At 45.0% G+C, this 576,716-nt stretch overlaps 7 protein-coding genes and 1 long non-coding RNA gene across 11 annotated transcripts; 4 read left to right on the top strand and 4 right to left on the bottom strand.

The window, feature by feature from the left end:
- Positions 1-31,667: 31,667 nt before the first annotated feature.
- On the bottom strand, positions 31,668-44,212 carry LOC146041862 (uroplakin-2-like). Its single transcript, XM_083161738.1, has 5 exons — positions 43,944-44,212; positions 41,959-42,117; positions 38,811-38,976; positions 33,332-33,408; positions 31,668-31,986 (listed from the first exon to the last, which is right to left on the bottom strand). Exons 1-5 carry the CDS (start codon positions 44,026-44,028, stop codon positions 31,844-31,846), a joined length of 630 nt encoding a protein of 209 aa, XP_083017864.1. The 5' UTR covers positions 44,029-44,212; the 3' UTR covers positions 31,668-31,843.
- Positions 44,213-44,589: 377 nt separating this feature from the next.
- On the top strand, positions 44,590-67,018 carry PTH2 (parathyroid hormone 2). Its single transcript, XM_083162705.1, has 4 exons — positions 44,590-44,674; positions 52,797-53,034; positions 57,048-57,160; positions 66,469-67,018. Exons 3-4 carry the CDS (start codon positions 57,051-57,053, stop codon positions 66,911-66,913), a joined length of 555 nt encoding a protein of 184 aa, XP_083018831.1. The 5' UTR covers positions 44,590-44,674; positions 52,797-53,034; positions 57,048-57,050; the 3' UTR covers positions 66,914-67,018.
- An 87,986-nt stretch (positions 67,019-155,004) lies between these two features.
- On the top strand, positions 155,005-181,354 carry LOC146042623 (uncharacterized). The gene is made up of 3 exons (XM_083162704.1): positions 155,005-155,119; positions 167,020-167,124; positions 179,301-181,354. The coding sequence occupies exons 2-3, from the start codon at positions 167,025-167,027 to the stop codon at positions 179,642-179,644; spliced, it is 444 nt and encodes a 147-aa protein (XP_083018830.1). The 5' UTR covers positions 155,005-155,119; positions 167,020-167,024; the 3' UTR covers positions 179,645-181,354.
- Positions 181,355-189,159: 7,805 nt separating this feature from the next.
- Positions 189,160-265,285, bottom strand: LOC146042621 (galanin peptides-like). Of its 2 annotated transcripts, none has more exons than XM_083162702.1 (7): positions 265,167-265,285; positions 264,276-264,412; positions 200,106-200,186; positions 197,597-197,651; positions 193,226-193,315; positions 190,598-190,672; positions 189,160-189,435 (listed from the first exon to the last, which is right to left on the bottom strand). In XM_083162702.1, exons 2-7 carry the CDS (start codon positions 264,399-264,401, stop codon positions 189,383-189,385), a joined length of 480 nt encoding a protein of 159 aa, XP_083018828.1. In that variant the 5' UTR covers positions 264,402-264,412; positions 265,167-265,285; the 3' UTR covers positions 189,160-189,382. The 2 variants fall into 2 exon arrangements, with proteins under 2 accessions (XP_083018828.1, XP_083018829.1); XM_083162703.1 differs by having other exon boundaries at positions 265,173-265,258.
- Positions 265,286-265,350: 65 nt separating this feature from the next.
- On the top strand, positions 265,351-283,558 carry LOC146042620 (GTPase KRas-like). Its single transcript, XM_083162701.1, has 5 exons — positions 265,351-265,508; positions 269,728-269,858; positions 272,598-272,776; positions 282,034-282,193; positions 282,960-283,558. Exons 2-5 carry the CDS (start codon positions 269,748-269,750, stop codon positions 283,068-283,070), a joined length of 561 nt encoding a protein of 186 aa, XP_083018827.1. The 5' UTR covers positions 265,351-265,508; positions 269,728-269,747; the 3' UTR covers positions 283,071-283,558.
- Positions 283,559-289,793: 6,235 nt separating this feature from the next.
- On the bottom strand, positions 289,794-387,476 carry KASH5 (KASH domain containing 5). 3 transcript variants are annotated; one of them, XM_083161735.1, is made up of 17 exons: positions 387,425-387,476; positions 385,961-386,076; positions 367,406-367,501; positions 361,838-362,018; positions 357,281-357,342; positions 351,410-351,470; positions 346,939-347,100; positions 342,373-342,490; positions 338,250-338,300; positions 334,658-334,735; positions 334,524-334,580; positions 321,441-321,500; positions 313,265-313,329; positions 307,550-307,631; positions 298,849-298,985; positions 294,776-294,883; positions 289,794-290,777 (listed from the first exon to the last, which is right to left on the bottom strand). In XM_083161735.1, exons 2-17 carry the CDS (start codon positions 386,055-386,057, stop codon positions 290,573-290,575), a joined length of 1,620 nt encoding a protein of 539 aa, XP_083017861.1. In that variant the 5' UTR covers positions 386,058-386,076; positions 387,425-387,476; the 3' UTR covers positions 289,794-290,572. The 3 variants fall into 3 exon arrangements, with proteins under 3 accessions (XP_083017861.1, XP_083017862.1, XP_083017863.1); XM_083161736.1 differs by lacking the exon at positions 321,441-321,500; XM_083161737.1 differs by lacking the exons at positions 351,410-351,470; positions 357,281-357,342.
- Positions 387,477-432,641: 45,165 nt separating this feature from the next.
- On the bottom strand, positions 432,642-504,706 carry LOC146042618 (dickkopf-related protein 3-like). The gene is made up of 6 exons (XM_083162700.1): positions 504,422-504,706; positions 467,827-467,919; positions 462,487-462,579; positions 457,268-457,415; positions 439,539-439,695; positions 432,642-434,214 (listed from the first exon to the last, which is right to left on the bottom strand). Exons 1-6 carry the CDS (start codon positions 504,554-504,556, stop codon positions 433,842-433,844), a joined length of 999 nt encoding a protein of 332 aa, XP_083018826.1. The 5' UTR covers positions 504,557-504,706; the 3' UTR covers positions 432,642-433,841.
- On the top strand, positions 448,769-450,586 carry LOC146042619 (uncharacterized). Its single transcript, XR_014463946.1, has 2 exons — positions 448,769-449,423; positions 450,462-450,586. It is a non-coding gene; the product is annotated as an uncharacterized LOC146042619 (long non-coding RNA).
- Positions 504,707-576,716: the final 72,010 nt, after the last annotated feature.

Raw genomic sequence — 576,716 nt, 5'->3', positions numbered from 1 at the left:
TGATTGGCCAGTACTTTATCTCTCCACTTTACTGATCTTCAAGGATTATCACATCTACCCCAAAGCAGAGAGAGATAAAGTACCAACCCATCCACTCATATTTTTTTAAAACAAAGCCTGTAAAATGTCTGTTAGTAACTGATTGATTTTTCTCTCCCCCACCATATAGAAGACCCAAAGTCAGTAAAAATACTAAGTTGCATTGTTACCTTTTTGCTCTTCGTGGTCGCCTATATATTTGTGATGAACAAGATAATGTGTGAAATCTATGAAATGATTCCACATGTTGTGATGAGTTGAATTGTCCACATCAGCATTAGTAATGTTTTCTGTGGAGGTCAGGTTGGGAAGAAATGACAAGGTTGGCACATTATTTTCCTCTAGTAGCTCGTTCCTAGATGCATTGGTTGTAATGAAGTCATCTTGGTTGCTGTTTGGTTCATTAATGAATATGCCACCCTGAATCTTGTCAGGCCTTTGTGGCAGAAGCCCTGTTGTACTATTTTGTGTAGAAGAATTGTCATCAGCTAATTGTGTTTGATTAGCACTGTCTTGATCATCTGCTGCAAGAGAATTGTTAGATCCACCAGGAGTGCTGACGTTGTTATCAGGCATAGGCTGCAAAATGTCAGATGCAATAGTCAGCTTTGAGATGGAGGATATAAAGCAGATTATGGACATGTAATAAGACCATTTTAATATCATCTTGTTTTTCTCTTTCATGTTTCTACAATACAAGAATTAAAGAGTGTTTGAGTTCAAATTCAATTTTCAAATTTATAAAAGTTATGAAAAAAAAAAAACGCTTGAAGTACCTCTTATTTACAGTAGAGGTAAGCATTTCAATGCATGCAAAGGACATAAGAAGTTAGATGTAAAAATGGAAACATCCTAAACTTACAGTATGCACTCCAGTCTTTCCATCTTACCTCTCTTGGCAGGGCAATGCAATTCTCAGATACATCACAATCAGGACCATTTTAACAAATTTATTTATTTAGTTATTTATGAACAGGTTCTTATATAGCGCACACATATTCCGAGGTGCTATACAGAGAATAGTTATGAGCAAAAACACATAACGAATTACAATGCATGACAATTTAGGACAAGTACATGGTTAATATGGATAGATGCATCAGGGGACATGACACTGAAGCAATTATCAGGGTGGCAGAGGTTTATATATATAACAGGTAATATTAAAGGGGCTAAAAAACTTATAGAAGGAACATTTTATAAGCCACCCAACATAAAAACGGAGGAGGAAAAAGACCTCTTGCTACAGGTGGGAAAAGCGGCAGGCTTAGGGGACATTATTATTATGGGCAACTTTAACTACCCAGAAATAAATTGGAAAGATAGGTCAAGTAGTACCGCTAAGGGAAATGATTTATTGGATGCCCTAAATTACCACTATTTGTATCAGTTTATTGAAAGTCCAACCATAAATAACAATACCATGAATTTTTTGATAAGCAACAATGGGGACTGTCACATCCACCAAAAACCCTGTGCTGTACTCAGCCTTAGGCTCTCTAGCTGCACTTATAGAACCATGGCGCTCACCTCTGCTTGTGTCCCTGGCTCCGGTGGGGTACATGTGGCCGCATTGTCATCGCGTGGTGACACTGGTGCTGTGTGCTCCGCTTCTATGAAGGGTATGAGTGGAGTGCCGCCATGTGTGTTTGTGCCTGGTTTGCTCTCTGACTGAATGCCGGCGTTGTGCACCGGCGTACATCCAGGCCGGCTGAAATCTGTCACTCTCACTGGCGGGCGCCATCTTGTTGGTTACCTCAGCCTCTCCTGTGCGGCTCCGCCTCCCCTGTCAGATTGCCTGACCAATCACCGCACAGTCCACCTGTTAAGTACTGACTGACCAGGCTAGTCCGGCAGTCAGTACAATGATGTCGATCCCTCAGCATCATTGCTCCCGCCTGGCTCTGTAGCTATCCGCTACCATCCTGAGCGTCTTACTGAAGATTCCCTGCTGGTCGTCTACTGCTCCAAGTACCAAGGACTTGCTACCGCAAAAGAGGATCCAGCAAGGTTAACCCTTCCAAGGGGTCTCACCTTGCCTTAATTCCCGACGGTTACTTCCACGGTCACCTCTTTCTGCAGCCACGACCATACTCAGCAAGGACAAATCTTCTTCATTTATTTCTTCATCCATTTACCTTCAATCTTCATTCGTTCATCCAATCCTCCATCCAATCATCCAATTCTCAAATCCAATCATCCAATCCTCCATCCAATCCTCAATCCAATCATCCAATCCTCCATTCAGTCATCCAATTCTCAATTCAATCATCCAATCCTCCATCCAATCATCCAATTCTCAATCCAATCATCCAATCCTCAAACCAATCATCCAATTCTCAATCCAATCATCCAATCCTCAAGCCAATCATCCAATCATCAATCCAATCATCTAATTCTCAATCCAATCATCCAATCTTCAATACAATCATCCAATCTTCAATACAATCCTTCATTCTTCAAATCCGATTCTTTATTGTTCCTACAACTCTTCAAACAATATTGCAATATTCTTTCAAAACCAAGCATCATCATCTTCTGCAATAATATATTGGACTATTGACTTTATATTCTCATATCTGCCATATATATTTTATGCCATCAGTATCATTGTCTTGCAATACCTTTATTAAATCAATTTCATTTTATATTACTTGTTTGTCTTGCAATACCTTTATTAAATCAATTTCATTTTATATTACTTGTTTCACTCCATTCTGTCATGGATGCAACCCCCATACGTTAAAGCACCCAGCCTACATTACTCTAGAGCTGGTGCTTCTAAAAGCGTGACAGGGACATTCTTATTAATATAACCATAAGAGAGACATTGGGGTACAGTGATCACAATATGATCACATTTGATTTCAATTTTAACAAAGATCATTATATTGGAAAAACTAGGTCCTTAAATTTCAGAAAAGCAAACTTTGGTAAATTTGAGGAGTCCTTAAAGTATATAAACGGAAGGAATTATTTAGAGGTATGGATACTACTAAAAGGTGGCAAACTTAAAAAAAAAATACTGATGGAGGGTGCTGATATATTTATTCCTAGGGTAAATAAAACAACAAATGTCAAAAGGAAACTATGTGGCTTAACAGCTAAGTCAAATTTTAAATCTGGTAGCTAAAAAAAAGAGGGTATTCAAAGCATTTAAACAAGATGGGACACCAAAATCTTTTGCTTCATATAAAGAATGTAAGAAATGTAAAAATACAATCAAGATGGCAAAATTAGAGATTGAATATAAATTAGCCGCAGATAGCAAATCTAATCACAATACAGTTATATAAATGGGAAACGGTTAAGGAATAAAAATATTGGGCCACTAAAAAATAAGCAGGGTACCCTGGTAATAGCGGAATTGTTCAATGAATTTTTTGCTTCAGTATTTACAAGGGAAGGAGCTTCAGAAGATCTCCCACAGATTAAATGCTCGGCTCTTGATTGCTCCCAAACTGTATGTTTGAGTGAGGAAATAGTCAAAAATAGATTACAGAACCTAAATAGTAACAAATCTCCTTGCCTGGACTAAATACACCCTAGGATACTAAAATAATTGAGTTCTGTCATAGCACTAGCGTTATAACTGATATTCAAGGAATCAATAAACTCGGGGATGGTACCAAGGGACTGGCGCATAGCTAAAATAGTACCAATATGGAAGAAACTAACCATGAAAATTATAGTCCGGTCAGCCTTACATCCATTGTGGGTAAAATAATAGAAGGAATAATAAGAGATACAGTAGTATCCATAATTTCTCAGAACAGGAGAAAGTGATAAGTAATGCTGCCCATACATATGTGAGATATCGCATGCAATCTTTTGATTTCGACCGCATCTGGCCGAGAAATCAAATGATTGTATGCACAAAATGTGTACCATTCGACGCGATGCGTGGGCATGTCGCTCAAATGCCGCGTCTCACGATCTTATGTACTGCACATAACATTTCTCGAATTGTACGTGCGGTCGAATGTTGTTTTGTGCGCATGAAATTTTTCTAAATGACGATGTGCGATTCTTGAAGAGTTCAGGACACTTCCTGGCCACTCCTCTTCCACCCACAGTGCACATGACTGGGGAGGTGACTGGATGCACGCTGCTGGGCTCCCATGCTGCTGGGGGAAAGGTAGGCAGGCTACACCACTGAACACCGGGGCCGGATTACCAATGGGCCTGATGGAGCTACAGCTCCAGGCTCACTGTCCAAATAGGCCAGAGTCAATGTAGCTGAGGGCTAGGGCTTTCCAACGAGCCTGGCCCCTTGTCGCTAGCCTTCCAGGAACTGCAGACACCGCCAGGCAAAGCTGGAACGTTTTCCCCATAGGATAACATGGGACCCACCATTTCCGACCCCCACCCGGTTGCAACGGCTGCCAGTTCCCCCTCCGGCATCACAGAAGCGCAAGGTTGATCTCAGTCGAACCTAAATCGATGGGCCTTCAATCTGATACCAAGCGGGTCCATATGGGTTAATTGGTTCTAGAAATATTGCAGGTAAACCTATTTTTTTATTTCTGAATTGTAATTTCATAGCTGTTCATGTTGTTTGAGGACAGATTTATCTGGAACCAAACTGTCCAGTTTCATGGAACCAAAATCATTCAAAGCCCACACCAATGTTCTTCAATATGATACTGGTCTCATGTAAATGGATCAGTTGGTTCCGAAGATATAAGTTGGTTGTTTCTCCCCCTCACACCAGAAAATGCTTAGACTAGGCTAGGGCTAGGCAAATGGGCCAGCCCCAGAATGTCCCTGCATGATCCTGGGACCATATTCCTGGGTAAGTCCCTGCATTTTCTGGTGTGAAAGGGATATTATTTCAAATAGCCGGGAGCTGCAGTGCTCTGAATACAGCCGGCCCCCTGCTCGCTGCCCGGCTGTCAATGGTTGTTATTTGTGCCCAGCAGTGGGTGTCCCCCAGTTACCACGAGCATGTATTCCCCCTTGGCAATGAGCATGTAATCCCACAAGGCAACGAGCATGGAACCCCTGGCAATAAGCATGTAGGTAAGCAGCACTTATGTAGCATAATTTTAAATAGGCATTATGGTGTTTGGCATAATACTTAATGTACATTATGGTGTGCGGCTAACAATGTAATGGGCATTATGGTGTAAATTTTTAATGTGCACCTTTGGCGCGCAATGCCCCTGTTTATGAAGCATATTGTGCATTATTGCTCAATTTGTTTGGTATAGTGTGTATTTTGGCTCAATCCATGTGGCAAAATGTGAAATTTGCCTTAATCTGTGTGGCATAATGTGAGTTTTGAGTCAATCCGTGTGCCATAGTGTGAATTTTGGCTCAGTTGTAGTTTAGCTCATTCCATGTGGCATAGGGCCTTATTCTGGTTCGGTCGGCCAAACGCGCGTACGTTCCGTTTCACCGTACGTTTCCCCTACGCGGACGGTGAGGGAAAGTCCACCCACAAAACATCCGCATACGGACGGTCACAAAGACCGACAAAGGGGAGTGGCGTACACTTGAGCGTACGCCACCGTACACGGACGGATCTCCTCTTAGACACCGATAACTGGCGTACAACAGAGCGTACGCCACCGTATACGGACGGGTCTCATCCGTTTTCACACCGACATCTTACGGCTATCTGAGCGTAAAGCCACCTTGCATGGACGGGTCTCACATGTTTTCAATGGAAAACTCAGCGTATGTCACCGATCGTGAGAGTGAGCATACGTCCGTGCACGCTGGCATACCCTTCATATATGTGAAGGGTATGCCAACGTGCACGCTGGCATACCCTTCACATATATGACCCTGCTAATCTAGCCTTTCAACTATGATTAAGCCAATTAAATGAATTATTCTAATTGTTAATCAATTATTGTTTTCTATTACCTCAATTGTCTACCTTAATGAACAGCCTAATAAAAATAAATTGTACCCCTCCTTACATGTATATTTATTATGTTCTAATGTTGCATTTGTGATTTGTGGCATCTTACATCCAGAGTGTGATACATTCAATTCATAGCAGATATGAAAGTGCTTAAGGTATGTATTTTGGCTACAATACAAAGATTGTGTGCAAAATAGTGGCCATGGCCTTAAGACATTGCTCAAACATCCTTGTAGCTCTTAGATGTGGTTTATGTATTTTTCTCATAAAAAAAAAAAAATGTTTCTATTAGAGTGAAAACGTTGACACATGTCGACTTCTGTAGATTGAGTGTCCTGCTGTTTAAAGTATATACAAACACTTACTGAATGTGTGTAGATGGTTATAACCTAACTACCTATAAGCAGGTGTTAAAATGAATCTTGAGATAGGGATAGGGCTACCGCACAGGACAATAATAGTAAATTATTGTGCACCGCCACCCCAGCAGTCTTTTCTGTTTTCTCCATTAAAATGAATCTTACCTAAAAGATATGCTTCCAATGTGTTTGTGGGCTGTGTGTGGCTTGCAGGTAGTGAAATCATGATTTTCACTTAGTAGGCTGCACCATTAGTTATTACATTCAGGTGTCTGAGTTTGTGTAGTAATCAGCATTAATTAGCAGACCCAGGCATCCGCTCTCATACGGTATCTCTAGGGGTGGTCTGGAGGTATCATTGGCGTCCGTCTGTTTTCTGTCCGAAATGCACGGTGCTTTCGCAGATCGAGCGGTTGTAGCACTGTACATTTTTGGTGCACAACCCCGTGTACGCCCATGTTTACGCCCAGTTTTCCTCATTATTTCGGCCACTCCCCTCAACACACCCCTATGCCGCCCACAATGACCGTACTCTTGCGGACAGGATTTCTTGCACGGAAAGACCCGTCCATGAGCGGTGTGAAGTCGCCGCGCCTGGGCATTGCGAAAGATACGCATGCGCAGATAAAAAAAAACCCTGATACGACCTCACCGCACCAACCAGAATAAACCCCATAATGTGGAAGAGGCAAGTACAGTATAAGGGGGTTACTATTGTGTTGCATGATTTGTATACTGGTAGCTCGCGGCAGTGATCGGGGTGGCTCAACCACTCTGCCGCCGCCCGCCACTCCCCTTTTCCCTGAGGGGAGGAGAGTGCATTGTGCTTCTCTCCTACCCCTCACTGTGCATCCCTGTGACTGGGCTGTCCGCCAATCAAAGCACGTGGGCCGGCAGCCAATCAGGAGCTGGCCCACGAGCTTTGATTGGCAGATAGTACAGTCACAAGGAAGTGAGGGGAAGGAGAGATGCGCGGTGCACTGTGCTCTCCTCCCCTGAATAGGGAAGCAGCGGCACCGATTCCAGACACAGGACACCGCCGGGCACAGAACACCGCCAGATACAGGACACAGACAGCGCCAGCAGCACTGCAGGGGGACACCGGATGAACAAACAGTTCTCTCCCCGGCAGCATCAGCAACAATGGTGAATGTGCTGCTGCTGGGAAACACCTGGCACTGTGGGGGCATACTTATTGCTGGCACCGTGGGGGCATACTTGCTGGCACTGTGGGGGCATACTTATTGCTGGCACTGTGGGGGCATTGCTAGCGGATTTGGCATGAAAAGCCGGCGGTCGGGATCCCGGCGTTCAAAATCCCGAACGCCAAAATCCCGACAAGGGGGGGACGTGGATCGCCCCCCCTTGCGGGCGCGCTGCGCTCGCCACGCAGCGGGCACACTAATTTATTCTCCCTCCGAGGGTGTCGTGGACACCCACGGGGGGAGAAAGTGTCGGGATTTCGGCGTTCGGGATTCCGGCGTCGGGATTTTGAACGCCGGGATCCCGACTGCCGGGATTTAAACTGCATCCCTTGCTAGCACTGTGGGGGCATACCCAGCACAGCGGAGGTGTTCGTGTTTCTGGCACTGTCAGGGCATACCTGGCACCGTGGGAGCATATGTGTATCTGGCACTATTTGGGCATATGAATATCTGGCACTGCACTATTGGAGGCATATGTGTATCACACCCCCATATTCATTGGATGCACACACCCAATTTTTGGCGCGCGCACGCAGTTATGTATGTGGCATAGTGTGTCAAGGGCATTACGGTGTGTGGCATAATGTGTAAAGGGCATTATTTGGTTATTAGGCAGATTTTTTCAAATTGTTTTAATTTTAGTAGCCCTCCGGGTGGTTTATTTTGCCTCGAGTAGCTCACACCCCAAAAAAGGTTGGAGACCACTGGTATAAGGGGTATATGGTGTGGTAAACTTAGGTGACCACATAAAAGGTGCTGAAATGTTGTCTATCAAATTTCGGCTTTCAGTATTTTTTTTATCACTGGCGTGCCACCTCACCCCGCAAGTATCTTAGGACATCGGCATCCTGCAGGTGCTCCTTTGGAGGGCACCCACCAATATCTCTCCTTGAATTTTTCCAATGCCAATGCTTTTTCCAGGCATGTATATTTTTTTTTTGGGTGGTCTGCTCATGGGTGTGTATTTGTGAAAGTATTTACACAAATACACACCCATGAGCAGACCACCCAACCAGAACACTGGTCACGCCTCCCACATTATTAGGTGCTGGCCACAACCCCTATTATTGCGCATAATAGGCCCTTGATAATTTTCAGCTCCAGGCCTTAATCTGGCACTGTTGAACACCAATGTTTTTATTAATTTATAAACAACACTGCCCACTTTATATGCTGTATACTTTCATGCTGCATCACTGCAAGTACAGGCCGCTCAGGCACATGTGCACACCATTATACTGCCCACCATTTTAGGCAGACTACACCACTGACCACCAATGTTTTTAATGTTTTAAAAAACAACACTGCCCACTTTATATGCTGTACTAGGTGATTCATTGCGCCGTACGGGCACTCTTCACACCGTCGTAAGGGGCTTTCGCCCCTTTAACCCATGAAAGCCTTTACTGGGTGAAATATGGTTTAAGGGTGGGGTGTGGCTGTGCTGTGGATGGGGAGAGGGGTTGGTGTGCCGTTGGTGGGGTGGGGTGGGTGTGGTGTTCGTATTGGTGTATGTGAGGGTGCTGGTAGTGGCGGGTGCCGTGGGTGTGGGAGGTTGATTGGGGGTGGTGTGGGTGGGGGAGTAGTGGGTGGAGGGTAGGGAGGCCAATCCAGGGATCGGGATCGGCGTGATCCTGGGATTTTGGCCTAAATTTGTCGGGATTTGAATCCCGAGATTGAAGCTTCCAATCCCGGAATCTGGGATTAGTACCCCCATACAAAAATTTACTTGTTGTGTAAAGCTGGGCAGCACTGAGCACCTTAGAATATGGCTCAGATGCTGCCCGGCTACTGCTCCGTACACCGATGCTATTTTGGGGGTCGGGACAGTGTGCTGTGCTGAGTCTGACAAGCATGGCAGCGCCCATGCGCACAGCGTGACCCCTGACATCACATCACGCTGCGCAGCCAGGCCACCGCTGTGCCTGTCAGACTCAGCACAGTCAATGTCCCAAACCCGGACAGAGCCCGCTGTGCTGCCCACTGTACTGCCCCCCAGGAGACAAATGGTCCTGCTCCCTGCTGTCACCGCTGCCGCAGTGAGTGACAGGACAAGGCAGGGGGGTTGGGGGAGGATTGCGGGGAGGCGGTGCAATTTTTTAATAGTGACATTCAGGGGCGGATCCAGGATAAAATGACAGGGGGAGACCATGATAAAAAAGGGTTTGGGTGGGGGAGGTGCGGTGTTAGTGGTGCCAGTGTACATGCTAAGAGAGCGGCAGGAGAGGGTGGGAATGGAATTAAAAATAGGCCCTGGCATTTAAAGTACGCAGGCCCACCATGGCGACAAGTGAAGGATGTAGTTGTGCGCGTGCCAAAGGCGCGCTCCGGAAAAGGGTGTGTGGCCACTCAACAGGGGGCGTGTCAACACCATATACAACTTCTACACATTATGCAACAAAATACTAGACCCCATTATACTTGCCCCTTACACATGATGCCAAATGGAATGAGCCAAAATTGACATAATGCCACATGGATTGAGCCAAAATTCACATAATGCCACATGGATTGAGCCAAAATTCAAATAATGCCACATGGATTGAGTCAAAATTTACATAGTAACACACACGGATTGAGCCAAAATTTCACATAATGCCACATGGATTGAGTCAAAATTTACATAATAACACACACACGGATTGAGCCAAAATTCAAATAATGTCACATGGATTGAGTCAAAATTTACATAATAACACACACACGGATTGAGCCAAAATTCACATAATTCCAAATGGATTGTGTCAAAATTCACATAATGCCACATGGATTGAGCCAAAATTCACACAATGCCACACGGATTGAGCCAAAATTCACATAATGCCACACGGATTGGAAAAAAATTCACATAATGCCACACGGATTGAGCCAAAATTCACATAATGCCACATGGATTGAGCCAAAATTCACATAATGCCACACAGATTAAGCCAAAATTCACAATACACTTCATAAACAGGGACATTGTCCACCAAAGGCTCGCATTAAACATTTACACCATAATGTCCATTACACGTTAAGTTACACGCCATTATGTCCATTATGTGTTATGCCAAACACCATAATGCCTATTAAAAATTATGCTACATAAGTGCTGCTTCTCTACATGCTCATTGCCAAGAGTTCGATGCTCATTGCCAGAGGTTCCACGCTCGTTGCCATGTGGGATTACATGCTTATTGCCAAGGGGGAATACATGTTCGTGGCAAATGGGGGACAGCCGCCGCCAGGCAGAAGTGATAGCCACTGACAGTGGCAGAGCCTGGCTGTATTCAGAGCAGTGCAGGTCCCGACTATTTGAAATAATACCCCTTTCACACCAGAAAATGCATTCCCAGGTTGGCCCCTTTTACACCAGCCTAGTCCCTGCATTTTCTGGTGTGAGGGGGGGAGAAAACCACCCCTCCCCCCTTTAACCAGTTATCTCATTTAACCGGCTATATCTTCGGAACCAACTGACCCATTTACATGAGACAAGTATTATATTGAAGAACTTTTGAGTGGGCTTTGAATGATTTTGGTCCAGTGAAACTGGAACGTTTGGTTCCAGAGTAATCTGCCCTCAAAGAACATGAACAGCCATAAAATTACATTTCAAAAATAAAAAAAATCAGTTTACACGCAATATCTCTGGAAGCGATTGACCAATTTGGACCAGCCTGATATTATATTGAAGGCCCAGCGATTTGGAATTGAATGAAATCAACCACAAGCTTCTGTGATGCCAGGGCGGGAACTGGCAGCGGTCGGAACCGGGTGGGGGTCGGAATTGACGGGTCCCATATTATCTATGGGGAAAAAACGTTACAAGCTTTCCAGGTGATATCTCCGGTTCCCAGGGGGCTAGAGACACAGGCTGGGCTCGTTGGAAAGCCCTGGTCCTCAGCAACAAAATAAATGACAGGGGGGGCACGTGCCCGGGTGCTCCCCCCCCCCCCCTGAATCCACCACTGGTGACATTTGGAGGAGGGGACAATTTTTTTTTTATTAGGGAGGCCAATCCCGGGAATCCCGGGATTGAGCATTTTTCAATCCCGAATCCCGGGATTGAAAAAGTGCCCTGGGATTGGCATCCCTAGTGGCGGGATACTACGGGTGGTGGAGTTGTAGGTGCGGGGTGCCACATAAATGTGCTTGCGTACAGTACATGCTAGTTGCCAGTAGTTACATGTTCGATGCCAGGGTTGAAATGTTCTTTGCCAGGGGGTTACATGCATCTTGGCAGGGGGGGTTACACTCTTGTTACAGGGATTACATAATCATTGCCAGGGGTAGTTACACACGTGTTTCCCTGGGGATTACATACTTATTTCCCTGGTGGAATACATGTTTATTTACCTGGCGGAATACATGCTCATTTCCTTGGGGCATTACATGCTTTTTGCCTATGGGATGACATGGTTTTAGGCTGGGAGGATAACACGTTTATTGCCCTCGGGATTACATGCTTGTTTCCCTGGGGGGATTACATGCTTGTTGCCTATGGGATGACATGCTTGGTGGCTGGTAGGATGACATGGTTGATGGGCAGGGGGCAGTGGCGTAACTATGAATTGGGCGCCCCCCGCCGTTATGAATTGGGCTCCCAATTCATAGTTACGCCACTGCACTGCGGCAGCGGTGACAGCATGGAGCAGGACCGTTTGATTGTCTCCTGGGGGGCGGTACAGTGGGCAGCACAGCGGGCTCTGTCCGGGTTTGGGACATTGACTGTGCTGAGTCTGACAGGCATAGCTCCCCACTCCCCCATCCCCCGCCCGCAGCCTTACCTGTCTTGCTGGTCTCGGCTCCCTTGTGGGCTTCATTCTTCTGCTATGGAGACGGACCAACACAAAATGTCCACCCCCATACAGCAGACAGTTTCAGAGAACTGTGTGCTATATGGGGCGGACATTTTATTGTGGTCTGTCTCACCAGCAGAAGAATGACCACCACTGAAGAAGACAGGCAAGGCTGTGGGCGGCGGATTGGCGGGCGATGGGCGGACGGAGGATGGGTGGATGGGAGGGGGCTAACTGTAGCACCACAGCCCCCGTCGCCCCCACATGCACAGCGCCCCCCCCCCCCCCCGTGACCGCGGGGGCTGCGGTGCTATAGTTATGCCTCTGGCAGGGGGATTACATGCTCATTGCCTGGAGATGCAGACACACATTATGGCAGCGATGCTGGAATCCACAGGTGTAGAGCCAGGGACATGGACAATGTTAGGGAGAGACAAGGAGAGAGAGAGACTGTCAGGGACAAAAAGGGGGATAGATGATGTGGAAGAGAGGGGGGAGAGGGAAGGGGGGAAGCAGAGCGAAGGGGAGAGGAGGAATAAGGGAGCGCAGTGCTTGACAGAAGTTGAACATAGTCACCAGCAATCACAGGGACAGGTATTGTGCTCCTGCACATGCTCTCCAGCCCCTGCTCTCTGGTGACGGCTCTGCTGCAGCTTGCACACTGATCACGGAGCTGGGCGGTCTCTTCCTGGTCATCAGTGCACTTGTTCCTGCTCCATGGTGCCGGCTCAACTACAGGCTGCATATTCGGTCCGCAGTTTATCAGATGCAGTGAGCATGAGACTTCAAAGTCGCCACAAAATGGAAACAGCAGCGGGCGGCATGAAGTTTGTGGGACGCGGTGCAGTGTGCCGATAGTAGTTCTGCCCCTGGGCGGAGTCTCTGGCTGGATCAGCATGACAGATGGGGAGAGCGGGCCATGGGGATTACGCTGGGGACCGCTGTGTGCTGCTGCCTGCTGCTCATCTGGCTGTGTCCTGGGAGTCGAGGTGAGCAGGAGGCCGGGGGGAAGGGATGGGGCAAGTGGGTGGACAGGTGGCTGCAGTACCTATAGGCCAAATATGTCAAGGAGTGTGTATAACACTGAGCGGGGGGGGCATAACTTTATATGTATAACGCTCGTAGTTGGCCTGTCAATCACCCGTGTAACTCAGCCCAGTGTTATACACAACTCCTCACAGCGTTATACACACAGGGGATGATTGACAGATGTGGCTAAATATGTAAGAGATACTTTCATGCTGAACCACTGCAAGTACCGGTCTCTCAGGCACATGTGCACACCATTATACTGCCCACTATTTTAGGCAGGTTACACCACTGACCACTAATGTTTTTAATATTTTAAAAAATAACACTGCCCATTTCATATGCTGTATACTTTCTTGCTGCACCACTGCAAGTACAGGCCTCTCAGGCACATGTGCACATTATACTGCCCCTCTGCCCACCATTATGCTGCAGGACCCTGTGTCCCATTATATTTACCCACTGTCCGCCATTATGCAGGCCCATGTGCACTACATTATGCAGGCTCATTATGCTGCCCCACTGTCCATGTGCACACCATTTGTTGCTGCACCCTGCACGTCAATGTATTATCATAAACACCGCACCAAAATGTAACTTCAAAACAAACTTTATTTAACAACATCAACTATACCAACTTTGAATATAAACAGAATAATAAAATGCATAAAACTTTATTTATCAACAATATTTACAAATTTGTTTTTTTTTGCAGATGTAGCATGAAACGCGGGACTTCCTATTTAGCTTCATCAGCCTTTATCGTGAGGAGGAGTGCTTGTGGCTGACGTCATCCCTACATTACAGCAACAAACAGAACCTGGTGGAGTACTCCAAGCCCACAAACTTTGCCAGGTGACCTGGGTGTGAAAGAAAATTGCCAACATACGCACAGTCTTCGTGAAAGAAAACAGGAAGATCGAGAAGTCCAAGAGGTCGGGGCGGATGCAGAAAAGGTCTACCTTCTGCAGCTCTGGTACTACAAGGAGATCAACTTCCTGTTAGAGAAGCGGTCACCAAGGTAGTTGCTCATAGTCATGGCAGAGTCCGAGGAGGGAAGTCAGGATGCAGAGGAGGAAAGTGGGGTAAGTTGGTATTGTTATTGTTTGTATTATCATGGCTTCCTCCTGCCATGTCACAGCTCCCTCCCCATTGAAAAAAGCATTATAGCTTTCACAGACCTGTTTGGCCCTAGCAGAGCCACGTAAAGAAACAGCTGGAGCCGACACAGAGGAAATATGGGCTGCCTCCACTGGCTGGTTCGGGTCTTTGTGTCCTGCTGGGAGCAATGGCATTCTGCTGGTAGCCTTGCGACGGAGCATGTTGTGCTGTAGGCAGCATGCTGTTACTGCATAGTTAATTTTGTCCAGTTGCATGTTGATGGGTCAGTGGAAGATCCTGAACCAGTTGCTGAGAATGCCAAATGCATTCTCCACAACCCTGCTTGCCCTAGAAAGCCTGTAATTGAATATGCGCCTCTCGTGGTTCAGGACTCTTTGTAGGTAGGGCTTCATTATGTGTTCGTACAGCGGGAAGGCCTCGTCTGCCACGAACACAAATCCCGGCCCATTCTTTGTTTGGTCAGGAAGCGGCAGGTTGATGGTGTTGGTGGTCAGCTGATTGTAGAAGCGGGTATTCCTTAGGGACCCACCATCCGAGCTTCGGTCATTTTTCCCCACATCCAGAAAAATAAATTCATAGTTGGCGTTGACCACCACCATGAGAACAACGCTGAAGTAGCCCTTGTAATTGAAGTAGTCAGAGCCGTTGTTGGTGGGTTTGGTGATGTGCACATGTTTCCCATCGATGGCTCCGCTGCATTTTGGGAAATTCCATCGCCTGTCAAATTCCTCTGCGATGGCTTGCCATTCTTCAGCGGTTGTAGGGAACTGTAAACCAAACAAAAACATGAAGAGGGAAGGTGTAGAGGTGCGCTCAGAAGATGGTTTCACCAGTCCACAATTGTAAAAGTACAAAAAATTTATTCTACATAATAAAACAATTTAAAATACATTTGTTTGAAATCGTTTACAGAGATTTTCGGTGGATCATTGTAATTCAATATGACTTCGACCATAGGTGTAGAATGATCATGCGAGAAACCCTACGCGTTTCGTCCCCTAGGGACTTCTTCAGGGGTAATACACCAAGATCAATCGACTTTTTATACCTTGATTAGGTACATATATATTGAAATACACTCTTAGGAGTTATTTAGGGTGATGTGGTCACCGTTGTTACTCTGACAACCCTGTGATGCTCCACTTAATGAATAATGTAACGATATCAGAACAAAGGGCGCAATGTAACACCTCTCCAACTGATGTATTTTTCAACTGAACAGTCAATTCAGAATCAACTTGCCAATATCACAGTGTCATCTCTCTCCACGCTGACTGTGATATTGGCAAGATCGTTAACGAGCTATCTGTTGAGGAGACGACGCCACTGCAACAGGGTACCAGGATGAATTTGATGACTTTGCATCGTACATTGTGAAAACAATGTGTAAACCCACACCACAGCAGCAACTAGAGTGCCAGCGCTTGATGAACAAAGTTTTGTACAAGACACTCACAGGCAAAGTGACACCAGAATGGAACCTCAGTGGCCCACCACCCCAAGCACCTGCTCCGCATGTCACTTTTCCTTACATCACACCACCCACCTACCCTTCCTCCAGTACCCATCCTCATCAACAGCCCATGTACCATTCGGGTTATGCCAAATCGACGGCCTCAACTTACCAACCGCCTCCTCACACCCCTCCTCAAATCAACCATACTACACGTTTCCGCCACCTCCCACCCCCATCCAACCAACCTTCAACCGCTCTACAGTCTTCTCCTCAAATCCAATCCCTCCCACAAACAAGCTACCTACCCCGTACCAGCCACACACACACCATCACCTTAGCAATATACAAATATATCATGGCGGATGAGGTGGAGGTGCCTACTCTATTCAATGTTGGTTGATTTCAATTTGAAAAATGTAGTAATGTTTTAGAATCAGTCCAATTTGGGCGTATATAACTTGTACTGTATTTTTAGGAAAAACATACCCAGCAATAGTTCTGCTGGCCTGTGATATGGCATTTGAGTGACATAGCTTTCAGGGGTTCATTGCATGCATGCAGCTTGGGGAAGGTAGATGGTAGCGGGGAACCATCTTCCTGACCCAAGCTGCATGTGTGCAATGCACCCCTGAAAGCGAAATTACTCACCGCCAGTGCCGCAGGCTGCACCACTTCTAGTATTTATATTTGATGTTGCACTTTACGATAGTTCTGCTTGGCTGTGATATGGCATTTGAGTGACATTGCTTGCAGGAGGACAATGCACAGATGCAGCTCGGGGAAGGTAGATGGTAGCGGGGAACCATCTTCCTGACCCAGGCTGCATGTGTGCAATGCACCCCTGAAAGCGAAATCACTCACCGCCAGTGCTGCAGGCTGCACCACTTCTAGTATTTATATTTGATGTTGCACTTTGCGATAGTTCCGCTGGGCTGTGATATGGCATTTGAGTGACATTGCTTGCAGGAGGACAATGCACAGATGCAGCTCGGGGAAGGTAAATGGTAGCGGGGAACCATCTTCCTGACCCAGGCTGCATGTGTGCAATGCACCCCTGAAAGCGAAATCACTCACCGCCAGTGCTGCAGGCTGCACCACTTATAGTATTTATATTTGATGTTGCACTTTGTGTAGCTTGCGATAGGTTTAGGCTAGTAAATGACATTTAATCTTTTAAAGATATAAAGTGCTGTCATTCTTTCACGTTTGGGCTTCTCAGCCAAGTCGGACACATATTTTAAAAGTGTTGTTTAAAAGCTAAAATAACAAAAAAAAATTACATTCAGTTTTTCAATAAAACTTTTTGCTAAAATTGTAAGCAATGTGTGGTGTGATTTTCTTACCTTACAATACTTGTACTGTAAAACCTTGATGATGGCATTGCAGGTTTCAGGTATGATGTGTCCCAAAGCCTATGAAGAGATGCGTGTCCCATACTTCAGGTCCTCAAAGGACTGCCCAGTCGCCAGGAACCGCAGGGTAGCCACGAGCCTCTCCTGAGCCGAGATAGGAACCCTCCATCTGGTCTCCCACTTCTCAATATAGGAGGTCACCAGAACCAGCAACTCCTGGAAGGTGTCGTCATCCATCCGCAGAAAGTTTTGGAAATCCTCCAGGCAACTTTTGTGGATATGAGCCAGGAGGGGCATGTAGGAGCACTCAGGCCTTTGCAGCAGCCAGGCCCTCGCCCAGCATGATCTCTGTCTTCTACTTTGCTGGACCCTCTCCCTGTCTCCTCTCAACTTCAGAACAGCATAGCTCATCAGAGCTTGATATCTTGCAGAATCCATCTCAAGACAAAGCAGGATAGAAGCACTTTGTAATGCCAGGCAGAACAAAGCAGTGCATGGTAGTTAGCAATGTGTAACGAGCAGCAGGTATAAACCAAACCTCTCTAGTTACAAAGCAAACAGAAATGCAGGGAGTTAAAATTGCCGCTTGTTTATATATCCCCCAGATAGGCCAGCCCGCTATTTAAATTTCTCAAGATTTGTTTGATAATCTGGTGTGTTTTTTGTAGCATTCGACGCGATCGCATTTGACCATGCGATCCCGCCAAATATTTTTAGCGCACGGTACATTCGAAAAATCACATGATCGAATGCAAAATCGAATGCACTAAAATGCACATTTCATGCAAGGGAAATCGAACCCGAGATCGAATCGAATGCTATCGCACATATGTATGGGCAGCATAAGGTTTGGCGTGGGTTCGTCAAAAATAGGTCATGTCAGACTAATTTAATTAGCTTCTATTAGGAAATCAGTAGGCGGCTGGACTTGGAAATCTGTTGATGTAATACTGCTTCATTTCCCTAAAGCTTTTGACATGGTGCCTCATAAAAGGGTATTAATGAAACTGGGTAATTTAGTTTTAGGAAATTTGTAATTGGATTAAAAACTGTTTGCACAATCGGGGACAAAGAGTGGTGGTAAATAGCATACATTCCAACGGAGGTAAGATCCAAAGTGGAGTCCTGCAAGGTTCATTATTGGAACCCACCTTGTTTAATGTATTCATTATTGATATTGGATGTGACATAGGCCCTTATTCTGATCGGTGCGGCCGGATCCGAATATGCGGGCAGGACCGTGCGTGCGAAACCCCGCCTTCCATACGGATCGCGAACTCCGTCCGTACGCGGTAAGAAGCTGGCCGAACGGACCGCACATGTATTTTTCACGGAATACACCTCCTCCATCTCAGGGAACCTCCCCCATCATTCGATGGTCGCAGACCATCGAATGCAGGACCGAGTGGTCCACCAGCTCCCGCAACCTCAGACCACACGGACATTTTTCCGTGCAAAAGCAGGGATCTGGGAAGGCAGCTGACATCCGGCAATGTCATATGTCCGCCCCCTACACGTGCGTCATGGCCGCATTACCATACGTACGCCCAGCGTTTTCATGGGAACGCCCATGAAACGCGGGGCGTATGCATATAGTAATGAGCCCAAATAGCCCTTCACGCCCCTCTCCACCCCCTGTTCGGAGTGTTCACATTTCATGCGGGATTTGGCAGTACGCCCCGCTCGCACATGCGCAGAGACGCCTCTGTACATGCGCAGACACAAAACATCGGCGGCACAAACGCACGCGGATATTACCGCACCTGTCCAGTTTACAGCTTTGCATGAGTTGTTAATCCTTTGCAGTAAAGTAGAACAATCCCAGTGTGTACACGTGTATGCAGCAACAAATAGTAATTCCTCAGCATGTATCCTTGCTTAAGTGTATCCTGAGACTTGTAGTTCCACAGCTTTTATTTATCTTCAGGGGAATACCATGGAGTATAAGTTCAAATGCATGATGCTTGCTGCATATTTACCTGCCCTCCCATCTATCCCTAACTCTTCTGCCCTTGTGGCCAGACACAGTCCAAACCCCACTTAAATAACAGTTACTTATCTGCAGACATGGGCATACCTCCCAACTTCTGGTGTGGTGAAATCGGGACACTCGCGCAGCGAAGCCGCGCGAGCGCCCGGAAAGGGGCGGGGTGTATGCAAATGAGGGTGCGGCTTATGCTAATTAGCCGCGACCTCATTTTCATACGAGAATAGACAATGTGCGCATGCGCACAGCGTCTATTCTATTAGATTGGGGGGTCTCCCAACTGCCACCCCCCGCAGCGGGACAATGCCTGCCGCGGGTGGGACAGCGGGCAGGACCCGAAAATCGGGACTGTCCCGCTGTAATCGTGACAGTTGGGAGGTATGCATGGGGATCACAAGACTTGAACTTGATTCTCATTCAAGATGGCTGACTTGCAATGTGTACTTTCCTCAGAGGTGCATGCAAGCCTCTCCCTGGTGCTCCTCACTGTCACTTCACAGCACTCCCCCCTGGCTCTGGAATCCTTCTTCAAACTGTGAGTTCTGTCAATATCAAGAATATTGTGCCTTCTTGTACTGGGTCCCCTCTCCTGGACTTCTCACACAGCACAGTCTCTCTCTCTGGATACTCTTTGATCTCCTCTACCTCATGCACTGGGGGATTCCAGTCCTCCCACACACAGATCCGTTTTTAGCTCCTCCCCCTTTTTACAGTGGCCTCCTGGGAGGTGTAGTTTCTCTTCCTGGAATGTTAAGAGACATTGTCCATCTCTCTCCTTATTTGTGTAGAAGTTATTAGTAGCCTCTGGGTGCTCAAGTCCAACTGCAGCACTCCCAGGGGTTACATAAGTGTTTGTCTCCAGCCCGGGCGCCGTCATCTTGTTGTAGCCTGCCAATAGCGCCGGTCCTCAGTTCTGCCCCACCAATCAGGATCTGCCCAGGAAGATTAAGCCGGGCCTCCTGGGGCATATGGACGCCCGTGCTTTGTTGTCAATCCCTTGGGAGGAAGCTTCAACCTGTGCTCCATCTTATGCTATTTGGTGTTCCTGTTTCCCAGCATCTATTACCTGGAATCCTGCATTTGTCTCCTGCACTCATTACTCACAGTTCAGCGCCTGTTACCTGGAATCCAGCATTTCGATCCTGCACTCATTACTCACAGTTCAGCACCTGTTACCTGGAATCCTGCATTTGTCTCCTGCACTCATTACTCACAGTTCAGCGCCTGTTACCTGGAATCCAGCATTTCGATCCTGCACTCATTACTCACAGTTCAGCACCTATTACCGGGAATCCTGCACTAGTACTGCACGCATTCCCTGCAGTTCTTCTTCTGCTGTCAGCCATCTGTACCCACTGTCAGCCATCAGTACCCGTTGCCAGTCATCAGTACCTGCTGACAGTCACCAACACCTGCTGCCAGCCATCTGTACCCGCTGCCAGTCATCAGTACCTGCTGACAGTCATCGGCACCTGCTGCCAGTCACCTGTACCCGCTGTCAGTCATCTGTGCCTGCTGTTAGTCTTCTTCTTCACGATCCGGTACAGTCATCTGGTAAAGGTTCCCGGACAAGTCTTCTTCTTTTTCTTCCCGGCCCAGCCCAATCACCTGGTAAAGATTCCTGGACTAGTTCTCTGTGAACTCTATCTCAGTCGCACAGTGGGCCTGCTGGGTTCCCTGCTCTGCAGCTTCCCTAGCTGGCCTTATCCTCCAGTGTTTCTTCTATGAGAAAGACTTAAATCAAACCTGCTACTCTTCAGTCTCCTCCAGACTGTGACACCCTACACTCCGGGCCTCAGGCAGATTTGCCAGATTAACTAGGAAGGTACTTTTGTGAATTATACAGTTCAGATATTCAGTTCTGTTTACCTAGACAATTTAAATAAATCAATCCCACACATCAGATGACATGCTCTGCGGTGCAGTTCAGATATTCAGTTCTGTTTACCTAGAAAATTTATATAAATCAATCCCATACATCAGATTAAATGCTCTGCAGTGCAGTTCAGATATTCAGTTCTGTTTACCTAGACAAGTTATATAAATCAATCCCACACATCAGGTCAGCTATTTAGTTCTGTTTACCTGTTGGAGATGAGAGAGGAGGGGTCAGATGAATCAAAATAAGCTGAAGATCTGTCTAATAATGCCAGTATAACGCTGCAGTTATATTTAAATTATGCTGCACTTTAAAAATGATGCACTTCAAAACTACTATGCACACAGCCACACATGCACATGTATACGGCCCACAGCCTATGTAGCTGTCCAATGGCCCTGCAATTCTAGGGGCCTGCCCTCTCTTCGGCAGACACCGACAGAATTAAGAGCAAGTTCACACAATTTTATTTCCGAAGGAGAGATAAATAATTTGATGGTCAGCGCCAGTACAGAGGGGATTCGACAGTGGGGGAGGGGGGGGAGGGGGCGGGATGTTCCACCAGGCGGCGAGCAGCATTTACAGGCTTACCAAGCAGCAAATGACTGCTGCTTAGCAAACCTTGCTGAATCAGGCCCCATGTACATAGGGATTGTATCATTATTATTCCCACCACAGTCCAATGCTAACCATATACATAGTGATTGTGTCATTATTATGCCAACCATTGACTTTATGATTCTGTGAGAGCCGGAGATGGTCACAAGCATCTCTTATCCTCATAGTTCCCATCCTTGGCACCCAGAAAGGAAGAGTGCTGGTGTGCTTTGGCGGAGGACCCCCAGAGGAGGAGGATAGACTGGGGGGGGGGCGAGTGGAGGATGGTGGAGGACAGAGTGTGGGTGCTGACTGCTTCACCTTCAGCCCCCCAGCATTAAGATGCGGAGGTTCGCTGACCAAGATCCATCCTGGCCAGCAGGAGCCGCAGCTGCGACATCCAGTGGCAGAGAAGTCCCCCATGGTAAGAGCCCCAAGGGAGGAGGTATGGCTCCCATCCCTGTGGCTCCCATCTGACTCTGACTATCCCAGCACACTGGTTCTACCCCCCCTGCCGCAGCTCCTGCCAAGGCTTTGACACACTGCTCCCCTCCCCACAGCCTTAGGATCCATCCTGTGGTGTGCTGTAGCATACCACAGATAGAGGCTGTGGCCATTTGTAAAGGGGGCATGGTCCGTGAGCCCCAGCCTCTGTGTCCTCGCTCACCTGGATCCCCTGACTCTAATCCACCCATCCAGCCTGGAGAGGGCAAGCAGGTCCCGGTTGCAACAGGGGAGATGGTCGCTTGGAGGGGGAGCGGCTCCCACACGCCGCCCCCACAGCTGGGTTTTCCGGCGGTGTCATTGTGGTGCCCGTGTCCGGGGGACAGTTTCTGGCAGGCCGCTGTATGGAGGTGAAATCCAGGGTCAGCACAGCAGCCTCTCATGGGGATGGTGTACACCTGGGTGTCCGCCAACCAGAGACTCTCCCTGAGCAGGGGGAGGCTGGCCTAATCACATCCCACCACTGTGCACCCTGGGAGACGTACAGATGGAGCACCTCTGATCCTTGGACAGGGATTGCCGGCGCAGAGGTGCTCCATCTGACTTGGACGCACGTGCGTCTCTTCAGGGAGATGGGCTGGGATAGGGGAGATGGCGGGATGGAGAGGGGCACCGGGGGAGGTGGCGGAGCCAGCTCCATAGGCACGGGGCGCATGCAAGCGCCCTGGTGAGAGCCGGTTGCTGGCGATAGAATCGCCAGCCCCTGCAAAGATGGAGCCTGCTCCATCTGTACTTCCAGCTAGCGGCTCCCCCACACTCCCTGGGGAGCTGTGAACTACATCTTCCAGAGTCCTTTAGCGAGCGATTAAAAAAAAAACAGACTGTTAAAAATGTATACTGTACTAGCTAAAACGGTACAGTTGGAGATGGTGGCGCTATTGGCTGCCTAGGAAATATGCCACACAGCCATATGTACCCCTGTGTCTCCCATGTCTTGTTCACTGCATGTGAGCCATATGTACCCCTGTGTCTCCCCTGTCTTGTTCACTGCAAGTAGTGCCGCAGATGGCTGCTTAGGGGCTGTGCAGCTCAGCAAATATGTGTTCCCTGTGTCTCCCCAGGGTACATCTAGCATATACATGAATGTGCTTGTATATCTGTACTGTCACTGTTTAACTGTTACCTAACTGGCTGCTGCACAGCAATCCAAATCTAATTCCTAGTATACGCAAGTATAGCTGGCCAATAAAGCTGATTCTGATAGTCCAATGCTAACCATATACAGTACATTACATAGTGATTGTATCATTAATATGCCCTTCAAGTCCCATGCTAACCATATACATAGTGATTGTATCATTATTATGCCCATCACAGTCCAATGCTCACCATATACAGAGGAGGGTATTTCAATGGTGGAAATAGCGGTGGGCGCCTTTCAATGCTGTCTTTCCCAACAGCATTGAAGACGCAGCTCGACAAAAAGGACCTGACTTTAAAAGCGGTCGGGCCCATTTTGCCAATAACGGCTGTAGATTGTCGAGATCACGGCCGTATCTCAACAGTCCACAGCCGTTTACGCGGACATGCCCCCTTTTCACCGATCAGCAGGCGGGACATTAAATCCTGTCTGCCGATAAACAGGCAAACGGTCTGAAAATGGGCCACGACTGTCGGGACGTACCGAGAGTTGTGACTCAGTAATAAATACCCCCCACAGTGCAATGCTAACCATACACATAGTGATCGTATTATTATTGAGCCCATCATAGGCCAATGCTAACCATATACAGTGTTTGTATCAATATTATGCCCACCACAATCCCATGCTAACCAATGAATGGCCCAGGGCGGGGAATAGGGTGGGTCCCACTACCTGGGACCTTAGAGAGACAGGGATGAACTTGTGTTCCGAGTGCTGATGATCACAGTCACATGTGCCTCTCATTAACAGAGAGTTGTACATTTTTTCGGATTCACTTCTGCACCTAACAACCGGAGTAATTGGCACTGTCAGACTAGGGGGGAGATTCTCTAAGCTAAAAATGCAGTAAAAACCCCGTTATCAGGGTTTTTACCACATTTTGGGATGCTGTAAGCACCCCCCGCCGGGTTACCGCGGTGGGGGGCATCGACATAAAAATCTGGCGATGCCCCATAGAAGCCGATGGGCTTCTATCGCAACCCTCCGCCGCCCCGCGCCGACCCCCATCGTCCCCTCCCCCCTCACTTGTGTCCGGGCAGCACAGCGCAGTGCTGCCCAGACCTGTGACCTCCTCCCTGCACTGATCCTCTTCCGGGTGCAGGGAGGAGGAGAGCCCGGCGCAGCAGCAGCAGCACCGGGTGTGGGAGGGAGGGGGGAGCCGCCGGGACCTGCTTGGACCCGGCGACTCTCACCGCAAAAGACAGCTCTTAACGCAAGAGCTGTCCTTTGCCTTAATTATCGCATATGTTACAGCATATGCGATAATTAAATATGCGATGGGCGGCGAAGGGGGGCGGAGCTTCTTAGAGAATTTCCCCCTATGTCTGACCAAGGCCAAACTGAGGAAAACCAAGGGGTGCGGCTCTGTCAGAGACAGAGGAAGGGCGACTGTGTTCCTGCCTCCACCATACAGGGCCATTTCTAGACAATTCAGCTCCCAGTGCAAACAGTTAAAAATGCCCACCACCACCATACATAATTTGGTACTGAAGAAATTGCACCAAAAAGTTGTGTGGTCTAATTATAAGGGACGTGGCCTAATAATAAGGGGTGTGGCGTAGCAGGAAAACAATTACCTTACATCCCACTTTTGCAACCTGCATGAAAAGACATTGGTTAACGCAGGAATAATCGTTGTCGTCTCATACTTAAGTTAGCTGGCTGAAGGCCACACAGTGACATATAAACATGAAGGCCCACACAGTGACTCTGTATGCCCCACACATCATGCCCAATACACATTAGGCCACACACTGTGATGCCAATTACACATTATGCCGCACACCATGGTGCCCATTACACATTATACCTCAGACCCTAATGCCCCTTACACATTATGCCCCATACCGTAATGCCCATTACATATTGTGCCCCACACCTTAATGCCCATAACACATTAATACCTACCACATACCGTTATGCCCATTACTTATTATACCACATGCCATAAGCCCATTACACATTATGCCACACACCATAATGCCTATTACATATTACCTACATGTTCGATGCCAGGAGTTTCATGCTCATTGCCATGCGGCAGTTTATACTCATTGCCATGAGGAATTTCTTGCTTGTTGCCCAAGTGGCTGATAAAATGCTCATTGTCACGGGGCGGTTTCATGCTTGTTGCCAGAAAAGGGTAACATGCTCATTGCCCGGGAGGGGAGAGGAGCTGGCGGCCCAGTGGTGATAGCAGTGGCAGTCAGCAAAGGACAAGCAATGCATGGCTTGTCCACCTATAGAACCAGCCCTGACACCATGATACATGTTCCCTGTTACAGTATCTACACCATGCAGGAGATTGTGCCTGTAAACATCATCCACTGTCTTTCTGTCACCTATTCTTTCTCCCTGTCACACTCTGCTACTTCCTGCTTTACACTGTCACCCTCTTCCTCTCTGTCACCCAATGCCGAGCTGCATATTGTGAACTTGGGTTGGGGTGGAAGAGGGGTCTAAATTATATTTTTGCACCCGGACCCACAATTGGTTCTGCCACTAATTATGCCCATCACAGTCCAATGCTCACCATACATATGGTGATCATTATTATTCTCATGCCCACTTGATTCCAATGCCCATTGCATAATAATAATAATAATAATAATAATAATAATAATTTTATTTATATAGCGAACTTTCTCCATTAGGACTCAAGGCACTTAACAGATAGAATGAATACACAGAAAAAGTATTCTCTTGCTCACAGTCTACTGCTCAATTTTATACACAGCCATATTATCCTCATGCTCACCTGTGTCCAATGTCCACTATAACACAATATGTTTATATTGATGTCCATCAGCCTAATGCTCAATGTATACACAGCCACCTAATCATTCGGATACATTTCAAAATGATGAAATATCAATAAGGCTTGTGTGTAACAAAAGGATTGGAATCTTAGGCAGTTACTGTACAGCTCCAGGCTATGTGTAAAACGAATGCATTAATCAGACCATGACAAGTGTTATGGTTATTCAAAGGGAAAAGTAGATTAGTCGATTGTCTTTAATAACAATTCAAATTATAAATGAAACCCTTTACCAAATACAATAGATTTTTCACTGGGAGATAAGGAAAAGAGTAGACGAGTCCACATTGTGCACCCCAGTGCTACAGATTGATGTCCTCATCAGCACAGCCTTTTAAAGTCTAGAACCTTTGTAGTAGCTGCATCAGTGGTGTAGCTAGGTGCCACGGTGCCCGGTGTGTGGTGAAAATGGGTCATAGCCTAATGGAAAGGAGGCATTGCATCACAAAAGAGGGTGTGGTATTACACATTATACCACACACTGTAATGCCCATTGCACATTTTAGCGAACTTTTTAATACCCATTACACATAAAGCCACATGCCGTAATGCCAATTACACATAAGGCCACACATGATGCCCATTCCCTACTATATAACAAACCGTAAGGCCCATTACACAGCATGATGCCCATCACCGGAATAAATGCAGCCATCAAAGCCAAGCGAGTGAGCGCTCACAGCCAGGAAGCTGGATGCTATACCTGCAATGCTGCTCGTGCCTCACAGAAGGAGCACGTACCTACTAGTGCGCACTCACACAGTCACGTGGAGATAGCGCTGCTTGTAGAAAAAGGAATTGGAGTGGTTGATCTATCACAAAATTAATTTAATGATGATAGGCTATTATAAATAAAACCTCTAAAACGGGGTGTATGCACCCAAACCCACTCCTTAGGGCTATTGTGAAGTTAGATGTGCTGGGCCTTCGTGGTTTTCCCTAGAATGGGAGGCCTGCCAACATGGAGGAGATAGGGGCAGTACTTGCAAAGTGGTCAATGGTATTGGTCAGAGGTTGCCTGGGTGAAGGAGGTGCCAGTGGGACCAGCGGACTGGAAGGGGATACACTGGGGTACAGGTTGGCCAATCTGGGTGCGGCTACCTGGCTGTATGCATCCGTTGCCGGCTCTGACCGGTCACGAGTCGCGACTTTCTGCTCCGGGTGAGGGCAGCCCTACTGTAAAGTCCATCCGACTGCTGTGCTGCTCCGGGGCCTCAGGCGATGGGGAGGACGCTCTGCTAGCGTCTCCTACCTCACGCCCGGCTCCCGTCAATCACCACCGAGCTTCTGTACTGCTGCGGCGCTGTCACTGTGCTGCATCGGTTCCCATCTCATGGCAGCTGTGTGTGGGGCGCTGCTGTGCACCGGTCTCCTCACTCCGCTCAGCTCTGCAGCCCTGAGTGACATTCCTCTGCTGTGTCGCTGCTTACTCCTTACTGACACGCTGCTTACTGTCCCAGGCAGCAGGTGGGCGGGCGAGTGGCAGGCAGAGCACGGCTTCGGCGCCATGTGAAATCTCAGCGCCTGGAGCTAGTGCTCCGCCGGCTCCACCCTAGCTACGCCGCTGAGCTGCATATTTGAAGGATCCCAATGTTTTCCCTTAATATTTTGAAAACCAGTATGTAAGATACAATCCATTAACATTATCCAGTAACCAGCATTCTCACAATGGTGTTTAATTCAGATTTCTTATCTGACCTTAGCCTAAATTAAATTGAAATCTAAAAAGCTGCAATTATGAATTGGTTTATATTTTGCATTGATAACAAGTCTTCCCAAGCAATTCCAAAGAACAGGGTTAGAAAAAGATAAATCCACCTATAACTTACCAAGCTGTGTCATAGGATTCTGCTACTGGTCATCGGTTTTTAGGGCATGCAGCAACGTACGTATAGGTGTTTAGTCTTCTATTATCTGCTAGTATTGCTTACCACTCCCAGGTTATTTCTTCTGTGCTCCTTACAGAAAAGAATGTGAAACAGACACTCCCTACCTGCATTCACCTGCCATGGAAACTGAACATCCTGGATTTAATGTCCCATGAGCCCTGAACAGAAGGCAGACTATTTCCAGTATGTACAATACAGCTTCACCGAGAAATAGAATCCTGCTACTTCATCATCCGTATGTGGACCATTATATCCAGTGGTGTCTACAGGACACAATATTTGATAAAACAATAAATAAAACACAAACAATATATTTGAGTAAAATGCCGCTTATACACGATGCGAACGTGTTCTTAACAATATATGCGATCTAGTCCCAGCGATATTTAGAGCATGTCCTAAATACCTGAGCTGGTGTTGGCAACTGCTGACACATTGGGGGAAATTTACTAAAGGAAATTTGTAAAAAAATAGGTGTATTTGTATCCAGAAATACACTTATTTTTGACATCCTGGCAAAGGGGGGCAATACTGCACGGCGACCGCCTGACACCTCACCTGACTGCTGGTCAAGAGCGCCTTCTCGACGATTTATAATTAAAGTTATTGAATCAAATTGGTTGGACAGCCCATAGGCCAGGTAGCACAAGATTGAAAAGGCAAGGGAGGGTGGGGATCCAGACTCAAAGAGGAAGTACTTCGTCCAGACTTGCCCTTATATACCCCTCTCTAAGCTAACTCCCCTCTAAGCTACCTGATTGGCCCATGCACCTGCCCCTGACTGCCCGAGGTTTTTACCCACAGCACCTTGCTTTCTACAATAACTTTATTTACAACCCACAAATTCCCAGGCTCTTAAATACTTTCGAGCCTATGCAGCCCTCATCCTAACATAGTCCCTTATTCTGATCGGTGCGGATATATCCGCGTGCGTTCGGCCCGCCGATGTTTGGTGTCTGCGCATGTGCAGAGGCGTCTCTGCGCATGTGCGAGCGGGGCGTACGGCCAAATCCCGCATGATATGTGAACACTCCTAACAGGGGGTGGAGAGGGGCGTGAAGGGCTATTTGGGCTCATTACCATATGCATACGCCCCGCGTTTTATGGGCGTTCCCATGAAAACGCTGGGCGTACGTATGGTAATGCGGCCGTGATGCACGTGTAGGGGGCGGATATATGACATCGCCGGATGTCAGCTGCCCGCCCAGATCCCTGCTTTTGCACGGAAAAATGTCCGTGTGGTCTGAGGTTGCGGGTGCTGGTGGAGCACTCGGTCCTGCATTCGATGGTCTGCGACCATCGAATGATGGGGGAGGTTCCCTTAGATGGAGGAGGCGTATTCCGTGAAAAATACACGTGCGGTCCGTTCGGACAGCTTCTTACCGCATACGGACGGAGTTGGCGATCCGTATGGAAGGCGGGGTTTCGCGCGCACGGTCCTGGCCGCATAATCGGCTCCGGCCGTACCGATCAGAATAAGGGCCATAATGTCCACAGTTACACATACATAACTGCTGATCTATGTGGGCTAAAAAAAGGGGAAGAGAACCACAGGCACGGGCCAAAGCTGCTGTACAGGGAGTGTGTAATTCTCCCGATTATATGAAAAACAAGAGAAAGGTTGGATGTACAGCGCTAGGTTTATCTGAAAAAAGTATACACTACCTTCCAGGACGTTCATCTTTCAGCATATATATATATATATATATATATATATATATATATATATATATATATATATATCACACACAATTCACATTGGAAGGCACTCCTTCCCAATGTTGACATACAGTATATGGATTTGTGCCTTTAAACTTTTGTTTGCAAGCCTACATGTATGTCCTGAAGACGGGCTAGTCCCGAAACGCCATAGGCATCAGTAAATCATTGTTTGCACTTTAACAAGACCCAATGTGACATCTTTATTTGAATATATATTCAAATTTTTTCAATTGTTTATAATGTGCTAATGTGCGCCGTTTGCAGTGTTGCAAGTAAGGGGGTACGGCGTGGTACGGAGTACCTGTAAGAAATATGTTGCAGGTACGCAGTACCACTTACCCCTGATCCACTTTCATTTCTATTTTCATTTTAAGTCTAAATATAATGCATCCGCAGCCCGCCCACCCAGCGTTATGATTGGTGCTGTATGCAGCTACCGGCTACTGCTGATTTAGCCTGTCACACTGACTGGCATCAGCAGCGCCGACAGCATGAAGAGCAGGCTCCACTATTGTAAGCACAAGCTGCCTGGCTCTCCCCCAAGTAAGAGCCAACCCACCCCCAGTCATTCCCAGTTTCTCATTCCCTGTCTCCTGTGTCCACACCTCTATTGTCATTTAGTCACTCCTCTAGCTTTGTGTGACCACACCCCCTGATGACACATGACCATGCCCATTTTTGGTGGAGGCTATCAGTACCACCAAGAAAAAAATTCTACTTGCACCACTGGCCGTTTGCTTATTGTTATTACCATGGTTACCTCCCAGCACGGCGCTGAGGTCAGCTGACCCGCGCCTAGTGCTGTTTGTGGTGGCCATGTGACCAGTGATGCTGTTCTAGGCATCAGTGTCAGTGTTGCCGGGTTTCAGCGTCTGGCGTTGCCATGACGCCGTGACGCACTTCTGGGTTTGTTTTGTCTGTAACCTGACTCGTGCGGTCCGGCGTCCAGCGTTGCCTTGGAGACCGTGACGCACATCCGGATCAGGCAGTGGTGCTGGTTACTGACGCCCGGCGTGGCAGGTGAGTACAATCAGGCTGACTAGCCTGTGGGGGTATTTATATGAGCATGGACGCTCTCAGTCTTTTGCCCATGATTAAGGTGCTGTTGTTAGCACCGAAACAGCCTGTCGGGTGCTATGACTGACTGGTGGAGTGAGACCATGCTTGAACACCAGTGAAAATCTCTCATGATGTCATGATAAGTAGATGTCTCCTCTGCTTTTTAACTGGCTTTTTTGTCCGAATTTTTTGCACTTTATATGCCTTAAATAAATTAATTTTGTTACTTTGATGTTGCTGGCTCTCTCCCCTCTATCAATGAGTAAGTGTGTGCAGCCTTGTCTCATGGTTATGCTATATATATATATATATATATATATATATATATATATATATATATATATATATATATATATATATATACACACACACATATATACACATACATACATATACACACACACATATACATATATATATATATATATATATATATATACACACACACACATACATACAGTATACACATACGTACATACATACATACATACATATACACACACAGATGCACGATGGACTGTATGTGCTAAACTAGCCCAGGGACTCAAAGGTCCTGGTTTAAGAAAAATCACAGGGCAAACCAAATTGGGATCCCCTGGATTTTTTTTAAAACCAGCATTAGTCTCAAGGGCCGGTTCTGGTTCCCAAAATACAGGGGGACAAAACGAGTAGGGGTCCCCAATATCTCAAGAACCATCAGCGGGCCCAAACAGCCAGCAGGGTAAATGGAGACTCTAAAGGTAGGCTTAACACCCTAAAGGGTCTCCTGTTTAATATAGGTAATAAGCTCAGACCTTTATATCTCCCAGTACATTACATTTTATATGAATTGATACAAAATGTGGCAAAATAACATTTAAAAAACTTTATTTTATTATTCAATTTCCATACAATAGAAATAGAAGTACAAGTAAATGTGCTCTTTATCAGAAAGAGCTACAGCTTGCTCATGCCAAAATTGCACCCAGTCACCACATGAGATGGTGAGAATACATTTTGTGCAAATAATACATAAGTTATAAAACATTATATTTTTTGTGTTCCAAAAGTAGCTGCAAGGCCAACTAGAAGCATAAACATGGAGATACTGAGGAGTACAGTGATGACAACCATTCCCCCAGAGCGACCTTGCAGGGAAGCGTTCATGTCTCCTGGGTTTGGAGGTAGATCTGCAATAGAAGTAGTGTTTACATATTGTATTACCTAGCACTTCTTAATTGTACACAGCACAGTGCAATTAGTGATGGATAAGAAATGACACACACATGTACTATGAGGTTAAAGAGGGCTCGGCATGGAATTGCTTACAGAAAAAGAACAGAAATAGGATATGAGCTGAGGGAGATGAAAGTGCTGGATGTAGAGGAGAGGAAACCAAAGAGTAAAAGTGATCACACCTTGCAATACAAACATTTTCTCCGATTTAACTGAATCATAAAATGAAATAGATAGGATAGAACTTGCCTACTTTTGAAAACTACAGTAGTTTCAGGGAGAAAGTAGTATTTTGCACAGCGCCCTATTGAGGGGTGTGTCATGCTCCACCTAAAGGGCGTGTCTAGCTCCATATATGGGCGTATATGTGCTTAATTGCTCGTTGCAAGATATTTCTAGAGAACGTTAGTAACTATATATTTTGGGAAATGTAGCAAGTATTGATAATAACAGGCTGCCTGGAATATTGGATTATCTGTTGTGATACACACAATCATATTAATTAAATTGTCTGAGACATTTCTAAGTGGCTGCTTTTTTCTAATATTGTAATATTCATGTTATTTTAAATAAATGTTCTATATTGAACATATTTGTGTGTTCCTGATTTATTGAAGTACAATAGGTGAAACAAAAGCCATATTCTGAATTAGCGCAGGATAATATATCTGTATATTCTTCTGGGTGTGGCCTGTTCCGTGGAAATGACGCAGTCATGAGCCATGCCTCCATTTTGCAGTCACTGTGAGCTGCAGGAATACTGCCAGTCCCTTTAACTTCCGTGAATGGATGCTGTGAGCAGAGCAGTGAATGCCGGGCTGACTAAAGGCTCCGGGTGCCCTAGGCTAATACATGTGTAGCTTCACTTGTAATGCTGTTAAGTACACGTGTATGAGTGCTCAGGCACTCCCCAATCATACTGCCTATGTGCATGCATCAAAGGGTATAGAACGGTCATATAGGATCTAATGCTTGTGGCGTGTGATGGAGGTTTGGCTTTAGGTTACCCCAGCTGGCACTGTAGCACAATCTGCACAATGTGTTCCAAGTCAAATTGGTACAGACACCTCAAGAAAGTTACCCCCCCACCCCCATCACATCAGGACAAGTGATAGCTAACAAGCATGACATAAGCTAGGCCTTCATTTTATTCTTTAGTTGTTTACCTAACTCTCCTCCCCCCCCCCCCCCCCCCCTTGCCATTCCAGACACCCTAGGCGGCAGCCTAATCTGCCTATTAGTTAATCAGGCACTGAGCGAGTGACAGGGGTTCTTCCAACTGCCCGCCACCACACTTACCACGTGTTTTTATGGGTTGAGACCAGTTGGTGTAAGCAATCTCTATTCCAGCAGCATTATTCAATAAATAACGTATCCTTAAAAAGAACAGAACAAAATGGTTAAGACTTATAGTTTGGAGAAAACGGAGTAGAAACATTTTCAGTTGAAGAAAGTCCAGAGAGAAAAGACAAAGTATGAAGAATGTTAATTAGGCATGCGATGTATATTAAGCAAGATGTAGGGGGTAAAGGATCAGTACGAATCAATCAATGCACTCGCAGTGCAACCATCAAATTACACATTTAATCCATGCAAAATCAATGTGGCCACTTGTAAAAAGGGTGAGAAGGCTCATCCTAGTCATAAAAGAAAACCCCCACAAATTAGTCACCAATACAAACTTCTTGTCCTTACTGTGCAGTTGCCCTAGAAGAACAAGACTGCAACAAAACTTTTTGATAATCAAGACTTGAAATAGTTGTAAAGCTTGCAATTTGTTTAGTAATAAAAGATAATACACAGGCATATAGTATAATCATTTACCAGGGATAATTGCATTACTTGCAAGTCTGCCTGATAGATTTAAGTGGCAATTTAAAAAGGCAAATTCAGTTTGTTTTGAGTTCTCAATTATAGCAAAATAAATAAAAATAATACAATAAGGACTTTAAAAGGGGAATACACACGGAGCGATTTTCACCCCATTTTTAAGCAATCTAAGTAGATTGCTAAGAAACTGAGCACTGATCGCTCCGTATGTTTAACCCTGGAGGACTGTGATGTGTGGTCCCGTGCGTTGCCATTGCCCGCAGGGAAAGGCTGTGCTTGCACAGTCTTTCCTATTAGAAGATTGCAGGGCTTTCCCTATAAACAATAGGCAAAGAACAGAGCTGCACAAATCACTCAGCAAATATCGCTGTGTGCATCGTAGGTGTACCACGATGTGTGATAAGCGATCATGCTTAAGCCCATCGCTCAGCACAAAGGCCAGTGCTGCCCCGTGTGTACAGGGTTTAAGACTATGGGCGGTATTCAATGAGCCTGATTCGCCATGTTTTTATGGCGAATTTGTGCTGTTTGGCGAATTTTTGACTAAAACGGTGAATCACCCTATTCAATGAACACATGGCGAATACATTTGAAGGTTTTTTTCGCCATGATTCACCGAGTAGCAATCGCTATCTTTTTATGGAGAAGGGGAATGTGAACTTTTAAAATAAAGTGTTTTGATTTTTACATTTGGCATCAAAAAATCAGGAATTTTATTCTGAGGAGGGGCATGCTATTTTTATTCATGAATATATATTTAATTAAAAAAAAAAAAAATATATATATATATATATATATATATATATATATATATATATATATATATATATATATATATATATATATATATATATATATATATATATATATATATATATATATTTATTTATTTATTTTTACACAGCAGCCAGCAGGGGGCGCCGGAGCCGAGCCGCTCATTACATATTCATATATTCACTGCACCCGATCGTTACGATCGGGTGTAGTGAATATACGCGTCCCCTGCTGGCACCCCCGGGGGGCAGCCTGTGCTGCCTGGCACCCGGGGAGCCCACCTCCCCCCCACAAACGTTCTGGGGCAGGCAGAGAGACTTCCATCTCTCTGCCTGCCACCGTCCTCAGGCTTCCTGCGGCGTTCACCGCAGGAGCTCATATTCGCTGGTCAGGGGCTCTCTGCCCCTGACTCGTTGAATACCGGAGCCGGCGAGGCTCCGGAACGTGGCGAATGTGCAGCGAATCCTAAAAAGGATTCGCTGCACCTCGCAGGTATTCTCATTGAATACCGCCCTATAAATCACACAGGACAAACGCTTTATTCAGTTCTACTAATAATTTTAGCATTTAATGGCAAATGCATTATATTTTTGGCATGATTTGTTTTTAACTGATTTACAGTATTACTGTTGAAAAAGAGAGAAGAGAGAACTGAAAGCTATCACCTTATTTATTTATTAACAGTTTCTTATATAGCGCATACAAATTCTGCAGCGCTTTACAGAGAATATTTGAACATTTACATCAGTCGCTGCCCCAGCGGAGCTTACAATCTATATTCCCTACCACATGTACACACACACACACAGTCTAGGATTAATTTTGTTAGGAGCCAAATAACCTACCAGAATATTTTTGGATTGTGGGCGGGATGTATCAACGCTTACCGTGGCGTTGACATGCCGTTTTCGTTTTCGCCACTTGTTCGCGTGATGTATGATTAAGGTTTTCGTTTCCTGTTGTTAAAAAAACTCTGCCGGGTTGAAGTATCGCGGAGTTTCCGGCGTGAAAGATCCTCCCATTGCAGAGTATTGTAGCTGAAGCGCTGTGTGATGTATTAACACTCGCAGCGCTCAGCTTCTCTTACATATAATTCGCCTTGTATTGCTGGCGAACTGCAGTTGTGACAGTTCAATTATTAAAGTATAATGTATTTCCAGTGTTGTATTTACCTTATTAAAACAGGTTGTGCTGTGGGATGTATTTTACTTGTTGTATGGGAGGCAAGATTGGTTCTTTTTTAGAAGGTGTGAGGCACAGATCATCAGGGCTAGGCAAGAGGTGTGAGGCACACTGCCTCTTGCCTAGCCCTGATGAACTGTGCCTCACACCTTCCAAAAAAGAACCAATCTTGCCTCCCATACAACAAGTAAAATACATCCCACAGCACAACCCAATAAGGTAAATACAACACTGGAAATACATTATACTTTAATAATTGAACTGTCACAACTGCAGTTCGCCAGCAATACAAGGGATAAGTCAAAAAAAGCTGAGCGCTGTGAGCCGGGGAAACCCAGCCAGCAGCAGGACGCATCTGCGCATGCGCACAAAAAAAAAACCTGAAAAGATTCTGAAGGAGGTCTGCATTACCGCAGACCTAAGAAGAGAGGGAAAAAATCATACATAACGCGGAAAACTCTGCAAAAAGCCAGCGAAAACATCACGAAAAAAAGGACTCCACTTCACTACAGAAATGCGAGTATTGATACATCCCGCCCTGTGGGAGGAAACCGGAGTACTCGGAGGAAACCCACGCAACTACGGGGAGAATATACAAACTCCTCACAGTTAGGGCCACAACTGTGCCCTGCAAGGGGATTATACTGTACTTGTGCCAAGGAGGGCACTTGCCCAGGTTCATGGTGGATACCTGCTTTATTTGTGAGTTGTGTAATTGCTGCCTATAAAATACAGGATAATGAGCGAGATGTTCTAAAAGAAAAAAATGTGGCCAAAGACCAGTTTTGGGGCTTTTCCCCCCAAATGTACTAAGCCCAGCAATGCAGGCCTTCTTAATGGAGGTAAATGCTAGAATAAGCTGGAGTTACCCTATAGAAGCCTATGGGCGTCTTTTCACATTGTGCTCTTAGAGGGATAATAATTTTATTTCTATATCGCTTTTTTCTCAGATCTGATCCCACCCTACCTGAAGCCCCCACTTCTCGGAAGCAGATTGTCTAGCGCTGTTCCCAAAGAACAGCTCTAATCTTTAACATTAGATGATACAGTGCTGTATATCCGTTTTATACACACACACACACCATGGCAGGCACAAGGTGAGGGCTATGACCAGCACACTGCCCTATCTTCTCCTCTTTGTTGACCCATCCATACAGTACAGCAGAAGCAGGCTGTAGATCTCCCTCCCGATCCACTGTATCCTCTACGTTTGGCTTCCTCTCTCCCAGTGGTAGATGCACTGTATCGAGCAGTGATAACGGAGGAGAAGTGATAAGAGTGCCTGGTACTTTATCACCAGCCAATCAGCTCCTGACTGTTAAGTTACAGACTGGGTTTAAAAAGGGACAGTTAGGAGCTGATTGATCAGTGATAAAGTACCAGGCACTTTATCACTTCTCTGTTATCACTGCTTCATACATCTACCCCCTAGTCTCTATTTCCCCATAGTCACTCTATGGAAATGTAAATAAATACTGTATTTTCTAATATACTTAGATCCGTCCACCACGACTTCGCAAGGCAGGGTATCGCCACCCAATGCGTATCGCCTATCGGCTTCTATCGTCACCCATCGCACGCCGCAGATGCAGACCCCCCCTCCCCATCCTCCGTGCTGCTCCTCATCCCCCAGCAGCATGTCACAGCCGGGGATGTCCTTCCGGCTGCAATGGGGAGGAGGAGACGCAGACAACCGCCACAGAGCCCAGGAGGTGACAGAGACCCCCCGGCACACCTCATCACATGTATCACGGGGGCCTCCGTTACCACACCGCGTTGCTAGCCGCATATGTTAGTACATATACGCTAGCACCACAGCAGGGGCGTGGCGAGGGGCGGCGATGTATGGTAATACATCCCACCCTATGTCCTGCCCCCACTGCTTCTCTCTGTCCCTGCTGCCACTCCATGTCTGTCTCTCCACGTCCCCTCTCCATGATCCCATCCCTGTCGTCTCTCAATGGGGGAGATTCTCTAAGAATCTCCGCCCCCCTTCGCCGCCCATCGCAATTATAATTATCGCATATGCACTAACATATGCTATAATTATAGCAAAGGACAGCTCTTGCATTAAGAGCTGTCCTTTGCGGTGAGAGTCGCCAGGTCCCAGCAGGTCCCGGCGGCTCCCCCCTCCCACACCCGGCGCTGCTGCTGCTGCGCCGGGCTCTCCTCCACCCTGCACCGGGAAGAGGATCAGTGCAGGGAGGAGGTCACAGGTCCGGGCAGCACAGCTCTGTGCTGCCCGGACACAGGTGAGGGGGCGATGCGGGGCGGCTGTGGGATGCGGTAGAAGCCCATAGGCTTATATGGGGCATTGCCAGATTTTTGTGGAGATGCCCCCCACCGGGGAAACCCGGCGGGGGATGCTTTCAGCATCCCAAAATGCGGTAAAACCCCCGATAACAGGGTTTTTACTGCATTTTTAGCTTAGAGAATTTCCCCACATGTCCCTATTGCCTCCATCTCTCCAATCACACTAAAGGTGCCCACACACTAGAAAGATCTGCGATCTTAAGATGTGCGCATAATTTAGCCTTAAAATCTTTTGTTCATCCTGGACAAACGATTTTAGGCAAGCGCACATCTTTACCAAAGATTTCTCTTGAGATCCCATGTGCGTTCCTATGGATCTTTTGCAAAATCTTCTGATCTTTCATGCAGCTTGTAAGATCAGATTTAGAAAAAGATCTACGCAAGCATGCATCCAACGGATATTGGCTGATTTTCTGTAAAAATCGACCGATTTTTCGGCCAATCTGTTGGAAATTGGAAACAAAAATCATTCTAGTGTGTGGGACACTGAAGGCAGAGTTAGAGGGCCCCTTAAAAAAATTGCTATAGGGCCCAATAAGTTCTAGTTACGCCCTTGCCCCCTTGCACATGCACGTTATGTACAGAACGCATGCGCAGTCATTCGTTAGTCACTAGATTTGCAACAATTCATTGAATTAGGCTTAATACTAGCATATTTCTGTGGAAAAAAATTACTTACGTATAAGTAGTCCCTGGAAGAATTTTTAGAATTGAACTGCCATTCAGATTTTGGATGTTGGGCCCCACCTCATACACAAAGTTCTCCGTTAGTGGAGGCTCCCCAAAAATGGACATACACTGTGGCACGCTAAATTGGTCTGGGTCCATGTAGGTGTCATTGTACCCTAAGGTCAAAAATATTGGATTTTTATTATTCAGTATATTCAACATTACCAAAGTCATTGTATAGCATATCCAAGTACAATATTGAATTATATTTAAAAAAAAAAGTCTGTAACATGTATAACAAAATATCTAAATACATACCCACAAATCTGGGCAGGCCAGCAATGTTATTTAAGGTGTTAAAGAACTTTGATTAACGGTGACACATTTTAATTCTGCTTCTGGTTTGAATATCTTTTAACATTATGTAAGAAGAAGATATACATTTAAATCTGTGCTAGTTTAGTAAATTAATATTATGGCGTCTATTTATTTTTTTCTGGACTCCATTGACTCCAAGTAGCAAAAGAAGGGGCAAAGAATGGAGTGGAAGAAGGAGGGTGATGGGAGAAGGTGCATGGCAAGTTGAAAAGAGGGTTGTTGAAAATGATAATGGCAGCTGGCTGTACAGAATGTACCCATCTGAGTCAGACATATTCCCTTATTCAGATCTGATCGTAGTACATATTTTTCTCAACATGGGCAAATCATGTGCACTGCAAGTGGGGCCAGAGCCGGCCTTATCCAATTTGATGCCCTAGGCAAGATTTTTGTTGGCGCCCCCTAGCAGGGACTGGCAGTAAGGGGGCTGTGTGGCACCATGGGGTGGGGAGTATGGCAGTAAGGAGCAGCATATGGGGACTGGCAGTAAGGGGTCTGTATGGCACCATGGGGTGGGGAGTATGGCAGTAAGGAGCAGCATAGGGGGACTGGCAGTAAGGGGTCTGTATGGCACCATCGGGTGGGGAGTATGGCAGTAAGGAGCAGCATAGAGGGACTGGCATTAAGGGGGCTGTATGGCACCATGGGGTGGGGAGTATGGCAGTAAGGAGCAGCATAGGGGGACTGGCAGTAAGGGGTCTGTATGGCACCATGGGGTGGGGAGTATGGCAGTAAGGAGCAGCATAGGGGGACTGGCAGTAAGGGGTCTGTATGGCACCATCGGGTGGGGAGTATGGCAGTAAGGAGCAGCATAGAGGGACTGGCATTAAGGGGGCTGTATGGCACCATGGGGTGGGGAGTATGGCAGTAAGGAGCAGCATAGGGTGACTGGCAGTAAGGGGGCTGTGTGGCACCATGGGGTGGGGAGTATAGCAGTAAGGAGCAGCATAGGGGGACTGGCAGTAAGGGGGCTGTACGGCACCATGGGGTGTGGAGTATGGCAGTAAGGAGCAACATATGGGGACTGGCAGTAAAGGGGCTGTGTGGCACCATGAGGTGGGGTGTATGGCAGTAAGGGGGCTGTGTGGTACCATGGGGTGGGGAGTATGGCAGTAAGAGGCAGCATAGGGGGGCTGGCAGTAAGGGGGTTGTATGGCACCATGGGGTGGGGCGTATGGCAGTAAGAAGCAGCATAGGAGGACTGGCAGTAAGGGGTCTGTATGGCACCATGGGGTGGGGTGTATGACAGTAAGAAGCAGCATAAGAGGACTGGCAGTAAGGGGGCTGTATGGTACCATGGGGTGGGGAGTATGACAGTAAGGGGGGAGGAAGGCAGTAAGAGGAGAAGTAAGGCAGAATGGGGGCACTGGCAGTAAGTGGAGAGTATGGCAGTAAGGGCAGGAGGATATGGCAGTATGGGGAGAAGTATTTCAGCATGGGTTAAATGGCAGAAAAAGCGGGTGGCCTCAGTGACAGGGGGGTGGGGAAGGGTTGGGTACTTATGCACATACATAACATACATATGCTTGCGCAAGGAAATCGCATTGCATGTCCCATTTATATCATAGTTTATATGGATAGAGTACTGATAGACGTTTGTCAGTTACCGTAGCTATGGTTTCTGAATAAGCTTATGCTAAGGAAATAGCGTAGGTAAGGTAACTGCTTCTATTAGCCATATCTAGATTGGCCAATCCAACCCTGCAAGGGCCACAGGCCAACCAGGGGGTACTCATCTTAACGTGGATCAATGTTACCTCTTATTTCCATATACCCATCTGCATGATCTGGATGATCTAGATACGGCTAATAGAAGCAGTTACCATGCCAGAATCAGCCTGTAGGGATATATCTCCTATTTCCACCTTGTCTTTATTCTCTTCTCCTTATTTAATTATTACTATTTTATTTAGGCAAGACTTGATGCAATACATTTTAGACCACTAGATGGTGATATGATAAAGCTGGAATGATGTCATATTATTTTTCTGGAGATTTAATAAAGGAATTAAACCCACCCTCTTATATTTCGTGGCCCACTGGACTAATAGGAGATATCACTGATTAAGACTATATGCAGGGGCATAACTAGAATGTTGTGGGCCCCATAGCAAACCTTTGAAAAAGCCCCTCCCCCCACACACCCACATTGTCCATACAATTCCCCATAGGCTGGGTATACACTGGGAGATTTATTGGTAACGATATAGACAATATCGTTACCGCATGAATATCCTCCAGTGTGTACCCAGCATTAGGGTAGCAAGAGAGTAAGGGGAGTTAATGACAAAGAGGATGTTAGGGGGAGACAGCGTGAGAAACAGAGAGGAGTGAGAGAGGGAGGGGAGTAGACGGCGTCAGAGAGAGGGGCGTCAGAGAGATAATCTCTTCCCCTTCCCTTTTTCCCATGTGAATAACATGAATTTCCCCAAGATTTTATATATTCATGCTTCAAAAAAAAAGGCATAACATACTTTAATGCCTGAATACCGCATGGATTGGAAGTGGATAGCCTCTGGGAACTTGTTGCCTCCTTCAGTTCTGATAGTTTTCAATGGGACCAAATGCACAGAAGCAAGGTACAATTGCAGTTCAGTCCCAATTTAATAAAAAAAACAATAACTGCAGCTATGGCTTGACAAAAAGTCAAACAGGAGGAATGAAAAAAAAGTTGGAGGTACTGGAAGGCTTTAAGAGAAATATAATATGACATTCTATTAACAAGTTTAATTGTGACAATTGAATTTAAACAGGAAAATAAAATCTACTGTTGTATTTACCTGCAATTTTGATTTGAATCGTTATTAGAGAAGTCTTCCTCGCAGCAACTGACGGATCTAAAGCCTGCAACAACCACTTCTCATACAGGCAGTAAGCCGGCCGCAGCCAGATCACTGTACACAGGACTGTGTTCTTAGAAAATATGTCAATTGTGTAATCTGAGGAGAAAGGTGAAAATTTTTAAGAAAAAACAGCTGACTCCCATCCAGTGCCAGATTTAGACTGATAAACAACTGTCTGGCCTTTTTATAATCATAACTCCCAACCCGTAAAAGCTTTGAGTCATATGGTCGGGCTTCACGACAAGAGGGGTGGCCTAGCACGGGACTCGGTTTCTATCAATTTTGAGGGTGTGTCAGCACTCCCTTAGCATACCTCCCAACTTTTAGGGGGCGCCCAAAATTAGGGGACGTGGCTTACCGTGAAAGGGGGCATAGCCTATAATCACACAGTCCTGGGAGGCCACGCTCCCATTTAGACACTGTGAAGACATGGCAGAGAGACTCTTTAAGCCTCTATCCATGCCCCCAGCCCCTCTGGCTGAGGGAATAGACACTGTGCGCATAGCATCTATTTAGCGCTGGTTGGCAACTTACAGGGGGACTCCCAACACATACCCTCCAACATGACCCATTCCATTCGGTACACAATGCTCTGTTCCTGGACGTCCCTGGTAATGTATGATTGCCAGCACCTGTGTGGAACTAGGTAATTGAAGAGAAGGGTGTTTCAACACAGGTGATGGCAATCATACATTACAAGGGACGTCCAGGAACAGAGCATTGTGTACCGAATGGAATGGGTCATGTTGGAGGGTATGCCAACGGCCCCCGCCACCACGGGACCCTGCCGGCCACGGGAGGGACGGAGGATTGTCCCTGAAAACCGTGATGTGCCCGTGGAGGTATGCTTGGGACGTACAGTTGGGAGGAATGCTGTAGCAACTGGGCAGCCCCCCGGCCTCCCTTCCTTCCTGCTCTGTAGAGATGCCTTACACTTGGAATCTTTTCTCTGATCACCATCTGCTCTGCGGACAGGGAATTGCTTGATCAACACCAGGGCTTGCTCATATGATTGAAAGCCCTGTACACACTGGGCGATGGAGCCTGAGGGCTAAGCGAGGTGCTTAAGCACAGATTGCACAGCACATATGCGGTGTACCCGCCGTGTGTGCGGAGCAGGTTTTTGCTTATATGTAAAACCCTGTGATCTAAGCAGGTAATGGTAATATGTGATAAATCCAGTACATCTTTTCAGGAGATGCCAGAATATTAAGTCACTTAGGAGGGTCACAAGCAGCCATGTTTATTTACTATTTCTATTGAAGATAGGATGTTGCTATGGGCAACCTACCAGATTCTATTATCATTTTAAAAAAATATGTTGACAGCAGATAATACCACTTGGCCCATCTAGTCTGCCCCTTATTATCTTCTAGAAAGGTGCTAAATAAATAAATAGAATCTGATTTTTTTTACTGAACCATGAAGTAATGGCATCAGAACGCTGAACTCTATACAGAAGTTATTTCTAGGAATTTAGTTTTATGGACACACACAGAACTTATAGTCACATATAATATAAGACATTTGTTCCCATTGGCTATGGTGGACCATGTTTACATCAATCAGCTCAGCTTCCAAGGAACGACCTGACCAGAGTCTACATTATTAGGGATTGCTTAGTAGTACTGTACTGCATTCTTTTTACATAACAAAACACAGAAATGAAACTGCCAATCACAAACTGCCCTACTGGGAAAACCAATCAGTCTGCTGCAGGTACCAGAGGTAAAGCTTAATCACCAACAAGCATACAATATATTTTTCACTAAATAACATAATAAATCTCTCAGATATTTAAAGTGTTGTAAAACAATCTGCAATTCTTGTGAGTCCAGCATTTCATTAATCTCTAATTTCTTTGCTCTAAACCGCTCTACATTGACTCACACAAAGCACCTGTACATAAAAGTACCACTTACCTGCCAGATATAAAGGGTGGAACTGACAATAGCATCTTGTATCAAATAGAATATACATTAAACTTATCCAAAGTAACAGTTTCATTTCCTCAGAATAACAGCACAGTCAAACAGGATTACTATGGCAATGAATGTATTTAAGGCATAGGAGCTGTTCAATTACTAATTGGAAACTTATGGTCATAAGGCCCTACACCTAAACAATGTGTCTCCAGCTCTACATATATCACAGTATATTTGCTTAAAAGTGATCACAAATTAGGACCTATGCAGATAACTCTAACAAAATGGCTTCTGTAATAGAACCAATACAATCAACAACAATTTGGTCTCTAGTAATAGACTTTTTTCTTCTTTTTTTTTTTTTTAAAGACACACACTCCCAGCACACCTGAGTCAGAGAAGTTACAATTATATTTAAATGAATGTCAGGCTAAAATACACATGCAAGTGCAGAGGATACAAATCATGCTTCAAATTATAATGTATATTAAGCAGGGTTGCCTACATGACCCTCTCCTTCAGGGAGAAAATGCTCTGTTCCTGGGCTTCCCTGGTAATGTATGATTGCCATCACCTGCTGTGAAACACCTTTCAATTAACTAGGAGCCAGGAACAGAGCATTTTTTCTCCCTTATGGAGGGTCATGTAGGCAATACTGCAATATTGCTCATGCCATTTGCATCTAGTGTTCAGTGTGGATGCACAATATCTTCCATGATCAGCTCAAGGTAAATTATTCACCATATCTTCTAGTGTGTATGCCTCTTAAATTGACCAATTTGTCTGTAGGACCAATTTGTGTCTGTTTTCCATGTTTAGGAGCAAATGGTCAAACGCATACCCTCCAACATGACCCATTCCATGAGGTACATAATGCACTGTTTCTGGACTCCCCTCTTAATTGATAATTGCAGTCACCTGTGTTGAACTAGGTCAGTGACGATAACGGTGTTCCAGCAAAGGTGAAGGCAATCCTAAATTAAGGAAGAAGTCCAGAAGCAGAGCATTTTGTACCTAATGGAATGGATCATGTTGGAGGGTATGCAATTGTCATTTGCTCCCAAAAAAATTATTTTCATTCCAACCAGCCAGATTCGAAAGTTAATCTTCTAGTTTGTATGGGCCTGTAGGCAATTGGAAAATACATTTCAGAGACACTTTAGTGCTGAGAAGGTGCATTGTAAGTGGACTCAGCTGGAAGCTATATAAAGCAGAAGCTGAGCTGCAGCATTCCTTAAGAGGGAAGTCCAGGAGCAGTGTTTTTTATTTATAATCTTGATATCTTGCCTTTTGTTATTATGTCTTCCTGATACATATACTGTACCAGGTGATATCTACCCTTTTGACTTTCTGACTACATACCTCCAAACTTTTAGGTTAGTGGAGTAGGGCCAAAGTCACGGGCTGAAGGCGTGCGACTGAAATTATGGTGTGGAGCTTGTGAAAGGTGCATGGTCTATAAATGCATCATCCCACGAGGCCACGCCCCCGTTTTGCCGCTGTGGGGGCATAGCGCAGAGGCTCTGGGCGAGATTCTCTATCACAGAAATGCGGTAAAAACCCCGTTATCGGGGTTTTTACCGCATTTCTGTATTCTCTGACCTCCCTCCGCAGTGTCACCGCTGCGGAGGGAATCGCCAGCAAAAGCTGGCGATCCCCTGCAGAAGCCTATGGGCTTCTTACCGCAGCGGTGTGTGAGGGATCCGTCACGGATCCCTCCCAGCATGCCCTGCGGCTGGCGCGTCAGTCTGCGCATGCGCAGACGGACTCCCGGGTCATAGACCTTATCGCAAGAGCTGTCCCTTGCGTTAATGACCGCATATTTTAGAGAATATGCGATCATTAGAAATGCGATGCCGGGCGAAGAGGGCTGCGGATTTTAGAGAATCCCGCCGTCTGTGAGATGGAAATGGACAGGAATAGACCCTGTACACATGCGCACAGCGTCTATTTAGCGCTGGTCAGAAACTTACAGGGGGGACTCCCAACTCCCCCCCCCCCCCCCACCGCGGGACACTGCCGGCCGTGGGAGGGATGCGGGAACATCCCCGAAAACAGGGACATTCCCGCGGTAATCGGGAAAGCTGGGTGGTATGTGACTACTCTCCAAAAGCAAGTTGGGTTTACCAAGTCGACCCTTGATAGCAATGAAATTATACCACCACAAACAACCATGAGCAAGATCCAGGTAGATACATCAGTTCTTGTGTAGTTTCACGGCGCCAGCGTCAGCGTGCTACTTCCGGGTTGGGTACGCTCGCCAAACTATCTAAAATAAAGTAACTTAACTCCATGCCAACGTGGATAGTTCATACCCCCACTATCCACGTTGGCATGGAGTTGATTTTAGATAGCGTGGCGAGCCACCGAGCCCGCAGCGTGGGCGAGCCCCGCAAGGGGACTCAGACGCACGGTGCCATAATGGCGCCGTGAAACTACAAAAGTACCGATATATCCTACCTCCCAACTGTCCTGATTTTCACGGGACTGTGCTGCATCCAACCCGGGAGGGCAGTGTCCCATGGCCAGTGTGGAGTACCCCCTGCTACCTGCTGTGCACAGCATCTATTCAGGGAGGAGACAGCCATGCCCCACGAAAATGCTGGCAATGCCCCCCACAGCGGGGAAACAAGGATGTGGCCTCACTGCAATCTTAGGCCTAGCCCCCCCTGACCATGAGGTTAAACCTCCGATTAACCTGTACAAATTGCTTTGAATAGTCATTACAAAGAGGCCCATTTATCATATCAGCAGCTATTTCTATGAAAACACAGATTTTAGGGGGTTACCCACATATATTAAGTATCCCCCACATGTATGAAGGAGGGGCCACAGGATCTATCTCTGATATCTGCTACAATGTCTCTATTTCTGCACGCAGCCACATCCCACATACATACCTCCCAACATGACCCTCTCCAGGAGGGACACATTGCTCTGCTCCTACACTTCCCTCTTAATGTATGATTACCATCACCTGTGTTAAAACACCTTTCTTATCAATTAACCTGTTTAAAACAAGTGATGGCAATCATACATTCAGAGGGAAGTCCAGAAAGAGAGCATTGTGTCCCTCCTGGAGAGGGTATGCACATAGGTTTCTGGGAAGATGCTGCCTAATTTACCAAAAGCCAGAATGTGAATCAGTCCCGATAGCGGTCACCTCAACTACCCATTGTAGCAGGGCACTCTCCGTGTTGTTGGATGAACAGGGTTCCCCCAAATCCTTCCCCAGAAGTGGCGCTGATGTGTGGGCTGGCTGGATGCATATGCGCAGCCGTCACAGTACATTTTCATTTTCCTAGCCCCTGTCTCTGCATGTGCTCAGTCATATATCCCGCTGATGGCATCAGATATTGCAATGCGATCCTGGGAGGTAAGATCCCACCACATCACATTGAATATTCAATCTATCATGAACGGACTCTTAAAACAGTAAGTACTTCTCATTGAGACATGAAAATGGACTATAATTTGAGCCTTATTCAGGTTAGCTTGCTAGGCAGCATACACTCACTGCATAGCGAGCCCATAAATGCCGGCCGGCCAAGAACTCCCTCCCTCCCCTGCCATGGAATCCCTTCGGTACCATGCAAGGAGATGTGTACGCAAACACAACTCCCCGCAACTCCCCCACATTCCCTTCCGCTGCACTGCCCCAGCTGAATCCCACTGCTCCTGGAGAGCAGGCTTGGTACTTCTTTACTTTCACGGCGCCACTAGATAGGACAGATAGGACAGATAGGATACTAGATAGGATACGATTTGTATGCGATTTGACATAAGATATCGCATAAGATATAGGATAAGATTTACTATCCATTTCATTACCCCACTATCCACTAGGGCGTGGAGTTGATTTTATATAGCGTGGCGAGCGCAGCGAGCCACCGAGCCCGAAGCGTGGCGAGCGGACACGGAATGTATTTTATGGAATTGCATGCAAATGGCATGCGATATTGGGGACTTGCTTTCAAACAACATCCGTGTCCCCTCGCGGGGCTCGCTGCGCTCGCCACGCTTCGGGCTCGGTGGCTCGCTGCGCTCGCCACGCTATATAAAATCAACTCCACGCCCTAGTGGATAGTGAGGTAATGAAATGGATAGTAAATCTTATCCTATATCTTATGCGATATCTTATGTCAAATCGCATACAAATCGTATCCTATCTAGTATCCTATCTGTCCTATCCTATATCTTATGCGATATCTTATGTCAAATCGCATACAAATCGTATCCTATCTAGTATCCTATCTGTCCTATCTAGAGTGGCGCCGTGAAAGTAAAGAAGTACCGCAGGCTTCTCCGCCACCTCTGGATGCTGGAGGCCATTTCAAATATGGTGCCTTGTAAGCTAATCGGGGCTCATGGCTAGGGTTACCAACTCATCCCTTTAATCCGGGACACATATTAATTACACAGGGTCTGTGGCTGATTAAAACCAGGTGAAATGGAGTCTTGAAGTCAGCCAGGCACAGAACCTGTGTAATTAATATGTGTCCCGAATTAAAGGGATGAGTTGGTAACCCTACTCACGGCCCAGCAGCCAATCCGAACGGCTTCCGTTATGCAAGCTCTGAATGGCTCACTCACCAGATGGTGCAGCATCTTAAATGGCCACCAGCGTCTGGAAGTGAAGGAGTAACCTGCGCTCTGGGAGCAGTGGGCTTCGACAGGGGCAGCTCAGCAGAGGCAGTCGGGGATGTGGTGGGCGGAATGAGTGTTCCCGGCCCTACCCCCATTTGTCAGAGTGGCCAGGCCCCGGAAAGATGTACCCAAAGCGACCCTTGATGGTGGCCCTGGGCATAATGTGTTGTATTTGTCCAAATTGTATATACATATAAAATCTAAATAAAAATGTCTTCACAATAGCATTTGTTTAATAACATCTAGGCAGGGCTATATTAATGTCACATACAGTATAAGGACCTAGCAGAGGGTCAAGCACCTGTACACTAGGTGCTGAAATGGGATATGGTCGCTAGATCACTACTGAAGGTTGAAAGGGCTTAGGTCGACACCTTAAATAGGTCGACATGGCTAAGGCCGACATGGTTGGAAGCTCGACACAAGCAACAGGTCGACAGTCAAAAGGTTGACATGATATTTTCAATTTTTTTTAGCCGACATATGACGACAGGTTGTATTTCATGCCCTACCATCCACTACATAGTGGTGGGAGAATAAAATAGTGTGCCGAGTGCAGTGTGGCACCAGGCCTGAAGCATGGCGAGTGCAGCGAGCCATGCAAGTGGACACGTTACACTTAGATTGTGTCTATGTCGACCTTCCCATTGTTGACCTAATGTTTGTGTCAACCTTCCAACCCTGTTGACCTATTAAGGTGTCGACCTAAGCCCTGCCAACCTTCAGTGGTCAACCCTATGTATGTCTACCTTAATTGAGTCGACCCATACCCTCTGAAATATCTAGCTTTACTGCTGTTTTCAGAAACCAGCTACCTGCAAGCTTCCGTATATACTAGCTCACAATGGGCGAGACCTTAAAATGTGATAAAATGGAGAGTGATAAGCCACCAACCAATCAGCTCCTAACTGTCATTTCTCAAACACAGCCTGTGAAATGGCATATAAGAGATCATTGGCTGGGTGTTATAAATTCTCCATTTTATCAATTTTCAAGCTTAGTATATCTGGCCCAAATTCTCAAACTCAAGACCCCACACAGTTCACTTTGTTTAGACCACCTGCAGGGTGGCCTGGAAATGTAAACTGTGTGTGTGTGGTCCGACTCCTAAGGACCAGGTTTGAGAATCACTAAAGAACTATTCAGGCAAAATAGCCACAGGTTGGCCATTACATGACTGAGTGACAGGGATTAATGAGGCTTCTTTACACATGACCGTTGCAGCTGAACACTTCATACGCTATAAATGTCAGTGATGACATCTGTGCTATATTTACGTCAGTACAAGGCCCTTAGCTGATCAATGACAGTCAGGAGTAAAGATCATGAAAGCATATCCTGTGTATTAAGTCTATTTCAGGGACACAGCTATAAATATTGTGCCATAAATAAAATGATGAAGAGGACAGTGTGATATGTAATATTTCCTAATAAAGTAAGCAATAGGATAGAGCAACTAACATACTCAACCTTCAGGGAAATAAATATCACTACAATTATTTGGCTTGCTTTAAATACTACATTGTTGTACATTTTGTATTACTATTTCTAAAAAAAACTACTCATCATAATTTGTCAGCAGCCATCAGAGGTCATTAATGTGATCCAAAGCAGCTTCTTTGCTGTAAAACCAGTGTACATCTCAATGTCCAGAATTATGCTTGTGTGTTACTATTTGCACCAGAGCTTACACTGAAATATGCCATAGTTTGCAGAAAAGTCAGTGGCGTAACTATATATTTTGCGCCCCCCCGCCAAATTTTTTCGGCGCCCCCCCCCCCCCCCATTCTCATACCTGCCGGTCACTGTCTCCCTCAGTCACCGCTGCGCTGCTGCCCGGCCGCATCTGCGTCACTGTCCCGTCACTCGCTCCCGGCGCCGGCTCCTGCTGATAACGAAAAGTGACTCTTAGAAAATGGCTGCCAAAACTGTCTGCAATACGGGGGCAGCCATTTTCTAAGTGTCACTTTTCATTATCAGCAGGAGCCGGCGCCGGGAGCGAGTGACGGGCAGTGACCGCAGATGCGGCCGGGCAGCAGCGCAGCATGTAACTATAGCCCCTCAGCCCCCCAGGCGCCCATAGTTACTCTGCGCCTCCCCGCCATGGCGGGGGCTGCGGTGGCTTAGTTACGCCAGTGAGAAAAGTTTGTACAGACAGAGGGGAAGACTATGGCAGCATGAAGGTGGACGGTAAGATTGGCAAAGGGGGCAGCACAGCTTTAAAATGCCAAGTTAATGGCACTGTATAGTGTGTGTGTGCAGGGCCGCCGAGAGGGGGGAGAGCGGGTACTAATTACCGGGGCCCGGGCTTGCTGGAGGGGCCCTGAGGGGGTCCTGGTCTAACGCCCCCCCCACCCACCCTTCCCCCTCTGTCCCTCCCGGGCAGCAGCAGCACACACTTACAGCATGTGCTGTGCTGACAGCAGGCTCAGCATGAGCATCTCACTGACAGCATGAAAGCTAATGCTGAGCCTGCTGTCAGCACAGTACATGCTGTAGGTGTGTGCTGCTGATGAGGGTGGGAACGACAATAACACTCCCCCTGGACTTTAGAGTGTTTTTTCAGCCGTGTGTGTGTGTGTGTGTGTGTGTGTGTGTGTGTGTGTGTGTGTGTGTGTGTGTGTGGGTGTGTGTGTGAGGTTTGGCTGCAATGGCTTACAGTAGTTTATTGTGGCAGCATAAACATCTGGCACTGGGAGACTTGCCAACAGCTGGGCAGCTGGGAGCACCACACAGTTTTTGGGAGCCTCCCCGTTACTCTAAGAGAATAAACAACAGTGCCTAATTAACCAATGTGCTGATTAGACTGCATCCTAGGGTACCAGGACTGGTGGTGGTGGGGCATTGCAGTTGACATCCGAGGAATAAAATTAAGGCCTAAATGTATTCCATACTTGTCCCCATGGGCCGGCTGTGCCAGGGGGCGGGGGGGGGGCAGGGTGCCATGTGCCCCCCGGGCCACTTCATAAGTTACTTTAACAGGCTGCCTGGTGACCCCGCGTATTGTCCACCTCCTTCTCCTGTTGATGGCGCCGGCCACGGCACCAGTAACATGGCCTGTGTTGTCCTGGTATTATTATGCAGGTGGAGCAGCTTGTTGTGTCCTGTTCTTTTTATACATGGGGAGCAGCCTGTGGTGTCCTGGTACCATTATACAGGGGCGCAGCCTGTTCTTTTTATACAGGGGGAGCAGCCTGTGGAGTCCTGGTATTATTATGCAGGGGGGACCGACTGTGGTATTAAGAAAAAAACTCCATTTAATGATGCGCTGTTACTTATGGGCCAGTGCTCTGGACTTGCCCCCCAGGCTAAAAGTTGCCAGCCAGCCCCTGCTTGTCCCGATGTACTGTAAGGGGTAAAATTCTAAGGGTCACTGCTACTGCAAATCTAACACTGATGGAACCACTACTTTATGTACATTGCTACATCACCACCTGGGCAGCCAAAAGTTGAATTTGCTTGTTCTAAAGGTAACACATCTAGAGTAAGAGCGAGAAGCTGTTGAATGTGTAAATCAGTAAGGTTTTGCTTCATCAAGTGTTGACCTGTTGTTCCTCTTCTCTAACTTTGTCTTGTTTTTGGAAAACATCAGGAACTTTGGCCTTCATTTAAAAGTTAAATCCCATTATAGTTCGATCGAAAAAGTTTATTACAAAACTTCTCAAACTTAGAATTATTAATGATTGAAAAAATTCAAGAACAAGAAGATTTGTACTTAATTTCTTATTGTATCATCTGTACCAGAATGAGTGATGACTCACTCCATGTCTGCAGCAGCAAATCCTTAACAAGCAAATGCTGCCTCTAATTCTGTAAACAATTAGCCCATCACTGTTACATTTATAACAAGGTCACCCTTAACCCTAGCGCTGGAGGTCAGAGGCTCTCCTGGACATTTTGATATTGAAAATTAAGTGCAAGACAACAGGAAGAGACAAGAAAGGGAGGTTAAACAAGAGGTCCATTATTTCTGCTGACTTTGAATTAAAACCAACAATATTGGATTTTTTACTTGAAGTCCTGACACCCTTCTCTCTCCTTTGGCTTTGCAAAGAGCAATCGCCTAATTTTTGCATGTCATTATTCAATTCATTAGAGTTTCCTATATACCCCTTCATAAAGTATGTGCAATCTCGGAAGAAATACATGTTAAGAATAAAGTAAAGACTTCTACATCTTTCCTCCCCCATGTCTTGACATCAGATTACATCTTGATAGATATTAAAGAGATATTGAGGAGACCCATGGATCTTATGAGCAGAGGTGACAATCAATTTTGTGCATACGGAAATAAGAAAACATCTAGCTACGTCATCTATCATACATATTTATGTGTATATAAAATGACACAGAAGCTGGGGGATTGTGTAAAAAACCAGTGCACTTCTGTGTGGAACCTAAACACAACTCATTGAGAAGATAGGAAGCAAGAGACATTCAGGTAATTGCCATTTATTTGTCTGCATAATGTTTTATCAGTACTGTCGCTAACATTGTTATTGGTTCTACTGTTAGCTGCTGTCCTACAATGCTGATGGGGATGATGTTGCCTGAGATGATGTTGCATGGGAGGATGTTGCATGGGAGGATGTTGCATGGGATGATGTTGCATGGGAGGATGTTGCATGGGAGGATGTTGCATGAGATGATGTTGCATGAGATGATGTTGCATGGGAGGATGTTGCATGGGAGGATGTTGCAGGGGATGATGTTGCAGGGGATGATGTTGCATGGTACGATGTTTCTGGGGATGATGTTGCTTGGCATGATTTTTCTGGAAATTATGTTTTTTGGGATCATGTTGCTAGAGATGATGCTTTTGGGGAAAATGTTGATGTGGGGGACACTGTTTGGGATGCTGTTTCTCAGGACAATGTTGCTCATCACATTGTTGCTTGAGATGTTATTTAGAGCAAATTGTTGCTGGGGGGTGATGTTGCTGTGACTGATGTTGCTTGGTTTGATCTTAGTTCAGATTATGTTGATTTCATGTCTAAAAGATCTAGGGACTAAATAGAATATTACAATGATACTGGTATACAACCAAGATAGTAAATAATTCAAAAAAATGTTTATTTTATTCTTGATTCATGTTCCCATCCTCTACAGTATTTTATTTTCACTGGTCTTGACTTGAAAGATGTATTAAGTCTATTATTCATTTCATCTAATTGTCCTATGTCCTATATTTATTATAGATAGCTATATGAAAGATAGATAGATAGGTAGATAGATAGGTAGATGAATAGGGGTACTTTTGGTACACTAAAACTTAAAATTTTAATAGAATTGGAAAAATGTCCACCACTTAAGAGGATTTCTTGCTATATTAGCTGTTGATCAAACACAACCTTCTAAGTACACTTCATATCACCCTGTTTTGAATAATACTCATAATATAAACACCCTATGGCAGCCAAAAATTCTTATACCTGCATATTTTATTCTTGGAATATCAACAGAGGTAAAAGTATTTAAAACAATGTACAATACAAGTCAATACATACATAGCATGAATACTACTTTTAGTAAACCTGCCCCAATACAGAAGGGTAGATGTTATTTGACACCTATAATCTTTACGGTGTAGACCTGTATGTGGATATCACATGTTGTAGGTGCAGGTCTTTCAAAACAATGACCTTATGCAATTTGTATTCTCAATATATAAGGGGTAAATACAACAAAGAAACTGTTCTGAATCAATATTCTGTGATATATAATAAAACTAGTCATTAGTGTAAGGTTATATTATGTCCCTTATTGAGAAGTTCCTAAAATGGCTTTTAGGAGTCAGGTGGTTCTTATAACCTTTTGACTGGAATAATTAGGCAGATGTTCCTCAACTGATGTAACTCAATCCAGTCCAACAAAGCGTCTATCTCCCTCTGTTAGCAGTAAAAGAAAACACACACACATACATATATATATATATATATATATATATATATATATATATATATATATATATATGAGAGAGACAGATAGAGACAGAGAGACAGAGACAGAGAGGAAGATATATGTTTATATTACATTAAATCTCATACCATGCAGGTCATATGATTGTATAGTTTAGAAAATATATCCATATCAGGTTTATGTCCTGTATATAATTTCATATAGTGCAAATCTAGCTTCAATTGTTTAGGATTGCAAATAATACAGGTTGAGTATCCCTTATCCAAATATCTGTTATCCAAATTATTCTGAATAACATAGAGGGTTATTCTGGTTCACTGGCAAATACCTTCTTAGATGGACAAAACCATGGCCCTTATTCTGGTTGGTGCGGTCAGAGCCGCACACGGGGCTCCGACCGCACAAACCAAGGGCCGCCCACCGGACGGATCGCCACGGCCGTCCATACACGGACGGCTGGCGATCCGCACAAAAATGGTGGAGGCTACGCCTCCACCATGGTGGGAGCTGCCCCCTGCCTTCGATGGTCGACGACCATCGAAGGCAGGCCCGCACGCCGCGGCAGCTCCCGCAAGCTCAGACCACACGGACAATCGTCCGTGTGGGAGCTTGTAAGGGGGCTGAAAGCTGACATCCGGCGACGTCAGCTTTCCGCCCCCATGTCATGGTAATGAGGGCGTCATGCCCTCATTACCATGCATACGCCCCGCGTTTGCATGGGAACGCCCATGAAACGCGGGGCGTACACATAGGGAAATGAGGGGCTGAAGCCCCTCACGCCCCTATCCGCCCCCTTTGCGGCGGACGAAATCCGTCTGCGGCGAAGGGGGCTGCACATGCGCAGAATGACCTCTGCGCATGTGCAGACCAAAAACATCGGCGGTACGGCCGCACGCGGGCCGTACCGTGCCGATTAGAATAAGGGCCCATGTGCACTGCACTGGGGCAGATGTAAAATGTGCAACTGGCACTACTATGGAAATGATCTGTAATTGGCACTACTGGGTACATATTTAACTGGCACTACTGGGGAAATGATATGTAACTGACAAAAATATGCAAGGACATGATTGCTTGGCATTCACATTCAGGGGGAAATTTACTAAAGGAAATTTGTAAAAAATAGATGTATTTGTATCCAGAAATACACTTATTTTTGACATTTACTATCCCGAAAATACGGCAGTTCGTATTCGTATTGATAGCACATCAATACGAATACGAATTGCCGTATTTTTGGGATAGTAAATGTCAAAAATGAGTGTATTTCGTGATACAAATACAACTATTTTTTTTACAAATTTCCTTCGGTGAATTTCCCCCTCAGTGTCTGACATTGTACAAAACTTTGTTTCATGTTTTAAAACCTTGTTTCACGCACAAATAAAATATATTTGTGTGTATTTCATGTGCTTGATGTGTTTATACAACATAAAGCAATATACCTCAAGATACCTCATTCAAATATAAAAATATTCAGAATTACGGAAACCATTATCCAAAACGCTTCTGGTCCTGAGCATTTTGGATAAAGGATACACAACCTGTAATAATAATCATCATCATCATAAAAAGATTAATTGCCACCGGGGGTGAAATGTAATAGGATGAGAGATTTGGTAAGAAATCTCGTTGTTTTTTTAAAGTGGCAATCATTTACACTGCAAAACCAGTGTGATTTTGCAGTGTAAAAGACTGCCACTTTAAAAAAACTGGAGATTTCTTACCAAATCTCTCACTTTCTAAATCTCTCATCCTATTAAATTTCACCTTACATTACCATGTCTCTGTATAATATCAGACCTATTTATTGTTTTATAGTAAATTATACACTAATAAGCTTCACTATTAACTCTCATAAGTTTTATACGTTTTATAATAGATTGTATTGGGTACCAAAAAGGGTTCTATTTTAAATTGACTCTGTAGGCAACAAACTGGTTGTACACACCCATCTGTACCAATTCCTTCCTACATAATAACAAATACCAAGGCATACTGTTTACATTTGGAGAAACAAGATATTCCATATATGTTATTCAGTAGAACAATACCGTTGATGTCCAGCAGGTTTTGTGTACAAAGGATACACTAGAGCAGGGTGCCAAACTGTGTACCTAGGAACTCTGGGGCCTCGCAAGGTTCTTGTAAACTTGCATCGGGTTGGTAGTCCATAACCAAATCAAATTATTTATGGTGAAATTGGCTGCCAATCATAAAACATGTGGACCTCCAGAAACACAATTGCACACCACCACATTACTGAACCTAAGGATGACTGGTGGGCACAATTTACTTTAATATATTATTATTTTTTTAAATGTAGCAATAAAAAACTTTTCTCCTAAGGGTGCCATGGAAAAAAATTGCTGCTACGCTAGTTGCATTGAATCAAGGAAGATCTAGAGGGAGATCTATACCCAAAACAAACAGGACATGCTTGAGTAAAAACATAAATGCACACATAAACACCATATTAGTTAAATAGTTAGAAACCTGGGAATGGATATAAAATATGTTTCTTGGCACATACAGGGCATGGAAAGAAGAGCTGCTGGGAGAAGCTTCCTTCTGATCACATTGTTTCTAGGATACAGCATTGTGTTTTCATCCCCTGCCATCATTCCTACTATTCGGAACCCAAACAGGCAAGTACTGTCTGTTGCTCTGCAATACTCCAAACTTTTCACCTGAACATTAAATTGTAATGAATCATGATTCTGTAACGTTTTCATTTGTAATTTCTATATCACTTATGCACTACTTGTAGGTTCATTATTAAATAATAATATATATACCGTATGTATGAACAGTATGTGAACTCCTCTCATTTATATACTGCATTGCAAGGGAATCCCATACTCCTAAATAGTTAAATAAATGGATTTGGGAGCAATCAATATTTCCTAAAGATCCATCAAGAGAGTATTTTAGGTTTTGGGAAATGCTATAGAACCTAGTGTGTCTAAGTCTACTTCAAAACCCTGGGTGACATTTATTAGAGATCGATGTTGGGTTTTTGGCGATTTATATTGCAAAAACGGACGTTTTTTCATTTTTTTCCCAAATCGACTACTTAATGGGTGGCGATTTGTGGCATAAATTGCACCTTTTGCCGCGAAATCGCACTTTCTGAAAGTGCGATTTTTTTTTAACTCCGGTATTCGCATCCAGATGTTTTCCCCATTGAAAAATATACAAATCGCATTTTTAATGAGATGCAAATTTGGAAATCGACAAAAAAAATGGTATAAAGTTCCAAAAAAAAATAGGCCTGATCCTGACTGGTGATTTTGTCAGAAACATGGAGATTTTGTCAGAACCATGCACAGATCATTGTGATCTGTGTATGGTTCTTTGGTAAAATATATGTAAAAGTAAAAAAAAAAATTGGCGTGAGGTCCCCCCTCCTGTACATAACCAGCCCTGGGCTCAGTGAGCCGGACCTGGTTCCAAAAATACGGGGGACAAAAAGCGTAGGGGTCCCCCGTATTTCTGAAACCAGCCCCGGACTCTTGGACCGGTCCTGGTTCCAAAAATACGGGGGACAAAAAATCTGGGGGTACCACGTATTTTGAAACCAGCACCGGGCTCCAACAGCCCGCAGTGTCATGCCACAGCCGGGGGACACTTTTAACACAAGGTCCCCCGGCCGTACCATGAGCACCGTGGCTGGTCAGCCTTGGACAGGGTACCTGGAGGAGTGGGGAGCCCCCCAATAAAGGGGTGTCCCCCCCCAGGCTTCACCCGTCCAGGGCTGAAGCCCGGGGCTGTCACCGGCGTCCCTGGCCATTGGACGCTGGCCTGATAGGGTTAAATTCACATTCCTAACATTGCTTAATACAGGAGAAATACAAGTGCCAGCAGACCTCCCCCGCATGCTGGGACTTGGAGAACCACAAGTCCCAGCATGCGGGGCATTAATGGGCCCGCTGGGACTTGTAGTCCACCTTAAAAAGAATGTTAAAATAAAGCACACACACAGAAAAGTAAAACTTTATTACATACACACATCCACACACCTCACTTTTACACCGCTATACATACCGATCCAGGATCCAGCGCTGGTCTCCCTTCTGCTGCAGAGCCGGTCAGCCCGCACTATCAGCGGGGACAACCCCAGATTTTTTGTCCCCCGTATTTTTGGAACCAGGACCGGTCCAAGAGTCCGGGGCTGGTTTCAGAAATACGGGGGACCCCTACGCTTTTTGTCCCCCGTATTTTTGGAACCAGGTCCGGCTCAATGAGCCCGGGGCTGGTTATGTACAGGAGGGGGGACCTCACGCCAATTTTTTTTTTATTTTTTTTTAATCACAAAATCGCACATTTTAACAAACTCGCACATTTTAACAAAATCGCACCTTTTCATGACTAAAAAATCGCACTTTTCATCCCGAAAATCGCCCTACATCGCACTTTCTCGCACTTTTCATGCCGGAATACACACCTCATTAAATATGCGATTTCTGGGAAAAAATGCGATTTAAAAAAACGGCGATACAGGGCGATTTGAGCAAAAATCGCATTTTCGGAAAAACGGTCAACACAATAAATCTCGCCCCCTATGTGTTAGCTGGATATTAAATCTTACTTCACATTAGCTGTAACATACTCATATCAAGGGCTTTAACAAGGTACAGGTGGGAGACATTCTTCACAGGAAGAGGAGCAACAGAACACGAGGACATGCACTGAAACTAGAGGGAGGAAGATTCAGGGGAAATGTGAGGAAGAATTTTTTCACAGAAAGAGTAGTAGATAAGTGGAATAGCCTCCCAACAGAGGTATTAGACGCAAATACAGTAGTACAATTTAAACATGCTTGGGATAAGCATATTGATATCCTTACAAAAAAATAAGGATCAAATATGGTTTGAGGTAACGGGGGAAATTTACTAAAGGAAATTTGTAAAAAATAGGTGTATTTGTATCCAGAAATACACTTATTTTTGACATTTACTATCCCGAAAATACGGCAATTCGTATTCATATCGATAGCACATCAATACGAATACGAATTGCTGTATTTTCGGGATAGTAAATGTCAAAAATAAGTGTATTTCTGGATACAAATACACCTATTTTTTACAAATTTCCTTTAGTAAATTTCCCCCAACATGTTTAAAAAAAGGGGCAGACTAGATGGGCCAAGTGGTTCTTATCTGCCGTCAAATTCTATGTTTCTATGTTTCTATGTTTCTATACTGTAGGTCGTTTAATTCATCATCTACTACACAATTAAAAACATAGGAGGGATATCTTGGTTATATTTGATAAAAAATATAGGGGAAGATGGATTAATGAATGAGAAATGCAATTATAATGAGGGGGAAGGATAGGGAATTAAAACAAAAGTGGGGATGGAGACATGATTTAGTGGGAATCCCCCCATCACAATATGTGAAAAATATGTATAGGGCCCCTACATGTTTAATGAACCAACACCAGGCTCTTGGAGGTATCACTGGTTCTAAAATATACAGGTATTAAAATATGGCATGGGTCCCTTATATTTTACAGCCAGAATTAGGCTCCACTAGCAGAGCTATAATGTCACAGCCATGGGACACCCTTGATCGGGTACACCCGCCCATTAGCCTTCAGCCCCCTTAACTAGTTAGTTCACCTCGCGAGGGCATCCAAAATCGGGGCTATCCTCAGCACCCCTTCCATCAGTGAAAGAATAGTGTTAGATCACTGCAACTATTTTGGTTTTTAATAATGAAAAATTCCACCCATGAACTCGCGGCGGTCGGAATCGCGACGGTCGAAATACCAATGCCGGAATACCGACCGCCGCAATGCCGGCACTTTGTCCCTCTGCACAACACCCATAGAGGGAGAATAAAATAGTGTGGCGAGCGCAGCGAGCCCACAAGGTTCCCACTTGTCGGCATTGCGGCGGTCAGGATTCTGGCGTCTGAATTTTTACTGTCGGGATTCCGACCGCCGGCATTCCGAACGCCGGGATTTCATACTGATCCCCTACCACCATACCGCGGGTTGTGGTGACCAACACATTGGTGCACCCAAATATACAAATACAGAAATACATTGCACTCACCACAAATACAGAAATACATCGCACTCACCATTTCCAGCGATGCTTCCAAATAAGGAATGAGTTGTGGATAACACTGATTGTAATAAGTGGCTGTACACTGTTGCATATAAGTCTCTTTCTGTGGTACCTGCCCCTCACCGGATCCTCTGACTGCCACTGTCGCACTTCCTTCCCTCTAGAAAAACTACTAAATTGCATACCTCCCAACATGACCCTCTCCAGGAGGGACACATTGCTCTGTTTCTGGACTTCCCTGGTAACAGAGCCGGCCCTAGCCTAATTGATGCCCTAGGCAAGATATTGGCTGGTGCCCCCTAGCACCGGCACTAGTTCCACCTCTGACCCTGCTCCCCTTTCCCAGCACCATCATTTTGGTGCTCCTACCCACACTATTTTAAATAGAAACAGTGCACACATTTGGTGTGCAGCCCAAACAGGTGTGTGTTCTTGCTGAGAAGGGGCATGGCCACACAATAGTACCCCCAACTAAAATTATGCCACACAGTAGTGCAACTTTATTCACATTATATCATGCGATGGTGTCCCTTAGTCACGTTACATCACACAGTAGTACCACTTTACCTTATATACATTACTCTTCGCATTATTCACATTATACCCTTAGAAAGAAATCCTGAGAAAATATTGTATTTTAAGCACCTCCATGGCCACACTGCAACCCAGCACAAAGCAGTGTGTGCTGGGCAGAGGAGAAGAGTTGCAGCTGCTGCTGTCACTTAAGGGGAGGGGGCCCGGGGCCCCCACTGGGCCTTTCCATCAGACTTTGGCCTGGGTAATTTGTACCCCCTACCCCTTTCTCTCGGCACTCCTGATAATACCACACAGTAATGCCCCTTACGCATGACACACATTATTAATGTCCTTATAAACATAATGCCCCTTACACATTATGCCAACCTTTGTTAATGCCATTCATACACATAATGACACACATAATTCCCCTTACACATATGTTGCACATTATTAATACCCTTATACACATGACACACATAATACCCCTTACAAATATGTTGCACATTATTAATATCCTTATACACATGACACACATAATGCCCCTTACATATATGCCGAACACTATTGCACAACCAACTCACACAGCCGCTAACACTGTGACCTCTGCCTCTCCTTGGATAGAGATGTTTCCTCATACATCTTGCCTCAATAGGCCATGCAGCTCCTGGCCAGTTCTGCTAACATTGGGTGCCTTTTTGCTGAAAATTCGTCTTATTTGCATTGTAATGTGGCCAGGACACACAATGAGCTTCTGATGATTAAAATGATATGAGGCATGCCTATATTCTGTGTGCCACTGTGGCTGTACCTACATACGGAATGCTATGTTACAGTGATTTCCATGAATACACTATTTCATATGCAGATACAGCCTCACTTACACACACAGAATATAGGCATGCTGTATATCATTTTAATCAGCAGAAGCTGCTGATGCCCCTAGACATTCCAAATGCCCTAGGCAATTGCCTAGTTTGCCTATGCCTAGGGTCGGCTCTGCCTGGTAATGTATGATTGCCATCACCTGTTTCACACAGGTTAATTGCTTAGAAAGGTGCTTTAACACCGGTAATGGCAATCATTAATTAAGGGAGAAGTCCAGAAACAGAACAATGTGTCCCTCCTGGAGAGGGTCATGTTGGGAGGTATGAAATTGGGTAAATTATTATGCAGCAATCTCTGCTCCAAGTTTCTGCTGTGTCCTTCTAAGATGGCCACCACCTCACTGCCAACTGACCTGGAACATACTGTAGCTATACATACTAATTTGAGCATCTACCACTATCTGTATGTACATAGCTATACATGTCACAATGCAAGCCCTCTCTCTGTACCTGAGATCATCTTGCTGACACAATTAACCCTTTCCCTGCTAATGCATATACATTTGCCCTCTAGAAATACATCTACGCAAATCATTTGCACTCACAATACAAAGGAAGGTGGTGCAAAATGGTATACACCAGGAGTAATAGCCAATGACTAATCACTGCCACTCCATGGAAATTAGAAAACTTCCACCATCCAGGATTGCCGTTTGCTAAAATGTATTTCTGATTACAGCATTAGCTGAATAACTACTGCAAGTTCACATTTGGTAAAATAAAGATTAGCTAATTCACAGAAGTGGCCATATTAATAAGCAACTCATGCTCATGTAGCTAGATGAAAATTAATAGAAATAGGAACATAATGTCCACGTTGACTATGTTGACATTTGTCATGTAGACAGTGATGACATGTTGACATGTTATAATGTTGATATATTGACCCTGGCGGCCAAGTGGGGACTTACCTGCTCTGAACAGCTGCAGCAGCTCTAGCAGCATATTTCCTCTGCTGGTGGTCATGTGACTGTGACTTCTGAGTCAGATCTCGGATCATCCAGTGTTTGCATGAGTATGTCTACTTGTACTCTAATTATCCATACCTCAAGCATCACTTTATTGCCTAACCCTAAACATCCCACTACAACCGAAACTTAACCTTCGCTTACAGCCTAATCCTAATGTTGACATCTGACAATGCTGATTTTCACCTTTCAACATTTTAATAATGTTGTCATCCTAACTGTCGCCATTGTCAGTGTTGACCTTATGACTACATGTCTGCGATCATTTTATATTAAACAACTGGGCAAAACCATCAAGTGAAAATGTATTTCCAAGGGTGGATGAGTGTCTAATTTCCCGTCAGTGAGTTGGGCTTAGTAATATCGTGCTTGATTTCTCTCCACTGTCTGGGGGGAAGGCGGTTCTGGGCACTCAGACCCAACAATCCCCCTCCTCTCCCCATATGCACCACTGAAAATGTGGTACTGTGGAGCAGATGTAACATGCGCAGAGAGATTTCTTTGTGAGTGTGTTTCTTTCTGTACAAGGAAAATACTGGCTGCATTTTCATGTTGTCTAAAAATGTTAGACAGCTTTATTTTTACACTGCAGTTTAAATTTCTGTCTGAAAACACCTCACCCAAATTTAAATGGTAATTTACATCTGCCCCACCCGCAGTGCAGCATGGTTTTGCACAGTTGATTTTTATTTTATTTATTTACTTATAAAAATTAACATAGAAGTTGCTAGGCGACATGGTGCAACAGTACATTTTGGTGCCTTCCCCCTAGTCATTTTTCCTTCTTGTAGTAATGACCCTTACACAATATGCCACACAAACCATAATGCACATTACACAATATGCCACACAATCCGTAATGCCCTTTAAACATTATGCCACACACCATAATGCCCATTGCACAGTATGCCATATACCATAATGCCTGTTACGCATTATGACCCACACCGTAATGCCCATTACGCATTATGACCCACACCGTAATGCCCATTGCACATTATCGGACAGACCTTTACCACTAGGGGGTATTCAATGAAGTCTTTTTTACTATTACTAATCAAGTGCAGCCATTTTCGGTCTGCTTTTAGACATGTTTGTCAGATGCAGTTTAACTTTTTTTTTTAAGTCAAAACATGACTTAAAAAAACTGTTGCAATTACAACAGAAACACCTGGATCCAAGAGTACTTTTCCTATCCACATTTCTTTTTGACCGTGCCTGAGTTTTCGACAGCAGAAAAATCGGCACTTTTAATTAGATGGGTTGAATGTAAATACCACCTAAAATCAGCAAAAAGTGCAATTTTTTTCGACTGTCAAATATTCCGGCACAGAAATGAATATCCCTTAGGTATGTCCCTGCACCTAAAAAAATATTGTTATTTTGCTTTCCTTTGTTTATGTAATTATGTTTCATTGATACTTTTGGCATGCCTTTTTAAATAGGGTGCTTAAAACGAGACATCACTACTTTTGCTTTGTTTTAAATCAAATTATATCTAAATATTTAGAACTTTAACTAATTTCCAAATACTGAAGTAATGGAAAACTAACATTATAAAAGGATGCTATAAAATATCTGTCAAGTGACATTTAAATAAACTGAACTACTGTACTGTAGAATTTACCGCAAACATCCCATATTATTTTCATCACAATCTCAAAAGGCTTGATTGAATAATGCATTATTATTTTGTAAATTAAAATAATTTGAGAAATCTCTGTCCCTGCGAATCATCTCCACAGCCTTATCAGGGTATCTTTTTAAAAAAAAAAATACCCAGAACAATAGCTGTGAATTTATTATGGCTGTTGGTGTCGTTGCTACCACAGTCCCACCTCCCGATGTCCCACCCACATTGCCTCCACCCCCACCCGAATCAACCCTGAGCATACTAACCCACATCAGAGCTCCCTGGTGCTGTGACCTCCAGTGCTTTTCAATTGAACTGCTGAAAAAAGGAATTCTATGGAACTAAGGCCCTGATTCTGGTTGACTCGGTAAGCTGCAAAGTCCCAGAGGGTCTTCCCCGCCACCAACCGAATGCCGCCCCCCCCCCCTCTCCCCGCCGCCGCAGTATCCTCTCTCGAACCATGCAAGGGGATGTGTTACTAAGACACACCACCTTGCAAGTGCCTGCAGCAGGAGAAATTGAATGACTCGCTGGGCGTTGCCATGGCCACTACCTGGGTCAGTCGCCCCATGCTCCCTACCCGCACTGCTCCATGTGAACGGGCCGACGACTATGAGAGTCGCCAAATTCGTTCACCAAGAGTGCCTGCAGATGCTCATAAAATATTATGCGCATGCGCAGAAACAAAACATTGTTCCCCCGTGCAAATCCGCGGGAGATCGATAGAATGAGCATGGCCCCCTAAGTGCCTGATTCTGGTTGGCGAAATTCGCAGCTTACCGAGTCTCAGAATGCCCGCCCTGCCGCCTAGCCAAAATATGCCCCCCTCCCCCACCGATGTCTCCCCTCAGTGGAGACTGACTTGCGGACTCCGGGACGAAGACAGGGCAGGTTGTTGACGTAATGTGATGTCAGCTACTCGGCACACTGCATCCTGGCTGTATTTGCATGGGAATGCCCAGCGTTTGCATGTAACACTGGGAGTTCCCATGTCCCAGCATCAACACTGTCAACCCCCCCCCCATGCGAGCGCCATATTGACTGTACAGGTTGGCGAAGGCGCCCACACAGAAGCTCTGCGCATGCGCAGTTAAGAATATGCACATGCTCATAGCTTCAACATCGGTCCCCCGTGCAAACATGCGGGGGACCAATCAAACTAGAATCAGGGCCTAAATGCAATGCTCCTTCGATATGGATAAATAAGGAGTATTTAATTTCTATAAAATCTTCACTTTACAGTGAAAGTGATTGTGAAATGAATAAATAGTGATTTGTCTATTATTTTCTTTTCTTTTATAAGAGCACTTAAATAACTAGAGTCCTGTTGGAGTTGGAGATATAGCTCTATACAAATACAATTATTATCATCTTATGTCACTCAGACTTACTGATATCCCTAGTTTTCAAAAACTGATTTTGTTTTGAATGAATACAGAAAAGCAGCACATGCAATTTCAGGTTTCTTGCTCACGTAAGAAAATCCTGGGAATCTGGTCACCTTGTATTTCCTATCATTAATCTCCCGCTTGTAATCCTTAGCTCTCTTTGCGAGCCATGCCAACATTAATCTCCTTTCCTTTACTAACCTCCCCTTTACCCCTCTCTCTTCTTCACTCCCCTCTGTTTCCGTTGCTCTCCCCAGTTTATAGTTTACAGGATTCTTTTCACTTTTTCATTACGACTTTTTTCCCATTTATCAACAGTTTTCAACTTTATTTGCTCTCTGAAAATATTTTCACTGTATCCTTGATATTCCTGTAAAACCTCAATAAAAATACTTTTCAGGAAAAAAAATCTACAATATCTAACCTAAACACTATTGTAAGAATCATGTGTTCACTGACTATATTTTACTCTTCTGTTGTTGTAGAATCTGGAAAAGAGACCTCTCCGACCAATCTCTTAGTAATAAAGAGTTAAACCCCTTTGTATCCATACCAGACTCATGGGGCCATCAGCTCCCTTCTATAACGTTACATGACTGGGGTATTAAAATGTTATCATCAAATGTCCTCTCCAATGACCCTTCAGATGAAGCAACTAGGAAATTAATGATGCAACCCATTACCAGGCAGATGTTGTTTCAATCTAATGATGTGCCAAAGATGTTACCAGAGGATGCTGAGCTTAGCAGAGTACTAACTGACCGAAGATGGCTGCCTGTGTGGCCGACCAATGAGGAGATGGAGAAAAGAAGTATTGTGGTTGCAGATGATGCCGCTTTTCGAGAGAGGAGCAAGATGCTCACAGCAATGGAGAGACAGAAATGGCTGAATTCTTACATGCAAAAACTTCTAGTGGTAAATTCTACCTAATTCTTGCCCCTGGCCCACTGTGCATTCAGTGCTGTCAGCATGTATTCACTGTTAATAAAAATTCTATTGAGTTGTTGATTTGTCCAAAGTCCAAATGTTGATACCCACTGTCTTCCTTGTGTCGTTTGACTGCCTTGTTTAATGTCTTCTTGTAATGGTCATGTACAAACAAGGGATAAAAGTAACTGCATGATGAAAGCCATATGTGTCTATGTGGTTGAGCTACACTTGCCATAAGTAGTGCAGAGTAGCTGATGCAATCACCCAGGGTGATGTCCCAGCTAGGGATGGCTAATCACAGTCCATGTATTGATATTCTGAATCAATTGAGGATCAGGTTTACATTATCACTATTTCAATAATTCTCATGTTCAGTAGATATCTATGTTATGTCTGGGGATGGAGCTGCTTTTATGGGTTTTACTGAAAGGAAGAGTAAACTAGATATTCATAGGCCCCATAGCAAAAGTTTTTAAGGGCCCACTATTTAGCAACTGATTGTGTTAAATGAGTGTAAAACATTACTTAAACAGTAAAGAGGGGCCCCCTTCAGCTTTGGGCCCCATACCAGCTGCACCCCTTGCACCCATGGTGGTTACACCCTTGGAGACAGGCCTTAAATAAAGGTTCCAGGTGCCCAAAGTCAGACAGTCAATAGATAGACACCAAAAATTAGACATGCATTAGTCAGACATTGACAAAAGTAGGGCATGCATTAGTTAGACATTGACAAAAGTTAGACATACATTAGTCATATATTGACAAAAGTTAGACATGCTTTGGTCAGACATTGACAAAACTAACCACACAAGTAAACATGTTGACATGAAAAATCAATATGTGTACTTGGACACCGTATAAGTGTGGTTATGGTATATTAGATCTACAATGTCTAGGTCTATATTCATATGGTCCACCACTAAAAGTCGACAGTCAAATGGTCAAAAGGGTCAAATGGTCAAAACGTTGACAGAATCAAATAAGTCGACATGGTTCAACGACAGTGAAAAGGTCAACAGGGTCCAACGTTCAACAGACAATAGGTTGACAGGGTCAATAGGTCGACAGCCAAAAGGTCAACATGGTCAAAAGGATCAACATGCATTTTTTTTACAAAATTTTGAGCCGACATGGCGGTATTTTATGCCCTACCACCCACTAAGGCGTAGAGGAAGAATATAGTAGTGTTCTGAGCGCAGCGAGGCACTGAGCCGAAGCGTGATGAGCGTAGCGAGCCATGCGAGGGGGCGCGGTACACTTAGAAAGTGTCCATGTTGACCTATATCGACATAGACGCAAAAAACACAGAAAAACTTATGTTGAACTTTTCCATGTCGAACTTTACAATGTTGACCTTTTGACCATGTTGACATTTTGGTTGTTGACCTATTGACCCTGTCGACCTTTTGTCTGTTGACCTTTGGACCCTGACGACCTTTTCACTGTCGACCTTTGGACCCTGACAACCTTTTCACTGTTGACCTTTGGACCCTGTCGACCTTTTCACCTCCAGCCCTTAACGGTATTAGAGCAAAATATCGATCATTGCAGAATAATGAGAATTGATGCCCAGCCCCTAATTGTGCCCAACTGCCCATGTAGTATTGAAAGGTAGTGCACATCCAGGCATACTGTGACCTTGTGCTATAGAAGAATTGCACACCTACTGTGTTTGTCAGTATGGCATTGTGGATGGTGCATGTTACATCATGATGTCATAAAGTCTCATCCCAGAGAGCGGAGGAGCCCCTTTGAAAACTGCAAGGAGGTAATTGAAGCAATTGTTGGTGCAGTCTTTGACTGGTATTGCACTATAATGTAACTTCATTCTAATTAAAGTGAGTGCTGGTCCTTAAAGAGTCTGGATGGATTTGGTGAGTCTGTTATATTACTGTATGTGAACGATGCACCTCTGATATAGTTTTCTATGAAATGAAAATGATGCCTTCAAACTTTGTATAATCAGTTATTGCATGCATCCTCTTTCTTTTGATGATTTTTTTTTAACACCAGTCATTGTACAACTAATAGATCATGTGATGCTTGGCTGTAGATCACCCCTGTCCAGAATTCCTCTGGAGAAGTATATGGTGGCCACCTCAACCGTAGCACAAAAGGCTGGGCCACAGTGTCGGTAACGCGCTGTCATTGACATCATAGGAACTGCCGCCTGGTCCTGTCTCCTGCCCCAACCCACCAGCATCAGTTTCCTCATGACTTCAAATCTCATGTGGCTCCGAGGTTGTCATATCCAGAGGCCTCTGACAATGGTATATCAAGAGGAGCTCTGATTTATGAATAACAAAGTAGGATCAGAGGCTGGCATCTTTAGGGCATTCTGAGGAAGAAATATTAAGGGGGGCCTCTGATGCTGACAGAGACCCCCCTAAGAGAGCATGATGTTAAGGGAGCATGATGGAGCTCTAAGGCTGGCACATATAAGGGGCAGGACTGGGGGGCTCTGTTGCTGGTATATTAAGGGGGATCTGAGGCCGGCCTCAGAGCCCCATTAATATACCAGCAGAGTTTGTAAGAGGAGACTCAATCTTACTAAATTCAGGAACACCTAGATTAATCAAAGCAAGAATCGGAGAGATCCCCCCCACCCTGGGCAGCGTGTGGTCCAGGCAGTGGGACTTCCTGTTGCTGACTTCCCACCCCACACTTCCCGACCCCGCTGCCTGCCACCCACCCGCCGCCACCACCACCGCAGAAGTGACACCAGTGGGAATAGGAGGATGACTATTTTAGAGTGACATTTTTGAGTCATTACAGCACTTTGTTCCCCCTTTCCTCGTGAAGCTGGGGATGAGCATCCATTTAATGCTGCCACTGCAGAGTATTGGTGATAGAGTTTTACCGCCGCTGTACCCGCAGGAGGTGTCAACTAGATAGTACCAAGGCCGGTGCAAGGGTTCTTGGCACCCTAGGCAAAACCTCTGCCAACTCGGCCCCCTCCCCAACACATTACAACCCCCTCCCCAGGCAGCCACTACTGCAAGTGTCTATCTCCACAAAGCTTATCATTGGTGTGGGGGGCTGGCAGGGATGCGCTGCTCCCTGTGGGTTCTGTGGGCTCCACATGTTGCACGCTGACAGAGGGGTGGTCGGTGTGGTGAGGGAAGGCTGGGCGGGCTGCTTCTCTCTGATTGATGCCCTAGTTCTGTTACTAGCAGATGGGGGGGGGTTGCGCGCCCGCTGATCAGAGACCAGATCCACGGGCTGGGGGTATTATGCGGGCGCTGCCACCCTCCGATGATGCTGACCAGCTCCAGGAGGTGAGGGGGGGTTCAGGCACTACCTCCTGCCGCTGTTGACACTGAGCTGTGTGTGGGGGATGGGGGCATGGCTTGCGGACTCACCTGCTCTTTCCGTGAACGATGGGATAAATGATTGGTGGCTGCTTTCTTCGTTCTTCTGGCGGGTGTGTTCATTCTGCTCCTCGCATGTCACGCAGCTGTTTTCCTGCAGCTCGGTACCGCACTCCAGTGGCCGGCCCCCTAGGCAAATGCCTAAAGCTGCCTAGTGATGGCGCCAGCCCTGGATAGTACACAAATCACGTGACTGTCCTACCAAAATCAACATTGGTATGTTTAAAGAGGGCATGTTGTGGCTCTGAAGCTGGCATATAAGAGCATGATTAGCTCTGAGATTAACAATTAAAAAGGGAATGAAATGGGTCCTGGCATATAAAAGAAAACCGAGGGCTGTTTTAAGCAGGAGGTGTCATAAACCACCGAAGGTACCTGAGCTGCTAGCTCTTTAAGTACCAAGTTGTTAGGATCTGACTTTGTAGGGATTAGCCAATCAGGGTGTAGGGTGGAGCTGTCTATGCTTAAGGCAGAAGGAAGTCAGGGTGAACTTCCTCTATGATCCAGCTTTCCCCTCCCTCCCATCCCTATTTTTCTTCTTTACAGGCGGCGGTAAAGAACGGTCTTGTATATTTGAAATCATCTGAGGATAGTGGGGTGCGCTCTCCCGGCATTTGATATGTCGTCAGCACATGCCCCTTGGACAGGGGATGGCTGCACCACCCGGACGGGTGGGTGTGTTTGGGAGAGTTGAACACCAGCGATGTTTGAATGGTGTGTGTGATCTTTACCCCCTCCTTTCTATGACCGTTCTTTAGGCCCGCCTACCACTTAATAGTCAGAGATATTTAAATGTAAATTAATAAATTTGACAATATATTTTAAACGCCAGCACTTGTGTCTGTCTCGTTATTTTTAGTGTTAAGTTTAGTTATAAGTTTTATAAATAAGTTTTGTTAAAGTGTGCGGCAAAAAGTTTGCCGATGGTGGGTTTATGCAGGGCCGGTGCAAGGCATCTAGGCGCCCTAGGCAAACCTACTGGATCCCCCCCCTCCCCCCCACACACACCAACATCATATCACCTCAGGCTCTCGCCAGCCTCATTGCATCGGCATCATATCCCCCCCCCCACCCCACACGGACAGGACAGGACGTTGGTGTAGTGTGGGGGAGGGGGGGGGAATATGATGCCGATGTAATGAGGTTGGAGAGAGCCTGGAGGGGGGGGGATATGATGCCGATACAATGAGGCTCGAGAGAGCCTGGAGGGGGAGGGGAATATGATACTGATGCAATGAGGCTGGAGAGAGCCTGAGGTGCTATGATATCACCTCAGGATCTCTCCAGCCTCATTGCATCGGCATCATATCCCCCCCCCCCCTCCAGCCTCATTGCATTGGCATCATATTATCGGCATCATATCCCCCCCCCCACCCCAAGGCACATTATCCGGCAAAGACTCAAATCCTGATAACAAACATTACTGCTACCATGCACACATGGCAGCTCGTCACTGAGTACCTGCTGGATGGATGGGGGAGGGGGCGGGCGGCTCCTCCACCCGCCGGAGAGTTACAACGAAGAATTGCTCCCTGTGCCGCCTGTGTCCAGTCCAGCGGTGGGGGGGCCGTGGATTGACGCTGACTGGCATGCTGTCAGCGGCTGGCGGCAAAGTACATGGGCGGGCTCCGGCGGGGGGGACGAGGGGGGGGGTCTGAATAACGTACTACTCACCTAGTAGCTGCTTACTGTCTGCAGATGATCGCTGATGCTGCAGGCAGCTTCTTCTAGTTCTTCCTCCGGGCTCTCCTCTGCGGTAGTGTAGCTTCCTGCTTCTGCTGCTGCTGCTGGCCGGCTGCAGCTCACTACCGCCCTCCAGTGGCGGGCGCCCTAGGCAAATGCCTAAATTTGCCTAGTGGTGGGGCCGACCCTGAGTTTATGCCATACTATAGGGCCATTTTCTGTGACATATGGGGCACTGTGTCTTTTTTATGTAACAGCTGAACACATTTTTGTTTTGAATTATGAATTGTATTAAGAAGGTAGTTTAGATCACAGTAGGACACATAAAAGTCAAGCACATCCTACTGGATGTTGGACATGCCTGTGTTCCAGATTGCTTGCTATGATTTATACAGTGCAATACTCCAAACAGTCAGAAGGAGTCACCCTTTAACCAAAGATGAAGAGGACATACTAACTAAACTGATTTGTTCTTCCATGCATTTTACTTGGTCTATAAGGCTATAATTACCTGGAGATGTGCATATGCATAAACATCATAAAGAACAGAAGAAAGCAAATGGTGGTGGACTTATAGGCTAGTTAACAAATGAAAACATTGGATCAGTTATCTTATATATACTGCAGGGTACATATGTTATACTGGATCAGCATCAGAAAGTACAGTAGTACTCTTATACACATTGTGCTATACATTAATGTCACTTACACATTATGCCACACATTATTAGTACCCTTACAGACATTAGGCCAGGGTGGGGAGGGGGGGGGACCTTTTTTGTGTCAAGGGCCATTTATTTGCATGGAGAAAAAATCCTTTGGGGGCCATATGTAAAAATATCTCTTACAAATTGTCCTGCTGCAGCCGTCCCATGCTCCGGCGGCTGCCGCTGAATAGGACTGACATCTCCGGCTGCTGTTGATTAAGAGGAATCTGGTGAGAACTACCGACCTCTCGCGAGAATTTCACTGTACTTGACTCCCGGCAAAGCCGCCAGGCGGGTGGGCGGGCCACTCAAACCGGCTATGGGGGCCAAAAACACAAACCACCAATCACGCACAAGGCATGAGAGCAGCGCTAATACATAAAGGAATTTAACAAGTGTTTGGTACAATGTAGAATTTTTTTTTACTCAATGAAATCATATATAAGAACAATCACAATAAACATATAAAAACATATACTGATGGCAATGAATGGAGATAAATATTCTTCACGTCACAGGAGAGTGGACACAGTGTGGAATGGACCCAATGAGGGATATTGTGAATGGGGGGAAAAAGGGAGTCACAGGTAAGTGCACTTTACCAATTGGATGAGGAACTTGTTGTCCAGTTGATTCCACTTGTTAGATGGTGTAGTCCTCACTAGTGAATACGGCACTGTACCAGCCGTTGGAGGAGAGAAGGCTTCTGCATGGATTTGTGTCCTCTCGCTTGGATGGTCTTAGAGGGAATAGGCCACCAAGGGGGTCCAAATTGCGGTGTCTGACGGTATTCACAATGGCATGTGGAATGGTGGTATCTATTCATATGGAAAGATGTCCTCCCACTTGGTGGCTAGCTGGAATTCTGCCACTGGGGAATTTCAGGGAGCAGTGTCCACCACACAGGAACAAATGGGAAATGATCAGGGTTGGTATTTGTAAACCTGACTTAAATGTCCACATTGGGTAGGGAAGTCCACACTGGTGATTCCTGGAAGTAAAGAGAGGGCAATCCACCTGATGCGTTTCATTGACAACTGCAGGAGGCTTTTCCAGTCACAAAGATTCAGGTGACTGGAAAAGCCTGGACAGCCTTGCTCCCTCTACTGCTGCCCGCTGACTGTGGCTGCGTTCTGATTGCGGCTTGAGCTGGTGCGTGTGTCACGTGTCTGCATTGCACGCTCCACCTCCGCCTCATCCTACACACTGTGCGCACCAGCCACATAATCAATGCACAGTGCAGCGTCAACTAATCATGTCCAGGAGTCGGCAGCGCGAGTGTTACAGGTCGGGCGGGGTGGCCACGTGGGTGAAACATAGGAGCAAGCAGGAGGCAGCTTTCCGGCATGGCCACTCACACTCTAAGGTAACCACCACCTGTCTTGTCCACAAGTAAAACTGTTAATTGTCTTTATATGCCTATTATTGCATTTATTATATTCATGCATGTCATCAACATGTCACATCATGACATGCATGAATATAATAAATGTAATAAGAGGCACATGAATACATGTCTGTATTACATAGAACACACCCCTTTTCCCAGATGAGGACACACCCACTTTTCCAGAACGAGCATGAGGGTGGGAAGATGAGGGTGGGGGATCTCCAGGAATCTATGATGTTTGAGGTAGCAACGCTACTTTCAACAACAAAAACCCGGTGTCACTTCCAGCCCCAACACCCTGTGTTACTTCCTACCCCAATGACAGTGTTTTTACAGCCCCAGTTTCTCTTTCAGCAACAGCCCCCAGTGTCACTTAAAGCTCCATATCCCAGTGTTTCTATCAGACCCAGTGCCCATTATAACTTCCAGCTCCAATGCCCAGTGTTACTTCCCGCCCCACTACCTAGTGTCACTTCAGCACCAGTGTCAGTCTAACTTCTAACTGCAGCCTTTGATGTGTCTTCCAGCTTCAGACCCCAGTGTCTCGTCCAGCCCCAATTCTAGTGTAATTTCCATCCCCAGCACCACTTCCAGCCCAGACTCCAGTGTCAATTCTAACCCAAATGCCCAATGTTACTTCTAGACTCCTGTTTCACTTCCAGGCAGGAACCCAGTGTATCTTCAAACCCCAGATTCACCTGCAACTCCTCTTCTGGATAGACATGACATCATTTTCTTTCTATGCAGATACTGTGGGAAAGGAAGACGAGCAAAGAAGACACTCCCTGCTGCAATGTATATTAGTAGCAGTGTGCCAGGCAGGACCATTTCTAGACAATTTAGCTCCCAGTGCAAACCCCCAACGACTCACCCAGACAATGACCCCCCACAGGTAAAAAATTCTGATTCATGCCCTTTACTTGCAATTTTCCTATTTATAGTAATGCCCCTTACTCAGAGCCAGATTAAGGTCTAAATGGGCCTGGAGCTAAAAATGATCAAGGGCCTATTATGTGTAATAATAGGGGTTGCGGCCAGCACCTAATAATGTGGGTGGCGTGACCAGTGTTCTGTTATATATTTATATTATATTTATATATGCCTGGAAAAGGCAGGAGGCTGGCATAAGAAAAATGCAGGGAGATATAATGGCGGGTGCACTCCAAAAGTGCACCCGCAGGACGCCGATGTCCTAAGATACTTGCGGGGTGAGGCGGCACTCCAGTCATAAAACAATACTGAAAGCCGAAACTTGGTAGACAATATGTCAGCACCTTTTATGTGGTAACCTAAGTTTAGCACACCATATACCCTTTATACAAATCATGCAACACAATAGTAACCCCTTATACTGTACTTGCTTCTTACACATTATGCCACATGGAATGAGACAAAATTCACACCGATTGAGCAAAAATTCACACTATGGCACACAGATTGAGTCGAAATTCACATTATGCCACACAGATTAAGGCAAAATTCACATTTTGCCACATGCATTGAGCCAAAATACACACTATACCAGGCATGTTCAAACAGTGGCCCTCCAGCTGTTGTGAACCTACACGTCCCAGCATGCCTTGACATAGTTTTAGCATTCCCTAATTGCAAAACTGTAGCAATGCATGATGGCCAAAGGCGCACATTAAAAATTTACACCATAATGCCCATTACATGTTAAGCCTCACACCATAATCTCCATTACGTATTATGCCAAACACCATAATGCCTATTAAAAATTATGCTACGTAAGTGTTGCATACCTACATGTTCATTGCCAGGGGTTCCATGTTCATTGCCATGGGTTCCATGCTCATTGCCAGGGGTTCCATGCTTGTTGCCATGTGGGATTACATGCTCATTGCCAAGGAGGAATACATGCTAGCGGTAACTGGGGGACAGTCGCCACTGGGCAGAAATGACAGCCATTAACAGCCGGGCAGAGAGCAGGGGGCTGCCCGGCTGTAGTCAGAGCACTGCATGTCCCGGCTATTTGAAATAATACCCCTTTCATATCAGAAAATGCAGGGAATGTGGTCCCAGGATCATGCAGGGACATTCTCGGACTGGCCCCTTTTACACCAGCCTAGTCCCTGCATTTTCTGGTGTGAGGGGGACAGAAAACCACCCCGCCCCCCTTTAAACAACCAGATATATCTTCGGAACCAATTGACCCATTTACATGTAGGCTTCAAATGATTTTGGTCCCGTGAAACTGGGCCGTTTGGTTCCAGAGAAATCTGTCCTCAAACAACATGAACAGCCATGAAATTACATTTCAGAAATGAAAAAAAAAAAAATAGTTTTACCTGCAATATCTCTAGAACCAATGAACCCATATGGACCAGGTATCAGATTGAAGGCCCAGCGATTTGGGTTCGACTGAGATCAACCTCGAGTTTATGTGATGCTGTAGGGGGAAATGGCAGCCGTTGGAACCGGATGGAGGTCGGAATTAGCGGGTCCCATGTTATCCTATGGGGAAAACGTTCCAGGTTTGCCTGGCGGTATCTCCGGTTCCCGGGGGGCTAGCGACGCGGGGCTGGTCTCGTTGGAAAGCCCTGGCCCTCAGCTACAAAATGGGCCTATTTGGAGAGTGGGCCTGGAGTTATAGCTCCGTCAGGCCCATTGTTAATCCGGCTCTGCCCTTACTCATTATTACCATACAATTAAATGCCCCTTACCAACATTATGCCACGTACCATAATGTCCTTTATACAATGTGCAACATCATAAAGCCACAGCCTCTCTCATCTGCTTAGCACACAGCATTGAGCAGTGTGTACTGGGAAGGAGAGAGAATCTGCTGCAGCGGAAGATTGCTCACTGCGAAAAGGGGAGGGGGTACTTATGTATTATCTGGGCACCCGATTTTTTCATTGCATGCCACTACTTAAGGCATGCAATGCAATGCGATTTTTCATTGTAAAGACCCGATTTTTAATTGTATAGTCAACCATGGGTGATTTCATACCCCCCCCCACTATCCAACTACGCATTGAGTTGACTTTATATAGTGTGGCGAGCGCAGCGAGCCACCGAGCCCGAAGCGTGGCGAGCGAAGCGAGCTCTGCTAGGGGACGCGGATTACTTTACATGTATTCTGCGTCCGCTCGCCACGCTTCGGGCTCGCTGCGCTCGCCACACTATATAAAATCAACTCCATGCGTAGTTAGATAGTGGGGGTATGAAATCACCCATGGGTGACTGTACAATTAAAAATTGGGTCTTTACAATGAAAAATCGCATTGTATGAATTGTATGCCACTATATTGCATGCGATGCAATGAAAAAATTGGGCGCCCAGATAGTACATAAGTACCGGGGAGGGTCCTCCAACAGACCCCAGTCCAGGTAAAGCATACCCCACCCCACTCAGATATTAACATCTATTTTAGCTTTATATACTGTAGATGTCATTCTGCCCAGGAATTAATCGGTCACATTGTCTATTACTATGGAACACATCAAGAGTGTCCTCTTTTACCCCTAATTTTTGTATTAGCAAAGGAACCCTTGGCTGCTAAGGTCTGTGGGCTTCAGGTTTCCCTTGGTTTGCGATCAGAGATAACCATCAAAAACTCTTTTTGCAGAGGACATCCTTCTCTGTTTCTTCCTTACTTGACAGCCTCAGTATTGCTTCTTACTGTAAATGAAATACAATGCCCATACACACTAGAAGATTTTCATTTCAAAAGACTTTGCCAAAATCTGTGATAGATGTATCTTTCCCTAAAGTAGTACGTACACACTGAGCTATTTTCCTAAAGAGCTAGAAATTTTCAGGAGGTGAAAGACATTGCTGAAAATCTTTCATATAAAAGACTATTTACATAATAGGCTGGGTTTGAATTCCAAGGTTGGGAGCAGTGGCCATTTTATTCAGTGCATTTCTGTTCTTGGTGCCTGATTGAAAACTGATCGCTAGGCTGCATGTATTCAGAGCCCAGAGATCAGGTACACGCCACCCCACCCGGGAATTCCCACCCATGTGTACGGCTACGATTGTATTTGCAACCGTGCACGTAGGGAGAATTCCATTCACCTGGACTGACAGTGTATACTCTACTGCCATAATAAAATTAGGGTTACCACCTTTGTTTTGAGAGATTCCCTTACAGTGGCCCACCTACAGCCCGCCTCTTCACCCGCCTTATCAGGGTTTTTATAATCTTTGCTAATATTCTATTCTTGCTTTTGCACACCGTAATGCCACTTACACATTCTGCCACACATCTTAATGCCCATTACATGTTATGCCACACACTGCGATGGCCATTACACATTATGCTATACACCGTGATGCCCACTACATCACATACCATAATGCCTATTACACATATTGCCACACACTGTGATGCCCATTAAATATTATGCAACACACCGTGATGCCCATTACATATTACATATTTTATCACACAACGCAATGGCTATTACATATTATGCCACATTAGTGCAGGCCGTATGCAGAGCCAAATTTCCCATTAGGCACGTGAGGCACGTGCCTAGGGGTGGCACATGTTTGAGGCGGCATTTGGATGCCTGTGATGGTACTGTCAGCCCAAAGTGTACCAATAACTGCAAAATATCCACTGTACTGTACCGAATTCCATCTTAAATAGATTGTAAATGATAGGACATGCAGATACTGCCCCTGTAAACTGTCCTACTTAGTAATATGTATACATAATAAAAGAACGTCACAGTTAGTGGCTTTTTTAAATAAATCCATTATATTGGCTATTGACAAATGAGGGCTTATAAGTAATCAATAAAAATAATATAATTAGACAGGGGGTGGCGTTATTGTTGTGCCTAGGGGCGCCGTCATCCCTAAATCCACCCCTGGCCTTATGGCCTGGCCGGGGAGACGCAGCAGACCAGCTGAGCCTGGCAGCTTGGGCACGGCGGCAGGGTGAGTATGCACCGGCGGGGGCAGGAGCAACCGGTCAGCTGGGCTGAAACTCTCTCATCTTTCAGCCAGGCTGCCATACACACCTGGCGATGATGGCTCAAATATGAGTTATCATTGCTAGACATGCTGTTAAACCAGCAGACAGCCCACTTTGCTAGCGATGATGAGGGAGCACGCATCATCGCTAGCCAGGCATCGGTGGCCTATACACACTTGCAGTCTTTAAGTTGGAAATTGCTCAAAACAGCTGTATTGAGCAATTTTTAGCTGAAAATCGCAAGTGTGTATGGGCTTGCAACTATTAACCTTCCTGTTGCTCTTCTTTCTTCTCCACATTCTTTATACTGTATCTGTATAATTAATGACCTGTTCCAATTCAATATTAAGGGATTTAGATCTCGCATTCTATTGACTTTTTTTGTTTAAGTCATTTTTGTCCCCTTATTTTATTTTTGTGCAGTAGAGGAATTTTTTTTTTACTCTGCAAATGCAGTGATTACTGGCAGATGCAGTGAGGTTTTCTTTTGTAAACTGAATTACATGCAGTGACAATTTGCCTGATGGAAGAAGCCAGGGTACCCCAATGAAGAAAAGAGATTTCCTAGCATCTGTGTCACGTTTCGTGAAGCACCAGCTGGAGTGTAACGGAGGCTGGCTGCTTTGATATAAGGTTGTTGCATTAACGACAGAAGACAGTGAAGCAATGAGATGAAGTAAAACCTTATTTAATGAAGATACTGCGATACAGATTGTAAATGATGGTACAATAATATACTGTAGGTTATGGAATGATAAAAGTCAATAATACAATACTTTATTGAAGAGGATGGAGATGCTTGATAATTGGAAGAAGTATTGGAGGATTGGTTGAAGAATTGGATGATTGGTTTTAGGGTTGGATGATTGGATGAAGAATTGGATGATTGAATAAAGAGCTGAATGCTTGAATGAGGATTGGATGATTGGATGAAGAATTGGATGATTGAAAGAACAATTGGATGATTGGATGAAGAATTGGATGATTGAAAGAACAATTGGATGATTGGATGAAGAATTGGATGATTGAAAGAATGATTGGATGACTGGATGAGGATGGGATGGTTGGAAGAACAATTGGTTGAAGATGAAGTTTGAATGTCTTTGCTGGATTGGATCGTGGCTGCAGAACCGGGAGTGACCATGGGAATAACTGTCAGGAGTGAGGAGAAAGATAAAACCCCTTTGGGGGGCTAACCTTGTCCAGTCCGTATTGGTGGCAGCAGGTTCCGTGGTACCCAGGTGTAGCAGTGAGACGATCAGCAGGAATTAGGAGGGAACTTCACCGAAGGCGCAAGAACTGTAGTAACCACTACAGACAGCCAGGAGTGAGACAATGATGCGTAGGCATGGACATCATTGTACTCACTGCCGGTCTTGCCCGGCCAGTCAGTACTTAAGGAGTGAGCTGTGCGGCGATTGGATAGCCGTTTGATAGGTGAAGGTGGAGCCGCACAGTACAGGTTGCAGGATCCCAAAAGATGGCGCCCGCCATCGGAGGCGACAGAAACCAGCCGGCGGTGAGTGTGCGCAGCTGCGCAGTTTGCCAGCGTTTCCCGCCAGAGGCCTAACCAGGCACAGACACACATGGCGGCTCACATCTCACGCCACCCATGCCCTGCATGGCACCGGAGCACAAAGCACCACTGTCACCACGCGGTGACAGTGTGGGAATATGCACCCCACCAGTACAAGGAACAGGAGCGGAGGTGAGCGCCAGGGTAGGAGACACGCTGATGAAGGACCTAGGGCTAGGCACAGCACAGGGGAACTGGGTAGCAGCCATGGTGGTTGTGACAATCTGTGAGGAACAGCTTGCATGGTGCCATTGAACCCTCTAGCATTCCAATGCTGGGAGAGGGATGCGATGTGCATTCTAGGACATGGCTCAGGCTAATACTCTGCATGTGATAGATGCCTTTTGCTACATTACCAAGGAAGCAGCATTGATGGCACCTCCAACCTCTTCTCATTCTCTAGCACATGTCATGTCATGTGTATGAAATCCATGTTGCAATGGTGGTAAGTATAGAAAAGTTTATTCATTCATATTTTTTTTAATTGTATAGCTAACATACTGTACATGCATGCTGCTGACATGATATACATGTATATGTATTGGGAAAGGTACTGTACTTGAAGTGTACAGAAACATGTACAGTACTTTCTGTAATATTGGACTCATTATGTGACCAAGCTGATATCATGTTTAGGAACATGTGAATCTGCAATACAGTAAATATCATTTAACATTCCTTTACATTTGATGAGTGCCCTCTGGATAATTAACCCCTTCCTGACGCAGCATGTTTTTGCCTTCCTGACAGAGCCCTTTTTTTCAAATCTGACATGTATCACTTAAGTGGGGATAACTTTTTTTTGCTTTTACTTATCCCAGTGATTTTGAGATTGTTTTCTCGTGACACATTGTACTTCAAGTTAGTTTTAAATTTGGGTCGATACAGTCTGTGTTTTTTTGTGAAAAATACCAAAATGTCGTAAAAAAATGGAAAATTTAGCAATTTTCAAAATGTTAAATTTTCTGCTTGTGAGACAAATAATCATACCACTCAAAATAGTTAATAACTAACATAGACCATATGTCTACTTTATGTTTCCATCATTATTTCAGCCTCCTTTTAATTTTTTTGGACACTAGGAGGCTTAAAATATGAATAGCAAATTCTAAACTTTTCAAGAAAATTTCAAACACTGATTTTTTTAGGGACCAGTTCAGTTCTGATGTGACTTTGAGGGACTTGTATGTGAGACACCCCCATAAATGATGCCATTTCAAAAACTGCACCCCTCACAGTATTCAAAACAGCATTTTGGAAGTTTGTTAACCCTTTAGGTGTTTCACAGGAATTAAAACAAAGTGTAGGTGAAATTTCAAAATTTCATTTTTTTTTGCAGATTTGCAATTTTAATACATTTTTCTAAGGAACACAGTAGATTTTACTAGAGAAATGTGACTAAAAATTGATTCCCCCAATTCTTTTGTTTTCATAAATATCCTATATATGGCCCTAGTGTGCACGTTGACCAAACCACAGGCTTCATAATAGAAGGAGCACCTACTTGATTTTGGAGCCTCCTTTTTATGAGATTATTTTTTAGGCACCATGTAGGTTTCTAGGCACCATAAGATGCTAAAAGTTAGGAACCCCCCCACAAGTGACCCCATTTTGCAAACTACACCCCTCAGGGAATTCATCTACGGGTATAGTGTACATTTCAAACCCCCAGGGGTTTCACCAATTGTGGTACAACTGGGCAGTGAAAATGAAAAATTACATTTTTTACACAAAAATGCAGTTCTGGCTCAAAATTTTTCATTTTCACAAGGAATGAAGGAGACAAAGCACCCCAAAATCTGTGCCCCAATTTCTCCAGAGTACGGCAATGCCTCACATGTGACCAAAAAATACCATTTGGGTGCATGGCAGGACTCAGAAGGGAAGGAGTGATTTTTGGATTTTGCAGCTCAGATTCTGGTGGAATGTTGGTGGGTGCTATGTCGCATTAGCAAGACCCCCGAAGCACCAATACAGTGGAACCCCCCCACAAGTGACCCCATTTTGCAAACTACACCCCTCAGGGAATTCATCTAGGGGTATAGTGTACATTTCAAACCCCCAGGGGTTTCACCAATTTTGGTACAACTGGGCTGTGAAAATGAAAAATTACATTTTTTTACACAAAAATGCAGTTCTGGCTCAAAATTTATCATTTTCACAAGGAATGAAGGCGACAAAGCACCCCAAAATCTGTGCCCCAATTTCTCCCGAGTACGGCAATGCCTCATGTGTGACCAAAAAATGGCAGGACTCAGAAGGGAAGGAGTGATATTTGGATTTTGCAGCACAGATTCTGGTGGAATGTTGGTGGGTGCTATGTCGCATTAGCAAGACCCCCGAAGCACCAATACAGTGGAACCCCCCCACAAGTGACCCCATTTTGCAAACTACACCCCTCAGGGAATTCATCTAGGGGTATAGTGTACATTTCAAACCCCCAGGGGTTTCACCAATTTTGGTACAACTGGGCTGTGAAAATGAAAAATTAAATTTTTTTACACAAAAATGCAGTTCTGGCTCAAAATTTATCATTTTCACAAGGAATGAAGGAGACAAAGCACCCCAAAATCTGTGCCCCAATTTCTCCCGAGTACGGCAATGCCTCATGTGTGACCAAAAAATGGCAGGACTCAGAAGGGAAGGAGTGATATTTGGATTTTGCAGCACAGATTCTGGTGGAATGTTGGTGGGTGCTATGTCGCATTAGCAAGACCCCCGAAGCACCAATACAGTGGAACCCCCCCACAAGTGACCCCATTTTGCAAACTACACCCCTCAGGGAATTCAACTAGGGGTATAGTGTACATTTCAAACCCCCAGGGGTTTCACCAATTTTGATACAACTGGGCTGTGCAAATGAAAAATTAAATTTTTTACACAAAAATGCAGTTCTGGCTCAAAATTTTTCATTTTCATAAGGTATGAAGGAGAAAAAGCACCCCAAAATCTGTGCCCCAATTTCTCCCGAGTATGGCAATGCTTCATATGTGACCAAAAAATACCAGTTGGGTGCATAGCAGGACTCAGAAGGGAAGGAGTGATTTTTGGATTTTGCAGCTCAGATTCTGGTGGAATGAATGGTGGGTGCTATGTGGCATTAACAAGACCCCCGAAGCACGGTGAAATGATGAACCTAATAATCCATAGATGTGTGGTATATTTTAAAACACTCCTTTATACATAGGCCGGGTTTGTCGGGGCAAGTTTCACAGTGGAAAATAGTATCCTTTCTTATTCCCTTTTTATAGCAAACTTTGCACCTTTTTTGTGTCCTGCCCTTTTTTGCAGTGGAGGGGATTTTGTTAGGAAAATGCTGCCCTGGTACAATACGGGGGCCAGTACTAGAAGTACTGGGGCCCTCTGCCTGCTGTTTCCCAAATATTAGGCCCTTTATGACTTCCTCTTGAAAGTGAGGGGCAGCAGGCACACAACTGTGGGTGCAACCTGACAGGGTATATATAAAAAAAAAAACCTGCACCCCCAAAAAGTTGCTGATCAGTTAATTTATACTGATCAGCACAAAAGGGGAGGCAGCAGTCAGTTGCACAGGCAGCACAACCTTTGGTGCAACTGACAGGTATATATCTAAAAAAAAAAACCCTGCACCCCCAAAAAGTTGCTGATCAGCACAGATATACTGATCAGCACAAAAGGGGGGGGCAGCAGACACAAAATATAGCACTCTCTATCACTCTCTGTCACTATCTCTCACTATCTCTCACTATCTCTTACTATCTGTCACTATCTGTCACTATCTGTCACTCTTTGACACTGCAGCAGCAGCACACAGGAAGTCACAAGATCCAGGAAGCATCCAGCTGCTGGCAGCACGCTACCAGCGGTGATCAGGTAAGTATCAGGCAAGGATCAGGTCAGTATCACGACAGATTGGCACGGTGGCCGCTCTGCACGCAATTCCAGACCGGAATGGCGTCTGCAGCGCAGTCACCGTTAGTTTAAATCACGCGCCATGGCTGTGATTGGTCCGTCGGTCCGACGGACCAATCACAGCCTTGGGGGCAGGTGGGGTGGAGTGTGGTCATCACCGGTGACCCCCTCACGCCCCCTCACACCCGGCGGTGATTGATCCATGTGTTACCGAGCGTCTGATTCACGTCTGATTCGCGTCTGATTCGCCGGTAACACAGGAAAACGCTGCGATTGGTTGTTCACATTGAACAGCCAATCGCAGCGATCGCCGACGGGGGGGAGGCATCGCCGCCCCCCCTGGGCATGCTGGGACATGTCTGCTGTCAGGGACAGCAGACATCGTCCCTCTGTCACCGCGTCCTTAGACGCGGTGACAGTTTAAAGTCATGACGTATATATACGTCATGTGTCGGGAAGTACATCCCGGCCATGACGTATATATACGTCAAATGTCGGGAAGGGGTTAATGAATTAATTGCTACTGCCATGCTTTCACTGGGTAGTTATACTACTGGATAGCGTGCTAGACAGATTTACCTATCAGATTGTCCAGCAGAAAGGATTCAATCACTGCCCCCCCCCTTCCCCCTCCATTCAAGGTAATGTTGAACTTATTTTAGGCTATATTTGCTGACATTCAGGTTGCCCTCCCCAGGAAGGTCAGTGCAGGAGGGACATAGCATCATGGCAGGTCGGTGATGCATGGGCGTGAATCCATCTAGTGTTCCAGGGGCCACATGAGAGCATCCTGATTTTCACTAATGAAAGCCTTCTACATGAAGGGTCAATGGAGGATGTCACCGACAACCCATGAGAGCGTGCATCATCAGTGACATAGTGGGTATACTCTAGACAAGGATCTCGACATGTTGCTCAAATCCACTGGATTGGATGACATATTGTCTAGTGTGCACTTAGCTTAATACCCCTTTTCCACTAGAAGAAATAACCCGGTAATCTCCGCGGGGACGCGCTTCTACCCAGGTTTTTCTGCTAGTGGAAATGCTCCCTTTCAAATAACCCGGTTTGGATTCCCCGGCAATCCTACCCAGGTCATGATCAGGGTAGCACCCGGTTCGCACCCGGCTTCAAGGGTAGTGGAAACGCTCCCTAACCGGGTTATTCGACTGAGCATGTTAAAATCTTCACTGATTGGTGCTGCTTGGGCGCTGGTGAGTGATGTCATCACTCAGAGCCCCGCAGACTGCGCACATAGCATGGAGGACAGCGTTCTGTGCACATGTGCTGCATGTCTGTCCTGCTGACTTTCCCCTGCTGTATCAGAGGCTGCTCCAGCAGCCACCTTCCACTTTGCTGCCAGCACCACAGGCTGCCCCAGCAGACACTGTTCATTCTGCAGCACAACATCATTATGGCTGCCAGCAATTGGTCTGATGCTGAAGTGAAGGAGCTGCTGCTCATTAGGGCAGAGTAATGGTAATGGTGGCCCTATTTTGTGACCTCCCATGGTAAAGCCCTTTAAAAAGGCTTTTTCCTTATGTAATCTATAGGGGAAAAAATGCCTTACCCGGGTTAAGTGTAAAAGGGGATGATCAGGCAATTTACCGGGTAGCACTGTAGTGGAAATGTGTGTCCAACCCTTGTCCAACCCAGGTTCGAACCGGGTACAATTTACCGGGTCCGACCCAGGTTGCTAGTGGAAAAGGGGTATGAGTCACAGCCAGCCGTTACCTTGGGATTAAAGCCAGCATTTACTTTTGCAGTGACTAGTTCGACTAGAAATGTGCTCTTACCAGGGGATCTGCAGTCTGAACCTCATCGCTGCCATGGACTTCTTTTATACCGTTTTAGCTGCCTACCCATGCTGTCACTTTTCTGCCACTGGCACGTAGAGACCGCTCAACAGCTGAGAAGCTTCTCTGAGTCACATAGCTGCCTGCAACATTAACAAGTATTTTTACAATGTCACAACTTATTTACTTATTTTTATAAATAAGAAATACATATTTTTTTCAGTCTACCATAGTTTATTTATACACAAATACTTCATATGTACAAGGAAAAAAAATATTATATACTAGTCCTTTGATACCATTTTTTCTTCAGTTATTGGAATTAAACCTCAAGCAAAACTTTTTTATGCCAAATGGCAAGTATTACCTTCAACAGAAAGGGTGTTTGATGGGGTCTTCATGGGCCCCATAATTTGCCAAATCTCTTATATATTTAGCCAGATCTGTCACTCAACCCCTGTGCAGAACGTTCCTGTGTAGAACAGTTTCACTTTCATGTGTCTGACGTTCCACCCCCTTGACATCACCTCCCCCCGCCCAGCCAGGGCTACAGTACACGCCCACCATCCACCATTACTTCACAGCCACCATCCACCATTACTCCTGCACATCCCTACCCTCTGCCAGGACCCCCACGACCCCCCTCCCGCGATTTGCGGGACCCCCCGCGACCTCCCGCGATTTGCGGGACCCCCCCGCGACCCCCCCTCCCGCAATTCGCGGGACCCCCCCGTGACCCCCCCTCCCGCGAATCGCGGGACCCCCGCGACCCCCCCCCTCCCGCGAATCGCGGGACCCCCGCGACCCCCCTCCCGCGATTCGCGGGACCCCCGCGACCCCCCCTCCCGCGATTCGCAGGACCCCCGCGACCCCCCCTCCCGTGATTTGCGGAACCCCCGTGACCCCCCCTCCCGCCATTCGCAGGACCCCGCACCCCCCCTCCCGCAATTCGCGGGACCCCCGCTTTCCACCCTCCCGCAAGTCGCGGGACCCCCGCGACCCCCCCTCCCGTGATTCGCGGGACACCCGCGAACCCCCCCTCCCGCGATTCGCGGGACCCCCCTCCCGCGATTCGCGGGACACCCGCGACCACCCCGGTATCCGGACTATTGTTAGACAGCACTTACATCGACAGCCATTACATCAACACCATTAGTTCGACACCTCAATAGGTCGACATGGTTTTAGGTCGACATACCATTAGGTCGACATGTCATTATGTCGACAGCTCATTAGGTCGACAGCTCATTAGGTCGACATGTTTTTAGGTCGACACTGCCATTAGGTCGACAGTGTCTATGTCGACAGTCAAAAGGTCGACATGGGTTTTTTCACTGTTTATTGAGCCGACATGTGCCGACAGGCGGTATTTCATGCCCTACTATCCACTAGGGCGTGGTGGGAGAATAAAATAGTGTGCCAAGCGCAGCGAGGCACCGTGCCCGAAGCATAGCGAGCGGCTGCGGTACACTTCAACCTGTGTCCATGTCGACTGTGTCGACATTTCGGCCAAAAAACAGTGAAAAAACCCATGTCGACCTTTTGACTGTCGACATAGACTCTGTCGACCTAACGGCAGTGTCGACCTAAAAACTTGTCGACCTAATGAGCTGTTGACCTAATGAGCTGTCGACCTAATGAGCTGTCGACATAATGACATGTCGACCTAATGGTATGTCGACCTAAAACCATGTCGACCTATTGAGCTGTCGAACTAATGGTGTCGATGTAATGCCTGTCGATGTAAGTGCTGTCTAATATCCGTCCCAGACCCGACCACCCCCTCCCGCGATTCGCTGGACCTCCGCGACAACCCTCTCCCGCGAAACGCGGGACCCCCGCGACCCTCCCGCAAATCGCGGGACCCCAGCGACCCCTCCCTCCCGCGAGCCCCCTCCCGCGATTCGCAGGACCCCTGCATCCTCCCCTCCCGTGATTCGCGGGACCCCTGCGACCCCCCCTCCCGGCATTAAAAGGGCCCCCCGCGACCCCCCCTCCCGCGATTCACGGCACCCCCCCCCTACTGTGATTTGCGACCCCCCTCCCGCAATTCGCGCCGCCCCCTCCCGCGATTCACGGAACCCCCCGTAGCGCCCCCCTCCCGCGATTTGCGGGCCCCCTCGGCACTTCTCGCGATTTGCGACCGCCCCCTAATTCACACATTCGGGGACCCCACCTCCCGCGATTCATGCCCCCCTCACGCAATTCACGGCACCCCCCACACCCCCCTTCCTGCGATTCGCAACCCCCCACGACCCCCCCTCCCGCGATTCACGAAACCCCCCGTAGCGCCCCCCTCCAGCGATTTGCGGGCCCACTCGGCACCTCTCGCGATTTGCGACCGCCCCGTAATTCACACATTCGGGGACCCCCCCTCCCGCGATTCATGCCCCCCTCACGCAATTCACGGCACCCCCCTTCCTGCGATTCGGAACCCCCCACGACCCCCCCTCCCGCGATTCATGCCCCCTCCCGCGATTCACGGACCCTCGCACCACCCCCCTGCGCCCACCCTCCCTTGATTCACGCCCCCCTCATGCAATTCACGGCAACCCCCCACACCCCCCCTCCTGCGATTCGCAGCCCCCCCACGACCCCCGCCTCCTGCGATTCATGACCCCTCCCGTGATTCACGGACCCCCGCACACCCCCCCCCCCTTGACTCACGGCACCCCACGCGCCCCTCACGCAATTCACGGCACCCCCCACACCCCCCTTCCTGCGATTCGCAACCCCCCACGACCCCCCCTCCCGCGATTCACGAAACCCCCCGTAGCGCCCCCCTCCAGCGATTTGCGGGCCCACTCGGCACCTCTCGCGATTTGCGACCGCCCCGTAATTCACACATTCGGGGACCCCCCCTCCCGCGATTCATGCCCCCCTCACGCAATTCACGGCACCCCCCATACCCCCCTTCCTGCGATTCGGAACCCCCCACGACCCCCCCTCCCGCGATTCATGCCCCCTCCCGCGATTCACGGACCCCCGCACCACCCCCCTGCGCCCACCCTCCCTTGATTCACGCCCCCCTCATGCAATTCACGGCAACCCCCCACACCCCCCCTCCTGCGATTCGCAGCCCCCCCACCACCCCCGCCTCCTGCGATTCATGACCCCTCCCGTGATTCACGGACCCCCGCACACCCCCCCCCCTTGACTCACGGCACCCCACGCGCCCCTCCCGCAATTCACGGACCTCCGCAACCCCCCCTCCCGCAATTCACTAACCCCGACAACCCCCCTCCCGCAATTTGCGGACCCCCCTTCCCACGATTCAAGCCCCCCCGCGCCCCCGCCCACGATTTGCGGACCCCTGCCCCCTCCCGCTAACCGCGGATCCCCACACACCACCCCCCCTCCCGCAATTTGCAGACCCCCAGACCCCCTTCCGGCAATTCCACCCCCCAGCGGACCACCGCGGCCCCCGCTCCCGCATTTCACGTACCCCCGTGACAATGGGGGATCCTGTACCACCACAAGCAGGTACCGCCCCTAGGTGGGAAATCCGGCCCTGGCTGCCGCACTGCAGGTTTCCCCACTGCCCTCTGCACCAGCGCCACAACTTTTATCAATGTCTTGCCCACGTACCACTATTATACAGCCTCCTGCTCTCATGCATGCTCACTCCCTCCCAGTGGGAGGAGACGCTCACCCACTGCCGGGAGCTGCATACTGTCCCCCACCCTCCTCCAGTTCTAGGGATGCCCATCGACCATCAATGATTTTCAAATAATCGATGGTTTATGGCCGATGTTGAATACTTTTGCCATCAATGTGGGAGGACACTGCCCTGCCTCCTGTTCTCCTGCCCCGTAACTTCCGCCAGTGGAGACCCGCTCACCCTGTGTTGCCCACATTCCCCTATCATGCTTTACCGCCCAGCCTCCTGCTCTCATGCACCCTAACTCCCACCCAGTCGGAGGAGACACTGACTCCTGTATTTCTGTGCTGCCACGCTGGACCCTCACCCACTGGCAGAAGCTGCACAGTGTCCACCACCCTCTTTAGTCCCCCGTATGCCCACACACCCCTATCACTACCCAGCTTCCTGCTCTCCTGAACCGTAACTTCCACCACTGGGTAATCGCTGACGCTGTGTTGCCCACATACCCCTATCATGCCTCATATCCCAGCCTCCTGCTCTCATGCACCCTAACTCCCACCCAGTAGGAGGAGACACTGACTCGGGGCCACCGTCCGGTACTCCTGTGCTGCCACGCTGGACCCTCACCCACTGCCAGAAGCTGCAATACAGGGCATCTTTCATACAATTCTAACCATATTTCTCACAATACAAATGTTCACAAATTAAGGGGCGTAGCCCCTTACGCCGGTGTGAAGAGCGCCCGTAGGGCGCGATGAATCACCTAGTCATATATATTTGTCATAGAATGGGCTCTGTTTTTTATTTTATTTATTTATTTATTTTTACACAGTGAAGCCATGCACGGATCTGACTGATCTGTGCAGGCTAAAGCCAAATACACCAGGAAAATGAAGTGTATTTTCCTGGCATATTTGGCTGGCAATTATCGGCCATTTACCGATAATTAGCGTCATATTTTAATACGGCCGCTTAGTAAATTAGTAATCACTATTCTTTTGAATGGTGATTCCTATTCTATTGATGGCATATCCATTTGTATTTGCAAATACAAATACGAATGTGCCATCAATACGAATATGAATTGGCGTATTTTTGGGATAGTAAATATAGGTGTATTTCTGGATACAAACACACCTATTTTTTATGAATTTTTTTTAGTAAATTTCCCCCAATAAGTGCAGTATATTGCAATGACATAAAGTGACATGACGTGGGCAAAAAAACCTTTGAAATCACACAATTCACAATTCAGTTTTAATTAGGATTCATCTTGATCAAACTAATTTACTGTAACCTTCAACGTGAATTGCCAATAAAAGTCAACATTGATCGGATCTTTGCATGTACTCTGTATTGCATGTATTCATCTGCTTTTATCTGTCATTTGTACTGATTCATCAAATACCAGGAAAACCGGCAAAGCTATTGAAATATAGATAACAAGTGTTATCATGTTGGGTCAGCTATACGGTCACACAAATATCATCATATCTCGATTAGTCCACCCAGGACTATGGTATTCAAGTTGTGTATCCATTTGGATTCAAGTCGACGGAGCATCAGCGTTCTGTCACCACCTCTTACCGGCTTGAGTACATTATCTACCACAATACATTGTGATGATATTTGTGTGACCTTATATACTGACCCTGCATAAATGGCCATTGATATGTAAATATGTATATATATATGTGTTATATGTTGTCTGCTATTATTTTTGTGATATATATGATGCTTGTACACTTCCACTTTTTATTATGGTGCCTTTGCCTCTCTAAATGATCACCTTTAATATGGCTGCTAGCACACCTATGTAATTATCATAAACACTTTAGCATTTGATGATCTGGGTACTTGGTGGCTGCTATATAATAATATACAGTATGAGTATATAGGTATTTGTTATACAACAACTGGAATTCGTTGATTTCCGATGTCATCTGGTGACCAGCACTGCTGAATGAGTTCCAGTGGCTACATTTCCGGCCTTGAGGAAGATCCCAGTTAGGGATTGAAATGCATTGTGAGCAGAGGAGGAACACAATGGATTACCAACATAGTGATTGAGGCATTGGTCAGACTCCCTGGAAAGGACATTCCAGATATCCCTCCAGCCTTTTAAAGTCATTTTTGTGACCTATAACCACATGGTCCTAAGGAAACCTTTATGGGAACATCTAAGCATCATTATCAGTGAGTTGGCGTACGCTACTGCACTTTATTGAGATTCAACCACCTGGGATACCTTTATGCGATACCTTTGTGCAAAAGTACTACACCTGCACATTGTGAGTTGGGGTACGGAGCGTTCTTTATAACAAAATATACCTAGATATGCTTCAATAAACCCAATGTTTATGTGAGTTGGGTACGCCATCTTATTTTGCTGAACATTTCTAGTGGAAGGAATCGCTTCACATTCCACATCTAGAGTCACGGGTGTTGAATCACAATCCCTGAGCGAACATACTTCACGATTTGTTGTATTTTATGTTCTTCTCTTTTATATGGACGTTTCAATATGACCTTCCACCTATGAGAGAATATTTGTGTGCTGATCAACAAGGCATTTGAGTATCACATATGATAAGGGAAGTACTGTGTGTTACGATGCCCACCGGGGCGCAGGTAGCAACTGCTGACTACAGGAGGCTGGAGATCAGGCGTGAGCCCGTAGCTGGGACCGCCGGTTAGGACGGCCACAGCGGATCCTACACTCACTCTGTTGAGTCCCCGAGGCAGATGGCAAACCCCTGCAGAGCTAGGCTTCCCCTGTGGCCGCTGCGTCCGAAGGAGCGAGTTAAGCCCGCTCCGACCCCGATGCAGCTAGGTCTTAGGTGTTGACAAGGGGAAAGCGATCGCCAAGGGGTAGCCCAAGAGGACAATCTGACTAATGGGCCTAGCTGGGAAATGACCCCTGATTGCCGGCACCAGGCCAAGAGTAGACTGAGACCTAGTCGCAGGCACAACTCACAGCGAGGAGTCCCACACAACACACCCCTGGGACAGTGATTCCTCAAAGCAGGGATCAGAAGGAAGGGGACAATTCCTGCCTAACAGAATATAATGAAGACAGGCAGGGAAAGGATCCAGGAGGGATTCAAAGAAGTACCTGAACAGGATAAATATAACAACAGGCCCACGGAGGGGCGAAGCCACGGAGGGCAACTGGAAAGAGAAAGGAAAGACCGGGGCTCCACTGGAGCACTTATGTGACCCACGGCAAGATGGAGACTGTGGGTCAGACGCAGGCTCAAACCAGGAACAGGACACCCACGGAAGGCTGGGAGACAGGAAGAAGCTGGAAGCAGATCTCCACAGACAAGGACCGAGGACCAAGACTATGGGAACCGGATTTACACGCTGGATGCTTGGCGAGCAAAGAGCTATAATCTTCGTCTGTGCCCAGCAGACGGCGGCTATTTATTTGAAAACTGCGCCGACTGAGTGACGTCAGGCGCGCGGAAGTTCGGGAACATTGTGTCACAACATTCAGTTATTGTTTGTTTCCTACCTGGTTTGTGGCTTCTCCTGTCTGTTCAGCCTGCTCCATGCTGCAAGGAAAGTCTGTGTGGCCTGAGCTTTGCTAATTACAGCACCTGGAGGAGTCCTTGCTGCTGACAGCTCTGTATAGTTGAACTGTGCTGTGAGATCTGAGCTCAGCTAATTAGTTACACCTGGTTAACTCTCCTGCAGGAGAGTTCAGTGTAAACTGAGCATGCTCAGCCCATTGATTAGTCCACCTGTGGGTTCCCTGTGCTTCCTATAAAGGGCAGCCTCTGGGAGACAGAAGCGGCCAGAGTATAGGTTCACACCAGCTCCAGCGTTCCAGTGCCTTGTACTATTCCAGACTTCTGATTATTGTATTTGACCCCGGCTTGTTTCCTGACTATTCTCCTGCCTGATCCTTTGGTACCGTGTCCAGTGATTCCTGTGTATGACCTTGGCTTGTTCTGTGACCATCCTCCTGCCTGCTCCCTGTGTACCGCATCCTGTGCCTTCCAGTGTATGACCCGGCCTGTCCTTGGATACTCCTTTGCCTTTCCCTTGTGTTCCTACTTGCCCGCACTGATACCAACTCGGCTAGACAACCACGCTTCCATATTTCACAAGCTACCGCCACTCATACGGGGAACCTGACCAGGGGGCCGCGACCGACGTGTTGGGTGCCGCAGAAGCCCATATCCCGCTTGGAGGGGTCACTGGCAGAAAACCCCCGGCACGGTTAGACTCCGCGCCCCTGTGTCAGGTCTAGCCAATCCCCGAGTGGTAGTGCACCCCAAGTCTGTGACAGAATACTCTGGCCCAACTGGAATATGGAGTCCGCTAGTGGTTTGTCTCATAAAGAACTCCTGGAACTCCTGCTGGCCAGGGTTAACAAGCAAGAACAGGACCAAGCTCTGATTATGCAAAGCTTGCAGACTCTTCAGCAGCGAATGGACCTCGCTCCACCCTCTCCAACACCAGTGATTTCTGATCCAGAGTCTATTAGGGTGCCTCGCCTGCTAATACAGCAGTTACAGGAGCTGCTGTCTAATGTCCTCACCCTTGTCACCAAACTGCTCGGCGAGTCTACTCTGGGTTTGGTGCTTGCGAGACCCTCAGATTCCACTCCGGGTACCCCATTGGCAAATACATCTGTGCCCTTTAAGGACAAGTACGTGAGTCGGCCTTGTCCCCAGTTGTCAGATGAGGAACGCCAGCGACGCAGGTCCTTAAATTTATGTTTTTATTGTGGAGGTCAGGACCATTTGATTGGGGATTGCTCCCTCCGAGAGGCCAGGAATAAGGTTATTGCTTCTGTGCCCACTCAGGAAGAGTTTCATGGCTATCACTGGGGTCCAAGAACCAAGATCTTTTTACCTAAAACAAGTAAAATTTTGATCCAGGCCCCAAGTAAGGGTCCACAGTCTTCATTTCCAGCCCCAGGAGGGGGCGTCTCAGAATGTCACAAGCCCAAGGAGGGGCTTCCGATTATTGTGCTCCAGGAGGAGCTTCCTAGTGTCTTGCCCAAGGAAGGGCTTCCTAGTGTCTTGCCCGAAGAGGGGCATCAAAGTGTTTCACCCAAAGTGGACTCTCACAGTGTGAAGTTCCGAGAGGGGTCTCAGAATGGCGAACCCCAAGAAGGGGTACAGAGTCTTTTTCCTCAGAAGGGGTCTCGGAGGGTAATTTCCCAGAAGGGTTCTCAAATTCTCAAGCCGCAGAACGGGGTTCAGAGTGTCGTGCATCAGGAGGGGTCTCAGACTGTCAGACTCCAAGCAGGGTCTCAGAGTACCACACCCCAAACAGGGTCTCTGAGCATTGCGCCCCAGGAGGGTTTCCCGAGCACTGCACCCCAAGAGGGGTCTCTGAAAGTGATACCCCAAAAAGGGCCTCTGAGTACACTACCCCAAGAGGAATCTCCGAGAGTTGCACCCCAAAAGGATCCTCTGGTCGCCACACCCCAGGAAGGATACAAAAAAAAGGGGGAATTGGGGGAAAGGGGAGAGGCAATCGCACAGGAAATCAGATTTAATAAGTGGGTGACCCCTCAGGAGTATATAATGTGTGTGAATCACGTATCAGAATGAGGGTGTGCTACCACAGGACATCAGTTTTTACTGAACACAAAAAATAGAAAGATATGTCACTGTGTGGTGCACCAGGAAGAATGGATATTAAAATGTAACCTTTATTATAATTGGTTAAAACATAGCGAAATAAAAGACACAAAACATAAGAGTACAACAAGACATGGGATTTAAAAAGGGTATGGAATTACCCTTACGACGTGGGACCCCTAACTCCTAATATGACTGTCTTTATATAGGATTTTATGAACTGTCAGGCATTAAACAATTACAACAGATATTCTGTGGCGGTAATGAGTGAGTTTTTGGGAGTTATATACCAGTGTTGTACCCCTTTAATATTGCGGGTGCTGGTATAACTCCTTAATAATTTGTATAAACTCACTGATAGTGCGTTAGGATAACTTTGGTATGTACAAAAATTGGTGGAACAAGGCTGGTACCAGCATGGACCCAGATTTAATCTGAGATCACTGCGGTAAATCAAAGGAATATTCCTTATGTTACACGAATGTTAGACCGGTGTTTCCTAAGTAACCGCTTACTGCCAAGTGTCCTGGAGCACGGTTAGCCTCACCGGCGTACCGTCTCACAATACTGGACACTGGTGTAGCGTTATCGCACTGACGGCAGGCAGTGTGCACAAGCACAACCAACGGGCTGTGAGCTACACCTGCGTGCCGACTAACCGCTCACCTCCGAGTGTCCTGGAGCACGGTGCGCCTGAGAATGACGCGCCGTCTCGCAGTAAGGACACGGGTGTAGCGGTCTCGCCCAAATACTTAGCAGGGTGCACAACACAGCCAACGGACTGCGAGCTACACACGCCGCTATTACACTTTAAGCTAGACAGATCAAAATACAATATCAATGAGGGTAAGGGAGTAGGGGTAGCCCACGAAGTAGTACGGTCGGCGTACGCTTCGCTAATGAGCTTCGTCAGGACCAACCTGGGTGGTGCCTGGAAGCTCTTTAAGTACCTGTAACCTCATGAATATGGTAATCACTGTAACTACTCATTGGTCGCCTCAGCTGTCACTCAGACCACCATTCCCATTGTGATTGATATCTAACACCTGAAGTGTGTTGCATATTAAGGTGAATCTGAACGCAGATAGAGATTTGAAAGAATTCTTTTAATTAAGTGTAATCATGCCCTAAAATCATTAGTATATGCTCTATATTAATTTGAGCATTATTAGTGCAGAATCTCATGGATTGTTCAATTTAATTAATTTAATTAATAGGAGTTTAAATGGTAAGAGTATAGAAAAGTCCAAGGAGGAATAGTTTTTATATATAAAAAATGATTGATGAAACATATAAATAAATAGTAATAACAACAAATAAAGAATTATACTGCGATGATATTATTAAAGAAGTTTATCTGTCACTTTTCTTTTGGAGTGATTTCACACCGGTTACATATACAAATGCAATTTGTATTGTTCATTATTTTTAGTTCTCTAATTCTGTCATTTTACATTCTAAATGTGTCATGAAATTATAATAGTGTGGGATCAGGGAAGTGGAAGTGAAAAACCGTGCAAAATTCAAACTAAACTGAAAACAATGTGCCAAAATTGGGAAAACAAGGGAAGATAAATATTTTTACTTGATTGGTTTAGTTAAGTGTGATATAAATCCTATCATTGTAGTCTCTTAGAGCGTGCATGTGCATTATATATTGTGCACAAGTGTTGCGAATGCAATAGGGTAAAAATGTTTATGTGAATATTTATAGTGAGATTATGATCCGCGATAATGTCCATCCTTCAGTATACAATGCCACCATTTGTCCCCCAAACTGCGGATGCGTGTGATATATTTAGACACACGTAACCTACATAAGGGGGTCGTAGGTGGCATGCAACCTCGAGAGGGCATATTCTCTGATCAATTTATACATATAAATGTGATAGGTAAGCAGGAATTGGTAAGAAAATAATTAGGTGGGTCATGAGGACTGAAATAGTAAAAAGAGGGATAGGTGGGGTTGAGGGTTTGAATTGGTGGATACATATAAATATATGTCTGTGCGAATTAAATTAATAAAAGTGATTTTATATGGGATGTAGCCTCTAATGGTTTAAAGTATGATCTATGTCCCAAAAGAACGAACAGAAATTTATAATCAGTTCCTTTATGTGTTATTACTGGTAGTATGTTATCACCAAAAAATACGGTTATAATTTGAAAAAGTATATACCTGGATATCTATAACAATTGACCCAAAATTGGTTTCTCATGAGGGTTTATTGAGTTCTCATTATACCAGTAGAATCTTCCCTGGGTAATTAATGGTTCTATGTGTCACCATTGATTCATGAACTGATCTCGTCATGCTATAGTGACATGTCCAGATAAATTGATTGGTAGATGTTAAAACGTGTTAGGTATTAATAAGAATGATATAATAGAACCCATCTAGGTGATGTTAAATTAATCAAATAGATGGCGTTGTGACTTCATCTAGCAAGATGGTTTCGGAGAACAATAATGAGGTAGTGTAATTTTTCACAGGAAAATGGTGTAATTATTTTCTTCATTTAGTCCTACTGGGACCATAGAGCCCATCAGAAAGATCAGCCGGGTCTCCTGTTGGAGGAGTTCCCTGTCCCAATCTCCTCGTCTGATATTCATGGTGATCTTGGTCATTCCGAATGCCTTTAGGCCATTGGGGACACCATGGTGAAATTTCAGAAAATGCCTTGCTACTGGGGTCAAGGTCTTGAAATTAGCTTTATCCCTTGTGGCATTTCGGATACTCGAAAGATGTTCAGAGAGTCTCTTTTTAAATGGTCTGCGGGTTTTCCCGATATAATGTTTCCCACAGGGACATTCAAGATTGTATATAATCCCTGCGGTGTCGCAGGTGATGTATTCATTAATCCGCCACGTTTTCCCATATTTGTCAGTGTACGTGTCACGAGGTGTTATATACGTGCACACTTTACATGTACCACATTTGAAGGTACCCTTTCTTTTGATCTTCACTGAGGGTCCTTTATCCATGTGGCTATGGACCAGTATGTCTTTTAAATTTTTGCTGCGTCTCCAGCTGATATCAATCCTATCACTGAGGATTTTCTCCATATCTTCATCGGTTTTTAGAATGTTTATGTGTCTATTAAGTATCTGCTGTACTTCACGCCATTCTTTGCAGAATGTACCGACAAAGCGTATTTTTTCTTCTTTAACGGGAACTTTCTTCTTGGGGACCAACAGTTGCTCTCTTTTGTATTCTTTTACATCTTTCCTGGCTTTCTGAGTAGATTTCTTGCTATACCCTCTATTGTGTAATCTGACATCAAGCTCATCAGCTCTCTTCCTATAGGTGTCATCATTAGAACAATTTCTTTTCGTTCTAAGATACTCTCCTTTAGGTAGGCCCTTTATCACAGGTGGGAAGTGTGCACTTTGGTGGTGCAGTAAAGAGTTGGTGGAGGTCTTTTTTCGGAATATGTCCGTACTGATGGTACCATCTGGTTCAACACAGATTTTAAGGTCAAGGTATTCCACTTCCCTTTGGCTGGCATTATATGTGAGTTTGAGATTAAGATTGTTCTTGTTGAGTACTGTCATGAACTTCTCAAATAGACTTAATTCTCCTTCCCAAATGAGAAGGAGATCGTCTATATACCTGAGCCATAATAACACATGTCGCGTATAGATCTCATTGATGTCAGTGAATACCACCTCCCGTTCCCACCACCCCAGGTACAGGTTAGCATACGTGGGGGCACAAGTGCTCCCCATCGCAGTCCCCTGTACCTGGAGGTAGAATCGTTCATTGCATACAAAATAATTTTTGGATAATACAAATTGCAGCAATTTCAAGATAAATTCGTGGAGGGGTGTCTCTCTTTCCATACTCAGGAAATACTTGGAGGCCTGTATACCGTACTGATGGATAATACTGGTATACAGGCTCTCCACATCACAAGTGATGAGCCAAGCGTTGGGATTTAGTGTAATGCCCTGGATTTTGTTAAGCACATCCATGGTGTCACGCACGTGTGATGGTAATGTGCTGACGAACCTCCGTAAATGGTGGTCCACAAATTGACTGGCTTTTTCAGTCAAGCCTCCCATGCCAGACACAATGGGTCTCCCAGGTGGGTTGACCTCATCCTTGTGCACTTTTGGGAGCAGATATAGGGTAGGAATTTTAACATGTTTGACCAGTAAGAAATCATATTGCCTCTTTGAGATTGTTCCATTTTCCTTGGCTCTTTCCAACATCCGTTGGTACAGGCTTAAGAAGTCATCCGTGGGATTGAATAATAGTTTTTTATAACAAGTCTGGTCCCCCAGCTGTCGATTCAATTCTTTTTGATATTTGTCAAGGGACCATAGGACCACGTTACCCCCTTTGTCGGAGGATTTTATGACCGTGTCCTCCCATTCTCCTATTTCTTTTAGTGCTTCTCGTTCTGCTTTGCTTAGGTTATCCTCAAAATTAAAAAGGTGCTTTTTGAGTTCAAGATCATCTAGATCCCTAGTGACCATTTCAAGAAATACTTTTGCTTGAGGACAGACAGAGAAGTCAGGTAGGAAGACAGATTTTTTCTTGAGTGCTGGTATACTCTGATCTGTGTCTGTTAGGGTGACAGTAGCCGTTTGGGTGGGACTCTCATCAGTCAGACTTTCCAAAATTTCCAATATTCCCATGTCACAGTTATCGAATATTTCATCTATGCATGGTTGGCTGGAATCATGTTCAGGGGTCATAGGTGTAGGGAGTGCACTAGGGTCATCTGCTCTTTTTTTGAAGAATTTTTTGAGTAGTATTTTTCTCACGTACAAGTTTAAATCCTTCTGGTACTCAAAACGGTCAAATGTTTTCGTGGGGGAGAAGCTAAGACCCTTACTAAGGACTGCAGTCTGGGCATCGTTAAGTGGGTGGTCGGTAAGGTTTATGATTTTCAAGGAGTCAGTGGCATCTATCTCCTGTAACGCCTCGTCTCCCTTCGATCCTCCCTCCAGTCCCTTGGGCCTCTCTTGCCTCTTCTTTCCCCTCCTAGTCCTCCTATGTCGCGTCCCAGGGTCTCTCTCAGATCCCTGGGACTTACCCCTAAAAAATTATGACGTCTCTCAGTTGTCTGATGTGTTTGACTGGTAGGTTCACTATCGGATGAGTCAATATCCGAGGTCGTGTATCCCAGGGTGTTGTCAGGAGGTTTTCTCCTATTATTCTGACTCCACCTATAGACCCTGTCTGTCTGGAAGTCATTGAGGTCCCTTTGAAGCTTATTTTTCTTGCGGCTGATGACCTCTCTCTCAATTCCCTCTAATTCTGATTTCATCTTGTGATAAGCCTTTTGGAATTGGTCTAAATTTTCAAAGTTTTTGAGTTTGTCACTCAGAACATTAATTTCCTGTGTGCATTTATTCAGAACTATTTCATCATGTTTAATCAAGATGTTAATAAGATTCATGGAACACGTGGTGAGGGTCTTTTCCCATTCATTTTTTAGGGAGTCATGCGCAAGCTCAAACGAGGGGAACACTTTTGGTCTTAAACCCCTAGGGGTAATTTGTTGTTTCAAATAATTTTCAGAGGTGGCCTTGTTCCAAAAGGTTCTCGTTTGCTTTGACAAGATTGTTTTTAAGGTATGCATATCATTGACCCAATCATCCCTACCAGTATTTAACTGTGTGAGGTCGTTGACGAGCATGTTTTCTAGACATTTTTTAAGGTTATTCTGTCTATCGTTCAATTCTTGCGTGAGACTGAACGTGACAGGTGTGATTGCAGGTGCTGCCGTAGCAGATGGAAAGAGTGACATGGTTTAATTTTATACAGGTTATTTTCGACTTCCAAGTAACCACGCTCAGGTTAAATTGAGTAAAGTAAATATCTGTAAGTAACAACACTTAAATAGTGCCGTGCTGATTGCTGAACGGTGTAAAAACACCTTATAAATTGATACAAAAAAAAGGGGGAATTGGGGGAAAGGGGAGAGGCAATCGCACAGGAAATCAGATTTAATAAGTGGGTGACCCCTCAGGAGTATATAATGTGTGTGAATCACGTATCAGAATGAGGGTGTGCTACCACAGGACATCAGTTTTTACTGAACACAAAAAATAGAAAGATATGTCACTGTGTGGTGCACCAGGAAGAATGGATATTAAAATGTAACCTTTATTATAATTGGTTAAAACATAGCGAAATAAAAGACACAAAACATAAGAGTACAACAAGACATGGGATTTAAAAAGGGTATGGAATTACCCTTACGACGTGGGACCCCTAACTCCTAATATGACTGTCTTTATATAGGATTTTATGAACTGTCAGGCATTAAACAATTACAACAGATATTCTGTGGCGGTAATGAGTGAGTTTTTGGGAGTTATATACCAGTGTTGTACCCCTTTAATATTGCGGGTGCTGGTATAACTCCTTAATAATTTGTATAAACTCACTGATAGTGCGTTAGGATAACTTTGGTATGTACAAAAATTGGTGGAACAAGGCTGGTACCAGCATGGACCCAGATTTAATCTGAGATCACTGCGGTAAATCAAAGGAATATTCCTTATGTTACACGAATGTTAGACCGGTGTTTCCTAAGTAACCGCTTACTGCCAAGTGTCCTGGAGCACGGTTAGCCTCACCGGCGTACCGTCTCACAATACTGGACACTGGTGTAGCGTTATCGCACTGACGGCAGGCAGTGTGCACAAGCACAACCAACGGGCTGTGAGCTACACCTGCGTGCCGACTAACCGCTCACCTCCGAGTGTCCTGGAGCACGGTGCGCCTGAGAATGACGCGCCGTCTCGCAGTAAGGACACGGGTGTAGCGGTCTCGCCCAAATACTTAGCAGGGTGCACAACACAGCCAACGGACTGCGAGCTACACACGCCGCTATTACACTTTAAGCTAGACAGATCAAAATACAATATCAATGAGGGTAAGGGAGTAGGGGTAGCCCACGAAGTAGTACGGTCGGCGTACGCTTCGCTAATGAGCTTCGTCAGGACCAACCTGGGTGGTGCCTGGAAGCTCTTTAAGTACCTGTAACCTCATGAATATGGTAATCACTGTAACTACTCATTGGTCGCCTCAGCTGTCACTCAGACCACCATTCCCATTGTGATTGATATCTAACACCTGAAGTGTGTTGCATATTAAGGTGAATCTGAACGCAGATAGAGATTTGAAAGAATTCTTTTAATTAAGTGTAATCATGCCCTAAAATCATTAGTATATGCTCTATATTAATTTGAGCATTATTAGTGCAGAATCTCATGGATTGTTCAATTTAATTAATTTAATTAATAGGAGTTTAAATGGTAAGAGTATAGAAAAGTCCAAGGAGGAATAGTTTTTATATATAAAAAATGATTGATGAAACATATAAATAAATAGTAATAACAACAAATAAAGAATTATACTGCGATGATATTATTAAAGAAGTTTATCTGTCACTTTTCTTTTGGAGTGATTTCACACCGGTTACATATACAAATGCAATTTGTATTGTTCATTATTTTTAGTTCTCTAATTCTGTCATTTTACATTCTAAATGTGTCATGAAATTATAATAGTGTGGGATCAGGGAAGTGGAAGTGAAAAACCGTGCAAAATTCAAACTAAACTGAAAACAATGTGCCAAAATTGGGAAAACAAGGGAAGATAAATATTTTTACTTGATTGGTTTAGTTAAGTGTGATATAAATCCTATCATTGTAGTCTCTTAGAGCGTGCATGTGCATTATATATTGTGCACAAGTGTTGCGAATGCAATAGGGTAAAAATGTTTATGTGAATATTTATAGTGAGATTATGATCCGCGATAATGTCCATCCTTCAGTATACAATGCCACCATTTGTCCCCCAAACTGCGGATGCGTGTGATATATTTAGACACACGTAACCTACATAAGGGGGTCGTAGGTGGCATGCAACCTCGAGAGGGCATATTCTCTGATCAATTTATACATATAAATGTGATAGGTAAGCAGGAATTGGTAAGAAAATAATTAGGTGGGTCATGAGGACTGAAATAGTAAAAAGAGGGATAGGTGGGGTTGAGGGTTTGAATTGGTGGATACATATAAATATATGTCTGTGCGAATTAAATTAATAAAAGTGATTTTATATGGGATGTAGCCTCTAATGGTTTAAAGTATGATCTATGTCCCAAAAGAACGAACAGAAATTTATAATCAGTTCCTTTATGTGTTATTACTGGTAGTATGTTATCACCAAAAAATACGGTTATAATTTGAAAAAGTATATACCTGGATATCTATAACAATTGACCCAAAATTGGTTTCTCATGAGGGTTTATTGAGTTCTCATTATACCAGTAGAATCTTCCCTGGGTAATTAATGGTTCTATGTGTCACCATTGATTCATGAACTGATCTCGTCATGCTATAGTGACATGTCCAGATAAATTGATTGGTAGATGTTAAAACGTGTTAGGTATTAATAAGAATGATATAATAGAACCCATCTAGGTGATGTTAAATTAATCAAATAGATGGCGTTGTGACTTCATCTAGCAAGATGGTTTCGGAGAACAATAATGAGGTAGTGTAATTTTTCACAGGAAAATGGTGTAATTATTTTCTTCATTTAGTCCTACTGGGACCATAGAGCCCATCAGAAAGATCAGCCGGGTCTCCTGTTGGAGGAGTTCCCTGTCCCAATCTCCTCGTCTGATATTCATGGTGATCTTGGTCATTCCGAATGCCTTTAGGCCATTGGGGACACCATGGTGAAATTTCAGAAAATGCCTTGCTACTGGGGTCAAGGTCTTGAAATTAGCTTTATCCCTTGTGGCATTTCGGATACTCGAAAGATGTTCAGAGAGTCTCTTTTTAAATGGTCTGCTGGTTTTCCCGATATAATGTTTCCCGCAGGGACATTCAAGATTGTATATAATCCCTGCGGTGTCGCAGGTGATGTATTCATTAATCCGCCACGTTTTCCCATATTTGTCAGTGTACGTGTCACGAGGTGTTATATACGTGCACACTTTACATGTACCACATTTGAAGGTACCCTTTCTTTTGATCTTCACTGAGGGTCCTTTATCCATGTGGCTATGGACCAGTATGTCTTTTAAATTTTTGCTGCGTCTCCAGCTGATATCAATCCTATCACTGAGGATTTTCTCCATATCTTCATCGGTTTTTAGAATGTTTATGTGTCTATTAAGTATCTGCTGTACTTCACGCCATTCTTTGCAGAATGTACCGACAAAGCGTATTTTTTCTTCTTTAACGGGAACTTTCTTCTTGGGGACCAACAGTTGCTCTCTTTTGTATTCTTTTACATCTTTCCTGGCTTTCTGAGTAGATTTCTTGCTATACCCTCTATTGTGTAATCTGACATCAAGCTCATCAGCTCTCTTCCTATAGGTGTCATCATTAGAACAATTTCTTTTCGTTCTAAGATACTCTCCTTTAGGTAGGCCCTTTATCACAGGTGGGAAGTGTGCACTTTGGTGGTGCAGTAAAGAGTTGGTGGAGGTCTTTTTTCGGAATATGTCCGTACTGATGGTACCATCTGGTTCAACACAGATTTTAAGGTCAAGGTATTCCACTTCCCTTTGGCTGGCATTATATGTGAGTTTGAGATTAAGATTGTTCTTGTTGAGTACTGTCATGAACTTCTCAAATAGACTTAATTCTCCTTCCCAAATGAGAAGGAGATCGTCTATATACCTGAGCCATAATAACACATGTCGCGTATAGATCTCATTGATGTCAGTGAATACCACCTCCCGTTCCCACCACCCCAGGTACAGGTTAGCATACGTGGGGGCACAAGTGCTCCCCATCGCAGTCCCCTGTACCTGGAGGTAGAATCGTTCATTGCATACAAAATAATTTTTGGATAATACAAATTGCAGCAATTTCAAGATAAATTCGTGGAGGGGTGTCTCTCTTTCCATACTCAGGAAATACTTGGAGGCCTGTATACCGTACTGATGGATAATACTGGTATACAGGCTCTCCACATCACAAGTGATGAGCCAAGCGTTGGGATTTAGTGTAATGCCCTGGATTTTGTTAAGCACATCCATGGTGTCACGCACGTGTGATGGTAATGTGCTGACGAACCTCCGTAAATGGTGGTCCACAAATTGACTGGCTTTTTCAGTCAAGCCTCCCATGCCAGACACAATGGGTCTCCCAGGTGGGTTGACCTCATCCTTGTGCACTTTTGGGAGCAGATATAGGGTAGGAATTTTAACATGTTTGACCAGTAAGAAATCATATTGCCTCTTTGAGATTGTTCCATTTTCCTTGGCTCTTTCCAACATCCGTTGGTACAGGCTTAAGAAGTCATCCGTGGGATTGAATAATAGTTTTTTATAACAAGTCTGGTCCCCCAGCTGTCGATTCAATTCTTTTTGATATTTGTCAAGGGACCATAGGACCACGTTACCCCCTTTGTCGGAGGATTTTATGACCGTGTCCTCCCATTCTCCTATTTCTTTTAGTGCTTCTCGTTCTGCTTTGCTTAGGTTATCCTCAAAATTAAAAAGGTGCTTTTTGAGTTCAAGATCATCTAGATCCCTAGTGACCATTTCAAGAAATACTTTTGCTTGAGGACAGACAGAGAAGTCAGGTAGGAAGACAGATTTTTTCTTGAGTGCTGGTATACTCTGATCTGTGTCTGTTAGGGTGACAGTAGCCGTTTGGGTGGGACTCTCATCAGTCAGACTTTCCAAAATTTCCAATATTCCCATGTCACAGTTATCGAATATTTCATCTATGCATGGTTGGCTGGAATCATGTTCAGGGGTCATAGGTGTAGGGAGTGCACTAGGGTCATCTGCTCTTTTTTTGAAGAATTTTTTGAGTAGTATTTTTCTCACGTACAAGTTTAAATCCTTCTGGTACTCAAAACGGTCAAATGTTTTCGTGGGGGAGAAGCTAAGACCCTTACTAAGGACTGCAGTCTGGGCATCGTTAAGTGGGTGGTCGGTAAGGTTTATGATTTTCAAGGAGTCAGTGGCATCTATCTCCTGTAACGCCTCGTCTCCCTTCGATCCTCCCTCCAGTCCCTTGGGCCTCTCTTGCCTCTTCTTTCCCCTCCTAGTCCTCCTATGTCGCGTCCCAGGGTCTCTCTCAGATCCCTGGGACTTACCCCTAAAAAATTATGACGTCTCTCAGTTGTCTGATGTGTTTGACTGGTAGGTTCACTATCGGATGAGTCAATATCCGAGGTCGTGTATCCCAGGGTGTTGTCAGGAGGTTTTCTCCTATTATTCTGACTCCACCTATAGACCCTGTCTGTCTGGAAGTCATTGAGGTCCCTTTGAAGCTTATTTTTCTTGCGGCTGATGACCTCTCTCTCAATTCCCTCTAATTCTGATTTCATCTTGTGATAAGCCTTTTGGAATTGGTCTAAATTTTCAAAGTTTTTGAGTTTGTCACTCAGAACATTAATTTCCTGTGTGCATTTATTCAGAACTATTTCATCATGTTTAATCAAGATGTTAATAAGATTCATGGAACACGTGGTGAGGGTCTTTTCCCATTCATTTTTTAGGGAGTCATGCGCAAGCTCAAACGAGGGGAACACTTTTGGTCTTAAACCCCTAGGGGTAATTTGTTGTTTCAAATAATTTTCAGAGGTGGCCTTGTTCCAAAAGGTTCTCGTTTGCTTTGACAAGATTGTTTTTAAGGTATGCATATCATTGACCCAATCATCCCTACCAGTATTTAACTGTGTGAGGTCGTTGACGAGCATGTTTTCTAGACATTTTTTAAGGTTATTCTGTCTATCGTTCAATTCTTGCGTGAGACTGAACGTGACAGGTGTGATTGCAGGTGCTGCCGTAGCAGATGGAAAGAGTGACATGGTTTAATTTTATACAGGTTATTTTCGACTTCCAAGTAACCACGCTCAGGTTAAATTGAGTAAAGTAAATATCTGTAAGTAACAACACTTAAATAGTGCCGTGCTGATTGCTGAACGGTGTAAAAACACCTTATAAATTGATACAAAAAAAAGGGGGAATTGGGGGAAAGGGGAGAGGCAATCGCACAGGAAATCAGATTTAATAAGTGGGTGACCCCTCAGGAGTATATAATGTGTGTGAATCACGTATCAGAATGAGGGTGTGCTACCACAGGACATCAGTTTTTACTGAACACAAAAAATAGAAAGATATGTCACTGTGTGGTGCACCAGGAAGAATGGATATTAAAATGTAACCTTTATTATAATTGGTTAAAACATAGCGAAATAAAAGACACAAAACATAAGAGTACAACAAGACATGGGATTTAAAAAGGGTATGGAATTACCCTTACGACGTGGGACCCCTAACTCCTAATATGACTGTCTTTATATAGGATTTTATGAACTGTCAGGCATTAAACAATTACAACAGATATTCTGTGGCGGTAATGAGTGAGTTTTTGGGAGTTATATACCAGTGTTGTACCCCTTTAATATTGCGGGTGCTGGTATAACTCCTTAATAATTTGTATAAACTCACTGATAGTGCGTTAGGATAACTTTGGTATGTACAAAAATTGGTGGAACAAGGCTGGTACCAGCATGGACCCAGATTTAATCTGAGATCACTGCGGTAAATCAAAGGAATATTCCTTATGTTACACGAATGTTAGACCGGTGTTTCCTAAGTAACCGCTTACTGCCAAGTGTCCTGGAGCACGGTTAGCCTCACCGGCGTACCGTCTCACAATACTGGACACTGGTGTAGCGTTATCGCACTGACGGCAGGCAGTGTGCACAAGCACAACCAACGGGCTGTGAGCTACACCTGCGTGCCGACTAACCGCTCACCTCCGAGTGTCCTGGAGCACGGTGCGCCTGAGAATGACGCGCCGTCTCGCAGTAAGGACATGGGTGTAGCGGTCTCGCCCAAATACTTAGCAGGGTGCACAACACAGCCAACGGACTGCGAGCTACACACGCCGCTATTACACTTTAAGCTAGACAGATCAAAATACAATATCAATGAGGGTAAGGGAGTAGGGGTAGCCCACGAAGTAGTACGGTCGGCGTACGCTTCGCTAATGAGCTTCGTCAGGACCAACCTGGGTGGTGCCTGGAAGCTCTTTAAGTACCTGTAACCTCATGAATATGGTAATCACTGTAACTACTCATTGGTCGCCTCAGCTGTCACTCAGACCACCATTCCCATTGTGATTGATATCTAACACCTGAAGTGTGTTGCATATTAAGGTGAATCTGAACGCAGATAGAGATTTGAAAGAATTCTTTTAATTAAGTGTAATCATGCCCTAAAATCATTAGTATATGCTCTATATTAATTTGAGCATTATTAGTGCAGAATCTCATGGATTGTTCAATTTAATTAATTTAATTAATAGGAGTTTAAATGGTAAGAGTATAGAAAAGTCCAAGGAGGAATAGTTTTTATATATAAAAAATGATTGATGAAACATATAAATAAATAGTAATAACAACAAATAAAGAATTATACTGCGATGATATTATTAAAGAAGTTTATCTGTCACTTTTCTTTTGGAGTGATTTCACACCGGTTACATATACAAATGCAATTTGTATTGTTCATTATTTTTAGTTCTCTAATTCTGTCATTTTACATTCTAAATGTGTCATGAAATTATAATAGTGTGGGATCAGGGAAGTGGAAGTGAAAAACCGTGCAAAATTCAAACTAAACTGAAAACAATGTGCCAAAATTGGGAAAACAAGGGAAGATAAATATTTTTACTTGATTGGTTTAGTTAAGTGTGATATAAATCCTATCATTGTAGTCTCTTAGAGCGTGCATGTGCATTATATATTGTGCACAAGTGTTGCGAATGCAATAGGGTAAAAATGTTTATGTGAATATTTATAGTGAGATTATGATCTGCGATAATGTCCATCCTTCAGTATACAATGCCACCATTTGTCCCCCAAACTGCGGATGCGTGTGATATATTTAGACACACGTAACCTACATAAGGGGGTCGTAGGTGGCATGCAACCTCGAGAGGGCATATTCTCTGATCAATTTATACATATAAATGTGATAGGTAAGCAGGAATTGGTAAGAAAATAATTAGGTGGGTCATGAGGACTGAAATAGTAAAAAGAGGGATAGGTGGGGTTGAGGGTTTGAATTGGTGGATACATATAAATATATGTCTGTGCGAATTAAATTAATAAAAGTGATTTTATATGGGATGTAGCCTCTAATGGTTTAAAGTATGATCTATGTCCCAAAAGAACGAACAGAAATTTATAATCAGTTCCTTTATGTGTTATTACTGGTAGTATGTTATCACCAAAAAATACGGTTATAATTTGAAAAAGTATATACCTGGATATCTATAACAATTGACCCAAAATTGGTTTCTCATGAGGGTTTATTGAGTTCTCATTATACCAGTAGAATCTTCCCTGGGTAATTAATGGTTCTATGTGTCACCATTGATTCATGAACTGATCTCGTCATGCTATAGTGACATGTCCAGATAAATTGATTGGTAGATGTTAAAACGTGTTAGGTATTAATAAGAATGATATAATAGAACCCATCTAGGTGATGTTAAATTAATCAAATAGATGGCGTTGTGACTTCATCTAGCAAGATGGTTTCGGAGAACAATAATGAGGTAGTGTAATTTTTCACAGGAAAATGGTGTAATTATTTTCTTCATTTAGTCCTACTGGGACCATAGAGCCCATCAGAAAGATCAGCCGGGTCTCCTGTTGGAGGAGTTCCCTGTCCCAATCTCCTCGTCTGATATTCATGGTGATCTTGGTCATTCCGAATGCCTTTAGGCCATTGGGGACACCATGGTGAAATTTCAGAAAATGCCTTGCTACTGGGGTCAAGGTCTTGAAATTAGCTTTATCCCTTGTGGCATTTCGGATACTCGAAAGATGTTCAGAGAGTCTCTTTTTAAATGGTCTGCGGGTTTTCCCGATATAATGTTTCCCGCAGGGACATTCAAGATTGTATATAATCCCTGCGGTGTCGCAGGTGATGTATTCATTAATCCGCCACGTTTTCCCATATTTGTCAGTGTACGTGTCACGAGGTGTTATATACGTGCACACTTTACATGTACCACATTTGAAGGTACCCTTTCTTTTGATCTTCACTGAGGGTCCTTTATCCATGTGGCTATGGACCAGTATGTCTTTTAAATTTTTGCTGCGTCTCCAGCTGATATCAATCCTATCACTGAGGATTTTCTCCATATCTTCATCGGTTTTTAGAATGTTTATGTGTCTATTAAGTATCTGCTGTACTTCACGCCATTCTTTGCAGAATGTACCGACAAAGCGTATTTTTTCTTCTTTAACGGGAACTTTCTTCTTGGGGACCAACAGTTGCTCTCTTTTGTATTCTTTTACATCTTTCCTGGCTTTCTGAGTAGATTTCTTGCTATACCCTCTATTGTGTAATCTGACATCAAGCTCATCAGCTCTCTTCCTATAGGTGTCATCATTAGAACAATTTATTTTCGTTCTAAGATACTCTCCTTTAGGTAGGCCCTTTATCACAGGTGGGAAGTGTGCACTTTGGTGGTGCAGTAAAGAGTTGGTGGAGGTCTTTTTTCGGAATATGTCCGTACTGATGGTACCATCTGGTTCAACACAGATTTTAAGGTCAAGGTATTCCACTTCCCTTTGGCTGGCATTATATGTGAGTTTGAGATTAAGATTGTTCTTGTTGAGTACTGTCATGAACTTCTCAAATAGACTTAATTCTCCTTCCCAAATGAGAAGGAGATCGTCTATATACCTGAGCCATAATAACACATGTCGCGTATAGATCTCATTGATGTCAGTGAATACCACCTCCCGTTCCCACCACCCCAGGTACAGGTTAGCATACGTGGGGGCACAAGTGCTCCCCATCGCAGTCCCCTGTACCTGGAGGTAGAATCGTTCATTGCATACAAAATAATTTTTGGATAATACAAATTGCAGCAATTTCAAGATAAATTCGTGGAGGGGTGTCTCTCTTTCCATACTCAGGAAATACTTGGAGGCCTGTATACCGTACTGATGGATAATACTGGTATACAGGCTCTCCACATCACAAGTGATGAGCCAAGCGTTGGGATTTAGTGTAATGCCCTGGATTTTGTTAAGCACATCCATGGTGTCACGCACGTGTGATGGTAATGTGCTGACGAACCTCCGTAAATGGTGGTCCACAAATTGACTGGCTTTTTCAGTCAAGCCTCCCATGCCAGACACAATGGGTCTCCCAGGTGGGTTGACCTCATCCTTGTGCACTTTTGGGAGCAGATATAGGGTAGGAATTTTAACATGTTTGACCAGTAAGAAATCATATTGCCTCTTTGAGATTGTTCCATTTTCCTTGGCTCTTTCCAACATCCGTTGGTACAGGCTTAAGAAGTCATCCGTGGGATTGAATAATAGTTTTTTATAACAAGTCTGGTCCCCCAGCTGTCGATTCAATTCTTTTTGATATTTGTCAAGGGACCATAGGACCACGTTACCCCCTTTGTCGGAGGATTTTATGACCGTGTCCTCCCATTCTCCTATTTCTTTTAGTGCTTCTCGTTCTGCTTTGCTTAGGTTATCCTCAAAATTAAAAAGGTGCTTTTTGAGTTCAAGATCATCTAGATCCCTAGTGACCATTTCAAGAAATACTTTTGCTTGAGGACAGACAGAGAAGTCAGGTAGGAAGACAGATTTTTTCTTGAGTGCTGGTATACTCTGATCTGTGTCTGTTAGGGTGACAGTAGCCGTTTGGGTGGGACTCTCATCAGTCAGACTTTCCAAAATTTCCAATATTCCCATGTCACAGTTATCGAATATTTCATCTATGCATGGTTGGCTGGAATCATGTTCAGGGGTCATAGGTGTAGGGAGTGCACTAGGGTCATCTGCTCTTTTTTTGAAGAATTTTTTGAGTAGTATTTTTCTCACGTACAAGTTTAAATCCTTCTGGTACTCAAAACGGTCAAATGTTTTCGTGGGGGAGAAGCTAAGACCCTTACTAAGGACTGCAGTCTGGGCATCGTTAAGTGGGTGGTCGGTAAGGTTTATGATTTTCAAGGAGTCAGTGGCATCTATCTCCTGTAACGCCTCGTCTCCCTTCGATCCTCCCTCCAGTCCCTTGGGCCTCTCTTGCCTCTTCTTTCCCCTCCTAGTCCTCCTATGTCGCGTCCCAGGGTCTCTCTCAGATCCCTGGGACTTACCCCTAAAAAATTATGACGTCTCTCAGTTGTCTGATGTGTTTGACTGGTAGGTTCACTATCGGATGAGTCAATATCCGAGGTCGTGTATCCCAGGGTGTTGTCAGGAGGTTTTCTCCTATTATTCTGACTCCACCTATAGACCCTGTCTGTCTGGAAGTCATTGAGGTCCCTTTGAAGCTTATTTTTCTTGCGGCTGATGACCTCTCTCTCAATTCCCTCTAATTCTGATTTCATCTTGTGATAAGCCTTTTGGAATTGGTCTAAATTTTCAAAGTTTTTGAGTTTGTCACTCAGAACATTAATTTCCTGTGTGCATTTATTCAGAACTATTTCATCATGTTTAATCAAGATGTTAATAAGATTCATGGAACACGTGGTGAGGGTCTTTTCCCATTCATTTTTTAGGGAGTCATGCGCAAGCTCAAACGAGGGGAACACTTTTGGTCTTAAACCCCTAGGGGTAATTTGTTGTTTCAAATAATTTTCAGAGGTGGCCTTGTTCCAAAAGGTTCTCGTTTGCTTTGACAAGATTGTTTTTAAGGTATGCATATCATTGACCCAATCATCCCTACCAGTATTTAACTGTGTGAGGTCGTTGACGAGCATGTTTTCTAGACATTTTTTAAGGTTATTCTGTCTATCGTTCAATTCTTGCGTGAGACTGAACGTGACAGGTGTGATTGCAGGTGCTGCCGTAGCAGATGGAAAGAGTGACATGGTTTAATTTTATACAGGTTATTTTCGACTTCCAAGTAACCACGCTCAGGTTAAATTGAGTAAAGTAAATATCTGTAAGTAACAACACTTAAATAGTGCCGTGCTGATTGCTGAACGGTGTAAAAACACCTTATAAATTGATACAAAAAAAAGGGGGAATTGGGGGAAAGGGGAGAGGCAATCGCACAGGAAATCAGATTTAATAAGTGGGTGACCCCTCAGGAGTATATAATGTGTGTGAATCACGTATCAGAATGAGGGTGTGCTACCACAGGACATCAGTTTTTACTGAACACAAAAAATAGAAAGATATGTCACTGTGTGGTGCACCAGGAAGAATGGATATTAAAATGTAACCTTTATTATAATTGGTTAAAACATAGCGAAATAAAAGACACAAAACATAAGAGTACAACAAGACATGGGATTTAAAAAGGGTATGGAATTACCCTTACGACGTGGGACCCCTAACTCCTAATATGACTGTCTTTATATAGGATTTTATGAACTGTCAGGCATTAAACAATTACAACAGATATTCTGTGGCGGTAATGAGTGAGTTTTTGGGAGTTATATACCAGTGTTGTACCCCTTTAATATTGCGGGTGCTGGTATAACTCCTTAATAATTTGTATAAACTCACTGATAGTGCGTTAGGATAACTTTGGTATGTACAAAAATTGGTGGAACAAGGCTGGTACCAGCATGGACCCAGATTTAATCTGAGATCACTGCGGTAAATCAAAGGAATATTCCTTATGTTACACGAATGTTAGACCGGTGTTTCCTAAGTAACCGCTTACTGCCAAGTGTCCTGGAGCACGGTTAGCCTCACCGGCGTACCGTCTCACAATACTGGACACTGGTGTAGCGTTATCGCACTGACGGCAGGCAGTGTGCACAAGCACAACCAACGGGCTGTGAGCTACACCTGCGTGCCGACTAACCGCTCACCTCTGAGTGTCCTGGAGCACGGTGCGCCTGAGAATGACGCGCCGTCTCGCAGTAAGGACACGGGTGTAGCGGTCTCGCCCAAATACTTAGCAGGGTGCACAACACAGCCAACGGACTGCGAGCTACACACGCCGCTATTACACTTTAAGCTAGACAGATCAAAATACAATATCAATGAGGGTAAGGGAGTAGGGGTAGCCCACGAAGTAGTACGGTCGGCGTACGCTTCGCTAATGAGCTTCGTCAGGACCAACCTGGGTGGTGCCTGGAAGCTCTTTAAGTACCTGTAACCTCATGAATATGGTAATCACTGTAACTACTCATTGGTCGCCTCAGCTGTCACTCAGACCACCATTCCCATTGTGATTGATATCTAACACCTGAAGTGTGTTGCATATTAAGGTGAATCTGAACGCAGATAGAGATTTGAAAGAATTCTTTTAATTAAGTGTAATCATGCCCTAAAATCATTAGTATATGCTCTATATTAATTTGAGCATTATTAGTGCAGAATCTCATGGATTGTTCAATTTAATTAATTTAATTAATAGGAGTTTAAATGGTAAGAGTATAGAAAAGTCCAAGGAGGAATAGTTTTTATATATAAAAAATGATTGATGAAACATATAAATAAATAGTAATAACAACAAATAAAGAATTATACTGCGATGATATTATTAAAGAAGTTTATCTGTCACTTTTCTTTTGGAGTGATTTCACACCGGTTACATATACAAATGCAATTTGTATTGTTCATTATTTTTAGTTCTCTAATTCTGTCATTTTACATTCTAAATGTGTCATGAAATTATAATAGTGTGGGATCAGGGAAGTGGAAGTGAAAAACGGTGCAAAATTCAAACTAAACTGAAAACAATGTGCCAAAATTGGGAAAACAAGGGAAGATAAATATTTTTACTTGATTGGTTTAGTTAAGTGTGATATAAATCCTATCATTGTAGTCTCTTAGAGCGTGCATGTGCATTATATATTGTGCACAAGTGTTGCGAATGCAATAGGGTAAAAATGTTTATGTGAATATTTATAGTGAGATTATGATCCGCGATAATGTCCATCCTTCAGTATACAATGCCACCATTTGTCCCCCAAACTGCGGATGCGTGTGATATATTTAGACACACGTAACCTACATAAGGGGGTCGTAGGTGGCATGCAACCTCGAGAGGGCATATTCTCTGATCAATTTATACATATAAATGTGATAGGTAAGCAGGAATTGGTAAGAAAATAATTAGGTGGGTCATGAGGACTGAAATAGTAAAAAGAGGGATAGGTGGGGTTGAGGGTTTGAATTGGTGGATACATATAAATATATGTCTGTGCGAATTAAATTAATAAAAGTGATTTTATATGGGATGTAGCCTCTAATGGTTTAAAGTATGATCTATGTCCCAAAAGAACGAACAGAAATTTATAATCAGTTCCTTTATGTGTTATTACTGGTAGTATGTTATCACCAAAAAATACGGTTATAATTTGAAAAAGTATATACCTGGATATCTATAACAATTGACCCAAAATTGGTTTCTCATGAGGGTTTATTGAGTTCTCATTATACCAGTAGAATCTTCCCTGGGTAATTAATGGTTCTATGTGTCACCATTGATTCATGAACTGATCTCGTCATGCTATAGTGACATGTCCAGATAAATTGATTGGTAGATGTTAAAACGTGTTAGGTATTAATAAGAATGATATAATAGAACCCATCTAGGTGATGTTAAATTAATCAAATAGATGGCGTTGTGACTTCATCTAGCAAGATGGTTTCGGAGAACAATAATGAGGTAGTGTAATTTTTCACAGGAAAATGGTGTAATTATTTTCTTCATTTAGTCCTACTGGGACCATAGAGCCCATCAGAAAGATCAGCCGGGTCTCCTGTTGGAGGAGTTCCCTGTCCCAATCTCCTCGTCTGATATTCATGGTGATCTTGGTCATTCCGAATGCCTTTAGGCCATTGGGGACACCATGGTGAAATTTCAGAAAATGCCTTGCTACTGGGGTCAAGGTCTTGAAATTAGCTTTATCCCTTGTGGCATTTCGGATACTCGAAAGATGTTCAGAGAGTCTCTTTTTAAATGGTCTGCGGGTTTTCCCGATATAATGTTTCCCGCAGGGACATTCAAGATTGTATATAATCCCTGCGGTGTCGCAGGTGATGTATTCATTAATCCGCCACGTTTTCCCATATTTGTCAGTGTACGTGTCACGAGGTGTTATATACGTGCACACTTTACATGTACCACATTTGAAGGTACCCTTTCTTTTGATCTTCACTGAGGGTCCTTTATCCATGTGGCTATGGACCAGTATGTCTTTTAAATTTTTGCTGCGTCTCCAGCTGATATCAATCCTATCACTGAGGATTTTCTCCATATCTTCATCGGTTTTTAGAATGTTTATGTGTCTATTAAGTATCTGCTGTACTTCACGCCATTCTTTGCAGAATGTACCGACAAAGCGTATTTTTTCTTCTTTAACGGGAACTTTCTTCTTGGGGACCAACAGTTGCTCTCTTTTGTATTCTTTTACATCTTTCCTGGCTTTCTGAGTAGATTTCTTGCTATACCCTCTATTGTGTAATCTGACATCAAGCTCATCAGCTCTCTTCCTATAGGTGTCATCATTAGAACAATTTCTTTTCGTTCTAAGATACTCTCCTTTAGGTAGGCCCTTTATCACAGGTGGGAAGTGTGCACTTTGGTGGTGCAGTAAAGAGTTGGTGGAGGTCTTTTTTCGGAATATGTCCGTACTGATGGTACCATCTGGTTCAACACAGATTTTAAGGTCAAGGTATTCCACTTCCCTTTGGCTGGCATTATATGTGAGTTTGAGATTAAGATTGTTCTTGTTGAGTACTGTCATGAACTTCTCAAATAGACTTAATTCTCCTTCCCAAATGAGAAGGAGATCGTCTATATACCTGAGCCATAATAACACATGTCGCGTATAGATCTCATTGATGTCAGTGAATACCACCTCCCGTTCCCACCACCCCAGGTACAGGTTAGCATACGTGGGGGCACAAGTGCTCCCCATCGCAGTCCCCTGTACCTGGAGGTAGAATCGTTCATTGCATACAAAATAATTTTTGGATAATACAAATTGCAGCAATTTCAAGATAAATTCGTGGAGGGGTGTCTCTCTTTCCATACTCAGGAAATACTTGGAGGCCTGTATACCGTACTGATGGATAATACTGGTATACAGGCTCTCCACATCACAAGTGATGAGCCAAGCGTTGGGATTTAGTGTAATGCCCTGGATTTTGTTAAGCACATCCATGGTGTCACGCACGTGTGATGGTAATGTGCTGACGAACCTCCGTAAATGGTGGTCCACAAATTGACTGGCTTTTTCAGTCAAGCCTCCCATGCCAGACACAATGGGTCTCCCAGGTGGGTTGACCTCATCCTTGTGCACTTTTGGGAGCAGATATAGGGTAGGAATTTTAACATGTTTGACCAGTAAGAAATCATATTGCCTCTTTGAGATTGTTCCATTTTCCTTGGCTCTTTCCAACATCCGTTGGTACAGGCTTAAGAAGTCATCCGTGGGATTGAATAATAGTTTTTTATAACAAGTCTGGTCCCCCAGCTGTCGATTCAATTCTTTTTGATATTTGTCAAGGGACCATAGGACCACGTTACCCCCTTTGTCGGAGGATTTTATGACCGTGTCCTCCCATTCTCCTATTTCTTTTAGTGCTTCTCGTTCTGCTTTGCTTAGGTTATCCTCAAAATTAAAAAGGTGCTTTTTGAGTTCAAGATCATCTAGATCCCTAGTGACCATTTCAAGAAATACTTTTGCTTGAGGACAGACAGAGAAGTCAGGTAGGAAGACAGATTTTTTCTTGAGTGCTGGTATACTCTGATCTGTGTCTGTTAGGGTGACAGTAGCCGTTTGGGTGGGACTCTCATCAGTCAGACTTTCCAAAATTTCCAATATTCCCATGTCACAGTTATCGAATATTTCATCTATGCATGGTTGGCTGGAATCATGTTCAGGGGTCATAGGTGTAGGGAGTGCACTAGGGTCATCTGCTCTTTTTTTGAAGAATTTTTTGAGTAGTATTTTTCTCACGTACAAGTTTAAATCCTTCTGGTACTCAAAACGGTCAAATGTTTTCGTGGGGGAGAAGCTAAGACCCTTACTAAGGACTGCAGTCTGGGCATCGTTAAGTGGGTGGTCGGTAAGGTTTATGATTTTCAAGGAGTCAGTGGCATCTATCTCCTGTAACGCCTCGTCTCCCTTCGATCCTCCCTCCAGTCCCTTGGGCCTCTCTTGCCTCTTCTTTCCCCTCCTAGTCCTCCTATGTCGCGTCCCAGGGTCTCTCTCAGATCCCTGGGACTTACCCCTAAAAAATTATGACGTCTCTCAGTTGTCTGATGTGTTTGACTGGTAGGTTCACTATCGGATGAGTCAATATCCGAGGTCGTGTATCCCAGGGTGTTGTCAGGAGGTTTTCTCCTATTATTCTGACTCCACCTATAGACCCTGTCTGTCTGGAAGTCATTGAGGTCCCTTTGAAGCTTATTTTTCTTGCGGCTGATGACCTCTCTCTCAATTCCCTCTAATTCTGATTTCATCTTGTGATAAGCCTTTTGGAATTGGTCTAAATTTTCAAAGTTTTTGAGTTTGTCACTCAGAACATTAATTTCCTGTGTGCATTTATTCAGAACTATTTCATCATGTTTAATCAAGATGTTAATAAGATTCATGGAACACGTGGTGAGGGTCTTTTCCCATTCATTTTTTAGGGAGTCATGCGCAAGCTCAAACGAGGGGAACACTTTTGGTCTTAAACCCCTAGGGGTAATTTGTTGTTTCAAATAATTTTCAGAGGTGGCCTTGTTCCAAAAGGTTCTCGTTTGCTTTGACAAGATTGTTTTTAAGGTATGCATATCATTGACCCAATCATCCCTACCAGTATTTAACTGTGTGAGGTCGTTGACGAGCATGTTTTCTAGACATTTTTTAAGGTTATTCTGTCTATCGTTCAATTCTTGCGTGAGACTGAACGTGACAGGTGTGATTGCAGGTGCTGCCGTAGCAGATGGAAAGAGTGACATGGTTTAATTTTATACAGGTTATTTTCGACTTCCAAGTAACCACGCTCAGGTTAAATTGAGTAAAGTAAATATCTGTAAGTAACAACACTTAAATAGTGCCGTGCTGATTGCTGAACGGTGTAAAAACACCTTATAAATTGATACAAAAAAAAGGGGGAATTGGGGGAAAGGGGAGAGGCAATCGCACAGGAAATCAGATTTAATAAGTGGGTGACCCCTCAGGAGTATATAATGTGTGTGAATCACGTATCAGAATGAGGGTGTGCTACCACAGGACATCAGTTTTTACTGAACACAAAAAATAGAAAGATATGTCACTGTGTGGTGCACCAGGAAGAATGGATATTAAAATGTAACCTTTATTATAATTGGTTAAAACATAGCGAAATAAAAGACACAAAACATAAGAGTACAACAAGACATGGGATTTAAAAAGGGTATGGAATTACCCTTACGACGTGGGACCCCTAACTCCTAATATGACTGTCTTTATATAGGATTTTATGAACTGTCAGGCATTAAACAATTACAACAGATATTCTGTGGCGGTAATGAGTGAGTTTTTGGGAGTTATATACCAGTGTTGTACCCCTTTAATATTGCGGGTGCTGGTATAACTCCTTAATAATTTGTATAAACTCACTGATAGTGCGTTAGGATAACTTTGGTATGTACAAAAATTGGTGGAACAAGGCTGGTACCAGCATGGACCCAGATTTAATCTGAGATCACTGCGGTAAATCAAAGGAATATTCCTTATGTTACACGAATGTTAGACCGGTGTTTCCTAAGTAACCGCTTACTGCCAAGTGTCCTGGAGCACGGTTAGCCTCACCGGCGTACCGTCTCACAATACTGGACACTGGTGTAGCGTTATCGCACTGACGGCAGGCAGTGTGCACAAGCACAACCAACGGGCTGTGAGCTACACCTGCGTGCCGACTAACCGCTCACCTCTGAGTGTCCTGGAGCACGGTGCGCCTGAGAATGACGCGCCGTCTCGCAGTAAGGACACGGGTGTAGCGGTCTCGCCCAAATACTTAGCAGGGTGCACAACACAGCCAACGGACTGCGAGCTACACACGCCGCTATTACACTTTAAGCTAGACAGATCAAAATACAATATCAATGAGGGTAAGGGAGTAGGGGTAGCCCACGAAGTAGTACGGTCGGCGTACGCTTCGCTAATGAGCTTCGTCAGGACCAACCTGGGTGGTGCCTGGAAGCTCTTTAAGTACCTGTAACCTCATGAATATGGTAATCACTGTAACTACTCATTGGTCGCCTCAGCTGTCACTCAGACCACCATTCCCATTGTGATTGATATCTAACACCTGAAGTGTGTTGCATATTAAGGTGAATCTGAACGCAGATAGAGATTTGAAAGAATTCTTTTAATTAAGTGTAATCATGCCCTAAAATCATTAGTATATGCTCTATATTAATTTGAGCATTATTAGTGCAGAATCTCATGGATTGTTCAATTTAATTAATTTAATTAATAGGAGTTTAAATGGTAAGAGTATAGAAAAGTCCAAGGAGGAATAGTTTTTATATATAAAAAATGATTGATGAAACATATAAATAAATAGTAATAACAACAAATAAAGAATTATACTGCGATGATATTATTAAAGAAGTTTATCTGTCACTTTTCTTTTGGAGTGATTTCACACCGGTTACATATACAAATGCAATTTGTATTGTTCATTATTTTTAGTTCTCTAATTCTGTCATTTTACATTCTAAATGTGTCATGAAATTATAATAGTGTGGGATCAGGGAAGTGGAAGTGAAAAACGGTGCAAAATTCAAACTAAACTGAAAACAATGTGCCAAAATTGGGAAAACAAGGGAAGATAAATATTTTTACTTGATTGGTTTAGTTAAGTGTGATATAAATCCTATCATTGTAGTCTCTTAGAGCGTGCATGTGCATTATATATTGTGCACAAGTGTTGCGAATGCAATAGGGTAAAAATGTTTATGTGAATATTTATAGTGAGATTATGATCCGCGATAATGTCCATCCTTCAGTATACAATGCCACCATTTGTCCCCCAAACTGCGGATGCGTGTGATATATTTAGACACACGTAACCTACATAAGGGGGTCGTAGGTGGCATGCAACCTCGAGAGGGCATATTCTCTGATCAATTTATACATATAAATGTGATAGGTAAGCAGGAATTGGTAAGAAAATAATTAGGTGGGTCATGAGGACTGAAATAGTAAAAAGAGGGATAGGTGGGGTTGAGGGTTTGAATTGGTGGATACATATAAATATATGTCTGTGCGAATTAAATTAATAAAAGTGATTTTATATGGGATGTAGCCTCTAATGGTTTAAAGTATGATCTATGTCCCAAAAGAACGAACAAAAATTTATAATCAGTTCCTTTATGTGTTATTACTGGTAGTATGTTATCACCAAAAAATACGGTTATAATTTGAAAAAGTATATACCTGGATATCTATAACAATTGACCCAAAATTGGTTTCTCATGAGGGTTTATTGAGTTCTCATTATACCAGTAGAATCTTCCCTGGGTAATTAATGGTTCTATGTGTCACCATTGATTCATGAACTGATCTCGTCATGCTATAGTGACATGTCCAGATAAATTGATTGGTAGATGTTAAAACGTGTTAGGTATTAATAAGAATGATATAATAGAACCCATCTAGGTGATGTTAAATTAATCAAATAGATGGCGTTGTGACTTCATCTAGCAAGATGGTTTCGGAGAACAATAATGAGGTAGTGTAATTTTTCACAGGAAAATGGTGTAATTATTTTCTTCATTTAGTCCTACTGGGACCATAGAGCCCATCAGAAAGATCAGCCGGGTCTCCTGTTGGAGGAGTTCCCTGTCCCAATCTCCTCGTCTGATATTCATGGTGATCTTGGTCATTCCGAATGCCTTTAGGCCATTGGGGACACCATGGTGAAATTTCAGAAAATGCCTTGCTACTGGGGTCAAGGTCTTGAAATTAGCTTTATCCCTTGTGGCATTTCGGATACTCGAAAGATGTTCAGAGAGTCTCTTTTTAAATGGTCTGCGGGTTTTCCCGATATAATGTTTCCCGCAGGGACATTCAAGATTGTATATAATCCCTGCGGTGTCGCAGGTGATGTATTCATTAATCCGCCACGTTTTCCCATATTTGTCAGTGTACGTGTCACGAGGTGTTATATACGTGCACACTTTACATGTACCACATTTGAAGGTACCCTTTCTTTTGATCTTCACTGAGGGTCCTTTATCCATGTGGCTATGGACCAGTATGTCTTTTAAATTTTTGCTGCGTCTCCAGCTGATATCAATCCTATCACTGAGGATTTTCTCCATATCTTCATCGGTTTTTAGAATGTTTATGTGTCTATTAAGTATCTGCTGTACTTCACGCCATTCTTTGCAGAATGTACCGACAAAGCGTATTTTTTCTTCTTTAACGGGAACTTTCTTCTTGGGGACCAACAGTTGCTCTCTTTGGTATTCTTTTACATCTTTCCTGGCTTTCTGAGTAGATTTCTTGCTATACCCTCTATTGTGTAATCTGACATCAAGCTCATCAGCTCTCTTCCTATAGGTGTCATCATTAGAACAATTTATTTTCGTTCTAAGATACTCTCCTTTAGGTAGGCCCTTTATCACAGGTGGGAAGTGTGCACTTTGGTGGTGCAGTAAAGAGTTGGTGGAGGTCTTTTTTCGCAATATGTCCGTACTGATGGTACCATCTGGTTCAACACAGATTTTAAGGTCAAGGTATTCCACTTCCCTTTGGCTGGCATTATATGTGAGTTTGAGATTAAGATTGTTCTTGTTGAGTACTGTCATGAACTTCTCAAATAGACTTAATTCTCCTTCCCAAATGAGAAGGAGATCGTCTATATACCTGAGCCATAATAACACATGTCGCGTATAGATCTCATTGATGTCAGTGAATACCACCTCCCGTTCCCACCACCCCAGGTACAGGTTAGCATACGTGGGGGCACAAGTGCTCCCCATCGCAGTCCCCTGTACCTGGAGGTAGAATCGTTCATTGCATACAAAATAATTTTTGGATAATACAAATTGCAGCAATTTCAAGATAAATTCGTGGAGGGGTGTCTCTCTTTCCATACTCAGGAAATACTTGGAGGCCTGTATACCGTACTGATGGATAATACTGGTATACAGGCTCTCCACATCACAAGTGATGAGCCAAGCGTTGGGATTTAGTGTAATGCCCTGGATTTTGTTAAGCACATCCATGGTGTCACGCACGTGTGATGGTAATGTGCTGACGAACCTCCGTAAATGGTGGTCCACAAATTGACTGGCTTTTTCAGTCAAGCCTCCCATGCCAGACACAATGGGTCTCCCAGGTGGGTTGACCTCATCCTTGTGCACTTTTGGGAGCAGATATAGGGTAGGAATTTTAACATGTTTGACCAGTAAGAAATCATATTGCCTCTTTGAGATTGTTCCATTTTCCTTGGCTCTTTCCAACATCCGTTGGTACAGGCTTAAGAAGTCATCCGTGGGATTGAATAATAGTTTTTTATAACAAGTCTGGTCCCCCAGCTGTCGATTCAATTCTTTTTGATATTTGTCAAGGGACCATAGGACCACGTTACCCCCTTTGTCGGAGGATTTTATGACCGTGTCCTCCCATTCTCCTATTTCTTTTAGTGCTTCTCGTTCTGCTTTGCTTAGGTTATCCTCAAAATTAAAAAGGTGCTTTTTGAGTTCAAGATCATCTAGATCCCTAGTGACCATTTCAAGAAATACTTTTGCTTGAGGACAGACAGAGAAGTCAGGTAGGAAGACAGATTTTTTCTTGAGTGCTGGTATACTCTGATCTGTGTCTGTTAGGGTGACAGTAGCCGTTTGGGTGGGACTCTCATCAGTCAGACTTTCCAAAATTTCCAATATTCCCATGTCACAGTTATCGAATATTTCATCTATGCATGGTTGGCTGGAATCATGTTCAGGGGTCATAGGTGTAGGGAGTGCACTAGGGTCATCTGCTCTTTTTTTGAAGAATTTTTTGAGTAGTATTTTTCTCACGTACAAGTTTAAATCCTTCTGGTACTCAAAACGGTCAAATGTTTTCGTGGGGGAGAAGCTAAGACCCTTACTAAGGACTGCAGTCTGGGCATCGTTAAGTGGGTGGTCGGTAAGGTTTATGATTTTCAAGGAGTCAGTGGCATCTATCTCCTGTAACGCCTCGTCTCCCTTCGATCCTCCCTCCAGTCCCTTGGGCCTCTCTTGCCTCTTCTTTCCCCTCCTAGTCCTCCTATGTCGCGTCCCAGGGTCTCTCTCAGATCCCTGGGACTTACCCCTAAAAAATTATGACGTCTCTCAGTTGTCTGATGTGTTTGACTGGTAGGTTCACTATCGGATGAGTCAATATCCGAGGTCGTGTATCCCAGGGTGTTGTCAGGAGGTTTTCTCCTATTATTCTGACTCCACCTATAGACCCTGTCTGTCTGGAAGTCATTGAGGTCCCTTTGAAGCTTATTTTTCTTGCGGCTGATGACCTCTCTCTCAATTCCCTCTAATTCTGATTTCATCTTGTGATAAGCCTTTTGGAATTGGTCTAAATTTTCAAAGTTTTTGAGTTTGTCACTCAGAACATTAATTTCCTGTGTGCATTTATTCAGAACTATTTCATCATGTTTAATCAAGATGTTAATAAGATTCATGGAACACGTGGTGAGGGTCTTTTCCCATTCATTTTTTAGGGAGTCATGCGCAAGCTCAAACGAGGGGAACACTTTTGGTCTTAAACCCCTAGGGGTAATTTGTTGTTTCAAATAATTTTCAGAGGTGGCCTTGTTCCAAAAGGTTCTCGTTTGCTTTGACAAGATTGTTTTTAAGGTATGCATATCATTGACCCAATCATCCCTACCAGTATTTAACTGTGTGAGGTCGTTGACGAGCATGTTTTCTAGACATTTTTTAAGGTTATTCTGTCTATCGTTCAATTCTTGCGTGAGACTGAACGTGACAGGTGTGATTGCAGGTGCTGCCGTAGCAGATGGAAAGAGTGACATGGTTTAATTTTATACAGGTTATTTTCGACTTCCAAGTAACCACGCTCAGGTTAAATTGAGTAAAGTAAATATCTGTAAGTAACAACACTTAAATAGTGCCGTGCTGATTGCTGAACGGTGTAAAAACACCTTATAAATTGATACAAAAAAAAGGGGGAATTGGGGGAAAGGGGAGAGGCAATCGCACAGGAAATCAGATTTAATAAGTGGGTGACCCCTCAGGAGTATATAATGTGTGTGAATCACGTATCAGAATGAGGGTGTGCTACCACAGGACATCAGTTTTTACTGAACACAAAAAATAGAAAGATATGTCACTGTGTGGTGCACCAGGAAGAATGGATATTAAAATGTAACCTTTATTATAATTGGTTAAAACATAGCGAAATAAAAGACACAAAACATAAGAGTACAACAAGACATGGGATTTAAAAAGGGTATGGAATTACCCTTACGACGTGGGACCCCTAACTCCTAATATGACTGTCTTTATATAGGATTTTATGAACTGTCAGGCATTAAACAATTACAACAGATATTCTGTGGCGGTAATGAGTGAGTTTTTGGGAGTTATATACCAGTGTTGTACCCCTTTAATATTGCGGGTGCTGGTATAACTCCTTAATAATTTGTATAAACTCACTGATAGTGCGTTAGGATAACTTTGGTATGTACAAAAATTGGTGGAACAAGGCTGGTACCAGCATGGACCCAGATTTAATCTGAGATCACTGCGGTAAATCAAAGGAATATTCCTTATGTTACACGAATGTTAGACCGGTGTTTCCTAAGTAACCGCTTACTGCCAAGTGTCCTGGAGCACGGTTAGCCTCACCGGCGTACCGTCTCACAATACTGGACACTGGTGTAGCGTTATCGCACTGACGGCAGGCAGTGTGCACAAGCACAACCAACGGGCTGTGAGCTACACCTGCGTGCCGACTAACCGCTCACCTCCGAGTGTCCTGGAGCACGGTGCGCCTGAGAATGACGCGCCGTCTCGCAGTAAGGACACGGGTGTAGCGGTCTCGCCCAAATACTTAGCAGGGTGCACAACACAGCCAACGGACTGCGAGCTACACACGCCGCTATTACACTTTAAGCTAGACAGATCAAAATACAATATCAATGAGGGTAAGGGAGTAGGGGTAGCCCACGAAGTAGTACGGTCGGCGTACGCTTCGCTAATGAGCTTCGTCAGGACCAACCTGGGTGGTGCCTGGAAGCTCTTTAAGTACCTGTAACCTCATGAATATGGTAATCACTGTAACTACTCATTGGTCGCCTCAGCTGTCACTCAGACCACCATTCCCATTGTGATTGATATCTAACACCTGAAGTGTGTTGCATATTAAGGTGAATCTGAACGCAGATAGAGATTTGAAAGAATTCTTTTAATTAAGTGTAATCATGCCCTAAAATCATTAGTATATGCTCTATATTAATTTGAGCATTATTAGTGCAGAATCTCATGGATTGTTCAATTTAATTAATTTAATTAATAGGAGTTTAAATGGTAAGAGTATAGAAAAGTCCAAGGAGGAATAGTTTTTATATATAAAAAATGATTGATGAAACATATAAATAAATAGTAATAACAACAAATAAAGAATTATACTGCGATGATATTATTAAAGAAGTTTATCTGTCACTTTTCTTTTGGAGTGATTTCACACCGGTTACATATACAAATGCAATTTGTATTGTTCATTATTTTTAGTTCTCTAATTCTGTCATTTTACATTCTAAATGTGTCATGAAATTATAATAGTGTGGGATCAGGGAAGTGGAAGTGAAAAACCGTGCAAAATTCAAACTAAACTGAAAACAATGTGCCAAAATTGGGAAAACAAGGGAAGATAAATATTTTTACTTGATTGGTTTAGTTAAGTGTGATATAAATCCTATCATTGTAGTCTCTTAGAGCGTGCATGTGCATTATATATTGTGCACAAGTGTTGCGAATGCAATAGGGTAAAAATGTTTATGTGAATATTTATAGTGAGATTATGATCTGCGATAATGTCCATCCTTCAGTATACAATGCCACCATTTGTCCCCCAAACTGCGGATGCGTGTGATATATTTAGACACACGTAACCTACATAAGGGGGTCGTAGGTGGCATGCAACCTCGAGAGGGCATATTCTCTGATCAATTTATACATATAAATGTGATAGGTAAGCAGGAATTGGTAAGAAAATAATTAGGTGGGTCATGAGGACTGAAATAGTAAAAAGAGGGATAGGTGGGGTTGAGGGTTTGAATTGGTGGATACATATAAATATATGTCTGTGCGAATTAAATTAATAAAAGTGATTTTATATGGGATGTAGCCTCTAATGGTTTAAAGTATGATCTATGTCCCAAAAGAACGAACAGAAATTTATAATCAGTTCCTTTATGTGTTATTACTGGTAGTATGTTATCACCAAAAAATACGGTTATAATTTGAAAAAGTATATACCTGGATATCTATAACAATTGACCCAAAATTGGTTTCTCATGAGGGTTTATTGAGTTCTCATTATACCAGTAGAATCTTCCCTGGGTAATTAATGGTTCTATGTGTCACCATTGATTCATGAACTGATCTCGTCATGCTATAGTGACATGTCCAGATAAATTGATTGGTAGATGTTAAAACGTGTTAGGTATTAATAAGAATGATATAATAGAACCCATCTAGGTGATGTTAAATTAATCAAATAGATGGCGTTGTGACTTCATCTAGCAAGATGGTTTCGGAGAACAATAATGAGGTAGTGTAATTTTTCACAGGAAAATGGTGTAATTATTTTCTTCATTTAGTCCTACTGGGACCATAGAGCCCATCAGAAAGATCAGCCGGGTCTCCTGTTGGAGGAGTTCCCTGTCCCAATCTCCTCGTCTGATATTCATGGTGATCTTGGTCATTCCGAATGCCTTTAGGCCATTGGGGACACCATGGTGAAATTTCAGAAAATGCCTTGCTACTGGGGTCAAGGTCTTGAAATTAGCTTTATCCCTTGTGGCATTTCGGATACTCGAAAGATGTTCAGAGAGTCTCTTTTTAAATGGTCTGCGGGTTTTCCCGATATAATGTTTCCCGCAGGGACATTCAAGATTGTATATAATCCCTGCGGTGTCGCAGGTGATGTATTCATTAATCCGCCACGTTTTCCCATATTTGTCAGTGTACGTGTCACGAGGTGTTATATACGTGCACACTTTACATGTACCACATTTGAAGGTACCCTTTCTTTTGATCTTCACTGAGGGTCCTTTATCCATGTGGCTATGGACCAGTATGTCTTTTAAATTTTTGCTGCGTCTCCAGCTGATATCAATCCTATCACTGAGGATTTTCTCCATATCTTCATCGGTTTTTAGAATGTTTATGTGTCTATTAAGTATCTGCTGTACTTCACGCCATTCTTTGCAGAATGTACCGACAAAGCGTATTTTTTCTTCTTTAACGGGAACTTTCTTCTTGGGGACCAACAGTTGCTCTCTTTTGTATTCTTTTACATCTTTCCTGGCTTTCTGAGTAGATTTCTTGCTATACCCTCTATTGTGTAATCTGACATCAAGCTCATCAGCTCTCTTCCTATAGGTGTCATCATTAGAACAATTTCTTTTCGTTCTAAGATACTCTCCTTTAGGTAGGCCCTTTATCACAGGTGGGAAGTGTGCACTTTGGTGGTGCAGTAAAGAGTTGGTGGAGGTCTTTTTTCGGAATATGTCCGTACTGATGGTACCATCTGGTTCAACACAGATTTTAAGGTCAAGGTATTCCACTTCCCTTTGGCTGGCATTATATGTGAGTTTGAGATTAAGATTGTTCTTGTTGAGTACTGTCATGAACTTCTCAAATAGACTTAATTCTCCTTCCCAAATGAGAAGGAGATCGTCTATATACCTGAGCCATAATAACACATGTCGCGTATAGATCTCATTGATGTCAGTGAATACCACCTCCCGTTCCCACCACCCCAGGTACAGGTTAGCATACGTGGGGGCACAAGTGCTCCCCATCGCAGTCCCCTGTACCTGGAGGTAGAATCGTTCATTGCATACAAAATAATTTTTGGATAATACAAATTGCAGCAATTTCAAGATAAATTCGTGGAGGGGTGTCTCTCTTTCCATACTCAGGAAATACTTGGAGGCCTGTATACCGTACTGATGGATAATACTGGTATACAGGCTCTCCACATCACAAGTGATGAGCCAAGCGTTGGGATTTAGTGTAATGCCCTGGATTTTGTTAAGCACATCCATGGTGTCACGCACGTGTGATGGTAATGTGCTGACGAACCTCCGTAAATGGTGGTCCACAAATTGACTGGCTTTTTCAGTCAAGCCTCCCATGCCAGACACAATGGGTCTCCCAGGTGGGTTGACCTCATCCTTGTGCACTTTTGGGAGCAGATATAGGGTAGGAATTTTAACATGTTTGACCAGTAAGAAATCATATTGCCTCTTTGAGATTGTTCCATTTTCCTTGGCTCTTTCCAACATCCGTTGGTACAGGCTTAAGAAGTCATCCGTGGGATTGAATAATAGTTTTTTATAACAAGTCTGGTCCCCCAGCTGTCGATTCAATTCTTTTTGATATTTGTCAAGGGACCATAGGACCACGTTACCCCCTTTGTCGGAGGATTTTATGACCGTGTCCTCCCATTCTCCTATTTCTTTTAGTGCTTCTCGTTCTGCTTTGCTTAGGTTATCCTCAAAATTAAAAAGGTGCTTTTTGAGTTCAAGATCATCTAGATCCCTAGTGACCATTTCAAGAAATACTTTTGCTTGAGGACAGACAGAGAAGTCAGGTAGGAAGACAGATTTTTTCTTGAGTGCTGGTATACTCTGATCTGTGTCTGTTAGGGTGACAGTAGCCGTTTGGGTGGGACTCTCATCAGTCAGACTTTCCAAAATTTCCAATATTCCCATGTCACAGTTATCGAATATTTCATCTATGCATGGTTGGCTGGAATCATGTTCAGGGGTCATAGGTGTAGGGAGTGCACTAGGGTCATCTGCTCTTTTTTTGAAGAATTTTTTGAGTAGTATTTTTCTCACGTACAAGTTTAAATCCTTCTGGTACTCAAAACGGTCAAATGTTTTCGTGGGGGAGAAGCTAAGACCCTTACTAAGGACTGCAGTCTGGGCATCGTTAAGTGGGTGGTCGGTAAGGTTTATGATTTTCAAGGAGTCAGTGGCATCTATCTCCTGTAACGCCTCGTCTCCCTTCGATCCTCCCTCCAGTCCCTTGGGCCTCTCTTGCCTCTTCTTTCCCCTCCTAGTCCTCCTATGTCGCGTCCCAGGGTCTCTCTCAGATCCCTGGGACTTACCCCTAAAAAATTATGACGTCTCTCAGTTGTCTGATGTGTTTGACTGGTAGGTTCACTATCGGATGAGTCAATATCCGAGGTCGTGTATCCCAGGGTGTTGTCAGGAGGTTTTCTCCTATTATTCTGACTCCACCTATAGACCCTGTCTGTCTGGAAGTCATTGAGGTCCCTTTGAAGCTTATTTTTCTTGCGGCTGATGACCTCTCTCTCAATTCCCTCTAATTCTGATTTCATCTTGTGATAAGCCTTTTGGAATTGGTCTAAATTTTCAAAGTTTTTGAGTTTGTCACTCAGAACATTAATTTCCTGTGTGCATTTATTCAGAACTATTTCATCATGTTTAATCAAGATGTTAATAAGATTCATGGAACACGTGGTGAGGGTCTTTTCCCATTCATTTTTTAGGGAGTCATGCGCAAGCTCAAACGAGGGGAACACTTTTGGTCTTAAACCCCTAGGGGTAATTTGTTGTTTCAAATAATTTTCAGAGGTGGCCTTGTTCCAAAAGGTTCTCGTTTGCTTTGACAAGATTGTTTTTAAGGTATGCATATCATTGACCCAATCATCCCTACCAGTATTTAACTGTGTGAGGTCGTTGACGAGCATGTTTTCTAGACATTTTTTAAGGTTATTCTGTCTATCGTTCAATTCTTGCGTGAGACTGAACGTGACAGGTGTGATTGCAGGTGCTGCCGTAGCAGATGGAAAGAGTGACATGGTTTAATTTTATACAGGTTATTTTCGACTTCCAAGTAACCACGCTCAGGTTAAATTGAGTAAAGTAAATATCTGTAAGTAACAACACTTAAATAGTGCCGTGCTGATTGCTGAACGGTGTAAAAACACCTTATAAATTGATACAAAAAAAAGGGGGAATTGGGGGAAAGGGGAGAGGCAATCGCACAGGAAATCAGATTTAATAAGTGGGTGACCCCTCAGGAGTATATAATGTGTGTGAATCACGTATCAGAATGAGGGTGTGCTACCACAGGACATCAGTTTTTACTGAACACAAAAAATAGAAAGATATGTCACTGTGTGGTGCACCAGGAAGAATGGATATTAAAATGTAACCTTTATTATAATTGGTTAAAACATAGCGAAATAAAAGACACAAAACATAAGAGTACAACAAGACATGGGATTTAAAAAGGGTATGGAATTACCCTTACGACGTGGGACCCCTAACTCCTAATATGACTGTCTTTATATAGGATTTTATGAACTGTCAGGCATTAAACAATTACAACAGATATTCTGTGGCGGTAATGAGTGAGTTTTTGGGAGTTATATACCAGTGTTGTACCCCTTTAATATTGCGGGTGCTGGTATAACTCCTTAATAATTTGTATAAACTCACTGATAGTGCGTTAGGATAACTTTGGTATGTACAAAAATTGGTGGAACAAGGCTGGTACCAGCATGGACCCAGATTTAATCTGAGATCACTGCGGTAAATCAAAGGAATATTCCTTATGTTACACGAATGTTAGACCGGTGTTTCCTAAGTAACCGCTTACTGCCAAGTGTCCTGGAGCACGGTTAGCCTCACCGGCGTACCGTCTCACAATACTGGACACTGGTGTAGCGTTATCGCACTGACGGCAGGCAGTGTGCACAAGCACAACCAACGGGCTGTGAGCTACACCTGCGTGCCGACTAACCGCTCACCTCCGAGTGTCCTGGAGCACGGTGCGCCTGAGAATGACGCGCCGTCTCGCAGTAAGGACACGGGTGTAGCGGTCTCGCCCAAATACTTAGCAGGGTGCACAACACAGCCAACGGACTGCGAGCTACACACGCCGCTATTACACTTTAAGCTAGACAGATCAAAATACAATATCAATGAGGGTAAGGGAGTAGGGGTAGCCCACGAAGTAGTACGGTCGGCGTACGCTTCGCTAATGAGCTTCGTCAGGACCAACCTGGGTGGTGCCTGGAAGCTCTTTAAGTACCTGTAACCTCATGAATATGGTAATCACTGTAACTACTCATTGGTCGCCTCAGCTGTCACTCAGACCACCATTCCCATTGTGATTGATATCTAACACCTGAAGTGTGTTGCATATTAAGGTGAATCTGAACGCAGATAGAGATTTGAAAGAATTCTTTTAATTAAGTGTAATCATGCCCTAAAATCATTAGTATATGCTCTATATTAATTTGAGCATTATTAGTGCAGAATCTCATGGATTGTTCAATTTAATTAATAGGAGTTTAAATGGTAAGAGTATAGAAAAGTCCAAGGAGGAATAGTTTTTATATATAAAAAATGATTGATGAAACATATAAATAAATAGTAATAACAACAAATAAAGAATTATACTGCGATGATATTATTAAAGAAGTTTATCTGTCACTTTTCTTTTGGAGTGATTTCACACCGGTTACATATACAAATGCAATTTGTATTGTTCATTATTTTTAGTTCTCTAATTCTGTCATTTTACATTCTAAATGTGTCATGAAATTATAATAGTGTGGGATCAGGGAAGTGGAAGTGAAAAACCGTGCAAAATTCAAACTAAACTGAAAACAATGTGCCAAAATTGGGAAAACAAGGGAAGATAAATATTTTTACTTGATTGGTTTAGTTAAGTGTGATATAAATCCTATCATTGTAGTCTCTTAGAGCGTGCATGTGCATTATATATTGTGCACAAGTGTTGCGAATGCAATAGGGTAAAAATGTTTATGTGAATATTTATAGTGAGATTATGATCCGCGATAATGTCCATCCTTCAGTATACAATGCCACCATTTGTCCCCCAAACTGCGGATGCGTGTGATATATTTAGACACACGTAACCTACATAAGGGGGTCGTAGGTGGCATGCAACCTCGAGAGGGCATATTCTCTGATCAATTTATACATATAAATGTGATAGGTAAGCAGGAATTGGTAAGAAAATAATTAGGTGGGTCATGAGGACTGAAATAGTAAAAAGAGGGATAGGTGGGGTTGAGGGTTTGAATTGGTGGATACATATAAATATATGTCTGTGCGAATTAAATTAATAAAAGTGATTTTATATGGGATGTAGCCTCTAATGGTTTAAAGTATGATCTATGTCCCAAAAGAACGAACAGAAATTTATAATCAGTTCCTTTATGTGTTATTACTGGTAGTATGTTATCACCAAAAAATACGGTTATAATTTGAAAAAGTATATACCTGGATATCTATAACAATTGACCCAAAATTGGTTTCTCATGAGGGTTTATTGAGTTCTCATTATACCAGTAGAATCTTCCCTGGGTAATTAATGGTTCTATGTGTCACCATTGATTCATGAACTGATCTCGTCATGCTATAGTGACATGTCCAGATAAATTGATTGGTAGATGTTAAAACGTGTTAGGTATTAATAAGAATGATATAATAGAACCCATCTAGGTGATGTTAAATTAATCAAATAGATGGCGTTGTGACTTCATCTAGCAAGATGGTTTCGGAGAACAATAATGAGGTAGTGTAATTTTTCACAGGAAAATGGTGTAATTATTTTCTTCATTTAGTCCTACTGGGACCATAGAGCCCATCAGAAAGATCAGCCGGGTCTCCTGTTGGAGGAGTTCCCTGTCCCAATCTCCTCGTCTGATATTCATGGTGATCTTGGTCATTCCGAATGCCTTTAGGCCATTGGGGACACCATGGTGAAATTTCAGAAAATGCCTTGCTACTGGGGTCAAGGTCTTGAAATTAGCTTTATCCCTTGTGGCATTTCGGATACTCGAAAGATGTTCAGAGAGTCTCTTTTTAAATGGTCTGCGGGTTTTCCCGATATAATGTTTCCCGCAGGGACATTCAAGATTGTATATAATCCCTGCGGTGTCGCAGGTGATGTATTCATTAATCCGCCACGTTTTCCCATATTTGTCAGTGTACGTGTCACGAGGTGTTATATACGTGCACACTTTACATGTACCACATTTGAAGGTACCCTTTCTTTTGATCTTCACTGAGGGTCCTTTATCCATGTGGCTATGGACCAGTATGTCTTTTAAATTTTTGCTGCGTCTCCAGCTGATATCAATCCTATCACTGAGGATTTTCTCCATATCTTCATCGGTTTTTAGAATGTTTATGTGTCTATTAAGTATCTGCTGTACTTCACGCCATTCTTTGCAGAATGTACCGACAAAGCGTATTTTTTCTTCTTTAACGGGAACTTTCTTCTTGGGGACCAACAGTTGCTCTCTTTTGTATTCTTTTACATCTTTCCTGGCTTTCTGAGTAGATTTCTTGCTATACCCTCTATTGTGTAATCTGACATCAAGCTCATCAGCTCTCTTCCTATAGGTGTCATCATTAGAACAATTTCTTTTCGTTCTAAGATACTCTCCTTTAGGTAGGCCCTTTATCACAGGTGGGAAGTGTGCACTTTGGTGGTGCAGTAAAGAGTTGGTGGAGGTCTTTTTTCGGAATATGTCCGTACTGATGGTACCATCTGGTTCAACACAGATTTTAAGGTCAAGGTATTCCACTTCCCTTTGGCTGGCATTATATGTGAGTTTGAGATTAAGATTGTTCTTGTTGAGTACTGTCATGAACTTCTCAAATAGACTTAATTCTCCTTCCCAAATGAGAAGGAGATCGTCTATATACCTGAGCCATAATAACACATGTCGCGTATAGATCTCATTGATGTCAGTGAATACCACCTCCCGTTCCCACCACCCCAGGTACAGGTTAGCATACGTGGGGGCACAAGTGCTCCCCATCGCAGTCCCCTGTACCTGGAGGTAGAATCGTTCATTGCATACAAAATAATTTTTGGATAATACAAATTGCAGCAATTTCAAGATAAATTCGTGGAGGGGTGTCTCTCTTTCCATACTCAGGAAATACTTGGAGGCCTGTATACCGTACTGATGGATAATACTGGTATACAGGCTCTCCACATCACAAGTGATGAGCCAAGCGTTGGGATTTAGTGTAATGCCCTGGATTTCGTTAAGCACATCCATGGTGTCACGCACGTGTGATGTAATGTGCTGACGAACCTCCGTAAATGGTGGTCCACAAATTGACTGGCTTTTTCAGTCAAGCCTCCCATGCCAGACACAATGGGTCTCCCAGGTGGGTTGACCTCATCCTTGTGCACTTTTGGGAGCAGATATAGGGTAGGAATTTTAACATGTTTGACCAGTAAGAAATCATATTGCCTCTTTGAGATTGTTCCATTTTCCTTGGCTCTTTCCAACATCCGTTGGTACAGGCTTAAGAAGTCATCCGTGGGATTGAATAATAGTTTTTTATAACAAGTCTGGTCCCCCAGCTGTCGATTCAATTCTTTTTGATATTTGTCAAGGGACCATAGGACCACGTTACCCCCTTTGTCGGAGGATTTTATGACCGTGTCCTCCCATTCTCCTATTTCTTTTAGTGCTTCTCGTTCTGCTTTGCTTAGGTTATCCTCAAAATTAAAAAGGTGCTTTTTGAGTTCAAGATCATCTAGATCCCTAGTGACCATTTCAAGAAATACTTTTGCTTGAGGACAGACAGAGAAGTCAGGTAGGAAGACAGATTTTTTCTTGAGTGCTGGTATACTCTGATCTGTGTCTGTTAGGGTGACAGTAGCCGTTTGGGTGGGACTCTCATCAGTCAGACTTTCCAAAATTTCCAATATTCCCATGTCACAGTTATCGAATATTTCATCTATGCATGGTTGGCTGGAATCATGTTCAGGGGTCATAGGTGTAGGGAGTGCACTAGGGTCATCTGCTCTTTTTTTGAAGAATTTTTTGAGTAGTATTTTTCTCACGTACAAGTTTAAATCCTTCTGGTACTCAAAACGGTCAAATGTTTTCGTGGGGGAGAAGCTAAGACCCTTACTAAGGACTGCAGTCTGGGCATCGTTAAGTGGGTGGTCGGTAAGGTTTATGATTTTCAAGGAGTCAGTGGCATCTATCTCCTGTAACGCCTCGTCTCCCTTCGATCCTCCCTCCAGTCCCTTGGGCCTCTCTTGCCTCTTCTTTCCCCTCCTAGTCCTCCTATGTCGCGTCCCAGGGTCTCTCTCAGATCCCTGGGACTTACCCCTAAAAAATTATGACGTCTCTCAGTTGTCTGATGTGTTTGACTGGTAGGTTCACTATCGGATGAGTCAATATCCGAGGTCGTGTATCCCAGGGTGTTGTCAGGAGGTTTTCTCCTATTATTCTGACTCCACCTATAGACCCTGTCTGTCTGGAAGTCATTGAGGTCCCTTTGAAGCTTATTTTTCTTGCGGCTGATGACCTCTCTCTCAATTCCCTCTAATTCTGATTTCATCTTGTGATAAGCCTTTTGGAATTGGTCTAAATTTTCAAAGTTTTTGAGTTTGTCACTCAGAACATTAATTTCCTGTGTGCATTTATTCAGAACTATTTCATCATGTTTAATCAAGATGTTAATAAGATTCATGGTCCTCATGACCCACCTAATTATTTTCTTACCAATTCCTGCTTACCTATCACATTTATATGTATAAATTGATCAGAGAATATGCCCTCTCGAGGTTGCATGCCACCTACGACCCCCTTATGTAGGTTACGTGTGTCTAAATATATCACACGCATCCGCAGTTTGGGGGACAAATGGTGGCATTGTATACTGAAGGATGGACATTATCGCGGATCATAATCTCACTATAAATATTCACATAAACATTTTTACCCTATTGCATTCGCAACACTTGTGCACAATATATAATGCACATGCACGCTCTAAGAGACTACAATGATAGGATTTATATCACACTTAACTAAACCAATCAAGTAAAAATATTTATCTTCCCTTGTTTTCCCAATTTTGGCACATTGTTTTCAGTTTAGTTTGAATTTTGCACGGTTTTTCACTTCCACTTCCCTGATCCCACACTATTATAATTTCATGACACATTTAGAATGTAAAATGACAGAATTAGAGAACTAAAAATAATGAACAATACAAATTGCATTTGTATATGTAACCGGTGTGAAATCACTCCAAAAGAAAAGTGACAGATAAACTTCTTTAATAATATCATCGCAGTATAATTCTTTATTTGTTGTTATTACTATTTATTTATATGTTTCATCAATCATTTTTTATATATAAAAACTATTCCTCCTTGGACTTTTCTATACTCTTACCATTTAAACTCCTATTAATTAAATTAATTAAATTGAACAATCCATGAGATTCTGCACTAATAATGCTCAAATTAATATAGAGCATATACTAATGATTTTAGGGCATGATTACACTTAATTAAAAGAATTCTTTCAAATCTCTATCTGCGTTCAGATTCACCTTAATATGCAACACACTTCAGGTGTTAGATATCAATCACAATGGGAATGGTGGTCTGAGTGACAGCTGAGGCGACCAATGAGTAGTTACAGTGATTACCATATTCATGAGGTTACAGGTACTTAAAGAGCTTCCAGGCACCACCCAGGTTGGTCCTGACGAAGCTCATTAGCGAAGCGTACGCCGACCGTACTACTTCGTGGGCTACCCCTACTCCCTTACCCTCATTGATATTGTATTTTGATCTGTCTAGCTTAAAGTGTAATAGCGGCGTGTGTAGCTCGCAGTCCGTTGGCTGTGTTGTGCACCCTGCTAAGTATTTGGGCGAGACCGCTACACCCGTGTCCTTACTGCGAGACGGCGCGTCATTCTCAGGCGCACCGTGCTCCAGGACACTCGGAGGTGAGCGGTTAGTCGGCACGCAGGTGTAGCTCACAGCCCGTTGGTTGTGCTTGTGCACACTGCCTGCCGTCAGTGCGATAACGCTACACCAGTGTCCAGTATTGTGAGACGGTACGCCGGTGAGGCTAACCGTGCTCCAGGACACTTGGCAGTAAGCGGTTACTTAGGAAACACCGGTCTAACATTCGTGTAACATAAGGAATATTCCTTTGATTTACCGCAGTGATCTCAGATTAAATCTGGGTCCATGCTGGTACCAGCCTTGTTCCACCAATTTTTGTACATACCAAAGTTATCCTAACGCACTATCAGTGAGTTTATACAAATTATTAAGGAGTTATACCAGCACCCGCAATATTAAAGGGGTACAACACTGGTATATAACTCCCAAAAACTCACTCATTACCGCCACAGAATATCTGTTGTAATTGTTTAATGCCTGACAGTTCATAAAATCCTATATAAAGACAGTCATATTAGGAGTTAGGGGTCCCACGTCGTAAGGGTAATTCCATACCCTTTTTAAATCCCATGTCTTGTTGTACTCTTATGTTTTGTGTCTTTTATTTCGCTATGTTTTAACCAATTATAATAAAGGTTACATTTTAATATCCATTCTTCCTGGTGCACCACACAGTGACATATCTTTCTATTTTTTGTGTTCAGTAAAAACTGATGTCCTGTGGTAGCACACCCTCATTCTGATACGTGATTCACACACATTATATACTCCTGAGGGGTCACCCACTTATTAAATCTGATTTCCTGTGCGATTGCCTCTCCCCTTTCCCCCAATTCCCCCTTTTTTTTGTATCAATTTATAAGGTGTTTTTACACCGTTCAGCAATCAGCACGGCACTATTTAAGTGTTGTTACTTACAGATATTTACTTTACTCAATTTAACCTGAGCGTGGTTACTTGGAAGTCGAAAATAACCTGTATAAAATTAAACCATGTCACTCTTTCCATCTGCTACGGCAGCACCTGCAATCACACCTGTCACGTTCAGTCTCACGCAAGAATTGAACGATAGACAGAATAACCTTAAAAAATGTCTAGAAAACATGCTCGTCAACGACCTCACACAGTTAAATACTGGTAGGGATGATTGGGTCAATGATATGCATACCTTAAAAACAATCTTGTCAAAGCAAACGAGAACCTTTTGGAACAAGGCCACCTCTGAAAATTATTTGAAACAACAAATTACCCCTAGGGGTTTAAGACCAAAAGTGTTCCCCTCGTTTGAGCTTGCGCATGACTCCCTAAAAAATGAATGGGAAAAGACCCTCACCACGTGTTCCATGAATCTTATTAACATCTTGATTAAACATGATGAAATAGTTCTGAATAAATGCACACAGGAAATTAATGTTCTGAGTGACAAACTCAAAAACTTTGAAAATTTAGACCAATTCCAAAAGGCTTATCACAAGATGAAATCAGAATTAGAGGGAATTGAGAGAGAGGTCATCAGCCGCAAGAAAAATAAGCTTCAAAGGGACCTCAATGACTTCCAGACAGACAGGGTCTATAGGTGGAGTCAGAATAATAGGAGAAAACCTCCTGACAACACCCTGGGATACACGACCTCGGATATTGACTCATCCGATAGTGAACCTACCAGTCAAACACATCAGACAACTGAGAGACGTCATAATTTTTTAGGGGTAAGTCCCAGGGATCTGAGAGAGACCCTGGGACGCGACATAGGAGGACTAGGAGGGGAAAGAAGAGGCAAGAGAGGCCCAAGGGACTGGAGGGAGGATCGAAGGGAGACGAGGCGTTACAGGAGATAGATGCCACTGACTCCTTGAAAATCATAAACCTTACCGACCACCCACTTAACGATGCCCAGACTGCAGTCCTTAGTAAGGGTCTTAGCTTCTCCCCCACGAAAACATTTGACCGTTTTGAGTACCAGAAGGATTTAAACTTGTACGTGAGAAAAATACTACTCAAAAAATTCTTCAAAAAAAGAGCAGATGACCCTAGTGCACTCCCTACACCTATGACCCCTGAACATGATTCCAGCCAACCATGCATAGATGAAATATTCGATAACTGTGACATGGGAATATTGGAAATTTTGGAAAGTCTGACTGATGAGAGTCCCACCCAAACGGCTACTGTCACCCTAACAGACACAGATCAGAGTATACCAGCACTCAAGAAAAAATCTGTCTTCCTACCTGACTTCTCTGTCTGTCCTCAAGCAAAAGTATTTCTTGAAATGGTCACTAGGGATCTAGATGATCTTGAACTCAAAAAGCACCTTTTTAATTTTGAGGATAACCTAAGCAAAGCAGAACGAGAAGCACTAAAAGAAATAGGAGAATGGGAGGACACGGTCATAAAATCCTCCGACAAAGGGGGTAACGTGGTCCTATGGTCCCTTGACAAATATCAAAAAGAATTGAATCGACAGCTGGGGGACCAGACTTGTTATAAAAAACTATTATTCAATCCCACGGATGACTTCTTAAGCCTGTACCAACGGATGTTGGAAAGAGCCAAGGAAAATGGAACAATCTCAAAGAGGCAATATGATTTCTTACTGGTCAAACATGTTAAAATTCCTACCCTATATCTGCTCCCAAAAGTGCACAAGGATGAGGTCAACCCACCTGGGAGACCCATTGTGTCTGGCATGGGAGGCTTGACTGAAAAAGCCAGTCAATTTGTGGACCACCATTTACGGAGGTTCGTCAGCACATTACCATCACACGTGCGTGACACCATGGATGTGCTTAACAAAATCCAGGGCATTACACTAAATCCCAACGCTTGGCTCATCACTTGTGATGTGGAGAGCCTGTATACCAGTATTATCCATCAGTACGGTATACAGGCCTCCAAGTATTTCCTGAGTATGGAAAGAGAGACACCCCTCCACGAATTTATCTTGAAATTGCTGCAATTTGTATTATCCAAAAATTATTTTGTATGCAATGAACGATTCTACCTCCAGGTACAGGGGACTGCGATGGGGAGCACTTGTGCCCCCACGTATGCTAACCTGTACCTGGGGTGGTGGGAACGGGAGGTGGTATTCACTGACATCAATGAGATCTATACGCGACATGTGTTATTATGGCTCAGGTATATAGACGATCTCCTTCTCATTTGGGAAGGAGAATTAAGTCTATTTGAGAAGTTCATGACAGTACTCAACAAGAACAATCTTAATCTCAAACTCACATATAATGCCAGCCAAAGGGAAGTGGAATACCTTGACCTTAAAATCTGTGTTGAACCAGATGGTACCATCAGTACGGACATATTCCGAAAAAAGACCTCCACCAACTCTTTACTGCACCACCAAAGTGCACACTTCCCACCTGTGATAAAGGGCCTACCTAAAGGAGAGTATCTTAGAACGAAAAGAAATTGTTCTAATGATGACACCTATAGGAAGAGAGCTGATGAGCTTGATGTCAGATTACACAATAGAGGGTATAGCAAGAAATCTACTCAGAAAGCCAGGAAAGATGTAAAAGAATACAAAAGAGAGCAACTGTTGGTCCCCAAGAAGAAAGTTCCCGTTAAAGAAGAAAAAATACGCTTTGTCGGTACATTCTGCAAAGAATGGCGTGAAGTACAGCAGATACTTAATAGACACATAAACATTCTAAAAACCGATGAAGATATGGAGAAAATCCTCAGTGATAGGATTGATATCAGCTGGAGACGCAGCAAAAATTTAAAAGACATACTGGTCCATAGCCACATGGATAAAGGACCCTCAGTGAAGATCAAAAGAAAGGGTACCTTCAAATGTGGTACATGTAAAGTGTGCACGTATATAACACCTCGTGACACGTACACTGACAAATATGGGAAAACGTGGCGGATTAATGAATACATCACCTGCGACACCGCAGGGATTATATACAATCTTGAATGTCCCTGCGGGAAACATTATATCGGGAAAACCCGCAGACCATTTAAAAAGAGACTCTCTGAACATCTTTCGAGTATCCGAAATGCCACAAGGGATAAAGCTAATTTCAAGACCTTGACCCCAGTAGCAAGGCATTTTCTGAAATTTCACCATGGTGTCCCCAATGGCCTAAAGGCATTCGGAATGACCAAGATCACCATGAATATCAGACGAGGAGATTGGGACAGGGAACTCCTCCAACAGGAGACCCGGCTGATCTTTCTGATGGGCTCTATGGTCCCAGTAGGACTAAATGAAGAAAATAATTACACCATTTTCCTGTGAAAAATTACACTACCTCATTATTGTTCTCCGAAACCATCTTGCTAGATGAAGTCACAACGCCATCTATTTGATTAATTTAACATCACCTAGATGGGTTCTATTATATCATTCTTATTAATACCTAACACGTTTTAACATCTACCAATCAATTTATCTGGACATGTCACTATAGCATGACGAGATCAGTTCATGAATCAATGGTGACACATAGAACCATTAATTACCCAGGGAAGATTCTACTGGTATAATGAGAACTCAATAAACCCTCATGAGAAACCAATTTTGGGTCAATTGTTATAGATATCCAGGTATATACTTTTTCAAATTATAACCGTATTTTTTGGTGATAACATACTACCAGTAATAACACATAAAGGAACTGATTATAAATTTCTGTTCGTTCTTTTGGGACATAGATCATACTTTAAACCATTAGAGGCTACATCCCATATAAAATCACTTTTATTAATTTAATTCGCACAGACATATATTTATATGTATCCACCAATTCAAACCCTCAACCCCACCTATCCCTCTTTTTACTATTTCAGTCCTCATGACCCACCTAATTATTTTCTTACCAATTCCTGCTTACCTATCACATTTATATGTATAAATTGATCAGAGAATATGCCCTCTCGAGGTTGCATGCCACCTACGACCCCCTTATGTAGGTTACGTGTGTCTAAATATATCACACGCATCCGCAGTTTGGGGGACAAATGGTGGCATTGTATACTGAAGGATGGACATTATCGCGGATCATAATCTCACTATAAATATTCACATAAACATTTTTACCCTATTGCATTCGCAACACTTGTGCACAATATATAATGCACATGCACGCTCTAAGAGACTACAATGATAGGATTTATATCACACTTAACTAAACCAATCAAGTAAAAATATTTATCTTCCCTTGTTTTCCCAATTTTGGCACATTGTTTTCAGTTTAGTTTGAATTTTGCACGGTTTTTCACTTCCACTTCCCTGATCCCACACTATTATAATTTCATGACACATTTAGAATGTAAAATGACAGAATTAGAGAACTAAAAATAATGAACAATACAAATTGCATTTGTATATGTAACCGGTGTGAAATCACTCCAAAAGAAAAGTGACAGATAAACTTCTTTAATAATATCATCGCAGTATAATTCTTTATTTGTTGTTATTACTATTTATTTATATGTTTCATCAATCATTTTTTATATATAAAAACTATTCCTCCTTGGACTTTTCTATACTCTTACCATTTAAACTCCTATTAATTAAATTGAACAATCCATGAGATTCTGCACTAATAATGCTCAAATTAATATAGAGCATATACTAATGATTTTAGGGCATGATTACACTTAATTAAAAGAATTCTTTCAAATCTCTATCTGCGTTCAGATTCACCTTAATATGCAACACACTTCAGGTGTTAGATATCAATCACAATGGGAATGGTGGTCTGAGTGACAGCTGAGGCGACCAATGAGTAGTTACAGTGATTACCATATTCATGAGGTTACAGGTACTTAAAGAGCTTCCAGGCACCACCCAGGTTGGTCCTGACGAAGCTCATTAGCGAAGCGTACGCCGACCGTACTACTTCGTGGGCTACCCCTACTCCCTTACCCTCATTGATATTGTATTTTGATCTGTCTAGCTTAAAGTGTAATAGCGGCGTGTGTAGCTCGCAGTCCGTTGGCTGTGTTGTGCACCCTGCTAAGTATTTGGGCGAGACCGCTACACCCGTGTCCTTACTGCGAGACGGCGCGTCATTCTCAGGCGCACCGTGCTCCAGGACACTCGGAGGTGAGCGGTTAGTCGGCACGCAGGTGTAGCTCACAGCCCGTTGGTTGTGCTTGTGCACACTGCCTGCCGTCAGTGCGATAACGCTACACCAGTGTCCAGTATTGTGAGACGGTACGCCGGTGAGGCTAACCGTGCTCCAGGACACTTGGCAGTAAGCGGTTACTTAGGAAACACCGGTCTAAAATTCGTGTAACATAAGGAATATTCCTTTGATTTACCGCAGTGATCTCAGATTAAATCTGGGTCCATGCTGGTACCAGCCTTGTTCCACCAATTTTTGTACATACCAAAGTTATCCTAACGCACTATCAGTGAGTTTATACAAATTATTAAGGAGTTATACCAGCACCCGCAATATTAAAGGGGTACAACACTGGTATATAACTCCCAAAAACTCACTCATTACCGCCACAGAATATCTGTTGTAATTGTTTAATGCCTGACAGTTCATAAAATCCTATATAAAGACAGTCATATTAGGAGTTAGGGGTCCCACGTCGTAAGGGTAATTCCATACCCTTTTTAAATCCCATGTCTTGTTGTACTCTTATGTTTTGTGTCTTTTATTTCGCTATGTTTTAACCAATTATAATAAAGGTTACATTTTAATATCCATTCTTCCTGGTGCACCACACAGTGACATATCTTTCTATTTTTTGTGTACACCCCAGGAAGGGTCTCTGAGTGTGGCTTCCCAGGTTAGGCCATTGAGCACTTTGCCTCAAGAAGGGGCTCTATATATCACCCCAGAAGGGGGTTCCGAGTCAATCGCCCCAGAAGGGGGTTCCGAGTCAATCGCCCCAGAAGGGGGTTCCGAGTCAATCGCCCCAGAAGGGGGTTCCGAGTCAATCGCCCCAAGTGGGGGTTCCGAGACTATCGCCCCAAGTGGGGGTTCCGAGTCTATCGCCCCAAGTGGGGGTTCCGAGTCCGTCACCCCAAGTGGGGGTTCCGAGTCCGTCACCCCAAGTGGGGGTTCCGAGTCCGTCACCCCAGGTGGGGGTTCCGAGTCCGTCACCCCAGGTGGGGGTTCCGAGTCCGTCACCCCAGGTGGGGGTTCCGAGTCCGTCACCCCAGGTGGGGGTTCCGAGTCCGTCACCCCAGGTGGGGGTTCCGAGTCCGTCACCCCAAGTGGGGGTTCCGAGTCCGTCACCCCAGGTGGGGGTTCCGAGTCCGTCACCCCAGGTGGGGGTTCCGAGTCCGTCACCCCAGGTGGGGGTTCCGAGTCATTCACCCCAGGTGGGGGTTCCGAGTCACTCACCCCAGGTGGGGGTTCCCGGTCTGTCACTCCTGGTGGAGATCCATCTGCCCTTGCCTCCGGGCATGAGGACCCATCTGCCCTTGCCTCCGGGCATGAGGACCCATCTGCCCTTGCCTCCGGGCATGAGGACCCATCTGCCCTTGCCTACGGGCATGAGGACTTGTGTGTCGTGGCCTCCGGGCCAGTCTCTGTGGCCTCCGGGAAAATCTCCATGGCCTCCGGGCCAGTCTCTGTGGCCTCCGGGCCTGTCTCCGAGGCCTCCGGGCCAGTCTCCACAGCCTCCGGGCCAGTCTCCGCGGCCTCCGGGCCAGTCTCCGGGCCAGTCTCCACAGCCTCCGGGCCAGTCTCCGCGGCCTCCGGGCCAGTCTCCGCGGCCTCCGGGCCAGTCTCCGCGGCCTCCGGGCCAGTCTCCGCGGCCTCCGTGCCAGTCTCCGCGGCCTCCGGGCCAGTCTCCGCGGCCTCCGGGCCAGTCTCCGTGGCCTCCGGGCCTACCTCCATGGTCTCCAGGTGTGCATCCGTTGCCTCCGGGCCTGTCTCCATTACCTCTGCGGTCTCCAGGTCTGCTTCCATGACCCCTGGGCCTAAACATGTCAGCCAAGAAAAAATTTCTAGAGTACCGATGTCTACTGTACTGGACATCCATAAGGCGTCAGCAGTGCCTCAAGTTCAAGAGACATCCATTGTGTCTAAGGTCCCACCAGGGTTGGCTAGTACACAAAAGAGTCTTCTGAAGATATTTGTTTTGATGGGAACCTTGCCCATTACCAGGCTTTAGCGGATCACTACTTAGATGCCATGAATCATGATCCATCTTCCAGAGTCAATTTGGCAAATATTGTAAAATTTATGATCTTATCCTTCCGGGGAGAAGCACTAAAATGGGTCAGTCCACTTGTTGAAGCCAATGATCCTCGACTGCAAGATCTGATATCATTCTCCAGGGCTGTGATCGAGAAATTTGAATCTAAGACTCCTTCATCCTCCTTGGCTAAAAGTCTGCCTATGCCTCTTCAAAACCATGGGTCATCTAGACGGCATACCGAGAGTACTAGAGCTTCTGCAAAAAAATTTTTGCCAAGATCTGAATCGAAGAACTCAATAGTTAGGGGCATCCGTGTCGGCTCTTTAGCACTTCATGGTCTCAAAGAATCATCCGCTAAAAAATCTTTGATTTGCACCCCAGAACTAGACTCCAACTCAGATTATGATTCTGAACACGATGCTGCTCCTTTTTTGGGTGGTCTAGTGTTGGCCAGAGCCCATTTTGAAGAGCCAGAGGTGTCACCAGCCTTGAAGGGATCTAAGTGTTCTTCTAAGAAAAAGAAGAAGCACCGCAGGCGACCTTGAAAGTATCCATGTGGGGTGTTCGGAGCCCACCCCTAGAGGGGAGGGTAATGTCACAACATTCAGTTATTGTTTGTTTCCTACCTGGTTTGTGGCTTCTCCTGTCTGTTCAGCCTGCTCCATGCTGCAAGGAAAGTCTGTGTGGCCTGAGCTTTGCTAATTACAGCACCTGTAGGAGTCCTTGCTGCTGACAGCTCTGTATAGTTGAACTGTGCTGTGAGATCTGAGCTCAGCTAATTAGTTACACCTGGTTAACTCTCCTGCAGGAGAGTTCAGTGTAAACTGAGCATGCTCAGCCCATTGATTAGTCCACCTGTGGGTTCCCTGTGCTTCCTATAAAGGGCAGCCTCTGGGAGACAGAAGCGGCCAGAGTATAGGTTCACACCAGCTCCAGCGTTCCAGTGCCTTGTACTATTCCAGACTTCTGATTATTGTATTTGACCCCGGCTTGTTTCCTGACTATTCTCCTGCCTGATCCTTTGGTACCGTGTCCAGTGATTCCTGTGTATGACCTTGGCTTGTTCTGTGACCATCCTCCTGCCTGCTCCCTGTGTACCGCATCCTGTGCCTTCCAGTGTATGACCCGGCCTGTCCTTGGATACTCCTTTGCCTTTCCCTTGTGTTCCTACTTGCCCGCACTGATACCAACTCGGCTAGACAACCACGCTTCCATATTTCACAAGCTACCGCCACTCATACGGGGAACCTGACCAGGGGGCCGCGACCGACGTGTCGGGTGCCGCAGAAGCCCATATCCCGCTTGGAGGGGTCACTGGCAGAAAACCCCCAGCACGGTTAGACTCCGCGCCCCTGTGTCAGGTCTAGCCAATCCCCGAGTGGTAGTGCACCCCAAGTCTGTGACACATTGCCTGGCAACGCCCCGACGCCCAGTCTCAGAGTGAGGCTTGGGACGCTGCCCGGCAACATCCCCAGCCGCGTCACACTGCGTCACATCCGCCGTCCGCCCGGGTGCAGTGAATACCGGGCGGCGGCGTGCAACAGTACCCCCCCTTGAGGAAGGGTTAACAACCCCTTACCACTGGGTTTATCTGGGAACTGTCAAAAGAAAACCCTTCTCAGATTGGGCGAATGCAAGTCCCTATCCGGAACACAAGACTTCTCTTCGGGACCAAATCCCCTCCAGTGCACCAGAAACTGCAGAAAACCTCTCACCAGTCTGGAATCGAGGATCTTTTCCACACAGAACTCCTGTTGCCCTTGCACTGTCACTGGGGCAAAGCCATTCTTAATTCGGCGAGGAAACTTCCGTGAAAAGACCACTGGCTTAAGGAGTGAAGCATGGAAGGTATTTGCGATTCTGAGGGACAGAAACAATACCGGATTAACCCTCCTGACAATCCGAAAAGGACCAATGAACCGAGGCCCCAACCTCGCCGAAGGTTGGTGAAGCTTTATATTATGGGTGGATAGCCACACCCAGTCACCAACCTTGAAACGGCAAGGACGTCTGGATTTGTCAGCAAATACCTTCTCTTTGAAAGAAGCTTCCTTGAGGGCCAAATGGATCCTCTTCCAAATGACTCTGAGTCGAGAGGCTAGGGGCATCAGGTCCCAAAGAGTTAGACCGTGGATGGAATCCATAGACTGCAAAAAAGGGTGAGGTCTTAGAAGCCGAATGATGTGCGTTATTATACGCAAATTCGGCTAAGGGTAGGAAACTGGCCCAATCATTTTGCAGTTTGGAACTAAAACACCTCAAATACTGTTTGAGGGACTGGTTTAGACGCTCTGTTTGCCCATTGGCCTGTGGATGAAACGCAGAGGTGAGACTGGTCTTCACTTTTTAGGCTGAACAGAACAGTCTCCAAAACTGTGCCACAAACTGTGGACCACGGTCGGACACAATATCAGTGGGCAAACCATCTAAAGATGTGCTGTAAGAATAAGGTGACCAGCTCCTTAGCTGAGGGCAACTGCTTTAAGGCCACAAAGTGTGCCATCTTGGAAAATCTATCAATGACGACCAGATGACTTGACAGTGGGCCGAAACCGGAAGCCCAACAATAAAATCTATAGCCAAGTGAGACCAAGTCCTGCCAGGAATGGACAGAGGCAACAACTCTCCTACTGGTCGCGAATGTCGAACCTTATGTCGGGCACAGTCCGGACAAGATAACACAAAATGTCCCGGGACATCAAAATGTCCCAAAATGTCCCGGGACATCCCTGGCCACCAGACCACACGAGAAAGAAGAGTTTTATATACTCCTGGATGACCAGCAATTTTAGAATCGTGACACTCGGCAAGAACACTGCGTCTTAAAGATGGAGAAACGAATAACCTGTTCTCAGGCATTTGAACTGGAGCTTGTCCCTGGGCTTGACGAAGAAGACTTTCCAGAGTTTCACTCACTCCAGCATGAATACAGGATGTAGGAATGATGGGTACTACCTTGAACCTACTTTCCTGTTGAGGAAGGAAGCATCTGGAAAGAGCGTCCGCTCTGATGTTCTTTGATCCTGGTCGATACGAAATAATAAAATTGAATCGCATAAAGAAGAGGGCCCATCGGGCTTGGCGGGCGTTCAGTCTTTTAGCTGTTTCGATGTATTGCAGGTTCTTATGGTCTGTTAAGACAAGAATCTGATGGGCAGCTCCTTCCAGCCAATGTCGCCACTCGTCAAAGGCCCACTTGATGGCGAGCAATTTCCTGTTGCCCACATCGTAATTGGACTCTGCCTGAGAAAATTTCTTGGACATGTAGGCACAAGGGTGGAATTCTAACGACTCAGGATCTCTTTGAGAAAGAACTGCCCCAGCCCCTACTTCAGAGGCAACTACTTCCACAATAAAAGGCAGATCTGGGTTAGGATGCTTAAGGACCGGGGCCGAAATGAAGGCCTGCTTCAAGGTCCTAAAAGCCTGTTCAACCTGAGGGTTCCACACCGATGGATCCGCCCCTTTCTTGGTCAGGGCCACCAATGGCGCCACAATGGACGAAAAAGCATGGATAAAACGCCTATAATAATTGGCGAACCCCAGAAACCGCTGAACTGCTTTTAAGTTAGTGGGCCGGACCCAATCCACAATGGCTTATAGCTTCTTGGGGTCCATTTGAAAGCCTCGGGAGGAGATTATGTACCCTAAAAAAGATACCTGGGATACCTCAAATTTGCATTTTTCTAGTTTAGCGAATAACTGGTTTTCCTGCAGTTTCTGTAGAACCTGACGCACTTGCGCTCTATGCGAATCCAGGTCTTGGGAAAAAATTAAAATATTGTCTAAATAGACAACCACAAACTTGCCCAGGAATTCCCGAAGGACGTCGTTAATAAAGTCCTGAAAGACGGCTGGGGCATTGGAGAGGCCAAACGGCATTACCAGAAACTCATAGTGTCCAGTCTGAGTACTGAACGCCGTCTTCCATTCATCCCCTTCCTTGATTCTTATGAGGTTATACGCCCCCCTCAGATCGATTTTGGAAAAAATGGTAGCGGATCGTAATTGATCAAATAGTACCGTAATCAAGGGAAGGGGATAGGTGTTTTTCACCGTAATCCTGTTGAGGGCACGGAAATCAATGCAAGGTCTTAATGAACCGTCCTTTTTAGCCACAAAAAAGAATCCGGCACTGAGAGGGGACTTAGATGGCTGAATAAACCCTTTGGAAAGACTCTCCTGGATGTATTCATCCATTGCCTTAGTCTCTGAAACGGACAAGGCGTAAAGTCTGCTCTTGGGCAATGGAGCATTAGGGACTAATTGAATGGCACAGTCGTAAGAACGATGCGGAGGCAAACTGTCGGCCTTGCCCTTTGAAAAAACATCTAAAAAATCTCGATAAGGAGAGGGAACCCCTGTGAAAGAGATGGAGGCTGACGGGAGAGACGAATAAAAACACTGTTGCTGACAATTGGAGCTCCAATGAGCAATTTCCCCTTGGCTCCAATCAATGATGGGATTATGCTACTTCAACCAGGGAAAACCCAATACAATGGGCACTGCAGGGCATGACGTTAACAAGAAGGTGATCTCCTCCTGGTGAAAAAGACCAATGATCAACTGCAAGGGAGGAGTCTGGAACGAGACGGCCCCATTGGAGAGCATACTACCATCTAAACTCCGTAAAGAAATGGGTATGGGAAGCTTGAGCTGGGGAATACCCAAACTCTGGGCGATGGCAAAATCCAAGAAATTACCTGCCGCGCCACTGTCAATAAACACGGACCCAGTAAAATTACCCTCTTGAAAAGAGATACACCCTGGTACTAATAATGAGTCTAGAGAGGAAAAAAGCTGAAGGCCGAAGTGAACCCTCTCCTCGTTCACTTGGCCCGGCCTTTTACTGGCCTATTGGGACAATTTTGCAGAATATGTCCCTTACACCCACAATACAGGCAAAGACCCGAACTAAGTCGGCGAGCCCTTTCTTCCGGGGAAATGTGAGCTGCCCCAAGTTGCATCGGTTCCTCACTTTCCTCAGGGACCACAGGGACATAGGGAACCACCCGAGTAAGGGAACCTCGCTCGGACCTCCGCTCACGGAGGCGACGGGCAATTTTAATGGATAGCTCCATTAGCTTATCCAGGGACTTAGGTGCCGGGTACTAATAAGGCAGTCTTTGATTTCGTCAGCCAAATTGGCTGCGTAATGCAGGATCATTCCATCCGCAATCATTTGCCCATCGGCAGAACTCTGTACAATAGACCTCTGCTGGGTCTTTCCCTTGCTTAAGGGCCCTGAGATGAGTTTCTGCTGAGGCCTCCCTGTCGGGATCATCATACAATAATCCAAGGGAGCTAAAAAAGTTGTCCACCGAGGACAAGGCTGGACTGTCGGGAGGCAGACCATAGGCCCAGGTTTGGGGGTCCCCCTGGAGTAAAGAAATCACTAGACCAATACGCTGAGCCTCAGAAGTGGTGGACCGCGGCCTAAGCCGAAAATACAATTTAAAGTAGGTTTTGCGATCCCCAGAGAAACAATCTGGCAGGTTCATCTTGGGTTCTGGACTCTGGAGGCCGCATCCTCTGCTCTTGGGATGCTACCTTCAAGGACAACTCCCGCACCATTTGAGTAAGACCTTGGAGTTGATCAGAAAAGGTCTGGGGAGTAGTACTCATGGTTCAAAGAACCCCACAACAACCAAAAAATTTGTTATAAAGACTCCAACTATAACCTGTTTCTTTAAGGCCGGTTATAGTGTTACGATGCCCGCTGGGGTGCAGGTAGCAACTGCTGACTACAGGAGGCTGGAGATCAGCCGTGAGCCCGTAGCTGGGACCGCCGGTTAGGACGGCCACAGCGGATCCTACGAGTTAAGCCCGCGCCGACCCCGATGCAGCGAGGTCTTAGGTGTTGACAAGGGGAAAGCGATCGCCAAGGGGTAGCCCAAGAGGACAATCTGACTAATGGGCCTAGCTGCAAAATGACCCCTGACTGCCGGCACCAGGCCAAGATGGGATTGCGACCTAGTCGCAGGCACAACTCACAGCGAGGAGTCCCACACAACACACCCCTGGGAGAGTGACTCCTCAAAGCAGGGATCAGAAGGAAGGGGACAATTCCTGCCTAACAGAATCTAATGAAGACAGGCAGGGAAAGGATCCAGGAGGGATTCAAAGAAGTACCTAAACAGGATAAATATAACAACAGGCCCACGGAGGGGCGAAGCCACGGAGGGCAAATGGAAAGAGAAAGGAAAGACAGGGGCTCCACTGGAGCATTGACGTGACCCACGGCAAGATGGAGACTGTGGGTCAGACACAGGCTCAAACCAGGAACAGGACACCCACGGAAGGCTGGGAGACAGGAAGAAGCTGGAAGCAGATCTCCACAGACAATAACCGAGGACCAAGACTATGGGAACCGGATTTACACGCTGGATGCTTGGCGAGCAAAGAGCTATAACCGGCGTCTGTGCCCAGCAGACGCCGGCTATTTATTTGAAAACTGCGCCGCCTGAGTGACGTCAGGCGCGCGCGTTCCCGGCCGCCGGGCAGAAGTTCGGGAACGTTGCCTGGCAACGCCCCGACGCCCAGTCTCAGAGTGAGGCTTGGGACGCTGCCCGGCAACATCCCCAGCCGCGTCACACTGCGTCACATCCACCGTCCGCCCGGGTGCAGTGAATACCGGGCGGCGGCGTGCAACACTGTGTGTATATCTAAGCACTGGAATATCTCCACTTGAAGTTGTGTATTTGTATTTGGCTACATGTCCGGCCGTCTGGAACAAATAGCCGCATCATTTCTGGCAGTTGGAATGCACTGTCATGGTGGTCCGAACTTCCTTGAATGCGGGAAGATGGACCGGCATGGCGGCTGAGTTGCATAGTGGACACCGGGATCTGCACGTGTGAGTTTGAGTAACTAGTTGATTTAGTCTAGCACATGTTCCATGTGGGAATTGGTTTGGTATATACTGGCCACCATAGTCTAACAACACATATGAGTTCTGTTGTACCGCATATTTATACTACAGACCACAGCTAATTTTATAATAGAATTAAGAGGAATTTTAGTACAGTCCTTCTTACTTTTGTTGTTGACAGTACAGCCTGTCAAAACAGGAGAGAGTGCTGCCCTGCATGTAATTCCAGGTTCCTCCCTCTTGACTCGAGAAGCACTGCAAAGTGCACACAGTCTGCACTGAGTATCCAAAGCAGCAACGCTGAGGCCGGGAAGAGATCCTACCTCCTTCTTCCCTGTAGCCTGCACGCTCAGCCAATCACTGAGCCATAGGCTCTGCTGCTCCTTCAAAAATCATTGGACAGCTGAGCCATCGCTCATCTGTCCAGTTCTTGTGGTGATGCCTGCGGCTGTCAATCATACACAGCAGCTGGGCAGCATGGACCAGGGAGCGCAGGGCGGCAGATCAGATCACTCATCGCTCTTACCAATCTAATCTGCGGCGGATCAGTGGCAGGGGGCCCTCTGAGAAAGAGGGGCTCAGGGGTACTGGCCACCTGCCCCTCCCCCTTAATCTGGATCTAGGCATATCTACTGTATAATGGGTTTTACTTGAGGGGAAAATCGGAAAGGGATCCGCACCAATCTTTTTTTTTTTAAGTTATTTTTTATTTAATATGTATCTTATATTCTGTGTTGCTTTATTTTCCCCTTACATATTAGAGATGGTTCTCCCAGTCTAAAACATAACTTATTTTAATTCTCATAAAAATGATATTGGGAGAAATGTTTCCTTTGTCCCTGCCCCAGTGGAGCTTACAATCTATGTAACCCTACCACATGTACACACAGACATTCTAGGGTTAATTTTTTATTTTTTTTTGGGGGGGGGGGTCGAGCCAATTACCCTACCAGTATATTTTTGTATCGTGGGAGGAAACCGGAGTGCTCAGAGGAGACACGCGCAAGTACGGGGAGAATATACAAACTCCGCACAGTTAGAGCTATGGTGGGAATCGAGCCCATGACCTCAGCGCTGTGAGGCAGTAATGCTAACCATTACAGCATCCGTACTGCCCCAAAAGACAGAAAAACAAATACCAGTGGTGTTTATGTTTATAATTATATAAGTCCTGACACCTTGTGATTGTATACAGCACGAAAATATAGATAGATGATAGATAGATAGATAGATAGATAGATAGATAGATAGATAGATAGATAGATAGATAGATAGATAGATAGATAGATAGATAGATAGATAGATAGATAGATTATATAGCTTATGTGATGTGGGTAAAAATACAGATAGACATCAAATGATGGCAGACAGACGAACAGTACATCTGGGGGTTTTATGAGAATAGACAATGGGTGTCACATCTTCAGAATTCACTATAATGGCCTTTTGCGTCAGACACTTGGGAATAGTAAGTGCTGGACACTTTCTTTCATTACACGGAGAGGTGTACTTGGGGCTAAGCGATCTCAATGTTCTCTGGATCTCTTCACTCCATTATTGCCCTTATAAAAGAGTCTGACAAACGAGTCTCCTTGGCTTCAGAGTGTAGCGCTGACACATATCTGTGAGTACCGTCAGTGAATTCCAGGAGCTGCCAAACGGTAGTGAGAGAAGTACAGGAGTTCAATGTGAGTAGCAGTTTACATACCTCACAATATTTAGTGTAATGCTTTTATAAGTTGCTGATTAACTTAGTTTCTCTTACAAAGGAAACAGTATGGGACTTTTCTGAGGTACAGTAATTCATAGACTTGCATTTCCACTAATTAATGTAGTACTGTATTAGATTTCAATGTATTAAAAACAATAAGCCTGACATTATTATAACAAAAACATTGTATAATCTTCATGTCAGACTTACAAAACAAATATAAGAATAGCTTTTTTTACGCAAATATTGTATTTAAAAAATGGAAAAATGTTGCCATTCTGATTACTTTTGATTGTGTTTGCAGTGAAATCCAAGGTTACATAGTATTTTTTTCATCTATATTTAAAAAGCATTTATTTTAGGTTCTTCCTCTAGATGTGTAGCCAGTATATTATCACACTTCAAGATTCTAAAGTTCTTTTTTATGATGTCTCTTAGTTCTTCTGAATGAGTATTGAATTTTGATATGAACAGTGGATTGTCGAGAAAGGCTAGTTATGTTAAGAGACATCATAAAAAAGAACTTTAGAATCTTGAAGTGTGATAATATACTGGCTACACATCTAGAGAAAGAACCTAAAATAACTTTCAAAAAGAACAAAACATTAAAAGACATTTTGTCACCAAGCCACTTTAAGAACAATAACAAAATAACTAAAAAAGATTCTAAAAAATTAAAAGGATGCTACAATTAAATGTATGACTTGTCCCCATATCAAAGGACCGAGCAATTGTTTTCAATGAACCCATCTAGGGTCCTACTTTGATATTAAAATATATCGATTGCCAGACTACATATGTAATCTATCTAATAACCTGTGTTTGTGGATCTCAATATGTAGGACGTATCATTCGGACATTAAACACTAGATTTCTCGAACACAGGAGAAACACAATTAAAGGAATTATGAATCATTCTTTATCTAGACATGTTAAAAACAAACATAAAGGAGACACCCAAGCTATTAGAATTCAAGTTATAGAACATATAGAAGAGACGTCCAGAGGGGGTGACCAATACGATAGGCTCTGTGCATGAGAAGCGTATTGGCTTTTCTCATTAGGTACATTATTCCCAACCGGCCTAAACGACAATATAGAACTTAATAATATTTAGAATGAACACTAGAATCGCATAGGATGTTGATTTCTTTGATGTTTTTTGCCTATTTTGTTTTTTCTCAAAATTACAATCTTAAATAGCGTTAGTGATTCTTTGTATGGATTTGTACTTATTCTTTCTGATGACAAAGATGAAACTATTTACTCTTGATAGATATACATTTTCCCCATATACCTCTTCTGAGTTTACTTACCTCAAATATCTTCTCTATTTAATAGGAATATAAATGTATATTTTTTCTCTTTATATATGTATATTCTTTCTGTTTAAATAGGAATATAAATCATGCTTTTTCTCTTTATATATGTATATTATTTCTGTTCTCCTAGATTCCTAATATATTAACACATATCTGCCTTTATTTATTTATTTATCTGTCTATTTATTATTATGATCATTATTATTTTCTGTAGAGATTTTGAACCTATAGGAGGAACTGTAAGACGTCATACCAGTTAAGATGAGTTCTAATGGACATAGATATTAGGTGAATTATAAATATCAATATATACAAAAAAGACCAGACCAATGATATGTTTCCATATAAAATGGTACATTTTACATTTTTATATTGTAAAATAATGAAAATAATTAACAAATGTATAATAATAAAAAAAAAACATAACCATATACACTATTTACAAATAAAATGTATCAGCGTCGCACTGTGAGAAGGGATTTTAACCCAGTGAAGTTAATAGCAGGTATGTCATATATGCTCTGAAATGCCCCTGCAATTTGCTATACGTCGGAACAACGACAAGAATGCTCAAAGAAAGGCTTAGTCAACATCGCTCCTGTTGCTATTTATTTGCACATGGAATAAACTTTTCATTTTCTTCACCTGAAATTCGCCTGAGTGCTGGTCTTCATCCTTCTGCGGGGGGGTAAGTGTACTGCATTTCTTCAATATAGACCTGGCACCGGCAAGTACGTTTCTTCGTGGAGTGCCGTCCTGCAAACCCACCATTCTATATATATATTATATTTTATGTACATGATTTATGTGTTTATATAATTTATATATTATTATTATTTCTGTGTTTGTTTATATATATATTACATGTCATTTGCTTGAAATAAGTCCACAGCCTAAATGGAGTAAAACAAAGAAATGTTCTTGTGTAACATCAGACACGCTCACCTGATTTAAGGACTAGCAGATTGTAGTACACAGGTGCAGTTTAATGAATACCGTCTGCTGATAGGTGAAAGCACCTTTTTAAACCTGGACTCCAGCAGTATTTCCCAATCTTCTGAGGAAACCCTCACTATACTACGAGGGAGAAACGCGTCAAGAATGGGAAAACTTTCTCCAACTTAATATCCACTTGCCCCAGATTCAAATCCGGACCTGTGCCAGTTTGTGATCCACGGGGATTCAGCTGATTTTTTGCAAACATCGAACATTAGCCCATTATCTCAAGAGAAATCAGGAGGTGCTAACATCGCGGTTAAAGGTAACCTGCGGCAATCCTGAACCGCCTGCCCCACCGACAGCTGATGTCCATCCCACGGACAGGACGGGAGAGGTAACATTGTGGAAGAGGTTGCTTCCAGCATCGGCTTTGATTACACCTGAGCCATGCTGGTTGTAGCAACTTGCTCACATACAGTATATCACAGCAAAGGTTGCTCCCGGCATCGGCTCCTATTACAACAGAGCCACGCCGGTTGAAGCGACCTGCTACATTGCTTTCCCTGCCTCCTCCTGTCCTGTGGTAACGAATTTCTAAGATCAGGAGTAACACAGAGCCCCTGGAAACAAATCCCCAATCCTAAATAACAGCACAGAGTTTGATTTAATTCTGCCTTCTATTTGTTTATCTTCACACAACAACAAAGTGGTGACAAAAAAAGCCAAATTGGTACAATTTATCTCTGGACATAATTACCATCAATCATATCCATTGGAGGCTTCCCACACCCCTCAACACAAGGATACAAATGGGTAAGAGCACTGGAGCTAAAGTATAATTATATCTGACTAAGTTGAGATATTAAGTTGGATTATTTATCTTATTATGCTATATTGTTCTCTTTTTAAATGAATTGTTTTAAAGTGAGTCTTTATAGTAATAAAAATATATATATACATAGATTTATTAAGTGCGCTCTCTCTTTTTAGTTTAATCGGTTTGTGTTGGTTCAACTTTATTGGGAGAAGCACTTCAACTAATTATTGCTGTGGAATATTAATTGTTAGATATTATTTATTGATTCATTCTAATTTATTTTGCACCTGATATCCCGTTGGTATATTTTGTTGGATTATATGTATTTTACTGCTTGGGGTCATATACTGCTTACTAATTGTATGCTGATTTAAATAAAAAACTAAAAATTACTATATTACTATAGCATATTTTGAAGCTTTTCATGCATATATTAAGTATTTTTATGTTTGCATGCATATTTCAAGCTTTTTATGTTGCATAACATCCTGTCTCTAGTAATAATGAAAGGAATGTGTGAGTGATCATCACTATAGCAGTTCATTTGTCCTAGCAATGTATTCATGTACATACTGTAGTAGTAGTAGTAGTATTATTATTATTATTATTATTATTATTATAGCACCAACACATTATAATGCTCTGTAAATTGAGGTATTACAATACAAACTGTTATGGCTCAGTGGATCGACCAAATTTAGGTCGACATGCATTGGGTCGACACTGAAGGTCAACACTGAAGGTCGACCGGGCTTAGGTCGACCCTTGAGATACATTGACATGGCTAAGGTCGACTGTCAACCTTGTCATACTCCCTGAAGAAGACCCACGAGGGTCGCAACGCGTTGGAGTTCACCTTTTCCACCACCACAGACCTACAACTAAGTCTCCTCCCGGCTGGGAGTCGAGCGCGCAGCATTCATACAGACGGACGGACCCCGACGGCTAACTCCCGCGAGACGCAACCCCGGAAGTCCCGTCTGTGTGAGGCTGTGGATACCGGCTGATCGAGCGGACAAGGCGCCGATACAGCCGTGGTGCAGCAGAGCGGACGTCTGGAAAGAAGATTGAAGACCAGCATCACCTGGCCGGTGAGAGCAGGTAAAAGTGTACTGCGGGCGGGACGGGACGCCAGCCCTCCGCACCACTTACACCTGCACGCTTGTGACTTTATCTCTCCCATTCATCTCTCTCATTGACTGCCTCCCTCCACCACCAGTGTGTGCTTATTCCAGCAGCACCACTGAACCCCCCCACCTTGACCCCCACCTGCATTCCCCCAGCTACGAGCATCGTTATTGGTTACACTGTCAGTGAATAAAACTTTCAGTTATTCCAACACATTTTGTCATCATCTTTTCATTATACACTCTGAGCGCAGGCCCTCACTCCCCCTGTTTCATTGTTGACCTAATGCTTGTGTCCACTTTCCAACCCTGTTGACCGTAGGCATGTCGACCTATTTTATTTTTTCCAACCCCTGTCGACCTTCAGTGGTCGAACCAATGGACGTCAACCTAAATAGGGTCGACCTAGTGACCTTATCCCAAATAAACTGCATACAATACATTAAAGATGACTGTGCTACCGCCACATGAGTTTGCAGTCTAACAGAGATATACAGTATCAGATGTAGGCTAGTGATGAACTGCAGGTCCCAGCATGCCTTACTGTCACACTTTCATTATAGGCTTGTCCTGATTGTTCCCAACAGTTGTAGAGAAAAAGATTGCTACAATATGCCATGTACTGGAATGCTAACATTAATACAATGTACAATGGAAACTGATTAAAAAAGATATTTACAAGCTTTAATATGAATATTTTACACATAGGTGGACTTATGGGTCATTTAAGAATAGGGATATTCAAATGCAGGGCAGTGTGAAGGGGGTAAGGGCATACAGGGTGATAGGGAGTGAATAGGGAGATGCAGGGCTGTAGGCAGAGGCGGATTGGCCCACCGGGAAACCGGGCCATTTCACGGTGGGGCGGTCCAGATACCCCTCTGGCAGTGCCGCCAACCGTGCATCCGGGGCTGGCGTCATCCTGGATGCAAGCAGCCGCAGCCTGGTCACAAACGGCAGCATAGCCCAAAACAAATATGGCCACCGCATATATGCATATTTTATATACACATATGCTGCGGCCATATTTGTTTTTGGCTATGCTGCACTGTATGCTGTGACCAGGCAGTGCAGCGGACGAAGTAAGTGGTGTGTCTCTCCCCCCCCCCCCGCAGTAGGTAATGGATATAGAGATGCTGGGCAATAGGGAGAGGATAGGAAGACACAGGGCAGTAGGGAGAGGATAGGGAGATGCAGGGCAGTAGAGGATAGGGCGGTAGGGAGAGGATAGGAAGATGTAGGGTGGTAGGGAGAGGATAGGGAGATGCAGGGAAGTAGTGAGGGAATAGAAAGGATGGATATGGAAATGCTGGGCGGTGAGGAGGGGATAGATAGATGCAAGGTGGAAGTGAGAGGGTAGGAAGATACAGGGTGACATGTAAGGGAATGGGTACATGCAAGGTGGTAAGGAGCAGATAGAGAAACACAGCAGAGTAGGGAATGCATAAGGACACGCATAGCTGGTGAGAGTGTATAGAGAAACACAGAGTGGCAGGGAGTAGGGAGTGGATAGAGAGATGCAGGGTGTGTTATACCATAACTATTCCTTCAATTTATTACAGGAAGATGGAAAATTACTAAAAAAGGGGCAGATGTATTAAGCCTAAATAGAAGAGATAAACTGGAAATAAAGTGTTGCTAAAGTGAAAAAAGATAAAGCACCAGCCAATCAACTCCCAACTGTCATTTTCAAACACAGTTCATTGGCTAGTGCTTTATCTCCTTCCACATTATCTCCACTTTATCTCCAGTTTATCACTCTTGAGATAAATAGTCAAATTATTATTTAGGGACCCTGAAGCAGCCATAGTCTCACTCTGTGTCGGGGTTTAACCATCAACAATCAGAGATATCAATACATTACCTTATCTAATAAATAAATACTAAAAACAATGAAGGTTATAACACTGCAAATGTGGAGGTACAATATTTGGATATTTGATATATCCACTACTAATCACTCTACTAATCACTCTACAATACACCCAAATTCAGTTCAGTTCATTACAGGTACATTCCCAATTTGCCCTGTGTTGGCAGTGAGCATGGTCAGATCCTAGGAGGGGCGACAGGAGAGGGCATCCCCTGTGTCTCCAATTTCCCCACTAAAAGGCGCTTCCAGCGTTGCCCACAGGTGTGCTGCTGAAGTCACTGCTAGCCTCTCACGGGATTTCACAGTCACCGCCGCGACCGCTGGGATTTCTGAGACGTCAGGAGATGAGAGTAAGGCAGCACCATTTCCCTCAATCTCAGCTCCTTCCTCAATGTGTGAATGGCAGTGGGCGTTGAGCTGTGTGGTGCTGGACATATCAGTTTTGTGCATTATTCATAAACAACAGCATCATATACTGTTTTCCATTAGATAACAAACTTTATTTAACTAATATTTTGTGAACTACCTTCTGTAATCTTATGATGTCTGTCCATTTTTATGCAATTAGCATGTGGCATACACCTTTCTGTACTGGGCTCCCGAATCTGAACAGTCTTTTTTTTTTCAGATTGTAAATCATACTGTATGTATTGGCAGAGGATCTGGCAATGGTGCTTGTGGTTGTTAGACGACACAATTCAGAAGACTTAACCAACTTAAGGTTTATTCTAAATGATATGCACACAATGTACAACGGTACTGCAGAGGTTGACTTCGGGTATGATATAACTGGTGCATGGATCACAGTCACAGATATAATCTCTGCAGCCTCTCTTTTTTCTTTTAGATTCCTTTGTTTCTTGGTTCTTGGTGTTGCATCTGGATGCAACACCATGCAACACAAAGGAATCTAAAAGAAAAAAGAGAGGCTGCAGACTTTTGCCTATACCTCAACTCAAACCAACTGAACCTCCAATTCACCACCATTACAAGCAAGGACAAAATCATATTTTTAGATCTGGAAATTTCAATTAAAGAAGGAAACATCACTACACAAACATACACGAAACCGGTCGATGGCAATAACATCCTTCCAGTTCAGAGCAACCACCACAGGAACTGGATTAAGAACATTCCACTAGGACAGTACAGAAGACTTCGCAGAAACTGTACAAACCAGAACACCTTTTTGGAACAAACAGAAGCACTCACACAGAATTTCATACAAAAAGGATATAAAGAGAACACACTACGCGATCAACTAGAGACTGTAAAAAACCTTAACCACCAAGACACAATAAAATATCAAGCAAAGAAACCAAAGACTGATAACAACATAACTTTCATAACTCAATTCAACAGCGAACACCAAATATTTGAAAATATATTGTAAAAGAACTGGCATTTATTACAACTGGACGACGATTTAAGACCATTATTAACAGACAGACCAAGAATCATATATAAGAAGGCCAGAAACCTACGTCAGGAACTAGTATCAAGTTTCATCAAACCAAATACACAAAAAAAACAAAAAACAAATCAAAGGATTTCACCACTGTCTTAACTGCAAAGCATGCAAAAATATATATGTGACCGCAACAAAACCCATCACCAGCTTCTCATCAAATATCACAAAAAAAGAATACAATATAAAAAAACATATTTCATGTGAAACTGAGGGAGTCATCTATCTTCTCTGCTGCCCATGTGGCTTACAATATATCGGACAAACTAAAAGACAACTGAAAATCAGACTCTTCGAGCACATCTATAACATCAAGAGAGGTCTCATAACTCACAGTGTGTCAAACCATTTTCTACAGACTCATAACAAAGATCCTTCTGGTTTACAATTCATAGCAATAAAAAAAGTCAACCAGCACTGGAGAGGTGGAGACTTCATTAAAATACTCAAACAAACAGAAACAAAATGGATTTATGAGTTAAAGACCTTATTACCCAAAGGTATGAACATTGATTTTGAGTTAACTGCATTTTTGTAAAATATCCACTTCTTATTCAATTTTTAGTCATAAACCAGTACAACAAACAATACTTTTTCTCTTTTTCTTTTTCTTTCTCCTTTACTATTTTTTAAAAAAAAACACCTTGTATCTTTTTTTAGGACATTTGTCCATTTTTAATCCATCAAACCCTTTCATCAAAGAACAACATGAGGTTCCCACCATTTTTTATGTCCACATCCGTTTTGATCAATAAAGTTTTTAAAAGTTTTGCAAATAAAAAAACGAAATGGAACCCAGCAATGCCATTCTTGAAAAAGTGCTTGAAAGCACGAAACGCGTAGAAGAGGCTGCTCCATGATCCCCCAAGTGTGCTCCCCACCCCTGGAAGCAAGCTCCATACCATCAGAGCCCAAACGGCACACGCCGTCTCAGACGCACCGTTTGTGCCGACGGGAGAAGAGAGAGGACATGCGGCGTCTCAACCGGCCGCAGCACGCTGATCTCAACCCGCAACACTCGGTCCTGGCACTAGAGGTAGGGAAAGGTAGCAAGGCACACTCCACGGACTTTTTCACCGGCTCAGAAGAGCTGTAAGCATTTAAAACTAACCCGTTTTATTTTCAGGTGTTTTTCTTACTTATTTTTCTTTCCTTATTTTTCTTTCCTTTTCTTATAACCTTCTCCTCTTTAATTAGCACTCATCACCCCTCTTTTCATACGTACTTAAAAAACGCATTGAGCTGCTTTTTTCCTTTCAATCCAGCGCAGTGAACAAACCCTATTTTTTCAATCCTCAACAGGCCAGATGGGCTTTGTTCTTTTCTAGATTTAATTTAAAATTGTCCTTTTCTCCTGGAGCAAAAAATAGCAAGGCAGATGCTCTGTCTAGGTCTTGGGAGACTGAGGAGGAGTCTAAATCCTATGAAGGATGCAACAACTGTACAAGTGTCAGTTCCTCCAGGTAAAACCTTTGTTAAACCTAGCTCAAGGAAGCAAATTCTCCATTGGGCTCATGATTCCAAGTTCTCCGGTCATCAAGGGATTCAGAAGACCTATGAATTCCTTTCTCGAAGGTACTGGTGGCCTGCTCCAAAGAAAGATGTTCAGGAATATATTGCTTCTTGTCCTCATTGTGCCCAACATAAATCCTCCAATTTAGCTCCAGTAGGTCCATTGATGCCACTTTCCATTCCACAGCGGCCGTGGACTCACTTGTCAATGAACTTTATTACCGACCTTCCATCATTTGATGGATACACCACCATATGGGTCGTCATTGACCGATTTTCTAAAATGGCTCATTTCATACCGCTTCGGGGGTTGCCTTCCGCTCCGAAGTTAGCAAACCTTTTTATCAAAGAGATCTTCAGAACCCACGGGCTACCTGAGGAAATCGTCTCAGATCGAAGGGTACAGTTTGTCACGAAATTCTGGCGAGCATTATGCAAAGTTCTCAAGATCCAACTCAATTTCAGTACAGCCTACTATCCGCAATCTAACAGCCAGACGGAGAGAGTCAATCAGGATGTAGAGACTTTTTATGTTTGCATGTTTCCTCCTCCCAGGATGACTGGGTTAATTATGGCTTCCATCCTAGGGTTCCTGACTTCCAGCGGCTACCTTCAACATCTGTGCCAGCGGTAGCGTTAACTCTCCAGCAGCTTCGCCAATATTGGAGGAAAGTCATGAAATCATTGACCAAAGCGTCACAGAAATATAAGAAATTTGCTGACAGAAGGAGAAGAGCTGTTTCCACTTTGAGGGTGGGTGACAAGGTATGGCTGTCCACTCGCAATCTTCGTCTTCGTGTACCTTCGATGAAATTTGCACCTCGTTTTATCGTCCCTTTCCCGATAACTCAGATCATCAATCCAGTTGCCGATAAGTTAAAATTACCACATTATTTAAGGGTCCCAAATTCTTTATATATCTCATTGCTTAAACTGTTAGTGCTAAACAAGTTTCATGCTGCTCTTCCTAAATCTCCCAAAGTTTTTACTCACAGGGGCGTAGAATATGAAGTGGCCCACATTCTGGAATCTCATATCAGGTACAAACGACTACAGTACTTAATCGACTGGAAAGGCTATGGGCCTGAGGAAAGGCTATGGGCCTGAGGAAAGGTCCTGGACCAATGCTTCTAAGGTACATGCTCCTAAAATGATGCAAGATTTTCATAGGAAATTCCCAACCAAGCCCAAGGAGTGTCCTGGGGCCACTCGTAAAGGAGGGGGTGCTGTCATGACCACCATGTCTGCTACCCGTTTCCTCTGTGCTGTCCCTAGCCCCAAGACCTCTGACAGGTCATCTCCTGCCCTGGCGCTTACCTCCACTGCCGGTCCCCATGCTGGTGGAATGCATGCTGTCGTGCTGTCATCTCCGGGTGACAGTGGTGGTGTGTGTCCCTGTGCCAGGCGGGCTCTGGGTAGCGTGAGACATGAGCTGCCATGATGGATCTGTGTCAGATCGGGCCTCTATCTGGACACGCCGGCTGCAGCGCATCCGCGCACAATCACCGCCGGCTGGTTTCCGTCTCCATCACTGGTGGCGGCCATCTTTTGGGATCCTTCAGCCTATGCTCCTTTCAGTAAGGTCAAGTGGCAACCAATCACCGCGCAGCTCACCCTTCAAATACTGACTTGCCGGGCTAGACCGACAGTCAGTACAATGATGCCTACCCGCATGCATCATTGATCCTCCCTGGCTGTCTGTAGTTGCTGCTACAGTTCTTGCGCCTTTGGTTAAGTCTCTTTCAAGTCCTGCTGATCGTTTCACTGCTTGTACCATATCATCACGGAACCCTTTGCCGCCTATACGGATAGGACAAGGTTAACCCTCCAAAGGGGTAATAGCTTCTTCTGCATTCCTGACGGTTATTCTCTGTGGTCATCCCTGGTTCTGCAGCCACGATCCTACTCAGCACAGATTCCTTCAGACTTCATCATCCAATCATCCAATTCTTCAACCAATCATCCAATCCTCATCCAATCATCCAATTCTTCAACCAATCATCCAATCCTCATCCAATCATCCAATTCTTCTTCCAATCATCCAATCCCCATTCAATCATCCAATTCTTCAACCAATCATCCAATCCTCATCCAATCATTCCATTCTTCAACCAATCATCCAATCCTCATCCAATCATCCAATTCTTCAGCCAATCATCCAATTTTTCTTCCAATCGCTCAATCATCCAATCTTGCAGTTATTCAATTATTCAATTACCAATCATCTCCAAAGCTCTTCCATAAAGTATTGTATATTATTGACTTTATCATTTATCAGAAAAAAACAGTTTTATTATTGTGTCATCATTCATATTCTGTACCGCAGTATCTTCATTAAATAAGGTTTACTTTATTCAATTGCTTCACTCCCTTCTGTCGTTAATGCAACAGCCCTATATCAAAGCACCCAGCCTCCGTTACACTCCAGCTGGTGCTTCACGAAACGTGACAAGTAGATGACATGAGATCAGTCCAAACCCTACGCATTTCATCTTATGCAGACTTCATCAGGGGTTGCACATACAGGCAGTATGTCAAAGAAAACATAATTCAAATAAATCCTTTGGGGATGGACGTTTAGGTGTTTAGTGTCCAAAGAAATAAAAAATAATATCTCATGAGCGTCAGCAATATTGTATAGCAATAGCCTCAAACTGATTATGTGCCAGAGAGAGGGTGTATCACAGAATCTCCTCTGACAGCAAGTATAGGGACAATTACATTTTACAGTAAGTAATGCTTTTTTATTTACAGACCTTGAAAACTAGAGTTGTGTATTTCACTAATGGCGCTTGCTTTATTTTTTCTATTCTGCTCAGTGACCATGAGACTACCATGTAGTGTGACAGTTGTGACTCTATGTTGGTTTACCTGCACTTCTACAGCCATACCAGTCAAACCATTTACAGATGAAAGGACTGCAGGTCAGTAAAGATCATGTCCAATATTGAAAACAAAATCAATTCTTAAATGTTAACCATACTGTACATTACACTGCATATTTGTTAAAAGTCAACTCTGCTTATCTCCTCCAATACATTTAGGGGGAATCCCAGGGGATGTGATACAGTACAAGTCAAAAAGTGGGGGCTGAAGTAATTTGAGCTGCTGTGAAAGTAATTGGTTCTTCATCTGTGTCAGATTAAAGCTCTATGGGGCCCGAGGTAATTAAGACAAGGGGGTCCCTAACAAATTACTATGGCCCAGATGTAATAGTGTCTGAGTTTGACGGTCCTGCTGAATGATGTTTGAACTTTGACTTTTTAAAAAAAAATACATTCTGCGTGTCTGCCGAACGCTGGGCCCTAGTCATTTCTTAGGGCCCCCCTTATCTTAAGCCAGAGCTCCATGCATGTCATCACCTTAAATTCCTCGAGAGTCACACTAGGTGACTGGTGCAACAATGATGACCATGGATACATTTGTATGTAGTTTCAAGGCTGCCATCAGATATGAGACATGAAATACAAATGAAACGGGGCAGATGGATTTGGGGCAATGGTACAGGTGTAAAATAATGCAACGGTGTAGATGGGCAAAGCAGAGGAAACACCTTTTCCAAGCCCAGAAGCTAAAGCTTGATGAGAGGAAGATGGTGGAGATGTGTGTGTGTGTGTTGGGGAGAGGTAACATGTCAAGGAGACTTAGGGTGAGGGCTTTGACCACATTTTGCATATATACTAAGCCAGGGGCTCCACAGCTTCATTGCAGAGTGGAATGCCAGAAAAAGCTGGTGTTATCCTAAAGAACCCTATAGGCTCCTTCAAGCATCCGCCATGGCCACAACATCCTTCTGTGCATGCAAAGATGGACTCATGGGTCATAAACCTGGAAGTCCAGGGACTAGCACTCATCACAAAGGGCAGTTCTTTTTGGGAAACTTGCTAATGGTGTTACTTATTGCATATGTTAGTACATATGTTATTAGTATTGGCACTATGGGCCTTATTCTGATTGAGTAGGACATGTACACATTCGTTCGGATTGCGTATTCCTGCAGAGTGCGCGTGCGTACACTACGATATGCGCATGTTCAACGCCGGCACTCTGCACTCGGATGGATCGCTAAACACAAAAATGTCCACCGAACACTCTCGGACAATATGGGCGTAATGTGAGCGTATCTATGGGCGCGGTTTTAAAGTGTGCAAAACTGGGCGTAAATCGATGCGTCAACATGGGTGTTGACGAAAAGTGCTAGGCGTGCACTCAGACCGCTCACCGAGCGGTCGCTACTCAACACACCCAAAAACTTTGGTTCAAACAAATAGCTTTCATGTCTCGGAGGGCAGTAGTTCATGTGCACCGCGTTCTATGGGGCAATCAGTACACACCGCACCAAAATTACTCTCAGCTGAACACAATACTAACCCACTCCTCTGGTCAATTTACTTTAAGTACCCCATTCATGAGATTTCATGCAGTAACCCATTCAGTCATTGCAGTCTGCAAAATTGAGGCACACATAAACACAGGTATAGGTTTGAAACTGCCACATTCTAAAGAATACACTGTAATGTTGTAAGGGTTAATGTAAAGTGCAATTTGGGTGTACAAGCATTGAATTGAATGTAATTGAAAGTCATAGAGACCATAGAGTTTGGCTAATTGTTTAATGGGTTTGAAGCATGAGTTCCGTGCGGATTTGTGCTGTGCTCTGAAAAAACCCAACAGAGGGCGTTCCGTCGGCTGTGCGGCCGCTCAGACGCTGAAAGACCGTGCAAACTTGTTGAGTTCCGTCCGCACACGGTAGTGTGGATGCAGACTGACGCCACTCCCTCTTATGTGGTAGTCCGTCCAAACGGATGTGGTGGCCTTGCAGGTGTGTCTTCGCTCACCGTATGCTGTTCGGTCCTATCCAAACGAACGCAAATCCAAACAAGTGAACAAGAATAAGGCCCTATGTGTGGTGGGCTGTACTGCACGAGGTTGATGCAACCGGCCCCTGGTTGGACTGAGCCCCTGCAAGAGTGCAGGAAGGGGTAAGCAATCCCCAGCCCCATGCCCTCATCTATACCCAGATCTAATGATCAGAAGCCGGCAGAGAGGACAGCTGGAACATGGATCATGGTCCCAAATTGCTTCTTGTTTACAGGCAGACATCTGTCTGTGAATAAAAAGCAAAATTCAGCCTCAATTGCTACCATATGCGGGCCTATGTCAGATTGTGTGCCAAATGCTGGTAGAACTTGTACCCCTTACGTGAACCCTTAAAGTGTAGTAAGTTTGTACATGACACAGCAATGTAGGGGATAATTCCAAATTTCCAAAGTCTGGTCTCTATGTTCTAGCATGGTAGTGCAGGATCTTATCAGTACTGTCACCTAGTGGTTAAAGAAATGCTCACTTCAGTGCTTACATATTATGAATACTGCAAAACATATCAAAGTTTCTTTAAGTATCCTACAACCATGGGGAATATTCATTGACCATGTGGGTGGACGCAGGTAAATGGTTGCTTACACGTATGCTTACTTTGCAAGGTCTTTAACAAGGAGTTGAGGGTGGTTATCGGTGCACCGTGTATATTGTGTGAAGCTACCAGCTGTGCTTGTACAAAAAAGAAGCAATCTAACACAGCAATAACCTGGAGCATTCACAGACTTGAGTGTTTTCATCATACTGGATACCACAAATATGGCACCGCAGAAGGCTGCCTCGGAGCTGTGGAGCTCAACCAAACTACATGTCTCCCCCTGTCCTTGTCCTCATTCATCACCCCCTCAAGCAGAGCTGGCCCTAGGCATAGGCAAACTAGGAAAATGCCTAGGGAACTTGGAATGCGTAGGGGCAACAGCAGCTTCTGCTGATTAAAATGATATCCAGCACGCCTATACTCTGTGTGTGAGTGCGGCTGTATCTGCATACGAAATAGTGTATTCATGGAAAGCAATCTAATATAGCATTTCATATGCAGATACAGTCGCAGCCAGAATATAGGCATGCCGCATATCATTTTAATTATCGGAAGCTGCTTGTGTGTCCGATGTTAGCAGAGCTGGCCGAGAGCTGCATGGCGTATTGAGGCAAGATGCATGAGGACACATCTGTATACAAGCAGAGGCAGAGGTCACAGTGTTAGTGGCTCTGTGAGTGCTGTGTGCAGGTGGGTTGGTTGTACAATAGTACTCATATGTGTAAGGGGCATATGTGTGCCGTGTAAAAATGCATTAATAATGTGCAACATATGTGTAAGGGACATTATGTGTGTCATTATGTGTATAAGGGCATTAATAAAGGATGGCATACTGTGTAATGAGCATTATATTTATAAGGACATTAATGTACTGTATGTCATGTGTAAGGGGTATTACTGTGTGGTATTATGTGTATAAAGGGATTACTAATGTGTGGCATTATGTGTATATGGTGCTCTACTGTATGGTGTAACATATAGAACGGGCAATACTGTGTGGTCTAATGTGAAAAAAGAGCAATTCAGTGTGATGTAATGTGAATAATGGGCACCACTGTGAGAAGTAAAGTATATAAGGTTAAGTGGTTCTACTAAGTGATGTAACATGAATAAGGGACACTGTTGCATGATATCATGTGAATAAAGTTGCACTAATGTGTGGCATAATTTGAATTGGGGGTACTATTGTGTGGCCATGCCCCTTCCCAGCGAGAACACACCCCTTTTTGGAATGCGGGCCAAAAGTGCGTACTGTTACTATTTAAAATACAGAGGGTAGGAGCACCAAAATGATGACTGCTGCGATGAGTGATGATGGTGCTGGGAAAGGGGTGCAGGATCAGAGGTGGAACTAGTGGCAGTGCTAGGGGGCACCAGCCAAAATCTTGCCTAGGGCATCATATTGGCTAGGGCCGGCTCTGCCCTCAAGTGTGATGATCCTGCCAAGTGTGGTAACCAAGCACAGCAGGGAAGCCCTTCAGAAATGGAGCTCACCCCTGGAGCAGACCACCCGTATGAGCCTGGCGGAGCAGAACGTGGGCAGATCGGCAGCCCTCACAGTCCACGCTGCCCTTGCTGCCCTGTGCAGAAAGGATGCAGCAAAGTTGAATGGCAGTTGTTGGAGAGTGGACCGGCGACCATGGAGAACCATTCACAGAGGTAGCAGAAAAGTAAACCCCCAGGGCATTGTGGCGGTGGTCCCAGACCGAGCCGAAGCTCATCAGCTCCCCAGCATTGCCAGCAGAGTCCAACATGGATTAAGCCGCAGTGTGTACCTGCCCTGGTCATGGAGTAGAGGCTGTTGGCTGCCGGTGCCTTAGAGAGGTGGAAGCAGTGGGGGCACCGGTCTGCACTCCCCGCGAACCTGCTTTCAAATGTGTGCTCCCTGGCAAACAAGTTTGATGAGCTGTCCCTCCTCATGGGAAGCACAAGGTCGAGCATTGCAGGATCATCTGTCCTATGCTTCACAGAGACATGGCTGGATGACCACATTTCTGACCCCCCGGTGTCCCTGCCAGGATTTGGTCTCTACAGAGCTGATAGCTCCAAGGTTCTCTCAGGGAAATCAAAGGGTGGCGGCATCTGCTTCTACAACAATGATAGATGGTGCACCAATGTCACAATCCTAGGCAAATCATGCAGCCCTCACTTGGAGATGCTATGTATGAACTGCAAACCCTTCTGTTCCCCTGGAAATTTGCCTCGATTGTCCTAGTGGGAGTGTTCACACACCCCCCCCCCCCTTGCCTGTGCAAAGGAAACCCTGCACCACCTGGCCACCGGCATATCTGACATGGAGCAAAAACACCTCTCTGACTCTCTGGTCATAATGCTGGGTGACTTCAACAGAACTAACCTAAGCCAGGAGCTACCCAAGTTCAAACAACAAGTCACGTGCCCCACCAGGGAAGGGCATACCCTTGACCACTGCTACACCACCCTTAAGTCCCGGTCAATCCGGTCAATCTCACGTGCTGCACTCGGACTATCTGACCACTGCCTCGTCCACCTACTCCCTATCTATACGCAGAAGTTGAGAGCAGCTAAGCCTGTCATCAAGACAGTTAAGAAATGGACTAATGAGGCTAAGCTGAAACTCCAGTCCTGCTTCGACTGTACGGACTGGGGGGTCTTTGAAGCCTTGGCAACTGACCTGAATGACCTGACTGACACTGTCACATCCTACATAAGCTACTGTGAGGACATGTGTAGGTACTTGTGTAATATCTGGGCGCCCAATTTTTTTCCTCGGGTCGGAAAAATCGGGTCGATCGTATCGATTTTTACATTGGATCCAATGTTAAATGGTCCCTGAGACCCGATTTTACATTGGGTCCAATGTTAAATGCCCCCCAGACCCCATTTTTCATTGTGTAACCACCCTGATGGTTAATTATGTGAAATGCCCCCCATTATTAACGCCATGCCACGATCAACGCCAACCCAAAGCGTGGCGAGGAGAACGAGCCCGCGAGGGACGTCGGTATGCGTCTTCCGACCGTTTCATACCCCCACTATCCACATTCGCATGGAGTTGATTTTATATAGTGTGGCGAGCCACCGAGCCCGAAGTGTGGCGAACGCAGCGAGCCCCGCGAGGGGACGCAGAATACGAGCTTCGGGCTCGTATGTCGCGTCCCATCGCGGGGCTCGCTGCGCTCGCCACGCTTCGGGCTCTAAATAAGATCAACTCCATGCGAATGTGGATAGTGGGGGTATGAAAAGGTCGGAGGACGTGTACCAGCGCCACTCGCGGGCTTGCTGCGCTCGCCACGCTTTGGGGTGCCATTGGTCGTGGAGTGGCGTTACCAATGGGGGGTCATTTCACATAATTAGCCATCAGGGTGGTTATACAATGAAAAATGGGGTCTGGGGGGGCATTTAACATTGGACCCAATGTAAAATCGGATATCAGGGACCATTTAACATTGGATCCAATGTAAAAATTGGGTCCATCGCATCGCATGCGATGCGAGCGACCCGATTTTTCCGACCTGATAAATAAATCGGGTCTATCGCATCTGATTGCATGCCTTAAGTTAAGGCATGCAATCAAAAAATCGGGCACCCAGATATTACACAAGTACCCATATGTATACCCACCAAGACCTACCGCATCTTTAACAACAACAAGCCCTGGCTCAACGCCCAGCTCGGTCAACTCCACCGAGCCAAAGAGGAGGCCAACACCGATGGTAGACCCCCTCCAGTTTGCCTACCGATCGAACTGATGCATTGAGGACGCAGTCAACCTGGGCCTGCACTATATTCTGCAGCACCTAGATATGCCTATGCAAGGGTCCTATTTGTCGACTTCAGCTCAGCTTTGAACACAATCATCCCCAACATCCTCCACCAGAAAATTACTCCGCCTAGGAATCCCTGAAGCTACGTATTCTTGGATTGTGGACTTTCTGAATGATAGACAGAGCCGGCCCTAGCCTAAATGACGCCCTAGGCAAGATTTTGGCTGGTGCCCCCTAGCACCGCCACTAGTTCCGCCTCTGACTCTGCTCCCCTTTCCCAGCACCATCAACCCTCATCATAGCAGTCATCATTTTGGTGCCCCTACCCGCAATATTTTAAATAGAAACAGCGCACACATTCGGTGCGCAGCCCAAACAGGGGTGTGTTCTTGGTGGGAAGGGGCATGGCCACCCAATAGTACCCCCAATTCAAATTATGCCACACAGTAGTGCAACTTATTCACATTATATCATGCAATGGTTTCCCATATTCACGTTACATCACACATTAGTACCACTTTACCTTATATACATTACTCCTCACATTATTCACATTATACACTTAGAAAAAAATCCTAAGAAAATATTGTATTTTAAGCACCTCCATGGTCACACTGCAACCCAGCACAAAGCAGTGTGTGCTGGGCAGAGGAGAAGAGCTGCAGCTGCTGCTGTCACTTAAGGGGAGGGGGTCCGGGGCCCCCACTGGGCCCTTCCATCAGACTTTGGCCTGGGTAATTTGTACCCCCTACTCCTTTCTCTCGGCACCCCTGATAATACCACACAGTAATGCCCCTTACACATGACACACATTATTAATGTCCTTATAACCATAATGCCCCTTACACATTATGCCAACCTTTATTAATGCCCTGCATACACATAATGACACACATAATGCCCATTACACATATGTTGCACATTATTAATGCCCTTATACACATGACACACATAATGCCCCTTACACATATGCTAAACACTATTGCACAACCAACCCACCCACAGACAGCACTCGCACAGCCGCTAACGCTGAGACCTCTGCCTCTGCTTGGATACAGATGTTTCCTCATACATCTTGCCTCAATAGGCCATGCAGCTCCTGGCCAGTTCTGCTAATGTAATGTTGGGTGCCTTTTTTGCTGAAAATTCCTCATATTTGCATTGTTATGTGACCAGGACACACAAGGAGCTTCAGATGATTAAAATGATATGCGGCATGAATATATCCTGTACCTGCATACGGAATGCTATGTTACAGTGATTTCCATGAATACACTATTTCATATGCAGATACAGCCTCACTCACACACAGAATATAGGCATGGTGCATATCATTTTAATCAGCAGAAACTGCTGATGCCCCTAGGCATCCCAAATGCCCTAGGCAATTGCCTAGTTTGCCTATGCCTAAGGCCGGCTCTGATGATAGAAAACAAGTTGTGAAAGCGGGGGAATTCACTTCCCAAGTGCAGTGCATCAGCACAGGAGCCCCTCAGGGCTGTGTACTCTCACCCCTGCTCTTCTCCCTGTACACCAACGACTGCACCTCAGAGGCGCAATCAGTAAAGATAATCAAATTCGCTGATGACACTACCATCATTGGTCTTATCAAGGATGGGGACGAAACGGCCTACAGACAAGAAGTGGACCGATTGGCCTGGTGGTGCAACAGCAACCACCTAGAGCTCAACCCACTCAAAACCGTTGAGATGGTACTGGACTTTAGGCAGAAGGCTGTTAGTGTTCCTCCGCTAACAATTGCTGACAGTGTGGTGTCGCTAGTAGACTCCTTCAAGTTGCTAGGAACCACAATCTCACGGGACCTTAAATGGGGACCCAACACTGTTACTATTGTTGGAAAAGTGCAGTAGAGGCTATTCTTCCTTGGCAACTGAGGAAGTTCAACATCCCACAGAAGCTTCTGCTCCTCTTCTACTCTGCAATTGTGGAGTCTGTACTGTGCTCCTCAATACTGGTCTGGTACGGCTCCGCCAGCGAGAGAGACAAATGCAGACTCCAAAAGGTAGTCAGAACTGTAGAGAAGATAATCGGGACAGACCTTCCCTCTGTCCAGGACCTGTACCTGTCCAGAGCAAAAAAGCGGGCAAAGAAGATAGTTAAGGACCAACTACATCCTGGCCATGGCTTGTTTAACCTGCTGCCATCAGGCAGACGCTACAGGGCTATTCCTACCTGGTCCACCAGAAGCCTAAAAAGTTTATTTCCTCAAGCGGTTCATCTGTTGACACATGAACTCATGAACTCCTCACTGTCTAGTCGCGTCATAACCCTTTGCACATAATCTAACAAGGTGTCCCCTCGGAAAAACTTTCTATATGACTGTACATGTTCCCCCACCTGTTTATATTATTTATTGTTTATACTGTATGCTGTTTACTTGTTACCCCCCTGGCTACTGCACAGCAAACCAAAAACAAATTCCTAGTATATGCTAGTATAATAAATAAAGCTGATAAATAAAGGCCAATAAAGCTGATTCTGATTTTGAGATGGTATTGGTTAATATGAGCAAACAATTGGATAGTGCTGCGATCAGCTCCTTTGTGGTAGTTTGTAAATAACGATCAACAATGCGGTATAATGGGTAAAGCAAGGTTTACTTAATGAAACAATACAAAATTGTGCATAAAGGATACAATGCAGGGGGTACAAATGGTTGTGCAATTTTATTGGATACAATTGAATTGGATACAAGGTTTACTAAATTAACAATACACAATGGTGCATAAATGATACAATGCAGAGGGTACAATTTGGTTGTACAATTTTGATTGGGTGCAATTAAATTGAATACAGTTAGCAAACAATATAATTGACGATCGTAACAAGAGAAGATAGAGATCTTATCTTTGCTTCAATGTTGATGGTTCAATGGTGATGCAATTGTTCAAGGGAACTGGTGGGGGGATGGAGAGAGAGTTAATCTACTGTCTGGTTGGTTATTGGGTGTGTGGTGGGGGTGTCCAACACACCTGGTTTGACAGCGGCATCCCACTGGTCTGGACCTGCTTTTACAGTTTCTGTATTGAATGGGTATGGGGCCCCAGTGTTGGCACACGCTGGTGCGGTGTTCCTGAGGAGGAGGGTCTGCTCTGGATGTCAGGGAGCCGGGTGCTGGTGGAGTGGTGTTCCTGAGATGGAGGAGCTTGGTGTCTGGGAGCTGAGTGTTGGTGGAGCGGTGTTCCTGAGATGGAAGGACTGGGTGTTGGGAAGCTCAGTGTTGGTTTATTATGGAAACCTTGTTTTACCCTTTACACCACATTGTTGATCATTATTCACACACAACCACAAAGGAGCTGAGCGCAGCACTATACAATTGTTTGCTCAAGGTCTTTAACAAGCCAGTAGCAGGTTCTTTATCTCCTGAAGACCATTTTTTACTTAAAAGGAATAGATACCATATGCAAAATATATTTTCTAATAATGTATTCTCCCAAAAACCTACAGAAATCCTAATAATAGGGTACCATGCCCTATACTCATACGATGGTAACAACACACACTGATATATGAGGGTTTAAGTAGTAAGAAACTTGGGTATATTTCACCACCTACCCCAGTATAGGTAGGTCCTGTTCCACCACACCAATGCATTTCAACCATATCAAGTCTACCTCAACATTTAATGTAGCTCTTTGTCCTTATATACTGACAGGGTTCTTCTATACAAAGGTGATGTGTTGCTTCCTTTAGAGATTCAAGGGCCATATGAGTAGCAGATTTAACCCTAAGCATACGAGGCACGTGCCTAAAAGTGCCACTTGCTGGTAGCAGCTCATCAGGCTGCAGCCCATCACTGCCCACTGCTAAATCTGAGCAGCGGACTTTTTTTCTAGTTGAAGATGAGAGGGACAGGGAAATGTAAGCATGGAACAGAGTTACATGAGCAGAGCTGCTGTCAGTGATACCCCTTTTCCATCTGCAACCCGGGTCGCACCTGGGATTTTGTACCTTGCTACAACCTGGGTGCGACCCGGCTTGCAAACCATTCACACTAGAGTCCCCAGCCGGCATAATGCCGGGCGGGTGACGTCATCGGGAGGTGTGGTCGGGGAGGCGCTGGTAGATGAGAGAATCTCCCAGCGCCAGCTTTTGCACTGTAGTGAACGGGACCCGGGTCGCATTGACCCTGGTTACCCGATTACACTACACAGTGACCCAGGTTGAACACGTGGGTAGAAATGCCGGGTCTCACGACCTGGGTTATTTCTACAGGGAGCGTTTCCACCTGCCTAAAATCCTGGGTTATGCGCGCTCCCGGGATATTTAGGCTAGTGGAAAAGGAGTATAAGAGAGAGAGAGAGCAGGGCTGCTGTCAGGAAGAAAAGAAGAGCTGTTGCAGATCCCCTGCCAGCCAAAGCAGAATGGGTGTGGATCGTTTGGTCTACATCAACTAGATCGACAAGCATTGGGTCGACACCACTAGGTCGACAGGCAGCAAGGTCGACATGGGTCAAGGTCGACATGGGTCTAGGTCGACGTGACATTAGGTTGACACAAGCATTAGGTTGACATGGGCAAGGTCAACAGTCAAAAGGGGTCGACATGGGTTTTTCCTCCCGAATGTCGACACAGTCGACATGTACACAGTTTGAAGTGCACCGCATCCGCTCGCTATGCTTTGGGCACACTATTTTATTCTCCCACCATGCCCTAGTGGATGTTAGGGCATGAAATACCGCCTGAAATACCGCCTGTTGGCACATTTTGGCTCAAAAAACAGTGAAAAACCCCATGACGACCTTTTGACTGTCAACCTAGCCCATATCGACCTAATGCTTGTGTCGACCTAATGTCATGTCGGCCTAAACCCATGTCAACCTAGACCCATGTCGACCTAAACCCTTGTCGACCTTGTTGCCTGTTGACCTAGCTGCTGTAGACCTAATGACCGTTACCCAGCAGAACAGTGCTACTCTGCTGCTTGTGATGTAAACATGTGTGCAGTTTGTGTGTTTTGTGCCGTGTGTGTGTGTGTGTGTGTGTGTGTAAGTATACCTCCCAACATATGCACTCGTATAAATGGGACACTCGCATGGCTCTACCGCGCGAGCACCCGAAAAGGGGGCATGATCTATGGAAAGGGGCATGACTTTGCGGGATGATGTGCCCTCAGGCCCTAGTTTTTCACCCTTCTGAAATTCTGAATAGACGCTTCAGGCTGGAGGGACTTCTACCTGCCTCCCCCCCAGCTGTGGGTCACTGGCAGCCCCGGGCAGGGGGTGGGACCGCCCCATATTACAGGGATGGTCCCGCGAAAAATGGGACAGTTACGAGGTTTGTGTAAGCAGTGTGTGTGTGTGTGTGTGTGTGTGTGTATGCTGTGCAGTATGTGTGCTTAGTGTAAGCAGTAGGAGGCATTTGGCGAGGGATAGTATCAAAGAGCTGTGATGGGAGCATTAGGAGGCAGTGAGAGGAGTTCTGATAGTGAGCTGGGGTGGAGGACCAGTATGGTTTGAGGAAGCGTAAGCTGTGGTGTGATGAGAGCAGTGTTATATGTGTAAAGGTGCCCATACACGGTGCAAGGGTGATGTGCGATGCAATGCGCACTCCCACGGGAATCCTATCGCACAGTACATAGTCTGTGCAGCCTGTGCTTTTTGAACTAGCGATTTGATCACATGCAATTCAAAATGCATGGAAATATTGTACCATGTATGGGCACCTTAAGGGGAGAGGGCAGGGAGATACAGTATGGAGGGAGGTAACAGTACGTTTTTCTTTTGGATGCAGCGGGTGGGCAATATTGTTCCCAGGGCCAGCCTGACCCCTATAACCTCCTCTAGTCATAAAATATCTAATGTAATAGTCTACATTTTTATTGTAAGCATGTTAAATAAATCATTTACATTTTTTTATTAATATGCTTAATATTTTTCACAGACCGCTAATTAGATTATTTTTATATTGTTCACAGCTAACACAATTCTTGAGAATGACGTGGACCCTTCACAAATCTGTGATCTACTTGAAATCCATAAAACCTGCTCAGCTCTGGAGTTTCCACAATATGAAATAGAAGATGCCAACGTTAAGAGTTCAGGGAAATGGAAGCACTGCATGGCAGAATTGCTGACCAGTTACCTCGGTGGTCGCCAATCAAGGCAAGCTCAAGTTGGTTACAACATTAACTCATTCGGCTTACGCTTTGGCAAACGGGCACCCACAGTAACTCTGGATTCACTGTGGCAACAATCTAACAGACATAGTCATATTGTCATTCCTATCAACCTGTTACACAAGGTGTTCTGCTCCAAGTAGCTGGAAACTGAAGAGACATTTTGTTGCAGCATCTCTGTATAATGGACATTTACTTGTAATCTGTATTGAACACCATTTTCAGTTATGTAAGCGATATATCCTACTGTTACGTGAGCGATATATCGTTTGCCGCTATATCCCCCGTATGTACGGGGCTTCAGTGTTTAAAAGGGTGAGGTGGCGGGCAGGTGGTACACTTTAATTACACTTTCTCTTTACAATGTCCCTTGTGAATCTTGGACCAACATCTTTGTGGTTAATTGTCAAATGTTTAGTGTTTTCAGTACTTTAATGTATTTGTCTCATAATCTCAGCTGGATAGCATAGGGTAAGTTTCTACAATTCAAGATACATTGGGTGAAATTTAATAGGCTGAGAGATTCAGAAAGTGAGAGATTTGATAAGAAATCTCCAGGTTATTTTAAAGCAGCAATCATTTACACTGCAAAACCAGTTTGATTTTGCCTGTTTTACACTAATTAGCAGCCGTATTATCAGTACGGCTGCTTAGTAAATCAGGAACCACGATTCTTTTGAATGGTGATTCCTGTCGTATCCTATCAATGGTGTAGACATTCGTATTTGTAAATACAAATATGAATGTCCCATCTTTAGGAATATGAATTGTTGTATTTTCGGGATTGTAAATCCCGAAAATACAAATGTGTAAAAAATAGGTGTATTTCTGCCTACGAATACACCTATTTTTTACGAATCCATTTTGGTAAATTTCCCCCTAAATGTCATACGTCTCCACTTATATGCATGTAATTGGGAGCAGTATAGTAACATAGATTGATTACCCACACCGTTGGGGCACATTTAAATGTATGTAATTTACACAAACACTGCCGATACATTCAGTGTGTGGAATTATTGTCACGTTCAAGGTATAACACATTCAAACCACTATAATGTGCATATAATATGGAAAAACGCCAGTATGTTGTCATAGCATACATATTTTGGCTATATCTATCCTGAGGGTCCTCATTCCTTACCTTTGTTCTGTGCGATTGGCACTTTACCCCCTCGTGCCCTGTTATAAGAAGTGAAGGATGGGGGTGAAGCCAATGCCATGTAGGCATGTGGAACCCATCCACAATATGCCCCCATGTCTCCCTAAATACAGTATATACAGGTTGAGTATCCCTTATGTAAAATGCTTAGGACCAGAAGAATTTTGGATAATGGATTATTCCGTATTTCAGAATATTTTTATATTTCAATGATGTATCTTAAAGTATCTTGCATTTATGTGGAACAAACACATGAAATACACACAAATATATATTTATTTGTGCATAAAACAAGGTTTCAAAACATGAAACAAAGTTTGTGTACCATCTCTTGCCAACCAATCATTTTCTTGCACATATTTAGTGCCAGTTACATATCATGTCCTCAGTTGTGCTGTTACAGGTGTCCCAATTTTTTTTTTCACTTTCTGAAATGTATGGTTTTCAGAATAATTTGGATAACGGATATTTGGATAAGGGATACTCAACCCGTATCTAAAAAAACTAAAATTGCATACATTTACAAAATATCACCTGTTGTCTTTATGCTGATAATCATGCTGTCATGGTGATAGGCCTATTTTTTATGTGGGGGCTTGGTGCTTCACATTTTTTCATCTGATCCTGCCTAAAACAGGTTTATAAGAAGGCCACTGAGAGCCAGATGTATCAAGCTTCAAAAAGTGATAAAGTGTAGAGTGATAAATAACCAGCCAATAAGCTCCTGTCATGTTACAGGCTGGGTTTGAAAAATGACAGGTAGGAGTTGATTGGCTGGCTGTTTATCACTCTCCACTTTATCATTTTTTGAAGCTTGATACATCAGGCCCTTAGCGTAAATTTAAAGCATCTTTAATTGTATACCTAGCTGAAATAGGCCAGCCTTGTTTCTTTCTATGCCAGGGGTTCCCATGCACTGTCCTCAAAGCATCACAACAGTCCATGCTTTACCCTTTTACAGTCCAATTTTTTTGCAATTCAAACTGTCTGGTTTAAATGTTTAAATTACTTGTCATTTTTTTAACTTCTTTTATTCAAAAATGGTCTACATTGAATGTTAACGATGGGACGCGGGAACGTTCCAAAGAGTTTTAGGAGCGCCCCATCATTCTCTAAAGCCCATTAAAAATCCATCCACATAAAAATAGGCCCATCTGTCTGATCACCAGACAGACACCAGCCGCCACATGGTTGGCCATAAATCATAAGTATTACATTTACTATTTGACACATTTATGCAATTTTTATACTTTTACATATTTAGGGAGGCATTGAGGCGTATAGTGTATGGGTTCTTCATGCCTACATGGTATATTGGCCTCACCTTCTCCATTTCTCATAATAGAGCCATGAATATGTTCAGCTCCAGGCCCAGTAGGCCCTTAATCTGGCCCTGCAAACTCCAGTGTGTAAAGATTAACAAGAGTAGTTACAGAAACATGGAATAAGATGATCTGACTGAGTTCAGAATATTCTATATTCATATGAGTGAACATGTAAATGTCCAGCATGAGCCTCATTCATATAAGGAGCTCAAAAAACGATGCCACATGGAAGTTTGTTAAATCCATATAATGTGAAAAGACCCATTGGGATAATAGGCTTAGAACTAAAACAGCATGTGCTGTATAATCATTATTCACTGGAAGACAACTGCAGGTGTTTGTGACTTCTGGTGGGGGCCAAGGATGACCACATGCTCCTGGAGTTCCTGGCTCCCATCCGCCAGAGCCCCCAGCAGCAGCAGTAGTAGCAGGATGCTGCCCCCCCCCTCCTCCCCCATCGACAGAGAAGGGGTAAGATGGAGGAGGCAGCCTAGGATCCACCGTGTTGTGTGCTTTAGGGAAGTTGTCCCATTGAGCCCCTCTGCTGCTGTGAGTAGCATAATCAAGATGGCGTTGCAAACGGCTGCTTTGGAACTGTGCACTCAGCCATATGTAACCCTGTGTCTCTCCTGTCTTGTACATTGCACAGCAATCTATATCTGTACTGTCTCTGCTCATATTGTTACCTACCTGGTTGCTGCAACAATCAGTGGCATGCTGATGACTGCCTAGGCACTGTGCAGCTTAGCGAACATTTGTTTTCTGTGTGATAATGGTGCTGTCTCTGCTTATTGCTATCTACAGTACCTGGCTGTTGCAATGACCAGTGGTGCTGCTGATGGCTGCCTAGGCGTTGTGCTGCTCAGTGAATATACAGTATGTTCCCTGTGTCTCCCCAGTACATGTCCATCACCCTCCCAAGGGTACATCTAGCGTATACCTGTATGTGTTATGTATATCTGTACTGTCACTGCTTATTTGTTACCTACCTGGCTGTTGCAATGACCAGTGGTGCCACTGATGGCTGCCTATATGTTGTGCTTCTCAGCGAATATATGTTCCATATGTCCATAATCCCCAGGGTACATCTAGTGTATACCTGTATGTGTATGAGTATCTGTACTGTCGCTGTTTAGCCCCCTGCTAGTCTCTATATCCTATTGTGACACCCAACCCATCATTTTAGTACCTAAAACACACGGGGGGGGGGGGGGGCAAATAATGGGGTGCACATAGGGTCAGTTATACTGCAGAAATTTGATTAACTGGATGGCTGGGTCTCAAGGTGCCACAGTACTGGTCTTAATTAGGATACTGAGGAGCCTGAGGCAGCTCCAGTCCCCACCATGGAAGCCTCCATCTATTATACACAGCCACAAAGTTCCCACCCAGAATGGCCGATCTAATCTCCATCTCCCAAAAATGACCTAGGACAGAGGTTCTCAAACTGTGGGTCCTGACCCCAAAGTGGGTCCCGACCACCTCAGCATGGGGGTCACGACTCTATTGCTGGCAATCAGGCAAATGTGTCTATGGAGGGGGGGACAGGTTATAACTCATGAAATAAACACCCACTGCTTCCCTCTTCCATCCCCCTGTCACCCTTTTCCATCTCATCCATTACCTACTGCCTCCCTGTCACAGTAACGGTCACTTCACTTCACTGACCCACCTTGCTGGGGTCCTGTAATCATTTTTATTGTCTAATGGGGTCCCAGAGCAAAATAGTTCGAGCACCCCTGACCTAGGATATACCCTAGCTCTGCTCCTGGGATTTTATGTTGGGGCCAACCTCCTCTGCTTCACTGACACTTAGGAAGCTGCAACGGTGTCAACTGCAACCGCTGCGAGTAGAAATACAAAATTGAGCGCTGTATGACAGCCAGGTGCCGGAAGGCTACCTGTTAAGGCCTCCATACACTACCTCGATCTTGGCCGATTTCACCCGTTGACTGAAAGGGCTGAGAAATCGGCCCAAAGTGTGTGCATCAGACCTGAGTATGAGGTCGGACCAGCATGCAGGATTTTTTGCAAATTGTCTTTCATTGGGGGCCAACACATCCTACACATCACCTACACAAATACCCTGCCCTATGGTTACATTGCTTTCTAGAAAGAAACACAGTCAAGGAAATGGTTCTCTAACCATGTAATACTGGTTATTACTTGTTATATGCATATGTATACGGCTGCATGGAATACACTGCCTTTTTCCACATTGAACGCTATAGAAACCAGGCAGTATTTCTGATTGTTCCGATGGCCTTCCCACCTTTGATTTAACTTGCAATGGAAGAGAATCGTAGAACCCAGCATGACCTGGGTCTACTATTGAAATTACCAACATGTACTGTACATTGGCTATTGTTCACAATTTTGTCTTGTATCAAAGCAAATAAAGATTATTGCAGTAGTACATAGCATGTTATCTTTATTATCTTGGCCTGTATATTTCACAGCTGTCCGTGTCCGATATGGTTTACTATATCGTCCATGGTCATATAGTGTGAGTATGGGGCTTAAGACAGAATGAGGCCTGTGTGCACTCTATCAAACTCTATCTATCTATCAAACACAACATTTCCAAATGAATATATTTCTTTATAATAACTGGTCTATATAATGCTATTTTTATTTATTTTATTTGGTAAAGCATTTTGTACATTTTTTGAGTTGCATTTGTCTGGATATTTTTTCTAATTTAATTGGACAACCTTGTTGCATCTATCAGTGGCATAAGTTGGGCCCAGTTTTCCAGAGGCAAGATAAATGTTGGTGCATCCGCCCCATAGATAGATATAGGCCAGTATTCAATGCCTCTGATTCACCATTTTTTTTCAGCGAATCTGGCAATTCGCCTGTTTTCTGGCAAATTTTCTCACAGAAAAAACAATTTGTCCTATTCAATGGACACAATTCCCTGCAAATGAAGAGCGAATGTCTGGCGATTCGCCGTTTGTGATTCATCGCAATTCGCCGGTAGTTTTCAATGGGGTTTTCAGTGGAATTCGCAGAGAGTGTATTCAATGCTGAAGTGGAGAACTGCTTTCTCCAGTGATTTTCGCCAGGATTCTCCATTTTACATTCGTCATCTTTTTTAGGTGAACTGGAATGTGATCTTTGAAAATAAAGTGTTTTTTATTTTGGTGTCAAAAAATCAGATTTTTTATTTTCTGTGAAGCGGCATTCTATTTTTATTCATGTGCTTGCATTCACCAGCAGGGGGTAGAGCCGGGAGCCGCTCATTAATATTCATATATTCACTGCACACTGGTCACGATCATTACATATGCACGATCGGGACCAGTGTGTAGTGGCTCCCTAATGCCCCTTTCAGACCGCACTTTGTAAACGGTATATTGCCGTTTTTTTACCGTTTTAAAACGGTAATCTGTGCGGTCTGAAAGGTGCAGATCCAATTAACCGGTTTGAAAATACCGTTTTTTCAAACCGGTTAAAATGCAGGGTCCTACCCGTTTCAGACCCGGTATTTTGGGATCAAAATCGGGTCTGAAACGGTATTTAGGACCCAGCCAACGAGCTGGGTCCTAAATTCAGAGCAGCGAATATTTAATGAGCACTCAATAAATATTCACAGCACTGGAGCCGCCAAACGCCGCCCCCCCCCCCCCCAAAGCGCATGTGTCGACACCCCCCCACGCGGCGCGTGTGTCGACACCCGCTGTGCAGCCGGTACCTTCGTTGTGGATCCCGGCAATGAAGTATGGTCGGGGAAGCACTTATGAAAAAAAAGCGTCTTTCAGAAAATGGCTGCCCCATAGGAAAACCTGTTTTAAAAAACTGTCTTTCTTATGGGGGCAGCCATTTTCCGAAAGTCACTTTTCTTATAAGAAAAGTGACTTTCGGAAAATGGCTGCCCCCATACGAAAGACAGTTTTTTAAAAATGGTTTTCCTATGGAGCAGCCATTTTCTGAAAGACACTTTTTTTCATAAGGGTACTTGTTTCCTATCTGGGCGCCCAGGTTTTCTACGTACGGCACCGTAATGAAATCGGATCGCATCGGATTCGGTACTCGATGATGTACGATGGCATACGATGCTATCCGATCCGATTTCATTTTAAATCGGATCGCATCGCATGCGGTGACGCGATCAACCTGATTTTTACATTGGAATCAATGTTAAATGGTCCCTGAGACCCTATTTTACATTGATTTCAATGTAATAACCCCGCAAACCCACGATTTCTATAGGAAACCCCCCCTGATGGTTTAAAATGCGCCTCCATTGTTAACGCCACCCTAGTATTGACGTAAACCCGAAGCGTGGCGAGCGCAGCGGTACGCGTCCTCCGACTTTTTCATACCCCCACTATCCACGTCGGCGTGGAGTTGAGAATAGAAAGTGTGGCGAGCGCAGCGAGCCACCGAGCCCGAAGCGTGGCGAGCGCAGCGAGCCCCGCGAGGGGACGCGGATACTTCACTGCGCTCGCCACACTTTCTATTCTCAACTCCACGCCGACGTGGATAGTGGGGGTATGAAAAAGTCGGAGGACGCGTACCGCCGCCCCTCGCGGGGCTCGCTGCGCTCGCCACGCTTCGGGTTGACGTCAATACTGTGTTTCTGTGCAGATGTGACAAGGGGAGGGCTTTGAAGGGTAAATAAATACAGTAGTGTTACAGATGGCCCATCCTATGGGCCAACCATAAAAGCGGGAACGAAATCGGATCGGATCGCATCGCATCGTTCAATATCGTGTATGTGCATTTGTGGTATCCGATACGATGCAATCCGATTTTTATACGGAGAATAGCATGGTGCGCAATTAACGTAGCGGGCGCCCAGATAGGAAACAAGTACCTTCATAAGTGCTTCCCCGACCAACTGCAGTGCCGGATCACGCAACGGAGGTACCGGCTGCACAGGGGGGGGGTTTGTTAGCCCTGGGGTGGGGGGGATTTGGGGGTGTTAACCCCCGGGGGAGGGGGGGCGGGGGCGGCGCTCGCTGAAAACTGGCTTTGACCCTGTTTTTGGAAAGTTTCCAAAAACGGGTCTGCCAGTGTAAAAAAAAACGCACTTAAACGGTAATATACCGTTTAAGAGATGCGATCTGAAAGGGGTTTTACCTGGCAGACCCGTTTTTGGAAACGTTTCCAAATACAGGGTCAAAGCCAGTTTTGCGGTCTGAAAGCAGCATAACACAGCCCCCTGCCAGCTCTGGGGGGGCTCTTCCTGTGTCCCCGACAGCCCTCCTTCACCTCCACAGTGTCCAGCGCAGGCAAGGAGGCTTCCATCTCCCTGCCTGCAGCCGTCCTCCGGCTCCCTGCGGCATTCGCCGGGGGGTTAAAATTCGCCGCCAGGGGCAGCAAGCCCCTGAGGCGTTGAATAGGGGGTGAGGGAGGGCTGGCAGCGAATGCTGAAGCCCTCCGGAACCCGGCGATTGTGCAGCGAATCCAAAACAGGATTCGCTGCACAAGGGGAATTAAAGTATTGAATACCTGCAATAGAGATAGAGAAACAGACATAGATAGACAGACATAGAGAGACAGACATAGAGAGACAGACATAGAGAGACAGACATAGAGAGACAGATAGAGCAAGCAGTGGGGCATCACTTTCTGAAATATTAATAAATTGTCTAGCTGGCATTGGTGCAGGAGCTCTTCAGAGCTCACTGCGGGGTCCCTAGTGCGTCCGTCCACTCACAGCCAGCTAGTTGATTGATTAACCTCATCACCCTTCATATTGGAATTGATGATGCCAGCACCCTAGGTACCACAAGGTTTGGCTGTGGGAGGTAAGGCTAGTGTTGGGGAAGAGGATAGGGTAAGGCTGCAGGAGGGGAGCTTAAGGGAGAGGATAGGGCAAGGCTGTGGGAGTCGATGCCAGGGTTAAGGGGAGAGGTTAGGGAAAGGCTGCAGGAGAGGAGGTTATCTGTCTCAGGCTACAGCCCGTAGTTCCTCCCCTTTAACCAGTGGCATGTGGTGGGGTGAGGCACAGCCTTTCCTGTCATACTAATGTATATGCTGAAGTTTTGAATGAATAAAGTATGTCAAAAATACAAAGAATATATATATAAAAATCTTATTTTTATTATTCTAATAATTTTTATAGTCAAAACTCTGGAGTAAAAAGTCTATGGCAGGTGAGGCAGTGCCTCACCTGGCTACCTTTTCTGCACATCTCTTATTATACAGTATATACTACTGCACATGTGTATAATGCCGGCATGTAACTCTGAGCTCATATATTGTGTGAAAATCTGGCTCTTGTACTTTCCAGGGACTCCTCAGCCATTTACTCAACCGCACATCCCTGCTTCTCCCCTGTCATAAGCAGAGGCAAGTGGTGATGAAGGAGGAGCTCCTGGCTCCTTGTCCTTCTGGGTGCTTGCTGGTAGAAGCTTCACAGGAAGCGGTTTGCTGGCTGTGGAGTGAGGAGTCCCATGTGCTGCTGATAGTGTTTATCTCCAGGGGTCAGAAGAGCATATGATGGGCTCTCCTCCAATCAGAACTCAGCACATGCTCGTCTGACCCCACTGCAGAGCCTCCGGATTTATTACCCAGTAGTGCACTGCAGATTGCTGTGTGCTACCCAGGGCATAAAGTGGTCATGCAGGGTGAACACAGGGGTAGATTTATTAAGCTCAGTGAAGTGATAAAGTGTCTGGTCTTTATCACCGGCCAATCAACTTCTACCTGTCATTTTTCAAACCAAGCATGTAACTTCACAGTTAGGAGCTGATTGGCCAGTGATAAAGTACCAGCCACATTATCACTTCACAGAGCTTAATAAATCTGCCCCTCATTTCTTTATGCCACCTAATTACACCCCATCCCCTTCCCCCATTAGGCAGAGACAGGGCCAGTGGTAAGGTTTTTGGCATCCCCCTGCAAACTAGAATGCTTTCCTGTAAGAATTACTGTGCAGGGCCAATGTGGAGGTTAAAATGTTCCACCTAACCATTAGAGGTGGTGGAACTCAGTTCCATCCCGTTCCCCCTCACTTTAATCCCTGAACTGCTACCCCAATCCCACAAGGCTGTAGCAGATGCAATCAGCAGACAGGACCCTCATTTACAATACATTTGTAAAATACTGTAAATAAAAATGTTCAATATAATTGTAAACAATCTCACCTATTAATGTTCAAAATCACTTTTCCATGTGACAAAGGTTTCAGCAAATTTAGTTTTATTTGAACCTTTCTAGAAAACAAAGCCTATAAACAAACCTGACATTTGATTGTAGGACATTTGTGTTGGATTTGTGTTGGGTGAACTCATTACCCGGAAGTATTAATTTTTTTTGTTTGTTTCATATTAAGCTTTACAATGAATACATCCATTTGAATTCTATTATTTGTAACACTTTTTCTGTGAATTGATTATTACACTTGCACTCTAGGTACATGCTCACGGTCCAGGTATGTTCTATGTGGACTCCTCCGAGATGAGCAGAGCCAAATGGTCCAGTGCTCCAATTTCTGCAACAAAACAAATTTATTATTAGACATACAAATGATACATTTACCCATAAGATGTTATAAAGCTTAAAACGGAGCTGTTTAATTACTTTGACCTGGAGGGGCCCGGGCAGCTGCCCACAGTGGCATGGCGCCCCCCCCCCCACACACACACACACAACACCTCCCCCACCCAGCCACCCCCCAGCCAGGCACGCACAATACACAGTGCAGCCTGCAGTGCACCGAGCACTGCACTGCACTGTGCAGTGTGCGCTCCTGACCGTTCGTGAAGGAGGGAGATGTCACGCCGCTGCTGCTGATAAGTAATGCCAATTGTGGCAGTAGGGGGAGGTGGGTTGCATGCGTGTGGGCGCGCGTGGGGGTGCCGCTGTACTGCTGGGGGCCCAGACTGAAGGTCCGTCCCAGGCCCCAACATTTCTAGTGGCGCGGCCCTGATTGTAAGAGCCGAGAAATTTTAGCTATGCTTTCAAAGTCACTATTGGTCAACACACAATAGGTCGACACGTGAAAAAGTCAATATGCATTAGATAGACATGGTCAAAAGATCGACAGAAGCAAAAAGTTGGCCTGTAAATGGTCGATATGGAAAAAGGTTTTCATACATTTTCTGTGAAAACCAACTTGTTCTTACATCCCAGTGGGCACAGAAGGAGATTAGAAAAATGTGCAGAGTGCACCATGAGAGAGGCACCATGCCCAAATCATGGCGAATGCAACAAGGCACCGTGCCCGAAGCATGCGAGCACAGCGAGACATCTTGTGCCAAAAGCATAGCGAGCAGTGAGGCACCACTCTTAAAGCATGGCGAGCACAGAGAGGCACCATGCCCAAAGCATGGCGAGCACAGCGAGGTACCATGCCCAAAGCATGGCAAGCACAGCGAGGGGACTCTGTACACTCATACACTCATGTCCATGCCAACATCTGCTGACAAAGACATAAAAAAAATTGAAAAACGCATGTCAACATTTTCCTGTGTCAATTTTTTTTTCAGTCGACTTGTGGCTTTTGTCAACCTTTTCACCATGTCAACCTAATGCATGTCGACCTTGATGCCAGGTCGACCTTTTGCCTGCCGACCAATAGTGGACAACCTATTGACTGTCAACCTAATGATCCCCACACAAACTTTAGACCATGAAATAAACTGTCTTAATACCTTTGAGACGTAGATATGCTAGGAATTCAAGAACAGTCTGAACGGTGTTATTATCCAGTGATTGCTGCTGCGGCCCTGCAAGTATAATACAGCTGTTGGGGTTCTTTTTCTTATTCTGTTAGACTGTTTTGTATAATATAGGGATGGATGGATGAATGGATGGATGGGTGGATGGATGATACGAGATACTGTAGATAGAACAACAAACTTACAACATATCCATCCTATTCAATTGCATATTGTTACATTTGATCACAGCTACAGTATGCTGGAACAGTTCTGAGGGCTAATGATGGTTAGCATTACTGCCTCACAGCACTGGGGTCATGGGTTCAATTCCCACCATGGTCCTTACTGTGCAGAGTTTGTATATTCTCCACGTACTTGTGTGGGTTTCCTCCGGGTACTCCGGTTTCCTTCCACAATCCAAAAATATACTAGTAGGTTAATTGGCTCTCAACAAATTAACCATATAATGTCTGTGTGTGTGTGTGTGTGTGTGTGTGTGTGTGTGTGTGTGTGTGTGTGTGTACATGTGGTAGGGAATATAGGGGCAGATGTATTAAGCCTGGTGAAGAGATAAACTGGAGATAAATTGGAAAGAGATAACACACCAGCCAATCAACTCCCAACTGTCATATTTTAAACACAGCTGATTGGCTGGTGCGTTATCTCCTTCTACTTTATCTCCAGTTTATCTCTTCTTCAGGCTTAATACATCTGCCTCATAGATTGTAAGCTCCACTGGGGAAGGGACTGATGTGAATGTTCAAATATTATCTGTAAAGCGCTGCGGAATATGTGTGTGCTATATAAGAAACTGTTAATAAATAAATATACCACTGTTCTTGTAATAGGCTTCTTGGTTAATGCAGATATAAGTCAGTACATGTGTAACGCACCAAGACTGTGCTGTAACTACTGTAGACATTTTGGTGCCCTGTGCTCGAAAGACAATTGATGGTGTACTCCATATTTGTAATAGGGACATAAATAAAGGGGCCTGAAGTGAAATCTCCAGAGAAGCAAATCACATTTCACTGCACAGTAATCACATGACACCACTCATTAATCCCCTTATACACAATGTGCAACAGTCGTGCAGCCCAAACAGGCGCTAACATCCCCTGCACGGGTGCCGGATAACTGACCGACAATCATTACACCAACGTCGGTATCCCGACTGTTAAAACCCTGACAGTTGGGATCCCAAAGGGCAGCAGCTATTCTCCCTCGTGGGGGTCCATGACCGCATAGAGGGAAAATAGAATAGGTTGCGAGTATAACGAGCCACTGTGCCCGCAAGGAGCTCCATTGCACTTGCCCCGCTGTCTGAGTCCCGGCAGTTGGGATTCCAACGTCGGGCTGATGATTGACAGAATCACGACTGTCGGTGTGCTATACCACACTACCCCTTCACACTTTATTGGGCAAGCTGTTGACCTGGAAGTTCTGCAGCCCTACTCCCCACACTGTAGTAACTGCCCCCCTTGGAAGTGACAAAAATCCCAACACTGGAGTAAATGCTCAAAGGAGGTGACTTGGTCCACAATCCTCTTATTGAAGTAACTGCTCCCATGGTGCTGCTTATAGGCCCCATACACACACACACACACACACACACATTGTGGTACTGTATAACTGTCCTCATGGAGTAGAAGCCCTGCTCCTGCAGCTTGCTCATTTACAGCACTTAGAAGATTTTGTCCTTTCTGCAGCTGGTTAGAAACAGGAGAGCCGGGAAGGGGCAGAGCCCATGGGCAAGCAGCTGTGGCCCTGCCAGTTGTAATGTATGCAGCAGTGGTGCATTTGGCTGAGAAGAAACCAGGCACACTGCTACATATATACAAAGGGTAGTGCTGCAGCTGGCAGTGGCAGCGGGTTGATGTACTCGCAAGTGGAGTTTGGATGCTGGTTCTCTACTCATAGAGCATATGCGCTGCATATGTGCTATGTGCCAAGCACACCATCAGCACCACCCCCAGTTGTGGCCCTGCTCCAAGGTACAGAAGATCTCTATGGCATTCTATTGAAATCTATTTATGTACCTCAGCTGTCAATGTCCTGTTTTTCATTCTGGTGTAATGATCTAAGAACTAAATAGAAAATAACTGGGTATTACTTTGTCTAATTTATTTTCTTTTGACTTAATGGAGACCAATTTACAATGTTATAAAAAAGAACCTAACATAATTTAGCATGAAGCCATTTACAGTGGACAGAGGTCTTACATAAGATGAACATTCAACAATTTAAGGGTCTTTGTGTCACATTTACAGACTGTCTATGAGTTCTACCATATACAGTAGTGTAAGTCATTGTGGCATCAGCAGATATCAGGTGTTTATTAAAGGATATAGTATAAGGCCATATTGCTCCCATAGGTGGAACATTTTTATTAAAGTTCTTAGCAGCACAAATCTCTTGTTATCTGAGGCACTGGTTCATTCTACGTAGAATTACTTCTGCGTAGAAAGCTGTCTCAACATAATATACAGTAGGCAAGAAATTATACCTAATCCTAGGCCTTCTGTCTCCCCATTTCTTGTAATGGCATTGAACATGTTTTTTATCCACTCTGTGTTACCAGTGCCATTATCCCCCAGTAGCAAATGGCGCTATGCTTACCAAACATATCTCTTCCTGGCTTGTACAAGTCTTCCACAACCTCTCTTTTTCCAGCCATACCACCTTTATCTGTTATTGTCCGATGAGCATCTGGTGATACAATAATGCATCTGTCAGTGCATAGAGATGGGATGAATTTTACAAATGACTATTCATTCAAGAGACTAGTACTGTTGTAGTACAAACAATATATATATATATATATATATATATATATTATGTTCATTTCTTTTAACAAAAAGTACTGATAACAAGTGGTTAAAGTCTGAACATCGATGTGGCATTTGTATTTTTAAATAATTAACCTCTTTAAATTTGTCGCCAATCAAAATAACAATACTGATTAACAGTCCAATGACTTCCAGCCTATCACCTGGCCAGCTGGACTAGTGCCAGGTGTCTTACATAACTTCAGAAACCATTCTTAAATGCAGCTAACAGGTGCAACTAATCAACTTGGCTTCAGTTGAAACTTCTGTTTTCTGCTTAAACAGGCAAATCCTATTAACCCTGTCACACTACATATGTCATATGTCTGATGTATTACTTGCTATATGTGCCCATATAACTGACAAACTATATATATAATTTCAAATAATGTAACTGTTGCATCATAATATAATGAAATACATTTTCTTAAAATGTAACAATTTTTATAAAGTGGGGTTTGTGTGTGACGGAGTGGCACTGAAAACAGGGCTCTCCGGGACACACCTCCTGGCGCTCAGCAGTTTTAGATCTAGTTCGTTTGAAAAAATATATATAATTTGCAGGATTTATTACAGCTGCAGCATTGACTCCTGTGGGCCCGTCCAGACCAACACAAAGAAAAGAGATTAAGGGGGTGGGGTTTGGAGTAAATTGCGCTGCTGTTTAGATGGTTTTAATAATGGGTGAGCAAATCTGAGACTGTATATATCATAATTTACTAACCAGCCTTCATGCAGCATTATTCTGCCTAAGTGGGACTATATACTACTGCCCTATTCCTTCTGCAAATTTACCATCAACTGCAGGTAAAATATTATCACATTTAATATTACTGGAGCAAAAATATTGCTGATATCTTACTAAAAGCTACGATAAGAAATTGATTGGGATCCCATTCTCATTTTTTTAAAAACTGTCTTTTTATATTCTGTGTATTTATATGTAATATATACATTTTTTTATTGATTTAAGATAAAGATTTTTTCAACAGTTACAGTGTGTCCAAGACTCATTCCTTTTTAGACAGCCAATGTGTTACAATTATTAAAACCATCTAAACAGCAGCGCAATTTACTCCAAACCCCACCCCCTTAATTTTTATAAAGTATTAGTCAATTATTTATTTTTATTATTTATTGACATTTGCTTATATAGTGCCAGCATATTTGTACTTTACAACAACTGGTAGCAATACAGTAGTAAAGCAAGATTGTGTAATAACAAACACACAAAGAGGGCCCTGCTCTGAAGCTTACAATCTATAGGGAAATATATAACACACTCATGTATCAAATGATAATTTCTTAAGAAAATATGGAACAGTATAAAGAATGCAAATTTATTTGGGTCTGCTTTAAAGTGCTTTTATAACGAAGCCATGGGAAGTTACATCCTTTTTTGTTGTTTCACTTTTGGATATCTCAAAAGTACGGTGTACACAATTATAAATAACACTAATGTATACAAATTTTATATGTAAAGTTCATGTTTATTAAATGGTGTTAGTGCTTAGAGCAGCGGCGTAACTATAGCGCCGCAGCCCCAGCCACCGCGGGGGGCGCTGTGCATGTGGGGGCGCCGGGGGCTGCGGTGCTATAGTTACAACCCCCCCCCCCCCCAATCCCCTGCAGACTTACCTGTCTCACTGGTCCCGGCGGCTCCGTTCTTCTGCTGAGGACCACCACAAAATGGTCGCCCCCATATAGCACACAGTTCTCTGAAACTGTCTGCTGTATGGGGGCGGCCATTTTGTGGTGGTCCTCAGCAGAAGAACGGAGCCGCCGGGACCAGCGCGATAGGTAAGGCTGCGGGGGATTGGGGGGGGGGGGGTTGCATGGGTGGCGGGGCGGCGGGTGCTTGGCGGGGTGGCGGCGGGGGGGGGGCAAAACTTAGCTACGCCACAGGCTTAGAGTATGACTTGTGTTGTTGTTTTTATACTACATCTTACTTGCCTTCCCTCCTGGAAAGGCCAGGAGTCTCCCAAAAATCTGGTCCACCTCACGGACCCCCAGTAAAGTGGGTAAATCTCCCCAAATCCCTGTGGCCTCCTGTAATCCTCATGTAATCCACCTGTAATTGCAATTGCAATGACCACGCCCCCACAAAATGCTCAGTTGTTAAGCTCCACCTCCAGCCCTGCCCCTTTGATGGCACGCCCACTAGCCCCACCCCCTACTTCCTCTAGTTGGCAACCCTGTATTATATATTAGTTTTTATAGGTGATGAATTATTCTTTGCATACCTTTATTAAAACTGCAGGTATTATGACAGACCAGAAAGTGACACGTGACATGTGGGTCTTTTGTCACTATGCGCCGGGGCCAAAGGCGTAACTACCATAGGTGCAAGGGGTGCACCTGCTATGGGGCCCAAAGCTGAAGGGGGCCCATCTTTACTGCCTAAGAAATATGTTTTACATCCATTTATCACCATCAGTTGCTAAATAGGGGGACCTTAGAAACTTTTGCTATGGGCCTACAAATATCTAGTTACGCCCCTGGCCGGGGCAAATGCAGGATTTTTACAGGGGGTTGAGCAGGGCCGTTTCTAGAGGCGGACAAGCCGTGCAGCAGCCCGGGTCGCCGCACGGCTTGTCCGCCTCTGTGTAACAGCCGGGGCACCCTGCAGCTCCCCCAACGCCGCTGCTGCAGCCTCCTCCCCCCTCCTCCCTGGCGTCTATATCCACACACAAGCAGCGGTTGAGAGGGAGGAGACAGGGAGGGGAACGCATTGCACGTCTCTCCTTCCTCCTCGCTCACACGTTCACTGGGCTCAGCTGTCAGCCTATCAGAGCTCGCGGGCTGGCAGCCAATAAGGAGCCAGCCCATGAGGTATGAATGGCTGAGTGACGGCTCAGGTACCCAGTGAAGGGGAAGGAGAGCGGCGCGATGCGCTCCGCTCCCCTCCCCAAGGAAGCAACAGCAGCAGCAGAGGCAGACTCTGCAGAGGCGATGGGAGCAGGGGAGACCCAGAGTGAGTTTGGCACTGTGGGGGCATATCTGTGTGGTGCTGTGGGGGAATTTTTGGCACTGTGGGGGAATTTTTGGCACTGTGGGGGCATATGTGTGGCACTATGGGGGCATATTTGGCACTGTGGGGCATGTCTGTGTGGTGCTGTGGTGGCATATCTGGCACTGTGGGGCCATGTGTGGCGCTGTGGGGGCATATATGGCACTGTGGGGGCATATCTGGCACTGTGGGGGCATATATGTGTGGCACTGTGGGGGCATATTTGGCACTGTGGAGGCATATGTGTGGCACTGTGGGGGCATATATTTGTGGCGCTGTGGGGGCATATATTTGTGGCGCTGTGGGGGCATCTGTGGCACTGTGGGGGTATATATTTGTGGCACTTTGGGGGCATATGTGGCACTGTGGGGGCATATGTGGTGCTGTGGGGGCATATCTGGCGCTGTGGGGGCATATTAGTAAACGGCATCAGTTGTGTGTCAGCGGCATGTGGGGCATAATGTGTAATGGGCATTACGGTGTGGGGAATATTGTGTAATTGCCATCACAGTGTGGGGTCTAATGGGCATCACGGTGTGCGACATAATGTGTAATTGTCATCACGGTGTGCGACATAATGTGTAATTGTCATCACGGTGTGCGACATAATGTGTAATTGTCATCACGGTGTGCGACATAATATGTAATTGTCATCGCGGTGTGCGGCGTAATGTGTAATTGTCATCACGGATAAATAGTGTATAATGATTTAAGTAGCCTGTCATTGTTTGGCCTTGATCTGTGAGGCGTACTAGGTCACTGTGTGGCCTTCAGCCGGCCAACTTAAGTGCGGGAGGACAATGACAATTCCTGCGGTAACCAATGTCTGGTCATGCAGGATGCAAAAGTGTGATGTAATGTAATTGTTTTCCTGCGAGACCACGACCTTTTTTAGGCCACGCACCTTTTAAATTAAGCCACACCCCCTATTTCGGTGCAAGCCAGAGGCGCGCACAATTTCTTTGATTCTATATTATGTATTTGGTCCTGGGGGGGCGCATTTTTATTTCTTCGCCCTGGGAGCTAAATTGTCTAGAAACGGCCCTGGGGTTGAGTGATGGTTCTCTGTCGGGTCTCCCAACTGTCCGCCCCCACAAAGGAACACTGCTGCCAGACAGTGATACCAAAAGTACAATATACAATAATACTTACGAGGTCCTAGAAGGTAACCAGCACTATTCAGTGTCCATCCTCTCTTATCTTTGGGCTAAAATACATTGGAGGAATAAATAAAAAGGGATTTAAAGTAAATAAAACAGCGTTATATTAATACTGTTCAAATGTACTAAAGCAGATTTAAGATTACAAAAAATCAACTTCTAATGAAATGATAGATTAACAAGTAATATAAGGTATTATGATTCTGTATGTTTTAAATCCATATTTAGTTTGTATGGTTTTTTCCATTATGATATTAGAGAAGGAGTGCTTGTAGGATCCCTACAAACCCCCCCCCCCCCCCCCCCCCCAAAAAAAAACGATTTAACATTATTTATATAAAGTCAGTAAGTAGATACTATGGGAGTTATATTTCAGATTGTATGTTGCTATGGGCAACCAATCAGATAATATCTATTATCTTTTAGAAGAAGAAGTTAAATAAATAAGAAGTAGGTTCTGATTGGTTGCCCATAGCAACTTCCCATGTGAAATAGAACTCCTATCTTAGTAAATTCCCCCCTATGTGTGCAGTTTCTATATGTAGAAGACAATATAATTGTTATGTGTAAGAACAAAAGTGAAAAAAGCGCTCCCACTTGGGATATTCAGTCCACAACTTCAATGCTGATCATAGTGTAGGATCTTATGCAGACTTCATTTACCTCAAAAAAGAAGAACAGACAAAACGCCCTTCTCATAGTGCAAAAATTCTGGTAAATAATATATATCCAACAATACACACTTAAAATATGTACTCAGTATCGCGTGAGTTCCTCAAAATTCTCCCCACGCACAAATTGATGTTATAACGTCCTCAAACCTCAGACAAGATTTTTAAATGATCCACATAGTGTAAAAAAAAAAAGTTTTATTTTTATAATCGGTAATTGTTTCCTAGAAGGGCGCCCATTGCGGGCATCGCATGTACATCGCATGCCATTATAATGGCATGCGATGCGACCGATGCGATGGCCACGATTTTACATAGAAATGCATGGTAAAATGTAAATCGCAGCGGTCGCATCGCATGCGGCCAAAAAATCGCATGCGATGCGACTGACGCGATTACCGATTTTACATAGGGAACAATGTTAAATGGCCCAATTGCCCCGATTTCACATAGGGAACAATGTTAAATGGCCCACAGAACCCAAATAGCCACCCTGAAGTGTGAAATGGCCCCCCCAATTGTTAACACCACCCCACCATCAACCCGAAGCGTGGCGAGCGGCGGCGGTACGCGTCCTCCGACCTTTTTATACCCCCACTATCCACGTCGGTGTGGAGTTGAGAATAGAAAGTGTGGCGAGCGTAGCGAGCCACCGAGCCCCGCGAGGGGACGCGGAATACGAGCCCGAAGTGTGGCGAGCGCAGCGAGCCCTGCGTGGGGACGCGGAATACATGTTAAGTAATCCGTGTGCGCTCGCCACGCTTCGGGAGCATGTTGCGCGTCCCTTCGCGGGGCTCGCTACGCTCGCCACGCTTCGGGCTCGCCACACTTTCTATTCTCAACTCCAAGCCGACGTGGATAGTGGGGGTATGAAAAGATCGGAGGACGCGTACCGCCACCGCTCGCCACGCTTTGGGTTGACGTTGATCGTAGGGTGGCGTTAACAATTGGGGGGCCATTTCACACTTCAGGGTGGGTATTTGGGGTCTGTGGGCCATTTAACATTGTTCCCTATATGAAATCGGGTCAATTGGGCCATTTAACCACACTATTTAAAATCAACTCCACACCGACGTGGATAGTGGGGGTATGAAAAGGTCGGAGGACGCGTACCGCTGCGCTCGCCACACTTCGGGTTGGTGTTGATAGTGGGGTGGTGTTAACAATGGGGGGCCATTTAACATTGTAATTACCCATCAGGGTGGGTGTACAATCAAAAATCTGGTCTGGGGGGGCATTTAACATAGGAATCAGGCATCTGGGTGCCAGTATAATTAAAAATCGGGTCCAATCGCGTCGCATCGCATGAGATATGATTGCATGCGATACGATTTTTTGCCCTGCGATGAAAAAATCGGGCGCCCAGATAATACACAAGTACCGTAATATCCCTTATAAAAATGTACACAGTAATAGTGCACCTTATTCACATATCTGTTCTCTGTCACTCCAGCAACTCACTCCCCATGTCCCTCCAGCAGCTTCCCCTCCTCTCTGTGTCCCTCCAGCCCCTTCTCACCTTGTCTTCAGCATGCACAGAGCCTGCTTCTCTTAGTGGCTCTTCTGTAGAAGTGGTGGCTGCATTACATGCCAGAAAAGAAAGCTGCTGGGACAGCCTTTCCTGATGGAATTACTGTACAGGGCTATGGTGAAGGTGGAACTAGTTTCACCTACCATTACAGGAGGTGGAGCTTAGTTCCCCCCCCCCCCCCACACACACACACACACTTTAACATACAGCCTCTCTACTTTCTAAAATGTATTTTTTACTTTTTTAAAATACTTGCTAATTCCAATAAAGATCACAGACAGAACAATATATTTACTTACCATTATACTGTAGCCATAACAATCAGCTGCCAAGCCACACAGGAGGACAGAAACACACAGCAAGGCTTGAGAATTCCACATCTAGAGGACAACAAAATAATGTTATATTGAATCTTTATATAAATGACCAATGGCAGACACCCTGGTCCACCACTGGTGAGGGCAAATAGGCACATGCCCCCCTGTCATTTCTTTAAAAAAAATTGCCCTCTGCCCTCTCCTATCTCTAGGCTGCTGCCAGGGCTCGGTGTCATGACCTAGTGACTGCCCCGACACAAGTAACAAATGAGAGAAGGTGCTGACAATGGGTCTCACTGTCACCTGGGCAATTCTCCACCGTCCCGCTGCTGCCTGGCACTCACTCCATTAGTCTGGCTGCTGTCCGGTGCTCCCTCCTCCACCCCCAGTGCTGAGCAGTGATTCCTCCACGGGACCCTCTGCCGCTTGGCACTCCCTCTGTACCCGTTGTTGCCCGGTGCTTCCTCCACTGTCTTCCTCTGCTGCAGCTCGGCGCTGATGACTGGAGGTCCTAATGCTGCATTAGGTAACTTTAAGGGGGGGGATATGGGGGGTTCATTACAACATGTTGATACATGTGCTCTGAGTGGGGGGAGATATTTAACCCTATATATATAACCCTCTCATTCTATCATTCTTCCTTCTGCTTTCCTCTCCTTCTCTCTCCAATCTCTCTCATTCTTCTTCTAGCTCTCTCCACTCTCCTTCACTGTTTTTCTCCGCTCTCCTTCTGGTGTCCTAGAGAAGATACATAGAGGCTCTTGGAGTTGAGGGAAAGGTATATGTGTATATGTGAGAAATATATGGACTGCCGAGCCGTTTGCTCCAGAGGGGGCAGGCAGGGCTGGACATCAGGCCGGATCAGGGAAGGGCCCAGTATTTTATGGGCTATTTCACACGCTCCGGCACCTGCTGGGCAGCGAAACCTAGCACGGCCAAGAAGCCATGCCGCAATGAGAAGTTTACAATGGAGGGGATGGCCACAGCCTGGCAGCCGTCCCTTCCAGTGGTGGGATCCAGCTGCAACCGGGCGGCCGGACCGTGGCCGTCCATTGTGAATGGACACAATCGTGTCCATTACTAACTACTGTGTGCGGCACGGCTTTTGGCTGTGTGGGGTTTTCGCCGCCCGGCAGGAGCCGGAGCGTGTGAAAGAGCCTTATGGGTTCCATCATGAAAAACGATGGGAATTCCAATGGGAACGTGGGCAGGACGATGCCTGCAGGGGCGGGCGGCTAAGGACAGAGGACGTCAGCGCCTGCCCCCTCTTCGGCAGACATCAAAGGAAATAAAAGTCAGTTTAGACTGACTTTTATTTCCGAAAGGGAGAGAAATCATTCGATGGTTGGCGACCATCAAATGATTATCTCCCCTTTGGCTGCATATGAGAGAACGACCGCTGCTTATCAAGCCTTACAGAATCACTCCCATAGATTGTAAGCTCCATTGGGGCAGGGACTGATGTGAATGTTTAAATATTATCACAAGGCGCTGCGGATTATGTGTGCGCTATATATGAAACTGGTATTAAATAATAAATAAACAAAACCATTTTGCAGCAATTGAAAATGCCAATTAATATTCTAGGGTCCTAGGGTATACTTTTACTTGCACATATATGAGTACTCTGAGTTAGGGAAAATATAACTTTTATTGATTCTAATAAAAAAATTATATATGCACATTTTTATATTTTTACAATATAAAGTTACAGGCATAAATATACGAGACATAACAGAATAGAGGGATTTAGAAGCATCCAGTTGGATAACTGTGCTGATTGAGACCTCAAAAAGAATTTTAAAATAATAGAAAAACTCCACTAATTGCTTAATTGCTTATAGAGCTAGGACCCAAAAATATCCAATCAAATAATTAGAACAATTAGAATGATAATCATATAATTGATACCTTCATTGCTATATTTGCTATATTGCTGGAGTGCCCCAGTTGAGTCGCGGTGGGGGCGCCCCGGTGCGGGGGGGGGGGGGGCGGTGGTGGTACCTGTGTAAAAAACTTGCGGCGCCGGCGTCCCTGCAGTGCTGGAGCGGGCAGGGGTGTCCGTGCCACGGGGGTACCTGCGGCGCTGTCATTGTGTATAAAGCTGGCGGCGGCCGGCGGGGTCCCTGCAGTGAATAGAAAATAACTAGCGCTTCCCGCGCCGCTGCACGCATAGCGCTAGTTATTTTCTATTCACTCCAGGGACCCCGCCGGCCGCCGCCAGCTTTATACACAATGACAGTGCCGCAGGTTCCCCCGCGGCACGGACACCCCGGCCCGCTCCAGCACTGCAGGGACGCCGGCGCCGCAAGTTTTTTACACAGTTCGCTAACCCTCCATGCTGGGGGGTGAGGGGCGAACTGCCGCCCTCCAGGTGCCAGCGCCCTAGGCAAATGCCTAGAGCTGCCTAGTGGTGGCGCCGGCCCTGTGTGTGGCATCTACCTCTGCTTTGATTATATTAAGTATTTGTTCTTGATAGAACTTTACAACTGTTACTATGAAGGATGTTACAAAAATCGTACTATTTGAATAGGAATGAGTCAAACCTCCACTGCTCCATTTTTGCTGTTTCTGCTATATGATGTACGGATTTACGAGTCAAATAGCCTGCTGCTTAATTAGAATGTAAGTATTACTGTCAACAGATTGCTACTTAGTGGAGATAATTTGATTTATTGAAGTACAATTACATTATCAATAAACTGTTAAGGAAGGATACGCTACGTCTCTGCCTTCAAGCATTTATATTGAAAAAATTATAGCAATTAAGGTATCAATTATATGATTATCGCTCTAATTGTTCCAATTATTTGATTGGATTTTTGGGGGTCCTAGCTCCATAAGCAATTAAGCAATTAGTGGAGTTTTTCTATTATTTTTAAATTCTTCTTGAGGTCTGAATCAGCACAGTTGTCCAACTGGATGCTTCTAAACCCCTCTATTCTGTTATGTCTTGTCTACTTATGAATGTATTTTTATACTGTAAAAATATAAATATGCGTATATATAATTTTTAATGAGAATCAATAAAAGTGATATTTTACCTAACTCAGAGTACTCACATATGTAGAAGTGATACTCTGCCATCAATTCCGCTAATAATGCACTTGTAGAAGTGATTTTGGCTGGCGTGTTTGCAGAAGCATGTTGTACGGATCAGTCAGATCTGTGCATGCTTCTGTGTTTAAAAGTTAAAGAAAGACTTAAAAATGAAAACGAAAAACAGCGTTGGGTACCATTTGAAGCATAACCTGCCCCGGGCTCTATATGCCGATGCGGGTTCTACAAATATGTGAGGTCCCCTTGTATTAAACCAGCACCGGCTCTTTGACTGGTCTCGGTTCCTAAAATACAAGAGGAAAAACATAGGGGCGCTGTCTTTTTGAAACAAGCAGCTCCACTAGTCAGTAAAATAATGCCACAGTCAGGGGTAAAGTTTACACCAGTCCGTTGTGCCCCCTCCAGGGCACACTGCAGCCCATGGCTATCATCAGGGCAGTAGAGAGCCTGGTTGGGCCCAGGTACTTATCATAGGCATGGCCTATTCATGAGAGGCATGGCCATGCACCCTTAGTATTATATACAGACAGAGCTGGCGCTACCCACTCAGCAGAGCCTGCAAAGCAGGGAGGCGGCATGATGGATAGGTGCTCACCCTGCTCTGTGACTCTGCCACTGTCTGCTGTACCTGCCAGCAGCTACTGCCCCAGTCAAACTATGACAGGAAGTGGCTACAGCAGCTTGAGCCCTGAAGTGCGGCTGAGCGGCTCTCACACTGTGCTGCTGCTATCATATCTGCTGCTGCTGACCAGAGGAAGCCCAGGCACTGACCACAAACAGGGCTGGAGCTAGGACCCAACAGCTGCTCATCTGGGAGATCTGCAACAAGAAGTTACAGAGCAATCAGACATTGTTGTCTCCGAAGCTCCTATCAGAGTTGAGAATTGGAAAACTAGCTGAGAGAGAGAGGTGAGCAGCCATGTCAGTGACATGTGCAAGCATGCTGCAGTTACTGTACCTGGTTTAACCCCTTCCCGACATTTGACGTATATATACGTCATGGCCGGGATGTACTTCCCGACACATGACGTATATATACGTCATGACTTCAAAGTGCCACTGCGTCTCGAGACGCAGTGACAGAGGGACGATGTCTGCTGTCCCTGACAGCAGACATGTCGCTGCACGCCCCCCCGTCGGCGATCGCTGTGATTGGCTGTTCAATGTGAACAGCCATTCGCAGCGTTTTCCTGTGTTACCGGCGAATCAGACGCTCGGTAACACAGGTGTCAATCACCGCAGGGTGTGAGGGGGCATGAGGGGGTCATCGGTGACGACGACACCTCACCCCACCTGCCCCCAAGGCTGTGATTGGTCCGTCGGACCGACGGACCAATCACAGCCAAGGCGCGCCATTTAAACTAACGGTGACTGCGCTGCAGACGCCATTCCGGTCTGGAATTGCGTGCAGAGCGGTCACCGGCCACTCTCTCGTGATATACATACCTGAACCTTGCCTGATACTTACCTGATCACCGCTGATCACCGCTGGTAGCGTGCTGCCAGCAGTTGGATGCTTCCTGGATCTTGTGACTTCCTGTGTCCTGCTGCTGCAGTGTCATAGAGTCACAGATTGTGAGAGATAGTGACAGAGAGTGATAGAGAGTGATAGAGAGTGCTATATTTTGTGTCTGCTGCACCCCTTTTGTGCTGATCAGTATATCTGTGCTGATCAGCAACTTTTTTTTTTTTTTTTTTATATATATACCTGTCAGTTGCACCAAAGGTTGTGCTGCCTGTGCAACTGACTGCTGCCCCCCCTTTTGTGCTGATCAGTTTAAATTAATTAACTGATCAGCAACTTTTTGGGGGTCCAGGTTTTTTTTTTTTATATATACCCTGTCAGGTTGCACCCACAGTTGTCTGCCTGCTGCCCCTCACTGCTAATCAGTGTCGCATCACTGCATCACTGATCTGCAGTTTTTTTTTGGGGGGGGGGATTGCAGTGGGGTTTTGTTTTTACACCCACGTTGCTTTTGTGGGTGCTTTTGTGGGTGTCCTGTGGCCGCTGATCAGTGACATACATCACTGAACAACATTTTTGGCACAGGGTTGATATTTTTTTTCTGCAGTTTTTTTAAATTGTTTTTTTTTTTGGAGAGTGCTGTGGTATTTTTTTTTTTAATTGTTTTTACACCTGTTGCCTTTGAGCGCTGTTCAGTGACGGACGTTACTGACCAACATCTGTGCTCAATTTTTGGCGCAGGACCTTTTTTTTTTTTTTTTTAACCCCTTCAATTTTTGATTTTTTTATTGGGATCAAATTCCTGTATAAAGTATTTTTTTTTCTGCACTACATACACACTACACACTACATACCCCCCGTGTTGAAATAAAGTATGTACCCCCCCAACACTATACACGTGTTGAAACATTACACTTACAGAAACACAAAAATAAAAATGGCATCCCAAATGTCATCCCAAATGTCATCCCAGTCATCCAGAAGAATGTATTCAGCGGAGGAGGCATATGCCATGCTTGCCTCTGACTCTGACACAGCCAGTGATGCAAGCGGGGAATTTGAAGGATTCGTCTTAAGCTCCTCTTCCTCCTCTAGTGATGAGGGACCCCCTCAAAGACGCCCCCGTAGAGCAGCTGAGACCCCCCCCCCAAATGATTGATCCCGTATGGACCCCACCACCAGACAATTTTGAGCCCCAGGTTCCTGAGTTTTTGGCCATCCCAGGAATCCAATTTGATTCAACAGGTCTCAGAGAAATTGACTTTTTCAAATTATTTTTCTCTGATGATTTTATAAATTTAATGGTGGACCAAAGTAATTTATATGCCCAGCAGTTTATTGCTCAAAACCCCACGTCATCATTTGCTAGGTGGACCCCTGTAGATGCAGTAGAGATGATGACGTTTTGGGGTCTGGTGTTACATATGGGCATAGTAAAAAAGCCAGAAATTAGACAATATTGGAGTACAGATGTTCTGTACAGCACCCCACTTTACCGTATGGCCATGACTCGGACTCGTTTTGAGATAATCCTTAAATTTTTACATTACACCGATAATGCACAGTGCCCACCCAGAGATGATCCCACCTTTGACCGGCTATTCAAAGTCAGGCCGGTCATTGATCATTTCAGTGCCAAATTTGCAGAGATGTACATCCCTGAAAAATGTATTTGTATCGACGAGTCCCTTATACATTTTAAAGGAAGGGTTAAATTCCGCCAGTACCTTCCCAGTAAGAGGGCAAGGTATGGCATAAAAATGTATAAACTGTGTGAAAGCACCTCAGGGTACACCCACAGGTTTAGGGTATATGAAGGGAAGGATTCAAGAATTGAACCGCCAGAATGCCCCCCCTCCCTCGTAGGTGTTAGTGGAAAAATTGTCTGGGATTTAGTGCACCCCTTCCTGGATAAAGGTTATCACCTCTATGTGGATAACTTTTACACTAGCATCCCCCTGTTTAAGGCCCTTGGTTCAAGAGGTACAGCAGCTTGCGGTACTGTGCGCAAGAACCAAAGAGGCCTCCCAAAATCGCACGTTGCCCAATTACTGAGAAGGGGTGAAAGCAGGGGAATATGCACCGAAAATATGTTGTTGGTCAAATATAAGGACAAGAGGGATGTCCTTATACTGACAACAATTCATGGAGACAGTACCACCTCCATCCCTGTACGAGGTACCAGTGCCCACACCTCAAAACCTAATTGTATCCTAGATTACAATAAGTACATGGGCGGAGTGGATCTTTCAGATCAGGTACTGAAGCCGTACAGTCCCCTGCGGAAAACAAAAATCTGGTACAAGAAGCTGGCCGTGTATATTATCCAGATGGCACTGTATAACGCTTACGTGCTATTCCATTCTACCAGCCAGAGGGGGACATTTATGCACTTTCAAGAGGAAGTCATAAAGGGCCTAATATTTGGGAACCAGCAGGCAGAGGGCCCCAGTACTTCTAGTACTGGCCCCCGTATTGTACCAGGGCAGCATTTTCCTAACGAAATCCCCTCCACTGCAAGAAAGGGCAGGACACAAAAAGGTGCAAAGTTTGCTATAAAAAGGGAATAAGAAAGGATACTATTTTCCACTGTGAAACTTGCCCCGACAAACCCGGCCTATGTATAAAGGAGTGTTTTAAAATATACCACACATCTATGGATTATTAGGTTCATCATTTCACCGTGCTTCAGGGGTCTTGCTAATGCCACATAGCACCCACCATTCATTCCACCAGAATCTGAGCTGCAAAATCCAAAAATCACTCCTTCCCTTCTGAGTCCTGCCATGCACCCAACTGGTATTTTTTGGTCACATATGAGGCATTGCCATACTCGGGAGAAATTGGGGCACAGATTTTGGGGTGCTTTGTCTCCTTCATTCCTTGTGAAAATTAAAAATTTTGAGCCAGAACTGCATTTTTGTGTAAAAAATGTAATTTTTCATTTGCACAGCCCAGTTGTATCAAAATTGGTGAAACCCCTGGGGGTTTGAAATGTACACTATACCCCTAGATGAATTCCCTGAGGGGTGTAGTTTGCAAAATGGGGTCACTTGTGGGGGGGTTCCACTGTATTGGTGCTTTGGGGGTCTTGCTAATGCGACATAGCACCCACCAACATTCCACCAGAATCTGTGCTGCAAAATCCAAATATCACTCCTTTCCTTCTGAGTCCTGCCATTTTTTGGTCACACATGAGGCATTGCCGTACTCGGGAGAAATTGGGGCACAGATTTTGGGGTGCTTTGTCTCCTTCATTCCTTGTGAAAATGAAAAATTTTGAGCCAGAACTGCATTTTTGTGTAAAAAATTTAATTTTTCATTTTCACTGCCCAGTTGTACCACAATTGGTGAAACCCCTGGGGGTTTGAAATGTACACTATACCCCTAGATGAATTCCCTGAGGGGTGTAGTTTGCAAAATGGGGTCACTTGTGGGGGGGTTCCACTGTATTGGTGCTTTGGGGGTCTTGCTAATGCGACATAGCACCCACCAAAATTCCACCAGAATCTGAGCTGCAAAATCCAAAAATCACTCCTTCCCTTCTGAGTCCTGCCATGCACCCAACTGGTATTTTTTGGTCACATGTGAGGCATTGCCATACTCGGGAGAAATTGGGGCACAGATTTTGGGGTGCTTTGTCTCCTTCATTCCTTGTGAAAATGAAAAATTTTGAGCCAGAACTGCATTTTTGTGTAAAAAATGTAATTTTTCATTTGCACAGCCCAGTTGTATCAAAATTGGTGAAACCCCTGGGGGTTTGAAATGTACACTATACCCCTAGATGAATTCCCTGAGGGGTGTAGTTTGCAAAATGGGGTCACTTGTGGGGGGGTTCCACTGTATTGGTGCTTCGGGGGTCTTGCTAATGCAACATAGCGCCCACCAACATTCCACCAGAATCTGAGCTGCAAAATCCAAAAATCACTCCTTCCCTTTTGAGTCCTGCCATGCACCCAAATGGTATTTTTTGGTCACATGTGAGGCATTGCCGTACTCGGGAGAAATTGGGGCACAGATTTTGGGGTGCTTTGTCTCCTTCATTCCTTGTGAAAATGAAAAATTTTGAGCCAGAACTGCATTTTTGTGTAAAAAATGTAATTTTTCATTTGCACAGCCCAGTTGTATCAAAATTGGTGAAACCCCTGGGGGTTTGAAATGTACACTATACCCCTAGATGAATTCCCTGAGGGGTGTAGTTTGCAAAATGGGGTCACTTGTGGGGGGGTTCCACTGTATTGGTGCTTCGGGGGTCTTGCTAATGCGACATAGCACCTACCAACATTCCACCAGAATCTGAGCTGCAAAATCCAAAAATCACTCCTTCCCTTCTGAGTCCTGCCATGCACCCAACTGGTATTTTTTGGTCACATGTGAGGCATTGCCGTACTCGGGAGAAATTGGGGCACAGATTTTGGGGTGCTTTGTCTCCTTCATTCCTTGTGAAAATGACAAATTTGGAGCCAGAACTGCATTTTTGTGTAAAAAATGTAATTTTTCATTTGCACAGCCCAGTTGTATCAAAATTGGTGAAACCCCTGGGGGTTTGAAATGTACACTATACCCCTAGATGAATTCCCTGAGGGGTGTAGTTTGCAAAATGGGGTCACTTGTGGGGGGGTTCCACTGTATTGGCGCTTCGGGGGTCTTGCTAATGCGACATAGCACCCACCAACATTCCACCAGAATCTGAGCTGCAAAATCCAAAAATCACTCCTTCCCTTCTGAGTCCTGCCATGCACCCAAATGGTATTTTTTGGTCACATGTGAGGCATTGCCGTACTCGGGAGAAATTGGGGCACAGATTTTGGGGTGCTTTGTCTCCTTCATTCCTTGTGAAAATGACAAATTTGGAGCCAGAACTGCATTTTTGTGTAAAAAATGTAATTTTTCATTTGCACAGCCCAGTTGTATCAAAATTGGTGAAACCCCTGGGGGTTTGAAATGTACACTATACCCCTAGATGAATTCCCTGAGGGGTGTAGTTTGCAAAATGGGGTCACTTGTGGGGGGTTCCACTGTATTGGTGCTTCGGGGGTCTTGCTAATGCGACATAGCACCCACCAACATTCCACCAGAATCTGAGCTGCAAAATCCAAAAATCACTCCTTCCCTTCTGAGTCCTGCCATGCACCCAAATGGTATTTTTTGGTCACATGTGAGGCATTGCCGTACTCGGAAGAAATTGGGGCACAGATTTTGGGGTGCTTTGTCTCCTTCATTCCTTGTGAAAATGACAAATTTGAAACCAGAACTGCATTTTTGTGTAAAAAATGTAATTTTTCATTTGCACAGCCCAGTTGTATCAAAATTGGTGAAACCCCTGGGGGTTTGAAATGTACACTATACCCCTAGATGAATTCCCTGAGGGGTGTAGTTTGCAAAATGGGGTCACTTGTGGGGGGTTCCACTGTATTGGTGCTTCGGGGGTCTTGCTAATGCGACATAGCACCCACCAACATTCCACCAGAATCTGAGCTGCAAAATCCAAAAATCACTCCTTCCCTTCTGAGTCCTGCCATGCACCCAAATGGTATTTTTTGGTCACATGTGAGGCATTGCCGTACTCGGAAGAAATTGGGGCACAGATTTTGGGGTGCTTTGTCTCCTTCATTCCTTGTGAAAATGACAAATTTGGAGCCAGAACTGCATTTTTGTGTAAAAAATGTAATTTTTCATTTGCACAGCCCAGTTGTATCAAAATTGGTGAAACCCCTGGGGGTTTGAAATGTACACTATACCCCTAGATGAATTCCCTGAGGGGTGTAGTTTGCAAAATGGGGTCACTTGTGGGGGGGTTCCTAACGTTTAGCATCTTATGGTGCCTAGAAACCTACATGGTGCCTAAAAAATAATCTCATAAAAAGGAGGCTCCAAAATCAAGTAGGTGCTCCTTCTATTATGAAGCCTGTGGTTTGGTCAACGTGCACACTAGGGCCACATATAGGATATTTATGAAAACAAAAGAATTGGGGGAATCAATTTTTAGTCACATTTCTCTAGTAAAATCTACTGTGTTCCTTAGAAAAATGTATTAAAATTGCAAATCTGCAAAAAAAATGAAATTTTGAAATTTCACCTACACTTTGTTTTAATTCCTGTGAAACACCTAAAGGGTTAACAAACTTCCAAAATGCTGTTTTGAATACTGTGAGGGGTGCAGTTTTTGAAATGGCATCATTTATGGGGGCGTCTCACATACAAGTCCCTCAAAGTCACATCAGAACTGAACTGGTCCCTAAAAAAATCAGTGTTTGAAATTTTCTTGAAAATTTGCGAATTTTCTATTCATATTTTAAGCCTCCAAGTGTCCAAAAAATTAAAAGGATGTTGAAATAATGATGGAAACATAAAGTAGACATATGGTCTATGTTAGTTATTAACTATTTTGAGTGGTATGATTATTTGTCTCACAAGCAGAAAATTTAACATTTTGAAAATTGCTAAATTTTCCATTTTTTTACGACATTTTGGTATTTTTCACAAAAAAACACAGACTGTATCGACCCAAATTTACCACTAACTTGAAGTACAATGTGTCACGAGAAAACAGTCTCAAAATCACTGGGATAAGTAAAAGCAAAAAAAAGTTATCCCCACTTAAGTGATACCTGTCAGATTTGAAAAAAAGGGCTCTGTCAGGAAGGCAAAAACAGGCTGTGGCGGGAAGGGGTTAAAACTACTAATATCCTACCTCAGCCTGACCCTGAGAGTCCCACATGTGGCTAGGAGTCCACAGTGGAAAGTAAGTTTCTTGCAGTGAAAAAAGGGCCTATATTTTATTTGTAATACTTAATGAGCCTTTTACAATTCAGCTTATAATACTGGGGATAAGGAAATTACAGAATTTATTGACATATACTAATTAATGTTAACTATACGCATTAATTTTGGTGTTTTTACAGTAAAGCCCCATACACATTAGGCGATATTGTGGACAATATCGCTCAGAAAGGGGCTTCTGAGCGATACTGTTCACAATATCGTCTAGTGCATGGGTCCTCAAACTGCGGCCCTCCAGATGTTGTGAAACTAACAATCCCAGCATGCCTTGCCACAGTTTTGCTATAAGGGAGTGTTAAAACTGTGGCAAGGCATGCTGGGATTTGTAGTTTCACAACATCTGAAGGGTCGCAGTTTGAGGACCCATGGTCTACTGTGTACACTTAATATCATTAGCGGTGCGCGCTCCCACACATCATTAACGACCCTCTCAGGGGCAAACGCAGGATTTTCAGAAGGGGGTTTCCAGAGGGGCGGAGCAAAGCACGGAGATGTACACTTGGCTGGGTCAGTTAAAGTATTATAGATAGACCAAATGTATGTAAATAATAATAATAAAAAATATATATATACATACAGGGGCGTCAACAGCAGTGTAGACCCCTGGGCATAGCAATGCATTAGGGCCCCTACCGATCCTCCAGCGGTAGGGTTGGGGGAAGCTTTGATGTCCCGTGGGTGGTAGGGGGTATAATATAAACCGCTCAGCATGTAGGGCCTGGATCAGTAATTTCCACTAATTACCCCTTTACTGCACAGATGGTGGGAGAAGGGGGCATTGGGCTGAATGAATGGGCCCTGATACATAACTTCCAGGGTGGAAGAGGATGTCTAATATGCAGAGGATGGGTTTATAGTGGAGTGGGCTTGTTATTCATAATTTTCTGGTGGGAGTACAGCTTGCTTGACTGCAGATATCTCCAGTTCCCGGAAATAGATTTCTTAGATTTTAATGGAATTAACAGCTAGAGAATCCCACATACTGTACCAAATAGTATCGGGGACTAGGGGATTAGAGTTCAGGTGGCAGAGAAATCTGCCAATGAGAATATAAAACTACATACCAGGTGTGTGGAGCTGGAGCAGTAACCAGCTGCTGGAAGGCTGATATCTCTGGTTCTGGGAACAAGCTACTAGTGTCCATCAAATGGGAAGAGTCCCAGCTTTTGTCATATACCCTCAGAAAAACTCTAAATTAGACAGAACCTGAAATATCTGTATGAGAAGAGCAATTAACAGGCTTGGATGGGGACCACTGCTTTGAAGTCCGATATCTCCGGTTCCCAATGGCCGATTTCTAAAATTCTTGTACCCATGGAAAGAGGGGACCCTCAGCTTTCAGCTTAGAGTCCTTAGACTCCTGGGGGGGTTTCTGGGTACTCAGAAATCCCCCCTGCGTGCGCTACTGCCTCTCCCTTGTCCTGCATCTTCTGATGAGGGAGGGCCTTGTCAAAGATGGCCATGTGGCAGTATGGCCGGCACTTCCTCATTGTCACTCACTTACCCTCTGGCATTGGCATGCTGGCACATGCCCTACACTAGCCCACTAGCCTACACATATATACACACATGCCCCCCCCTGTCATTTCTGACATGTAGCTAAGGACCGGGGATTTCCAACGAGCCTGGCGCCGCCTCACAAGCACCCTGGGAAAAAGAGATACCGCCAGGCAAATCTGTAATGTTTTCCCCATGGGACCCATTAATTCCGACCCCCACACAGTTCTGATGGCTGCCAGTTGCCACCCCCCGGCATAACAGAAGCTTGTGATTGATCTTATTCAAACCAAAATTGCTGGGCCTTCAATTTTATATCAGGCTAGTCCATATGGGTCAATTGGTTCTGGAGATATTGCGGGTAAACCAATTTTTTTCTGAAATGTCATTTCATAGCTGTTTATGTTCTTTGAGGGCAGATTTCTCTGGAACCAAACGGCCCAGTTTATCAGGACCAAGATCATTCAAAGCCCACTCAAAAGTCCTTCAATATGACACTGGTCTCATGTAAATGGTTCAGTTGGTTCCAAAGATATAGCTGGTTAAATTATATAGCCAATTAAAGGGGGCTGGAGGGAGGGGGAGGGGGTTTCTCTCCCCTCACTCCACAAAATGCAGGGACTAGGCTGGTGTAAAGGGGACCAACACGGGAATGTCTCTGCATGATCCTGGGACCATATTCCTGGGTAAGTCCCTGGATTTTCTGGTGTGAAAGGGGTATTATTTCAAATAGTCAAGCCCTGCAGTGCTCTGAATACAGTTGGGCAGCCTCCCGCTCTCTGCCTGGCTGTCAATGGCTGTCACTTCTGCCCGGCGGCTGTCCCCTAGTTACCGTGAGCATGTATTCATGTAATCCCACATGGCAACAAGCATGGAACCCTTGGCAATGAGCATGTAGGTAAGCAGAACTTATGTAGCATAATTTTTAATAGGCATTATGGTTTTTGGCATCATACGTACAGTATTGGACAGTATGATGTGTGGCTTAACATGTAATGGGCATTATGATGTAAATTTTTAATGTGCGCCTTTGGCGAGCAATGTCCCTGCTTATAAAGCATATTGTGAATTTTGGCACAATCCATGTGGCATTATGTGAATTTTGCCTCAATCCATGTGGCATTTTGTGAATTTTGGCTCATTCCATTTGGCATCATGTGTAAGGGGCAAGTACAGATGGGTCAGGTCCCATCTTTGCAGGGGATGGCGCTGGCGTCGCCAGCCGCCATCCCCCGCCAGCGCCATGGCGATGGTGAGAAGGGGACGCGCGCGCACGAGCGGCGCGCGCGTCCCCTTCCGACGGCGCTTCCATCCGTTCCCCCGGGTCCCCGCCGGCTTGCCGGCGGTAACCCGGGGTCCCCGCCGCCTGCCCGCACCCCCCCTAACCCCCCCTAACCCTGTCCGTCACCCTGAGGCGGAGACGGACAGGGTTTCCGTCGCGCTAGCGACGGAGACTGAGAAGCGCGTGCGCGTGAGACGCACGTGCGTCTCAGTCTCCTCGCTGGCGAGGCTGCTGGCGGGTCGCCAGCGTGTACGTTCTGGCGACCCGCCAGCAAGGATGAACAACATAACATACTGTATAATGGGTTATAGTATTTTGTTGCATAATGTGAAGAAGTTGTATATGGTATGATGCACTACACTCAAGGACATTTTGAGTGGCCATACCTCTTTTCCAAAGTGCACCTTCGGCGTGCACACAACAACATTCTTCAGGCCAAGGTTGGCCTGTGTATTTTAAACGCCAGGGCCTATTTTTAATCCCATTCCCACCCTCTCTCTGCTCTCCTCTCTCTCACCGCTCTCTTAGCATGTACACTGGCACCACTAACAACCCGCCTCCCAAACCCTCTCCTATCATGTGCCTCCTCTGCCATTTTCTCCTGGATCAGCCCCTGTGTACAGGGCCGCCAATAGAAATCCTGGGTCCCGGTACAACAACTTCCTGGGGCCCTCACGAATGGAGCTCCTCTGTGGACCTTTTGTTATGCCACTGCTTCCAAGGTGGATACAGGGACAAAAATTTACACCATAATGCCTATTACACATGTCACACACCCATTACATATTATACCACATGCCATAATGCTCATTACACATTATGACACACACCATACACATTATGCCATACACTGTAATAACTGTTACATATTTTGCTACATGCCATAATGTCCATTACACATTATTCTACACACTGTAATGCTCATTGCATATTAGGGGGTAAACATGCTCGTTGCCATTGATTTACATGCTCTGCCATGGGTTACATGTTTTGCCAGGGGTTAGCATGCTCATTGTCATGGAGATACAGTACATGCTCTGCCACGGGTTACATGCTGACTTCCAGAGTCGGATCTCAGCCCCAGCAGCATGCAGGGAGGCAGCAGACACAGAGCAACCAGCCACCACCTTGAAACACAGTGACCTGGACATGGGTGGGCAAACCAGGTCTGGGACTGCTGGGGTGGAGACAGTGCACTGGCACCTGCTGCTGGTGGCGGCTGGGATGGGAATGTGGGGAGTGGGGCAGGGCTGGATTCTGCATAGTGGGTGGTACTCCCGTGGGAGGTGGCCTCTCTCTGACCCAGTTTCTCCCAGCACCCAGGGACTACCTACTCTAAGTATCCTCCTTTTGCTGAGCCACGGTAAACTCTCAAGTCACGTGGCAGGCCCTGTGGAGAAGGACCTCTGTGATGCTGTTGCCCCCATGTCCACACTCCAAATGCCGCTGCTGAACAGCTGACTCCGGCGCACTCAGACCAGGCGCACTCGCCACCAACTTTTTTTTTTAAACTGTGTGTCCAGACCAGGGCCCCCCTGACAGGCCTGGGCCCACGTAAACTGTACCTGCCCCCCCCCCCTTTTGGGACCCCTGCCTGTGTAGTGCTATAAGTATTTATCAACAATATCTCCTAGTGTGTACACTTAATATTGTTCATAATAAATACTTTGTACCCCCCTTTAGCAGTCGTTTATTGTGTTTTTTTTCTTTGCAGGCCAGGGAGCAGTGATGTAATGAGGGCCCTGGCTGCTAGAGCCATCTTTCCCTAGCTCCTCTTCTCTACATGCAGAACCAGACCATCTCAGAGTACATCCAAGCCACGCTGATCTAGACACAGCACCAGAGTATGAATGTATCTGGGTGCACCCACCTCATACCAGTATCACACTGCCTCATCTTTCACCCTCTGCCTACCCACTAGTGACCTGGTAACATTTATCCCTCTCTTTGGTCATTCTGTCTATCTTTCCCTTGTCTCCCTCTCTCATCCCATGCTGTCTCCCATGTCTCCCTCTCTGCCCCTGGTCTCTCTGTCTATCTCTACCATGTCTTCCTATCTCTCTCTCTCTCTCTCTCTCTCTCTCTCTCTCTCTCTCATAGCTCCCTTTCTCTCTCTCTCCATCCTTCCCATGCCCCCTCCTCTTTCTTCCATGTATATCTCTCTCTCTCTCTCTCTCTCTCTCTCTTTAACACTGGTTTCTCTCTCCTCCATACCTTCCTCTTTCTCTGCCCCTGGTCTCTTTCACATTTACTCACCAAAAAAGTGAAACACCCCCTCCTCCAGTTGACCATGCCACCATGGCAGTGCTACTCTGCTGGCATCTACTGTTGCTGTTGGCTGAAAATACACCTGTCAAACTGTATGACAGGCAACACCCCAGCAGTGTCCCATGTCAGGTGGGCAATCCCAGGGAGGACCCACAATGATTGAATGTAGTCACACACACTTTCTGCCGCAGGAGAGACAGAGGCTACAGCCAGGCCTCTTCACTGCCCAGTAAGGGTACAAGCTGTGCAACCTTCAACTCCAAAGAGTCTCAGATAGGGGGGAGGGGTAATGAACACCCACTGAGAGGAATGGGTGAGGGGGTCGTTTGCTGCACATGCAAGTGCATTTACTGTTTCTAGCATTCACCTGCACTGTGAGGGATGTCGGGGTTCTCACTTTGATTGGACTCACACAATGTATGTATGTGTGTATGATCAGCTTCAGATATTGTATGATATAAGTACAGTATGTGTAACGGCCACTATTAATAAGAATAAGGGACACTTCTATGGTGTTATTTGCATCTGGGACAATGGGGGTTATTCTGATTCACTCGGAAAGCACAATCACTCTCTAATGGACTAAATCATATGCACTGCAGGTGGGGCTGATGTAAATTGTGCAGAGAGAGTTAGATTTGGCTGCTTTATTTTTACACTGCAATATAGATATCAGTTTAAAGTACACCCCCACCCAATTCTAACTCTCTCTCTGCACATTACATCAGCCCCACCTGCAGTACATATGGTTTTATCCATTAGAGAGTGATTGTGCCTTTCCGAGTGAATCAGAATAACCCCCAATATGTGGATGCAATGTGAATGAGATTGTGCTAATACATGGAGTAATTTGGATGGTTGTGAGACCACCTGCCTTTATTGCGCACTATCCTTTTATTAAATATAGGAGGGAGGTGGTAAATTTATAGTTTGCAGGGAGGCGCCGAACACCCTTGCCCGGCCCTGTATACAGAAAACAATACTATGTTAATCACCTCCCTAGCCACACTGCAGCCCATCCCACAGCGTCATGTTCTGGGTTGAGAAGAGCTGCTTCTCATAGGTGCCAATTCTGTGGGTGCTCAAGGGCCTGAGCACCCACGGAAATTGATGAGCACACACGGGCCAGAGTCCCGCCGATGGGCCGCCATATTAACTTGCTAATTTGTGGCTGCAGCACCCACATCGCCGGACCTGCCGCCTGGGAAAAAGTATGCCCGGAAGAGTGTATTCTGTCCACGGAGTACCTGCACTGTGGGGGCATTTATGTATGTGGAACTCTGTTGCCGTAATTTGAATATTGGAGACAACTGTGCTCCATAATATAAATTGGTATTATTTTGTGGCCACACCCCTTCCCCATGAAGCCACTCCTCTAAATTTTTGGCTTGAGCACCCACCAGCAAAAACTTAAATTGGCACCTATGCTGCTTCTGCCAGGTAATGGGTGCCCACTGGTCCCCTCCATAAAACCTGGGGCTCGGTAATAAGTACCTGCTTCCCACCTCTCTCGGCAACACTGGCTATCCCAAGTATTATTGGCTGTGGTTGCCAAGATTATAGCTTTAAGTGTTAAAAAATAGCATAAATATTGTGCTTTACATGTGGAACTACAGGTCCCAGCAAGTCTTCTCTACATGCTGGAAAATAATGAGGACCAGCCTGTGGGGAATTCAAGGGCAGGATGGGGGGGAAGGGGGTGTATGGAAACAGGGGTAGGTAGGGGGGATGGACAATTCAGGTTGATGGTGGGAAGGGGGAGAAGGTGATGGTGCAGGTGGTGGAAAATGAGGGGGAAGTGCCGCTGGTTTAAGGGTGGTCCACACCCTCAGTGGTATAGCTTTAGTAGGTAAATAGCGCACTATACGATATGTGTTTGGAGTCTGTATGTGTGGTGCAGCTTGTAAGAATGAAAAGAAAGAAAAGAAAGGAGATTAAAGTAAAATGCAATGACATTTATTGGATTTCTATAATCAGGTAGTCAATATCAGTCAGGATCCAGTTAACTTCACTGGATCACTGTCTCAACAGGAGGTACAGTGCAGTGTTACACTGGGGGGATCTTAAAGGTCTAAGTTGATCCTTTAGGGATCCCTTTTTCCTATAGGTTTACCAAGAGGGGACCATAGGTTCCAGGTGAGGAACACATACTGGCAACAGCAGGAGCAACTCAGTAGTTGCATAACCCGAAAATGGCTTTGACATGCCTGCATTTTTTCAAACCGCCCCCCTTTTACTCCCCATTAATGCCTCCAAATGACACCTTCCTGCAGGGCCGGACTGGCCACCTGGCCCTTCTGGCGAATGCTAGAAGGGCCGATTTTGTGCAGAAAGTTCAAAAATCATTTACATATTGACGCCATGATGCTGCAGCGTCATGACATCACGATGCACCCATTCCTGAGCCCGCTGCCTCCAGGCCGCCGCCGTCTGTCATTATGCGCCGCCCCCTGCCATTGACTGCAGAATACACTTTATGCGGCCGAGCCGGAAACCAGAAGTCGTCATCTGCCTCTATGCACCCGGACGCACCAGTCTGGCCTGCAGGAGCCAGCATGACCAGCGACGGTAAAGAAGTTCGGCACCCTGCAGGGAGACCAGAAGCAGAGCGTGCAGACACACAGCACACTGTTGACGGCCAGCTCCCTCCTCACACCACAAATGTTGGCTCCCATTCTGTACTGCTGTTCTTTGATGCTTTCTCCTGTCAGTGTCTACAATCTCCCCCCCCCCCCCTCAGAAAATCACACATGTTTCCTGCTTGTTCTTCTCCACGCTCCCCTCTCCTGTCTCCTCCAGCCGCTGCTGCCACTGAGGAGCAGCAGCCCTGAGAAATCCCCCCCGCCAGTGCCGGGCACAAGTCTGCATCAGACCCTGGGCCAGATGCACTAAGCTTCAAAAGAGATAAAATAGTGAGTGATAAATAACCAACCAATCACCTCCTGCCTGACATTTTTCAAACATAGTCTGTGACATGACAGGTACGAGTTGATTGGCTGGCTGTTTATCACTCCATTTTATCACTTTTGAAGCTTAGTGCATCTGGCCCCCTGTCTTTACAGTAGCTTCCTGCCGCCCCACTACTGTCCCTCCCGGCACCATATACAAAGTTACAAACCACTAATGGTGAGTCCCTCTGGGTCCCGGCATCCACGGAGAAGCCTGGGTGTACAGTAGTTCAGAGTTAAATGTATATACACTGTACATATATATGTAGTGATCACGCTATGATATAGGCATACTGGGCTGTAGTCCACTGGGCAGACTACAGTCCACTGGGCAGACTTCTTGGTCAGGCGCCATCTTTTTTGTCGTGATGGATTGCACCTGAACGAGGAGGTTGCGGTGCTGGGGAGAAGGATGGTTAGAGGAGATTTTAAACTAGGTGATGGAGGGGTGGGGCTAGCTAGATACTATGGGACCCATCGTGAGAATAGTAGGATTGGGGTCAAGAATCAATTTGGTGGAGGAGAAGGGGGGAGGACATAGTTACAGGCAATGTCCGGTGTACTAATAAGGGCAATATCGTGGGTAATTCCCAGGGTGCTCCAGGAATATGTAATAACAGTAATCTTACCTCATTACAGCTCTTAGGTACAGATGACCTTAGGGTATGGGAAGGAGTAAACGACGGGCAATGGGCATGGTGGGGAAGGCTATAGAGAGTCTACTGAGGGGGAGGTGGGTACGAGGAAGTTAGTAAGGAATACAAATAAATCCAGAGGAGAAATTAAACACAATGTTAGGGACGCAACTAAAAATAAACAGAAATTAAAATGCCTACTGGCTAATGCTAGAAGCTTAGCAGGTAAAATCGAGGAACTAGAAACTGTGGTCACTAGAGACGAATATGACATTTTACAGAAACATGGTGTAATGAGTCGCACAACTGGCCATTAAGCATGGAGGGATATACACTCTACAGAAAAGACAGGGAAAATAGAAAGCGATGAGTCTCTTCTTTTAAACCAAATCAAAAAATCATCAGATCAGTGTCAGGTATTGATTATGGGGGATTTTAATATACCTGATATTGATTGGAAAAATGAAACATGTAAAACAGCATGAAGCAGTGGGTTCCTAGGCTAACTTAAAGACCACTTTATCACACAAACGGTAGAAGCTCCAACTCGTAATAAGTCATTATTGTATTTGGTATTAACAAATAACATAGATCTGTATTTGTATCCAGAAATACACTTATTTTTGACATTTACTATCTCGAAAATACGGCAATTCGCAGTCGTATTGATGTGCTATCAATACAAATACGAATTGCCATATTTTCGGGATAGTAAATTTCAAAAATAAGTGTATTTCTGGATACAAATACACCTATTTTTTTACAAATTTCCTTTAGTAAATTTCCCCCCTAGTTTCAAACACAAAAGTAATTGAACATCTAGGGAACAGTGTCCACAATATGGTTTCACTGGAAATCAACTTCAGTAAATTACATCATAAAGGATAGGCAAAAATACTAAACTTCAGAAAAGCTAACTTCGAATTATTCAGAGAAGCGCTAAAAAGAATTGTGTGGGAAACTGTTTTTGAGGGGAAAAATGCTGAGGAAATGTGGGATACTCTAAAAAATGTACTCAAATCATTAACTATTGAGTACATTCCTAAAGTAAATAAGGGTAAATTCAATAACAAAAGCCACCATGGTTGGACAAAAAAGTTAGGTTAGCAATCAACAATAAAACAAGAGCATTTCAATTCTATAAAAAAAACTTAAATGAGGAGGCGAAGAGGCAATCAAAGTAGCTAAAAAGGATTATGAAGAGCGCATAGCCACTGAAAGCAAAACTAACCCCAAATACATAAATAGTAAACATATAATTAAGGACAACATACTGTAGGCCCACTAACCTATATCACTGGAAAAAGTTTTACGGAGGATAAGGGAAAAGCAGAACTGTTAAATGAGTTCTTCTCATCAGTGTTTACTAAGGGAGAGCAGACTGTGGAACGCACACATACCACAAATGGGATGAACTAATCGGATCTCAATATTGATTTCTCTACCGAGGAAATAATATTGAGGCTCAGCAAAACCAAAACAAATAAATCACCTGGGCCAGATATGATTCATTCTAGGGTACTAATGGAATTAAGGGAGGAATTATATATTTGAATTCACTATCATCAGGAAAGGTACCAAAAGACTGGAGAATAGCAGAGGTAGTGCCATTATTCAAAAAAGGAGAAAAGAAGGATCCCGCTAATTACAGACCTGTTAGTTTAACATCAATAGTGGGTAAACTATTTGAAGGATTTTTAAGAGATGTATCCAGCAATATTTAAACCTTCATAGTTTACTCAGTAATAACCAGCATGGGTTCATGAAAAATCGTTCATGCCAAACTAATCTACATGGTTTCTATGAAGAGGTTAGCAAAAACCTTGATAATGGAAACGCTGTAGATGTGATTTTCCTAGATTTTGCTAAAGCCTTTGACACAGGGGTGCCGGATGCGTTTCCGACAGTCGGGATCCCGACAGTCATTTACCCGATGTCGGGATCCCGACTGTCAAAACGCCGACAGCCGGGTGCCCGATGGCCACCCGCTATTTTCCCTCGTGGGGGTCCACGATCCCCATAGAGGGAGAATAGAATAAGTGGCTCACGTAGCGAGCCACCGTGCCCGCAGCGTGGTGAGCGCAGCGAGCACGCAAGGGGCTTTTTTGCACTCGCCATGCTTTCTGAGTACGGGCAGTCGGGATCCCGACGTCGGGCTAATGATTGTCGGGATCCCCATACCACACCCTGACACAGTACCACACAAGAGGTTGATAAATAAATAAGGAGGACCTGGGATTAGGGGCAAATATCTGTAGATGGGTAGGGAACTGGCTGTGTAATAGAGAACAAAGAGTGGTCGTAAACAGTGCCGTATCAAATATGATACCAGTACTAAGTGGAGTGCTACAGGGTTCGGTTCTAGGGCATAAGGATTGTGTAATATTCTGTAATGGGCCTCACAGTGTGTTGTGTTCTATACTGTGTAATGAGCATTACAGTGTGTGTCATAATATGTAATGGGGAACACAGTGTGCGGCAATGTATAATAAGCATAATGGTGTGTTCCATAATGTGTAATGGGCATAATGGTGTGTTCCATAATGTGTAATGGGCATATTGGTGTGTTCTATAATGTGTAATGGGCATTACGGTGTCTTTCATAATGTGTAATGGGCATAATGGTGTGTTTCATAATGTGTAATGGGCATAATGGTGTGTTCCATATTGTCTAATGGGCATAACAGTGTGTTCCATAATGTGTAAGGCCTTCTTTTTGTTATGTCATCCCTCCTTCCATGAGGCCACGCCTCCTTTTCGCTGCACCGCTTTGTCGCGAAAAAGACTCCCGCCTGCTACAGGTGGGCCTGTGTGCTCAAAATGCCAGGGCTGATTTCTGGTGCCAGTCCGGCCCTGCCTTCCTGTCATTGCCTCTGCTCAAGGTTCTCAGTGCAAGCGGGATCGCAGCACATGCACACTTTGCTGATAATCATTCCAAACAGGTCCTTAGCCCAAAAATACTGGATTAGATTTGAGCTAGAATAGGGTGCAAGGTGATTCCGGCGGTCAGTATAACGACATCGGATCCAGGCTGTTAAATGTCTGACAGTCAGGATCCCAACTGACATGGGCCATTCTCCCTCGTGGGGGGTACACGACTCCCATAGAGGGAAAAATAAAGCCTGCAAGGAGGTTCTTTGTGCTCGCCCTCTGTCAGAGTACCGGCGGTCAGGATACCAATGTCAGTATACTGCCCGGCTGAATCCCAGCAGTCGGGCCATCATACCACACCCCTAGAATATACCTAATCTAAATCTCCCTGCACAATATAAATCTGCCCCACCTGCAGTGCAACATTTGCCAAGGTGTAAAAAATTTTTTTTCCTTTGTTCCCATCTGTATCAGCCCAATAACCAAATATGCCCTAAGTATATATACAGTGTATATATGAGGCATCCCAGTACAGAGCATGATGCATGTGCTGGTCTAAGTCAGCTATTTTAATTTGCCTGCATTTTCACCCGTTAAAATTTGAGTCTCAAGTCAAAATAAGAGCCATTTAAAAATACGGCATCCGGTTGATATGAATGACATGCTTTGGGTCGGCAGGTACAAAAAGGTCAACATTGTCAATAAATTGATATGTAAAAAGGCTGACATTGTTTATGTTCGACAGATGCAAAAGGGTGACAGATTTCAATGGTTGACATGACAATGGTTGACACACATATGGTCGGCACAAGGTTTTTCTTCTTTTTTTTCCAACCTTTTCACCCTTTACATGGGTTACAAATGTGAATAGTAACCTGTGCCGCACGCAGTGAGGTATTTTGCCAAAAGCGTGGTCATGTGAGGAGACGCGGTACACTAATTGGGGTTACATGTGATTTAACATTGCAAATGACACCTCAAAAAATGGTGTTGACCATTTTTTGTGTCAACCATTTCAATATTGAACTTTTCACTGTGTCGATCTTTTGTACCTGCCGGCATGTTACCTGTAACATGTCGACTTATTGTCCCTGTTGACCTTTTTTTCTCTATTGACCCTGTCAATAGGTCAACCATATGGGTCAACTTATTGACTGTCAGCCTGATACGAGTCGACCAATACTCAAAAAATATGATAAGCATACAGTAAACTTTAAATACATTAAATAATGGCACCAGTTAAAAGAGTGTAGCCAGCTACATACTGTATACTTTCATTGATAGCGAAATTAAAATTGCACAATGTAAACGGGCAGATTTATTAAGCCTGGTGAAGTGATAAAGTGGCCGTTGATTATGCACCAACCAATTAGCTTCAAGTTACAGGCTGTATGTGAATGGTGATAGTTAGGAGCCAATTGGCTGCTGCGTTATCAATGAATACTTTATCACTTCCCCAGGGTTAATACATCTGTCCCACAGTATGCGCAATCCATGCAGCATGTGGATGAAGCAGATGTATACCACAAAGTAAGCATACTGTTAGCTGAGAATTCAACACTTCACTATTTACTATTGGCCTAATTGAGACCTTAGCAAGGCTGCAATATTTGCAAATGGACAAAGCCATGCTGCACTGCAGGTGTGGCAGATGTAACATGTGCAAAAAGAGTTAGATTTGGGTGGGATGTGGTCAAACTGAAATCTAAATTGCAGTGTAAAAACAAAGCAGCCAGTATTTGCCCTGCACAGAACCAAAATAACTCACCCAAATTCTCTGTAGCTCAATGCTAGCAAAATGAAATAATGTAATATGTACTATGTACTAACAGAGTAATAACTTCAAAACAATAGTAAATACTGTATAGGATTATGCATTATATGACATTTCAAAACTTACCTTTTTAATGAAAATGTTTTTTCTTGGTAGTTAGTGAAAGGGAAAAGATCGATTTCTTTTTTTGTTTCTTCTGATTTAGTGGCAGAAGTGGTGGCTGGAACCCAGAGCTTGATGTTACTCAGCCCTGATGCGAGAGCCCAGGCACTTGGTGGCTATTTATGCAGTCAGACATTACCAAGGAGGGGAGAAGAGGAAAACGCAAAAAGGTCAAAAGGCTATGTGCTGTATGTGAATGCTAATATTCCCTATTTCAGAAAGGAAATTAGTTTGATAGCTATAATTGGCTTCCGCCTTATAGCAGTCCATTTAAGTCAAGGGTTTTTACTCCTCCATGTTTTTCTCTGTCTTGCATGATTCTAGGACTTGCATTGTGTATTTACTTTATGAGCTAATATATAGTGTCTTCTCTTAGAGCCTTTCAGTTGCACAGTCTACAGGGGGCTGTTTAAAGAAACATTCATTAAATAAATTGTTTGAATGATGGGTATAAGCAATGTATGTAATCATTACCAAGGTAATTACCAAGGTCAATTTGTTCTTTCTTTTTTGGAATCAATATGGCGACATGTCCAACCTGTCCCAATATAAGCTTTGCACAGCAACAAGCTCTTTCTGTATGTGTTTTTAAATATCATCAAGCTCCGCCCTCTTCATAGGCAAGTGCTGTGGGGCAAAAATGTCAAGAAATTACACATTTCACGTTATTTTAGCACCGCTCCAGAGAGCCGAGATTGCTGGTATTTCACCGGTAGAGGAGGGGAATGCAGGGATGTCCGTGGGCATGCGAGAAGCTTGCCCAACTTTCTGCAGGGCCAGGGAGGGCCATATATGATTTTCCAGAGTCTCACAGATGTTTTAATAGGGTAGGCAAGTACACAGGTAGTGTCTCAGGTAGTGTCACACTGTAAATATAGAGTAATACTGTGATACTAGAGTCAAACTGCTAATGTAGGGGGAAATTTACTAAAGTGATGGCTTTATAGAAGTGGAGATGTTGACAATAGCAACTAATCAGATTCTATTATCTTCTAAGGTTATCTAAGGTTCTAGATAAATAAATGATTGCTATGGGAAACATATCCAATTCTATCAGCCTATACTTAGGCCCGGCAACACGGAAGGTCAAAGGGAACTGCGGTGCTAGGCCCCGACAATTTGAGGGGCCTCAAAGCCAGTCCCCACACTTAGGCACCCCAGCCGCACAGTTTCTCTGCCTAGCCAGTGAGCCATCCAGCTGCACAGTAGCCCCGCTCAGCCATCCGGCCACACAGTACCCCCGCTCAGCCACACAGTACCCCCGCGCAGCCACCTAACTGCACAGTACCCTTTAGCTCAGCCACCCAGCTGCACAGTACCTCTGCTCAGCCGCCCAGCCACACAGTGGGGTGGGGGCCTCGCACGTTTTGGAGAGTGCCTTGGCTGCAGTGCTGATTACTACACAAGAACAGAAGCGTGGTTCTGCCCTTATTTTTACTGAGGATGTTACTTTGGCAGGTGACACCTAGGTGCAGCCCACACCTCCCAGTGACACTACTAAGTGATAATATGGAGAGTGATAAATAGCCAGCCAATCCACTCCTAACTGCCATGCTAAAGGCTGGGTTTGAAAAATTAGACAAGGTAGCCGATTAGCTGGCTCTTTATCATTCTTGAATCTTTGAATCTTGCTACATCTGGCCAATACTATTTTTCTGGAAAAATAGGTCCAGGAACTCTGGGTCTGGGGGTGGATCGAAGAGAAAGAGAGAAAGAGATTGTATATAGAAATGAAGGCACTCGCAAGGGACTTTCAAATAAAATCTTATGGAAAGTACATTTTGGCCTAGAACAGGTTCAGGAACCCAGTTCCTGATGATGTCATAATTAGTTAAGTTCCTGCTGAAAAATAGCACTGGCCCCCAGTGTCACACTGATTGTTTCATATTGCTCTCAAATTAGAAGTAAAGAGCGAACATTGATTCCAGGCTCACTGAAGATAGAGTACTTGAAATTAAAGCATTCCAATGTGGCAGGCAATCAAGGGATGATTCTGATTTGGATACAAAGGTACTAATTCAGACCTGATCACAGGAAATGAATGCACATGCGCAAACCCAGAACATCTGGGCTGGGCTGATATACTGCCTTTCCCTATTCCCTTCCTATGCCATCTGGTATACTGCACTTTCCCCATTCCCTTCCTCCTTTCCTATGCCATCTGGTATACTGCACTTACCCCATTCCTTTCCTCCTTTCCTATGCCATCAGGTATACTGCCCTTTTCCCATTCCCTTCCTCCTTTCCTATGCCATCAGGTATACTGCCCTTTCCCCATTCCCTTCCTCCTTTCCTATGCCATCAGGTATACTGCCCTTTCCCCATTCCCTTCCTCCTACTAGATGGCGCTGTTGAATATTATGATTATGCTTGCCCAGCAGCCCTCTACCAGTGGCGTAACTAGATACATGTGGGCCCCATAGAAAAAGTTTGTAAGGGCCCCTATTTATCACCTAATGCTGAAAAATGTATACAGCACATGATACTTGGACAGGCAAAGTGGGCCCCTCTCAGCTCTGGGCCCCATAGCAGCTCCGCCCCCTGCACCTATGGTAGTTATGCCCTTTGCCTCTAGCCTCCTGCTAGCTAGAGCATCACCTCTAACAGACACTTTTCCCCTGTGAATTAGGTCCACCTGGTACTGTGGTGCCTCCAGGACTTACTAGGGGACAAGGTGGCTATTGGGGACCGGGCAAGGTAATTAAGAACACCAGGGAAGGGTACCCATGAACACCATAAACAATGTGAACCCCCAAAATAAACACAGGTAAACTAAAAAGAAGAACAACAGATAATGCCAGTTCTGAAAAGCAGCACAAAAGCTGCCCATACACGCTGCTAAGCGTGCTGAGCCGATGTGTGCTTTGAGGTGCGCGCTCCCGCGCACCTCATTGCACAGTACAAAAAGTATGTGCTTGCACATACTTTTTGTACTTAGGTTTCATCAAATTGCATCGCATTGCATGCACAACGCATGCACAACGCATGCACATGCAATGCAATGCAATGTGATCCCTGCTATTGCAGCCCACAACGCCCGCCCGCATCGGGACGTGTATGGGCTGCTTTAACTATCAGTTTCTTAGCACAAAGGTGCATAATAAGCTGGGAAGAACACTAATAGAGCAGAACACCAAACAGGTGCTGACACTAATTAGTATGACTGTTACCTATCAGTTTCCCAGCACAAAGGTGCAGTATAAACTGGGAAGTACACTAATAGAGCAGAGCACCAAACAGGTGCTGACACTAATTAGTATGACTGCTACTTTGCACAAAGTGTAAAGGTGCCCATACACGTACCAATAACCCGGTACTTTTTGTGCTAAAATAGCATCGTTGTGCATGCATTGTGCATGCGATGCAATGCTATTTTAGCACAAAAAGTACCGGGTAATTGGTACGTGTATGGGCACCTTAACATATAAATTAACGCAGAGTTAAATGCAAGAATGCATAGGATGTTATTACAGCATCATATAAATTCAAGGTTCAAGACTACAACAGGATAAGGGTTCAGAGTGGATAAACAGGCTGGGTCGAGGAATACAGCAGGACAGGTTTTAGACTGGTATAAACAGTCAGGTATTAAAACCTCAAGACTTATTGTAGCTTAACAGTCTGCAGAAGCCTGGAAGCTGGAACTGGGACTGTGACAGGGAGCTCGGAAGCTGGAGCAATCAACAGACTCAGGATACAAGCAAGGACCGAAACCAGGTACAACCGGAACTAGAGTCTCAATGACAAGAACCTATAACCGGCATCAGGTAAAGTGAAGGCTAGAATATATAGGGAGCAAGTCCCAATCAGGATGGCTGGGAAAGGACTCCTGATACCCATATTAACTGCAGCTGACACAAAGGTAATGGGCTTATGAGACTGCTCACAGAACACACACAGGACTCAGGCTGCAGTTACCCAGACTCGTCAGAGGCAGCTCGTAACACCATGCAGCTGTGATATACTGCCCTTCACCATTCCCTTCCTCCTTTTGCATACAGTCTGGTACACTGCCTTTCCCCATTCCATTACTTATTTCCCATGCAGTTGTTTATAGTCCCCTTTTCCCATCCTGTTCCTCCTTTCCCCATTCGCTACCTACCTTCCCACACAGCCTCATAAAGGGCCTTATTCTGGTTAGGTTGGTGAAACGTACGTATGGTCCGTCTCACCATACGTTTTCCGTACGCTCACGGTGAGGGAAAGTCCGCCCACAGAACAGCCGCACACGGACGGTCGCAGACACCGACAATGGGGAGTGGCGTACACTTGAGCGTACGCCACCGTGTACGGACAGATCTCCCTCTTAGCCACCGATACCTGGCGTACATCAGAGCGTACGACAAAGTGCACGGACGGATCTCGTCCGTTTTTACACCGACACCTTCCGTATATCTGAGCGTACGCCACAGTGCAAGTAGAAATTGAGTCCAAAAACATCATTGTTGCCCTTAGAAGTGGTTTATGTGTATTTTTCCTAAGAAAAAACTGGTATGTTTGTGTTACAGTGAAAAAGTTGACACATGTCGACTTCTGTGAATTGAGTGTCCTGCTTTTTTTTGGGGGGGGGGGGGGGGAATTGAGTAATTTTTATTATTTTTTCCATAAATCAAACATAACTACAACTTAAACTAGAGAAAAAAAAATAGAAATTAAATAAAAAATAAAAATTACAAACATTTATATGACTATCACAAGATAATCAATTATATCTTACATTAACAATATCTTATTTATGGGAATAATATACATTTTCTCTTGTAATTACTTTAAGCTAAAAGAATCATATTCATATATTAACTTTTAGAACACCGCAAACATCAATTATCTTGAGAAACCATAAAAGACCACAGTTAGCTATATTGAATATATAGATATAAAGAATGATCTGTATAACCCCCAAAAAAAATTATTGAAAAAAAAAACACAATCAAAAACATAGCCTTAATTAATTAATGAATTGTTGTGGGGATGCATATTTTGAAGAAAGCCATCTACACTAAATACGATGAAATTTGGATTCAGTCTTACAAGTTATATATAAATATCTCTCATGCTGCACTGTAGCATTAACTAAGGAAGTCCAGGCCTTAAAGTCAGGTCCCGAGGGAGCCATCCAGAGATTAGCCAACATAGCAGACTTTAGCCAACGTACATAGATTAATTGCATACCTCCCAACAGTCCCGATTTTATCGGGACAGTCCCGATTGTCAGGGCCTGTCCCACCCACGGGCGGCAGTGTCCCGCGGTGTGGGGGGGCTGTTGGGAGTCCCCCCTGTCAGCTGCTAAGCAGCGGGGAATAATAATAATGTAGATGGTTATAAAATAACTACCTTGACATACATAAGCAGGTCTTAGAATGAATATTACCTAAAATTAAACCAACCTTTACATGTTGAGAAGTGTAGAAAGATATGCTTCCAATGTGTTTGAGGGCTGTGTGTGGCTTGCAAGTAGTAAAATAATGGTTTTCACTTAATAGCCTGCAGCATTGCTTATTACATTCAGGTGTAGTAATCAGCGTTAATTAGCAGACCCAGGCGTCCGCTCTCATACGGTATCTCTAGGGGTGGTCTGGAGCTATCTTTGGCATCCGCCTGTTTTTGGTCCAAAATGCACGGTGCGTTCGCCAATCGAGGCGGTTGTGGCACCGTGCATTTTGTGTGCACACCCCCATGTATGCCCATGTTTACGCCCAGTTTTCCTCATTATTCCGGCCACTCCCCTAAAAACGCCCACTTGCCGCCACAATGACCGTGCTCTTGCGGACAGGTTTTTTTCGCACAGAGAGACCCATCCGTAAGTGGTGAGGTCGCCGCACATGTGCATTGCGAAAGCTACGCATGCACAGATGAAAAAAAAACAGATCCGCCCGTATACGGTCCCACTGTACCAAGCAGAATAACCCCCATTGTGCCATTTCCCCATTCCATTATTATCTTTGACATACTGAACAACATACAAAATTCTTAAAATAATGTTGTCTTAGCATTCTGCTCCTGAGCTTTTCCAGCATCACTGATCACTGAGATCTCAACTTGCACCACTCTGGGCATACAGCTATTGGACTTTGAAAGCCTAGTGAGTCCACCCTTTGTTTTACAGCAACATGCAGCTAAATAAAACACCTAGGAAGTTCCCATCATAGTATTGAGACCTTAGACTGTTCACCAAGCCTAAGTGAAAGTATTGTCTGGTCGGTACTTGTTTCCTAGCACGGCGCCACCGATTTTGATTGTATCCATCGGGTCGGAAAAATCGCGTCGATTGCATCGCATGCCAACCAAATCGCATGCGATTCGATCGGCGCGATTGACCCGATTTTTACATTGGAATCAATGTAAAATGGTCCCTGAGACCCGATGTAAAAAGCCCCAAAACACCCCATTTTAATACCAAACCCCCCCCTCATGTTTTAAATGCCCCCCCCCATTGTTAACGCCACCCCACTATTGACGCCAACCCGAAGCGTGGCGACCTTTTCATACCCCTACTATCGGTGTGGAGTTGATTTTATAAAGTGTGGCGAGGGCAGCGAGCCCGAAGCATGGCGAGCGGACGCGGATACCTTCACAGGTATCCGCGTCCCCTCGCGGGCTTCACAGGTATCCGCGTTCCCTCGCGGGGCTCGCTGTGCTCGCCACACTTCGGGCTCGGTGGCTCGATGCGCTAGCCACACTTTATAAAATCAACTCCACGCCGACGTGGATAGTAGGGGTATGAAAAGGTCGGAGGACGTGTACCGCCGCCCCTTGCTGGCTCGCTGCGCTCGCCACGCTTCGGGTTTGCGTTAATAGTGGGGTGGCGTTAACAATGGGGGGGGGGGCATTAAACATACTTTTTAACCATATTCAATGTGAAATGGGCCATATTGGCCCATTTCCCATTGTCACCTATGTAAAATCAGGTTGATCGCGTTGATTTTCACTTTAAAAATAATTTAACATTGTTCCCTATGGGAAAATCGAGTTGATCGCGTCGGTTGCATCGCGGCCCCCTTATTAGGGGCCGCGATGGACGCGATCAACGCGATTTTGTCTTTCACCGGCAAATTAGCTGGTGATTGACATAAAATCGGGTCCATCGCGTTGATTGTATGTCTTAAGTGCCTTAAACTTAAGGCATACAATCAACGAGATGGGCGCCGTGCTAGGAAACAAGTACCATCTGGTGCTATAACTCGAGTGCGCCAGGCAGCACAGTGTGTAAGTGCTATGACAGTAGTCCATGTACAGTATACCAGTAACGTGGAATGTGAAGGGGAAAAATAAGCCAATTGTATGTATTTCAAATGTCTACTTCTCTTTCCATATCTCAGGTGGAAGATCATATATGCTGGTGCTGCAGTGATAAAGGACTGTATTAGGGGATTTGAACAATGTTTTAATAAAAGCCAAGAAGTTTGAGCAAATTAACTGTAACATATATATTGCCAGGTGTATATTGCAAGGTTTTCATGTTTGCTGTTGAGCAGTGATAGAACAAAGGAGGAATAATGATGGCACTGGAGTAGGCTGCTGCCTTCCCACCTTCACCCATCATCTTCCCCCAGCTCTATTCAGCCTTTCGTATGTTCCCACACAACAGTGAGAATGTGGAGATGCAGAAGGAAATAATTGGAAGCTGTTTCTCCGTTAAGAACTTTTATCATAATGACGTTCCTTCAATAAGAGGGTAGTTTGTTCAAATTAAAGTCTTCCAGAGAGTCGGCGAAAGCAACAAACACAGATTAGGAACATAATTAGCCAGGTCATTTCTATGGAGCCAGTAATGATGATTCAGAGTGTGGAAAAATCTCAGATTAACCCTTTGTTAGAGGTCTGCAAGACACAAATTAGATGATGTTCAACGCATATTCACATAGAAATATAAGTGTTATTCCCGATGTTTTACGCATATCTCTGATGATATACGATCTGCGCATGCATGTGCAGATCAGTGCCCCAAATGCAGCAGCATTGTGTGTTGGCCCCATTTTCTGGGTTTGCTAAAGTCAGTGGCTGTTTTTTTGGATGCAGCTTTACTAAGCAACGTCACATTTATGGATTTGTCTGATGGTCTGATTTTTTTTTTCAATCACAATTTTTATTCAATATAAATAATATACATAGACTGAAGGAAGTGTATACAAATCATTGCAAAGTACAAAAAAGAAAGTATCCAAAGTTAGATTTCTGTTTTTTATTTTCTGTGTACATGAACAGAAAAGCTGAAAAGTGGAAACAATGCCAACGCTCGGTATTTCAGGAGATGAAAGCAATAAAGATACGTAAATCAAAAATAGTTTCAGCACGATTCTGGAAGACTTACTGCTAGATATACTGTAACACGGTTAGATTTTGACAATCTAGTCAAAACCGAATGGAAATCGAAAGCACATCAAATGCACGGCATATTGAATCGAATTCCACATCTAGGGCCTTATTTTGGTTCACTCTTTCTGACAAAATCCTTCTTAGATGGACAAAACCATGTGCACTGCAGGGGGGCAGATGTAACATGTGCAAAGAGAATTAGATTTGGGTGAGTAATTTTGTTTCTGTGCAGGGAAAATACTGGCTGCTTTATTTTTACACTTCAATATAGATCTCACTTTGAAGTAAAACCCCACCCAAATCTAACTCTCTCTGCACATTTTGCATATGTTCCCCTGCAGTGCACATGGTTTTGTCCATCTAAGAAGGATTTTGTCAGAAAGAGTGAACCAAAATAAGGCCCCATATCTGTTGAACACACCTTTACTGTATGCTATATACACACACTTAGATATAACATTTGATTTTTATTATATAGTCAAAGTTGAATGGAAATCGAAATTGGATGCACATTGAATGCTTTTAGCAACATTTGATGAAAATTCGATCCCGATACGCGTTCAAGCTTAGTGGAAATTGAAAAGAAAATAGTCTTGCCAGGCAAGACTATGGCCCTTATTCTGATTGATGCGGACTTTACCGCGTTCTTACGGATCGCGTCTTTACGGCGTCTGCGCATGCGTGGAGAACGCTACGCGCATGTGCCACGCCTTGACTCGGTACCAGTTCGGACAAAGCCCGTCCAAAACTGGTCACCGCAATCAGTCGGGAAATAGGGGCGTATTATGGGCGTCATGCGGAATGACACATGGGCGTAGTTTCAAAGTGGGCAAAACGGGGCGGAAACATGGGCGGACACGGGGGAGTACACTTATGTTGGGGGGCGTACATTCGGAAACCACTCCGAATGCACGCGAGCAAAAAGGGCTGAAATGTGCGGTGTCCACAAGTGTACTATTGCTTTGCGGACACCACTCGTTCATGCGGTAGGCGAACGTACGCCTAATGACTACAACCATTAACACCTGAACCCAATAACAATCTACTCCTTTACTCATTACTCACTAATAGGACGCTTGTCAGTGCTTTAATTGAAACCATTGCACTTCAATTGCTGTAAGGGTTAATGTGTGCTATGCATGTGTTAGGCATGCTTGTAAGGATATATTGGAATCTAATTGATTCCAATTCCAAATAAGCAGTTTTTTATGAGGATAGGTAATTGAATAAGTGGGTCATGTGATGTCTTGCAGAAGATACTTCATAGTGGGTTGTTTGGCGTAAATCCTCCGCTTACGTGCGGTAGCACCGCTTGGCTCCCGTTCGGATGCGGTATTCCCGAGCATACTCTGTAATACTCTGTAATACCGTGCCGAATCGGAGTGTTTCTCCCGCACACGCATGGTTTGTATGTCGTCCGTAAACACGCCCTGTTCTTAAAGAGTGAGTCCGTCCGAATGCGGAGGACACGTGGGCGTTTCTACGGACGATGGCCGCATGCGGCAAAACACCGTGGCGTGCGGACCGCTCCGTAAGAATGCGGGAATATCCGCACAGATCAGAATAAGGGCCTATATACTGTAGCAGAAATTCAATCGAATACCAGATCTAATTGAACTGCATATCTAATCAAGATCTAATCGAATTCCACATCTTACCGTGTGAAAACACCTTTAGATTATAATATCCTTAGGTTACAAAAGAAAACATACAAAGGTGAGAACAGAAATCACAAAATAAACAACCAACTTGTATTACACTTCCAAAAATTAGAGTAGCCATAATCAATACAATAATAACATGAACCATTAGAGGAAGGGTAAGAAGCAGGGCCATCTTAAAAGCAGTGTAGACTCCTGGGCATAGAAATGTATTGTGCTATGAGTGGAAGCTTTGATGTCCCGCGGGTGGTATATATATATATATATATATATATATATATATATATATATATATATATATAAGGATGTAGGGACGGCGGCACTCGCAGAAATAAAAACTCAAGGCAAGCTTGGTTTTAACCAACGTTTCGTGGCTGGTGTCGCCACTTTATCAAGGTGCCAAAGAACAAGTGTACAAATGAAAAAACTTACTTAAATAGCCCTGGACTCGTTCGTGGCGCCCGGCGTCCGTCTCTGCAGCGTCTAATGATGACGTCATGTGTCCACGGCAACGCCGTGAGTCACGAAGGAGACCCATATCACGTGATCTGTGCATACAATGAAAATACAAAATTACCATATAACATACATAAACAGTGTGACAAAATACATATATAGCGAAACAAGTTAAAATCCAAAACCGCAAGAAGATAGCAGCATATAAAAAACGCTAGACAATAGCAGCAGCTTAAATGCATATAATTTACGATGAGATGTGCAGCAAGTACTGAGTTATAGAGGATCATAAAAAGCAGCTTAAACCTAAGTTTTCGTTCAAGCCGCGAGGTGCCAGTGTATCTAAGATGTAGATCCACCGGCTCTCTGCACGCAGCAACATGAGTGATCTATCACCTCCTCTAGGTAGGGGAGGTATGTGATCGATGATCCTATATCGCAAAGAGGTCAGAGAGTGTCTGGCCTCTACAAAGTGTTTGCTAACGGGGTGTTCCCCGTGCCCAGCAGCCAATGCAAGCTTGATATTAGATCTGTGTGTGGTGGCCCTTTCTTTGAACGCCCTATCGGTTTTCCCGACATAGTGTCGGCCGCAGGGACAGCTCAAAAGATACACAACATATTTAGTATGACAGCTAACCCTATGTCTGATGTTAAATTTGCGCCCCGAGTATGGGTGATTAAATTTGTCTCCCACCACCATATAGCTGCAGGTGGTGCAGCCGCAGCATCGAAAGCAGCCAGGCTTAGGGGTTCCTAGGAAGGTGGAGGCTTTAGCAGGGGGAAAGCTGATGTTGTTTCTGACAAGATGGTCCTTTAAATTTTTGCCACGCTTATAAGCACACATTACCATTTTATTATGAAGACTGGGAAGGGCTGGATCACTTTCCACTATAGGCCAATATTTTTTTGTGATCTTTTGTATAGATTGGCTCTTATTGTGGAAAGGGTTGACCCAAATTACTTTGTGGTCAACTTTTTTATTTTTCAAAGAAGAAACCAGAGCTTGATCACGGGTGAATTTAAGTACCTTGGATTTGACCGGCGGATAAAGGAGGGGCTACGGTCATCCTCAACATGTCAGATTATGTGGCTGAAGCCGATCGCCAATTGCAAGACACTGCAACTTACTGCCCATTAGCCAAGGACCCGACGGTCCAATACAAGGCTGAACTTGACTTGATCTTGACTGATGCGGTCACTAATGATATTATTTCCTCTACCACTAAAGAAGCATTAACCACTGATCACCCTGTGATTCCTTTACTTTATTTATTGCCTAAAATACACAAAAGCCTGGACAAACCCCCGGGGAGACCTATCATCTCTGCCCGGGGGTCCCTGTACCAGCGTGTATCAGTGTACCTGGACGCCTTTCTCCAACCATGTGTCCAGGGTATGGAATCGTACCTTAAGGACACCAACACGTTACCTTCCAAGTTGTCTGCCATTGGTACCATACCTGATGGGTGCCTTCTGTGCACTATTGACGTGGTGAGCCTGTACACGTGCATTCCTCACCAGGCTGGTCTGGATGCCGTGTGCAGGCTCATCACTGACAATCCTTTGTACAAGGGTCCAAGCATTCCTTTCTTTTTATTGTTGCTTAAACTAACGCTTAAACGCAATTATTTCTGTTTTAATGGTAAATTTTTTTTGCAGCAACAGGGCTGTGCGATGTGGTCCTCAGTGGCTCCATCGCTGGCTAACGCGTTCATGTATACCATCGATTTACAACTGTTTATTAACAATCCCTTAACAGTTGGTAACTTACTGCTTTACACCCGCTACATAGACGACCTGTTGGTCCTATGGGCGGGTGGAGCAGAGGCACTTCGTGCCATTCTGGATCGACACAACCTGACTGTGTCGCCCGTGAAGTTTACCTATGACATGAATCCGGATGAAATCCATTATTTGGATGTCACTATTAAAATCATTGACAACCAGATTGGCACATCCCTGTATGTAAAAAGCACAGATAGGAACAATACTCTCCTTGCGACCAGTCACCACCCTGTCCCACTAAAGAAGGGACTTCCCTTCTCACAGATGCTCAGGGTACGCCGTATCACAAGCGACCCTGCAGATCTGGAGGTGGCTCTCAACGAAATGGTCAGTAAATTTGAACATCGTGGTTATGCACTAACAGAGTTACTTAAGGCTAAATCCAAGGTACTTAAACTCACCCGTGATCAAGCTCTGGTTTCTTCTTTGAAAAATAAAAAAGTTGACCACAAAGTAATTTGGGTCAACTCTTTCCACAATAAGAGCCAATCTATACAAAAGATCACAAAAAAATATTGGCCTATAGTGGAAAGTGATCCAGCCCTTCCCAGTCTTCATAATAAAATGGTAATGTGTGCTTATAAGCGTGGCAAAAATTTAAAGGACCATCTTGTCAGAAACAACATCAGCTTTCCCCCTGCTAAAGCCTCCACCTTCCTAGGAACCCCTAAGCCTGGCTGCTTTCGATGCTGCGGCTGCACCACCTGCAGCTATATGGTGGTGGGAGACAAATTTAATCACCCATACTCGGGGCGCAAATTTAACATCAGACATAGGGTTAGCTGTCATACTAAATATGTTGTGTATCTTTTGAGCTGTCCCTGCGGCCGACACTATGTCGGGAAAACCGATAGGGCGTTCAAAGAAAGGGCCACCACACACAGATCTAATATCAAGCTTGCATTGGCTGCTGGGCACGGGGAACACCCCGTTAGCAAACACTTTGTAGAGGCCAGACACTCTCTGACCTCTTTGCGATATAGGATCATCGATCACATACCTCCCCTACCTAGAGGAGGTGATAGATCACTCATGTTGCTGCGTGCAGAGAGCCGGTGGATCTACATCTTAGATACACTGGCACCTCGCGGCTTGAACGAAAACTTAGGTTTAAGCTGCTTTTTATGATCCTCTATAACTCAGTACTTGCTGCACATCTCATCGTAAATTATATGCATTTAAGCTGCTGCTATTGTCTAGCATTTTTTATATGCTGCTATCTTCTTGCGGTTTTGGATTTTAACTTGTTTCGCTATATATGTATTTTGTCACACTGTTTATGTATGTTATATGGTAATTTTGTATTTTCATTGTATGCACAGATCACGTGATATGGGTCTCCTTCGTGACTCACGGCGTTGCCGTGGACACATGACGTCATCATTAGACGCTGCAGAGACGGACGCCGGGCGCCACGAACGAGTCCAGGGCTATTTAAGTACGTTTTTTCATTTGTACACTTGTTCTTTGGCACCTTGATAAAGTGGCGACACCAGCCACGAAACGTTGGTTAAAACCAAGCTTGCCTTGAGTTTTTATTTCTGCGAGTGCCGCCGTCCCTACATCCTTATGTTTCCTTAAACCACGGCTGTGAGCTCAAGCTTGGAAGGTACCGCAGCACCTACACCGCGTTCAATTGAGTATCCCCATTGGGACTACATTGCCCATCAGAGTGCCGCCACAGCTACACTATATATATATATATATATATATATATATATATATATATATATATATATATATATATATATATATATATATGCAAACAAAAAAGTCTCACTGTGAGGTGAGACAAAAGCACTCTCCACTATGTAAAGATCATGAAAAAAAAACTTCGGTACTTATGAGTTATCCGGGCGCCCGATTTCTAAATCGGGTCGGATCGGGCACATCGCATCGCATGCGACCATCGGATGCGATGCGATGACCCGATTTTTCCATAGGAATCAATGTTAAAATGGACAGAGTCCATTTTAACATGGAATTCAATGGGAAAAAGGGGTCCTTTTCATACCCCTACTATCCAAGTGGGCATGGAGTTGGATATAAACCTGTGGCGAGCGTAGCGAGCCACCGAGCCCGAAGCGTGGCGAGCGTAGCGAGCCCCGCGAGGGGACATAGAATACCGTTCGCTCGCCACGCTTCGGGCTCGGTGGCTCGCTACGCTCGCCACAGGTTTATATCCAACTCCATGCCCACTTGGATAGTAGGGGTATGAAGAGGACCCCTTTTTCCCATTGAATTCCATGTTAAAATGGACTCTGTCCATTTTAACATTGATTCCTATGGAAAAATCGGGTCATCGCATCCGATGGTCGCATGCGATGCGATGCGATGCGATATCGCATCGCATCGCATCTGATTGTATGCCTTAACTTAAGGCATACAATCAAAAAATCGGGCGCCCAGATAACTCATAAGTACCAAAACTTCTGATAAATCAAAAACCAGCCACAATAATAAGCATAATCATGAGCTATATGCTCCAACGTTTCGGTCACTAACCGTGACCTTTGTCAAGGAGTCTGTCAAGTCCAGCAGCAAAGTAAGGTGGTCACCAAATTCAAAGTAAAGACAACAGGGAATATCCACAGGATCACATGCCACATAAAGCCAAATAAGGCAATAAATGAAAAGGAGGCCAGCTGCTACCATAAAAACACAGTAAACATAATTGCAGTTGATACTGCAAATATAATAAAAATAATTACTCTGTTAAATTGAATATCAGACTACCTCCCACTATTAGCCGGCATAGAGGGAAAGAACAGGTCCAACCTGATCATGAATCTGGCCTGCATATAATAAATGCAGAGACGACGACCCTAAAATTTGGGCAGGTTATAGGACGATAAGAAAATCCCCCAATAATAACACAAATCATAACGGGCCTGTACAAGGCAATAAATAAAAAGTGGCTTACCAACACCTGTAAATGTAGTGATCTAACTGCAATTTAGCAGAACATAAAAACATCACTTGGAAGGAGTGTCACAATAAGACACCAAGTGAAACCACCACTACATAACAGAGTACTAACTAACATATATTTAAAAAAAAGCAATACTGTGTTGAACACTGTATAATATCAAATTCAGGCAGCCTCCTACCCAGATATTATCACTTGGAGCAAGGACTAAGAGCTGCTAAAATCTAATTTTGATATAGCCTCCCACTCCTACCAACGAGAATCCATCACTGTTATGATACAGCCAATATTAGGTACAAGTAACATGTCCAGTGAACACTTTTTAATCTTTACCAACACACTTTCTTACTACCTCAGTGCACAAGCACTTCACCTTATATGTATGTGTGATATGTATGTCTTGTTTTAACCCCTTATTATTTCACAAAAGCGGAGTGGACTCAGACCTGTGGTTCCAAACTATTATGAAGAACGCAGATAACTAAGTCCCCTCGACATTTTTTAAACAAATTAATAAAGGCTACGTTTTAATTAAGAAAAACTCATCAACCTTTCCAAGGTGTGCATCCCTCGAGCAAAACCTTCTCTTTCTCCCCTACTAGTTATATGTACAGGCACCCAGATGCCTGTTTTATATGTGAAAAGGCCCCCCAGACCCCATGTTTAATTGTATACCCACCCTGATGGCTAAATGCCCCCCATTGTTAACGCCACCCCACTATCAACGCCAGCCCGAAGCGTGGCGAGTGCAGCGAGCCCGTGAGGGGTGGCGGTACGCGTCCTCCAACCTTTTCATACCCCCACTATCCACGTCGGTGTGGAGTTGATTTTATATAGTGTGGCGAGTGCAGCGAGCCACCGAGCCCGAAGCGTGTCGAGCGCAGCGAGCCCGCAAGTAATATGTGAAGTAATACGCGTCCCCTCGCGTATTAAAGGTGATTGTTAAAGGTAGATAGGATTACTACTGTACTTTTCCACATGCAAACAGATGGCCTAGTTGAACGATTTAATCAGACCCTTAAACAGAGGATAAGAAGGGCAGGGTCAAGAAAAGTGGGACTGTGACTTACTCCTACTACCCTGATTATTGTCCACAGTTCCAGAGTTACCGCAATCCTCTACAGCAGGCATGTCCAAACTATGGCCCTCCAGCTGTTATGAAACTACTCCCATCATGCCTTGCCACAGTTTTTTTATTAGGGAATGCTAAAACTATGGCAAGGCATACTGGGATTTGTAGTTTCACAACAGCTGGAGGGCCACAGTTTGGACATGCCTGCTCTACAGGGTTTAGTCCCTTTAAAGTCCTCTATGGGAGACAACCTAGAGGGATTTTGGATCTGATAAAAGAAGGTCCCAAATGCCAGTAACCCACTGAAGTCATATTTCATCCTAGCCAGAGATAGGAAGTGGTGAATTTAGTAGCACAGTACTGATGCATTATCTGCCATTCCAGTAAGATCATCCAACATATTCCACTCCAGGTGGTAATCAAACAAAGTCCATATCACATACCTGAAATGACACAGGCAGTGGCAAAGAGAGAGGTGGAGGAGATGCTACACCTAGGGGTCATAGTGGAATCAAACACTGATTGGAATAACCCCATTGTTGTAGTACCTAAGCCTTTAGGTGCTTTAAGATTCTGCAATGACTTTCATAAATGAAATCAAAATCTCGCTTTGATTCCTACCCTATGCCAGTTTCACACTGCTCTAAAATTTATCAAAAGGGTATTGCCAAATTCCTTTGACTAAAGCTGCTATAGCAAAACCAGCCTTCTCTACCCCAGAGGTCTTATTTCAGTATAAAGTGCTCCCATTTGGTTTACATGGTGCCCCAGCAACCTTACAAAGAGCTAAGAAGTTGCTGCGGCCCCCCAGAGAATATATAGCTGCAGATTTTGATGACATTGTCATTGTCAATGGGGCAGGCAAGTGTAGGAAGCAAGGTAGAATAAAGGTAATGTGGAGCGCTTGAAAAATGAAATAGATCAATCGGGTATCACATTAATATGAATATATTGATTTATTTGAATCATTTATTTGAAATAATGCACATACATAATTAATGCCTAGGCAATGCTATATTAATAAAAATCGTGAAAAACATCTTTGAAGTATTTGAGAGATTTGGGCTAAAAAAAGATACATAAAGTATACATATACTTATAGCAGTCCCGCTTGTTCCTATGGTGCTTCCTTTTTGGAATTGATAGTCCCCAAATGGTGATGTCCAAATTTAAAGGTGCTGGTAGGTAGGGTGTCCATATACCTGGGTGGAGTGGCTTGTGTTATAATATCCACAATTGGAGGAAAGCTCTTCTCTTTTTGCTGAAGTCCCAAAAATGAGCAGGTGGTGGTTTCCCAGGTGGTATATCCAGATAAACCGATGGACTGGGGGTAGAAAGTCAATGTGGAAGCTGGTCCAAGACGGGTAAAGTGCAAGTGTTCCCACAAATCTATCAACAAGAGTGCTCCTAACACGTTTCATTGTCTCCTGACTTTTTCAAAGGTATGACACTCTGTAAGGGGTTAGGGTTTATATACCTTCTACTGTATGATCCCAGCTCCTGAATGTGATGTCTGGATGTCTGGACTCTCCCCCACGCTGCCGCCTGCTCCTGCCTCCGAGTTGCTGCGTGCTGAGTAAGAAGTGAGGTGTAGCACATTTCTGGAAATTTAGACATGAATTTATTTCCTTTTAGGATATGTATCGTTATCAGGTACTGGAGGGCTTCTGTACAGATTTGCAATAATGGTGAGCATCAGCAACACTGTCTGTACTCTATTGATGCTGGTACCATTTGAGCCTCTCAGATCTGGGGACCTGTGGAAGGAAATTCTACTCAACGGTCTCCTCTTGCGTAGATCTGTCCTCTTCTTTTATGCAGTAGTCCTCCGGTACTTGGGAAATTGAAAAATCGACATCCCAGCACCAGCGAACAGAAGCGCTGAAGGTTCATCTTCAGCGTTTCTCCTCCGAATGATTCTGAGTCATTCGGAGCAGAAGCGCTGAAGTTGAACCTTTGGCGCTTCTCCTGTTCGCTGGTGCCGGGATGTCGTTTTTTTTTCTTTGCCGAGGACTACTGCATGAAAGAAGAGGACAGATCTACGCCAGAGGAGACCCGTGAGTAGAATTTCCTTCCACTGGTCCCCGGCGGACCCCTTGACCATGTAGCCCCGGACCCTTGGACCATGGAGCTGGACCCCTGGACCATGGAGCCCCGGACCCCTGGACCATGGAGCCCCGGATCCCTGGACCTACCTACGGGCTCAAGATAGGTAAGTAACAGTATGAGAGGGCTTTGGATGTATTCAAGTTTTATTTTTCATGTGTCAGTGTGTGTTTATTTGACTATTTCTTAATACTGTGGGCCCTTTAATGCCCCGCATGCTGGGACTTGTTGTTCTCCAAGTCCCAGCATGCGGGGGAGGCTTGCTGGGACTCATAGTTACACAGTATAAACCAATAGTTTATATATTTATTTTTTTACACAAGATCATCAGCCCGGTGATCACAGCCCAGGGTCACCGGGGACAGCACCAGGCTTCAGCCTGGTCAGGTAAGTCCTGAAGGGGGGGAACCCCATTATTTAGGGGGTCCCCACTCCCACAGGGCCCCTGCCCAGGCTGACTGATCGGTAGGGATGAATGCTTTGGCCGGGGGGACTTGTATAAAGAGTCTCCCCTGGCTGTGGAAAAAAATAGCAAATGTGTGGCGCGCTATCAACAGCTGCTGGCACAGGGTTGTCAGGCCCTAATAATGAATAGAGATAAAAAAGAAAAGTGTGCCAGCGCTGGCCCTATAAACTACTAACAAACACGGTTCTCAAGATATAAAAAAAACACAATTTATTAATAAAATACTAAATAAATTAAAATGATGGATTAATCATTTTAGACATAAAAATTAATTGTGCACAATCATAAATTAATATCTCAGGGATAATTAGCGTATGTATTTGTTTTGCTTTTTTCTCACAAGCAGAATTGATGGAAGAATGCTGGGTATATTTCCATCCAATTGTTCCTGGTGTATTGATGTATATATGCGGGAGTTCACCATATAAATATCCAGTCAGATGCAGGCCATAATTGCTGCAAACATGTCTAGCTCAGATGATTCCGCAGCTGAGGACGCTCTACAGAGAGCAAGAGCAGATTCCCTGCTTGAAAGGTTGAGGCAGAGGGAGCAGGAGAGGACAAGGAGGGCCCAAGAGCAAGGGGGGCCCTCACTAACAGGCACTACTGCAACGCCACCAGCTACACAAGGGCCAAGCAACCAGCCAGAACAAGAGGTTGCATCTCTCCAAACATGTGTGACCCAGCAGCTGCATGGTGAGAGAAATGGGGCCACCAGAAAATGACCTGCACCATCTAGGCCGAGTACTGAGCAGGATACCACCACCAAAAAGCGAAACCCTGCATTTCAAGAGGCAGAAATGAGATTGTATAAAATTAATTGTGCACAATCATAAATTAATATCTCAGGGATAATTAGCGTATGTATTTGTTTTGCTTTTTTCTCACAAGCAGAATTGATGGAAGAATGCTGGGTATATTTCCATCCAATTGTTCCTGGTGTATTGATGTCCAGAATCTGTGACGATAGTGTCCTATATTGTCCTATAATTGCAAGGACTCAGGGTTCCCAGAAAAGACTGTCCTCCTTTGGTAGCTGGAATGAATTAGGGATCAAGCAGATATCCCATATGAATTTGTATCCAGGTGGAATTGAGGGTCGTCTGTAGGGTGATGGACACGTCACTGGAGGGTGGATGGGTAAAGACAGCAGGATTTTAAAAGTGCTCAACGCGTTTCCCCGGAATATACACCTCCGGCTTCATCAGGAGCAAGTGTTCATACTGTGAGCTCAAAGCTCGGTTTTATACCTGAGTAGTAATTGTCTAGGTGATTCACCTGTATACTAATTACATCCTAAAATTGATTAAATACGAGAGAACCGTGTTCAAAATAACAAATAAGAGAGTGCTAATTATATAGGAGCCAGTATGCTAAAATAAATGCATTTTGTTATATACAGATGTCAAATTGGAGAGTAGGGAGAAGTAAAAAGTAAACTCCGTTTATTTTGATCACATGACCCGGAAGTGGGTGGGATCAGATATTAACAGATGTAGTGAAACAGACATATATAAATACCTAAAAGATAGAAGGTACCTCGCTGAGAGTCAGGACAACCGGTGGGCACCGCCATCGGCCGCCGATTGCCAGTATCAGCGAGGCCGGCAGCGGTACACATCCAGGGCCCTAAGTCGCATCTGCCACGTTGCCTGGCAACGACACCTGGCCACGTGATGATCACGTGACCAGCGTCACGTCCGGCAGCTGAGGAGGCGTCCCCCGCATGACCAACCATCCAGAGAGTGAGGCGTCTCACGTAAGACGTGATGACATTCTCCGTGACAATCTCCCTGTGGCATTACCCTGCTGGCTGGCTTGGCCTGGGGCTGGTTCTTAAAATACGGGGGACCCCTACTTATTTTGTCCCCCGTATTTTGGGAACCAGCCCCGGCCCTGGAGCTGGTTCTAAAAAATTGGGGAACCCCTATTTGCCGGGTTTCCTGATTTTTTATTACTGGCCCAGGCTCTTTCAACCTGGTGCTGGTTACGGCTGTGGGGGGGGGGCTACGCCGTTTGTTTTATTTATTTATTTATTCTATTTTTTTTACACTGAAGCCTGCATTGATCTGACTGATCCGTGCAGGCTAAAGCCAAATACGTGAGAAAAATGTAGTGTATTTTGCCCGGCCATTCGTGGCCGTTTTACACCAATTAGCGGCCGTATTTTCAATACGGCCGCTTAGTAAATCAGGAATCACCATTCTTTTGAATGGTGATTCCTGTCGATGGTGTATTCTATCGATGGTGTATTCATTCATATTTGTAAATACAAATACGAATGTCCCATCAATACGAATATGAAAATTCGTATTTTTGGCATAGTAAATGCCAAAAATACAAATACGCCCAAAAAAATATTGTATTTTCCTATGAAAATACGAATTTTTCCTATGAATTCATCTTAGTAAATTTAACCATTCATGTTTTTCAGGTCACCCGGAAGGTGAAGATTCACAGGTGGAGCTAATTTTTTTATTTGTGATTCTGGGGTTTATTCTGGTTCGGGCGGCTGGGCCGTAAGCGTACGTTCCGGGGTTTTTTTTTATCTGCACATGCGTACCTTCCGTAATGCGCAGGCGCGATGACTCCACAACGCTCACGGACGGTTGTTTCCGTGCGAAAAAACCTGTCCGCAAGAGTACGGTCATTGTGGGCGGCATAGGGGCGTGTTGAGGGGAGCGGCCGAAATAATGAGGAAAACTGGGCGTAAACATGGGCTTACACGGGGGTGTGCACAAAAAATGTACGCTAAAGCAACGTGCATTTCGGACACAAAACAGGCGGCCGCCACCGCCACCTCCAGACCACCCCTACAGATACTGCATGAGAGCGGACGCCTGGGTCTGCTAATTAACGCTGATTACTACTCAAACACATACACCTGAATGTAATAAGCAATGCTGCAGCCTATTAAGTCCAAACCATTATTTCACTACCTGCAAGCCACACACAGCACTCAAACACATTGGAAGCTTATCTTTCAGCACTTCTCTACATGTAAAGGTTGGTTTCATTTTAGTTAAGATTCTTTTTAAGACCTGCTTATATATGCCAAGGTAGTTATTTGGTAACCATTTACACACATTCAGTAAGTGTTTTCATATACTTTAAACAGCAGCACACTCAATCTACACAAGTCGACATGTGTCAACGTTTTCACTCGAATACAAACATTTTTTTCTCCATTTTGATAAAAATACATAAACCACATCTAAGAGCTTCAAGGATGTGGCAGCAATGTTCTAAGGCCATGGCCACTATTTTGCACACAATCTTTGTATAGTACCCAAAATACATAACTGTACCACTTTCTGATCTGCTATGAATTGGATTTTACTACTCAGGATGTAAGATGCCACCAATCACATTACTGCAATCACATCTGTCTAACAAAGGATTCCTACATCTGCTTATGAAGAGGAAGATGCTGCCGGTTCATCATGTGTTTCTGCTTCTTCTATGTTTCCCACACACACTTTAATGTCTCCATTATGAGGCATTTCAGTGTCTCATCTCATTCATTAGGCCACTAAATGCACATACATATATCACTATGCAGAAATGACAGCATCCATGGCAAAATTATGCACCTCCACCTGTTGTGAAACTACACATCCCACCATAGCTTGACAGTGTTGATAATATGGATTTAGTTTACTATGGGAAGGCATGCTGGGATGTGTAGTTTCTCAACAGCAACATGTGCACAGTTTGGACATCCTTGTTTCAGTAGCATCATATGGAACTTGTTACTACAACTTGTTTTCAACAACACACTTTCTGTTGTTCCATCACATACTTCACATGAGCAGAACTGTGCACATAACCTCACATCACACCAATGGTGCATGTTTCATATATAAATGTGGGTTATTAGACATGGTTGTGTTTACATGTGTCATTGAAGTGTAGCACTATCTACAAACACACCTTTCTATTATTCTCAAAACATACATGTAACATATGTACACACATATGACATTATCAGGGGGAGAAACACACTTGGCTTTTCTTCACTAATGTCACATCCCTTTCCACTCTTGACACCTGGTTCACTTCCTCTGTGATCAACCGACTTCCTGGTAGGTAATTCAATCCATTCTCTTGCTCTGGACACTAAAATTCTCATTTCTGCCTCTTGAAATGCAGGGTTTCTCTTTTTGGTGGTGGTATCCTGCTCAGTACTCGGCCTAGATGGTGCAGGTCGTTTTCTGGTGGCCCCATTTCTCTCACCATGCAGCTGCTGGGTCACACATGTTTGGAGAGATGCAACCTCTTGTTCTGGCTGGTTGCTTGGCCCTTGTGTAGCTGGTGGCGTTGCAGTAGTGCCTGTTAGTGAGGGGCCCCCTTGCTCTTGGGCCCTCCTTGTCCTCTCCTGCTCCCTCTGCCTCAACCTTTCAAGCAGGGATTCTGCTCTTGCTCTCTGTAGAGCGTCCTCAGCTGCGGAATCATCTGAGCTAGACATGTTTGCAGCAATTATGGCCTGCATCTGACTGGATATTTATATGGTGAACTCCCGTCTTGAACAAGGGGGCATATATTTTTCCCCGCAATGTACTAGCTAATTTACGCCGATATTTTCCGCCGATAATTCCGGCTTAAATTAAGCAGGTCTCAACGCACCTAAACATTCACCTGTACATGCACATACACAGGTTGTTGACCATTGTGTGCTACATGGTTAAATGTGTGCACATGTCACTCCAATGATGAGTGCTCTCAGGTCTCTGTTGGAGTACATGTATGCTTTCTTAAACAAATTTAAAAACATACCAATGTTACAATGCTTTCATTACATTTGTTATGAGTAATAATTTGTCATACACCAACATGTTGTATGTGCGTTGTTATCAGCGTAAGTATTAGTAGATGGTTGCGTGTATAATTTTTCGCACACTGTATATATGTTATGGTGTGCATATCGGAACGGGCCGCAAAAGTTTTTATTTGCATACATATTGTTAATGTAAGATGGATTAATAAAGTTAAATATAAAAAAACTAGGTTTTAGACCAATCAGCAACACCAAAAGTTATATATGTACCTGCAATTAATAACTGTGCCATTGCCAATATGTCTTCTGCAAGAGCTAACCCCTTTTCAAATGAGGAGCTGCTGGCGTTGGTCCAAGTCATGGACCAGCGCCTGGGGCCCAGGGGCCCATATGTCTCTAATAATGAGAAGCGGCGGGCGTATAACGCTGCCCGCCGCTTAATCTACGCCCGGACCGGCGTCCGCAGAAGCCTGGGGCAGGTGGAGCGGCGCTGGTCTGACCTGCGGCCACGGCAGCCAGGGCTGCTAAGCACAATTCGGCGCCATATTGGGCGATGTAAGTATATATTTACAAATATGTCTGCGTTTGTTAGCAATGTTAGAAATTTCTGTAGTTTATAAAAATATGTGCATGAGTATGTGGGTGTATATGGGGTGTATATGGGGGGGTATATGGGGTGTATATGGGGGGTATGACTAATGTGAATTTTTCTTTCCCCCATTTTCATGAAACCCAACCTTCAATTTCTATACCATCAATATGAACATTTCAGCAAGCGCCAGGGCACGCATGGCAGCCCGTGAGGAGGCAGCTCGGCAGGAGGCAGCCCGGGAGGAGGCCGCTCGGCAGGAGGCAGCCCGGGAGGAGGCCGCTCGGCAGGAGGCAGCCCGGGAGGAGGCCGCTCGGCAGGAGGCAGCCCGGCAGGAGGTCGCTCGGCAGGAGGCAGCCCGGGAGGAGGCAGCTCGGCAGGAGGCAGCCCGGGAGGAGGCAGCAATGCAGCAGGAAGACATTGGGGCCTGCTGGTGCCCACCCCATATCCACCTCACCTTCCACCACCCACTCCCCTACCCCCACCCACTCCCCCCACACTCCTACCCCCACCCATTCCCCTACCCCCTCCCCACCCCACCCATTCCCCTACCCCCTCCCCACCCCATTTCCAACCCCCCTACAACTCCCCACCACCCACCCCCAAGCCTTACCAATCCCCACTCCAACCCACTACCTCTATCCAGACTCCCATCCCATCCCCCTTGCTCCTGACCCCCCCATCCAGAAACAGAGGACACCCATCCAGCGGAGACCAGGATGGCACAACAAGCCGTAAGTAATGTGCCTAATGTTTACATACACATTTCTACACATAAACAACCACAACACCCACATATGTGTATCCAACATCATCATTAGTTGCAACATATCACTGCAGGTCGACCCTGAGGTGTGGCGTGTCCTCCTCCAGGAACAAGGGTCCCCTTGGTGTATTTTTTGAGTGTGGGCATGCCTCACCCTTTGAGTAATTGACATAACAGTACATCCAATGACATATCCTACAGTAGTGGTATTGAAGTTATGTGGGCCCAGCTGTTGTGTAACTACACTTCCCAGCATGATGTGGAACATTAATTTATAGATTGGTTTGTTAATAGTGTGTGAGGCCATGCGGATGCATGCTTTTCTAAATTAGATGTAGGCCTATAGTTTGTACAGCAATGGACAACATTTTACTAAGTAAGGAGTGGTTATGCCACATCAATGTCAGTACCCTTAACTAGCACAGGTTAATTGTGAGGTTAGAGGTGATTCCCCCACCACAAGCTTCCCAATTGTGATAGAGCATACATTCATCCAATAAGGAGGAATTTATTTCATTTCATGTAATATGTACAGTATGTGTGTGAAAACATAATAATAATTAGTACCGTGTTCACAGCATACCCATCTTCAATGTAGTTGAAAAATGTATGTGGCCTTCACACTTAACTCACAAATTCATATTATGTTACAATGCAACAAACATTTGTGTATATGATATATTAAATATAATGTTTTGGTACTTATGTATTATCTGGACTCCCATGTTAAATGCACCCCATTTTTTCATACCCCTACTATCCAAGTACGCATGGAGTTGATTTTATATAGTGTGGCGAGCGCAGCGAGCCACCGTGCCCGAAGCGTGGCGAGCGCAGCGAGCCCCGCGAGGGGACACGGTCTCATAAGAAAAACGGGAGCCCAGATATAACATAAGTACCAATGTTTTTTTCCCTTCACTACAGACACAGAACAGCACCAGGATGATGTTGGGCAAATTCTTCGGGAAATCTTCCTGACATTATTTTATTTAAACATTCTTTTTGGCCGACTGGAGGCCCTCCTTTAATTTTTTTTATCCCCCCTTACTCTGTTTTGTTCAAATAAAAGTTTTTGTAAAGTTAGAAGTTGCCTGTGTTTTTAATCATATATATGTGAGAGGGTTTGTAAGGGCAGGTACATACAGATGTGTAATGTAAGTTATATTGGTAATTTGAGGTGAGGGGTAACGAATGATGTGTGAATGTGTGTGTTTTTGGGTGAAATAACACATAGTGAAAAGGCATGATTTTTTATTGTTGTTAGATTAAAACATCACACATAACATCAGGGTAGGTATACATATTACAAAATCGGATTAAACTAATTATTGACATAATTTAGTACATACACAGAAACACCACCATGACTTTATTTAAAAGTAAAAGCAATGTGGGGACACATAGATAGTGATTAAAACGCAACATTGGAACATAATAAATATACATGTAAGGAGGGGTAAAATGTATTTTTATTAGGCTGTTCATTAAGGTAGACAATTGAGGTAATCTAAAACAATAATTGAATAACAATTAGAATTTCATTTAATTGGCTTAATCATAGTTGAAAGGCTAGATTAGCAGGTCCATATATGTGAAGGGTATGCCAGCGTGCACGGACGTACGCTCACTCTCACGATCGGTGACACACGCTGAGTTTTCCATTGAAAACAATCGAGACCCGTCCGTGTACAGTGGCGTACACTCAGATAGCCGCAAGATGTCGGTGGGAAAACGGACGAGAGACGTCCGTAAACGGTGGCGTACGCTCTGTTGTACGCCAGTTGTCGGAGTCTAAGCGCTGATCCGTCCATGTACGGTGGCGTACGCTCAAGTGTACGCCACTCCCCTTTGTCGGTCTTTGTGGCCGTCCGTATGCAGATGTTTTGTGGGTGGACTTTCGCTCAACGTCCGCGTACGGTAAACGTACGCTGATACGGAACGTACGTACGTTTGGCCGCCGCAACCAGAATAAGGCCCTCTGTGAGGAGACCTGCAAAACATGTACTGAGGACCGGATTTGAGAACCTGTGGAGTGATCAGATCAGGTGGTGGTTAAAACACCCGGTACTTGTTTCCTAGCACGGCGCCCATCGCATACCATTACATAAGGTATGCGATGCGATAATCGGGTAAATGAGCCGGATTGTACAATTAAATATCGCACAGCATCGCATGCCACCAAATGGCATGCAATGCGATTTTTATTTGTACAACCCTGATGGGTGCTTACAATGTTAAATGCACCCCCATTGTCCACGATACCCCCACTATCAACGCCAACCCGAAACGTGGCGAGTGCAGCGTTACGCATCTTCCGACCTTTTTCATACCCCCACTATCCACGTCGGCGCGGAGTTGAATTTAGATAGTGTGGCGAGCGCAGCGAGCCACCGAGCCCGAATCGTGGCGAGCGCAGCGAGCCCCGTGAGGGGAAGCGGAATACATGTTAAGTCACCTGCGTCCGCTCGCCACGCTTCAGGCTCGGTGGCTCGCTGTGCTCGCCACACTATCTAAAATCAACTCCACGCCGACGTGGATAGTGGGGTTATGAAAAGGTCAGAGGACACGTACCGCTGCGCTCGCCACGCTTCAGGTTGGCATTGATAGTGGGGGTGGGGTTCACAATGGGGGTGCATTTAACATTGTAAGCACCCATCTGGGTGCTTGTACAATTAAAAATCGCATCGCATGGCACTATATTGTATGCGATGAGATGTATAAGATGCTGTAAGATCAAAATCGTGGGCGCCGTGCTTGGAAACAAGTACCAAAAACCCTTATTTAGACTTATTTATTTTATACAGCACAATGCACTGATTCTAATTGCAGGGTTGAACTCATCAAACCGATACCTACTGTACCACATTTCTGAAATACCTACAATTCTTCTGGTTAATACTACTTTCAGACCGCAAATGCCGTGTTGCTCACGGGATTAGGACACGGGTCCCATCCCCAGAGCAACATGGCATTGCGGTCTGAAAGTACCGACACGGCATTTTGCAGAGTCGGTTACGTCACATGGGGCAGAGCTGGGCGGTGGCGCGTCATTGGGGGGGCTCGGGAGGAGGCAGTACTTGGGGCTGACAGTGCTGCCTCCTCCATACTGTGAACGGGACACGGGTCTCTCGACCCAGGCACCCGTTCACACTGCACTTGACACGGGTCATAGCCGTGTTCAACCCTGGTCAATACCAGGGTTAAACACCCGTGTTGCTCGACCCGTGGTGGCCTTTTCAGACCGCACCTTGACGCGTGTTGAGGCCGCAAGAACACGGCAATAACCCGGGTCTAGAGTGCGGTCTGAAAGCGGTATTAGTTACAGTATGTGGTCCTGAATGGTGCTATTAAATACACTTCTGTTTCTTTTGAAAGTTTATATCATTCAGTTATGTTGTTAAATAATTGGTTACACCTGAGGCTCTTATTTTTGTGCTGTGTTTCCTCTTCTGTTTATTCTTATGCTTCATTACATACTGGGCCATTCTATTTTATTTTTCTGTATTTTTGGCATATATCCAATTTATTTTATCTACTGTTTTTTTTCTTTAAATTTACTTTTTTAAATCCAAAAATAGATACATTTAAAATGTCAATGTGCAGTAAAGAAATATACAGTATAGTTCAATTAGTTTAATAAGTTCAATAGAGTTCAGTGCTATTCAATGCCTAACAATGCACAACATATGCAGCAACTCCACAATTAAGCAATTTCCAGATTCAAGAGCACTTTCATAATAATGGAGCACCATTAATTCTACCTACCATACTCCAGTCTAATGGTTCAGAGAATATCCACCCACTGAGCAGAAATAATGACAGCAGTTAGTAATTGTGACAGCATCTCTCCACATGAGAGTAATGTGGAGCATCCAGATCAGGTTTTGGAAGCAGTAGCATCAGCAGGGTTGTGTAATCATTAGCACCTATGCTCTCTTGATATAAGTGTTTCCAGGGTAGAGGGTAAATGCTCTTGCCTGTAAAAGGCCAGGGTGTGGCTTACGGTAGTGTAGGTGTGTGCCATTTAGGGGAGGAGAAACACTCCAAGGCATCCAGATAATGTTCTTTTGGGCAGGCCTCAGTCAAGTGGTATTTTCAGGAATGCCCAGTATGCCATAAGATGGCCCCACAGCCAGAGTTTAGGGCTGCACTGGTAACACTCCCTATAATTTCATCCCTTTTAAGTGGATTGGTATGGATCTGATAAGCCAAGTGGAATAATCTGCTAGAGGGGACCAATACATATTAGTGGTTGTCAGGGATGGCGCTTTAGGCAGCTGCCTATGGGCAAAAGCCACTGGAGGGCCCCGGTAAATCTGTTATACTAAAAAATGAAGGATGTCTCTAAAGAGCATCCTTCATGTACATTGTGCTAGCCAGCAGCAGTGGCAGCGGGTCTGACCCGCTCCAACGGGGCTGTCACCTCACCAGCAGAGGCTGGTCTGACCCGATTCACTGTGACTGTCACCTAACCAGCAGCCTGTTCCTGTGGTAGAGTACAGTCGTGAACGAGAACCGAAGGGGAACTAACCACTACCCTGTTGCTGCTCCCCTCTGCGCTGTGGCAGCACCTGCCCACACATCCTGTCAGGCGCTGACGAGCGCGGTCTACAAATGTATGCTAATACCCCCTATCTGTGCTGTGGTGGGTGAGGCCGGGGGTCAGGGTGCCACCTGCCCCCCCCCAGGCTAAAATTCTTAGAGATGGGGGACAGCATCTGCCTGCAGCCGCAAGCAGGCTGTATACACATTTAGCAGGCACTGTGCTGACTCTGCAGAGGCAGCTCAGCTGCTGAATGCTGTAGCTGATGATTAAAGAGGCTGAGTGGGAGCTGCGCTGCTTGAAGATAACTTATCATGTCTCTCAGCCTCAGAGGAGCCATCTGCTAGATGCTGGTAGCAAGCTGTGAAAAAACAGAAGACAGCCTGGCCTGGACACCTTTCTCTTTCCAGCTGCTATTGTAGGTGAATGCAACATGGATGGGGAGTGATTGAGGACATTGATTGGTAAGGACGATTCCACACTGGACCATAGACCTTGCAACCTCAAATTCAGGGTTACTGCTCCCCAGCCCCTGAGACTGGCATCGGTGGTGACCACCAACCAATCCCATGACCGAAGGGACCACTACCAACTGGAGGGATTCCACATCTGTCCCCCACAGTAAGGAATTCAGAGTTTCTGGAATTAAGAGAACTTTCTCTATTTTCAAGGACTTCGGATTCCCTGACCAACCTGCAAGGATGTTCCATTGGAATGGCCTCAAATGAAATCTGGCGTACTGAAGGGTCTCGAAGGTCGCCACCATTTTGCATCCTTCGATTCTGGAAGAAATACACGATGAAGATGCGTATCCAGAATGACTCCCAAAAACTGAAGCCTCTGAGTGGGACACAGCTGGGACTATGGCAGATTTAAAATCCACCCATGGCTCTGCAGAAACTGAACTGCAGCTGACAGATTTTCCTACAGATTCTCTGCTGACTCTGTTTTGAACAAAAGGTCATCCAAATACGGGATGATTACAATTCCCCGGAGCCTGAGAGCTGCTGCCATGACCGCCACCATTTTAGTGAACACCCTTAGAGCTGTTGCCAGCCCAAAGGGAAGAGCCCGAAACTGCAGAAACTGCAGATCGCCTATCGCGAAACGCAGCAAAGACTGATGTTCTTCGTATATAGGCACGTGCAAATAGGCATCTTGAATATCCACAGAAGCTAGGAATTCTCCCGAATCCAGGCTCAGGAGAACTGTTCTCAAAGATTCTATTCTGAAGTGATCCACCCACAAGTGGAGATTCAGAGACTCCAAGTTCAGAATTGGTCTAAATGAGTTGTCCGGTTTGGGCACCAAGAAAAGAGTAAAACCCCTTCTTCCTTTCCTCCCGCGGTACCGGAACCACCATGCCCATCTCCAGGAGAGACCTCTTAAGTGTGCCTCTCTGGGTAAAGGTGTAGGAAGAAACCTCCTTGGAGAACACCCCTCAGGTTGATCCTGTATCCCTGGGAAACCACATTGAGAACCTAAGGATCCTGGGCGGATAGAGCCCAAGCGTCCCGGAACAGCAAGAGCTGACCCCCAATTCTGATTTCAGACTGGGGAGTCTCCGGACCATCATGCGTAGGACTTCTGCTCCCCCTTTGAAGCCTGCTTTTTTGCAAAGGCACCAAAACAGGACTTGGGAGCTTTACCTTTTCCAGATGCAAATCTTCCTCTACCCGACTACCCTCTGGAGGAAGCATCCCCTCTAAAGGAGGGACAAAGGATGAGCAAAATGCAGCAAACCTGGAAGTTCCCTGTTTGGCTGCCGGCATGGGAAGAAACGTACTCTTTCCCCCTGTTGCCTGTTTAATGAGGGATTCCAATTCAGAACCAAAAAGCAACTCCCCTTTAAAAGCCAATGCTTCGAGACATCTTGGATTAATTGTCGGCATCCCATGCCTTAAGCCACAAGGCCCTCCTGGCTGTCACAGAAATGGCTGACACCTTAGAAGCCATTTTAACTCCCTCTTCTCCAGCCTTCAGCTTTTCAGCCAAGGCAAATGCTTCAGAATCCAGCTGCAGTAAAGCAGATCTTTGGAGATCCAGGCAGAAGTAATAATAGGTCTCAGAGTAAATCCAACACCTTCAAATACTGCTTTTAAGCAAACCTCTAACTTTTTATCTACTGGGTCCTTAAATGCAGCACCCCCTTTCACAGGCAAAGCAGTTGTTTTAGACAGCCTAGCGACCAGGACATCTACCAGTGGGACTTTTTCCCACAATTTTACATGCTCTTCTGGCATGGGGTACAGGCTCAAAAACCTCTTGGGCATAAGGAGTCTCTTCTCAGGCTTTTTCCACGCCCCTCCTAGCAATTCTTGCATGCCTTCATCAGAAGGAAAAGTGAACACTCCCTGTTGGGAGCCTTATCCACCTCAGATAAATGTAATGCCTGCTTAGTAGTAGTAGTACGTTTATTTATAAGGCGCCGCAAAGTGTCCGCAGCGCCGTACATAGCAAACAAAAAACAAATTACAAGGTAACATACAGGGTGTGTTGAAAAATACAGTATGAATAGGGGTATAGCTGGTAGAACTAAAATCAGCATCAGTTCAGAAGTAGGTGTCAAAATTGTCGAGGAGACTGAAGATGAAGTAGAGGAAGGGAAGAACAGGACAGGAGCACAGGTGAGGTAAAGAGATAGGGTGAGTACGTGAGGAAGGAGGACCCTACTCATAAGAGTTAACATACTAAAAATAGGTAGGTGGAACGAACGAAAAACAATAGGATAAGTAGGAACGAAGGGGAACGGAGGCAGGATAGGAGGATCAAAAGAGGTTAGGAGGAGGGATAGGCTAGTCGAAAAAAGTGGGTTTTGAGGGAGCGCTTGAAGGAGGTAAGGGAATCAGAAAGCCTGATGGGTGGCGGGAGGTTGTTCCAGTGCAGGGGGCAGCGCGAGAGAAGTCTTGGACACGGGAGTGGGAGGAGGTGATTAGGTGAGAGGTCAGTTGGCGGTCAGCGATGGAGCAAGGGGACGGGAGGGAGTGTGGATAGAGATCAGTGAAGAGAGGTAAGGAGCGGTGGAGGAGGAGAGAGCCTTGTAGGTGGTGGTGAGGAGTTTAAAGAGAACTCGGAAAGGAAGGGATGTGCTACTTATCGTTCCGTGCTTTAACCATGTATGACCATGGATTTACACATGAAAAAGAACATATAACATCTCATAGCGCATCACAATTTAATGTAACATAAAATCATCACATACATAAAAAAACACAATGTTACCCAAAATGGGTGAAAAAAATCTCATGTAGAGAAAGCACATGCATAAAATACAGTATAAAGTGGTGGATGCAAAAGGGAATGACTGGAGGTAATTACCGGATGGTAATGAACTGTTGGCACAGTTCAAGCATATCATGTAAGGTAACCTCTCCCACAGGTTCCCGTTGCTCCACCTCCACTGACGCGTTTCAAACCAGGTCTGGGTCCTTTTTTAAGGTGAACTGTGTTTGCCAACAGTTCATTACCATCCGGTAATTACCCCCAGTCAATCCCTTTTGCACCCGCCACTTTATAGTGGAACTTGGCCAATGTAATGGTGTGCATGCGTCTTTAATGCTCCAAATACAGACTGCTTGCAGTATTTACACCAGAAAGCATCTTATTTGCATTTTCTTTATGTAACATCTGTGCCCAAATGTCACTTCTGCATTGTACCCAGTACTTTAGTCGGGTTAAGGCATTTTGTAAGGCAAAATCCAGTACATCTTGGTGCAATCGATACACAAAAAACGATGGCAACCCACACAATTGCATTTCATCCAGTCTACACTAGTAACAGGCAATATGTAATTATGGATGCCCATTAAGCAACTGAATCACCCCATAGGCCAGGGGTGGGGAACCTCAGGTCCTGGGGCCATATGCGGCCCCCATAGCTGGTTTGAGTGGCCCGCCCACTCGCCCGGTGGCTTTGCTGGGAGTCAAGTACAGGGGAATTCACGCAAGAGGTCGGTAGTTCTCGCGAGATTCCTCTTAATCAACAGCACCCGGAGACTGTCAGTCCTATTCAGCGGCAGCCGCCGGAGCATGGGACGGCTGTAACAGGACAATTTGTAAGAGACATTTTTACATATGGCCCCCCGAAAGATTGTTTGCCCATACAAACGGCCCTTGGTACAAGAAAGATTCCTCACCCCCAGGGCTGTGGAGTCGGAGTCGAGGAGTCGGAGTAAATTTAGAGTACCTGGAGTCGGAGTCGGCAAACAATGCACCGACTCCGACTATTATAATGAATGACTTCTCTACTGTAAGAATAAAGACCAATGCATGCAGTGCCTCACGTAACCGCAAAACGAACACGTTAAGTGACCGTGAAAAAGCATGCTTTTCATGTGCTTCAATATATGGCACGCAAAGCACAATTCAGAGCACCAATACTTATAAATGTATTCTCCCTTGTAGTTTACAACTTATTTCCAACGTTCAATAAGGTTTTCAATACCTCGTTGGTAGAAATCACCTGGTGTAGACTCGAAAAATTCATCCAACCAAGCTCTCCCACCATACGCACAACATCTTTTTACGCGGATGAAGATCTTGTTTCATGCGCGGGGTCGTTTGTTTACCTTGGCTAAGCTGGTTCATATTGATGTATAGGCACCATTTTTCGTCGCCAGTAACGATTCGGTAGAGAAATCGTTCCTTGTGTCCATGAATTGAACGGTGACGAGCAAGCAAACCAGCGGAGATTGTGGCTCGTTGATTTTTCTTGTCGTCACAAAGCATGCAGAACTCATGCTCCACACTTCTGAACCTTTCCTATTGTTTTTGTTCCCAAAACAACCAAATAATGTGGTTTTTATCTTTGAACTGGTAAAGTTCCTGTTCCTGATGTTTATGCCTACTGCTACTATCCAGCCATTTAATTCATTAATAAAAAAATTAATAAAACTTTGTTTTCATTGTGTTTGTCCTTTGCTTAAACTGTTCAATACAGTAGACTGTTGGTTTCCCAGCCTCTAGTTTCTGTAGTAATAATATGTATGTTGCCTTTCTTTCCTTCAAGGAATGTATCAAATAAATTCGCATATTAATACAGAGGAGTCAGAGTCGAGGAGTCAGCGTCAGACGTACGAGGAGTCGGAACATTTATCTACCGACTCCACAGCCCTGCTCACCCCTGCCATAGACCAACAAAAATTATGTAAGACATCTTCTGGTATAATAAATTATCTGCTAACACTGTGGCTACATTTAGAAAGCTAGATTAGGCATGTCCAAACTGCGGCCTTCCAGCTGCTGTGTTATTTAGAGCATGCGGACAGAGATGGCCCATCTCTTTCACCCAGATCTTTTGCAACATGCTTAGGGAAGTCCAGCTGCCAAGGTTCCACATGTAGTCACTTCTACACTTGTTCTATAAACTACTTGCCTGGTGTGTTTGGGACAGCAGATGGCTGTGTGTTTTCTGACCTGGTTGACCAGTAAGAAACACAAAGTGGGAGACTGCCAGGTGATAAACTTCTAGTAGTTGCATATCACAGAGGGACCACCACCTGTACACTCCCCTGCTGCTGATTACTGCTGACCAGTGAGGGCATTGTTACATAGTTACATAGTTACATAGTAGGTAAGGCTGAAAAAAGACTTGCGTCCATCTAGTTCAACCTGGTATAGATATCCATTGCTGATTTGGTTGGTTCTGGTATTTTACAGACAAATTATATTTCTTATTTGTACCCATGGATGTTTTTCTCCAGTAAATGTTTGTCCAACTTTGCCTTGAACGCATTTAATGAGCCAGCCGTTACCACCTCTCTGGAAAGAGAGTTCCAGAGTTTGACTGTTCTGACCGTAAAGAAATTCTTTCTACTAGCTGAATGAAATCTTTTTTCTTCTAATCTATACTCATGCCCTCGCGTCCTAGATTCCTTTCTAGTAGAAAATAGGGTGTGTGACAGTTCCTTATATTGGCCCTTGATATACTTGTACATGTTAAGCATGTCCCCCCTTAAACGTCTCTTTTCTAATGTAAATAGTCCCAAATTGCTTAATCTCTCCCCGTAGCTTAAATTCTCCATTCCCCTAATAAGCTTTGTTGCTCGCCTTTGGACTTTTTCTAATTCTATGATGTCCTTTTTATAGTGTGGGGCCCAGAACTGTACTCCGTACTCTAGGTGAGGTCTCACCAATGCTTTATATAGTGGCATAATTACCCTTGAGTCCCTAGTTTCCATTCCCCTCTTAATACATGCCAGAATTTTGTTGGCCTTTTTTGTAGCTACATTACAATGGGCACTACATCCTAGATTGCTGTCTATTTGGACTCCTAGATCCTTTTCAAGTATGAAATAACCCAGTTCCTCTCCGCTAAGGTTGTAACTTGCACACTGGTTGTGTCTCCCAAGGTGCATAACCTTACATTTATCTACATTGAACCTCATCTTCCATTTTTTTGCCCACTCATCTAGAATTGCAAGATCATTTTGAAGCATGGTGACATCTTCTGGTGATTTGATGACTTTGCTAAGTTTTGTATCGTCCGCAAAGATGGATACATTGCTGAGTAACCCTATCCCAATATCGTTAATAAAAATGTTAAACAAAATGGGCCCCAAAACCAAACCCTGGGGCACTCCACTTAGTACCGGTATCATATCTGATACGGCACCATTCACAACCACTCTTTGTTCTCTATTACATAGCCAATTCCCTACCCATCTGCAGATATTTTCACCCAATCCTAGGTTCTCCATTTTATTAATCAATCTCTTGTGTGGGACAGTATCAAATGCTTTAGCAAAATCTAGGAAAATCACATCTACAGCATTTCCATTATCGAGGTTTTTGCTAACCTCTTCATAGAACCCTAGTAGATTAGTTTGGCATGAAAGATTTTTCACGAACCCATGTTGGTTAGTACTGAGTAGAAGGTGATGATCTAAATATTCCTGGATACCATCCCTTAAAAATCCTTCAAATAGTTTACCCACAATTGATGTTAAACTAACGGGTCTGTAATTAGCTGGATCTTCCTTTTTTCCTTTTTTGAATATTGGCACTACCTCTGCTATTCTCCAATCTTTTGGTACTATACCTGACGATAGTGACTTGCTAAAGATATAATGTAGGGGGGTAGCTAGTTCATCCCTTAATTCCATTAATACCCTCGGATGAATCCCATCTGGCCCTGGTGACTTATTTGTTTTGAGTTTGCTTAGCCTCAGTATTATTTCTTTCGGCGTTAAATCCACAATGAGATCTGGCTTATTTGTCCCGTTTGTGGTAAATGTTCGTTCCACAGTCTGCTCTCCCTTAGTAAATACTGATGAGAAGAACTCATTTAACAGTTTTGCTTTTCCCTTGTCCTCAGTAACACTTTTTCCACTAGTATCAGTTAGTGGGCCTATGTTTTCCTTAATTAAACGTTTACTATTTATGTATTTAAAAAATTTCTTTGGGTTGTTTTTGCTTTCAGTGGCTATGCACTCTTCATATAATATTTTAGCTGCTTTGATTACCCCTTTACAAGTTTTGTTTGATTCTTTGTATTTTGCGAATGCCTCCTCATTCAAGTTATTTTTATAGAATTTAAAGGCTCTGGTTTTATTGTTGATAGCTGACCTTACTTCTTTGTCCAACCATGGTGGCTTTTTTTTGTTGAATTTACCTTTAGTTACTTTAGGAATGTATTCAATAGTTAATGAATCAAGCACCTTTTTTAGAGTATCCCACATTTCCTCTGCATTTTTTCCCTCCATAACCGTTTCCCACCCAATTCCTGTTAGGGCTTCCCTGAATAATTCAAAGTTCGCTTTTCTGAAGTTTAGTATTTTTGCAGATCCTTTTTGATGTAATTTACTGAAGTTGATTTCCAGTGAAACCATATTGTGATCACTATTCCCTAATTGTTCAATTACTTTTGTGTTTGAAACTAAGTCTGTGTTATTTGTTAATACTAAGTCCAAGAGTGCCTCATCACGAGTTGGAGTTTCTACCGTTTGTGTAATAAACTGGTCTTTAAGTAAGCTTAAGAACCCATTGCTTCTTGCTGATTTACCTGTTTCGTTTTCCCAATCAATGTCGGGTAAATTAAAATCCCCCATAATTAATACCTGACCCTGATTTGATGCTTGTTTGATTTGGTTTAAAAGAAGAGACTCTTCCCTTTCATTTATATTTGGTGGTCTATAGCATACCCCTATTATAAATTTGTTTTTTGGTTTCTTATTATTGTCGGTTATCTCTGCCCACACTGTCTCCGAGTTGTCGTCTTCCAGGTCTGTGCTCATATTTTTCTCACATGATGTTAAGTTATTATTTACATATAGGCACACACCCCCGCCCCTTCTATTTTCCCTGTCTTTCCTGTAGAGTGTATATCCCTCCATGTTTAATGCCCAGTCATGCGACTCATTACACCATGTTTCTGTAATACCAATGATGTCGTAGTCATCCCTACTGATCACCGTTTCAAGCTCCCCGATTTTACTCACTAAGCTTCTTGCATTAGCCAGTAAGCATTTTAATTTATGTTTATTTTTAGATATGGCTCTAATATTGTGATTAGTTTCACCCCAGGACCCATTTGAATTCTTTACTAGCTTCCTCTTTCCCCTCTCCCCTTCAATAGACTCACTACAGGCCTCCCCACCATGCACACTGCCTGCCCTCTCCATAGTTCCGGGAATTCTTCCTCTGTCATTCCCTCCTTCCCGTATACTAAGATCATCTGTACCTAAGAACTGTAATGGGGTAACGTGACTGTTACAACATAACATTTTATTACATGACATTCCTGATGCACCCTGAGAGTTACCCCCGATTATACCCTTGTTATGTCCCAGGACTTTGTCTATGTCTCCGTCCCCCCCCCCCATCTCCTTCCCCCATATGATTCCTGATGTCTGCTTAGATGAGCCAATGCTGGGGAAATCCAAGTTCCGATGGTGATAGTCACGATGTTCCATTAAAAAAAAGAAAAAAAAGAAACTACTTTTAAACATTTAATGTTATCTATTTTTTTAGTTTTAAATATACTGTATCAGATTCAGCTTTATAGGCCAGGCATACTTGCGTATACTAGGAATTAGATTTGGATTGCTGTGCAACAGCCAGGGTAGGAACAAGTAAATAGTGACAGTACAGATATAACACGTAAAGATATGCACTAGACCAGGGGTCCTCAAACTATTTGCTCTGGGACTCCATCAGACAATAAAAATGATTACAGGACCCCAATAACTTACTGCAGAAGGTCCTCACATCACATGTGTAGTCAGCAGACAGCACATGCAAGGCAGCATTGTGGTGGCAAAAAATTATGTGATGAATCTAAAATAACAACTCAGCAGATTTTTCATTGAATCACTGACTGATTAGAAAAGTCATCAGCCTGATGGTCAGCAACATGGAGTCGCGACCCCATGTTGAGGTCAGGACCCACAGTTTGAGAACCGCTGCACTAGACGTATCCTGATGAGGGACACGGACCTGGGGAACATATACAGCACCCCGGCAGCACCCAGGCAGCCATTCATCGGCATCACTTGGTGATTGCACCAGCCAGATAGGTAGACAAGTAAAGAACAGTACAGATATAGGACACGTACAGATATGCACTAGCTGTATCCCGATGAGGGACACGGACAATATAGATTTACTGAGCTGCGCAGCACCCAGGCAGCCATTCAGTCAGTCAGTGAGGAGGTGAAGGGGACTCAGTGATGCTGGGGGTGATAGTTGGGCCCTCTCTGGGCTGAGGTCCACTGCCGCTGCCCCCCGTTACAGAAGCCATCAGCTTCTCCCTTGGGGGTCCTTCTGGGGGGGTGCTAAGTTCACCTGGGCAGCCTGTAGCAGGAACATTGATTGGGAAGGGTCAGGCTCCAGCAGTCCTCCTCGGCTGGGGCCTGCAGGCTGGGAATCCCTGCTGTCTTCGAAATCGATGTCAGGGGTGTTTCAGTGGTGGCCGGGGGTCCTTCCTTTCGGCCAGGGCTTACCTGGTGGTCTCCGATGATACTCTCTGCATCTCTGTACCAGGGCCCACAACGTTGCCCGCCTCCGGCCAGGTGTCGCCGCATCTTACACCACTCTCCGTCCTTCAGCCTACTCAACATCCGTCTCATATCATCTTAACCTAATTCAATCATAAAAGAAAAAAAACTATTTCTGGGCAACTTTCGGGGAAAACAATTGAGTTATGCAAATATTTTGATATGTCCCCCAATCACTATGTGCCCCCTTGCAATGCACATTTCCTGTACGGGGATACCAGAGAACCTACTAAAATATTTACAGATTAAATACTTGCATACCTGACCCTCTCCATGAGGGAGAAAATGCTCTGTTCCTGGACTTCCCGGATAATGTATGATTGCCATCACCTGTGGTGAGCTAGTTTATTGATAAGAAAGGTGGGTACTTGTGTATTAGCACAGCGCCCTATTTGCATACATACGGCACCGTAGGGAAATCGCATCACATGCGTTTTTTTTTGCGTGCGATGTGATGCGATTTCCCTATGTAATTTATCACTACTCTCTGCCCGTGGGCGGTGCGATATTGCATTGCATCGCACGTGATCGCACCGCACGCTACTTTACTATACACTGTGGGCGCCGTGATAATACACAAGTACCGAAAGGTGTTTCACCAGAGGTGATGGCAATCATACATTACCAGGGAAGTCCAGGAACAGAGCATTTTCTCCCTCATTGAAAGGGTCAAGTAGGCAAGTATGAACTTATGTTATGTTTACGACATTCTCTCTCTCATTGCACAGTGCCTGAGAAACATCCAGTTATCCTCCTGAGAGACCATTCTGATCCCCTCCCTGTCATCCCCTGTCCTTTAGGCCTAAATAAGTGGAACCTCTGTCGTACAGTACGTACACGTACAAAAATCACAGTTAACTTGTAGTAAAATAAAAAACAACAAGACAAGTAAGGATCCAGGATTCCAGGGAGAGAGCCAGAGACTTGGGAGTGGGCGGGGCTGCCAGACATCAATCACATTTTTTCGTCAGCTGATTGGTATCGACGCACGGCAGGAAGTAGCCTGTAACGTCAGCGTGTGATTGGGCGCGTCCATGTAGTCGGGGCTGTGGGCACTTCCGGTGTGCTAGTGTAGGCTCTCTGTGCAGGACGATGGGAGTGTTTGAGTGGCTGTGACCCGAGGGGAGCCTGAACGAGGACAGGAGGAAGAGAAGAGATAGGCAGTCGGGGAGCAGCCCGGTAAGAGTCGCCTTGTACAATGATCCCGGCAGTGTGTGCTGAGGGCAGAGCCTACTCCCTGACCCCTCCCCCGGCCATCAGCTGGCACCTGCTTCCTGGCATCCCTCTGGGTGACCCGAGCAGCCCTGGTATACAGTGACCTCCCATTGCAACAGCGACTGCGAGGGGATCTCTGTTTTATAGTAATATCCGGTCTATAGTTGTGTACACAGTTTGTCTTTGCCCTACACTCTCTTAGTAACCCGTCTGCCTGCCCTTTATGTCACCTGCTTGCCCCCTACTCAAGCAAAATGTAAGCTCTCCAGGTCAGTGACAACAGGAGTGTTCTTACCGTCCTAACCGTTCGTATGTTGGCCTCTGTGTGCTGATCTGCGGGGGTAATTCCCACCATGCTCAGCTCAGCTGGGTATTATAAACAGTGATTATTAGTCTGCAATGTGGCCATACTTCAGGTAGTAGTATGTCTCTCTTTAGTACTATATGATTATAAAACTGCTTAAGGTGAGTTGCACACAGAGAAATTAGTAATTTGGTACTCTTAATACTTTAAATGTGTGCATTAATGCTTACTACAGTAAGCAAAAAGGTATGGTGTGGACAACCTGAGTGTGGGTGAGGTTTGATGGGTCTGTTGCCCTGTACACCCAGTACAATTCTGCCTCTCCATTAAAAAATGTTGCTTATATAGTCAAAATCGGATCTTCATTGAATAGTTTTCAGCCGCGTTTGATGCCGATTAGATCCTGATGCGCACTCCCGTGGCATTGAAATCTAATAGAAATCAGACTGTGCAGGCAACACTTTATAGTCCAAATCTGCATGAATTGAATGCATTTAGCTTGCCGTGTGATTCGATCCTGATCAAATCAGGATAGATTAGCATGGCAATCGTGCCATGAATGTATGATATGCAGTCATGCATGGGTTTAAATACACAGAGCGAGAAGAAAAAAACGTAGTGCCTGGTTATTTCAAAATGTTTTATTTCAAAAGCCACATTTAGAGGGGTTTTCAATCCCCGCCACTATTTCCGATTCGAGAAATAGCAGCGGGTGCCTATTCAATGCTGTCTTTCCTGACAGCATTGAACAGGCATCTCTAAAAATGAGCCCAACTTAACAAGCAGTCTGGCTTGTTTTGCTGAAAACGGCTGTGGATTGTTGAGTCAGGGCTGGATCTCGACGATCTAAGGCAGTTTCTTGCGGCAACGCCCCTTTTTCAGCACTTGGCAGCCGGGACATCGAGACCTGCGTGCTGAGAAGCAGTCGAGCGAGCAGTGAACGGGACTGGGCCATGACTGTTGGGCTGGCCTAACAGTCATGACCCGGGTTTGAATACTGTCAACATGACTAGCACAAGATTTTACATCGCACTATTATAAAAGTTACATTCATGTGCCCAAGTGTTAAGCAGCACGAATGGCTTAATAGTTAGCATTACGGCCTCACAGCAATGAGATCATGGGTTAGATTCCCACCATGGCCCTAACTGCGTGGAGCTTGTATATTTTACCCGTGCTTGCGTGGGTTTTCCTAAGGTTTCCTCCCACAAGATATGTATACTGGTAGGGTATTGGCTCCCAAATAAAATGAATGTGTGTGCATGAACATGTGGTAGGAAAAAGATTGTAAGCTCCACTGGGGCAGGGAGTAATGTGAATGTTCAAAGTAAAGTACTTTGGAATAAGTGTGTGCTATATAAATAACTGGAACTAAATAAGTGTTGGCTATAGTTACATCTATATGCTCTTTTAAACTATTATCTCATATTGGGGCAAATGATTTAAGCCTTAAGTGGAAGGTGATAACGCATCGGCCATTCAGCTCCTAGCTGTCATTTTTCAAACACAGCTGATTGGCTGGTGCGCTATCGCTTTACCTGGCTCCTGAATTTTTTCAAACACGGCCTACAGGTATGACATGGCAGTTATGACATCACATTTCACGCTTAGTACATCTAATGTGCTGCAAATCAAATCTGATTTTTATTTGCATCCTGTACTATGCTAATGAAGGAATAACAACTCACTGTCCTTCATTGGCGTAGCACATGTTGCTAGAGATATCACCAGGTTTACACACAATTTTTGGTTGACGGTAATTCGTTTTTGATTTTGCATTTCTTGGCATTAAACGGTAGTTGCCATGCTCTTGACCATTCCTCTAATCTACCTAGATCATCAATCATTTGTTTTACCCCTCCTGGTGTATTTTAGTGTTCATTCTAGCACCCGCGATCTTTTAAAACCCACGCAGTTCCTCTTCCCTGCATGGGGTGTCACTGTCTGCTGTAGTGCTTCTAGCACAGTGTGTTCTGTATATCAGCACTGACATGCAAACTAGACCTGTGCTAGAAACATCACAGAAGACAGCGACACCCCAGGCGGGGAAGAGGAACTGCATGGGTTTTAAAAGATAGCGGGTTCAAGAATGAACACTATAGCTACCCTGTTGCATACCTTTGTGTCATCTGCAAAAAGGCATTGTGTCCAGTGCCTAAAACCTCCATTAAGTCTATCCCAGCATACAGTTATTGCCATTATTAAAACAGGAAAAATTGTACTACCACTAAAAAAATATATCCACAGAAAGTGTCCAAAAACAAATTGGCGTTAATAAGTAAATTTTAATATAATGTTCATAAACGCAAAGTACATAATTGTTCAGAAAACAAAGGACCTTTTCTAGAACAATAATTACCAACTTAATACTATAAGAATAGGTTTAACCAACCAGTTTCTACAAAATGATTTTGATGTAATGGACCATCTCGCCACTCATTTTGGCTGTTTTGAGCGATTTTTTTTGGTGAAAATCGCCTAGTGTGTATGCCCCAGCGGCGGCCAACTAGCAATGATGATTGGTTCCACATCATTGCTAGCGAGGAGGGTCATCAGCTGATTGTACCAGCACGTCTAGCAATGATGGATGGCTTTTCAGCCAGCATCGCTAGGTTGTACGGCCCCCGGGTTGAAAGATTAGACACTTTCAGCCTGGCTGACCACGGGGCTCCCTCCCCCTGCCTCGCTCGCACGCTGCAAAGATTACTTCTCCCCAGCCATACAGCTCAGCAGAACACCCCGGCTGACTGGCCGCTCCCTCCATCTGCTCCACTGAGGTGCCGGACAGGGTCCCGACAGTCATTTACCCGACGTCGGGTCCCAACAGTCAAAATCCCGACACACGGGGACCTGACGACCACCGGCCATTCTCCCTTTTGGGGGTCCACGACCCCCACAGAGGAAGGATAGAATATGGGCCTCAAAGGCCCATACACAATGGGAGACATTCAGCTGAATGCCGCTCAGTTTACTTGTTTGAGCACCCTTTAGCTCAAAATTCGCACAGTGTATATGGGGCAGTGATGAGCCATGATGCACGTTCCCACATCAGTATTACCCAGCAAATGAGCAAGGGAGTAGATGGCTCATAGCGTCCTGCTATGGGAAAGTCATCAACCCTGGGGAAAAATGCTCAGTGTGTATGCACTTAGTGTTTTTCAGCCCAACGATTTCCCCCCCACCCCCCCACTCCATTCTCCACAAATTGGCATAATAAAACCAAAACTTTATTAAAGAATCCTTACATCATTCCTTAGTTCTAGTACATTTATGTCATTGAATAGGGCTATATCATAACCTCCTATTTATCTGTAAGCCCATCCAAAAGACCCTGAGGAGAACACTGATAATTAGTATTTGAAAATAGAATATTTGATAAACTAATCAGTTAGCAGTTCCAAAACAGTGGTGTTTCCTTTTAAATGTTTGATGTCAGTGACTATGCATTACAAAGGCACCTCTAAACACATTGCTTACAGCTCTTGTTTTCAGGATTTTTGTCTGGAAACAGTCTATTTTTGGATGGTTCAGTTTCAAACCCTGAAAACATGGACCGGAGTACCAGATTTTAGTAAATACTGCTTTAAACACGATTGATCTGATATTGAATCTGTCCCAATGCCTAGACTTACTGATTCATGGAGTTAAGCATTATTTGTTTAAAAAAATATTGTTGGTGTTTTAAATATGCTCAGTACATGTCTCTATACTTGCACATTCAGATGCATGACTATACACCAGTAAAGGGCTTGTAGCTGTATTTTCATAATGTGCAACCAGCAGAGCACTCGGTCATGGGTGCCACTGTATCAGACTCAGAATCTGGCCTATACGATCAAGTTGCTAACTGAAGACTCATCTTCTTTTTTTTTTTTCCAGGCAGGATCTGTGTAAGTGAAATGACTGAATATAAACTTGTTGTGGTCGGTGCTGGAGGCGTGGGCAAGAGCGCTCTGACCATCCAGCTCATACAGAACCACTTTGTTGATGAGTACGATCCCACTATTGAGGTGAGTCAAGTAGCTATTGTTTCTTTCGGAAAGATCCTTGTGGGGTGCAGTGGTCCTAAAAGTTTGTGGTTCTACCTTTGATCATTTCTGCTTGATAAACAGTCTCCAAAGCTCAATACCGTATATACTCGAGTATAAGTCGATCCGAATATAAGCCGAGGCACCTAATTTTACAACAAAAAACTGGGAAAATGTATTGACTCAAATGGGACCCTCACTCGAGTATAAGCCGAGGGGGGCTTTTTCAGCATAAATAATGTTCTGAAAAAGTAGGCTTATACTCGAGTATATATGGTTATTATATTCTTGGAGCATAATTTTCCAAAGTAGCACATTGCCATTTTATGTACGCATATAACCCCTTTGAGTGCCAACGTTTTTGTGAGAGATGTGCAAAATATCCACTAAAAATGCCAGCGCCGCTCACATTTGTTATATAAATTTAAATAAAATTTTTTTTCCTATATAAGGTAAACATTTCAAATATTAAAAACAATATATGTAATGGAGTAAAAATGTATAAATATGCTAAACGTTATTCTCTGCCAAACAGAATAAAAGGATATATATATATATTTTTTTAAATGTTTGAGTGATTATTTGCACTGCATAGCGATATGCTGAAAGTCCTCTGCAAGGAACATCTGAGAGGGAACGGATGGCTAAAACACTGAAACCCCGAATTGAATTCCTGGGCCCAGGTAGGGAAAGTTAGGGTAAGTGGAGCTATCTGAATTTAATCCACAGCTAAACCAAATATCACTCAAAAGAGTGTAAACATAAAAAAAAAGCCTTTTTTCTGTTTGGCAGCGAATAAAGTTTAGCACTTTTTTTATTTTTTTTTACTCTATTACACATATTGTTTTTAATACTTACAAAAGAGTGCGCCTAACAACACTTTGACAGTCATTAATTTTTAATTAATATGGGAAGCTGCTCACTACATTTACAGCGTGGTTATAAGTACAATATAAAACATTACAACTCATTACAATGAATACAAATGTTTGCTTGCCAATATTCATACCTATTTTGACAAATTCACTTGGCACTCATTGTTTAAACAGCCCTCGTTTTACCGGTGTCCTCAATTTTCATGCGCCTAGTGTTTTTTTTTTTTTAGAAAGAATATGCTTTTTATGGTTACATTATGTAGCAGCTGCTTTTTTGGGTACTTGTGTACTATCACGGCGCCCATCGCATCGCAGACCATCAGGCATGCGATGGTATGCAATGCGAAGAGATTTCCCCCCGATGTCATACAATGTTAAAATTGTATAGCATTGTATATCGCATACAATGCCATACAATGCTATGCAATTTTAAATTGTATAAGCACCCTAATTTGGGCATACAATGTTAAATGCACCCCCACTATGAACGTGAACCCGAAGCGTGGCGAGCCCGCGAGGGGCAGCGGTACGCGTCATCCGACCTTTTCATACCCCCACTATCCACGTTGGTATGGAGTTGATTTTATATAGTGTGGCGAGCGGACGCGGAATACATATAAAGTAATACGCGTCCCCTCAAGGGGCTCGCCACGCTTCGGGTTGGCGTTCATACTGGGGGTGTTGTGGGGTGCATTTAACATTGTAAGCACCCATTAGGGTGCTTATACAATTTAAAATAGTATAGGGGGCTTAAATCGCATCGCTGTGCATCGGATGTATGGCATACGATGCGATTAAAAATCGTGCGACTTAATATCGGGGGCGCCGTGATAATACACAAGTTCCCTTTTTTGTATCCTCTGTGTGGGCTATAACAGTACATCCTATAGTTAATGAAACCTATGCGGACGTTTTAGGATGGTCTAAGCCACGGCGAGTGATAAAGTGAAGAAAGATAAAGTACCAACCAATTGGCTCATAACTGCCATGTTACAGGTTGTTTGAAAAATCAGTTAGGCGCTGCCCCAAAGTGGCATAAATTGGACACACACACATTAATCATGTAGCCATGTAGGTTTAGACTTGTATTGCTAGGTTAATCATGGTGGTTGGAATAGGCAGACGTTTGCCATAAGCTGATGACGTGAACCTCCTGGCATTGGACCTGATTCAGAGATGAATGCAAATCCAGTGTTCTACAGATGCAGCCGCTTTCATCCGAGCAGCTCCCGGCGCGATTACCGCCGTGCCCTGTCCATCAGAATGGGGCATGCGCACGTCGAGACACTCACGCACCACATTCTCGGCCATGTCCTGTCTAGTCCCTGTCCACCGGATCGTCATCCACCAGAAACCTGCAGATGGTGGTCTAGTGGCAATCATGAGAGCAGCCCCATCTGTAGAAAATACATCTGTGCTGATGGTAGAGCCTCTGGGAAGGTGTGCCTTCTGCACAACATGTCCAACTATAAAATTCTATTTTAATCTAGAAATCTCCAAGAGCGTGGTTGTTTTTCTGATCTAAAGACCCTAAGTTCAAGTCCTCGTTTACTGTATTATGCGTACAGTACATCCATGTGAGCTGTATCCCCATACTTACTGACCCATTACTGGGCTAATTGTCACTGTAAATCTGGTTAGCATTCAATAGTTTACATGTATAGCTTCATTAAAGGGTCTTCAAATGGATAGAAGACTAGACATTTCTATTTCATTTTAAAATTGATCTCTATGAAATGGATATTGCACAATGATCCCTTAATTGCCACACATCATGGACTTCCCCAAGTGCCCTTCCTTCAGTGTATATCATTTTATATTTTCTTCTCCTATTCCACCATTGCAGGACTCGTACAGGAAGCAGGTTGTGATAGATGGTGAAACATGTCTCCTGGACATTCTGGACACTGCAGGTCAAGAGGAGTATAGTGCTATGAGGGATCAGTACATGCGAACCGGAGAGGGATTTCTGTGTGTCTTTGCTATCAATAACACAAAGTCCTTTGAGGATGTCCACCATTACAGGTTAGAGGCAAACACAAAGCCTTTGTGGTGGTTGTATTTCAGCATTTCTTGCTCCTTAAGTAGATCATGAATGAACACGGTTGTTGCTTCTTCCTTCTTCATGGCAGCCATAACATTGGGATTTAACCCCTCCTCCTTCTTCTAGACAGGTAAGTTTTTTTCCTAGGAGCCGCCCTCACCACTTATATAAGCATGCTCCACCTTGTTACCCTCAGTCTTTTTCCTGTCTCCTCTGGAGAGCAAGGTATAGGTTTATTGTTTTTACTCACGGTAGGCAAGTTGCTGCTGTGGCTGGACGGTAGATGGGGTTGGCGGCACCTTACCCAGTTTGTTAGCCCTGGCCAGAGGTTGAGCTTGGAATGAAACCTGTGCTGCGGTCTCCCATCTTCATTCTACCGGGGTGGTAGTGGAGCGGAGGCCGGCCGGGAGAGGCATGCAGGAGCTGGACACGTGTGCTGGGCATTCCGGATGCACGACAGGAATGCCGGACGGGAGGCTGTGCGTTCCATACAGCAGTATCCTGCGTTCCAAGTGACGCACTTCCGGCGCAATGATGGACTGTGGGTCCTATCAGGTGCGGTTCACTCGGCGGCTGTATGCATTCCACATGATGCATTTCCGGGTGCAAGGTGGTGTCCTGTGGGCTATTTAGGCACATGGGAGTTGTTTGTGGTTGCAGTCATTAGACATGTTGGTGTAAAGGGAAGATGCCTCTGCTGCTAAGAGTAATACTCTGCTGTCCAAGTAGGTCCTCTCTGAGGACTGGGTTTTTTTACTTGTTGTACTTATTCAGTTGGTTAGTTTTTCTTTATTGTTTTCATTTTAGTGTGCCGCCCTGCCCTTAGAAAAAACTTCTAAAAGTTGCCTTTCATGTGATAAAGTGTTTACATCTATAGAGGAAGAGCATGTCTGCAAGGAGTGTTCTAAGGATATTAATCCTGGATTGGATGCACCTTTACAAATATCTGATTTATTGAATTGGATGAAAAAGACTTTCCTTTCTAAGGAGGAATTTCTTAACAGTGGAAAGAGGTCTAGATTTCAAACCAGTATTGATCATGACATGGATACTTATTCTTCTGTATTTATGTCTGAGGATGAGGGGTCTCTTTCTGCTATTGAGTCAGGAATAATTCTCGAAGAGGACCGTTCTTGAAATGGTCTTGAAAAAAATTGTATAAGTATCAATTATAAAGAGCCAATTAAAGATGATAAAGATACCTTGTTTGAAGACCGGTAAAAAAGGGTAGATACTTCCTTCACTACTTTGTGTACAGGAAAGCATTACAAAAGTAATGGATTAATGCAGATAAACGTGTTGGCAACTGCAAAAGAGTGGATAGGATGTACCCCTTTCAAGATGAGGAGTTTCTTAAATGGTGCTCTATCCCTAAAGTTGATGCGGCGGTAGCCGAAATCACTACAAAAACTACCATTCCTGTAGAAGAGGGGGCATCCCTTAAGGACGCTATGGAGAAAAAGATGGAGAGTGCATTCAAGAGGCTTCACATTTCTAGTTCTATAGCATTAATATCTGGCTTAGCTATTGCCTCTGTATCCAGGGCACTCCGATTATGGTGTTCATCCTTACAGAAAGATGTTTTATGAGAGAGTCTCTAGAGAACAGATCAGATCAGTAAAAATCTGGATTCTATTCAAGTGGCCATTGACTATGTGTGAGGCTTCTCTAGATATGTTGTATTTTTCTGCAAAATCAATGACATTTGGTATTTATAGCTAGAAGAGCATTGTGGGTAAAAGCATGGGCGGCAGATACTCACTCTAAAAAACATTTGGTAAACTTGCCGTTTGAAGGGCATTTTTTCGTCAATCTGGAAGAAGAGGGTCCCAAAGACAGTGACGGTGCTCAAACTGGGGTAACGGGTCCAGTAGCAGGAAGACTCAGGAAGTTTGCAACAACCTGGGCACAAACTATTCAGGACAAGTGGTCACTGGAAGTAGTTACCCTCTGTTTATTTTTTATTTAAAAAATTCCATTGTTTCTGGAAGAAAGTTTACCTCTGGATCAAAGTTTAAGGGAGCTGGTCAATTCCGAGGCAGTGGAAAGAGTGCCTAGATCGGAAGAAGGAACGGATTTTTACACCCATATTTTTGTGGTACCAAAAGCAACGGGTGGATTCTGTACTATTCTAGACCTAAGAGATTTAAACAGCAGAATATGGAAGAGAAGAGACAATGAAAACTATTCTCTTAGGAATGAAGAAGGGAGATTATTTAGTCTCAGTCGATCTGAAAGACGCATATTTCCACATTCCGATAAGAATTACAGACCGAAAATACCTCAGATTTTGCATAAGGGGGTTCACTTCCAATTCACCTTTCTCCCATTCGGTCTTACGTCGTCCCCAAGAGTTTTTATTGGTGACACTCTTGGCATATCTCAGAAAAAGAGGTATAGCAATATGGGCCTATCTAAATGATTTACTGATTACAGGAAGCTCGAAAGAAGAGGCTTCAGTGGCCGCAGAAAGTGTAATCCAATGTCTGCAAGACCATGGCTGGTTAATCAACTGGAAGAAAAGTCATCTAGTTCCAGCACAGACGGTTCAGTTTCTAGGAGTACTCTTGAATTCAAGAAAATTCCAGATTTCATTGTCCAAAGAAAGATGAGCAAAAATGTTAATCTCGTTGGTCCAGTCCAAAATGAGTTAGTTAAGAACGGCAACAAGTCTGTTAGGGATGATGTCTTCAACTATAGACATAGTGCCTTGGGCGAGATGGATGATGCGTCCTTTTCAGATGGAAATGATAAAATATGTACTGTAACCAATGTCCTATTGGGTGAAAGTTTCGCAATGAGTAAGAGTCCCTAAATTGGTGGGACAGCAAGAGTTTGCCTCTGAGGGGCTACACCTTTAGAAAATCCGCAATTTCTAATTTTCGCGACAGATGCAAGTTCGTTTGAATGGGGGGGTCATATGCAGACAAAATCCTGTCAAGGAATTTGGTCTCTAAGGGAAAGTCAAATGTCTTCCAATCAAAGAAAATTAAGAACAGTGTGGCTAGCGATACGTCAATTCAACACAGAAGTCTCACACTCCCATCTAAGGATATTTTCAGACAATATAGCCATGGTCACGTACATAAACAAACAAGGGGGTACAAGAAGCATTGTACTCCTAAAAGAAAATATAATGACTTCTGTCTAAGTCATTATATTTTCCATAAGCCTTCTTCGTTCCGGGAAAGGACAACATTCTAGCAGATTTTTTAAGCAGAAACCAAGTTTTACCAGGAGAATGGGAACTGGAGGAGTCCTTATTCCATCAAGTAATCAAGAGGTTCGGCACGCCAGAAATAGACAGGATGGCATCTTTCGGCAACAAGAAGCTTCCACAATTCTTCTCAAGACAGAATGCAGGGGTCCGCAGGAGTAGATGCTCTGTCCCAGAGATAGGAATTCAATCTAGCGTACATATTTCCCCCATTTGCTCGAATTCCCAGAGTTCTCAAAAAGATCAGGGAAGAGAAAGCCCAGGTGGTAATTATACTTCCATATTGGCCACGAAGACCGTGGTTTCCTCCGTGGTTTCCTCTTGTGCAGAAAATGACAGTGGAGGATCCAATGCAATTGCTATTTCGTCCAGGAATGATCAGGGGCCGCTCCATTACCCGGATCCTCAAAAACTAAATTTGATGGCTTGGCGGTTAAGAGGAGAATATTAAAGAACAAAGAGTTGTCACCAGAAGTGGAGGTTCTGTTTCAAGCTAGGAAGAAGGTATCTTCAAAAGTGTACTATAGAATTTGGGAATTTTTTTCCAGATGGGAAAAAGTCATGCCCCTATGGCTGGTATTCCACATATTTTGCCGTTTTTATGTGAGGGATTCTCAAAAGGACTGGCGGTAGCCACGCTTAAAGTGCATATCTCAGCTCTTAGTGTATTCTTGGATAAAAGATTGGCGGACAATGAACTCATAAAAAGGTTCTGTCAGGTTATTGAGAGGATGATGCCTCAAGTCAGATCAGTTTTTTTTCCCCAATGGGAACTCAACTTGGTATTAAATGTCCTTATGTCACCACCATTTGAACCATTGTGTTCCTGTTGCGGTCACTTCAGCTAAAAGAGTAAGTGAACTTCAGGTGCTTTGGGCCCAGAAACCTTATCTGAAGTTCTTTCAGGATAGACAGAGCAAAGGTTTGTACCAGTCGCACAGGAGAATATAGTATTATTTCGTTCAGGTGGACCCTTGTATAGGTTATTGTGTGTGAAATTCACTCAAATAAACCTGTGAGGGTGTGCTACCATAGGACATAAATTTTGAGCATATAGAGCAAGGGAAAGCACAGAATGTCCGGTGTGGTGCACCTTGGAAGAAAATATACAGTAAAATGTAACTTTTAATGGAGGATGTTTAAAAGGTTGCGAACATAAAAACACACTAACAAACAGATACACATAAATTGTGGTTTAAAAGAGGAAAAATTCCTCATGCAGTGTGTCCCAAATTAATTGTACAAATAATGGTAGACAATTTTCACATTTGTCTCCTGGTGTGTATACACCACGGAGAACCCCACTTATAAGAAGTTTTACTGTAACTTTCAGGAACAGTTGTGCTTCACGTGTAACCCTGGAGTGAGATTACCATGAGATCGGGTTTGCGTATATCAACACAGTCTGTAGCAATTGTAGCGTCAATTACCGGTATGGATCGGTTGATTGGATATTAACACAAAAATAACTTATAAATAGTTGCGACTTATTTAAGGGAGAACCCTAGATCATAAGATCCAATGTAGGATCGAGTTCAAAATGTGCGTTCAAATGTTTGACAGAGAGGCTGAAGACTGATATTGGGATAATTCCAAGTGTAGGGTGTGGAGAACGTCTCCGGTACCCGTGTCTCCAACAATCGCTCAAGTTCTGTCTCTGAGGCGCATCTGAGGTTTATTACATTTATCTCCTGGTGTGTATGTACCACGGAGAACCTCACTTAAAAAAGTTTCACTGTAGAATTCAGGAACAGTTGTGTTTCACGTGTGACCCTAGAATAAGATCTACCATGAGATCGGGTTTCACGTATATCAACACAGTCTGTGGCAACTATTGCGTCAATCACCAGTGTGGCTCAATTGCTTGAATATTTACACAAAAATTAATTATAAAATGGTTGCAACTTTCTGGGAGAACCCTGGATAATAAGATCCAATATCAGGTCGGGTTCAGAATATGCGCTTAAATATTTAAGAGAGGCTAGAGACCGGTATGGGGATAATTCCAAGTGTAGAGTGTAGAGAGCATCTCCGTCACCCGTGTCTCAGAGAGCTGCCTAAACTCTGTCTATGAGGCGCATCTGAGGTATGTGCCCTTGCACGGCCTCAGAGGTATCGATGTGCTGCTAAAGTCAGGTGACGGCCGTCACACCCTGATCGATGAGCAGCGGGTTTCCGTATGCGACGGAGACCCGTTCGGCGCAACCACATAAATCAAAATACAATGGTAAGTGGGGAAGGGAGTAGGGGGGACACACTGCGAGCGGTCGGCGCACGCTTCGCAAGAGCTTCGTCAGGACCGATCCATACCGGTAATTGACGCTACAATTGCTACAGACTGTGTTGATATACGCAAACCCGATCTCATGGTAGATCTCACTCCAGGGTTACACGTGAAGCACAACTGTTCCTGAATGTTACAGTAAAACTTCTTATAAGTGGGGTTCTCCGTGGTGTATACACACCAGGAAACAAATGTGAAAATTGTCTACCATTATTTGTACAATTAATTTGTGACACACTGCATGAGGAATTTTTCCTCTTTTAAACCACAATTTATGTGTATCTGTTTGTTAGTGTGTTTTTATGTTCGCAACCTTTTAAACATCCTCCATTAAAAGTTACATTTTACTGTATATTTTCTTCCAAGGTGCACCACACCGGACATTCTGTGCTTTCCCTTGCTCTATATGCTCTTTCAGGATAGATTGGTACTTAGAACTAATCCTCAATTTCTTCCAAAAGTGGTGTCCTTTTCATATCAATCAAGAAATAATTCAGCCATCATTTTATCCAGAACTCAAGGGAAAAACGATTACATACTTTTAGATATTGTTAGAGCTGTTTCTATTTACTTAAAGAGTTAAGAGTTTCAGGAAATCCAAGTCATTATTTGTCATTACGATGGGAGCTAAGAAAGGATTGTCTCCATCGAAGCAGACCATTTCCAGATGGATCAAGGAAATTATATCATTTGCATACAAGAAAGTGGGAAGAGAAGTTCCCAATATGATTAAAGCACATTTCTACAAGAGCAATGGCGGTTGCCTGGGCAAAAGAGGCCTGGGTATCAGTCAAGGAGATCTGTGTGGCAGCAACATGGTCTTCGATGCATACATTTACGAAACGTTACGCCCTGAATGGGAATCATAAACATTCCGGAGAGCGTATTCTGAGCCATGTAATGGCATAAGGTATTGTAGCCCACCCTTTATTATGCTTTGGTATGTCCCAATGTTATGGCTGCCATGAAGTAGGAAGAAGTAAATAGCGGATTATACTTAAGATAATTTATTTTCTTCTGAATACTTCATGGCAGCCTATGATTTCCCACCCTCTTCTGTGTTTTTTTTCCCTAGGATCAAGGGAGGAGACTTTCAAAGACTGAGGGTAACAGGGTGGAGCATGCTTATATAAGTGGTGAGGGCGGATCCTAGGCAAAAAACGTACCTGTCTAGAAGGAGGAGGGGTTAAAACCTAATGTTATGGCTGCCAGGAAGTATTCCGAAGAAAAGGAATTATCGTAAGTATAATCCACTATTTATTTATTTTCATAATTCCCTCTGGGTTTTGGGAAGGTTATAGTTAAAATAAATGATGGTGAATACAGCAAATAGTTTCATATCATTATAGAGAATCACTTCAGTGTACATTTACTAAGATTGGAGTTATATTGAAGATGGACTGTTGCCCAAATCGAACAATCAAATGATATCTATCTTCTGTATAAAGATGTACAGTATGCATACCAATAATAAGTCAATTTGTTTCTAATGCGCACCAGTGGATGTGATTTTAAACGATGGAGATGCAATTGTTAAACAAAACTACTGAAATGTTTTTTTGCTGTTTTTTTTTTACATCTTAACGTTGTTATTTAGTTAATGGGTCTTTCTGCCTTTTAGTTTTGTCTTCGGGAAGTGAAATGCATGCTCAGTCGAGTTGAGAACAGGCAATTGAATCGGTCATTGCAGAATACTTCACTTCTTTGCCATAAACGTGTGGGCTCCTTTCACATCATGTTTTGTGTTGTCCATCTGTTTTATGAAGTAACGTCTATTCAACTTTGCTGAATCTGAACATAGTTTATCCGTATACATTTTAGTATAGTCTAGCTACTTTGGTAACATCAATAAACACTAGTGATCTGGGGTCAGTGGATGATATGCATGCTTATGCTATCACACTACCTAAACTGTGACTTACAGGTGATATGGTATGCTTCATCTCGTAAGCTATTCCAAGCCCCCTCCATATTTTTTATTTTATTTTTTCTCTTAGAATATAACAAACCTTTTGCTTTGTACAATTCTGTTGCTGATTCAAAGCACCAGCTTGCAAATGCTGCTCTTAGGCCGTTTACACACTTGGATGATATTGGAATGACAAATTGTCTAGTGCAGTGTTCTCCCAAGCACTGTTTTTTGGGGTGCTCTGCCAAGCAAAGTGCACCCTGTTGCCCAGCATTCCCCTGGCTGGGCAGACTGGTGCGCTTGGCCAGGCAAGTCCGCTGCTATTTGAAAACACTGCTGCAAATCAGGAGCAGCTGTGGTGGCTCCTGCAACAAAAATACAAAAATATATATCGGCAAACAATTATGGCGCTTACACAAAAATGGTGGTTAAATGATGTCCAACATATTAAGGAACAAGGAATCTTATAATCCATATAATAAACTTTCTCCAACAGAGAAAAAGAGAGAATATTGCAGCACCTTTTTGACAGGTTTTTTTTTTACACATTGCTATCACATTGAAACATATAAAACCAGCTTGAATCACCAACGGGAGATGTAGAAGATCTGCTCTTTGCTGTGGCTAACTCTAACACAAACTGTCTCAGGCAGTCCTAAGTCCCAGATACTTGGAGGGGGACTGACTACCAAGGTATGGAGAGAGGTCTCACACTGTGCCTTTTTCCACCTGCCACAATATTACCAGCTTAATGCACTTTGGACTTCTTGTCCTTCCTCTGAAGCCTAGTGATACTTGTGGCACAAATAGGTGATTGATTCATCATATAGACTATAGGTGCATTAATTTCTTATCTGCATTTCCTGCTCTTTTTTTTAAAGCATTCAACTGATAGTGTTCACTCTAGGATTGTCAGCGGGCAGGGCGCCGGGGGGCGGACTGGGCCCGCCGACGTCACAGCTGGGGGCAGTCCCGGGCCACTGGTGTCACAAGAGGGGCGTGCGTGGGTCGCCGACTTCATGAAAGGGGGTGGGCCCGGCCTCTCTCTCGCGCGCTCTCTCTCTCCGCGCTCTCTCTCTCCGCGCTCTCTCTCTCCGCGCTCTCTCTCTCCGCGCTCTCTCTCTCGCGCTCTCTCTCTCTCTCATATTCATATATGTATGTGATGGACAATGGGATTACGGTGGGGATAGGATAAAGTTCTATTTTCGCAACACAGAATCTATAAGAACATATTCTCCAACATGACCCATTCCATTAGGTACAATATGATCTGTTCCTGGACTGTATGGTTGCTGTCACCTGTGTTGAAACACCCTTCTCATCAATTAACTAGTTCAACACAGGTGATGGCAATCCTACATTAAGGCACCCCAGATGATGTACTGCCTTAGCTTGCCATCCTTCAGCACAGTGCCTTACTGCGCAAATCACACTTTACCGTACCTAATTGTAGTCAATGTGGATGGTAAAGTATGAAATTAAAAGAAAAAAAAATCAGTGCAGCTAAACATACATAGGGGCGTACTGGACTCCAGATTCCATGATCTACTAGAGTGCAAGTAGACATATAAGCAGTTGTAAAGTAGTCAACAGGCATCCACAGATAACAGTCCACAGCTATATTGAGTTCCAAAATGTCCCACACAGCCCTTCCTCTTACAAATGTAATATCTTCCCCAAGGCATGAGTAGGGAATCGCCTGGTACGGGTCCTTTTTTTTCCCTGATTTCTGTTTGAAATGCAAAATCAAATGAGTATTTCCAAAATTAATTTAGGTTGTTTTAACCTTTTTGGTACATTTTCAATGTTTTCTAATTTGTTTCTCCAGAGAACAGATCAACAGAGTAAAAGATTCTGACGATGTCCCCATGGTATTAGTTGGTAACAAATGTGACCTTCCATCACGGACAGTGGACACAAAACAAGCACAGGAGCTAGCAAAGAGTTATGGGATTCCATTCATAGAAACCTCTGCCAAAACCAGACAGGTGAGTTCCTGTATGCATTCCTATTTCATAATCTACAAACCAGATGTTATGTGATATAAAATGTGAGCATTGCATTAGTGTTATGGATTGTAGGGGCCCTGCTGAAGTCCTGGTATGCTTTAAAAAAACGTCAGCAGATGCCAGTCAGGTGTGTTCAGTGTGTAGACATATGCACATCAGTACTTAGCATTCAGGTGCCGGTGGTAGAGGCCTGCTGGTAGCAGCAACGTACTGCACAGTGGGTGGAGTGATTAACAGGCAACAACAGTAAGAGGAAATCTCCTATTGTCCCATGTGACCTAAATTCCAATCTGTAGTCCCTTGGGGCGGGCAGCTAGGCAGATCCGATCATAGCTTATTTTTTATCTCCTATGTATGGCTTGCTAGGTTTCCTTAAGTTAGGCATGTCCAAACCATGGCCCTCCAGCTGTTGTGAGACTATACATTCCAGCATGCCTTGCCACAGTTTTAACTCTCCCTCATAGCAAAACTGTAGCAACGCATGATGGGACTTGTAGTTTCACAACAGCTGGAGGGCCATAGTTTGGACATGCCTGCCTTAAGTTGTTTGAGTTGAAAATGTCTATGTGGGAAGGATTGCGTAAGATCAGATGATCTTCCTATCCTGTTGCTGTAATAACTGACATTATCTGAGGGGGATTGCAGTTCTTTACTTCACTAACATTTTTTTTTTTTCACTTATTTTCCCCAAACCCTTTTCTTCCCCTCCCCTCTTTATTTCTACTGGAATTTTGTGGTCAACAAGGGAGTTGAAGATGCTTTCTACACCCTGGTCCGTGAAATTCGCAAGCACAAAGAGAAGATAAACAATGGGAAAAAGAAGAAATCTTCCAAGAGGAAGTGCGTCATTCTTTAAACCAAGTGCCATCCTTCCAGAGCAACACTAGTGACAGCACAAGCTGTGTGCCAGCTCAAATGAGCCAGGGTGCGTGGACTTTAGTAATGCAGTGGAGTGGAAATAATTGCCAAGAAAGTCAAGATTCCCTTCAATAATTTGTTTTTATTATAGAAAATGCATATCCCAGATTTGGGAGTGGGTGGTGGGGGTTTCTGTCTACAGAAAATTCTTGTATAGAAATAAAAAGAAAAACATGCCCAAATGTTTATTAAACAGACTATTGCAATAACTTCTGTACCTGCCAGGACCTCCCCTCATGTGTGAAAGATGCCCTGACTTCTGCCTGTGAAATCATTTTAATAAACCTGGAACCAGTCCACTGTATTTTAAATGGGCAAGAAAAAAAAATTCTAGAAATTTTTTTTTTTCTTTTTTTTTTTTTATAAATGTGATGAAACCGAGTCATGAAGACATGCTAGTAAGAAATAAAGAATTTTAATAACGAATACTGTCAGGGTTTTTTTTTTGTTTTTGGTGCAGTTAAACTATTTAAAATATAAAGTTCTAATTATGCAATTGTGTATTGTTCAAGCTTAATTTTATTTTTATGAAACCATCTTGAATGTTCTACCTGAGATACTATGTGGGTAAAAACATGCAAACCTCTCATACAGTACAGGCTTGTTTATAAGAGATGCATCCCTACATCCTGTGATTGAGCGCTCTTCTCCAAATTGCGCTACTTTTCCTGTTCGGTTTTCTTTTAACATGCATATGCCCTTGTTTTAAGTTGGGAATTTAACCGAATGTGGGAATTTTTGTGGTAATGTGCTTTATTGCATAGTGACATTGGAACAGTTTGTATGGAAGTCCTGACACCTGCGGATGTTTATTGATTTTTATTGCGTGTCTAAACTTCTACCAATTTCCTACCTAATCAAATAGTCTCTGATCTATCCTTCTATCCAGCAATTAACAATTGTGAAATGGGTCCCATTTCTTAGCAGTACACAGTATCTCTAATTATCAAATAAGTGTAATTAGTACACCGCTCCTGCCTTCCTCTGTCAGATGTGTGTTCGGCATAGTATGAGAGCTAGTTTTAAGGGCTGTACACATAGGCTGTAGCAGGGAGATTTCAACTAAGCAATTTTTTGCTTAGTCAAAATCTTCCAGTTGCTGCCTGAGATAAGCCAGCAGCTATCCCCAGCAGCTTGTTGAATACAGCCTAATAGACACTGCAACATCTAGAAAGAATATTCTTGCCTGCAGTGTCTATTTGGCCAGGTGATATCGATGATGTGGGGCTGTGCATCGCTACCAACCGCTGTGTACACATTCTATTATGGTTTTGGCTATGTAGTCAAAATCGTTTAAATGATTCGCCCCAATTGTACATGGCTCTAGAGATAGATATAGAGAGAATCTCTCCTTTGCAACACATTACATTTGAAATGTGATGTCATCTAGTGTTTGAGCCCAGAGGCTTAGAAAGCATGGTATTCTCCTAAAATGGGTACATAAATAAAAAAGCAATTCAGTCAAAAAGCAATTCCGTCATTCAGTCACCACCAAAGCTTACATTGCACTTGAGTGAGCGCACTGTCAGGAGACCTTGATGTTGCCCTTGATTAGTGCCTGCACCTCCTGACACAGCACCTGGATCCTGATGTTTGTGACCCTGGCCATGTCAAAGCCCATAGGAAGTGCTACTGCTAAATGCCCATGTGACGAACTGAAGGCCAAACCCAAATCTCAAGTTGCAGAGAAGGATGTGTGACCTATCTGATAAATATGACAATTATTTTATATTATATTCCATCTATATGATGCTAGGGGGCTGCAGCCCCAATTCGACCTCCCATAGATTTGTGTGCCTGAACGTTGACTCTGCATATGTCCTTGTCCCTTTCACTAGATGGATTTAGATGAAAACTTCAGAGTAGTCACATTGGATCCCATAAAACATACTAGGAGGCTGGGGTCTTGGTCAGACTTCCCCTTGGTGTATGCTGGGCAGAAATGTGATACATTACTTTTCATTGGATGGTTCTGGAACTAATAATGGACAGATATTACCATAATTCAAATGACCATAAACTAAAATTAATGACCAAAATGGAGGTGGCAAGACAACTCGTGTACCCATAATTGTTGGAATAGCAACATTGATGGAAGGAAAACGTTAAAAACTATCTAAATGGAAAACAGATTTTAAAACTGAGCAGAAAGAAAAGCTGGGGATCAGGGCTATTAGCGACCCCACAAAAAAACAAATTGACCTGGGGAATCCACCTCATGGTTTGTTTTTTGGAACCACTACTAATTATTTTTTATGTTGACATTGCATCCAATTCATTGATAACTTAATGAGTGGAAAATTTAAAGCTGGGCATCAGTAATTAAGCTTGTGTGTGTATGCACTGTATATAATATACACACACATTTAGGACTGCCTCTAGAGTTTTCTGTACATAGAACGAGAGATCAACAGTCATACATCAGTCCAGATAATCCGATCTAATGCTGCAAAATGTTTGATCTGGACATTAAAGTAAATTTAAAAACATCAGCCTAACCAACTTTAATACAGAAACAATAATTGAGTAGTAGTGTGTACAATGGAAATCTGATGTTTGCCGGATTGTTTCTCTAATCCGTTAATTGTTTCATACATGCCATGTATGTGAACCTAATTTCTGCACTACAAATCCCAGCATTCTGCTTTTCATTGCATCCTGTGTGCCCTATGCTGTATATTCCATGTATGTGAACCTCACTGATATCCTGAAAACTAGGTTTTGATAAGGATGTTTTTTTCTTTTATTTGTAGTCTTTGTTTTTGCTGTTAAGTTGTTCAGTGAGGCTTAATTTATGGGAGCATATTTGGCCTAGTGTTTATCTAGCACAGGCTAATTTTATGTCCTTGATTTTAGATGGTCATGTGACCTCAGCTGTACCTTCTCCTAATCAACCCAGTTATATCTCTGCATTTTAGTCTCATGGCAGTTTTGTAGTTAGAAATATTTGAAGTAGAAATTACAAAGTAGCAATTACTCTTAAAAGAACAATTAAAAATATTGAACAACTTCAAGCAAGGTAAAAACAATACAGTACTTATTACACATCTTTATTATACATATCCTTTCTCCCTAACACTGCCTCCACCATTCACACAATCATGCTCACCAAACTGCTACTTCTCATTGCGTTACATGGAATTCTCACTAAACTTCACCCGTTCTATAATCTCCCTGACACTCACCACTCTGTGCACATTGCCTCTTTTATTATTCACTCCCCTCTTCTAAAACCACATGAGCTTTTTACTTACATCTCTACTTGTACTTTCACATCCACATCTCGCCACCAGTATAAAAACCCACAAACATCCACCTATATCAATCTCTCCTTTCTAATCTTATTAGCTGGTGACCTATCACCAAACCCAGGCCCCAACCACCTGTTCCACTCAGATTTAACTGGTTTCAAGCCTTTTAGAAACTCTGTTAACCTCATAAATATCACATGCCTCCCACCACACACCAAGCAACTTAAATGTGCCCTATTGAATGCACGCTCTGTTTGCAATAAATTAACATCCATCCACGACCTCTTCATCTCACAACTTCAACCTGCTGGCCATTACAGAAACCTGGCTCACACAATCAGACACGGCCTCACCAGCAGCACTTCACATGGTGGTTTCCACTTCACCCACACCTCCAGGCCTGGTAACTGCAAAGAAGGTGGGGTACATATATTAATGTCACAATCCTTCACTTAGTTCTACCACCAGTTCTTCACTTACATTCACATCTTTTGAAGTACACTCTATTAAGATTTTTTTCCCTTTTCTCTCTGAGTGTTGCTGCTGTCTATCGCCCACCTGGGCTTCCCAAATCTCAATTTATGGAAGATTTCTCTGCCTGGCTCACCAACTTCTTATCCTTTGACATCTTCACCATCATCCTGGGTGACTTCAATATTGCTATTGATAGTCCACAATCAATCTCTCTCTCTCTCTCTCTCTCTCTCTCTCTCTCTCTCTCTCTCTCTCTCTCTCTCTCTCTCTCTCTCTCTCTCTCTCTCTCTCTCTCTCTCTCTCTCTCTCTCTCCTCCCCCCCCCCCCCCCAGTGGTCTGACTCCTCTACTCATGAGGAAGGCCACTGCCTTGACCTTGTTTTCACCAGACTCTGTTCAGGCTCTGATTTTACGAACACTCCCTTCCCTCTCTCTGATCACAATCTCATTACCCTCTCGCTCTCCTCCATTACCCCAAGCTCACCGACACAGAAATCATGCATGCCTACTCTTACCCGTAGAAATACTAATGCTATTCATTTTCCGCAATTAACCACCTCTCTAAAACAGCTCTCTAATGCCTACACTTGCCTCTCCCGACTCTGCTTTTTCGCACCTGTACCAGACTCTTTAAACAGCCCTTGATGAAGAAGCCCTATACCCCCCACAAGCTTAGATGCCAGCCGTGGCACACCAAAATGACAAGACCACTATGAACTCGGTCATGTAGTATCCAAACTCTTCTTATCCTCCTACTCTATTACCTCTCCTCTTGATCCTCTACCTGCACAAGTCATTAAAATTCTGTCTCCTGTTCTTATCCCAACCTTAACTAAAATCTGCAATCTCTCTTGCTACTGGCACTTTTCCTTCTTTGCTCAAACATGCAGTGATTACTCCCATAGAAAAAACAATTCTGACCCTAACTCTCTATATAACTATTGTACTATCTCTCAGCTCCCATGCCTCTCCAAGCTACTGGAGAGAATTGTCTACTCTCGCCTCACACTTTCTTAACTCTCACACCCACTTCAGTCAGGCTTTTGTTCCCAACACTCCACTGAACCAGCACTGACTAAAGTGGTGAATGATCTGGTAACTGCCAAGTCTAAAGGCCAGTACTCCCTACTTATTCTTCTAGATCTCTCTGCTGCATTTGACACTGTTGATCATACTCTTCTCATACAAACACTGCACTCCCTAGGTCTTAATGATACAGCCCTTTCCTGGTTCACATCCTACCTATCTAATCACTCTTTCAGTGTTCGCTTCTCTGACTCTACTTCCTCTTCACTACCTCTGTCAGTCGGAGTTCCGCAAGGCTCAGTCTTAGGTCCTCTGCTTTTCTCAATCTATACATCCTCTCTTGGCAAACTCATCAGCTCTTTTGGATATTAGTATCATTTATATGCGGATGATAAATCTATCTATCAACCCCAGAGTTGTCACCAGTGGTTTTGCATACCTCTCAACTGTCCCGCTTACCGCGGGAACGTCCAGATATTCGGGGACGTGCCCGGGGCCGCCATTGTCCCGCGGTGGGGGGACAGTTGGGAGCCCCCCATCCTGCCAAGAATAGACGCTGTGCACATGCGCACAGCGTCTATTCAGCGCCGACGAGCTGTGAAAATGGGGGCGTGACTGGAGGTCGCGTCATCCTGCGAGGCCATGCCCCCTTTCTCGAGGCAGTGCCCCCATTTCGTCTCGACCTCCCAACTACAAAAGTGGGGAGGTATGGGTTTTGGGTCGAGTCTCTGAATGCCGCTCTGCCATCTCATCTTGGATGTCTTCTTGCCACCTCAAACTCAATATGTCCAAAACGGAATTACTTATATTCCCACCAACTAAGAACAGTTACCATCCTGATATCTCCATCACTGTTGACAATTTGACAATCTACCCTACCCCACAAGCTTGTTGCCTAGGGGTCACCCTCGACTCTGAACTGTCCTTTGTTCCCCACATTCAATCTGTCACCAAATCATGTTACATGCATCTAAAAAACATATCCAAAATATGAACCATATGTCTCACACAAGACACTACTAAATCTCTTATCCATGCACTCATTATATCCCGCATTGATTATTGCAATAGTCTCCTAACTGGTCTTCCCAAGAACAGACTCTCAACACTGCAATCCATTCAAAATGCTGCTGCTAGGCTGATCGTCCTAGCTTTCCCGCTCATTGTCTGCTGATCTGCTCTGCCAGTCCCTCCATTGGTTACCTGTGTTTTACCGTATTCAATATAAACCCTTCTGCTAGCATATAAAGCTATTAACCATTCTGCACCAGCTTATATCTCTTTTCTTTTCACAAAATATCTCCCATCTTGACCACTCCGCTCTGCACAAGATCTGCGTCTCTTCTGCACGGATCACCAGCTCCCATTCACTATTACAGGACTTTCATCGGGCTGCTCCCACCCTAAGGAATGCTCTTCCACGCACAATAAGACTCTCCAATAGCCTCCAAACTTTCAAGCGTTCCCTGAAAACTCACCTTTTCAGGCAAGCCTATGATATTTAAGTTCCATATGCATAACCCTCTGAGGCACTTCTGTATCATACAGTATAGCTTCCCTTCTGGACCTACAAGTTATGTTATTACTGGTGTCTGTCCTTGTGTTTCCCTCCTATAGATTGTAAGCTTGCAACAGGGCCCTCTTACCTCCAAGTATGTCTGTTGTTACCCAGTTTGTTTTATCTCTGTTTACAATTATAAAGCGCAATGGAATCTGCTGCGCTATATAAGAAACTGTAAATAAATAATCATATATGGATAGTTTAAATGGTACGTTTAACATTTATTTGTATTGCTTTACGGTAAAGAAAACTTGTATTTATAATATGTATCTATAGAAGTAATGTTTAATCAAAAGTTAACCAGCATAACCTAGAAGAATGTTTTATATTTTTTAAACCTAAACCACAGAATTACTATTGGTGGCATATAAAGACAATATAAATGTAAAGACAAGATAAACTATATCTTATAATAAACTGACTTTTTAACTAGTTAAACCACTCTAAAATTAAATAATTTTATATCTAACAATAGTACAAGTTAGTGCTGTACATTTAGTATCCTCAGACCATGGCGTTATGTGCAACAGGAATTCTCTGAAGATTAACGATGTTGGTGACACAATATTAGTTTTTAAACTAATCCATTTATATATTAAGAAAAACAAAGGCCTGAATGTGTGTTCTTGGGTTGATAGAACACTTGTACAAATTAATATTGAGACAAAAAACTGCCTCCTCGTGTTGGAAGGATAGTCTCTAAAATATAACTTGGAGATTAAATTATTATACTTGGTATTGTAGCATTATTGGCTTATAAACTTAATTGGGTATATTGAATGAGACAGCCACGGTAATAAAATGCAGTGTATTCCATGCAATACCACCAAATTGAGGAATTAGAAATATTAAAATGCTCTTTTTAAGTCAGGCTACGTGCCAGCACCACCTTTAGCTGAATGCTGCTAATCTGGTTTATAGGGAGACAGACTTGTATGCAAAATTGTGCTCTTATGAGTTCAAAGCGCCTCTTAAAAATTGATGTAATATAGCCTGTGGTTTACTCTAACACAGTGCTCACTTATATAAATGTATTTACTCTAGTCTATACTATTCATCTATCATATATAAAAGTTAACCATTCCAATTAATATGGATGGACACTTCCACTACACTGTAAAGGACATCTTTAAATTGGTGGGAGACCCAGATGTTCCACCTTGAAGTGAGGCAACATGGATCGTACCATAATTTGCCAGATTTGCTCCCACGACCATCTTGGTAAAAACAGGAAGATGTAAAGAAGAGTCACCAGCAGTACCCTTGGAACTGTTACATAAGATTTGATCCTTCTCCTTAACTGAGCAAAAGAGTAGCCTTCTTCCATATATAACCTAAATATAAACGGAGCAGGAAGAGTAGTTCAAACATAAAAGGGTATATTTACTAAAGATTTTAAAACTTTAGGATCTAAATTACATATTTACTAAACGGTTGTTTTTTTAAATGCCATTGATGATGATGATTTTTTTTAAGTAGTCTTGTCAGTTCCATTCAAAATCAACTACATATAAACCTAAACTCAGATGACTACTTCATATGGATTTTCTGTTAGAATTAGCTTCTTCGAGGAAAGAGGTTTTGTCCGTCTCCTCAGGTGGGGATTTGCATACCACAGGAAAGTGTCCAGCATTGCATAGTCTTTAATTGCTATAGAAGCTCATTCTAAGGTGTCACCCAAACCTTACCTTTGGGTACTACTCTGAGGGTAGGGGGCTTGCAGGATTGGTCCCCTGGCATCTCTCAGTGCCATTTGAGATGCAGCCTGATTGACAGTTTGTAGTGGTTTTGGGGGTGGGGAGTGGGTAAAGCTGGGCTGCATTTTCAAAAACGGGCATGTGAGAAATACTCAGACTTCCTTTTGCTATAGAGTTGTGAGGACCAATCTGAGTAAATTCAGGGCTGATGTTCTCGCAGATGATCCAGTGTTGTGTCTTAATGACATGTTTTTCTGATACTCTATTAAACATATTTTTACACTGCTTCTGCAACCAAGATGTGCACTTCATCCATCTAAATTAGGTTGGTAATTCTTTCAGCCACAGTGATGCATATGGTTGGTTGGTTGTTTTTTATTAGAGATGTGTGCAGACCAAGTTTTGGATCTGTATTTCTTTAAAAATTGATAAGGATAGCTAAAATTATGTTTTTGTTCCTACAGTATTAACAATAACAATCTTTACCAATGAATGCTACCTGCAATCCGGAACACGCAGGATTTGTTTTTTAGATCAGAAATCTGAACTTGGGGGCTGATTCGGGTTTGTGCCTGATGGTGGGGGTCTAATATGCAGTGAGCCAAGTTTTTAATTCACCAGGGCGTTCGCTGCCTGAGTGACAGGCCGGGGACCTTCGCTGGGTTCTGCTAAGTATTTCTTGGTCATGCCTACAAAAATGGTAGGTACTCCTATAGAAAAGGACTGCAGGTTCGAGCACACACACACCCCTAGAATCCTGCAATAACATAAGGATACATTGTATATTTGTTCTGAATTGTATTGTTTCTCTTTTTTTTCTCATTATATATACAGTTGTACTCATAAGTTTACATACCCTAGCAGAATGTTTTATTTTCTGGCCATTTGTCAGAGAATATGAATGATAACTCACAAACTTTTCATTCACTCGTGGTTAGTGGTTGGGTGAAGCCATTTATTGTTAAACAACTGTGTTTACTCTTTTTAAAACATAATGACAACAGAAACTACCCAAATGATCCTGATCTAACGTTTACATTCCCTGGAGATTTTGGCCTGATATCATGCACACAAGTTGACACAAATGGGTTTGAATGGCTACTAAAGGTAACCATCCTCACCTGCGATCTGTTTGCTTGTAATCAGTATTCGTGTATAAAAGGTCAGTCAGTGAGTTTCTGGAATCCCGAAAGACCCTTGCATCTTTCATCCAGTGCTGTCCTGACGTGTCTGGATTCTGAGTCATGGGGAAAGCAAAAGAATTGTCAAAGGATCTACGGGAAAAGGTAATTGAACTGTATAAAACAGGAAAGGGATATAAAAAGATATCCAAGCAATTGAGAATGCCAATCAGCAGTGTTCAAACTCTAATTAAGAAGTGGAAAAAGGGATTCTGTGGAAACCAAATCACGGTCAGGTACACCAACAAAAACTTCAGCTACAACTGCCAGGAAAATTTTTGGGATGCAAAGAAAAATTCACAAATGACTTCAGCTGAAATACAGGACTATCTTAAAGTGGTGTGGTTGTTGTTGAGGCATTTGAAGAAAAATGGGCTGCATGGTCAAGTCGCCAGAAGAAAGCCATTACTACGCAAATTCCACAAAGCTCCAAACAGCACAGCGACAAGCCTCAAAACTTCTGGAACAGTCATTTGGAGTGATGAGACCAAAATGTAACTTTTTGGCCACAACCATAAACATTACATTTGGAGAGGAGTCAACAAGCCCTACGATAAAAGGAACACCATTCATACTGTGAAACATGCAGCTGGATCGCTGATGATTTGGGGATGTGTGAGCTACAAAGGCACTGGAAAATTGGTCAAAATTGATGGCAAGATGAATGGAGCATGTTATCAGAAAATACTGAAGTAAAACTTGCACTCATCAGCTCGGAAGCTGTGCATGGGACGTACTTGGACATTCCAACATGACAATGATCCAAAACACAAGGCCAAGTCGACCTGTCATTGGCTACAGCAGAATAAAGTGAAGGTTTTGTAGTGGCCATCTCAGTCTCCTGACCTCAATATCATTGAGCCACTCTGGGGAGATCTCAAACGTGCAGTTCATGCAAGACAAGAATTTACAGGAACTGGAGGCTTTTTGCCAAGAAGAATGGGCAGCTTTACCATCTGAGAAAAAAAAAGAGACTCATCCACAACTACCACAAAAGACTTCAAGCTGTCATTGATGTTAAAATACACAATATTAAGAACTGGGGTATGTAAACATTTGATCAGGGGCATTTGGATAGTTTCTGTTGTCATTATGATTTGAAAAGAGTAAACACAGTTGTTTGACAATAAATGGCTTCACCCAACCACCAACAATGAGTGAAAGAAAAGTTTGTGCGTTATCATTCATATTCTCTGACAAATGGCCATAAAATAACTAATTCTGCTAAGTATGTAAACTTATGAACACAACTGTATGTATGTGTGTAATATATATATATATATATATATATATATATATATATATATAAATTCTGTAAATCAATAAAACATAAATGTGTGCTCTATAGTGCATGAATCTGTTATTTAATCTAGCAGCTTTCCACACAGTATAAATCACATACAACAGGCGGGTAGTGATCACTGTGCACATATAAAGAAATCATATACGGACTTCACCACATTGACATAGTCTCCTCGTTGTGCACTGTCCCTATGCTAGGCCACAGATCTCATTTAGGGTGTACTAAAGAAACTGTATATGAGCAGTTCCTAGTTCCATGGGCCAAATGTACTTGAAAAGTTATAAAATGGGGAAATGATAAACAACCAGCTGCTGTAAATTTTTAAAGACAGCCTGTAATATGGCCATTAGGGGCTTGTTGGCTGGTACTTAATCACTTTTCAAGTTAGTACATCTGGTCCATGGTATCAGTAACTGCTCATGTTATACCCTAAAATAGATCATATTAAAAAAGCCATACAGGTAGACATAGAACACTGGTTACTTTCGTTAAAAAAAAATACATTTAGCAGGTATAATTATTTGAGACATCAAACTTTCCCTTAAGCTACCAAATGTGAAAAATCATAGCTGTTTGTAAGTGGCCATGTGTATGTATGTTCCAATTAGGGATGCCAATCTTTTGGGCATTTTTGGATGAAGTTTCAATCTAGGGATTGGAGCCTCCAGTCCCGGGATTTCGGGAATGAAATGCACATGCACATTTCAACCCTTTTCTACTGGACAGAACTGCCTGAAAAATATGTTGTGCATCTGCACAGTGTAATGTTAGAGGTCACACTGCACAACTTCCTGCCCTCTTCACCACAGCCACGGCCCCCACATGCCCACCTACCCACCATCTCTGCCGCATCCACCTAGCCTGCCATTGTGCCAGCTTCCATCTACCAAATGCACCAGGCTGCCCTTTCCACCACCTCCCGTCTTCTCCGTCATGAATCCAATCCCGGGATTGACTGATTTTCTGTCCCGAATCCCGGGATTGAAAAAATTCTCTGGGATTGGCCTCCCTAGTTCCAATGTATTTTACACAGTTGTTGCATTAACTATATAAACTTCTGCCAATGTATAAGCAAGATCAACCAGTACTGTATACTTTAAAATAATGTAAACATGTGCTGTGTAGTTATTCCTTTAAGAGCTTCCACTTACCTACATTTACTACCTCCAGTTAGTAAGAATTTGCTGCACATCCTAATTTGTCTATGGTGTGGTGTTAGTTGGTTGTTCACAGGTAGTAATGACCACTCTATCGGAGATCTGTTTGTTTTGGAGAAAGAGTTATTTGATAATATATTGTCATATGGTATCTTTCATCTCCGAATTCTGCAAATCATACACCCTTAATTATTTATTTTATTAACAATTTCCTATATAGCGCAGCCTATTCCGATTTATGTGCTTTACAATAAAACAAACTGGGTATTTACAGACAGTCAAAAATTTGAGGGCCCTGCTTGCAAGCACACAATCTATAGGAAACTGGATATTCTTTATTGCATAAATTCGACCAGCATGCAAAGGTTCCTGTTGTGCTGTATGATACGGTGACCATACAGTTTGGCCAGGGGTCAGGAGGATGGAAAATGTGTAAAAGAAAGAGATAGGATTTGTGTGGCCTGTACAGTGGGGATGTGATTGGAAAGGAATGGTACATGAAGGTTAAGTGGCTGGTTCTGGATAAGCTTGCCTATAGAGATGAGTTTTCAGGGAACGCTTGTAGGTTTGGAGACTGAAGGAGAGTCTTATTGTGCATGGGAATAGCAGTGAGTGACGAGTGTGCATGAGAGAGGTACTGTAGTGAGGAGCGAAGAGGTCGGGTTGGAAGATATTTTGAGAGAAGAGATATAAGTTGGTTTAGTTTGGTTTATGGTCTTGTGTGTTAGAAAAAGTATTTTATATTAAATAAGGTAGAACACAGGTAACCAATGAAGTGACTGACAGAGTAGCTATGCATATGATGAACGTCTGGCTAGGAAGACTAGCCTCACAGCTGCATTCATGGTGGATTGTAGTGATGAGAGTCTGTATTGGGGTAGGCCAATAAGGAGATTATTGCAATAATCAAAGCATGAGATGATGAGAGCTTGGATTAGAGATTTAGCATGTAATGTAAGGATGTATTTTGAATATGTTTTTTTTAGGTGCATATGGCATGATTTCGAGACAGACTGAATTTGAGGAACAAAGGAAAGTTCTGAGTCAAGGATGACACCTAGGCAGCAAGCTTGAGTGGTAGGAGTCACATTCTCAACAGCGAAAGAGATATCTGGTTGGTAATTACTATTATCTACTGTTTATTGGTGGAAATGTAATTAATTCTCCTAATTAAATATAATCAAATCACATGCAGTGCAACCAAGTTTTGCCCATTAGAGAAGGATTTAGCCTTGCAATCCATGCTGAATTAGGCTCAATGTTTGAATACTTTGCTTAAAGAACAACTCATTTATACTTCTAATCATGGGCAGATTAAGGGGGGGGGCACCCGGGCACATGCCCCCACTGTCATTTCTGACATAGCTCATTTTGTAGATGAGGACCGGGGCGTTTATTATGAGCCTAGCCCTGTCGCTAGCCCCCCGGGAACCAGAGATTTCGCCGGGCAAAGCTGGAACGTTTTCCCCATAGGATAACATGGGACCCACTAATTCCAACCCCCACCCGTTTCCGACGGCTGGCATTTCCCCCCATGGCATCACATAAGCTTGAGGTATATCTCATTCGAACCCAAATCGATGGGCCTTCAATCTGATACCAGATTGGTCCATATGGGTCATGGTTCCGGAGATATTGCGGATAAACCATATTTTTTTTATTTCTGAAATGTAATTTCATGGCTGTTCATGTTCTTTGAGGGCAGATTTCTCTTGAACCAAATGGTCCCATTTTACAGGACCAAAATCATTTGAAGCCTACTCAAAATTTCTTCAATACGATACTGGTCATGTAAATGGGTCAATTGGTTCCGAAGATATAGCCAGTTAAAGGGGTGGTTTTCTCTCCCCTCACACCAGTAAATGCAGGGACTAGGCTGGTGTAAAAGGGAATGTCCCTGCATGATCCTGGGACCATATTCCTGGGTAAGTCCCTGCATTTTCTTGCGTAAAAGGGGATATTATTTCAAATAGCCCTGACCTGCAGTGTTCTGAATACAGTCGGGCAGCCCCCTGCTCTTTGCCCGGTTGTCAATGGCTGTCACTTCTGCCTGGCGGTGGCTGTCCCCCAGTTACCTTGAGCATGTATTTCCCCTTGGCAATGAGCATGTAATCCCAAATGACAATGAGCATTGAACCCCTGGCAATGAGCATGTAGGTAAGCAGCACTTATGTAGCATCATTTTTAATAGGCATTATGGTGTTTGGCATAAGACATAATGGACATTATGATGTGTGGCTTAACATGTAATGGGTATTTTTGTGTGCATTTTTAATGCACGCCTTTGGCGAGCAATGTCCCTGTTTATGAAGCGTACTGTGAATTTTGGCTCTATCCATGTAGCATTATGTTAATTTTGGCTATATCCGCATGGCATTATGTGAATTTTGGCACAATCCATGTGGCATTATGTGAATTTTGGCTCAATCCGTATGGCATTATGTGTATTTTGGCTCAATCCGTATGGCATTATGTGTATTTTGGCTCAATCTGTATGGCATTATGTGAATTTTGGCTCAATCCATGTGGTATTATGTGAATTTGGGCTCATTCCATTTGGCATCATGTGTAAGGGGCTAGTATAATGGGTCACCGTTTATTAATGGGTATTTTAATGTGTAGAAGTGGATATGGTGGTGTACACTACACTCAAGGACATACATGCCCCCTTTTGAGTGCCCACACCCCATTTTCCAGGGCACGCCTTTGGCGCGCGTACAAATCCATCCTTCACTTTTGTCGTCAAGGTGGGCCTGTGTACTTTAAACGCCAGGGCATATTTTATATCCCATTCACACCCTCTCTCTGCTCTTCTCTCTCTCTCGCTGCTCTCTGAGCATGTACACTGGAACTAATAACACCCCCTCCCTCTCCCAATCCCTCTCCTATCATGGTGCCCCCTCTGTCATTTTCTCCCGGATCCGCCTCTTCTTATAATACAACTGTAAGGGTTGTGTCTGTACATAATTTTTTTTTTCTTCAGAAATATATTCCTGGGGACTGTTTTCTGAATTGTTTTAGAATTTTTGTCTGTTTGTTCCAGCACCACTCAAAAACTACTGGATGAATTTGGATCATGCTTTTACTATTCTATAGCTTAGTGACCTAAAAAGAAATGGAGGGAAGTGTATTGCTATTATCTTAATGTAACATTAAGGAGAGGATAAAAACATTAAAAACCAGAAGCTTTACACTCGGCACATGTTAGTGCCACTGAGCAATAACATGTGCATGCGAGTGAAGCTGCATACAAACCCTAGTTATATAAACTAGTCTTATTGACCCGTCATTGCCAAGATGGCTGTTCTCTGTGTCTCTTACATTATCATGTGTCCTTCTTGTCTCTACCCTTCTGTCAGCATTGTCATCCTTTCATCCCATCTCCCTCTCTCTTTGATCTGTAGATGGGGCTGTGGAAATAGCACCAGTTCCAAATATTGACAGGGGTGTTTCCCACCTCCCCCCACCCATATACACCACCCAGACCCCAACGTTTCTCATCTCTTTGCCTTCTCCCTTTCTGTCTTTCATCTGTACCCTCCAATACCTCCCAAGTTGTGATTTCCTTGAATCGGGACCAGGCATGGGGGCTTGGTCTAGCAACAAAGGAGAGGAGTGGCTAATGCTTGCAGTGCTCCCAAGAGGCCACCCCCCCCATTTTTACCACTGTGGGGGCATGTCCAGGAATAGACACAGATGAGCAGCACCAGGCAGGGGGTGAACTACAAACTGCCAAACCCCCCCCCCCCCCCCGAAAAAAGGGATGGCCCCGCAAACATCGGGACAGTTGAGAGGTATGCAATCTACCTATCCTATCTGTCCTCTTCCCCTAACCTCTCTTCCTTCTTATTCACTACCTTCCACCCACGCTGGCTGGGAGGGGAAGAGTGAGGCCTCTGCCATGTCCAGCAGGAAGGAGGGAGGGACTATACTGTAGCTGTTAGACACATTTCTTCATAGTTTTATATAATCTACAGTCATACAGCCAGAAGGAACCTTGAATTATAATAACACAAGCTGTAAAAACATGTAGAAATAATATATTTAAAGCACATTTTACATGGTACCTTTGTGCCAGGGACAGTTCTTTGTTGGTGTTAGTCTGTGATATTCCATGTAACGAGCTTGTGTAGGTTTCCCAGGCACACTTAAACTGGACCAGGTAGCCGAGGGTCTGAAGACAGATGCTTCTTTTTTCTTCCAGCTGTCATGGTATCATTTGCATTAATGTTTCTTACATAAAGAAACTCTATAAAGCACTGGCTATACTGAACATCATGAAGTAAGTAAGATACCTACAGTTTAATAAAAATCCCTATTTACATAAGAGGGCTTATGACAGTTCTGCAGTGCTTTGGTCAGGGCTGGATTATCCAAGGGGCGACAGGGGCAGTCATCCCTCCACAGACTGCTTTATAAATCAGAGCAGTCTCTTAAAAAGCAGTCTGTGGGGGCCCCCAGGGACAGGCATAGGGTTGCCACCTCTCCTGGATTTCCGGGATTCTCCCGTTTTGGGTAGCAACCCTAAAGGAGGCTTGTCCAGTTTCCCGGATTCCGGGATTCTCCCGGAATCCGGGTATCTGAAAAAGCCTCCAGCCCTATATCCTCTCCCCATAGCACCCGGGCTGTCCCCCGTCTGCCGCTGCGGCTGCCTCCGCAGCCCCGCGCTTGCGAGATGATGATGTCATCATCTCGCGAGTCTTTGTCTGCAGGGGCTCCGCATGTGTGTGTGTAATATATATATATTCATATGTGTGTGTGTGAGTGCCCGCCGACCCGCCCACATACCAGTGGTGGTGGTGGTGGGGGGGAACCCTTTGGCTGCAATTTTTATTGGTGGGGGCCCCCACCAGCCTTAATCCAGCCCTGGTTTAGGTGAAAAATGCACTAAGATGTGGAGAGAGGTACAGTACTGAAACTCTATCTTTCTCCACTTTATAACTCTCTAAGGCTTAATACATTTCACTTCACCGATTTGTAAATAGGGGAGCACCCAGGGAAATCTAGAGAAGGATACTGTGCACAGAGGGCAGTGTCTGCAGGCCCATACACACTGGGGGATTTTTACTTGAAAGGTGCTTTTTTTTAGCTACTTTCAGCTCAAAACCTCCCAGCACATCAGCACTCATCACTGGCTGTTACTGTTCACCTGCTGGTATTACCAGCCAAGTGGACAGCTTTCCATAGCTTTCCATAGCGTCCTCCTATGGAAAGATGTCCACCCCGTGTGCGATTTTTCACCCAGCTATTTTCACATCATCGCTCTGCATACATGCTGGGCAAAACCGCCCAGTGTGTGTGCACATTAAGGGCATGTCTTGTACTATGCACCCCCTAGTCTCATCCTAATATTATTATATGCTATAATAAAGCCATCGACCTTTGGCAATGTTACACAGCAGTGCCCCAAGTCATAATAAGCCATATAGAATCACTATCAACTTGGCACCCAATGCCCAAGAATGCACTAATAGCCACAGATTTCAGCCCTGGACTTGTGTGCCCAGAGGAAGGGGGGCCTTCACTGGGTAGTCCCCACTCTCCAGGGTACCCTGGCCAGGGGTGACTAGTTATTGTTAGGGGGGTATTAACTGTTATGGCCAATATACTTGTGTCCCCTGGCTGTGGCATTACCTACCTAGCTAGCTGCGCCTGGTCCTAGTTAAAAAAAATTGGGGGATCCCCATGTCTTTGTATGCCCTGTATTTTTGAAACTAGGACTAGTTCTTAAATACAGGAGGAACTCCCACATTTTCCCACTGTGCAGGAAATTTACTAAGAAGGCCGATTACGGGCAATCCCATTTATGAACAGGTATGACGGGATTGGCCGTAATAGGCCCGAACATACAAATGGAGAATCAGCAAAGCTATTTTTTTCCAGATCACTATATAAGAGGAATGCATGTTCCTCTTCAGGTGTGTTTGCGGATGAGAGTCTACAGACAGTACCTGCTCTCAAAATTACTTGGAAAGATAATTTAATTATTTAGAATAGGTCAACATTTTAAAAGTCCCTACACTAAATAGTGAATCGTGTAATAGCATATCATCATTAATAGTTATTTTGGTACTTGTGTAGTTTCACGGCGGCAGCTCTATGCTAAGTTTGAATCTAACATTATCAGCGTAGCCTCGGCAGCAGCGCTACGCTAAAGGCCCCCATACACTATGAGATTTGTCTGACCTGGAAAATTGCATCTGATTTCCCCTGAACTTCCCTGGCAGCTTCCCAGGAGGCCTACATACAATTTGACACTTGACGTGCCATTTTTTACATCCAATTTGCATCAGATAAATCACATGTGATTAATCACATGATTTATCTGACACAAATTGGATGTGCCATGAGATTTATCTGATGGGATGGCTCTAGGGAGTGGCCTGAACAGTGCTATACCTTGCAGGTATTACTGTTCTGAGAAAATGAGAATGGCGGTATATGTATATATAGTATATAACGGAATCTGCTGCGCCATATAAGACGCTGTAACGGAATCTGCTGCGCTATATAAGACACTAACGGAATCTGCTGCACTGTATAAGACACTGTAACGGAATCTGCTGCGCTATATAAGACACTAACGGAATCTGCTGCACTGTATAAGACACTGTAACGGAATCTGCTGCGCTATATAAGACACTGTAACGGAATCTGCTGCGCTATATAAGATCCAAAGTATCCAAAGAGATGCAATATCAGTTACGTCTTAGGAAAGTAACTAGCCGGAATAGAAGTTTGTCACTAGTATCCAATTATCCTGAACATAAACCAGTGGCCAAGAGGGAGAGTCAGGGAGATACTGTAGGACCAGCCCAGGCAGTTCCACCAGAGACCGTTTGCATAACAGTATTAATAGAGGGTAAAGAGGTATTTGGACACTTCCCATTATAACCAGCAGTATATAGTCACTTCTGCTTGCTACACTAGAGAGAACAATAGTACCGTAATTTATTCAGGCACACACAGGGGAGAGAGAGAGGGGGAGTCTGCCCATGCTGTCATCCAGAAGCAGGGGAGAGGGAGCGTCCATGCTCTTCTGAACAAGCTGACAATCAGCAGCACGGGAGAGGGGAGGGGGATGTTGTCCGGGCTTTGCTGCCCGTTCAGGTGTCATATAGCAGCAGAGGAAAGTCTGGGGGCTCTGCTGTGTGTGCTGACATCTAGGACGAGCAGCAGGGAAGACTCTCACTGACTGCCGCCCTCTGCCCTCTTCTCTCCTGACTCGAGTCCCGGCGTGGTGCCTGTCACTTCCTGTGACATAAGTTCCGGCTGCTGCTGCTGATTCTACACTGGGGGTTGGAGGTCCACAGCGGCGCAGGAAGGAGGTACCAGGAGATATATCGGATCTGAAACATCGTGGGTGCTAAAAAGCACCCATGATGGGTCAGATTCAGATATATCTGATGTTCAGCAGGTCAGACGCCCTGATCCGATCTGAAGCGCATGGGACCGCGCATCAGATCAGATCAGATGTCAAACACATGCGATTTTTGGCCGATTTCAACCGATTTATCGGCCCAAGGGGCCGAAATCGGGTGAAATCGGCTGAAAATCGCATAGTGTATGGGGGCCTTAAGTTTGTATAAAGCTACGTTATCAGTGTAGTCCAACAGCTGCCTTACTTCTGTAGATAATTTGAAGCTACGTTATCAGCGTAGCTCAAAGGCTGCCTTACTTGTGTAGTTTTACGACGGCAGCTTGAACTACGTTGTCAGCGTAGTGACTCTGCAGCAGTCCTGCGGTGACAGGTCATAGTGGCACTTGTAGTTCCACTGAGAAATAGCAGCCCGGCACACCGCTAACAAGTGCAGCATGAAAAACACTATTAAACCTGTCGACAATGACACTTGTCCACATAACAACTGTCAACCTTTTTTATTCCACCACAGGGGCAAACGCAGGATTTTCAGAAGGGGGTTTCCAGAGGGGTGGAGCAAAGCACAGAGATGTACACTTGGCTGGGTCAGTTAAAGTATTATAGATAGACCAAATGTGTATAAATAATAATAAAAAAAAAAATATATATATATACATACAGGGGCGTCAACAGCAGTGTAGACCCCTGGGCATAGCAATGCATTGGGGCCCCTACCGATCCTCCAGCGGTAGGGGTGGGGGAAGCTTTGATGTCCCGTGGGTGGTAGGGGGTATAATATCAACCACTCAGCATGTAGGGCCTGGATCAGTAATTTCCACTAATTACCCCTTTACTGCACAGATGGGGTGGGAGAAGGGGGCATTGGGCTGAATGAAGGGGCCCTGATGTCTAATATGCAGAGGATAGGTTTATAGTGGAGTGGGCTTGTTATTCATAGTTTTCTGGTGGGAGGACAGCTTGCTTGACTGCAGATATCTCCAGTTCCCGGAAATAGATTTCTTAGATTTTAATGGAATTAACAACTAGAGAATCCCACATACCAAATAGTATCGGGGACTAGGGGATTAGAGTTCAGGTGGCAGAGAAATCTGCCAATGAGAATATAAAACTACATACCAGGTATGTGGAGCTGGAGCAGTAACCAGCTGCTGGAAGGCTGATATCTCTGGTTCTGGGAACAAGCTACTAGTGTCCATCAAATGGGGAGAGTCCCAGCTTTTGTAATATACCCTCAGAAAAACTCTAAATTAGACAGAACCTGAAATATCTGTATGGGAAGAGCAATTAACAGGCTTGGATGGGGACCACTGCTTTGAAGTCCGATATCTCCGGTTCCCAAGGGCCGATTTTTAAAATTCTTGTACTCATGGAAAGAGGGGACCCTCAGCTTTCAGCCTAGGGTCCTTAGACTCCTGGGGGGGGTTTCTGGGTACTCAGAAACCCCCCCTGCGTGCGCTACTGCACCATCCACGCTAGCCCAAAATGTGGCAAGCGGATGCGTTATGAGTCCTCCCAACCTTTTCATACCCCCACTATCCTCGTTGGCGTTGAGTTGATCTTACAAAGTGTGGTGAGCGCAGCGAGCCACCAAGCCCAAAGCATGGCGAGCGCAGCGAGAGGACGCGGATTACTTCACATGTATTCCGCGTCCCCTCGCCCCGCTTTGGGCTCGGTGGCTCGCTGCACTTGCCACCGTTTATAAATTCAACTCCATGCCGACGCGGGTAGTAGGGGTATGAAAAGGTCGGGATGACATGTAAAGTGTGCACTCGGGTTGGCGTGGATGGTGGGGGTGTTTCAGGAACACATTCACACCTGCCATATCATACATCTGAGACAGTAATGACATGTGTTAACTGGTAACTGTTTTTTAGTTAACAATAAAGAAGAATAATGAAGGAAATTATTAAATGACAATACAATGAAAAAGACGAAGAATAAAGACAAAAAATTTAGTAAGTCATTCCTCATTTGCAGAAACAGCATGAGAAGTTGATGCACTTGTCTCTGCCTCTGCACCGTCACCTTTCTCAGCCTGGGGGAGCAGGGTTAGTGCATGGAGGATACACCGTAACGGGTTTTCAGCGCCAAGAGTCTTTCTCCATATGAACTCCTGTAAGTTCTGGGTTTGAACCCCGGTCTTCGGATCCACAAAGTTCCAGCTGCTCCATATTATAGGCAAAACAGCAATTCGAAAAGATGGTGGTCCCCGGTTCGACGTGCCTCTCGATGGCGGCTATCAGGGTGCTGGCATCACGTCTTTCGACAGCTGTGACGAAGCACTCTCCGGTCTCCCTAGAAATGCCTCCAAAGAGCCACTGTTGGGGCAGCATATGACCAACATGACTCTTTTTTGGATGAAAAGGCTCTCGTCCACCTCGACTATCTTGCCTGGGCCAATACATCGGTGAGGCTGTGAAATGAGGTCGACGGTGCAGGCCTCCCTTATCAAAACGGTGGTCTTCTGCGAGATGGACAAATGTCGCTCACAGAAGCGGATGCTGGTCAGCTCCTCTGCCCAACAGAACACAAATCAGATCAGGGTGACAAAGGTCAGCTAGCACCCTCTGAACCATTGCGCAGCCCTGACGCTGACCTTCTCTCCGCAGCTGCAGATGTGGCAGCACCACATTTGCTCCATGACATTTAGCCTCATAGGGTGGCCATTGGGGCAAGTCTGGGTGTCAGGCAGAAATGTATGGCTTTGTAGAAAAACCACGACTCCTCCTCCATCCACGGCAGGTTGAAAAGCAGCCATGACTGAAATGGGTCTGACTCTCACAGAATCTAACAGCTGGTCTTACTCTCACAGAATATAACAGCTGACTGACTATGCTAACTGCGTACCGCTCAATCTACCAGCTGACTGACTATGCTATGCTGTCTGTGGGAACACTACGCTGCATCTGACAGGGACGCTGTCTACGCTAAGCGGCCGCAAGAACAAGATGCTGTTTCTGACAGGGATGCTTCTTCTGACTAACTACAATGACTACGCTAGTCGCGGCAACACTACGCTGATTCTGACAGGAATGCTATGCTAACTACGTACTGCCTACGCTGACTATGCTGGTCGTGGGAACACAGCACGCTACTTCTGACTGACAACACTGACTACGCTGGTCACGGGAACACAACAGCATTTCTGAAAGGAACGCTACGCTAACTATGTAGCTACCGCCGTGAAACTACACAAGTACTGTTATTTTTGCTCGGTATTCACTTTTGAAAGAGAGGGGAAGGTGCCACAGATAAATTGCAGGGATCTTCAAAAAAAAGGACAAGTACATTTACAGAAGAAAAGGTCTCAACATAACTCTCAAAACTAAAATTGGATAAATCAATAATGCCAGATGGGATATATCCAAGGATACTAAAAGAGCTTAAAGGCGTGTTGGTAGCACTATTAACAGAATTATTCAACCAGTCACTAGCTATAGGAGTAATTCTAGAGGACTGGAAAAGAGCAAATGTTGCTCCAATGCACAAAAATGGAAGTAAGGAACATGCAAGCAACTTGTCACAGATGGTGGGGTGGATGGAGTCGTGTGGGTCACAGGAGTAGCAGAAGAGTCAGAGGAGGTAGGGTTAAAATGAGCTGGTTTAATGATTGATCTTTTCATCAATGGAAACAAAACATCAAGACTCTCAAATACTTCTTTGAGGATAGCCGAGGGTTAAATTAACATTAAGCAATAAGTTCTTGCTGGATTGGGAACCACCAGAGATGATGGGAAAACTGTAAAAGACTGTAACTGATGGAAGGATCAATAGAAGCACGGAGATGACTGAAGGTGACTGGAGACCGGAGATGCTGAGAACAGGCCCGAGAGGAATGGGAAGGACTGGATCAGCCAGGGCAGACCGGGTCGGACTGTATACACAACACAGAGGCCTAGATGGCTACAGAGCACGGAAAGCAGGGCAGGGATTCAAACAGGCACTAGGATGGCCAGGAGAGCTACCAGAGATGCTGCAAGCACTGGAGACTCTTTTTACTGATAGGGAATCAGCCTAGACAGCCCTCCTATATACCTAGGAGGACGCCGCCATTGGCTAGGCTGTCAGAAAGGAGAATAACGCCTAACCTGGCCTAATATCCTTTTTGCCCACAACAAAGATGGCGGCGCCGGCCTCCCAGAACCACCAGACACAGATCCGGCTCCTGAGCACGTGTCCCGCTCCCCCTGCTGCCAGACACCGCATCCACCAGCGCCAGACCCTCGGAGCAGCTGTACACAGGCCAGACGCCGGCAGACATGAGCGGGTGAGTACGCAGCCCGCCGTTTCCTGCCACGGTGACCTGTGACACAACTAACAACCTGTGAGTATTACATCAGTTGTAGGGAAATTGAGTTGTAGCAGTCTGTAGATAAATTGAGTTGTAGGATCTGTAGATACCCCCCATCCCCGAAAGGGCTCTCCAACCCCATATGAAAGACATTCCTCTAGAGAGTACTCCAGGCAATTGACTTCTCCAACCACACAGGGTGATATCCGAACAGTGGCAACCCGGGCGTTTCACAGATACACACGACCTGGACTACCCCACACCCCCCCCCCCCCTTATTGCAAACACCAACCCCTCAACCCCCCTCACCACCATCCTTTACCATTATCCTAATAAAGACATTTAATTGTTAATACCACAGTTTAGTCCTTTCTTCATTCTGTACCCATATTACTTATCAATACTATCCTCCCACCCTATACTGGACTTATTCATTTCCAGCAGACATAAACGGATGGTAATATTTATCACAATATCTCTTCATTTTCCAAAAGTTGGAGATTCCAATTTGCTGAAACTCTCCTAAGTTATTTCTCTTTTTGCTCAATTTATCTATACATGTTTTTATGTTATGTGTTAGATGTACATCAATTATTAAATATTAATCACATTTTTGAGAACCGTCTTGTCTCAATTATTGGAACAGCTAGTGCTGGCACATCTTCTATAGGTGGACATTTGTACATGTCGACCATATGGGTTCAACATATCATCGTGATATCCGGGCCAATATCCTGCTCGGAAAACGGTGAGGTCTGAAGATTGTTTCACACTGTCTTTGATATGTTTATCAATTTGAAATCCCCTTCTTTTATTATATAAATGCTATAGATGTATTTCAGTGCATAAAGCTACAAATTTAATACCATAATTCAACATTTAACTTCCCTGGCCTTGTGAGTTGTCATGGAGATAATTTCACTTCATTCCATTTCATTTAAGTTGATTTAGCAATAAGATTTTTTAAACTTTACTTTCAAGGTAAAAGTATAGAATTTTGAAACTCATTGCAGTCAACAACAATGACTACTTATTTTCCACAAGTGGAGCTGTAATAATGTATAAGTAATGGGATGTGATGTAGTATTTTGCTTACCTCTTGTATATCTTCTAGCTCCTTACACAAAGACTGGGCTGATGGAATGCTGGAACACTGGTTCAGAGAAGGATGTGAATGTCTGTAAGGAAACGGCAAGGAATGTTTTTCTTAGGTGTTCACAAAATATTCTGAATTGAAGATGTCTATTATGTACAATTATTCTGCATATAAGTTTAGTGAATAAAGATATGGCCTTGAGTTGTTTAGTTGAAAAACGGTCACATTATGTTAGATGACCTTGTGAAAAGCTCAGATTTTTCTTATGTTTGGAAATTTACGTCAATAGTATACCAATGGTCCACTGTTTATTCTAAGCTGAGTATGACTGGATCTTTACAAACAATTTAGATGCATTGGTTTATACAATTACACAAGTACCCAACACTTTACTAAAAAATAAAAGCTCACATACATATAGTTTTAAAAGATGCACATCATCACTTCACCAATGTCAATATGACGGTGACCGGCTTCCGTGCAGGGTATCTCGATCCACTGTTCAGCAGCTCCCACCGCCAAGCAGCAGCAAGATGTTCCCCACGGCTTCACAGACAGACCCGGCTAGGCTTCCAGCATCACTTCTAGCACGCCATCAACGCGTTTCGTCACGTCAGGACTTCGTCAGGAGGCGCTGAACAGTGGATCGAGATACCCTACACGGAAGCTGGTCACCGTCATATCGACATTGGTGAAGTGATGATGTGCATCTTTTAAAACTACAGTATATGTATGTGCGCTTTTATTTTTTAGTAAAGTGTTGAAATATACTTGCTCATTGTGTGTGCCTCCTCCATTCTCTTTGAATACAAATAGCATGCCCCTTCACAGAATAAAATTATTGATTATTTAACACCAAAAAAAAAAAAAACCTTTCTTTTAAAAGTTCACATTCCAGTTCACCTTAAAAAGATGTTGAATGCAAAACGGTGAATCATGGCGAAAATCACGGAGAAAGCAGTTCTCCACCCTAGCATTGAATACACTCTCGGCGAATCCCAGTGAAAACCCCATTGAAATACACCAGTGACTTGCAGCGAACATGAAACAGTGAACATTGAGTAGGGTGAATCAGATTTTCAGTGAATAAGATTCAACGCAAGGAGTGAAAACAGCCCGATTCCCCGAAAAAAAACCAGTGAATCGGGAGCATTGAATACTGCCCTAAGTGGTAAATTTACTAAGCTCTGTGTTTGGTTGAGAGAATTTTGAGGTGAGTATCACCATTTTTCCAAACATAGATATTTACTAAAGGCAAACACCAGTTTAAAATCACAGAAGCAAAATGTAAAACTCTTGTGAGAATTCAATCATGACCAAATACACCATTGGGCAAACTCAGAAGTACGGTACTTTTCATTAAAAACATACAACATAGATGTAACAAGAATTGTGCTTTTAATAACACCCAGGAGAAAACTCACTTTCAAACACGCTGCTCACAGACCAGTAAGATATGTGCAGGCTTTGTGTGTAAATGTATAGGAAGTGTTAAGAATACCTTGTCATGATGATAGCATACTTTAACAAAAGTAGTATGGTACATCTAATTTATGCTACTGTAGATGTTGACACAATTAACAGAGACAGGGAAACATTGGGTGACATTCTATGGATTGACATAAATGCGCATTTTTTTTATCGCACCACTTCGCACTTTTGAAAATCGCAAGATTGGCCCGTTTTTCGCATATTTAATTAAATGCGAAAAACGGGCCAAATACTGCGAATAGGTGCGAGTTGGTGCGATGTGTTTAGTCCTGAAAATGTGCGATTTTCATGTCTGAAAATCGCATGTTTGCAGGAAATCGCAAATTGAAATAAAAAAAAACCAGCGCGGGGTCCCCCGCCAGAGCATAACCAGCCCCGGGCTCATTGAGCCGATGCTGGTGACATAAAATCAGTGTCCCTGACAAATAGGGGTCCCCTTGATTTAATAAAACCAGCACCAGGATTAAGGTCCGGCGCTGGTTCCCGAAATACGGGGGACAAAATGACTAGGGGTCCCCCGTATTTTAAGAACCAGCACCAGACCCAACCAGCCAGCAGGGTAATGCCACAGCCGGGGGACACTTATTATATAAGGTCCCGCGGCCAAATCATTATCCCCGTGGCTGGTCAGCATGGGCAGGGGTCCTGGGGAAGTGGGGACCCCCCCAATGAAGGGGTCCCCCCCCCTCCAGGACTTACCAGCCCATGCTGAAAGTCCGGGGCTGTCCCCGATGCCCCTGGGCGGTGGGCATCGGGCTGATGGATAGTGTAAAAAATAGAAGAAAAACTATTGTTTTCTACTGTAGAACTATGAGTCCCAGCAAGCCTACCCCGCATGCTGGGACTTGGAGAACCACAAGTCCCAGCATGCGGGGCATTAAAGGGCCCGCTGGCACTTGTAGTTCTACAGTACAAAAAATAGTTAAATAAAACACACTGACACCCTGAAAAATAAAAGTTTAATACACACATAACACACACACTGATACTTACCTACCTTGAGCCCGTAGGTCGGTCCCGGGGTCCGGGGCTCCTGGACAGAAGAGTCCGGTTCCGGGGCCTTGGTCCGGGTTCCGTGGCTGGTCCGGGGTCCTGGGCTCCAGGGCTGATGTCTCCGGGGTCCAGGATCCGAAGAAGTCCAAAAGGGGTACCTGAGGAAGGAAATCCTACTCACCTGGTCCCCGGCGACGACATCGGCATCCTCTCCGGCAGACGCGCGGCTCCCGGCTGGTACCCGCTCTCGGACTGAAGAGGCGCAGAGATGTTTCATCTTCCGCGCCTCTTCTCAGAATGATTCTATTGGCCGCCTAGCGGCCAATCAGGAGCCGAGAAAGTCAGCTCCTGATTGGCCGCTAGGCGGCCAATAGAATCATCCGGAGGAAAGGCGCGGAAGATGAAAATCTCTGCGCCTCTTCAGTCCGAGAGCGGGTACCAGCCGGGAGCAGCGCGTCTGCCGGAGAGGATGCCGATGTCGTCGCCGGGGACCAGGTGAGTAGGATTTCCTTCCTTAGGTACCCCTTTTGGACTTCTTCGGATCCTGGACCCCGGAGACATCAGCCCTGGAGCCCAGGACCCCGGACCAGCCCCGGAACCCGGACCAAGGCCCCGGAACCGGACTCTTCTGTCCAGGAGCCCCGGACCCAGGATCCAGGGACCGACCTGCGGGCTCAAGGTAGGTAAGTATCAGTGTGTGTGTTATGTGTGTATTAAACTTTTATTTTTCAGGGTGTCAGTGTGTTTTATTTAACTATTTTTTGTACTGTAGAACCACAAGTGCCAGGGGGCCCTTTAATGCTGGGACTTGTGGTTCTCCAAGTCCCAGCATGCGGGGTAGGCTTGCTGGGACTCATAGTTCTACAGTAGAAAACAATAGTTTTTCTTCTATTTTTTACACTATCCATCAGCCCGATGCCCACCGCCCAGGGGCATCGGGGACAGCCCCGGACTTTCAGCATGGGCTGGTAAGTCCTGGAGGGGGGGGAACCCTGTGGCATTACCCTGCTGGCTGGTTGGGTCTGGTGCTGGTTCTTAAAATACGGGGGACCCCTAGTCATTTTGTCCCCCGTATTTCTGGAACCAGCGCCGGACCTTGAGCCTGGTGCTGGTTTCATTAAATCAAGGGGACCCCTATTTGTCGGGGACCCTGATTTTATGTCACCAGCACCGGCTCAATGAGCACGGGGCTGGTTATGCTCTGGCGGGGGACCCCGCGCTGGTTTTTTATTTTATTTTAACTGTTTAAACTGATTTTTACACCAGAACCCTGCACAGATCATTGCGATCTCTGCAGGGTTCTGGCTAATTCGCCCATCAGAACCTGGTCTGATTTTTGGCCGAATTATAGACACACTTTATACAAATCGCATACCATTAAATATGCGATTTGTATACTTTTTCATGTGAAAACATCTGGATGCGATGTGCTGCGAAAAGCAGCCCTCGCATTTCCAGTGTGTCCAACTTGTTGGCCAAAATCGCACTTTTTTCACATTTACGCAGCTCATTAAATATGCGAAAATGGAAAAAAATGCGATTTTGGCTGTTTTTGCGAAAAAAACTCGCAAAAGTCTAATATTCTCATCCCATAGAATGTCACTCGTTATGTCATCTTTTATTTCAAAACTATGACGTATACTACATTCTTACGTATTTGTACAACATGACATTTTCCTCTTTAACATTTAATGTATATTCAAAACAATTTTGTATATTTCCTTTATGTTTCTTTAAGTGCTTTAGACTGTAAGCTCCTTGGAACAGGGCCCTCCTTCCCTCCTGTTCTCACAGCACTCTTCTTGCATTTCAATTACAGCTCTCTTACTCACCTACCATCTATACCTGCATCTCTTCTCATTCACTTCCCTATATCTCAGCTGTATTGTGTACTAAGAATTGTAGTTAATTGTGCTCTGTTTTTGTTCTTCTGTTGCTGTTATGTCTTGTTCTGTGGACCCTGTATTGTTCTACCGGCTGCCTAGGATCTGTGCTGCTAGCCAAATATGTACCCCGTGTTACCCCCCTTAGTGTCCTATATCTGTACCGTTTTTACTTGTCTACCTATCTGGCTGGTGCAATCACCATGTGGCGACGCTGAATGGCTGCCTGGGTGCGACACAGTTCAGTAAATATATGTTTCCCATGTCCATGTCCCTCATTAGTGCATATATGTATGTGTGATGTATATCTGTACTGCCATTGTTGCTCATTCTGATAACCCTTTGTATTCAAGTATGTGCATTATTTTTAATGTCTGTAAAGAGCCTTGAGTCCTGCTGGAGAAAGTGTGCTATATAAATAAAACTTACTTACTTACTTAATAAAAATAACTTTAAAAAAAAAAAAGATAGTGATAAGGAAAATAAAACTAGAAAAAAAAAAGTGAGAGGATTTGTGGTAGACCACAAGGTAAATTGGGTCATTGACCTAATTAACCTTGTGATAATTCTGTGCAGCGCTTTATGTTCTAGATAGTGCTAAAACAAAACGCCTCCAAGTTCCAGTGTAGTCCAGGATCATTGATCTCAACCAACCAATCACGATTCTTAGTGAATTTACTCCCAAGTCTGAGAGTGGGGAAAAAAAAGATGGTTATACTGGATCATTATTATATTATGATTATTGATACAATTTATTATAGTTTTATTGCACAGTGAGCATATATTTGCATTGGGAAAATGTTTACATTTAATATTTAAGCAAATTTTCAGCATAAATCACATACTGTGTTTTTAATCAATTTTATTAGCTATCGATAGTATATTTATATATTTTGCACTGATACATACTGTTTACATTCTTTTTATGTATGTATTCAATAGCTGTTAGATGACTGCATTGTTATATTTGCAAATTTTATATGCCAGTTGCTATGGCAACCTATTGTGTTCCCCAGCACTGAGCCAATGCTCGATGTCCAGATTACGTCACTTCCAGAACAACCATAATACCCCGACCAGAACTAGGGATTCCGTTTCTGGACAGACGCGATGGTAACGGTGAAGAGCATCCGTATTGTCAAGCTTAAGAGTCTATATAAGAGATGGCTGTTCATGCTCATGTTAAATTTACAAATGTAATTTTGCTTTATATGTTTGTACACTAATATTTATGTGCTGCATGTAGTAGGACTTAATGCCAATATAAAGATATAATTAAGCAACAGAAACCACCAAAAGCCTTCATCCTGAAATGTAAAAAACACTGAATACTTCACTGCCAACTTACATGGCCAGGTCCTCATTGGTCTGTAAAAGCTGTTCTTGTAAATACTTCTTTTCAATTTTGCACTCCTTAATAGGAAAAAGAAATAGAAAGGAAACACCAAACCAAATTATAATCACATTTCAAACCAAAAAACTACTAAAATCAGTTTAATGCTTTATATTGTATAATTCATTACCGGTGACAATGTTAACAGTTATCACGTATACTGTACTTAATCAATTCCATTTTATCCTGACATGCATACAAAATTGGATTTTAGTACCGAAAATGCTTACACTGGCCCTGAATGTCTTTACACCTAAATATGGCCTTATTAGTCACAAACACATTTAATTTATTATATTTTGTATATATATGAAATGATGACCATTTGGCCACCTTGCAAAGCCATGACACCAACACATCACACACCACATTTACGGATCTGGTAAAATGATGAGCCACAATATACTCTAATAGGAACCTGGTCTAAAAATGATGATCTTAAACACAGGCCATAGGCCATAGGAAGGGGGGGGGGGGGTGCTTGTTTACTGAATTGGTACTTGTTTCCTAGCACGGGCACAATCGCGATTTCCCATTGAAAAAGTCAAAATCGTGTCGGTCGCATCTTATGCGGCCAAAATGCGATGCCCGCGATTTCCCATAGGGAACAATGTAAAATGCCTCAATTTACCCAAATCCACATAGGGAACAATGTTAAATGGGCCAGAGACCCCAAAAAACCCCCCTGACCAGTGAAATGGCCCCCCAAAAATAGTTAACGCCACCCCACGATCAACGTGAACCCGAAGCGTGGCGAGCGCAGCGGTACGCGTCCTCGGACCTTTTCATACCCCCACTATCCACGTCGGCGTGGAGTTGAGAATATATTAGTGTGGCGAGCGCAGCGAGCCACCGAGCCCGAAGCGTGGCGAGGGGACGCGGATACCTGTGAAGCCCGCGAAGGGACGCGTTTACCTGTGAAGGTATCCGCGTCCCCTCACGGGGCTCGCTGCGCTCGCCACGCTTCGGGCTCGGTGGCTTGCTGCGCTCGCCACACTAATCTATTCTCAACTCCACGCCGACGTGGATAGTGGGGGTATGAAAAGGTCGGAGGACGCGTACCGCCGCCCCTCGCGGGCTCGCTGCGCTCGCCGCGGCGCTTCGGGTTCACGTTGATCGTGGGGTGGCGTTAACTATTTTTGGGGGGCCATTTCAACATTGTTCCCTATGTGGATTTGGTTAAATTGAGGCATTTTACATTGTTCCCTATGGGAAATCGCGGGCATCGCGTCGGTCGCATCGCATGCGATTTTTTAGCCCGCATGCGATGAGACCGACGTGATTTTTTTTACCTGCGATGCCCCAGATCAAGATCGTTGTGGCCGTGTTAGGAAACAAGTACCACTGAATTTGTCTGTGCTCACACAATTCCTATGGATCCTAATAATGTGTAACTACAGTATAGTATGTTGCTCAACCATTTTTTATGGCGGCAGCTGCTATATTTAATGTAACTATTGCTGTCTTCCGATTCTATGTGTGTATATGAATCTGCTAATATACCATCGGGCGGAATCCAGTTCACCGCATGCTGTTATAAAACTATGTATTCCTGCTATTTGTGGCATCCCATCACTGCCATATTAACATCAACGCTGAGGGAAAGGATTACAAAAGAAACTGAGTTGTAAAGAATAAGGAGAAGTAGAAAGATACTGTAGATATAATACATTAATGAAAAGAAAATGTTCCCCTTTTTACTGCACCATATACTATATTCTGTGATTCATTAAATGATGGAAAGCTCTGCTTTTCGTATCAGTGTGTTCATATTTGCCATCTCAGGATGTCATAATCTAAACATAAATGCAAAAAGGTACTTGTGTATTATAGCGGCGCCCATCGCATCGCATACCATAAGGCATGTGATGGGATGCGATGCGATATCGCACGATATTGTACAATGTCATACAATTTTAAAATTATATGACATTGTGTATGGCATACAATGCCATACAATGCGATGCGATGTGATTAAAAATTGTATAAGCACCCTAATGGGTATCTGCGTCTGCTTGCCACGCTTCGGGCTCGGTGGCTCGCTGCGCTTGCCACACTTTCTATTCTCAACTCCACACCGACGTGGGGGTATGAAAAGGTCAGAGGACGCGTACCGCCGCCCCTCGCGGGTTAGCTGCGCTCGCCACGCTTTGAGTTCACGTTTATAGTGGGGGGTGGCGTGGGGGCGCATTTAACATTGTAAGCACCCATTTGGGTGCTTAAAAGCACCCTTTAGGGTGCTTATACAATGTTTCATCGCATAGGGGGCCAAAATCGCGTTGCATCGCATGCCATCGGGTGCATGGCATGCGATGCGATGAGATAAAAACATTGCGCGATGTACATCGGGGCACCGCTATAATACACAAGTACCTGCAAAAACATCAGGGAAGTTCAATGCTTCCCGTCCTCTGTTCTGCTCCCCTGCTATCCCAGCAGTCATTACGCATGCGCAGATGGACATGGCTGCTGGTTCTATGCTGCACAAAGGACCTCAGGAGAAGACAGTATAGCCAGTGCACTGGATGATGGATTGCTTGCCGGAAAGATAAGTATACATGAATTGTTACTACGCCCTTGACAGATGGCAGAACAGGTATCAATTGGAACAAAAACTAACAACTTTGGTTGGAGAAACCAAACCAATCGGGCGCAATGAGTGACCTCACCTTTTATAGAAAAAGGGGAGGAGAAATAGGGATGGTATTGGAAATAGGGAAATTGCACACAACTTTGATAGATTCTTAAATGGTATTGATACCAATAACAATGTATATAGAAACGTAGTTGGCTGCTCCCAATTACAAATTGGATGGTTTGTAGGGGGACAAATACAATAGAATCAGATATATGTGAACACTCACATATATCTAGAGAGCGCCACACCAATGGATGTAATCAATATAAATTTATTACTTTTAAAAATAATATAAATCTCTCAATAAAATGTACAATTCAATAGGTACTCACAAAAAAATATATATATAAATATATATATATATATATATATATTTATAGGCTCGCCCCCTATACAAACATCACATCAGCGGTATCGTCAACAGGCGGCGACCGCTGACAGGGGAGCTTGAGCTGTCTGTTAATCACACTGAATAGAGATTGCCAACAACACATTCCATCGGCTTTATATAAAAAGAAATTGAGGTCTGCCCTATCACTCCTAATGAAACTATCGCTGTATAAAAAGCTCTAAGTCCCTATCAAGGGATAATCAAAGGACATTCTACTGTCTAAAACACAGCCCTTAAATTGACTTTATCAGGAGTGTATGCGAATCTATTGTTATTTCATTGTGTTTTTATATATATATTTTTTTGTGAGTACCTATTGAATTGTACATTTTATTGAGAGATTTATATTATTTTTAAAAGTAATAAATTTATATTGATTACATCCATGGGTGTGGCGCTCTCTAGATATATGTGAGTGTTCACATATATATCTGATTCTATCAATTGGAACAAGTACATACTCAAAACTTCTTAAATGGTTTTAGCCATGTGAATATTTGAAAATCTCCAGAAATCTCCTTGTATATGCACCTGATTCATGCCAATATAAAAAACTCTGCAATCTGAACCTGAGCTTTTGCACTGTGTGTGTGACTAAGTACTCTTTCAATGTGTAACTGATCCAATATTTTGTTGAACAATACCAACTGTCCTAAATTGTAGACCTCAAAAGGTGCAAGGATTTTGTTTTAAGGGGATGTTTTTCTCCAATATCGTAGTTTGGGGAGGCTCTAGGGATCATCGAGCTACAGCCGGGAGCTCAACAATCCATGGCCATTCTCGGCAGAATGGGTCTGACTGCTTCTAAAGTCGTGTCCGTTCTGCCGAGATCTCTGTTCAGTGCTGTTATTTCCCCCATCAGGAATAGCGGCGGAAGATCGAATACCCCCTTGGCCTCAGAAAAAGTCTAGAATTTTAATCCTGTGATTCAAGGCAGAAATTCTGTGGTTTCACGATTAGTAGAGTTAAAAAGTCACGAAGGTGAAGAGCTGGGACTTTTGGAACCATGGATCTCACATTGCAGCTAGCAATGGAACATAAACTATTGTCAGCTGGGCCTTAAAAAGCCTACCTGACCCTGTCCACAAGCTAGCAGCACACCATTTACCTAGTAACTACACTGAGAATTGCTAAACCCATTTTAGGCCTGACAATTAAAAGGAAAGATGAGTACACCTTTAAATGTAGTTCATAAAAATTTCAAAAACAAAGATATTACTGTCATCATTTTCAATATAGAAAATTGTGCCAATCCTATTAGACATGTAAAGATGTGCTACCCAAAAGGTATATCTGAAATATACTTATGAGTAAAATCATAATTTAATCAATATCATAATGTGATCAATATCAGACCACTGCCCCCTCTGCTACAAAGAGATTTCCTGCTTGTGTACAAACTGCAGCAGAAATTGCTAAAAAAAATAATTCTAAATTCCGTTTACCCAATAAAGTTCAATACTGTGTGGAAGATACAGCATAGAACGGTGCAGTTTGCAGGTGAAAATGTTCAGTTCCGTTTACCCAATAAAGTTCAATATACATATAGGGTCTGATTTATGTAAGTCAATTTATATCACGTAAATGAGACTTGCCTAAATTGTAAGCTCCTTAGAGTAGGATCCTCTTCCCTCCTGTTCTCACAGCACTCTTCTTGCATTTCAATTACAGCTCTCTTACTCACCTACAATCTATACCTGCATCTATTCTCATTCAGGGGTAGATTTATTAAGCTCGGTGATGTGATAAAGTGTCTGGTTTTTATTACCGGCCAATTATCTCCTACCTGTAATTTTTCAAAGAAAGCGTGTAATTTCACAGTTAGGAGCTGATTGGCCGGTGATAAAAACCAGACACTTTTTCACTTCACTGAGCTTAATAAATCTACCCCTCACTTCCCTTTATCTCTATAGCTGTATTGTGTACTAACAATTGCGCTTTAATTGTGTTATGTCTAGTTCTGTGTACCCTTTACTGTTCTAATGTGTTCTATATGTACGGCGCTGCGTACCACTTGTGGCACCTTATAAATAAAAATATAATAATAAATAATAATAATAACAATACTGCTTAAAAAGTGGCTGCAGATATTTAAACATCTGTATGTCTACACTACAGTATGTGTTATATTGCACCCAGGCCGGGCGAAAGGGGGGTCAAAGGAGACATCTGACCCGGGCCCTGACGAGCAGAGGGGCCCCAAATTCAGCCCCACTTAGCAGCCGGGCCACTCATCCCTGCACCCAGCCGCCCGGCAATCGATTGATGCGGGCGGCTGGCACTTCCCCCCAAACAAGAATTTCCGAGTCCACTGCACTGCTGGGACTCGGGAGTGGAGGGAAGTCCTCTTACTTCAGTGCCGGAAGCTGCCTGGAGACAGACGGTCAGGACACGCAGCTCCCGCTGGCCCCACTTACACACACTACACTCACTGACTGCAGAAGGCTCCCGGGCGCTTACACACACTGACATGAGCCAGTGCTGCTGTGGAAGGCTGAAAGATGCCTTCAGCAGCAGCACAGGCTCATGTCAGTGTCGGTAAGTGGCGGGAGCCACATGTCCCGACTGGCTGTCCCCAGGCATGTAAATTTCCACTGGCAACGAGGAGTCCCCGGGGACGCACTGTGCTGCCGCCTGTGAGCCAATGGTACTTGTGTGCTTTCACGGCTCCCATCGCATGCCATTGCATGCCATATGTAGTGGCATGCGATGGCATGCGATGTGATGCGATTTTCCCGTGTTTTTATGCATTTTTGATCTGATGCGATGCAATGTAATTTTTCACAGAATGCGATCTGATGCGATGCAATGTCATTTTTCACAGAAATTATGGACATGAGTTGAAATCATGTAAAATGCACCCCAAATGTCATTTTTCACACTGTACTATCACCCCACTATCAACGCCAACCCGAAGCGTGGCCAGCGCAGCGAGGGGCGGCGGTACGCGTCCTACGACCTTTTCATATCCCCCACTATCCACGTCACAGGTATCCGCGTCCCCTCGCGGGCTTCACAGGTATCCGTGTCCCCTCGCGGGGCTCACTGCGCTCGCCACGCTTCCGGCTCGGTGGCTCGCTGCGCTCGCCACACTTTCTATTCTCAACTCCACGCTGACGTGGATAGTGGGGGTATGAAAATGTCGTAGGACGCATACCGCCGCCCCTCGCGGGCTCGCTGCGCTCGCCATGCTTCGGGTTTGCGTTGATAGTGGGGGTGGTACAGTGTGAAAAATGACATTTGGGGTGCATTTTACATGATTTCAACTCATGTCCATAATTTCTGTGAAAAATGACATTGCATGCTATCTCATGCGATCACATGCGATGCGATGCGATTTTTCCCTGTACGATGCACATCGTGGGAGCCGTGATTGTACACAAGTACCTAGCCAATCACTGCAGTGGTCGTCGGGACCCAGTGGCCGCCCGGCAGCCAATCACTAGTGGCTTGTATTATTTCAAAAGCCGCGTGTCTTCCTGCCACTCCACACTGCTCTGTGTAAGTCCAGTGCCAGCCTGCTGCTGAAAGAGGGAGGATGGGACAGGATGCTACTGAAAACCGCTCTCAGCAGAAGAGGCTGGCTGTCTGCGTGGCAGGGGACTGGATGTGGCTGCTCAACTCAGAGCAGTGTGTCCAGTATTCCAGCCGCATCTAGTCCCCCGTCGCGCAGATACGCTGCTCACTTATTCTGGTGTATCAGCTTTTCCAGCCCCCTGGGCAACGAGCATAAAATCCCCCCTGGGCAACAAGCATAAAAGACGGTGTAATGGTTAGCATTACTGCCTCACAGCGCTGAGGTCATGTGTTCGATCCCCACCATGGCTCTAACTGTGCGGAGTTTGTATATTCTCCCTGTACTTGCGTGGGTTGCCTCCGGGTACTCCGGTTTCCTCCCACAATCCAAAGATATACAGATAGGTTAATTGGCTTCCAACAAAATTAACCCTAGAATGTCTGTAGAATGTATATAGATTGTAAGCTCCACTGGGGCAGGGACTGATGTCAATGGTCAAATATTCTCTGTAAAGCGCTGCGGAATATGTGTGCGCTATATAAGAAACTGTAAATAAATAAATAAAATGCTCCTGGGCAATGAGCATAAAATGCCCCCCCCTGGGCAACAAGCGTAAAATGCCCCATGTCAAAAAACACAAAATGCCCCAGCAACCAGCACAAAATGCCCAGCACACCCCCCCCCCCCCCCTGTGGCAAGTGGCATGTAACCCCTGCAACGAGCATGTAGGTAAGCAGCACTTATGTGGTATAATGTGTACTGAGCATAACGGTGTGTGCTATAATGTATACTGGGCATAACTGTGTGTGCTATAATGTGTACTGGGCATAACAGTGTATGCTATAATGTGTACTGGGGCATTTCAGTGCATTGTGTAATGTGAATTGGTACTATTATTTGGCCACACCCCTTCCCCACAAAGCCATGCCCTAAATTTTTGGTGCACTGTCCCTGTTATGTCTTTTCTAGATTTCTATGTATTCTGCTTTATATGAGTGGGGCAATTCACACTTCCCCCGACCCACATGTGTCATGCTGGGGGAAGTGGGAAGGAGAGAGGAGGCTTTATTCCATTGGGACCCAGAAAAGTTTGGGTAGGACCCCAATTTTTCTAAGTGAGGAGTGACAGGTAACCACTAAGTTTTGGGGTTTTCACAATCATTGCGTGTGTGGAATAGTATGTAATGGGCATTACGATGTGTGATATAATATGTAATGGGCATTATGGCATGTAGTCTAATGTGTAATGGGCATTATTGTATATGGCATAATATTTAATGGGCATTACGGTTTGTGGCATGTCTAATGGGCATTACAGCATGTGACATAATGTCTTAATGGGCATTACGGTTTGTGGTATAATGTGTAGTAGGTATTACAATGTGTGGCATAATGTGTAGTAGCTATGTGATACTGTCTGCGCTGGGGGCAGCCATTATATGGGACTTCTTGCCACCAATACACCCACCATCCATCCCTGCTCCACATAACTATTAGTGCTTGAGGGGGTGGGGGCCCCCAGAAATATCAGTGTATGGGGCCCCAAGATTTATATTGCTGGCCCTGATTGTACCATCTGCCATACCTGTAACAAACATTTGTGTTCTTCCACAAGTCTCTGTAGTTCTTCTAACTCGATAGTTTTCTATAAAAATATAAATATAGGTTAAACCATTATTAATATGATGGGGGAAAGTACTTGTCCTTGTGAATGACAGGCTTGGACCCTTTAATTAAAGAGTGGCCTTTCTCTGAATGGTCCAAGTATGGAAAAGTTACTCTGTATTGTTAGTAGTATTGAGAGTAGTTATATAGATCTTTCTATCTGTAATATAACCAGGGCTGGATAAAGACTATTGGGGACCCGGTGCAAATAAACTATGGGGGGCCCTTACCAATAAAACTGTCACCCTGACACCCACTGCTAACAATGTTATGCCCCTTAGGGGTGCAGGAAAGAGAGTGAGGGAGTAAGAGAGACAGAGAGGATGTCAAGAAACTAGAGAGGAGATGGAGGGAGCAAAGGGTAAAGAGAGGGGAGAAAGGGAGGTGGTGTCAGGTAGAGAGATAGAGTAGGGAGTGGGAAAGAAAGAGGGAGAGGTTCCCAGGAAAAGAGCAAGAGCGGAAAAGTGGTGTGTGTGTGGGGTGGGGGGGGGGGGGGATGCTGTCAGGGAGAAAGAAAGACAGAGCATAAGACAGAGAGAGCAAGGGGATTGAGAGATGGGATAGAAAAAGGATGTCGGACAGAGAGATGAGAGAGGCAGGGAAATGAAGAGAGATATAGAATCAGAGAGATGAGAAAGAGGGAGGGGAAGTGGACAGGAGAGAGAGAGAATATGTTACAGAGAAAATTAGAGAGAGGGGAGCAAGTAAAAGTGGAGAAAGTGTATATACATATATACAGGTTGAGCATCTCTTATCCAAAGTGTTCTGGACCAAAAGCATTTTGGATAATGGATTATTACGGAATATTTTTATATTTGAATGAGGTATCTTGAGGTAGAAATATAGAAACATAGAATTTGACGGCAGATAAGAACCATTTGGCCCATTTAGTCTGCCCCTTTTTTTATCCTTCATTGATGTTGTATAAATACATCAAACACATGAAATACACACAAATTTATTTTATTTCTGCATGAAACAAGGGAGGTCATTCTGAATGACCTTCAAAGATGTGAAATTCGCAGCTTTTCAGGTCATCTGGGTGCTTCCCCCCCCCCCCCCCGCCCACAGGAATGCCCCCCCCCCCCCCCCCCCTCGCACACTGATTTCATTGCAAGGCTGCGAATGGATGTTTAGCCGGATGCATGGGCAAAATCATTTGAAGGTCACTCACCGACCATCTAATTATTTTGCAAGCACTTGCAGATCTAAGCTAGTCTCTGCTGACCTTAGATCTGCAGCGCCTTTGCATGGGAAGAAGGCGGGCAGCTATCATCCGCTGCCCCCTGCCCACACTGCTTCAAGTGAATCAGCCAGTGAATCGGCCAGCAAATTACCAGCAGATGAGCAGCTTTCACAGCGATGATGCGGGAGCACGCAGCAGCGCTCTCCGTTCATCACTGGGGCATACACACGGGGCGGCTTTGAGCTGAAAGCCGCTCGAACATGATAGATAGATTATATATATATATATAGAGAGAGAGAGAGAGAGAGAGAAAGAAAGCGATTGAGACTTGGGTGGGATGTACTAAAGAAAAAATGAGGTAAAAACCTGTTTTCTGGGTTTTTACCCCATTTCTAAATGTACAATACTAAAGCCCTTCCCATTAGATCCACTTCCTTTCCAAAACATCCGTGAACTGCAGCTGTCTCCATCTCAAAAGATACATTTGCATCATTGTCCATGATACTGCTTGGAGCCGGCTAGAGAGGGTGCATAGTGGGCTGAATTGGGGCAAATGATTCAATCAAACATAAATATTTGTAGAACTCAATTTCAAATCCATTCTGTATTCATGACAAAGCTTGGGTAATTTTAAGTATTAAGGGGGAAATTTATCAATATGGATTCGTAAAAAATAGGTGTATTCGTAGGCAGAAATACACCTATTTTTTACACATTTGTATTTTCGGGATTTACAATCCCGAAAATACAACAATTCGTATTCCTAATGATGGGACATTCGTATTTGTATTTACAAATACGAATGTCTACCCCATCGATAGGATACGACAGGAATCACCATTCAAAAGAATGGTGGTTCCTGATGTACTAAGCAGCCGTATTGATAATGCGGCTGCTAATTGGTGTAAAACAGCCACGCAAATACGACAGGAAAATACACCTTCATTGTCCTGTCATATTTGGCTTTAGCCTGCACGGATCAGTCAGATCCGTGCAGGCTTTAGTGTAAAAAAAATAGAAAATGATTTTTTTTTTTTTTTAAACGGCGTGGGGTCCCCCCCCCACAGCCGTAACCAGCACCAGGCTGAAAGAGCCGGGGCCGGTAATTAAAAATCAGGGAACCCGACAAATAGGGGTTCCCCGATTTTTAACAACCAGCCCCAGGCTCCAGGTCCGGGGCTGGTTCCCAAAATACGGGGGACAAAATGACTGGGGGTCCCCCATATTTTAAGAACCAGCCCCAGGCCAAACCAGCCAGCAGGGTAATGCCACAGCCGGGGGGAGACTTTTTATACAAGTCCCCCGGCCAAAGCATTAACCCTCTGACCAGTCAGCCTGGCCAGGGGCCCTGGGGGAGTGGGGACCCCCCCAATAAAGGGGTCCCCCCCTCCAGGACTCACCTAACCAGGCTGAAGCCTGGTGCTGTCCTCGATGCCCCTGGGCAGTGGGCATCAAGCTGATCTTGGTGTAAAAAAAAGATGAATAAACTATTGTTTTAAACTGTGGAACTATGAGTCCCAGCAAGCATCCCCTGCAAGCTGGGACTTGGAGAACCACAAGTCCCAGCCTGTGGGGCATTAAAGGGCCCGCTGGCACTTGTAGTTCCACAGTAAAAAAAATAGTTAAATAAATGCACACTGACACCTGAAAAATAAAAGTTTAATACATACATTACACACACACTGATACTTACCTATCTTGATCCCGTAGGTAGGTCCCAGAGTCTTGACTCACCAGATCACCCCGATCCTCCATGGAAGTTCTTCTGGCTTGGTCCGACGTAGTCCAGGCCTTCTTCCTTCTTCTTCCATCTTCTTGCTTCTTATTCACGCTGCCGGCGACTCCAGCAAAGCTCCCCGACTGTCAGAGCCGCAGAGATCCTTCCTCCTCGGCGTCTGTACTAAGAATGAATTCTGGCCAATCAGGAGCCAGGAAAGTCGTTTTACTGTGGAACTACGAGTGCCAGCAGGCCCTTTAATGCCCCGCAGGCTGGGACTTGTGGTTCTCCAAGTCACAGATCAGCTCGATGCCCACCGCCCAGGGGCATCGAGGACAGCACCAGGCTTCAGCCTGGTCAGGTAAGTCCTGGAGGGGGGGACCCCTTTATTGGGGGGTCCCCACTCCCCCAGGGCACCTGGCCAGGCTGACTGGTCAGAGGATTAATGCTTTGGCCGGGGGGACTTGCATAAAAAGTCTCCCCCCGGCTGTGGCATTACCCTGCTAGCTGGTTTGGCCTGGGGCTGGTTCTTAAAATACGGGGGACCCCTAGTCATTTTATCCCCTGTATTTTGGGAACCAGCCCCGGACATGGAGCCTGGGGCTGGTTGTTAAAAATCGGGGAACCCCTATTTGTCTTGTTCCCTGATTTTTAATTACCGGCCCCGGCTCTTTCAGCCTGGTGCTGGTTACAGCTATGGGGGGACCCCACGCCGTTTTTTTTTTATTATTTATTTAATTTTCTATTTTTTTTACACCTTGCAGCCTGCACGGATCTGACTGATCCATGCAGACTGCCTGTACTAATTCGTATTAGCGGCTGTATATACGGCCAGCTAATACGAATGGTTACACCGACTGAAACAGTCGTATGCAGTCGTAGGGGAAATACTAATACGAAAAACTAGGTTTTTCATATTAGTAAATTTTCCCCTAAATCACAATACATATAAAGTATAATAAAAAAATGTATAAATTGTATTATTTTGTAGAGTTTAAGAACGGTATTGAACATTTAAGATTTTTGAAACTTTGATGACATCTGCTGGCTACTTTTTAGTATAGATTGAACAGTTTCCTTCGTAGAGATAACAAAAAGCAATATGATTATTATATTTTATATGGTGCCACAAAGGGTCTGTAGCTCCATACAGGGAATATACAAGAAAACACACCAATAATATAATCACTTCATACAAAGGGGGAAAAAAACACAGTGAAAAATGTATACAACCGAGTGCCTGATAATAACAGCAATGAGTAGTGTATGACTTGGACAGGTGCGTAAAAGGAGGAAGACAGTGGTAGGGATATATACTGTGTGTGTGTGTGTGTGTGTGTGTGTGTATATATATATATATATATATATATGTTCATATCATATCTCCCAACAGTCCCGATTTTAGCGGGACAGTCCCGATTATCAGGGCCTGTCCCGCTGTCCCTCCCGCGGCCGGCAGTGGTGAGGGGGGGCTGTTGGGAGTCCCCCCTGTCGGCTGCTAAGCAGCGGGGAATAAACGCTGTGCGCATGCGCACAGCGTCTATTCCCGTAGCCAGGGGGCTGGGGGCATGGCTAGAGGCTCACAGAGAAGGCCTTGCATATAATAAACAAAACAAAAATTAGGTTAAATGTAGAAAAGTGTTCAAAGTGACTTTGATGGCAAAAAAAGTGGTTAGGCAAGTTTTGCATCGAAATCTTAACTTGATAAAAGTTTGTGCTAAGATGTTTCTTACCACTGAGCAGAAAGAAAATCAAAAGTGAATTTGTACAGACATTTTAGAACAAGTTCAAGCAGATTCATATTTTTTAGATAATGTTTTTACCTACTATATGATGAAACATGGATTTTCCAGCACGATCCTGAGAAAAATGCCAGTCCCTGCACTGGAAAACACCATTATCATCAAGGCCCTTATTCAGATCTAATCACAGTACAAATTTGTTCTCAAAATGGGCAAAACCCTGTGTAGTGCAGGTGGGGCAGATGTAACATGTGCAAAAAGACTTACATTTGGGAGGGGTGTGTTGAAACTGAAATCTAAATTGCAGTGAAAAATAAAGCAGCCAGTATTTACCCTGCACAGAAACACAATAACTCACACAAATTCAACTCTCTCTATACATGTTACATCTGCCCCACCTGCGGTGCACATGGTTTTGCCCATTTTGAGAACAAATTTGTAATGCAATCAGATCTGAATACGGGCCCAAGAGTGAAGAAAGCAAATGAAAGCAAATCCAAATTTAAAGCCATTTTAATCAAGGGTATTATTTTGGCAAACTGGGTACCAAAATGTGCAACAGTAAATCAACATTACTACAAAAATTTCCGCGAGAGTTTGTGGGAAAGAATAAGAAAACAGAGGCCAGAATTGGTGATGGTGCATTGTCTTCATCAGGACAATGCAACAGCCTATACAGCTCTCTCCATGAAGCAGTTTTTGGCCGAGAAACAGATTGCAGTGCTTGAACACTCTCCATACTTGCCAGACCTAGTACAGTGTGACTTTTTTATTTAAACCATTTTGCATAATTTACTGAGATATAGAAGAAAACAAAAGAGCTGTAGTTGAAAAAAATCATGAATTTGACAAATGGAAAATTAGAATGCAAAAGAGAATGAAGGCAGAAGAGAAGTACAAATAAGAGGGAACAGAGTTAAAGTGCACAAAATATTATTAAGTGTAATGATAGCTTCACTGACAGAAACTGCAACCAAAAACAATATAAATTAGACAGGTGCTCAATCAAAGCTGCAACAAGGCCCATTGGCGAAGCAGTGTTACGTCACACTCCAACATAAATACAAAACAAAAATAGATATCAATAAACGGTAGTGGAATTCCTCCAGTGGATCACATACATTTTATGGTCTCGGGTGCCGGACGGGGTCCCGACAGTAGAGATCCCAACAGTCATTTACCCAACGTCGGGATCCCGACAGTCAAAACCCAGACACACAGGGGCCCCGACGGCCACCGGCTATTCTCCCTCGTGGGAGTCCACGACCCCCATAGAGGGACAATAGAATAGGTGGCAAGCTTAGCGAGCCACCGTGCCCGCAGCGTGGCGAGCGCAGCAAGCCCGCAAGGGGCTTTGTTGCTCTCACCATGCTGTCTGGGTCCGGCCAGTCGGGATCCCGACATCGGGATAATGACTGTCGGGATCCCGACTGTCAGAACCCTATACCACACCCATGGTCTCAGATTCTGTAAAAAATCTCAAACAAAAAGAAATATTAAATAGCATATTACATCTGTAAATCGGAGAAACCCAGCAGAGTTTTAACATAGGAACTCATACCAGAAAGAGTGGTCTACATAGGACAGTAAACAAACACGCACCAGAGGGACAGGGTCACACCCTGTATAGAAACAGAAAGCTCTGCTTCTTTGCTCCACCTCCAATTGTCACCAATGACTAATTCAGCACATATATAAGATAGATGAAAATCTCCAAATAATGTGAAGCTGTATTTATTTCAAAGATAAGAGCAAATAAATATATGTAATACAAAGCAGGGTTTAATAGGAATCTCACCTGATGTATTAGCAAAACAAACAAATTGTAGACATAAAGTCATTGTTAAAGTAGAGAGCCAGGCATCCCCAGAGAGCACTGTCCTCCAGAGTACAATTCAAATCAACCCAAAAGTTCCTCCTCACATAACAATACTTAAACAGTGTCTTCCTCAAAGCATCCACTGGCAGGAATTGTATTCATTATGTTATAGCCTACATCCAACAAGAGGAAAGGCATGTGATGCGAATGGCAAATTTGATTGGTAGCAGGGTGATTCTTTCTAAAGAAGAGAACCACACACCAATGTTGCATTGCCAGGTGGAAGAGTATGTATCGTTTAAATGCACAGTCTAGAATCTGACCTCTAGAGGTGGATGTGGGCCCTCAAACAGTGGGTGCCACTGAGAATTTCAAACTTCTGCTGAGGGCCAGTCCAACCCTGTCAGTTAGTGACTCAGGGCCCTGGGTGTGCAGAATTAAGTGGGTCCCAATGACAGTTTACAGTCACATAAAGTAGAACACCAATGGCATACATCTCGTAATATGACTGATTTTCTCACATATAAGACTAGCTACCACTCCTACTGCAATGCTTTGGACACTGCCAAACAAACATACTACCAATCTCTCATCTCTTCTTATGCCACCAACCCTAAGCGACTTTTTAACACATTTAAGTGTCTTCTGTACCCTCCCCTCCTCCCCCATCGGCTACCATCAGTGCACAAGAACTTGCCTCCTACTTTAAGGACAATATTGATAACATCTGAGATGAAATGGTATGCTCTTCCACAACCTCTAACCCTCTTTCTTCCCCACCTAAACCCTCTGGCACTTTCTTTTCATTTGAGCCCCCAAATGAAAAGGAAGTGTCCACACTATTCTTATCCTCCTACTCTACTACCTCTCCTCTTGATCCTACCTGCACAAGTCATTAAAAATCTATCTCCTGTGCTTATTCCAACCTTAACTAAAATCTGCAATCTCTCTATTTCTACTGGTACTTTTCCTTCTCTGCTTAAACATGCAGTGATTACTCCCATTCTAAAAAAAAACCACAATTCTGACCCTAACTCTCTCTCTAACTATCGTGCTATCTCTCAGCTCCCATGCCTCTCCAAGGTACTGGAGAGACTTGTCTACTCTCGCCTCACTAACTTTATTAACTCGCACACCCTATTAGACCCGTTTCAGTCAGGCTTTCACTCTCAACACTCCACTGAGACAGCACTAACTAAAGTGATACATGATCTGGTAACTGCTAAGTCTAAAGGCCATTACTCACTACTTATTCTTCTGCTGCGTTTGACACTGTGGATCACAATCTTCTCTTACAAACACTACACTCCCTAGGTCTTAATGATACAGCCCTTTCCTAGTTCACATCTTACCTATCTGATCGGTCTTTCAGTGTTCGCTTCTCTGACTCTACTTCCTCTTCATTACCTCTGTCTGTCGGAGTTCCGCAAGGCTCAGTCTTAGGTCCTCTGCTTTTCTCAATCTATACTTCCTCTCTTGGCAAACTACTCAGCTCTTTCAGGTTTCAGTATCACTTATATGCGGATGATACTCAAATCTATATATCAACCCCAGAGTTGTCACCAGTGGTTTTGGGCCGAGTCTCTGAATGTCTCTCTGCCATCTCATCTCTGATATCTTCTCGCCAACTCAAACACAATATGTCCAAATTTATTTATTTATTAACAGTTTCTTATATATCGCAGCATATTCTGTTGCGCTTTACATAGGAATTACTTATATTCCCGCCAACTAAAGCAGCCCATACACGGTCCGTTTAACGGATCTGTTTGGGACTTAATTAGCTTACATCGGATCGGATCCCTAGTGCATGCAGTGTGCATGCACTGCGATCCGATCCGATGTGTACCTAGTACAAAAAGTATGTGCAGCACATACTTTTTATACTGTACTATGTGATGCGCGGGAGCGCGCATCGCATAGTACAGAACGGAGCCATACACAATGGACCGTGTATGGGCTCCTTAAGAATAGTTACCATCCTGATATTTCCATTGCTGTTGACAACTCGACAATCTACCCTATCCCACAAGTTCGTTGCTTAGGGGTCATCCTCGACTCTGAACTGTCCTTTCTTCCCAACATTCCATCTGTCTCCAAATCTAGTTACATGCATCTATAAAACATATGCAAAATACGACCGTATCTTACACAAGACACTACTAAATCTCTTATCCATACACTCATTATATCCCGAATTGATTATTGCAATAGTCTCCAAACTTGTCTTCCCAAGAACAGACTCTCACCACTGCAATCCATATTAAATGCTGCTGCTAGGCTGATCTTCCTTGCAAGATGCTCATCGTCTGCTGATCCACTCTGCCAGTCCCTCCATTGGTTGCCTGTATCTTACCGTATTCAATATAAAACACTTCTACTCGCATATAAAGCTATTAACCATACTGCACCAGCATATATCTCTTTACTTATCACAAAATATCTCCCATCTCGACCACTCCACTCTGCACAAGATCTGCGTCTCTTCTCCCCGGATCACTAGCTCCTATTCACTAATACAGGACTTTCATCAGGCTGCTCCCATTCTATGGAATGCCTTTCCATGCAGAATAAGACTCTCCACTAGCCTCCAAACTTTCAAGCCTTCCCTGAAATCTCACCTCTACAGGCAAGCCTATCATATTTAAGTTCTACGCTCATAACCCTCTGAGGTACTTATGTATTATTTAGCTTCCCTTCTGGACTTGTAACTTGGTGGGACTGCTTTGCTATTACTGGTGCCTGTCCTTGTGTTTCTCTCCTATATCCCTATATATTGTAAGCTTGCAGCAGGGCACTCCTACCTCCAAGTCTGTATGTTGTTACCCAGTTTGTTTTATCACCGTCTACTATTTTAAAGTGCAACAGAATCTGCTGCGCTATATAAGAAACTGTAAATAAATAAATAAATAATAAATAGAGGAGTAGGGGTGAACTGGGAGTTTAAATGAGAGGGGATAAGCAGAAAGGATATAAAACATGGGATAATATTGTAAAGAGGTCTGGTAAGATTTGATTAACAGGTGAATATTCAATTCATATTTGTACCAAGTAGGCTAGTAGATAGTTTTATAGAGAATGGGATTGAGTTCCAGAGGAAGTTAGCATCTTGGATGGGGGAGCTGGATGGGATGATAAGCGCTCAGTCAGAGGATAAGCAGAGATTTTGTTTGGAGATGTACGGTAGGAGGGGAGAAGTTATTGACTGATTTGAAGTTGAAGACGAGAACCTTAAAGTAGATACTGAGGGGAAGGGGTAACAGTGAAGGAATTGAGAAATAAGAAATGTTTAGTCAAAGCAATGAGACAGAAAGATGAGAGGGAAACTGTATTGAACATACTGAAGATTAAAGATGGGAAAACTCAAGACAGAGGAAGACCAAAGAGTAATATGTATAAATAGTCTAAGTGGGAGTCTTTAATATGATATTTGGTAGCCTCCAGGGTTACATGTTAGAGGTAAAAGCAGGAGGAATTGGAGATACCTTAATTTTGTGAGCTGAAGTAGTAGGGTGGAGTTGAAGAAAAAGGGTTACAAAACTGCTCAGTCTGCTCCCGATGAAGCTGGAATCCCATGGAAACTTGTTGTGCTGAGCCTATAATTCTGACAATTGCTACTCCTTAGGACTACCAATCTGCAATCTTCCGCTGACTAAAGGACAAGCTATCTCTCCTATGGTCCCATTCCAGCATCAATATATACAGAGGACCTGTTTGACAGCAGCATTTTAGCATTACCGGCAATACTGAGCATCCTATTCTTCTAAAGAACTTGTGGTAACATCTTTCCACATTCGGGACTATTGTGGCCACGTGGTAAAAATAACTGCTGTCTTTTAAAATTGGAGACCTCCACTTCAGCATAATATGTGTCCTTGATATAGGCGTTTTGTGTCATAAGGCTACAATTTATTTGCCTTATTTTAATCACTATTTGGTGTCTAGATAACTATTTTATCAAAATATTTCATTTAATTGAAATAAACCGTCTGATACAATTTAATTCAATTACAGAGTGCACTGGTTTACTATTGCTATAGGGTCAAAGAACACCAACAGGGGGGGGGGGGGGTGCGTTGGGAGTAGAAATACAGGTGTAATAGATAGAGAGGTAGACTGGACTGGACTGGTAGCAAGCAGCATATTTTCATAAATGTAGCCAATGTCAGGACAGGTAGAAGGTAACTCTGCACACCCTACTGTGGAGCTTCTAGAATGAGTCCCCTGAGGAGAAATAGTATTTCAATCATATGACCACTGGTAATAACAAAAGCTATGTCAAATATGCCTGACAAAAAAAGATGGTTGATTGGAACTCACTAAACACCCTCACTAAAGTCTCAAATGGCCACTTTGACAAGTCTAGACACTTCTTTATGCTCAGTCTCATTAAACCTAGTGCAACTTAGACATCAATGGACCACCCCCTGCTCCTACCTACCCTTCACTCCATTGAGTTTCATGGCACTATTGACTGCTGGTTCACTTCCAACCTCTGAAATTACTCCTTTTGTTTCTATTCCTAGCTCAAACTTCTTTCATTCTTTACATTTCTGCCTCTAGCCATTGAGGTCTGAAAAGGCTCCATTCTTGGTCCCCTATACTTCTTGCTGTCCTTTGGTGACCTGATCCTCTCCTCCACTATAACCTCTTTCCTGATCACACCTTTATATTCCTTTTTAACCAAACCCATCCCTTAACTGCATCCTCTGCCTCATTATACTATCACTGCTGTCCCAACTTTACCAAGCTTAACATGTCTGAAACTAATGCCGCCCATTCACTTATGCGATCGGATGTGATGCGACATCACAACGCGACATCCAATAACATCTTATGGTGCAAAAAAGTGCCCTCTTCCAGCAACCAATGTCACATGTCATCTTGCGATGGCACATCTGATGCTTGAAGAGGGCAGACAGGAGTAGGCAGTGGAGTAGCGTAGAGCTGTGAATTAGCGCTAGCGGGCAGCGGGGGTCATCGGCAACAGCAGAATTTAGAAAAACAGTTTAATACACTGGGCGTCCCTCAGCCAGATTGTTTTAAACTGTTTTTTTTTTTAATTCTGCTGCCACCGATGACCCCCGCCGCCAGATAGTGCTACAGTACTTCACAGCGCTAAGCTACTCAGGTGGCCACCAGCGGTCCTTCCAGCCCCAAACCCACTGCCGCCAAAAGTGTTCCCTCCACCTCCCACCTGAGGATTGCATTTGAGCGATCACATGTAATTAAAAACCACATGTGATCGCTCCTGCAATTCGATATATATTATATGCAGCATTTACTATCTATTTTGACGGGACATTCGACCGGCTGGCCCGCCCGCGCATCGTGTCGCCTGGTTCCTAAAATGTTCATATAATCATTCGATTTATCAAGCAGATGTGGTTGAAATGGAACAATTGCATGAAATATCTCATAAGTGTATGGGCTACATTTGCTCATAATTTTCCCACTGTCTAGAGTCTCCAAACTTCCAAAATCTCTCACTGATGTTATCATAGATTATGACCCTCTTTCACACTAGTCACACTTCTGGAATATTGGATGCAGTCAGACTATTTATTTATAAATTTATTAACAGTTTCTTGTATAGCGCATACATATTCCACTGCGTTTTACAGAGAGTATTTGAACATTGACATCAGTCCCTGCCCCAGTGGAGCTTGCAATCTATATTCCCTACCACAAGTACACGCGCACACATTCACTCTTGGGTTCATTTTGTTGGAAGCCAATTAACTTATCAGTATATTTTTTGGAATTGTGGGAGGAAACCAGAGTACCCGGAGTAAATTCACACATGCACGGGGAGATATACAAACTCTGCACAGTTAGGGCCATGGTGGGAATCGAACCCATGACCTCAGCGCTGTGAGGCAGTAATGCTAACCATTACACCATCTGTGCTGCCCAGAATATGGTTAATGCTGGAAGAGTCGAAAGGCGGAGTCTAGCAGCCCCCTCTTTGCCCAACTCACCATTAACCACTGCAAGGCAGGGTGGACTGCCAGTAATCCACAGGTCATAGCCCTCAATCTGCCCACTAGAGTTGACAATATAGAACTGCAGGCATGGCACAGAATCAGAAGGCAAGAGAATGGACTAACAGGCAAAAGTCAGGGTTAAAGGCACAGTTTCAGAAAAGTTAAATGAGTCAAAGTTCAGGGTTACTAGTGGAGGTGCAAAAACACAGAAACAAACTGAGGTAGGGTCACAGACAACGTTTCGAGAAACAGACTAGTGGGATTGGGTACCAGCTGGTAATATTCACTAAACAGCCATAAAGCCAAGTAATTAGCCTCACCATGGCTTCATTCTTGATGATGAGACCCACAGTATGAAATTGTATTTGAAAACCCCCTACCCCTGTCTTTGTTTTGTACCCCCTTTCAAAAAAAAAATACTGGTAACTGGTGTTTTACTGTTTATTTTGTTATGTAACATTCAATACAAATCTAAATAAAAAAAAACAAAAAGAAATTGTACAGGTATTTGAAACATTTATATCACCATCCAACCAAAGCCAAGAAACTCACCTGTGCCAAAAGCTCATCCTTCTGTAAAAGTAAGTTTTCATATTCACACAGTTGTTGCTGATGACAGAAATATACAGCAGTAAGAAGCATGTCAAATGATGCAATGCCCCAATTAACAATGCCATCCAACTTACCACTAGTTTGAAATTTCCCACACAAAGACTATCCAGCTTCTCCTTGACCTTTTCTTTGTCTGTTAGTAGCTTATCATTCTACAGGACATAACTATTATTTAAAAACACTTCTTTATGAAACACGTGTCATATTTTATTAAAGCACATCTCCTATATAAAATAGCCCAGATCTATCACCCTTTCAGCAGTCCCTTGGAGATAAGCAGCAATAAGCCAGGGGTCTCCCAAGCACCGCCCACCAGCCAGCCTCTCTGCTCCCTCCCTACCTGGTGCTTGGGAGCAGGTGGCGGTGCTGGAGCCACTAGGCATGTGCTGAGCTTTCTGCCCGCCAGTGCCTCCTGCCAGAGGCGTAACTAGAACTTTGAGGGCCCCATAGCAAAATTTATAATGGGGCCCCCCCCACTCAGGTCTCTACCAGAGCGCATCGCACCATGTGTGACCGCCATTAGTGTGAACAGTAAAAATGTGCCCCTCCGATAGATATTTAAAAAAAAAAAAAAAAGAATGCACCCATTCCAAAAAAAGTGTGTGGCTTCGCCCATTCCAAAAAAGTGTCTGGCTTCGCTTCAAGGAGTAATACTCCTTACAAATTCTGCGACACACCGCAAAGCCCCTCACACATTAATGCAGCACACCACAAAGCTCATTAGCTGACACACCGCAATGCCCATTACACATTATGGGACACACCGCAATGCCCATTTCACATTATGGGACACACCGCAATGCCCTTTACACATTATGTGACACACCGCAAAGCCCATTACACATTATGGTACACACCGCAATGCCCATTACACATTATGGGACACACCGCAATGCCCATTACACATTATGGGACACACCGCAATGCCCATTACACATTATGCAGCACACCGCATTGCCCATTACACATTATGCAGCACACCGCATTGCCCATTACACATTATCCGACACACCGCATTGCCCATTACACATTATCCGACACACCACAAAGCCCATTACACATTATGGTACACACCGCAATGCCCATTACACATTATTCGACACACCGCAAAACCCATTACACATTATCCGACACACCGCAATGCCCATTACACATTATCGGACACACCGCAAAGCCTGTTACACATTATTCGACACACCACAAAACCCATTACACATTATCCGACACACCGCAATGCACATTACACATTATGCGGCACACCGCAATGCTTATTACACATTATGCAGCACACCGCAATGCTTATTACACATTATGCGGCACACCGCATTGCCAATTACACATTATGCGGCACACCGCATTGCCAATTACACATTATGCGGCACACCGCAATGCTTATTACACATTATGCGGCACACCACATTGCCCATTACATATTATGCGGCACACTGCAATGCCCACAGGTCAGTCACACAAATCAGTGGATCTTTTATATTGATATTGCTATATAGTAGAAATAATGTAAATGTAATCCAGGAGGGACAAAATGCTCTATTCCTGTACTTTCCTCTTCATTTATAATTGCCATCACCTGTTTAGAACAGGTTAATTGATCAGAAAGCTGTCTCAGCACAGGTGATGGCAGTCATAAATGAAGAGGCAAGTCCATGAACAGAGCATTATGTCCCTCCTGGAGAGGGACATGTTGGGAGGTATGTGCAGACATACAGAAATGTATTTTGCTGAGCTGAACTCACCAGAAATTAGAAGCAGCTGCAGGAGTCCTCCCTCAGCCGCCCTCACTGCCTGTCCCACTGCAAAAGCCAGTCCCTCGTGGCAGCATTCGTCCGGTCCCATTCAGGTGGGTGGGGCTGCCTGGACTTCCAGAGTCTCTCTTCACGGGCGGGCCCAGCACAACGCGGCGCGACCCCCACTCCATCCATCCTGTCCAGCTCCGTCCTTACACTACCGCAAGCGGGGAGCAAACCTCCGACGCTCCCCACCTGGCTACTTTCTCTTCCCTGAACACCCCCCTCCCCTCTGCCTGGCTCCTTACTGTGATGCGTGTATAGCGCACGGCACAGCCCCCCTCCCCTCTGCCTGGCTCCTTACTGTGATGCGTGTATAGCGCACGGCACAGCCCCCCTCCCCTCTGCCTGGCTCCTTACTGTGACGCGCGCACGGCGCAACCCCCCCATCCCCTCTGCCAGGATCCTTCCTCCTTATTACCCTTCCTTAGAGCAGCTCAGGCAGGTAGCGTCCCTCTGAAAAAATAATAAAAACGGTGCAGGGGAGTGCTTGCTGTCTCTCGGGCCCCCCCAGCCGCCGGGCCCCATAGCAGCTGCACCCCCTGCACCCACGGTAGTTCCGCCACTGCCTCCTGCCCCGGGAACCTGGCCAGCCCCGACATCATTATCATTCAGTATGCGTGCACATCACCCAGAGCCCTACTCACCACCCTGCATGCCCGCCCACTGCCTGCTAATCAAATGGCCAAAACTGGCTCGCTTCCCGACACAGCTTCTGTGCCGAGCCAAACGCAGCCCACCTCCGTCACCCGCAAGTGGTGCGCGTCCTGGCCACCAGCACCTCCTGCCCCTGGATCCTGCCACACCCCAGCACCATCAGCATACAGTACACAGCCAGCAGCACCCTGTATCTATGGCTGCAGATCCCCACTTGGTAGATGCGGTTGCATGCACTATGTGCCCCAAATCTGCACCGGGATGAGGTGGTCCACCTTTACCTCAAGCCACCCACCATGCTGCTGGCCCCGGGACACCTGTGCAAAATCGTGTACTTCAGCTGCTTGCAGAAGCTGCAGCCTGGGGACGACGCCAAGGACCCCGGCTACACCCAGCTGTGACACTTGGGGAGCACCTACACCAACCAAGCTCCTCAATGGACAGGCAGTGACGTCAAACCAAGCATGTACTCCGGTACACCCACACTACCCTCACACGCCCTTACCCCACCCGCCTCACCACCACACCCGCACCTCACCCACCAATAGCACCCTAAGGGATAACCCTTAGGGATAACCTCCCGCACCCCAGCAGCACCAAAACCACCCCTCCACCACCGACAGCACACTCGCACAAACGTCTCCCCCACCCACACCAACCCCATACCTAAAACAAACACAACTGCAGTACCCCCACATCCACCACTCCCCCACCCAGGCCACCCCTGCACACACCCAACTACAGAACCATTCCTACGCCACTCACACCATCCTGGCAGCCAACCTTCACCCACCCACACCACCATCACACCCACCCACCACACCACCACCCATAGTGCCCTCACATCCACCTGTTTAACACCAGACCCGGTCCTCCCGCACCCGCAGAACAGCCACAACCGCCCCTCTCCCACCCACTACACACCGGCCCAAACCATATTTCATGCAATAAAGGCGTTCACATGCTAACAAGACTATTTTTCTATTTGATTTACACTACACAGGAGCGTGCATTGGGATCGAACCTGCATATTTGATGAACCATAGAATTCACAATTAAACTCATAAATTCACATTACTTTTAGATATGTTGTTGAAATAGCATGCACTGCCCCGCAGTTACTATACTAAAATAAACCATTTATAGACTGATGTTTGTAAATGGATTACCGAATGCATAGAAAAACTCTAAATATTGTTTTTACCTCCTCCTGTAAGCTCTGCTTCTGGCTGAGTAGTAAAAGTGTGTCCTTTTGCTGTAAGAAGAGATATATATATATATATATACAATTCTACTTTAAAAAAAACTTGTGTTTTATGTGTAAAGAAGAGAATTCGGTACTTGTGTAGTTTCACGGCGGCAGCCTACGCTACGTTTGAAGCTACGTTATCAGCGTAGCCCAACGGCTGCCTTACTTGTGTAGTTTCACAGCGGCATCCTAAGCTATGTTGTCAGCATAGCCCAACGGCTGCCTAGCGGAGCCAGCGGAGTGACTCCGTGGCAGCCAAGCGTAGTCAGCGGAGTGTCCCCGTCAGGCTGCTAGTTACCGTACTGTCCCCGGGAGCTGCAGCTCTGTCCCCGGCGTCCCCGTCAAGCCTAGTAAGCGCCTCTCACACAGCGCTGGTGCCCGTATGATCTCCTCTCAACTGGTAGATTACTTTACATGTATTCCGCGTCCGCTCGCCACGCTTTGGGCTCGGTGGCTTGCTGCGCTTGCCACACTTTATAAAATCAAATCCACACCAACGTGGATAGTGGGGTATGAACAAGTCGGGTGGACGGGTAACGTGTCCCCTCGCAGGACTCGCTTCGCTCACCATGCTTCGGGCTGGCGTGGATAGTGGGTGTGTTTAAAGAAAACATTCACATGTGCCATATCATACATCTGAGAGAGTAATCACAACATGTGTTAACTGGTAACTTGATTTTAGTTATTAATAAAGAAGAAAAAAACTACTTAACAAAGTACAATAATATCAAATAACAAGACCAAAGAAAATAATAAAACAATTATTCTTAATTTTCTGCATTAATGGAAACTACAGCTGAAGTTGATGCAGCTGTGTCTGCATTTGTGTCGGCTGGTGGGAGTAGAGTTAGGACATATAGAATCCACTGGAAAGCGTTTTTCTGCGCTGACAGTTTTGCGCCAAATAAATTCCTGAACATAGGAGTCCAGATTTTGGCACGCAGTGCCCCTTTGCCAGTTGCAAGCTCCCCAAAGGCGTTCAATGTTTTGGGTATGAACCCCAGTGTCCGGATCCACAAAATTATACCGGAGGTTTACCCGTGCATGGTGGTACCCTGCCTACTCAAGCTGTTCAGTGTTATATGAACGCCAGCAATCAGAATATATAGTCATACCCGGTTCTATATACTTGTTGATGGCGGACATTAGGGTGCTGGCATCACATCTGTCCACAGGCGTTACAAAACACTGACCGATGTCTCGGAATATGCCTCCAAACAACCACTGTTGAGGCAGCACACGTCCGTCATGACTTTTTCTCTGGACAAAGATACTCTCGTCCACCTCCACTATTGCACGGTGGTTTTCTTCAAAATTAAGAGATGACGCTCACAAAATGTGATACTGGTTAGCTCCTCCGCCCAATAAAACATGAAGCATAGAAGCATCATAAATGTGAGATGGCATCCCTGAAACCACTGTGCGGCCCGGAGACTAACCTTCTTGCCACAACTTCTTATGTGGCAGCTCCACATCCGCTCCTTGACATTCAATCTCATTGGATGGCCATTTGCACATGTCTTTGTCTCTGGGAGAAAGGGGTGATGCTGTAAGAAATTCACCGACTCCTCCTCTGTCTGCGGCAGGTTAAATATAGTTACTTTGTCGGCAGCCATAACTGATACAATTTACTGCTGACTGACTACGATAACTGCGTACCGCTGACTGACTACGCTGGTCGCGGGAACTCTATGCTGGCTCTGACAGGGACGCTGGCTACTCTAAGCGGCCGCGGGAACGCTACTTCTGACAGGGACGCTCGCGGGAACACTACACTACTTCTGACTACACTGATTCTGACAGGGACGCTATGCTGACGACATAACTGCTGCTGTGAAACTACACAAGTCCTGAAAACGCCGTCAGAGTAGCATCTCCATCAGAATCAGAGTAGTTCCCGCGGCCAGCGTAGTTAGCGTAGTCAGTCAGAAGTAGTGTAGATGGCCGCTTAAGCATCCGTATCAAATCCAGCATATTCTGTCAGAAGTACTGATTGTACTGTAATGTGTTAAGTTGCTTTAATTCTTCTTCTTCTTATTATTATTAACTAAAATCCAGTTACAAGTTAACACATGTCGTCATTACTGTCTCAAATGTATGATATGGCAGCTGTGAAACACCCCCACTATTCACGGCAGCCCGAAGCGCGGCGAGCGCAGTGAGCCCTGCGAGGGGACACATTACGCATCCTCCCAACCTTTTCATACCCCCACTATCCACGTCGGCATGGAGTTGATTTTATACAGTGCGGCGAGCGCAGCGAGCCACCAAGCCCGAAGCGTGGCGAGGGGACGTGGATTACCTTACATGTAATCCGCGTCCACTCATGGGGCTCGCTGCGTTCGCCACGCGAGGGGATGCAGATTGCCTTACATGTAATCCGTGTCTCCCCCCCAGGGGTGTTGCGGTGCTTGCCACGCTTCGGGCTCGAGGGCGCGCTGCGGCCGCCACACTATATAAAATCAACTCCACACCGACATGGATAGTGGGAGTATCAAAAGGTCAGGAGGACACATAACGCATGCTCTCGATTCGCTTCGGGCTGCTGTGGATAGTGGGGGTTTGAAAAGCCATGGGGGTTTCAAATGGAGGCATTGTGAATGAGACTCACTTGCGTCCGCACCCCCTCTTTGGACAGGAGACGAACGCGCTACAGAACCCCTAACCCTGTCGGCAGGGTTGCTGTATCCTGCCGAAATATCTACTCAGATGCAGGAGCATCTAATTACTGGAGCTTCTGAGATGCTCCTGCGTGTCAAACAGATCCCCTCCGCCAAAGTGAGGGGATCATGCTGGCACAGGCGGTGTGAGAGAGGCCCTGACTAGGCTTGCCAGAGATACCGGGAACAGAGATGCAGTTCCCGGCAACAGTACAGTAGTTACTTGTGTAGTTTCACGGTGGCAGCCTACGCTGATAACGTAGCTTAGGCTGCCATCGTGAAACTACACAAGTAAGGCAGCCGTTAGGCTACGCTCATAACATAGCTTAGGCTGTTGCCATGAAACTACATAAGTAAGGCAGCCGTTGGGCTACGCTGATAATGTAGCTTAGGCTGCTGCCGTGAAACTACACAAGTACCTCCTTTATACCTGGTGGGACTTTTATTTTGGTATTATTAAATCTCTTATTTAATCACAGTAGCAGACAATATCACCAGACCTCCCAACATTCCAGAGTTCCTGAAAAGAGGGTGTGACCTTGTGAAAGATACATTTTCTTTGTCATTACAGTAGGTATAAGCAAACTAATGATATTTCCTGAAATGTCAAAATCTGCTGGGAAAAAATTAGGCTGTGATATTGATGTGGGAACAAAAGTGCCTAAACAGCCCATGGTTGAGAAAAAGCTTCACCGGCAAAGGAAAAAAGGCTAATACCACTTTTCCACTAAAACCCAGGTCTGACCTGGGTAGTTGAACTCGATTTTAAGCCGTGTCACAGTCAAGTATTTTTGGATTGAAACTCCATTCATACCTCAGGCTAGCCGCTGTTAGTGGTGGGTCTTCCCCCTGCCAACACTTGAGATTTGTGTTGACATAAGTTGACATTGTCTCCAAGCACCAACTCTCCATAGGCTTTTCACTGACCCAGGTCGGACCTGAGTAATGCTGGCCACACATCAGACCAACTTTCCTCCAACCATCCAACTAGTTGCTTGGATGGAATAAAAATATGGTACTGGATGGGTACAAATGTAATATTTACTTCAGGAATTCCCTCCCAAAATCTGGAAAAGGACAAAAACTGTCGCTCAGACACGGTAGTGTAGTTGAACCTGTTTGATTTAAACAATTTGGCTGATTGTTTTTGTCCATTACCCTGGGTTTGTGAGCACATTTCTGATTGTCCTTTGTTCCCATCCAGTACCATATTTTTATTCCATCCAAGCAACTAGTTGGATGGTTGGAGGAAAGTTGGTCTGATGTGTGGCCAGCATTATTTTTTAAGGACCCTTTCCACTGAGCCGTAACCAGGGTTATTGCAGCAGTAAGAAAGGGGTATAATATGGCAGTGTTCACAATTATTGAAATTGTAAAAGGAAATTTGTATGTGGTAAAATACACTACAGTATACAAACCAGCTGTTTTGTCTGGGTACACAAGATACCAATTTTGTCTTCTAGACTTTTGGCAAAAGTCTTCATATCTTCAAGCTCATTGCAAATAGACCAGACTTGATGCATCACCTGTTTCGAACTAAATATAACATTTATAATTAGAACTAAAATATATAGTTAAGTATCAAGGCAGGAATAAGCTATCCATTGGTCTATGGCCCTTATTTAGATCTGATTGCAGTACAAATTTGTTTGGAAAATGGGCAAAACCATGTGCACTGCAGGTGAGGCAGATGTAACCTGTTAGAGTTAAATTTGGGTGGGATGTGTTGAAACTGAAATCTAACTCTCTCTGCACAAGTTACATCTGCCCTACCTGCAGTGCACACGGTTTTAGCCCCTTCGGCTTTCAAGATTTTCCTGTGTGGCCCATAATGTTCTAGTTATACCCCTGTGCATAAGTGCAAAAGCCCCAGAAAACCCTTTCTGCACACGCATGGACTAAGTGTATGATAGCGGTTGCAGATGAATGCAGGATTGCTGACGTTGATGGTGTCAGCTGCAGACTATGAGTTATACTATTTAGAATGGTGGCAGACACTATTTTTTTCCTGTGATGAATATTGCTGCACTCATCAAAGGGAACCATACAGCTTTGTATATGGACACAAATTGGACTAACTCATTGCAAACACAAAAGGCATCCCAGAAAATAAACACTTTGCAACCTGTACAGACCTGGTCACATTTCTGTTACATATACTGTATGCACATGTAACAATATGAGTATACCAATACTGACCCTCGTTTGCCCTCACATTTCATATACTGAGTTATAGATACTCCACTTGGAGGTACATATGGATGACCCCCTGTGGAGATGCCAGTTGTCAGAAAAACAACGCCAGCATCCAGATGGAGGGAAGAGAAAAAGAAAGAAGCAGCAGCTATACCAATTCAAAAGAACAATACTGAAGATTAATAAGAAAAAAAATATATAAAAAATTGGATGGTCTTTACAAACTTTTTATGAGACATTCGGTATAGCATTGCTATATTAAAAACCATGGTAACAATCACAACGTGAATAATATAAAATGTCCACCCACAATCAAGAATAGGCAATGAATTGGAGAGTCCTTCAAAGTTTTACCCTTTACGGATAGCAAGTATATAGTTACCGCCCTTGGATATGCTGGCAGGAGATATGTGGTCATCCAATTATTAACCAATATCCACAGGAAATATAGTTGGGGACAGAATGTTGTATCTGTAAATTCCAAGCCAGTAATAAATGGCCTAGTCTGTCAGCCTGGCCGGAGCTTTCTGTGTCGCTCCTCTTCTAGAACCATGCAGATGGAGGGAAGCCTGACAGGGGTCTGGTAAATAGAGTTAGCTTCCCCCTGCCACTCCCCCCCCCCCCCCCCAAACAACCCCTCTTCTTAGTGGCTAACCCTCCCTTCCCACAGCCTCTTCCTAAAACTGCCCCCCAACAGCCTAACCTTAAGGCCCTCCCTAGTGCCTAATCTTAACTCTACGTCCCCCCAGCCTAACGCTACAACTCCCCGTATGCTTATATTAGAGATGCTGTCGGTTGGGATATCAGTGCCAGCCTCCACACCAATGTCGGCATTTCAGCATCAGTCTCCTGGCAGGAGGGGTGATGCTGGCATCAATATTATGACTGCAGTCATCCCATCCTTTTGTGCAGCACTTACATTTCAACCTCTAGTAGGTAAAGTCAGGTTTCCAGCATAGAAGGAGAAGTCAGGTGTCCAGCATCCAATCCATTTGTGCAGCACTTCCATTTCAACCTCTAGAAGGTAAAGTCAGGTGTCCAGCAGAGTGCTCCCCAATAACTAGTAAGAGAACCAGCTGCCTGAACACCCACAACGGGTGCATGTGTTTGTTATACACATTATGCCATATATGTAACAACAGTAGAGACCTTTATACATATTATGCCAGGCAACAGAGTCCCTTATAGATGTTACACCACACAGTAGAGCCCCTTTACACATTCAGCAACAGTACAGCCCCTTATACACATATATGTTCCTCCTTTTCATCATCATTGTCATGATCTGGTTTATGAGAAACACATTCTTACTTTCTAAGTGTTTCTCTAGGTTTGCTATGAAGTGCTATAGAAGGTCATGGTGCGGTAAACAGACTATCAAAACCCCGGTGTCCGGCCGGCATCTCCTCCGATTACCTAACAGTGCAGATCTAATCACACTGGCACATACCTCTTTGCTGCATTACGCTACCTCTGAAAGCATTCTGCTGAAGCCATCTCCATTGCTAAAGTCATAGGCCGCAGCCCTAAGCTCCCTGCTGAACTTCTGCACCCTTCTGCTGCCAAATCTTTTTGGTAACATGTGAGGGATGTACGCGAACACAACCCTTCGCATGCGGCTGAAGGGAAGAGAAATAATTCCATGGTCGCCGACCATCCAACAATTTCTCTCCCCTTTCGAAATAAGTCTGACTTTTATTTACGTCGAAGACCGCTAAAGTGGGGGCAGGTGCTAACGTCATGTGATATCAGTGGCCGCCCCCAGCAGGCATCAGCCTGCCTGCATTCCCAGGGGAATGCCCAGTGTTTTCATGGGGACACCCATAAAACACTGGACATTCACCTTGCCCCCCTCTCCCACCCGTGTGACTGCCTTGGCGAGTTTGATATTCGCCGAAAGTGGTCACAGAGGGGGTCTGCACATGTGCAAATGTGTGCATGTGCAGACCCTCAACCATTGGAACGTGGAAGAATTCGGCCACTTCCGAGTCAACATGAATCACCAAGGATATACCTTACCACACATTGAAGCTAGGGTTAATTTTCCCATATATATTTGCATTGTGGGAGGAAATTAATTACCTGGAGGAAATCCACACAAGCACAGGGCGAATATACAAATTCAACACAGTTAGGGTCACAGGGGGAATTGCATCAACGACTTCAGTGCTGTGAGGCAGTAATGCTAACCATTACACCGTCTGTGCCGTCCACCTATTACACAGAACTGATGGCTTTTGATTGACTGATAGTTGCTGTTTACACTGTTTGTTTATACATAATGGGGCCGATTCTGGATCACACAGTTATCCGATGGGCAGGGTTATTTGGGGTTCGAGAGGCGGTGGGGACCGGCGATGGTGGCAGTGAAGGCGTCGGACTGCGGCAGGGGAGGCTCCATCGCCACGGGGCACACAAGCGTCTCATGTGCTAGCCCCCCATGGCGATGGCTGGCGCCAGCCCCTGTAAAGATGGTGTGTGCTACATCTGTAATTTATAGATGGTCAGAAACATAGTGAGGGAGGAGGAGGAAATAAAAAGGAGAAGAATGGGGAACGAGGAGGGAGGAGAGAGATAGAGGAAAGAGAGAGAGTGATTACATTCAGAAAGATAGCGGAGAGACAGAGGAGTAGTGAGAGAGAGGGTTGAGAATAATAGAGGGGGCAAGTGGAAAGAGAGAGGAGATGGGGTAGGTGAGGATCAGGGGTAGATGATGCGGGGGAAGGAGAGAGTAGAGGTGGCGGGTAGTAGAGGAAGAGAAAAGGGGGAGTAGAGAGGGAGAGTAGAGGTCGAAGGGAGGAGCGGGAGTAGAGGAGAGAGTAGAGGTCAAAGGGGGAAGTAGAGGTGGAGTAGAGATTGAGGGAAGAGTAGAGGTCCAAGTGGGCTGTGGTGGTAGACAACCAGGGGGGTAGAGCACCAAAGGACAAGAGAAGTGACAAAGGACCAGAGGGGGGAGGACAGAAGGTTGAGCAGGGGTTTGAACGTATTGTGACACTTTGAATGTGTAATGTACCTTGATCTGCCCCTCTCAGCACAGGGCTTCCTCTTCCAGTTGCCAACAGCGCAGGCTTCCACTCCATGGCGCTTGGTCTCCCCCCCCCTCCCCCACCATCAGCACAGGGTCCCTCTCCCTTGCTCTGGGTCTCTCTCTCTCTTTCCCCAGCCAGTGCAGGGCTTTTGCTCCCTGGTGCGCCAGGTCTCTGTTCCCAGCAGTGCTGGGTTCCTCTCCCCAGAACTCCCTCTCTCCCACGGTGCAGGACCTCCTATTCTCAGCACTGGGTCTCCCTGTATCCACACATGGTGCCACCTCTCCTTCTTCCTGCCAGTACAGGGCTTCTCCTTCCTGGCGCTGGGTCTCCCTCTCCACTGCTAGCATTACTGGGTTCCTCTGCCTTGCGCCAGGTCTCCTTCTTTAGCGCAGTGCAGGGCTTCTTTATCACCGGCGCCATATCTTGTGCTCCTACTCATTGGTGCTGCATCCACTTTAATTGCCCTGCTGAAGGGGGCGGGGGCATGGTGCGGACAACGGTGCAGCCACAGTATTTTATTTTAAAAAGGGTAAAAGTCAAAAGGGTGCAGGGAAAAGGAAGGGTACAGGGGATTACATTGCCCCCCCCCCCCCCACCTTGCCGGCCCCATAGCAGCTGCATCCGCACCCTCCATAGTTATGCCACTGCTACAATACCTAACTACTATTAAAGTTTTATTTGTATTTAATTAGAACTCAATAGCATGTTTGTATTTTGTTGCAAAGCCAAGGTTAAGAATTATGGACTTTTTCAACCCACCTTTTAAGTTTGTTTTTTAATTCAAATATTTCCTCTGTCAGGTTAACATGTATTTCCTCAGCAAACTCCAGGTTCCTTTGTAGTTTTATTTTCTGGTCAATCAATTTCTTGTTGGAAACTGTAAGGTCTGTAATCTTTCTTACAAGATCTGTTGGTTCTCCCCTTTCAGAAAAAGCAGATCATTTGAAATATGCTTTACATGACTAATTTATTAGATGTAGTGCTCATGCACACTTTTGTCAATATTATATGTTCAAAGTGCATTCTGTGGTAGAAACAAACTGTTCGTTGGGAACTTCCTTTATGACCCATATAAGTACAAAGGAAAATCAGCAAAGTTGCTCTACTGTAATTGTTGTGTTAAGATTAAAAAAAAAGTTCTTGTTTATAGGTGTTTTTTGTATAGAAAATGTGTACGTGTTTAAAAGTTGGGTAAAATCAATAAATAACAAAACAATTTCATCCATGGCTTAGCCAGGAAAAAAATTATGTTTACAGCTCTCTCTGGAGCAGATAGGCGATGCCCGGAGTTGCCGGTCTGTGGTGCTTGGTATCGGCACTATATGAGGGAGGTATGCTTGCTATCTATGCCTAAGCTTACCTACACCTCTGACATCTGTGTTCAAGCAACAGAAACGATCTTCTTGCCTCTTGATGTTACTGGCGTCTTCAGCAGTTTCTCCATGACCGGAAGTTCGGGCTTGCGGCTTCCGGTCAGCGTGGTGTCTGTTTGGGCAGCTTCCTCTGGTTCATCCTACGCGTTTCGAGAGCGTGCTCTCTTTGTCAAGGATGTGTGCTGAGATTGGACGTCCTGTTTTTATTCATAGGGAAAAAAAACCTTTATTTAAAAATCTTTGTTTTGACAGGAAGTTGTCTTCACTTTTGGTGGCATGCACATATTTAGTGTCTGTAATTGGTGAATGTTATGTGTCTATGAGAAACGCTCCTAATTCAATGTCTATATTTAGTCAATGTCTATATTTAGTCACTACAAATAAAAAGAGGACATCCATTCTCAGCACACATCCTTGACAAAGAGAGCACGCTCACGAAACGCATTGATTGAACCAGAGGAAGTTGCCTAAACAGACGCGAAGGTGACCGGAAGCTGCAAGCCCGAACTTCCGGTCATGGAGAAACTGATGAAGCCGCTGGTAACATCAAGTGGCAAGAAGATCGTTTCTGTTGCTTGAACACAGATGCCAGAGGTGTAGGAAAGCTTAGAGATAGATAGCAAGCATACCTCCCTCATATAGTGCCGATACCAAGCACCACAGCCCGGAAACTCCAGGCACCTCCTATCTGCTCCAGAGACAGCTGCAAAATCAGCTTTTGGTACTTGTGTATTATCACGGCGCCCATCACATCGCATCGCATACCACTAATTAAGGTATGCGATGGGACCCGATTTTCGGGTCCAAAGACCCGCACTGTACAATAAAATATCGCATCGCATGGCATTTTAATGCGATGCGATTTGAAATTGTACAAGCACGCTGATGGGGGATTACTATGTTAAATGCACCCCCATTGTTAACGCCACCCCACTATCAGCGCCAACCGGAAGCGTGGCGAGCGCAGCGAGCCCGCGAGGGGCGGTGGTACGTGTCTTCCGACCTTTTCATACCCCCACTATACACGTCAGTGTGGAGTTGATTTTACATAGTGTGGCGAGCGCAGCGAGCGTCCGAGCCCAAAGCGTATTCAGCGCAGCGAGCGGCCGCGGATTTCATGTGAAGTAATCCGCGTCCCCACGCGGGGCTCACTGCGCTCGCCACGCTTCGGGTTCGGCGGCTCGCTGCGCTGGCCACACTAACTTATATCAACTCCACGCTGACGTGGATAGTGGGGGTATGAAAAGGTCGGAGGATGCGTACCACCGCCGCTCGCCACGCTTCGGGTTGGCGTTGATAGTGGGGGTGGCGTTAACAATGGGGGTGCATTTAACATATTAATCACCCATCAGGGTGCCTGTATAATTAAAAATCAGGTCAAATCGCATCGCATCGCATGCGATCGCATGTGATCGGATTGCATGCGATGCGACCAATACGATGCAGTACGATGTAAACCTTGGGCGCCATGATAATACACAAGTACCCAGCTTTTTTTAGGCGCAAAATTGCACTTTTTCCAGAAATACAACTGCTGTAATTGCCATGGTCTACATTCAGAATCAAATTGCACACTTACCTAACAAAGTTTGAACCTTTGCATAAGCATTTTGACACACATTAACTTTGTTTCGGTGTCAGCATTTGTTTCAGTGCAGTATTCATGAACAATACTACTTGGTACAATACAATATGATGAAAATCTATAGAAGCACTTAACTCATAGCATCATGCTACAGGGAAGTTTTCAGTACATGCACTAAACATTCAGTTAAAAGCAAAGACTAAGGGGGGTATTCAATGTTCGGGTCACGGCAGTCGAGCTTGTTTGACCGCCATGACCCAGTCCCGTTCTCAGTCAGCTCGACCGAGAACATGCAGGTGGGATTCAATGTCCCACCGGTCGGGGAGCGAGAAGGGAGCGTGGCCGCGAGTTGCGGCCGGGAAGAGGCGAGCTGCAGCCGGCAACTTATCACTTTCCAGACGTTCTTGGCAGAACGAGCCTGACAGCTTGTGATGACGGGCTCGTTCTGCAGAGATACCCTGTTTAATGCTGTCAGGGAAGACATCATTGAATAGGGCCAGGCGGGCATCTCCCCAACGGAAGATGCTCGCTGGTGATTGAATATTCCCCAAAGGGAGTTATTCTTGTTCACTCCTTCTGGCAAATTCCTTCTTAGATGGACAAAACCATGTGCACTGCAGGGGGGCAGATGTAAAATGTGCAGAGAGAATTAGATTTGGTGAGTTATTTTGTTTCTGTGCTGGGAAAATACTGACTGCTTTATTTTTACACTGCAATATAGATCTCACTTTGAAGTAAAACCCCACTCAAATCTCATTCTCTCTGCACAAGTTACATCTGCCCCACCTGTGGTGCACATAGTTTTGTCCATCTAAGAAGGAATTTGTCAGAAGGAGTAAACCAGAATAACCCCCAAAGTACAACGCTTTGTCAGTCGTTTTAAAAAGTATGATCTTTCCCATACAGATGTAGCGCCTCTCGCACAAGATGCTCCCGCTTCCCCTTCCGCCGCCTGCACACCACTCCCCCGTCGATGCCCACAGCCCCTCGCACCTCCCCTAACCCTGCCCATCTTCCGGAAGTGGTGACGGGCAGGGATTCTGTCCCCCATGGCCGAAATACTGGGACATGCATCCCAGTCAGATGGAGCGCCTCTGGAGTTTCCGGTCCCCCTCCCGGCCCCCTGGAAAGGTGGGCAACCCTCCTGGATACCGGTGCCCCCCGCAATTCTCCCGCTGTTTGGGGGTGGGGCTAAAAGGCTAACCCTGCCTCCTCCTTGAAGACCCGGGAATTGTGGGATTTGCAGTAATGGAGGCGGGGACATCTACATCAGGCCCCGCCCCCCAAAGTGCTGCCGACAGTCTCCCAAGGAGGAAACTTTAAAAGTAGGCAACCCTGGGCATACCTCCCAACTTTCCTGGCTGGTGAAGCAGGACCTGCCTCGTGCCCATGTCTAGGGCCAGATTAAGGTATGTAGGGGCCATGGACAACAACAATTTTAGGGGTGCCTATCAATAAAAGTGATCTAATGGCAGGTGTGGTGAGCTGCACCTGCTACATATATGCACAGTTGCAAGAAAAAGTATGTCAATCCTTTGGAATTACCTGGATTTCTGCATTGATTGGTCATAAAATGTTTTCTGATCTTCATTTAAGTAACAACAATAGACAAACACCCATAACACCCTTCCCATAATCTGGCCCTGGTCACGTCAAAAAGGAGTGGGGCCTCAGAATGGTTTGGGGGATCCTTGGGTATGTGGGTGTGGACTATCACTGTGACCTTTATTCCCGTAAGTAAACATGACAAGGTTGAGTTTTTCATGATTTTTTTCTTAACCGGCATGTTACTGCACTATCCATGTCAACACAGAGGGAAAAGATAATAGTGTGCCGAGTGTAGTGAGTCCTAGAGCCTGAAGCATGGTAATTTCAGGGAGCCATGCAAGGGTATGTGTTACTATAATTGGGAGTCCATGTCGACAGTTGTCAACATTGACACACAGAAAAAGTAAAAAAAATCATACCTACCTTTCATGTGTCTACCTTTTTCATCTTGACATTTTGTCAATGTCAAAATTTCCCATGTCGATCTTTCCATTGTTGACCTTTTGACCTATTGTTGATCTGTTGCATGTCAACCTTTTGGGGTAAAGCTATTGACTGTCTACCTAGAGTGACACTGTCTATCTAATAATCAACACCTGCATCAGTCAAACTGATTATGTACTACATACTGAAACTAATTACTTATGATGTCATTCTCAGTTAACATCATCAAATATTTTTACTAACTAAAGCATTACAACAATAATTTTTGCATTACTCTTACATGTATTTATAGGCATGACCGCCATATCCTTCTATCTGTGATATACTGGAGAACTGATTTTCTGTAGAGGGATAAAATACTTAGAAATTCAGTTTATCCTGTTTACAGACCATCAATGTACTTATAATAAAAAAATAAATAAATAAACATAAGCAATACATTCAAAGGCACAGAATATGACTTTGGTTTGCAAGGATAAACCACTTTGATAGAAAACTACAATTGTTACTGATAAAAATGTATATACTTCTCTATTAACAGTGACTTATATATGTATAGTAGGGCACACATAGGGGGTGATTCTGATTAGGGAATTCCCCCTTGAGGTTCGGACGGGGAGTTTAATGGTGAAGCTTTGCATTGCTTATGTGTAGAGAAAGGTTTATATGTAAATTTTTCCCATTCTCACTGGTTATTGCATATTTTACCTAAAATCTAGTGATGGTGCATATTTAGGCCCCGGCCTCTTCCCACCCGCGAGTCCCAGCACTGCTTTGCCCTGCTGCTGCTGGCCAGGTAGTGGTAGAGTGTGCAGGCTGGGGCAATATGTGCGCAGTGTGGGGAACCTTGGATGTACACTATGTCTGACACTGCTCTAGGCTGCCAATCCATGTAGATAAAAGTCAGTCAGGGCGGATGCCATTACAAAGCTCCTGAACCTTTGCCTGCCCCTGGCCTGGGACTTTACACCAAGAGACAGACTTCTGCAGCATAGTAGGTGGGCAGTAGGGTTGTAACATCACATGGCGCAGAGGAAATGCTGTGTCACAGTCATAGGTGTGCGCAGCCCATTTTCTTAGGGGGTGCACCATTGGAGGGGTGTGTCCATCACAGTCTACTGGGCGTGTCCATCGCCGCCTACTGGACATCAATGCAAACTAAATAGAAGGTGACTTATTTATGTATATGCACTTGAGAGTGAATCATTCTCCCACACATATACTAGACACAGGGACATTGCATGCCAAAGGCGCGCTGCAAAAATCTACACTGTAATGCCCATTACACATAATGGCACACACTGTAATGCCACGCACTGTAATGCCCATTCCACATAAAGCCACACACCATAATAACCATCACACATAATGCCACACACATTAATGCCCATTACACATAATGGCACACACAGTAATGACCATTACACATAATGGCACACACAGTAATGCCCATTACAAACAATGGCACACACAGTAATGCCCATCACACATTATGACATTCAACATAATGCCCATTACACTTAATGCCACACACCATAATGCCCATCACACATGCCACACACAGTAATGCTCATTTCACATAATGCCACACACTGTATGGCATTACAGACATTACACATTATGCCAGGGCTTGCCAATTTTTTGTAAAATAGGGACGGTGCACGCCAAAAATTTACACCGTTATGCCTGTTACACATCACACACCCATTACACAGTATACAACATGCCATAATGCCTATTACATGTTATGTCACACACCATAATGCCCATTACTCATCACACTGTAATGCCCATTACACATTACGCCACACACCGTAATGCTGATTACATGTTGCGCCTCATACTGTGATGCCCCTTACACGTTGCGCCTCACACTGTGATGCCCGTTACCCCTCACACCATGATGCCCCTTACACGTTACGCCTCAGACCGTGATGCCCTTTACACATTACACCTCACACCATGATGCCCATTACACCTCACACCATGATGCCCATTACACCACACACCGTAATGCCCATTACATCACACACCATAATGCCCATTATATGTTGCGCCTCACATTGTGATGCTCATTACACGTTGCACTTCACACTGATGCCCATTACATGTTGCGCCTCACACTGTAATGCCCATTACGCCTCAGACCATGATGCCCCTTACATGTTACACCACAGACTATGATGCCCATTACACATTATTTGACATACGTGATGCCCATTACACATTATGCCACATGCCTTAATGCCCATTACATATTATACTACACACCATAAGGGCTATTAAATATGATGCCTCATAAGTATTGCTTACCTACATGTTAATTGCTAGAGGTTTCATGCTTGATGCCAGGGCTTTCATGCTCAATGCCATGGGGATAACATGCTCGGAGGGCTCAGGGGGTCTCTGGAACAGCACACGCAGGGCTGGAGCACAGTAGCACAGCACTTGGCATTAACTTACTGGGGCAGTGGACTGGGCATACTGGGACTGGCTGGACATGGACAGGCAGCAGTCAGTGCAGCCAGATGTTGGCCAGCCGTGTAAATTTAAATGTTGCCGGTTGCTTCCCCAGTGTCCTTCTTTAGCTTCTGCGCATGCGCCGGACACACAGTGGATGGGGACAGAGTGCCATGGAGAGGGGGACAGAGTGCCATGGAGAGGCAGTGTCAGAGAGAGAGGGCAGAGTGCCATTGAGAGGCAGTGTCAGAGAGAGAGGGCAGAGTGCCATGGAGAGGGGGGGAAGTGTGAAAGAGAGAGAGAGAGAGAGAAGAGAGTGCCATGGAGGGGGGGGGAGCAGAGTGTCATGGAGAGGGGGTGACAGAATGCCATGGAGAGGGGGGACAGAGAGAGAGAGTGGGAGCAGTGTCAGGGAGAGTGGGTGCAGAGTGCCATGGAGAGGGGGAGCAGAGTGCCATGGAGAGGGGGGGGGGGGCAGAGTGCCATGGAAAAGGGAGGAAGAGTCAAAGAGAGAGAGGTAGCAGTGTCAGGGAGATAGGGGGGGAAAGTGCCATGGAGAGGGGGGGGGGCAGAATGCCATGGAGAACGAGGGGGCAGAGTGCAATGGAGAACGAGGGGGCAGAGTACCATGGAGATGGGGGTCAGAGTGCCATGCATATGGGGAGGGGGGCAGTGTCAGAGAGTGAGCAGTGTCAGGGAGAGGGGGGGGGGGCAGTTTCAGAGAGTGAGAGGGAGCAGTGTCAGGGAGAGAGGGGGCAGAGTGCCATGGCAAGGGGGGGGCAGACTGCATGGAGAGGGGTATCAGTGTCAGGGAGAGCAGAGTGTCATAGAGAGGGGGGGGGGCAGAGTGTGTGAGAGAGAGGGAGAGTTTTAGGGAGAGGGGGCAGGAGGGAGAGCACACTACCTGTCCTGAATTGAGCTGAGTGAGGTATCTGATATGGGCGGGCATTTCGCGGCATTAAGCCCCGCCCCCTTTCTACCCGCAAATCGCGGAACTCTCATCCTCTGAGCGGCTGCAGCCTTGTGATGACTGGGGACTTCCTTCCAGACCAGCGGCCACTAGGAGGTGCAGCAATCGTGCGGGGGTGCCAGTCATTAGGAGGTGCCTGTGCACCCCTGGCACCCCCTGTGCGCACGCCTATGGTCACAGTGAGTATGCGGCGCAGGGAAGAAGCCTTCCACTGCGCCGCCCTCACACACTATGCTGACATTTGATCCATCGGTGCTGGAGATGAGGGTCCATGTAGTTGATGCAACAGTCGGCTGTAGCAGCCAGGAAGAAAAAAAATCCTGTGTACAGCACTAGACATCTGCAGATGCCGTGGGCCTATTTTTGAGGTTTCTTTGCAACTAATTGTATGCTGATTTTTAAATAAATAAGTTAAAAATTACTTTTTTATTATTTCCGGTAGTATATTTTAACACTTTTCATGCATGTTTTAAGTATTTTTCATGCATATTTGCATGCATATTTCAAGCTTTTAATGTTGCATATAATCCTGTCTCTACTTATGTGCATGTGCAGGGCTTCTATGCAGGCTCCTTCGGGTACCCAGGAAACCACTGGGTGCGCCCAGGAAAACGCTGGGTGTCCCCATGCGAATGGGGGTGGCCATATGCCTTCAGGGGGGCAAGCAGCTGACATCACTGGACGCCGGTCAACAGAGACTGACTTAGATTAGCAAGCACTACAGAAATCATTCGATGGTCGTCAACCAAACTATTTTGGGCCCACACTGAAGCCTGCAAATGGATATTTATGCAAAACAACCATTCGCAGTGCGGTGAGTACATTCGCCATGTAGCAGGGGGTGCATTTGCAGGCCCGAAGGGCGGCGTTACATGGATCCCAAAGCAGCAAAATACTGCTGCTTTGTGAGTCAACCAGAATCAAGCTCATATTGTTTTTGATTCAGAGATGGATGCAGGAAACACACAGGGTGAATCCAGGCTGCAATGCACATGCAGATATACAGATCAAAATGTTATGCCAATCCATGCTTTTTTCGATGCTGTGGGGGTGGCTACCAGGCTAAGTGTGTCAGTGTCGGCAAGACGCACTTGCACTGACATTAGCAGCAGTTGTCAGTCAGACATTCTGCATCTGCCATAGGCAGGTGCAACATCCGATGGTCTGGCCGATAATGCACTGATAGTATGCAGTACACTGATAGTCTTTGCATGCAACTCAGTAGGATGTCCATTGGCCATGGCATTACCATAAAGATGCAGTAGTGGCTACGATAACTTGCATTTGTTTCCATTTGGAGCCTAGCAAGCTCCTTACATTTGCAGCAGCTGTACTAACTTGGCTTAATTCATTTTTTCAAACCAGCACCAAAGTTCTAAAGAGCGTGGTTCTCCCACCCTCTTTCACACAGATACAGCTGCAGCTCTGTCCAACTCTGAATCACCTCCATAATGCAGAGCTAGCAGAGAATATTTGGTCATTCACATCAGTCTATGCTACAGTGAAGTTTACAATCTAGTTACTGCAGGGCTTAAAGTGGTCATGCAGATGTGAATTTGGGGTCCCAGAGATCACCGGCTGCTCTGCATAGCAGCAAGTGATTGCTGAAGAGATGCCGTGCGCAAGTACACAGCATCTCTTCAGTGCAGGGAGGGAGCAAGGGGTTGCACCACTAGACCACGCCCCTTTACCTGAGGTCATGCCCACCTGATCCTTATCTGTTCCTTTTTGAGCCAGCTGCACCTTCAGCGTGGCAGGTCGCGATTTTAGATGCACAAAAGTTGGCAGGTATGCTACAGTGAAGCTTAAAATCTACTATATATTCCCTACAACATGGATATATACACACACACACACACATTTCCTTGAAAGAAGCCAATTAATCTACCATTATGTTTTGGCATTCCGGAAAGAAACCTTAATACGTGGAGTAAACCAATGCAGAAGTGATAAGAACACTGCATAGATATGGGCCCTTATTCTAATTCGGACGGTACGGCCCGCGTGCGGCCGTACCGCCGATGTTTTTCTTCTGCACATGCGCAGAGGTCAATCTGCGCATGTGCAGCCCCCTTCGCCGCAGACGTATTTCGTCCGCCGCAAAGGGGGCGTATAGGGGCGTGAGGGGCTTCATACCCTCATTTCCCTATGTGTACGCCCCGCGTTTCATGGGCGTTCCCATGCAAACGCGGGGCGTATGCATGGTAATGAGGGTATGACGCAACTCATGGGGGCGGAAAGCTGACGTCGCCGGATGTCAGCTCTCAGCCCCCATACAAGCTAGCACACGGACGATTGTCCGTGTGGTCTCAGCTTGCGGGAGCTGCCGGGGCGTGCGGACCTGCCTTCGATGGTCGACGACCATCGAATGCAGGGGGCAGCTCCCACCATGGTGGAGGCGTACGCCTCCACCATTTTTATGCGGATCGCCAGCCGTCCGTGTACGGACGGCCGTGGCGATCCGTCTCGTGGGCGGGGATTGGTTTGTGCGGCCAGAGCACCGTGTGCGGCTCTGGCCGCACCAACCAGAATAAGGGCCATGGTTAGGACTGGACCCGTGAGGCATCAAAGCCTTTCACTGCAGGATGCGCTATCCCTATTCCAGCACACATTATATATTAGCAATATAATTAGTACCACATGTAATAAGCTAGAAAATAAAGGTACAAACATTTAAGATACTAAACCTATGATGTGTAACCTCTCTGCAAATTCACCTACCAGTAGGTGCCTGTTGCAAATCTTTCATAAATATTTCATCGTCCATTGCTTCAAGTAATTCCCTAGGTACCAAGAAAGAGAACTTCAGTAAACAGTAGTTGTCCACAATATGTGTGCCACAACTAGGGGTGTGCACCGAGCACTTTTCGTGTTTTGGATCTGTGGACCTTATTCAAGTCCATTTGCAATATCTGCTCCTTTCGCATGGGGACCATTGTTTGTTGATTATGCATGCACATTTCTGCGCATGTGCTTGTTGCATGTGGCCGTGGCAATCTGATTGTTCACTGGGTGCACGCAAGCAACCTTGCGGGCGGGGGTTGGAGAGAGGTGTGGGGCAGCGGGCTGCCCCATTACCATTAACAATTCCTACTACTAGTGCTGACGCTACTGGCCCCAGTCATGACACTGATGTGCAAGTCCATCAAAATCATCTGCTCAGGCCGATGCACAATGTCATAAAGGGAAGATAAAATTGAACAACCTAAACGTAATAATAATGAATAAAGCAAAACAATTTTATCTATGCACAGAGGAACGCTAACTTGGAAACATGCTATTTACAACAGCAAGTGGCGAGGAAAGGCTTGACGGTACTTGTGTATTATCACGGCGCCCATCGCATCGCAGACCATAAGGCATGCGATGGTATGCGATGCGATGTCCCGCGATGTTCCCCAATGTCATACAATGTTAAAATTGAATGAAAAGGTCGGAGGACGCGTACCGCCGCCCCTCACGGGTGCGCTGCGCTCGCCACACTCGCCAAGTATCGGGTTCACGTTCATACTGGGGGGTGGCGTGGGGGTGCATTTAACTTCACAAGTATACGCGTCCCCTCGTGGGGCTCGCTGCGCTCGCCACGCTTCGGGCTCGGTGGCTCGCTTGCACTCGCCACACTATATAAAATCAACTCCACGCCGACGTGGATAGTGGGGGTATGAAAAGGTCGGAGGACGCGTACCACCGCCCCTCACGGGTGCGCTGCGCTCGCCACACTCGCCAAGCATCGGGTTCACGTTCATACTGGGGGGTGGCGTGGGGGTGCATTTAACATTGTAAGCACCCATTAGGGTGCTTAAAAGCACCCATTAGGGTGCTTATACAATTTAACATCGTAAAGGGGGCTAACATCATATCGCATCGCAGTGCATCGGGTGTATGGAATGCGATGACATGCGATGCGATAAAAAAAATTGTGCAACTTAATATCGGGGGCGCCGTGATAATACACAAGTACCGGCTTGACCTATGTTCATGACTGGTGGTTCAGCTTCTCATGGAGATGGAAGCCCTCCTCCCTCTCTAAAAACAAAAAAAAATAAAGTATGTTAAAGCACAGGAACTTACTGTACATTCAGATATCACAAATCCCCAGGCAGAGTCCAAGTGTGTCCACAGTTTGCGATGTCTAGGCCTGACCCTACCAATACTGTACAGTAATTACACTTGGCTGGTGGGAAAATAATTCTGTTTTGGAATACTATTTACTTTTACAAGGAACAAGGAAGATGAAGTATGACAGCAGTCACCAAGTTGCAAAACAGATTAGTAAGGCCATAACAAATATGCTGGTGTTAGACGTGCATCGAGTATCCGCCATTAGTGCAGTGGGATTACACAGTTAATGGACATACTGTGTACCCACTCTTGGTTCAACTTCAGTACACAAGCAATTCCCAGATTGTACAAGGGACATTTTAAAAAGTGTCATTAGTTTCCTCACTCATAAATGCATTTGTACCCACTGTCCACTTAACCACCCACATGTGGACAGAACAAAATGGAGCTTATTACCCGTATTCCCTTACCACCTGTATTATTGTACGCAAACACATTGATTGTAGGGATAATTTAATTGAGAGCGGAAGCTAATTTTATTCCATAAAATGACAGGGGCATGCAGGAGTGCTGTCAGCAGCCCAAAAAGGGTGGTCAATATGTTGAATTCAGATCCCAGGTATTGTAAACCTGTATCTTTATTTCTGATGGACACAAATCTGCAGAGGCGCAAAGAGCTGTTGGTGAGAAAATGTTCAGCTCAAGCGGAACGTGACATGGCAAAATCTCCTTCTTTAATTTCTCCGGCATTACATTCAACACACCCACTACAATAACGGACATGTCTACTGTCACTGCATATGATGCTGTCTCCATTAAAGGAATGGTGGCGTTCAGTGACAGTATCCAAGTAGGCATGTCAAACAGTCCATTTCTTATTTACAGTTTCTTATATAGCGCAGCATATTCTGTTGTGCATTACATTTGGAACAACAGTGATAAAATAATCTGGGTAGTACTAGTAATTATACAGCAGTATCACTGGACTGGACTTTAAGAGCAGTACCAATGGACTGGACTTATGCAGCAGTATCACTGGACTGGAATTATACAGCAATATCACTGGACTGGACTTTAATGGCCGTACCACTGGACTTTAAAGGCATTGCTGCTGGACTGGATTTATGCAGCAGTATCACTGGATTGGAATTTAACTGTAGTATCACTGGACTTTAATTGCAGTATCACTGGACTTTAATAGCAGTACCAATGGACTTTAACAGCAGTACCAACAAACTTTAATGGCAGTACCACCTGACTGAACTTATGCAGCAGTATCACTGGACTGGATTTTAACTGCACTATCATTGGATGGGTGTTCATGGGTGTTCATGGTGGAAGGACCTCTTCTGTACAATGCTTGGCTTTGACAAACGTTAGCCGTGTCATGTGAGCAACAATAAATCTTTTTTTCACGTTTATTCAACGATTGGTGAGTGCCCTCTATTTTTTATTTATTTTTTCTATATTCTTTATATATATCCCTAGCCACAACATGCAGGGTAATAATCTACTTATCAGTCACTCCAATTTTTCATACATCATGTGAAATACACTCTTTAGGTAAAGTCATACTTCCATGAGCAGACAATCAGTGTAGGAGAATGGTGAGGGTAGTGGGAACGGGCAGCTTTTCAGGAAATTGGAGATGGAGGGACTTGCTTTCTAAGCATGATGAGGTCAGTGTGAAAACATCAGCCATCCAGAGCAGAGGCATAACTAGAACTTTGTGGGCCTCGTAGCAAAATAAGGAGCACAGCAACACAGGTCTCTACCAGAGTGGGTATGGCATACTTGCCTAATCTACAAGCCGCTGAGGCCTACAGCAGGCAGGGAAACACGTAAGTGCTCCAACTATACCTCTCACCTATGCACAGTGAGACCGACTTCACTATACCTGCAGTGATTACGGTACCTATACCAGTGCTCACTCTGGAAAAAGTTGCACAAAAGGACATTCCGCGCCAGCACCTGGGATGCCCAGAATAAGTTACTCGGTTTCAACCAGTATAGCAATTTTTTTTCTTTTTTGCTGTCTGGACAGACATAGGGGGGTATTCAATGTGGGGTCACGGCTGTCGAGCTGGCTCAACAGTCGTGACCCTGTCCCGTTCAGCTCGACCGAGAAATCGCAGGCGGGATTCAATGCCCTGCCTGCCGCAGGACGAGAAAGGGGGCGTGGCCGGGAGAAGTGGCCGGGATTCGGCGAGCTGCGGCCGGGAGCTCAGCAATTCCCGACCGTTCTCGGCAGAACAAGCTTCTGAAGTCGGGCTTGTTCTGCGAGATGTCCTTCTCAATGCTGTCGGGGAAGACAGCATTGAATAGGGCCCCGCAGCCATCTCCCGACGAGAAAAATGGCTGTGGGGCCCTATTCAATGCTGTCTTCCCCGACAGCATTGAGCAGGGCATCTCGCAGAACGATATTGAATAGCCCTATTGAATACCCCCCATAAAGTGGAACTGATAATGTATCAATACAAGTATACAGCATACCTCTGAAATCTATGTGCACAAACACGGCCTCATATTGCCACTAACAAAGTCCATTAGAGACTAATCAATTGGCCCTAAGAAGGTACAAGACTGCCTAATACTAACAATTGATTAAGGACATACTAAATGAGCCATTATATGCACTAAATAATTAATTGTCTTTTTTGGAATACCCAAGTGATTGCTTTACTGACTTAATAATTAATATCTAGGCATGCTGGTTTGAGATATTACCTATTGAGGATTTATAAGTGTTGATTTTTGTTTTTATTTTGTCTTTAATTGTGGCCACAAAGACAACTGTGTAGGATTTATATGTATCTTTATTTTAGTTCATCAATTTTACTGTATATCTTTATTTTTAATAAATATTATTAATGAATTGATTGATTAAGACCCTAGCCTTCAGCAGTTTTGTTCTTTTTCGATTTATGTGCTTTGTTTTGGTATCTTTTATAAGCAATCCCTAACAAAACAGCGGCACTGGAGTAACTAGAGTTATTCATAACATATTTTCGGTCCAGTATTAATCACTGTAAACAATTGTGTTGTATTGTTGTCACCAGGTTTGCAACGCTAGACTTGTTTTTACCCTCTATAAAAGTAGTTGTTTTAAGGTACATTTTACATAGTTGTGGGGTTGATGCTTTGAAAATGACTTAACATTCTTCATTCAACACACAGGCCTTCTTTATAATTAGCAATCACATAATTGCTCCAAACCTGTCCGAACAGCAGGTGTAAATCCACTTGGCCATGACAGTTCGGAATGTCTGCTGATCTACCAGGAGACCTTGATTATCTGGGTCCAACATCGTACAGAGTCTCTGGAGATGATTTCCATCACAGCTTTTATCTGTCACACTCTTCAAGTAATCAATAATCTGGATCACAGATACCTTTCCTGCAGATAAAGTCACTCAAGTAAGAAGTATACTGCAGAATCATCTATCCGAATCAAGAATGGTGATAAAGGTAAACAAAGAACGTAGTTAGTGAACCATAAGAGAATTTAGTCTTTCATGTACTAGAGAGGTAGGACAAGAATCCAGCATGTGCCATAATGATCTATGTGCAAGGTTCTTAAAAAAAATGTTATGCTTAACAAGACAGAAATGATAGGACCAGTCCTATAGCATACCCTCCAACATGACCCATTGCATTCGGTACACAATGCTCTGCTCCTGGACTTCCCTCTTAATGTATGATTGCCATCACCTGTGTGGAACTAGGTAATTGAGAAGAAGGATGTTTCAACTCCGGTGATGGCACTCATACATTAAGATGGAAGTCCAGGAACAGAGCATTGTGTACCGAATGCAATGGGTCATGTTGAAGGGTATGCTATATTTTTATATAATCAGGATAATTTTTAATAGTATTGAAGTGATTTTAAAGTGATATTACTCTTCACATTACATTCATTTATTGTTTTGTATTGTATATACCTTCCTGCGACTTCTTATAAGTTTTGCAAACCTGCAACCAGCTCTGAATAACCCCCAGTGAATGTCTGTCAGAATGCAAATTGGGGGTGGCTGGATCTATTCACCAATCAGAATGCTAAAAGACATGACTTTTATGGAGCATGTGAAGAGATTATGCAGGAATGGTAAATTATGATATTCGTGTAGGAGTGCATTGCATTGCCCAGGCCCTACAAGTTCAAGATGGCCCTGTCTAGCCACATTACATTTCTATCAATAAATATTTATGTATTTATTCAGATATAAAGTTATGTATATTTAAAGTTACTTCACTGACCACGCATGTGATGGCCATTCAGTAGTAACTTGCTGGGGTCATGTAATATTTTTTATTGTCTGATGGGGTCCCAGAGCAAAATTGTTTGAGCACCCCTGCACTAGTGTGTGCAGGGTTGAGCAATTTACATGTTTCCTTCCCCTCCTCCAGTGTCAGGGTGATGCAGACAGTATCCTTGCGGAGGGGATGCCGGCAGTCACAATACTGATGCTGGCATCTAACTGGCGCCAGAAGACCGGAGACAGAATGCCGACATCTCTGAGGATGCGTTGCGACCAGCATCCCCAATGCAATTCACTCCAGGGGTAGTCATATGGAACTGGGAGATGATTTGTTCAGGCATATACATGCGGGCATGTACTGAGGCTCGAGGAAAAGAAATTCTGTACTGAATTAACAAGGATTCTTCACCATTAGAACAGTAAAATTCGGGAACTCATTGCCGGTGGGGGTGATTACAGCAACTACTGTTAATGAATTTAAATCAAAACTGGATACATTTTTGGACACTAAGGGAATCCTATAGATATGACTTACTCAAGTCAGTAGTTAGATGTCAAATAGGTTGAACTCGATGGACAAACCTCTTATTTCAAACGTAATTACTATGCTACTATGTAATGCCAAGTAAGGTCTTGGCAATAATCTCTTCTGTTTGTGTTATTGAAGAACACATTCTGCCCAGACACTTCATCCTATGTGCCATTAAAATTCCCCTCCTCATCCTGCAAATTTTTCTCCGTGTGCTGATCCTGAGACAGAACCCTTCTTATGCTGGCCATACACTAGAGCAGGGGTTATCATATATCAGTTGCATCGAACATCACAGCCTCAAACACAGTGTCCACACTGGCGGCCTCCTTTCTGTTTAAATGGACCACATCACACTTACAATATCTAGGTGTACAAATTCCGAATAATTTGGACAAATTATTTTCTTTAAATTTTACCCCTATCCTACATAAAATATGTACAGACTTAACTCTTTGGCTTCCCCCAAAATTTTAATGGTTAGGACATATTAGTATTACAAAGATGAATATTTTGAGGGTACTATTTTTTTGAGGGTACCTATTTCAGATGATACCAATATCTCTTCCCCCAAAATACCTCTCTGGTCTCCATAATGTATTAAGGGATTTTGTATGGGGAGGACGGAAACTTAGATTTAAGCACCAAATAATCTATAGGAATAAAAAACAAGGGGAAGACAAATGCCATTAATTTCTGCATACCATCATGCGATTATGCTACCCTAGACAGGACTCAAGACTCGGATGGTAATCAGTGGGTCCATCTGGAAGCTGTTTCCTCTGAAATGTGTCTACATCATTTGCCTTGGCTGTATCACCTAAGCGGATCTACACGTCCAACAGTTGGCATTTCTCTTTCAATCTGGAAAAAGTTACGCACCCACTCGGACCTCACCATGAAGGTTTTACCGCTGACCCCCGTTTTTCAAAATCCACACTTTCACCTGGGTATGTGGGGTTTGGCAGCCATGTCCAGGAAGGCAGCAGGTGTAACCAGGCTGGAGCATTTGTTTTCTGCTGGTGCGCCGAAATCCTTTGAGACAATATTTGAATCTGGTTCTTCAATTCCCTGAATGCAGTGCAGGCTTGCTGTGATTTGTATTTCCACAAAAATACATAATAGTATGATTTATTGGTACTCTTTACCTAGAAGGGCGCCCATCGCGGGCATTGCATGCACTAAAAAATCGGGTGCGATGCGACCGACGCGATGCCCGCGATTTCCCATAGGGAACAATGTTAAATGTCCCAATTGACCCGATTTTCCTGTTCAGTGTCTCAATTGACCCGATTTTTCCATAGGAAACAATGTTAAATGGGCCACAGAGGCCAAATAGGCACCCTGAAGTGTGAAATGGCCCCCACAATTGTTAACGCCACCCCACAATCAACGTCAACCCGAAGCGTGGCGAGCGCAGCGAGCCCGCGAGGGGCGGCGGTACGCGTCCTACGACCTTTTCATACCCCCACTATCCACGTCGGCGTGAAGTTGAGAATAGAAAGTGTGGCGAGCGCAGCGAGCCACCGAGCCCGAAGCGTGGCGAGCGCAGCGAGCCCCGCGAGGGGACGCGGACACCTTCACAGGTATACGCGTCCCCTCGCGGGCTTCACAGCTGTCCGCGTCCCCTCACGGGGCTCACTGCGCTCGCCTCGCTGCGCTTGCCACACTTTCTATTCTCAACTCCACGCCGACGTGGATAGTGGGGGTATGAAAAGGTCGTAGGACGCGTACCGCCGCCCCTCGCCGGCTCGCTGCGCTCGCCACGGTTCGGGTTCACGTTGATCGTGGGGTGGCGTTAACAATTGTGGGGGCCATTTCACACTTCAGGGTGCCTATTTGGCCACTGTGGGCCATTCAACATTGTTTCCTATGGAAAAATCGGGTCAATTGAGACATTGAACAGGAAAATCGGGTCAATTGGGACATTTAACATTGTTCCCTATGGGAAATCGCGGGCATCGCGTCGGTCGCATCGCATGTGATTTTTTTAGTGCATGCGATGCCCGCGATTTTTTACTAACGATGCCCACGATCAAAATCGTGGGCGCCCTTCTAGGTAAAGAGTACCAATTTATTTTTTACATTTCAATCAGCCCAGTTCCCACCGCCTTGGGGGTCCGGGGACAGCCGGGGCTTAAGGTCGGGCAGGTGGTATCCTTCATTGGGGGGTCCCCACTCCCCCAGGCTCCCTGCCTTGGCTGACCAGCTGCAGGGATGAATGCTTTGGCTAGGGGAACTTGCGTAAAAAGTTTCCCCTGGCTGTGTATCACCCTGATGGCTGTTTGGGCTGGTTTCCAAAATACAGGGGACCCCTACTAATTTTGTCCCCAGTATTTTAGAAACCAGGACCAGCCCCATAGCCTGTTTTTGCTCCCCTGAATTTCTAAAACCAGGACCGGTTATTTGAGGAAGAGGCTGGTTTTATTCGTAGGTTCGTAAATTTGTGAAATATGTATTTAACATCAAATGAGTACGAATACGACCATTCTTACCCATTTGATCTTAGTAAATTTACCCCTAAAAAATCACTATATCACACAGAATTTGCAAGAAAGAGAAACCTATGTTGCTGGAGATAAAAACATCAAGTACACTCTTTTGGTTATGCCGAATAAAATAATTTTACTTCCGCTTCACGTTAATTCATTTAATTTAATTTAGGCCTAATGAAGATTTTTTGCGAAAGCTATGGATAAAAAGGAAAAGTTTCTAAAGTTAATTGAACCAAAGCTAAAAAGTGGCATATTGGTTGGCTCCTAATAAAGAAACTCCTTATGGATTAAATATTTAGCATTAAATTGATTTAAATTGAGTCTGCTGCTGGGTCCGTCTTCAACGCTGCTGTGCATGGATTCTCAGGGAACAAAAAAACGGCTAACAATGGGCCTAAAGTTACAGAGTCCTGTGATTGGATATCCACCAGAGTGAAAACTCTGTGCAAGGCTGCAAATAGCTTGCAAAAACCACACTGATTGGCGGCTAGCAGCAAATCCATTCGCAACTTGAATGATTTTCCTAGGTTGTGCGGAACCCAAAACCTATCCTGCCTGTGCAATAGAAACAGGCTGATCGAGGCCATAGCTGACATCACACGCCCTCCCTGAAAACGCTTGGGCACACCTGCATTTTCCCAGATATTGGCCAATTACCACCCACAAACGCTGGCTTCCTGTGAGTCAAACATCAGCTTGCAGTTAAAAAATCACTGTTTGGTGATGCGAATGCATACCGTGGTCCATACGCATGGTCATTCAATAATCGGAGGCGTGCGAATTCGCATAACAGTCAGGTCTGAATAACCCCTTATGTGTCCATTGTGAATAAACTACAAGAATATGGGCTGTAGAATGATACTTAAAATACATTCCCAACTAGACTTTTTCTCTTACAACCTGGATAGTGTAAGTGATGGACGTTTTCACCCAAGGGATGACACTGGAGCATCACTACCAAGGATGTTGGGATCCTGCAATGATGGGACACTAATGCTGGTTCCTTTTCAGAAAGACATTTGAGACACTGTAGAAATGGAGTTGATCAACATTCTACTGAAGTTCTCTAAAGCAAAGTAACTTTACATTCTATCTTTCATTAACAATTACCTTACGGCTAATTTGGATTGTTAAGAGTTTCTGAGGTTTGTTTATGCAGTTTATAAGCGTGTATGTAGTTTTAGCAGTATTTTTTAAATGAATATAAGGAGAATGTTTCAATTCTGAAAATGTTACTAATCTTACATTTTTTCAGATAAAGCTATCACTGCTTGTGTTCATTTTGTGTAGCTAATAAATGTTATGCTATAGAGGAAGTCTGATTTTTCCTCTGAATTAAGCATGTCTAAATTAGGTGAAAACATATATTGACATTTAAGATAGAGATAATTCTTGTGTTGTTATATTTTCCATAGATCATGTAACAATAAAACACAGTACTCATATCCTGAATGAACAGCCACCCACGGCATGATCATCATATTATGTAACAGACCCTTACCTCTTTCCTCTGAATCACATACTTGAAAGACAGTGTCAAGCATCTGCTCATCACAGGAAAAATAGGCTGTTTGCCTAAGGTTTTTCTGGGAATCATCTAAAAAGGGAATTGATGATATTCCTTCATTATTGAACCTCTGTAACATGATTACAAACAATGGTTTCCTTACAAAATGCTTTGCAGAAACAGAGGTCACTAGGATTATCTGTCATGTTAAAGAAGAAGAATTCTATATTATAAGGTGGTATATAATTTTTATATTGCACCCGATCTTCCATCTAAAGTGACAGGAGATCATAGGGCGCTAATCAATTGATCTGTTTTTTTGCACATATTGCGCCCATTATGGTCAGGTTTAGCCATGCATTTGTGCATTTCAGCTCACCGCCCCTGGGAATAGTAAGCTGAAATGCTGGTAAAAAACAATTGAATAACACATTATTCAATAAGCAGTTTTTAAAAGCATACACCTGTTTTAAGTAAAACAATATGTTATATAACTATGAGCGTATCAGGTTAAAGGACCATTTACTATAACATACAAGTTGCTGTCTCTACCAGTTAGGACCCCCTCACAATGGGCAGAGCCCCTGATAATAAGCAGGTACCGTACTATGAGGAATGGGGCACCAGAAATTTGTTTGGCAGGAGGGAATACATTTTATAGTTAACCATTAATATAGTTTAAAACATATGGAGTACACTGCATCTACTGTATACAATGGGGTTGTTATAATCAGCCAGGAGTTTGGCCACTTTTATACAAAGTCTGAAACTTCTCCCCTGTTAGCATTCCAACATAATGCCAGAGTCTACACTGTGCATGTGCCAGTGCAAGTGGAGCTGGTGATATTGATGAGCACTGCACTGAGAAGTGCAATCTCCCAAAGAAGAGCCTAGCTAAACTAGATCTATGAATGCCATGCCAGCAACCGAAGATGCAATGGATGACCAGAGAACACAGAGAAGGTCCCGTCTCCCCTTCTTCAACCAAAAAGTAAATCAGTTACTGCATCCTTGGAGGTTGGCGCTGCAATTGCCAGATGGCATGACTATCAACTAGAGGCTGGTACCATGGTCCCGCCTACCCTCCTTCATTCAAATGGAAAACTGAAACTGCATAATAGTACGATGTTTCTGCAAGAGTCAGGTCGTGTGACTGCCTGCTAGAGACTGCGAACATGGTCCCACCTCCCCTCCACTGCATTATTAGCTGACACCTGTCTACTGAACTAGTATGGTAGTGCTGGAGCACAGAATAGTAGGACTTGCGCCACTATATAACCACTGTTTAATTTTACATTATGCAAATTATAGATGTTACTTAAGTGCTGACTGGTTGCTATGGGCCACTTCTCCTCTGGCTAACTTCTCCCTTATCACTTTATAATCTACCCCTTAAATACCATCAATAGCATTCCGAATCACACCCTTCACCTGGCATATTTGAACCCCCATTCTCTCAAAAGTTTCTCATTACCAAATAACCCCATACAGTTCCTGCTGTCATAAAGCTAAGTGGCTCCCACATATATACAACTGGGTGAATCTCTTTTCCCTTTATTTAATTCCCTCCATTGACTGGAAGGAGACAGGGAAGGCAATATGTCTAACTAGTTCTCCAATCCTGCATGAACAGTCAGTAGGGCTTACTCTTAGCTGAGACCAGTGGCGTAACTATAAATTTTGCTCCACCCTGCCAAAAAGTTGGTGACGCCCCCAGGGCTCCTCTCCAGCGTGTTTCCCCAACGGAGAAGCTGAAGCAGGAGAGAGGCAGACAGACCAGCAGACACTTCTGCTTCCCTTGGCTCAGACGCGCCCCAGGCCGCCCCAGCACACACATCCTGTACACAGTAGCCAATAACCGGCTTTGTGTACGGTAAATTGAATCAGTGAGGGGATTTGTCGTCTCTGTCATGGCTAACCCGCCTCCGGTGCTTAGCCAACAGGCAGCAGCATGTCAGCGGGTCGAGTGGGTGCTGGCGCCCACACAGACCCCGTTGCCGATTTCTCCCCCAAGCGGCTGCCTTACAGTGGTTACGCCACTGGCTGAGACTATTCTAAAACATCTAAGTTTAACTGGGAAAGACTAACTTTCTATTTTAGACAATATGACCAGGAAGTAATAGTACCATTGGAACATTTTTTTTATAGCAGTCTGCCTTTATTCTTTTTCCAAAAGAACTCTCAGGGATAGCAATCAACCACCATTGAGCACTAGATATAGCCCAGTGGGCAATTGGAAATTTTCAGTACGTATGCAAAATACCTTTCCAGATTGTCTACTGAAATGAGTATCAAAGCTGACTGGTCCAACAGCTGCTGGTTTTGTCGGTGACTACGAAGGGTCATGGACAGTGGACTAATATGTTATGGAATATTTCTGTATACAGAACATTCTGTATAGAGACCAAGTGAATACAAAACTGGGCCAAGAGACCTGCGCTCTGATCATTTATATGCTATACCCCTATGTGAAATGTTTGAGATCTTCAGTTGTGCTTATAAGTTTACATACCCTAGCCGAATTTGTGATTTTCTGGCCATTTGTCAGAGAATATGAATGATAACTCACAAACTTTTCTTTCTCTCATGTTAGTGATTGGGTGAAGCCCTTTATTGTCAAACAACTGTGTTTACTTTTTTTTTAAATTCATAATGGCAACAGAAACTATTCAAATTACCATGATCAAAAGTTTACATAACCCAGTTCTTAATACCGTGTATTGCCCCCTTTAACATCAATGACAGCTTGAAGTCTTTTGTGGTAGTTGTGGATGAGGTTTTTATTTTCTCAGATGGTAAAGTTGCCCATTCTTCTTGGCAAAAAGCCTCCAGTTTCTGTAATTTCTCTGGCTGTCTTGCATGAACTGCACGTTTAAGATCTCCTCAGAGTGACTCAATGATATTGAGTCAGGAGACTGATATGGCCACTCCAGAACCTTCACTTTATTCTGCTGTAGCCAATGACAGGTCGACTTGGCCTTGTGTTTTGGATCATTGTTATGTTGGAACGTCCAAGTACGTCTCATGCGCAGCTTCTGGGATGATGAATGCAAATTGTCCTCCAGTATTTTCTGATAACATGCTGCATTCATCTTGCCATCAATTTTGACCAAGTTTCCAGTGCCTTTTGTTAAAGTCGAGTTGCACACACGCCATTTTAGGATAGTATGGCCGCCATTTTGGTTCGCAGAGTTGCGCAAATAAAGTTTCCATACCCGAGTCTGTGTGACAAAGTGGACCAGAAGCGCAGCCATACTATTACACATAAATTCATAATAACATACTTACACTAAATAAAATATAGTTAAAGGTTTAGAGCACCACACATAGCTTAGTTAGCATTACATACATCCGTCTGTATGATGTTTAGTACCGTTACGTTCCGTTTCTTATGCGCAGTATTCCGGTCATTGCGAATATTTCGCAATTCATACGGTCCGATAGTTATGGACAAAATCCATATTCCCAAGACTGTTTCTGTTAAAAAGTGTATAACAAAAGAATCTAGTTGTAACCGGTTCTTACTGCTATTTACAACCCCTGACGATGATACCAACAAACAAAGGACTCCAAAGGTCACTCCCCTGCACCTATCCAAACCAGGTGCTTCATTTTTACCCCAATCACAGAGGACTTGACATACGAACCCTGACCAATAGGAATGGCCTTTGACCTCCCCTTTCTGACCCTATAAGATAGGTGACCCAGGGCGGCCTCGGTCACTTTGGCACATCTTCTTTTCCCTGACCATTGACCGGACTATAGTTCAAGCCTGAACATAGTGAGCTCCGACCGGACTGCGCTGCGCATATTTGATGAGACGGTAAACGGTTGCATTCACTATACTTGCTTTTATTGTATTGTTGGCTGATTGTATCCTGTGTCTGTTTTTCTTCCCCTAGTAGAGCTTTATTATTATATTCATTGTTAGACGATTGCATTACGTGTTATACCTGTTTTCTTATTTCTGTAATCCCCTTTTGTCCATTAGGGACTAAATACATTATTTACGGAGTTCCTATCTCCGCACCTTTATACTGTGGTCTCGTCTGTTATTCGCATATAGTGATAAAGGTATATTACAGACATTGTCCTTAAAGGTGTATTCGCAGATTAGAGACAAAGTACTGCGAAGGGATCTCTTATAAATGCATTGGTTCTTCCGTGTATACACGATAAAGGTACGTTACGTTGCGCTACGTTTTGTTCGCACGTAGCTAGGAATAAAAGGTACGCAGGTTACGGACATTGTACGTAACCTACGCTTTTCACTTATTGTTCTTGGATCATATTAAATTCAGCATTAACAATTGGGGGCTGCGTCCGGCCGTTTCACACTCTAGAGCTCAGTACCAAACGCGCGGCCTGACCTATACCAGCAAAAGGGTGGAAGTATTTATTATCCATTGCTGGATAGGCCAGGTCCGCAGCGGTGCGGGGTTCGAGAGGTGCTAGCGTTGAACTCGAAGTACAATAAGTGAAATCCAAGGAAACATTAAGCCACGTGTTTAAAGCATATTGAAGTGTTTAGTAAACTGTACTTCTGCCTGCCACAAGTAGTTTAACGGGGTATAGTGTCTTGAGTTGTTTGTTCATCACGGTATATGTGCCACGTGCGATAAGGGTCGCACACGTGGAGACAAAGGCCCCAGCACTGGGAATGCCAGATTATGGGAAACCCTTTGAACTGTACGGAACTGAATCAGCTGGGTGTGCGGCAGGAGTACTTGTTCAAAAACATGGTGATGCCAATCGACCAGTAGCGTACTACAGTGGCCAGCTGGACACAGTAGCACGCTCACTCCCAACTTGCTTACGAAGTGTGGCTGCGATAGCACAACTAGTAAACAAGAGTGAGGATGTGGTGTTGGGACACGATTTAACTGTTCATGCTCCCTATGCTGTCTCTGCCCTCCTAAATTCTGCCCAAACACGCCATGTGTCCTCAGCACGGTTCACCAAGTGGGAACTGGCGCTGATGGCCCCAGTAAATATTACCATCAAAAGATGTAACACACTAAACCCAGCCACATTCCTTCCTCATGTGCCCTCCAAGGCACAAAGGGTGGAGGGTGATGGGAATGTTGCTGAATATGGTAAGGCAGAGTTTGGTGAAGGTGGGGACAAACATGATTGCATGACCTACCTGAATCAGACCTTTACAGCACGTCCTGACATAAGCGACAGCCCATTAAGTGAGGTAGACTTAACCTTATTCACTGATGGTAGCTGTCATAGACAAACGGAAACGGGAGAGCTGTGCACAGGCTACGCGGTAGTAGATGGAGAAGGTATTGTGGAAGCTGAACCCTTAGGACCACCTCACTCAGCACAAGTAGCAGAACTGGTGGCACTGACCAGAGCATGTGAACTGGCCAAAGGAAAATCAGTTAACATATATACCGACTCCAGATATGCTTTCGGAGTAGTACATGATTTTGGAGCCCTATGGCGCCTCCGAAATTTCATGACGGCTGCTGGCACACCAGTGGCGCATGCGACATACATAAGAAGACTTCTGGGAGCTATCCAGCTTCCAGACAGAGTGGCTGTTATCAAGTGCAAAGCTCACACATCAGAGAAGGACCCGGTGTCCCTTGGTAACAGCCGCGCTGATGAGGCAGCGAAAAGGGCCGCATGCCCTGTAAATATTTCCACCCATCCTACAAACCTCTGTACACTGAACATGGTATCCACATCCAAACTGATAGACATGCAGAATTTGTGTTCCCCACAGGAAAGAGCAGTATGGAAGTCGAAGGGATGTGGCCAAGAGTCCACCGGACTTTGGAGAGATGGACATGGGAAACCAGTGGCCCCCAGGGCATACCTTCCTAGTCTAGCTGAGGCGGCCCATGGGCTGACACATCTTGGGAAGGAAGATATGTGCAAGCTGGTAAAGGCCTACTGGTGTGCACCAGGGTTCGCTGCTCAAGCAGGTAGAGTGGCAATGTCATGCCTCACCTGTTTGAGGAAGAACATTGGAAAAGCCATCCCAACAGAGCCATCCCACATCCCTCCTACAGAAGGCCCTTTCCAGGTTGTTTGATAGACCGTTGGGAAGGACCGTACCAAGTTTTGTTGACCAGCACTACATCAATTAAAGTCGCAGAGAGAGAGACTTGGATACATTCGTCCCACTGCAAGAAAGCCAGTAACCCAGAGTTCCCGTGTGCAGAGAGCGAAAGAGAAGAAGTATCGCTAGAAGCATTGTTCCGGGAAGACTGAATGGCAGCCAAGGTCAAGCAACCTGAGCGAGCAAAGGTCAAAGAACAGAGCAAATAAAAGTCCCCTGGTAGAAAATGATGGAAGGACTCCAAGCAACAGGTTCACAGTTATGTATCTATTTCTTTGTTTTCTTCCTGTTCCCTCTTCTTCATCCAAGGATACTCGGTGGCTGCCACATTCTAGAGCGATCGGAGCAGAGTTCTGACAGTGTAATAATGGACCCAGATATGGGTGAAGTAGAATCCCTAAACCAGCTTGATACTTTACCCATAACAGGAGAAGGTAAAAGGTATGAGGAAAACGTAGTTCAAGGGCTATGTGATGAGTTATTGTCTGGTAAGTACTGTGTCTGTAGATATTGTCAACCGAAAATGGAAGAATAATGCATCCAGCGATGTCAGTCGATGAGTCTGGCAACTACGGGCCGACATCCCTTGAGTGATTACCACTCACTAGTGGGTAAGGTCTTAAACCAAACAGAATGCTGGGTGTGTTCACAAGTACTACATAAAAGAAGTAGTGTAGGCCTAGTCCCATACCCGCTTAATATCTCTGAGATAAGCGTATTAAATAAAGGGAGGCCACTGGATAAGAGATACCTGTATACCAGGTCCCCTAGTCTTAGATTACACCCATACCAAGTGGATAAGTCCCTGGTATGTATGAACTTCTCTAGTTCCAGAATGATTGGTACTTGGGAAGTGACATGGCACAACCAGACAATAACTTACTCCCAGCGTCCAGATGGAGAGCCTATTGATAAAGAATTATTGTTAAAGATCCGCACCAGTGGGAGACACTATAAATATGTCAACACTGTGAAGAAAAATAAAATGATGGCCGGCAGAGTATCAGCCGGTTATTGTAATATGACCCTACAGCCAGAAATCTGTGAGGAACAGGTCAGGGAGCACGGGACGGGAATGTTCTTATGGATAGTGTGTGACAAGATCATGAAATATTCTGTCCCTTATTTTCTCCCTGACGATGTTTATTATATTTGTGGTAGAAGGGCGTACAAATGGCTCTCCATGAACTACGTGGGAATTTGTTATTTAGGTAGAGTGTTACCTGAAGTGATGACCCTTACACATGATGAAATGGTAAGCATACACAAAGGTATACCTCCTCCTTACACTCATACCCATTATGACCAAATCCATAAAAGGGATTTAACAATCAAGAAAGAACCCCTAGCTTCTGAATTGATACACGAATCGTTCGGTATCCAACTCCTCATTGCATTAGATATCACCCATACCGCCAGATTAGTCATAAATTTTAAGTATATCCAAGCATTAGCAAGCTTGGTAGATAACATCACTGAGATTTATGATGACACCTTCAGATACACTGGGAGAGAGTTACAAGCATATAAAAGAGAGCTAGTTCAACATCGGATGGTGTTGAACTATCTGACAGCCATGACAGGAGGATATTGTGTCACCCTCTCCACACAGTTTGGGGTGAAATGTTGTACATACATCACCAACAATACTGAAGACCCAGAAGAAATCATCGATCATCGGATGGATGAGATTCTTCAGCTTAAATGGGAATTTAGAAGGGAACACAATATCAGCCTGGCAGAAATAGGTGATAAGGTCAGTGAATGGACCTCCTGGTTGAACCCAATGCACTGGTTCTCCGGTTTAGGAGAATGGGCACAAGGAATCATAGCTAACATCGGAAAACTCCTCCTCTGTATCGGTGGTGCAATCATAGTCTTTGTGTTATTGTTCAAATGTTTAAAAGTGGTGACCCGGGGAAAGACAAAACGTACTGAAATCATGAGTGTAAGAACGAGAGATGCCGAGGAAGACCAGGGTTTGGTATATGACCCTAGAATCGAAACCACCACCCCTTAAAGAAACAATATTTGTGAAAGTGTTTATGTTGTAACCTCCCTTGTTTTTATTTTTATCCCAAAAATTGTACATTATCCTTCGTCACCCTGAGTAGATTGTTCGATAAATGCGGCCCATCGTTTATCCATGATCCTGGATCGGCCAAAGAGCAGATGGTTTACTCCCCTTATATGTTTAATTCACGGATCCCAATTTCTCTGTTAGGATTATGAATTTCTGTATTTTTATGTAAAATGTTTGTACTGTGACAGTTTTATATTTACTGTCAAAGGGTGGACTGTTAAAGTCGAGTTGCACACACGCCATTTTAGGATAGTAAGGCCGCCATTTTGGTTCGCAGAGTTGCGCAAATAAAGTTTCCATACCCGAGTCTGTGTGACAAAGTGGACCAGAAGCGCAGCCATACTATTACACATAAATTCATAATAACATACTTACACTAAATAAAATATAGTTAAAGGTTTAGAGCACCACACATAGCTTAGTTAGCATTACATACATCCGTCTGTATGATGTTTAGTACCGTTACGTTCCGTTTCTTATGCGCAGTATTCCGGTCATTGCGAATATTTCGCAATTCATACGGTCCGATAGTTATGGACAAAATCCATATTCCCAAGACTGTTTCTGTTAAAAAGTGTATAACAAAAGAATCTAGTTGTAACCGGTTCTTACTGCTATTTACAACCCCTGACGACGATACCAACAAACAAAGGACTCCAAAGGTCACTCCCCTGCACCTATCCAAACCAGGTGCTTCATTTTTACCCCAATCACAGAGGACTTGACATACGAACCCTGACCAATAGGAATGGCCTTTGACCTCCCCTTTCTGACCCTATAAGATAGGTGACCCAGGGCGGCCTCGGTCACTTCGGCACATCTTCTTTTCCCTGACCATTGACCGGACTATAGTTCAAGCCTGAACATAGTGAGCTCCGACCGGACTGCGCTGCGCTGCGCATATTTGATGAGACGGTAAACGGTTGCATTCACTATACTTGCTTTTATTGTATTGTTGGCTGATTGTATCCTGTGTCTGTTTTTCTTCCCCTAGTAGAGCTTTATTATTATATTCATTGTTAGACGATTGCATTACGTGTTATACCTGTTTTTCTTATTTCTGTAATCCCCTTTTGTCCATTAGGGACTAAATACATTATTTACGGAGTTCCTATCTCCGCACCTTTATACTGTGGTCTCGTCTGTTATTCGCATATAGCGATAAAGGTATATTACGGACATTGTCCTTAAAGGTGTATTCGCAGATTAGAGACAAAGTACTGCGAAGGGATCTCTTATAAATGCATTGGTTCTTCTGTGTATAATACACGATAAAGGTACGTTACGTTGCGCTACGTTTTGTTCGCACGTAGCTAGGAATAAAAGGTACGCAGGTTACGGACATTGTACGTAACCTACGCTTTTCACTTATTGTTCTTGGATCATATTAAATTCAGCATTAACACTTTGTAGCTCACACATCCCCAAAACATCAGCGATCCACCTCCGTGTTTCACAGTAGGAATGGTGTGCCTTCCATCGTAGGCCTTGTTTTCCCTGTATTTCCGCTGAAGTTATTTGTGGATTTTTCTTTGCATCCTGAACAATTTTCCTGGCAGTTGTGGCTGAAATTCTTGCTGGTCTACCTGACCATGATTTGGTTTCCACAGAATCCCTAATTTTCCACTTCACAATTAGAGTTTGAACACTGCTGATTGGCATTCTCAATTGCTTGGATATCTTTTTATATCCCTTTCCTGTTTTATACAGTTCAATTACCTTTTCCCTTAGATCCTTTGGCAATTATTTTGCTTTCCCCATGGCAGAATCCAGACACATCAGTGCAGCACTGGATGAAAGATGCAAGGGTCTTTCAGGAGTCCAGAAACTCACTGACCTTTTATACACACATGAAGAGGGGAGGCACGCTTATTTAAAACATAACGTTTAATAATATACTTATTTTTAAAAAAGATTATGGCGATTTCATCATAACGAGACAAACACATACATGACATACAAAACATGTACAAAAAACACAATGTATCAATGATCTCTATCGTATATATATAAATCGGCTTTATCAGATGATAGCGTATTAGAATATCCAATCAGAGTTCACTCATAAATAGAAAGCTGTCAATCTGACATTGAGTAAATACCACAATGGGTATGGTGGAACGCAAATATACAAGTCACAGTAGTGTAGGGTCAGATGCTTATTCTCACTATTTTTGTTCTGACAGGTATATTTTTCTATAATCGATCGTCCCCTATTGTCTGGGAGGATCTATAGGGATTATATGGAGATAGACATAGTATCTATAGTCTTTAATGATTATACATTGCTTTTTGTTATTCTGGTGCCATCTAGTGGCCTTAATTGTAGAAATGATTCCAGTTAGAAAACACAGAAGAGATAGATTGGTCTTTAGTATATCCCTGCAGTGTGCTTGTTCCACGGTAACTGCTGCTGATTGTTATGTCTGGATTGGCTTGACCAATCCCCACAATTGAGCGGGTCAATCTGTGTGACAGTAGCAGATATGGATATGGAAAGTAATGGGTATTTTCTCTTCACGTTAGAGCAGGGACCCCCCTGCATGGCATGTGCCTTGGCAAAGAGATGTATCATTATTAATTGTAAATAAATTTACCCAGAAGGTGGTAACAAGTAGAAAGGAGTCTGTTGCACTATTAGACTACTTTGCACGCTGCTTTCTCCCATGTGCTTTCTAGCATTGATGGGCGATGAGCGGTGTATTTCGTCACTCATGCTTCAGAGAAACAATGCGTACAGAAGAGAAAATGAAAAAAAACTGGAAAAATCTAAGTATATAGCAATTATGATTTTTAAAGTTCCTTAAAAATATGTAGTCAAATATTGGTTATTGTTGATAACTGGGTGACTACGCAAATAAAGACTAATTTAGTGACAACAGTAGTGTCTGTCTCTGGTCTCTATCCAGAATGTTGTTAGGTTATAGTAAAAAATTCACACACATCATGGTTTTTCATAGAGAACAAGTAACAACAGCCAGAGCTGCTGATTTCAGTAACATATGGTTTAGCCTGAAAGGGTCTTACCACTACCCAGAGTGGTGAGGTTGCTGCAGCTTCTGCTATTTCTAGTCAGCCAGAGATGTAAGTTTTGGCTGAGTAAGTAATCCCTAGGTCCTCCCTCCGGGGCCTGGAGTGGTCAATAACTGACAACAGTAAACACAGTTGTTTGACAATAAATGGCTTCACCCAGCCACTAACCATGAGTGTAAGAAAAGCTTGTGAGTTATCATTCATATTCTCTGTATGTGAAAATCTGGTCAGTGTGGAGATGGGCTGGTTGGACGCACGCCACACTAACCTAGCCGCAGCTTAGAAAGGAAAACCATTGCCGTGGGACTGAAGGACAGGCAGAAGAGGAACAAGAACTTTTACAGGTCAGAGGTGCCCTGCGGAGGGGACGGCGCATCAGCACCCTGCACCACTACCCCGTGAACCCATTGACTGCCACTGTTCTCCCCTTATCCCCAGACCACTCCCACCCCCAAGACATCTCTACTCCATGACTGATATCCCCCACCCCACCATCATCACATTGAATTGTATGTGTGGTATTGACACCTGGCATTGTGACCAGATTTTGATATATACCTCAATAAATACATTATACATTTAGGAGGTTATTCTAGTCCATGTAAAATTAACAGTGCTGGGAGCGGTTTAAAAGCCCCCCGCCGCTCGTACTGCCTAATGCCCCCCCCCCCGCCCACCGTATTCCCTGCACGGCTGCGAATGGATGTTTTGCATAAACATCCATTCGCAGCCTTGAGTGCTGGGACCAAATCATTCGATGGTCGCCAACCATCGCATGATTTGGAACGTATACGCAAAATTAAGGCACTCTCATGTACCTTAGCTTTGTGTGTTCCCTGCACGGGAACAGGGCAGGCAGCCGCGTCACTGCTGAATTTCAATGGGAATGCCCAGTGTTTTTAATGGGAATACCCATAAAACGCTGGGCGTTCCCATAGGCGGGTCCGCTTGCCACTGCCCCCCAGCACTGGTAGGTGCAAACGGGACGGTGAACTAGTAGTTTGCCATGCCAGTTTGCACCCAGCATCTGCACAGAAATGCGCAAGCGCAGAAGAAAAATATTGCTCCCCCATGGGAACACGTGGAGGAGTGATCGGATAATAATAACCCCCTTAGTATCTGCCATTTATTACTTAATTTCACATAGGGGCATAGCATATACATTATCAGGTCTGTTCCCAGTTTTGTATTCTCTTATATTTACAAGGCATGCGTAAAACACATGCACAGAGACACACCATCGTTCTGCGGCGTGAATACATTGAGGACCGAATAATGTTGAATCACCCCCATTGTGACGCATGTATATTGCCTGCTGAAAACAGGCACTGCTGTGACTTTTTAGTTGCCAAACTATCAAGCCTGTATGTTACCTGCTACAAATTAAAAGAAACAACTTTGTTTTCATCTAATGTAAGGGATTTCTGTCACAATATACTTATTTATGTTACAAATGTATTATTGAATACAAAAAAAAGAATAGGAATACATATTATTATTTAAATGTTTATAAAATTTAAAGAAAAATTAATTTGTCACGAAACAGGGATTGGCAGCTCTGCCCTGCCGGGCTCACTTGTCCGCGCAGGGTTCAGTGGCGCATGTCATCTTTTCCTGTGTCTCCTCATCGCCACAGGTGTGTCTTGCTGCATGTTCTCAGTCTCCTGCTGATCCAGACGGACATTACAGCGTCCTCATGTTTGCAAACTCAGTATTTCCCTTCATTCCCATCACTGGGTTCAGCCATGTTAGCTTGGATTAGCTGACTTCTTTGGATCCAATCCAAACCCACTTCAATGTCAGCCAATCATCATGGCCAATCATCTAACAGCCAGGGGTATATGTTCAGTCTGCAAGCACAATAGAATAGAAACCCTGTTAGCAGTCTGCAAAACCTGCTCCTGGTTTAAAAGACTCCAGTGCTAATTCCAGCTGCAGCACCACCTGTCTTCCCTGACTATGCTGAGTGCCTGTTCTGCTGCTAATCATCTGACCTTTTCGGTGTTCCTAGATAGCTGTCCTGTCTCACCTGCTGTGCATTCCTGCTATCTGGTTCAATCCATTTGGCTTCCCTGGCTTTGGATCCAATCCAAACCCACTCCACTGTCAGCCCATCATCATGGCCAATCATCTAACAGCCAGGGGTATAAATTCAGTCTCCAAGCACTATAGAATCGTCAATGCTTTGTTGTACCAACCCTGCTAGCAGTCTGCTAAACCTGCTCCTTGTTACCAAAGACTCCAGTGCTAATTCCAGCTATCTTTTCTCATCGGTCAATCCTAGTGTCCTGCTGTCTCCAGCTCTGCTCATCAGTCAATCCCAGTGTCCTGCTGTCTCCATCTCAGCTCATCAGTCAATCCCAGTGCCCTGCTGTTTCCAGCTCTGCTAACCAGTGCCCTGCTGTCTCCAGCTCTGTTCATCAGTCAATTCTGATGTCTTGCTGTCTCCAAGTTTGCTCATTGGTCAATCCCGGTGTCCTGCTATTTCCAGCTCTGCTCACCAGTCAATCCCAGTGTCCTGCTGTTTCCAACTCTGCTCATCGGCCAATCCCAGTGTCCTGCTGTTTCCAACTCTGCTCATCGTTCAATCCTGGTGTTCTGCTGTCTCCATCTCTGCTTATCGGTTAATCCCGATCTCCTTTTACCTTCAGCTCTGCTCATCAGTTCAGTTTGGTGTCCTGCTCTGCATAACAGATTCAGTCTTCATTGCATCATACAAGGTACTCTTTGGCCCTTATTCAGATCTGATCACAGTACAAATTTGTTCTCAAAATGGGCAAAACCATGTGCACTGCAGGTGGGGCAGATGTAACATGTGCAGAGAGAGTTACATTTGGGTGGGGTGTTTTGAAACTGAAATCTAAATTGCAGTGTAAAAATAATGCAGTCAGTATTTACCCTGCACAGAAACAAAATAACTCACACAAATCTAACTCTCTCTGCACATGTTAAATCTGCCCCACCTGGAGGGCACATGGTTTTGCCCATTTTGAGAATGAATTTGCACTGCGATCAGATCTGAATAAGGGCCCTTATGTATTAAGTGGCTGACCTGCATCCTCTCAGTCCATAACCATTGTTACGGTGTATTAAGCATCTGGCCTGCATCCTCCCAGCAATCCTACTGTGCAGAATACTCAAGCATTGTATATTGTTATTGCATTACTCAAGTGGTCTTATTGATTGCTCTACCTATGTTTATTACTGATTTTTGCACGAATAAACCTGTTATGCTGCTTTCAGACCGCATATCTGGCTTTGACCCTGTATTTGGAAACGTTTCCAAAAACGGGTCTGCCAGATAAAACCCCTTTCACACCGCAGCACTTAAACGGTATATTACCGTTTAAGTGCCGATTTTTTGACACTGGCAGACCCGTTTTTGGAAACTTTCCAAATACAGGATAAAGTACGGATTTGTCCGCGCTATAGATACCTGTTTGAGCGAAGGGGGCTGCGGGGCTAGAGTGTGTCCACACTCTTGAGGTATAGTGGAGTTGGGGGGTGGCCCTGCGCTCACCTTCTGATATGTATGTAGTACTAATCCCAGAGTGGAGTGATTACACTGTTTTGGAATAAAGATTGCAACAAGGGACTGAAGATAGAGCAAGTGGTTTTATTTAATCATAAAAAAGTGCAGTCATGATAGTAACCATGAATGTAGTCCATGAAATAAAACAATATAGTGTGTCCCAAATACTGCAGAGGAGCAGTGAGTATGGTCCAGTGGACCATCACTCACTATCACTATCACTGGACCATACTCACTGCTCCTCTGCAGTATTTGGGACACACTATATTGTTTTATTTCCAAATACAGGGTCAAAGCCAGTGCAGCCTTCAGCCCTCCCCTCCGTGCAGCTCCCCCCCCCTCGCGCGTGTCGACGCCCCCGCGCATGTCGACGCCCCCGCGCATGTCGACGCCCCCGCGCGTGTCGACCCCCCCCCCCCCCGTGTCGACTTACCCCGTGCCGGTACCTCCGTTGTGGATCCCGGCACTGCAGCTCAGTATGCTCGGAAAGCACTTATGAAAAAAGTGTCTTCCAGAAAATGGCTGCCCCATAGGAAACCCAGTTTAAAAAAACTGTCTTTCGTATGGGGGCAGCCATTTTCTGAAAGACACTTTTTTCATAAGTGCTTTCAGAGCATACTGAGCTGCAGTGCCGGGAACCACAACGGAGATACCGGCACGGGGTAAGTCGACACGGGGGGGCGCCGCCACGCGCGCGGGGGGGGGGGCGTCGACACGCGCGGGGGCGTCGACACGCGCGCGGGGGGTGTCGACACGCGCGCGGGGGGGCTCCAGTGCTGTGAATACTTAATGAGCGCTCATTAAGTATTCACTGTGCTGAATTTAGGACCCAGCTCATTGGCTGGGTCCTAAATACCGTTTCAGAACCGATTTTGAGCCTAAAATACCGGTTCTGAAACGGGTAGGACCCTGCATTTTAACCGGTTAGAAAAAACGTTTTTTTCTAACCGGTTAAGTGGTCCTGCACCTTTCAGACCGCACACATTACCGTTTTAAAACGGTAAAAAAACGGCAATATACCGTTTTTAAAGTGCGGTCTGAAAGGGGCATTATTGAACCCACTATGTTTGTCATTGCTGCCTCTAGTTGGGGCCCTGTACTCCAGCCTTGTCTGGGTCCACAAACAGCCTTTCCCATGACAGAATTGCTGTGTTTGTTTCAATCATGAATTGTTGACAACTTTGTCACTGTTGTGTTTAGATCTATATGTGGATTCGGGTTTGAGTAGTGGTTTCTGGAATTTGTATTTGGACTCTTGCTTTCATGATGTAGCTCCTGCTTATGGGACACAATGAGAATACAGGCTAGTTTTGGGGAGTTGGAAAAAGCCTATGGCAGAGCCACAGGGGGAAATTTTCTAAGAATACGTATACAAAAAATTGTATTCGTATTCTTAATACGAATGAATACGACTGGTGTAGTCGTATTTTCATTCGCATTCCGGAGGAATCAGTAGTATTTGACTGATTCGTATTATCCGATGGCGTATTCATAAGTATTTTTTCCAATACAAATTCCTATTTTTAAATACAAATTCCTATTTTTAAATACAGATTCGTATTGGTTTTAGCCTGCATGGATCAGTCAGATCCGTGCAGGCTGTAGTGTAAAAAATAATAATAGATAAATTATTTTAAAAAACAGCATGGGGTCCCCCCCCCACGGGCATAACCAGCCCCAGGCTCAAAGAGCCTGGACTGGTTTTAAAAAATCAGAAAACAATTTAAATAGGGCTCCGCTCAGGGGCACAGCCACCCTGCCGCAAACCCCGCAAAATTTGGCGCTATGCCACTGGCTCCACTGATTATTTTAAACCAGCCCCAGGGCCGGGCATGCTTCTCAAAATACGGGGAACCCCTATACTTTGTCCCTAATTTTGGAACCAGGTCCAGCTCAGTGAGCCCAGGGCTGGTTATGCTCAACAGGAGGGACCCAGGGCCGGCGCCACCACTAGGCAGCCTTAGGCATTTGCCACTGGAGGGAGGAAGAAAACATCAAACACATGAATACACACAAATATATTTTATTTGTGCATAAAACAAGGTTTCAAAACATGAAACAAAATTTGTGTCCTATCTCAGATACTGAATTAAAATGCCAAGCAATCATTTTCTTGTACATATTTAGTGCCAGTTACATATCATGTCCTCAGGAGTGCCAGTTACATATCATGTCCCCAGGAGTGCCAGTTACATATAATATCATGTCCTCATTAGTGCTGTTACAGATGTCTCCAGTAGTGCTTTTAGCAAAAACAATGTGTTTTTTTTTCACTTTCTGGAATGTATGGTTTTTGGAATAATTTGGATAAAGGATATTTGGATACGGGATACTCAACCTGTATCAATAGTCAAGGGCGTAATTACCATAGGTGCAAGTGGTGCAGCTGCTATGGGGCCCAGAGCTGAAGGGGGCCCCTCTTTGCTGTCTAAGATATATGTTTTACATACATTTATCACAATCAGTTGCTAAATAGGGGGCCTGTAAACTTTTGCTATGTGGCCCATGAATATCTAGGTACGCCTCTGTCAATAGTAATGTTGCTGATTGCTGTATGGGGTTTCTTGTTTGCATTTTAATTTCCTTCTCACTCAGCACAATAAACTTGATTAATGTGATACCTATGCAATAACTTTCAAATGTGTGAATTCATCCCTAAGCATATACTGTAAGTTTGTTTTTCAGGGTATAAGCTGTTATTTTTTTATGGACATTAAAGTGTCTGCATCTTGTAGGCACTACTTAAATATTATTCATTAGATATGCTGTTTTGAATTTTTATTATAGCATTAAACAAATCATTAGATACCAGATACTAAAAAAAAATGACTAACAATACAGGCAATGTGATTATCCTTTTCATTAACAGAAGCTGCTTGTGCGTCCTAATCACACTATTTTGCGATTAAGCTGCATTGTAAAGGGTAATGCCGAATGCTTAAATGCTTGGTGCTGCTGAGTCACGCCATGGCATGGTGCAACTAGAAGGGCTGTTTAACACAGAAGGAGGTTAGATGTATATGTCTGTAAAAATTTGCCCACATGTATAGATATACGCATCTCAAGGTGCACCGAGGTATAACATATGTCCCTTGTCCCTGTTGATGGTTCATCATCATCTGTGAGTACTTGCACTTTCCTTATACTAGGAGCAAAGGATACCCATCCAAAAATGTGTATCAATGTTTAAACTGAATTTCGTATATATGAAAATAGGTATGGATCATTGGATAGACAGGAACTAGGTTGACAAGCATTAGGTCGACACCACTATGTCGACATGACTGACGGTCAACATGGGATTAGGTCGACACAAGTGTTAGGTCAACATGGAGGAAGGTCAATAGTCAAAGGTTGACATGGGGTTTTTCACTTTTTTTTACCCAAATGTCCAAACCAGTCAACATGGACATCGAAACGTAGCACTGCATCCCCATGCATGGCTCGTCATGCTTCGGGCACACTATTTTATTCTCCCACCACGACCTAGTGGACTGCACATATCAGCTAAAAAAAAAAACCTCACGTCGACCTTTTATCTTTCTCCATGTCGACCTAATTCTTGTGTAGAACTAATGACCCTGCCGACCTAACCCCATGTCGACGTTCATGCATGTCAACAAAGTGGTGTCAATCTAATGCTTGTAAACCTAGTGACCGTATCCCATGAAAATACCCAGGCACAACCAAGTTGAGTTTCTTTATATGTAAGTGCATTTTCTGGATTTACATACAGATAGTGCATAGATTAATGTATTGGAACCCATGGCCTCTGTGTAGTGACGCTGCAATGCAATGCACTGTGCCACCTGATAATTAACATACCTCCATTGCTGAGCTGCAGATCTTGGTCTGATAAATCATCAGTTTCCCAAACATCAGAATCCAGTCTGAAGTCATTATGTTGTCTATATGCTGCCATAGTATCCAGTTGGGTGTCTCTAGCAAAGATGTCAACAAGCAAAATGAAAGAAAGTCTTATTTTAATATAGGAGATCATCCAGAATGTTCCTACACATTTCGTCAGTGAAACTGCAACAATGGGGCCCCTTGATTTTATCATTTTTAAATAGATTTTTTAGTTTTAAATTTAGCATTTAAAAAAAATTATGTATTCAAGTAAATTGAATTGTCAACAAAATTATCCCATTTTTTACATTTTAGACATCTGCTTTTGAGTGATATAACATACAGTAATTGGTATTTATATAATTTATGTGAAAGTGATTTGTTAAAGGTTATTAACCACTTTACAGGGTATGTGTCACTATTGGTCACCCCTACCCATCCTTTCATATACCACTTTTATACAAGTGACTTACCATCACATATTACTTAGGGGGGAGCTGACACTGAAATAATTGGGCAGTCATTCACATAGCCTTTATAGCTTTAAGTAGCGTTCCCACCTCAAGTGGTGCTGTACCTCCCTCTTATTTAGTTCCTTGCCGTCTTCATAAGAAAAGCAGGTGTGTTGTTTATTAAGGGCCCCATACATCAGCAATTAATTGTGACAATTTTCAGATATGGAGATGATTGCCACAATTAATTTTAGATGTGTGGGCTCCCCCTTTTGCCAATCCCAATCAAAATCGCCAATCGATTGCTTAATCAGGTTTTTAAACATGTTTAATAATCTGGTATTATCTGCAGATCTTTTTTATATGTGTGGGCATTCCCAATTCGTCTTCTTCATCTATTTACATTATGAACAGCTGAAATTACAATCGATTGGGGCAATTTCCAGATATGAAGATGCAATCTTTAGATGGAAAAATCTGCCGATCACTGAAATAAATCTGTAATGTGTGGGCAAAGTCAGATAGATTGTAAAATCCATTTATCTGGCCAAAATATCCCTATATCTGAAAATCCATAAATTGTGATTGCTGATGTATGGGGCCCATTACAAGCGATGCTATGGGGCCTAGACATTACAGGTGATCTACAGAGATTGCTGATTAGCGAAAGAAAAGATCCATATGCATGCACAGTCGTCGGATAATTGTCCGCCTTGCAAAATCCCACAACATTGATCTGGTTTGAATAACCCCATTGTCCACATTAACAATACGGTGGGTAATAACCAGGTATTTTTGCATTAAACATAATTTTCATTAATAATTGTACTGTAGTTCTATTGTTTTATCCATCCAAAATACAAGTCTTGATACAAAAGAAAAGTCAGAAAATTCAGGGGGGTACAGACATTACACCTGTAAGTGGCCCTCACACGGATAGGGGGCCAGGGGAACACTTATACTGAAAGCCAGGCACTGACATACTTACCACAAGTAAATGAACAAGAACACAAATCTCCCTCCTCTCAGAGCTTGTTTCAGGAGTGACAGACTTTTTTTTTCTCAAACAACTTTATTTGTTGCAGTGCAAGAAGTTACAGTGTTAGTTTTAGTATTCATGTTGTGGAGCACAATTTCTCTCTTTAGGAAACTGAATTTGTACACATTTGAAAGGGGTTGCAATAAAACTATATTGCATACTGAAATATATATAATGGTATACAGATGCGGATCCAGGAAAAAATGACAGGCGGTCACCACAATTAATAAAGGGGGTGCCGTTGTGTGAGCAGGATTTTAGTAAAGGGTTTACACTGTATGTCCTAATAAAACATGGTTGTGGCCTCAAAAGGGAATGCTGTATACGGCGGTGCAAGTATAAATGATTTGTTAGTGGTAGTAATAGTGCACTCCATAGGCGCGCGTACCAAAAGTGAGTGTGGCCACGTGTCATAAGTGGGTGGTGGGTGAATCTCTACATGACTCCACATTATGCCACACACACCGTATAGAATCTTACAAGTTATGCCGCAAACCATAATTTCCACATACCATTATACCCATTACACATTATGACACGCCGTAATGTACACTACGCATTATGGCACACTCTGTAATGCCCCGTACACATTATGGGACAATTGGTAATTCCTATTACACATTATGGGGGAAATTTACTAAGAATAAGAATCCGATTTATCGTATTCGTATTCTTAATACGAATGAATACGACTGCATACGGCAATTTCGTATTCCGGAGGATTATTTACAAAGCAGTCAAATACGACTGCTTTGTAAACCTCCAATGTCGTATTGATTCGTAATAGTGGCCATATATACGGCCGCTAATACGAATTTGTCTAGGCAGTCTGCACGGATCAGTCAGATCTGTGCAGGCTGCAATGTGTAAAAAAAATATAGAAAAATAGATAAATAAATAAAAAAAACGGCGTGGGGCCCCCCACAGCCGTAACCAGCACCAGGCTGAAAGAGCCGGGGCTGGTAATAAAAAAATCAGGAAATTAGGCAAATAGGGGTTCCCCGATTTTTTAAAACGAGCCACAGGCTCCAGGGCCGGAGCTGGTTCCCAAAATACGGGGGACAAAATGAGTAGGGGTCCCCCGTATTTTAAGAACCAGCCCCATGCCCAACCAGCCAGTAGAGTAATGTCACAGCCGGGGGACACTTATTATATAAGGTCCCGCGGCCAAAATATTCACCCTACCGACCAGTCTGCCTGGCCAGGGGCCCTAGAGAAGTGGGGACCCCCCAATAAAGGGGTCCCCCCTCCAGAACTTACCTGAACAGGCTGAAGCCTGGTGCTGTCCACGGTGACCCTGGGATGTGGTCACCGGGCTGATTAACTGGTGTAAAAAATAGAATAAACTATTGTTTAACACTGTGGAACTATGAGTCCCAGCAAGCCTCACCCGTATGATGGGACTTGGAGAACCACAAGTCCCAGCATGCAGGGCTTTAAAGGGCCCGCTGGCACTTGTAGTTCCACAGTATTAAAAATAGTAAAATAAACACACACACACACTGACATATGAAAAATAAAACTTGAATACATCCAAAGCCCTTTCATACAGATACTTACCTATCTTGAGCCCATGGGTCAGGGGCTCCAGAGTCCGGGGCTCCATGGTCCGGGGTCCAGGATCCGTATAATCCATAGGGGTACCTGTGGAAGAAAATCCTACTCACAAGGTCCTCCGGCGTAGATCACGTCCTCTTCTTTCCGACGTAGTCCAGGTCTTCTTTAAAAAAAAAACCTGACTATTCTGGCCGGTACCCGCTGACAGACTCCTGAGGGGCAGATTTATTAAGCTTGGAGAAGAGATAAACTGGAGATAAAGCGGAGAAAAGGTAAAAGGAGATAACGCAGCAGCCAATCAACTCCCAACTGTCTTTTTCAAACACAGCTGATTGGCTGTGCTTTATCTCCTTTTACCTTTTCTCCGCTTTATCTCCAGTTTATCACTTTTCTAACCTTAATAAATCTGCCCCTGAGGGGAGATACTGATGTTTCATCTTCAGCGCCTCTCCTCCGAATGATTCTATTGGCCGCCTAGCGGCCAATCACGAGCCGGCTTTCTCGGCAGTACGGATGGTGTAATGCTTAGCATTACTGCCTCACAGCGCTGAGGTCATGGGTTCGATTCCCACCATGGCTCTAACTGTGCGGAGTTTGTATTTTCTCCCCGTACTTGTGTCGGTTTCCTCCGGGTGCTCCGGTTTCCTCCCACAATCCAAAAATATACTGGCAGGTTAATTGGCTCCCTACAAAATTAACCCTATAATGTCTGTGTGTGCATGTGGTAGGGAATTTAGATTGTAAGCTCCACTGGGGCAGGGACTGATATGAATGTTCAACTATACTCTGTAAAGCGCTACAGAATATGTATGCACTATATAAGAAACTGTTAATAAATAATAAATAAATGAAAGGGCTTTGGATGTATTAAAGTTTTATTTTTCATGTGTCAGTGTGTGTGTGTTTATTTTACTATTTTTATAACTGTGGTACTACAAGTGCCAGTGGGCCCTTTAATGCCCCGCATGCTGGGACTTGTGGTTCTCCAAGTCCCAGCATGCGGGGGAGGCTTGCTGGGACTCATAGTTCCACAGTATTAAACAATAGTTTATTCTATTTTTTTACACCAGTTAATCAGCCCAGTGACCACAGCTCAGGGTCACCGGGGACAGCACCAGGCTTCAGCCTGGTCAGGTAAGTCCTGGAGGGGGGGGACCCCTTTATTGGGAGGGTCCCCTTTTCCCCAGGGCCCCTGGCCAGGCTGACTGAAGGGTGAATGTTATGGCCGCAGGACCTTATATAATAAGTGATAATAAGTGTCCCGGAGCTGTGACATTACCCTGCTGGCTGGATGGTCCTGGGGCTGGTTCTTAAAATACAGGGGACCCCTACTCATTTTGTCCCCCGTAGGAACCAGCACCGGCCCTGAAGCTGGGGGCTGTTTTAAAAAAATCGGGGAACCCCTATTTGCCGGGTTTCCTGATTTTTTAATACCAGCCCCGGCTCTTTCAGCCTGGTGCTGGTTACGGCTGTGGGGGGGACCCTACGCCGTTTTTTTATTTATGTATTTATTTTTCTATTATTTTTACACTGAAGCCTGCACGGATCTGACTGACGTATTTGCCCGGCCATTCGCAGCCGTATTTTAAATACGGCCGCTTAGTAAATCAGGATTCACCATTCTTTTGAATAGTGATTCCTGTCGTATTCTATCGATGGTGTATTCATTTGTATTTGTAAATACAAATACGAATGTCCCATCAATTCGAATACGAAAAATCATATTTTTGGCATAGTAAATGCCAAAAATACGAAAACGCCCCCAAAAATTTTATTTTCCTATGAAAATACACATTTTTTCAACGAATTCCTTTTAGTAAATTTCCACCAATATGACACAAGTGTTGCTTACCTACATGCTGGTTGCCCAGGGGGAGTTACATGCTCGTTGCCCAGGGACAGTTACATGCTTGTTGCATAGGGTGGGAAAAGTAAACCCAGCCCCCTGTCTCTCCATATTTGCAGTTGTCCAACTGCCTTCACGCTGAGGGCAGGCTTAGCCGGCAGGAAGATTCTGACTGACAGCTGCTCTCAGCAGAGAGTTCGTGCATGTCAGCACGAAGAGGTGCCCCCTGCATCTGGAAGAACTGACATGCCACACTCAGTACTTTAGTTGAGCGCGATGCGCGGAAAAGGGTCTGGGTGCTGCTGGAAGATCCGTTACACCGCTCTCAGCAGACAAGTTGAGCAACGTGGCAGAAGGGCGCACATTAAAGGGGCGGGTCGCTTTTACAAGTTAAAAAACAGGCAGGGGGCAGCGCCCTGCAAAATAAGCTTAGAGTGAAGACTACCTTGGCAATAAGAATTAACCCCTGGCAACAAGCATTAACTCTTGGCAACGAGCACTAACCCCTGAATTGTATACCAGCTGGATTGTACGATGGGTTGTGTAAACATTGTACATTGTGTGTCCAAAACCAAATTCTGCAGGGGAGTTGAAGTGAAATCTGGATACAATAATGAATGTGAGTAGGTCTTTATGATGCATGGCCAGCTTTGACTTTAAAAACATATAAAATAAAAATGTAGGATGCATCATTACTGATGAATTAGTGGGCAATCTGGCCACACTCTGAGTGCTGGGATTTAGCCCTCCTCCTCAAGGTTGCAGACAGGCAGGAAATCACATATCACATGATTGCAGCCACTGGCAGGGACAGGCAGCTAAAATGCAAAGATCTTTTATACTACTGCCTACCTCCCAACTGTCCCGCTCATCCCTTCTGCCGCCGGCAGTGTCCCGTGGCAGGGGGGGCAGTTGGGAGTCCACCCCTGTAGTCTGTGAATATACGCTGTGCGCATGCGCACAGCGACTATTCTTGCAGGCAGAGGGGCTGGGGGCTGGCCAGCAGCTCACAGAGCTGCTGGGCATGCCCCCACCATGGCGAAAAATGGGGGCGTGGCCTCACAGCGCTGTTGCAAGTATAGGCCACGTCCCTTTAAGGCAGGCCACATCCCCAAAAATTTGGCGCGTGGCTTCAGCGCGCACCCTGTCCCATCGCCGTGGTCCCAGATGTTGGGAGGTATGCTCCTGACCTTAGTCACCTCACATCACCAGTGTCACACTGCTCCCTGGGCTGTGCTGCTGAGGCTCCCGCCTCAATCTCCCCTTTCCCGTGGCTGTCTGCCTCCCTCGATCTCTGCCCAGCGCCCACCTGCTCTTCACCCAAGTCAGACACACGGGTGGGTGCTGTCAGCATCATGACGTAACCCGCACGGCGGAGGAAGTTGAGGCACCAGGCGACCAGGCCCGGTGACGGCATATTGGCCTTTGGCACTGCAGCAGCTGGGATTTTTGGCACCTGGGGCAAATTACACCACCCGAAACATGGCCAGCCTGCGTCTGGCTGCGCATGTGCAAGTGCTTTGCTGTGTAGTGATGTGCTTGCGCTTTAGCAATGTGCCTGCAAAGATCTGCAGGTAGGGTTGCCACCTCTCCCAGATTTCCGGGATTCTCCCGGATCTGGTGGCAACCCTCAAGGGGGCTTTTCCAGTCACGCAGATGGCCAGCAGCTTCTCTCCCCATGGCTGTATGGACCTCCGGCATTCCCAAGCCAGGCAACTACCCTCACCCCAGCTGTACGCCAACTATCCACCAGTGGCTGTACCTCTGGACACCCTGCTCCCCTCCCTGTCTGTCACCATTCCCCGACCAGGAGCTTCTTCTTGCGGTTGTGTCACCAGTCCCTGCTCCATGTACCATGTACTCCAGCACTCTGGGGTCCCCCAGGACTACTTCACCCACTTTTTGAATAGACCCCACCCATTCTATGAGGCCATGCCCACTTTCCTTGGAGCGCGCACATTGGTTTCAGGGGAGAGCAATCTCCAGGATTCCATGACGACTGAGGTGGCAACCCTATCTGCAGGACCATATTACTACTGTAATGTATATATATATATATATTCCCTTTCCTTTGAGACTGGGACCATTCATTTGCTCCTGAAGAAGATGGAGAATATCTGGGGAAACGCGTTGTGCCATTTATCAGTACCCCTAAATGGCACTACCATCCACCTAATATTACTGCTGAAAGAAAAAACCTTTTTCAACTCCAAACTGGACATTGCATATGGGACATTTGCAATCGTTCCTAATTATCCAGTGTACAGAGTGACTGCTTATAAGGACTCCAGAAAATCCTGGTAATTATCAAGCAACATAAGAGGGCATAAAGTGGTCATGCAGAGGTGGGGGAACTCATTTCTCTATGCCAGCATATTACACCCCTCCTCTCCCCCCATTAGACAGAGACAGGGCCAGTGGTAAGGTTTTGGCATCCCAATGCAAACTAGAATTCTTTCCTGTAAGAATTACTGTGCAGGGCCAATGTGGAGGCTGAAATGTTCCACCTCACCATTAGAGGTGGTGGAACTCAGTTCCACCTCGTTCCCTCTCACTTTAACCCCTGCATAAGAGGATATAAGGTATACGCAAGATTTCACATCTCCCATCTCCTCTAATAATATTCATATCAACAACTAATACCTCAGCAAAACACGCATTCCATCCGTGGATTGATAATAATTTTGTAATTTATTTAGTGGGACATTTTATAGACAGTTATTCCACTCTAGCTGATAATATACTTGTGATGGTTATTCTGCGTGCACTTGTGGCAATTCATATATATATGAAATGAAAACCAGTTGTTAGTGTAGGACTTGCAGTGAAATGGGGTCCCTTGGCAATGGGCTGCAAGCTTAAATGCATTGATCAATTCATGAACTAAAACCCTATTATTTATTTAATTGATTATTTGAATGTTAAGGTGAGTTAGTTTGTTGTAGTGAGTGCTGGGCCCCCTGTGTTTGTATTTACTAGAGTGTGTGGTTACAAGCCACTGCACCCCATCCTGGGAAGCGGGTGCTGTTTGCACGCCATTCTTAGGAATGGCGAGTGTGTTGGTACAGTACTTCTGTGTGTATATATATATATATATATATATATATATATATATATATAATATGGTTTTAATATGTATGTTTAATGTGGAACATGTTTAGATATTAAAAATGTATATATTTTTTCATTCATCGTCTTGCAATCTTTTCAGCCAGCTCTGACACATATACCATTTTTCTTCTAGTTCTACCATTGGGGAGTGACTACCCCGTGCCAGCTGCTGATAATTGCGCAGCACACACATTTTTTACTATTGTTGCCTACCTGGCTGCTGCAATGACCAGTGGCGCCGCTGATGGCTGCATAGGCGCCAAAACCGTGGGTGCTCCAGGGCCCGAGCCCCCACGGAAAGTGAGGAGCAGCCACGGCACAGGCCACGGCAGCGGGGTCCCAGCAGCGGATATGCTGTCAGCAGCGGGGGTCCCAGCGGCGGATGGGAACTAGTAGCGGTATTAATACCGCTGCTAGTTCCCATCTTCCAAAGGGACCCTGCTGCTGATGGCATATCCGCTGCTGGGGCCCCGCTGCCAGAATCCCACTGAGGGCAAGCAGCGCGTGAGTCCCCGGGGGGGGGTGTGATAGTCTGTGGGAAAAATAAATCGGCGCCCCTTGATGGCTACCTAGATGCTGCGCAGCTCGGCGGGTATGTGTTCCCTGTGTGACAACTAGAGATGTGCGGCGGCCACTTTTTCGGGTTTTGGATCTGGATCTCCCTTCGTGTTTTGGATCTGGATTGGTTTTGGCAAAAAAATGCTAAAAATGGCTAAAATAACAGAATTTGGGCCTGTTTTTGCCCCTAAAGTATTATTGACCTCAATAACATTAGTTTCCACTCATTTCTAGTCAATTTTGATCACTTCACAGCTTACAAAATTGTTTTCATTTACTGTAGTTGGGCCAAAAGGGTATACCGAGGTAGCTGGATGACTAAGCTAAGCGACAGCAGTCAGCATCACATACATGTGGACCTTACACTTCCAACCTGGCAGAGCGGCACTGCAGGGGCAGACAGGGTGGCAGTTTAATAAACTATCCCAAAAAAAGAGAAATGCTCCAAAGAGCAAATACAAAGAGGTATCGGCCTTGTCATCAGGGGCGGATTGGCCCACCGGGAAACCGGGTCATATCCCGGTGGGCCAGTCTATTAGACACTGGACGCGCGATCACTATCTCCTCAGCAGCGGCGGGGCTGATCTGTGAGCATTTAACATGGCCGCGGGAGGGCTGCTGACTGTGCATGCGTGGACACACACACAGCTCCTCCCGCGGTTCAGCTCCTCTCAGTGCCACTGCCGTCCTTCTCCTGCTGGCAGCACTTCCCTCTACTCCTCGCTCCTCCTGTCAGGGTAAATGACAGGCAGCATCACCCTCCCTCCTGTCTGTAACAATGAAAATAGCACTCGTTTCAGTGCCACCCACCTCCCTCCCCTTCCTCTTAGAAGCAGGATGCAGGCAGCTCTTCGTATGCTCTGCTGACTCTGAGCATGTGTCTGTGACTGGAGGAGCCAGCAGTGCCCTGCAGCCAGGCATGGACAGGGGAACAGCTTGCACCACTACAGCCAGCTGCCAGCCACACCAGCATAGTTCTAAGGTATGTGATTTATGCTGGGGAGGGAGGATGTGACATGTTAATATGTCCAGGGGCCATGCTGGGCAGTGTATATACAGTATGTGGGGGGGATGTGTGCATATACAGTGTGTGTGTGTGGGGGGGGGGGGCATATACAGTATGTGTGGGGTGCATGTACAGCATGTGTGTGTGGGGTGCATGTACAGCATGTGTGTGTGGGGTTCATATACAGCATGTGTGTGTGGGGTGCATATACAGCATGTGTGTGTGGGGTGCATATACAGCATGTGTGTGTGGGGTGCATACAGGCCTGTAAGTGTGGCAGTACGGGGTGGTACGGCGTACCGCTAAGATATATTTTGCCGGTACCCCGTACCGCCATAAAACTGAACGGAAACGCGATCACTGCGCATGCGCAGGATCGCGGGTGATGTGCCTGCCGCAGCGCAGAGGACTGTCTGCGGCAGAAGAGGAAGAGAACTTGAATGCGGCGCCACGCAGCCCGACCATGCAGGACCGTGGAAGGGAGTAAGTTGCGGAATCCTCTGGCTCTGGCAGCAGCTGCCACTGTCTCCGGGAGGACGGCGCGACACGTGACAGGACGCCCAGTGCGTGCAGGCAGTGGGTAAGTTCTCTCTCTCTGTCTCCAATAGCTGCCTGTCATTTGCTTTAACCAGTCGGCTGGGGGCTGCTGTTGCTGGTCAGTCATCAGCCTGGATGGATGTAAATTAATGTTACTATGCTATCTGGCACTGTAGGGCATATCTGCCACTGTGGGGGCATACCTAGCACTGTGGGGGCATACCTGGCACTGTGGTGGCATACCTGGCACTGTGGGGGCATATCTGGCACTGTGGGGGCATACCTGTGGCACTGTGGGGCATATGTGTGGCACTGTGGGGGCATACCTGTTGCACTGTTGGGGCATATGTGTGGCACTGTGGAGGCATACCTGTGGCACTGTGGGGCATATGTGTGGCACTGTGGGGGCATATCTGGCACTGTGGGGGCATATCTGGCACTGTGGGGGCATACTTAGCACTGTGGGGGCATATGTGTGGCACTGTGGGGGCATATCTGGCACTGGGGGTATACCTGGCACTGTGGGGCATATCTGGCACTGTGGGGCATATCTGGCACTGTGGGGCATATGTGTGGCACTGTGGGGGCATTTTTTGGCACTGGGGGCATACTTAGCACTGTGGGGGCATATATGTGTGGCACTGCGGGGGCATATCTGGTACTGTGGGGGCATATGTGTGGCACTGCGGGGGCATATCTGGTACTGTGGGGCATATGTGTGGCACTGTGGGGGTATATCTGGCACTGGGGGCATACTTAGCACTGTGGGGGCATATGTGTGGCACTGTAGGGGCATATCTGGCCCTGGGGGCATACCTAGCACTGTGGGGGCATATCTGGCATTGTGGGGGGCATATTAGTAATGGGCATCAGTTGTGCGGTGCAATGAGCATTATGGTGTGGGGCATAATGTGTAACGGGCATTATGGTGTGGGGCATATGTATTGGGTGTGTGACGCCTAACAGGCATTACTGTGTAAATTTTGTCCGCACGCCTTAGGCACGTAATATCTCTGTAGTTTATCTGTTCATGTTCTAATGCTTTGTCATGTAGCCACTCCCCCTAGTGTCATGACCACGCCCCTGGCCACACCCATTTTGGGGTGCGCACCTTCGGTGCGCAGGACAGTACCACTATGACATTTTTTCTACTTGCACCACTGGGTGCATATACAGCATGTGTGTGTGTGGGGTGCATATACAGCATGTGTGTGTGGGGTGCATATACAGCATGTGTGTGTGGGGTGCATATACAGTATGTGTGTGGGGTGTGCATATACATTGGGCATTAATGGGCATCACGGTGTGCGGCATATGTATAATGGGCATCACGGTGTGGGGCATATGTATAATGGGCTTCACGGTGTGTGGCATATGTATAATGGGCATCACGGTGTGCGGCATACGTATAATGGCATCAGGGTGTGCGGCATACGTATAATGGGCATCAGGGTGTGCGGCATACGTGTAATGGGCATCAAGGTGTGTGCCATACGTGTAATGGGCATCAAGGTGTGTGCCATACGTGTAATGGGCATCACGGTGTTAGGCATATGTATAATGAGCATCACGGTGTGCGGCATATGTATAATGGGCATCACGGTGTGAGGCATATGTATAATGGGCATCACGGTGTGAGGCATATGTATAATGGGCATCACGGTGTGAGGCATATGTGTAATGGGCATCACGGTGTGCGGCATATGTATAATGGCATCACGGTGTGCGGCATATGTATAATGGGCATCACGGTGTTTGGCATATGTATAATGGGCATCACGGTGTGAGGCATATGTATATTGGGCATCACGGTGTGCAGCATATGAATAATGGCATCACTGTGTGCGGCATATGTATAATGGCATCACGGTGTGTGGCATATGTGTAATGGGCATCACTGTCTCCCCTCCCTGCATCCTCCACCACTTTGTGACTCCCCTCCCTGCATCCACTGCCACTCTGCATTCCCCCTCCTACCCTGCATACTGTGCTACCATGCCACCCTCACACTCTGCGTCCTGTGCCACCCTGCGTAAGTCCTCACTCCCTTCGTTCTCAGCCACTCTGCATCTCCCCTCCCAGCATTCTATGCCACCCTCCATCCCCCCCTCCCTCCCTGCATCCTCTTCCACCCTGCCACTTTACTGTATTGGGAGACCCCCTGTCACCCCCCCCCCCCCCCCGTCTCTATCTCCCCAGCCCCACAGGCTGCAGAATAAACACTGTACGCATGCACCTATTCTGCAGCCTGAGGGGCTGGGGACATAGCCAGCAGCTCGTTGAAATAGGCCACACACCCATATTGATAGGCCACGCCCCCCAAAAAAATTGGGCGCGCCACCGGCGCGCAACAACTCTCACGCCCCATTAGGGCTGCTTCAAGATATTTCCCGGGCTGGTTTTAATTCCCAATCCGCCCCTGCTTGTCATGACTGGTGGTAGAAGCTTCAGCACTTCTATCAGGTTGCTGATCTCCCACTATTTCCTCCTCCATCATCCTCCAAAAATGTGTTTTTATTTTATTTATTACTTTTATTTATTTTTCTTACTTTACACTGGACACAGCCTGTCACACTGGACACAGCCCCTTGGACACTGGACACTGCCCCTGGACACAGCCCCTGGACACTGCCCCTGGACACTGGACACAGCCCGTCACGCTGGACACAGCCCCTGGACAATGGACACAGCCTCTGGATACAGCTCTTGTACACTGGACACAGCCCGTCACCCTGGACACAGCCCCTGGACAATGGACACAGCCTCTGGACCCAGCTCTTGTACACTGGACACAGCCGTCACACTGGACACAGCCCCTGGACAATGGACACAGCCGTCACACTGGACACTGCCACTGGACACTGGACACAGCCCGTCACCCTGAACACAGCCCCTGGACAATGGACACAGCCCGTTACCCTGGACACAGCCCCTGGACAACGGCCACAGCCTCTGGACACCGCCCTGGGACACAGCTCCTGTACACTGGACACAGCCGTCACACTGGACACTGCCCCTGGACACAGCCCCTGGACACTGGACACAGCTCCTGTACACAGCTCCTGTATACTGGACACAACCCCTGTACACTGGACACAACCCCTGTACGCAGCCCCTGTACACTGGACACAGCCCCTGTACACTGGACACAGCCCCTGTCACACTGGACACTGGATATATGTAGTCACACTGGACAATGGATATATGTCACACTGGACACTGGATATATGTCGTCACACTGGACACAGGATATATGTAGTCACACTGGACACAGGATATATGTCGTCACACTGGACACTGGATATATGTCGTCACAGTGGACACAGGACATATGTCGTCACACTGGACACAGGATATATGTCGTCACACTGGACACTGGATATATGTCGTCACACTGGACACTGGATATATGTCGTCACACTGGACAATGGATATATGTCACGCTGGACACAGGATATATGCCGGCACACATTACATGTCACACTGGACACAGGATATATATTGTGACTTGTGACACTGGACACAGGATGTATTGTCGTCACACTGGCCACTGGATATATGTCGTCACACTGGACACAGGATATAAGTCGTCACACTGGACACAGGATATATGTCGTCACACTGGACACTGGATATATGTCGTCACACTGGACACTGGATATATGTCGTCACACTGGACAATGGATATATGTCACGCTGGACACAGGATATATGCCGGCACACATTACATGTCACACTGGACACAGGATATATGTTGTGACTTGTGACACTGGACACAGGATATGTCGTCACACAGGACACAGGATATATGTCGTGAGTGACTCGTGACACTGGACAATGGATAAGATATAGGCCGTCACACTGGACACAGCCCCTTGTATTACTGCAGCCCCTGTACACAGTGTACTACTCAGCAGCACTGCAGCCCCTGCGTGTGAGCACTGCAGCACTGAGTTAGTTAGTTAAATCACAAAAAACACAGGGTTCAGGGCTAAATAAATCACAACACAGGGCTTAGGGCTAAATAAATCACAACAGGGCACGGGTCACAGGACAGCCCCTGGACAGTGGACACTGCAGCCCCTGCGTGTGAGCACTGCAGCACCTAGTTAGTTAAATCACACTACAGGGCTCAGGCCTATAAACAGTCACTACAACACAGGGCAGTGAGGGCACAGGGCAGGCCACGGAGCACAGCCCAGGGCAGTGAGGGCACAGGGCAGGTCACGGAGCACAGCACAGCACGGAGCACATGGCACGAAGCACAGCACAGGGCAGTGAGGGCACAGGGCAGGTCACGGAGCACAGCACGGAGCACATGGCACGGAGCACAGCACAGGGCAGTGAGGGCACAGGGCAGGTCACGGAGCACAGCACAGCACGGAGCACATGGCACAGAGCACAGCACAGGGCACACGGAGCTTCCCAACCACCCTCTTCCCTCTCCAAGATTAGAGTGAAGATGGCGGGGCGCGCGTGCGTCTTTTATAAGATCCCGCTCCCGCAAGAATCCGCTGCAATGACCAGTGGCGCCGCTGATGGCTGCATAGGCGCCAAAACCGTGGGTGCTCCAGGGCCCGAGCACCCACGGAAAGTGAGGAGCAGCCACGGCACAGGCCACGGCAGCGGGGTCCCAGCAGCGGATATGCTGTCAGCAGCGGGGGTCCCTGCGGCGGATGGGAACTAGTAGCGTTATTAATACCGCTGCTAGTTCCCATCTTCCAAAGGGACCCTGCTGCTGATGGCATATCCGCTGCTGGGGCCCCGCTGCCAGAATCCTACTGAGGGCAAGCAGCGCGTGAGTCCCTGGGGGGGGGGGTGTGATAGTCTGTGGGAAAAATAAATCGGCGCCCCTTGATGGCTACCTAGATGCTGCGCAGCTCAGCGGGTATATGTTCCCTGTGTGACAACTAGAGATGTGCGGCGGCCACTTTTTCGGGTTTTGGATCTGGATCTCCCTTCGTGTTTTGGATCTGGATTGGTTTTGGCAAAACCACCCTTGTGGGTTTTGGTTTTGGATCTGGATTTTTATGAAAAAATGCTAAAAATGGCTAAAATAACAGAATTTGGGCCTGTTTTTGCCCCTAAAGTATTATTGACCTCAATAACATTAGTTTCCACTCATTTCTAGTCAATTTTGATCACTTCACAGCTCACAAAATTGTTTTCATTTACTGTAGTTGGGCCAAAAGGGTATACCGAGGTAGCTGGATGACTAAGCTAAGCGACAGCAGTCGGCATCACATACATGTGGACCTTACACTTCCAACCTGGCAGAGCGGCACTGCAGTGGCAGACAGGGTGGCAGTTTAATAAACTATCCCAAAAAAAAGAGAAATGCTCCAAAGAGCAAATACAAAGAGGTATCGGCCTTGTCATCAGGGGCGGATTGGCCCACCGGGAAACCGGGTCATATCCCGGTGGGCCGGTCTATTAGACACTAGACCCGGCCGCTCTCCCCCCCTGGCTGGGACGCGCGATCACTATCTCCTCAGCAGCGGCCGGGCTGATCTGTCAGCATTTAACATGGCCGCGGGATGCTGACTGTGCATGCGTGGACACACACACAGCTCCTCCCGCGGTTCAGCTCCTCTCAGTGCCACTGCCGTCCTTCTCCTGCTGGCAGCACTTCCCTCTACTCCCTGCTCCTCCTGTCAGGGTAAATGACAGGCAGCATCACCCTCCCTCCTGTCTGTAACAACGAAAATAGCACTCGTCTTCAGTGCCGCCCACCTCCCTCCCCTTCCTCTTAGAAGCAGGATGCAGGCAGCTCTTCGTATGCTCTGCTGACTCTGAGCATGTGTCTGTGACTGGAGGAGCCTGCCCTGCAGCCAGGCATGGACAGGGGAGCAGCTTGCACCACTACAGCCAGCTGCCAGCCACACCAGCATAGTTCTAAGGTATGTGATTTATGCTGGGGAGGGAGGATGTGACATGTTAATATGTCCAGGGGCCATGCTGGGCAGTGTATATACAGTATGTGGGGGGGATGTGTGCATATACAGTGTGTGTGTGTGTGTGTGTGTGTGGGGGGGGGTGCATATACAGTATGTGTGGGGTGCATGTACAGCATGTGTGTGTGGGGTGCATGTACAGCATGTGTGTGTGGGGTGCATATACAGCATGTGTGTGTGGGGTGCATATACAGCATGTGTGTGTGGGGTGCATATACAGCATGTGTGTGTGGGGCATCACGGTGCTTGGCATATGTATATTGGGCATCACGGTGTGCGGCATATGTATAATGGCATCACGGTGTGCGGCATATGTATAATGGGGTTGGGATCATTTGGTCTATTGCATTATGGTTGAAAGTCATTAGGTCGAATCCATTAGGTCGACATGCTAAAAGGTCGACATGACTCTAGGTCGACATTGGAAAAGGTCGACATGATTCTAGGTCGAAAGGTCATTAGTTCGACAGGTCATTAGTTCGACAAGGTCATTAGTTCGACATTGTCTATGTCGACATTCACAAGGTCGACATGGGGTTTTTCACTGTTTTTTTACCTGAATGTCAACACAGTCGACATGGACACAGTTTAAAGTGCACTGCATCCCCTCGCATCGCTCGCTGCGCTCGCAATGCGTCGGGCACGGTGCCTCGCTACGCTCGGCACACTATTTTATTCTCCCACCACGCCCTAGTGGATGGTAGGGCATGAAATACCGCCTGTCGGCACATGTTGGCTCAAAAAACAGTGAAAAACTCCATGTCGACCTTGTGAATGTCGACATAGACAATGTCGAACTAATGACCTTGTCGAACTAATGACCTGTCGAACTAATGACCTTTCGAACTAGAATCATGTCGACCTTTTCCCATGTCGACCTAGAGTCATGTCGACCTTTTAGCATGTCGACCTAATGACTGTCGACCATAATGCAGTAGACCAAATGACTGCATCCCGTATAATGGCATCACGGTGTGCGGCATATGAATAATGGCATCACTGTGTGCAGCATATGTATAATGGCATCACGGTGTGTGGCATATGTGTAATGGGCATCACGGTGTGTGGCATATGTGTAATGGGCATCACTGTCTCCCCTCCCTGCATCCTCCACCACTTTGTGACTCCCCTCCCTGCATCCCCTGCCACTCTGCATTCCCCCTCCTACCCTGCATCCTGTGCTACCATGCCCCCCTCACACTCTGCGTCCTGTGCCACCCTGCGTAAGTCCTCACTCCCTTCGTTCTCAGACACTCTGCATCTCCCCTCCCAGCATTCTATGCCACCCAGATATACAGAACTACAGATAGAAAAGAGAGCGCATTTATATTAATGTACACAATTTATTAAATCTTAAAAAGCAACAAGGTAATATGCAATCAATAATAATAAAATATAATTAAAATTAATACCATGTTTATCTTGAATACCAAATTGAGACAGTTAAATTCATACAGTTATAATCTTACAATTAATCCCGGAGTTCTTATTCTCTTGAGTCCTTAATAGGTATTGTTATAGTAAGGAGCCTTCAAATAACTAGGTCTGTAATTAATGTCAGTCAGTTGGTTTATCCTAAGACCGTTTGTATAGGCAGGATTATTTAGATCAGTAAGGTAATGACAACTGTTTACCAATTATAAATTTGTGGACATAATCCAAATGATACCCAAGTGGCTGATGATAAAAAGCCGCTGACAGGAGCTGGATGGTAACTTACAGATGTGAGGGATCGGTAGGTCTGTGCAGGTGGAAGAATGGTCGGGCAGATCTGAGTTGGAGGTCGCTACCACCGGCGCTGCTCTGTTGTAGCTTCCACCTGCACAGACCTACCGATCCCTCACATCTGTAAGTTACCATCCAGCTCCTGTCAGCGGCTTTTTATCATCAGCCACTTGGGTATCATTTGGATTATGTCCACAAATTTATAATTGGTAAACAGTTGTCATTACCTTACTGATCTAAATAATCCTGCCTATACAAACGGTCTTAGGATAAACCAACTGACTGACATTAATTACAGACCTAGTTATTTGAAGGCTCCTTACTATAACAATACCTATTAAGGACTCAAGAGAATAAGAACTCCAGGATTAATTGTAAGATTATAACTGTATGAATTTAACTGTCTCAATTTGGTATTCAAGATAAACATGGTATTAATTTTAATTATATTTTATTATTATTGATTGCATATTACCTTGTTGCTTTTTAAGATTTAATAAATTGTGTACATTAATATAAATGCGCTCTCTTTTCTATCTGTAGTTCTGTATATCTAGGTCCTAGGTTTTTTTGGGAGCTGCAATACATTTCATTAACACTGTGGTCTAATTGATTAAATCAACCCAACTCTAATTAATTGATTGCGCCTGATATACTGTTGGGGTATATTTATTTTCCTGTTCTATGCCACCCTCCATCCCCCCCTCCCTCCCTGCATCCTCTTCCACCCTGCCACTTTACTGTATTGGGAGACCCCCTGTCACCCCCCCAGTCTCTATCTCCCCAGCCCCACAGGCTGCAGAATAAACGCTGTACGCATGCACCTATTCTGCAGCCTGAGGGGCTGGGGACATAGCCAGCAGCTCGTTGAAATAGGCCACACACCCATATTGATAGGCCACGCCCCCCAAAAAAATTGGGCGCGCCACCGGCGCGCAACAACTCTCATGCCCCATTAGGGCTGCTTCAAGATATTTCCCGGGCTGGTTTTAATTCCCAATCCGCCCCTGCTTGTCATGACTGGTGGTAGAAGCTTCAGCACTTCTATCAGGTTGCTGATCTCCCACTATTTCCTCCTCCATCATCCTCCAAAAATGTGTTTTTATTTTATTTATTACTTTTATTTATTTTTCTTACTTTACACTGGACACAGCCTGTCACACTGGACACAGCCCCTTGGACACTGGACACTGCCCCTGGACACAGCCCCTGGACACTGCCCCTGGACACTGGACACAGCCCGTCACGCTGGACACAGCCTCTGGATACAGCTCTTGTACACTGGACACAGCCCGTCACCCTGGACACAGCCCCTGGACAATGGACACAGCCTCTGGACACAGCTCTTGTACACTGGACACAGCCGTCACACTGGACACAGCCCCTGGACAATGGACACAGCCGTCACACTGGACATTGCCCCTGGACACTGGACACAGCCCGTCACCCTGGACACAGCCCCTGGACAATGGACACAGCCCGTTACCCTGGACACAGCCCCTGGACAATGGCCACAGCCTCTGGACACCGCCCCGGGACACAGCTCCTGTACACTGGACACAGCCGTCACACTGGACACAGGATATATGTCGTCACACTGGACACTGGATATATGTCGTCACACTGGACACTGGATATATGTCGTCACACTGGGCACTGGATATATGTCGTCACACTGGACAATGGATATATGTCACGCTGGACACAGGATATATGCCGGCACACATTACATGTCACACTGGACACAGGATATATGTTGTGACACTGGACACAGGATATATTGTCGTCACACTGGCCACTGGATATATGTCGTCACACTGGACACAGGATATATGTCGTCACACTGGACACAGGATATATGTCGTCACACTGGACACTGGATATATGTCGTCACACTGGACACTGGATATATGTCGTCACACTGGACAATGGATATATGTCACGCTGGACACAGGATATATGCCGGCACACATTACATGTCACACTGGACACAGGATATATGTTGTGACTTGTGACACTGGACACAGGATATATGTCGTCACACTGGACACAGGATATGTCGTCACACAGGACACAGGATATATGTCGTGAGTGACTCGTGACACTGGACAATGGATAAGATATAGGCCGTCACACTGGACACAGCCCCTTGTATTACTGCAGCCCCTGTACACAGTGTACTACTCAGCAGCACTGCAGCCCCTGCGTGTGAGCACTGCAGCACTGAGTTAGTTAGTTAAATCACAAAAAACACAGGGTTCAGGGCTAAATAAATCACAACACAGGGCTTAGGGCTAAATAAATCACAACAGGGCACGGGCCACAGGACAGCCCCTGGACAGTGGACACTGCAGCCCCTGCGTGTGAGCACTGCAGCACCTAGTTCGTTAAATCACACTACAGGGCTCAGGCCTATAAACAGTCACTGACTCTCAATACAAGTCTACAACACAGGGCAGTGAGGGCACAGGGCAGGCCACGGAGCACAGCCCAGGGCAGTGAGGGCACAGGGCAGGTCACGGAGCACATGGCACGGAGCACAGCACAGGGCAGTGAGGGCACAGGGCAGGTCACGGAGCACAGCACGGAGCACATGGCACGGAGCACAGCACAGGGCAGTGAGGGCACAGGGCAGGTCACGGAGCACAGCACAGCACGGAGCACATGGCACAGAGCACAGCACAGGGCACACGGAGCTTCCCAACCACCCTCTTCCATCTCCAAGATTGGAGTGAAGATGGCGGGGCGCGCGTGCGTCTTTTATAAGATCCCGCTCCCGCGAGAATCCGACAGCGCGATGATGACGTTCGGCCTCGCTTTTGGTCCGGAATTCAGGCGGGAACTCCCGAGCCGGCTCGGATCTGACCCGGATCCCCGATATTCGGATCTGTCGGATCTCGGGGATCCGGACCCGCTCATCTCTAGTGACAACTGTACTGTCTCTGCTTATACTGATACCTACCTTGCTGTTGCGGCAACCAGTAGCGCCGCTGATGGCTGCCTAGGCGCTGTGCTACTCAGCGAATATATGTTCCTGTGTACCCCCTGTACATGTCCATCACCCTCCCCAGGGTACATGTAGTTTATACCTGTATGTGTCGTGTATATCTGTAATGTCAATGTTGAACTGTTACCTACTGCACCTGGCTGTTGCACAGCAATCCAAATCAAATTCCTAGTATATGCCAATATACCTGGCCAATAAAGCTGATTCTGATGGCAAACCTATTCTACAACAACCTATGCTAAGACACTAGACTCCAGTAGCTGTATAATCACTGATGGATAGGGGCATGCTACTGTACAGCATCAATAAAGGAAGGAACACTGCTGTATGCTGCACTTTGTTCTACTGCAGTGGTTCTCAAACTGTGAGTCCTGTCCCCAAAGTGGGTCCCGACCTTTTCAGCATGGGGTCGCGACTCCATGTTGCTGACCATCACGCTGATGACTTTTCTAATCTCAGTCAGTGATTCAAGGAGTCTGAAATATCTGTTGAATTGTCTGTTATTTTAGACTCCTCCCATCATTTTGTGCCTCTATGTATGTGTTGTCTGCTGACTACACATGTGATGGGATGACCTTCTGCAGTAACGTGCTGGGGTCCTGTCACTATTTTTATTGTCTGATGGGGTCCCAGAGCAAAATAGTTTGAGGACCCCTGCTCTACTGTAAATAGGCTGTAAATAGAGGCACACTGCTGTAAATAGGGATGACCATCGTTGCCAATGACATCGATGGTTGCCATTGATGGCAATAGTGCAACTGGCTATCAATAGTGCTATTGGGACTCTTCACGATGTGTGGTATAATGTATAATAGGTATTAGGGTGTGTGGCATAACATGTTATGGGCATTATGACATGGGTATAATATGTAATGGGTGTGTGACCTGTAATAGGCATTACGGTGTAAATTTTTGATGTGCACCTTTGGCAAGAATTATCCCTATATTGTCTATTATCCCTATTATCCCAGTTTGTCTGGCTCCTACATTTTAAAAACATTTGCCAAGCCCTGGCATAACATGTAAGGGGATCAGTATAAAATCCCGGCGGTCGGAATCCCGATGGTCGAAATACCATCGTAGGAATCCCGAACGCCGCAATGCCAACAGGGGGGGGGGGGGGCGTAGATCGCCCCCCCTTGCGGGCTTGCTGCGCTCGCCAAACTATTTTATTCTCCCTCTATGGGTGTTGTGGACACCCATAGAGGGACAAAGTGCTGGCATTGCGGCGGTTCCGATTCCGGCGTCGGTATTTCGACCGTCAGGATTCAGATCGCTGAGATTTTGACCACATCCCCATGTAAGGGGCATCACAGAGTGTGGCATAACGTGTAATGGAGATGGCATGTGTGGCAAAATTTGTAATGGGATCACGATGTGTTGCAAAATGTGTAATGGGTATCACGGTGTGTGGCAAAATGTGCAATGGGTATCGTGGTGTGTGGCAAAATATGTAATAGGCATTACTGTGTGTGGCATAATGTGTAAGTGGAATGACGGTGTGAAAAATTGAGAATAGAATTGTAGCAAAGGTTAAAATAAAAACCCATAATAAGGCGGGTCAAGAGGCAGGCTGGGGGTTGGTCAGTGGGTGGGCTGTGGGTGGGTCAAGGAGTGGGCCACTGTCTAGAAATCTCACGACAAAAAGGCGGTAACCCTAGGTGCGCGCACAGTGTAGATGCACAGTGGGCAAGGCACCACTGGCCCTGGCTGAATCCTAGGTGCAGTGGTGGCTGTGAAAGACACAGCACAGCCAATCATTGGGACCTGCAATCAGCAAGGTTACATACATCTCAGCTAGTATGTATATATGTGCTAACCATTCCCTGCTGTTTGTAGAATATGGGTGTAACCAGAGCTGAATCTAGGCATAAACTAACTAGGCAAATGTCTAGGGCAGGGGTGGCCAACCGGTCAGAGGTAAAGAGCCGGAAAATATCGTCGGTCAAGCCAAAGAGCCAACATCATGCGTGCGCCAAAAAGGGGCGTGATCGGGGGAGTGGTCAGGGGCGTGGTCATATGACACAAGGGGAGTGGCCACATGACAAAACTTTATGCCCCCCACAGTGCCAAACATCATATGCCCCCCACAGTGCCAAACATCATATGCCCCCCACAGTGCCAAACATCATATTCCCCCCACAGTGCCAAACATCATATGCCCCCCACAGTGCCAAACATCATATGCCCCCCACAGTGCCAAACATCATATGCCCCCCACAGTGCCAAACATCATATGCCCCCCACAGTGCCAAACATCATATGCCCCCACAGTGCCAAACATCATATGCCCCCACAGTGCCAAACATCATATGCCCCCACAGCTGACGAAGCTCCCCCCACCGGCCTCTCCCAACACCAGGTAGGGGCCTTTGGCCTCCTACCCCCCATCCACCCTAGACCACCGGGTGTCGGGCACTAGGCCCGTGGGCACATTCAGGCCCTTCCGGCCTGTGGGCGCATTAGTCGGGCCCTCTTGGCCCGTGGCTCATTTGTTTGTTGGGCCCTCCTGGCCCTCAAGGTGGGCCCTTTAGTTAGGAAGCTGGGCCCTCCAGCACAGGTGTTGCCCACAGTGCAACACCTATGCTGGAGGGCCCAGCTTCCTAACTAAAGGGCCCACCTAGAGGGAAAGGAGGGCCCAACAAACAAATGAGCCACGGGCCAGGAGGGCCCGACTAATGCGCCCACAGGCCGGAAGGGCCTGAATGTGCCCACGGGCCTAGTGCCCGACACCCGGTGGTCTAGGGTGGATGGGGGGTAGGAGGCCAAAGGCCCCTACCTGGTGTTGGGGGGAGGGAGGAGCTTTGTCAGCTCTTTTGCTTCCCACCCCTGCTGGCCTCTCCGGGAGCCATTTTCTTTCTTCTTGCAGAAGGCGCCGGAGATCTTCTGTCTTGATCCCGGCATCTTCTGGCCTCTTCAGCGGCGCTGGAACTCTTCTCCCCGCCGCCGTCTTCTGCGCCATCTTCTGCGCCGTCCTCCGGCGGCTACTTGCGTCTTCAGGAGCGCTCCTGCGCTCCGCCGGCGTGGAGACGACTTTTCGCCCTCCCACTGGCGTCTGACGCCGGGGGCGGGGCGGAAACGGAGCGGCGAGCGCTGATTGGCTCGCCGCGGCCGTTTCCTTTTGGCCGCTGATGCGTCGTTATGAATTGGCAGCCGAATTGGCGCCAAATTCAAAACCCTGCTTCGCCGATGGGACGGGAGCCGCACATTACAGCGTGGCGAGCGGCATGCGGCTCGCGAGCCGCGGGTTGGCCACCACTGGTCTAGGGCATTTGGAATGCCTAGGGCATGCATGTCTAAAGTCCGGCCCAGGGGCCAATTGCGGCCCATGATGTCACTTTAAGTGGCCCACAGCCTCCAGCCGGAATTATGCTGAGCATTAGAAGCAGGACGCACAGCGCGGGACTGTAGAGGCGGGGCCTACAGAAAGCGCGCATTACCTTGTGTCCTCGGTGAGAGGGTGTCGGCAGCCACTGTTTGGCGTTTTCATGTGATTATGTGTCCAACCCCCGTCCCCCGCCCGGGCTCCACTTCATCTTCCATCTGCAATCTCTCCGCCTGCTCGCAATCACAGTATCCGCGGAGGAAGGTGCAGCATGCAGAGCAGATGGCATCTGTATCCTATCCTTGTGGTGCCTGCTTGGCCTCTCCATACTGTGACTGACAGAAGGGGCCATACAGAGAAGGAGGTTTAGGCAGGGGGAATATACTGTAAAGAAGCAGGCTGGGGGAAATACACTGAATGGGGGCAGAGTGAGGGACATGCAGAGAAGGGGGGGAGCAGGCTGGGGGAAATACACTAAATGGGGGCAGAGTGGGGGACATACAGAGAAGGGAGGAGCAGGCTGAGGGAAATACACTGAATGCTGGCATACTGGGGTTCATGCAGGGAGCAGGCTGGGTGGAAACACACTGAATGGGGCAGAGTGAGGGACATGCAATGAAGGGAGGAGCAGGCTGGGGTAAATACACTGAATGGGGGCAGAGTGGGGGACATGCAGAGAAGGGTAGAGCAGGCTGAGGGAAATAGATTGAATGGGGGCAGAATTGGGGACATGCAGGGAGCAGATTGGGGAAATACACTGAAGGGGGCAGAATGGGGGACATACAGAGAAGGGGGGGCAGACCTGTATTATTTACAGCAGTTGAGATCTCAGTATCACCCTTCACATTAGAGCAGGTAAGACAAGTTATTTGTTTAGTCTTCTGATGTGATTCATGGTTCAGGCTGAATTGTCGGCCCCCACACATTTTCACCTCGCTTAGGGGCACATTGATCAAGATTGCATTAACAATGCATTTACAATGCGATCTGGGTGGAATATTACCGCCCAGGATCGCATTGTAAAATGCGATCATATCACCTGAATGTATGTAGTTTGAGGGCGCAGGGATAGGGCTCCGAAAGGAGCCCGTCCCTGCGATGCCCGGAGCTGGAAGCCGGGGGGTCTGCACATGCGCGGTTATGCGCTGACCCCCCCCCCCCCCCGCTACCCTGCTGACCGCACTGCCGCTCGGGCAGTGCGATGTATAGCCATAGGCTACAATGGGCTATAGAATGGCGATAGCCCAGGGATTCGAAGCCGGGCTGCCATCGGGCAGCTTCACATCCCCCATAGAAACCTATGGGGGATGCGGCCGGTGGCGCTGCAGGGGGGGTCGCAGCAGGGATCGGAGATTCCTGCTGCGGTCCCCCTTTAATACATTTAGGTGATACTTAATATTTGCGTTTAACCCCCGAAAACGGGTGTTTTCGGGGATTTAGCCGCAAATATTACTTGATAAATGTGCCCCCAAATCTGGCCCTCTATGCAATGTAGGCACAATGTACTCATTCGATTTACTGGATCGAATTCGAGATTACCTTGCCTGCACAGTAGATTTTTCTATTCGATTTTGAGAAAACGGGAGCGCGCATCGAATCGAATGCAGATCGAAAGTGTCCTAAAAACCATTCGATGTGGATTCGATTTTGCTTCTATAAATATATATAAATCGAAAACAGGGAAAAATCTAAGCATGTGTACACAGCTTTACAGCGGGCAGTGGTGGCTTGTGGGAACCTGGAGTTTGGGTAAGTGTGTAAATGTAACTCCTAAGTATTGGGAGCAGATCACCAGCAGATCCAATAACATTCTAGGCTTCAGCATTTAGGAAGGTATGTATGATTATGTATACTCTATGGGTGAAATGTAATAGGATGAAATAATCAGAAAGTGAGAGATTTTGGTATGAAATCTCCAGTTTTTTTAAAGCAGCAATCATATACACTGAAAAAAAAATTGATTTTGAAGTGTAAATGATTGCCGCTTTTAAAAAAAACCTGGAGATTTCTTACCAAATCTCTCACTTTCTCATTCTCTCATCCTATTACATTTCACCAGATGTGTATAAATAAATATATGTTTACTAGGGATGTCCGGTCTCGAATTTCAGAGATCCGAGCCCGCATGAATGTCATCAATCTGAGCCTGGATCCGAGCAGCGCTCGGAGCTTCCCGCCAGACTCGGATTCGGCCATGCGGGCAAAACGTCATCGCCCGGCACCGGATTCTCGTGATGCTTTGAATAGCGGCTCCAGCGCCCGCCATCTTCACTCCAGTCTAGGAAAGGGTTGGGAGAGGGTGTGTTGGTGGCGCTGCTGCTGGGGCTTGAACTTTAACTGAAGTTGTCGCTGGGGCTGTCAGCTGGGGCTCCCTCAGTGCTGCTGTGTACTCTGTCCTCTCTGCTTAGGGTGGAATCACCCTAGCAAGGAGGACAGTCAGCTGTGTAACTACTGCAGTGTAAAGTACTAGAGAACTGATTCTGCTGTGTGTAACTAACTGTGTACGGTACTTGTGTAGTTTCACGGCGCCAGCATGGCCGTATCTACCTGTCTGGTGCCTAGTACTGCTGTATCTACCCGTCTGGTGCCTAGTACTGCCGTATCTACCTGTCTGGTGCCTAGTACTGCTGTATCTACCTGTCTGGTGCCTAGTGCTGCCGTATCTACCTGTTTGCTGCCTAGTACTGCCGTATCTACCTGTCCGGTGCCTAGTACTGCCGTATCTACCTGTCTGGTGCCTAGTACTGCTGTATCTCATTCTCTATATATACTAAGGGCCGGCGCCACCTCTAGGCAGGTCTAGGCATTTGGAGGGTGGTACTGAACCGCCGAGGAGGAGAGGTACCATAGAAAGCAGGAAGCGCTGCGGGGACTGGGAGCAGGTGAAAAAGGTAGTGTAGCTTCCCCCCCCCCGGACATGGGGGTTGTGGCAGGGCCGGCAACAGAAATCTTGGGGCCCTGTACAATGATATTTCTGGGCCCCCCCACCTTATCCCAAATCCACACAACCCTCTTCTGCATAAGCCTCGTTTAACCTTTCGCTGCTCCAGATCCTGTTTTCAGGTGCAGACTTCTCTCGTTCTCAGTCCTGCTGGCCTTGCTCCTAGCAGCAGCTTCCTGCTGGCCTGTCACTTTCTCAAAAGAACGCCGAGCACTACGAGCAGGCAGGGAAGTTCATTCGCAGAGCGCGGTACAGACGATCCGCACATGAGCAGTAAAAGTACAGGAGCCAGAGACTGAGGCCACAACGCCAGTGGCAGGTACAACTGTGCGTCTGCGGCCCCAGGCTGTGCACACACACAGAGTAGACGGCTCTGAGTGCCGAGTGGCAGGGCACACATACACAGTAGACGGCAGTGGCACACAGTGAGTCAGTCAGACTCAGCCACTCACAGATGGTGCACAGTAGATGGCCGGGCCAGGCCATCTAGTACAGTTGGCGGCTGTGCTGGGCCATGGAAGCTCTGGGGCCCTTCAGATCACTGGGGCCCGTCACACTTGTCCCCCTTGACCCCCCCTGTCGCCGGCCCTGGGTTGTGGGCGCACGCCACAGTGTCGCCTGCACCCCACCCCATGGTGCAGTATCGTCTGCACCACCTGCCGCCCACTGCCCGCTGAAATCTCCCCCGCAGCAGGCAGCGGGCGGGGGATTTGCCTGGGGGAGGCGGGGGGGAGGCTTGCACTGGCCCTGCATATACTACCTGTCAGCTGGTGCCCCCATGTGTGCTGTATAATTATATGGGTGCCCCATGTGTCCCATATCAGTCCAGGTGTGCCCCCCATGTGTCCTGTATCAGACCAGAGGAGCTGCCCTTTTTTTTAATGAAAAGAAAAAAAAAGTTTTTTTTTTTTTTTCACTGCAAGGGTTATTAAATGTGCTGTATCAGTCCAGAGTGCCATATAATTGAAGGGGTGTTGCTAAGTCTGTCGTATCATTCCAGGTGTGCTGCTCTTTTTTTTTTATTAAAAATTTTTCTTTTTCTTACTGTAGGAATGTTGCCATGTCTGCCGTATAATTCCATGTCTGCCGCCATGTGTGCCGTATCAGTCCAGGGGTGTCGCCATCTGTGCCGTATAATTAAATGTGTGCTGTATCAGGTCAGGGGTGCCCGCATGTGTGATGCATAATTCCTGGGGTGAGCCAAGTGTGTCATATTATTTATTTATTTAATCATTTGGTACTTGTTTACTAGCACGGCGCACAGATTTTCTACGTACGCTAACGTAGTGAAATCGCATCGCATGTGCTTTTTACATGACATGCGATGCGATTTTCCATATTTTCATATATTTCAGTAAAAGTTACAGTTCTTAGTTAACACATGTCGTCTTTACTGTCTCAGATGTATGATATGGCTGATGTGAATGTGTTCCTAAAACACCCCCACTATCCACGCCACCCCGAAGCTCACCACACTATATAAAATCAACACGCTGACATGGATAGTGGGGGTATGAAAAGGTCGGAGGATGCGTTCACGCTTCGGGGTGGCGCAGATACTGGGGATGACACAATGGCATAGTAGCACCCATCACATCACATGGCATGGGTGCTTATACAATGAAATATCGCATCGCATTGCATCGCATTTGGTGCCATGCGATCCTATGCAACATTTCATTGTGCAGTATAAGCACTCCTGTGCACTTAATATGGACATCGCATCAGTCCCTGCCACAGTGGAGCTTACAATTTATATTCCCTACCACATGTACATGCACACACAGACATTCTAGGGTTAATTTTTTGAGAGCCAATTAACCTACCAGTATATTTTTGGATTGTGGGAGGAAACTGGAGTACCCGGAGGAAACCCACGCAAGTACAGGGAGAATATACAAACTCTGCACAGTTAGGGCCATGGTGGGTATTGAACCTCATGTGCTCAGTGCTGTGAGGCAGTAATACTAACCATTACACCATCTGTACTGCCCGTCATATAATACAGTGGGTTGCTGCCAAGTCTTCTGTATAATTCATGGGGTGCTGCTAAGTGTGCTGTATCTGTTGTCCTGCTCCACCATGTTTATGGTCTACATGATAGTTTGCCCATGTGGCAAATATTACATAGGCAAAAATGATTGTTTGTTTTTAGGTTAGGATGGCGCAACACAGGCAAGCCATTTGTGTAGCAGTCTTAAAGGGTACAAGTGAACACAAGGCATTATGCAGCCATGGGTCACTCTCCTACTGCATTGAAACATAAGATCATTGATCATACTGTGGGGGGGATGCTCTAACATCCGCGCCCCTTACCGCCGCACATCCCCCCCCATCGCCTACATAGTTATCTCATATGCTCTAACATATGCGATAATTATGGCAATTATTTGCAGTGAGAGACAGTGGGCACAGGTGAGGGGGGTTAATGTGTGGCGGCGGGGGTCAGTGCAGGGCGGCGGTGGGTCGCGGTAGAAGCCCATAGGCTTCTATAGGGCATCGCCAGATTTTTCTGGCAATGCTCCCCGTCGCGATAACCCGGCGGGGGATGCTTAGAGCATCCCAAAATGCGCTAAAAACCCTGAAAAACAGAATCTCCCCCTGTATTCCCGATCTAATATTTTACTTCAAAGAGGCAAGTGGATATTTATTTTGGATTCTCTGAGTCCCTGCAGACTCAATGAATCCTTAGGTTTAAACTGTTTCTTATGATTTATTGTACGTCTGCAATATTTGTCTATATTTATGCTGCTTCCATATTTTTGTAATATATGTAATTATCTTACACAAGACACTGCAAAAACTGTGGACGTCCACATTTCTCTTTCAATGGTCCTGGTGACACAGCTCAACACTGGGATGTAGGAGGGTCCGAAGGAGCCAGGCACCTATCCTAAAGTTTTAGAGGGTAGGCTCCTCCCCTACTGCATCCCTGGACTCTTCAGTTCGTGTTAGGTGCCCACTGGAGTGGGTGCTATTCTAAAGGGCTGCAGGAGCAGCCGAAGAATTAGAGTAGTTAGGGGATTTTTATTGTTTTATTAACTTTCACCCTAGCTAGGTAGGCACAGTGTGAGGATTCTCATAGTGAATCCTCACACTGCTAGCGCAGCAGGAGCTGACAGAAGCGCGTCCTGTCAGCTCACTGTGCACAGGGGAGACACTGTCTGGTCTCCCTGTGCAGCGCTTATAGCCTTTTCTAAAAGGCTGCCTGGGCTCCGGAGTACCCTGAAACCGGCTCCACATTTAGGTGGGGATCATGGGGGACAGGCGCTCCGTGATGGCGGCGGCCATTTTATGCGGAGCTTACACGCTGAGCTCCTAGATGAGAGGACAGCAGCGTTGTGACAGGCATGTTCCAAGTGATCCCCAGTTGAGGGGGAGACACTGGAACTAGGAAATCCTACCTAAGGAGCGGCTGGCTGGGGGTGGTTGGCGCCAAAAGGTCACGGACCCCGCAGCAGCAGGGACCTGTGGTCTCTTCCTTCACTCTGACTTTGGCGCCTTTCAGAACGCTTGCAGCGGAGCTGAGCTGGCTTACTGATCCTGGCAGAGTGACTTGGATTTCCTGGGCATCGCTTCCCCGCAGTTGAAACCAACAGACAGATAAGTGACTGGGTGCATTGCCTCTGTATAAACGCTTGTACATTGTTTGCACTGTGTATACTGATAGATATACATTTATCACTTGCATCATGTCTGAGCATCAGGCTGTGGTTTTGGGGGAGGGAGCCCTCAGTGCACTGAGCGCGTGCAATGTTTGCACACAAAAGTTTGTCCCTGAGCAGATGGCCAAGGGGGGCTTATGTATTACTTGCGCTGATGTGAGACCCATGGGCAGTGAACCCCATAGGGCAGAGCAGATGGAACCTGCGTGGGCCAGGGCCCTAGGCAGGTCAGTAAACGCTTTGGTGCAGCTTTTGGACAGGCAGAGTGATGGGCTGGTAGAATCACAGAGACCTATGCCATCATCTCAGCAGTCGTCCGGCTCCTTGCCTCTTACCCAGGCAGATCCTGCACTGATTCAGGTGATGCAGGATACTGCTAAAGGGATCAACAGGTTCAGTGAAATGCTGGACAAAATGGATGATGTGGCAGGGACCCCTAGAAGGTCTTATGCTTTAACTACTGTGGTAGATGAAGAGGAAGGAGAGTATACTGACATCCCCTGGGATCAGGGTGATGATTTGGAAGAGAACTCTGCTGCTGGTATAGAGGATCTCATTGTAGCTGTGAAGCAGGCTTTAAAGCTGTCTGTGGAGGATAAGACTCCTGTTAAAGGTGTTTTTAAGCGACAGCGGAAGGAGGCTGTTACTTTTCCTTCAGATGAGGGGTTACAGGAATTGTTAGAAGGGGCTTGGAAAACTCCTGATAAGAGGCTTCAGATGCCTAAGCGATTCCTTAGTCTGTACCCCATGCCAGAGTCTCATGCGGAGCTCTGGGAAAAGGTCCCAGTTGTGGACGCTTCAGTGGCACGTTTGTCCAAGGCTACTGTATTGCCAGTACAGGGCGGTGCAGCTTTTAAAGATTCTGTGGATAAAAAGCTGGAGGGAAACCTCAAAGCTATCTTTGAAGGGGTGGGGTTTACCTTACGGCCCCTTATTGCTTCAGCCTGGGTCTCTAAGGCCATGATAGAGTGGGCTGGTGAATTATGCACCATGCTGCAGGCTGACCCTGGAGCATTACTGCTTGCAGAAAAGATTAAGGCAGTGGCAGAATATGCAGTGGAAGCAGAGGAGGAAGCTATTAAAATGGCAACCAGAGTGTCCACAGTCTCCATTAATGCCAGGAGAGTGCTTTGGCTTAAAGCCTGGGAAGCAGACAATGAGTCCAAGAAGGCTCTGGAAACATTAGCCTTCAAAGGAAAGGTACTCTTTGGTACCGAATTAGAGGAGATTATAAAACAGGCCACGGGCGGCAAAAGTACATTCCTGCCGGCCTCCTCAGCAAAGCAGACGTCCAGATTTTCTGCTTTTAAGCCGTCCTTTCGGCCCTCCCCTAGAGGTGGTGCGTCCTTTCGAGGACAGTCTTTCAGGGGAAGGTTTCAGTCCTCTAGAGGCAAGACACAAAAGTCAAAATTTGGCTCTTTTCACAAGAAGCCTGCCACAAAAGGAGAGGATAAACCCTCTGCATGACTGTCAGGGGCTTCGCCCGACAGTGACAAAAGTGGGGGGGCGTCTCACACTCTTCAGGGACGCTTGGGCTTCTCTAGGCCAGGATGCCTGGGTGTTAGATATTATAACACAGGGTTACAAAATCCCTTGCAGAGGGCCGCCTCCGAAGAGGTTCATCCCCACATCCTTACCAAAGGAGGCACGGCTGCGTACAGCTCTTGTGAGAGCAGCTCACTCCCTTTTGGAAAAAGGGGTGGTTACACCAGTCCCCAGGGCAGAGTGGAAGAAAGGCTTTTACTCCACGCTGTTCCTGGTGCCCAAACCAGACGGGTCTTTCAGACCAATACTAAATTTGAAATCCCTAAATGTTCATTTATGGGTAGACCATTTCAAAATGGAGTCCCTACGGTCAGTAATCCTGAGTCTGGACCAGGGAGAATTTTTGGCGTCCATGGATGTCCAGGACGCATATTTGCACGTTCCTATACACCCGGAGCATCAGACCTTGTTGAGGTTTGCCATAGGAGACCTGCATTTACAATTCCGGGCGTTACCCTTTGGGCTAGCAACCGCGCCAAGGGTATTCACAAAGATAATGTCAGTAATGGCGGCGGTGCTGAGGCTCAGGGGAATCACAGTAATACCCTATTTGGACGATCTCCTGTTCAAAGCAGAGTCAGCAGCCATGCTGCAGAGTCACTTGGCAGAGGCCATCAGTTTTTTGCAGGCTCACGGCTGGATTTTAAATTTGCAAAAATCTCAGTTGGTACCGTCACAAAGGCTCCAATTCTTGGGAGTCATACTGGACACCCATCTTCATCGGGTATTCCTCCCGGAGGTAAAGGCCAGGGATCTGGTCACCCTAGTCCAGGAGATTCTCAGGGCTCAGAGCATTTCAGTATGGAGGTGCCTCAAGCTCCTGGGGAAGATGGTGGCGTCATTCGAGACGCTTCAATTTGCCAGGTTCCACTCTCGGAGGTTCCAATGGAACATTTTGTCAGCCTGGTCAGGAAACACTTTGACCATGAAATCCGAGATGATAGTGCTGTCTTCGGACACCCGAGAATCCTTGAAATGGTGGACAGAAGTAGATTCCCTTCAGTGGGGTCGGTCATTACAGACCTGGGACTGGTTGATAGTAACTACCGACGCCAGTCTCAGGGGCTGGGGGGCAATAGTCCTGGATCTCAGGCTTCAGGGCCTGTGGACGGCAGAGGAATCAGCGTTACCAATCAACATCTTGGAGCTGAGAGCTGTCTGGAAAGTGATTTCCTTGGCGGGAGACAGGTTACAGAACCTCCCTTTGAGGATTCAGACCGACAATGCCACAGCTGTGGCGTATCTGAATCACCAGGGAGGTACACGCAGCAGATTGGCCATGTGGGAGGTATCCAGAATCTTCCTATGGGCGGAACAGAATGTTCCAGCTGTATCGGCTATATTCATCCCAGGAATAGAGAATATAGAAGCCGACTTCCTGAGCAGGGAGGAGCTCAAGGAAGGGGAATGGAGCTTACACCCTCAGGTGTTTCAACAAATCACTTCGATGTGGGGAACTCCGGATGTGGACCTGATGGCATCCAGGATCAACCGTCAAGTGCCCAGGTTCTATGCCAGAACAAGGGATCCACTAGCGGAGGCAGTGGATGCCATGACTATTCACTGGCAGGGAGATCTCCTTTATGCATTCTCACCAGTACCAATGTTACCGAGACTTCTGAAGAAAATACAGGGGCAGAAGGTTCCAGTGATCTTAGTGGCCCCAGATTGGCCAAGGAGATCCTGGTACTCGAGGCTTCAGAGGTTGTCTGTGGATTCATGGCGTCTACCTCTGAGACCAGACCTTCTAAGACAAGGCCCATTCAATCACCTGGATTCAGATCGATTGATTTTGACGGCCTGGCTATTGAAACCACCATTTTGAAAAGAAAAGGGTTTTCTGAGGCAGTAGTACAGACGATGATAAAAGCCAGAAAAGCTGTATCTTCGGCAAATTATTATAGAGTCTGGAAGACTTACATTCGATGGTGTGAGAGAAGAAAGGCTCATACATCTCATTTTAAGCTATCAAGAATGATGGAATTTTTACAAGATGGTTTTTCATCGGGCCTAAGCCTTCAGTCACTGAAGGTGCAGATTTCGGCCTTGTCCATCTATTTCCAGAAAAAGATAGCCATTTTGCCGGAAATTCAAACCTTTTTACAAGGAGTATTCAGGTTGAAACCTCCATACAAGCAACCAGTAGCACCTTGGGATCTATCACTGGTTTTGGAATGCCTTCAAAAGGCACCTTTTGAACCTTTAAGGTCGGCTGACTTTAAGTTTCTCACGTGGAAGCTAGTGTTTTTGTTAGCAGTAGCATCTGCTAAAAGAGTTTCAGAATTGGGAGCTTTGTCATGTAAATCTCCCTTCTTAATTTTTCATGATGACAGGGCTGTTTTAAGAACAGTGCCTCAGTTTTTACCGAAGGTGGTATCTACCTTCCATTTAAATCAGGAGATAGTTCTACCTGTGTTTCAACCCCCAGAGGGTTCTAAGAAAAGGGACAAGTTGAGAACTTTGGATGTTGTGCGTGCCTTACGCATATATGTGGTGTGAAAGTCTAGGTGCACACACGCCATTTTGTGATAGTATGGCCACCATTTTGGTTCGCAGAGTTGCGCAAATAAAGTTTCCATACCCGAGTATGTGTGACAATGTGGACCAGAAGAGTAGACATACTATCACACATAAATTCATAATAACACACTTACACGAAATGAAATATAGTTAAAAGGTTTAGAATGCCACACATAGCTTAGTTAGCCCTGCACACACCTGTCTGTATCGTGTTTAGTACCGTTCCGCTCAGTTCATTATGCGAAGTATTCCGGTCATTGCGAATATGTCGCAATGTACATTGCCCGATAGTTATGGACATAATCCATATTCCAGAGACAGTTTCTGTTGTAAGTAGTTAACAAAGGAAACTAGCTCAAACCGGTTCTTATCCTTGCTGACGCCGAAACCACCAAACAAAGGACTCTTAAAGTTCACTCCCCTGCACCTGGTCAGACCAGGTACAGCGTCTAACCTCCAATCACAGTGGACCGGACATATGATCTCTGACCAATGAGAATGGCCTTTGACCTCCCCCTTCTGACCCTATAAGATAGGCGACCCGGAGCAGGCTCGCTCTCTTCGGCACATCTACTTTCCCTGGACCTTCCTACCGGACTATAGTTCATTCCTGAACGATAGTGAGCTCTGACCGGACTGCGCTTCGCATACTTGATGAGACGGGTAAACGGTTGCATTTTACGGTATTTATTCTTAAAGTATTGTTGGCTGGTTGTGTCTTGTAACTGTATTCTTTCCCCTTAGTAAAGTCTGTTTAGTATTCATTGTTAGTATATTGTATCACCTGTTATACCTGTTTATTCTTATTTCTGTAACCCCCTTTTGTCCATTAGGGACTTAAATACAAACCTTTTACGGAGTTCTAATCTCCTTATTCCTATTCAGTGGTCGTGTCTGTTTATTCGCATAATAGCGATAAGGTATATTACGGACACTGTCCTTTAAGGTATATTCGCAGAATAGAGACAAAGTACTGCGAAAGGATCTCGTATTAAGGTATTGTTTCTTGGTGCAAAATACTAAATAAAAGGTACACTGCGCTGCGCTACGTTTTGTTCGCACGTAGTTAGGTATAAAGGGTAAGCAGGTTACGGACACATTACGTAACCCGCGCTTTTCACTCATTGTCTCTCTGGTCATAATCAAATCGACTTTAACAATTGAGGGCTCGTCTGTCCGCTCCACAGTCCAGAACTCAGTACCAGGCGTGCGGCTCGACCTATACCAGCAAAAGGGTGGAAGTATTTATTTGTTTCCATTGCTGGATAGGCCGAGTCCACGGCAGTGCGGGGTTCGGGAAGTGCTAGCGCTGAACCCGGAGTACAATGAGTGAAAGCCACATGTTTTAAAGCATATCATACCTAAGTGTTTAGTAAACTGTACTTCTGCCTGCCACAAGTAGTTTAACAGGGTATAGTGTCTTGGGCTGCTTGTTTATTACAGTATATGTACCACGTGCGATAAGGTTCGCACACGTGGAATCTGTGTTTATTATAGTACATAGAGGATCCCCTCTGTGCAAAACTATAATTGTTTATTGTTAGTTACCGCAAAAACAGGGACCACGCCACGTGGCGACAAGTCCTGGGCCTTTTGCAGTAACGTAAAGCGTCTATTGTATATTACGCAAGGTGCGCGCGCACGTGCCCACATAGGGAAAGTTTCGCATCTTTGTACGTGGTTTACGGATTAAGTACGGGATTTATTTCGCATCTTGATACGTAACTCTCGGACAGAGTTAAGGGATTTATTCCACATTTAGGCGCAATTACTGCGTATAGCGAAACCCGAGCGCAACCTTGCAAATACACTATAGAACACGTGGGTGGCCGATTCATCGGCGGCCTGTGAACAACGCACGTACACACGTGGCTGTTCATTGGTACTGCACATGCAGCACACATAGGAACTCAAAGGTGAACAGTATTAAACCATCAGCTTTATTTAAACAGTATAGTAATATACTGCGAATAAGGCGGTGATTAATAAAAGAAAATAAGTTTTTTTCTTTTTGTTCATTTTTCATAAGCAAGCAACTCAAGCATTATTTTAATAGATTCCTATAGTTTATTATAAGGGATTTATACCTGCATAAGTATCTAGTGACAAGCTACCAGCCTGGGAAAAATTTTCTGTACAGAAATATTTCAAAAATACGCATAAGACCAAGGTGTAACTAGCGCCCAGTGTGAAAAATAACTGAGGCGAACGGGTGTGTGACGGCACGACTCAGCGCAGTGTAGTCCAGTGTAGGACAGTCCAGTTAGGACCGGGTTCACGTGACGACGTGCCCATAGGAACTGCCCCTTCAGTGGAATTGATTCCGCTAGGAGGGTACAAGAAGATATATCGGAACGCACTTGTTTCCGATTAGCTACTTTAGAAATCCGATTTTTGGGGGTATAGGAAAGCAAGTTTGTTATACCCTGGAAAAATTGTGCCGCATCAAGCAAGTTGGCTAGAAGTTCGCTGCTAGTTGAAAGACTTGGTGATTGAGTACGTTACCTCGCATTGTGGGCTCTTCGCTTGATTGCGTTGAAGTGTCGCTGTGTGGAGAAGTGAGTGGTTGGGGAGCTCTCAACTTAAATAACCCACCGATTATCTATTAAGCTGTGAACGTTTATTCCTGTAACTATGGGTAATAACGGGTCACGCTGTGATAACGTGCATGTTAGGGAGGAAGCAAGCCAGCCAAAAGGATCGGCTGCTTTTATTATGTGCAGGAAGCACGGTGAACTCGCAGTTGTTTACCAAAATAAATGGAGAAAAATGACACAAGGCAGCAAGTTAGAATTTCCCAGTGTTGGTAGCTTCGATCCAGAAATCTTATCGGCAGTAAAAGATGAAATATGCCTACTCTCCAGTCGTAAGGAGAGAGTGAAGCATATAGATATTCTTAAATTGTGGCAGAAGGAAGGACAGGAACAATGGGGAACCAGAGGTCTGGCAATACCGGACACAATCAGCCACAATAAAAATGCAACCGTTGCCGCAATAGAATCAACTCCCCCACCCCCATATGTGCCGAAGGGGTTAATGACTTATAAGAAAGACATGAGTAATAATGTATCCGTTACTAACTTGTACCCTGTCTTACCCCCTTATAAGGAAACCCGAGAGGAGAACGAGCAGCTGTTGGCACTGGCCGTCTCCCATGCCCTTAACATGCTTGAGGGAAAGGCGCAACCCACTGCTGGGGTCCCAGCACAGGAGGAGGAGACGGCTGATGTCAACAGCATAGTATTAGACACAGGTAAGTACACACAACACAGCACAGAGATAGTTGCTCCTGGGATGTTGTCCAATGGTGCAGGGGGGATACAGATCCACCCTCTGCACACAGTGGAACCTCCTTGTGGACGGGGAGACGGGGATGAGGTAATGCCTGTAAAGGATAGTGACATGCACAATACATGGACGCGATTGGAATGTCATTCAATCATCAAAAATTTCCCTGATCCCAGCAAAGATCTGGCAAAGTGTCAGAAATTTGTAAGGGAGCGAGGAAATTCAGATGAGCCCACCAATAAGGATTGGCGATACATGTTGAGAGCTTGCCTCCCTTCACATATAGATGTCCAGAAGTTCATTCGAGACAGTGGTGTGGAGGGCGATAAGATCTTAACTGAACAGGGCAACCAGGAAAATATACGCCTAATAAATATACAATTGGGTGTATATTTCCCAGGGACAGTTGAAAATACCCTAGGGTTCACCATCACACAGAAAGATGGTGAGTCCACCAGCGGATATTTCAACCGTGCTTTACAGGCGTTGCCAAAACACTCTGGTATCCACAGCACCAGGGACAACATACATCTTAAGGGAGGGATTGTCTCTGTGCTGATACAAGGTCCTAGGGAAAATCTGAGAACCAACATAGAAACCATTCACCCCAACTGCAGACAGATGTCAGTACGCACTTTAAAGAAATCTGCTGTTGATCTGGACAAACAACTTATGACAGAAAGACAAAACCAAATGGTATGTTTCAAATGTGGAAACAAAGGACACATAGCCAGACATTGCAGGGTAAGTAACCATAGAAAACATAACACACATGTAAGTAACTGGGAGACACGATGAGGGAAGACAGGTAGGTCTCAACACATAGCCATAGCCCCACCTAGTAGCCAACGCTGCCCTAAGCATGACACACATATGCAAACAGGGAGTAGGACACACGTACACCCCACATCCAGGTAACATAAGACAATATCTGAGGGAGGAGCCTCAGATATGGGTAAGTGGAATAGTTTAAATATAAAGTTTTTTTTGGTATCAAACCCGTTTAACAACATTCCCTCCTGGTCTAGGTTGTGCCAAGCAATTAGTAGCAGCAATTGGGGTAACAGGAAAAATACAGCATTACCCACTGACGAAACCAGCAGATGTTACAAGCGGGCCTCTGCATACCAAACACTCTTTTCTGTTGGCTGCAGCGGTCCCGACTAACCTCCTGGGTAGAGATTTACTATGCAAAATGGGATGTGTCATCTAATACACCCCCGATGGGGTATTCCTGGACACTCCTAGAAATCTTACACAAGAAGTGCAAGATATGCTGGACAGTCCTCAGAGGCTAATGTTGTATTCCACTGTTATAGAGTCAAATCCATCTAAGGTAGCTGAAAACTACAGCACAAATACCGAGTTCCCTTTGAACTAAAGATGGGAAGGACACAGGATCAATGGCAACCATAGCTTCAATAGAAACCCTGTTAAAAACAGAAAGTATAGCGCCCCAAAGTACAGCCTCACCATTCGAAATCTGAGGTTGAGCTGGAAAAATACCCAGTGAAATAACAAGGTTCCCAAAAGAGAACTTTTAGCTAAATACCCCTAGACACAGCCCATAGTCACAACCACACTGGGAAACAGAAAGAAAGGGAGGGCTTACGAATCAGAACAGGAGTTGAAAAGGGTAAGAACCAAATAGTTGAGAGCCAATTCCCCCATAGTGCTAAATCCTGGCGTCATCAAAATAAAAGAAAAATGTTTATGTTGAAAATAAATGTACACATTACTGTCATTAATATTTTCTACCCTTTTTGAGTTTTTCTCTCTCTCTTTTTCCAATTTTTTCTCCTTCCCCTACCCTTCTGTTCCAGAAACCCACAAATCATAGATAAATAGTTCGAAGAATCTGTCGCACTCCCAGCAGAGAAATACCATTGTGAATATGCGGTACCCTGTAAAGCGAGTAGTCACAATATAGATATTTTTCAGTAAATCTTGAACAAAGTCCCAATAACTTTAAGCATTACTCCTAATGTTACCCAGGGCAACCACAGCCACCATCTTGTGAAAAGCAGTCCAAGTAATGCACAAAGCATTCCCCTTCTACAAAGAATGAAAAGGGTTGTAAAACGCATTTACATATAAATAGGTGCAATCACAATACCCATGTCTTCACAGACAGATGTGGATAATAAAGAAGGAGAAACAGGCCTGATTACAGCCTTTTGCCATGGGTAAAACTGACACAAGAGACCATGTGATTTAGAATATTAGACCTGCTGAGGGGGCGACAGATATAGTGACGTAAGAAACCTGGTGATGCCAGCCTGACCAATGTCGTACTGCAGTGTGCAATTAAACCCTATTACTTAAGCACTTCATACTTGTCTACACAGTGTAGTTGCCATAGCACTACTGGTAAACAAAACTGAGAATGTGGTGTTGGGGTGTGTTTTAACTGTTTATGCTCTTCATATAGTCTGGACACTCCTAAAATTCTGCCTAAACATGTGAAAGATATTCATCAGCCAAGTTCACTAAATGGGAACTTGCATTGATGTTACCATGTAAAATGGGTAATATTGTAAACCCAGCAACACTTTTACCAGGTGTGCCCGCCAAAGGCACAAAGGGTGGAGTGGTGCTGAGGTTGCTGGAATGGTGGAATTTAGTGGGAGCCGAGACGAATATGATTGCATGACATGTTTGAGTCAGACCTTTTGCAGCATGCCCCCAAAGGGTGGTAACAACCCATTGGAAGAGGTAATTCATTTTTTTTCCCGTTCTTTCCACAACACCGAGAGGGAAAATTGTACACTGGCTATACCGTAATAGATGGAAAAGGCATAGTAGAGGCTGAACCCATTGGACGTCTCACTCAGCAACAGCAATCTCATTAATAGTACTGCGAACTGAGAGAAAAACAGCCAATATTCATGCCGACTCCAAGTATGTTTGTTGGGGTAATACAGAAGATCTTAGGCCCTATGGCGCCTCAGATGTTTTGTTTCAGTAGCTGGCACTCCAGTGGCGCAAGCGTTGTAAGTTTAAAAGATTCTTGACAGTCACACAGCTGCCGGACAGAGTGGCTGTTATCAAGTGTAAAAACCACATCTTCAATGAGGATTCAGTGTCACTTGATGATGAACATGCTGGCAAGACAGCTGGGTGAGCCATGCGCTCTGCGGATAATGTTTGTGTTCCCCCTATAAATGTCAGTATATTCACATAGTAATACAAGATTTGTGTCCCCTGCAGGAGAAGCAGTCTGGAAGCCGAAGGGATGTGGACAGGAATAGAAAGATGGACAAGGTAAACCAGTGACTCTAAGAACATGCCAAACTGTCAGGACAGAGATAGCCCATGGCCTGACTTGTCTTGACAGGGAAGGTATGTGGGAAAATTAGTCCGAAATTACTGGTGTGCCCACAGACAGGTAAGACGACAGAATCATGCCTTACTTGTCTGGGGGAAAGAAACTGCAACGGCTGTTCCCACAGAGCCATCTCCACATCCCTCCTCCAGCAGGATCCTCTGCAGGTAATACAAAATTGGCTTTGTACTGTCCACTCTAGAAGCATTATAGTTATTTATTTATTATTTTTTTTTATATATATATATATATATACATGTATGTGTTGACGTTTGTGTGTATAGATATGGCAGCCCAGAAGCACCCTTGAGTATGCAAAAATATATATGAAAGGTTTAAGTCATGTGTTAACCTTCAGGGACTGATGGTACACCCCATAATCTCTTTTTGTAGTAGTAAAATCACTCTCAGAACTCCACCTCATTGGTCCCCATCGAAACATTGCTTGGCAGGCAGCCACAGGTTATGGTAATCCCACAAGGAGATCCTAGACCACAAATGCAAGTGACGTATCCACACCTGGAAAACTGCAGCAAAAGGACTTTGTTGACACCTGTTGTGAACTGTCATAACCATGAACCAGGAGATGTTGTTGTTGTTTCCCCTGCTTTGCCATATACAGGTTGCTTGATAGACCTTTGGAAAGGACCACCCCAGATCTTGTTGACCAGCACTACCTCAATAACAAAGTCGCAGAGAGAGAGATTCGGGTACGTTCGTCCTACTGCCAAAGGAACAGAAAACCAAAAGGTCCTTACACTCGAGGGCGAAAGAAAGAAATCGCTAAGAGGCACCATTTCGGGAGGACTGGAGAGCAGCTAAGGTCAAGCAACCTGTACAAGCTACATAAGGGACTGTGACACACCCCACTGGTAATAGGTTGGAAGGATCACTAACAAAATTTTTCCTTTCTCAGTTTTCTCTATTGTTGTGGGTCCTATTCTTGTCTTTCCCCCCCACTATCCGTTATCTTCAAAAGCAAGGATACCGCCGCCACACTGCTGCCAGGCATTGGACGGACGATACAGAGTTCTGAGAGTGTGTTACCCGTCCCAGCTTAGGTCAAGGTAGAATCTATAAACTTGACACCTTACCCAGGACTGGATGTTTGATAGTGATAATACCATCATACTTAAAAGCATACCAAAAAGAGAGACAACAAAGAGTTCAAGGGTCTGTTGTCACAAACAATACCTACCAAAGGATGCCATATTTGTGAATGTGTATATGTTGTAACCACCCCTGTTTTTATTTTTATCCCAAAATTGTACATTATCCTTCGTGACCCTGAGTAGATTGTTCGATAAATGCGGCCCATCGTTTATCCATGATCCTGGATCGGCCGAGAGCAGATGGTTTACTCCCCTTATATGTTTATTTCATGTATCCCAATTTCTCTGTTAGGATTATGAATTTCTGTTTTGTCGTGTGAAATGTTTTGTAATGTAACAGTTTTATATTTACTGTTAAAGGGTGGACTGTGAAAGTCTAGGTGCACACACGCCATTTTGTGATAGTATGGCCACCATTTTGGTTCGCAGAGTTGCGCAAATAAAGTTTCCATACCCGAGTATGTGTGACAATGTGGACCAGAAGAGTAGACATACTATCACACATAAATTCATAATAACACACTTACACGAAATGAAATATAGTTAAAAGGTTTAGAACGCCACACATAGCTTAGTTAGCCCTGCACACACCTGTCTGTATCGTGTTTAGTACCGTTCCGCTCAGTTCATTATGCGAAGTATTCCGGTCATTGCGAATATGTCGCAATGTACATTGCCCGATAGTTATGGACATAATCCATATTCCAGAGACAGTTTCTGTTGTAAGTAGTTAACAAAGGAAACTAGCTCAAACCGGTTCTTATCCTTGCTGACGCCGAAACCACCAAACAAAGGACTCTTAAAGTTCACTCCCCTGCACCTGGTCAGACCAGGTACAGCGTCTAACCTCCAATCACAGTGGACCGGACATATGATCTCTGACCAATGAGAATGGCCTTTGACCTCCCCCTTCTGACCCTATAAGATAGGCGACCCGGAGCAGGCTCGCTCTCTTCGGCACATCTACTTTCCCTGGACCTTCCTACCGGACTATAGTTCATTCCTGAACGATAGTGAGCTCTGACCGGACTGCGCTTCGCATACTTGATGAGACGGGTAAACGGTTGCATTTTACGGTATTTATTCTTAAAGTATTGTTGGCTCGTTGTGTCTTGTAACTGTATTCTTTCCCCTTAGTAAAGTCTGTTTAGTATTCATTGTTAGTATATTGTATCACCTGTTATACCTGTTTATTCTTATTTCTGTAACCCCCTTTTGTCCATTAGGGACTTAAATACAAACCTTTTACGGAGTTCTAATCTCCTTATTCCTATTCAGTGGTCGTGTCTGTTTATTCGCATAATAGCGATAAGGTATATTACGGACACTGTCCTTTAAGGTATATTCGCAGAATAGAGACAAAGTACTGCGAAAGGATCTCGTATTAAGGTATTGTTTCTTGGTGCAAAATACTAAATAAAAGGTACACTGCGCTGCGCTACGTTTTGTTCGCACGTAGTTAGGTATAAAGGGTAAGCAGGTTACGGACACATTACGTAACCCGCGCTTTTCACTCATTGTCTCTCTGGTCATAATCAAATCGTCTTTAACAGTGGACAGAGTGAAGAGTGTCAGGAAGACTGACACATTGTTGGTATTGTATGACGTACACAAAATTGGTTGGCCTGCATCTAAGCAGACTATTGCTAGGTGGTTGCGGTCTGTGATAGCCTTTGCATACACCAAAGTGGGTAGACCAGTACCGGCCAAAATAAATGCGCATACCACCAGGTCAGTTGCCACCTCTTGGGCGGTTCGACATGGGGCCACAGCTGAGCAGGTTTGCTGAGCTGCCACTTGGTCATCTGTTCACACATTTGCCAAATTCTATAGATTCCATGAGTTCGCGTCGGAGGACGCATCATTCGGGCGAGCAGTGCTGAGAGCTGCAGACCTGAGCGTACCCTCCCAAAGGACCGGCTCTGGAACGTCCCAGTGTTGAGCTGTGTCACCAGGACCATTGAAAGAGAAAAAGGGATTTTTGTAAGAACTTACCGTTCGAATCCCTTTCTCTGATATGGTCCTGGTGACACAGCGATCCCTCCCTTACGCTCAGTAAGTATGCCAGAAGTTTCATGATGTTCATGTTAAAATGGTTAAAAGTTAACAGTTTTCTGTTATAAAATGTGCATATAATATGTGCAGGCGTTTGTACTGAGTTATGTATTCCAGTGGCTTTGAAAGATTGAACTGAAGAGTCCAGGGATGCAGTAGGGGAGGAGCCTACCCTCTAAAACTTTAGGATAGGTGCCTGGCTCCTTCGGACCCTCCTACATCCCAGTGTTGAGCTGTGTCACCAGGACCATATCAGAGAAAGGGATTCGAACGGTAAGTTCTTACAAAAATCCCTTTTTCTGCACTAGCACTTTATTCACATGCAGCACCACATCCTGACAAAATGGCAGCGGGGCCATGTAACGTTCATGTCGCTGTATCGAATGTAATGTATTTCCTTGAAATTTAAATACACCAGTTGGATCAATCTGTCGAGTGCCGACTCTTCTTCTTCAACCAACGAGAATAGTTGTACATTTCCACAGAATGGTGTGAGGCATTGCATAGCATTGGGCCCATCATGGAGCGGGGATGACATTTCCTAAACCTTGATATACGTGCCTAAAGGGTGTCCGGGTACCTGTTTCATATCTCAGGGATAGAATAAAAGGTGTTTCGCCTAGGATAAGCCCGGTCATATTAGGTGGAGCTCCTTGGTAAACATATTCATATTGGCAGCCCATAATCCAGAGATACATTGACAATATCCTGAATATCAACATGGAAATTCTACATATATATCTAATACTCTAAACATGGCAGAAACTTGTGGGACAAGATGAAGACATAATGGGGTAGAACATATAGGGTTTGAGGGGAGAGGGGAGGTTGGGGGACTGTCCTTTTTACAACAGATTCAGTGTGCATGATCTGCAGACTGAATGCTGTTTTCAGAAGACCATCAAGGGCATCCAGCTAAATAGAATGACAACAGTGTCTGAGATACCCTAACCCTAATGCTCTCTCCTCCACCCCCTAACCCTCCCAACCTGCAGCCTAACACTAATCTTCCTCCCTTATACTAACCCTCCCTATTAGTGCCTATCCCTAACCCTCCTCCTTATTGCCTAAACCTAACCCTCCTTCCGCAGTCTAATTCTAAACTTCTCCCCCTAACCCTAAATGCCACACGCATAATTAATGCTTTCTCACCGGAACATAACTCAGTATATTCATCTGGGAATTTGTACACTAATAAGGATCATTGGTGCAGATGTATTAAGCCTGGTGAAGAGATAAAGTGGTGTAAAAGTTGAGATAAATTATGTGATAATGCTCCAGCCAATCAACTCCTAACTCCCAGTTTCTTACCCAATTACAGATGTTAGCTCCTATACCCAACTCCTTCATTTTATGGAGCATCCTCTTATGTGGCACTGTATCAAATGTCTTGGCAAAGTCCAAATAAACAATGTCTACTGCATATCCTTTGTCCACATTTATACTAGCTTCCTCATAGAAGCCATTTAAGTTAGTTTGACACACAATCATGTTGGTCCCCAGTAATCATCTTGTTTCTCATTAAATATTCCTGAAATCCCCTACAATACCCTCCAATAACTTCTCAACTATAGATGTGAGATTTACCAGTCTATAGTTACCCGGGTGTGATTTATTTCCCTTTTTTAAATATTGAGACTACTTCTGCTATAGAGTTTGCAAAAATAGAGTGTAATGGCCTAGCTATTTCCACGCTCAGTACCCTTAAAACTATTGGCTGAATACCATCTGGTCCCGGAGACTTATTTATTTTTATGACAGTGAGTCGTCTAATGACTCCAAAAATTCCCTATCAGAATCTCCACTTGCTGTTGCTTGCTCAGTAGATATAAGCAAAACATTGATTGGACATTTTTATTCCGTTAAGGTATTTCCTTCAGATTCTTGGATATCTCCACTATATATTGGTAACCACAGGGCCCTGAAATAATAAGATAATAATTTGATTTATGATGGCCATTGTTGGACAATTAATTGACAATTCTCCTGCAGCTTGTTTGTCAGATGACATCCTGTGTATCAATTGTAACACCCTATGCAGAGAGACAGGTGGTTATTGCCAAACTTGAGATTGACAATTGACACAATGTAAAGTTATAATAATTTTATTAAATATTATTTATTTACCAGTTTTTTTATATAATGCACACATATTCCACAGCGTTTTATAGGGAATGTTTGAACATTCACATCAGTCCCTGCCCCGTGGAGCTTACAATCTATATAGTCTAGCACATATACACGCACACATATTCAATCTAGGGATAATATCTTTGGAATGTGGGAGAAAACCGGAGTACCTGGAGGAAACCCAGGCAAGCATGGGGAGAATATACACACTACACACAGTTAGGGTCATGGTGGGAATCAAACCCAGTGTTTTAGTGCTGTGAGGCAGTGATGCTAACCATAACACCATCTGTTTGGAACTTTTCATCAATTTGAGTCCTTTGATAGAATATATGAGCATCTTATTTATTCTTTACAGAAATTGTTATTAAGTTTTACTACTTAGGGCGGTATTCAATCACGTTTTCGACTGTCGGAACATTTAAAAATAACATCCAATTTGCCAGTTGGTATTCAATCTTACAACTGTCACAACATTCCGATAGTGAGAATGGCCGCAGATTGTCGAAAACGATCATGGATTGACGAAAACTGTTGGGGTTTGGGCAATCCATCACAGTTCAATATGTGCATGTGCACCATGGCTATGATGCTTGTGCAGTAAGAAAACATTGACTGATTCACATATAGTAATTGCTTTGTGACTGTATCTGAATTAGGCCCATGGAAATACTATTTAAAAAAACATTGGGGGGAAATATTAATTAATATTAAAGGGGAAATATGAATTGTTAATTGGTGTTTTTATGAGTTATAAATTGTGCCCACATCATAACATTATACAAATCAGTTTTCTACAAGGTAAACCGTTTGCAATATAAGAGGTGACAATGCATTTATTTTTCCGCGTGCTTTTGCACTCCTTGTAATGCATCATATTTTTCTCTGGAACAGATTGTTGTCCTGTGTTAGGTCACTTGAAGATGAAAAAAAAAATGGCCATTGGTTGAGAATGTATAACTCCGAATTCTTAACCATTGTCGTGTCATATGTGAAATGGAAATCGCTTGCATTTTTTACATTAAGTATGTCCCTAAGCTATAATCAGTGGTCAAAAGGTTAGGATTGTCTTTCTATCTCTCAATATTATTGAAACAATTTTATTCTGAAAAGAAAACGAAAATAAAAATGACAACAAAATGCAATAAAAGAGGACCATTTAGTAGAGACCAGGACCAAAATATTGCCCCATGTCATTTGCAAGTTGTCGAAGTTCTTTGAAATCATCCGGACTAGGATCAGCCGCTTCGTCTACATGGTCGTCAAAGCGCAGACCTTCATCCTCCAAATGATCACCTATATCCATGCTGAGAAGAGTCAAAGTATTTCTTGTCACCCTCTCGCTCTCTACGGCTGCCCTATGAAAATCTACAAATGTTAACTGTTCATCCTGGGAAGGCCCTGGAACTAGAGCCGCATCATAGTAAGTTATCTCATCGTCTCTACGGACCGGTGGTGGGAAAAGGGAATCTCCTCTGTAATTTGTGAAATCGATCACTTCATCTGGTCTCTCGCAGGTGGAAATTAGGTTTCTAAAGGAAAAAAGAAAGAGCACAGAAATATTGACTATGCTGAATCTATCTGGAAATAACTATCTCAATGGGCCAGATGTAATCATGTGCCAGTCCAGCGGCCGTGTGGGATGGCGGCTGGCTACGCTACGCTGTCAGTGTAGCAGTGTAGCAGCCTAGCTTATTTAGCGTAGTGTCCCAGCGGCAGCCCTGCGTAGTCAGCGTAGTGTCCCCGTCAGGCAGCGTAGTCACCGTACTGTCCCTGCGAGCTGCAGCTCTGTCCCCGGCGTCCCTGGCAAGCCTAGTGGGCGCCTCTCACACAGCTCTGGTAACCACCAAATCCCCTGCCTTGGTGGATGCCGGCGGAGAGACACTCCATCAGCCTGGGACGCACGAGCGCATTTGCCAGTGCTCCATATTACATACTGGCAAATGTCGCCATTTCAAACCCCCACTATCCATGTCAGCCTGAAGCGTTCTGAGCGAAGCGAGCCCCGCGAGAGGACTTGGTACACGGCCTCCTGAGCTGTTCATACCCCCACTATCCAAGTTGACGTGGAGTTGATTTCATAAAGTGTGGTGAGCCACGGAGCCGGAAGCATGACAAGCGGCTAGTATACTCTTCTATGTTACGGCGCTCCGCCACAGCGCGCACTGGGAGGAAGAGGAGGGACAGAGTATGTCTTGTGTGCCTTCCCCCCCTGCCCCGGTGTTGATTACACGTCAAGTATTCCGCATGCGCTCCCACGCTTCAGGGGTTTATAAAATCAACTACACGCCAACGTGGATAGTGGGGGTATGAACAGGTCGGGAGGACGCGTACTGCTTCGTGCTGACGTGGACAGTGGGGGTGTTTCAGGAACACATTCACTCCTGACATGTCAGGCAGGTTAAAAATGGTCAATGGTTCCCACACAATGTAATAAGCGCTGGCTGACTGACTTTGCTAACTACGTAAGCCCTGGCTAGCCGCGAACGTACTGGCTGCAGGAACACGACACTGATACTGACAGGGACGCTGACTACGCTTCCCGCGGAATCATTACGCTGATTCTGACAGGGACACTACGCTGACTATGTAACTGACGCCGTGAAACTACACAAGTACTTTTTTTTTTTTAAAGGGACAGTCATTTACAAGGCACATTTTCGCACCACATTACATGCCATATTCAGCATGGACCGCAAAGCAAAGGTTTTTTTTTCTCTATTGAACAAAACCATGTGCACTGCAGGTAGAGAAGTAATATGTGCAGAGAGAGTTTGATTTGGGTGGGGTGTGTTTAAACTGAAATCTAAATTGCAGTGTAAAAATAAAGCAACCAGTATTTACCCTGCACAGAAACAAAATAACTCACCCAAAACTAACTAATTTCTCAGGCACATAGCATAGAAAGCATCTCGGATTATCCCTTGCATCCATAGAGGAACACAGATTCATCTGCAATTTTGGAGCACAGATTTTATCAGTGATGTACACAGTCCTACACAGTGGCAGCTCCTACCTGATTGTAGGAGGGGGGGCGATGCTGGCACCTCCCCGCCGCCACCACCACCGTTACTAACCGTGGTCCCGGCGCCTGTACAATGTGGATGACAGGCACTGGGACCGGCAATGCGCAGTATAGGTCTAGGTATTGCGCGTATAGCCCATAGAAGCCAAAGAGGCAGCCCAGAGGGAGGGAACACCTCCCAATGGGACTGACTTGGGTAACTGGCAGGTCGGACTTCCAATAGGAAGTCACTGCCAGTCACAGTGAAGCCATCCCAGTCTCATGGAGTGCATCTGGCTTCACTAACACTGAGTGATGATTTTATCTGGGGGGGGGTTCTGCATCCCATAGGTGAAAACCACAACTGGTCCTACTGCATCGATAATTGAAATTTCCCTCTAAATATCCTATACAGTATACTGTAATAGAAGGCTGAAGCCCTCTTCAGATTTACCTTGAACTCTCCCAGTTATCTGATCTGACTCTGGGCTAATTTTTGGCGCCGTGAAACTACACAAGTACCCTTTATTCACTTCCTCTACATCTGGTCAGACCTATGATGGGCCCCTGACAGTTTCAGATCAGACTACAGCCCCAAAGATTTTTTAGTAATATGGATCTGAGACTAAATGCCCCCATACTCTATGTGATTTGGGCACGATTTCACCTGATTCGGATGAATCGGGCTATGAAATCGTCCCAAATCGCACATGTAGACATTCCATCGGACGGCTGCACATAAGATTTGCAATGTTATGTGCAGCCCGGAGTCGGGCAGAGGACGGCAGCAGGTGGGGGATGCTAGCTACCAGAGAGCCGGTCGGAGGGAGCGGCGCAGGGAACCTGGGAGCCAGGCAGGGAAAGCTGCTGTCAGGCACACTTAAAAATGAATTATTATGAATTAGCGATTGGCTGCATAGGCAAACGCTAGGGGTGTTTCTGGTTGCCCGGAAACCCCCCTCCTCTTAGCAAGTGCCTTAAATTATGACAATAGCACTGGTATATAATATATTTCAATAGGGCTGCCACCACACCATGCAGTGTAAGGAACAGAGCAAAGCTGCTGCACATGCCCAGTGTACCAGCTTCTTCGGCCGGGGGACAGGATGCCATGTGCCCCCCGGGCCGCTTTATCAATTAGTGCGGCGGGCCGGCTTAAATATTGAAAAGGGCCCTGGTGGTCAAGTGTATTTATGGTGGCAGCCGCAGCTTCTGCCCGCCCGCAGCCCGGCTAGTATACTCTTCTATGTTACGGCGCTCCGCCGCAGCGCGCACTGGGATGAAGAGGAGGGACAGAGTATGTCTTGTGTGCCTTCCCCCCCTGCCCCGGTGTTGCTTACCTACATCGGTCATGCGCCTTGGGACCGGGAGCTTAGAGTGTGGGCCCATGAAAGGCTGTGTCCGCTGTCAATAGCAGACAGCCTGTCGGGTGCCTGTGTTCAGCATGTGCATAGGAGCCACCACAGCTGCGTGTCCCTGCACAGCAGCCCATGCTCCTCTCTGCACCCAGTCAGTAGCGGCTGCCAAAGCTGCCTGCCATCGCTGCTCTGCCTTCATCCCTTCAGAGGACACATGCAGGGCATTGCAGGGCAGGAGCACATAGGTGGGTTGCCAGGGGGGGGTGAGAATTGGGGTGGTGGTGTTGGTGGTTGCCACTGGGTGAGAAGGGGGGTCCTGGGTGTGGGTTGCCACCAGGTGAGAATGAGGGGGCACCAGATTAAAGCTTGCGCTAGGCGCTGTAAAGCCTAGTTTTGACACTACACAAGTTCAGTTAAGTCCCTCACCATGTGCCCTGGCCTGCCGCGCGCAGGCCCCAGCAACTAGTCCAGACAGCCGGCCCGAACTCCCCAGGACTCCAGAGTAGCCAATGGCAGTCCCGCACCTCCCCACTGTGAACATGGAACACCTGGCAATGAACATGTATGTAATGAAAATGTAAGCAACACTTATGTAGCATAATTTTTAATAGGCATTATGGTGTTTGGCATAATACGTAATGGACATTATGGTGTGTGGCTTAACATGTAATGGGCATTATGGTGTAAATTTTTAATGCGTGCCTTGGCGTGCAATGCCACTATTTATGAAGCATATTGTGCATTATTGATCTATTTGGTATAGTGCAGGCATGTCCAAACTATGTCCCTCCAGCTGTTGTGAAACTACAAGTCCCATCATGCATTGCCACAGTTTTGCTATTAGGGAATGCTAAAACTATGTCAAGGCATGCTGGGATGTGTAGTTTCACAACAGCTGGAGGGCCACTGTTTGGACATGCATGGTATAGTGTGCATTTTGGTTCAATCCATGTGGCAAAATGTGAATTTTGCCTTAATCTGTGTGGCATAACGTGAATTTTGACTCAATCCATGTGCCAAAGTGTGAATTTTGGCTCAGTCAGTGTGAATTTTGGCTCATTCCATGTGGCATAATGTGTAAGAGGCAAGTACAGTATAAGGGGGTTACTATTGTGTTGCATGATTTGTATAAGGGGTATATGGTGTGGTAAACTTAGGTGACCACATAAAGGGGGAGATTCTCTAAGAATTGCATATTTAATTATCGCATATGCTGTAACATATGCGATAATTAAGGCAAAGGACAGCTCTTGCGTTAAGAGCTGTCCTTTGCGGTGAGAGTCGCCGGGTCCCAGCAGGTCCCGGCGGCTCTCCCCTCCCTCCCACACCCGGCGCTGCTGCGCCGGGCTCTCCTCCTCCCTGCACCTGGAAAAGGAATAAGTGCAGGGAGGAGGTCACAGGTCCGGGCAGCACTGCGCTGTGCTGCCCGGACACAGATGAGGGGGGAGGGGGCGGGGCGGCGGAGGGTTGCGATAGAAGCCCATTGGCTTCTATGGGGCATCGCCAGATTTTTCTGGCGGTGCTCCCCGCCGCGGTAACCCGGTAACAGCCGTTATCGGGTTTTTACCGCATTTTTAGCTTAGAGAATCTCCCCCAAAAGCTGCTGAAATGTTGTCTACCAAGTTTCGGCTTTCAGTATATTTTTTATGACTGGAGTGCCGCCTCACCCCGCAAGTATCTTAGGACATCGGCATCCTGCGGATGCACCTTTGGAGTGCACTCGCCAATATATCTCCCTGCATTTTTCTTATGCCAGCCCCCTGCCTTTTCCAGGCATATATATAATTAGTTGAAAGTATTTACACAAATACAGATACACCCATGAGCAGACCACCCAAACAGAACACTGGTCACGCCACCCACATTATTAGGTGCTGGCCACAACCCCTATTATTGCGCATAATAGGCCCTTGATCACTTTCAGCTCCAGGCCCATTTAGACCTTAATCTGGCTCTGACTGGGTCCCTGCAGCCAGAGGCGTAGCTACCGTAAGGCAGCCACCGCGGCTGCTTGGGGGTGCCCGGGCACTCTGGTCAGACGCCCCCTTACCCCTCCGCATGCCGCCGCCACCGCATTCAGTCCGGCACCGCAGATAGCCTCCGGGCTCCGTCTCTGCAGTAATGAAAAATGACACGACAAAATGGCTGCCCCCTAATAGCAGACAGTTTTTAAGGATGCTAGAGGAGGCCGCCGCCTCCTCTAACATCCCTAAAAAAACTGTCTGCTGTACGGGGGCAGCCATTTTGTCATGTCATTTTTCATTACTGCAGGAGACGGAGCTCGGAGGCTATCTGCGGTGCCGGACTGAATGCGGGGCCGGCGGTGGCGGCATGCGGAGGGGTAAGGTAATTTTTTGGCGGGGGGGCGCCACAATATTAGTTACGCCTCTGCCTGCAGCTCTGTCGGTTTGACAGGCTGCTGAGTAGAGTTGGATAATTAGCAATTGCTTGTGAAGTATTTTACAAGTTTTATATGTCCTAAAATCAATCTTACCCATTACTGGTACACACCAGACCTTCAGTACAAGGACAGTGCTCCATGCCAAATTTGTAATCTACACCAAAGTTTATCAACTTTAAGAGGTGACTGGTCTGACTCCGACACGGCATTCCTCTAGATGGAAATGGCACACACACCGGGAATGGAAGTGCTGTAAATATAAACACAAATACCACACTTACTAAAATGTAAGAGACAAGAAAGATTATTATTTCTTAACAGCAGAGGTAACATGTTAATTTGTCAGTGTGATTTAAAGATCGAATCGGTGTCATATTGATAATTTGTGATTAATATTTCAGTTACCAAATGTGGGTGGAGTGCAGAGTAAATGCTATCACACTTTCTGTAAACAAGGAGGAACATGATCTGTGTATTTGTAATTGACTGGAAATTGTACGGTCACATTAAACATTTTAGTCACTCACTTCAGGATATTTTGACAATTTGGTGATGTCCTTGTTCCATGAAGTATAACTTATTATTAACTTACATATATTTTTTTGTAAAGTAGTAGAATTAATATATTTATTTGTGTGTGCATAATAAATGATGATAGGAAATATGAGGAACAACATTTCCTTTCAATAGTTCTTTGACATATCACATTTAATTACATTTAGTCAAAGGGGGGTATTCAATGTTGGGTCATGGCTGTTGGGCTAGCCCGAAAGCCATGACCCTGTCCCGTTCCTGGCCCACTCTGCGCTCATTTCGCAGGCGGGATTCAATGTCCCGCCTGCCAAGCACCGAGAAGGGGACGTGGCTGTGAGAAGCGGCGGGAGCTCGTCAATTCCAGAGGAAGACAGCATTGAATAGGGCCCCGTCGCCATTTCCCCCGTTGGGAATGGTGGAGGGAGATTGAATATCCCTCTGTGTCTATATTCAGGTGTCTGTCATGTTTACTTTCAAGCATTGTATATAAGTACTAGTAAGCCCGCTCAAAGCAAATACTTTGAAAGCTAGCCTGCTACCTTGTGATTGCCTCTGTGTTTGTGCATGTGTGAGAAAAAGTTGTAGTTTCACTCCCTGCCAACAGATGGTAGTGTTTTGGAGACACACACTAAATAGACACTAGACATATACATATATAGATGATAATGAGAAGGACTGTCACACAGTGATTAGCAATGCTGCCTCATAGCTATGGTGTCATGAGAGTGACTCCTCACCAGGGCTCAGAGGAAGGGCAGCAGGTTGGTGGTAAAGAGAAAAGAGAAACAGACAGACACTAATAATTACTACTTAGTGAAGCACCCCTGGCACACACCTATGTGCAGCAGCGGGGTCCTTGCGACGGGGTGGGAAGCGGCTGGTGAATTTGAAAAAATATTCTGAAAAGACTGGCCGGAAGTTGATTGGCTGAAAGATTTCTCTCAGCCAATCAGATGGGAGGCCGCTTTTCAAAATATTTTTTCAAATTCACCAGCCGCTTCCCTTAGGATGTTGGACTGTATGGGGCCTTTAGAGTCCTGCAGACAACCAATACGTCTTCTCCCTCTCCTCAGGTCCTCTAGAGATTGACTAACACTAAGACTGCCCATAATACCCTCTTATTTATTTATTTTTATTTAAAGTTTCTCATATAGCACAGCATATTCCGTTGCGCTTTACAATCGGAAACAGCGATAACACAAACTGGTAGAAACAAACCGACATAGAGGTAAAAGGGCCCTGCTTGCAAGTTTACAATCTATAGGGATAATAGAAGGGATACATAAGGATAGAATTCTATAACATGGCAGTCCCACCAGATTACAAATCAGTCCTGAATGCAATTAGACATTAAAGCTTCTGGAGGTTATGTGGGGTTCCGGAATATGATAAGCTTGCCTGAGTTAGTTTTCAGGGAACACTTGAAAGTCTTAATGTACTTTACGTGGAAGGGCATTCCATAGAGGGTCGGCAATATTTTAAAAAATAAATGAATGACTCTAGGACACATGGGCTCGAGTTTAGATTAGAAGAAAAAAGATTTTGTTCCCTTAGAAGGAAAACATTTTTTCGGTCAGGGCAGCCAAACTATGGAACTCTCTTCCTCGTGAGATGGTGTCAGCAGACACAATAAATACATTTAAAATAAGGTTGGACAAACATTTATTGGTTAAAAACATCCATGTGTACACATAAGAATAACCTGTCTTTAAAAATATCAGTATTCATTCCATATAGCAAGGGTTAAGCTAATAAAACAAGGTTGAATTCAATGGATGCAAGTCTTTCTTCAGCTTTAACTACTATGTAACTATGCAGAAACCACTTTTTTTCAGTTGGATAATAAACTGGTTAAGTTGTTAGCGAGGGCTTGGATTTCCCAGAGAGCCACTCTATGGTATAAATTTACTAAAGTTTCTAAAAATGAAAAGTAGGGTCTCCCATAGTACTGTAACTAATAGCCGTCATATTTCCTTCAGATACATCAGTACGCCGACCACTCCATATGCCTGCTCAGCTTCTGCCAACAATGACATCACTACAAGTACCTGTGGCCACATATTTTGGGCAGTATATTGGTAAGTGTATTTTCACAATAACATCTGTGCATAGCACTAACCAATTCATTGGGTTAAGCTGGCCATACATCTACAGATTGACTGGTTGGATCAAAAAACTGGTAATATCTGAATGACAGTCTGGCAGCTTTCCAGCATTTTAAAGCAAATAATCAACCGTCATTTACTCATCCATTACCAGGTTTTTGTTCCAACCAGGCAAATCTGACAATCAATCTGTAGGTGTATTGCCAGCTTTAGACGGTACCTTCTTAATATGTCCAGCAGTAGCTGAGCCGATAGGAACCCAGGAGTGAAGAGGAATAGAATAACTTTATGACTGCAATAGGCATGGAGTGGGTTAAACATCCAAGACTGTTGTGTGACCTAGGGGAGCATGTGACTCGGTGGTCCAATAAGGACTTAGGGAAGGGCAGTGTTAGCTGGGATATCAGGGCAGGAAAGGGAGGAGTCTTCCTCTCTTTCCTGAAAGTTTTTGGGTGAGTGGCTGTGTTTTATTTGGGCTCTGCTTTAGCCTGTATCCTTAAGGCTAACTGCCTTGGGGTTTTTATTACCTCCGGTAATGTTGCTGCCCTGCTCTCCTGTTATCCCTCTCTCTGCCCGCGGTGCGCAGCTCACCCGCCCGCTTGCTTGCGGCGGCATCGCGCTGGTGACGTCAGCGGCCCGATGCTGGTTCCCCCTGCGGCTTTGGTCCCGGCTCCCAGTCCACGGGGGAGCATTCGGTTGCTGCAGGTCATGTGAAGCCTGCGGCAGCTGTGTAAGTGTCCCCGGTGCTGGCGGTTCTGGTTGGCAGCGAGGGATCTCACGGCAGATACCGGATGTCCCGACGCGGCCGCTGTACCGCTGCAGCGTGGCCTTGTCTCCATCTCCGCTCAAAGGCTGGCCGGGGGGGGTTGGTGGCCGGGGAGGCTCCGGCGCTGCTCTCTCCTTCTGCGCTGTGGCCTGGATGGCTGATGGGGGTGGGTGCGGCTGTTTTTTCTCCGTGCGGGGGAGGGAGGGGGATCAGAGGGTGTGGAATGGACGGCGCAGTAGGTTAGCCGTCTGCCCAGGCATTTTCGGGGGTAGTCCCCTCAGATGACACAGCCACTCTGGGTATCCTGGGTTGCCGTGGGAGACGCCACGTGGCAGCGCAGTAGCCTGCGTAGTGAAGTGTGCCAGGCGCTGGTCTCTACCTTAGCCCTGACCCTATGGTGCCTGGTTCTTATCCCAGTGCAATTTCTTTTTAAACGCTGGGACTGGGTAGGACAGGCTGAATCTTGGCCGCAGGGGGTGCTATGGGTCCTCTTCAGGGTTTAACAGGGGCCTTGCTGCGGGGATTGCTGGTGTTGCTAGTTTTCTCATTGACCCAGCCTGCGTGCTGCTGCCCTAACACCTGCAGCTGGGGACGCTGGCCGAAGGGGTTTCCACATGGGCCTGCGAATCCGGGGCAAGTGGCCGCAGACATTCGGAGCTGCGGGGTAGGTCATCCGGGGCTTCTTGCTGTTTTTGTGGGTGCGTTCAGGGACATGGCTCAGCTGGGCCATCATGGAAGAGAGTGCCGCTATTATTTAGTAATGCTGCGGGCGGTCAGCGCAGGTCATCGGGGCCGCGAGAGGAGGCTCTACGGGCCTTACCCCCATGCATGTCTTCACAGGCCCTGCTTCTTGAGCAGATCCTGCTACTGGAGGGGCATCGCTTATAGTCTATTGGTTGGCATTACTGCCTTACAGCGCAGAGTTCATGGGATCGTACTGGCCATGGCCCCAACTGTGCAGAGTTTGTATATTCTCCCCATGTTCCAAAGGGGCGGTGGCGGGGAGGGTCGATTATGATGATACTTTGGCCGAGCTGCTCGGGTCAGCGGGCGAGGTTTCCTCCGTTGGTTAGGCTGGGTCTCTGGGGATTCTTCCCCTTAGGGGTCACACGCCAGCCACTCTTCCAACTTCTTCTCCTCCACAGGCGGTGCCGAGGTGGGTTGCGCTGCCTAGCCAGGTAATGCGCTACTAAATAATTTAGTAAGGAATTGGGGTGCCCCCCCCCTTTTTTACCGCTGGTACCACATCAGAGTGGCACTGTACACGCGCAGGGAACGAGGGAGGCTGACAAGCCCAAGGAGGATTTTAGGGCCAATATAGCGAAGGGAGGTATAGGGTACGGCGGGTTTCGGTTTTAGGTAAATTTGGCCGGCCTATTTCTGCATGTCTGGCGTGGTAGCTAGAAGACAGGCCGGATGAGTGCATAGAGGGTCAGTCCCGCCGCACTCAGGACTGCCATCCCATCAGGGATGCCGGGTGCTAGTATACCCTGTACTATTGTAATGTGTGCAATAGGTACAGCGCGGGTTACCACTTGTGGAGCCTTAGAATAACAATATAATAATAATAGTATGTAGAGGTGCGGTCCGTAGTGGCCGGGGTGCATCTAGACGCGGCAGAGGGATATCGCCCTGCTCCATTGACTGCCCTGCAGCCATATACTCCTCAACGTTCTGGGGCTTAGCCAAAGGGAGGGTGATGCTTTGGGCAGTTCTCCTGGCCAGCTGGGCCAGTGGTGCGGCCGTGAGAAGATCCGCATTCATGGCTCTGGCAATCACCCTGTGTCTATATGCAAATTAGCTACGATCAATTATTTATGGACTAGACCAGTGCTGGTGGCTGCCAATCATAACATGTTTAGACTCACAACCAAATCCCCCACCTTTACCACATAACTAACTTAAGAATAACATATGAACACAACCTACTTTATTTGTTTCGTATTTTGGGGTCCAGGGGTGCCTTTGGAAAATTCTGATACTTTAGAGTGAATCTTGAAGAAAAAGATTAGGTATCCCTGCCCTGGATATAGCGTTCCTAATAAAGTAGCACAGCTCAGGGAACATCCTTATCCAGGGCATTTCTCCAGAAGCGTGTTATTACTGCAGAATAAATAGATTACATATTAGGACGGATGGTGGAAGTGTGGTGCCAGCTAATGCGTTATTTAAGAGCATCACCTTCTAAGGGTCGGATTAGCTGTATTCTAGGGTGCAAGACCTGTCATTTGCTTGGCAATACTAAAATTATGATAGGCGAGGGAAATATGACATGATTCATGGGCCCTTATTCTGATCGGTGCGTACTTTTCCGAATTCTTTCGGGTGGCGTTTTTTAGCCGTCTGCGCATGCGTGGAGAACGCGACGCGCATGTGCCATGCATGGTCTCCGTACTTGTTCTCACTAATACCGTACAGAAATGTGCACCGCAATCATTCGGCCAATATGGGTGTGTTATGGGCGTCATGCGGAATGACACAGGGGCGTAGTTTCAAAGTGGGCTAAACTGGGCGGAAACATGGGCGGACACGGGGGAGTACACATATTTTGGTAGGCGTGCATTCGGATAGCACGCCGAATGCACGCGAACAAAAAGGGAAGAAATGTGCGGTGTCCAAAAGGCTACTCTTGCTTTGCGGACACCACTCGGTCATGCGCTAGGCAATCGGAACGCCTAATCAGGACGGACGCACCTCAACCAATGTCACCTGAACCCAATACAATCACATACTTTACCCTTTACTTGTTAATTACACGCTTCTCACTGCTACAATTGGAAGCATTGCAGCTTAAAGGGAACATTACATGCTGCACTTGTCACACACTTTTACACTGCAAATAATGAACACAACTTAATATTATTAATACTAATACACATGGCACTTCTGCATGTATCAATTAATACAGACATTTGTGGGGCCAAAATAATATTTATTAAAGACACTTTGGTAAATATTTAAAAAACATCACAAAACAAATGGGACCATAACAGGCCAAAAAAGAAATAATATAGAATAAATAGCCACAGCAGAATCATTAGGAACACATCAGGTGGCTTCACAACAAAAGTACAGCACCAACACTTCAAGTACAGCACACAGTATTGGTAGCCGAAACAGGGCAACAGGGGAACCAAACATGACATTTGAACCGCGGGCAAATGTGGTGACCCTGGGCACGGATGTTGACACAGGATGCTGACACACACAGCTCAATGGAAGATTTGGGAAGACATAACGGTGGAGATTAATGGGGACACAAGTTCATTTGCGAGCACGTTTGCCCCTGGCAGGCTCCTTGCCACGTGCAGCAGGTCTTCGGCCTCGTCCACGGCCAGAGTCAGATGGTGGCTCATGTGGAGCACATGCTGGTGAGGGGGTGGATGTTCTTCCCCCTCTGGCAGCAGGGAGTGATGGTGTTGGTAATGCACCCGAAGCGGGTGACATTAGGGCCCTATTGCTGGTAACTAGCTCCACCATAAGTTCATTATGGCGGAGGAGGAGGTCATTTTGCCGCAGGGCTTGATCAGCCAGCACCTGCAGGCTAGCAGCAATAGCTTGGTGGCTGGCACTCATAGCTTGCTGGCTGGCACTCATAGCCTGCAGGCTCGCAGCAATACTCTGCTGGCTGGTGGTCAAACCCTGCAGCACCTCCTCGGCCCTACGCACCCGCTCGAATGCAGACTCTCCCTGCTGCACAATACTATCCAGCACACGGCCCCACATGGACAACTCAGCCGCGGACAATCCCGGCTGCTGCTGCACGGGCCTGCTACTGGGGCCAGGTGGCACAGACTCCACAACCTCCTCAAGAGAATCTTGACCAAGCGGTGGGGATGCTGTTGAACGAGAAATTACCAATTACCACACATTCCATGCCAAATTTTAAACATCTACTTATGGCCTGGCAAATAATTACCTTCAAGCGTAGAAGCCATCACTTCCGCTGGGGACTCGCTGTCTATAGTGCTCACCCCCCGGACCTCCTCCACTGCAATACAGCACTGGGCCATCTCTTCCAGGGGCGTGAGCTCCAGCTTGGATGGCATGGGGCCAGCCCCAGAGGTGTGGCTGTGTTCCCACCGCTGGGTCAATTTCTTCTTGAGGTTGCCTTTGAAGTCATGCCACCTGCAATCAAAGTGTACATATTAATACATGTAACTCCTCATGTTTGCTGTAGCACCCATTGCAATCTGAAACATAATACAACATGTGCCTACTGACACCAAACTTACATTATATTCATTTTTCAAACCAACCCTTAGAAGATACAAAAACAGTCACCCTCCAATAACTATCAATTCTATGTCATGGCCAACATGTCTGTGCCTCCAAGCAACGTGAACACCCATTGACCAACTCCATCTAATATTGAATGTTAACATTACTGGACTTGTACTACTCAAATGTAACACACATGTACTTGCCTCTTCTTAACATGCTCCGTCTGACGAACTTGTGGAGCCACTGCATTAATCTCCGCCGTTATCTCCTCCCAGATCTTCCATCTCCTTGTGTGTGTCAACTTCACCGCTGGGCACTCAATTAAATCACGTGCCCGGGTCACCAGGATGTCAAGCTCCCGCGGTTTATATGCCATGTTTCTTGTGGTTGGTTCCTCTGTTGCCCCACTGCGGGCACGGGCACTGCCACGGGCACGTCCACCGGTTGCTGTACCTGAAGTGCTGGGCTGGCTACTCTGTTGGGAAGCCACCTGCTGTGTTCCAAATGATTCTGCTGATGCTGAGGATGGCCCAGCTGCTGATTGGCCTGATGTTGATGGGCCATCTGGGTGCTCTGGGTTGAGGGGGACATAGGTGGTGTTGGCCTCCTTGCGGGACAACAGATTCTGCACCACCTGGTCTTCCTCTGAGTCTGAGCCTGCCATGTTTGCAACAAGTGTTTGCCTCTCTAGGACAACTTTAAATACTATTTCTGTAATTGGCGTTAATCAGCTGCAACCTGCGTTCCGTACGGCCGCGTCCCGTACGCCAGCGTCAACCGTGCGGCGCATACGGCCCGCCCCTTGGTGTTGAAAAATATTTCCAAAAAACCTGGCAAACTCAGTAAGTCTGATTTATTAGCTACATGCAGATTCCTACACCAATGAGCAAATAAAACTGAGGTCAGACATGAAATGTATATTTGAATGTACTTCTGTACTGTGCACTTGTTTGCTATGTAGTACAACTGACACTACCCATTCCATATGTCAATCCAGTCCACCACTTAGCCACAAGTAATCACTGCTAGCATCCAAATCACATGTGAAAGCACTCCAAATTCAGGTTAGATGCTAGCTACTTTTCATTCCACCTCTGTAGTATGGCCCAGTAGAAGGTAAGTGTACACATGGCAGCATGGCCTAATTTTGGGAAAAGGTCTGCCACTATTTGCTATGTTTCTGCTGCATAGCTTTCATTATAAAATAGCTGTTTAGTACCTTGTTGAGTTAGGTGTAAGTGTCTAATGATGCACACTATTTCACCTGTTGCTTATACCCATGTTTGGTGATTAGATTGAATGTGTTTCCATCTTATTTTACACTGTTTAGGATGGGTGTGCGATGCAATGGGTTAGCCGTCTGTTCGGGCGCATACACGCTGTTAGTGTAAAAATGAACAATAAAGTTAATACCAAATATCACTCTGATCAACCAATGACAGCACATGATTGTTTGATTTGTGCCATTGCTAAGATGGCGGCTTATGGCAGAGCAGCACCGTTTTCGCCTGCAGAGCTGAGGACACTGGTCTCCGTTATGGAGACCAGGCTGGGGCGGGCGGGCCCCTTCATAACGAATAGGTAGAAACGCTCTGCCTATGCGGTGGCCCGCCGGCGGATCTACGCACGCACCCAGGTGCGGCGGACCATCGCGCAGATGGAGCGGCGGTGGTCCGAACTCCGGCGCAGGGAGCCAGAGAGGCTTCAATCCATAAGGGCCAGCATTGCTAGATGTGAGTATTTAAACAGTAAATGTGGATTTGGACATGATTGATTACCTGACATTATTTAATCCACTAAGGTCACCAGCCTGATCATGAGTTAAACATGGCATACAATATATGAGTGCTACTTCCTGTTTGACACCCTGTAATGGTCATAAAATATGTGATTGGGGAGGATTAATGCTTGTGATGCTTATAATGGCCCAAATGTCACAGCATACCTGCCATGTTACAGGCTGTGTTTTGTAAAGGCCACTGAGGAGCTGTTTGCCTGTACAATTATCTGTACTGATAACCTTTGCATTTCTAGGTTGATAAGGCTTAATACAAATTACCACTAATTGGCACTTTTTTTTCCTTTTCACAAACACAGCCCGTGATCGAGCAAGACAGGCACGGGAGCAGGTAGAGGCGTCCCAGGCCCAGGAGGAGGGCACTGCCGAGATGGCCGAGGAGGTGGTGGCAGAGGAGGAGGAGATTGTGGAGGAGGAGGTGGTGGCAGAGGAGATGCAGATTGTGGAGGAAGAGATGGTGGCGCAGGAGGAGGAGCTGGTGGTGGAAGAGGTGGCACCAGCTGAAGAGGAGGATGAGGAGGCCTGTGAGGTGGCGCAGGCGGAGGAAAGTGGTATGTATACATAAAGTTTAATTATTCCTTTAGTCATCTTCTATTTGCTTTGTAGCACTGGTGATTAAATGGTTTTTTGCAATACTATAAAGTGATAAAACAAACTGGATAGCAACAGACACACTTTGGGGTTAGATAGGGTGGCCAAACCATCCCTTTCATCCTGGACACATATTAATGACACAGGTTGTGCGGATGGCTGTCAGGTCGATTTTAAGTGCCACTGAACCTGTGTAGTTAATCTGTATCCTGAAAGAAAGTGATGACTTGCTCATGTAAGGGTTACATGTCCCTGCTGCTTGCATACAATCTGTAGCCTCATATAGGTGAGTAGAGTTTACTGGTGATTGATCTGTGTAAACTAGATTCAGTATGGCATAAATGGAGTATGGCCAGGCGTGGCTTAGACTGGAGTAACAAGTGGTCAGTGCCCCTGGGCCCTCCTCTAGCTAACCACCCCCTGCGGTCTGCATGTATGTTTTTCACCATAATTGTGTGTGTATTTGGTCTTAGTAATGCTTTTGAGCATGGGAGTGGGTTAGTGCTGCAGCTTCCCCTAACTGGCATTCTGACAATGATTTCTGGAGCAGACCATCAGCAGGCAAGCCATGCTTGATTGCACAAATGTACTGAGCATTCCTGAGAGTTGTGTAACTCCCCTGCCAGGCTCCATCATATAACAGACACTGAACTTTGTTTGCAGAATTGTGATTGGTGCAGCGCGTGGCATGCTTCTCAGAGCTTAGTCATGGGTGGGTTTGGATTGAGAATGAGCAGTATGACTGTGAGGTGTTCTACAGAGTAAAGGGTAGAGGGCAAAAATCAGCCTTTCCATGTAGTATGTATGCATGTATGTATAGGTGTATGTCTCATATATATAGGTAGATATGTGTGTGTGTATATATATATATATATATATATATATATACACACACACACACACACCTCTCAGAATGCATGTTTAAAATGTAGGTTTGACTATGTTAAATGTATGCATGAATATCATTAGTCATTTTTCATTTTGAATTTCCTCCACAGATGAGCCTGCCCAAGCAGAGGAGGGTCGCCGTGGGGCCCTCCTTAGACTCAGAGGCCTGATGAGGCAAATGTTGGACTTAATGGACCAAATCATTGATGGGGAAATGTGATTTTCTTTTTTTTTTACAGTTCTGTTATAATAAATTGTTATTTAAAGTTCAAAGTTGTCAGTGTTTTTTTCTAACATGCTAAAGTATATGTGTAACTTGTTTAAATTCTTTAAAATAAGCAAAATGTACATAGTGTATATAGATGTATGTTAGGGTCACATGCTGTAAGGGTTAATGTGTGTCATGAATGTAGTAGGAATGTGGGTTAGTATAGATGAGCATTTAATTGATTGAAATTGATAACAATCCCTTTTTCAGGAGGTTGCCTAATTGCCTAAGTGGGTCATGTGATCGCTGTGTGTACTCAGTACAAAAGTGTTGGATTGAGCGTAAATACTCCGCATCGGGGCGTACGGACAGCTTCCCGTACGTTCTGACGCGGTAAGACCGTGCTTGTGCGGGAAGACCGTGCAAGAATCTGTACGTTTCCACCGCACACGCACGGTTTGTATGTCGTCCGTACACACGCCCTGTTCTTAAAGAGTGAGTCCGTCCGAATGCGGAGGACACGTGGGCGTTTCTACGGACGACGGCCGCACGCCGCCGAACAGCGTGGCGGCCGGACCGCACCGTAAGAATTCGGGAATATCCGCACCGATCAGAATAAGGGCCCTGGCCCGGCTCAGCAGGTTTGTGCATGGCAGCTCTGTGTTATTATTCCACAATTATACTTCTAAAATTCATTGGCTGCAAGGAACAAATTGATTTTTGGTGGGCTTATACGCCGGGTGCATTTCAAATATAGGCCTTAAGTGCAAGACAGCAATCTGTGGGTGCACACGTCCCCTGTAACTCACTAAGTATTATGGGACCAAGGTAAATTACCGCTACCAATTAATGAACGGCAATGCCATGAATAAATGCATCAGGATTATGGCACCTTTTAGCCTGTTATTCACTAGCCTTAGCGAATGTATATGCTAACGGAGAGGCATCGAATGCTTCTTGTTCAAGTGCTTGCCGATGGAGTGTTCCATTTCTCATGCATAAGTCAAGGTGTCACACGCCTTTACACTGGGGTGTTGAGGTTTCCTCGTGTCAGGGCCTGATCTCTCACCACCTTTAGGAATTGCTGCTTGTTTCCTCTGCTTATTCTGAACACTGCGCTAGGCTCCTGGGTGGTTACTGATCTCTATTCTAGCATTTTGGTTTGCTGATTGCTGAGGTTGGAAGGGAGGAGCTGTTGCTTACCTGTCCTTTCTGGGAACCCAGGTTGCCACTGTGTATGACATCTGTTACCTAAAGTCATTGTTACCCATGGGTCGCTTGTTTGCCGCTCACTAATTAGGGCCACTGTGGGCGTGGCCAGATCCCATCATGTGGTTCTCTTGTCTGTACTAATTGGGCGGTACTTGGCGGTGGGGACCTCCGTTCTGGGGGACCTTAAAGGGATTGAACCTGGCTGGCTCTAGTAGCTGTCAATGCAGGGCTGCGGCTGTTTATCCCGTAGGCCGCTTTCCCTTGGTTGCGGGGGCTGGGGGCAGCTCATCCCACAATGTTTGCACTTCGCAATCCTACTTAGGGAACGGTATGTTCCGGGCATTGGGTTAATAGCTGATCTGAGCAGTCAGGTTGGCGGGGGTTGGGGTTAATGTGGTCTATGCTAGGAGATGTGCTGGGAGCTCCAGGGTAGTACTGGCGCATTACCTAACGGGTATTTCATTATGATTGTTCCAAGAGATGCCGCTCCCCCTCACCTTTTGCTTGCTGCTGGTTTAGGTGTAGGGTTGCTCAGACTCTGCTTATGGTATGCTATGGTCCATCCTTGTTTTTATTTTTCTGCGGCGGCATGGTGCCCCTAGGGCGTCTTAGCTGGTAGCGCTTTCTAGGAATCACACTGTGTTTTCTTTGCTGGCATCAGATATCCGGCTAGTCTCCAGGGTGCCCGGATTTAATATTAAGCGGCCGAGATGGATCTGGCAGCTTTGGGCGGATGGGTGTCCTTGGTTCCTGTGGTTTTCCCAGGGGCCTTGGCGAACAGTTATACACTGGTCGAGCCTTCCTTTGCAGGCTCTGGCTCTTTCATTTTTAGTGGCTCTCTGATGACCTGTTGTCAGTTTGCCGGGTTGAGGTGGCGTTTTACCAGCGAGTTTGGCGCTCTGCAATTTCAATAGTACATTAGGCCTCACCTACTGCGCGGCAGGTCCTTTGTGCTTTGTATGTATGTGCTTGATTGGGGTCACTTGTTTATTCCCCCATCCTTGTCCATCCTACTAGGTACGCTCTGCTATTGGGCTAGCGTCCGGAGTTTTCTCGCTTTTTGCCTGAACTGACGAAATTAATTTGATCACTCTGATTCGGCTATAGTCTCAATTAAGAGTTCCTCAGCAGGTCCAGTCGTTTTTTTCTCCGGCCGAGTACACCCCGTTTTCCTTATCCCCTTCCATTACCTTGCCCTCACCCTGTTTGTCTCTTCCCCTTTTTGTTTCCTGGTATGGCTCCAATTGGTATTGTAGCATGTCTTATGCACCTGAAATTGTGCTTAAACAGACCAAATTTATTTTCTTTTTTAGCAGATTCTCCTATTATATTTAGGTCACCTTTTAATATGAATACTTCTGGTCTTCTCATACAGTTTCTCCTTTAGAGGTGTGGGGGAAGGATAGGTTCAGGGTATGCATAATTGAGCATTCCTTTTGTATATTGGATAGCCGGCCGGGCCTTCTTTGTTAGGTGACTTGGAGTTCGGGGGCCATACTGGCTTGAGCTAAGGCGTTCCTTGAGGTGAGCGTCCGCCAGTGCGGGTTGCCTGAGGTCTATGGTACTTCAGCTGGGAGGCAACGATGTTGGGAAAATGTCCCGTTTGGTGCTGTCGGCCTTGATCTTGAGTGATCTTGCAGCCATTTATACAGCTTGGTTTTTCTGCACATTGGTTTGTCTCCGAGTGTTCCCCCGACTCCGTTTTGAGAGATGTTAGGAATTATAAGGCTTCAAATGAGGCTCGGAAGCAGCTATATCGGCTGCGGCATGGTGGGTTCTAGCTGCCAGAGGTGTGGTTGGCCCACGGGAGAGGATAAGGTTTTGTGCCATCAGGTCTTCCTGCCTAACGGGGTGTATTTGGTTGGGGATGGTTCGTCATTGGAGGATCTGTCTCTGGTTGTAGCTCAATAGCGTTAGGTTGGTGGCGGGGCGGGGATTCTGGGCTCAGAGTCCCCGCTTTGGCGGGAAAGAACGGCAGGAAAGGGAGGAGTCTTCCTCTCTTTCCTGAAAGTTTTTCCCGCCCTCCCTTGTGTTTTTATGGTTGGGTGGGTGTTAATCGCGTTGGCTGATAGGTGGGAAAGAACGGTAGGTGAATAGAATTAGTTCTTATTCAAATGATGATGCTACGTATATCTTTGCTTTTCGGTGCGCTCGCCTCTCATTGGCTTAGGCCTTCCCTCGATCACACGCTCGGGGGGCAGCGACCCCACCCTCATGGGTGGGTATCCAATGCAGTAGGTCAAGCGGATACCGCTTGTTAGGGTAGGCTTGATTACGTATGCAGATTGTGTGGGTGGAGCTTAGTTAATTAGCCGTTCTTTCTGGGCCACCATTAATTAATTAATTATTAATAAATTAATCTAGTTTAAAAGTGCTAAAATAAATCAGCTATCAATTTATGCCAAACCTAAGTCTCCGAGTCTTTATTTCAGGTTTAGTTTGTAAGTTTGAAATGTGATGTATATACTGTACATGCTAGAGGTCACACACATCAGATGATAGGATGTTTAGAATAACGTAATGACTGCAATAGGCATGGAGTGGGTTAAACATCCAAGACTGTTGTGTGACCTAGGGAAGCATGTGACTCGGTGGTCCAATAAGGACTTAGGGAAGGGCAGTGTTAGCTGGGATATCAGGGCAGGAAAGGGAGGAGTCTTCCTCTCTTTCGTGAAAGTTTTTTGCCGCCCTCCCTCCCTTGTGTTTTTATGGTTGGTTGGGTGTTAATCGCGTTGGCTGATAGGCGGGAAAGAACGGTAGGTGAATAGAATTAGTTCTTATTCAAATGATGATGCTACGTATATGTTTGCTTTTCGGTGCGCTCGCCTCTCATTGGCTTAGGCCTTCGCTCGATCACCCGCTCGAGGGCAGCGACCACACCCTCATGGGTGGGTAGTCAATGCAGTAGGTCGAGCGGATACCGCTTGTTAGGGTAGGCTTGATTACATATGCAGATTGTGTGGGTGGAGCTTAGTTAATTAGCCGTTCTTTCTGGGCCACCATTAATTAATTATTAATTAATTAATCTAGTTTAAAAGTGCTAAAAGAAATCAGCGGTACTCTTTACCTAGCACGGCGCCCACGATTTTGATCGTGGGCATCGCAGGTAAAAAAATCGCGGGCATTGCAGGCATTGAATGCACTAAAAATCGGGTGCGACGCGACCGACGCAATGCCCGCGATTTCCCATAGGGAACAATGTTAAATGTCTCAATTGACCCGATTTTCATGTTCAATGCCTCAATTGACCCGAATTTTCCATAGGAAACAATGTTAAATGGCCCACAGAGGCCAAATAGCCACCCTGAAGTGTGAAATGGCCCCCACAATTGTTAACGCCACCCCACGATCAACGTCAACCCGAAGCGTGGCGAGCGCAGCGAGCCCGCGAGGGGCGGCGGTACGCATCCTACGACCTTTTCATACCCCCACTATCCACGTTGGAGATGAGAATAGAATAGTGTGGCGAGCGCAGCGAGCCACCGAGCCCGAAGCGTGGCGAGCGCAGCGAGCCCCGCGAGGGGCCGCGGATACCTTCACAGGTAAACGCGTCCCTTCACGAGCTTCACAGGTATCCGCGTGCGCTCGCCACACTATTCTATTCTCAACTCCACACCGACGTGGATAGTGGGGGTATGAAAAGGTCGTAGGACGCGTACCGCCGCCCCTCGTGGGCTCGCTGCGCTCGCCACGCTTCGGGTTGACGTTGATCGTGGGGTGGCGTTAACAATTGTGGGGGCCATTTCACACTTCAGGGTGCCTATTTGGCCTCTGTGGGCCATTTAACATTGTTTCCTATGGAAAAATCGGGTCAATTGAGGCATTGAACAGGAAAATCGGGTCAATTGAGACATTTTACATTGTTCCCTATGGGAAATCGCGGGCATCGCGTCGGTCGCGTCGCACCCGATTTTTTAGTGCATTCAATGGCCGCTATGGGTGCCGTGCTAAGTAAAGAGTACCAAATCAGCTAACAATTTCTGCCAAACCTGTTTCCGAGTCTTTATTTCAGGTTTAGTTTGTAAGTTTGAAATGTGATGTATATACTATACATGCTAGAGGTCACACACATCAGATGATAGGATGTTTACACTGTCTGTTTCATCTGCGTGCTGAATGAAATATTGTGATTGTTGTGAGATCTTGTGCATGCATATTTATAACATCCTGGAGACAAGATTTGGCTAATAAACACTAGTGCTACAGAATTTCCTTTCAATGCTACAGCAGCTGAGATTTGCATTATTACTTGCTGTTTTTCCTCAAAATGAGCTCTAAAAATACATCTTCCCCAAGGGGTTAAAAAAATAGGAGGGGCATGCAGAAGGCTGACATAAGACAAGCCGGGGCAGACATCAGGGTCTAGACAGGAGACTAGGGGCGGGATGTTATAACATCCGCGGCCCCCCTTCGCCGGACATCGCATTTTTAATAACGGCATATGCTGTAACATATGCCGTTATTAACGCAAGGGACAGCTCTTGCGGTAAGAGCTGTCCCTTGCGATGCGGTGCCAGTGCTGGACTTCCGGGTCTGTGACCCAGGAGTCCATCTGCGCATGCGCAGACCCCGGCGCCGGCCGCAGGGCACGCTGGGAGGGATCCGTGACGGATCCCTCAAACAGCGCTGCGGTAAGAAGCCCATAGGCTTCTGCAGGGATTCGCCAGCTTTTGCTGGCGATTCCCTCCGCAGCGCTGACACTGCGGAGGCACAATATAGCATATAGAGATGCGGTAGAAACCCCGAAAACGGGGTTTTTACCGCATCTCTGCTATATAGAATCTCGCCCTGGGACTGTTGGAGGCAACACAGAAGAAATGAGGACTGGGATTGCATACGGTACATCAAATGTAAAAGTACCTCATTTAGGGTGAGATGTATTAAGCTGAAAATGTGGTAAAACCTCAGTTTTACCACATTTTCCTATGTATTAAAACCCGGCTGCAAAGATACTGCATAGTAGGGTATTACCACCTTTGGGTGGCGATACCCTATAGAAGCCTATGGGCTTCTTTTTGCCAGCCCCCGCCTCTGCCGCAACCCCACCGCCTCGCCGACCCCCCTCTCGCCCTACCTCCAGATTACCTTCTTGCAGGTCTCCTGGACCCCGGAGAGTAAACCGCTCCTCCCCCCAGCAACGCAGTCGGACGTCCTTCTGGCTGCAGGGGGGGGGGGGCGGGGGCGCCGGGGACAGCCACGCTGAGCTGTGTGAGATTCTGGCCATGCCCCTGTTCCCTTGGTCTCCCTGAATAGATGCTGTGTGTATGAACAGAGTCTATTACTCGCGTGTTGACTCCCAACTGCCCAGCTTCCATCACGGTACACTGACAGTCACAGGTAGGACTCAGGACCATTCCCCAAAAAACGGGATGGTCCCACGGAAATCGGAACAGTTGGGAGGTATGCTGAGGCCCAGTGATCTGCCATTGCCATATATAATCTACAGTAAATTCGTTTATACAGACAGCTCCTACATGCATGTAAAAATAAACATACTTTCCAGCTTGAAGCAGCAGAATCCTGGAGCACAGCTATCCATTGCTGGATCACATCTTGTTCCACCACCATCAGCTGTCAGACTTTCAGTACATCTGCCCCAGGCACAGACCCACCCAGAGCAGCACTCCACATCTTGCTGACAATGCTGATACAAATGATAAAGCAAATATGTCAGGTGATTTATACAGTATCAGCAGAATATTTACTGGAGTGGTGATTTGTTATTATACAATACACTAAGACAAATTATTATTACGTAAATTCAATGCATTCAATACAAAAATGGAGGTTCTCTGCAGATTTTTCCCCTAGAATGCAGAATGCAGGGAAGGGGTCCCAGGAGGGTCATGTACAGAGCTGTTTTATGACAGCTGACATGTGCCTTCTCCATATACGTCGCTTTGCTCATCACTGCATTGTGCTGCATGTGACATGCATAAGAGAGAAGAGCTGAGAAGAGTGTTAGTATGGTCAGGGGCTGGCTGGCACCTTTTAGCCTGGGGGGCAAGTCCAGAGCACTGGCCCATAAGTAAAAGCGCATCATTAAAATGGAGGTTTTTCGTTAAAAATATAACGACACCGCAGGCTTCTCCCCCTGTATAAAAACAGGACACCACAGGCTGCTCTCCCTGTATAATAACAGGACACCACAGACTGCTGCCCTGTATAATATCAGGACACCGCAGGCTGCTACCCGCACAAGGATCAGGGAAAGCCAGGCACTGGCAAACACAAACTCACAGTAGCCGGCGGAGGGCTTTTGCACACACCACTCCACCCCCCTGCCATGCTTACAGCTGGCTGCGGATGCTTCCAGGTTAACTGAGATTTTGCGCAAGTGCAGAAGCTCCGATTGTGGCAGCCGAGGTTTTGTATGTATCAGCCTGGCTTGGTAGGAGAATGTCCACTGAGAAGGGTGCGGGACACGGCACACTGAAAATTTGCCTGACTTCCCGTTATCGCAATTCGCCCCTGCCACAGGGCTGCTCACCTGCATAAAAAAAGAAGAGGAGGACACCGCTGGCTGCTCTCCTGCATAAATAAGGAACCGGACACCACAGGCTGCTGCCTTGCATAAATAAACAGGACAGCACGGGCTGCTCCCTTGCATAAATAAAGAACTGGACACCACAGGCTGCTCTCCTGCATAAATAAAGAACCGGATACCACAGGCTGCTCCCCTGCATAAATAAAGAACAGGACACCACAGGCTGCTCCCCTGCATAAATAAAGAACAGGACACCACAGGCTGCTCTCCTCCATAAATAAAGAACAGAACACCACAGGCTGCTCCCCTGCATAAATAAAGAACAGAACACCACAGGCTGCTCCCTTGAGTAAAAAAACAGGACACCACAGGCTGCTCCCTTGTGTAAAAAATAGGACACCACAGGCTGTTCTCTTGCATAAAGAACACTTGCATTAAAAACAGGACACCACATGCTGTTCCCCCTGTATAATAATCATGCCAATTGCCATGACATCACAGGCTGCTCCTCCTGTATAATAATCATGCCAATTGCCATGACATCACAGGCTGCTCCTCCTGTATAATAATCATGTCAATTGCCATGACATCACAGGCTGCTCCCCCTGTATAATAATAAAGCCATGACACCACAGGCCACTCTCCCTGTATAATAAAAGTAATGCCCTGACACCACAGGTTGCTCCCCCAGTATAATAATAATGTCATGACACCACAGGCTGCTCCCCCTATATAATAATTTATTATACAGGGAGTGCAACCTGTGGTGTCATGGCATTATTATTATACAGGGGGAGCAGCCTGTGGTGTCATGGCATTTTTATTATACAGGGGGAGCAGCCTGTGGTGTCATGGCATTATTGACACCACAGGCTGCTCCCCCTGCATAATAACAGGAGGACACAACAGGCTGTTCCCACTTAACACATTAAAAAGAGGACACTTTAGGAAACAGCAGCATTTATATATATATATATATATATATATATATATATATATATGTGTGAGTTTAATCCTCACCTGCTGCTGCTGCTGCGGCGGCTCCCAGTTTCTGCGTTTCAGTGTTTGCTGCTTCCAAGTTCCTGCAGCCACAGTCCCCGGCTCCCCGTCCCCTCCTCCTCCGCCTGCCTGCTGGCTGCTGCTGCTGCTGCTGCTCCAGACGCGTGGGTGGGTGGGCGGGCGGCGTCATCATCCTGCGCCCACACCCAGCGTCTGTCACCCACGGTGCATCAAAGGGAACAGGCCGCCGGGAACCTCCTCCACGTAACACTGGAGGCCGGCGGCCATGTTTTTTTCAAAGCCTACAGGAACATGGCCGCCGACAGTGTGGAGGAGGCGGCCCTGGCCGCGGCCTGCAGCACTCCTGATAGAACGGCCTGGGGGGCACATGGCACCCTGCCCCCCGGCCCAGCCTGCCCCTGAGTATGGTATGCTCAGCACCTGTCCCTGCAGCATACCTCCCAACTGTCCCGATTTTAGCGGGACAGTCCCGATTATCAGGGCCTGTCCCGCTGTCCCTCCCGCGGTCGGCAGTGTCCCGCGGTGAAGGGGGGCTGTTGGGAGACCCCCTGTCGGCTGCTAAGCAGCAGGGAATAAACGTCATGCCCCCATAGCGGCAAAATGGGGGCATGGCCTCGCCGGAGAGCCGCGAGTATAGGACATGCCCCCAAAATTAGGCCCCCCCCCCCGAATTTTTAGCAGCAGCTATGTCCCTCCTCGGACTCCTCCAAAGTTGGGAGGTATGCTGCAGCCCGCAGGCTGTTTGTCCCCTTGTGTTGGCACCCCCACGCGCTGTTACAGTCTTGAGTGACAGCGCACCCTTCAGTCATCGAGCCTTTTAGTGTGTCACACACTGTGCACCCAGAGTGAGACAAAGCCCGTAGTGTGCTGGCAGGATGGCGCCATTACCCGCAGTGCGTCCTGAGCCCTGCTGTACTGAGGGAGAGAGGGAGCTGTCAGTCACCTCCAGAGGGAGAGTTCCTTGTACATAGCGCCGCAGTACTAGCCCTGCTGTCATCCTCACAGACCCACAGCTTCCAGTCTGCACTGCTGTGCAGACTTCCCTGCACCATACACTGTGTACACCTGCCTGTTATATATCTGCTACATACTGTACGGCATACCTGAAAGTTAACTCTTTCACTACCTCCTAACTCTGTGCTCATTGCTAAATAAACCTACATTCCAGGTCAAGCTTCCAAAAGTGTGTCATCTAACAACACCACAAGCACCGCTTTATACTCTGCCAACAAAGAGAAGGTGAGCTGCACTGCAGCTTACAAGGTATGTTGCACCTACCATTTATTTATGACCAACACGGTCACGTATCATATTCCCTTGGGGAATGGTTCGGGTTGATAGGTCGACAATCAATAGTTCTACCACTATTGGTCGACAGACCATAGTTTAACACCAGCAAATGTTCGACATGGTAATCGAGGACACATGAAAAGGGCGTAACTTGAGTTTTACATTATAGAACAGGCCAAAGCATGGTGAGCGAAGCGTTACACTAATTGGTGATCTATGTCAACATAGACACAAAAAAAAACAAGAAAACGTATGTCCACATTTTTCCTGTGTCAACCATATCAATGTTGACATTTTCCTTGTGTAGACCTTATACCCATGTTAACCTATTGCATGTCAACATATATCATTTCTGCAAACAGTCTCTTACCTAACTACCATCATAAAACCTAATTGCTGTTTAAACCACACCTCACCAGTAACAATATCCTGTTCTCTTCAACAAGACCTACTCTGATTGGATTCAGTATTGAATCCCGGCGGTCGGGATCCCGGCGTTCAGAATCCCTACGCCGGAATCCCGACAGCCGAAATGCCGACAAGGGGGGGGACGTGGATCGCCCCCCCTTGCGGGCTCGCTGCGCTCGCCACGCAGCGGGCCCGGTGCCTCGCTACGCTCGGCACGCTATTTTATTCTCCCTCCAGGGGTGTCGTGGACACCCCAGGAGGGAGAAAGTGTCGGCATTTCGGCGGTCGGGATTCCGGCGTCGGGATTCTGAACGCCGGGATCCCGACCGCCGGGATCTTAACTGCATCCCCTCTGATTTACTGTCAACACACTGTATGGCCTAACCTCCTTGGTCACATCCACTAAGCACTTACCAACTTGTATCTGCCAATAGATCTTGCACATTATGGTCAACAAAGAGTAGTGGTCAGAAAAGATTGGTTCAATAAATATAAAACTGGCCAATCAAATGGGTCTATAGGCGTCTATAGATTTTAAGCTCTCAAGAGCAGGGACTTCTTCCCTCTTGTTCTCTGAATTTCATGCTTTTGCCTACTGTAGCTGTCAACTCGTAATTTATCCATCCTTCTGTTAAGGAGAGATTTGTATTGATGGCCATCGGCCATCGACCATCCATGATTAAAAATCACTGATGGTTTATGGCCGATATTGAATAGTTTTGCCATCAATGGGGGAGAACCAGATGGTTTCCCACCATTGATGTCAAGCTTAAACAAATAGTTTCATTTCTGCGTTTTCCCCAAGGGGCCAGGACACGGAGCATAGCTCCGCCCCAGACACCCGCAAAGCCCCGTCCCCATATTTTGATTGGCCCACTGGCCAATCAATCAAAGAAAATGGATGACCATCGATATGTTAAAACATCGATGGTCATCCATTGAATAGTAATACACTATCGATAGCCAGTTGCACTTTTGTCATCAATGGCAACCATCACTGGAAAAGGCAACGATGACCATTCCTAGTAATTTGGTCTGTCAGGTGGCCTCTAGTGGTCACAAGCTGTGCTTTACTTTACCTCAGAGGTGAGGAGTACTTAGCGATAGATAGATAGATAGATAGATAGATAGATAGATAGATAGATAGATAGATAGATAGATAGATACTGTAGATGTTTACACGGTTTCTGTACATGTACATTGTAAGGCATGGCAGATGCTTTGTGTGCACTATAAATAATGGGTACTTATGTAATATCTGGGCTCCCGTTTTTCTTATGAGACCGCGTCCCCTCGCGGGGCGCGCTGCGCTCGCCATGCTTCGGGCACAGTGGCTCGCTGCGCTCGCCACACTATATAAAATCAACTCCATGCGTAATTGGATAGTAGGGGTATGAAAAAATGGGGTGCATTTAACATGGGAGCCCAGATAATACATAAGTACCAAATATAGTAACAATAACAACAATAGATGGACATTTTGATCATGTATCTAATTATAATGTCTTACCTTTTCCTTGGTTTTGCATTCCTGACAATTAGCAGTAAATGATGAAACATAGCAATACTGGTCCTCCGGGCAGTCATGAGAATCATTACAGTCCTACAACACATAATAAAAACAAGGGGGTGGTTGGGCACTGTGTGGGAGTGTCCACCTAGGGGCGCTGAAATGAGCAAGGCAGCTGCACTGGCGGGTTAGTTAGACCCGATCAAAGACAAGAAAAAACAGGGTATCAGAACGAAGTTCTGTGGCAGCGCTGGGTGAAATATTGTAGTACAATTAATTAAGAGATTGGATGATCTGTACAGGTATTTTTATTAAATTGGACAATCTGTCCATGTATAAAATGAATATGCAAAAATTAGCATGTACATACACTATAAAATTACAACAATGAAAAAATAAAGATAAAATATATAAAGGACACTCTGCCTGCTGGTTTTCATGTATACATGATTGCAATTGGTATTGGATATCTGGTATAGTTACCAATCCTGATGACAGGAGAAATGTTCCAGATTTCAGTATTGAGGGATTTGGTCGATAGGGCCCCAATGGGCTGGTGAGATGGTATAGGTGGTGCTGGACCGCACAGCCAGTGATGTTGGATCCTCTCTAGTTGGTGGCCTGGAGTGATGTGAAATGTTCCGTGGCCACTGGAGGTCTTTCCAAGCAAAGTTGTCACTGATGGGTATTTTCGGTCATAGATTGTACTTATTGGGCTCCAGTACAGTATTGGTGCAGCCTGATGGTGAGCCCTTGGGGCCGGAAGTACCTCCCAAGGCTGGGAAGGGAGGGAATTGTTGGGGGGTCCTCTCTGTGGATGACCGTATCGGACAGTTGGAGATAAGTCCACGGTTCCTATGGAGGAATGGATTCCTGGTAGTTCCCGATAAGGACAGGACTGAGAATCAAGTCCAATGTTGGGCTTTACCCGAAAAACGGGATCCAGATGAGCTGATAAAGCTGCATTGTGGGAAGCAGCGAAACGCGTTGGAGACCCCACCATACATTGGACCCTGCCTTGCTGGTATTGTCCATTATTGGACTCATCCCCAAGTCTCATTGGAGACCCCATCACTCATCTGGATCCCGTTTTTCGGGTAAAGCCCAACATTGGACTTGATTCTCAGTCCTGTCCTTATCGGGAACTACCAGGAATCCATTCCTCCATAGGAACCGTGGACTTATCTCCAACTGTCCGATACGGTCATCCACAGAGAGGACCCCCCAACAATTCCCTCCCTTCCCAGCCTTGGGAGGTACTTCCGGCCCCAAGGGCTCACCATCAGGCTGCACCAATACTGTACTGGAGCCCAATAAGTACAATCTATGACCGAAAATACCCATCAGTGACAACTTTGCTTGGAAAGACCTCCAGTGGCCACGGAACATTTCACATCACTCCAGGCCACCAACTAGAGAGGATCCAACATCACTGGCTGTGCGGCCCAGCACCACCTATACCATCTCACCAGCCCATTGGGGCCCTATCGACCAAATCCCTCAATACTGAAATCTGGAACATTTCTCCTGTCATCAGGATTGGTAACTATACCAGATATCCAATACCAATTGCAATCATGTATACATGAAAACCAGCAGGCAGAGTGTCCTTTATATATTTTATCTTTATTTTTTCATTGTTGTAATTTTATAGTGTATGTACATGCTAATTTTTTCATATTCATTTTATACATGGACAGATTGTCCAATTTAATAAAAATACCTGTACAGATCATCCAATCTCTTAATTAATTGTACTACAATATTTCACCCAGCGCTGCCACAGAACTTCGTTCTGATACCCTGTTTTTTCTACAACACATAATGCCAGAGAGGATAAATCAATTGCATGCCACAGAAATTGACGAGTTGTCCAATAACATGTCCCCATGTGCACTAGCAGCTGATATGGAACTCAGAGTGACTGTGAGTGGCATTTCTAATTCTAGCTAATGCCCGTAGCAGTGAACCAGATATTTGTTTTATTTCCTACACTGCACTATATAAAACACTGAATCTCACTGCCAGAGCCGGCCTTAGGCATAGGCAAACTAGGCAATTGCCTAGGGCATTTGGAATGCCTAGGGGCATCAGCAGCTTCTGCTGATTAAAATGATATGCAGCATGCCTATATTCTGTGTGTGAGTGAGGCTGTATCTGCATATGAAATAGTGTATTCATGGAAATCACTGTAACATAGCATTCCGTATGCAGGTACAGCCACAGTTGCACACAGAATATAGGCATGCCGCATATCATTTTAATCATCGGAAGCTCCTTGTGTGTGCAGGTCATAACAATGCAGATAAGGCGAATTTTCAGCAAAAAGGGCACCCAACGTTAGCAGAACTGGCCAGGAGCTGCATGGCCTATTGAGTCAAGATGTATGAGGAAACATCTGTATCCAAGCAGAAGCAGAGGTCACAGTGTTAGCGGCTGTGCAAGTGCTGTCTGCGGGTGGGTTGGTTGTGCAATAGTGTTCGGCATATGTGTAAGGGGCATTATGAGTGTCATGTATAAATGCATTAATAATGTGCGACATACAGTATGGGTAACAGGCATTATGTGTGTCATGTGTATAAGGGCATTAATAATATGCAACATATGTGTAAGGGGCATTGTGTGTCATTATGTGTATGAAGGGCATTAATAAAGGTTGGCATAATGTGTAAGGGGCATTATGGTTAAAAGGACATTAATAATGTGTGTCATGTGTAAGGGGCATTACTGTGTGGTATTATCGGGGGTGCTGTGAGAAAGGGGTAGGGGGTACAAATTACCCAGGCCAAAGTCTGATGGAAGGGCCCAGTGGGCCCCCTCCCCTTAAGTGACAGCAGCAGCTGCAGCTCTTCTCCTCTGCCCAGCACACACTGCTATGTGCTGGGTTGCAGTGTGGCCATGGAGGTGCTTAAAATACAATATTTTCTCAGGAGTTTTTTCTAAGGGTATAATTTGAATAATGTGAGGAGTAATGTACATAAGGTAAAGTGGTACTACTGTGTGATGTAACGTGAATAAGGGACACCATCGCATGATATAATGTGAATAATGTTGCACTATTGTGTGGCATAATTTGAATTGGGGTACTATTGTGTGGCCATGCCCCTTCCCAGCAAGAACACACTCCTGTTTGGGCTGCGCACCGAATGTGTGCACTGTTTCTATTTAAAATATTGCGGGTAGGAGCACCAAAATGATGACTGCTATGATGAGGGTTAAAAAAGAATGGGTGGTTTAACCAAGCGCAGGGCACTAGCTACAGTACCAGCTGCCGTTTAAAAGGGATACTCAACCCTTTATTTTAGACCAAAAACAACAGCAAAACGTAAATGGCGCTAATGGACTGTAACTCAAGTATCTGAATGAATTTAAAATTATTTATTTTTCACAATAATAAAAAGTTAATATTTCAACGTTACCACCGGCCGGTGAGACAATCTCATACAATTTGTAAAGTACACTCATCTAATGACTAAAAAAAGTAATAGAAATAAAAAACAAACAATAAATTAAAATATATAATATATAAGATCAATTTATGCACTACAACAACACAACTTGATATAATGGCTGGCGACACCTCCAATGATGCTTTCAATTTGATTTTGGCAACACACACTGGGTTAAGTTTTTTGTTATTATAGCCACATAAATTGCCTCTTGGAGCGGCTATTTGGATTTAAACCCACACTTGTATAGAAGTGCCCAGGTTAGCAGTGTCAAACAATAGGTTAATATTTGTAAGCAGGTTAGTAATTGCAGCTTGTGAATAGATAAAGCATCACACATGCAGGTCACTCAGGTTACTCTGGTAACACTCACTCGTGCAGTGCTGTGGGCATGAGATTTCCTTTGTGCTTATGCTCCGTTTTGAGGAGACTATCGCTTTGTAATCCACTTTTGGGTGACTAGTGCACGCCTGGAGCGGGTCCCCGGCTGCTGGTCTTACCGATGGTGCAGCCTTCTCAAGGACTCCCAGCTCCGGCTTCTGTCTCCCAGGCTCCGGTGGTTGATGCAACAGGCAGTCATTTGATGACGCGTTTCCCCGCCTCTCCTCGTCAGCGGCTTCATCAGATAACTTACTATGCTTTGCCTCTTCTTTGCTAGAGATCACCAGCACTGCAGGAAACAGAGCTCCAGTCTACAGGCTTATTTGTTCTGAAGCCGCACAGCTGGAATTTCATCGTTTTTATTATTTATTGGTGATTATACGAGTTTTTAAACATTTGAAAGGATCTTTAATACCTCAAAACTTCTATGGAAATATGGAGCATTACCATAACCTAATTATATAGATCAACAATTAAACAAAGGAATAATCCTTGCACTAATAAAAATCCCACAGTTATATCTAAGGGAACACCTTCCTGTTCAATGGATAATCCACAGTAATTTGAACAAAAAACATATTTTCTGGAAGATTTATTAATATCCCCCTGATGAAGTCACTTGGTTGACGAAACCCGTTGGGATCTTTTGTGTATTCTGTTGACATCTGGAAAACCTTTTAATAAAAAGCATCTTGTGGATGAACAACGCCTCTTCTTAAACTGTGTTGGAGATTACGAACAATCCCGTTAAAACTGTTGATGTTAATTGAGAGTTATAGGCGCCAGATCACTATTGGGTTGTATATTTGCATGTTAATTCCCTAACCCTCAGGGAATTTAGTGATTGGGCTGCCACATTTTGTATTTACAAAAATAGCGCGTAGTGGAATTTTGGTGTACTATATATATATATATATATATATATATATTTATATATATATATGAACAAAGAGAGGGTACAGAGTGTGCTTATGATATACTAATATGCATATCATGTAAAAAATATTTATTTATAACAGGTTTTACCTTTATAATATTTTGTATACAAAAGATAAAAACAAACAAATACAATTCAGTTTGTATCCTGTATGTGGTTCATTCACAGCATGTGATCAAAACACATGAATCCTACCCAACGCGTTTCGTCAGCTAGGTGACTTCATCAGGGGCGAATAGTAGTTTCAAAATGAATGATACTAGTAAGATGTCAATATGGATATAACCATAAGGGTAGGTAGGAGCATCTCCTTCTTAGGAGTTAGTTAAACAAGAATCGAATATGAAATTCAAAACAGATCGATGATCATCAAAACAGTGAATTCCTTCATACAATCAGGAACAGATTAAGCAGCCCAGCAGTAGGTTCTTAAAGGTTCAGACAACCACAAAGGAATTTACAATGGTCCCAGGTAGGTGTGTTAGCTCTGAAGTCCAGCTTTGACTGGTAGAGCTAACACACCTACCTGGGACCATTGTATATAAAGCCAAAATCTACCCTACTTTGTCTCACCTTTGCTTGCTTATTCTCTGCTGTTTTCTCTTGTAAAGAATCCTCTACCAGCCTCTGAGTAGTGTCAATCACCGGCTCGCTGCTGTCATTTATCTGTGGAGTATAACAATAAGTGGTATGACTTCACGGACTCCTGAACTACCAAGGGCACCCATTGTATGAACACAACTATGACAGCCATGATGTCAGCTGTGTAGTGATTTTCATGAGAAAACAGCCTATCAATTCAAAACAACCATTCATTCTGTCTCTGTACTCATTGGGGGAAATTTACTAAGATGGGAGTGCTATTTCACATGGGATGTTGCTATGGGTAACCAATCAGAATCTATTTCTTAGTTATTTAGCAAGTTCTAGAAGATAATAGATAGTATCTGATTGGTTCAAGAAAAGAAAAGAGGGGACTGCGCTTAAATAGGGTGAATAATTATGTATTAACTTGTCAATAATAGGTAATTATAATTAATACTGATAAAAAATGGTAAATTGACACAGAATAAATAAAACACATGTAAACTCCATATTAATAGAAACCAATATTGTGGATATGAAAATAGAAAAATAGGGGAAAAAAAAGGGTTGTGACTGATTTCAAAAGTCTGTACGGTACCGTATTGATGAACCAGCAGGTTTTGGTATATTGCGGTAATATTCCGTTTTTGTTGTTATTATCTTGCCTCACTGATGTATAGCTGTATGGGTAGATACAGAGTACCCCAGGGGGCTGGGGATGCAAAACCTCCTGCAGTACTGTGGCCCAGCAGATGGTTCAGGTGGTAGTCCCAGAATTAGTCTCCAGCATTAAAAAGTTTTTCAGAGGCCAGGGCCGGTGCTAGGGGGTTCGGCGCCCTCTTGCAAACTATAAATTTGCGCCCACCCAAACTTTACAAAGGGAGGGGTGTGGCCACACAATAATGCTCCCACTCCAAATTACACTACACAGTAGCACAATCTTATTCAGGTGCCGTAACTAGGCATTTGGGTGCCATGTGTGAAAAAACAGGGACAGTGCGCGCCGAAGGTGCACGCAAAATTGTAGAAGCGTGGCTTCATGGGGAATTGGCGTGGTCACATAAAAGTACTAATAACACCATAATCCCCATAACACATTATGCTTCACACCTCAAAACCCATAACACATTATAGTAACCACACACAGTAATGCACATTATTCGTAATGCCACACATCATGATGCCCCTTGCACAGTATGCAGCACACCATAATGCCCATTACACATTATGCCACACACTGTAATTCCCCTTACATAATATGCCATGCACTGTAATGCCCATATGACATTGACACACATTATGCTACACATAATGCCCCGAGTACTCCTGCATATGCCCACATTTGTAGCGTTGCTTATTCATAACACCCACACCAGTTGCGAAAAGTAGTTGCTCTGCTTACAAGTAGTGCCCACATCAGTTGCCGACAGTAGTAGCGCTGCATAACCATAGACCCACTCCAGATGCTGACAGTAGTACCTCTGCTTATACATAACACCCACACCAGTTGCCAAAAGTAGTTGCTCTGCTTATACACATGCCCACACCAGTTGCCTGAAAGTAGTACCTCTGCTTGTACGTAGTGCCCACACCAGTTGCCGACAGTAGTAGCACTGTGTAACCATATGCCCACACCAGTTGCCGACATTAGTAGAGCTGCCTGTATACATGCCGACATTAGTACCGCTGCCTCTACACGTGCCCACACCAGTTGCCGACATTAGTAGTGTTGCCTCTACACGTGCCCACACCAGTTGCCGACATTAGTAGTGCTGCCTCTACACGTGCCCACACCAGTTGCCGACAGTAGTACCGCTGGCTACACATGTGCCCACACCAGTTGCCGACATTAGTAGCGCTGCATATAGATGTGCCCACACCAGTTGCTGACATTAGCAGCGCTGCCTATACACGTGCCCACTGCCCACACCAGTTGCCGACATTAGTAGTGCTGCCTATACACTTGCCCACACTAGTTGCCGACGTTAGTAGCGCTGCCTATACACGTGCCCACATCAGCTGCCGACATTAGTAGCGTTGCCTATATGCATGCCCACACCAGTTGCCGACATTAGCAGCGCTGCCTATATACGTGCCCACACCAGTCGCCGACATTGGTAGCGCTGCCTACACATGTGCCCACACCAGTTGCCGACATTAGTAGTGCTGCCTACAAACGTGCCCACACCAGTTGCTGAAATTAGTAGTGCTGCATACACACGTGCCCACATCAGTTACCGACATTAGTACACTCACACTTTACAATGGTGGCACTGGCAGCTCATCCTCTCCTGTTTCCTGGTGTCTTCAGTCAGCCTTGCTCCCTTGTAGCTCCGCCCCTTCTGCCCCGTGTAGCCACGCCCCATCCACCAGTGTAGCTCCGCCCCCTTTCGGACCCTGCCGATGACCAGCTGATAATGAGCAAGGAGGGATCTCTGTGCCTTCGACGCTGCTGCCTGTGATGAAGTGTGACAGGCGCAGCAGCAGCCGGCAGGCACGGAGGACAGCAGAGGATGCACAGCAGGGACAGCGCCTCTCCTGCACGGCGCCTACCTGCTTTGCATCCTCTGCTGAGTGGGTAGCACCGGCCCTGTCAGAGGCTTAAACGGTCACTCCGCAGTAAAATGGGTGGGTACTTGTTTCCTAGCACGGCCACAACGATCATGATCGTGGGCATCGTGAGGAAAAATCGATGCCCGCGATTTCCCCACAGGGAACAATGTTAAATGCCTCAATTTAGCCGCGATGCCCCCGATTTCCCATAGGAAACAATGTTAAATGGGTCAATTTACCCAAATCATCATAGGGAACAATGGTAAATGGCCCAGAAACCCCCCAAAACACCCCTGAACAGTGAAATGTCCCCCCAAAAGTATTTTACGCCACCCCACGATCAACGCGAACCCGAAGTGTGGCGAGCGCAGCGAGCCTGCGAGGGGCGGCGGTACGCGTCCTCCGACCTTTACATACCCCCACTATCCACGTCGGCGTGGAGTTGAGAATAGAATAGTGTGGCGAGTGCAGCGAGCCACCGAGCCCGAAGCGTGGCGATCGCAGCGAGCCCCGCGAGGGGACGCGGATACCTGTGAAGCCCGCGAAGGGACGCGTTTACCTGTGAAGGTATCCGCGTCCCCTCGCGGGGCTCGCTGCGCTCGCCACGCTTTGTAAAGTTTGGGTGGGCGCAAATTTATAGTTTGCAAGAGGGCGCCGAACCCCCTAGCACCGGCCCTGGCCTCTGAAAAACTTTTTTATGCTGGAGACTAATTCTGGGACTACCACCTGAACCATCTGCTGGGCCACAGTACTGCAGGAGGTTTTGCATCCCCAGCCCCCTGGGGTACTCTGCAGCGAGCCACCGAGCCCGAAGCGTGGCGATCGCAGCGAGCCCTGCGAGGGGACGCGGATACCTGTGAAGCCCGCGAAGGGACGCGTTTACCTGTGAAGGTATCCGCGTCCCCTCGCGGGGCGCGCTGCGCTCGCCACGCTTCGGGCTCGGTGGCTCGCTGCGCTCGCCACACTATTCTTTTCTCAACTCCACGCCGACGTGGATAGTGGGGGTATGAAAAGGTCGGAGTTCGCGGAGCTCGCCACGCTTCGGGTTCGCGTTGATCGTGGGGTGGCGTAAAGTACTTTTGGGGGGACATTTCACTGTTCTGGGGTGTTTTTGGGGCTTTCTGGCCCATTTACCATTGTTCCCTATGATGATTTGGTAAAATTGAGGCATTTAACATTGTTTCCTATGGGAAATCGGGGGCATCGCGGGTACATTGAGCCATTTAACATTGTTTCCTATTGGAAATCGGGGGCATCGCTTCTGGACCATTTAAGCCTTTTTTAGCCGCATACGACGTGACCGACGCGACCGACGCGATTTTGACTTTTTTCAATGCATTTCAATGGGAAAATCGGGGGCATCGCATCGGTCGCGTCGTATACCACTAAAAATGACACCCGATGCCCGCGATTGTGGCCGTGCTAGGAAACAAGTACCAATGGGTGGTCCAGAAGTATTTAGTCAGTCAGTCCCAAGTCAGTCATCCTCCATAAAGGCTGTCCCCTTGCGCTAATTTAAAGCTTCTGCCACCGGGGACATGCAGGGGGGCTGAAGGGAGGGAGGGTTGGCAACCCTGCCTTATCCTAATGTTAGCCCACCCCTCTCCCAGCTTAACCGCAAATCCCCCACCCAGCAGCCTAACCCTCTCCCCTAACCATAACTACAGTACTTACCTTTTGCCTCCAACAAAACAAGAGCCTAGTTGTTGCTTGCTTATTATAGAGACAGCTTTGGAGCTAAAATGGCCACTTTCATTGCAATCACCCCTATCTACAATTGCTTTCTCATATCACTGCAAAACTTCCCAACTGTTCCAATTTTCACAGGACAGTCCAATTATTTTGGAAGTTCCCCGTGTCATACCGGCGCTGTCAGCGTCCCGTGTTGTGGTGGTGGTCGGGGAGGTTGGGATGGAGTTGGGAGTCCCCCCTGATAACCGCTGCTGTGCGTATGCGCAGTCTATTCCTGGCAAGCAGGGGGCATGGCCAGAAGCTCACAGAGCTCTGGCCATGCCAACCCGATGCCATTTACAGCCATGCCTCCTTTCAAACAGGCCACACCCTCTTAACAGGAGTCCAGAGTCCCGCTTTACATATGGCCAAGTTGGGAGGTATGAAAGAGAGACATGCCCTTGGAGCACAGACTACTGTGGTCCCCTTAACCCCACCCCCCTTGAGCTTATATTTATTACATTGCATATTGAATGTGTTTTTGTATTATTATAATAAATGTATATTCACTATGCAATGTAATCAAAATCAGCTGCACAACTGTTAATCACAGTGGGTCATAAAAGCATCTGCACATTAATATTACATTTACCGCACTACATCACTACAATACATATGCCCCCTACACACCGCATTACATCACTACACTACATCGCCCCTACATGCCGCACTACATCACTACAATACATTGCCCCGACATGCCGCACTACATCACTACACTACATATGCCCCCTACACACCGCATTACATCACTAAACTACATCGCCCCTACATGCCGCACTACATCACTACATTACATATGACCCGGTATACGGACTCATGATAGATTGACTCTAGGTCGACAGTCATAAGGTCGACCACTATTGGTCTACTGGGTCAAAAGGTCGACATGGTCCAAAGGTTGCTGTGGAAATGTCGACATGAAAAGGGTCTACATGAGTTTAAAAAAAATAATGAGCCGACAGGCGGTATTTCATGCCCTACCATCCACTACGGTGTGGATGGAGAATATAATAGTGTTCCGAGTGCAGCAAGGCACAGTGCCTGAAGCATGGCGAGCGTAGCAAGCCATACGAGGGGATGCAGTACACTTAGACGGTGTCCATACCGACCTACGTCAACATAGACACCATAAAAAACGAAAAACTCATGGCGACCTTTTGAATGTCGAATTTTTAACCTAAAATACCATAAACATATGCCCCTACACACCGCTTTACATCACTACACTACAACTCATCACCAGCACCAGTCTACCTGCATCTCATTAATTCTGTGTCACGTCAGTATTATCCTCCCTACTCCTCCTGATGTGCTTTTCCTTCTCTTGCGGGTGCCTCTTGCGGATTACCGCTCTCCAGGGGGGTTGGTGGGTGCGTGCAGGCAGGCGGGCGTGCATGGCGTGTGTGCAGGCCGGGCGGGTGGGTGGTCGGGGGTTTTGTGCAGGCTGGGCGGGCATGCAGGCACATTGCCGCTAACCAGCGCGGGGGTGCGGGTGGCACCCACCGATCAGATCCACAGATAGGGTGGGGGTGTGTCTAAAATCCCCGGGGGGCGGGGCGCAATTTATGAAGTTACGCCACTGACAGGGTTGAAAAGGGGTAATATGTTCAATCTATTAATCCTTGCGCAGGATGCACTAAGCGAAAAATGCGGTTATCTGGGGTTTTACCGCATTTTGATGTGCAGAAAACCCGCACGCCGGGTTTTCACTGCAGGGTGGGGGGGGGGCGGGGATCGCCCGCAAAAGATGGTGAGATTGCTCTATGGGCCAGATTCAGACCTACTCGCTGGTATTCAAAACCCGGCGAGCAGATAAACTCTGGACCACAGATCTCCCTCCTGGAATACTCCTGGAATACGCCGGTGCTACACCCCCAAAGCCCGACGCCTGTCAATCACCTTGCGAACCAGAATACCCCAATATATTGCATCTCATTGTATTACAGAGCGTATGCGATGTGATCTAACTGCATATAATAATTGTACTGTGAATGGGCACCTCTAGTTCCAGCCAATAGCTGTCAGGGCAGCTGGGACTAGTAGTTTCATTACTAATTGAGGGCCAAAGTCCATAAAAGTCTCCGTGTCATTCCAGATCCAAAGAAATGTGTTTTGCTATAGGTGGAAGTAAAATCTGTCTGCCCTATTGCTACTAATAAAGTTACGCTTTTCCATTTGCTGTATCTCAAATTAATAATGTCCTTATCATATATATATATATATATATATATATATATAAATGCAAGTATATAGGTGCGCTGACACTCTTTAAAAGTCCGTTCTTTTCAAGGAACCAGAAAGTTCTTTTGAAAATCCACACCAACACCAGGTGTACTGATTGCAGCTCCCCTCCAATATGACCCGATTCCCACGGGACCTTCAATGTGTACTCCTCCTAAAACAAATAGAGGGGGCGCTTCATGGTGTATTATCGTTTATTAAAAAACGTGGAAATCACTTAAAATTTTCTCTCACACAGAGAAATTGGTGCCCGTACCGAATATTTCATCCGGTGTGGGCTAAAATACCACAAGGTTTAAACATAGAATCCACTGGCTCAAACAGCATGCTCTGACAGGGTGCAGTGTAAGACTCACGATACCGGAGGAAACCAACAGGCACGAGCGTCCCACAGCACACCGGCGTCTCAGCGTCTAGGCAGGCGAGCTGGAGTCCAGCAGGTACAAGGATGCGTCACACAGACCACGCCCCTACGCGTTTCGTCGATGGACTTCGTCAGTGGGGTGGTCTGTGTGACGCCGCATCTCTTATTTATAGCGATATACAGGTGTCAGTCATTAGAGCTTCCCTGTTTCTCAAGTACGGGGAACTACCACCTGTGAGTGATCCGCTACACTTAGCGGCTTTTAGCAACAATCACCAGTAGTAATACATTGTTGGACACATGTTAAAAAGTCTTAGTATATAAAACCAATCGCAACTGAATTCCTAGCAGTTACATAGGATGAGAGTGAGTGTTTTAAGAGCTATTTGATTCATTTTACAAACAGTTTTAATGTTTATTAGTACCACCGCAGTTCTGCCAGATATCATTTTTAAGGCAGGCAGTATGTTAAATCAATTACATATCAGCAGCGGGATTATCATAAAAATCGTAAAGATCATTATAATGACCAAGAGGGTGCATGATTATTCACGCACGATTGCCTTACTGGCCGGCAGGTATAACGGTGTATTTACCCGTAAATTGAGAGGCTGAGAATCTCTTTACAAAAAAGGAGCAGCAAATACATAAGATATAGTCAAAACTACAATTGATCATGCCTACTGTCATATACCAGAGGGAATGAAATTTTTTTTTTACACGTATAGGAGATATTACATATTCTAATATAATATGGCAAGATTTAAACCTTATCACAACCAATATGGCTATCAACCAATTCTAACTAGATACACTCTGAAGTTCTACACGATCTCAGCAGTAACGGGCTGAGAAATCATCATTAGTAAGATATTAAGCTGATACATATACAAAGCAGCAAATATAAAGCAGCAAATATAAAGGACATTGTCGGGACTAGAGTTATTCATCATTAATGTTATATAGTAGCAGACATAAGTTTTTCTAACATAAACAAGAGGCCGTTCATACTTTTTTTATACATAGAGGAGATAGTGCACATTTTGATATAATAATATGGAGGAATTTTAACCTCGTCACAACCAATGTGACTATCAGCCAATTCTAGCTAGATACACTCTAGAATGCTACACAATCTCAGCGATAACGGGCTGGGGAACTTCATACTCAGATATTGGACCAATATAGGTGGCACGCAACAAGTACTAAAGTTATTCATCATTGATGTTATATACCAGCAGACATCAGTTTTTTTACACATATACAGGAAACCGTACATGCTCAGATATAATACAGAGGAATTTTAACCACTTCGCAGTCTTAGACCAATTTCTAGTAGTGCCACTCTAGAGTTCTACATAGTGTCAGCGATAAAGGCTAGAGTACATTCTTATTGAGGTATTGTGCCACTACTGTTACAACTGGTTAGGTCGAAGTTTTTAAAGATAAATTGTGGATATTTTAGTGGTATTTCACATATGATAATCCCTTTCTAACATAAACAAGAGGCCGTTCATACTTTTTTTTATATACATAGAGGAGATAGTGCACATTTTGATATAATAATATGGAGGAATTTTAACCTCGTCACAACCAATGTTACTATCAGCCAATTCTAGCTAGATACACTCTAGGATGCTACACAATCTCAGCGATAACAGGCTGGGGAAACTTCATACTCAGATATTGGACCAATATAGGTGGCACGCAACAAGTACTAAAGTTATTCATCATTGATGTTATATACCAGCAGACATCAGTTTTTTTTACACATATACAGGAAACCGTACATGCTCAGATATAATACAGAGGAATTTTAACCACTTCGCAGTCTTAGACCAATTTCTAGTAGTGCCACTCTAGAGTTCTACATAGTGTCAGCGATAAAGGCTAGAGTACATTCTTATTGAGGTATTGTGCCACTACTGTTACAACTGGTTAGGTCGAAGTTTTTAAAGATAAATTGTGGATATTTTAGTGGTATTTCACATATGATAATCCCTTTCTAACATAAACAAGAGGCCGTTCATACTTTTTTTTATATACATAGAGGAGATAGTGCACATTTTGATATAATAATATGGAGGAATTTTAACCTCGTCACAACCAATGTGACTATCAGCCAATTCTAGCTAGATACACTCTAGGATGCTACACAATCTCAGCGATAACAGGCTGGGGAAACTTCATACTCAGATATTGGACCAATATAGGTGGCACGCAACAAGTACAGATGACATTATCTGGACTAAAGTTATTCATCATTGATGTTATATACCAGCAGACATCAGTTTTTTTACACATATACAGGAAACCGTACATGCTCAGATATAATACAGAGGAATTTTAACCACTTCGCAGTCTTAGACCAATTTCTAGTAGTGCCACTCTAGAGTTCTACATAGTGTCAGCGATAAAGGCTAGAGTACATTCTTATTGAGGTATTGTGCCACTACTGTTACAACTGGTTAGGTCGAAGTTTTTAAAGATAAATTGTGGATATTTTAGTGGTATTTCACATATGATAATTCCTTAAACGGGGGATCACAGGAACAATCAGATGGTACTACAAACTCTCTGGGAAGACACATGAATTTAGGTTACACTCCAAACAGAATCGATGGTGGAAAATACATCGATGGTCGCTGAATATATCATGAATTGGCTCTTATTGGATAAAGGGTGTTATCTCATAGTTCTCATTGAGACCTCTAGGTATAACAGTGTTGAGGCTTATTATCCAGTAGGTTTCCCTCCTGGACAGCCTGTTTTCTCTGTCACCTCCCCTTTTGTCAATTTTAATGTGTTCAATCGCCTTGAACTTCAGGAGAGAAGCATCTCCATTGTGGCACTGAGCAAAGTGCCGCGGGATGCTATGATTTTGGACTTTGTTTTTAATATTCCGTGTGTGCTCCAGTATTCGGATTTTCAAAGTTCTTTTAGTTTTTCCAACATACTGGAGCCCACACGGACATTCCAACATATACACAACAAATGAAGTGTTGCAGTTGATCACACTCTTGATTTTATGATGTTCAGTATTATCCGAATTATGGAAGGCTTTTGCCCCTCGTTCCATAAGTGGGCATATTTTGCAACTTCCACATGGAAACGAACCCAGAATCCCCCCAAACATTGTTCGAGTAGTATTCACAGGAATCTTCTCAAGTTGACTTTTTGATACCATTGTTTTGATGTTATTTGCCTTTCTGTATATAATATCAGGGTGATCTGGTAAATGTTCAGAGAGTACAGTGTCCAGTTTTAAGACATGCCAATGCTTCCTTAAAAATTTATTAATATCCTTTTCATTACTGTTATATTTGGTGATGAAAGGACAGAATATTTTATCTGATGCTTTGTTTTTCTGTTTATATGTAAGAAGTTCTGTTCTATTCTTATTTCTAGCTTTTATATTGGCATCTTCTATGATTTCATAGGGATAACCCTTTTCACTGAACCTCTCAGTATATATCCCAGCCTGCTCATCATAGGCCTCTAGAGTGGTGCAGTTTCTCCGCAACCGCGTGAATTGGGAGAATGGGATATTTTGCTTCCACCTCGGTAGGTGACAACTATAAAAGTCAAGGTAGCTGTTACTATCTACTTTCTTGAAGTGGGTATAGGTCTCAATTTTTCCACTTGTACAAAAATTTTTGGTGCTAATAACCAAATCAAGAAATTCTATCTCTGACTCACTGATCGTGTGGGTGAAACTCAAATTGTATTGGTTGATGTTAATGGCGCTCATGAAATTTTCAAATTCATGACTAGTGCCATCCCACACGATCAGGACGTCATCGATATAACGCTTGAATAGTTTGAGGTTGTCCTTGTATGGCCCCGGTAATACACCCTTTTCCCAATGGTTCATATATAGGTTAGCCAGACTAGGGGCGCAAATGCTGCCCATGGCTGTCCCGCATAATTGTAAGAAGAATTCTTCCAAAAAACCAAAGTAATTGCATTTAAGGACATATTCCAGACATTTGCAAATAAAGTTAACTTTAGTGCTTTCCAGTTCAGGGTCATCACCAAGTCTTTCTCTGATCACCTCTATTCCTTTGGAGTGGGGTATCGCGGTGTACAAAGCTTGCACATCCACAGTACACCACTTGTAACCTGACTGCCACTCTATTTCATTCAGTATTTGTAAGACATGAGTGGTGTCCTGTATGTATGTGTCGATTTTCGGAACATAACCCTTAATGTACCTATCCACATATTCGGACATTCTTGAACAGAGGGAGCCAATTCCACTCACAATTGGTCGACCGGGGGGGCAGGTGACATTCTTGTGTATTTTAGGGATATGGTAGAACGTTGCCGTTCTGGGGGTATCATTGAAAAGATATTTATATTCCTCTGTGTTAATACTTTTAGATCTTAATCCTTCATTAAGCAGAGTTTCAAGTTCCTTTTTAAATGTTTCTGTTGGATCCCGGGGGAGTTTCTTATAGGAATCTTGATCATTTAATAATCTATAAGCTTCCCCTACATACATTTCCCGGTCCATAATAACTATACTCTCCAAGAAGAGAGTCCAAAATGAGAAACCTGCGGTAAATGATCTCAATCGAGGCATTTATAATCTCTCAAAAAGAGTTTTAAATGATAAAGAAAAAAGAGTGCTACAAAAGGGGCTATCCTTTGCTCCAACAAAAAAAGCTAACAAATTTGACTTGTATATTGATTTAAATTTGTATGTGAGGAAACTCACTCTAAAGAGACACTTTCTCAGGAAATCTGATGCTACATTGAGGAACTGGGATGACACCCATAGTCAAAGTAAAAACAACTCAGGTTTGAAATGTAAATCAACGTTTTACCCCCTTGAATCTAGGGGTGCACACATAGAAATGTTTTCTCAGCTGGTAAAAAAAGAAATAGACCAGCTCAAACCTACAGAGGGGACTAGAAACCTCTCCTTTGCGGAGTCAAAGGCCCTGAAGGGTCTATCTGAGGATACTAGCATTGTCATTAAATGTGCTGACAAGGGGGGGGGGGGTATAGTTATTATGGACCGGAAAATGTATGTAGGGGAAGCTTATAGATTATTAAATGATCAAGATTCCTATAAGAAACTCCCCCGGGATCCAACAGAAACATTTAAAAAGGAACTTGAAACTCTGCTTAATGAAGGATTAAGATCTAAAAGTATTAACACAGAGGAATATAAATATCTTTTAAATGATACCCCCAGAACGGCAACGTTCTACCATATCCCTAAAATACACAAGAATGTCACCTGCCCCCCCGGTCGACCAATTGTGAGTGGAATTGGCTCCCTCTGTTCAAGAATGTCCGAATATGTGGATAGGTACATTAAGGGTTATGTTCCGAAAATCGACACATACATACAGGACACCACTCATGTCTTACAAATACTGAATGAAATAGAGTGGCAGTCAGGTTACAAGTGGTGTACTGTGGATGTGCAAGCTTTGTACACCGCGATACCCCACTCCAAAGGAATAGAGGTGATCAGAGAAAGACTTGGTGATGACCCTGAACTGGAAAGCACTAAAGTTAACTTTATTTGCAAATGTCTGGAATATGTCCTTAAATGCAATTACTTTGGTTTTTTGGAAGAATTCTTCTTACAATTATGCGGGACAGCCATGGGCAGCCTTTGCGCCCCTAGTCTGGCTAACCTATATATGAACCATTGGGAAAAGGGTGTATTACAGGGGCCATACAAGGACAACCTCAAACTATTCAAGCGTTATATCGATGACGTCCTGATCGTGTGGGATGGCACTAGTCATGAATTTGAAAATTTCATGAGCGCCATTAACATCAACCAATACAATTTGAGTTTCACCCACACGATCAGTGAGTCAGAGATAGAATTTCTTGATTTGGTTATTAGCACCAAAAATTTTTGTACAAGTGGAAAAATTGAGACCTATACCCACTTCAAGAAAGTAGATAGTAACAGCTACCTTGACTTTTATAGTTGTCACCTACCGAGGTGGAAGCAAAATATCCCATTCTCCCAATTCACGCGGTTGCGGAGAAACTGCACCACTCTAGAGGCCTATGATGAGCAGGCTGGGATATATACTGAGAGGTTCAGTGAAAAGGGTTATCCCTATGAAATCATAGAAGATGCCAATATAAAAGCTAGAAATAAGAATAGAACAGAACTTCTTACATATAAACAGAAAAACAAAGCATCAGATAAAATATTCTGTCCTTTCATCACCAAATATAACAGTAATGAAAAGGATATTAATAAATTTTTAAGGAAGCATTGGCATGTCTTAAAACTGGACACTGTACTCTCTGAACATTTACCAGATCACCCTGATATTATATACAGAAAGGCAAATAACATCAAAACAATGGTATCAAAAAGTCAACTTGAGAAGATTCCTGTGAATACTACTCGAACAATGTTTGGGGGGATTCTGGGTTCGTTTCCATGTGGAAGTTGCAAAATATGCCCACTTATGGAACGAGGGGCAAAAGCCTTCCATAATTCGGATAATACTGAACATCATAAAATCAAGAGTGTGATCAACTGCAACACTTCATTTGTTGTGTATATGTTGGAATGTCCGTGTGGGCTCCAGTATGTTGGAAAAACTAAAAGAACTTTGAAAATCCGAATACTGGAGCACACACGGAATATTAAAAACAAAGTCCAAAATCATAGCATCCCGCGGCACTTTGCTCAGTGCCACAATGGAGATGCTTCTCTCCTGAAGTTCAAGGCGATTGAACACATTAAAATTGACAAAAGGGGAGGTGACAGAGAAAACAGGCTGTCCAGGAGGGAAACCTACTGGATAATAAGCCTCAACACTGTTATACCTAGAGGTCTCAATGAGAACTATGAGATAACACCCTTTATCCAATAAGAGCCAATTCATGATATATTCAGCGACCATCGATGTATTTTCCACCATCGATTCTGTTTGGAGTGTAACCTAAATTCATGTGTCTTCCCAGAGAGTTTGTAGTACCATCTGATTGTTCCTGTGATCCCCCGTTTAAGGGATTATCATATGTGAAATACCACTAAAATATCCACAATTTATCTTTAAAAACTTCGACCTAACCAGTTGTAACAGTAGTGGCACAATACCTCAATAAGAATGTACTCTAGCCTTTATCGCTGACACTATGTAGAACTCTAGAGTGGCACTACTAGAAATTGGTCTAAGACTGCGAAGTGGTTAAAATTCCTCTGTATTATATCTGAGCATGTACGGTTTCCTGTATATGTGTAAAAAAACTGATGTCTGCTGGTATATAACATCAATGATGAATAACTTTAGTCCAGATAATGTCATCTGTACTTGTTGCGTGCCACCTATATTGGTCCAATATCTGAGTATGAAGTTTCCCCAGCCTGTTATCGCTGAGATTGTGTAGCATCCTAGAGTGTATCTAGCTAGAATTGGCTGATAGTCACATTGGTTGTGACGAGGTTAAAATTCCTCCATATTAATATCAAAATGTGCACTATCTCCTCTATGTATATAAAAAAAAGTATGAACGGCCTCTTGTTTATGTTAGAAAGGGATTATCATATGTGAAATACCACTAAAATATCCACAATTTATCTTTAAAAACTTCGACCTAACCAGTTGTAACAGTAGTGGCACAATACCTCAATAAGAATGTACTCTAGCCTTTATCGCTGACACTATGTAGAACTCTAGAGTGGCACTACTAGAAATTGGTCTAAGACTGCGAAGTGGTTAAAATTCCTCTGTATTATATCTGAGCATGTACGGTTTCCTGTATATGTGTAAAAAAAACTGATGTCTGCTGGTATATAACATCAATGATGAATAACTTTAGTACTTGTTGCGTGCCACCTATATTGGTCCAATATCTGAGTATGAAGTTCCCCAGCCCGTTATCGCTGAGATTGTGTAGCATTCTAGAGTGTATCTAGCTAGAATTGGCTGATAGTCACATTGGTTGTGACGAGGTTAAAATTCCTCCATATTATTATATCAAAATGTGCACTATCTCCTCTATGTATAAAAAAAGTATGAACGGCCTCTTGTTTATGTTAGAAAAACTTATGTCTGCTACTATATAACATTAATGATGAATAACTCTAGTCCCGACAATGTCCTTTATATTTGCTGCTTTATATTTGCTGCTTAATATCTTACTAATGATGCTTTCTCAGCCCGTTACTGCTGAGATCGTGTAGAACTTCAGAGTGTATCTAGTTAGAATTGGTTGATAGCCATATTGGTTGTGATAAGGTTTAAATCTTGCCATATTATATTAGAATATGTAATATCTCCTATACGTGTAAAAAAAATTTTTCATTCCCTCTGGTATATGACAGTAGGCATGATCAGGGCCGCCGAGAGGCAGGGGGGGCGGGTACATTTTACCTGGGCCCGGGCCTGTCAGGGGGGCCCGGGCCAGGGGATAGTCACACTTACAATTTTTTTTAATGGCAGCGGTGTAGCAGCAGCGTGGGCGGGAGAAGGGTTGGTGGCTGCTGGCCGGTGAGAGCGGATCAGCAGCGGCAGCCTGTGTCACTTTCACTCACTGTGTGTGGAGTGTGCTGCAGTCTGCAGACAGTGACAGAGGACCCATCCACTGCTGCGGAGCGTCTGCAGAGAAACTCTGTGTGTCTGCAGACTGCAGCTGCTTTCACAACACTTGATGTGAGAGCGAGGGGAAGGTCAAAGGTCAGGTGCACGAAGCGCGGCATGTGTCAGGGAGGCTGGAGCCGGAGGAGATCCTGAATCTACTGTCTGACTCGAGTCCTGCCCTGTAAGTGCATTTTTGTTCTGCCCTGCCTTTCTTAATACTAAATTGTTCTCCATATAAATGTATATATGTGCCTTCATCATTGGATCATCAATATATAGATATATATCTATAGATATATAGATATATATATATATATAGATATACAGTATATCTATATATATATATATATCAATATATCTCAAATTATATATATCTATAGATATATATCTATAGATATAGATATATATCTATATATTGATAATCCAATGAAGAAAGCACACTAGCAATTATGCAGAAATGAATGTATTAGCACCTAGCACTTGCAGGGTCTCCCCCGTCCTCAGGGCGATACAGCATAAATACTGTATACACTCAAAAAGACATTACATTTCCCATATAAATTTGCGTGAGAAGAGAGTGAGCGACCCGCACCATCTATAGTACGTGAAATATACAGTAGGGTTATTGATACATGTGAATGGCACTAAGCCCACCTATGGGGAGTGTGTTATATATATATACACTAGCCTCCTAGGTAGAGGGTGCTGTCAACTGATTGATAGATAGAAACTTATATGGAGAAGAAAAGCAAATCAGTTTAAGTGTGACGCACTCCTATTCACAAAACTGTCAAAATTGACTAAAATACAAATATGTCTTTATTTAATTAATACAGAACAAATATAATGGTAAGTATCACTAACAGGTCATCATTAGTTAATAGGTAATCTCAAAATTTTATTATTAATACATTAATGCTTGACCCGATAATAAGTATCCCTGTATCAGGGATTTTAGTGGCGAAAAATTAAAATAAGGTAGTAGATATAGAGAAAAAGAAAATATAGAAAGATATAAATACCCCCACTGTAGTCTCCGCTGGGCACCTGGGTCCATCATACTAAAAGTGCTTGGCACCATACTTCCCGTATCGCGCACAGTAGGAAGTCAGGGCACACTCGCATTCATTCCACTGCTCCCCCTCCGCGTTCCACTGGCTGGCAGTACCCAGCTCATGACAGGCGGATCCACGGCACCCAGCTGTAACAGAAGAGGTGATTTTAAACCCCAGTGAATGAGTGCCGTGGATCCACTTTTATGATGTAGCTTGGTACTGCCGGTCTGTGGAACGCGGAGGGTGATCAGTGGAACTCGGGTGAGTGTGTCCTTACTTCCTATTGGAAGTACGGTGCAAAGCACTTCCGGTAGGTCGGACCCGGGAGCCTGGCGGGGATGGAGAGATGGGACTACAGTGGGGGTATTTATAGGGGTAAGTGAATATCTTTTTGTGTGTATATTTATTCTGTATCGCCCTGAGGACAAGAGAGACCCTGAAAGGCACTGGCTAGGCGCTAATACAGTAATTTCTGCATAATTCCTTGTGTGCCAGTGCCTCCTTCATTGGATTACCTGTACAGACTTCTGGAGTACACCTGTTCCACTACCTTGGAAAGGTGGAGTGCCGACATAATAGTGGACTCACTCAGGACAAAATATGCGCTGACACTTGGAGACTACGATAATACGTCTCCAAGTGTCAGCGCAAATTGTTTTAGTGAGGGCACCGGAATCGCTGTTAATTTTGTTGGGAGTGCCGGGCCACCCACACACTATATATATATATATATATATATATATATATATATATATATATATATATATATATATATATATATATATATATATATCCAGTATATGATATAAAGCAAAGGCAAAGGCATTTTGTATAGTTTTGTAGGCTGCACAAAAATCTACAGTAAAAAGGATCTGTATGTATATATGCTGTATATACAAATATAAAATATTTTCATCCAAAGACAGCAGCAATAAGGGACATTTTTAAAGAAGTCTGACCGAGTGCTGCCATCTTTGGAGGATTTTATATATATATATATATATATATATATATATATATATATATATATATATATATATATATTTTATATATATATATATATATATATATATATATATATATATATGTGTGTGTGTGTGTGTTCTCTAAAGCACCTTGATAAAGGAGCCTTGTGGCTTTGAAACTGTTGGTGGCCTGCTGTGTCTTCATTCTGAGTGCCGCCGCATCCCCTTAAGCCAGTGGTAGCCAACCACGGTCCTCGAGAGCTACCAACAGTGCCCATTTTCCAGACAACCTAGCTGCTGCAAAGGTGCACTCATTACTAGCTGAAACATTTTAAAAGATCCACAGGTGGAGGTAAGTAAGTACTTCACTTGTGATTCTGTGAGGAGAGCTGGAAAACATTAACTGTTGGTAGCTCTCGAGGACTGGAGTTGGCTACCCCAGCCTTAAGATATATATATATCTATATATATATATATATATATATATATATATATATATATATATATATATATATATATATATATATATAGATATATATATATATAATACTTATGACCCAGCTGCTGGGAGGCATGCATGCCACACTTCTGTGAGTGGGTTCTTCTCATGTGCTAAACACGCCCTTAACATGCCGTGGTCACAACCCCCCCCCCATGGGGGCCCCTGGAAGTTGATGTACCGGGGCCCAGGATTTCTCTTGGCAGCCCTGGGCATGATCAATTGTAGTTTTGACTATATCTTATGTATTTGCTGCTCCTTTTTTGTAAAGAGATTCTCAGCCTCTCAATTTACGGGTAAATACACCGTTATACCTGCCGGCCAGTAAGGCAATCGTGCGTGAATAATCATGCACCCTCTTGGTCATTATAATGATCTTTACGATTTTTATGATAATCCCGCTGCTGATATGTAATTGATTTAACATACAGCCTGCCTTAAAAATGATATCTGGCAGAACTGCGGTGGTACTAATAAACATTAAAACTGTTTGTAAAATGAATCAAATAGCTCTTAAAACACTCACTCTCATCCTTTGTAACTGCTAGGAATTCAGTTGCGATTGGTTTTATATACTAAGACTTTTTAACATGTGTCCGACAATGTATTACTACTGGTGATTGTTGCTAAAAGCCGCTAAGTGTAGCGGATCACTCACAGGTGGTAGTTCCCCGTACTTGAGAAACAGGGAAGCTCTAATGACTGACACCTGTATATCGCTATAAATAAGAGATGCGGCGTCACACAGACCACCCCACTGACGAAGTCCATCGACGAAACGCGTAGTGGCGTGGTCTGTGTGACGCATCCTTGTACCTGCTGGACTCCAGCTCGCCTGCCTAGACGCTGAGACGCCGGTGTGCTGTGGGACGCTCGTGCCTGTTGGTTTCCTCCGGTATCGTGAGTCTTACACTGCACCCTGTCAGAGCATGCTGTTTGAGCCAGTGGATTCTATGTTTAAACCTTGTGGTATTTTAGCCCACACCGGATGAAATATTCGGTACAGGCACCAATTTCTCTGTGTGAGAGAAAATTTTAAGTGATTTCCACGTTTTTTAATAAACGATAATACACCATGAAGCGCCCCCTCTATTTGTTTTAGGAGGATATATATATATATATATATATATATATATATATATAAAGATCCACAAAGATTCCCTTCTGTATGGGAATTGGTCTCGTTGTCTATTTGATGCCATATACTTCAGCTGACTCATATTTAATCCTGGACAAAGGTCACTGTTGATGACCGAAACGTCGGATGATGGATCTGTAATAACAGGTTATATACTCTTTGATGCACTTTTTTTGCTTAACCCCTTCCTGACACAGCATGTTTTTGCCTTCCTGACAGAGCCCTTTTTTTCAAATCTGACATGTATCACTTAAGTGGGGATAACTTTTTTTTCTTTTACTTATCCCAGTGATTTTGAGATTGTTTTTTCGTGACACATTGTACTTCAAGTTAGTGGTAAATTTTCGTCGATACAGTCTGTGTTTTTTTGTGAAAAATACCAAAATGTCGGAAAAAAATGGAAAATTTAGCAATTTGCAAAATGTTAAATTTTCTGCTTGTGAGACAAATAATCATACCACTCAAAATAGTTAATAACTAACATAGACCATATGTCTACTTTATGTTTCCATCATTATTTCAACTTCCTTTTAATTTTTTTGGACACTAGGAGGCTTACAATATGAATAGCAAATTTTCAAATTTTCAAGAAAATTTCAAACACTGATTTTTTTAGGGACCAGTTCAGTTCTGATGTGACTTTGAGGGACTTTCTATGTGAGACACCTCCATAAATGATGCCATTTCAAAAACTGCACCCCTCACAGTATTCAAAACAGCATTTTGGAAGTTTGTTAACCCTTTAGGTGTTTCACAGGAATTAAAACAAAGTGTAGGTGAAATTTCAAAATTTCATTTTTTTTGCAGATTTGCAATTTTAATACATTTTTCTAAGGAACACAGTACATTTTACTAGAGAAATGTGACTAAAAATTGATTCCCCCAATTCTTTTGTTTTCATAAATATCCTATATGTGGCCCTAGTGTGCACGTTGACCAAACCACAGGCTTCATAATAGAAGGAGCACCTACTTGATTTTGGAGCCTCCTTTTTATGAGATTATTTTTTAGGCACCATGTAGGTTTCTAGGCACCATAAGATGCTAAAAGTTAGGAACCCCCCCACAAGTGACCCCATTTTGCAAACTACACCCCTCAGGGAAGTCATCTAGGGGTATAGTGTACATTTCAAACCCCCAGGGGTTTCACCAATTGTGGTACAACTGGGCAGTGAAAATGAAAAATTATTTTTTTTACACAAAAATGCAGTTCTGGCTCCAAATTTGTCATTTTCACAAGGAATGAAGGAGACAAAGCACCCCAAAATCTGTGCCCCAATTTCTCCCGAGTACGGCAATGCTTCACATGTGATCAAAAAATACCAGTTGGGTGCATGGCAGGACTCAGAAGGGAAGGAGTGATTTTTGGATTTTGCAGCTCAGATTCTGGTGGAATGTTGGTGGGTGCTATGTCGCATTAGCAAGACCCCCGAAGCACCAATACAGTGGAACCCCCCCACAAGTGACCCCATTTTGCAAACTACACCCCTCAGGGAATTAATCTAGGGGTATAGTGTACATTTCAAACCCGCAGGGGTTTCACCAATTTTGATACAACTGGGCTGTGCAAATGAAAAATTACATTTTTTACACAAAAATGCAGTTCTGGCTCAAAATTTTTCATTTTCACAAGGAATGAAGGAGACAAAGCACCCCAAAATCTGTACCCCAATTTCTCCCGAGTATGGCAATGCCTCACATGTGACCAAAAAATACCAGTTGGGTGCATGGCAGGACTCAGAAGGGAAGGAGTGATATTTGGATTTTGCAGCACAGATTCTGGTGGAATTTTGGTGGGTGCTATGTCGCATTAACAAGACCCCCAAAGCACCAATACAGTGGAACCCCCCCACAAGTGACCCCATTTTGCAAACTACACCCCTCAGGGAATTCATCTAGGGGTATAGTGTACATTTCAAACCCCCAGGGGTTTCACCAATTTTGATACAACTGGGCAGTGAAAATGAAAAATTACATTTTTTTACACAAAAATGCAGTTCTGGCTCCAAATTTGTCATTTTCACAAGGTATGAAGGAGACAAAGCACCCCAAAATCTGTGCCCCAATTTCTCCCGAGTACGGCAATGCCTCAAATGTGACCAAAAAATACCAGTTGGGTGCATGGTAGGACTCAGAAGGGAAGGAGTGATTTTTGGATTTTGCAGCTCAGATTCTGGTGGAATGTTGGTGGGTGCTATGTCGCATTAGCAAGACCCCCGAAGCACCAATACAGTGGAACCCCCCCACAAGTGACCCCATTTTGCAAACTACACCCCTCAGGGAATTCATCTAGGGGTATAGTGTACATTTCAAACCCCCAGGGGTTTCACCAATTTTGATACAACTGGGCTGTGCAAATGAAAAATTACATTTTTTACACAAAAATGCAGTTCTGGCTCAAAATTTTTCATTTTCACAAGGAATGAAGGAGACAAAGCACCCCAAAATCTGTGCCCCAATTTCTCCCGAGTATGGCAATGCCTCACATGTGACCAAAAAATACCAGTTGGGTGCATGGCAGGACTCAGAAGGGAAGGAGTGATATTTGGATTTTGCAGCACAGATTCTGGTGGAATTTTGGTGGGTGCTATGTCGCATTAACAAGACCCCCAAAGCACCAATACAGTGGAACCCCCCCACAAGTGACCCCATTTTGCAAACTACACCCCTCAGGGAATTCATCTAGGGGTATAGTGTACATTTCAAACCCCCAGGGGTTTCACCAATTTTGATACAACTGGGCTGTGCAAATGAAAAATTACATTTTTTACACAAAAATGCAGTTCTGGCTCAAAATTTTTCATTTTCACAAGGAATGAAGGAGACAAAGCACCCCAAAATCTGTGCCCCAATTTCTCCCGAGTACGGCAATGCCGCACATGTGACCAAAAAATACCAGTTGGGTGCATGGCAGGACTCAGAAGGGAAGGAGTGATATTTGGATTTTGCAGCACAGATTCTGGTGGAATTTTGGTGGGTGCTATGTCGCATTAACAAGACCCCCAAAGCACCAATACAGTGGAACCCCCCCACAAGTGACCCCATTTTGCAAACTACACCCCTCAGGGAATTCATCTAGGGGTATAGTGTACATTTCAAACCCCCAGGGGTTTCACCAATTTTGATACAACTGGGCAGTGAAAATGAAAAATTACATTTTTTTGCACAAAAATGCAGTTCTGGCTCCAAATTTGTCATTTTCACAAGGTATGAAGGAGAAAAAGCACCCCAAAATCTGTGCCCCAATTTCTCCCGAGTACGGCAATGCTTCATGTGTGACCAAAAAATGGCAGGACTCAGAAGGGAAGGAGTGATATTTGGATTTTGCAGCTCAGATTCTGGTGGAATTTTGGTGGGTGCTATGTCGCATTAGCAAGACCCCCGAAGCACCAATACAGTGGAACCCCCCCACAAGTGACCCCATTTTGCAAACTACACCCCTCAGGGAATTCATCTAGGGGTATAGTGTACATTTCAAACCCCCAGGGGTTTCACCAATTTTGATACAACTGGGCAGTGAAAATGAAAAATTACATTTTTTTACACAAAAATGCAGTTCTGGCTCCAAATTTGTCATTTTCACAAGGTATGAAGGAGAAAAAGCACCCCAAAATCTGTGCCCCAATTTCTCCCGAGTATGGCAATGCCTCACATGTGACCAAAAAATACCAGTTGGGTGCATGGCAGGACTCAGAAGGGAAGGAGTGATATTTGGATTTTGCAGCACAGATTCTGGTGGAATTTTGGTGGGTGCTATGTCGCATTAACAAGACCCCCAAAGCACCAATACAGTGGAACCCCCCCACAAGTGACCCCATTTTGCAAACTACACCCCTCAGGGAATTCATCTAGGGGTATAGTGTACATTTCAAACCCCCAGGGGTTTCACCAATTTTGATACAACTGGGCAGTGAAAATGAAAAATTACATTTTTTTACACAAAAATGCAGTTCTGGCTCCAAATTTGTCATTTTCACAAGGTATGAAGGAGACAAAGCACCCCAAAATCTGTGCCCCAATTTCTCCCGAGTACGGCAATGCCTCAAATGTGACCAAAAAATACCAGTTGGGTGCATGGTAGGACTCAGAAGGGAAGGAGTGATTTTTGGATTTTGCAGCTCAGATTCTGGTGGAATGTTGGTGGGTGCTATGTCGCATTAGCAAGACCCCCGAAGCACCAATACAGTGGAACCCCCCCACAAGTGACCCCATTTTGCAAACTACACCCCTCAGGGAATTCATCTAGGGGTATAGTGTACATTTCAAACCCCCAGGGGTTTCACCAATTTTGATACAACTGGGCTGTGCAAATGAAAAATTACATTTTTTACACAAAAATGCAGTTCTGGCTCAAAATTTTTCATTTTCACAAGGAATGAAGGAGACAAAGCACCCCAAAATCTGTGCCCCAATTTCTCCCGAGTATGGCAATGCCTCACATGTGACCAAAAAATACCAGTTGGGTGCATGGCAGGACTCAGAAGGGAAGGAGTGATATTTGGATTTTGCAGCACAGATTCTGGTGGAATTTTGGTGGGTGCTATGTCGCATTAACAAGACCCCCAAAGCACCAATACAGTGGAACCCCCCCACAAGTGACCCCATTTTGCAAACTACACCCCTCAGGGAATTCATCTAGGGGTATAGTGTACATTTCAAACCCCCAGGGGTTTCACCAATTTTGATACAACTGGGCTGTGCAAATGAAAAATTACATTTTTTACACAAAAATGCAGTTCTGGCTCAAAATTTTTCATTTTCACAAGGAATGAAGGAGACAAAGCACCCCAAAATCTGTGCCCCAATTTCTCCCGAGTACGGCAATGCCGCACATGTGACCAAAAAATACCAGTTGGGTGCATGGCAGGACTCAGAAGGGAAGGAGTGATATTTGGATTTTGCAGCACAGATTCTGGTGGAATTTTGGTGGGTGCTATGTCGCATTAACAAGACCCCCAAAGCACCAATACAGTGGAACCCCCCCACAAGTGACCCCATTTTGCAAACTACACCCCTCAGGGAATTCATCTAGGGGTATAGTGTACATTTCAAACCCCCAGGGGTTTCACCAATTTTGATACAACTGGGCAGTGAAAATGAAAAATTACATTTTTTTGCACAAAAATGCAGTTCTGGCTCCAAATTTGTCATTTTCACAAGGTATGAAGGAGAAAAAGCACCCCAAAATCTGTGCCCCAATTTCTCCCGAGTACGGCAATGCTTCATGTGTGACCAAAAAATGGCAGGACTCAGAAGGGAAGGAGTGATATTTGGATTTTGCAGCTCAGATTCTGGTGGAATTTTGGTGGGTGCTATGTCGCATTAGCAAGACCCCCGAAGCACCAATACAGTGGAACCCCCCCACAAGTGACCCCATTTTGCAAACTACACCCCTCAGGGAATTCATCTAGGGGTATAGTGTACATTTCAAACCCCCAGGGGTTTCACCAATTTTGATACAACTGGGCAGTGAAAATGAAAAATTACATTTTTTTACACAAAAATGCAGTTCTGGCTCCAAATTTGTCATTTTCACAAGGTATGAAGGAGAAAAAGCACCCCAAAATCTGTGCCCCAATTTCTCCCGAGTACGGCAATGCCTCACATGTGACCAAAAAATACCAGTTGGGTGCATGGCAGGACTCAGAAGGGAAGGAGTGATTTTTTGATTTTGCGGCTCAGATTCTGGTGGAATGAATGGTGGGTGCTATGTGGCATTAGCAAGACCCCCGAAGCACGGTGAAATGATGAACCTAATAATCCATAGATGTGTGGTATATTTTAAAACACTCCTTTATACAAAGGCCGGGTTTGTCGGGGCAAGTGTCACACTGGAAAATAGTTTGCTTTCTTATTCCCTTTTTATAGCAAACTTTGCACCTTTTTTGTGTCCTGCCCTTTTTTCCAGTGGAGGGGATTTCATCAGGAAAATGCTGCCCTGGTACAATACGGGGGCCAGTACTAGAAGTACTGGGGCCCTCTGCCTGCTGGTTCCCAAATATTAGGCCCTTTATGACTTCCTCTTGAAAGTGCATAAATGTCCCCCTTTGGCTGGTAGAACGGAATAGCACATAAGCGTTATACAGTGCCATCTGGATGATATACACGGCCAGCTTCTTGTACCAGATTTTTGTTTTCCGCAGGGGACTGTACGGCTTCAGTACCTGATCTGAAAGATCCACTCCGCCCATGTACCTATTGTAATCCAGGATACAATTAGGTTTTGAGGTGTGGGTACTGGTACCTCGTACAGGGACGGAGGTGGTACTGTCTCCGTGAATTGTTGTCAGTATAAGGACATCCCTCTTGTCCTTATATTTGACCAACAACATATTTTCGGTGCATATTCCCCTGCTTTCACCCCTTCTCATTACTTGGGCAATGTGCGTTTTTGGGAGGCCTCTTTGGTTCTTGCGCACAGTACCGCAAGCTGCTGTACCTCTTGAACCAAGGGCCTTAAACAGGGGGATGCTGGTGTAAAAGTTATCCACATAGAGGTGATAACCTTTATCCAGGAAGGGGTGCACTAAATCCCAGACAATTTTTCCACTAACACCTACGAGGGAGGGGGGGCATTCTGGCGGTTCAATTCTTGAATCCTTCCCTTCATATACCCTAAACCTGTGGGTGTACCCTGAGGTGCTTTCACACAGCTTATACATTTTTATGCCATACCTTGCCCTCTTACTGGGAAGGTACTGGCGGAATTTAACCCTTCCTTTAAAATGTATAAGGGACTCGTCTATGCAAATGAATTTATCTGGGATGTACATCTCTTCAAATTTGGCACTGAAGTGATCAATGACCGGCCTGACTTTGAATAGTCGGTCAAAGGTGGGATCATCTCTGGGTGGGCACTGTGCATTATCGGTGTAATGCAAAAATTTAAGGATTAACTCAAAACGAGTCCGGGTCATGGCCATACGGTAAAGTGGGGTGCTGTACAGAACATCTGTACTCCAATATTGCCTAATTTCTGGCTTTTTTACTATGCCCATATGAAACACCAGACCCCAAAACGTCATCATCTCTACTGCATCTACAGGGGTCCACCTAGCAAATGATGACGTGGGGTTTTGAGCAATAAACTGCTGGGCATATAAATTAGTTTGGTCCACCATTAAATTTATAAAATCATCAGAGAAAAATAATTTGAAAAAGTCAATTTCTCTGAGACCTGTGGAATCAAATTGGATTCCTGGGATGGCCAAAAACTCAGGAACCTGGGGCTCAAAATTGTCTGGTGGTGGGGTCCATACGAGATCAATTATTGGGGGGGGGTCTCAGCTGCTCTACGGGGGCGTCTTTGAGGGGGTCCCTCATCACTAGAGGAGGAAGAGGAGCTTAAGATGAATCCTTCAAATTCCCCGCTTGCCTCACTGGCTGTGTCAGAGTCAGAGGCAAGCATGGCATATGCCTCCTCCGCTGAATACATTCTTCTGGATGACTGGGATGACATTTGGGATGACATTTGGGATGCCATTTTTATTTTTGTGTTTCTGGTAGTGAAATGTTTCAACACGTGTATAGTGTAGGGGGGGTACAAACTTTATTTCAACCAGGGGGGTATGTAGTGTGTAGTGTGTATGTAGTGCAGAAAAAAAAAAAAATACTTTATACAGGAATTTGATTCCAATAAAAAAAAAAAAAATTGACGGGGTTAAAAAAAAAAAAAAAATTGAAGGGGTTAAAAAAAAAAAAAAAAAAAAAAGGTCCTGCGCCAAAAATTGAGCACAGATGTTGGTCAGTAACGTCCGTCACTGAACAGCGCTCAAAGGCAACAGGAATTTGATAAAAAAAAAAAAAAAAAATAGATCAACCCTGTGCCGAAAAAGCTGATCAGTGATGTACGTCACTGATCAGCGCACAGTGGCCACAGGACACCCACAAAATCACAGTGTGTGTAAAAAAAAAATTAAAAAAAGACCCCACAGCACCCTCAAAAAAAAAAAAAGGTGATCACTGATGCGACACTGATTACCAGTGAGGGGCAGCAGGTGCACAACCTTTGGTGCAACTGACAGTGCAACTGGCAGCAACTGACAGGTATATATATATAAAAAAAAAACCTCTGCACCCCCAAAAAGTTGCTGATCACCTCAGATATAGTGATCAGCACAAAAGGCGGGGGCAGCAGACACAAAATATAGCACTCTCTATCACTCTCTGTCACTATCTCTATCTCTCTATCTCTCACTATCTATCACTCTATGACACTGCAGCAGCAGCACTGACAGTTATATATATGAAAAATAACCCCTGCACCCCCAAAAAGTTGCTGGGGGTGCACAAAAGGGGGGCAGCAGACACAAAATATAGCAGTCTCTATCACTCTCTGTCACTATCTCTCTCTATCTCTCTATCTCTCACTATCTATCACTCTATGACACTGCAGCAGCAGCACTGACAGGTATATATATATAAAAAAAAAACCTGCGCCCCCAAAAAGTTGCTGATCAGTTAATTTATACTGATCAGCACAAAAGGGGGGGCAGCAGTCAGTTATATAAAAAATATATAGCACAATCTGTCACTATCTCTCTATCTCTCTCTATCTCTCTCTATCTCTCTCTATCTCTCTATCTATAACTCTATCACACTGCAGCAGCACAAAATATAGCACTCTCTGTCACTAGCCCTCTCTATCTCTCTCTATCTCTCTCTCTCTATCTCTCTATCTATAACTCGATGACACTGCAGCAGCACAACACAGCACAGGAAGTCACAAGAAGTAGCAAGATCCAGGCAGTGATCAGGTAAGTATTTTGCAAGGTTCAGGTCAGTATACTGCGGCAGCTAGGCACGGTGACCGCACTGCACGCAATTCCAGACCGGAATGGCGTCTGCAGTGCAGTCACCGTTAGTTTAAACCCCCCTCCATGGCTGTGATTGGTTCGTCGGTCCGACGAACCAATCACGGCCTTTGGGGGCGGGCGGGGTGAGGTGGGGTGACACCAGTGTCACCCTTACACCCCGCGGTGATTGGTGCTGTACTTTACAGCACCAATCACCTCCGATCCCTGTGTCACCGGCGAACGTTATTCGCCGGTGACACAGAAAACGCTGTGAATGGCTGTTCACACTGAACAGCCAATCACAGCGATCGCCGACGGGGGGGCGGCATCGCAGCCCCCCCTGGGCATGCAGGGACATGTCTGCTGTCAGGGAAGGGGTTAAAGGCAACTAGAAGCTGAACTGGTTGCTTTGTATTGGCGAGTGTTTTTTTTCTACCCAGTGTAGGTATTTTTGCTATATATATATAGAATAGAATAAAAGTAAACAAAGTAAAATAAATATAAAAAACAGTGCAACAAAGTCACCTACATACATACACATACAGTCCTTTGATGTATGTGACTTTGTTGCACTGTTTTTTATATTTATTTTACTTTGTTTATTCTGTTGTCATGGCGATGCGTGTGCGTGGTGAGCGGCGCCCTGACGTATTCCCAGATCCGTGATGCCGTACCTGTGGTCATGGCTACAGTGATGCGTGTGACGTCAGTGGGCAGTGCAAACCTGATTTCCCGCCACAGCCGCAATGTATCACTGGTGAGTAGTGTGGCCAATCCCGGGATCGGGATCGGCGGGATCCCGGGATTTGGCCTAAAAAAGTCCGGGATTCCAATCCTGGGATTTCGGGATTAGACTGCGCATGCGCAGTCTAATGCCGGGCAGCGTCTGAGCACTCGGTAAACTGACCCGGCGTGCGGCCTGCGTAGCGTGACAGTAGAGGTCACGCTGCGCAGGCCACACGTCACCAGTGACCGCCCGCCTACCCGCCGACCTGCCTCCGCCTGCCCGCCTCTTCTCCGCCGCCCGCCTGCTCGCCAGCCTGCCTCCGCCCACCTGCCTGCTGTCTTCGATTGAGGTGCACTTGTCGGGAGGCACCGTGCACCTCCAAAACCACTCCCGGCCGCCCGCCCGCTCCCTTATGTAAGTAGATGTGCGGGTCGGCCGGGGTGGGTCCAATGCTAATAATGGGCTTTTTGGTTTGGATGCCAATCCCGGGATCCCGGGAATCCCGGGATTGAGCATTTTTCAATCCCGGAACCCGGGATTGAAAAAATGCCCCGGGATTGGCATCCCTACTGGTGAGGGTATGTATATAAATGTATGTGGTTTCATTTTGTTTTGTATATCCTGATGACGAGACATTAAATAAAGAGTCTCGAAACGTTGATTACATACCAGCTTCAATTGAGATTTCTTATTTCCGAGTGCCGCCCACGCACTGTCCTGTATCGGGACTCCACGCCAGGAGTATCCAGGGAAGGCACCGGGCAAGTTGTTTGGTGAGAGGAGTGCATTCCCATCGCTGCTTGTATTTTGGCCAGATTGACTGAGCGGATCTCTCCGGCTGGGATTACTGCACCCATTGACGCTGTTATACAGGATCTCTTTCCAGTGCTCATTACGGTGGTGTGATGGAGCAAGGAGCCGACATGGCAAGTACACGATTGGTGATGGTGTCGACAGTGTGAATTTGGCACTGCAGACTATGGGCAGTTTGAAGTCATTTTCTGAATCACAGGCTGATAACATTCTGTTTAAACAACAATTGCAAGAGGACCTTGATGTATGTCCTGTGCAACACCTGTATAGAGACTTACTGAAATTAAAACAGCGAGAGGTAGATTACCGATACCACGGAATCACTCTCAGTGACTATTATAAAAGCAAGCAGATCCCAAGGGGATTCAGGGTGAAGAATGCACCCACAATCGGCCGCTTCAATGTGGCCTTCTGCCGTAAATGGATTGCAATTGTGAATAAATGCAGCTTCGATTTATTGCTACTTGTGATTGAGGAAGCAAACCGCGAGATGCTCCTTGCGAAAGAACAGATTGATTCGTTTGTTGTACAGCACAAAGATGCTTTGTCCGGTGATACTTCCTGCAATTGGTTCGAAAAATTGGACAACCAAGTTGCACAATATCGTAAGGAGTTGGTCCAATTTAAGAAAAGGAAAATGGACCGTGTTAAACTTGACTATGATCAAAACCGCGTTTACCATTGGGTGAACATTAATTCTGGACAGCAAGGACAATACCCTCGTGGTCATAGGAGACAACGTAATTATCGATCAGAGGATGGGAGAGAATCCTCTAATGAACCACTGACAACCAGTGACTCTGAAAGTGTGGGGACAAGGGGAATACGTAAAACCCCAGGTTCAGACCCTTTAGGGGTCCGCACAAGGATTGCCACTGGCGCAAAGCCACGCGGCGCGGTGGTCAATCCAAGAGGGCGAGGGAGAGGTCGCCCACCACTGAGAACCTAGTATTTAATCTTTCTAGTCAAGAGCTCACGGACACTGAACTGAGCGTTTTGAATCGTGGTTTATCTTTTGTACCGACTATGTCATTAAAACCTGTTGAGTGGGAGGTGGAGAAGTACAAGTTTTCGAGGCAACTTAAGTTGAGGGAGTTCGTCAATAAAAAGCAGAATATTACTAATGTTACCAATGTTGATATTCCTGAACAATTGCGTCTTTTGCAGCCACGATCGGTGTTTGAGCCACTGTCAAATAGTGCAACCATCAAAACTTTTAATCGCTCCCTTGACTATGAGGTGTCAGAGGCATTGAAACACCCCAAGAGTAAATGTGAGCAACATAATAACCTCTCAAGGTTAGAATTGGAAGCACTGAATGACATGGGCTCTTATACCGATATTGTATTTCGCCCCGCAGATAAAGGCGGGGCAATTGTTATACAAGATCTAAAAGACTACAAGTGTGAGATTGCCAGGCAATTGGCAGACACTAATGTGTATCGTATGTTGCCTAGAGACCCTACTAAGATATTTACGGTGGAGTTAGGGAGGGTGTTACAGGATGCGGTGACGGAGGGAGTTATTAGTGAAAATCTTGCTAAAGCTCTATTACCCAAGGCCCCTGTTGTCCCGCTCCTGTACACCCTTCCTAAGATCCATAAGAGTTTAATCACTCCACCTGGTCGGCCTATCATAGCCGCCAGGGATTCATTGTTCCAGAATGTCTCAACTTATATCGATGCTCTTCTTCAGCCATGCATTTCTTCCACCCCTGGCTTCTTGCAGGACACGACGTCCTTCCTTAAACGTTTATCTACTGTACAACTAGTCCCCCCTGGCAGTCTGTTGGTCAATCTTGATGTGACTAGCCTCTATACGGTGATACCCAACGACCAGGGTCTGGTGTCAGTTAAGAAACTGGTCGTTGGCAATCAATCGTATAGGGGCCCTGATACTGATTTTTTTCTGCGGTTATTGGAAATGGTGCTTACCCATAATTATTTTCTGTACGATGGAAGGTTCTACCTTCAGACCTCTGGGTGTGCGATGGGGTCGAATTTCGCCCCATCGTATGCTACTACTTTTATGCTGGAGATCGAGAAAGATCTCTTTTTTTCTGATATCGATGTTTCTCGCATGGTGTTATTCTATGCGAGATACATCGATGACCTATTCCTTATATGGAATGGTCCGTTGCAGGCTCTAACCCTTTTGATTGAGAAGCAGAATGCCAGTGGGAGTCCCATTAAACTTACATATACTGTCGACACAGTATCCGTCCACTTTTTGGATGTGTTGATTGAAGTAAATGAGGGTGTTATTTCGACGAGTGTCTACACTAAAGTGACTGATCGCAACTCCTTGCTACACGCATCTAGCTTCCACCCCAAGAGCATGAAATATGGGCTCCCCTTCTCTCAGTTTATAAGGGCAAGGAGGATATGCAGTACGGACCTTAAGGCAGAGTCTGAGATTGATAAAATGATTACCAAATTTCTATCCAGGGGCTATAAACTGTCAGCATTACTTCAGGCTAAAGACAAAGCCATGAGTAGGGATAGAGATGAGCTGCTCCAACAGAATAGAAAAGAAAAAGTCAAGGTAGACTCCCTTCGGTCAACCATTATAACACCACTAGCCCCATAATTAGTGCTACTAGCAAAAAATTATGGCCGCTTATTAGATCAGATGAGACATTGGGTCTCCAAGAAACCACACTTATGAACTGTTACAGCAGAGGCAGGAATGTCAGGGACATCATAGTGAAGGCAGATGTCACTGGTTTGAGTGCTACTAGCAGTGTACAATTCCTCAGACCTAAACTTGGTTGTTTTAAGTGCTTAGACTGCACCGCTTGTCGGTCTATGACTGCGAGTCCATATTTTCTTCATCCCCACTCCGGTAAAAAGCTGCTGATACAACATCGGTTAACATGTACCACCAAATTTATAGTATACATGCTATTTTGTCCCTGTTCTTTAAATTATGTTGGTAAGACAGAGAGAACCTTACGGGACCGTCTCGCTGGATAGCGTTCCGCAATTAAGGCTGCACTGGAGAAGAGGAGTAGTGACCAGCCGGTCGCATGCCATTTTCTCCAGGCCAGACATACTGTGGCAGCCCTAAAATGTATTATTATTGACCATGTACCCGTCTCTATACGTGGCGGTGACCGTGCCTTACAATTGCTGAGAAAAGAGGCTAGTTGGATTCAGCAATTGGGGACATTAGCACCTGGTGGCTTGAATGAGGCACCAGGTTTACACTGCTTTTTATAAATATGAGCATCGTATGTACAACTTCTACTGTCTCTTACTGCTTCTAGGTTTTTCATGCTGTATTCATTGCAGTAGCATTGTATTTCCTGTATTTTATTGCCTTTTGATGTATGTGACTTTGTTGCACTGTTTTTTATATTTATTTTACTTTGTTTATTCTGTTGTCATGGCGATGCGTGTGCGTGGTGAGCGGCGCCCTGACGTATTCCCAGATCTGTGATGCCGTACCTGTGTTCATGGCTACGGTGATGCGTGTGACGTCAGTGGGCAGCGCAAACCTGATTTCCCGCCACAGCCGCAATGTATCACTGGTGAGGGTATGTATATAAATGTATGTGGTTTCATTTTGTTTTGTATATCCTGATGACGAGACATTAAATAAAGAGTCTCGAAACGTTGATTACATACCCGCTTCAATTGAGATTTGCCACCCACGCACTGTCCTGTATCGGGACTCCACGCCAGGAGTATCCAGGAAAGGCACCGGGCAAGTTGTTTGGTGTGGGAGTGCATTCCCATCGCTGCTTGTATATATATATATATATATATATCAACAATTATATAGATGCACTGACACCTACAGTCCATTTAAAATAGACACTTTTCTTTTGTCTATGTGTGCTAGTTCTCCCGGACACCGGCGGCTCAGCGTCTGGACAAGCATGCTATCAGGCCCCCCTGCCCCTCTCTATGTTTTAGATCACGGGTGTCAAACACAAGGCCCGCGGGCCAAATCCGGCCCGCCAGACCTCGTCATGTGGCCAGTGCGAGGAGATATCACGCAGGGGCAGTGTGTCTAAAACAGGAGTGCAGCGGGCCACGTCCACATCCGCGGCCGACTTCCCTGTTCCTCCACTGTCGGCGGCCATGTTCCTGTAGGCACATATGTATGCGGCTACAGAAACATGGCCGCCGGCCTCCACGGCTACGTGGAGGAGGGCCCGGCCGCCTGTTCCCTCTGATGCCCGGCAGTGACAGACACTGGGTGGGGACGTCATGGCGATGACGCCGCCCGCCCATGCGTCTGTAGAGAAGTAGGAGCAGGCAGGGAAGCTGGACCGGGAGTCGGGGACAGTGTGGCCGCAGCAAGCAGTGAAGAAAAGCCGGAAGCCGCAGCAGCTGCAGGACAGACGGAGAAACAGTAAGTGAGGATGAGGATCACACTCACAATAAAAAAAATATATATATCTGCTGTTTCCTGAGGTGTCCCCGTGTATAATAATAATAATGCCATGACACCACAGGATGCTCCTCCTGTATAATCATTTATGTGTCATGGCATTACTTTTATTATATTATACAGGGGGAGCAGTCTGTGGTGTCATGGCATTATTATTATACAGGGGGAGCAGCCTGTGGTGTCATGGCATTCATTTTATATTATACAGGGGGAGCAGCCTGTGGTGTCATGGCATTATAATTATACAGGGGGACCTACAGATACAACCGACCCTTTGAGGGTGACCAAACTGCTGATGCGGCCCCCGATGAATTTGAGTTTGACACCCCTGTTTTAGATATATATACAGATGGAGCGGATCTCATTCAGGGAGGGGCTGGTGATGGATTCGCCATGGGCCAGAGGATGCGCACGCCCGAGATGCATGCGCCTCTCCTTTAACCAGAGCTCCTCCCAGGTCCCCGACGCCTCCCCGCAGTCCCCCACCTACCCACTCCCCCCCTAACCCTGCCCATCTCCCTGAAACGGAGAAGGGCACGGTTTGCGTACCAGCCCGCCTGGTGTGTGGGACGCTCACGCGTCCCAGTCAGATGGAGCACTGGCTCGTCAGCAGATGCGTTCTGGCACGCCACGGAGCTGAGTGAGAGGCGCTCCATGTGTGTGTGTGTGTGTGGTGTTCATTTCTGTGTCTCTGAAGTGAAATTACATCTCTTTCTGGGGGAGATTCTCTTATATTCGTGGCAAATCTGTTTATTTACTGTGTGTTTTTCGGCACATTTGCGCGCCGTTAGACTTCCTCACTTCTCCATATTCTCTACCTATTCAGCTACCGCAATCTGTTTGCGGTAACTGACCCCTCCGCGATCCCTGGCTTCGGTGTCTAGTGCGCATGCGCCCGCTGTGTGCTGAGCGGACGCTGCCTAGCACAGTGATTTAAGTATGTGCGTCTGTCTGCCAGGGCTGGTTATCGTCCTGACTAGATATAGATATAGATGTGGGTACAGGTAAGGTCACTTGCCAGACTGAAATTTTTAAATCATTGCTTTATTTCATCATTTTCTTACGCTGTCAATACTCTGGTCAACGTTTCGACCCGAATTACGGCCTTTATCAAGACTTGTTTTGACAGCCATCATAAATACATCGAACAAGTGCACACCTTGTGGTGTGGAGAGAGAAGCAACAAGATCTGTTGCACATGCCAACGCCGTGTTGCTACTCTCTCCACACCGCAAGGTGTGCACTTGTTCGATGTATTTATGATGGCTGTCAAAACAAGTCTTGATAAAGGCCCTAATTCGGGTCGAAACGTTGACCAGAGTATTGGCAGCGTATGAAAATGATGAAATAAAGCAATGATTTAAAAATTTCAGTCTGGCGAGTGACCTTACCTGTACCCACGTATATACTAAATATACTCCACATGGAGGACTATTTTGAGTGTGCACCCCAGCATTAAGGAACTTTTTAAGTGAGTGTCATCCCACCCCATGGGTATATATATATATATATATATATATATATTTAATTATGGGTTCATAAAATAAAAAATACCTCAAACCTCATGAGGCACATTGTTCCCCAAAGATTCAAAAAAAGACCTGAGCAAACAATTAGTACAAAACTTAAAAATAAAGAAATAAAACTTTAATAAACCTATATAAGAAATGCCTCATAGAGGATAACAAATAAAAGAAATGACACAGTTCCAGGATTGCACAATATTCAGCAGCCCTAAAGTACCTCTTCACCAGTGTGAGGAGGCGAATAAATAAGCTGTGGGAAATACCGCTGCGGGGCAGAGAGAATATGGGGGTAGATTTATTATAGCGGCGCTAAGATTTATTATCTGGTGATCAGGGGAATATGCGCAATCCCCGTGCCTTAAGGCAGGGGATAGCGCTTCCCCTGATCTATCACACCTGCTGGCCGGGCACTTTATCGGCGGCGGTGTGGGGCAGGAGGCATAGCGCAGCTACGATATTTCGTGCTGCGCCCCTGCCTCCTGCCTGATTTATGAATGGTCAGCATCGCAGACCGTTCCGCCGCCTGCAGCTATCGACTTCGACAGCTGCAGGCGGCGATGCCCTATACCTACGGCAGGGACAGCGCTGTCCCTGCTGCTGGCACTGAGCTGCGCTGGGATCTCGCGTGAGTAGCACGATCCCGCACATGCGCAGTCCAGCCGGCCGGGAGAAGAAGACAGCGCGTCAATGTTAACTGACGTGCTGTCAGCTGGAGGGGACATCGCCGGACGGGGGAGTTAGCGCTCCCCCGCTTCGTGGCAAGATCTTAGTAGATCTTATCAGTGTCCCCTTCTGCTTCGCCTCGCTAATGAGGCGAAGCAGGGAGTGTTATAGCGGCATAATATAATAAATCTACCCCAGACTACGGCGCCATTGAGGACCCGGGACCGCGGCGGTAAGCTATAGAGAATCTCCCCCTCTGTCTCACGCATGCACAAACACAAGGGTAATCACTAGGTAGCAGACTAGCTTTCGAAGCATTTGCTTCAAGCGGGTTTGCCAGTCTACTATAAATGTCTTATAGGATATGAGTTTTCCCAGTTCATAGACATCACTAATGAAATAGATGTATGATATTTTGCAATCAGAGGTCTTCAAGCCGAGTCAGCACAAATACAGTACATATGTATAAAATAATACAGTCAACATTTCCTTATAGCTATAACAACATAGCTTAGTGTTCTACATGCTTCTCACCTGGTACTGGATTGTAATTTCTGTCAAAGCATCTCTAGCCCCATCATATCCACTGTGGTCCTGATGAGAGAGTGAGGCTGGGGAGGAAGGGGTGCCCAAAACAATGACAAGAAAAGCAGGCAGCAGTAGATGCATTCTTGGGCCACACAGCAGGCACACAAAAGAATCCTTATTAGTAACACAGACATACAATTATTTGTAACATCAGTGCAACATCAACTGCATCCTAGCCTAGGCCAATCCAGGAGATATGGGTGTGATTGTATTCTGCACATTTGCTGTACAGTTTTGTTTCTAGTGAATGATACAGAAATACAATACTTTGTTAGAACTCCCCCTGCTGGACAAAGCACATAATATTGAGAATGATAGCAACTTATTGGCAGAATGTAATGAGCTGCACACTTTTACTAAAGTAAAGGTTTTATAGATGTGGAGATGTTGCCCATAGCAACCAATTAGATTTTACATTTATCTAGCACATTTTAGAAGTTAATATCTAGAATCCACTTCAATAAAACACACACTTTAGTAAATATACCCCTCAATCTCCCAATATAATAGCCGGGAAATTGAAGGCAGAAAAATCAAGCTGCCAGCAGCATGCATCTGCTTAACTACCTCACACATCTCTAGCAATTTCATTAAAAAAAATATCAATATATCAAGTCACATCCAGGTGTGGATTGGCTCACTGACAATGTTTAGATTAACAACAAAAGGTTGACAAGCACTAGGTGCAAATATTTTTTTAAATTTCTCAACAGGAAACTTTTGGCCTAGGGGTGCCGTGACAAAAAGTGAGAGAGTTAGGGGAGTGAGAGACAACGAGGGAGTTGGGGAGCAGACAGAGAGGGTGAGAGAGAAGCGAGAAAGAGATATATGGATTGGGGAGAGGGTAAAGAGAAGATTTCATGGAATAATGCTGTGTACACACGGGGGAGATATATTGCTAGCAATATATTGCTTGCAATATATTGCTGAGTAATATATTGCTCAGTGTACTTGCAATATATCTCAGCAATATATTTCTCAGCAATATATTGCTCAGTGTCCAGTTTTTCAGAGGGACCAGCAATTTTCCCTGAAAATTGCTAGCAATTTTAACTAGATTTTTTTTACCCTCTATTTAAATTCATTTATGATTGACATGGGTTGTGGGAAGTCCTTCTGGAAGGGAATAAAAGTGTATATGGTGTATATACAGATGTAGCAGGGGTCATCTTTGTAGGGGCAGGATAATCTAGCTAGTGCCCCGCTCCTGCCAGGGGTGTGGGGGCACAAGACGGCCGTGCGGCCCCTGCCACTCCGACACCAATGCCCCCTTCATTTATATTGAGCCCACATACTATTGGTGTGGGGCAGCATGGTAATGCTCATGCTGCCCACCGATGGTGCAAATCACCATCAATGGGCAGCATGAACATAATCATGCTGCCCGACACCAATGCCCCCTTCATTTATATTGAGCCCACATACTATTGGTGTGGGGCAGCATGGTAATGCTCATGCTGCCCACTGATGGTGCAAATCACCATCGATGGGCAGCATGAACATAATCATGTTGCCCGACACCAATGGCCTCTACTACAGCCTATGCACTTACTGGATAGTGCGGCTGTGCAGTACTAGTGTGCTGACACAATGGGGGGAGCTGCTGCTGTGTGCGCGGGAAGAGAACGGAGCAAGAAGCAGGGGCTGGCTCCGTGACAAGGCGGGTGGGCGGTGACTGACAAGGCGGGTGGGTGGGTCCCGGCTGGTGCAGGAGGCTAGTGTCGCTGGTCGCTGGTGCACAGTGCTTTGTGCACCAGCGACCTGCAATTTTTAGGCAGAATCGGAGGAGCAAGCTCCTGCGACCAGCGACCATGAAGGGCTGGCAGCGGGAGCGCGCTCCCAGCCATTTATCGCTGGCTGCACATTAAATCACTGGCAATATGGTCGCTGAGCGACCATTTTGCCAGCGATTTCATGCATAATTGCAGCCGTGTGTACACAGCATAAGAGAGAATGAGAGAGCGAGAGAAGTGGGAGAGGGAAAGGTGTTACGGTGCATACACACTGTACAATTTTTATGTTCAATACAATTAATTTTGGGCCTTCTGAATCATATTGGAGCGTACCCACTGGTCAGTGGTGTAACTAGGGGTCCGCAGCCCAAGCGTTCTCCGGGGGGGGGCGCGCCACTGGGGCACAGGGTCATGGCGCTCTCTTGGAGCCAAGAATCCTGTGTGAGCTGCAGCAGACTGCGTGCCACTGTACAGCACACACAACAGCAGCAGCAGCAGCCGCTTCCCACAGAGCGGACTACTAGGCATCACACACCACGATGTGAAAGCACTGTCTGCTGATACCGGGTGCATGCCGCTTGCCGCTCCCCCTATCACCGGGTGCACGCCGCTAACCGCCTCCCACCCCTTCCACCAGGTGCACGCTGGGCCGCACAGGGTCTCTAAAGCGGCGGGTGGGATGCGACTCGGATGGAGATGAAGACTTCAGCAGCAGCTTCAGCAGACCCAGCACCCAGTCTACTAGTAATCACCGGCGCTGCTGACAATGATACCATGGCAAAGGTAAAATGGTCCCAATGCGTGTGGCACTGCTAGTTCTGTACTGCTGCTGCTGCAGCAGCACCGGTGATTACTGGCAGACGCCGGGGGAGGCACTGTGGCTGCTGAGGAGCTGTAGGTATTTTTACTGTAGACGCTGGCCTGGTACTGGGGCTGCTGCGGAGACTAGGAGCTGAAGCATGCTCCTGTAGAGGTGACACTGACTTTATAAAGACATACGGGGTATCATTAAAGGCGGCAGTGGGAAAAGTTAGTGAAGGGGGGGGGGGGCACCAGGATTTTTTTTGCAGGGGGGTGCAAAATTTGTAGTTACGCCACTGCCACCGGTCACTCGTCACAGACATCCATCACGCGTGCAGGCAGGTCAATTTTGTTAGCTTGTCCTTCGCCGCTGCTCTTGCAGTGTGGAAGAGTCGCTGCCAGGACACACAGCACAACAAGCATGCCACCATCTGCAAATATACAGTCATCCGAATTTGCTTGTATGAATGAGTACACCATCAATACAACTCTGCAGTATATGGCCATGAGTTGTATGGTGGTCGGCTCATTTACTATAGGTGCCTATACACAGAGCGATCCCTTTTCCCAGGAGATATATGCTCCCACGCATCGCAAAGCACAAAATGTATGTATTTTTTTAACTAGATTGCATTACATCTACAGTAGTTCCAAATGCACGCTGCTTTAGCAGCCTTGCGCGAGTGCTCAAAATCATTTGATTTCTGTAGCACTCGCAAATCTAAGTCACTCTCTGGTGACAGATTAGTATCGCCTTGATCCGAGGCCTGGGCAGGCAGATTGCATGCAGTGATGTCAGCCGCCTGCCCGGAAGGCAGGTGGCCGCCCCGTTCAGTGAGGACGTCCAGCATTTTCCTGGGTGCACCCAGCGTTGGGTACCTTATCATTCGCACTTCTGAATTTGCCTGCAAATTCAGCAGAAAGTACAACTGGAAAAAATACCACTGACTATTTTGTCAGTGTGGCATTTGATGTTTGCTGTAGTTTAATTTGTATATTAATAATAATAATTTTTGTATATCATGGGCGTCCCCATGCAAACGGGTGTGGGTACCCGTTTCGGTGACAGGCAGCTGACATCACCGGACATCAGTTGCCCGCCCAGTTCTCGGAGCAGGACTCCAGCAAAGACTGACTTAGATTTACAAGCACTGAAGAAATCATTGGATGGTCGGCGACCATCCAATGATTTCGGGCCCGCACACTAACCTGCAAATAGATAATTATGCAAGACATCTATTCACAGTGTGGCAGGTACATTCACCGTGCAGCGGGGGTGGGGTGGGGGGGAGCATTCACACACCCAGCAGGTGGCTTTACAAGGCTCGCTAAGCAACCAAATAACGCTGCTTAGCGAGCCAACCAGAATTACCTCCTATGTATGGAAAATGGTCTATAGAAAACATACATATTTAATAAATGTGTATGTCTGCCAGGAAGACATGAGTGCCTCATTAACTGTTGTGGGTAGCTGGTTCTGCCATTCAACCTTTAGTATATGCTGTAGTAAAGAAAGAAATCACACCTTCCATTAGGAGTGTGCAATGAGGATGGGGGCGCAAAGGACATAAGCTGTCTTACCAGTCTAAGCAGCTGCTTAAAGCCTTAGGTTTAGAAAAACCTAGGAAGACCAAAATGTACAATAAAAACAATAGCAGCGCTCAAATATCCTCTAAAATGATTGGATTGAATTTACATAATACTTAATGCTCGTAAAGATAATAATTACATAATACTTAATGCTCGTAAAGATAATAATTAAGATAGTGAAATTAATAAAATAATAAAATAAAACATGAACATTTCTAGCATGCACAAATAACTAATAGTAAAAAAACCACAGCAATGTCCATTCCTATAGAGGTCTGGAATAATATGGACCGTCTCAGGGTAATATAGTTAGCATCCGCCTTAATGGATGCAGGGCTCAGAGTTCTTAGCAGGTACTGTAGGTGGAAAGATATTCCCAATTGGCAATAGGCGTGGATGAAAACTGCTGCTTGCGGGCCTGAGAATGAGAGCTGGAAATCCGGTCCGCCAAGGCTGGTTCGATCAGTGAATTCAAGGGTGTGGATGATGCTGTGACTTGTAGTCCCAATGATGCGTTTCACTGGTAACAGCTTTCTCAAAGGTCATGGGGTGACACCCTTTACACCCTTACTAATAACAATGGGGCAGATGTATTAAGATTTAACAAGAGATAAATGCAAGTGTGATAAGGAGAGATAAAAGCCCAGCCAATCACCTGCTAACTGCCATGTTACAGGCTGTGTTTGAAAAAAGTCACTAAGGAGCTGATTGGCTGGACGTTTATCTCTCCTTATCACCCTTGCATTTATCTATTTTTAAGGCTTAATACATCTGCCCCATTAATTGGTTACACCTGTACATGGTTAGTCAATCCAAAATTAATTCAGAAATACAAAACTCCTACTGCCTGACCTTAGCGCCGCTGCCCTACCGCCTGCCATCTGCCCGATCTTCTGCCTGACACTCCTCCTACCCGACCTGCTGCCCTGCCGCCTGCCAGCTGCCCAGCCACACTGTGCCAGCCTGGCCACCAATGTAATGTTACCAGGTAATGTGAACAAACATGGGTGATATGCATATGCATGTATAATATACATCTCTTATATATTTAGCCAGATCTGTCACTCATCCCCTGTGTGTATAACGTTACCCGCCCAGCGTTATACACAAACGCACCTCCCCTAGGGAAAAGACCAGTGTTATACACACCACCACCCCCTTGACATCACCTCCCCCCACCCAGCCAGGGTTACAGTACACGCCCACCATCCACCGGTCTTCTGGTGCCTAGTACTGCCGTATCTACCTGCCTTGTGCCTAGTATTGCCGTATCTTCCTGTCTGGTGCCTAGTACTGCTGTATCTACCATCTGGTGCCCACTGCCTAGTACTGCCATATCTACCTGTCTTGTGCCTAGTACTGCCGTATCTACCTGTCTGGTGCCTAGTACTGCCGAATCTACCTGTCTGGTGCCTAGTACTGCCGTATCAGTAATACCTGCCTGCTGGTGCATACCTACTGATGTATATCATTGCACTCCAGTGGTGCTGTCCTGTGACATAACTCCACAAAAATAATGGAAGTCCAAAATATGGAGGATAAAAAAATAGTGAAAGATGAAGATCCACTTCCTCATAGTTCTGAAGCTGCTGCCACTAGTCATGACATAGACAATGAAATGCCATCAATGCCATCTGCCAAGGCAGATGCCCAGTGTGAAAGCAGAGGGCATGTAAAATCGAAACCAAAGTTTGGTGAAAGGATTCGAAAAAGTAAATGTAAATCGTTGGAAGAGAAACGTAAACTTGCCAATATGCCATTTAAGACACGGAGGGGGACATTTACCAAAATGGATTCGTAGAAAAAAGGTGTATTTGTAGGCAGAAATACACCTTTTTTTTACGAATTTGTATTTTTGGGATTTACAATCCCAAAAATACAACAATTCGTAGTCCTAAAGATGGAACATTCGTATTTGTATTTACAAATACGAATGTCTACACCATCGATAGGATACGACAGAAATCACCATTCAAAAGAATGGTGGTTTCTGATTTACTAAGCAGCCGTACTGACAATACGGCTGCTGAGTGGTGTGAAACACCCACGCAAATACGACAGGAAAATAGAACACCATTTTCCTGTTCTATTTGCGTTTTAGCCTGCACGGATCAGTCAGATCCGTGCAGGCTTCAGTGTAAAAAATAGAAAAATAAATAAATAAAAAAAAAAACGGCGTGGGGTCCCCCCCCACAACCATAACCAGCACCAGGCTGAAGGAGCCGGGGCCGGTAATTAAAAATCAGGGAACCCGACAAATAGGGGTTCCCCGATTTTTAACAACCAGCCCCAGGCTCCAGGTCCGGGGCTGGTTCCCAAAATACGGGGGACAAAATGACTAGGGGTCCCCCGTATTTCAAGAACCAGTCCCAGGCACAACCAGCCGGCAGGGTAATGCCACAGCCGGGGGGAGACTTTTTATACAAGTCCCCCCGGCCAAAGCATTAACCCTACCGACCAGTCAGCCTGGCCAGGGGCCCTGGGGGAGTGGGGACCCCCCCAATAAAGGGGTCCCCCCCCTCCAGGACTTACCTGACCAGGCTGAAGCCTGGTACTGTCCTCGATGCCCCTGGGCGGTGTAAAAATAAGGTTAAACTATTGTTTTTTACTGTGGCACTACAAGTGCCAGCAAGCTGGGACTTGGAGAACCACAAGTCCCAGCCTGCTGGGCATTAAAGGGCCCGCTGGCACTTGTAGTTCTACAGTTAAAAAAATAGTGCACAAAACACACTGACACACTTTTAAAATAAAACTTTATTACATACAAAGCCCACACATACTAATACTTACCTATCTTCTTTCCATAGGTCGCCCTGATGTCCTGTGTCGGCGTCTTCTGGTCCTGTGTCGTCTTCTTCCTCCATGTCGACCGTCGCTGTCGCCGTCCGGATCCGACGAAATCCATTTGGGAAGCTGTGGAAGGAAACCATACTCACCTGTCCCAGCGCGACGTAGTCCAGGTAAGTGTCTTGGCAAAAAAACAAACCGACAGCCCGAAACCAAGCGGACACGGAGACGCACGGTACTGTGTGTACATCGTGCGTCTCCGCCTCCCGAATGCCGCTATTGGCCGCCTTGCGGCCTAGCGGCCAATCAGGAGCCGCTAGGCCGCAAGGCGGCCAATAGCGGCATTCGGGAGGCGGAGCCGCACGATGTAAACAAACACCGTGCGTCTCCGTGTCCGCTTGGTTTCGGGCTGTCGGTTTGTTTTTTTGCCAAGACACTTACCTGGACTACGTCGCGCTGGGACAGGTGAGTATGGTTTCCTTCCACAGCTTCCCAAATGGATTTCGTCGGATCCGGACGGCGACAGCGACGGTCGACATGGAGGAAGAAGACGACACAGGACCAGAAGACGCCGACACAGGACATCAGGGCGACCTATGGAAAGAAGATAGGTAAGTATTAGTATGTGTGGGCTTTGTATGTAATAAAGTTTTATTTTAAAAGTGTGTCAGTGTGTTTTGTGCATTATTTTTTTAACTGTAGAACTACAAGTGCCAGCGGGCCCTTTAATGCCCAGCAGGCTGGGACTTGTGGTTCTCCAAGTCCCAGCTTGCTGGGGAGGCTTGCTGGCACTTGTAGTGCCACAGTAAAAAACAATAGTTTAACCTTATTTTTACACCATTTATCAGCTCGATGCCCACCGCCCAGGGGCATCGAGGACAGTACCAGGCTTCAGCCTGGTCAGGTAAGTCCTGGAAGGGGGGGACCCCTTTATTGGGGGGGTCCCCACTCCCCCAGGGCCCCTGGCCAGGCTGACTGGTCGGTAGGGTTAATGCTTTGGCCGGGGGGACTTGTATAAAAAGTCTCCCCCCGGCTGTGGCATTACCCTGCCGGCTGGTTGTGCCTGGGACTGGTTCTTGAAATACGGGGGACCCCTAGTCATTTTGTCCCCCGTATTTTGGGAACCAGCCCCGGACCTGGAGCCTGGGGCTGGTTGTTAAAAATCGGGGAACCCCTATTTGTCGGGTTCCCTGATTTTTAATTACCGGCCTCGGCTCCTTCAGCCTGGTGCTGGTTATGGTTGTGGGGGGGACCCCACGCCATTTTTTTTTTTATTTATTTATTTTTCTATTTTTTTTTTACACCTTGCAGCCTGCACGGATCTGACTGATCCGTACAGACTGCTAGAAATAATTCGTATTAGCAGCCGTATATACGGCCGCTAATACGAATCATTACACCATCGGAGGGTTACAAAGCAGTCGTATCTGACTGCTTTGTAAATCCCCCTCCGGAACACGAGTTTGCATACGACTTAAACAGTCGTATGCAACCGTAGGGAAAATACGAATACGAAAAACTAGGTTTTTCATATTGGTAAATTTCCCCCGGAGTGGCAAGGAACGGCTAAGGCCATGGCCTAAGTTCATGACTAGTGGTTCAGCTTCACATGATGATCAAAGTCCTCCTCCTCCCCCCCCCCCCCCCCCGCCCTATAGTACATTTAAGAGAGTTAGGCTGACACAACTAAAAGAACTCAGAAAACAAGTATGCCTTCTAAAGACATCCCAAATCCCCAAGGAGAGTGCAAGGGTGTCGGTGGTTGTGATGACGGACTGTCACGGCCTGGACTTTCTGTGTTCCCGGCACTGACCTGGGGGTGCGCCAGTGGAGGGCGCTGGGAATCAGAAGCTGAGAGATCTGGAGCTCATGCACGGACGAATGGAGAATGATGACCTGCCGGGGACACAGATGATTGGCTGAAACCTAAAGCAGAGGCGCGGGGTCTAAGCCAACAGCGGTATTCACCAGTGAACCCCGCAAGGGGATATGGACTTAGCTGCAACTGCCGACCAGGTCGAGGCCCTCTGCCCAGGTTCCTCTGTGACTTTGGCAGGGTTTGATACTCTGGAGACTGGAGAGCAACGATGTTATGCGGTACTTAAACCATCGATGGTGATCAATGACACTGAATGCTTGGTAGCAACACAGAGGGCACAGAGGAATGTGGGTAGCAAGGTGTACACAGTATAGGGGACTGAGTACCGTAAGATGCGGCCTGGGAGCCATTCGATGGTGTGACTTGGTGCGACTTGGGAGCCGGAGGAGAGTACTTTGTGATGCGGCCTCCAGCTCCCAGGCCGCATCTCCAAATATACCTCTCTGGCTCCCAGGCCGCATCTCCTCCGGCTTGGAGGAGATGCGGCCTGGGAGCCAGAGAGGTATACTCGGAGATGCGGCCTGGGAGCTGGAGGGGACTCGATGGGAATTGATGGTTATCAATGGTGATCACTGGGGATCGCTGGAGCGGCCTGGAAGCCGAAGGGTGACGGGCATGGGAACCCACTGGTATCGGACGCTGAGAAGGTAACCTGGGCTGCACACAGAGAGCTGGATCACACGGCAGATGGAACTTGTGGAAGCTTCTGGCAGGAGTGGAATAACCAGGGACGCTGAGGATGTAACAGGTAACAGCGGACTCAGGTAACCGGACCTGTGGAGCAAGTGGGGAGTCTTGAAAGGAGCTTGACGCTGGAGAACTCACAGGGGAAACTGACGAGTTGTTCAAGACGGGGAGGACACTGTTAAGCAGGCTTTTATCCCTCCAGGTAATTAGGGAATCAGACGCAGGCTTGGGGAATTAGCCGCAGCAGCAGCACACTGACCAGGAAGTGAGTTGGAGTTTAACTGGATCATGTGACCTGCAATCCGGACAGGGAACACACCTGGAGTTATAGGTGACACAGGGAATGACCTGAGAGCAGAAGACATCGCGCCAGGGGTAGCAGACTATACCAGAGGCTGATCTGCGGAGCAGATTACACCAGCGTGCCGGTAAGGGGCGCACACGAGCGGCATGAGAACCTGGGTTCCTAACACGGACCTTCCCATCACTGTACATGAAGAGGTGGCTCCTTCCACCATTTTCAGTATGCCCTATGCATATGCTGGTAGGATCACCCACAGTCTAGTACCAGATTTTAATAATGAAGGTGATGTACACCAGGAGGAGGATATTGATGTACCTGGTGTTGAGGAAGAAGTTGACGAGGAGGATGCCGAGGTGGTTTTCTTAAATGAGGCACCAGGGGGGAATGAGACACCGGGGAGGGGGGAGTTGTTGTCCATGGGATGAAAAAGCCCATCGTCATGCCTGGGCAGAGGACCAATAAATCCACCTCTACAGTCTGATTTTTTTTCCCCGAATACAGACAATGTATGTATTGCCATATGTATCTTATGTTATGCTCCAATAAGCAGGGGTAAGGATCTTGCCCACCTAGGGACATCCTCCCTTATACAGTACGTCACCTGAAGACCCTTCATAAATCAGTGTTTAGTTCAGGAACTGCGGCTAGCAGTCCAGGGACACCTAAATCCCTTGGCACGGAGTATCAAGTTTGGTACATAGAAGGCTGGTCTCACATTGGTCTACATAATATTAAATTTATTTTAGCACACTCCTGCCGCGTGCACGTGCATTTTTTAATATGTACCTTCCCTCATTTGTATGTGTATATGTGTTTTTTATATTTCGCTTGTTTTAGAATTAAACTAATAAAAGTTATATTTTAGGACTTAGGAGGTTATTCTGATCGGTGCGGCCAAACGTGCGTACGTTCCATTTTAACGTACGCTCTCCGTACGCGGCCGTTGGGGTTAAGTCCACCCACAAATCAGCCGCATACGTACGGCCAGAAACAACGCCTAAGGGGAGTGGCGTACAATTGAGCGTACGCCAACGTACACGGACGGACCAGCCCTTAGACTCCGACAACTGGCGTACAACAGAGCGTACGCCACCATTTACGGACGTCTCTCGTCCGTCTTCCCGCCGACTTCTTGCGGCTATCTGAGCGTACGCCAGCTTGTACGGACGGGTCCCTATTGTTTTCAATAGAAAACTCAGCTTATGTCACCGCTCGTGAGAGTGAGCGTACGTCCGTGCACGCTGGCATACCCTTCACATATATGGACCTGCAAATCTTGCCTTTCAACTAGAATTCTGACAATTAATTAATTATTCTAATTGTTATTCAATTATTGTTTTCTATTAACTCAATTGAAGATTGTGTGCAAAATAGTGGGCATGGGCTTAAAACATTGCTGAAACATCCTTTGTAGGTTTTAGATGTGGTTTATGTTATTGTATCATAAATACAAAACCTATGTTTGTATTAGAGTGAACACGTTGACACATGTCGACTTGTGTAGATTGAGTGTGCTACTGTGTAAAGTCTATGAAAGCACGTAGTGAATGTGTATAACTGTTTAACAAATACCTACCTTAGCATATATAAGCAGGTCTTAAAAAGATTCTTACCTTAAATTAAACAAACCTTTAAATGTAGAGAAGTATAGAAAGATAAGCTTCCAATGTGTTTGAGTGCTGTGTGTGGCTTGCAGGTAGTGAAATCATGGTTTGGACTTAATAGACTGCAGCATTGCTTATTACATTCAGGTGTATGTGTTTGAGTAGTAATCAGCGTAAATTAGCAAACCCAGGCGCACGCTGGCATGCGGTATCTGTAGGGGTGGTCTGAGCTGGCGGTTGGCGGCCGCCTGTTTTGTGTCCGAAATGAACGGTGCTTTAGCCGATCGTGCGGTAGTAGCACCGTTCATTTTTGGTGCACACCCCCATGTACGCCCATATTTACGCCCATTTTGCCTCATTATTTCGGCCGCTCCCCTCATCATGCCCCTATGCCGCCCCCAATGCCCGTACTCTCGCGTACAGGTTTTTTCGCACGGAGAGACCCGTCCGTAAGCGTTGTGGAGTGTTCGCGCCTGCGCATTGGCGATTGTACGCATGCGCAGATCATGAAAAACCCCGGAACGTACGCGTACGGCCCGGCCGCACCAACCAGAATAAGGCCCCTAGTCACTTTCTATTGGTGCACCACACTGAGACAAATCTTTCTCTTTCCCTCTCTCTGTAACATACATTATTTGTCAGTGGTAGCACACCCCTGGGTTGCATACAGTAAAAAGGTATCACAATTATAAACAGGGTGCCATTCTTGCATTTATTCAGTGTAATTACTGAGACACACAGTTTTGTGCGAATGTACCCACCCGTACTGCGGCTAGCAGTTCAGGGACACAGAAATCCCTTGGTCCTCCTATTGGAGCCAAGCACCTGAAAAGCACACCACCAACTCCCTTCACGTCAAATTCCTCCTTCATCCGGATCGGGGGGAGTCCTGCAGGCCATGGCACCAGCATGACTGACTCCTCTTCTATCCGAGATTCCTCCAGAGGATCCTGCAGCGCTACGCCTACTACCGCCACTGCTGCTGTTGCTGCTGCTGGGGGTTGGTCATCATTCCAGAGGGGAAGTCGTACGACCGCTACGTCTTTCACTAAGCAGTTGACCGTCCAACAGCCATTTGCCATGAGGACGAAATACGACAGCAATCATCCTATGGCAAAGCGGATAACTGCGGCCTTGGCAGCTATGTTGGTGTTAGACGTGTGTCCAGTGTCCGCCATCAGTGGAATGGGATTTAGACGTACCCACTGTCCACTTAACTACAGACATGTGGACAAGTGCATCAGGGCAAACTAAAGACTATGGACCTTATTCTAGTTCACTCTTTCTGACAAAATCCTTCTTAAGGTGTGTACACACGAGGGGGAGATATATTGCTAGCAATATATTGCTTGCAATATATTGCTGAGCAATATATTGCTCAGTGTCTCCTTTTCATCAGTGACCAGAGATGGTCGCTGATGAAAAGGAACCTCTGCTGGGGGAGCCGCAGAGGTAATTAGCTGGTCGCAGGAGCAAGCTCCTGCGACCAGCAATTACAGTTGGGCAGAAAACGGGAGCGCGCACCCGGCGATTTATCGCTGGTGCGCACTCCAATCACTGGCAATATGGTCGCCTGCGACCATATTCCCAGCGATTATAGCCCCTATCGCCCCCGTGTGTACACAGCATTAGATGGACAAAACCATGTGCATTGCAGGTGGGGCAGATGTTACTTGTGCAGATATAATTAGATTTGGGTGGGGTTTTACTTCAAAGTGAGATCTATACTGCAGTGTAAAAATAAAGCAGTCAGTATTTACCCTGCACAGAAACAAAATAAATCACCCAAATCTAATTCTATCTGCACATTTTACATCTGCCCCCCTGCAGTGCACATGGTTTTGTCCATCTATGAAGGATTTTGTCAGAAAGAGTGACCTAGATTAAGGCCCCATATCACTGTGACAGCCCACTGGGTAGATGCATCGCCTTCCGCAGCGGCAGCAGCATCTCCTGCACGCCAGCTCCTTCCAAGGCAGGCTACGCTGTATATCACCAGTTTCAGGAAGAGGCACAATGCCAACAACCTCTTAGAGAAACTGAGGGAAATCATCTCCCAGTGGCTTAGACTTTCCTGGGGATTTGTGGTCTCGGACAATGCCAGTAACATTGTGCAGGCATTAAATGGGCAATTTCCAGCATGTGCCATGTTTTGCACACACAATAAATTTGGTGGTGCAGGAGATGCTTGCGGTATCCCGAAAAATTTGCGGACACTTTCTGCATTCTGCCACTGCCTGCCGAAGGCTGGAACGGGAGCAAAAACTCCGCAACCTGCCCTGCCATCAGCTTAAAGAAGAGGTGGTGACGCGCTGGAACTCCACCCTCTATATGCTGCAGAGGATGCAAGAGCAGCAAAAGGCCATTCAAGCCTGCACAGCCACTTACGACATAGGCAGAGGAGCGGGGCTCCACCTGACTCAAGCGCAATGGAGGCTGATTTCCGTGTTATGCAAGGTTCTCCAGCCATTTGAACTAGCCACACGTGAAGTCAGTTCTGACACTGCCAGCATTAGTCAGGTGATTCCCCGAATCAGGCTGTTGCAGAAGCAGCTGGAGAAAGTGAAGGAGGAGCTAAAGCGTAGCGATTCCGCAAAGCATGTCACTCTTGTGGATGAAGCCCTCCAGACGCTTTGCCAGGATACGAGGGTGGTCAGTCTGTTAAAGTCAGAGGAATACATTCTGGCCACCGTGCTCGATCCTCGGTTTAAAGCATATGTTGTGTCTCTGTTTCCGGTGGACACAAGTCTACAATGGTGCAAAGACCTGCTGGTCAGGAGATTGTCATCTGAAGGGGACCATAACATGGCCAGAGCTCCTCCTTCATTTTCTCCCACACCTGTACCTGCGAGGAAACAGCTGTGATTTCCCACACAACCCGCTGGCGGGGAAGCAGGGCAGGCAGGAGGGAGTTTGGACATCTGGTCCGGACTAAAAAACCTGGCAACGATCGCTGACGTGTACTGTTGGTGCATTGGATGCTGTCACCATTGAAAAAATGGTGGAGGATTACTTTGGTGACAGCATCCAAGTAGACATGTCAGACAGTCCTTACCTGTACTGGCAGGAAAAAAGGCAGTTTGGAAGCCCCTGTACAAACTGGCTCTATTTTACCCGAGTTGTCCCCCCTCCAGTGTGTACTCCAAAAGAGTTATTAGTGCAGCGGAGAACCTGGTCAATGAGCGGCAAAGGAGGTTGCTTCTGAAAAATATCGAGAAGATGATGTTTATAAAAATTAATTATCTGACTCCCGGAATAATGCAGGGTTAGAGCGGCAGTGGCAGACTCCCGGAATAATGCAGGGTGAGAGCGGCAGTGGCGGACTCCCAGATTAATGCATGGTGAGAGCGGCAGTGGCGGACTCCCAGAATAATGCAGGGTGAGAGCAGCAGTGGCGGACTCCCGACATAATGCAGGGTGAGAGCGACAGTGGCGGACTCCCAGAATAATGCAGAGTGAGAGCGGCAGCGGCGGACTCCCAGAATGATGCAGGGTGAGAGCGGCAGTGGCGGATCTCCAGAATAATGTAGGGTGAGAGTGGCAGTGGTGGATTCCCAGAATAATGTACGGTGAGAGCGGCAGTGGCAGACTCCGAGAATAATGCAGGGTGAGAGCGGCAGCGGCAGACCCCCGGAATAATATAGGGAATACCATCTGCATTACAGTGTCTGTGACACAGTCATGTATCAGTTATTTGTGATTAAGGTACAGTACATTGCCTAAATTAACGACACTGCAGAATGGCTTCCCGAAGACACCTGTAACACCCTATCTGAGCATAGGTGGTGACCAGCTGAGGAGCAGTGGGCGATTGGTGCAGCAATCAATTACTCTCTTTAGTGGAATACAAACAGTTGTATGCATTTAAAGACAAGTCCACTTATCACTGTTAAGAACGCAAACAATTGTATGCATTGAAAATACAAGTCCCACATATGAATGACTCTCAGCAGTAGGATTAATAAATGGTGTTGCAAGATGGAATTGTCCTTGGGCCCTCCCACCCTTATGTTGCAAAAATAGGACATGCATACTTTAACAAACCAAACATTTCAGTGACAGGGCCTACAAAACTGTGGCTGAAATGTTTGTTTTGGCCCCACACAAAAAAAAACAATTCATATTATCTCCATGTATAAACTGGGTCTACAGTGACAACATGTCATCGTCACTCGTCATCCTCCTCCTCTGATTCCTTGCCCCCTTCAGTGTGTACTTCCTCATCCTCACAGATTATCAATTCGTCCCTGCTGGACTCCACAATCCCGTTATAATCTCTGGAGGCAATTCCTGGTCTTCATTGAATAATTGGTCATTAATTTTTATAAACATCATCTTCTCCACATTTTGCGGAAGCAACCTCCTTCGCTGCTCACTGACCAGGTTCCCCGATGCACTAAAAACTCTTTTGGAGTACACACCAGAGCGGGGACAACTCAGGTAAAATAGAGCCAGTTTGTACAGGGGCTTCCAAACTGCCTTTTTTTCCTGCCAGTACAGGTAAGGACTGTCTGACATGTCTACTTGGATGCTGTCACCAAAGAAATCCTCCACCATTTTTTCAATGGTGACAGCATCCTATGCACCAACAGTAGACATGTCAGCAATCGTTGCCAGGTCCTTTAGTCTGGACCAGATGTCCAAACTCCCTCCTGCCTGCCCTGCATCCCCACCAGCGGGTTTATGTGGGAAATCACAGCTGTTTCCTCGCAGGCATAGGTGTGGGAGAAAATGAAGGAGGAGCTCTGGCCATGTCACGGTCCCCTTCAGATGACAGTCTCCTGACCAGAAGGTCTTTGCACCTTTGTAGACTTGTGTTTGCCGGAAACAGAGACTCAACATACACTTTAAACCGAGGATCGAGCACGGTGGCCAGAATGTATTCCGATGACTTTAACAGACTGACCACCCTCGTATCATGTCAAACAAATCTTATTGACTTTTATGACTGGGTGACTAAAGTAATAGACCAAGGTGGGGCTGTAGATGTAGCTTATCTAGACTTTAGTAAGGCTTTTGACACTGTCCCACATCACAGACTGTTAAATAACCTTGAAAGCTTGGGATTGGATTTTAAGATAGTTGAAAGGATAAGAGCGTGGATGCAGGACAGAAAACAGAGAGTTGTAGTAAACAGTACAGTCAAAGGAGGGAAAGGTTACAAGTGGAGTACCCCAGGGATCTGTACTTGGACCAGTGCTTTTTAATATCTTTTTTGGTGTTATTGCAAATGGAATTGAGGGTAAAATGCGCCTTTTTGCAGATGACACAAAGGTATGCAACAGGGTAGACACACCAGGAGGAGTACAACAAATGTTTGATGATCTACAGATGGAGCGGGTCTCTTCCTTGCAGGGGATGGCGACGCCAGCCGCCATCCCCCGCCATCTGTATCTGCGAAAGGGAACGCGCATGCACGAGATGCACGCGCGTCCCCTTTCGCATTGTTCCCCCGGGTCCCCGCTGGCTTGTCCCCGGACCCCCCCTAACCCTGTCCATCTCCCTGAGGCGGAAACGGACAGGGTTCCCGTCGCCCCGGCGCCCGGAAACTGAGACGCGCGTGTGCGTGAGATGCACGCGCATCTCAGTCAGATGGACGCCGGGCTGCTGGCGGATCGCCAGCAGTGACGTTCTGGCGATTCGCCAGCAAGAGGGAGCCCGGCTCCATCTGTAGGTATATTAGAGGAATGGTCAAGAGCATGGCAACTACAGTTTAATGCCAAAAAATGCAAAATCATGCACTTGGGTCTCAAAAATCCAAAGACTAAATATAGTATAAATGGCACTATAATGGAAACTACAGAGGAAGAGAGGGATCTAGGTGTCGCTATTTCAGGGGACTTAAAGGCAGGTAGGCAATGTAACAAAGCAATGTAGAAGGCCCTTGACGAGGCCTCTCTGAATGACCGTCTATTATGTTGGTTTTTCAAATCTTATTACTAATGCCCTTTGGTGTGCTGGGGGTTAAATCCCCCTCCCTTGCAGCACCTGGGGGGCATTACTAGTTTGATTGAGCAGCTCTCACCACTGTTTTTATATGCAAGAGGCATTTGTTGGGACCTGCATTTGGAGGGCATGCTAGTTCCTGCAGTGCCACAAAGAGGATTTAGGGGTAACTCCTGATAGGCTGGCTCTCAACTTAGATATATTGGTAAGTGCTGTTATTATGTAGCCTTACAGTAGACAATTATATGGCCCAGATATGGTGCTGTTATCATGCAGTGTAGGACTTCCGGTATCAGAGAAGCCTTGATAAGGCCTGGAAGCTTATTATATCTTTTGAAAAATATATGTAACTAAGATCTCTTAATGACCCTCTATTATGTTGTTTTTTTAAATCTTATTACTAATGTCCTTTGGTGTGCTGGGGGTTAAATCCCCCTCCTTTGCAGCACCTGAGGGGCATTACTAGTTTTATTGAGCAGCTCTCACCACTGTTTTTATATGTAGAAGGCAAGTCAGATGCTTGGTTGCATAGGGAGAGGTATCAGCAGTAGAAAGAAGTAATAATGCCACTATTACAACCTCATCTAGAGTACTGTGTTCAGTTCTGGAGGCCATATCTTCAGAAGGATATAAATACATTAGAGACTGTACAAAGAAGGGCAACTAAAATGGTGCATGGCCTACATCACAAAATGAACCAGGAAAGACTAACAGATGTTAATATGTATACTTCGGAGGTGGTAGAGGCAAATACAGTAGTACAATTTAAACATGCTTGGGATAGGCATATTGATATCCTTACAAAAAAATAGGGATCAAATATGGTTTGAGGTAACATGTTTAAAAAAGTGACAGACTAGATGGGCCAAGTGGTTCTTATCTGCCATCAAATTCTATGTTTCTATGTATCCTGGCAAAACGTATAGAGGGCTTCATCCACAAGAGCACCATGCTTTGCGAAATCGCTACGCTTTATCTCCTCCTTCACTTTCTCCAGCTGCTTCTGCAACAGCCTGATCAGGGAAATCACTTGACTAATGCTGGCAGTGTTGGAACTGACTTCACGTGTGGCTAGTTCAAACGGCTGGAGAATCTTGCACATCACAAAAATCAGCCTCCACTGTGCTTGAGTCAGGCGCAGCCCCGCTCCTCTGCCTATGTCATAGGTGGCCATGTAGGCTTGAATGGCCTTTTGCTGCTCCTCCATCCTCTGCAGCATATAGAGGGTGGAGTTCCAGCGCGTCACCACCTCTTGTTTAAGCTGATGGCAGGGCAGGTTGAGAAGTTTTTGTTGCAGCTCCAGCCTTCAGCAGGCAGTGGTAGAATGCCAAAAGTGTACGCAAATTTTGCAGGCCACCGCAAGCATCTCCTGCACGCACCTGTGACTTCTGATGAAATGCTGCATCACCAAAGTTATTGGCATTGTCCGACATCACAAATCCCCAGGAGAGTCTAAGAAAAAATAACTCACCCAAATCTAATTCTCTCTGCACATTTTACATCTGCCCCCCTGCAGTGCACATGATTTTGTACATCTATGAAGGATTTTGTCAGAAAGAGTGGACTAGGACAAGGCCCATATTCCTTAGTTTGCCCTGATCAACTTGTCCACATGTCCATAGTTAAGTGGACAGTGGGTACAGCCACATTTTTCAGGGCACTGAGGACACTTTTTCTGACGTCCCTGTACATCGTGGGTATCGCCTGCCTAGTGAAGTGGAATCTAGACGGGATTTGGTAACGGGGACACAATACCTCCATCAACCGTCTAAATCCCACTCCACTGATGGCGGACACTGGGCACACGTCTAACACCAACATAGCTGCCAAGGCCGCAGTTATCCGCTTTGCCATAGGATGATTGCTGTCGTATTTCGTCCTCATGGCAAATGACAGTTGGATGGTTAATTGTTTAGTGAAAGACGTAGCGGTCTTACGACTTCCCCTCTGGAATGATGACCAACTCCCAGCAGCAGCAACAGCAGCAGCGGCAGTAGTAGGCTTAGCGCTGAAGAATCTTCTGGAAGAATCTCGGATAGAAGGGGATTCAGTCATGCTGGTGACATGGCCTGCAGGACTCTCCCCAATCCAGATAGAGGAGGAAATTGATGAGGAGGGAGTTGGTGGTGTGCTTTTCAGGCGCTTGACTCCAACAGGAGGACCAAGGGATTTAGGTGTCCCTGGACTGCTATCCGCAGTTCCTGAACTAAACACTGATTTATGAAGAGTCTTCAGGTGACGTATAAGGGAGGATTGCCCTAGGTGGGCAAGATCCTTACCCCTGCTTATTGGAGCTTTACATAAGCTACATATTGCAATACATTTGTTGTCCAGATCAGGAAAAAAAAATTTGTTGGTCCTCTACCCAGGCATGATGTTGGGCTTTTTCATCCCATGGACAACTGTTTCCCCCCTGGTGCTGTATTTAGGCAAACCACCTCAGCATCCTCCTCGTCAACTTCCTCCTCAGCTCCAGCTACATCAATATCCTCCTCACGGTCTACAACATTGACACCTTCATTATATAAATCAGGAACTGCACTGTGGGTGATCCTTCCAGAATATGCAGAGGGAGTGCTGAAAATGGTGGAAGGAGCCACATCTTCCCGTACAGCAATGGGAAGGTTAGGCATCGCAACCACCAACACCCTTGGACTCTCCTTGGGGGTTTGTGATAACATGTCTTCTTTAGTAGGCAGAAATTTTTGCTGTGTTTTTGATGACAGCTGAAATCTCTTCATATTTCTAAATGGGGGAGTAGGAGGGCTTGCATGGTCATGTGCAGTTGAATCACCAGTCATGAATACAGGAGAGGGCCTTAACCGTCCCTTGCCACTCCTTGTTATTAATGGCACATTGCCAATTTTACGTTTCTCCTCCAATGATTTGAATTTATTTTTTTTGGTCCTCCTTTTACTCAAGTTTGGCTTTTTGTATTTTACGTACTTTCACACTGGACATCGGCCTTGGCAGACGAAGTTGATGGCATCTCATCATCTATGTCATCATTACTACTTGCATTTTCAGCACATTCAGAAGTAGGGAAGCCAATCCCGGGGCATTTTTTCAATCCCGGAATTCGGGATTGAAAAATGCTCAATCCCGGGATTCCCGGGATCCTGGGATTGGCTTTCCTAATAAAAAGACTGCCCCACAATTACTTACATTTGAGGGGTTGCTGGGTGGGGGGACGGGTCGCCAATGCCGCTGGGTGCTGGCTGGCGTGCTGGCTGGGTGGGCGGGTGGTTGCGCTGGCTGGCGGGTGGGCGTGCTGGCTGGGTGGGTGGGCGTGCTGGCTTGGCGGGAGGGTGTACGCGCTGGCTGGGCGGGCGGGCGGCGCGGCATCACAAAGCCGGGTGCGACCTCTTCCTGCGCAGCGTGACCTCTGATCTCACGCTGAGAGGTCATGCTGCGCAGTGCTGCTGGGAGAAGTCGGGCAGCGTCTGAGACGTGCTCAGACGCTGCCCGGCATTAGACTGCGCGCAAGCGCAGTCTAATCCCGAAATCCTGGGATTGGAAACTCAAATCCCGGGATTGAAATTCTGGCGTTTTGGGGGCCAAATCCCAGGAACCTGCCGATCCCGGGATTGGCCACCCTATTCAGAAGTAAGAGCGGCCCTTCATCTTTCCCTAATTGATTCTCCATATTTAGCATCTCCATTATTTTTGTGGAGTTATGCAATATAACATTACACCACAGCACCACTGGAGTGCAAGTATATATGGCAGTAGATGAACCAATAGACAGGTATTTATTTTATATACAATTATACGGTACTCAATTAGGCCCCACCAGAAAGATATATGGCAGTCAATTACGCACCACCAAAAAAACTATACGGTAGTCAATTTATAATTACGCACCACCCAAAAAATATACGGTAGTCAATTACGCACCACCAAAAAATTATATGGTAGTCAATTTATAATTACGCACCAGAAAGATATATGGTAGTCAATTACGCACCACCAAAAATTATATGGTAGTCAATTTATAATTACGCACCACCAGAAAGATATAAGGTAGTCAATTACGCACCACCCAAAAAATTATACGGTAGTCAATTTATAATTACGCACCACCAGAAATATATACGGTAGTCAATTACGCACTACCAAAAAAAATACGGTAATCAATTTCTAATTACGCACCACCAGAAAAAATATACGGTAGTCAATTACGCACCACCAAAAAATTATATGGTAGTCAATTTATAATCACGCACCACCCGAGAGATATACGGTAGTCAATTACGCACCACCAAAAAATTATACGGTAGTCAATTTATAATTACACACCACCAGAAAGATATATGGTAGTCAATTACACACCACCTAAAAATTATACGGTAGTCAATTTATAATTACGCACCACCGAAAAAATATACGGTAGTCAATTACGCACCACCAAAGAGATATTATATATATGGCAGTATAATTAATATGCACCAGCAGAGATATTATTTTAATTACTAGATGCACCAGTACACTGTAAATGTATTAATATTTGGTACTTGTTTCCTATCTGGGCGCCCGTCGCGGGCATCGCAGGTACATTTATGTCTGGCCGCGACGCGACCGACGCGATGCCCGCGATTTCCCATTGAAACCCATGTTAAACACGGAAATCGTGTCGGTCGCGTCGCGGCCGGCCATAAATGTACCCGCGACGCGATGCTCCCGATTTCCCATAGGAATCAATGTTAAAAGGCCCGATGGCCACGATTTTACTGTTAAATGCCTCAATGGACCCGATTTGCCCATAGGAATCAATGTTAAATGGGCCACAGAGCCCAAATAGCCCCAATTAACCCTTAAATGTCCCCCCCAATTTTTGACGCCACCCCACGATCGACGCCAACCCGAAGCGTGGCGAGCGCAGCGAGCCCGCGAGGGGCGGCGGTACGCGTCCTCTGACCTTTTCATGCCCTACTATCCACTAGGGCGTGGTGTGAGAATATAATAGTGTGGCGAGCGCAGCGAGCCACCGAGCCCGAAGCGTGGCGAGCGCAGCGAGCCCCGCGAGGGGACGCGGATACCTTCACAGTTATCCGCGTCCCCTCGCGGGGCTCGCTGCGCTCGCCACGCTTCGGGCTCGGTGGCTCGCTGCGCTCGCCACACTATTATATTCTCACACCACGCCCTAGTGGATAGTAGGGCATGAAAAGGTCGGAGGACGCATACCGCCGCCCCTCGCGGGCTCGCTGCGCTCGCCACGCTTCGGGTTGGCGTCGATCGTGGGGTGGCGTCAAAAATTGGGGGGGGGACATTTAAGGGTTAATTTGGCCTATTTGGCCCCAAATCGGGTCCATTGAGGCATTTAACAGTAAAATCGCGGTCAATCAGGATTTTTAACATTGTTCCCTATGGGAAAATCGCGGTCATCGCGGTCATCGCGGGCATCGCGGCCATCCCAATTTACCCGCGATGCCCGCGATTACCGCGATGACCGCGATTTTTACCCCCGATGACCGCGATTATGATCGTGGGCGCCCAGATAGGAAACAAGTACCTAATATTTTTATTTATGTCAGACTCAGTATTACAGTGAGTAGATGCACCAGCATATAATATGTACTAGTTATGTAAGACTGTATACACCAGCAGGGGGGTATTATTAATTATACAGCAGATGCACAAGTAGCAGTTTGGTATAGAAGTGGTTAATAAGTTTAACAGTGCTGCACACTGCAGTCATATACACATGTCTGATCCTGATGTATAAGCCAATGCTGTAAAAAATACACCAGCAGGGGGGTATTATTACAGCAGAGGCACAAGCATACTGGTAAACAAGTGGTTAAATAATATACATGTTTTACAACAGAGTGCAAGTGCACACTGCAATCATAAGCATGTATGATTGAAGTGATGGACTGGCGCCTGGCAGCCAGTGAGCGGCGTAGCTTTGTTTGGGGTGCCCCCCCCACCGTTAATGGGGGGGCGCCCCCCCCCCTCCCCGTCCGGCCGGCCCCCCGTGCCTGACCCCTGTGCCCCCTCCCCCCATTGCCGCATGCTGACCTGTCCGTGCGTCCCGGCTCCCCTCCTGGCTTCAATAAATTCTATGCAGACGGACCACGATAAAATGGACGCCCCCATACCGCAGACAGTTTCAGAGAACAGTCTGCTTTATGGGGCGGCCATTTTATTGTGGTCCGTCTCCATAGCATTGATTGAAGCCAGGAGGGGAGCCAGGACGCGCGGACAGGTAAGCATGCGGGGGATGGGGGGCGGGGGGATTACTATAGAACCGCAGCCCCCCCGGCGCCCCCATATGCACATCGCCCCCGCGACTGCGGGGGCTGCGGTGCTATAGTTACGCCACTGAGCCAGTCCCTGGCATTGCAGCAGAGTCACACCACCAGAGAGCAGACAGTGGCACTAGGCACTGGCAGTCGCCCCAGCAGAAAATAAAAAACAGCTCTTCTTAAGCCTAACCTAACTAACTAAACTCCGCACACAGACCATCCTACTCCTAACCAGCTGAAATCACGAGTGAAAAATGGAGCCGAATGCTCGCTCTTTATATAGAATTCCGGATCTCGCGAGAATCCGGCGCCGGGCAATGACGTTTTCCGAGTCAGACGAGAAGCTCTGTGCGCTGCTCGGATCCGGGCACGGATTGATGACGTTCGCATATCTCTAGTATGTAGTAACCGCACCTCACTGTCCCTTCGTTTTTGTCTCGGTCTGTGTTCTTCTTTTTTCCCTGTATGTATTGTAGTACATATGTTTATAAGCACTGTGTATTAGAACAATGTGTGTTGACAATTGATCCTTTATATGCTTGATGCACGGTGTTAATTATGTATGTCATATTTTTAAAAGCAAAATAAAACGTATATTTAAAAAAAAGTTGCTAATTTTACAAAGGACAAGCTCAGCCGAATTTTGCAGTACAAATTTTGCAGGCCATCGCTAGAACCCGGCCGCAAATGCCCATAGAGTTCTATCAGAACATCTAATTTAAAAACATTCATATTGCTGAATTTGTCTATGAATTCAGTTCACGTGTTCACGTGACACATTTTCCATCCATATTTGCGGAAGCACGCATATGGGGGACCTTCATTTTTTTGTCCCGCCCATATTTTTGTAACCATCACAGTTATTGTTTTACCCCTGGAGATACCTATTTGCCTGTCCCATGCCTTACAATTTCTGATATTTGCCCTGCTCAGAATCCCAATGGTAAGTACTGAGGTTAGGGTCATGGTTAGGGTTAGACTTCTGCAGGGGGCAGGGTTAGGTTAAGGTTTTGCGAGGAGTGCATTAGGATTAGGGGGTCAGGTTACCACTGTTGATGATCCTGTGTACCGGGAACTCAATATTGCATTTTTACAATCATTGAAGAACAATTAGTGGTGAAATTATAACATAAAACCAGTAGAGGGCAGCAGTGATATGTAGTGTTCTAAATCGTCACATTCAGGGGAGAAAAAAGTCACATAAATCATTAAACTTCAGAGACAAAGATCAAGAAAACTGTACACTTAACATTACCCAACACAATTTAGTTACACTGGAATAACAAAAGGTACCAGAGCTAATTTCAAATGTTACGCTTTATTTTTCTACCCCTTTTACACCAGAGCCTCGACCTGGGTTTATTACTGCTCCACTTCAGGCTGGGGCTTGGTGTAAATGGGGTAAAAAAAATAACCCGGGTTTCTGACCCTGCAAATACTCTGGGTCCCATACCCGGAGTCAGGGGCCGTGTAACCCGGGTCATCCGACCCAGGGACCAATGTTCCCTCTAATTTTACAAAGGCTGTGTGCGGCAAAATATATTGGCTGTGCAACTTTGGAAGGAAATTTATATTTTTGTGCATCACTTATATATAGAACTGGAAAACAGCATTTGTGTCAACTTACTTCAAAATTATATTAAACATTCAAACACAGCAGACAATGTAGTTTATGGGTGAAACACACATTGAGTCCCCAACTGCAAAAAAGGGGACCATTGCTGCTTTGTTCGCACTGTTGTAATGTCTGTGCGCACACTTGGCGAGTTGTGTGCGCGCGCACATGCGCACAGCTTAGAGGGAACACTGCCAGGGACCCATTTCCACCAATAGGGGAGCCCATATCTATGGACGGCAGCGTCCTGCAGTCAGTCCGGAGGTTGGTCAGGGGCCGCATACAGCCACCGATGCTGTCTGCGGTACTATGCAGACAGCAGCGGAGGCTGGGAGGAGGTAAATGGATGCTTGTGCGTGGCATCCATTCACCTCACAGAATGAATCTGGGGGTGTACGGAGGCTGGGGGTAACCCCGCAGCTTTCCTGGGTGCTGGGCTTGCCCCAACATGTCGATCAGTGTCGCGGGGGTTCCGGCTGGTGGGTTTCCCAGCGCTTGGAGATGATGTCATCTCCAAGCGTCTGCTCAATGCTCGCCTTTGCCGGCATCGCCCGTCTGACACAATGCCGGAAGACACCAGTGTAAAAGGGGACTACTGCCGGGTCGCATCCTGGTTGGGGCCGAGTCCAAAACCAAGGTGCGAGCAGGCAGGTTTGGTATAAAAGAGGTATTAGTCCAAAATGGCATTTTGTTTAATGTACAATTCTTTGAAATAAATGTTAATTTAATTTTCATATTATATGGGAGTACACAGTTAGGGCTGTATTATAGCGATTTTTGCACTTCTGTGCATGCGCAGTGGCTGTAGTGCACATGTGCAAACTTCAAAGTGCAATCCTATCCTTGACAGATTAGACTACAGCTTGTTTGACAGCTGCATTTTGCGACAACGCAGGTGTCTCTGGACCGCTTTTGGGATGGCTGCGTAATGTCAGACATAGCCTCCGCTGTCGGTTGTATGCGAGGGGAGCTTGACACCTACAGGGACAGGCCACCCAGCACGCCCGGTCAGTGATGTGAGCACACATATTTGAGGGAACATTGCTAAAGTGCGAACAGTGAAGTGCTCGCACATTATCGGTTGCCACCTGGTTGCGCAGATTACCTGCGAAGCAAGGCATGGCCGGCTATTTTTAGGGATGCAGCAGCTGTATGTGATGTCATGCAGTCCCCTGCCCTCCCTGTCTGAATCAGGCAGCAAAAACATCCGTCATATGCCTGTGATTTTTTCAACCTCTCCCCATGAACACCCACAAACGTTGCTTTACTGTTACTTCTATATAAAGAAAGATATATAGAAAATGTGCAGTGTGAAGAACATGCTTTCGCAATTTACCAATAATTGATCAAAATTGCAGCATAGCTTCCATCATATTTACTTTTATAGGCATCATAATGCAGGTTAAATTAAATTAAATGTTGTCTACAAGTTAAAATCACCTGTCTGCTGTTAGTTTATTATTTGGGGGATTTGTAGTTTAATTTTGTGTTCAGTTTGTGTTCAATTTTTCAATTAATGTTTCAAAGAATGTTAGTAAGTTAAATAAGAGGATTCTATATTAATCTGTGTAAAAGTACTGAGGTTTTGCTAATATTCTATTTTGAATGGGATTTGGTTTTATATTTATATTTATATTACATTTTGCCTTTAGTAAATCTCTAAATGATAAGTGGAATGCAAATCAAATGCAAAATCACCTAAAACCCACAATCAAACAACAGTAAATAAATTATGGGAGAACGGCTACTGCGCTCTAATTAATGGTTTAGAGATAGAGTCTAGCGCAGTGGTGTCAAACTCATGGCCCTCCAGCTGTTGTGTAACTACACATCCCAGCATGCCCTCACACAGACTTTATATAATGAATTGCTAAAACTGTGGCAGGGCATGCTCTAACATGTAGTTCCAAAACAGCTGGAGGGCCATGAGTTTGAGACCTTGACATCTAGTGTGAGGGAGCTACTGAGTAGAGGGTGGTCCAAACCCTTGAAGATGCAGTATATTGGAAAATACTAAGCACTCACCTTAAGTGTACAGAGTATATGACATTACCACTTTTAGACTGAACTCTCGACCCAGGTTATTGCCGTGTCCTTGCAGCCCCTACACAGGTCAAGGTGCAGTCTGAAAGGGTCACCTCGGGTTGAGCAATATTCAACCCTGGTTATGTTGTGAACAGGTAACCTGGATCGAGCAACCTGGGTCCCATTCACAGTATGGAGGCAGCGCCATACTTACCTACCTGACCCTCTCCATGCGGGAGAAAATGCTCTGTTCCTGGACTTCCCTGGTAATGTATGATTGCCATCACCTTTGGGGAGCTAGGCAATTGATAAGAAAGGTGTTTCACCACAGGGGATGGCAATCATACATTACCAGGGAAGTCCAGGTACAGAGCATTGTCTCCCGCATGGAGAGGGTCAGGTAGGCAAGCATGGGCAGCGCTGTCAGCTTCAGGTAGGGATGGCCATCATTGCCATTGATGGTTGCCATCAATGACAATAGTACAACTGGCCAATGAAAGTGTTAAACTATCCAATGGAAGATAATCAATGTTTTTACCTATCGCTGGTCATCCAGTGTTTTTTACTGATTGGCCTGGGCCAATTAAATGACAGGGGCAGGGCTTTGTGGGTGTCAGAGGCGGAGCTATGCTCCGTATCCCCACACTTTGAAAAAACAGCAAAAGCAAAACATCGGTTTTGCTGTGCCATCGATGGAGGGAAACATCTGGTTCTCCCCCATTGATGACAAAAGTATTCGAGATCGGCCATAAACAATCAATGATTTTGAATCATCGATGGTTGATGGCCATCCCTAGCTCCAAGCGTTGCCTCTTCCCCCCTATGATGAGCCACTCCGTGTGACATCACCGACACTGCAATAAGTCGGGTCCGATGTGTTGCTTTCAAACCTCAAATGCCCGGTCACTCCTGGGATGGACCCATGCCCTAATCCTGGGTGTGACCCGGTATTTACAGCCTGAAAGCGGTATTAGTTAGTTGTGGTGGATGTAACAAATATAACAGAATAGTCAGACTACTGATAAGTGATTTAGCAGAGTATTTATTGTTTGTAGTAAACATAAACATCCTGAAATGCAGTTCAGGTAGACCTGCGCAGGTCTAACTGAACTGCATTTCAGGATGTTTTTGTTTACTACAAACAATAATTTCTCTGCTTAAACACATATCAGTAGTCTGACTATTCTGTTATACTTGTTACATCCACAACAAGTTACATAGAGTAACAGCACATATAGGCCCTTATTCTGCTTACTACGTAACCAGAATGCGTTTGCATGGAGACCAATGGTGACATTGTGCTCATGCGCATTTCTGTGCATGTTCATACGCAGGGTGCGGGCACCCATGGCGAACAGACTGTTCGCCGGGTGCAAACACCCAGGACAGCGGGTGGGGGGACGAAGAGGGGCGTTCGGCCCCATTAGCATATGGGAATGTTCCCATGAGAACACTGTCCATACTGCTAATGAGGCCATGACGCGGTTGTGCGGGGCAGGCAGCTGCCATCACCGGATGTCAGCTGGCCGCCCATTTCCTTCCCAGCGTGCACGCATATTTAAGTGACTTGAAAGCCACTTTTATATGTGTGCACGTACCACATCTTTCAATGGACAATGACCTTCGAAAGATGTGGGTGTTCCCTCTTGGCCTGGGAATGGATATTACTGTGTAACAGCCATTTGCATGCCCTGCATGCGAATTGCGCTTGCGAATGGGTAACGCCAGCCAACCAGTTGCAAGGCGGGGTTTGGTGAACTCGCTATGCTGTGAATAGCAGCCTTGCGAATCAACCAGGATATCCCCCATACTCTGTACACTTAAGGTGAGCGCTTAGTAATTTCCAAGAAAATAAATTTATGGATTGACTTTTGCGCTAGACCTTCGCTGAGGGATATAGAGGAAAGTGAGGGTCACCTACCCACACCAAACAGTGGACAAATATGAAAAGAATTTACCAATGTATCCCCTAAGCGCTGGTAAAGGTATAATCCTTTTCCTCTCAGTTGGTTACCCAAAATGAAGAGAAAAAAAAGGGGTACAATAGTGTAATACAGTTTTATACACACTTTCAATAAATATATTCGTAGATTTTTGTGATTTGATTCGTACCCTTTTCATATGTCTACTGATTTGTAGACAATAGCGTTTTACAGGGGAGCAGTCACGTCACCGATGCATCAAGTTTGTATCTTGACCCATAAAGAGAAGAAGAAAACTGGATGGTGCAATACAGTTTTATTCACTCTAAAAACATAAACATAAAAGAAACAGCAAGGTGGACTCTCACCAGATTGTGTGGTCCACACACAAAGATGCAGACTACAGCGTGTTGTTACAAGTGTGGAGGATCCCAGGCGTCCCTGATCGTCTCCCAGGTTCCAGTCCCACCAAGCTGCTCCCTCCAATAACCAACGCGTTTCGAAACAACAATGTTTCTTTATAGAGGCATATGGAGACCTTCATCTAATACCTCTATTTATACCCCTATACACATTGCCTAATGCCAGACATGGAGTATTCCTACCACCTAACATATTACATTACAATATGGGGAAAAACCAAAGTCCGTTTCATTTGTTCTTTTGGACCCGCAGTAAATGTCGCTACTTCCGGGTTTCTGGCTGACGCGAGACCGGAAGTGATGTTTGCGTTCCAACTTACGTACTTCCGGTTCCGTATTGTGTTCCATATGCCGGGAGCTTATATCGGAAGTGCTGTTTGCTTTCCAAGTCCCGTATTGCGTTCCATATGTCGGGAACTTGTCTCGGAAGTGCTGTTTGCGTTCCAAGTCCCGTGCAACCATTTTGGATTTTAATTACAGTTTTTCGTTTCCTCATTTAAAGTGCAAGTGCAAAAAGATAATACAAAAGGGGAGGTATTAGTGTCACATTTTAAAATACATAAAAATACAATAAAAATGAATTACAACGAGATTTAAAATATTTTTTAAAATAAGGAGTTATTGCAGTAGTAATTATTAAAGTGCTTTTTGGAAATGTGCAAAAAATATGTACAGGAGGGTTTGGGTTACATAAACCATTTAAGCTCAGCATGTATTCAATGCTCCTATGTCGCCGTAAATAACGGTGAGTGTGCATGTTTTTTGGAGAGTAGTGAACTTTTCTCTCCTATTTTGTGCTTCCCTGTATTCAGCTCTGTTGCTTCTCCAAAAATATTTTGCGAAGCTAACTCAGTTCACCCTGCACTTCTCCCCATGTCTGTTCAATGGGGATTTTAGTGTCTCTCTCAAAAAGTGTATTCAATGCACAAATTGCGAGTCCTGCTGGTTTCTTTTTTTAGAGATGTTCTCCATTTTTCTCTCGGCATCTTTTTTAGGTGAACTGTAGGGCTATCTTTGTTAAAGTTGTTATTTTTTTTGTTTTTTTATGGCTTATAAATTAAAAAAAATGTACTCTAATGTATTTATTGCAAGTGCCATAATGCTGTACTTCTATATTAATTTATTTGGAATTAATAAGTTATTTTAATGGTAACCAATAAGAAATCATTTTGGAATGCTCCTAGTAATTTCCCATGCTTCCTCTCTTCTTCCTCACCTAACCCCCAAACAGGCTTTTAAACACGCTAACAATTATAAAATAAATAAAATAAAAACACAGGGCAAAGAAACAATGCTAAAAGCACAACACAAGGATAAAGGCCAAACAGAACAAAATACACCCGTCTGCACTAACCCAATTAAAATAGTCACACAGCCATTTGTTGTAAAATAAATACTGAACAAAACATTTACCTTTCTAAACCTTTGTAAAAAAATACAAGTCCACAAATGTGAGGAACACAAGCTGCTGAGATGAAAACCCTGCTCAGAAATATCCCAGTCTGACCAGCTCACGTGGAGAGCAGGAGAAAACAGATGTCTCCAGTTACAGCTCTCCCATTTGAACTCGCATAATTATGCTAAGTTCGCAAAAGGGGTCAGTGAGCTGGCCACAAGTTGAATACTGAGGAAGTCAGAAATGAGGAGATAAGAAAAAGTGGAGAGCACTTCAGCGAGATCACAGGGACACAGAACAGTGAGCGTTGAGCCAGACTCTCAAAAAACATTGAATACTCCTAAAAATCTTTGTTAAGACCTTCTGGTAACAAAGTATTAAAATTAAAAATCATCGACATTTCGTTTTTTGCCAGTGTTGAGCTTATGTCTCCCCCCTCCTGTTTTGTTCTACCTTTTTTAGTACATAAAAATTCTTTATACAACTTACATCACAATTATGAACCAACTTAAAATGAGAAGAAATTGCATGTACTTCTAGTCCTTTTTTAATATTGCGGACATGTTCACCAATTCTCACTTTAAAAGCTCTACTTGTCCTTCCTATGTAGAATTTAGAACACGTGCATTCTATGGCATAAATGACATTAAAAGAGTGGCATGTTAAAAATTCCTTGATGCTATGTCTTTTGCAAATGATCATTATTTTGGTGATTTTAGAACCAAACATATTTTTCAAATTTTTACACCCAATACAAGCCCCACACCTATAAAAACCCACTGAGCTAATTGAGGATTTATTTGGAGAAATTGGGTGGAGACTTCTTACTAGTTTTGTTTTAAGATTAGGTGCTCTCCTAAAAACTCACCTCGGATTGACAGGAATTTCTTTGCCGATGATCGGATCTTTTTTCAATATATCCCAATGTTTGCCAATTATTCTCTTTACTTCCTTGTGTTGGGATGAAAAATTGGTAGTAAAGGACCATTTAAAATTATAATTTTTCTTACAGTGGTTCTCTTTTGGTTTGAACAGTGTTTCTCTGTCAAGATCCTGTACTATCGCCAATGATTGATTTACTTTTGTTACTTCATAACCACTTTTAATGAATCGGTCCTTCATCTCATTCGCTTGATTTTGGAATACACTATGTTCTGTACAATTTCTGTGCAGGCGTTTAAATTGGCCTGCTGGAATTGACTCCAGCCATCTATCAAGGTGGCAGCTGTTCCTATTAATGTAGGCTTGTGAGTCGGTAGGTTTGATATAATTTTTTGTTTTCAATATGTGATCTTCAACATAAATGACGATATCCAAAAAGCTAACATTTTCTTTACTAATATTGAAAGTTAGTTTGATACCTTTATCATTCTCATTTAGATATTGGCAGAAGGAATCCAAATTTTCCCGGTCACCTCTCCAAATGAAGAGGATATCGTCTATGTAGCGTCGCCAGGACACCAGGCTTGCCCCATATGGGTGGTGGGACCATACTTGGTCGGTCTCCCACTCACCCATAAAAATGTTGGCATAACTGGGGGCAAACCTGGTACCCATGGCGGTGCCCCTCCTTTGCATATAATAATCCTCTTTGAATAAGAAATAGTTATTGTACAGGATCAGTTCAATAGCCTCTATTACAAAGGATTGAAGTTCTTTGCTCATTTCTGATCTAGATAATGCTCTTCTACTTGTCTCTATACCATGTTTGTGATCGATTATGTTATAGAGGGACGTAACCTCCGCTGTGACAAGGAAACAATCATCCTGCCATTCAATTGTTTTTAGGAAAGTGATGACGTCAGTTGTATCCTTTAAATGGGATCGATTTTTAATAACAAGAGGTTGAAGTTGTACATCAATATATAGCGACAAGTTTGAAGTTACGGAGTCCACCCCCGAAATAATTGGTCTTCCGGAGGGACATGTTGGGTTTTTGTGGAAAAATATTTTAAATCTCGTTGTAATTCATTTTTATTGTATTTTTATGTATTTTAAAATGTGATACTAATACCTCCCCTTTTGTATTATCTTTTTGCCTTTGCACTTTAAATGAGGAAACTTAAAACTGTAATTAAAATCCAAAATGGTGGCACGGGACTTGGAACGCAAACAGCACTTCCGAGACAAGTTCCCGACATATGGAACGCAATACGGGACTTGGAACGCAAACAGCACTTCCGATATAAGCTCCCGGCATATGGAACACAATACGGAACCGGAAGTACGTAAGGTGGAACGCAAACATCACTTCCGGGTCTCGCGTCAGCCAGAAACCCGGAAGTAGCGGCATTTACCGCAGGTCCCAAAGAACAAATTAAACGGACTTTGTTTTTTCCCCATATTGTAATGTAATATGTTAGCTGGTAGGAATAATCCATGTCTGGCATTAGGCAATGTGTATAGGGGTATAAATAGAGGTATTAGATGAAGGACTCCATATGCCTTGATAAAGAAACATTGTTGTTTCAAAACGCATTGGCTATTGGAGGGAGCAGCTTGGTGGGACTGGAACCTAGGAGACAATCAGGGACGCCTGGGATCCTCCACATTTGTAACAACACGCTGTAGTCTGCATCTTTGTGTGTGGACCACACAATCTGGTGAGAGTCCACCTTGCTGTTTCTTTTATGTTTATGTTTTTAGAGTGAATAAAACTGTATTGCACCATCCAGTTTTCTTCTTCTCTTTATGGGTCAAGATACAAACTTGATGCATCGGTGACGTGACTGCTCCCCTGTAAAACGCTATTGTCTACAAATCAGTAGACATATGAAAAGGGTACGAGTCAAATCACAAAAGTCTACGAATATATTTATTGAAAGTGTGTATAAAACTGTATTACACTATTGTACTCCCTTTTTTTTTCTTCATTTTGGGTAACCAACTGAGAGGAAAAGGATTTTACCTTTACCAGCGCTTAGGGGATACATCAGCTTAGTAATTTCCAATATAGAACAGTTAGTATACAGTACCCCAAGGTGTTTAATACTCAATGGAAAGCTCATAGATACATCAGCACCAGAACTCCTCTACAAATGCCCGCTGGGACCTGATAGAAGACAAATGAGCCACAGCTGCCACAGGATGTCAACAGTTTCTAAAGCCAACACATCAGTGCAGACATGATATATGTCAATGTGGGGTGTTTTTTTGCTAGAAGCAAAAGGGATTATTAGGCGCTTGTCAGGAGGGAGGATGGGGGATGGGGGTTAGAGGGATAGGGATAAGAAGAGCAGAATTGGAGAATAAAGGTACAAATAAAAATAATAACAAAAATAAATAAAATAAAATTAAATAAAAATAAAATAAAAATAAATATAAAAATGAAAATAAATAAAAACGTGCATAAATTGTTTACACTCTTTTGTAATGTTGGAGGGAGCAACAGTCCAGTTGGTAGTGACTCTAGCTTGCCCTAGCTTGCTAACCTGTTGTACAGGAGAAGACGGCAGCGTTCTGCTGTTCAGCGTCTTCCGTGTGCTGCAGGCGGCTTGAAAAAGCATCCTGGTGGATGTGAAACGCGTTGGACCAAGAGAGGGACATCACGACAGCAAGGGGACACACTGCCACCCGCTCCAGCTACTGCCGCAAGTCACGAACAGAAGCCGGAGAATCGGGTGACGTCACCCCAAGCCGCCCGCAGCACACAGAAGAACCTGAACAGCAGAACGCTGCCGTCTTCTCCTGTACAACAGGTTAGCAAGCTAGGGCAAGCTCGAGTCACTACCAACTGGACTGTTGCTCCCTCCAACATTACAAAAGAGTGTAAACAATTTATGCAAGTTTTTATTTATTTTTATTTTCATTTTTATATTTATTTTTATATTTATTTAATTTGATTTTATTTATTTTTGTTATTATTTTTATTTGTACCTCTATTCTCCAATTCTGCTCTTCTTATCCCTATCCCTCTAACCCCCATCCCCCATCCTCCCTCCTGACAAGCGCCTAATAATCCCTTTTGCTTCTAGCAAAAAAACACCCCACACTGTATAGATAATTATTTTTGGGCTGCTCCACCACAAAGCGCAACATCGTTTGGGGAACCCCCGAAATTCGCATGATATATGTCAACATGGTCATTGTCGACCAAACCTACCAACTTCATACAAAAAATATTGATTGCGCATATACATTACTCTGAACTAAACTTAGTCTACAGTATGTATTAATACCCTATATTAATACCCTATAACCGCAGATTGATATGAGTTGTAGCTGAGTTCTGTATGCTTAGCACTGGAGAATACACCGTACAGTGCTGTAACTAGGTATATTCAAGTGGTGCTTTGCCCACATCGCATCTGGACTGCGGGGTGCATGCGCTGGCACAAACCTTGTCTGCAGAGCGAGGATGCACTGGGCAGTGGAGGTGCTCCCCCCAGTCTGCATCCTGTTGCTGCACGTGTACTACAGAGAGAGGACTGGACCAGCACCCAGGAGCAGGGACTGACTGCGGCGGGTGGGCAGTTGACTTTAAAAGTCTAATTTTGAGTATGGGGGGGGGGGGGCACCAATTCCCTTTATTGCACAGGGCATCACATTGTCTAGCTACGGCACTGTCTCTGTATAGAACTTACCTACTTTGCTGCACTCTCCTCTGGGATGGGGCAGCACGATAGGCAATTAGGGGAAGTGAGCAGGCATGAAGTTGGGCAGACTGGGGGCACGTCTCCACGGGTGCCGGAAGACTCACCGGCAGTCGGTATTTCGACAGTCATGGAATAAGAAAATCAACTTTTTTTCAGAGACAGCTGAAAAAAAGGAGTTAATTTTATAAAAATTCTAAAACTCAAAAGGTGATGTTGCCTACATCAACCAACCAGAATCTGATTGGTCGCTATGGGCAACAGCACCTCTTTTTAATTTTAGAAACTTTAGTAAATTTACCCCAACAAGAAGTGCACAAAAAAACACTAGGGCCTTTATTCAGATCTGATCGCAGTACAAATTTGTTTGGAAAATAGGCAAAACCATGTGCACTGCAGGTGGGGCATATGGAACATGTACAGAGAGAGTTAGATTTGTGTGAGTTATTTTGTTTCTGTGTAGGGTACATACTGGCTGCATTATTTTTACACTGCAATTTAGATCTCACTTTGAAGTAAAACCCCACCCAAATCGAATTCTCTCTGCCCAAGTAACATCTACCCCCAGGGCCGGCGCCACCACTAGGCAGGTTTAGGCATTTGGAGGGCGGTAGTGAGCTGCAGGAGAAGCAGCAGGCCAGCAGCAGGAAAGCTACGCAGAGGAGAGCCGGAGGAAGGAAGCGAAGCTGCATCTGCCAACTTCAAGCACTTACTCAGCTATTTGGTGAGTCATTCGTGCCCTCCCTCACCCCGCTCGAGCCTGCCCATGTTAAACTTGCTGCCCCCATCCCTGGCTGGTCGTCAGCCACCAGGCCCTGGCAGCAATCCTCATCAATCTCCAGTGGATGCCCGCCCCTTCCCCCATTCACGGCACCCGCGACCCCCCCTCCCCCCATTCGCGGCACCCGCGACCCCCCCTCCACCACACAAGCTACCCTCTCCCCCACACAGGCTACCCCCCTCATGCTCTCTCCTCACAACCTCAACCCCCCCCCTCCCCCATTCGCGGCACCCGCGACCCCCCCCCCCCTCCCCCACACAAGCTACCCTCTCCCCCACACAGGCTACCCCCTCATGCTCTCTCCTCACAACCTCAACCCCCCCACCTCCCCCATTCGCGGCACCCGTGACCCCCCCCCTCCCCCATTTGCGGCACCCGCAACCCCCCCTCCCCCACACAGTCTACCCCCCTCATGTTCTCTCTCTCTCCCCTTACAGCTCCAACCCCCCCATTCATGGAACCCCCCTCCCCCACACAGCCCCCCCACAGGTTACCCCCTCATGCTCTCTCGACCCTCAAAACTCCAAACCACCCCCTCCCCCCATTTGTGGCACCAGCGATCCCCCCCCCCATCCCCCACACAGGCTACCCTCTACTGCCTACCCTTCACAGCTCCAACCCCCCCTACCACAGGCTACCCCCTGTACTAAACACCGCTCCTACCAATAGCACCCCTGCCTGGACAATGCACATCACCGCAGACAGCACCGCCAACAGACAGTCTGTCTGCGGTGCTGTCTGCAGTAATGTGCACTTGTCCAGGCAGGGGTGCTATTGGCAGGAGTAGTGTTTGGGGGAAGGGGGTGCTGGTAGGGATGTCTGCGGAGGCATTAGTAGGAACGTGTTGTGTGCTGTCTATAGTGGCAGTGTTCAGGAATGGGAGGGTTGCTGGTGGCAACGGTGATGTCCTGGGCAGCTATGTGTTGAAGGTGTGTTTTTTAAAGGAGGGGGGGGGGGGCGGCTTGCAGAATATTTGCCTAGGGTGCTGAAAAACCTTGCACCGGCCCTGTCTACCCCACCTGCAATGCACATGGTTATGTACATCTAGAACAGTGGTTCCCAACCCTGGTCCTCAAGTACCCCCAACAGTGCACGTTTTCCAGGTCACCCAGCAGGTGCACAGATTATTCAGGCACATTTTAAAAGATCCACAGGTGGAGCTAATTATATCACTTGTGATTCTGTGTGGAGACCTGGAAAACATGCACTGTTGGGGGTACTTGAGGACCAGGGTTGGGAACCACTGATCTAGAATAAGGCCCATGGTTCAGAAACCATGTCAATCCATGTCTTTTTGACGATGTCGACCTTTGTCAATCGTTCATGGTTGACCTATTGACTGTTGCACAAGACACTGTCGACCTATCATCCGCATCCCAATGTAGCAGTCGCAGCTCTTTTCCAACAAAAGTTCTGTTCTACTGCGTAAACCATCATACAAAATATACAAGTGTCACATGTCAAAGTAATCAGTACAGTCTCCTCATGCATCCTAGCGATTAAGTTGCCTGACTTTAGCAGAGTTTCACGGTTCTAAGCGGCACAATTGTGCCAGGCATTTTGTATATACTGTAGTTTAATGTCAGGATGATTTTTTCATATGAAAGGTACTAGATCATTTTAAATACTTACCTTGAAAAGCATTTATACCTTTCTTTTTGTATTAAAAAATGTCAGGTAGTGAATTTATAGGACTACTCTGATAATCCCACCTGTTTTCGCAAATTTAGAGGGTGATTCAGGTTGCTATGCAAAAGCAAACTTCTTCTTTATTGGATAAAACCATGTGCACTGCAGCATCTACTCATGCAGCCTCCCAGAGCTGCTAGCCATGCCCCCACATCGGTAAAAACAGTGGCAATAGGCCACGCCCCCTTGGCGCAAGGTCACGCTCCCAAATTCTCTGGCGTGCACCTTTGTTGTGTGAAGTGTCCTTCTTCTCTCCAGTTCAATGTTGGGAGGTATGCTGTCAGGGGCGGATCCAGGATAAAATGACAGGGGGGGCACCATGATAAAAGAGGGTTTAGGTGGGGGAGGGCCAGTGTTAGTGGTGCCAGTGTACATGCTAAGAGAGCGGCAGAGAGTGGGTGGGAATGGGATTAAAAATAGGCCCACCATGGCAACAAAAGTGAAGGATGTAGTTGTGCGCGTGCCGAAGGCGCGCTCTGGAAAAGGGTGTGTGGCCACTCAACAGGGGGCATGTCCTTGAGTGTAGTGTACAACACCATATACAACTTCTACACATTATGCTACAAAATACTAGACCCCATTATACTTGCCCCTTACACATGAGGCCACATGGATTGTGTCAAAATTCACATAATGCCACATGGATTGTGTCAAAATTCACATAATGCCACATGGATTGTGTCAAAATTCACATAATGCCACATGGATTGAGCCAAAATTCACATAATGCCACACGGATTGAGCCAAAATTCACAAAATGCCAAATGGATTGAGCCAAAATTCACATAATGCCACATGGATTGAGCCAGAATTCACATAATGCCACACAGATTAAGACAAAATTCACAATACGCTTCATAAACAGGGACATTGTCCACCAAAGGCACGCATTAAACATTTACACCATAATGTCCATTACACATTAAGTTACACGCCATTATGTCCATTATGTGTTATGCCAAACACCATAACGCCTATTAAAAATTATGCTACATACAGTAAGTGCTGCTTATCTACATGCTCATTGCAAGGGTTCCATGCTCATTGCCAGAGGTTCCATGCTCGTTGCCATGTGGGATTACATGCTCATTGCCAATAGGGAATACATGCTCGTGGTAAATGGGGGACAGCCGCCGCCAGGCAGAAGTGATAGCCACTGACAGTGGCAGAGCCTGGCTGTATTCTGAGGACTGCAGGTCCCAGCTATTTGAAATAATACCCATTTCACACCAGAAAATGCATTCCCAGGTTGGCCCCTTTTACACCAGCCTAGTCCCTGCATTTTCTGGTGTGAGGGGGAGAGAAAACCACCCCTCCCCCCTTTAACCAGTTATCTCATTTAACCGGCTGTATCTTCGGAACTAACTGACCCATTTACATGAGACAAGTATCATATTGAAGAACTTTTGAGTGGGCTTTGAATCATTTTGGTCCAGTGAAACTGGAACGTTTGGTTCCAGAGTAATCTGCCCTCAAAGAACATGAACAGCCATGAAATTAGATTTCAAAATTAAAAAAAATCGATTTACTCGCTATATCTCTGGAATCGATTGACCGATATGGACCATCCTGGTATCATATTGAAGGCCCAGCGATTTGTAATTGAATGACATTAACCCCAAGCTCCTGTGATGCCAGGGGGGAACTGGCAGCCGTCAGAACCAGGTGGGGGTCGGAATTGACGGGTCCCATATTATCCTATGGGGAAAAAATGTTACAGCTTTGCCAGGCGATATCTCCGGTTCCCGGGGGGCTAGAGACATGCGGCTGGTCTCTTTGGAAAGCTCTGGTCCTCATCTACAAAATGAATGACAGGGGGGGCACGTGCCCGGGTGCCCCCCCCCCTGAATCCGCCACTGTATGCTGTATGCATATAAGAAATGAGAATTCCAATATGAAATGGATCCTTGTTGTGACCATGATGTAGTAAAAACATGATGCACTCTACACTTAATAAAGAACTTAATTTTAATTACAAGGACAAATTGACCAGGAAAATAGTCCTGGAAACCAGGAGACCTTAGCTGCAGTCTATTCATTGGATATTGCATTATACATACAATTGCGCATTCAATGGGCGAAATGTAATAGGGTGGGATTTTTAGACTTTTGCGATATTTGGTCCAAAACGGCCAAAATCGCAATTTTTCTAAAAATCCCACATGTAATAGGGTGCGATTCGCGGGAAAAAGCGCATTTTTTCCCATGAATTCGCACATTTAAAAGATGCGATTTTCAGTCACACTGAAAATCGCATCCAGATGTTTTCCCATAGGAAACTATAGAACTCGCATATGTAATAGGATGCGAGTTCTAAAGTCGCATATGGGACCTTACCGAAAAGCGCAAAAAAAATAGACCAGCTTCTTGCTGGCGATTTTTACAGAAACATGCACAGATCATTGAGATCTGTGCATGCTTCTGTTGTAAAAAAAATGGTACTTATGTAATATCTGGACTCCCATTTTTCTTATGAGACCGCGTCCCCTCGCGGGGCTCGCTGCGCTCACCACGCTTCGGGCACGGTGGCTCGCTGCGCTCGCCACACTATATAAAATCAACTCCATGCGTAGTTGGATAGTAGGGGTATGAAAAAATGGGGTGCATTTAACATGGGAGCCCAGATAATACATAAGTACCAAAAAAATAGTTAAAACAAAAATTAAATAAAAAAAACGGCGTGCGGTCCCCCCCCCCTAAGCATAACCAGCCCCGGGCTCAAAAAGCCGGTGCTGGTATCATAAAATCAAAGGAACAATCAAGTTGGGGTTCCCTGGATTTTATAAAACCAGCACCAGGCTCAAGGTCCGGCGCTGGTTCCCAAAATACGGGGGACAAAATGACTAGGGGTCCCCCGTATTTTAAGAACCAGCACCGGACACAACCAATGCCACAGCCGGGGGAAACTTATTATATAAGCTCCCACGGCCAAAGCATTAACCCCCTGGCTGGTCAGCATGGGCAGGGGTCCTGGGGAAGTGGGGACCCCCCAAATGAAGGGGTCCCCCCCCTCCAGGACTTACCAGCCCATGCTGATAGTCCGGGGCTGTCCCCTGGGCGGTGGGCATCGGGCTGATGGCTTGTGTAAAAAAAAGAATAAAAACTATTGTTTTGTACTGGCAAACTATGAGTCCCAGCAAGCCTACCCCGCATGCTGGGACTTGGAGAACCACAAGTCCCAGCATGCGGGGCATTAAAGGGCCCGCTGGCACTTGTAGTTCTGCAGTACAAAAAATAGTTAACAAAAACACACTGACACACTGTAAAATAAAAGTTTAATACACACAAAACACACACACACTGATACTTACCTACCTTGAGCCCGTAGGTCGGTCCCTGGATCCTGGGTCCGGGCTCCAGGGCAGAAGAGTCCGGTTCCGGGGCCTTGGTCCTGGTTCCGGGGCTGGTCCTGGGGTTCCGGGGCTCCTGGGCTGCAGAATCCGGGGTCCGGGATCCGAGGTAGTCCCCAGGGGTACCTAAGGAAGGAAATCCTACTCACCTGGTCCCCGGCGACGACCTCGGCATCCTCTCCGGTGACAGCGCTGCTCCCATCTGGTACCCGGCTCGCAGGACTTTGACAGGCGCAGAGATGTTTCCTCCTCGGCGTCTCTAGTCAGAATGATTTCTGGCCAATCAGGAGCCGAGAAAGTCGGCTCCTGATTGGCCAGAAATCATTCTAACTAGAGACGCTGAGGAAGTAACATCTCTGCTCTAGATGCGCAGAGATGTTTCTTCCTCGGCGTCTGTATTCAGAATGATTTCTGGCCAATCAGGAGCCGACTTTCTCGGCTCCTGATTGGCCAGAAATCATTCTGACTAGAGACGCCGAGGAGGAAACATCTCTGCGCCTGTCAAAGTCCTGCGAGCCGGGTACCAGATGGGAGCAGCGCTGTCACCGGAGAGGATGCCGAGGTCGTCGCCGGGGACTAGGTGAGTAGGATTTCCTTCCTTAGGTACCCCTGGGGACTACCTCGGATCCCGGACCCCGGATTCTGCAGCCCAGGAGCCCCGGAACCCCAGGACCAGCCCCGGAACCAGGACCAAGGCCCCGGAACCGGACTCTTCTGCCCTGGAGCCCCGGAGCCCGGACCCAGGATCCAGGGACCGACCTACGGGCTCAAGGTAGGTAAGTATCAGTGTGTGTGTGTTATGTGTGTATTAAACTTTTATTTTACAGTGTGTCAGTGTGTTTTTGTTAACTATTTTTTGTACTGCAGAACTACAAGTGCCAGCGGGCCCTTTAATGCCCTGCATGCTGGGACTTGTGGTTCTCCAAGTCCCAGCATGCGGGGTAGGCTTGCTGGGACTCATAGTTCGCCAGTACAAAACAATAGTTTTTATTCTTTTTTTTACACAAGCCATCAGCCCGATGCCCACCGCCCAGGGGCATCGGGGACAGCCCCGGACTATCAGCATGGGCTGGTAAGTCCTGGAGGGGGGGGACCCCTTCATTTGGGGGGGGTCCCCACTTCCCCAGGACCCCTGCCCATGCTGACCAGCCAGGGGGTTAATGCTTTGGCCGCGGGAGCTTATATAATAAGTTTCCCCCGGCTGTGGCATTACCCTGCTGGCTGGTTGTGTCCGATGCTGGTTCTTTAAATACGGGGGACCCCTAGTCCTTTTGTCCCCTGTATTTTGGGAACCAGCGCCGGACCTTGAGCCTGGTGCTGGTTTTATAAAATCCAGGGAACCCCAACTTGATTGTTCCTTCGATTTTATGATACCAGCACCGGCTTTTTGAGCCCGGGGCTGGCTATGCTTAGGGGGGGGACCGCACGCCGTTTTTTTTTATTTATTTTTTTTAAACCAAAATCGCATATATGAAAATGCGCACATTTTCAGGACTGAAAATGCGCACATTTTCAGGACTAAAAATCGACCGAAATCGCGGCAAATCACATTTTTTGCCGCTAATTCGCATCTCATTACATATGCGATTTAGCGTCAAAAAACGCGATTTTTAAAGGTGCGATTTCTGGCGAGTTTGGATCTCGTCCAAAAATCTCACCCTATTACATTTCGCCCTCAATGTCCGTGTATCCTGAACAGCTGTACTCCTAAACATAAACTGGAAATTTAGAAACAGCTGAAAAAGCCCAGTGCACACAAATAATGGGAGAAAAAAAAGGTTTGAACTTCCTGTAAGGTTTAAGTAGAGTAGCAAAGTCTTTGTGGTGTAGGACGTTTAGGATCAGGCTGAGCAAGTCAGACAGGAAGTACCGGAGATTATTAGCTATGGGGAATGACAAGGTCACAGCATGAGGCAAGATGATAACATCTATGGGCGGGAGTGCCTATGCAATTATAATTTCAGTATCATCATCACTGACGTATAACAATTAAGGCTGATCATACACTGTCTTTCAAGACACCAGGAAATTAAGAGTATGTAAGAAAAATTCAAATTTGTAGAATAATAAATTTTTATATAATCTGGCAGTATATTATTCTTCCATTAGTTACCACTTAGAGATGAGCAACATTTTGAAAAGTGTTTAGCAAAATAGTAGCGAATTTGTATCTTTCAGTGAAGGAATTTGACCTTAAAGGTTCCAACTTCCAAGTCCTACACAACTATGCTGCATAGCAAACTGAATAGATTGTATCACTAGATCTTTACACATCTGTCAACCAACCTGTCTCAGCACAACATTCAGTTGGTACTAAACAAAACCATTAAAGTTTTGGAAGGACAATCCAGATTTGCTCTGATGCTCCTTCTGGTTCTGCAGAAGAATAAGGGACAGTACCACCTGAAGGATGAAACCACCTCTTCCCTGATGCTGGTATACAGCACACCCACTGCCTCAGTCCTCTCACTTGAAATGTTAGATGTTATGCATTGTATGAAGCGTCTAAAGCACAGGTTCCCAAACAGTGTTCCTAGACGACCTGGGGTGCCATGTTGCTCTTGCATGGGTAGGTTGATGGCACAGGACCAAATAAAATTATTTATTGATAGACAAAACCAGTGCTACAGATGTAGCGCCGGGGCTCTCCAGACCACCCCCACTGGTAAGCGGACGCTACATCTGACTGAGACGTGCAAGCATCCCAAACGCACGCGGATTCCAGTTTCCCTTTAGGGGGGAGTGGGGAGATGGGGGAACAAGTTGGGGACTGGTGGCGGGGACCCGGGGGAGCTCCGTTGTAAGGGGACGCACGCGCATCTTGTGCGTGCGCGTCCCCTTCAGGGGGCTGGCACGTGGCGAATCCACAGCCAGCCCCTGCAATGATGACAGCCGCTACATCTGTAGTTCTGCATGTGGACAATCATAAGCACAACTGCACACCCCTACACAGTGGCGTATGTTTGTCCTAGTTGCCCAGAGGCAAGATAAAAATTGGTGCCCCCACACACACACACCACCTTATATAAATGTATGTGTGCATGTACAGTATATGTTTATAATAAAGTGTATGACATGTCTATTGTCCTGCTAAGAGGGGGAGTCAGCCGAGGTGTAACGGTCAGAGGGGGAAGGGGCGTGACCACGGCGGTGCGTGGGTGAGCTCAGATGTGCTGAGCTCCGGGCTGCACGACTCTCTCCATGCTCCTGATATAAATGATGCGGAGGCCCTGACGTGCCCTTGTTACTCTGCCCTGTCTGATGCATTGTGACCGGCCCGGGGGCAGAAAGAACCGGGCCCTGCTGTGACCCTGCTATACTTTCGGCAGTGGAGGTGAACGGGAGGAGGAGGAAGTTAACACACCAGTGTTACGTAGAGAGCAAAGAGCACGCCAAGCGAGTGACGGCGTGCATAGTACGGAACTGCTGCCGGCCGAGCCACGTGTAACACGCCGCGTGATTTGTGCTCTCTCCCTGGGTGAGAGACAGGGAGTGAGCGGCCCCCAGTGATCGACGAGAGCTGTTGCCCTAAAGGTGAACCGGTGCATTTGCTGCAGAAAATACCACCCGGGTGAGAGACGGCGTGGAAGGAGGCACAGTGAGCAGTGAGTGCAGTCTGGGAGTGATTTCGATGCCCCAGGTGGAATTCCCGCTCCAGGGGTGCGAGGCTTGGTGTGGTATTCTACAGGGCTTCCCCGTACAGCACCTCCTGTGGACATCTTAACGAATTGGACGGACACGCCGGGTGAGAGCCGGTGGAGGCGGGGGACAGCTGTACTCCAAGGTCAAGCCGGCTGGTAACGTAGGAGAAGTTTATTTATCTTGCATCTACCCCGCAAATAATTTGAGAAAGCACTGTATGACACAGCCCGGCTGTTATTCTTGGTGACTCAGCTGAAGCCCGTATGCCAGATTCCGTGCTGTGTACGGAGTACCTATATCCCGTGGGAGAGGTCCGGTGCGGCCTATTATTGCTCTGTTCTCTATATCTGAGCCCTGATTAAGCTTTATTAAAGCAGTCCGACACGCTGGGTGAGAGACGGCGGAAAACTGTGATTATAAGTTTGGCCAGTAACACTGGAGAGATCTTTCTGTGATGTACTAACTTTGTGAACGGTGTGGTCCAGCTCTGTAGGGGACTGGTATATAATTTTTTCTTTTTTTTTTTTTTTTTGGGTCACAGTAGTAGTGTATCAGTCTGGGGCTGGATGGTCTCCCTGAACTCTATCTCTATTTCTTAAGAAACTTACTACAAATACCTGTGAGTACACAGTGGGCCATACTGTCCTGAGGCAGTTAAGACTGTGCACTAATACACCGGTCCTTAATTGGTCAAGTGTGTAGGGGGGATTTGATAACAAGAAATATAAAAAATGGGGAAGACTGGACAAACTGCGGCGGCTGCCCGCCTTGAAAAATATGCGCGAACCCAGGCACAGTCCCACTCTTGTAACTCCTCTCAACTTACTACCCCTCAGGCCTCTCCCTCTAAAAATCAACCGAGCAATTCCCAGCAGCCCACAGAGATAACTCTGCAGCATGTTCTAGACGCAGTCAATAATAGCGAACAACGTCTCTCACAACAGATTGATAAACTCCAGTCTGATATAATGCTTATTAGAGCCGATGCCCAGGAAACACGGGAAAGAGTAACGGAGATAGAGAAAAGGATGTCTACCGTGGAAGATACTCTATTGCCTCTAAAAAAACAAGTTGATATGATAATGTCGCAACTCCATGATCTCAAAGATAAGCATACCGACCTGGAAGGGCGGATGCGACGGAATAATGTCCGTTTTGTTGGGCTGGAAGAAAGAGTGGAAGGGAGAGAGCCTGAGGCCTTTCTAGAGGAATGGCTTAAAAAAGAGTTAGGTCAAGAAAATTTATCTGCCGTCTTTCACATTGAGAGAGCCCACCGTGTCCCGACTCGCCCCCCTATTCCCGGTGGTCCGCCCCGCACAATGATTGCGAGATTTCTACATTATGGTGACCGAGATAAAGTTCTCAGACTGTCAAGGGACAAGGTGGACTTTGGATATAAAGGTTCTAGAGTGGCTGTGTTTCCCGATCTACCCCGTGATGTTCAAAGAGACAGAGCTAAATACCGTTTGGTAAAGGCTAGATTGCGGGACCTTGGCATTAAATATTCAATGATGTATCCATCACGGCTTAGAATAATTGATGGAGGAACAGCAAAGTTTTTTGAGTCAGTTCAGGAGATATCTAGCTGGCTTGATTCTGTGCACCCGGCGAAGGTGCAATTGAACACGGTGTAGCTAATTGTTGTATCACTCTAAAAAGATGTGCGTCAGGGAACTTAAAATGAATCTTGATGGGTTTCCGTTGTTTTCCTTTTCTTTTTTTTTTTTTTTTTTTTCTTTCTTTCTTTTTTTGATGTTTGGAGAGATAATCAATGATGATTCTGTATGAAATAATGATAAGATTGCCCGGAGCTCAGCCCGCACTAGAAGTGGTATTTAGGTAAAGCTCCAGAAGAAGTGGGATATGGGGAGGGTAATGGTTCTAGGTATGCCTGCTTGGGGAGGTCATACAGGGTGGGGGGCGGTGGGGGGGTGCTTGTTTTATGTTGTTTGTCTTGTATGTAAATGTCTGCATAACGAAAGGGAAGAGGGTCGGGAGGGGGAGGAAAGGGGTATAACCAGCGAAATAGCCCCAGTCTCAGGATACGATTCTATAAATTAAAATTGCGCTATGGTTGGAATTTTGACCTGGAACTGTAGAGGCCTCAACGATAAAATTAAGCGGTCTCTTGTTCTTAATCACTGTAAACAGTTGGGAGCAGAAATAATATGTTTGCAGGAGACACATCTTTATGGAGAAAAGTTAGGTTCAATTAAACGCCCATGGGTGCAGAAGGTATACCATGCCTCCTTTTCTAATGTCTCACGAGGGGTTACGATAATAATTAAAAAATCTTTAGCATTTGAACCAATAACGGTGGAAATCGATCCATATGGGAGATATATATTCTTGGAATGTCTGGTCAATGCTATGAAACTCAATATATTAGCTATTTATATACCCCCTCCATTTAAATTCGAGGTGATATATAAAGCAATGGACTTCATTGCAGCTAGACCAGACAATGTTTTTGTATGTCTGGGAGATTTTAACATGGTAATGGACCGAAACGTGGATATATGGTCACCTAGAACCATTAAGATGATGGGTTGTACCAAATTTGCTAAGATCGTATCTGAACTAGGTTGGATTGATGTGTGGAGGGTTAAATATCCGGATAGAAGTCAATTTTCATGTTATTCTTCCTCCTTTAACAATTTCTCAAGAATTGACCTGGCTTTTGTCCCCAAGGAACATGTCAATAAAGTTTTTGAGATTGAATATTATGCCAGAGGCATTTCAGATCACGCTCCACTAGTCATACAATTCAATACTGAGCTTCCTCGTGGGAAGTCCTACTGGAGGTTTCAGCCAGGTTGGCTGGTGAAGCTTGATCGGGAATCCATTAAGGCTGAGATGGAGGGCTACTTTGCCAATAATATAGATACTGCGAATTCTTTGATTGTATGGGACTCATTTAAAGCATATATAAGGGGCATTCTGCTAAAAGAGACTACCCAGTTAAAAAAGTCAATGAAAGCAACAGAAATGACCCTGGAAAAGAATATGCTGACCCTAGAACAAAAGTTTATGCTAGATAGGGCGGAGGTCAGCAGACAGGAGTGGTTAATTGCGCAAAAAGCCTGGGTATGCCATCTACAGGATATGGCTAAGCATCGACTATTAAAAAGTTCTCACAGAAATTACATGCAAGGGGATAGGGCTGGGAAACTGTTGGCTTATATGTCAAAGATAGATAGCCCTTCTAATATGATCGCAAGATTAAAAATAGACTCTGGGGACTTTATTACTGACACTCCCAAGATAGCCGAGACGCTTGCCTCCTATTTTAAAGAGATATATCGGTCTAAGACTAATGTTAGTGAAACAGAATGTAGAAGATATATCTCAGAAATTAATTTGCCAAAACTGTCTCGGGAGGCTTCAGCGATACTTGACTTGCCAATTACTGCAGAGGAAGTTACATTTGCTTTAAATAATCTTTCAGGGGGGAAGGCGCCAGGGGTTGATGGTCTCCCGATAGAACTATATAGGGTCTTTTCGGATATATTGGTACCTAGGCTCACACATCTTTATAGGTCAATGGAAGAGGAGGCAAGGTTATCCCAATCTATGTCGGAGGCAGTCATTATCGTAATTCTGAAGAAAGGAAAGGATCCGCTAAAAGTTGAGTCTTATAGACCTATTTCTCTTCTTACAGTTGATGAAAAAGTATATGCAGCTATACTAGCAAGAAGACTGAACTCAGTCCTAAAAGATATAGTGCATTCAGATCAGACTGGATTTAGACCCGGTCAATCAACAGCTATCAATTTGCGGAGGGTCTTTTCCTTTCTGCAGTATGGGGCTAGTGCCAGTTCGGAACTTGCAGTGGCCTCTTTCGATACTCAGAAGGCCTTCGACTCACTAGAATGGCCATACCTTAGAACAGTATTAGTAGCCCTCGGCTTTGGGCAAGGGTTTATTAATAAAGTTTTTTCTATCTATCACTCCCCAACGGCGCGAATTTCAGTTAACGGTTACATAACTGACCCTTTCCCGCTCACTCGCGGTACTAGGCAGGGCTGCCCTCTCTCCCCCACCCTTTTCGCAGTGGCAATTGAGCCCTTGGCTTGCAAGCTGAGGGAGATTTTGTACACTGCGGAGGGGATGGGGGACAGAATGGACGGTCTGGTCTCTCTATATGCAGATGATATTTTGGTCGGAACAATGAACTATGTTAGGGACATCCCCAGGGTCTTATATGCTCTTCAGGAATTTGGTAAATATTCAGGGCTAGTAATCAATAGAGATAAGTCCCATATACTGCTTGGCCCCGGCATGAATGGCCTAAATGATAAAGCCGGTCATAGGTCGATTTGTCAAGTTCCGGTAGTGGAGTACTGTACGTATTTGGGGGTTGTATTGACGTTAGATTCTAAGGACTTTTTAGCCCGTAACCTAACACCTCTGATTGCAGAAATAAAAGATCGGTGTAATAACTGGGTGAAGCTGCCATTAACCAATATAGGTAGAGTGAATTTAATAAAGATGATTATCTTACCAAAAATTCTCTATGTATTACATCAGTCCCCTATCCTTATCCCCAGCGCTTTCTTTAAGAAACTGAATGGGATACTAACTTCGCTTATATGGAAAAATAAAACTCCTATGATTAAATTGGAGACTCTTACTAGACCAAAAGATAAAGGGGGCTGGGCCCTCCCGAACTTTAAAAATTATTATGTTGCTGCCCAGTTGACACATCTGAGGGAATGGATTGACAGTGATCATTATCAGACAAAAGAACTATTGAGGCTAATCGACTTTTCATATCCTGGCTATACTCCCTCTCAGGTGATTCAAGTGGGTAGAATTAGGAAGAAACATCCATATATAATAAATCAAGCCATAAAAATTTGGAAGTGCTGCTCTGAGCTATGTGGCTACAATGGCATAGATCCAGATGTTCCAATATTTTCTATTGAACCATTAAATAAAACAGAGTTTCAGAGTACCAAAACTAAAATGAAGGAACGGGGTATAACACTGCTGGGACAAGTTGTCTCATACGACAAGGTTAAACCCTTCAGTATACTTCAGGGGGAATACGGTGCAACGTTAAATGAACTTTTTTACTATTATCAAGTTAAAGATGTCTTAGTGAAATATCTCAATCGGGAGGGGAAAGTTATTCAGGACAATCCAATTAAGATATTAATTAGGGGGAGTGGGCAAAAAAAATGCCTCTCAAGATATTATAGATACTTGATGGTTCACGCCCAGCAAGAGCATCTGATAGGTCTTTTGAATAAATGGCGAGGGGATATTCCCAATATAGAGCTAGGGGAGTGGGAGAAGGCTCTTAGGAACATCCCAGAAACGACGTACTCTATTCGAGTTCAACAGATACAGTACAATATAATTCATCGAATTTATTATACACCAATGGTAATTAGTAAATTTGCTCAGCAAAACTCTGGTAAATGTCCAAAATGCCAAGGTTTGAACTGTAACTTTTTTCATTTGATATGGCAATGTCCAGAAATACAAAAATTCTGGGGTCAGGTCAATGAAACCCTTCATGTTCTAGGTTTATTACCTAAGGACCCCACCCCCTCGAGCTTAATTCTGGCTGTCCATCTTCCCAACGCGTTACTGAATAATGACCATCGACTAGTTGTAATTTTGTTATCCTTGGCTAAAGTGTGCATTGCTAGACTGTGGTTAGATAGTAGAGCCCCAGACATAAAAGAATGGATAAATCTGGTTAATGATGTATTTAAGAACGAAAGGGAGGTATACTTACATAAGAAATGTATGAGGAAATTCTATAAAATATGGGATATCTGGTATCATTCTAAATATTATAAGTAAATTAAATAAGTATGACACGTGAATGTGAAGGATAGTTATGATTGTTATCACAGTGTAGTCTGTAAGGGCATTTTGTGTATATCGACTTCTCATCTTCCACGTAGCACTGAGCATGTAATGTATGGCTCCTGAAATATATTGTAATGCACTTGTCACTTTTCACCTTTTTTTTTTTTTTTTTTTCTTTCTCTCACCTCTCTCAATTCTTAAGATGAATTTAGGTATTATACACATGCATTAAGCGTTGGCACTTCTGGATAAAAGGTATTAACTCTTTATATAATGTATTGCTTGGATTTTGAAATATATTGTAATGCACTTGGCACTTTTCACAAATCGGGAGTAATTGTGTAAAGAATCCTTATTTTTCCTCTCTTTTTTCCTTTCCCCCTCTTTCTGTTTTGTATACCTCATCGTGTTTCTCACCACGAAGAAATGCCCTCTCTACTTGGTTTCCCCACCTCTTCATTTTCCCTAACCTCTTCCCTCTCGATAGCAGATCCTAATTAGGATTTGTATTGCTTAGTTCCTTTTGAAAAATGCAGACATTTTAAATGTATTGTTTATTGTAGGTATTGTCATGATTCTAATGTACATTGTGTGTGTATGTATTATTTTGTTTTTGTCGATATGTATTATTGTCTCTTTGTGCTGTAATGTATAAAATCTTGAATAAAAATTATTAAAAAAAAAAAAAAAAAAAAAGAGGGGGAGTCAGCCACAGAAGCGATATCAATGGCTTTCAATTAACTGATTCAAATTAACTGGGGAGGAGAGGTGCCCCCTTGGAAGCAGGAGCCTGGTGGCAGATGACTCCATTGCCTCCCAGAGTTACGCCTCTGCCCCTACATAACAGACACTAAGGATGATAGGTCAGCACAATTTACTTAATTTAATTATTTTCTCCAAATTTATAAATATAAAAACTTTCATCCTAAGTGGTGCCATGAAACAAATGACCTTTATGATAATCGAGCACTGCATCTACTCATGTAACACTTTCTACGCCTCTCAGACTCCCCTCTCAGCTTTAGTCTTCCCTCTCATGGGGAGCGAAGACACCTCGCCTTCCATCCCCATTACAGATTCCTAAAACTACCAATATAACTCAACAGTCCTCTATCTCCCCCTCGGTGGAATCTCCATCTCCTACCACCTGTCTCACACCTATGGCTTCTTCGGTTTCACCCACCATAGATGTAGACTTTGACCCTCAGGCCCCTTTGACCAGGCAATCTATACTCAAGATGTTTGCCGCATTTTGCACTGATATCCAAACTGGTCTAGAGAGCTCTATCCAAACTCTCAGAATTGACCTGGTGGCAATAGTAGGGAATACACAACACTTGGAAGATAAGATGCAAGAAATGGTACAATGATTTGCTTACAGCCCACTCCGACCTCCATTCTGAGATGACCGCAATGCGGGATAAAATTGCGGATCTCGAAGATAGGTCAAAGAGAAACAACCTTAAAATTAGAGGTATACCTGACCCAGTACCCCTACGGAGTTGAAAGTCTATGTCACTAATCTGTTCCAGAAGCTCCTCCCAGCGGCATCACCCCATGACCTGATTGTGGACCGTATCCATCACCTTCCCAAGCCAAGAAGGGGCTTCACCTTTAATTATCCCAGAGATACATTGCTGAGGGTCCTCTTCTATCATACCAAGGAAGAACTATTAAAAGTGGCTCGACAAGCTGAAGTAACCTGTAGCAATACACGTTGGTGAAACATCAAGCTCTACTCCATATCACGGCAGCCTTATGCGACAATGACATTCAATACAGATGGGGATTTCCAGTTAAACTTATTGTCAGATATGAATCCTCTTTATTTGTGATATTGTCTTTGGATGCTGGTATCGAACTTCTTGCAGATTGGGACATTACAGTTCTCCATTCCAAACCTAGTTCCCATGTGCTGGTTCCAGTGGACAAGAACTTTGACTTGTCTCAATATCATTTACAAGTATATCTCTATGCCTTGATCACTACCTGTTTATGTTAGGAGTTTTTTCCCCCCTTTTTTTTACATATGTTATTTGGTTGATCGCTTAAACTGGTTACTTTTAAATGTTCCTGGATCCATGGAAGTTCCTGGATCCATGAAAAGGTCCATGGAGTCAGGGAGTAGCGATCAACAACTTAACCACCTCTGTTTCCATCTCGGGAAATATACCTCAAAATATGAGGATTTATTGGAGTTTCTTTCTTGGTTTCATGACTCCTTTACTTATAGTAATAATTGCAACTTAGATTCTGTTTTTTATATTATCTGTTCTTCCGTTATGTACATTTACGCTTGCTGCTCCGTGGTTTTCAGGGCATAGTCAAACTATTGATATTGTATCTTTATATTCACATGCTCATGATCTTAGAATTATATTGTTTTTGCATGTGCTACTGCATGACTGACATCACATAAGGTCACCCCCAATGTGTTTTGTTGCCATGTTTTTGAGGTGGCGAACATGTAGCCCATATTGTTGGGCTAATTTAGTTTGCTTTGTTTTTTCTGTATATATGTCTCCTTTCCTTTCCCTTTTTCTTGGCTTACTATTTTTCTTTGTTCTCCTCTCCCTTTCTTTTTTCCCCTCTCTTGGAGTCCCATCTTCATGTCTAAAGTCTATTTATCAGATTATTGTCTTAACTTTTGGAGACTTTAATAAAGAAAGAGCCAAGGTCTTCACGCCCTACATAACTCTCGCTACTCTACTAGCTATTTTGCAAATGGCACGTTTAAAAGTCATAGAGTGGCTATTCTTTTCCAAAATTCAATCCATTTTGATTGAACTTCTTACATTTCCGATAAAGAGGGTCGCTATTTGATATTAGTGAGGAAGTTGGATGATAAAGATATAACCATATCCTTCTATATATCTCCCCCCCAAGCCTTTCACACATATTTGCATAGCCACTTGGGCTGCAATAGCTCAACACTGGAAGGACCCCTCTCCTCCACTGTTGCTTATAATTATCTGCAAAACTCACTTTTTGAAGCTTTTGAAATGGAGACTCAAGGTCTACTCTACTCATTTTATGCAAAATCCCCATTAGTTAAGTGGTATAGCTGGCATACTTACTTTACCTCTCGTAAAGGAGAACTGATTTCCTATTAGAAAAGACCTTACCGTTTGTTAACCTCCACCGTTATTTTACCTAATTACATCTGTATATCAAAGTTACCTAGTTTTTGTTTGAAGCAGCTATTGTACAGTATGTTACCTATGCTTTCTTTTTCTATATGTTTATGTTATACTACTCCTTGCTAGCCCACCCCCCATCCCTCACCCCCTTTTTATTTTTTTGTATCCCTTCCCTTTCTGTGAAAGCAGAACAAAATGTAAATAAAAATGATGGTACTTGTGTATTATCACGGTGCCCGATTTCATCTAAATCGCATGCGATATTGAATGCAATTTAGCGGCCGATTTAGGTGCGATTTGCGGCCAATTCGATCCGCAATGCGATTTAGCCGCTGATTTGCAGCCGATTTGCCGCGATTTGAAGTCAGCCTGAAGTGCGGCGAGAGGACGCTCACCACACTTTATAAAATCAACTCCACAATGACGTGTATAGTGGGGGTATGAACAGGTCAGGAGGAGGCGTACCGACTTGGGTAGTGGGGGTGTGCAAGGATGGAATAACATGCAAATCGGCAGGAAATCGCTGCAAATCAGCCGCAAATCGCATGCGGTTTTTTTTTTTTTTGCATGCGATTTGCGTCTGATTTCGCGGGCGCCGTGATAATACACAAGTACCAAAATGTATTAATGTTAAAAAGAAATACTGTACCTAATAGATATCTTAAAATATTTTATTTAAAAAGCTACACCAAAGTTAAGTTAGTAATAGTGATATGTAGTTTTCCTCGCACATACTGGTAAGTTAATTGTCCATGTGATAAAGAATATACAGTAGACTGTGTGCTATATAGATAATAATAGTGTAAATACAAACTTGTTTTCTGTAGTTAATGATCTGTTCATTTTTAGCAGCAGACAATGGGGTGTATTCAATGCTTTCTGCCAGTTGTGTCAGCGAGCAGTGCTGCCTGCTCGCTGTCACAGCTCGCAGGGTAAGTATTTAACTGACCCCCCGCACATGTCATTTCCCCCTCGCTAGGTTTCTGGACCGAGGGGGAAACGATGTATGCGACCACTAAAACAGCGAGGCTCGCGGGTAAATGTAGCAGGCTCCCTGCATTAGCCACAAGCCTCGCTGTTTGCGGGAATCATTTCCCCGGTGAATTGAATAGGGTGAGCGGCCTGCACAGGGGTTACACGGCGAGGGTCGCTTGTTTATGGCGATCCCCGCCGTTTAACCACCTTGCCGGCCATATTGAATACACCCCATTATGTTTTTCAGTGAGGTTCTAGACATATCAAAAGTAGATGGTCATCTACAACAAATACTACTACTGTTTATGACATAGCAGATTGTTCACCTGCTCAGGCAGCTATATTTTTATTACAATACCACTTTTATTGCTCTGACTGTGTGCTTGCTTCTAAAAATAACACTGGTTTTAAGGTAGAGATATTTGGTCTTAAATTTATAATAATGAACTGTGTTAGATTTTGTGTTCCTATGTGAAAAAAAACTAAATACAATATTAAAGTCTTGTTTTATTAGGTATTATTATTATTATTATTATTATTATTGTATAATTATTATTAATAATAATATCATCATAATCCTTCTTCAGTCATTTTCTTTATGCGGAAAAAAATACTCTGATATGGCAATACAAAAAAGTAGATTTTGATTAAGATGATCCTTGTGTATTACTGTGAAACATATCTGAAATATTACAGCAATTTAAAAAACTAAACATTACTTCAGCTTTATTTACATTTTCTCAGATGTATCAAGTTTCAAAAAGTGATAAAATGGAGAGTGATCGCCAGCCAATCAGCTTCTAATTTCCATGTTACAGACTGGGTTTGAAAAGTGACAGGTAGGAGCTGATTGGCTGGCTGTTTATCACTCTCCAATGTATCTCTTTTTGAAGCTTAATACATTTGGCCATAAACATTAAGCCCAGTAGCTTCACGCTTTGGGGGAAATTTACTAAGATGCAAGTTTAATTTCAGATGGGATGTTGCTATGGGAAACCAATCAGATACTAAGTATTATCTTCTAGAAGGTGCTAAATAAGTAGTAGATTCTGATTGGTTGCCCATAGCATCCCATGTGAAATAGAACACCCATCTGTAAATCTGCAATTTTGGCAACCACTATCAACAGAAGTGTAGCTATGCTATTAAAAGCTTCACAGCCTGGTAGATTTCCAAATGTGTAGTTGCTCTTAGTTTATGTATGCTTACATTGCATAATCATGTAATTTAGAATTACATCAATGGTTAGAAGTGTTCCAAAATTTATGCACAGGAACTGTTAAGCTCCTGTACATTCATATTAAAATTATTCCATGGACAATAGATATGAATAGTCATTATTTTACTGCACAGGAAGTGCCAGACAATTTTAGCTGAGTTTATTATCATACTTCAGATTATTACAATATTTAAATTGTTTGGACATAAAAATAAATTACGGTTGTCAAAAAGTTTTTTTTTTTTACAGAAAATCACAATGAAGTGTGTAAAAAGGAAGGCAAGGGCACCTTAATATGTCTGAAACTGACAAACACCAAATCTATATTTAATTATTTGTTTGTGTAGTGTGTCCTTAAAAAAATCCACCCACATATTTGTGTCATAGTCATTTTGTTGTAGTAGAACCAAACAGGTCCAGCCAGTCCATTAATTCAGTTGCGGAGCTGTCCTGTTTATGATATTGCCAAATATGACCTAATGCGTCCGCTACAGATATGTTATTAGGTCATTTTATACTTATAACAAAAATTCTTTTAACAGTGTTTTTTCTGAGGAAATTTGAATCCACTGAACCCCTATAAAGATACTTTTCTGATATAGTGAATTCAGAAAAAGAAAAAGAACAGTGCCTCTTCACTACAGTGAAATACACACAACCAATTGGTTTAAATCAATATATATATATTAAAAAAATCACACAATTATACATCAAATGCATTAAAAAGCTGATTGAAATGCTCACTCCTGGATATAATTAAATGCTGTATATCACTGGCTCAATAAACATGGGGTACGTGCACATTACCAAAGAGATGGATGGGTCACTGTCCATGAATAAAGGAAGTGGGGAAAGTGTCACGGGTCCTCTCTATTGATGCGGTCTTCAGATGTTATACCGCTGGAGGTATCTGTGAGTTGGTCCGGATGTTGGATCCCAAATAGCCCAATGGTCCTCTCTGGTGATGCAGTGTCCCTGAAGCCGCTGGAGGAAGCACAATGGGACAGCAAGGTAAATATGTATTGTCCATACTTGTGATGGTGGATGGTACCAATTTGCACCTGTGGATTTAGCCCAGGGACATCCAGGTGGCAGATGAAGGATCAGGGGTCACTTGTGGGTCTTGTGGTAGATCTCCACGATTGGGACAGTGGCCAAATAAGTCCAGATGGCAAAGTAGCAGTCCTCGAGCCTGAGGGTGAGTCCAGGAGTGAGGAAACACCTGACATGTTTCACTACTAGCTGTAGCTTTATCAATGGTGATCACCTTTGATAAAGCTACAGCATACAGGATACTGCAGCTGCCTCTCTCCCCCGCTCAGCACACTGCACTACTGAGCAGGTGAGAGAAGCTGTGCTACTGCGGCAGCCTCTGCTCTCTACTCCCACTGCCCGATCTCTGCAGCGGAGGAGTTCCGTGCCACTCCAACAGACCCAGGCCCAAGTAAAATGTACTAGCTCTCCCCTCCCTCACGACGGCATTGAATACAACACAATAAACAAACTTTCTTAAGTGGACCCTTAACCCCTTGAGTGGTGAGTTTTCCTGGAGTAGGACAAACCTACCAGGGCAGGTTTGTCCTGCCCCAGAAATACTCACCACAGAAGGGGCAGCCACTGCCTTCTGCAGCAGCCCCTGCTCCCCTTGTGTTGCTGCTTCTGGCTTCAGCTGTTTTGCAGCCACTTGGAAAAGTTTAGGACACTTGGTTGTTCAGGAGCTCAACCCGAAGACACGAACAACTGAGCACAGCTGAACCTACCCGAGTGGCCCTGATCTTTCCCAAGCGTCGACGAAGAGGATTGGGGCGGTGACGGGGAGGTTCAGCAATGGGGGGGTAGGGGCAGGGTCAGCGACAGGGGGGATGGTGGTGCGCCAGTGGTTCACCACTGGAGGCACCACTGGCACACCCTTTCTTTACAGTGGCATGCATGGAAATTTCTCGGGAGAGCCCGTTCCTGCAGTGTAGAAATTTCCGGGCATACCACTGATGGATTAAAGGTCTATAACGGTCCATTATATGAAAAACATTTTCACTTTACAAAACTTTTGAGAATTGCGTAAGCATAAACTTTTGCCTATCCGCTAGCACTGCATAAAAAAATGGCAAGTTAATTTGTCTATTACAGTTGCAAGGGTGCTTCCAGGTCAACTAGATCTCAATTTAGAAATATATAAATGTATGTGATATTATCATATTGAAGTACACAAAGCTAGTATATGACCCAAGTGGGTACTATTATTATAGTGTTAGGACCACCATATCGGAGAAACAGTGAAGTGGCTGGTGGCTTAATCACATCTTTGCAAATATGTATAACTGAGATCTCTGCATTTATATTACCATATATCCAGGGATGTCTTAAGAGCAGAGGAGGCCCGTATGCAGCTTCCCTGGCAAACTTACTCATGTGAGTTTTGTATGCATCTAGTTGCTGTTTCTGATAACACTTTTGGAATTACCATCATATGAAATCAGAATTACCCATTATATATATCCATATGTGTTCTCATTTCACATATTCTTCGTGTCAAACAGTGATCGGTTGAACATCTACTATCTGAGAGCATCGTGATCGATAAGAACCATCATCCAGAGGGGAGTATTGGTGCATTCTGTATAATAGATACCCTGTTGTCCAAATAAAGGGAGCGCCCACATCTTGTGCATAAAAACCCATCTATCTGTTAGAGGCCGCATCAGTGGCGCTTGCTCAGTGCAGCCGGGTCCTGCAGCGCTGGTCCCGGCAACAGTTGCTAGACGCTCAGCGTGTCTCTCCCTGACAGCAGCACCTCTTCCCAAGCGGTTGCCTAGGCGACGGGGAAGCCAGGTAGCAGCAGGTAATTAGCCAGTACACCTGTGGCAGCATGCAGCTGCTCTCTGTTACTGATCAGGGGTGGACACAGAGGAAGCAGCCTTTATAAGGGATTCATTCAGGCTGCCCCAACGCAAGTTATAGAAGTGCTTGGAGACTGCTCTCACTTTGCTGTTTTATCTCTTGATAACTGAATCCGATCCTGTTGGTTAACTCCTGTTACCTGAATCCCAGGAAGTTACCTCTGACTACCTCCAGGCTGCTCATTCCCTTTCCCCTGCAAAGCAAGTACCATCTAGCTTTTTTGTTATACTCTTTATTGGCAGGGAGATTAGCAGACATTCCTAATTAGCTGTGTGAGGTCAGCTTCCCATGTAGGGCCTGTGCTAAGGCCGTGGCGTTAGGCCATACTTTTCAGTGTATGTATATACTTTAGTTATCACTGTTTGTCCATGTCTTGATACTCTGTATTTGCATTCATCCTTGTTATTAATCATTGCACCTTCCTTGTCAGAGTTTATGTATCCCATTCTGTGCTTTTCATACCCCTTCTTGTCTCTCAGTCCTGTTGTTTAGTTTTAAGTTAGTTTTCTTTAGGCAGTGTAGTTCCAAGCTTGCTGCTCCCTACCGGTAGCTGCCTGGGGCCCTTGGGTTTAAGTCTACACTAGCACTTGCCGACGTAAGACCAGGTGGCATACAAGTGCCGGTAGACGTATACTGTCTTATGGGAAAAGGTCTGATATTGGCAAGAAGGATCGCCTGTGTACTCTGTGGACTTAGGTTTGGGTGTCCTGGGTGGCTACCCAGAAGACTTCCAGAGGCCCCTCGGCTGAAGACCTGCTGTCCGGAACCCATAGTGGTCCTTACCTTCCACCTTTTCCTACACACTCCCCAGGAAGACCATGCTAGGGTTCATCAATGCTCCCTGGTGAGTGTAACATTATAACAGGCCAATACCATCAAAGAAAGGGATTATGGATCCAACTCAACAATCACCCGCTCAGACCCTTGCTGGTCAGGTTCACCAGTTATCTCAGAAACTTCAAGAACTCACCCTCCGGGTCAATTCCCAGTATGATCGAGTGGTTAGGTACACCTCTAGAAATTCTGACCTCAAGGTTAATTTACCTGACCGGTTCACGGGAGATCGCTCCCACTTCTTCAATTTCAGGGAAGCCTGTAAGTTATATTTAAAGCTCTGACCTGCTTCCTCGGGATCAGAGGCTCAGCGTGTGGGCATCATTGTGTCTCTCCTTCAAGGGGACCCACAAACTTGGGCATTTGGACTTCCCGCTGACGTGGAGGCCCTTTCTTCAGTTAATTCTTTCTTTTCTGCTATGGGGTTGTTATATGATGACCCCGACCGTGCAGCTTCAGCTGAAGCTAATCTCCGCACACTCAGGAAAGGGCGAGATCCGGCGGAGATTCACTTAGGCCTATCCAGTTTTTCTCCCTTAAATTTGATTTTGATCCCTGCGAGACTCTCCTTCGCAGAAAGAAGGGTGGAGGTTACTGCTTTCCTGGACACTGGGGCCACCATAAACTTTATGGATCTGGAGTTCTCTAACTCCCTGGGGTTCACACCTATACCCTTAGAGGCACCCATTTCTGTCTGTGGTTTGGATGGATGACCTCTTACCAATAGTTGTGTTTCCTTACAGATGCCCCTTCTTCAGTTGTCCATTTGGGCTCTTCATTCCAAACTAATTTATTTCTTCTTGTTTCATTGTCCAATGGCCCTGGTGGTCTTGGGTCTACCTTGGATGAGGCAATACAATCCTCGAATTGACTAGGGAATGGGAGAGATTGTCCAGTGGGGGCCGAATTGTGGCAATAAGTGTCTTTCTCTTCCTTTTCGCACCACATTGGTGGTCTAGTCTTCTTTACCCAATCCCTACTGGGACTTCACAGATGTTTTTTCCAAAAAGGATGCAGATACCTTGCCACGGCATCGGCCTTTTGATTGAACCATAGATCTGGTTCTGAAGGTACCTCTTCCCAAGGGACGTTTGTATGCTCTCTCTGTCCCTGAGACACAAGCAATACATCAATACATCCAAGAAAACCTTGCTAAAGGCTTCATTCACCCATCCAAGTCTCTTGTAGGGGCAGGCTTATTTTATGTGGAGAAGAATAGCCTTTGTATCCACTACAGGGCCCTGAACAAGATCACCATAAAAAATACCTATCCATTACCACTCATCTCAGTTCTGTTTGATCAAGTCCGTGAAGCTTTCGTCTTTTCTAAAATTGATTTAAGAGGAGCCGACAACCGGTAAATCAAATAAATGCACACAGCAGCACCATGATTTAGCAACGTTTCAACTCCTTTATTCTGAGTTTTTTTCAAGCCATAGTGCATAATACAAAACACACTGTTTAATTAGCACAGGTGATTACACCTCCCATATCCGGAACACAGAATTCAGTACATTCAGTACATTGATAGATGTACAGTACATTGATAGATGAGCATAACAGCCTGGACCACCCAGTCAAATTTACTTACAGTATTGATAATCTACAGGTGAATTTTCTTGATGTTAATATCAAAAAGGTGGAGAGAAATCTGGAAACAACTTTATATAGTAAGCCTACTGATAGAAACAATTTGCTCTTATTGTCTAGTGCCCACCCGATAGCATTGAAGAAAGCTCTGCCCCCGTTCACAATTTTTACGTGCTCTACGACTGTCCACCAACCGCAATGAGGGGATTAGACAGCTTGATTTGATGCTGTTAAAATTCCTTGACCACGGATATGATAGAACAGTCTTGAATACAGTTAGGCAGAAAGAGTTGGAAATCCCCCTCCACCAGTTACATAGTAGCAGAGGTCCAGAGAAAGCATCTAATTATCATGCTTGGGTGAATAAATTCAACCATTTAACACCTAAGGAGGTTGTGACGGCCAAAAAATTGTGGCCGATTATTACATCTGACACTGACTTAAAACCCATGCAGAAGTCTAGATTAATGCCATGCTACCAAAGGGGGCCCAACATTAAAGATCTGGTTGTTAAAAATGATATTTTTAAATTAACTAAACCAAGTACTACTCATTTTTTTGGATGTTTCAAATGTCCAAATTGTACCACATGTAGTTTTTTACAGACTGGACCATCTTTTTCTCATCCTTTTACAGGCAAGAAATTCCAGATACGTCATCATCTTACCTGTAGTACCAAATTTGTCATCTACACGATCATGTGTCCCTGTTCTCACATCTATGTAGGTAAAACTGACTGCACGTTTAAGGAGAGGATGGCGCAGCATTGATGCGCAATCCGAGCTGCCTTACTCTCTGGTGGGAGTGAGCAGCCAGTTGCGAGGCACTTTGTGCAAGCCAAGCATAGTATAGTGACTCTCAGGTATTGTATCATAGATCACGTGCCGCCATTGGTACGCGGCGGTGATCGTTCAAATCTATATTGCTAAGGCTCGAGTCCAGGTGGATCACTCGGCTAGATTCCCTGGCTCCCAGAGGCATTAATGAATCATTGGGTTTACATTGCTCTTTGTAACAATGTTTAGTTTTTTAACCCACACATGCTCTTCATTTGCCACATTATAACAGAATGTATTGGTGTGCCTGCAGACTCCTTCTTGATCTCTCTGCTGCAGGAGGAACGGGCCCATGGCAACAAGAGTAATAAATTGTCTGTGCAGTGCCCGCGTCCCTGCTGTTCCAAGTGCATTTCCTCCTCTGCTGCTACCTGAAATCAAGTTTCTCACAAGCCTCAGGCAACACTGTGCTACTTGTGATTGGTGAAGCGAGTTTGCCTACTCCCCCAAATTGACTGCTATCATCTTGTACGGAGAAGAGGAGACGCATAGCCCTGATAGGGATGTATGGTACCCTCTATGTTTTCACTGTGGTGAGAAATAGCTTGAATCTGCGTTGATTGCTGTTCTTGAATACGGAGAAGAGGAGACGCATATCCCACATAAGGGATGTACAGTATCCTCTTTGCTTTCACTGTGGTGATAAATATTTTGAAATCTACGCTGATTGCTGTCCTTTACTACGGAGAAGAGGAGACGCATATCCCCAACAAGGGATGTACAGTGTCCCCTTTATATACCTGTGGTGAAGGGTCCTAACCTCTATATATACGGTGGAGGAAAATCTATTAGGACAGGAACACCATTTGTCTTTACATACAGAGCGCAGGAGATTAGGATACTATTGTGTGAGTTTCTTTAGCACACCACTCTGTTATTGTAGATACACTTGGCAGTTATACATTTTGTATCCTGTGATTTGTCATAGATGTTTACATTTATCTGACTGCATCATTTCCATTGACGGGATTGTTAGCATTTGTAATTTTTGATAGATACTTTATTTAAGTGTGTTTGTTTAGATGGTCGGCATATGCTGACACCTTTTGCACTTTTTTCTATTTATATATGTATGTTGTATGTTTCATTGTATTTGTTGTACGATTATGTTTTGGCTGTTGGATGACGTCACCCCCACCGGCTGTGTTCCGAATGTGGGAGGTGTCTTGTGTAATCACCTGTGCTATTTAAACAGTGTGTTTTGTATTATGCACTATGGCTTGAAAAAACTCAGAATAAAGGAGTTGAAACGTTGCTAAATCATGGTGCTGCTGTGTGCATTTATTTGATTTACCGTTGATCCCGACCAGAGTGACGCCAATATACTGGCTATATATATATATATCTCATGTCATTCTGCCTCTGGAAAGTCTCCATTTGTCTGTTATTTTGACTTTCATCCCAAGTGTACTTCGTTCGATGCACCCATGGAGGATGTTTCCTCTTCCTTTGTTAAACGCTTAAGAACCTCTTAGAAAAAGGTTCATTCTGCACTCAAAAAGGCTTCATTTTGGGCCAAAGGATACTTTAACAAGCATAAGAGACCATGTCACTTTAGAGTTGGCCAGAAGGTCTGGTAATCCACCCGGCATATTAAACTTCGTCAGAGGTGTCCCAAACTCGGGCCCAAGTTTATTGGACCCTTTACCATACTCCAGCGAGTTAACCCAGTGGCCTTTCGATTATCTTTGCCGAAGTCTTTAAAGATTAACAACGTCTTTCATTGCTCTCTCCTTAAGCCGGAATGCTCCTTTACCAAGTTTGGAGCCACCCGGGCTCCAAAAAACAAGCCAATCCTTGTTCAGGGCCAGCAGGAATATGTAGTTGAAAGAATTCTTGATTACAAGCGAGTTCGGAGACGGCTTAAATTCTTGGTGCATTTGAAGAATTACGGAGATGAGGAAAGGTCTTGGGTGTCAGAGAAATGCCTGCATGCTCCCAGATTAAAAGCGGTTTCCTTCCTCAAGGGGGGGGTACTGTTAGGGGCTGCATTAGTGGCACTTGCCCAGCGCAGCCAGGTCCTGCAGCGCTGGTCCTGGCAACAGTTGCTAGACACTCAGCGCGTCTCTCCCTGGACATTTGGTACCAGCACTTTATTGCACCATTGTGTCGATCCGGACCAGCCGCCCTCATTGATCACTTTTTATCCACTTCACCATCTTTGCCCACCAACTCTGGACTGTGTTACCCTCACCTGCATTGGAGAGACTTTTTGCTGATATACAATCCAAACCGGAATAACATCTCCTGGCAGTGGCGTAAGTTCATCTATGTAGCCCGGAGGCAAGATAAAAGCTGGTGCCCCCCCCCCCCCCCCCACACCCCCCATAGGTAAATATCTGTATAAAGGGAGAGTGAGATAGGAGACGCGACGGAGAGATAGAGAGGAGGAGAATGAGAGATAGGAAAGAGGGAGGGGGGTGTCAGGTAAAGTGAGGAAATGAGGGCAGTGCAATAGAGTGTCAGGGTTAGAAAGAGAGTGGGTGAGAGGAGAGGGTGCCCGGGTTTGAGAGAGAAAGAAGAGGGGGTACAGAGATAAAGAATCATGGATAGAGAGAGACGGGTGGATGAGAGAAGTGGTTAAATGAAGTGGGGTGAGATAGGGTGTCAGGAATAGGGGGGCCCCATCAGGGCAGATGGAAAGAGAGGGGTGAGAGAAAGGGAAGAAAGAAAAGGGGGATGAGAGATGGTGTCCCATGATAGAGAGAGAGGGGTGAGAGGTTGTGAGGAAATTAGAGAAATGGGGATAAGAGATCAGATACAGAGAGAGAGAGAGGGGTAAGAGGGGAGGTCAGACCTAGAGAAGAGGTGAGAAAGAGAGGGATCAGGTACAGAGAGGGGGGTCAGACTCAGGTAGAAAGAGGTGTGAGAGGGGATAGGTAGAGAGATATGGGGGGAGGGGAGGGGCAGGCAAAGAGAGAGATGAGTGAGAGAGAGCATGTCAGGCAGAGAGAGAGACAGTGAGAGGGGGGTCAGCCAGAAGGGAGGTTGGGAACTTCCTTGTGTTAAGTGCTGCTGCCATCATGGTGGCAGGATCTCGGAGCAGGGCAGTCCGATGGGGAGCTGCTGCTTCGCTACATTGGCCTGGGGTGGCAACAAGCACAGTGCCTGGGTTATGTGGCTCACAGTAGTGAACGTGATGGGGGGAGGGGAGAAGATGTGAGACAGCCGCAGGGTGTATGGGTGTGAGACTGATGCTTTGTGGGCTCTGACAAAAAAAAAATACAATTAACAAAAATCAGTGCTTGAAGAAAGTGCAGCACTGCGTACACTCCAAAAATACACATACTGTATACATGCTCCCATATATGCACATCCCCCCCATATAAACGTATATATGCTACCTCCTGCACATGCACATACTTCCTATATGCATATATACACATACCCCTCCCCAATATATACTTCTTATAGAGATATAAAACCTCCCATACATGTACACACATATAAATATATATATATACATTCCTCTGAATATACACATATCCCCCTCCCCCCCAAAAATATTTATACCATCCATAGTACCATAATATCAGCCGGGGTGCCTCCAGGGAGCTGTGCTCAGTGTCTGCATTATAGGATGACTATGCAGTGCAGGAAAGGCGATGATTCACTGGGGGCGAGGAACTTGTTGCAGGGGTGAATCTTCCAACTATCCCACTGTGGGACTCGTTGTGGTGATCCAGCACTAAGGAGCCCTCCCCCTGCAGCAACTACCAGCGGGCTGTGAGCAGGTAAAACCGAAGGGAGAGCAGGGCAGGCCAACGGGGACCTCCAGCTACGCTACTGTACCTCTAGCGCGGCTGCAGCTGGTTTGCTGGTACAGCAGCAGCCTCATTAGTTTGGCGCTGTAAGCAGACACGCACTCTGCGTCGGCCGGCCCTGGCGGCGAGTGACGGGGAGAGGGAGGCCCAGAAAATACCTGCTCTGGCTTGAGCAGTCAAACAGCAGAAGTGCCCCTTCAGTGCGCAGCGCTCGGCGGCGGGAGCCTCCGTTGTCTCCGGAGTTCCGCCACTGTCTCCTGGTGATTCCACCTGTGGTAACTATAAAAACTACCCACAGATACAATAAAAATCCCTGTGGAGACCAACTTGTGGGGACTGTGTGCTCCATTTACCCAGAGCTAATATTGGAGCTAATGTGGTTTCAGTGGCGGTATATATAGGAACGGATTCTGCTGTATAATGAGGTGTCTTTTTAAATGTATTTTATGTGTTATTAAATTTAACAATTGAATGTTCATTGGTGTAGTAGCGCTACTTTTTTTCTTTTGTTCAATGTAGTTCCATGCTTGCTGCTCCCTACTGGTAGCTGCCCGGGGCCCTTGGGGTTAAGTCTACACTGCCACTTGCCGACGTAAGACTAGGCGGCATACAAGTACCGGTAGACGTTTATAGTATTATGGGAAAAGGGCTGTTATTGGCAAGAAGGCTCGCTTGTGCGCTCTGTGGACTTAGACCTGGGTGTCCAGGGTGGCAACCCAGAAGACGTCCAGAGGCCCCTCGACTGAAGACCTGCAGTCCAGTATCCAAAGTGGTCCTACCCTTTCATCTGTTCCATCACTCTCCAGGCGTTCCCCAGGAACAACACTCCCTGGTGAGTGTAACAACTGTAACATTCAGCTAATGGAGCCACTCTAGTGGCAAAATCCCATATGAACCTGTGGTAATATCACACCAGACCGATATATGTGATTTACATTTGGGTTTAGACTAAGTGAGGACTGCTGCTACTTTACTAGGCTGAGTTTTAACTTGTCCTCTGCCTACAATGTACCACAAATATTTGCTTCCACCATATCAGTGGCACATTTCTCAGGGTTGGCTGTAAATCTGTGTTGGTGGTAAACATTACCTTTAGTAGGTGTGACCCCCTGTCAGAGCTAAAGATGACAATGTTGTCTAAATATGCAACTGCATATTTCATGTGGGGCCGCAGCATCATGTTCATAGCTCTCTGGAAGGTAGCTGGGGCACCATGTAAACCAAATGGCATTACTTTATACTGAAATAAGGTCTTCAGTCAAAGGAATCTGTCTATAACCTTTTGTTAAATCAAGAGTGGAAATATACTGATTGCTACATTTTCTACTAGCTCCTCTACCTGGGGCATAGGGTAAGAATCAAAGTGACTTATTTGATTTAACTTAGGAAAGTAATTGCAGAATCTTTAACTACCGAAAGGCTTAGGTACTAAGACAATAGGGTTATTCCACTATTACCCTCTAGGCATAGCATCTCCTCCACCTATTGCTTTACTGCTGCCCACTACGCCTCGGGTATGCAATATGGCCTTTGTTTAATTACCACCCCAGGTAGAGTCACAACATCATGGTGGATGATCTGTGTTTTTCCCAGAATGACAGAAAACACATCTTGGTATTGTGCCGCCAACTTCACCACTTCCTGCTTCTGGCAAAGACTAAGTATGACTTCAATGTGTAATTGGCATTCTGGAACCTTTTTTGCCACCAAAGTGGGCTGGCTGGCACTTTACTTCCATGTTTTTAACAGATTTACATGGTATATTTGTACCTCTTTCTTCCTACCCTCCTGCCAATCCTTGTAATTGACTGATCCCACTGCCTCTATGATTTCATAAGGGCCCGCAATTGAGCATACATCTTGCTTTCAGTAGTGAGCACAAGCACTAGCACCTTGTCTCCTGGGCTAAAAGACCAGTTGACTGCAGTGAAATCATAACTATGTTTTTTATGCTGCTGAGCCATTTGCATATGTTCGTTCAGGAGTGGTGCAATTTGCCTTAGTCGGCCATACAATTGGGGCACAAATTGAATGATGTTAGGTTCTTGGCATGGTTAGATTATTTAGATAAAATAATTGTAGAGAGCACACTGAATTAAGCACAAGATATTTATTTAAAATCAATTGATAAAAAGGCTTGTATCACAACAATTATTTAATAAAAAATACATAAATAAAATTATTGATAAACCACTAGGGCAGCCACTGATACCCCACACAAAGTTATTGCTGTAAGTGAATGTCCAATGCTCTTACCCACTGAGGGAGATGTAATGTCCAATTGCGGGGAGCTGATATACAGATGACAGGTGTATTTCCATAAAAAGAAAGAAGTCCGTCCAGTAAATTTATGGGCAGTGGTGATGTTGGGTTAATGCGGGGGGGGGGGGGAGGATGGGTTGTATAATGGAGGTAACTTGCAAACTCACTTGTTAGCGTAGATGACCTGTGCTGCGACCGGCAGATGATTGGGATTACCCGGGAGCACATACACTTTGAACAGCCGTGCAGCTTGGTGCTGTAGTTGGATACTGTCTCTTCTGACGCTCTTGAGGAGAACCAACGGTGGGAGTGACGGAGTACCTGCCGCACTCTGTGGTGGAGTATGTAGCAAGATACACCTCTCGGGGGTCCCGCTGGTGATGCTGATCGGTCTGGGTTCGCCGCAGGTCGCCCTTCCGCTTGCTGGTGACCGGCCCAAGCGAAACAGGTGAAAAGCTGGTGGTAGAACAGGTGGTGGGTACAGGTGGGTGCCGGGTGGTCCTCCCGGTCTTAACGCGTTTCTCCTTCGTGGGATCAGACGGCATGGTTGTTGTTCCTACCCTTCCTTTAACAGAGTCAGTCTCCCACAGCGGAGTTCAAAGGGACTAAACCTTGTAGAATATTGGGGTACCTCTCTAATTGTGAGTAAATCCCAATTTCACTTTTCTTGAGACACCAGCCTCTTTATCATCAGTTTAAGGGTCTGATTGAACCTTTCTACCAGGCCATCTGTTTTGCAGGTGGAAAATTGAGGTTGTAATCCTATCTACCTTTAGCAACCGGCAGAGATCTTTAATGAGTTTTGAAATAAAAGGAGTACATTGGCCCGTTATTACCTCCTTCGGTATTCCCAGACATGTATACAATGTTACAGAGAACAATACCATTTGGCGCTTTATGTGCATATAATGAAACAATTACATACTGTATGTTAAAAATATTTTTTTATAAAACAACACTAACTCACATACATCACATAGAAATAAAAAGTAAATAATAAAAATAACGGTAAAAATGGAATTCATATATGCACATGAGCATCCATTTGAATTGAACTAATGTCTCAAAATTATGCCCACTCTCAATGCAGTGCAGACCAAATGATCTTAGGGGGTTATTCAGGTTGATTCGCAAGGCTGCGAATTCGCAGCCTTGCGAGTCCACCAAACCCCGCCCGGAGAACAATTGCCCTGCCACCCCATCAAAGTGCGGCTTCACCGAACAGCTGCGAATGGATGTTTTGCATAAACATCCATTCGCATGGCTCGGGTAACCGCCCACATCTTTGCTGTTTTTCACTTGTGCACACAGCTAGATGTAGTGGGAGGCTGTAACTTTTATCTGTGCTTTACCATAAGTAACCCTCCGCACTTCAGCAATAACCGTGCGGTGCCATTAGAGCTGCTTAGCGCTGATGTCAATCAAAGTCCATCCTGATCTCGACAGAAAAACTGCCAGCAGCCTAGGTGGCTATAAGCTTGGTTCGCCATGCTCTGGTTTTGACTGCACGGGGCTGCGGGTTCCGGCCGCCCCGTCTCATCGGGGTATCACTGCAGCATGTGTGGGGCAATGGATGGTGCCGGTGGTTTTTCCACAGGTTAACCCCCAGACATGGCTTGCTGTAAGCAGTTGAATGGAGTCCTATGATACGCATTTCGCCGCACACAGGGCAGCTTTGTCAATCAAGAGTGGCTGGCAGTGAGTCTTTTACTGAATTTGTACCTCTTTCCTTCTACCCTCCTGCCAATCCTTGTAATTGACTGGTCCCACTGCCGCTGTGATTTAGTGGGCACAAGCACTGGCACCTTGTCTCCTGGGCGAAAAGACCAGTTGATTGCAGTGATGTCATAACTATGTTTTTTATGCTACTGAGCCCTTTCCCTATGTTCGTTCAGGAGTGGTGCAATTTACCTTAGTCGGTCATACAATTGGGGCACAAAGTGAACGATGTTAGGCTCTTGGCATGGTTGTTGCTCCCACCCTTCCTTTAACAGAGTCAGAATCCCTCTGGGTTGTCTCCCACAGCGGAGTTCAAAGGGACTAAACTCTGTAGAATATTGGGATACCTCTCTAATTGTGAGTAAATCCCAATTTCGCTTTTCTTGAGACACCACCCTCTTTATCATCAGTTTAAGGGTCTGATTGAACCTTTCTACCAGGCCATCTGTTTGCAGGTGGAAAATTGAGGTGGTAATCCTATCTACCTTTAGCAACCGACACAGATCTTTCAAGAGTTTTGAAATAAAAGGAGTATATTGGCCCGTTATTACCTCCTTCGGTATTCCCAGACATGTATACAATGTTACAGAGAACAATACCATTTGGCGCTTTATGTGCATATAATGAAACAATTACATACTGTATGTTAAAAATATTTTTTTATAAAACAACACTAACTCACATACATCACATAGAAATAAAAAGTAAATAATAAAAATAACGGTAAAAATGGAATTCATATATGCACATGAGCATCCATTTGAATTGAACTAATGTCTCAAAATTATGCCCACTCTCAATGCAGTGCAGACCAAATGATCTTAGGGGGTTATTCAGGTTGATTCGCAAGGCTGCGAATTCGCAGCCTTGCGAGTCCACCAAACCCCGCCCGGAGAACGATTGCCCTGCTGCCCCATCAAAGTGCAGCTTCACCGAACAGCTGCGAATGGATGTTTTGCATAAACATCCATTCGTATGGCTCGGGTAACCGCCCACATCTTTGCTGTTTTTCACTTGTGCACACAGCTAGATGTAGTGGGAGGCTGTAACTTTTATCTGTGCTTTACCATAAGTAACCCTCCGCACTTCAGCAATAACCGTGCGGTGCCATTAGAGCTGCTTAGCGCTGATGTCAATCAAAGTCCATCCTGATCTCGACAGAAAAACTGCCAGCAGCCTAGGTGGCTATAAGCTTGGTTCGCCATGCTCTGGTTTTGACTGCACGGGGCTGCGGGTTCCGGCCGCCCCGTCTCATCGGGGTATCACTGCTGCATGTGTGGGGCAATGGATGGTGCCGGTGGTTTTTCAACAGGTTAACCACCAGACATGGCTTGCTGTAAGCAGTTGAATGGAGTCCTATGATACGCATTTCGCCGCACACAGGGCAGCTTTGTCAATCAAGAGTGGCTGGCAGTGAGTCTTTTACTGAATTTGTACCTCTTTCCTTCTACCCTCCTGCCAATCCTTGTAATTGACTGGTCCCACTGCCGCTATGATTTAGTGGGCACAAGCACTGGCACCTTGTCTCCTGGGCAAAAAGACCAGTTGATTGCAGTGATGTCATAACTATGTTTTTTATGCTACTGAGCCCTTTCCATATGTTCGTTCAGGAGTGGTGCAATTTACCTTAGTCGGCCATACAATTGGGGCACAAAGTGAACGATGTTAGGCTCTTGGCATGGTTGTTGCTCCCACCCTTCCTTTAACAGAGTCAGAATCCCTCTGGGTTGTCTCCCACAGCGGAGTTCAAAGGGACTAAACTCTGTAGAATATTGGGATACCTCTCTAATTGTGAGTAAATCCCAATTTCGCTTTTCTTGAGACACCACCCTCTTTATCATCAGTTTAAGGGTCTGATTGAACCTTTCTACCAGGCCATCTGTTTGCAGGTGGAAAATTGAGGTGGTAATCCTATCTACCTTTAGCAACCGACACAGATCTTTCATGAGTTTTGAAATAAACGGAGTACATTGGCCCGTTATTACCTCCTTCGGTATTCCCAGACATGTATACAATGTTAGAAACTCTTTAGCAATAGTGCTAGTCTTTATATTACGCAGTGGCACAGCCTTTGGGTATCGGGTGGCATAATTCACTACCACAAGTATGCTTTGATGCCCTTGACCATCTGATCCTATCAAATCCATACCATTTCTCTTAAAGGG

Source organism: Crinia signifera, chromosome 19 (assembly GCF_055691185.1).
Source record: "Crinia signifera chromosome 19, ASM5569118v1, whole genome shotgun sequence".
NCBI lineage: Eukaryota > Metazoa > Chordata > Amphibia > Anura > Myobatrachidae > Crinia > Crinia signifera.
Note: the sequence above shows the minus strand (reverse complement) of the source record. Positions and strands in the feature narration are given on the sequence as shown.

What these genes read in the sequence shown, in the direction of transcription:
- LOC146041862 (XM_083161738.1), bottom strand. Translation starts at nt 44,028, where the DNA reads ATGAAACTGTTACTTTGGATAAGTTTAATGTATATTCTATTTGATACA. An exon ending in CCACCCTTTATATCTGGCAG is followed by an intron (nt 42,118 to 43,943) that starts GTAAGTGGTACT and finishes CTTTCTCCTCAG; the next exon opens with ATTACACAATTGACATATTT. An exon ending in TCAACCCATAAAAACACGTG is followed by an intron (nt 31,987 to 33,331) that starts GTAAGTGTGGTG and finishes CTTCTATTGCAG; the next exon opens with ATCTACCTCCAAACCCAGGA.
- PTH2 (XM_083162705.1), top strand. Translation starts at nt 57,051, where the DNA reads ATGGAAAGAAGAGCTGCTGGGAGAAGCTTCCTTCTGATCACATTGTTT. An exon ending in ACTATTCGGAACCCAAACAG is followed by an intron (nt 57,161 to 66,468) that starts GCAAGTACTGTC and finishes CTGTTGTTGTAG; the next exon opens with AATCTGGAAAAGAGACCTCT.
- LOC146042623 (XM_083162704.1), top strand. Translation starts at nt 167,025, where the DNA reads ATGAGACTACCATGTAGTGTGACAGTTGTGACTCTATGTTGGTTTACC. An exon ending in TACAGATGAAAGGACTGCAG is followed by an intron (nt 167,125 to 179,300) that starts GTCAGTAAAGAT and finishes TATTGTTCACAG; the next exon opens with CTAACACAATTCTTGAGAAT.
- LOC146042621 (XM_083162702.1), bottom strand. Translation starts at nt 264,401, where the DNA reads ATGAGACGGATGTTGAGTAGGCTGAAGGACGGAGAGTGGTGTAAGATG. An exon ending in GCCAGGAAGAGATATGTTTG is followed by an intron (nt 190,673 to 193,225) that starts GTAAGCATAGCG and finishes TTATACTTGCAG; the next exon opens with GGCCGCAGCAGCAATCACTG. An exon ending in AGCATATCTACGTCTCAAAG is followed by an intron (nt 189,436 to 190,597) that starts GTATTAAGACAG and finishes GTTTTGTTGCAG; the next exon opens with AAATTGGAGCACTGGACCAT.
- LOC146042620 (XM_083162701.1), top strand. Translation starts at nt 269,748, where the DNA reads ATGACTGAATATAAACTTGTTGTGGTCGGTGCTGGAGGCGTGGGCAAG. An exon ending in GAGGATGTCCACCATTACAG is followed by an intron (nt 272,777 to 282,033) that starts GTTAGAGGCAAA and finishes TTGTTTCTCCAG; the next exon opens with AGAACAGATCAACAGAGTAA. An exon ending in CCTCTGCCAAAACCAGACAG is followed by an intron (nt 282,194 to 282,959) that starts GTGAGTTCCTGT and finishes GTGGTCAACAAG; the next exon opens with GGAGTTGAAGATGCTTTCTA.
- KASH5 (XM_083161735.1), bottom strand. Translation starts at nt 386,057, where the DNA reads ATGGCAGCATATAGACAACATAATGACTTCAGACTGGATTCTGATGTT. An exon ending in AACACAAATGTTTGTTACAG is followed by an intron (nt 313,330 to 321,440) that starts GTATGGCAGATG and finishes TTTCCTATTAAG; the next exon opens with GAGTGCAAAATTGAAAAGAA. An exon ending in ACCAATGAGGACCTGGCCAT is followed by an intron (nt 307,632 to 313,264) that starts GTAAGTTGGCAG and finishes GTTTCCTTACAG; the next exon opens with ACATTCACATCCTTCTCTGA.
- LOC146042618 (XM_083162700.1), bottom strand. Translation starts at nt 504,556, where the DNA reads ATGCATCTACTGCTGCCTGCTTTTCTTGTCATTGTTTTGGGCACCCCT. An exon ending in AAATTACAATCCAGTACCAG is followed by an intron (nt 467,920 to 504,421) that starts GTGAGAAGCATG and finishes TATACTCCACAG; the next exon opens with ATAAATGACAGCAGCGAGCC. An exon ending in CTGCTGCTTCAAGCTGGAAA is followed by an intron (nt 439,696 to 457,267) that starts GTATGTTTATTT and finishes TTATATTTACAG; the next exon opens with CACTTCCATTCCCGGTGTGT.